The sequence below is a fragment of the Mirounga angustirostris genome, unplaced genomic scaffold, assembly GCF_029215605.1.
Source record: "Mirounga angustirostris isolate CCGP_5_RB_7025 unplaced genomic scaffold, mMirAng1.0.hap1 SCAF_11, whole genome shotgun sequence".
NCBI lineage: Eukaryota > Metazoa > Chordata > Mammalia > Carnivora > Phocidae > Mirounga > Mirounga angustirostris.
Window position 1 is genome coordinate 99,894,355 of NW_026991719.1, and position 503,147 is coordinate 100,397,501.

The 503,147-nt window shown below is 41.4% G+C and overlaps 2 protein-coding genes across 2 annotated transcripts; one reads left to right on the forward strand and one right to left on the reverse strand.

The window, feature by feature from the left end:
* Positions 1-150,846: 150,846 nt before the first annotated feature.
* On the forward strand, positions 150,847-427,499 carry GRIA3 (glutamate ionotropic receptor AMPA type subunit 3). The gene is made up of 16 exons (XM_054509090.2): positions 150,847-151,116; positions 152,286-152,444; positions 220,524-220,763; positions 283,516-283,703; positions 314,397-314,450; positions 333,189-333,350; positions 337,408-337,575; positions 342,851-342,955; positions 344,689-344,796; positions 346,185-346,391; positions 359,754-360,130; positions 369,828-370,026; positions 403,001-403,248; positions 418,124-418,238; positions 420,834-421,081; positions 425,343-427,499. The coding sequence occupies exons 1-15, from the start codon at positions 151,008-151,010 to the stop codon at positions 421,077-421,079; spliced, it is 2,685 nt and encodes an 894-aa protein (XP_054365065.1). The 5' UTR covers positions 150,847-151,007; the 3' UTR covers positions 421,080-421,081; positions 425,343-427,499.
* LOC123849419 (U2 small nuclear ribonucleoprotein A'-like) lies at positions 350,939-351,950 on the reverse strand. The gene is given in 2 exon segments (XM_045882008.3): positions 350,939-351,645; positions 351,647-351,950. Coding segments are annotated over 2 exon segments (768 nt in total). The 5' UTR covers positions 351,944-351,950; the 3' UTR covers positions 350,939-351,174.
* Positions 427,500-503,147: the final 75,648 nt, after the last annotated feature.

Genomic DNA, 503,147 nt, shown 5'->3' on the forward strand with positions numbered 1-503,147 from the left:
TCCGCACTGTTTTCCTAATAGCTGCACATTCACACTGCTCACACATATGAGGGTGCATTTCAGCAGTTGATTCTATAGTAATTACAGATATTAAGGATTCAGCACACTGAGGAAATATCTCAGTAAGAGAGAGTCTACATGGGACACAATTAGAAAATACTATATATAAACACTGGTCGCATTTTTTAATAAGTTATATGTGATACAGAAGAAGCACTGGACAAGCAGTGAAATGAAATAGAGATATTGACTGCAGAGAAAAGGAGAATGCTTGTGACAACAAACACTTGCTATGTTCCAGGCGCTAGATTTATTATGTGAATTTTATTAGATAGATTTATTGTAGCTAATATACACAAAAACCCTGGGACATGGTTATTATTACTATTCCTATTTTCTAGGTGAGGAAACTGAGACAAATTCAAGTGACTTTCCTAAGGTCATTAGTAAGTGCCAGAGCTGGAGCCCATGCAGTTTGGCTCCAGAAGTATGCTCTTAGTCACTCACTTCTACTGCCTTTCATAGCAAAAGATAAAAAAAAAAAAAATCATTCCACACACTTTATTGAGTGCCTGCTATGTATCTCCCACTGTGATAAGCGCTGAGAGTATAAGAAGCATAGAATTGAAGAGAACAGGTACTAATGGTTTTTAAATATCTTGGAGATTGGAAGGGCTTTAAGATGATCTCAATACAAGCTTTTATAAAGGTCACGGAAAAATTAGAAAATGACATTCATTGTACCATAAATTTAGTTAGCCCTCCTTGGGCTCTGCTTCAGCAGCAAACTTCATCTCAAAGTCTGTCAATATGACATGCAATGAATGCAGCCAAACCAAACAAAAAACAACAAAAACAAAAACAAAAGAATCTCTGGACAGGCTCTAAAATCCTTAAGATTCCCATGGAAGTTCTCATGTTTGAGGAGCATTTCCGAATACATGGTCATTTCCATTGTATTTTCATCAAAGTTGTCTCACTTGAAACCACTCAATTCATAAGTATGTATGAGCATCTAGCATGATATCAAACACTATAAGGGGTACAATAATATATGAGATATAGTCCTTGCCAACAAAGAATCTAGAACCTAGTGAATAGACAAGGAATTCCCATAGGGCAATTATTAGAAAAGACAATTTATGACAAAATGCTCATTTATGCAGTACAAACGAATGCTTAATGTAGGCAGACAAGGGAGAAAAACTGAATTGAATTGTTCAGAGAAGGCCTTGTGGTGACTAGGAATCCAGTGAGGCCTTGAAGGAGGGAGGACTTGAAGTGACAGAAGAGAGGACCAAGGGCACTCCTAAGTCTAAAGGAACAGTCTGACCTGGGTCTTATGGGCAGTGGCATAATACAGGGACCTGAAGAGAAACTAGGGCCATGTCAGATCAGGGCCCCAAATCAACCAATGCAATCTGAGAAGTAAATGTGTTAATTAAAGGCATGAATCAAGCTCAAGAGCCCAGAAGCCAAAGACCAGAAAAGGAGGAAAGTACTGGGAACCAGAGAGGGCCAACAGCAACCAGGACCCAGGCTATGTATTTTGTGACCAGACTGACCTAGGTTTAAATTCTATTTTGCCCCATACTCTATGTCAGCTCTATCAAGTTATCTAACACTTCTAAGCCCATTTCCTCATCGGGGGAATAGGGATATCAATACCTACCGTGCGTTAGAGGGAAATTAAAGATCTATGTGAAAGAGTCTTAATAATGTAAAGTTCTATGTGAGTGTCAGTTATTATCACCTGTTGTTATATGGTAGATAGAACCAAATCTTGGAGGATCTTGGAGCTAGGAAAGTTGATAGTGATTCTATGCAACATATGGGCAGCTGCCCATAGAAGTGAATCAGAATCTTGGGGGGCTTGTTGTTTGTTTCTTTGTTCATACATTTCTTCTTTTGTTTGCTTCAAAATACAGCTCCTTTAGATTCTGATAAATTCCTTTCCCCCACACAAGTCCAGAGGATAATCACTAGAATGGGGAACCACTTTACTGATAAGCTGATAAGAACTCGTCATATTCCCATTATGTTGGGGCAATAAAAAGGTTAACATCCCATTGATCTAGAAATTTATTTCAGTATATTGAGTATGAAGTGATTAATGGTAGTGGTAGCAATGAAGCAAATTAGAAAGCTATTATAAAGGAAGATGAAAAAAGAGATAAACATTTTTTGAGTATTTACTACAAGATATGTTACTGTTGAGAAAAATGTGCTAGTAAAAGGCCGAGGCAGAATTTCAACCTAGTTATGGTTTACTTAAAAGAAAGAACTTTTCCTTGGATCAGATGTGAAGGAAGAAAGGACAAGATGGAACAATGGCTATAAGGTTTCTCAAACTGAAAGTTTGAACAGAACAGAAATCAGCAAGCTGAGAAGATAAACTTATCTAGAAGAGAACTCTGTGTGAGTTCTGAATTGTGTGACATGGAAATCTTAATATTTAAAAATCAGTTTACTCTTGGGCGCCTGGGTGGCTCAGTTGTTGAGTGTCTGCCTTCAGCTGAGGTCATGATCCCAGGGTCCTGGGATCGAGCCCTGCATCGGGCGGGCTCCCTGCTCGGCGGGGAGCCTGCTTCTCCCTCTCCCTCTGCCTCTCTCCCTGCTCATGCTCTCTCTCTCTTTCTGTATCTGTGTCTCAAATGAATAAAATCTTTTTTTTAAAGATTTTATTTATTTATTTGAGACAGAGAGAATGAGAGAGACAGAGAGCACATGAGAGGGGGGAGGGTCAGAGGGAGAAGCAGGCTCCCCGCCGAGCAGGGAGCCCGATGCGGGACTCGATCCAGGGACTCCAGGATCATGACCTGAGCCGAAGGCAGTCGCTTAACCAACTGAGCCACCCAGGCGCCCTCAAATGAATAAAATCTTTAATAAAATAAAATAAAATAAAATAAAATAAAATAAAATAAAATAAAATAAATCAGTTTACTCTTATACCTCTGGCAATATTCTCAGCAATTTTTTCCCTAAGTCAGCCACCTCAGGACTCACTTTGTCATCCATCGACCATGTTTTTGCCCTTTTGATCCCCATAAGTAGAGCTTAGGGTTGATTGCTTAGTGGGGAAGTTAACTGTGCTAATCAGGCATGCCCTTTTTAACTGAAGGTGCACATTTGGAGGCCATCCAGATAGGGCAAAGGGTACCATCTTGAATCCTTGAGAATCCACTTTGTAGTCAGCCAATAGAATTATCAATCTGAAATTAGTGAACTAAATGCAAAATGTCTGAATACTAGGTTTAAAATGCACTGGGTGTTATATGCAAACAATGAATCATGGAACACTACAGCAAAAACTAATGATGTAATGTATGGTGATTAACATAACATAACATAAATTAAAAATAAAATGCATATGATTTTTGCAGCACATTATTTGATATTACTTGTCTTTAAATAGTCTGAGTCAAGTTTGGATAAAGATATATAAAGGGCATTCTGTTGTTGTCATTTTAGTTAGAGTTTTTTTATTTTATATTTTTTTTTGAGTTGTGATTTTTGTTCGAGTTTTTTTAATTGATTGTTTGCTTTTATTTTATTTTACTTATTTTTGCTATTGGTGGTGGTTTATTTTTTGTTCCAGAGTTCATAAAGCTAGGAAAGAAAGCTAAGACAGAATTAAGATTCAAATTACTCAATAAGATACAACAAGTATCCCAAATTAACAGAGCCAGATTAAAGAAGATTCTTTTTTTTTTCATTTATAGACAGCTTTATGGAAGTTGGTTCACCGATTAACAAATAGTTTTTTTATTTAATTTAATTTTATTGTTATGTTAGTCACCATACAGTACATCATTAGTTTTTGATGTAGTGTTCCATTATATATATTCAAAAATTGAGTCAACAAAGGCAAACTAAGTGAAGTCTTTCTAGAGATTCACATCCAAAAAGACTGGAGGTCTGTGTTGACCACCATGCCAATATAAGCCCAAATTATGACATAACAGGTAAAAAGCCCCAAAGAAATCTTAGCTTTATTTACTCAAAAATGTTTGATGTGTACCTACTATGTATCAGGCACAAAGATCATGGGTGCAGGAAACAAGGAAGTACATCATCAGTAAACAATTTTAAAATAATAACACTGACTTCAGTAGTTCTTTTTTATGATTAACATAAACTGGCACTTCTAAACAAGTCAGAGAAATAATTTCTCTCCCTGCCTGGGAGGATCACTGCTACCAATCTTCCTCCCATCTCCAACGCTGGGTATACTTCTGGAAACCAGATTTGTGTAACTGTAAAAATGCATGCTTTTCCCATTAATGTAGTATCTTTCAAAATTTTTGACCACAGGTCTTAGTAAGAAATATATTTCACATGTGACCCAGTAAAAACACACATACATGACACATACACAATAGATACACACACACACAGACTATGATCACAAAACTCACACACAAAAAAATCATAAAATAATACTACCAATACTGTGGGCAATGCACTCTAATATTTTCTACCCTATTTTGTTTCACAAAAAAAAGAAAGAAAAGGAAAAATAGATGAGTTCTATCCTACTACATTTATTTCACAATTCACTAATGGGCTGTAACCCACAGTTTGAAAAATAGTGCACTATATATATATGGACCACATCTTCTTTATCCATTCATCTGTTGAAGGGCATCTCGGCTCCTTCCACAGTTTGGCTATCGTGGGCATTGCTGCTATGAACATTGGGGTGAATGTGTCCCTTCTTTTCACTACATCTGTAACATAATAACAACAACAAAAAAAGTGCACTATAGTGTAGTGTACCATTCTCCCTTCAGGATGCAGCTGGGTAGAATGCAGGATGGCAGGGAGGGGTCAGCCTGGGTTTAAACATTAACCACATGACTCCTCAAAGTAGAAAATTGCAGGACTGCATTTGCACACTCTGCCTCTGAATTTTTTGTCTATATTATACTCGAAATAGCTTTTATTCATGTAACCCCAAAACCCTGGAAAAATGTGGTGTTTTTGTTTTGGTTTGGTTTGGTCTTTTACAGCCTACGTACAGTATCCCACTTATATTCTGACACCATTGTGGACTTCAGTGACATGGTTAGCTTTTGAGGGAGAAGCAAAAATCTTAATTTGCTTTTCTTTGACAAAAAAAGTCTTTGAAATTTATTCAGGGCAGGAGCCAGGCAATGGGGAAATAATTTATACCATAATCCTCAAAGGAATAGAACATGAATCGAATTAATGTTTCTTCAGGATATGGGATTCTCTTCTTATGAATAAAATCTTTTGAGATCAGGTAGGAAGTTGTAACCATTTTTCTCTTTTATTACTTTTTCTGATACTTTGCTGTGAATATTTGGTTTTATACTGGCACTGAGAGATGACCAACAAACCAGCCTGATTGTGTGATACTATCTTCCTGTATAGATTCTATTCAGCAGGGTCTTTTCCCGTTTGGACAACTGAAGGAACCAGATTATACTTGTTACACCATTTGGCTCAATCATATAATAGTTTCCCTTGACTATCTTAGGGGTTCATAGAACCCTTACATATGTGCTACCTATGTCTATGTTTTTTTATTAATTAGATTTGAAACATGCAGCCCATTCTAAGAGTGTGTCTTTATGAAGTTATGGGATTGGTTGGTTCATTCAGCCAAAGTGATCAAATAATTCAAAATGAATCAAAATGAAAGATGAACTAAACTTACCCATTGTTGGATGAGATATAGTCATAGATTGACAAACCACTGTGACTGCTTTGTTTGATTCAGTCATATCAGCCAAAGCTTGCCCTTTGTGCCTCCCTGATGAAGTTTTATTACACCTCTTAAGTAGCTTATACAGTTCCTACATAGGATAGAGTAATTTAAACTACTTCCTTGGCTGGTTTTTATTGTCCTGGCCAGCTGAGAAAGGTTTGAGTTAGTTAATAAGAATGAAGATGAATAGTGGTTTGATTAAAATGACTAGCTTGCCTGAATTTGTTGATTGTTGCAGTATAACAAATCAGCTATTTGACCAAATTAGTATTTCCCTAAATTGATTAGTCAATTCAATCTGAAGTTGAAATAACTATGGCAAGTAGGAAAACCTGAAAAAATATTTTTACTGAATTCTTCTAATTATACATAGTCCTACCATTTTTTGAGAAAAGAGTAAATTCTCCATATTCGACAGGGCTCTCAAGAGAAACAAAACCTATTTTTATAAAGGAATTGGCTCATGCATTTATGGAGGCTGAGAAGCCCCAAGATCTGTAGCCAATAAGCTGGAGATCCAGGAAAGCCAATGTACAGTTCCAGTCTGAGTCCAAAAGCCTAAGAACCAAGGTAGTCAATGGTGTAAGTTCCAGTTTGAAAGTTGATGGGCTCAAGACCCAAGAAAGGTCAATGTTTCAGTCTGAATCTGACAGCTGGAAAGGACTAATGTCCACTCAACTGTCAGCCTGAAGGAGTTCTCTCTTACTCTGTCTTTTTGTTGTATTCAGATCTTCAACTGATTGGGTGAGACTTACCCACATATGGGAGGGCAATTTGCTTTACTCAGTCTGCCCATTCAAATGTTAGTCACATCCAGAGACATCCTCACAGACACACCCAGAATAATGTTTGTCCAAATGTCTGGGCACCCCATGGCCCAGTCAAGTTGACACATAAAATTAATCACTCCCCCTGACTGTTTTTCTGCTGGCTGACTTTTAAGGGAGTCCCATGACACTGTCCCCTTAAAGGTTTTGTTTACATGATATGAACAGGCTTCATTTATAGCTGGAGTCTGTGACAGCCTAAATGCTACAGTATATGGAGTATTAGGATGCTCCTCAAACTAAAGGTAGTCCCCATCTCTAACCTAACAGAATTCCTAAAATTCCACCATTAGAGTTATTCTTTTGGGCTAAGACAGTGTGGGTCACATGCACTAAAATGCAAATATCCATGGAAGGCAAACCACAATAACTCCTTATCAGCATTAACATAAGTTAGCTTGTATAAGTTTTTAGGTGATTTAAAAGAGGTCCCTTTGGATAGTCCAAAATGACCCTGAACTTATCTTCTCCCATGGGCATACCAAATCTACAACTACATATAGAATAATTCTTGCTGGAAAAAACCTGAAAACTAGTTGAACAGATTCTTCCAAAACAAGGTATGAAAGGGCCACGTCAAGATGGATAGGAGAGGCAGAGATGTAATCTCATCCAAAATCCCACCCCTGGCATGGTAACACACAATAGGGAAGGATCTCATGGCCTGGAGCCTCTCCCTGAGGAGCAAGAGGTTTGTGCCCTACATTAGGCATCCTAATCCTTGGGACCTGCACCAGAGAGATGAGGCCTCAAAAACATTTAGCTTTGGAAACCAATGAGGCTTACATCCAGGGGACCTACAGGGCTGTAGGGGTCTGAGATACTCCTTTTGAGGGGCTCACACATGGACTCACTTGTCCCAGGAACCAGTACAGAGACAGCAGTTTGAGAGGCAATTGGATTATATGTGAAGGAGATTCAGTTGCTAATCTTAAAGCATCTGCTGGACAGGCAGAAATTAGTTGGGATTTTCCTCAGACAGAGGTGCTGAAGAGTGCCATTTTTTTGTACTCTCCCTTTACCTTGCTAGAGCAGATGAGCATGTGCAGACACAACCTTGTTAAAGCTGAGGGTATGCCTCACTCTCAACACTTTTCTCCAGTCTCAGTAAAGCCATGGGTGTGCCCTGCCCCCAGCATTCTTGGATATTGCTAAAACTACCGGCAGGCCTTACTCCCAACATTCTTTCCTAGCCTCCCTAAAGCCACAGTCTGTGCCCCAACCCCAACACTCTCCTGCAGCTTCACTAAAGCCATTGGGTGAGCACAGTCCACACAGGGATACCTCTTAATTGCCTGGCTCTGGTGGCCAGAGGGGATTGTGCTCCTGGGCCCCACAGGATTGTAACAATCAGAACAACAGGATACCACACCTAGGGCATAACACAGACTGCAACTTTTTTTAATTTAAATTCAATTAATTAACATATAGTGTATTATTAGTTTCAGAGGTAGAGCTCAGTGATTCATCAGTTGTATATAACATCCAGTGCTCATTACATCACGTGCCCTCCTTAAGGCCTGTCACCAAGTTACCTCATCCCCTCACCCTCTCTGCTCCAGCAACCCTCAGTTTGTTTCCTATGATTAAGAGTCTCTTATGGTTTGCACAGACTGCAACTTAAACATACCCCCAGTCTGTATGTGAAAAGGCTCATTTAAATGTCTTGGAGCTTCAACCTAAGGGAAGACTTCAGATTTACCACACATCTAAAGGCTACTGAGGCACTCTCAGGGGGAACACAGGTAGAGAACCATCTGTGTGCCCTCTGTTGACCTCACCACGCTTGTTGGTACTTCCTAGAAATGAGCTTATACACTTATCTGAAGCTTCAATTCTTACAAGTGTCATCCAGGGGATACCTTCTGATCTCCTGAAGTGGAAGTCACCAGTGTCTATGGTTGCAGTACCACAGGCCTGTATATTTTTGCATATGTTAAAAGCTGCTGCCTGAGGATCTGGTTTTCAATCAGCCTGACTCTTTCAGCCTGAATTCAATCAGCTGACAAAGATCACTCCTTTTGGAGCATTGACAAATCCTGGCACACCCTCAACAACTGGAGACTGCCAAGAATAAATCAGGCTACTTAGACAATTACAAAGATTCAAGAGATAACCAAGAGATAGGACAAGGTTGAACAATAAAGTTCACCTCCTACATAAGGCCACTCCTTTAAGACTGAGAGAGGTAGCTGTTTTACCTAATACATGGAAACACAGAGAGTCAAGCAAAATGAGGAAACAGATGAATATATTCCAAATGAAAGAATAAGATGAGACATCAGAGAAAGGTCTTAATGGAGATAAGTAATCTATCAGATAAAGAGTTCAAAGTAATGGTCATAAAGATGCTCACCAAACTCAGAGAAAAATGGACGAACACATTGAAAACTGCAACAAAGAGATGCAAAATATAAGAAAATATAAAACAGAAGACACAGAGCTGAAAAATATAATAAGTGAACTGATAAATCCACTAGAGGTGTTCAAGACTAGATAAATAAAAAAACAACTAAGCAACCTAGAAGACAGGGAAGTGGAAGTCACCAAATAGAAAAGTCAAAAGAAAAAAAACTTAAAAGCAGAGATAGTTTAAGAGACCTATGGGACAACACCAAGCAGAATAACATTCCCAGAAGAAGAAAAAGAGAAAGGGACCAAAAACTCACTTGAAGAAATAATGGCTGAAAGCTTTGCAAGCTGGGAAAGGAAGCAGATATCCAGGAAGCAAGAAAGTTCCAAATAAGATGAACCCAAAGAGATCCACACAAAGACATGTTATAATTAAAATATCAAAATTTACAGATAAAGAGAGAATTTTAAAAGTGGCAAGAAAAAAACCAACTATGTACAAGCAAACCCCCATAAAACTATCAGCTGAATTTCAGCAGAAATTCTGCAGGTCAGAAGAGTGGCATGATATATTCAAAGTGCTGAAGTAAAGAACTTTCAACTAAGAATACTGTACTCAGCAAGGCTATCATTCAGAATTGAAAGAGAGATAAGAAGTTTTTCAGGCAAGTAAAAGCTAAAGGAGTTCATCACCACTAAATGAGACCTACAAGAAATGCCAAAGGCTCTTCTTCAATCTGAAAAGAAAGGCTCTAACCAATAAAAAGAAAGCATAGGAAAGTAAAAAAATCTCACTGGTAAAGGCAAATATATAGTAAGAGTAGTAGATTAACCACTTATAAAGCTAGTATGAAGGTTAAAAGACAAAAGTAGTAAAAATTAACTATAACTATGATACTTAGCTAAGGGATACGCAAAATAAAAAGATATATATCAAAAACATAAAGCATGAGGAAGGAGGAGTAAAAATGTAGAGTTTTCAGAATACAAATTTAAGTTGCTACCAACTAAAAATAGACTGTGATAGATGATAGATAGATAGACAGATAAAGATATAGATAGCTAGCTAGATAGATAGAAATAGTCATATGTGAACCTCATGGTAACCACAATGCAAAACCTACAGAGATACACAAAAGATGAGAAAGGAATCTAAACATAACAGTAAGGAAATTCATCAAACCATAGGGGAAAGGAGCAAGAGAAAAAAGGAGCAGAGAGGAACTACAAAACAGCCATAAAACAATTAACAAAGTGGCAATAAGTACATACCTATCAATAATTACTTTAAGTGTAAATGGACTAAATTCTCCAATCAAAACACAAATAGTGGTTGAATGGATTAAAAAAAACAAGACTCGTCTATATGTTGCCTACAAGAGACTCATTTCAGATCTAAGGACACACATGGACCAAAAGTGAAGGAAAGGAAAAAGATTTTCCATGAAAATGGAAATTAAAAGAAAACTGGGGTAGCTATACTTATATCAGACAAAATAGACTTTAAAACAAAGACTATAATAAAAGACAAAAAAGGGCATTACATAGCATTTTTCACAGAACTAGAACAAATAATTATAAAATTTGTATGGGAGCACAAAAGACCCCAAATAGCCAAAGAAATTTTGAGAAAGAAGAGCAAGACTGGAGGTATCATGCTCCCTGATTTCAAACTATACTACAAAGCTATAGTAATCAAAACAGTATGGTATTGGCATAAAAACAGACAGATAGATCAATGGAATAGAATAATGATCCCAGAAATAAATCCACACAAATATGGTCAATTAATCTATTATAAAAGAGGTAACAATATACAATGGGGAAAGAATAGTCTATTCAATAAATGGTATTGGGAAAATTGGACAGCCAAATGCAAAAGAATGAAACTAGACCACTATCTTACACCGTACATAAAAATTAACTAAAAATGGATTACAGGTTTGAATGTAAGGCCAGAAACCATAAAACTCCTAGAAGAAAACATAGGCAGTAACTCCTTAACATTGCTGTTGGCAAATATTTTTTTTGGATCTGACTCCAAAAGCAATGGCAATGAAAGCAAAAATAAACAAATGAGATTACATTAAACTTAGAAGCTTCTGTACAATGAAGGACTCTATCAAAAAATTAAAAAGCAACCTACTGGATGGGAAAAGATATTTGCAAATCATATATTCAATAAGGCTTTTATCCAAAATATATGACAAACTCATACAATTCCAAAATAAAACAAACAAAAACAATCTGATTAAAAAGTGAGCAGAGGATCTAAATAGACATTTTCCCAAAGACAACTTAACAGGTGGTCAAGAGGTACATGAAGAGATGCTCAATATCAGTAATTATCAGGGAAATGCAAATGAAAACCACAATGAGATATCTCAGACCTGTCAGAATGGCTATTACCAAAAAGATAAGAAATAAGTATTGGAGAGGTTGTGGAGAAAAGGGAACCCTCATGCACTTTTTGTGGGAATTAAATTAGTGCAGCCACTATTGAAACAGTATGAAGTTTCCTCAAAGAATTAAAAATAGAACTACCATATTATCCAGCTATGCCACTTCTGAGTATTTATCTGAAGAAAACAAATCACTAATTTGAAAAGATATATGCACTCCTATGTTTGCTGCAGCATTATCTACAATAGCCAAGATATGTAAATAACTTAAGTGCCTATCCATGGATGAATGAATAAAGACAATGTGGTAAATATACACAACAGAATATTAGCCATAAAAAAAGAAGGAAATCTTGCCATTTGGCAAGAAGGAAATCTTGCCATTTGGCATCTTGCCATGGATGGACCTTGAGGGTATTATGCTAAATGAAGTAAGTCAGAGAAAGACAAATATTGTATGATTTAACTTACATGTGGAATATAAAAAACAAAATAAATGAACAAACAAAATAAAACTTACAGATACATAAAACAGATTGGTGGTTATCAGAGGGGAAGGGGTGGGGGTGGGCACAAAGGGTGAAAGGGGTCAATTCTATGGTGACAAATAGTAACTAGAATTACTGTGGTGATCCCTTTGTAACACATACATATACTGAATCATTATGTTGTATAACTGAAACTAATATAAGGTTATATTCCAATTTTGCTTCAGTAAAAAATAAAATAAACATCCCTTTGTAAGTGTGAAATGAAAAAGGAAGATTTGGAGACATAAGATCTAGGTTGGACAAATGGGAAGGAACCAAAAACATATACCACTTTATCATTTCTTTCTGAACCTGTTTTGATGGTATTACTAGGTAGATAAAAAATGACCAAGTGATATATATATATGTAAAGGAATATTAGCCATAAAAAAGAATGAGATCTTGCCATTTGTGACAACATGGATAGACCTAGAGGGTATAATGCTAAGTGAAGTAAGTCACAGAGAAAGACAAATACTATATGATTTCACTTATATATGGAACCTAAAAAACAAAACAAGTTTATAAGCAAACAAACAAAAGCAGAAAGAGAGAACAAACTGATGGTTGCCAGAGAGGAGGGTGGTGGATGGGCAAAATGAATGAAGGGGAGTGGGAGATACAGGCTTCCAGTTATGGAAATGAATAAGTCATGGGTATGAAGGGTACAGCATAGGGAATACAGTCAATGGTGTAATCAAACTCAGATCTGTTTGTCTGATACACAGCAAAGCCAATCACTGAGATATCAGGTGTGCTGTGAGGAAAGCATTCATTTGAGAGGCAGCCAAACAAGGAGATGGGAGGGCAAGCCTCAAATCCACCTTTCCAAAGGAGGAGAGAACAAATTTTTTTCTTCAAGATTTATTTATTTATTTGAAAGAGAGAGAGTGAAAGAAAGAGAGTGCAGTGGGCGCGAGCAGAGGCAGATGGAGAGAGAGTCTCAAGCCGACTCCACACTGAGGGCAGAACCCAACAAGGGGCTCAATCTCATGACCCTGAGATCATGACCTGAACTGAAATCAAGAGTCAGCTGCTTAACCAGGTGAGCCACCCAGGCGCCCCAGACAAGTTTTTTATAATCACAGCGGTTGAGATTACAAACATATTGATAAAAAGGACAAGGAAATTTATGACTATTCATGAGGAAAGATGGAGCATGCGCACTAAGCAAACATATATATAACATATATCCCATGTCCACTTTGGGATGGACACTTACAGAACAAGGCAAAATTTAGCTCCTGATGTCAGGAGATTATCTTAGGACAAGGAGAAGGGGCTATGGGCATGCTCTGAATGGGGTCTTGAGCTTGTTATCTTGGGTAAGGAATGCAGGGCCTTGCTTGTTTCTAGGTTAGATCTTGAGTTGGTCTTGAGTCCAGCCTTCTGCAGAGACAGATAGTGAGTTTGTTAGTGGGGTCTGAAAAGACACAATAGCTGATTAGGGGGAAACAGTTCTCTGAGAAACAAGCTTTAAACTTTCTGCTACCTCATTAACCTTATGGGGCATGGTTTTAACAGTATTGTAATAGCATTGTTTGGTGACAGATTGTAGCTACACTTGTGGTGAGCACAGCACAGCCTATAGAGTAGTTGAATCACCATGTTGTACACCTGAAACTAATGTAACATTGTGTGTCAATTATACTTCAATTTTTAAAAATGACCAAGTGATTTTCTGTGGCCCATTTCTATGGTCTGGTGACAGGTAAAAACTGAGAGATAGTTTGCTATTCATTCAGATGCTGCAATGGAATCAATCTGGCCACTCAGTGAAAATCAACTCTTCTTTTCCAAGACCCGGTCTGCAATTTCCAGCAACTCTGTCACCTCACCCATCTTCTCTTCATTGTTACAGATCTTTCTAAGGCTCAATTATGTTTGTGAGGCCTGTATTTCTGGAAACATATCAATCTATGTACATGAGAATCAGAAGATTCCCTATACTTAACATAGAGTCCTAGCATTGGAAAGCTCATTCTTCATAGGAAGAGCACACAGTGAAATTGTCCAATGTCCATGAAACATTAGGGAAGCAAGAGGAGGTTGTTCCGCCAGATATATTTTCTGTTCTCTTAATCAATCATTGTCCAAATAATAGCACTTTACAAGACCCAGAAAGTCTTGCTCAGAAGACCTACCATGAATAAAAATTAATTGTTCTTTCTGCCTCTTTACTGGCTGGTTTACAATGTTTTGCAGGTGGTCAAATGATATTAATTATCTACAACAAAGGGAGGACATTCCTAAATGAACCAAAAGGTAGAACATGGCCTAATATATTACGCAGAATGAATTCCCAGTGAGCCCTAATAGCCTTTACACCTGCAGCAGGAGAGGCTGTGTAGGTACACACGGCAATTCATTTGTGCTCAGTGGGAGGGAGCCCAGTGTGTGGAGTGGAAAGTATGTGTATCTTTTTCATTCAAAAATGATTGAGATGAAGAGCAAAACTTGGGACAGTGAACAGGAAGAGAGCAGCCACATTGAGCAATTCTGTGAATGTGCTTCAAAATGATCTTGGAGACCACAGATAGACTATGACAAAATATTGTAGTAGCACCTGTGGGTATCTATGGACCCTGTAAAGAACAAAAATTAACCAACGATATCAAGATTATACATTGGCAAAACCCTCTGGGCAAGACTCTCCCTTAGTTGAGTGTAGGGTCAGTGCCTGGTGAATGATTCATTTGGAGAAGAGAAAATATTGCCATGGTAGGAGCCACCTTCAACTTCCATGCTTTTCTTGCTAAGAAAGCCCTGATTTGCAGGAACAGATCTGACACTTTGGCTTTGGTACTCTTAGAAGTTGGCTTGGCAATCATAGGTAGGCCATGTTTTTTCCCTGTTGGGCATAAACAATCTCACCGAATGCTAACATGAGACAACATCAGTCTGTGACCAAAATAAAGTAAGGAAACAGACCACTTTATAATTTTCATCTAAGCACAAACACAAACATTTGTATTTCCCAAACCACAAAAATATCTGGCTAATATGAGGAGCCAAGGCTTCTTTACCATTTACTGCTTTAACCTGAACTCTAGCCTGCCCTCTCTGTAGATAAGATTTATGGAGCTATCCAATGATAGAATTGTCCCCACTTCCTGACAACACCCAACTCAGAGAGAATCCCTCTTCCTTGGGCCCTCCAACAAATCACCTGATCAAAGCCCAAATCCTGTAATAAGTCCTTTCTAATGTTCTCTCACTGAGGAACCCCATGGTTCTCCATGGTTTCTGTTCTTCCTCATTGCAATGAGTATGAAATCCAACTTATTCAGTTAGAGGTATGCTCCTGGTGGTCTTTGGCTAAACAAGACACTACCTTCAGAAAGAAGTGGAGAACCTTCAGGGGCAAATGTTGGTAGGGTGGCTAAAGCAACAAACTCTGATACCCTACCTTTTGCTCTTCTTTCATAATTTCAAAATCAGTAAGAATCTGTACAAAATGGAAATGAATACCAAAACTATAATAAATGCTTTGGTTATTCTCCCTTGGAGATTTCCAACAGATAAGATCTTTTGGCAAACTTTACAGCCATTAGTTTACATACTGTATAAGTGTACACTTTCCAGGGCACTTTGGCTCTTTTAGCTGTTGTACTTACATCCATTCTTCACTATATGCAGCAAGCCTATCCCAGTAAGTATCTTTTCACACAGTGGTTTTAAATTTATGGTTTATATGCTGGTAAGATAGGCCAAAGACACTTTCCTCAAGTGATTTTCTCCAAATCATCCCATTTTTATTGAGCTCCCACTATTTACCAAGCACAATCTTATGTTCTGGGAATACAATGATAAATAAGACAAAGTCTTTGCCCTCATGGAGCTTAAATTCTAGGAAGAGAGACAGAAAATAGACAACTAAATAATTCAAGTACCACCTCCTCATTTTTCTCAAAAACCTAGCCCTTTCTCTGAATTCTATGTTAATGATTCTTTGTGTCACAAAATAATATGCTCATTCATTGTCTTAAAATAGAATTGTTGAAGGAACAAGATATGTTTTTTGAAAAATTAGAAGATTCCATGATGCATAGCTCCTACTTTCACTATCACACGAAAGAAGGAAGTGTACTTATGATGAATGGTCTCAAGGAGAAGAATTAGATGGCTACTCCAGGAAAGCCGACTTGGCCCTTACATAAGCAACTTACCTTCTAAAAGTCAGCTGTCTGGGGCACCTGGGTGGCTCAGGTGGTTAAGCATCTGACTCTTGATTTCAGCTCAGGTCATGATCTAAGGGTCGTGAGATTGAGCCCCACATCAGGCTCTGTGCTCAGTGGGGAGAGTGCTTCTCTCCCTCTCTCTCTCACTCTGTCCCTCCCCACCGTGCCTTCACTTTCATTCTCTCTCCCTCTCTACCCCCTCTCTCAAATAAATAAATAAATCTTTTAAAAAAATAAAAGTCAGCTCTCTGAATACCAAGTAGATGACCTCCAGAATTAATGAGGTCCCTATTACTATGGGTATTCAAACAGATACCAGGCAAGCTCTTAACTGATATGATTTAAGAATATTTAAGCATCAGAATGTTGGTTGACTTAGATGCTTTTTAAGGTCCCTTAAGAGTCTAAGAATCAATGATTTTGTGCATTGTTCTCTACTTTATCTATGTATATAAAGCTCCCACCCTCCTCTCCATTACTGGAAGCTAATTGTGAGCAAGAATCTTGCCTTTCTTATTATTTTATTCCCCAGATCCCTACTGTTTATAACACAGTTCTGGACCTACAATGAGAGCATAATAATTACTTCCTCACTTCAATATTCCCACTAGACGAAGGCCACTGCTAACTAACTGGGCCATGACCCTCTGAGATTTTCATGACCCTCTGGCAAGATCTGAGTTGAAAATATAGTGCTGAGGTCATTATGCCACACTTCTTTTTTCTTTTAAGATTATATTTTTAAGGAGCCAGGGTCCCAAGATAATTGCCACGTGTGTTTTCACAGACTCATTGCTATGTTCACACAAGTTGTGAAGCTCTCCAAGTATCCCTATCTTACCTACCAACCATAACCTTGACCCTGACAATAAGCAGCCTTATTATTTTTTTCTATACCTGATTTCTTTCCATCCTATATTCAGATTTTATCATGTCCCCTCCTTATTCCACCAGAATAAATAGAGAAGCAGGCATGGTGGTTAGATTGATATTAACCCAAAGTAACATGAGGCTACAGAGGCTAGATCCTCCTCTGGGCTGAGCAAGCACACAAGTGTCTATCTACCAGCTGATTGATGAGGTGCCCATTAATTAGCATCTTAAGGCGAACACCCGGGAAAAACCACAGCCTGTGAACAAAGCTTGTGATTCATGATTCCCCTCCTTTTAACTTTATTGCTATTACCTCACAGGAGACCACTGTAGTAAGCTCGTTAAGCACTGAAAAGCCATTTGAGGAGGTAGATTGAAGAGTCCGTTATGAAGGAAGACCTAAAAACTTGCTTGAGAAACAAATTATGATTAACCGAATGCAAACCTGAAGCCAAACATAACAATCACGACACAATTAAATGCAGCCCTGTTCCTTTCCTTCCGCCTCAGAGCACCAGCTACAATCGCTCTCTTTCCCTCTTATTTATTGACCTGTAATAAAATCTTGTTGGATGGGCATAATGGGAATTTGCAAAGTTGAGGGACTGTATAGTGTCTGGGTATACAGATGGTAATCATCTTTATTTATCTATGACCCTGAAGTCACACCTACCCCAAGATAACTACCAAAGAGACTATTAGCTTCTGTTCTGCCTTGAAATCTCAATAGCAATAAAAAGCACCTTCCCACACTTGATCAGTCCTCGAAATGATCCTTACACTGTGTTTTATCTAGCCTCATATTTTATCAGGGTTGATATTGTCTGGGAGTTCAATCCTTAAATTGAATGAGCCAAGGCGAGGTTTTTCCTGTTTTCAATCTGGCTTGTTGAGAGTGACTCAAGCAATTCAATTGAAGTTGGGTAGTACGGGATATTCTGTTAAGCATATTTTTTTGAATACCAAATTCTATGTCTACACGCACAAATTAGGCTGACCAAATTCAGAACGCCTACAGGTTAAGTTCAACTGACTAAAGGCAATGAGTAGAAAGGGGTAGAAGTAATTTTAATAAATGCCAAAAACACAATTTGACTGAATTGTTGAATCCACTGAACACTTGGTTCAGGTGCGTTATAGGCAAAGCTAATGTCTGCATCATTTCTTCCCTTTTGAGAGAAAAATGCAAAAAAGAGTAAATTGGGGGTGATCTTAATATAGCATTTACCGCAATAATGGACACACTAGAAATATTTAGTAAATAACCTTTGACTGAGTAAACAGCCAAGCTACTTCTTCAAAACAATAGCCTATGGGTACCTGGGTGGCTCAGTCGGTTAAGCATCTGACTTCAGTTCAGGTCATGATCTCAGGGTTCTGGGATTGAGCCCCGTGTCTGGCTCCCCACTCGGCGAGGAGTCTGCTTGTCCCTCTCCTTCTCCCTCTGCCCCTCCCTCTGCTTATGGTCTCTCTCAAATAAATAAATAAAACCTTAAAAAAAAAAAAAAAACAATAGCCTAACCTCTCAGAGTCCCTCCAACCACCATCCCAGCAGCTTTAGGAGCTAAGGGGATTAGTCATATTTCTAGGGACAGAGCCAAAGTAAAATGGTCTTTTAGGGGGTTTTTCTGTTTCTCTTTCTAGAAATATTTCATTATCTCTGCCTGGGTTCTGCCACTTAGCATTTCATAATATCTGGACTGTTTCATAATATTTGGGCTATCTCTTAGACTCCCTGAAAAAGCAAATAGAATGATCAAGAATTTTCTTTAGAGGAAAAAAACCCAGAACATAATAACAATATTTCACTTCAGCAACGTCATAACTTATTGGGCCTTTAATAACGTAACTTTTGCAGAATGAAGAAAGGTCAGACTTCTATCCCTAAATCACCTCTATGATAATGGCAGTTTTTGTTCTTCCCCACTATTGTAAGATCAATCCTAGCCATCCAGAGGTCAATGTTTTCATTATTTAGTGCTTGGGTATGATTTAGATGCCTTTTTCCCTAATTCTAGTGCTTTCTCCCAGATATTTCCCCAAATTTCAAATAACGATAATGGAAGAAAAGAAATTTGGAGTGCATTTCCCTCAACTTTCCTTCATTGCATCTTATACAAAAATAAGATGAAACTGGTATTCTGCCTGTGCTCACAGGGACTATGGTAAATGCATCTTAGATCCACTAAAAAACAAAAGATTTTTTTTTTTTAAGTCCACTACTCTGACCTCTGCACTCAGATCATACTCAGGGTGAAAATGGGATCCAAAGGTATGTGAAAATTGTTTAAAAGTATCTAAAAGATAAGTCAATCAGAGAAAGACATGTATCATATTACCTCACTGATAGGAGGAATTCTTAATTTCAGGAAACAAACTGAGGGTTGCTGGGGTGGTGGGGGGTGGGAGGGATGGGGTGGCTGGGTGATAGACATTGGGGAGGGTATGTGCTATGGTGAGCGCTGTGAATTGTGTAAGACTGTTGAATCACAGACCTGTACCTCTGAAACAAATAATACATTATATGTTAAAAAAGAAAAAAAAAAGAAGAAGATAGCAGGAGGGGAAGAACGAAGGGGGAGAAATCGGAGGGGGAGATGAACCATGAGAGACTATGGACTCTGAGAAACAAACTGAGGGTTCTAGAGGGGAGGAGGGCTGGGGGATGGGTTAGCCTGGTGATGGGTATTAAAGAGGGTGTTCTGCATGGAGCACTGGGTGTTATACGCAAATAATGAATCAAGGAACACTACAGCAAAAACTAATGATGTAATGCATGGTGATTAACATAACATAATAATAATAAAAACACAAGGACATCATCCAGTAGCAGTTAATCTGCACTCATTTGGGATTAAATAAGTAAACTGTATTTAGGATGTCACATACGTATACTATCCACTCCAGGGAAGGAGTTTTTTGTTTGGTTTTTTTTTTAAGATTTTTATTTATTTGACAGAGAGAGAGAGAGATAGTGAGAGCAGGAACACAAGCAAGGGGAGTGGGAGAGGGAGAAGCAGGCTTCCCGCTGAACAGGGAGCCCGACGTGGGACTCGATCCCAGGACCCTGGGATCATGACCTGAGCCGAAGGCAGACGCTTAACGACTGAGCCACCCAGGGGCCCCAGGGAAGGAGTTTTTCACATCTCAAGCCTAGCCTGAACAATTGAGTGGATAATTTCACACATCAGTTCTTAAACTTGTGGATAAATGTCACCTGGTAGGTATGTTAAAATGCAGATTCCCAGATTTTGTCCTCAAATATTCTGAATCAGCTAATTTGGTAGAGAGTCAGTTAATCCACACTTTTAATACAGTCCTTCAAGTGAGTTAAATGTAGTTGGCCAATAGGCCACCCTTTGAAAAGCACCAGCAAACATAGTGTGTTTGATTATTCTAAAAAGGTCACTGACCTATCACTGATGCTAGAAAGTTGAGGTGTAAGATCAGATCCCCTTGGAGTACCACCGCAGACATTACGCGAAGTATATAAGATTCTTTCCACTTGACAGCAGATTTGGGTGGGAAAGGAGCATTGGATGCCTGAAAAGCAAACTCTATAAATTGTATTTGTTGCTTAGATCCTGTCCTATTTTTTCTAGTAGACTACATGATCCCTGAAGGCATGGTCACATCTAAGGCAAAATTTTCAAAGGCAATGCTTCATAGTGTGTTCACTGGACAAAGAATGATAACATGTCAGAACTACAGAGATACTCAGGGATCGTTCTTTGATCTCTACCCCTACTCCCCACTAGGCTGCTCCTTGGGTTACTTTCCCCTTTGTCCAAGAATTTGATCCCTTTTTTCTCATTTTGATAATCTCATTTCTTGATCACTGCCTTTGATACCGTTTTTCGCCCTAGCCACTTTCCAGCCCTGGCTTATAGTAGCATGATTTAACTGCTGTTCAAGAACTTGCCTGATCACTGACCCATCTGATTTACCAGCCACTGATCTTCTGCCACTCTGTCTAATGCTCTGGTATGACATTCCACCAGGATTTTTTTCTTTAATTAACATCTTGTAGAAAGTCCATAGGGTTTATTTTCCCTCTTTCAGTAAATGAAAGAAAGTAAAAGGACTTAATCCCCACAGAGAATAGGATGCCAGGAGCCAGGAAGGTTACTCCTTCATCTCTGGTTTCTTGATTTTATCTATGGCTTCTGATAGATGGTTTCATGGCATCTCATTGATCAGACACTTGGGCTCCTGCCCCCAACACTTTGGGCCATGGCCATAAAGTCACCACTGCTTAGGATTCCTGCTTTCTCTACAAATGCCAATGAACTTTTGAAGCTTCACATTCTCTTCAGAGGCTATTTGAATGCTTCTAGCATTAGAAATGGTTGATCACTTCCTCCTCCTTGAAACACTTTCTTTCCTTGGCTCCTAGCACAAAACTTCTGCGCTTTTCTGGTAAAAATGAAGTTTCTCTGATTGAAGCAGAAGTAGGAGTAGGGCCCCTGACCCATGTCCTCAATATTATCCCCAAAGCCTCTAGAAGTTTCAAAATTACAAACTGTGAGAAGATGTGTTCCAAGAACAACAATTCTAGGTGATATACATATAGTGTTTGCATTTTATATCACTCAGAGCTAAATTAAATATTGTTACAATAATCAGAATGACCATCACTAATCAAAGACTTAGATGTGTTTTACACACACACACACACACACACACACACATCTGTGCATCAAGTTAGGAAGCATATATTTTCATTAGGAGAAGTTAGTAATAATAAAAACAATAATAACAACATTTGTAAGGCAAAGACTATGTGTCAGGCACCATAGTTAGTGCTTTACCTTCTATGCATCTTTTATTGTTCAGGGCAACCATGCAAGATAACTATGACCACTCCCATTGTACAAATGATGAAAGTGGGGTTGTGGAGGTAAAGCAGTTTGCCCATTTAAGTGACAAATTTTCACATAAGCCTTGTTGACCTTAAAGCCTTTTTTCTTTTCAATATACCTTAAAGCCTTTTTTCTTTTCAACATTAAAGCACAGAAATCCTGGCTCAATAGAATGTCTAAAAAGCATTTCTTTTAAATTCTGTATTTGTCATCAATAGAGACAATACAGCAGTAAAGCAGGAAGATTTAAAAATAAAAGCTGAGCCAAGTAGCATTGGGAAACAAACTCATAACAAGTTGGGTGTTTCAAAGCAAAGGAGTCCAATGTGCCACAAATCTTTTCAATATTGAACAACTCAAATGCTCTCTCTAATCAGCAGCAGTGCAGACATTTTGGGTTTCACTTTTGATATGAATATGAAAACTCTGTGTCTAGTATCTCAACACAGCTGTTCCAAGGTCCCTAGGGAAGGGCACTGAGAAAGAAGGCAGTGTGGGCATAGTGGAGATTTTTGCCAGATGGTTCCTCTCCACATTAGATTCTCCTCAGCGTATTTTATTTATTTAACCCTATTCTATCTGGTCCCTCACAAAAAAAAAAAAAAACTGTTATTCTCCAAAGGCAATTTTTCCCCAGATCCTTGTGGGATTTGACATTTTAACAGGCACCATTGTGTATTCTAATTTCATAAATAAGTCAGCTTTTTTTTTCTTTTTTTTAAAGATTTTATTTATTTGACAGAGAGAGACAATGAGAGAGGGAACACAAGCAGGGGGAGTGGGAGAGGGAGAAGCAGGCCTCCCGCGGAGAAGGGAGCCCGATGTGGGGCTCGATCCCAGGATCCCGGGATCATGACCCGAGCTGAAGGCAGACACCTAACGACTGAGCCACCCAGGCACCCCAATAAGTCAGCTTTTTAAAAAAGATTTTATTTACTTATTAGAGAGAGAGAGAGAGATCACAAGCAGGGAAGAAGGATAGAGGGAGAAGCAGACTCCCCGCTGAGCAGTGAGCCTGATGCGGGGCTCGATCCCAGCACCCCGGGATCGTGACCTGAGCGGAAGGCAGACGCTTAACCAACTGAGCCACCCAGGTGCCCCAATAAGTCAGCTTTTTTATACCCTCAGTCATTTAATTCCTGCTTTCCCAGCAGGATATTTTTTCCTGTAGTCTATCCCTTATTTGTTTATGTAAGTTCTCAACCTGAGGTTGGCACCCCACTTACTTCTCTCTCTCTCTCTTTCTCTCTCTCTCTTCTCCCCTCCACCTCCCTACTTGTTTCTATCTGTTCCTTAGCTCTTGGGGAATCTTCTGGTTTCTTTTTTTTATTATGTTCAGTTAGCCACAGTATAGTACATAATTAGTTTTTGATGTAGTGTTCAATGATTCATTAGTTAAGTATAACATTTATAACCTTCTAATGACCTACCTTTCTCTCCTTTCCCGCATGTCCTTCTTTCTGTTTGCCTGGTCTTGAAAGTACCACTTACCTTAACCTTCCCTCTTTGTGGGAAGCTATGATTTAACTGCCTGCATGGGTCTGACTCCTAGCCATGTCCATACTTTTCCTCAATACTTGAATGAGTTTCCATTCCAGAGTTCTCCCATTGTTCCTTCCCCCAGCTCGATCCTTGACCATAGGTTTCTGAGCTCTGCCTTGAGTGCTGTATGCCTATGTGCTAATCCTATACTCTTATGATTTTCAAACTACTAGAAGCCTTGGGGGTTCTACTGAGTTACTTCAAGGCCACTGTGGCGTAAGGAGGAGACCCAGGGGACATAGCTCAGGGACCCCCACCAACGAGCGCTTTAACCAGAGCAATGCTGTTATCTTTTTAAAAATACATTGAGTCTCACAGAAAGTTTCATTTGAAACAAATAATCTACTAAAAAGATTTGAAATCTATATAACATTAGCCTAGACTTAGTAATTCTACCTTTAATTCATGACTCAATTAATCCACAATTCTGGTGCTGACAGGTAACAAACTACAAATTATTCTGTAAAGAAAGACAGGACATCAGCTCAAAACAGAAGATGGATTTGAACTCCACATTGTCATAATTTGATACTGTTGAATTTTGTTTCATTTAAAAAAAACACATAGGGATAGATGTGAGAATTCCAATAAATGCTGCATCACTGGACAAGAGGTAAGCTTCAGGTACCTCTACAAGAAATAATATGAATGCAATAAAAATATTAAAGATTTATTTCTGTAACCAGCTAAGGCACTGAAGCTTGAAATATTACAGAAAGGAACTGTGAGTGGTAACAGCGTCCTCACCACACCATAATTTAAATCTCCTTTAATGAGCACAGTTTCTCCTTGAAGCCCAGGAGAAAGGAAGATGGTGAACTGGATGCCAGTGGAGTCACTGTGGCTTTCTAATTTCCTCCATAAAGCAAAGTGAGGGAAGGCAGGAATGGCTTCGGGGAAGAAAATACATGTGGCATTTGGCTATATGAGTCTGAGATAACTGGATTTGGCTCCCTAAATATAATCTCTTCCTGTCAATATTCAAGAGGCCTTTAGACCTGAGTAAAGTGGATGCCACCATGGGGGGAGAGGGTTCCACTGAATACACAGATGTGAGGTTACTACAGGTGTTTGTGGAAGTCTGATTCTCCTCCAGGAGAAACCAATGGGACTTGAGGAATTCATTGAGCTGCAAAAAGCACAGCTTCTTTCAATCCAGTTCATAGCAAATATTTTATAGAACTTCACATACGGTGATAATGATTTTATCTATGCAGTGCACATAGTAGTTGATTTGCCTGTATCTTCCCAAGGCCCTCCTCAGAGTTTGTTCTCCCAGCCCCTGCTTGAGAGTGACCTTTCCTCCAAGCACCATAATTGCTTGTACATAGGATAGAAAATTGATCACAAACTGGGTTCAAGACCCAGCTCTGACTTCTACTGGTGGTATGACATTGAGCAGCCTGCTTAAGCTCTCTGAACTTCATTTACCTCATCTATTAAATGAAAATAATAATAAACAAATACATCACATTGTAACAGTGGAATTTAAATGAGATAATGTAGGTAAAATGCCAAACAAATATCAATTATCTTTAATATTATTGATTTTTTTCCTAGAGAGAAAAAATATTTCATTTTATCAATATCAGCTGACTTAGCTGATATTTTTATTGAAATGGATTGTTCCTATTTCTGTGTTTTGTTAAATTGAACTGAATAGGATACATTTAGAAATGTGAAGTATTTTATTTTTTTGAGATTTTTATTTATTTATTTGAGAGAGAGAGTGAGATAGAGAGCACAAAGAAAGGGGAGGGGCTGACAGAGAGGGAGAAGCAGGCTTCCCACCGAGCAGGGAGCCTGAAGTGGGGCTCAATCCCAGGACCCTGGGATCATGACCTGAGCCGAAGGCAGATGCCCAACTGACTGAGCCACCAAGCCATCCCCAAAATAGACTTTAAAAGACTGGCCCTCTGCCAAACCATAGAGCATTCAAATTCAGAATGTATGTGTATGAGTATACACACACACATACTTTCTCTCTCTCTCTCTCCCTCTCTCTCTGTCTCCTTTCTCATGTTGGGGTTAGAGCTATCCAATCTTCAAGCTCTGCTGAGGAGGCTGAGCAGAAATCAGCTTAACTGTGTCTGTTACTTTTTCACTCTTATTTTTATATCCTCAAGGCACACCCTTGCCTGAAGCCCCGAGAATTAAATGGTACTGCAAATGAATGCTAGTGTCGGAGGGAATTGCTCCTAGTTTCCCTTCTATTTCATTGGCTGCTTTGTCTCGGTCTCTTTTGCTGGTGTCTCCCCTTCCCTACTTCCAAATGAGATGTCCCACAGCTCAGTTCTCAGACCTCTCTTTTCCACATTCTCTCTGTAGGTGATGTCATCCAGTCTTATGACATTAAATACTCTTTATGCCGATGTTACTCAAATTTATATATCCAGCCTGGACTTTTCCCTGAACAACAGACTTATATGTTCAACTTCCTACTTGACATTGTCTAGTAAGCATCTCAAAATTACTGTGTCCAAAACCAAAAATCTTAATTTTTTTCCCTAAACCTGCTTCTCCTACAGCATTCCTCATCTCAATTAATGCTTATTTTATTCATCCAGTTGCTCAGATTAGAAACTTGGGAGTCATCCTTGACTCTTCTCTTTCACACTGCATATCCAGAAAATATCCAGAATATCCAACCTCCACTGGCACTACCAAAGACCAAGCCATCCTCATACCTTGCCCTGATTATTACAATAGTCTCCTAAACTGTTTTTTCCTGTTTTTGTCCTTGCTCTCATATAGTCCATTCTCCCAAAAGCAGCCAAGGTGATTCTTTTAAATTCAGATCCATACAAGGGCCTATAAGACTGTACATGATCATACATTTCCTGACCTCATTTCCTTTCACTATATCCCCTCATTCTGTTCAGCCACAGTGACCTCTGTACTAAAGTCTTTTTTTTTTTAAAGATTTTATTTATTTGACAGAGAGAGACACAGCGAGAGAGGGAACACAAGCAGGGGGAGTGGGAGAGGGAGAAGCAGGGTTCCCGCTGAGCAGGGAGCCCAATGTGGGGCTCGATCTCAGGACCCTGGGACCACGACCTGAGCCAAAGGCAGAAGCTTAATGGCTGAGCCACCCAGGCGCCCCCTAAGAGTCTTTTTAAAATGGCCCCCAATGAGCCTTGCTGCCTAATATTCTCATCCTTGTGTAATTTCCTCTCCTTCTGTAAAGACTGGACTTAGTGACTTGCTTTTAAGAAATACAATATGATAGGGGCTCCTGGGTGGCTCAGTAGGTTAAGCATCTGCCTTCAGCTCAGGTCATGATCTCAGGGCCTGGGGTCAAGCCCCATGTTGGGCTCTCTGCTCAGCAGGGAGTCTGCTTCTCCCTCTCCTTCTGTGGGTATCTCTCGCTCTCACTCTCTCTCAAATAAATAAATAAAATCTTTTTAAAAAAAGAAATAGACTATGAAAGAAGTGATGGGATATTACTTCAGAGATTAGGTTACAGAAAGAATCTGGATCCCATCTTCACCCTCTCTTGTTTGCTTACTCTGAGGGAAGCCAGCTGCCACATGGTGAGCTTCCCCAAGGAAAGGGCCTCGTGAAAAAGACACTGATGGAGGGAGGCTTCTGACCAACAGCCAGCAAGAAACTGAGGCCTTTAGTCCAACATCTTGCAAGAATTGAAGGCTTCCAGAAGCCATATGAATAAGATAAGTGGATCCTCCCCAAGTCAAGCCTTGAGATGAAAGCATGCTAGCTAATACCTTGATTGCAGCCTTGGGAGACAGAGGTACACCATTAAGTCACATCTAAATATTTTACCTACAGATACTGTGAGATAATAAATAATTTTTGTCTTAAGCCACTAGCTTTTGGGGTAATGTATTACACAGTAACAGATAACTAACACAGCCTCATGGAACACACCAGGAACACTCTTACTTTAGGGCTTTGGTACTAACTATTCTCTTTACTTGGAACACTCACGAGATAGGTGCATGGCTCTCTCCCTCCAGCTTTGCTCAAACGTCACCTTCTCAGAGCAGCCTTCTTTAACCACCATTTATAAAAAGAGCAAACACTCCCCAGTGCTTCTGATACCCCCATACTTGTTTTTATTTTTCTGTCAATTACCCCACATGGCAAATTATATATTAATTAATTTATTGTCTGTCTTCCTCCAAAGAACACAAGTTCTATAGAGGGCTGTGACAAATATTTTGTTCATGCTATACTCCATTACCTAGAACTATTCATTATACATGGGGGCACTCTATAAATGTTTGTTGAATGAATGAATGAGTTGCCAACTGCATAGTGCAGAGCCACAGGAAATTTTAAAAAATAGTGTTCAGGGGTGAGGTTTGAATCAAGAGCCAAGCAGATATGTCAACCAGAGCACCAGTTTTAAAGCATGGGAAGAGGAATGCAAAGATGCAAAAGTCTAGAAACACCAGGACAAAATAATAGCATTCTATTAGGAGGGTAAAAATGGAGCCTGCAGCATTATTTTGGAACTATGGTGGTAGAGGTAGAGGAGTTCAGAAATAGTGATGTGAGGGCATATTTTGAAACAAAGCTGACAGAATTTGGTGATAAATTAAACATGCAGTGTGAGAAAAAGAGAAGATTTACAGATAATTCCAAGTCCTTTGGCTTGAATAATTAATGAATGGTTTTGTTGTCTTTTATGGAATTAGGTAACATTGTGGAAGGAGAAGTTTTGTGGGTTGTGAGACAGTAGAAAATCAGTAATTCTTGTTTGGATATGTTAATTTTGAGGCATTTTTTTAGTTGTCCAAGTATAGGAGTTGTAAATTATAGTCTAAATCTGTATATCATCCATCAGACTGGGTGAATTCCACTAAGTAGTATGCATAGATAACAGAGAGGGTGGAGGGCTTTGTCCTGGAAATACTCCAATCATTATAGTTTCGAAAGAGGAGAAGGATCAACAAGGAATACTGAGAAGGTGGAAAATCAAGAGAATATAGCATCCTGGAAACCAAGTAAAGAATGTGTTTCAAAAAGAAAGGAGTGTTGGGGCACCTGGGTGGCTCAGTCAGTTAAGCAGCTGCCTTCAGCTCAGGTCATGGTCCCAGGGTCCTGGGATCAAGCCCCGCATCAGGCTCCCTGCTCGGCAGGAACCCTGCTTCTCCCTCTCCCACTCCCCCTGCTTGTGTTCCCTCTCTTGCTGTGTCTCTCTCTATCAGATAAATAAATAAAATATTTAAAAAAAAAAAAGGGCACCTGGGTGGCTCAGTTGGTTGAGCGACTGCCTTCGGCTCAGGTCATGATCCTGGAGTCCTGGGATCGAGTCCCGCATCGGGCTCCCTGCTTGGCGAGGAGCCTGCTTCTCCCTCTAACCCTCCCCCCTCTCATGTACTCTCTCTCTCTCTCTCATTCTCGCTCTCTCAAATAAATAAATAAATCTTTAAAAAAAAAAAAAGAAAGGAGTGTATGTGGCCACGTTAATGCTCCACCTAGACCTACCTGCAGGGGTATAGTTGACCAGTAACCCCAGCTTCCACCTTCCTGTATCCACCATGCCACTTGTGTTGAGGCCAGGCTTCCCTTGCCAGCCAATGGCTGAACACAATGCAGAGTTCTACTGTAGGATGTGGGAGTCCAAATGGGCAACTGTGGTTCATTGACTTCTCTGAGCCTCTTTCTAATTTATACTATTTTCCTTCTCTCTTTTCACATGTCTCTGATCTACATCACAGGCTGAGGCTTTCCCTACCTTCTCCTACTCCCTTTTATTACTTGTAGGTATTGCCCTCAATAATTCTCTTATCCCTTTAATCCCATTAAAGGACACAAGTTGACACACAGAATTAATTGTATCAATGATATTGAGAGGCAACTTAAGATGAAAAAAGATATTTGACCATTGGATTGAACAAGATAATGGTCATTTTTTATGTTAACAGAAGCCATTTTAGTTAAAGGATGGGAAAGAGTCTGATTAGAGTTTGTTCAAAAAAGAATGGGAGATAGAGACAGGAGGTACAGATGTCTATTTTTAGAATTTTTGTTATAAAAGAAAGCAGAGAAATGGGATGGAGGCTAGAAGTCAATGAAGGAATTTTTTTTAAGATGAAAAAAATTATGTGCTTATGCACTGATGATAATGATCCCTGAGAGGGAGAAATCTTGTTTTGCAAGAGAAAGAGAAGATAACTGTTGGGGCAAAATAGTTGAGAAGGTGAGAGACTGAGAGGGGATGAGATCCAGTATATATGCAGAAGACTGGCCTTAGATGAAACCAGGGGCAGTTTATCAATTGTAAGAAGACATCAGAGGTGGGTTGATAGATATGGAGGTGGGAGGATGAAATAGCTTCATTCTGACTGCTTTTATTTTTTCAGTGAAATAAGATTATCAGTTCAGGTTGAGGAGTAAAGAAGCTGTTGGGATTTTATAAGGGAAGCAGGTGAAAATATTTTCTGGGAACATGGGAGTGCAAATGATTTGAGAAGTATGTTAGTACAGTGAGATTTATAGATTAAAATTTTAAACTAAATCCAGTCAGGAGAGCTGTGATTTTTTTTTCCAGTCAGGTCTGACTGCTTATGTGTAGACTCTGAGTTGGTAGAGTATTAGAATGAACCAGGGTTAAAGGTTTTCCAGGTGAGTATGATGGAGGTAGAGAGAAAAAAAGGAGTTCAATATTTTTGCAAAGCTGAGATTATGGTGATAGAACATGAAATCTACATTTCGTAAGGAGGAAATGAGGATATGAAGTGAATCATGGACAGCTAAGCAAGGTGAGGAGTCAATGGATTGGAAATCCCAGACTATTTAAAGAATCATTGAGTTAGAGTTACCAAATGAAGTAAGCTAGAAAGATAGGCAGTGTTCAGAGAGTCAGATGCTCTAAGTCAAGTTTCTGGAGGGAGGGCAGTTTATTAGTAATGACAAGTTCTAAATGATGACCATAAAAAGTGTTGCCTAAGGTGGGGTGAATGTCAAGATAATTCAAAGAGAAGATGTGAAGAAATAGAGAAGCCAGAGAGTTGGAAGGATACCTACATGGACACTTGAGTCATCAAGAATGATGAAAGGAAAAAGAATAGGGAGAAAGCAGTGAGTCAAAAGCTAAAATTTCCAGTGAATGTGGATAATAGCCAGGAATTCAGTAGATGACTTTTAACAAGGAGACGCAGCTGGTCAAATGGCCAGAGTTTCAATAAACTTTCTAAAGGCCTCCTTTGCAGGCCATAGGAGTAATGTTGGAAAGGGGCTTACCAGAAACTTTGGAACTTCTCTAAAATCCTTTTAGGTGTTTTTAGGTACTCACTGAAAAAAAGGAGAGAAATCATATGGTCAAATAAGTTTGGGAACTGCTAGGTTCAACAAGGTTAAAGAGATTTCTGCAGAACATAGCAGAATCCTTAATATGGTAATATGCAATGTGAATTGTCTAAAAAGGAGATAGAATATTTGGGTAAGCAGGCATGTAAGCCATGAAGGTCCTCCAGAATCACCAACCAAACCCAGGTTTAAGGAAGTGGAAGGGAAAGCCTTGGACTCTAATCCTGTGCTCAAGAGAGGAGACCAGTAACTTGTAATATAAGACCAGGCTTGTAATATAATGTGCTAACAAAAATGCATAAGTAAATGGGACTTTTGTCAATTCAATCATATTTCCCATTGGTCTGCACAATCGTTTAGAGTTATTTTCTCTTTTCTAAAGGATTTTCAAAGCATAGTAGTTTCCAACACTTGAGTTTTTAGCTTGAGTTGGGAAACATTTGAGTTTCCAAGAGTGAATCACTAAACACCTAAATGTATTTGTTGTTGTAAAGTAAATGATCCTTTTTTTAATATGTAAGGTAAATAACTCTCCTTAATTCATGTGGTAGATATGTAAAACCATAAATCAGAATACAGGAATAACAATTAGTCTGGGACAAAATTACAGAGAGGAAAAATACTGACTGCCTATCACTGTCGACTTTGCTCATTTACACATCCTATCAACTTGACCTAGTCTTTAGACTGAAGTCATGAAGAAAGGTTGATATTCTATAGTTATACAACATAATGTAATGAGGCCTCTACAATAAAAAAAATAATTAAAATCACCGTCATTACCAGTCAGTGTCTTCAAGCTTCATTTTTATAGCACAAAGCGAAAATCATATTTGGAGAATAAATCACATGTCATTTTAAGGTACTATTTTCTTTCTATCCTTTTCATAAAACAATGACATAAAATGTGGGTTACATATTTTAATGTGTATTCCCTAAAGTGAGATGGAGCTGTGTTTCTTTAAAGTGGCCTTTAATTAATGTCCTGTAACTGGCAGGTGGGATGGAAATAAAAATTCAAAATACATGATGCTATTTGCTGGTTATGGCCCTATCTCCATTCTATCAGACCTAGCAACCTTACAGCTCTTGTGTTTAATGGAAGAGTTTAATACAATGGAGAACATGGAGCTGGCCTATCTGAAATTATTGTTATTCCAAGCAAAAAAAAAAATGAAGTATGAGCTTGGAATTAAACAATTACCTTAAGTAGTAATAATAAAACAAAGGTTCATTAGACAAAATTCTGTACAAACACAGGGAATCTTCTTATTGGAATTTTCAAGTTTTCAGAAGGTAATAACCAAAAACCTACTTTGGATTCTGCATCATTGTTAAATATCTTTTTAAAAACACACTCCCTACTTTCCTGCCTGAAGAAATCCAGTCCAGAAACAATTTGGAACATGTGGGTGATGAGTGGTTACCCTATAGGGACTCAGGGCTATCAATTTCCCAAAGCCTGGGATAAAGACTAAGAGAGTGAAAGAAAGGGATCACTTTTATCATGTTTCAGGAGTTGTGCTAGGTGCCTTACATATTTTGTCTCACTGGATTATCAAGCAACCCTATGAATTAAGAGAAATTAAGTGACTTAGTAGAGGCAGAACCAGGATGCAATCCCACGTCTGTGTCACATTGGTTGAATGAACACTCATTGTAGAACATGCTGCAAAAAGTTGTTTCCCTTTTTACAAAATCCTAAATATAAGTTTACCTTCCAGTCATTTATCTTCTTTTCTAAAAAGCAAAATGTAGCAGGGAAAAAAAGAAGAAGAAAATCTGGTTCATTGAGGGTCCTTGTCATCTAAATTCTGTTTAAATGAGTTTCTACTGAACTTAAATTTTAAGGACCAAATGAAACATAAACTCCAAACGAGATAACAAAATGAATACATTTGCAGAATGTATTACACAGGACTTTGTCTATAATGATAAACATTTATTTAGAATGTACTATGTGCAGGGAACTGTGCTAAGCATTCTATATGTAGTACCTGTCAGAGTCCAACTAAACAGATGGCACACTCAAATGGGATAATTAAGAGTTTAATGAAGAGATTATTTGCAAAAGGGTGAGCAAGGTTCAAGGATGATGCAGTACTCCAGGGATAGCAATAGCCAGAAACCCTTTATCACCTATGCTGAAGGGACAAGGAGGTAGGGATTTACTGGGATTGAGACAATATTACAGCTTTAGCTGTAGCTCTAGGAGACATCTTACAGGAGCTGTGACTTTAAGTTAGAAGAACACACCCACTGCCAACTCATGACAAACCATCAGAGGGAACCAGGGGGATAAACACCCACACTCTCCTCTTGACCTCTGACCTCCTGCTGGCTGAACCCAACCAGAAGCTGGAAGGCAAGGGAGCCCCTTGTTGAAGGCACTACAAGCCAGCCTCTTAAAAAGGAGAACAGAAAAGAGCTGGGATTTAGAGGGGAAATGGGAGACTATTCAGCACACATGTGTTTTGAATCTCTACAACATTGGCAAAGGTAGGTCTACCATAATCCTTATTATAGATTAATAAACTGAGGTTTAGTGAGATTAATTTGCCCAAGATCACAATGCCAGTAACTGGAGCCAAGACCCGTACCACAGTCTATCTGAATCCAGAGCTGATGCTCATAACTACTACCCTTACAGAACAACCAAATCACCCATGGAACACTGTAAAATTGCATCACCTAGGGCCACACCAATAAGCTACTGAATTGAAATCTCCTGGGGAGCCCTAGAATGTGCATTTTTTGAAGTTTCACAGATGGAACACAGTTCCCAACACTACGGTGAAGAAATGCTGGCTTTTATTATACCTTTCCTCAAAGGTGACTTGAGGTTTAGTCACTTAACCTCTTTGATCTTCAGTTACATTATCTGTAAACTCTGGGTAAAATACTATTATAGATCTATTGTTACAATTAAATAGGGTAATATATATTTAACACCTAACATTATTCCTGACACATGGAAGGTGCTTGATAAAATGTCTGTTCCCTTTTCTTTTTTTTTTTAAGATTTATTTATTTATTTTAGAGAGAGAGAGAGAGAGTGGCATGCATGCAGGGGGGAGGGGAAGAGGGAGAGGAAAAGAGAGTCTCAAGTAGACTCCCCGCCGAGCGCAGAGCCCTATGCAGGGCTTGATCTCAAGATCCTGAGATCATGACCTGAGTCAAAACCAAGAGTTGGACGCCTAACAGACTGTGCCACCCAGGCACCCCTGTTCTCTTTTCTTTCCCATGTCTTTTGCCTTGCCTGCCTTCAGAGTAGCTGGCCCAATCACCTGAAGATACTACGGTTTTACATTTTCTTAGTGCTATATCTTTTAAAATCCTGACCCCTGGCCCCAGTAGAGTATAACCCTCATCCAGTACCAACTAGTCACAAATTACTGTCTTTATGTTAAACCCAGAATAATGAAAATGTACAAAACACCTAACAAATAAAATAGAAACAGGTAAGAACATTAAAACTGCTAGTGACCGGGTCCCTGGGTGGCTCAGTCAGTTAAGCATCTGACCTCAGCTCAGGTCGTGATCTCAGGGTCCTGGGATCAAGTCTGCTTGTCCCTCTCCCTCTGCCTCTCCCCCATCTCGCAGGCTCGCTCTCTCTCTTTCAAATAAATAAATAAAATCTTTTAACAACAACAAAAACTGCTAGTGACCTTATAAATCATGTATGATTTTACAAAATAATATAGGGTATTTTCTTTGCTCCATGAAAGTAATAAGTCGTCATTGATAAAAGATGCCTTTAATCCCTCTTCTCTCCTCAAATATCACCCTATGTATGTGGTTTTAACTACCACTTTTATGCTGAGAGTTCACACATTTATAAATTCAGTCTGAACTCTCTTCTGAATTCCAGACTCAAATATTCAAATGCCTACTACACATCTCTACCTAGATGTTCCACAAACACCTCCTACACATGTCCACTGAACTGAAAAAAAAAAAAAAAAAAAAACCAAACTCACAACCACACCTCCTCTATTCCCTTTCTTAGCTAAATGGTACCAGCACCCACCCAAGCGAGAAATCTGGTAGTCATATCTTCTATTCAAATGGTTACCAAATGCTATCAATTCTTTGACTACATTATAATTTATCCTTCTCCATTTAATGAATATTTAGGTTTTCCCAATTTTTAATTCATAAAAATGATGATACTGGAATAGACATTCTTTTATATGTTTCTTTACTTTTTCTAAGTCACAAAATCATGAACTTGCTTTTTTTTAATTTAGTTTTTGAATAAGTAAAACATTGACATGGCTCAAAATTCCTTCCTATTCCATCCATCATCCACATAGAAACCACTCCACCCTTATCCCCAGGTAACCACTCTTAGTAATTATTTGTGTATCCTTCCAGAGTGTTTTTATTCATTTAAAAAGGAATATGGATATCTATTATTACACCACCTTTTTATAAAAGATTGCATATGTTTTCATGTTAAAGTCAATTTTTAAATTAAATAATGCGTTATCAAAGTTTTATATGACTTGACCAGGAAAATTTGATTCTAGAGAAATTAAAACCTGGAGATAAGTAAGAAAAATGAAAAAAAAAAGATGGATATGACTGGGCCAATTTCATTGGTTCTCGTTAAGTGAATGTAAATATCTTCGATCATCTACATTGAAAGGTTTTACAGACCTTTTTAGGTGTAAACTAGTTAATGACCTTAGCATTTGATAGGAATATGTATGGGATTTTTATTTGATTAGTTGTCTGCAATTTATGACTGAAAAAGGTAAAAGTGGTGTAAAACCACCTAAATCATTCTACATTAAATTACACACTACTGCCATGTGCGCTGATTGGTAATATTTCTTAATTATGCTCGTTAAAATGTTTTGTGGGAAAATGGTAACCCAGGGAGATGGAAAACTAAAGACAACCTTCATTTATTGCAGGAGTCACTTTGCTTAATAACTGTGGAACATCCTATCCACAAAGATAAAAGCAAACTACAACAACTTTTAGGGAAAGTCATTTGGTAAATGGATCAAAAGCTTTTTAAATGATGTACATAACTTTTAACCTAGTAAACTCATCCAAAAGGGTATAAGCTGAAGTACAAAGAATTTTGATAGAAATTATCTATGAATGAGGTAATATATTTTGATATATCTCTAAAAAAATATTGTCATTAAAAATAGTTTCTGTAAACTAATGATGTAATGTATGGGGATTAACATAAGAATAAAAAAAAAGAGTTATAAAAAAAATAGTTTCTGTAAAAAGAAACACGAAGACCTCATCAAATGATTTTAGTGAAGAAAAGCAGATACTTGAGAAAATTGTGTTCTCATGGCTGAGAATTGTGTTCTCAGCATTCATGAATGCTGGCAAATTGATATATGCAGTTCCCAATTTTATGATAAACACAGGAGAACTAATGGAAGGAAGTGCACACAAATAATAAATGGGTTATTCTTAGATGTTAGCATGAGTAATTTTTATTTTAATAGTTTATACTTTTTGATTTGTTCAAATTTTACAAAAAATAATGTATCATTTTACAATCACAACAAAGTTATTTTTAAGTACAAATTGCACATTCCTAGGAGGAAGTACTTTGCAATAGTCAAATAAAAAACAAAAGACTTCTACTTCTGGCTATTATGAACTAGTTTGTAGCAGACCAATTCCCCATCCTAGAACAAATAGAGAAGTTGCTTCTCTTCTACATTTGACATTCTAGACCAACCACTTGCTCCTTCATTGTCTCCTGTTCATTCTTTTGGTTCTACTCTTACCTCAATTACTGTTCCTTCTGTCTCCTTGCCTATTTCCCTTACCCAAGGTTTGGCCCATCTCTCTCTGTATACTCTCTTTCTTGAAGTGTTTTTCCCACTCCCTCGGCTTAACTGTCACTTTTATGAAGATGAATGTAATCTTTATTTCTAAATCCAACCATTCTCCCTAGCTCTACACTTATATATCCGCCTATCTACTGCCTATCTGCCTAACTACATCTCCACCTGGATTCTAGAGAAACTTCAAACTAAACAAATTAAACTCACTGTTCATCCCACCAACCCAATGATTGCTCATTTCTGTTGAGAATACCATATGTCACCCAGATTTAAAAGCTCAATGACTATGTTATGTTAGTCACCATATAATACATAATAAAAAAAAGAAAACTTAAAAAAATAAAAATAAAAAAAAATAAAAACTCAATGACGATGAATTCTTCATTATGTCTCTCTCCCAATATCCAGTCAGTTGCCTCAAACTGTAAGTTGGCTATAATGTTTCTTTTTGTATTCTCTTCCTTGGCATTCTCAATGTCATCTCTGTAGTGTAGGCCCCAATCCTCTTATGGCCAGATGATTGCTTTAGGCTCCTAGTTAACCTGCCTACTTCTAGAATCTCCTCCCTAAATCATCCAGCAAATGTCCACTTGTTTAATCTTATTGATAACTATTCAAAAACTTTTATACCTCTCTACCAAATACAAATTAAAACCTAAACTACTTTGCTTGGCATTTAAATTTCTGATACGGTAGCCTTCATTATCTTTCCAGTCTTATTTTCCACTAATCCCCAGTATGAATCATAAGCCCCAATCAAGAATCCCTACTCACTGTTTACCCAAATACCCCATGCCGTCTCATTTCTATGACTTTGATCATGACATTCTCTCTTCCTAGGCATTTTTCCCTTTGCTAACTAAACTATGAGATCTAGCTCAAATAGAACATTTTACCTAATCACCCATTCTTATAGTAGTCAAGCTTTCATCCTTGACACATCATCTATATTGCTCATATGACATCTATCTTATACTGCATTGTTTTGTATTTATATAAGTATATATCTAATATGCCCACACTAAACTATAATTTCTTTGAGCTTATAATGACCTAGCAAAATGCTTGAGACAGAGTAGGACATTAGGACATATGTATTGAATGAATGAAGTAATTTACTAAAAGCCATAAGGTGGTTTTGATCTAGAAAATTCCCCTCCAAAAAAAAAAAAAAAAAGAAAAAAGAAAATTCCCCTCCACAAGATACAACTTTTATGGGGAAATTTATCTGGCCACATAAGCCACTTGTTCAATCTTTATCAAAGCACTAATTTAATGTCACATGATCTAATCCCCTAAGATTTTCAGGGAATTTGGCAAGAATCCCATTTGATGATTTAGAGAGATTTGGGGGAGGTTTCTCAATATTTATATTTTCCCCAGAGTTTCCCAGAAATAAATAGCTACAATGATACAATAATATTTTCAAATGTTTACATGCCTAATTGGCATGGGGGCTACAAACATGAGGCCTTGCTTGGCCTGTCTTGTTCTTAGGCAACAATAACAGTAGGTTGATTCTTGCCAAAGGCTCCCATACACTGGAGTGCATATATCAATCCTCACAAGCCCTGGAAGTCCTTCTTAAGAGCCTTCTTCCTAGGCAGAACTGAGCATTTATAATGCCAGTTACATGAGTATGTTATTGTTAGAAGTAACATTCCCGTGGATTTCTGGGAAACCAATACTAAATAATCTTCTAAAATGTTATGACCTCATAGCAATATACAAATTACAAAAGCACATGAGCCCAAAGGAACATAGATGAATCTCAAATCATGAACCAGGGATGATATCAATGGTAAGAATTAGCAACACATCAGAATAACAGGTGTTTAAATGTCAACTCCTTAGCTCAGCACCGGCCTTTACTTTCTCCCAAGGTTCAGGTCAAGAGATATTTCTCTGCCTTGGAAGAAAACAAGATGAAGGACTACTTCACAAACAATATTTGCCCAGATGAAAAAGTTTTGAAGTGAGAGTACCATTAAGATTAGAATACTATTAAGTTAAAATTTGTGCAGCGGAAAAAAAAAAATCACATCACTGCACTTAGGACCAGAATTTAAGTGTTTGGTTTATTTGTTTGGAAGCTTCATAAGGAAGTGATGCTAAAATTTAACATTAACTAATATTACTGATAAAATTTTCAGATAAAACTTGAAACAACTCAAATGAAAAAGTTTCTATTTAAAAGCTCATGGGGGGGGCACCTGGGTGGCTCAGTTGGTTAAGCAACTGCCTTTGGCTCAGGTCATGATCCTGGAGTCCCTGGATCGAGTCCCGCATCGGGCTCCCTGCTCAGCAGGGAGTCTGCTTCTCCCTCTGACCCTCCCCCTCTCCTGCTCTCTGTCTCTCATTCTCTCTCTCTCAAATAAATAAATAAAATCTAAATAAATAAATAAATAAATAAATAAATAAATAAATAAATAAAAGCTCATGGGGGTGGGACAATTTCCTAAACATAGTTGATTAATCATAATTTTTTCCTAAAACCCAACTATAATTATAGTAAACAAATTTTAAAAGTAGATAAACTCACAGGGACAGAGTAAAAAGAAACAGTGGACTAGAGATTCCCTAATGAAATTTTTGAAGACTGAAAGTATATAGGAGTGAGGTAATTAATTTAGCAGAGCATGTTACAATCTAAGAACCTACATAGAAAGATTATATTCTTTGGAGAAAAATCTGTTTTCCCTATAGAACAAAGGAAATGTCATGTCTTGGAGGCACGAGGTACCACGAAAGGCAGGAATGTGCATAGTACAGGAAACAATGAGATTTTTTTTTTAAAGATTTTATTTATTTATTTGAGAGAGAGAATGAGAGAGAGAGCACATGAGAGGGGGGAGGGTCAGAGGGAGAAGCAGACTCCCTGCCGAGCAGGGAGCCCGATGCGGGACTCGATCCAGGGACTCCAGGATCATGACCTGAGCCGAAGGCAGTCACTTAACCAACTGAGCCACCCAGGCGCCCCGAAACAATGAGATTTGTTCAAAGTCTTTCTACTGAGCAATTGGACCTCCAGGTCTCAAACCTCTACCCCGAGCAGCCAAATCACTGCCCTCCCTCCCAAAGGAGACAAAAGGTTTATTTTTTAAAGATCTTGAATTTGAGAGGCTTTGAATGTGGTAACACCAGACAGGAGTGAGGTTTAAGACTGAAAACAGGGAACTTAAGTGAAAGTCTAGTCTCCTACTGAATAGTGAAATCTGAGTGCAGACAACAGAAGTTGATATTAATTCCCCAAGAATGGTTGAGCAGATCTCTGAGGAAGAAGCAATCAAGGAAACTTGTACCCAGCAACACTATCTTGTAAACACCTTTTGAATCACACATAGGTTGACTGACCCCCACTTGCTCAACCAGGTACCTGGTAAGCCTTATCATTAGGTATCAATTTACAGTCTTACTTTCCTAGTCATTTTATAAATGGTAAAGTCAGTAATTGAAGAAAAGATAAAGTTCATGAGATCTGGATTCAGTTTAACCCAGATTCTATTTCTGCCTCTACCTTTCTCCGGTTATATGATAGAGGGCAACTTAGCCTCCCTAGGCCTCAGTTCCCACCTGAAAATGGGAATGATAATAACAGTCTTATATCCATAACATGGTAGTGAAAATTAAGATACTTATCACAGTGTTATCACATAATCAACTCACTAATATAAGCTACGAGAATTATTATTGGCATATTTGAAAGAATTTATTCATTAGCATTTTATGTCAAGATGGTGTGCTGATCCACAAATCATATTTTCTGTGTATCTTCCTACATTTTAGGCTTGCCCTTTTGATTAGACACATAAATTGCAGTGTTTTTCTGGCTATAGCCCCCTTCCGAGAAGACCTGCCTTCTTTGAGCAACCCCTCAGACCGTGTGACATTGTTGTCTTTCACCACTACCACCACCTCAACCATGGCTGATTGGACCTGGTAGACACCTGACCCAAAGCAAACCAATTCAGTGGCTTTCCTCAGACCAATCAGAGTTTTTCCTATGTCAAGAGTTTGAACGAAGAGACTGTGGTTGATGATGTGCACTGGACAAAGGTTAGGCAGACAAAGGTCTGGCAGTGATACTGGGCAATGGTACAAGCTGGGGCTTGATGGCAGGGAGGGAGGAAGAAGCAGAGATGAAAGCTAATTTAAACTTTGTTTCCATTATCTATTTGCCACAATATTGCTGTACAATAAACAACAAAGAAAATATACTAGCACTCAACAATAAACATCTATTTTGTTCTAGAGTCTGAGTTGGCTAGGCAGTTCTTTTGATCTGACCTAGGCTCCCGGGGATCTCTCTCTCTTTTTAAAAGATTTTATTTATTTATTTATTTATTTATTTATTTATTTATTTATTTATTTATTATTTATTTATTCAACAGAGAGAGAGAGAGAACAAGCAGGGGGAGCTGCAGAGGGAGAGGGAGCAGGGAGCCTGATGTGGGGCTTGATCCCTACATCATGACCTGAGCCAAAGGCAGGTGCTTAACCGACTGAGCCACCCAGGCGCCCCTCCATGGGATCTCATATGCATCTATGGCCAAATGTGCATTTGCTAGGTAACTTTGTTAATATTAGCTGGACTTTCTCACATATTTAGAGCTTCAGCTGAGACAACTGAGCTGACTTGGCTCTGCTCCATACTTATCATTGTCCAGCAGGCTAACCTGGGCATGTTCTCATGGCAAAGTCAGAGAGTGGGACAGGAAATGTGTGCACACTTTCCAAGTCTCTGCTTACATCATGTATGCTAATATCCTATTGGCCAAAGTAAGTCAAATGACTGAGCCCACAGTCAGAATGGGAAAGGGCTTCAAAGTTACAGGGCATGGGATGAAGATATAGGAAGACCATTAATTAGAACAATATGCAATAAATCTCCCACAACCCCTGACAAAAAAAAGAATGTTTGGTTTAGTACCTTTCCAACTCCACTTCCCAAGAGCTGGTTCCTAGGTCTGTGACATTGGTTAGTTTTCTTATAACAAATCCTCCTTACCTGAACTTTCCTGAGTGAGTGTCTTTTCTTTGCAATCAAGAGATCCTTTATTAAAAGAGTCCTAAATTTAGTACAAATAATTTAGGGACAACCAAATACATGGCCTGGTTCAAAATGGCAAGAAGTTGGATTACAACAGAAACCTCTATCCCGTTGGTCAACTAAATCAAGTACTTGCATCATTAAGCACTGAACAAACAGTTATTTAAAGATGCCTCTTTTTCTTTTTAATTTTGCTTTGCTTTCTGTTTTCCTAATCGGTTGGATTTCAGAAAAATTCACTAATTTTATGGTAAATCACCAAGACATGGCACATTTGACAATTCCTGTGTGATTTTTTTTTAAATGTATGCTGCCCTACACAGACAAACCTAGTACTGCCAGTTATCTATTTCCAAGCTGCCTGTTTCAGCTTCAAGAGATATCTGGGAATATTTCACTCGCTTCAGAACTTCCATAAATATTCAATGAGACTGAGTGACCAGAATAGATCTGCACATTTCTTCTCTTTGCAGAACATGTAAAGAGTGGGGAGACGTTGTGCTGATTTCCAGCTTTGATTCAGAAAAATCTTGGCTCTCAGAGCCCTGAGCATCTGTAGCTCCACACCCACCTGAGCTAATCTTGAATCAGCTGCTAAGACACATCCAATGCTTTGAACACTCACACAGACTCAATAAAAGCTCTTCACATGGACCCTCTCACCATCAGCTCTAATGTATCATTTAATAGAGACCGTTATAGGGCTTCTAAACACCCTCCACTGCTGTGAGTTATCTAAGTGTGATAAAGTGAACCTTCCAAGGGGTCTAAATCCTGGGAAATTTTATATGATTACCATTAATGAGACAATCTCAAGTAATTGGTTTGGATTGTGCCCCTTCCCAAACTTAAGTTCCAATGGGTATCATAAAGCCTACATGAAATTAGCCTGGCTGTGACACAACATTCTTCACCAAGCCTAGGGTTCTCTCACACAAGAATTCCAGATTTGCTGATGACTCTAGCTCTAATATCTGAAACTCCAGAATCATGGAATGCTGTAGATTATTGCATTTTCTGCTTGGCAGGCATCCTACTGATTTAAGATTTGTTACCCAGAGCCTCGGCAATATATTTCTATGGTGAAGAGGAAGTGCAAACTACACAGCGCTAGGCAGAGTATGTGTTTTCCTAAGTGATCTATTGACAATTATTTCAAGCCATATGCAAACACAGCCCTTTCCTCTAATTTACAGACTGTCTATTTCAGTAACTTTGATCAGGGAGACAATAAATGAAATCTCTGCAGTTACAATCACACAATCATAAGACTTTGAAAGAAGTTTTAATAGTATTAATCAAGTCCTTTTATCGTATATCAAATCCTCTCTTGTCAAGATTAAAGAATGCAAAAGAGAAAAGGTACAAAGATGGAGGGAACATTAGAATCCTTTTATTATTATTATTTGTTTTTTTTTTCTCATGCAGAAAGAAGATGAGAGGATTCAAAGCAGCCACTTGGAAAACGCCTAGGATCCCAAAGTTCCAAGACTTGCCTGCAAACCTTTGTGAGCAGCCGTTTCCTACTGTAATAATAGTGGAAGTGAAGCCCAAATATTTGGATGCTCTAACTGGCTTACTGTAAACACCTGTGTCAGATGCAATGAATGAAACTAACCTTTCTGTTTAATAAGCAATAGATCGGAGGCAAATCGTGGGCAATGCTAGCCCCACTTAAAGTTTTTATTGGCTGAAACAAAAGCTTTATTTTGAAATATACATGACTGTTATATCAGCAAAGGGCACTACTGAGGCACCGTAAGTCCCATTGCTTAAAAAAAAAATTTTCAGTGGCTCCAAACACACTTCAGGATGTAGTTCTTCTTACAACATATAAGGCCCTTTGCAGTCTTGTTCCTTCCTAATTTTACAGCCTCATCTGCTGCCATTCCCCCACACCTCCCTGAAAATACCTCTCTCCCGACACCTTGAAATACTTGCCACCCCTCCAACATACAGGCACTTTCAGGTCTCTTTCCCTTCATACCTGCTCTTGCCCTCATTTTTACCCTCTTCTCAACTCATCATTTAAGACCTAGCCTTGGGAAACCATCCTAGCATCACCATGTATAGTCATTCTCTTGACCTTGTTTACCAAGCTCTGTAGAGATTCCAGCATATTCTGACACTGTGTTTATTTGCCACATACACTAGTGAGCACACAAGTGAGTTCAGCCATATGCATACACATGCACATACAGACACACACATATACACACCTCTTGGAAACTGGAACCCTTTTCATACGCATTTCATACTCTCAAGTGTCCAGCAAAATGCCTGGCAAAAAGTAAAGATTCAGAAAGATAGTGGAATTTATGATGTTTGTGGGTTGGTATGGATTCGCACTGAGTACACATAATCTCTTGCCTAGACTTCCTTGTGAGTGTACTGATAACTTATGTTTGCCAGTTGGTGTGTCTATATTAGAAGCAGGCAATGGACAAAATAAGAAAAGAAAAAATATATAGTGAACTGGCCCAGTTGGGAAAGGACTCCTTCACCATAACGTAAGTCTTATACACTAATCATGTTAGCCATGCCATGGACAAAGTTTTTCAATAAGAGAACCTACTCGGATGCAAGCAAACTGTCAATATTCCCCCACCCCCAGGCTTCCTTGTTGTTGGGACACGAACCATGATTTTCATTAGTTTCCTTTTTTTAGGTCTTTTTCTGAGCTCCTTAATCCTTCCCCCATTTATAGAGTTATTTATGATGATTTGGCAGACACAAAGCTCTTTGCCATGACTCAATTGGCATTTTAAATTATTTTAATTTCAAGAGAGGCAGCAGTGATGCAACCATTTTTAACCACTAACTACTTAGAAACTTCCTTACTTAGGCAAATCCATTCCTGCAAGTAGAATTGATTTCATGATGAATTGAATCACCAGCCCACATGTCAAACCAAAAAGACTTTTATTTCCACCACACTGCATTGATATTTGGAAGAGTTCTCAGGTAGTCTTGAAATATCTACTACTGCTGTTAAAAGAAAAAACCCTAAGTCAATATTCAGCCCAAAGATAGCTTAATATATATATATTTATATAAATTTATATTTTATTATATTAAATATATTAAATATATAAAATGTATAAATATTTTTATATATATAATGAACCTGTAGTTGGGATGATTGCCCTTCTCTCAGAAGATCACCCTACAACCTATGAACAGACCCTGGAGAGCAAAAGACAGCCTGGGGCTTCTTGGGATCTTGTTTAAAAGCTGAGCCCCAGAGAAGTGAAAAGATAGCAGGAACTAACCATAAAACCCACTGGACTATAAGATGATTGTTTATAGTGACTTCAACTGAAGTAGAAACAACTTCCCATTCCTATCCCTACCCCATGAAGACAACTTCATCAATTGACACATGTGTCGAAAATGTACGTAAAGCCATCTTTAAAAAAAACATTAGGCACACATTCATCCAAAATGCACAGGTGCATACAGGAGTGTGCACACACACACACCCCTACACACACACACACACGTGCGCGCGCCTCACAAAAAGAAAAGGATTTCTCATTCCAGAAGCCTCAGTACAGAAACAAAAAGCAAAACATCATGACATGTTAAACTGTAAAGGACTGGCCTCCTCCTTTCCCTGTACTTAGAAATTCATTTTAAAACATAATGGGAAATATAAACAAACTCTAGTTAACAATGTTTATTTTATAGAGGGGAGTGGGATTGGGTGAGAAGTTGAAAGTAGACTTTCATCTTTTACTATGTATTCTTCCATAGTCTTTGATTGTTTTACAAGTATGTATTCATATATTATTTGTACAATAAAAAAATAAGAAAAATAATGAAGGGGACAAAAATAGTGTGACCTAAGCTACTGATATATGTGGCACATGTCAGAGATAGATTGTGCCAAAATTTCCCTTCGTTGTTCAAAATTTTTCATACCTGTAGCTCTGCTAAGACTCATTTTTTGATGCAAGAAATTCCTTTGATCAACCCATCAGACACCCACTACCATAGGTGGATATGCTGCCATTTTCCTCAAATACATTCTAACATACAGACACATGGCATGTGCACACATTCCCACATGCACCTGCCCTCTCACCATCACTTCCAAGCCACTTACGAAAATCATCGGAGTGAGAAAATCCAGAACTTCATAAAAAACCAAGGTCAGTGCCACAACAAAACAAACATCTGAATTAGAATAAAGTGAGTTAGCCAGTTGGAATCATTGAGTATATTTCAAAACCTAAGTCTCATTGTTTTGTGTACTCTGTGTTTATGTGTGTTTGTGTGTATGTTTACTTCATTTTCCAAATTAGGTTTTCCCAGATTCTTTATGGATACATTCTCTTTCTGCAATATACATAATAGATAGATAGGTAGATAGATACATACACACATATGTACATACATACATAAATGTGTGCGAGTGGGAGAGCTCTAAAATTTTTTGACTCTGAGATTCTAGAATTCATAAGAAGTCTAAAGCAAGTTCCATGCACAAAGATTGGTCACAAAAAGGACATATCTTTAAAAAACTTAATTTGACATTCCAGAAGTACTGAGACAAGTGCATTTGATGTTACACACACCTACCATCCTCCACAGTGGAGCAGCAGTTTTCCTATTTCAATCTTGCAGATTCTTATGTGTAACAACTCACACTGGGAAAGCCTTCCTGGACTATAACAGCATAATTTCCTTCAAAGACAACTGTTTCTTTTCCTAAGTTACATTAAAAAGAAGCTCCCAATACAAAGGGCATCTCACAATGCTCTTTGGATGGGTGGATAATGATGATTGTAATATTAATGGGAATTATGCAAATTAAATGAGGTCTGGGGAGGCAGAGATGGTCTCATGTACTTCAGCAAGAATGCCTTGGGAACTTTTTGAGATTGAATTTTGGTCACCCCAATGCCAAACAACACACACACACACACACACACACACACAGATACTCATGCAAATATGTTGGCATATTTACTGCATACTATATTTGTTCATCTAGAGATGAGAAAGAAGAGTAAATTATAACTGAATACACAAAAATAAGAGAATGAATAATGAGATGAGGGAATCAGGTCAACAAGTATTTACTGTAGGCTCCTAAAAGGATTGGCCGTGAAGGAGAAAGTATAAAGGCATTTGAAGATGAGCCCTGTCTTCAAGGGACTTCCATCCAAATCCAAAGGAAATATTAATCTATGTGAAACATGCAGAGCAGTTAATTGCCAGAAATAATTTAGGCCCTTATAAAAATTCAGACTCTTGGGCCCACCACCAACTGCTGAATCAAAAATCTCTGGTGATAGAGATCAGAAATCTATATTTTTAACAAGCTCTTCCAGTAATTCTGATAATCAGTCCATTTGGGGGAACCACTAAAAGAGAGACAACACAAAGGGTACACAAAGGAGTGCTAGATTAATCTGGCAGGGGGAGGAAGAATCAAAATGCTCTGGGAAGTAAGAAAATAATAGGATCGATGGGACAGGAGTGATCAGTTAAGGCTTCCCAGAGAAGGTGAGACCAGAGCTGTACCCTGAAGGATGGGTAAGATTTGGATTGGCAAAAAGGAAAAGGGATCATATTTCAAGATGGATGATATAACATGATCAAAAGGATGGAAAGGAAAATGAACAGCTTCAGAGCACAGGAAAAGACCAGCAGTAGCAGAAGGACCACTGTTGAGAAATCGAGTGAGAGAAGACTGGATCTATAAGAGGAGATTAGGATACTAAAACCAGTATGCCAATGATGTCTACAGCAAAAATGGTACCATTTAGTACCTCTGTGTACCATAATTATGATGGTCTTCACAACCAGACATTCCTTCAATTGCAGGAAAGATAATGAGATATGGCATTGACAAGGGAGGTGGGAATAAATGGTAAATGCAGTATCTTCTCTAAAGGCACAAAGTTACCCCAGACTCCACAATAACCCTCCAAAACCATCAGGTGATGGTTCCAAACCAAATGCTTAAAATTATTCAATGGTTTCCCATTTCCCTTAAGGCACAGTTCAAACTTTTGAACATAGTTTACAAGGTGCTTTACCATCTGCCCCTGCTTATTTCTTTCATCATGTGTATTATCACTCCCCTCACTGCACTCTATGCCCCAGTTCTATTGAACTATTTTCCAAGCTTCTCCCCCTCATCTCTCTCCACATATCCATTCCCTTACTCTACCAACTTGCTTAGCTAATTTTTACTTACTTTCAAATTTTCTCTTATAATTGATCTCATCTAGGAAGCTTTCCCTTACCTGCTCTTCACCACATAGCCCAACACACAAATTTGTTCCTTCAAATATTAATGATCGGTCAGGTGCTGTCATCACACCTTCTACACAGAAGGCTGTGGAGCCTGTCTTCATAATGTAAGTGAAACCAACACTCTTCCAAGACTTGATTATTTTATACTCAGATATTACAACATTCATCTGGCTCTGGTAATTGGGTTTCAGTCTTTGGCCAAATCGCGCCCCATTTCCTCCCATTTGATGTACAATGCAACTGAGACAAAGCAGAAGTCATGCTGTTTAGCAGTTTTAGCTTCCTATTAGAGATTCAATGACCGCTAACATCAAATGAGGAGTCATTTGATATCATAGATGTGCCCTGATTAGGCTAAGGCAATACACAAAACATTCCAATCTTTCCAAAGACCAATTTAAAAATGAGGGATTGTTTGCTTCCCCCAAAAAAGTTCAAAAAGAAACCAAAAAAAAAAATGGATTTTCATTGTTTTTCAAACAGATTCACAATAGGATGCTTAGATAGTGAGCATCCCTTGTGCTTTGGAAACAGCACTGTATTTACAGCTGTCCTACTTAAATGTCAGTTCTCGGTAATACTGTTCAGGAAGGTGGAAAGAGCACAGGCTTTAAATCCCCACTCTTCCATTTCCCTCTCTGCAACTTACATGTGTGCAGCCTGAGGTTCAAAACAGGTGAAATAACTTGCCCAGTTTCCTCACATATAAAATTGGGATAATACCAATGCCTACTTCATAGAGCTGCTGGGATAATTACATGGGATGAAAAGGGTAAAGGATCTGGTAAATGTGAGGCTCTCCATGGGTTCCACTTTTTGTGACTGGCACTTCATAGTAATTATTATTTCATTCATCTTTTAATTTCTTAATTATTTTTTCCAGCAGCACAATGCTGTAGAATACATGGGCTTTGGCATCAGATAGGCCTGGATTCAAATCCCAGTTCCACTACTAATTACTTTCCATTAGGCAAGCTATTCAACATCACTGAGCTTTCACTTACTTATCTACAAAATGGATTTAGTAAAACCTACCTCCTGGAGGGTAATAGGAAGAATGAGGAGACATGGAAAGTATCTATTATCACAATGCCTGGTACATTGAAAATCTTCAATAAATGGTAGCTATTATGATTCTCTAACTACCATTATTCCTTATTCCATAATGAGGTACACTTGTGTTGAATTACAAAAGGAAATCTCAGGCCAAAAAAGAAAAAAACAAACCTGGAGCTATTTCAACAGCTGATGTAAGCCATCTGATTTTTATAAAAAGTCAGTGTAGTAAAACCAGTATGAAGTAAAGTGAAACAAAACTGTCTCTTTAGCCCATGATATTTGAGCAGCACAGACCAAAAAAGTTGTTGAAGAAATTATTCCAGTTTGGCTGGTTGTGTTATTACAGTGTATACCTAGCCTCACATTGGTTTCAATTGACCTGAACCAACTATTTGATATCGTCCTACCTACCTCAAAGCAAGAATCCACATTCCTTTTTAGGGTTGCCAATTCCAATGAACAAAGAAGTCAGCACGATGTATAAGAAGAAGCCATATGCAGGAATGGTATGGAGGGAATATCTGCACTGGGTTGGAATCAGCTGACGAAACTTCTGAATTCCCTTCACATTGAGACTCTGTGAATCTCTGGACTCTCACTTGCTGTGTGACCATGACCAAGCAGCTTCACCTCTCTGGGCCTTGGATTTTCCATCTGTAAAATGAGGGAGATGGCTCTAATATTCTGTGGTGCTCCTTTAAAATTATAATCATTTGGCAACAGCCATGAGTGCAGAAAAGCTGAGACTCCTGCAACCATTGCTCTGAGCAAAATCAACTCCAGACAAAGCCATGGAAAAAGTTCTCTCCTTTACCTTTTTTATTGCCCTCACTTTGTCCAGGCCCTGTGTGATTTGTTACAACATCATTGTAAAGTGATTACTAATAAACTCATCAAAATGCAGAGAAGAATAAAAACAAACCAGGAGCTTCAATAAATGCCCTTCACTTCAGAGAAGGAGTTAATTTAGTAAAAACAAAAACCCTCTTTTCAAGAAGCCTATGTTGATAAAGCAGGTAAGAACAGTTACCTTTGGAAACATTTTCAAATACCATACAATTCAACTCTTCCTGATAATCCAGGCAGGAAAGAACTGGAGACATACTTCATAAGGATGGTTGGGCGGGAGAAAAAAATATCTTTTGTATCTATTGAAATTTCTACATTAAATATGAACCAAGCTCTTTGCAGGAGATGAGTGGGTACTAGATTTTTTTGTTCAGTACTTTCAGTGATGTCCAGTAAAACTTTGATTAACCACGACTCTATAAATACAAGCTTCAAATTTCCAGAATTTTCCAGCTACACCCCGCTCTAAGGAAAATACAGCCAATTTCAGGCTCTCTGATCAGCCCTGAGAGGGTGACAACTGTGATGACAACAGATGGCCAGGCCCAGAGCATTCACATGCCTCTCTGGGCTTCTTTATCTAGCCAGAGAAGATAATATATAGATAATATTCCTGTAAATAATATTTATACCATTTACATAATATGTATATTATGTTCATATTATAATATTTTATTGATAATATTTATTGACTGCTTACCCTATGCCAGGCCCTGTGCTAAGTGTTTATTAAGCCTGAGCTTACTTAGGAGACTGGTAATGAAGGAACCCTATTGGAAGCCAGCAAGAGTTCTTTAAACCCAGACGGGTTAGCCAGGAGGGACGGGGTGAAGCCATGAGGTGTAGCTGCTGTGGCAGAAAGGACTAGAGAGACTTTCAGACAGCTGACCAACAACTATGGCCTTAGACCTCTTGGTCGCTGCTCGAACAGGTTCCAGAGAAGGCTGTACAGCAATCCTTTAAGCTTGGCTGCTACAAGTGTCCCATGGAGCTCCTGGACCCTCGGTCAGCCCCTTGGACTTAAAATTTAGACTTCTTGGATCTTGTACTGACCCCCCAGTTTCACAATATCTAGTACCAGCCTGGCATTTGCCCTGTACTGAGCAAGAAAGGAAACTACGAGACCCAACAGGAGACTATTACAATAGTCCACGCAAAAGAGGCTTCAAAGAGGGTGGTAGCCATGGAGTGGGATAGAAAGGAACATATTTGAGCTATCTTTTGAGGACAGTAAAATTGGCATGTCTTTCTCTGGGTTTTATGTTCACAATGAATGCCTAATTGTTCCATCTGATTTGGCTGCTTTCTTTGTCAAACTGGTGTATTTGTTTCAACACACTAACCAAAATAAATCCTGGTTTAGAGACTGGATTTCTCACGTTTAAATACTTTTGGTGATATGTGGATACAACCTAAGACTTAACAATTCCAAGAAAAGTGAAGAAGATAGCATAAATATAAGTGATAATTCAATCCAAAAGAGCAGACTATTGTGTGTCTTGATCCAAAACCTTCTTTCATAAAATATTAATATTCTCAAATGGAAATATTACCTATGATGCACACTGAGTGCTACTCAAGTGGCAACTGGCCAAGAAGAGAAAGAATTTTTAACACCAATACATTAAGCTCTGTAAAAAATTGTTTACTGCTGAAACTTGCGCACAAAGAATTAGAAATAGAATCAATGAAGCATATGCCTCAGCATATCTTTTTAATCAGTCTCTTCCGTGCATTAATTTAACTCCCATTGTTGTATTTTCATCCCTGCTGGAATGGGTTTTACTTTGCCTTGTTTGAGCCCGAAAAGCCAGACATTTAGGAGTAATCTAAATCACCAGCAAATGGCCTAACCCATGAAGCCCACCACCTATTTTGATACCCAAACTATATCTCTTAAGCCAAAGGACATCCAGAAGAAAAGTAGAAAAGCCATGCAATCATTCAGATAGATAATCAAAAATGGGGGTATTTAGGGGATTTGGATGCTTCAGGACTTGTTTTTTTTATTTCTTATTTTTTTCATTTTAATCCAGATGTTTGCTGTTTCCACCAGTGCTCTTAGATATTTGCCCTTTGGGGCTGGCATGCTTTGGTTTACCTATAGCCTCTTCAGAAATACTTGTAAATACTTGACATGTCTCCAGGAGATTTCTGGCAGATGAATGAACAACAAATTCAATAGTTTTTTTTTTTTTAAGATATACTCTTATATACCTTGATGGTTATTTATCAATTTATCAGGAAGTCATTAATTTAGAAGGTGATATTTCCAGACTCTTTTGACTGAACTCTGAACTTAACTTGTTAGTTTAGTCAAGCAACTGTTTTGACACATACTTTCTAACAAATTTCCCAGTTGTTTTGATGCCCATTCTGAAAGAAGACCCCCTAGGGGCAGGCTGGCACAATTATTATAACCAGTTGACATGATTAGACCTAAGGACTGTCTTTCAGGGAGATTTCATTTCCAGATTTCATTAAACTAGCTGAAAGAATCACATCTTTTTATGTTCTAATGTTCGCCTACAAACCCGTAGTTATAGTAACCAAGAGCAAATGCTCAGCCTCAAAGGATTATCAGATTTGAAGCAATGGACTAGATTTGGCAGCTTCTCTGCTGTCCAAGACGTTTAGGGACTTAGAGGCAAAATAGTCTCCTACTCTTTCTCTTCCTTACTTTGAAATGACAGTTGAAATGCCCACTTTCTGGGGGACGCCAGTCTATCTTCCATGTACCCCACACCCCCCAAAGTAGGCAGCAGAGAGAAGTAAAATGTCAGATAAGAAGATGTACAGGGTTGATGGTTCCTATAAAAAAAATTAAGGGAAGACTCCACATAGAAGCTGGGCCTGGAGCTAAAACATGAAGGATAGGGAAAACCTGAACTGGCAAAAAGGGACACACAGTGAATTCAAGGGATAAGCAAAGGCCTGGAGGAGAGAATGAATATCATGTAAATGTAGAGCCAGGCCAGGTAAAGATCCTTACTGCTTCAAGCTGCAAACGGCGGTGTTAAAGATTTCTCCAAGAGAAAGCCAAGCTTCCCAAGCACCTTTACACATGAATCTGGCTTTCCCTTTCCTTCTGATTCAGCCACTGGGATATGGATTTTGATTGAGGCAGTACGGTAAACAGAATAATGGCCCCCAAAGATTTCCAAGTCCTAATACCCAGAACCTCTGATTATGTTACCTCACATGTTAAAAGGGACTTGAAATGAGGAAATTATCCTGAATTTTCTGGGTGGACCCAAAGTAATCACAAGCATCCTTATAAGTGAAAGAGAAGGCAGGAGAGTCAGAGAAGGAGATGTGATGATGGAAGCAAAGGTCACTGTAACAGGATTGCTGGCTTTGGGCCTGGAGAAATGCAGGCAACCTCTAGAAACTGGAATAGGCAAGGAAACAGGTGCTCCCCTAGTACCTCCAAAGGGAATACAGCCCGACACCTTGGTTTTAGTGCAGCGAGACCCATTTTGAACTTCTGACCTCTAGAACTGTACGATAACAACTCTGTGGTTTTTAGCCATGAAGTTGGTAGTATTTGGTATAGCAGCAATAGGAAACTAATACAAGTAATCTAATAAATAATACCCAAAGGAGCATAACCAATTCAGGATTTATGTGGACCAATATTCCTCTCCCAGAGGCCCATGGGTGGGGCATGACAAGAATAGGCACCAAAGGTATCATCTTAGGACTGGGTGATCACTGTATTAGGAACCAAGACCCCACTAAATGACTGGGAGCTAAAAGCACAAATTTAAGTAGTATTAATAATAATTAAAATAACAATGAAAGCACCTACCAGATGTTCTATAGCTACTCCATGCCAGCACTTTACATTTATTTTAATCATAAGAAGTCTATATAAAATATGTTATCATTATCCTTATTTTACATAATCCTGTTTTATAGATGAGGAAACTCAGTGCAAGGGAAGGCATGGAAAGAACCAGAGAGAACTCAGGGGCCCAGGAAAGTAGGCTGAAAATCAGGGCAAGGCTCCAGTCCCAGCAAGGGACTGTAGCACTAAATAGAAAACTGACAGAAAAATCCAGTGGGGGATTGCAAGTGTGGGAGGAAAGAAGGGCTGCAATTCAGCGGACCTGTGTGTGCCCAGGACTCATGCCAAATAGGCTGGGTCCAGGTATGCAGGGCAGAATGAGTCATGCTAGGCCTTGCCTGTTGGCCGGTTGAAAGTTCAGGGTGGGGGTAAATGCACTTGGCTATAGGCAAGGCCCGCTAATCTTCAAGCATTCCAGTCCATAGGGCTTACCGAGGCTCACTACAGCGTCTGTCCATCATCTCAGAAACACTCTCCTGCACTGAGCTCAGGGTGCTCTCACAAGGGCTTCGACTGCCTTCAGCCTCATGGCTTGTCATTTTCCCAAAACAGACTCTCTGCTCCGGGCAAACCAACTTCTTTGCCTTCTTAGGGATTTGTACCCAGAAAGAAGCAGAATATTCTCTAGTGAGCAGGGGATAAATTCTGGAAGGAAATCTCTAAGGGGTAATGGATAATTGTTCTTGTAGACCTCACACCACCTCTATTGAGTTTTTGTTCCTCCCTCAAGTTTTTTTTCTTCCTTTTATTCCCTTTCAGAAGCAGTCCTGGTCCCCAGGGGGAGTGTGTCACCTCATTTAAGCCAAAAAAAAAAACAAGAAAAGGAAAAGAAAAACCCACAAACTAAACTTTTTCCAAACCTGCCTCACCCACACATAATCCTTCTCTGAGTTCCAGCCTAGGGCCATGAGCTAATTCCAAGCTGACAGGAAAGGCTGTAGAGACTGGTCCCCCTGAGCCCAAATGCATCTAGCCTTCCTGCCTCCCTTCGGCATCACCACTTACCCCAGGAGAATTCTATGTGGTGACCCATGCAGTTGTTTCCTCCCTCACCCTGCAAAACAGTCTTGTAGAAGTCTACCCATTATAATCTGACAATGTCACAACTTCGTGCCATGTAATAACTAAACATATGTGGAACTCTTTCCAATCAGCACTAATTCTAAGAAGTCCTTCCTGACCTTCATAAACTGGGTCAAATGTCCCTCAGTGCTCACAGCACCCAGAGAGGTCTCAATTGAGACAACACATGGTCACAGAGGTACTATGCAGGATTGGAGAAAACAGAATTCTTCACACAATTTTAAATAGTATCCAGCTACCGAACTATACTGCCTGTAGAGTACTCTGAAATAAACTTATCAATTCTGTGTAATTATCTTATGAATAACACATTATATTACATTGTATTCTTTGTGTATGTAAAAAGGATCCATTTGTTAAATTTAAATAAAAATTTTAATTTTGTTTTGGCATTTCTTCATCTCTTTAATATACGAGGTGCCTCAAAACATGGAAGATGCTTAGGTCTCTCTCAGGCTCTGAGAGACCCTGCTAGCATTTACCTGTGTGGATTGTAATATCTTGTCTACTTGCCTGACTGCCTCAACCCTGGCTGCACTTCAGAGTCACCTGGGCAACTCTGAAAACCACTGGGGACTAGGCACCACACTCACCAACTGAAATTAAAATGCTGAGGGTAGGTGGTGGTAGCTGACAGGTGAACTATCCCCCAGGTGATTCTGATCCACACTGAGGGCCTCAAACCACTAGTATTGACTGGTAACTCCTTTTAAGGATGGAACGAAATCTGTCCTGTTCCCACCTCTAGTTAATAAACATTCAGGAAATGTTTGCCAAAATAACAAACGGTCCTTCTCTCCATGCTTCTCTGCCCATGGTTTTCTCATTTCCTTGGGCGATTCATCCCCCCCTGTCAGGCACTTTCCCCTTCCTCCAGTCAGTGTTCTGCTAAAAGTCCACATTCCCAGACTCTGCTCCAGACCATTGAATCATAACCTCTGAAGAGGACCCCAGGAAGCTCATTTTCTGAAAGTGTTCCAGATGATTCTAACATGCAGCTTCCTTTGGAAATCACTACTGCCATGCTATATGTTGATATCCCCCACAAAGGATACCTCCTTTCTGAATTGATCCTACTCTGCTCCAATTCATTTTGTAACTGAACCCTAACAGTGGGTATGAAACAGGTTTTCTGTATTTACTGTATAAACTACCCACCCATTCCCACCATCCAACCCAATTACGAGCCTTTTGGAAATGCCACTGACAAGTAATTAGACCTAACAATTCACAGATGGTAACGCTCAAGCTTGTCCCCTACTTGTCTCAGCCCCTTCCCATCTATCCAACTTAGGACATTTATGCCTTTATGCCTGAAATTAAACTAGGCTCACCAGCCTTTTTTTCTAAATCTCTGGTTTATTTTTAAACTACTTTTTCTTCTCTTTTGTGCTAAAATTAAACACCTCTGATAAATCTTGACTACCATTCAAAACAGTGGCAATAGACTGCAATTTTCCTTTAATTCTCTACCAGAAATCCTTTGGTCCTCTGGATTACTTTCACAGGCTGGTTGGTTTGCTTTATCTCCTGACTCCTTTACCCCTAAGGAAAGAGGCTGCTTTCCCAGAGATCTTTCTTAGCTAGACCCCCTGGGAGACTGTCACATCACCAAGGCTAATGAGCACCCCATTTTTACACTTTTACACTTTTCCTAATTATCACAACAAACACCTATTTAGGAAAACAAGAACGGTCTCAGGCCTGTGATTAGATGGCTATGCAAGGAGTGGGATTTAGAGCCTCTTGACTAAGTAGAGAGGAGTACCAGGCTGGGGAGCCTCCTCAAGAAACTCCACACACTCAGTGCTGCCTAAAATCCTACCATTGTGGATTTATTCCACCAGCTTAAGGGTATCAATGCTCTTTTCTATGGAGGGGGCTGTTATATGATCTGTCATTTGTAACTCAGAGAATGACTTTATCAGCAATTGTGCTCTATAATCAACCGAATAAATTGAGAGCAGGGGACCATGAGATACCTAGGATTTAGGAGGAGGAAGAACAAGGTGCCGGGTTGGAGACAAGCTGAGTGTTCCAGAGATAGTTTTACTACCCTCTTCATTTTGAGTAGGCTGGATCCCAACCAAACCCTTAGGTTAACAGTAAATACTAGTTCTGCCTTGAGATGCCACCCTACCAGCCAATCCTCTAATCAATAGCTCTATTGTCCTATTTCCGTATGTTTTGGAACACACGAGTCCCACCCACTCTTGAGAATTCTTGTTTACAAGGAGGAATGTTGAGAAGGGATATGAGCTAGATGCTGCTGTTGCTTTTCTCCTGCTAAGCACCTCACTACTCAGTACCCCCTTCCACACCAGCAAGGCATACAGCCACATAAAGTACATGAAACAAAAAGGAAAGTCACAAAGGGGTATGCTCTCTCTCCCCTTCCCACCCTAGGGTTCAATATTTAAAACTGAAAAACAATGAATTTGTCTCTCCTTCTTGGGAAAATATATAGATTTCTTGCCACAGGTCATTAGAGACCTCGTCTTACAACTGCCTCAAAATATTGTACCAGGCTTCAAAGAGCCCTTGACCACCAGGGAACTCTCCCCCTGCTGATTAGCTTTGCGGTTCCATACAAACCCAAGCTAATCCATTCCGCTGACTGCACAGTCCTGTGTCTGCAACACTGCATACGGCCTCGTAGGCAGGAAGGGACTGTTTCTTGGCACCAAGCATGTTATCCAAAATTTAATATAAAACTACACAGATTTAGACCAATTCAGGAGAGGGCTTCAGGGAATTTGTGAAAAGCCTAAAGAACAGAATCTGTCAAAGCTAGAAGGAGCTTTGGAGATCATCTATCCCAGTGATTTTCAAACTTCAGTCTCTCTCTCTCTCTGATACACACACACACACACACACATAAACTCATATACATATATATTCTCACATATATATCTCACATATATATGTGTATACTCATATATATACATACTCACATATATATACTTACATATGTATATACATACATATATGAGTAATCTGAAAGACCTACACCCCACCTGTTTAGCCTCCTCCTCTCTCTCCCTTAGCAGTCCCTGAGGCATCATCACAGAACCCTAGGGCTTCCCAAAATATTGCTGGAAAACCACTGATCCAGCCTAACCCCCTGTTGAGAAAACTGAGCCCGAGAGCAGGGAACGTGCTTTGTCCAAGGCCATGTAACAATTCAGTGACAGAACTGGTTGTGGAACACAGGTCTCCTGGTGACCAAGCCAATATGCTTTCCAAATACCATAAAGCATTTTTAATAGCATGTATTGAATTTTTTCAGATGACAAAAAAAACACATTAGTCTTCTGCAACATCATTTTAAGGATTCAATAGTATTCTATCTTACAGATATATCATAATTTACTAATTGTGTTCATGTTTTTGAAAACAGTTTGGAACAGAAACGTAATATCTGCCTTAAATTATGCATGCCATTAAATACGCAACCTGTTAGAATGCATACTTTTAGGTTGGCTAGCTTGAAGAAACCATAAAATTCACCCACTAATAGGTACAAGTGTCTCCCAATGAGGTCATATTGGCATAATTAGAAGAGAAGCTAAGTTTTCAACACTTGTGATCCAATTTTAAGATCCAATTGCCTTTGAAGCACATTCTCCAAGCACTCCTTCCCCATGCATGCATTCACCATGCCCTTCTGGGGAGGACCCAGCTGTCTCAATACTGCCTCCATAATCTGCACTGGTCACAGTCTTATAAAATAATCTACCATTGCAAATACCATCCCTCACCACCAAAGCACAATCCAACCATGCTGGTTGATTTTTCTCTTGATTCTTTGGCTTCAAAACTTTACTTAGGTAAACTAATGGGAACTGAAGGTGAATGATGCACTGAGGCCTGATTCTGACCTACTTCACATTCATCCCCAGAATATGTGCCCAGACTAGTACACAAAAATCTCACCTCAGCCCCTTTCTCAAATAAGAACCACTGACTCCTTGTGCCCCTCCCCCTCCCTTAATCCTACCAAATGCCCCTACTTGAAAGCTACAGCTTGCCCAAGCTCTGAGTCTAAGGACTGTTTCTGGATATCAGGTATACACTTGGTTCAATCATAGTGCTATTGCCCATACCTGTTACCTAGCCCTAGGAGCTCATCTTTGCCTGCCTAGAACTTCCAGCCTAGGTTCCAGATACCTGCTTCACTGTTGCTCAGATCTTTTTGCTAAGCTCACTCCATGATTTCCAGTCTTCAGTCCTATGCTTATGATCTACTTAAATTCCCTGGATTCTGGACCCTACTTTCCTTCTTTAGTTGAAATCCCTCAACTGCTGGCACCTACTTGCTCCTCTTTGCCTTTTAAGATTTTCCAGGCCTGCCTGGTTTGGGATACCTAATAGCCCCTTTCCTGTGAAGCTGAACCTCAGCATCTTTGCCCTACCCCACTCCCAGATTTTTCTGTCCTCTTATCACCCAAGTCCCAATATGACACCTATATTTCCATTCTCCATCAGGCATCATGCTTTAGTAAAAGTTGGAAAGCTACATCTGGCCTAGACATTCAATGGCTCTCTTTTAGAACCAATCCTGACCTCCATATGCCTAGTGTCCTCACCTATATCTACACACTTAGGTGTCCTACCCATATCTGCTCCACCTGGACAAGACTTTGTGCCATTGCTCAACACACATTTGGAGTTTCTCTTTGGGAATTACTTTCAGAGCTGTATCAAATTTGTCTGGAAAAGCTCATCGTAAGTCTCTCTTCTTAGAGTATGGATGTTATTTGAGGAAGAAGCTAAAAGGAATTTGGGGAGGAGTCTGATGAATAAACTGGAAAATTCATTTCCTGGTCAGTATCTGACGACCAGAAGCAGACATTATGAGCTAGGTCATAAAGGCAAAGAAGCCAGTCACATCATTTAATTGTCCTTCCAAAATAAATATATATTTTTCTTGATATAAAGTAATGTATCCTGATTTTAGCTGCATGTAAAATAATATGCACTCAATATATAAAATGCATAAAGTAGGAAGCTAATGTTTCTTTTGATAATCCCACTACCTCAAAAACAACCATTTTTAACTGCTTATAGCAACACTGTCCAGAAGAAATAATGAGAAAACATATATAATTTTAGATTTTTTTTTAAATAATTTAAAATTTTCTAGTAACCACACTGAAATCTAAAACAAAACAAAAACAACCCAAAGAAAGTAAATTTTTTTAAAGATTCTATTTATTTGAGAGCGAGCGAGAGAGCGCACGCAAGAGCACAAGCAAGAGGGAGGGGCGGAGGGAGAAAGAGAAGCAGACTCCCCACTGAGCAGGAGCCCGAAAGGGGACTCAATCCCAGGACTCCAGGATCATGACTTGGGCCAAAGGCAGGTGCTTAACTGACTGAACCACCCAGGCATTCCGGAAAGTAAATTTAATAATATTTTAATTTATTCCAATAGATCCAAAATATTGTCACTTCAACATGTAAAAGTTAAAATATAAAAATTATTAATGAAATATTGTACATACTTTTTGTGTTGAATCTTCAAACTCTAGTAGGTACTTTTACATTTACAACACATCTCAATTCTGAGTAGCCACAAGTTGCCCAGCCGCCACACGTACCTCCTGGCTACCATATTAGTTGTACCAACAGTACAGTTGACCCTTGAACAACACAGGTTTGAACTGCACAGGTCCACTTAATATGCGGACTTTTTTTGATGAGTATGGTACAGGACTGTAAATGTATTTTCTCTTCCTTATGATTTTCTTCTTCTTTTTAAAGATTTTATTTATTTATTTATTTATTTATTTATTTATTTGTCAGAGAGAGAGAGTGCACCCACACACAAGCTGGGGAGAGAGGCAGGCAGAGGGAGAAGCACACTCCCCACTGAGCAGGGAGCCCGATGTGGGGCTCGATCCCAGGACCCTGGGATCATGACCTGAGCCGAAGGCAAACGCTTAACTGACTGAGCCACCCAGGCGTCCCTCCTTATGATTTTCTTAATAACATTTTCTTTTCTCCAGCTTACTTTATTGTAAGAATACAGTATGTCATACAGATAACATACAAAATATGAGTTAACTGTTTCTGTTATCAGTAAGGCTTCCAGTCAACAGTAGGCCGTTAGTAGTTAAGTTTTTTGGGGGGTCAAAAGTTATATGCAGATTTTTGACTGCACAAGGGTCAGTATCTCTAATTCCTCCATTGTTCAAGGGTCAACTGTATATCCTTCTAGATTTCTGTATATAAATATAATTTATTTATGTATTTATTGCTTCACATAAATGGAAACATACTATTCATATCTTCATACTTTGCTTTTTTCTCCTAACAATATATCACAGACACACATCCATATCAGCAGCTATAAATTGCCCTAATCCTTTTAAACCACTGTATTGTCAATTATTGGTGAGACTGAATATCTTTTCTTGATTACTGGCTTGAATTTCTTATTTCTTTCTTCTCCTTTTTTTCCTGTTTTTTTCTGTTTGAGTTGGTTTTATCTCTTATAACTGAAAGCGTTCTGCCTAACAATTTGCAATAGTTTTTAATATATTAAAAACATTATCTTTTTGTGTCATAAATGTCGCAAATAGTTTTCCCAATTTGTTTCTCTTTCAAACATTATTATGTTGGCCTTTGATATAAAAAAAAAAGGTGTACATGGGGACATGTGTGTATGTTTTAATAATGTTTTAAATAATTTCTTTCATTTTTTTCCCCTGGCCTTGAGGTCATGCATAGAAAATCCTCATCAACTTTCAAGGTTATATAAACATTCACTTATATTTTGTTCTAATACCATTATCTAAATATTTAATCCTACTGGAATATTCTTTTGTAGGAGCTGTCAGTAGATATATAATTTTTTCACACATTGCCCCCAAGCCCTTTACAGAATAATATAGTCTTTTGAAATGTTTTAATATATATTAAATCAGTATGTTATTAGGTAGGTAGGTAGGTAGACAGATACACATTTGTTTCTGAACCTTCTGTTCAACTGCATCAATGTACATGGCTATTCCCATGCTAGTCACACACTTTAATCACTTTATTTTTATAGGATGTTTTATCATCTGGTAGGACAATTACCCTCTCCCATAATTAGTTTTTTTCCAATTGTCTAAGCTATACTCTTTTATTTTTTCAAGATAAACTAGAATATAAACTTGTCAAATTTCCTCAAAATCTTTGAAATGTTTTATTTGAAATTCATTTGGAATTACATGAGGATAATTGACACTTAAAAACTATTGAGTCATTGAACACTACATCAAAAAAAAAGTCTATTGGGGTGCCTGGGTGGCTCAGTCGTTAAGCATCTGCCTTGGGCTCAGGTCATGATCCCAGGGTCCTGGGACTGAGCCCCGCAGAGCAGGGAATCTGCTTCTCCCTCTGCCTCTTCCCCTGGCTTATGCTCTCTCTCTCTCTCTTGCTCACTCTCTCTCACTCTCTCTCTCTCTCTCTCAAATAAATAAATAAAATCTTAAAAAAAAATCTATTGAGTCTTTCCATCCAATTCCTCCCAAGGAATGTGAGGGTGTCCCTCCATTTATTCTTTGCAACCTAGCATATGTTAAATTGTTATAAAGTATCCATGGCTATTCTAAAATACTGTGCATAATACAAGTGTATCTATATAAAACCAAGTTTGTTAATAATGCTATTCAAATCTTTCTATTTTTTTTGTCTACTTGAATTACCAAGTTTCAAATGAGATAAGTTAAAATTCCCCACGATAATTGTGTATTGTTATGTATTTCTGACTTTGCCGAATTAACCAAGTGTATGTTCTGCTTTTATATCTCTCTAATTATTTGGAAAGGCCATATTAGAGGTCCACTCTACTAATAAATTCTCTTACTTTTTAATATAAAATGCCTTTTCAAGTGCAGAGAAATAAAAAAACAAAAATTAAAAGACTCTCAGAATCTCCTCTTCCTTAATAACTGATAAAAATCTTTTAAAAATGAAAAGTAATACACATTAAGTTTTAAAAATCAAATAGTATGAAAAGATACAAAAGGAGAATTAAAAGCCTCCCTTATTTGGCCCTGCACCTGTTAACTACAGGTTCTTGTGATTCTATAAATACAAAGCCCTGTATGTCCACAAATATATTTATTTATACATAGTACATGAGGTAATATTAAACCTTGCTTGTATTTTTCAGTTAGTAACATATCTCAGAGCTCTTCCACATGTGCACTTCGAGACCTACCTAATTCTTTCAACAATACATAGCATTTCACCATATGAAGTAATCACAGTTAGGCTGTTTCCACTTTTTTGTTATGTGTTGACACACATGCACAAGCCCACACATGCACACACAAATGCTACGATGGACATCTAGGTTAACATTTGCAAGAATATTTCCTAAAATTTTGTTAAAAATCAAATTGTTGAATCAAAATGCATAAGTACTTTAATTTGTTAAAAATATTATAAATTGTTTTCCAGAAGGTTTGCATAAATTTACAGTCCAATCAACAATGTACAAATTGCTGATTTCCCAACATTTTTACCCACACTGGGTTTCATCTAACTTTTTAGTTTTTGCTGATCTGATAATTAAAAGTGAAATCTCACTGTTTTGATCTTTATTTCTTTGATTATGTGTGAAATTGAGAATTATAATGTGTATTTTTGGTCATTTTTTATTTCTTTCTTTGGTAAACTGCCTATTTGTATCTTCTATGCATTTTTGTATTGGGTCATTCATCATTCTCTTACTGATTCATAAAGACTTTCTCTAAATTAAGGAAAGAAGCCTTTTGTCTGTCTAATATGTTATATGTTTCCCAGTTTTCACTGGTTCTATTTTTATTTTTGTTTATTGTAGAATTTTAGTCACATAGAAGTTTTGATTATTAGGTAGCCAACAATATAAATCTTTTGTTTCATGGTTTCTGAGTTTCCCTTTATATTTCAAAACCTCATTTTCAACCTATATCTCTTTATCAATAATAGCATCATTTAAACATCATCTACTACCTCCCACAAACTGATAAGTTAAAACCCATAATTTCCAAGACTATCTTTTCTCTTCTGTTTTATCCCCATCCTAATTTTATGGGGAGAGTTGGTGAGTAGAGTGCTTTAATTCAGTACTTTGGGCTGAGGCAGTGTTTTTTCTTCTATTTGCTCCCTCTATTGAGTCATTTTGTTTATTTTGTATTAGTAATAGGGTTTGTAAGTTCTAATTCATCCAGCAAATATTTTCTGATTGCTTACTTTATATCAAGTGCTATACAATATAAAATTGGGATGGGGATAAAAAAAAGTTGAATAAAACCAATCTTATAGCTGTTCTTATGGAAGTGTATTTTAGTAGATTGTGGAGAAGGAGGTGGAGGAAAAGTAAACTGAAAAATAAATAAAATGCTTGCAAAATTTAGTAAGTGCTGGGAAGAATACAAATAAGGTCCTGAGATAAACTTTAGTAGCAGATAGGTGGAAGAGGCCAGAGAAGGTGATTTTTTCCTCCAATTCCTCTTTGTCATGGCAGCTTGGTCTTATTTTATTGATGCTATAACCTCTCAAATGTTATTAAGAAACTGGATTGTAATTTTCTCTAAGTTATTTCTTATTTCCTATGGGGCCAAATGTACTGATTGTACAATTACTCTCTATCAAACTGTGGATTCTGTCTATACGTCTAGTGGCTTTTCCTTTTCTGTTCATATTTATAAAGCAAGTCACAAATTGATCAGTATCAATAGCCATGTGGATTTTGTACCAATTGGATGGGTCACCAATTACCCTTGCTAAGTGCCCCCATCTTGGAGCAGGGGCCTCCAGAGGACTGTGGCAGCAAATGCTCTAAACAGCTGCTCAGAGGACATAGTTTGGGTGGCATTTTTGAAAAACATGTATTTGTGCCCCCGATACTCCCTAACAACTGCTCTGCCAACTAAGTCCTCTTTTGGTTTCTGCTGGTAGGACTTTATAGCTGGCTATATTCTGCCAGCGTGGCAGTTGCCCATGGAGAGGGGGAAGAAGATACTAGGGAGATTTAGCCTGTTAGGAAAAGAAATACCCTCCACACACTAATCTAGGGTTACCAAAAGATGGGGAGACAATATGCCAGTTAGATCTGGCCACATTAGCAATGTCCACTCATATTACCCTGAGCACTGCCCATACCAAGGGAAGCCTAGAGACTAATGTGCTCAGATGCTGGAGTCAAGGAGCCTAAGTTCAAAACTCAACTGCCAATTACTAGTTGTATGACCTTGAGTGAATTATTTGACCTCTTTGTGATCTTATTTTCTCATTTTAAAGAAAAGGGCATTAAGGAGGGCACTTGATATAATGAGCACTGGGTGTTGGATCACCTGATGAATCACTAAATTCTACCCCTGAAATTAATACTGCACTATATGTGAACTAACTTGAATTTAAATAGAATTTTGAATAAAAAAAATAAAGGAACAGCCATAATACTATTTGACTCATAAGGTTGGTGTGGCTATCTAACTTCAATGAGAAAATACACACAAAGTACATGACAATTCCCCAAGTCCTTTGATCCCCTTCCTTTGTTCCATGATCAGTATGTGATAATCCAAACTGAATGCTTGACTCTCTAGGATGACTATAGGCAAGAAAAGCACAGCAATTCAGTCCTCACATGTTGTTTAGTCTTGTTACCTTTCGAGGACTTAAAGATGTTGGTTTTGCCATGACAGTCTTCCTTAGCTTGGACTGAAAATGACATGTTTTATCCTGAGTTACTCTTTTTCTCTAAGGCATGTTATTTGGTCCTTTTTTTCCCCTTGAAAAGTCATAATAAATGTCAAACGTTCAGAGTTTCTATTTATCAAATCAGAATGCATGACATAATCTTCACAGAATCTTCTTCTGTGTTCATTTTTTTTTCTCTCAGATGAAACTAATTGCTGCTATATTTAAAGTTATCTTGCTAGCCGGTACTCTCAAAGTTCATCATTTGGTTGAATGAATAAAAATATCGGATTTCTTCAACATCATTTTGAATCCTTATTTAAATGTTCAAATAGTCTTTTTAAAATTTCCTTATTTTAAAATTTGTTATAGGAAATATTATAAATGTAAACAAAAACTTAAAAAGAAAGAAAAATATGAATTATATTATTGGAGAGAGGAGTGTTCTTCCCTGTTCCCGATGTTCCCTTCCATATGGATGGATCTGCATTATCAAACTTGTCAAAATATAGCTGATTTTCAAACAAAGTGTGACCCTACCATATCTTTATGTAAGAATAACCCCCAAAATTAATTACAGCCAAAAACAGGAAGGAAAGTTGGTAAAAGCACTTACTTTAAAAAAAGCACTTGGTGATTTTATAGGCATGTTATTTCACACATTCAAAGCATAGGTAATTATGCTACTTAAATCATTACAAATCATTGAAAAGGGTATAAAATATTCTGACTCGCTTTATAAACTTCTAATAACCCTAATGCTATGTAGTGTTTTCACATTTCCCCAACACATAGGAGAGGTCTGTGGCTTGAAAAGTAAACAGAGCACCCCATGCCTAGCATAGCGCCTGATTGTCAAATGAAAGCACAAGAAAAGAAAACTGAGAGGTCAAACTCATTTATCATTATAAAAGCAAAACTACTACATAACTACTAATTGAATTAAAAGTTGTTACAAAAGTTATCACCAAGGGCACCTGGGTGGCACAGTTGGTTGAGCAATGGACTCTTGGTTTCAGCTCAGGTGGTGATCTCACGGTCATGAGATCGAGCCCCAAGGCGGGCTCCACACTCAGTTCAGAGTCTGCTTGGGATGCTCTTTCCCTCTCCCTCTGCCCTTCCCCCCACCCCTGCATGCTCTCTCTCTCTCTCAAATTAAAAAAAAAATGTTATTACCAAATTTGACTTTTTCTAATAATTCATCAATGGTTTAAAATCTATACACTTCATACCAATAATGTGCTATTTTACTGATGTGTGATAAATGTATTTATCCTATCAATAGGTCAAAAAGGAAAAAAAAATCATTTGATAGGAATTGAACATCCATTTCTAAATAAAAGTAAATAAGGACTTTGCATATATTATCTTAACATGATAAAAAATAACATACCTGATCATAAATCTCTAAAGCACTACCATCATAGAAAAGATGAGGACAATGCAGACAGTATCACCACTATCATTTAATATTCTTTCCAGAAATTCTAGATATTGCAATGAGATAAAAAGAAATATTGGAAAAGAAACAAAAGTTTTATTTATCATAGATACTACTGATTACCTGGAAAATCAACGGAAAATTTATTGGCATTTACAGTAAACATAACTAGTTATAAAATAATTACTTAAAAATCTGTATCTTCTTTATATACAACCACAAAATCATCAGTTAGAAATATTCAAAAGATAACGATTAACAGTGGCAACAAATGTTGTAAAAGATACAGGATGAATTTTTTTTGTTTTTTTTTTTTCATTTTATTTTATTATGTTATGTTAGTCACCATACAATACACCATTAGTTTTTGATGTAGTGATCCATGCTTCATTGTTTTCGTATAACACCCAGTGCTCCATGCATCACGAGCCCTCCTTAATACCCATCACCAAGCTAACCCATCCCCCCACCCCCTCCCCTCTAACACCCTGTTTGTTTCTCAGAGTCCATAGTCTCTCATGGTTCATCTCTCCCTCTGATTCCCCCCCTTCATTTTTCCCTTCCTTCTCCTAATGTCCTCCATGCTATTCCTTATGTTCCACAAATAAGTGAAACCATATGATAATTGACTTTCTCTGCTTGACTTACTTCACTTAGCATAATCTCCTCCAGTCCCATCCATGTTGATGTAAAAGTTGGGTATTCAGATACAGGATGAATGTTTTAAAAGACTTTTTAGGGGTACCTGGGTGGCATAGTCGGTTAAGCATCCGTTTCTTGGTTTCTGCTCAGGTCATGATCTCAGGGTCTTGAGATCAACCCCCGTGTGGGGCCCTGTGCTCAGTGCAGAGTCTGCTAAGACTCTCTTCCTCTGCCCCTCCCCCCTGCACTATCTGTCTCTCCTTCAGATAAATAAATAAATCTTTAAAATAAATAAATAAATAAATAAATAAATAAATAAATAAATAAATAAATAAATAAAAGACTTAAAAATTATTCAGGGACTTAAAAGAAGATTTTATCAAGCGGAGATGCATACCATGTTCCTGAATGGAAAGACTCAACAGTATATGAATGTCAATTCATTCCCAAATTAAGTCTATAAGCTGAAGGAAATACCAATCAAAATTTTCAATAAATTTCTTTTTGGAACTTGTGCCAGAATGATTATAATGTTTATCTGAAAAAAAATAAATAGGTAAAAATAGCCAATTTCTTTTTAAAAGAGGATCAATGAGATGTTATATTAGATATCAAAACCATTCATTCGGGGCACCTGGGTGGCTCAGTTGGTTAAGCATCTGCCTTTGGCTCAGGTCATGATCTCAGGGTTCTGGGATCAAGCCCCACATCTGGCTCCCTGCTTATCAGGGAGTCTGCTTCTCCCTCTGCCCCTCCCCCCGCTCATGCTCTCTCTCTCTCAAATAAATAAATAAAATCTTTTTAAAAACCCATTCATTCATTCATTTGGTCCTTTAATTATCAATGCAATACCACTTAGAATAAAACAAGCAGAAATCTAGGACTTAGTTTAAAAAGAAAATAAGTTGCAGCATATTTTCTGAGTTGAAGAGGCATTAGCTCTACCCCTTATATAGTTTTTCTTCTCTTCCTCCATGTCCATCCCCAGACCTATATATAAATCATTAACATATCGTTAACATTAGCCCCAATTTATATATGAGAAAACCAATGGAGAGTGAGGTGAAATAATTTGCCTACAGGCTATACAACTAGTAAAGTGTTGTATAATGTCTATATTTTTACCACTACACTATACTGTCTCTCAAAAAAAGCTTTCTAGAAAAATATAGCATCAGTCAGACTCCTCTGGCACACAACCTTGAGCATACTCATGAATCAGGATTTCACTATATTAAATTCAATAATTCAGCAAAGTGAACCAAGTGTTTATTAGGTACCAGACACTATGCCAGACATTGGCTTTAAAAGTTGGTGAGAAAACAATATGGTTCCTTCACTCATGGAATTTAGAGTCTACTCTAAGTGTCTAGGCAGGCACTGAGCATATAAACAAACAGACATGTATATTTATTGTGATGAATACTTTGAAGGCAAAAAAGTAGGATGCTATGAGAAAGAAAAATGGGGGAGGATACATGATTTAAATTAGAACATCAAGGAAGGCTCCTCTGAGGCAAGAATATGTAAGCTAAGTCCTAAGAATGAGAGAAGTTAAAGCAGGCTGAGTGAGCAAAAGTTATTTTTGATGTAATCAAATATATTCATCTATCCCCTTCCAAGTGTGCCTTTTCTATTTATTATCCCTTGACAGTCTTTCATCACCTCACGGTGCTATAAAGATTTGCCTATATTTTTTCTAGCAGTAACAAAATACAACATATATAAAGTGTGTACTATGTGCCAGACACTCTTCTAATTGCTTTACATGCATTAACTCACTTAATCCTCACAATAACCTTACCAAGTAAGTACTTTTATTACCTCCATTTTATAGATGAGGAACCTAAGGCATGAATGGATTAGGTGACTTGGCCAAGGTCACAGAGCTAGTATCTAATGCAGTTGGAGTTTGAATCCGGGCATGCTTAGCTTCAGTCTATACTGTCTTGCAAATGTTACTATTTAATTTTTACATTTAGATCTTTAATCTACCTGTAACTCCTCAGTGCATGCTATGAAAGTTTTTTTTCTAAATGGCTAGTCGATTGTCCCAATATCATTTGCTGAATAAGTATTATTAATGCCTGTTTTAAGAAATACTAAATTCTTACATAATCTTGAACTGCTCTCTTGGCTTTTTATTATTATGTCTGATTAATTTGACTATCTCTGTACTGATACCAGTCTGTCTTAAATACTCTATCTTCTTTAAATAAAACAAGACTTCAACTTATATTTTTTTCAACTTCATCTAAAATATCCTATTTTTTCTTACTATAAAATAGTCATTCACTTTTATATTAACACAAAATAACACTTATATTCCTGTGGACTTGTGGCATGATAACTAGAATTCTGTTGTTTACTACAAATTAGATGAAGTTGCAGCATCAAACATGTTTTGAACACCTACTCTGTTCCAGGTAGTATGGTAGATGACAGGAACACAAATGAGTAAGATGGGTCCCTGCCCTCAAAGGAGTTCATGTTCTAGAGAAGGGGACAGAGAAGTAACTCAGATATGATGGTGCTGTAGGCTGATGGGGTTAAGTATAGGGAGCATCTAAATCAGATGGGGAGAGGGCACACAATGAAGTCTTCCACAGAGACACTGTAGCTTGAGTTGAGTTTTAAATGGCATGTGGGAGCTTACAGGATGAAAAAGGTGAGGAAAAGTCATTGCAGGCAGCAGAAATAGCTTGTGTGAAAGCCAGAGATGCTCAAGGAATTGCCATAGGTTTGACCTGCCTGAAGCATGGAGTTTGTATTGGAACATAGCAAGGTATGAAGCTTGTAAAGTAGACAGAAGCCACTTCATGATGGGTTTTATACGTAATAGTAAAATGCTTGGATTTTGTTCTGAAAGTAATGAGAAGCTAAAGGGTTTTAAGGAGAAAAATGGCATGATCTGCTTCCACTAGTCATACTCATCTAATTAACTGATGGGAAAGTGTCCAAAGATAATAGTTCTGGGGTACCTGAGTGGCTTAGCCAGTTAAGCATCTGGATTTCACTATATTAAATTCAATAATTCAGCAAAATGAACCAAGTGTTTATTAGGTACCAGACACTATGCCAGACAGGGTTGTGAGATGGAGCCTCATGTTGGGCTCAAGCACTGGGCATGGCGCTTGCTTGGGATTCTCCATCTCCCTCTCCCTCTGCCCTTCCCCACCCCTCTCTCTCACTCGCTAACTCTTAAAAAAATAAAATAATAGTTTTATATAGAAGTATGGAAAATTAAAAATGAATAAAGAATATATTTATGCAAGTCTGTGATCACAGAAGCTCACCAGCAGTGATCAGAAGCAGAGCTATACTTCTTCTCCCTGATCTTGGTATATATAAGCCATCAATCATTTCATCTATGCCCAGGACTTGAAGTGGACCTTTGTTTATATATAGCTTCTGTATGAAGAGAAATGAAAGTCCACTTCAGCATTTGGGCATTGATGAAGATTCACTGACATGGTCTATGGCTTGTGTACAAAGATCTGGGAAAGAAAGTGTTAGAACTCAGCTGCTTGGCACTGCTGAATGACCCTCACCTCTTCCTATGCAAAGCTCTGCTAAGTCACACAGAGACGCAAATGATATTGCTGGAATTAAACAGTAGGCTCCTATTGGACCCAGACCCAAGGGATCCTACTGAAGGGAGAGAAAGGATAAGCTTCATAGACCCTTAGAGGTTAGGTTCTGTACCAAGGCATTTTTTAAACATTTCATTGAACCCTTACAGTCAAAGCATTAATAGATTGTATAAAAATTAGGACTCTCTTGATTTCAGTGGATAGAGAAGCCCACTTTAACCGGTCTTTTGAAAAGAAGAATTTTTTAAGAGGGGAAGGAAGACATTGATTCACATAAATGAAAATCTCAAGGATGAATCTTGCTAACTTTGGGCAGAGCTTGATGCAGGGACTCAAATGATGTCACCAGGACCTGATACTCTCAGACTCATGGTTTAGATCTGGTTTATTCTGAGACAGTCTCTCTCTTGGCAATTTTAAAATGGCCACAGCAATGCCAGACTTACATAACCTCAGCTTCACATTCAGGGGAAATTAGTTTCTCTCCCCCAAAAGTCTTGGGTACAACTCTGATCTGATTATATATCCATCCAAGAACCCATCCATGTGTGAACGGATAGATTAAAAAAACAAGACCCATCTATATCCTGCCTACAAAAGACTAATTTTAGACCTAAAGACACATTCATATTGAAAGTGAGGGGATGAAGAAACATCTATCATGCAAATGGATGTCAAAAGGAAGCCAGACTAGGGGCACCTGGGTGGCCCAGTCGGTTACATGTCCAACTCTTGGTTTCAGCTTAGGTCTTGATCTCAAGGTCATGAGCTAAAGCCCTGTGTCGGGCTCTGTGTTCAGTGTGGAGTCTGCTTGAAATTCTCTCTCCTTTTCCCTCTGTCCCTCCCACTTGTGCACTCTCATTCTCTCTCTTGAAATTAATAAATAGATCTTTAAAAGAAAAAAAAAAGCTGTGTTATCACTACTTATACCAGGCAAAATAGACTTTATTTTTTTTAAGATTTTATTTATTTATTTAAGAGAGAGGATGAGAGGAGAGAGAGAGCACATGAGAGGGGGGAGGGTCAGAGGGAGAAGCAGACTCCCTGCCGAGCAGGGAGCCCGATGCGGGACTCGATCCCGGGACTCCAGGATCATGACCTGAGCCAAAGGCAGTCACTTAACCAACTGAGCCACCCAGGTGCCCCAAAATAGACTTTAAAACAAAGACTGTAACAAGAGACAGAGGAAGACACCATAAAGTAATAAGCAGAACAATCCAACAAGAGGATATAACAATTATAAATATTTTTAACAGATATATTAAGAACATTCCATCCTAAAATAGCAGAATACACATTATTTTCAAGTGCACACAGAACATTCTCCAGAATACATCACATATTAGCCCACAAAACAAGCCAAAGTCACACCATGCATCTTTTCTGACCACAACACTATGAAAATAGAAGTCAACCATACGAAAAAAATCTAGAAAGACCACAAATACATGGAGGTTAAATAACATATTACTAAACAATGAATGGGTCAACCAGGAAATAAAAGAAGAAATTAAAAAGTACACAGAAACAAATGAAAATGAAAACACAACTGTCCAGAACCTTTGGGATGTAGCAAAAGTGGTTCTATGAGGGAAGCTTATAGCAATATAGGCCTACCTCAAGAAGCAAGAAAAATCTTAAATAACCTAATCTTACACTTAAAGGACCTAAAAAAAGAATAACCAATGAGGCCTAAAGCTAGCAGAAGAAAGGAAATAATAAAGATTAGAGCAGAAATAAATGATACAAAACCAAGAAAAAAAAACAATAGAACAGATCAAAGAAACCAGGAGCTGGTTCTTTGAAAAAAATCAATACAATTGATAAACCTCTAGCCAGACTTACCAAGAAAAAAGAGAAAGGACTCAAATAAAATCACAAATGAGAGAGAAGAAATAACAACCAACACCACAGAAATACAAATAATTTAAGGGAATATTACAAAAAACCATATGTCAAAAACTGGACAACCTAAAGGAAATGGATAGATTTTTAGAAACATATAAACTACCAAAACTGAAACAGGAAGAAATAGAAAATTTGAACAGACTGATAACCAGCAGAGAAATTGAATCAGTAATCAAAAGTCTCCCAACAAACAAGAGGCCAGGGCCAGATGGCTTCACAGGCAAATTCTACCAAACATTTAAAGGAGAGTTAATACCTATTCTTCTAAAACTACTCCATAAAAAGAAAGAAAAGGAAGAAAAATTTCTAAATTCATTGTATGAAGCCAGCATGACCTTGATATCAAAACCAGATAAAGACACCACTAAAAAAGAAAACTATAGGCCCATATTCGTGATGAACATAGATATAAAATCCTCAACAAAATACTAGCAAACCGAATCCAACAATACATTTAAAAAAATTCATTCACCACAATCAAGTGGGATTTATTCCTGAGTTTCAAGGGTGGTTCAATATTCCCAAATCAATCAACGTGATACATCACATCAATAAGAAAAGGATAAGAACCATATGATCATTTCAATAGACACAGAAAAAGCATTTGACAAAGCACAACATCCATTCATGATAAAAACCCTCAACAAAGCAAGTTTAGAGGGAATATATCTCAACATAATAAAGGCTATATATGAAAAACACACACCTAACATCATCTTTAATGGGGAAAAACTGAGAGCTTCTCCCCTAAGGTCAGGAACAAGACAGGGATGTCTACCCTCACCACTTCTACTCAATATTGTACTGGAAGTTCTAGCCACAGCAATCAGACAACAAAAAGAAATAAAAGGCATCCAAATCAGAAGGAAGGAAGGAAGAAGTCAAACTGTCAATATTTGTGGATGACATGATACTATATATAGAAAACCCAAAAGACTCCACCAAAAAACCGCTAGAATTGATAAGTGAATTCAGTAAAGTCACAGGATACAAAATCAATGTACAGAAATCTGTTGCATTTCTATATACCAATAATAAAGCAGCAGAAAGAGAAATTAAGAAAACGATCCCATTTATAATTGCACCAAAAATAAGATGCCTAAGAATAACATAACCAAAGAGGTGAAAGACCTGTACTCTAAAAACTATAAAACACTGATCAAAGAAATTGAGGATGACATCAAAACATGGAAACACATTCAATGCTCATGGATTGGAAGAACAAATATTGTTAAAATGTCTATACTACTCAAAGCAATCTACACATTTAATGCAATCCCTATCAAACTACCAACAGCATTTTTTTTTAAAGATTTTATTTATTGTTTTGACAGAGAGAGAAAGATAGCAGAGCAGGAACACAAGAAGGGGGAGTGGGAGAGGGAGAAGCATGCTTCCCACCAAGCAGGGAGCCCAATATGGGGCTCAATCCCAGGACTCTGGGATCATGACCTGAGCTGAAGGCAGACACTTAATGACTGAGCCAGGCGCCCCCCCCCCTCCCCACAACAGCATTTTTCACAGACCTAGAACAAACAATCCTAACATTTGTATGGAAACACAAAAGACCCCACATAAAAAAAAAGACCCTAAGTAGCCAAAGCACTCTTGAAAAAGAAAAGCAAAGCTGGAGGCATCACAATTCTGGACTTCAGATGATATTACAAAACTGTACTCATCAAAACAGTATGGTAATGGCACAAAATAGACACATAGGTCAATGGGATAGCATAGAAAACCCAGAAAAAAATGCACAACTGTATGGTCAATTAAGCTTTGACAAAGCAGGAAAGAATATGCAATGGGAAATAGACAGTCTCTTCAACAAATGGTGTTGGGAAAACTGGACAGCAACATGCAAAAGAAAGAAACTGGACCACTCTTTACACCATACACAAAAATAAACTCAAAATGGATGAAAGACCTAAATGTGAGACCTACAATCATAAAAACCCTAGAGGAGAACACAGGGAGTAACCTCTTTGACATTGGCTGTAGCAACTTTTTTCTAGATATGTCTCCTGAGGTAACAGAAGCAAAAGAAAAAATAAACTATTGGGACTACATCAAAATAAGATTCTGCATAGCAAATGAAACAATCAACAAAACTTATAAGCAACCTATGGAAGATATTTGCAAATGACATATCTGATAAAGGGTTAGTATCCAAAATATATAAAGAACTTATAAAATTCAGTACCCAAAAAACAAATAATCCAATTTAAAAATGGACAGAAGACATGAACAGACATTTCTCCAAAGACATACAGATGGTCAACAGACACATGAAAAAATGTTCCACATCACTTGGCATCAGGGAAATACAAATCAAAACCACAATGAAATACCACCTTACACCAGTTAGAATGGGAAAAATAAACAATACAGGAAACAAGTGTTGGCAAGGATGTGGAGAAAGGGGAATCCTCTCACAATGTTGGTGGGAATGCAAACTGTTGCAGCCACTCTGGAAAACGGAATTGAAGTTCCTCAAAAAGTGAAAAATAGAACTACCCTATGATCCAGCAATTGGACTACTGGGTATTTACCCAAAGAATATAAAAACACTAATTCAAAGGGATACATGTACCCCCATGTTTACAGCAGCATTATTTACAATAACCAAGATATGGAAGCACCCCAAGTGTCCATCAACTGATGAATGGATAACAAAGATATCCATTCCAATGTGGAATATTACTGAGCCATAAAAAGAATGAAATCTTGCCATTTGCAGCAACATGGATGGAGCTAGATATAATGCTAAATAAGTCAGTCAGAGGAAGACAAATACCATATGATTCACTCATGTGGAATTTAAGAAACAAAACAATCGATCAAAGGGGGGGGGAGAGAGACAAACCAAGAAACAGACTCTTAACTATAGAGAACAAATTGATAATTACTAGAGGAGAAGTGGATGGGGGGATGGGGGAATTAGGTGATGGAGATTAAGGAGTGCACTCGTGATGAGCAGTGGGTGACATATGGAATTGTTGAATTTTGTACACCAGAAACTAATAAACTACTGTATGTTAAAAAAAAAAAAAAGAACTCATCCATATGATTAGGGAGGTGATTGACTGCAACTCTCCTATGACTGGGAGTGAAAGCAGAGAGCAAGGAAATTTGATTTTTTTTTTTTTAAAGAAAATGGCTAGATGAGGAAACTGAGGCCCAGAGAGGTTAAGTGATTTCACCAAGGTTTCACTGGCAATGACTAGGAAAAGAGGAATTAGAACCTACTCTTGCTTAACTCCAATGTTCATGTTCCTTTTACCACACCACATTGTCTTAAGAAATGCATCTTTTTTTAAGATCTTATTTTAGAAAGAGAGAGAGAGGAGGAGGAGCTAAGGGAGAGAGAATCCCAAGCAGACTCCTCGCTGAGCACAGAGCCTAACACAGGGCTCAATCTCAGAACCCTGAGATCATGACCTGAGCAGAAGCCAAGAGTCAGGCACTCAACTGACTGAGCCACCCAGGCGCCCCAAGAAATGTATCTTAATTGGACTTGTCAAGAAACCTCAAAACCTGACATTGTACATGATACAGTCACTCTAATGGAAGGGAAATGCAACACAGATCATTCCAATCAGAGGCAAATTCAGAAACCTTCTCTGTCTGGCTTTGAAATTTTTTTTTAAGATCACTGTCATAGCAGATGTACCTTCCTAACAAAGAAATTTCTTGGAGACCATACTGAATGAACAAGAGAAAGAATCTCATGCTATTTACTGAATGATTTCCAATGATTTAAAACCAGATTTATCCATACATGTGTCCTTTGCTGTATATATTAATTTTGGGTGTGGAAAAAGTGCACATTTCCTAAATCAATTCCATTGGCTTATAATGTATAAAGAGTACAATCCCTGAAGACAGAAATGAATTTGACTCAGTTTCACCACTTACTTGCTGTATAACACTAAGCAAGCTTTTTGGTCAGTCCATCTGTAAAGCTGGTTTACAATTCATAGAGTTGATGTGATAATTTGATGACATAATATGTATAAAGTGCCTGGATCATAGTAAGGGCTCAAGAGACAGAAATTTAATGGACCCTTGTTTTTCCCACTGGCTTATACACTAATTTTAGAAACAAGGTGACTTGTGCAGGTAAATCTTCCACAGGTAGTAATTCCTTTCGTTTTCTCTTTGCTTGTGTCCACAGTGAATGCCAAATAGGCAATAATTTGTCAAATGCCCTAAGAAGTGCTCTCCATTTTAGGAACCTCATGGTAAGTCTCTTTGCAGAATGAAAATTCCTCTTGTGATGTAGTAAATCAATCACTAATTGATATGCTTTCTATGTTCATACATTTCTATGTTCAGACAAGTTGTGCTTTCTTTAAATCCTGGATAAAGGGTTATCCTGCATAATGATTTACAGACCCTTCTCTTTCAGAGACCTTTTGAACAGAAATGACTCCATTTTCTCAAACCCGTCGTTTAAGGGAAGTGTTCTAAATGCATTCCTACCACCTCTTTAAACAAAAACACTATATGAGGGGGAAGAGGTCATAGGTCTGAGATTGGGTCAGCCACTAATGTACTGAAGTCACAGAGACAGCCCTGAAAGAGCAAGTAATTCAAGAAGGGAGAAATATTGGTAATTAGAGCATCCCAGCTTTATGGCATTAATAATACTTAAGGGACGCTGAGATTTACACACACAATTCAACAGTCTAGTTAAGGAAGAGTACAGCATTTAATCATGAGTGGGGGGATGACGAGGTACCCTGATACATTAGACTTGTGATTGCATAGCACAGGGCCAAAATACATCTGAAAGTCATTTCTTTCTATTTCATTACAGTTTACAAAATCCATGCCTAATTTTAGACATTAGCACTCCAGGCTAGATGTATAATAGCCTCTATCTTATCCTATGAGCCATTACAACACAGTTTATAGTATCATCCACAAGAGCCTGGTGGAGCCACATCCTGGTTATGAAATACAGGGCTATAAAGCAGATGGGAATCCAGGGAAGGCTGCCGACAAGTTGAACTGAGTAAGTAGCACTGAAGCATCACATTAGTGGAAAGTTCATGACAGATAAGACATAGGTTTACAAACTGAGGCATCACCATGACCTGTAAGGGGGAGGGCACTAAAACTGAATTTAAGGGATTAATGACCAAAAGAGAGATGGCAAAGTGATTTTTTAATCCTCTGATTGAATAATAAAACATTGAGAAACAAATCTCATTTAAAAAAAAAAAACAAACAGGATATTCCTAATTATCGAATGCTCTGGGACCCGTTAACAGCTACATTTTTCTGATAAATACATGCAATTAAATAAAATGTGTCGATGTGTCAGGTGTTTTAAAATCTGGTTGGAATATCAAAATAATCCCTCCAAATAACTGAAACATTAACAATCAAGGAATACCAACCAGAAAAAGATCAATGTGATGATCATTAAAAAGAAAAAAAAACAGTGAGTGATGAAAAATTCTCTTCCTAAATAAACTTGCTAATACTGAAAATCGTCTTTGATCTGGAACACACTAACTTGGAATTTTTGAAAATCTGGACAGAAATAAAATTAGAGATTAATATTATACTAGTATGTTTTAAATATTACTGAGCTAACTATGGAAGAAATATGACAGCAGCAGCATGTTGAACTGACTTACAAAAAGTATACACCATAGCAGCACTAACTAATGAAATAATTGGCATTCTAACTACAAATAATTCATATATTTATTAAAGTAGGCTTAGCAGGACCTCTGCTTGATGACATTTTAAACTTATTGTTTCTTCTTAAAAGTAACACAATTCCCCTTTTTAAAACAGAGTTTTCAATTCAATTGAATGGCCTGATAATTGTTCCTGATATATGAAGAAGCAGATGATCGACAATACCATTAAAAACTGAGTGCAAGAGATACATTACAATGTAAAAAATGGGTAACAGTGGATGATGAAATCACAGGTAATTTTTTTTCTTTGTGCTTCTCTTTTATGTTCTGGAGTTTCTATAATGAGCTTGCATTACTGCTGTAATCAGAGGAAAAAGATTTTATTAGTTATTTCAAATTGGCTTTCCCCTTTCAGTCCAGCCTACTGTTAGATTATTCCCCCTACAAAAGCATGTCACTCCCTGTTATAAATAAATAATAAGTCCCATGTATGTATGTTTTTAAATCTTTATTGCTACGCCAACACTGCCCACAGAATGAACTAGAAATGCCTTAGCTCAAAATGCTCAGTTCCTCCTCAATATGATTCCAGATTCTCTTCCCGGTCTTATCTCCCACCACCCCCAACAAGAACCCTGCATTGCACACAAACATTCCCTGTGTGTTTCCATCCCACATTTTTGCCCTCACTCCTTTTGCTTGGACCTTCTGTGCATTCCTGCTTATTAAATCAACCCTATTCTCCAAAGACCATCTCAAACATCACAACCTCCAGTAAACCTTTTCAGATGTTTCCAGTTGCATGTACTTTCTCCCTCCTTCAAATCACTATAGCATTTTGTTCATTCCTCTGTTATAGCATTTCTCATATCCTGCCTTATTATAATTACTTGCCTAATTATCTTCTCCCCAGCCAAAACTAGGAGAGCCCGAAGGACAGGACTGGATCTTATTTGTTGTATCGCCCACAGAACCAAGCAGAGTGCTTTTGTAAAATGGCAGTGTTGGTTGGATTAAATTAAATCCATTGCTGTTGCAACAAACATATTATTAGTTTAAATTACGAGGAGCCTAAGCCAAATATCTTGAGCCAATAAGGCAAGGTGAGAATTGTAAAAATAAGAAGCTAATCTAATACAAGTTCAGAGAAGTAAAATGATTTGTCACCAACCTGACTTTTAGTTATCCATAAAGCTAGGAAAAGAACTTGCCACATACTTTGTCCTCGAGGCAAACTGGTGAGTATCAAAAACAAAAACAAAAAAAGTCAACAATCCCCCAATTTAAGATTCTAGACCAGAAGTTTTCATACATTTTTCTGACTTCAGAAGGAAAGAAGGAAGGAAGGAAGGGAAGAAGGAAGGAAGGGAGGGAGGAAGTGCAAGCTCCTCTGACCAAGAAAACAGAATTAAGAAAAAAAAAGGATGGGACACCTGGTGCCATATCATATTCTCTGAATTTCCAGTCCCGAGCACAAAACCTATCATGTAAGTACTTAATTAACATGTTGAACTAAGCTGAACTCCCTATATTGACCAAAAAAAAAAAAAAAAAAAAAAAAAAGCATATTAAGAGAAACAATTGTTCAAATATTCTTGTTGGAACTAGCGTTTATTATTCTTTGTATTTAGCATTCTTAACATCTTAACATGCTTAACATGTAAGCATACTTAACATCTAGTATCTGCCATTATTATTCATGTAGTTCCATCATTTTATAGATAACTACCTGTTCATTTGTGTAAAACCAACCAAAAACCTTAAAACCCAAGGAATGAATCAGGCCTAAGACTCCACCTATCAATTAAACTTTCTCTAGGCAGGCTCTTTCCAAAGCCGGCAGTCTCAAAGCATGATTTCCCTCATGCATTTCTTCTTTAAGTTAACAGTATTTCAAAACTGACTCCAGACCCAAAACAAGTATCTGAAAACAACGCCTAAAGGAAGACTGCAACTCTGTGTGTGCATGTATGTGCGCATGCACATGTGCACGTGTGTGTGTACGTGTGTGCACGTGTGCGTGTGTGCGTGTGCGTGCGTGTGTGTGTGTGTGTGTGAGAGAGAGTTTTTAAAGTGGGTTATAATTTTTAATGAATTTTTTGGATAATGAAAAGGAAAAGGTGATTTTTCTCTCTAATGAAAAAAGGAAAAATAATATTTTCTGTAGCAAGGTATGAAATGACTCAATAGACACAAAGTGACATGTAGAACATGATTGGGTTACATATCTCTGAAGATAAATTCAGTTCTTGAGTACAGGAAGCCAAATACTTCAGTCCAAAGTTCTCTTACATCTGTCTTCAGAAGACAACATTTACACTTCATCGTAAGAAGCGCTTTTGTGCCACAAGTAACTGAGCTTGAAATCAGACGAATAGCATTATTGCTTATGTATCATACATGTAAAACAAATTAGCTTTCTTGATTTATTGTAGACAAAAAATGATAGTTTTTAAAAACCAGACTGCTGAAAAATTGACCTTTCAGTCTACAAACATACCATTTAATTTACAAGAGAAGTAAACCCTTTTGAATTGTATTTACCCAGTTACTTTAATAAAGGTTAGACCTTTCAAAAACAATTGTAAATGTGGCATTTAGCTTCTCATATTTTCCAAAGCATTACTTGAATCTTGAGATTCAAAAGAAACAACTAAGAAAATAACAATAAAGCAACATTGGGGTTCCCCCCCAGAGTAAAATAAAATGCAGCACAATCTCCAGATTAAAATCACAGATTTAAAAATTTTACATTTCGGAGACTCAGTAGACTCATCGGGTTTCAGGAAATGTCATTAACATCTCCTGTGGGGAAAAGATGGCCAATACATTCATTAATTCATTCATAAAGCAAGGCTTATTACTGATACACACTGGTATTAGTTACTGAAAGCTGATGATTATTAAAATACAGAAGCACCATCGGGTAATGAAAAATACAGTAATTAAAATTCAGGAGGCGAAATCTCACACTAAAATTCAGAAAGGTTTTATTTTACTCCTAGTTTTGTACAAAAGAAGTCAAATGTGAGCGTTCCTGTTAAACCACTGTATTTTGAAGTACTCAGCTTTTTACTAATGTGACAAAATTTATCATGTCTACTGATTGTGCATAGTGCCCTCTTACAAAATGAGTTGCACTTCTATTTTCCTTGGATGGGATTCATATTGTCTGAATATAACAAAATCTGCTCAGGGACACAGCGTATGGCAAAAAGAATGTGGACTTTGGAGACAGATAGATACAGTGGAGTTCTGATTTTGGCTCTGCCCTTTACTAGCTGTGTGACTTTAGACAAGTTACTTAAACTCTCTGAGACTCAGTTGCCTTATTTCTAAAATGAAGATAACAATTTCTGCCTGACCAGGTTACCTACAATGATGTTGGTAAACCGTATAATGCTTAGTACTTTGTAAATGCTCAATAAATGGTAAGGTTCTTTTTTTTCCTTCCATACTTGTACAAAGATAGCAAATCAAACCAGTGTGATTGAACAAAGTAAAAAGAATTTAAAAAATTGAATTCAGTGGAAAAATAAAACCTAAGTATGTCATTTGGATTCTGTAATATGTAAGTTTATTTCCATTCCCCTGGAAAACTGTTAAAATATACAGGAGTTTTCAATGCCTGCCATTCCTTCACAATCAATGGCAAGATGCCACGACAACTGGATAATTTCCAGGAGTTATGTTCTGGAATGCCTATAAGAAGCTCACTCAACGTCACTGCCTAAATCTGGTAAACTTCCTTCATTTCTGGGAAGACATCAGCATTAGCCAATTTACATCTACATATAAAGCTGTCCCAGGTCCATTTTGGAATAACTGTCTTATAGGACAGATAGGCAATTTGAGAACCAGGTTTTCATTCTGGGTTGTCCATGGTATTATCTAAGATATATATAGTAGGAAACCAGATATAAGAAGTATCTAGTGATCCTATAGGCCTTTGACTACCTGATCACCAGCAGAACAGCTTTGTGGATTTACAAATGTTTCAAGATAGCAGAGTTCCATCAGTCTCAGGATTGACATATCTAACCATTCATAGTGTCAGACCCCCTAAGACCGTGGACCTTGCCTGTCACCCCATGGCTTAAGTTGGCCTTTGTGGACTTGATCCCATTTGTGCATTAATTTATGGTATCTGCCAGACTCCACTATTTGGCTATGCCCAACATCTAAGTCTTTCCTGGCCAGCCCCATTTCCAAATTCTGACAATCCTGTCCTGGTTCCTTCTATATTCATCTTCCTTAAAGTACTTTAACTACAAAACACTTCCAGGGTTTTTCAGAATAGAAATGATTTAACAAGTGTATTGTGAGGGTGGGGGTGGGTGGGTAGCCATACATTTGGTCAAAGAGAGCCTATTAAAGAGTAAGGTGGAAAATTTGGTCTAACAAAATTAACAGAGAATTGGATAGCTCAATATATTACTGTCAGATTAATGCTAAACTTATCATGATTTGTTAACATAAAGGCAGCTTAGAAGAATAAATATTGCACTAAATTTTAAAGTAATACTAATACCTAACTCACAAATTATATTTTCTAAGATATGGATCTTAAAAATAATAGTCATGAAAAATAACTTAAGCTATCTCCTGCTTGGTTAGGCCCAACATTCCCTAATTCTTTCCCATGTGAGAGCCAGTGAGAGAAGAGTATATTGTTCATTAATAAACTGTTCCCAGAAGCCCAGCAGTAAACAAGGTACTACAGACTGGCCCTAAAGTAGCATCAGAATCCCCTGACAACATTCCAATCATCTCTGAGAATATTTTCCTGAGTCTTTCTTCAAATGAATATTAAGAACCTCTACCCACCTTTCAGCTATCAGCACTATAGCTCTCTCATCCCATTTTCCCCATTCTTAAACTTAGCCACTGATCACCCCTCACACTTATCAGCCAGGCAGAATTCAGAAGTCATAAAATGTAGACCTGAAGGCCAGATGCTGCCCTCAGACATGTTTTGTTTGTCTTGCACAGTACTGTTCTAAATTGTGTATATGAATACCTTTAGATGGATGGCTGCCCTCTGATTAGAACAGTTGCCACAAATTCCAATTGTGGAACCAGCCAACATCTAACATCACATTGTGTATAAGTCCAGTCAGTACTTTTTTCACCAGGGCCTGATGCTGGTAACCTTGTTGCTGGTTTACTCTCAGTACAGGCTTAGTAGCAGTCTCAGTCCTATGGCAGGGCAATCATAGACCCTTCTAACAAAACCTTAGAGATTTTATCCCAATGGGCTCCATGCTCCTATTGCTGTTCACTTCCATTGCTCATTGCTTCCCTATATCTCAACACATAGTAAGCAGAAAAAAGGAATGAACGAACCAGATCTCCCAAGGATACTCATGAATGAGCATATTTGTATTAGGAGTCCATACAGGACAGTCATGTCCCAGAGTTCATGCAACACCAGCTTTTAGGGAGTATTTCATTTATTAATTCACTTATTCATTCATCTTTTATCCAATTTCTCACCCATTGAACAAATTTCACTGAGCACATGAAAAACCTTGAGATGAATACTTGGAAAATTGATACGAGTGAGACATAGTTTTGTCCTCAGATTTTTTAGAAGGAAAATGGCAAAAGAAAATTCAAGAAAGATGGGTATTTCAATAATCCTCGCAGCTGACTTTCTATAGACATGTTAGAAGCGGACCCAGACATGGGTCTGAAATTCAGGGAGTCTTCACAGTGTGGTGGGGGGGGGGGGGGCAGTAGCGATGACGAAATCAAGATACGGGTCAGTCCTCTGGGAACGAGGATGTCGGGCAGGCTACCAAGATAAGGTCTCAAGCACAGGAAACAAGACATTAATCAGAGCCAAGATACAAAGTAAGGACTGGCTCTCAGAATAAGACAGTTGGCCAATTATCAGAATGAAAGGAAAAGGTCAGGGCTAGCCTGGCAATAAAGAGAATTGAGGATGAGTACGAGAATACTGGTCTGGAACTGCTGAAAGCCTCTGGCAAAGATACATCCTAGAGTCAAAATGGACTGTCCTGCTGCTGTTGCTGGAATGGTGGAGGGAAGAAAGAGAAAAAGGAAAGAGGGATGCAAAACCTTACCAGTCAGCATCACATCCACGTGGATGACTGGCTAGCTGGTAACCTACCTCTCAGAAGAAGATAAGAATAGATGAGAGCCACAAAAATGCCTTCTTTCCTGGGGACCCAGTACTTTGTAAGATCAGAGATGTGCACCAACTCATAGAAAGAATTCAAGTGTCATACATTCAATTAATCATAACACTTATCACCATAAATGTCCTTGAAAACTGTGAATTTCTCTTTCAAAAATCAAATCATTTAAAATCCGCTATGGGGACTTGCTATTTAAGTAAACCACGAAGTTAAACCTTTTGTGAAGTTGAGAGTCTCTTGTGTTATGTGAATAATTTCTCCTCTGATTATGTTTGTTTGTTTGTGTATTAGATCCCTTTACGTGGGAACCTTTCAGGATGAGGGGTGATGTTGAACTGAGGCACCCCCGTGAGAGTTAAACATGCCTCATACTGCCAGGCTCAGGATGTGACATTTAAAGGGCAATGATTCAAGGTTGTTTCCATGGCCTCACAGTCCAAGCGAGAGTGACACAACATTGCAGACACATTCATAGATATTCCAAAGCAAAACAAGGTTGTTCCAACCCAGAGCAACACTGGGCAACAGAAAGACCAAGACCAGAGAGTATGGGGATTGGAGGAGGAGGTATCATCAGAGAAGGCACAGCAGCCGCCATTCAAAGCAAAGCAAAGTGACTCAGGTTTTGGTTAGTTTTCACTGTTTGTGTTCCAGAAAGGAATTAATCTGGCAAACATTTGTTGAGGTCCCACTGCCTCCTAGGCACTGGATTAAGCTTTTACATGTGTGTTCATTCAATCCTCCTAGAAGTTCTACAAGGCAAGTGTTATTATTTCTAGTTGAAAGATGAAGAATAGGTGGGGAAATGTTGACTAGCTCACCCCAATGTCACATGGTTAATAGGTGACAAAGCTGGACATTAAACCCAGGTCTTCTGCCCCAAAGTCCTATGTCCATACAGAGCAAGTCCTTAATCACACTGCCTACTTTTGAAACTATTAAGCTGCCTCAGTTTCCACCAGTGTTACTGAGAAGGATGGGGGCTTGGTAAACAGACTGAAATAAGCACAGAACTTATTAGGCTGCTTTATGCATAGGAGTGAATTCTCGTCACCCAAGACCCAACCCATAAAGAAACACTTCTGATAGATACACAACTGAATTACAGGCATACTGCAGATAGAAAGGACAGGAAAAGAATACTTCTGGAAAATTGCTATTCATAGCCTTACACCCATACCTCAGTTAGTGCTTACAAATATATTTGCCAGTGTATGGACTGAAAGTCAAGACCAAATCACTCTGAGAAATTAAGCTATCCTACTGATATTTGTAGCTCTCTGGTGCTTATTTTCTGAATGGCTTCTTCATTCTTTTCTCCAAATGGGAAAAATGGCTGACATCATTCCAGAGGTGGGTACAGTAATGAGGATTAAGAGGAGAGACTGGATTCTCTGTGGACCAGCAGACCAGTCTGAGCAACTTTCAGAATTTGATCCAGGTTGAACAGTAGCAAGGCTAATATACCAAGAATATACCTTTCCGCCTATTCCTATTCCCTTTATAGAAATCGACCAGACTATTTTAGCTTTCAGGAAAATAACCCCAAAAGCTGCAGGACAAATGCATGATTTGCCTAGAAAAGAGAGTAATTTGGAGTGACACACTTAGTATGGAGAAATAGGTAATTTCAAACAATTTGAAGGAGAAAAAAAAAACAGTCAAATTCAAGAAACAGAAATGGTCAAAGCAGTTTTCTCTCTGAACTCTTCACACCACATTTAAAAAAAAAAAAAGAAAAAGAAAAAACCTTAGTCTGAATAAGTAAGAATAAGTTAAGCAATGGTTAAGAAATCAAGCGGACTCCTGGAGTAGAATGCAGAATGGTCCCAGTCAGCAGTCAAGAACAGAATACAGTGGAGGTTCCCTCTGTGGCTTCTCCCCAGGACAAGGTCAGCCCTAGCCACTCCTTTGAATCTTTCATCAGCCTTCTTCTAGCACTCCTTCCCCCTCACACAGGGTTCCCGCTGGCCCCACTAGGCCCAGAGCTGCAGCATTCAACAGGATTGAAACTGCCTCATGGGGCCAATCTCCTTGCCCCAACAGTTTTCAATGGCAATGTTTAAGTCGTCAGTATCCAACATTCATATATCTTATCTAGTAAATTCTTCTGCTTTCGCCCAAAGGACTGTCACTAATGGGGACATGTCAGACAATGAGATTGACTGGCTCAGAGCTGAGTTCCTAAGATGCAGTTTAAATAGTGATAGCCACTAACTAGCTAATTGAAAATCCCTCCCACATTTTAATGTTAGACTATTGACTGGAGGGACTTCCAATGCTTCATCAAAGAAAAGAGCAAAGCAAACACTTTTGCTGATAAAAGTGATGAAACTTTTCGAACACTGGCTTCCTTTTGGCCCAGCCTTCAATTCCTCTTGCAAGGTCAGACATTGGACTGGTGGGAAAGCGATGTTGCGCCATCCCCAAAGCCCTGAGGCAGACCTGATTTAAGAAGAATTTGGAAAGAAAAAAAAGAAACAAACAAAACAAAACTCCCTGCAGGACCTCTAGATCATTGTTCTCCATCCCTTTGCCTTTATGAACTGAAGACCCCTACCACATACAAAATGCTTGAGAAAGAGATGGCATTAAAACACTTCCAGGCATTTCTAAAACAGAATTTTAAATCTCAGATTGTGCTGGAGAGTCATCCCCAAGGGAAAAGGCCCAGCACCTGAACATCATGATGGGCAAGGAGAAAGAGTCTTGTTTACTTACTGGGATGAGAGCCCTGAGGTTCTTGGGGTTCTGGACAAGGACTGTGGGTGTAGGTGCTTGCATTTTATGGGAAGGGTGAATAAAGAAGGTTGAGAGAAATGAAGGGTTGCTAAAAGTGGAGGGAGCATTCAAGAAAAAGGTCATTGACTTCCCAGTCTTCCTGGGTCTAGTCTAGGTGCCAGTGGAGGAAAGAGGTGTTGACAAACTTCCTAAAGCCCCCTCCTTAGGCTTGAGGGCTCCCTCTACTAGGCTACCACTAAAAATTCTATTTCAATCAAGTCACTTGCTGCCTGTTTATAGAAGTCAGTAATAAATCTCCAAGCCAACTGAAAAGGGGTTTGTGCTGTATTTTAAACCAAGCTTCAGCCACATCATGTGTCACCTGGAAAGAATGACAGCCTCCAACATGAGACTAGCAAAACCCAGCTGAGTCAGGTATCTTATAAAACTTCTGCCAATCATTGTTCCCACCCCAACTATCAGCCCCCAAATAAAACAGTTTTAATCATGCATAGGGAGTGAGGGATGTTGTACTTAATTTTCATAAACTCCCAGGCAAAAAGATTCTGAACAAGTCAAGTCAATCTCAAGTATATTCCCAGGATGAAAGACTAGTTGGCTTTCTGCTGATTTGTTCCTTAATAATAGCAAGTTCTTTTAAAAGCAAGATCTATCATTTATAGGTGATGCCTTTGTTTAGAAAATTGTCTCAGTTCCATGAGGAAAAAATGATAATATTCAGTAATGAAGGAAAATTGACAATTATTATCTTCCTATCCTGTCATTACAAATCCCTATATTCTTAAATGTGTCCTGAAAAACTCAACATGACATTTGCCTTAAGCCATTAAAACCATTTTTCTCTCCCTCCTTCCTTATGTCTTCCCCCATCTTTTGCTTCTCACTGCATTTCCTCTTATGTTCCTCCTCCTCCTAGCTTTCTCTTTCTCCCTCTTTCCTGCCCTGTGCCTTTTCTTCTCTCCCTCCCTGCATTCATCCTTCCCACTCCTCTCAGTGACTTGAAGGAAGCTTAGATCTAGACTGACAGTATGACCTCAGGCACTTCTCTCTACAGAGGTCCAGGCCTCAAAAAAGTCTACTGCACTAGAGTTGACATAACTAGAAGAAATAAAACTGGAAAAATAGAATACTGTTCTAAGGGTAGAGTGGGATGACATTGAGGAATTAAGAAACCTAAAAGGTATTTCCACTGGGCTAGCAAAGGACTAGCTCTGTAATGAACACCTCAATGTATAACATCAATGGCTAGCTAGAAGGTAATAGAACAAACTCTTGTCAATTTGGGGTCTAATAAGGTACAGATGGAGACTCTTGGGGAAACAGAAATATAATTTTGTTGAGTAAATATTTTAAAGCTGTTTTTTTCTGCCAAAGATTTTCCAAGTCTTGAGAGAAAATCATAAATCTGTGATATTTTCAAACCAAGAGGGAAGAGTATACACTTTTGAGTCTTAATCACCTCCTAGTCCAACCAGGAAACCAGAAACTATTTTTGATATAGTCATTGAAGTAGAGGGTATTTAAGACAAGAAATGCATTATACAGTTGATGGAGGAGGTGAGAAGCCAAATAAAGGGAAGGGATTAGCAACAGCAGGAGATCACTACCACCCCTACAAGTGGAGAGGCAAAGAAGGGAAATGTTTTTTTCTGGAGCCCAGGGGCCAGAGATACCCAGAAGAAGCTAGAACCCCATCAAGCCTGTCTGGTGGGAGCTGGAGCCACAGAGGAAAGGCAGTCACTTCCTAAAGGTGCTGCCCCAGGCTGGAGGGTTGGGGAGAGTGGTAAGAAATATCATGCCTTCTTCCCTCCTCCTGCTCTCCAGTCTCCTACCTGCGTCTCTCTTTGGCTGAACACAGCCAGAAGCTAGTTTTCACTGGAGCCTGAGATATGTAGTCTGCAGAGGTTAGCATTCCTGTGCTACTAAGCAGGGTAGGGGAAAGGCAAGGAATGAATCTGGGGGCAAACAGGTCCAGAATTGGCACACTCGATTTCCCTTTCTATAAAGTTGGAACAATAGGACCTACCTCCCGGATTGTTGAGACAATTTAATTAGGGAGTCTACGTAAAGTGCCTAATACTGCCTGGTACAAAGCAGCACTCAATACATGTTAATTTCCTTTCTTAGTTCCAAGAGCTCAGGAAATTCCTACTTTTTTCAAAAATGCCTGGATCCACCTGGAACTAAATACTGTTTATATATTCAGAGCCCTTTGTTTCTAAGACAAAATTAGGTAATGTGAAAAAATTTTGCTTATATTTTCATCTGTGCTAATTTCTAACATTCCCTTCGAAAGGAATAAAATTATTTCTTCCCAAATGGTCATTTCAGATTTTTTACTTTCATACCAGATCAGTGTCCTAGTTTACCACGTAAGCTGTATTCTTACCTGATTTTGATGTCTGATAGGGTCCTATAAATTGATTGCTCTTACGATATCAGTTTGCAATAGCAATGGTCCAGATCCAAAGGAGTTAACGAAGTCTACTAGTGAATACTAAAAGGGGGCTTTTGTGATGAGGAAAGTCCCTCAACAAAAAGCTAACTGAAGATAAACATCCCCACTGTCAAACACCAGCTGAGCCCAAAGCCTCCTGTTTATGTTAGAGAGACCTCTGTCTTATCAATGTGTCCTTCAGCCTCATAGACCAGCCATGAATATTTCAGCAAAGAAATTTTGGAAAACCTTTGCTAGCTTTTCAGAAAATAAAAATGCAAAGGCTGAGACAGAGGGAATATTTAAGCCTCATGGATTATTTGTCATTTGAGATGTTGATCATGGAAAGAAATTTGTGTTTCAATTGCCTATGCTGCCACTTAGGAAATCCCATCCCTAAGGGACTGGAAAATTGTAGGACTTGGAGCTGCCATTGACATTTAAGCTAAACAGAGGAATGGCGACCGCAGAAGCTGTTTGTGAGGGAAATGTAATTTGCAGCAACAGAGAACCTTTGAAACTATCCGTGGCTCTCCCTCTATCCCCCATCTCTCCAGCTAACAAATGAATTCCCAAAGTCAGGAAAATTACACAAGGAAACAAAGATCAAAAACGATGGAAGCCATTTTTTCAAAAGCTGAAGGTATTTTGTAAATAATGTTATTAATAATAACAAAGGTGGGAGAAATAGAGTTTCTGCTATGACTCCTGGATTCAAAAGGAAAAGAAGAAAAAGAAGAAGACCCTCATAGAATATCAGCATTGAATGGGAGATCAGGGAATTTTTCATTTTACTATTAACTAAATAACTAGCTGGAAGGCTCTGTGCAGGTCGCATCATTCCTCTTGGTTTCTGTTTTCAATCTGTGCATAAATGATGGTGTTAGCCAATGATTTCTAAAGTTTCTAATAATGCCAAGATGTGAGGGCCAATAGGCAGAAGCTTTATTTTAGGATTCTAATATGTAATGAGGAGGTCAGCCTGAAGGCAAAAGGGGGGGTGGGAAAGGGGAGGGGACAGCGCTGTTTGTATTCCTGCTGAGCCAGAATAAATAATGATCTTCTTTCTGTCAACAAAAGGCTTAAATCAGCAGACTAGGTAGACAGTGTCAGTAAGGACTTATAAAGATTTGTCCCTGACTCTAGTAATATAGTCATTGTCCACATGGAATATCCGATTCCCAACCACTTAGCCCTGCCTTGCTTCAGAATTGTTTTTGTGAAGATGGTAAAATAAAATAAAATAATAAAATTGTTAATACAATATAATGAATCTAAGTGTTACAACTCTTTAGCATCCTTGCCATGTTAGAAACTTGTCAGCGCTGAACACTAAGATATAACTGATCCTGTTAGGAGGGTACATTTTGATGGAAGAATGGGGAATGACACTGACAAACAACTTGGTGACCTATCAGGTAAGGTTTCAAGATCTACTAGTAGATAGTATTCTCTTTGTTGAGGTTATTCCTGCTACCCCTGCAGAAGGCCCTTGTTGAAATTGTTATTTCCCAATATACCGTAAGATAAATATGGTTTAGATCTCTTGCTTTGGACTATGCTTCCCTTCTTTAAATCACCCTTTAAAACTCCCTTTCCCTGTGTATCATAAACTCAGACCCGTGCAAGATGAATTCTAGCTAATCGGATAAATCAATGAAATTGGTTAGTGAGCGTTTAAGGCCTAATAGTAACATGAAAATATATATTAAGATATATTGCTTTCATGGTTTAAAATATCAGCCCTGGGGTAAAACAAATATGGTCTCTGATCCCAGCTCTGCCACTTTTATAAGCTGTGTAACCTTGAATAAATCATTTAACCCCCTGTGCCTCAGTTTCCCCTTCCTGAGCAATTGAGTAGATCTTACCTCACCGAGTTTTGTGTTACATTAGATAAAGCATCAAACATAACACCTGGTACAAAGAAGGTATTCAGTATCTTGCCCCATCCCTTCCTTCCTAATCTCCACTTTTTTTTTTTTCCCAGAACAATTTCCTTGTAAGAGCTCTCCATGGTATTCTGTTCTGATGCACCTGTGCAATTAACCAGTGATCATGATAAGGAACCAAAAGCCCAATATATTGGCACCAAATATGCCCTGGAAGGCTATTAACCAAAATTGCAACATGGTTCCACCTCCTATTCTAGAGATTCTACTGGCTTTTGATGCCTCAATTTATCCAGAGTAGATGGCAATTTAACATTTCCTGGTTTGTGGAACACTTTTCCAAAGCCTTTTAGTGAGGCTAATCAACATCTAAGGAACTGCAACAAGAGACAGTAAAGGGAGGGTCCAGAGTTTAGAGTCAAGTCATTCTAGGACAAAGCCATTCTTGCTAGTGCTCAGGAAATATGTAGGCTGTCTTCCGCAGAGCGATAATAGCACAGCTCTCCTACTTTTTTTTTTCCCCAAATATTGCACAAGGGCCTTCACCCTCTCAGAATAGCTACTCCAGACATTTTCAAACCAACTCACCCAAACCCTTGGACACTAATACATCTAAAGGGCAGGAGATAGAGAGGGCCAGGCATTAGCTTAGAAACACCTTTGTTCATCAGGTCATTATTAAGACAGCTAGCTGATTCCTCTGGGGTTTAATTCACAGAAGAGCAAATTGTAATTGTCCAACAGGAGCTGAGGAGCTGACTGTGGCCATCACCTTTATTACTCTAGACAGCCAGGCACTCACAATTGTCAGCATGCCCTCATGCCACTGCAGGGGAGGTCCATCCCAATGGGCAGCATGGGGAGAATGGACAACATTTTTGACTGCTGCTTATCAAAGACATACAACAGAATCATCCCACAGCATAATGTTGACCTTTTGGTCTTTAGAGCATGACTTTGCAAATAAATCTGGTGCCTTGATAGAATTCATGTGACATCAGGCCTCATCTGAGTGCCACAGCTGTTAAGACACTAGAAGGTCAGGTGCCAAATAAAGCCCTATCAGGACCTCTCTTGATAACAAGGAAGACCAGATGTGAGGTTGGGCTGACAATCTTACCTCACTAATTTGAATAATATGGAGAAGACTGTTCATTAGTGTAAGTCTAAATTCCATATTTATGAATCTTTAGAGATTTAGGACATTCAAACATATCCAGTGACTCAGGAGTCTATAAGTAAGGGCTCTTTAATGCAGAAATAAATATTTTAAATTAACCACTAAGGGCCAAATACATAGTTAAGCCAGTAAGTGCTACAGGTGTTTTCCAGTCCTAAAGCAGTCGAAGAGGGCTTTATTGGAACAACAGGATTTGAGTTAGGTCACAAGGGAAGGGCAGGACTTAGAAAAGCAAAGAGGAGAGGCAATGATTTTTCAAGTGTGTTAGTCCCTTGAAGTTCAAGGAACAAAGGCACAATCAGGGCACTTGGGTGAGGAGAGAAGTAACCCTCCAGTGTAAGACTATGTGGGGAAGTAGGGAAATACAGGAAATGGTCTCAGTGGCTTCACAGTCAGGCACTGTGTGGACCTTAAAGATCTTTTAGGATGTGCAGTTTTAGTAACTGAATGGCAACCCTAAAGATCCAGCAAGTAACCAGGCAAGTAGATATCTATTACTTTCAACTCTAATCATTACTTCACATCTTCAACTTTCCACTTTTTCTCTGTTTTTCTTTCTAGTTACATCTTTCTATGTTCCCATGCTCCTACAAATGACTTGATAATCTCTCTCTCTCTCCCTCTCAACTATCTCTCTGCTTATTTGTAGCTTCTGATTATTATAATATCCTGTGTCTCTAGGTTCTTGCCCACTCTTCCATCTACTGACACTCAGACTGACATCTCCTGACTTCCATCTACTGACACTCATGTGTGTGTTTTTCATACAAGTGCCACAACACAAAGAATCAAAATGGGCTGGACTGTCACTGTCAAGTTCAGAGTATCCCTTTTAGGAGAACGCTTATGCTAAGCCACCCATAGATCACTGACCTGTCTAGATGACTGATTTTGGGTAAGGCCCAGTCAGTCGTGGCTGAGATGGTACAGTCATCTGGCATAAAGCATGGTGGTGACCCGTGGGATAGTTCTCAGAAGGAGCCATGCAAGTGACGTCTCACAGTGGGTAGTATATCTGGTTTCACCTTTCATGGTCTGTCCACCAAGCTGGAGATAAAAAGGTGGTAGTTTACACACATTTGGGAAATAATGAGTATATCAGGATATTGGTCTGCTAGGGCTGCCATAGCAAAATACCATAGACTGGGTGGCTTAAACCACAAATAGTAATTTTCTCACAGTTCTGGGGCTAGAGGTCCAAGATCAAGGTATCAGCAGATTTGGTTTCTCCTGAACTTCTCTCCTTGGCTTGCAAATGGCTGTCCTCTCACTGTGTCCTCACACGGTCTTTCCTCTGTGTGTCCACATCCCTGGTTTTTCTCCATGTGTCCAATTTCCTCTTCTTATAAGAAGAGTCAGATTGGATTAGGACCCACCCTAATGACCCCATTTTAACTTAATTCCCTCTTCGAAGGCACTATCTCCCAATACAGTCATATTCTGAGGTACTGGAGGTCTGGGCTTTACCATATGAATTTGTGGGGGGACACAATTCAGCCCATAACAATCATCATGACTGAAGAGGAATTGAGGGAATGGGAGAAGGAAATAAGTTTTGTTAAGCACCTGCTATGGGAGGTACTATGCTAGGGGCTTCTATAAGGCCTTTCTTATATGAGTCTCCAAAGAACTCCCATGAGAATGGCACTTGTCATTTGAATTTTACAGAAAAAGAAACTGAAGACCAAACAGCTTAAGATTATACAGTAACTGAGTTGAAATTCAACCTCAGCTGTGAATGACTCCCAAGCCAGCATCTTTGCCACTACACACTGCCACCTCCCAGGGCTACTTAGAGGGGTCCCTTCAGAAATGTAAGAATTGACTCTATATTGCCACTTATTGCATGGCATATTGCTACATATTGACATTCAGAGAAGACCCTAAACATCAAGGCAAAGAGTATGATAGAGAATCATTGAAGTATTTGAATTGAGAAGAGAAAATAGTGGTACAGAAAGTGATGTTTTAGGGAATCTAGTAAGAGCTGACTTATATTGAGTGTTTGCGTCAGACATTGTAATAAGAGCTTTACATGAATTAACTTATTTACTCATCACAACCTTATGAAATAGATATTATTATCTCCATTTTACAGAGGAAGAGATTGAGACAGAAATGGTCAGTAACTTGCCCAAAGGTCACACAGTTTGTGAGTGGCAGAGCTGAGATTTAAACACAAGTAGTCTGGCTCAGAATTAACCTGTTACAATGCATGAAGGATGAAATATAGGAAAAAGAGTCTGGACAGAGTGAGACCAATTTAGAGGTTATCGTAAAGTCTTGGTTCAAGATGACAAGGGCTGGATCAGGGAGACAGAAGTGGAAAAGAAAGGAAGGGATGGATTTGGGAGACACTAGTGAAGGATCTCCGCCTCTCACTGTTAGGAATGGGACATCTGCAGGGAAGGAGAAAGACAGAGTTGCTTGTCTGCCAGGTCTTTCTAAAAACTACCCCTAGGTTCCCTGCCTATTCATCCATGACTAAAACAGAAGGAAAAGCAAAACAGAATCCTGCAGGTGTGTTTCTCTAAAGCAGTAGCCTAAACCCACATGACTTCTTTTTCCAATCAAAAGATAGTAATTTTCTAATCTCAAAGGAGAGGCACTTGCCCCCACCAAACAAGAGTCTAACTACCATCTATTGTGTTTACTGATGATTTATACACAATGGTTTCCTTAGCAACGAGAAACTAACAACTTGGTTGTCTGGAGTTAAAATGAAATTTCTAACATCTCAGAAATTATATTCTAAAAGGATTGCAATATCTCAGACAGAATCACACATTTTGCCTAGTATTAAAGAAAATCGAATGTACTTGAACAAAGATATCAGAAGTGGTTTTTATGAACACTGACAATCTCTAGACTAACCAAAGGACACACATTTCAAAAAATTATGGAGATTTCATGGAAAAAGGTGGAAACTAGATTAATTGTTGACAATCTTCAAAATAGCTCAGTTTCTCATAACAAAATTACCTCTTTTTTTCCCCACATCATATTCATTCATTTGAAAATGAAGGGGAAAAGAGAAGGAAACAAAGGTTTGGTGCCTCCTACCTAGGTGCTTCCACACACATGATATCTTTTTAAGTCTAAAGATGGCATTTCACCCATTCATTCAACCTAATCATTTTGTTTCCTGCCTCCAGGAAAGGTATTTCCTAATGAACACACTTGACTTTCAGAGAAAAAACTGGGGGCCAAGTGTAGCCAGTCCATCGGGTGACTATGTATTGATTGGCATTCTAGGATGGAGGCAGGTCTGGCAGCAGTCAGGGTAGTTGGGGCTCCAGTGGTCTAATGGCCAAAATGGTCATTGCTTCAAGGCAAAGCCATGTGGCTCTCTAGCACAGACTGCAAGAATGTCAGAATAGCACTGAGGCAGACAGCTCTGCCAAAGCTTGGTGCCACACTGATGATACCCTCCAGATAGAATGGATAGAAAGCAAAGGGCCTTCTATCTTCCAAGGCCTCTGCGGGAACCTGGGAGTAATGACTGAGAGATGTGAAGACCATGATACATAGCAAATTATCTCAGATGAGAATCTCTTGACCTGCAAATATTTCATTTTTTAAATTAGTGATTATAGGTGGAAAATCACAATCAGGACACATTTTATCAAATATACCAATTTCTAAATGCTGGGAATTAGTACTGACCTGGATATGGGGGGAGGCCTGAAGACCAGTTGTGCTTTCTCTTCTTTATTTTCTTTACAAGAAAGCTATTATCAGGACAATTCATTGTGAAGCACTATTACTTTAAAGAGAAAAACTTGGTCGGCCTTTCCTTCCCCCGGCCAAATTCAATACGAATCATCACCATCATCTCTGTCTGTGTGAAGCCCCTTGAGCAAGATCATTCATCCAAAAGCAACAAAGTGGCCCCTCTCTCAACTTTGCTCTGCCCAATGTCCTGAGTCCCCCCATGAAACTGTACCTAGTTCTTCAGCACTTAATTTTCCTCTCCAGTCCTTCTCAATACTTGTTTTCTCTTGCAAGAAAACTCATTGCTAGCAATAAATTTCAAGATGCTACCATGCATTCAAGAGGCAGTGTTTTGCTAAAATGAAATCACATTCTCTGGAGATGGACAGTTCTGGATTTCAGCCATTTTATTCATTACATGAACTTAAGTAATTTTATCTGTGAGTCTCAGTTTCTTTGCCTATGTAATGGGGGAAATAATGTATTACCTCATAGGTTGTTGCAAGGATTAATTGAGGCAATGCACATAAAGAGTGTAGCAGAGTGCTGAGTAAGTATTTGATCTAATGTTAGGCATTAAAATATTAAAATTAATAAATGTAACCTATGGAAAATGTTTATCCTTTTCTTTCCTATTTTGCTCTCCATTATAACAAACCTAAAGGAATAATGAGAACCCATTATAGGAATCCATATTTTTTCATGTTTCTCCCACTCACAGCAAGTCAGCCCCTTTCCTGCACCTTGGGAAGTAACTCAAAACTGATTTTGACTCAGGTCTTTTTTTTTTAAAGACTGTATTTATTTATTGGGGGGGTGCAGAGGGAGAAGTGGGCTCCCCACTGAGCACGGAGCCAGACGCAGGGCTCAGTCCCAGGACTCTGGGCTCATGACCTGAGCCAAAGGCGGACACTTAATCGACTGAACCATCCAGGCGCCCCTTGATGCAGGTCTTCATAGTTGTATATGAGTGTGATGCATGGCTCTGGGTTTAATCATTCAGATATATCAGGTTCAGTCTAGGGCATTAATACCGAAATACCAAGTACATCAAGCATAGATTTCCCTGGTCACAGGCTCAGACATGCTTTAAAAAAGTATCTTCCTCTGAGCCACCAATATTCTGCCTAATACAGAGAATTCCAGCCAGTTATGTCCAGGTAAGTTCAGCAATTTCCCAGTCAGTTTAAGTTGGATATTCAGTCATAATCACTCTTTTCCCCCTTGGTTCAATCCCTTCTTCAGGATCAGTGATCAGCTCTGGGGATGTTTGGTAAGGAGGCAGCAGCTAAAGGGAATGCCCCTGTATTGACCTTGCTTTCTTACTGCTGCAGATGTAACTCATCCCATCTGTTCCTAGGCACACATTTTGCACGATGCTCCCTTGAATTCTCTATCAGTTGATGTTTGCTGTTTAACAAGCTACCTCAAAACTTAGTAGATTAAAATAACAACCTTTTATTTAGCTCACAACTCTGTGGGTAAGCAATTTGGGCTCGACTCAGCTGGACTCATTTACGCATCTACAGTCAGCTGGCAGTCAAGGACCTCATTCACATGTCTGGAGATTGGCTGGCTGTCAGCTGGGATGAGAGAGTAAGCTGGACCATGTCTTTCATAATCCAACAAGCTGATCACAGAGTGATCTGGAATCCCAACGGAAGCAAGAGAAGGCAAACCCTAATATGTAAGCACTCCTTTAAGTTTCTACTAGCCATCATGTTTTGTTGCCTTGTTGGCCAAATCAAGCAACATGGCCAAGCTTACAGTCAATGTGAAGGATGATATCAAAGAGTATAGAAACAGAAAGTCATAAATAAATGAGAATTAGGGGCGCCTGAGTGTGCAGTCAGTTGAGCATCCGTCTCTTGGTTTCAGCTCAGGTAGTGATCTCAGAGTCACGCTCTCAGGGTCGTGAAATCGAGCCCTGCATCAGGCTCCATGCTGAGCCCAGAGTCTGCTCAGGACTCTCTCACCTGCTCCCTCTGCCCCTCCCCACACACTCACGTGCTTGCTCTCTCTAAAATAAATAAATCTTAAAAAAAAATTAGAATTAACCTGCCACAAATGGAAATTGCTTGTTTTATTTATTTATTTTTTTTTTAGAGGGAGAAAGGGTGCACACCCTTGTGCGTGTGAGCAGTGGTGGGGGTGGGGGAGAAGGAGAGAGAGAATCTTAAGGGGCTAACACAGGGCTCGATCTCACAACCCTGAGATCATGACCTGAGCTGAAATCAAGAGTCAGATGCATAACCAACTGAACTACCCAGGTGCTCCAGAAATTGCTTGTTTTATAATCATTTAGCTCCCACTTAGCTCCCACTTAGCTCTCTTGTGTTGATGAGCCAGTGAAAGGTATTTTATATCTCAATTCATGGCAGAGATTATTGAAATCATATACGGAATCTTCTTATCCTGGATAAAAGCACCTTAGAAACACATTGGTTCTCTTTCCCTCATATAACCTCCCCCAGTCAATTCAGGGAACCACAGGACATTTTCATATGGTCTCCCACATTTGTGGAGGGTTCATAGAACTTAGGGGATGGGAGTTGGCAGGTAGTAAGAGTAGTGGAGACTTATCTTTTTTTTTTTTTTTTAAAGATTTTATTTATTTGACAGAGAGACAGTGAGAGAGGGAACACAAGCAAGGGGAGAGGGAGAGGGAGAAGCAGGCCTCCTGCCGAGCAGAGAGCCCAATGCGGGGCTCGATCCTAGGACCCTGGGACCATGACCTGAGCCGAAGGCAGTCACTTAACTGACTGAGCCACCCAGGCGCCCCGAGTGGAGACTTATCTTTGACCTTTTCTTGCCTAGACCTGTCACACAGTACAGCTCTACCATAAGACTGCTACACTGGATTGAAAGGAAGTGGATTGCTCAACCAGGCTTCCCAGTTCACTGGTCCTCACCTAGGATATAAAGCTCAAATCATTCCTCCTTTGATTTCTTCAACCTTTAACTGGGATTTTCATCATGTTTTACTACCTTTCATATTTGGCCCAACAGGATGGGGGGATAGAATACAAGAACCTCCAAATACATGTCTAACTCTCTTTCTGCCTCTCCAAAACTCTTTGTGCTTATTGCTCCCTGCTTGAAAAGTCTTTTTCATGTGTGCATGCATGCACATGCACACACATGTTGCACATGTGATGGACATGGGGAGAGTATGAAAAGGCAGGAGAAAATGTTCACATTGATCTTGTATTCTTTCTAACTCTTTTCTCAATTATATTTAAAAAGTGGCTTTTTTTCGTTTTGAGCTTAGGAGCTAAAAATTGGTCACCTTTATTTTTGGAGCTTATCCTAATAACTAGCCCCTATGAATTCTGGATGCACAGATCCCGGTCAGAGACTTAGTTCCCTTCTGAATTCTGCCATAACTGAAGGCAGAGCCTCCAAAGAGGTCAGATAAGTGTTGTAATGGCCTTGCATACCTTGGTGGGGAGCAGTAGGGAGGGGAGACCTGTGTTGAGGAATCCAAATGCAATGATTTACTATGGAGAAAAATGTAGAGGCATAATATCTTCAAGTATTAACGGATGGGTTTTTATAGATAAAGCTGTGGATTACAAAACCCAACATTTTTGAGAGAGAAAAAGGTTTTGAGTTTCAAAAGTTTAGACTTAGTACAAAGCCTTAGAGCACAAAGGTTATCTCATAAACAAGGGAGCTGGGAAGAACTTATGGTGAAAGAAGAGCTGATTTTCCACATCCAAAATGAAATTAAGTTCAATTGGCTAATGAAGGGAGGAGAGTTGAAAGTCATTTCTGGGAAGAGGGGTGATAGAAACCCCTGAAATATTTGAGGAATATTGAGAGCAGAGACCTATGCTTAACTTCCCTGATGAAGCTCAAGAAAGCAGCAAGTTTTGCAAAAATGGTGGCCAGAAAGGTCTAGATATAGAGGACCAAAAAGTCTTCCAAATCTCCTAAGACCCCAGAGAGTGATGGGAAGATATGTCAAAGTTATCTGTGCCCTCAAGAAGGGTACAGAGGACTGAGAGATATGTAGGGGCCTTGTAATTTTAATAAGGAAACAGTGAATTCCGTATCAACAGAGCAATGTACATCTGGTCAGACTGTGGACATTAGGAGACACTGCAATAGGGATAAAGACCAACAATTCAAATATAAACAGGAGCTAAATTCCCCTGCTCAGACACCAAAAGAAAACGGAGAATGATCACAGACAAAATACCCTGCTTTCCACTTTGGTACTTAGATGCTACCCCATAGGAAAAAAAAAATGGAGAACAAAACCTTGCTTTTTACTAGGTTATTACTTGAAAAAAAAATGTTTAATCATACATTTGACTAGTAGTAACTTTTTTTAATTGTCAACATTAAGGTTTCCGAGGCCAAACAGAATATGGGCTACAAATGATATTGGAAAAGGAGAATCACACCTTTACATACTTGAATTTGACTATGAAAATCATACCTACGACAGGTTTTCTATTGCTGCTATAGTAAGTCACCACAAATTTAGTGGCTTAAAACAACACAAATTTATTATCTGATAGTTCTGGAGATCAGAAGTTCTAAAATAAAGATGTCAATAAAGCTGTATTCCTTCTTTAGGCTCTAGAGGAGAATCTGTAGCTGTTTCCTTAATTTTTCTGTCTTCTAGAGACAAATTTTGGTCCTTGGCTCATAGCCCCTTCCTTCCATCTTCCAGCAGCATAGCATCTTTCCCCACTCCCCCCCCCCCATCATATCTCTTGCTTTGACTCAGACTCTCCTTTCTCTTATAAGGACCCTTGTGATTATATTGGGCCCACCCACATAATCCAGGATAATCTCCCCAACTCCAGATGCTTAACTTAATCACATCTGCAAAGTCCACTTTGCCATCTAAGCTAACATTCACAGGTTTCAGGGATTAGGATATGGATATCTTTAAAGGGCCATTATTCTCACCTATCACACAGGATAATCTGAGCTATGACCCAAGACCCAGGAAGATTCACCCTTTTATGGATCATTTTTGGTAAGGACCCATAAAGCCAAATGCTTAGGAGCACATTCTTCTATACAAGGCTAATGATCAAAGCTGATCTTCAGGCATTATGGATTGATAAGGCCCTCCCAGTTGTTCATAGTCAGAATCTGTACTGATTGGTTGGTGCCTGCACTATATCAGTTGTTAAATACTTTGACTCTCACCCTTGGTGACAATGACAAGTTGAGTAGTGCCACCCTGACAGTGTGAGCAATTAGAGTAAATCCCTAGAGCAAGACAGCCTACAGAGCTAAATGGGCTGAATAAGGCAGAGATTTGGAGGATTAGGTGGCTGAAGGAGGTAAATAAAAATGATTGTTTTCTATACATATGTCTTGGATAACATCCAAAACAGGCTAGTGTTTCCAGCAATTAAAAAGCATGTAGTACATATCTTCATGTCCTCTTCCTTGTGATTTCCAAAGAAGATACAGGTGACTAATTCCCAGACCCCAAGTGACATATTCATTCATTCAACCATCTTCAGTGTCTGCTCAGTGTTGGGAATTATTCTAGGTGCTGGAGATGCTGTGGTAAACAGGACCAGATAGTCTGCCACAAGGCTTTCAAACTTCAGTGTACATCAGGATTGTTTAATAAAATATAGCTTCAAGAGCTGTTCTAAAAAGACAGGTTCCTGAGCCCCTCTCTGGGAGTCTTTTTCAGAGGGCTTGGGGCAACTCAGGAATTATCATATTATAAACTACTGACAGTTGTAAGTGGGAATGTTCTTGTGAAAAGGGCTTACAGAGAGGAACTCATCACAATGGCAATGGCATAAAAGAATCCTCAAGGCTAATCACTTACCATCTATCTTCATTTCTGCTGAACCATCCTATGTGTTGGGTCACACAAATACAATGAGACTCAGTTTACGTAAATGCTAACATGTTTACAGCCTCTCATCTTCATTTGGAATTCCCATGTGGTCATTTGTTACTTTTGGTCAAAACCATAAATCTTATATCATTGTCTGCTTATTTATTGCAATAACTCTTGGAATAGTCTAGATCAAAAAGTAGTGAGTCTCTAGATCAGAAGATACTCTTCATGGTTTTACTTAGAAGGCAGACTGATCATTTTGACTTTCAACTATTTTTTTAAAGATTTTATTTATTTATTTGAGAGAGAGAGAATGAGAGAGAGCACATCAGAGGGGGGAGGGCCAGAGGGAGAAGCAGACTCCCTGCCGAGCAGGGAGCTCGATGCGGGACTCGATCCAGGGACTCCAGGATCATGACCTGAGCCGAAGGCAGTCGCTTAACCAACTGAGCCACCCAGGCGCCCCTTGACTTTCAACTATTACATCAAAGACAGGCTGTGCTTTATTGTGCTAGAAGTCTTATTTGTATTGATGGCTAGGACACTCAGGAAGTTTGACATCTCTAGGTAAAACATGTTCCACTGACAGATTCTTCTACAGGAAATTGGCCCACACACAGTGCTTGTTAAGTTGACAGTGAAACACATGACAGTGAAACACTTTCCTAGCTATAGTTCTTTAGACTATAGATGAACACTGAAACCAGAGAAGTTCAGCCACAGACTTATAACTGACCTATGGCATGGCCTAGTATAAAGAGATCAGCCCTGAAAGAGGTGAACTAAGTCACTAATTTCCTTTCTTGGTAGTTTAAACAAAAAGCCACAGAAAAGTCACAGGGTAATTGCAAGTTAGCTATAGGAACTGAACTGAAATGTCATTAACAAGCAAATCCAGGTTTTGTGCAGCATAGATCTTATACCACTGGGGCAGGGCAGAAGAATTTGTAGAAAAAGAAACAAAATTTGAAACTAGGTACAAGGCCTGGGAAGGGACTCTTGGAAGTGAGGAGCCATGAAGCTTGCATTCTTTAAGTAGTAGTGTACAAGAGCCAACTCATACCCATTTGTGAAGGACAAAAGTTATATTTTCAGAATTTAGCAAGCTCATTGATGTCATATTGGTAGCTTGAAATCAGCCATGGGTGGAAATATTCAAGCCACATAAATTGGAAAATGTGACAGATCAGGACATTTCCCTCTCCTCTACTCCAAGAGCCAGTTATTAAACACCAGTACATTATTGCATTTGCTTCTTGATAGGAAAGAACCTATGGCCATCAGGTTGATTCAGTTGGTGGGACAGTTATTAGGAACCATGTGTAAAATGAGTTAGCAAAAGATGCCAGAAGAAAGGAGAAAATAGAGTAGATTCACAGAGAGAAGTAAAGAGATAATGAGAGAGACTCCATCCCTGAGAATCTCCTTTCTGGATGGTATTTTAGTTTAGTTACCAGTCCCAATGAGGCCTAGCTACATTTCATTTTCTCTATTTGGATTTGAATGCCACTTTCCTTTGTCAAATCACCCTCCCTTTACTTGAATTAGCCTGAGTGGGCCTCTATTCCTTGCGACCAAAATAACTTTAACCCACAATATTAATGAGACTAGGGAAAATCAAAGATTCTTTATGAAATTGGCTCTTCAGTCACAGACTAGAGCTCTTCCCCAAGCCAAGAATCTTACAAATATGTTTCATTGAGTGGGAAGTTATGGATTACTTGAAGGAAACCCAACCCTTTCTTGATAAATAACTATTTTGAATATATGAAGTTTGAGATGCCTATTAGATATGAAAATGGAGATTTCAAGTTAACAGTTATAAATCTTGAGGTTAGAGGAGAAATCGGGGTTGGATATGCAAATTTGGGGTCATCGGCGTATAGACAGTACTGAAAGTCAGGGGACTAAATAAAATCATTTGGAGAGAGTGTATAGATAGAGAAGAAAAGGTGGGCCAGCCCTGAGTCCTGGGGCATTTCTACATTTAGAAATAGGGCAGAGGAAAGAAGCCAGCAAAGCAGATTAAGAATGAACAGCCACTAGTTTTGAAGGAAATATGGTGTCCTAGAAAACAAAAAAAGAAGTGGTTCAAGAATAAGGTAGTGGTCAATTGTGTCGGATGTTTACAAGAGATCTATTAACTGTGCCGGAACTGACGATGCAGAACAGAGAGAAGACAATGGCAGGTGAAAAGTCCTTGAGAAGTCAAGAGTAGATGGGATCCAGAGCACAAATGGAGGGATTGCCTTTGATAGAAACAAAGAATATACAGAAGTAGGTTAGATAGATTTAATAGTAGAAAGGTGAGGGGAACCCCCATATGATAATGTGGTTTTTGAGGGGGATGGAGTGTTTTAGAAGTTTCAGCAGAGAGGAAAATGAATGAAGTGACTGTTTCAAAGAGGAGAAAGGCAAATATGCAAAGACAGTATAACAGAATTCCCAGGCTGTTAAGTTTGAAATTTGAGGACACGAATTTAAAGGGAGACCAGGTAGCACATGGACTAGTTTTCTATTGATGCCGTGACAAATGGCCACAAACTTAATGGTTTAAAACAACACAAATTTATCTCACAGCTCTGTAAGTCAGAAGTCCACTGTGGGTCCCATTGGGATAAAGTCAAGATATCTGCAGGACTGGCTTCCTTTCTGGAGGCTCTATGATTTTTCCCTTTCCAGCATGTCGTGGGATATCCACATTCATGGCCCCCTTTCTCCATCTTCAAAACCAGCAACAGCAGGAGTCCTTATGCTACGTCTCTCTCTAACCACAGCTGAGAACACTGCTCCATTTTTAAGGACTCATGGATTTAGATTGGGCCCACCTGGATAATCCAAATTAATCTCCCCCATCTCAAGGTCTTAATCACATCTGCAAAGTCCTTTTGCCATATAAGGTAACATTCACAGGTTACTGGGATTAGGACATGGCTATCTTTGGGGGGCCATTTTTCTGATGAGCACAGAATGATTGTATATTTTTCCCAGTAGTGTCTGGCTGCTCATGTACAGACCTGAAATAGGCTAAGAGCAGGGTATTAACAGGGTTTGGATTGTGCAAGAAAAGAACAGCTGAAGGAGAGGGAGAGATGGGCAACAGTCGAAGAGGTATACAAGGAAAGGACTCTATGATAATTAAAATCAAGATTTTGGAGGTGGTTCAGTTTTTGGTGAGGATAAGTTCAAGGATATGACCCTGAGATTAGGTTGGTCAGGCAGGATAAAGAAAAAGACCATTGGAAATGAAAAGGTCAAAGAACTGAAGAGCCAGAAGATTGGATGACTCTTCCATGTGAATGTTGAAGTCACCAAGAATAATATCAACATTGGGGGGGAGAGGAAGAAAGTGGGTCAAGTATTGAAATGTTTATTTTTTTTCAAGTTTTTAAATTCCAGTTAACGTACAGTGTAATATTAGTTTCAGGTATAGAATTTAATGATTCATCACTTTCACACAACACCCAGTGCTCATCACAAGTGCATTTCTTTTTTTTTTTTTTGCGAGAGAGAGAGAGAATGAGAGACAGAGAGCATGAGAGGGGAAGGGTCAGAGGGAGAAGCAGACCCCCGGCTGAGCAGGGAGCCCGATGCGGGACTCGATCCAGGGACTCCAGGATCATGACCTGAGCCGAAGGCAGTCACTTAACCAACTGAGCCACCCAGGTGCCCCACAAGTGCATTTCTTAATCCCCATCACCTATTTAACCCAACACCCTCCCCCCCCAGCCCACCTCCCTTCTGGTAACCATTAGTTCATTCTCTACAGTTGAGAACCTGTTTCTTGGTTTGTCTCTCCCTCTCTCTTTTTTTCCCTTTATTTATTTGTTTCTAAATTCCATATAAGACTGAAATCATATGGTATTTGTTTCTCTGACTGACTTATTTCTCTTAGCATAATACCCTCTAGTTCCATCCACATTGTTGCAAATGGCAAGATTTCATTCTTTTTGGTGGCTGAGTAATATTCCATTATATATATATATACCACATCTTCTTGATCCATTCATCAGTTAATGGGCCTTTGGGCTCTTTCCATAATTTGGCTATTGTTGATAATGCTGCTATAAACATTGGGGTGCATGTATCCCTTCAAATCAGTATTTTTATATCCTGAAATGTTTACTGAATGAAAGGAAGTGACTGGTTTAAAAGATAACAAGGAGAGGTAGCAGGTAGTAGATTAGGATGGCATGACATGTAAAGGACCAGGGTTGTCTAAAGGAAAAAGGAGAGATCAAAGCAAGGAGGGTACCTACCCCACCTCTACTGAGAACCAGTCCTATAAACAGATAGGAGTTCTACCATACAAAGGGCAGAGGTATGAAATAAACCTACCACCTAAAAGCTAGCATTTAATATGCTTGGGATGAGCCTCAAGAACCTACATACTAGAACTGCAACAAGGGCGCCTGGGTGGCTCAGTTGGTTAAGCGACTGCCTTCGGCTCAGGTCATGATCCCAGAGTCCCTGGATCAAGTCCCACATCTGGATCCCTGCTCAGCAGGGAGTCTGCTTCTGCCTCTGACCGTCCCTCCTCTCAAGCTCTCTCTCACTCTCTCTCTCTCTCAAAATAAATAAAAATAAAAAATAAAGAATTGCAACAAAATCCAGCTTCATGTTGTAGCATGTAGCATGTATCAGTCTCCATATTCAGGAAAATTATATCTGGCTTGAGCTTCAACCCCAGCCTTCACAAGGCCAAACGGCCAACTACATACTTCAACAATATATTTAGCATTCTTGAATTTGTGTAAGATTATTATCCATGAGTCCATGAAGTTTACCATCACATCTAGTTTGCACACCAATATCAGTAATAGAAACAAAGCACACCATTTAGACTTATTGTCAGTATCTGAATATTCACTTGTAAAATATGTGAGCATTCTTGTTGAACCCTGGAGTAAAAATCTTCTTTTGTGCTTTATATTTTGAAATTCTCATTAACCAGTTGAAGTGTAAATATATACATATTATTGCAATAATAAAATCTTTTAATAATTAGTGAAGATTGTGAAAACTATTCTTACATACAAAAGCAATTATTAAAGACTTCCAGGTGGTTAAATAAATTGGGAAACAGTGACAATTAATGCAAACATTAAAAGAATGCTGGATCCAGATAAATTTAGAAAGAATATACTTTTCAGCCTTCAAATGTTTATAAATATTTATAATTACAAAGGCAAATACTTATATAATAATTATTATAAAATGATTATAAATATAATCATTACAAACACTGAATAATGGATATTAGATTTTATAATTTTCATCTTTATAAAATTATTTGGTATACTAGTTAAATAAAATGATATTTAAAACCTCTATTTGATTTAAAGGTATTTAATCCCATTTATTAAAAGAAAAAGTCATAATTAAATATTATGCACATCTTAAGAGAATTAAAAACAGAATATCAATTTTGCCATCTCAAAATTTCATGAGAAAAAGAACTCCAAAATCACATACAAAACCTCCATGATAAATTGTCTTTGATCCAGACAGAATAAAGAATACAGAGTAAGAATTAATAAGGAAGTGTTAGAAAAAAATGGGTTACCCTATAACTATCTAACTCTTGCATAAACCTCAGTTTAAGATGAGTATCTACTTAGGATCACCAGTATGCAGTAGAATGATGCCAGGAATACTCCGGCATCAGTCAGTACCAAGAAATTATGATTTCTACACTACAATGTCAAATTTTTTATTTGACTACAAAATGTATAAAATAAAATTATAAAAATTAATTTGGGGGAGAGATTTTACATTTATCCTTGGGTCTCATGAGTTCATTCTATTTTGGTGACATTTGGTTTTGGTTAAGTTTCATATTGAACTTGTATTGTCATTTACTTTTTATTTTTTATTTTTCTTAAAGATTTTATTTATTTATCAGAGAGAGAGGCAGGCAGGCAGAGGGAGATGCAGACTCCCCGCTGAGTAGGGAGCCTGATGCGGGACTCGATCCCAGGACACTGGGATCATGACCTGAGCCAAAGGCAGATGCTTAACCAACTGAGCCAACCAGGCACCCCTGTCATTTATTTTTTAAATTGAAATATAATTCAGGTACCATAATATTCACTCTTTTAAAGTGTACAAATCAATGGTTTATAGTGTATTCGCATAGCTGTGCAACCATCTCCATGGATAGCTGCTGAGACTACACAGGATTTCATCACCTTCTCCTGGAATATTCTACTTAGCCTACTGGCCACCATTTTCTGGGGCCAGGTCCAGTAGGTTCCGTGCCCACTAGGTCTCATCCTGCTTCCAAGTCCTAGCTTACCGCTGTCTCCCCAATGACAGCCTTCTACTGAGACCCTTGCCATATGCTTCGTATCCAAATCCATATAATTATATATTTTGGATGGCTTCATTATTCAGGTTCATAAAACACATTGTTTCATTTATTCCTTAACAACATGACAATAACTACCATTAGTCTTATTTCAGAGATAAAATAAGCTCAGAGAAGTTAAATGACTTGCCCAATGTCAGAGAGCACAACTGAAGAAAAAGATAATCTCTTTACCTCCTTCTGATGATAAAATTGAGAGTAATATAATTATTGACAGTGTCACAATTAGTGGTAAAACCAGGACCCAAACTTGAACTGCAAAGGCTATTCTCTCCATGGATTACCTAATACAGATATCCCCCACTTTTCAAAAGTTCGAGTTAAGGCCACTTCGCTTTTACCAGAGACCCACATTATACATTTTTTCGCTAACTGAAAGCAATCCAAAGAAGATTGTCACTTCACTTCTACAAAAAAAAAGTGAAAAGCAAAATTAGTGTTTAGCATCTGTTTTGCAGCTAGCCCTTATAGAGGCACCCGGAGCGGGGAGAGCGGCCCCGCCCAACTCCTACCCCTCTAACAATACTCAGCATCTCCACATCAAGCCACCAGAGCTTTTCGCTGTGTCTGTGAGCATCTGTGCTTTATCTAGATTTATTTTGTGCGTCTGTTCGCAAGATGTGTCCTAAGGTATTAGAAAAGCCTAAGAGAGGTTATTTTTTGGGTGTGGGTATGCTCAGATTTTTTCCATATAAATTAATGGTAATTGCTTCTTTGCTTTACACCATTTCAGCTTACAAAAGGCTTCGTAGGAATGTTCTACTTTGAGATAGCAAATAGTGGCGGGGGGGGGGAGTGGATCCTGTACTGCTTCTCTACCATTAAATAATTTGTATAAATTTTATTATGAGGACATTTTCCCAAATTATTTTTGGCAGCCTCCAAGTTCTCCAAAAGCTTTAAAAGAATTTTTCTAGCTTATCTGTGATGCAGCATCGTCTGGCTTCCCCGCCTATCACCAAACTCATTTAATTAATTGTGTTCTGAAAGAATCAGTTTAGTCTATATGTGGCAACAGACGAAGCGACAAAAGCCTAAAAGTATTGTTAATTTTTATGATGTTCAACTAATAATTGTTATAGATTCCTCCATAATACTTCAGTTCTTAATCAGTCTTTTTCCTCAATGTTTGTAACACCTGCTTTTCTACCCTAATTGGTTCAAACCGAGATTCCTCAAATTTAGTTTTCAAAATTTTCATCAAATACTTTCATCTTCACCCTACTCTCAGCCAAAATTTATTTGCCTATATGAACCCTGCCCTCAGGTCAACCCTCAAACAAATCTCATTATCACCCTATTTATACCTCATGCTCACAACTACCTCAACAGTTCTGTTCATGCTGTTCCCTTAACTGGAAATACCCTTCTTCTTTCCCCCTACAATGGGATATCTACCTCCCCTTTATGCCTAACACAAATCCTACCTCATCCATAGAGCTTCCCCCCCCCCACCCACACCTGCAATCCTCAGTGGCCTGTCTTTGGACTGCGACTGCACCATGAGAGGGAATAATCAGAGAAAACATTAATAGGATTGCAGTCCATGGGTTAGAAAATGCTATCTTTCTGAGAAATCCTAGCTTCATTACTTTCACTACCTCTAGCATTCTTGATAACTTTAATTAAATCATCAAGATAATCTCCATCTCCTTTGGATGATAAAATTGAGAGTAATATGATCATTTACAGTGAAAAAAATCTATTTGAAGCCAAACAACCAAAACCCTTAATTAAGTAGAATTCCTCTGCATAAAACTTTTAAAATAATGAGGCAAAACAAAAAAAATAAGCTAATTTAATTTTTAATTACCTTCCGGGTGGTGTCTTGGTCTTGGTAGATACTCAGTCTCATGCCCAAAATCTGTTCCATCCAACATCTGTTCCATCCATTCTTGGAGACTGATCACTGATTCTTGAGATGATATGCCTGTGAATCGGCAAAAGTAAAGATGTTCACTAGATTTTACTTGCTAAGGCAGGAAAGTAGACTCAGACTAAAAATTTCCAAGAACATGAGGAAAAACAAAATAGGATTGTACTTCACCAAGGCAATCAAGACAGATTACTTAAAAAAAAAAAAAGTGTGAAGTCCTCAAAGTCAAGGGCCAAGTCTTAATCTTCTTTGTCTCCCTGACATACAGTTGAGTCTCAGGAAAGTTTTCCAGATGGAGCATTTCACTAGAAATCCCCCTACCCAGAGCTTTTCAACAGATTAATTTGGATGTTTTATTTAAAATTTCCTTAAAGGCTGAAAATATCCACTGTGAATATTCAATTTAACAGCTTCATTTACACTGACCTTTTAACTTTTTTTTTTTGGCTAATTTCTTCCTCTTGTCCTCTCATTGGTAGGCTTTGTTTTCTTTTCCAGGGGCCTATTGAGCATGGCACACTTTCAGTAATGTTCCATTTTCTACTTGTTTTTAAATCAACCATATGTGCCTCCATTAAGAAGTGAAGCTCTGATGATTCTGGCTTTACTCTTTAAGAGTTCTGTTATAAAGAGGAACAAGAAACCTCACTCGTAGATCCAGGACTCTCCTAAGAATGGAGATCCTCTATGTTGGTATTTATTAGATGCAATATTGCAAATTGGAATAGTGTGCACCTTCTCCAAAATTTCACCAGGCAAAAGCTCCAGTTTGGAATGCTTTTACATTAATCAGCTTTCCCGGCAGCATAACGATGCTGGAAATTAGGAAAGCAATGGAGGATTCTTAGTCGGATTTAATAGGCTCAGGCACTTTGCTAACACACTGCAGTGGATCAATTGAAGTTAATTATTATACAAGATTAAACCCCAAGTAACTACAGTACATCAAACCAATGCAAAAAGCTCTGGCTCAGGAAGGAGAAAAAACAAACATGAATTCTAGAAGAAGGACTTTTCAATCGAGTTCTTTACTCACTACATTTTGCATATAAACATAATAGACTAATACAATATGAAATACAGCATATTAAATTCTAAAAGTGAGATATAAACTTCACCTACTGTCTCTATGGAATACTTAACCTGGAGACCTAAAGGAATAGCTGTGAATTTTCCTAATGTTTCTATTTATTTTTGGATAGTTGATTTGTCTTCTGCTGCTTGCCCAGATTTACATTTCCAGCCACTGGGGACTCAACCTTTTATGATCATTGACCATTCCAAGAAAAATAAGTATCTGAAGAAGCCACAAAAGCAAATAAATGGGATTTCACATTTATTCACTGCCTGAGTCACTTAAAGGAAGCATGGCTAAGCCTGGAATAGGTGCTTAATAAATAACTCTTGAAAGAGAGTTCTTTAGGTTCTTTAGGGACCTAACTGGGAGAGACAAAGGAACATAATAGGAAGGAGAAAACAATGACAAGCCACATTTATGCTAATTCGTGGTCATTAAGTGATAGTAATGTACCTTTTTGGAAGGATATTTTTAAATTATCAACCATTTCTTCCTGAGAGTTGCTTTTTCTTGCCCTTCCCCTCACTGAACAGCTAAACAGTTCTGTGCTCATTTGCTTTGGCAGACAGCAAACAGCAGAAATGGCATAAAGCAGTGGGGGAGCAAAAGGCATCTCATCTTGGCATTTGGGTTTCAAAAGCTTAGCAAAGGGCTCGCAATATAGACAAGTAAGACTGGTGAGAAGTAAAAAGTAAACATTACCCCAACCATCCCCCACTGGACCAGGAAAAGATTTCCTAGGATGAGAGAATTCTGGAAAGGTAGAGAGGAAGCAAGGAGAATATAGATATCAAGTGGTCCAAGAGATGGGGCCAGAAATAAAAAGCCACAAGAGGTTTTTGGTTTCTAAGAGATAGGGAATTTAGGCCCCATTTTCAGATAAAGCCTTTGGGAGACAATAAGATACACGAGGGACAAATGGCTCTTAAATGTGTCTAGGCAGAAGGGGACTTTGCCTCACAGCACTTTACTACATCTCGTCATGGAGCAGGAACAGCTCAGTGATTGCTGTGAGCACAAGAGTGACATGGAAGGAGCATTAAAAAACAATCAACTGAAGGGAGTTGTTGAAGATAAGAGCAAGGATCATCCCTCCTGGTGCTGTTTATGAACTCTTGTTGTACACTCAGATGGGGCCATGGGTATCTCAACAAATACCTAAATGAGCAGATGATATTGAAGATACAATAAATCATCTCCCAATATCTTGGTAATATATGAGATCTCTACTGACCCCTCAATAACTTAGACACAACCCAAAGTAAAGAAGCATGAAATCCCTAAACTTACTACAATTATGTTTCCAAACACTGTTGGAATAAAAATTCCAAGTGGAAATTTATTAGAAAAATAGGTTCATTTTTGGACACATGAGTTTATGGACTGAGATTCCACCTATATACCTGTAAGCATATATAAAACAAAATACAGGCTAAAGAAGTGTTAAAATAGGAATGGGCAAGTGATTTATTCTATAAACATTTATTCACTGATCACCAGGGCTTTGATTAGGAGTTGGTAAGAACATAATGGCAGGACAGGGGGATCTGGTAGAAATTCATAGAGCCCCAACTACAAGGTTGGAGGTTCAAGGTCAGGACCGGGTAGTAGACCAGGAAACAGAAAGGAAACTGGCATAGAAAGAAAAATGACAATCACCTAGTTTTTTAACTTTGTGTGAAAATATTGTCTCTCAAACCTTAGTACAAATAAGGACCAGCTTTGATGGATTTTTTTTCCACAATACATACACCAAGGCCTCAGTACCAGATTTTGATTCCCTGGATATAGAGCAAGGATCACCATACTTGTTCTGTAAAGGTCTAGACAGTAAATGTTTTAGGATTTCCTGCAGATGTGGACTCTGTCACAACTGCCCAACTCTGCACTATGGTGCAAAAGCAGCCATAGACTACACATATGTGAAAAGATGTATCTGTGTTTCAATAAACTTTTATTTACAAAAACAGGTGGTAGCTTGAATTTGGCCCATAAGCCACAGTTTTCTTTTTTCTTTTTTTTTAATTATGTTATGTTAATCACCATACATTACATCATTAGTTTTTGATGTAGTGTTCCATGATTCATTGTTTGCATATAACACCCAGTGGTCCATTCAATACGTGCCCTCCTTAATACCCATCACCAGGCTAACCCATCCCCCCACCCCCCTCCCCTCTAGAACCCTCAGTTTGTTTTTCAGAGTCCATCGTCTCATGGTTCGTCTCCCCCTCTGATTTCCCCCCCTTCATTCTTCCCCTCCTGCTATCTTCTTCTTTTCTTTTTTTAACATATCATGTACTATTTGCTTCAGAGGCACAGATCTGTGATTCAACAGTCTTGCACACTTCACAGCACTCACCATAGCACATACTCTCCCCAATGTCCATCACCCAGCCACCCCATCCCTCCCACCCCCCACCACTCCAGCAACCCTCAGTTTGTTTCCTGAGATTAAGAATTCCTCATATCAGTGAGGTCATATGATCCATGTCTTTCTCTGATTGACTTATTTCGCTCAGCATAATACCCTCCAGTTCCATCCATGTCACTGCAAATGGCAAGATTTCATTCTTTTTGATGGCTGCATAATATTCCATTGTGTGTGTGTCTGTGTGTGTGTGTGTGTGTGTGTATATATATATATACCACATCTTCTTTATCCATTCATCTGTCGATGGACATCTTGGCTCTTTCCATAGTTTGGCTATTGTGGACATTGCTGCTATAAACATCAGGGTGCACATACCCCTTCGGATCCCTACATTTGTATCTTTGGGGTAAATACCCAGTAGTGCAATTGCTGGACCGTATGGTAGCTCTATTTTCAACCTTTTGAAGAACCTCCATACTGTTTTCCAGAGTGGCTGCACCAGCTTGCATTCCCACCAACAGTGTAGGAGGGTTCTCCTTACTCCGCGTCCCCACCAACATCTGTCATTTCCTGACTTGTTAATTTTAGCCATTCTGACTGGTGTGAGGTGACATCTCACTGAGGTTTTGAGTTGGATTTCCCTGATGCCGAGCAATGTTGAGCACTTTTTCATGTGTCTGTTGGCCGTTTGGATGTCTTCTTTGGAAAAATGTCTGTTCATGTCTTCTGCCCATTTCTTGATTGGATTCTTTGTTCTTTGGATGTTGAGTTTGATGAGTTCTTTATAGATTTTGGATACTAGCCCTTTATCTGATGTGTCATTTGCAAAAATCTTCCCCCATTCTGTCAGTTGTCTCTTGGTTTTGTTGACTGTTTCTTTTGCTGTGCAAAAGCTTTTTATCTTGATGAGGTCCCAATACTTCATTTTTGCCCTTGCTTCCCTTGCCTTTGGCGATGTTCCTAGGAAGAAGTTGCTGCAGCTGAGGTCGAAGAGGTTGCTGCCTGTGTTCTCCTCAAGGATTTTGATGGATTCCTGTCTCACATTTAGGTCTTTCAACCATTTGGAGTCTATTTTTGTGTGTGGTGTAAGGAAATGGTCCAGTTTCATTCTTCTGCATGTGGCTGTCCAATTTTCCCAACACCATTTGCTGAAGAGACTGTCTTTTTTCCATTGGACATTCTTTCCTGCTTTGTTGAAGATTAGTTGACCATAGAGTTGAGGGTCCATTTCTGGGCTCTCTATTCTGTTCCATTCATCTATGTGTCTGTTTTTGTGCCAGTACCATACTGTCTTGATGATGACAGCTTTGTAATAGAGCTTGAAGTCCGGAATTGTGATGCCTACAACTTTGCTTTTCTTTTTCAACATTCCTCTGGCTATTCAAGGTCTTTTCTGGTTCCATACAAATTTTAGGATTCTTTGTTCCATTTCTTTGAAAAAAGTGGATGGTATTTTGATGGGGATTGCATTGAATGTGGAGATTGCTCTAGGTAGCATTGACATCTTCACAATATTTGTTCTTCCAATCCATGAGCATGGAATGTTTTTCCATTTCTTTGTGTCTTCCTCAATTTCTTTCATGAGTATTTAATAGTTTTCTGAGACACATTCTTTGCCTTTTTGGTTAGATTTATTCCTAGGTATCTTACGGTTTTGGGTGCAATTGTAAATGGGATCAACTCCTTAATTTCTCTTTTTTCTATCTTGTTGTTGATGTATAGGAATGCCACTGATTTCTGTGCATTGATTTTATATCCTGCCACTTTACTGAATTCCTGTATGAGTTCTAGCAGTTTTGGGGTGGAGTCTTTTGGGTTTTCCACATAAAGTATCATATCATCTGCAAACAGTGAGAGTTTGACTTCTTCTTTGCCAGTTTGGATGCCTTTTATTTCTTTTTGTGTCTGATTGCTGTGGCTAGGACTTCTAATACTATGTTGAATAGCAGTGGTGATAGTGGACATCCCTGCCATGTTCCTGACCTTAGGGGGAAAGCTTTCAGTTTTTCCCCATTGAGAATGATATTCGCTTTGGGTTTTTCATAGATGGCTTTTATGATATTGAGGTATGTACCCTCTATGCCTATACTCTGAAGAGTTTTGATCAAGAAAGGATGCTGTACCTTGTCAAATGCTTTTTCTGCATCTATTGAGAGGATCATATGGTTCTTGTTCTTTCTTTTATTAATGTATTGTATCACATTGATTAATTTGCGGATGTTGAACCAACCTTGCAGCCCATGGATAAATCCCACTTGGTCGTGGTGAATAATCTTTTTAATGTACTGTTGGATCCTACTGGTTAGTATTTTGGTGAGAATTTTTGCATCCATGTTCATCAAGGATATTGGTCTGTAATTCTCCTTTTTGATGGGGTCTTTGTCTGGTTTGGGGATCAAGGTAATGCTGGCCTCATAAAATGAGTTTGGAAGTTTTCCTTCCATTTCTATTTTTTGGAACAGTTTCAGAAGAATAGGTATTAATTCTTCTTTAAATGTTTGGTAGAATTCCCCTGGGAAGCCATCTGGCCCTGGGCCTTTGTTTGTTGGGAGATTTTTGATGACTGCTTCAATTTCCTTAGTGGTTATAGGTCTGTTCAGGTTTTCTATTTCTTCCTGGTTCAGTTTTGGTAGTTGATACATCTCTAGGAATGCATCCATTTCTTCCAGATTATCTAATTTGCTGGCATAGAGTTGCTCACAATATGTTCTTATAATTGTTTGTATTTCTTTGGTGTTGGCTGTGATCTCTCCTCTTTCATTCATGATTTTGTTGATTTGGGTCATTTCTCTTTTCTTTTTGATAAGTCTGGCCAGGGGTTTATCAATCTTGTTAATTCTTTCAAAGAACCAGCTCTTTGTTTCATTGATCTGTTCTACTGTTCTTTTGGTTTCTATTTCATTGATTTCTGCTCTGATCTTTATTATTTCTCTTCTCCTGCTGGGTTTAGGCTTTATATGCTGTTCTCTCTCCAGCTCCTTTAGGTGTAGGGTTAAGTTGTGTATTTGAGACCTTTCTTGTTTCTTGAGAAAGGCTTGTATTGCTATATACTTTCCTCTTAGGACTGCCTTTGCTGTACCAAAGATTTTGAGCAGTTGTGTTTTCATTTTCATTTGTTTCTATGAATTTTTTTAATTCTTCTTTAATTTCCTGGTTGACCCATTCATTCTTTAGTAGGATGCTCTTTAGCCTCCATGTATTTGATCTCTAGTTTCAAAGCATTGTGGTCTGAAAATATGCAGGGAATGATCCCAATCTTTTGGTACCATTTGAGACCTGATTTGTGACCTAGGATGTGATCTATTCTGGAGAATGTTCCATGGGCACTAGAGAAGAATGTGTTCTGTTGCTTTGGGATGGAATGTTCTGAATATATCTGTGAAGTCCATTTGGTCCAGTGTGTCATTTAAAGTCTTTATTTCCTTGTTGATCTTTTGCTTAGATGATCCGTCCATTACAGTGAGGGGGGTGTTAAAGTCCCCCACTATTATTGTATTGTTGTTGATGTGTTTCTTTGCTTTTGTTATTAATTGCTTTATATAATTGGCTGCTCCCATGTTAGGGGCATAGATATTTACAATTGTTAGATCTTCTTGTTGGATAGACCCTTTAAGTAGGATATAGTGTCCTTCCTCATCTCTTATTCCAGTCTTTGGTTTAAAATCTAATTTGTCTGATATAAGGATTGCCACCCCAGCTTTCTTTTGGTGTCCATTAGCATGGTAAATGGTTTTCCACCCCCTCACTTTCAATCTGGGGGTGTCTTAGGGTCTAAAATGAGTCTCTTGCAGACAGCATATCGATGGGTCTTGTTTTTTAATCCAATCTGATAGCCTGTGTCTTTTGATTGGGGCATTTAGCCCATTTACATTCAGGGTAACTATTGAAAGATATGAATTTAGTGCCATTGTATTGCCTGTAAGGTGACTGTTAACTGTATATTGTCTGTGTTCCTTTCTGGTCTATGTTGCTTTTAGGCTCTCTCTTTGCTTAGAGGACCCCTTTCAATATTTCTTGCAGGGCTGGTTTCATGTTTGCAAATTCCTTTAGTTTTTGTTTGTCCTGGAAGCTTTTTATCTCTCCTTCTATTTTCAATGACAGCCTAGCTGGATATAGGATTCCTGGCTGCATATTTTTCTCATTTAGTGCTCTGAATATATCCTGCCAGTCCTTTCTGGCCTGCCAGGTCTCTGTGGATAGGTCTGTTGCCAATCTAATGTTTCTACCATTGTAGGTTACAGATCTCTTCTCCCGAGCTGCTTTCACAATTTTCTCTTTGTCTCTGAGACTCGTAAGTTTTACTATGAGATGTTGGGGTGTTGACCTATTTTTATTGATTTTGAGAGGGGTTCTCTGTGCTTCCTGGATTTTGATGCCTGTTTCCTTCCCCAAATCAGGGAAGTTCTCTGCTATAATTTGCTCCATTATACCTTCTGCCCCTCTCTCTCTTTCTTCTTCTTCTGGGATCCCAATTATTCTAATGTTGTTTTGTCTTATGGTATCGCTTATCTCTCGAATTCTGCCCTCATGATCCAGTAGTTGTTTATCTCTTTTTCTCAGCTTCTTTATTTTCCATCATTTGGTCTTCTATATCACTAATACTCTCTTCTGCCTCATTTTTTTTTTTAATTTTTTTTATTTATTCATGAAAGTCAGAGAGAGAGAGAGAGGCAGAGGCAGAGGGAGAGAAGCAGGCTCCCCACCTAGCAGGGAGCCCGATGCAAGACTTGATCCCAGGACCTTGGGATCATGACCTGAGCTGAAGGCCTACGCTTAACCATCTGAGCCACCCAGGCGCCCCTCTTCTGCCTCATTTATCCTAGCAGTTAGAGCCCCCATTTTTTATTGCACCTCATTAATAGCCTTTTTGATTTTGACTTGGTTAGATTTTAGTTCTTTTATTTCTCCAGAAAGGGTTTCTCTAATAACTTCCATGCTTTTTTCAAGCCCAGCTAGTATCTTTAAAAATCATCATTCTGAACTCTAGTTCTGACATCGTACTAATGTCCATATTGAGTAGGTCCCTGGCAGTCAGTACTGCCTCTTGTTCTTTTTTTTGAGGTGATTTTTTCCATCTTGTCATTTTGTCCAGAGGAGAATAGATGAATGCGAGAACAAAATGCTAACCGGGTAACAATGTATCCAGCATATATACTCTAAATAAATCAGAAAAGGCCTGAAACCAGGGGAAAAGAAAGGGAAAGAAAGAAAAAAGAAAAAGATAAAAACAAACAAAACAAAACAAAAAAAAACCAGAATATGATCAAATATGATCAGGCTGGTGCATAGATCAGTGTCACACACTAGATTTTGGACGTATTTTGGTTTGTTAGAAGAAAGTGCCGCCCAAAATTTTAAAGAAAGAAAAACTTATATATGTACAAAAATAAGGGTTAATACAATGAAGGGATGGAATATGACTGTAAAGATGAAAATTATAAAAGATTTTATAAAAGGAATTGATAAGAAGTTGTTTGAAAAAAGAAAGAAGAGGATTTTTTTTTTTTAAAAAAAGGGGAAAAAAAGGGAGAGAATGTGATCAGGCAGGGAATCGAACAAAGCCATACACTAGAGATTTAGGGTATATTTTGATCTGTTAGAAGAAACTGTATCTCAAAATTTTAAATATATATTGTATATATACATATGCATATGTATATACCAAAAACAAGGGTAACTACTATGAAGGGATAGAATATGACTCTAAAAATGAAAAATAAAAATGTTTTTTAAAAAAGGGATTGATAAGATGTTGGTTGAAAAAGGGAAAAAGAAAAATTAAAAAAAAAAAGACAGTTAAAAAAAATTAACTTTGAAAGACTAAAGAATCATGGTAAAAAAGCCATGGATTCTATGTGCAGTATTCCCCTAGCGCTGGAGTTCTGCCGTTCTCATTGATCGGTAAATTTGGTCTTGGCTGGCTGTTCTCACTGATCTTCTGGGGGAGGGGCCTGTTGCCATGGTTCCCAAATGTCTTTGCCGGAGGCGGAATTGCCCCGCCCTTGCTGGTCCGGGCTAAGAAATCTGCTTGGGTTTGCTCTCGGGAGCTTTTGTTCCCTGCAAACTTTCCGTTCGGCTTTGGAGGACGAGAGTGAAAATGGCAGCCTCCCAATCTCTGCCCCGGAGGAGCCGAGAACTCGGGGCCCCGCTCCTCAGTGAGCCCCCAGAGAAAAGCAGTCAGTCACTCCCATCTCCCTGGTCTCTGGCCGCCCTCTGTGCTCACCCGGCCTGTGACCAAGCATTTCTATCTCTGGCACCCGACCCCATGTGGAGTCTCCAAACCCAGCAGATCCCTGCGGTACGCTCCCGCACTGCTCCTCCCGGGGGAGGAAGGGGAGTCTCCCCGGATCTGCCACTTGTTGGGTCCCTGCTGGAGGAGCAGTGGCCCGACTGTGCTGCAGATCACGGTTTATGACAACCCTGAGCTGCAAGCCCACTCCTCGGCTCCATCTCTGCAGCCAGCTTCCCCACTCCGATACCTGAGAGCTCTGCCACACTCAGGCAGCCCCCATCTTTCTGTGACCCCGAGGGTCCTGAGACCACACTGTCCCAGCGAGGGTTCCACCCACGGCTTAGCCACTGGAGCGATGTCCCTCAGCAGAGCCGACTTATAAAAGTTCCGATTTTGTGCTCTGCGGCTCTATCACTTGCCAGAAGCGGCCAACAGAGGCCCCCTCCCCGCCATCTATCCTCCCAAATATCACCTCAGATTCACTTCTCCACATGTCCTACCTTCCAGAAGTGGTCGCTTTTCTGTTCAGTTGCTGCTATTCTTTTCTTCGATCTCCTGTGGAGCTCGTAGGTGTTCAGAATGGTTTGATCCCTATCCAGCTGAATTCCTGAGACCAGAGGAAATCCAGGTCTCCTACTCCTCTGCCATCTTGCTCCGCCCCCTAGGCCACAGTTTTCTGACCCCTATTCTCAAATAAGGCCTGAAACCTGTAATTTTTAAAAATTCTACAAGTGATTCAAGTGCACAGCAAAAGTATTGGGAAAACACTAAATTAGAATATCATTTTCCAGAAAGCTTTGGTTTGAATATAAATACATTACTTGTGAGGGGTAACATATTGATACTTTATCTATCCTTACCAAAGTTTTATTTAATTAAAAAAAGAAATTTGTACAAAAGATACATGGGTCTCATTCATGAATGGCTATGTAAAAGTTATACAAAACATCTAAATTAAATATTGTCAGGTAGAATCCTATAGTATAGTAAAACAATAAATTTTCATAACTAAGTAGGGCTGATTCCAGGAATAGAAGGACATTTCATACCCTTGAGCCTAATAATTTAATTTCTAGGATTCATACAGATACACACGTTAAGAGATTTAGGTAAGAAAAGTACTGATTCATTGCAGCATTGTTTGTAATAGCAACAGATGGAAAACCATATAAAGGTCCATTAACAGGAAACTGGTTGATACTATATGCTTAAATACACATAGACTGTCTCCAGAATATATAGGAAACTAGCAACAAGTGGTCTCTTCTAGAGAGAGGAACTGGTTGAATTAGAAATAGGGCTAAAGGGAAACTTGCTGTATTTTGGGGCTTTAGGGGCTTATATAATGTGCAAATACTACATATTCAAATGACTAATTATAATTTTTTAAATTACATTGCAGTAATTGATTCATTTAGCAAACCCTTATTGACCTCTTACCTCAGGGTAGAGCAATAAACATGAATATCTAGCAGAGGGGAAAACCAAGCAAAAAATTTGGAAAATGGTGGCCTGAGTGTCCAGGTGCCACTACCAAAAATTGATTCAATTGTCTTAAGAGAGGAGAGGGAAGCAGGTAATCAGCATTTGGTTATATGCCCCAAAGTGATTCTAATATCTAGCATAACATATCTAATACATTTGAGGGCTACTTAGTTTAAATAAGTATGGGTTGATGGTGAAAAAACCTAGAGAAAACCTTAATTGCATCTGAGAATGCCACATCTCCTGAGGACATAACAAGTGCATGATGTCATTTCTCAGAACAATACAGGAGGGGCCAAGAAATGAGTGAATGTCATTGACCAGTTCTTCCACTTTCTAGAGTAATCCTCAATGAGGATAATTCACCATCCCAACCCCAGGCATTCCAGAAGAGCAATAACTTCATTGCTCCCATTTTGTACACTGTTCTACTTGCACCCAAAGAAGACTGAGAAAAGAACCTCCTCTCCCTCCAACACACACACCCCATAGAGAGGTTCCATTTTTTTCTTCGACATGCTAAGGGACTATTGGAGTAAAAAGTCTTGCTCTATCTTCCAGCACCTTCCAAGTTCACTATTGCCAGAGACCCCTAATGAGCTGATCTTTATGTGTGCTGAAGGAACCCATCCATAAGCAAGTATTGAAAATTCACAAGCCAGCTAAGGAGACTCAGCAACTTGAGAAAATGGCCGAGCTGAACAACCACAACTTGTGACTGCTATTGAGGCAGAAATAATTATAAGGGAAAGAAGAGAACTTTAAATGAAAATAGTGAGGATGCTCAAAGAGACATAATTAAAATGCAAAAAAAAGGGGGAGACCAGAAAACATTTTTTCACAATTTAAAAATTCAATAATGAAAAAGGCAAATAGGATGGCCAATGCTGAAAACTGGAAGATCAAATAAAAAATATTTTAAAACATAGGGAAATATACATTGAAATGGGATTTATTAATGAAAAGATAAGATATATTGAGAGCAGGTCCATGTAACTAACAACTAAATAATAGTTGTACAGGAAGAGAAAAAAATAGAGAAATCAATGATCAAAGAAATAATAAAACAAAACTTCCCTAAACTAGAAAAACTTTAGTTTTCAGATTAAAAGTGATCTCCAAATCTCATGAACTGTTAATGAAAAAAGATGCACACCTAGAAGGCCTATGGAAACATCTAAGCTACAAAGAGTAAAATCTTAGACACCCAGATAAATAAAACAGGTTGTTTATAACTAAAAGAGAATTAGACTAGCATTTAACTTCTCTTCTTCAACACTGGAAGTTGGAGGACATTGGAACAATATGTATAAATTTGGGGGGGGAAGGATTTAATCAAAGTAATAGTCACATGTGAGTAAAAAAAAATTGTGAACATGAGTAAATTCAGAAAGTATAGCACTATTGATATAGCCACTGGTGAATCAGTATGGAGGGTCCTCAAAAATTAAAAATAGAAATAACATATGATCCAATAATTTACTATTGAGCATTTATCCAAAGAAAACAAAACACTAATTCAAGAAGATACATACACCCCTATGTTGATTGCAGCCTTATTTACAATAACCAAGATAAATGGAAGCAACCTAGGGATCCATCAATAAATGAATGGATAAAGAAGATGTGGTATGTCTGTGTGTGTGTGTGTGTAATATATATATATTACACAGTGATAATAAAGGATGAGATCATGCCACCTGAGACAACATGAATGGACTAGAGGTTATTATGTTAAGTGAAATAACTCAGACTGAGAAAGACAAATACTATATGATTTCACTCACAAGTGGAATCAAAAAAAAAAAGAATAAACAAAAAGTAGAATCAGACCTATAAATACAGAGAACAAACTGATGATTGCCAGAGGGGAGGTGGGGTGGGCAAAATGAGTGAAGGGGAGTGAGAGATACAGACTTCCAGTTATAAAATGAGTAAGTCACAGGAATAAAAGGCACAGCATAAGGGATATAGCCAATGATACTGTAATAGGGATATATGGGGACAGATGGGAGCTACACTTGTGAACATGGCATAATGAATTATTGAAATAAAATAGTTGTCATTTTGTCAATTTCAAAAAACTGAAAATAAAGCGTTGTCAAATCACTATGTTGTATGCCTGAAACTAATGTAACATTGTTGTGTCAATTATACTTAAAAAAAATTAAGCCAGTAATAGCATAAGTGGTACAAAAATAATAAAAATCATAAAAGTGGGGAGAAAAGAAAGTATACTACTCATATACTCTTTATAAGTAAATTACTCAAAAACTGTTTCCAAGTGAAAATTATAGCAGATGAAAGAACTCAAGATGAGGGAAGATAAAAATGTATACAAAAGAGTAGTGAGTGGTGTTTCTTACAAAATGTATTGTTAAAATCTAAATGAATAATAACATGAGCAAAAACTGTAACATAAATGTTAGGAAAGGTGTACTGAACTATAATTTACATTTTGTAAAGTAAAATATATAGTCATAAACTGAAAATAATTATTTTAACAAAGTTCAGGATTTGGTGAAGAAAATAGGGAGTGGGGCATTTAAAGTTTTGTAAGAAATTTGTTTGAACATAGTAGTAAAACATTTTGGGGATTGCAAAGTATAATTTATTTAGCTTTGGTACTTTGATAGAGGAATATAGCTTTAAATACCACAAAAATGTAGAAATATATCACTAGGAAAATAGAGTATTTATGAATTAACAGAGGACAAAAGAGAAATTTTCTCCCTCTGAGAAATCTAGATATAATAAAAGGTAAATGAGCAAATAATAACAGGTATAATAAGTAATAAGCACAAAATAAGAAAAAAAGGAAAAACGTAAATATATTAATTATCCCAACAAATGTGAATGGATTGAACTCAGAAAGAAAGAAAGAAAGATTCCAAACTAAATTAAGAAATAGGGCGCCTGGGTGGCTCAGTTGGTTAAGCGACTGCCTTCAGCTCAGGTCATGATCCCAGGGTCCTGGGATCGAGTCCCGCATCGGGATCCCTGCTCTGCAGGGAGCCTGCTTCTCCCTCTCCCACCCCCCCTGCTTGTGTTCCCTCTCTCGCTGTGTCTCTCTCTGTCAAATAAATAAATAAAATCTTTAAATAAAATTTAAAAAAATAAATAAATTAAGAAATAAATGTTGAAAATAAAGGAATAAGCAAAAATGTATCAGGTAAATATTAACAAAAAGAATTCAAGAATTGTGATATTGTTATCAGGAAATGAAAATCAAAGTGAAAAGTATTAAATGGCACAAAGAGAAACATTGATAATTGATTTCTTCATTGAGTAGCTACTATGTGTCAAGCATTGTTTTGGATACAAAGAAAAAACAATGAACAAACAGAATAAAAGAACTGCTTTTGTGGACCTTGCATTATAATAGCAGAGGATAGATATTAACAAAAAATTAAATTATTTGGCATATTAGAATCTGATAAATGCTGTGGAGAGAAAAAAAAGCGGGAGAGAATAGTGGGGAAGGCCTTAGGTAAGGTGGGAGAAGGCTATCTGAGAAGGTAACATTTGAGCAAGGACTTACACTCAAAACAGGTGTAATGGTAAAAGATATTAAGATACTAAGAAGATGTATAGTCACAAGTACTTATGCACCAAACAATATAAGAGCAAAAGCTCCCAGAATTAGAAAGAGAAAGCAATATAACTACACAGAATGAAGAATGTTAATAGATGTCTTTCAGAAAAAGTAAGGATATGGAGGATGGGAGTCATTCAATCAAAAATTCCTGTCCCCTTCAAAGAAAGAATACACATTTTCCTCTCTGGCTATGGAAGATTTATAAAAATCAATCATGTACTTGATACAAAGGAACCTTAAGAAATTCATAAAGTTTTTAAAAGCCATATTACCTAACAATGGTACAGAAAATTAGAAACAATAGCAAAAATATAATAATATCTTAGCCATCTGGAAATTAAGGAATGCTTGGATAAAAGAAGAAATTAAAATAGAAATCATGACTTATCTAAAATTTATCCCAAAATGTACTTTTCACATTGGGCAAAGGACTTAAATAAATATTTCTCCCAAGAAGATATCAGAATGTCCAATAAGCACATGAAAAGATGCTCAACATCACTAATTATTAGGGAAATACAAATCATAACCATAGTGAGATACTAACTCATATCCATTAGGATAGCTACTATCAAAAAAATAGAAAGAAAAGAAAAAGAAGAGAACAGGTGTTGGTGAGGATGTGGAGAAACTGGAGCTCTTGTGCACTGTTGGTGGGTATGGTACAGCCACTGTGGACAACAGTATGACTGTTGTGCAAAAAAATTAAAAATAAAATTATCATATGATCCAGCAAATCCACTTCTGGGTATACACCCAAAAAATACTGAAGGCAAGCTCACTACCGTGAGCGGTGTGACTTAGAGAAAGTTACTTAACCTGTCTGTGCCTCCATTTTTCCTTTGTCTACAAAGAGGAATAATAAAAAAGCTATATCTGTCAAATGGGGATAATAATAAATTATAGATTTTGTGGATTACTATGAGAATTAAATAAAAGCTATGGGGCACCTGGGTGGCATAGTTGGTTAAGCGTCTAGCTCTTGGTTTTGGCTCAGGTAGTGATCTCAGGGTCATGAGATAGAGCCCCCCCATCAGGCCCCAAGCTCATCGCAGAGTCTGCTTAAAACTCTTTCTCCCTCTGCCCCTCCCCCTTGCACTCTCTCTCTCTCTCTCTCTCTAAAATAAATAAATCTTTAAAAAATGAATTAAATTAAAGCTAAAAGCACTTAGGCTACGGCTTGGCACATGTTAGGAATAACTATGACAACATTCAGCCTTCTGGGGTTACTTCTCCATGTCTCTAATCTCTCTGGCAACCTGCTCACGAATTCCAACCCCTGGAATAGTCCCAAAACTGTGATCTCTGCCTCTTCTGCCTACCATTCTCTGCTTGGTTTCTGCCATCCTGGGAAATACACCCAGGGAGAACATTCACCCTGGGTAAATGCTGGGCTTGAATCATATACTTGCTGTCTCCCTCAAGGATTGCAGTCCCATTTTGATCACTGCCAAATACCTATAAATAGTTGTTTTATATATTTTGTGAAGTTTTTGTTTTGTTTTATTTTTAGAGAGAGGGAGAAGGGTAGAGGGAGAGGCGGGGAGAGAATCTTAAGTAGGCTCCATGTCCAGCACAGAATCCAATGTGGGGCTCAATCTCACCACCAGGAGATCATGACCTGAGCTCAAGTCAAGAGTCAGATGCTTAATCGACTGAGCCACCCAGGTGCCCCTATTTTGTCAAGTTTTTATAGTTGTTCATGGCAAGAGGGTGAGCCTGATACCAGGTACTCTGTCATGGTCAGGACTGGAAATCATGGCAACTTCTTAAAAAATTGATTAACATAGAGTGCTGTTGAGTTTGTGAGAGAAATATGTATTCTTCAATGCTGTGGGTGGAATATAAATAAATACCAGGTTTTTAACAGTAATAACAAATTACACTTATTGAGTTCATTGTATGTTTCAAAATTTCTAAGCTGTTTATTTAAATCTATTATTTCTGTAATCCTCACAACAGCCACATGAGATCCGTACTTCCTAATTACAGAACAGGAAACTGAGTAAAGCAGAGGAGATTAAATAACTTGTCCATGGTGGGGTGTCTGGGTGGCTCAGTCAGTTAAGGGTCTGCCTTCAGCTCAGGTCAGGATCTCAGGGTCCTGGGATCGAGCCCCACATCTGGCTTCCTGCTCAGCGGGGAGTCTGCCTCTCTCTCTCCCTCTGCCCCTCCCCCGCCACTTGTGCACATGCTCTCTCTCTCTCTCTCAAATAAATAAATAAAATCTTTAAAAAAAATGACTTGTCCATGGTTATAAAGCTAGTAAGTATGAGGTGGAGTCAAAATTTGAAACCTGACACTTTTATTCTGGAACTCATGCTCTAACCAGTGTAGTCTACTGCCAACCTGGAAATATTTATTAAAATTAAAATGTGCGCAGCTTTTGACTCAGCAATCTCACTTCCGAGAATTTATCCATCAGACTGTAAAAGCTCTAGTATATCAAGATATATATGTAAGTTTATTTATTACAGAATTCGTAATACTTTAAAAAATGCTGAAGCCAGGCGCCTGGGTGGCTCAGTCGGTTAAGTGACTGCCTTTGGCTCAGGTCATGATCCTGGAGTCCTGGGATCGAGTCCCATGTCCGGCTCCCTGCTCAGCGGGAAGCCTGCCTCTTCCTCTGACCTTCCCCCCTTCTCATGTTCTCTCTCTCAAATAAATAAATAAATAAATAAATAAATAAATAAATAAATAATCTTTAAAAAAAAATGCTGAAGCCAATCTGAATTTGATAAAAGAAGTGATAAGGGAATGGTTGAATAAATTACAGGGCCTTTGTACATACTATGGAATATTACATGACTATTAAATGAGATTAATATGTATTGAATTGAGGTTGTACAGGAAATATTAAAGATGAAAAGCAAATCACAGAATAATACGTATAGTGTGACTCATAAATGACTCACCTAATTTATGTCTCCAGCACAGACCTCTCTCCTGAACTTCAGGCTTCCCACTCAACATTTCCTCTTAAAGTCTCAAAAGCAGTGCCAATTCAATATGTCCAAAACTGAACTCAGAGTTTTCTATCCCCAAACCTAATCGTCTCCAGTGTCCTCCCTCCTAGTTAATGCACCATCATACATCTGAATGTGTGAGCCGGAAGCCCAGGACTTATATCTTTGACATCTCCCTCCCACTCATGTCACCTTCCCACCAGTGCACCTTTCCCACACTACACACGTGTCCAACTCATCATCAAGTTCTGTTGATTTTATAACCAAGACGTATCTGCAATCTATCTCTTTTCATTGTTTCCATTACCACTCCCAGGTGAACGGCTAGTGTCTCTCACTTGCATTGCTACAATACTCTCTAGTCCAACTACAGGTAGACTCTCCCTATCAACTCTAGCCCACCCTAATTCATCCTCTACCCTGCATTGTGAGAGCAAAGAACCGTCAATTTGGAAAGCTTTTGCCCTAATCTCTCTTGATCAGACAGAAAACAATGCAGCATTATCATCATCACAGTCTAAAGAATTCAATTGCCTTTTGTTGTTAAAAATAACAAACGCTTTAGTATCTGGGAAACATTTTGAGTCACAAATCCCCTTCCCCTAATACACTGCAACTGAGCACAGGAAATGTAACAATAAAATGCATTTTAAATTCTTTCCAAAGAGATATCCTTTGGTGGGGGCAAGTATTGAAAAAGTTTCTTTCTAGGGAATTCCTCTTGCAACCAGGTCCCATTTATTCTCTCTCAGTTTTGGCTACTACCTCATAAGTATTGCAGTAGGAAAAAAATGCTTCTTTTTTTAAGATTTTATTTATTTATTTGAGAGAGAGTGAGTGAGAGAGAGAGAGAGCACAAGTGGGGGATGGGGGGCAGAGGCAAGAAGCAGACTCCCCGCTGAGCAGGGAGCCAGATGCAGGGCTGGATCTAGGGACCCTGTTCTGGCAGACAAAGGCAGATGCTCAACTGACTGAGCCACCCAGGCACCCCCCAAAAATTCTTCTTGCATGCTACTTAGCTCGTGTAAATTTATAGCCTGGAAGACACTAAGAATCCAAAGGTCGCCTCTAATTAGCCTGCGCTTCTGACCAGGTTCCTACTTCCAAGTTCCTCTGATTAGGACCCCAATACTCCTGCTAGGCTCAGCTCCCTCCCCTGGATCTCCATCCACTGGTAAGGATTCTGCTACCAATAGATGGAGCTCCCAAATGCACCTGTCTGCCTACGGAGCCCTGAAGACCTACTGCCATGTGTTGCATCTACCTTTCTAACACACTAACATAAGAATGTATACTCTAGTGTTGACTGTTGCTTTAATCCTACTGAGAGGGCTGTACCTCCAAACCCAGCCCAGTCTCTGAATCCTGGAAAGTTTCCTCCGTGACTGCCCTTTCTCCATGCGTGGGTTTCACGCCGGGTCTCAGGACGGTAGTTCCAGATGGGAAGCTTTTCTCATGACTCTTTGAAATACTGGGGAGCTCTGGAGATGTGGGCAGGATGGCAACTACCACTTCTCAATTGACTGCTTCAAGCTCTATAAAACAGCCTCATTTACCTTTAAGGAAGCTCCCACCTTCTGATGTACTCAATAAAATATTAATGGTAGTTCAATATGTATAAAACCCTTTTTAATTTGTGTGATTTTTCACTTCTTCCAAGCATTTTCACATTGTTATCCTCATATGCACCTGCTATTTTATTGGATCCCATAGGCCTCTTAAAAGATCAGTAAAGTAGGTATTAAGTGAATTATAAGCCTCTTAAGGGCAAGGACTGACTAACTCTATTTGAACCCTCCCTAGTATTCAGTAGGGTGATTCTACACAAAGTAAGTGCTCAATATGTAAGTGCCAACTTAATATTCTCTCCATTTCATAGATTCAGAAAGTAAGGCCCAGAAATGTTGAGCAACACATCTAAGGTCCTACAGCCTGTTAGTTCCACTCCTCATTCCAGGGCCAGTGCCCATCAATTAGACCAATCGTTTTCCAACTGTGCTCCGTGGGAATCCTGAGTTGTGCAGGGAGTATGAGGGTGGGGCCAAGTAGAGAACACACAACTGCTCCAATCAGAACATCTTCACATTCATCTATTTTAAATTTTGAGGGTGTGTGTCAGATTTTACTCAAGTCAATTATTGTGCTACTATTTCTTTCTTAAGAGCAAGCAATCCTTTACCCATGCTAACTTATAATATCCTTTATGATGAAAAATATTCACTTCATGGTTAGAAATGAAGTGAGGGAGAGGAGATGAAGTAGAAAATGATAGAATCAGGTGGAGCTAAGAGTTAGGAACAAGACCTTGGTTCTCGGACCTTCAGGCCCTCAGCAAGGCGAGCACATCGCACAAGTTCAGGTGACACCATTCACGTAGAACGTGGCAACCTTGCCCTCAGGATAGGGACTCCATATACCTAGAAAAGCACTCATGAAAAATGTCTCCGTATCCCTGATAGACACTCAGAATGTACAAGACAATTTTGTTCAGACCAGAAATAGTTAATAAAAGTTACTACTGAGTGTTTCAATATGATTACCGCTACTATTTTGGAGTTCAACCACCTAGCACGTTTTGTTGCCTTAGTTACTATTAAGCATCTTAAGCTCAAGAGGGAAAGAGAGAAAAGAAGTATGCTCATGAGTGGGGGCTGTGTAAAAGTGAAGTACGGATATTGGTATAAGGCTCACTCCAAAAACAAGTGCAGAGGACACGAATAGGCAATTCACAAAATAAGAATGGCTAGAAAGCATATAAAAATGCTCATTCTCACCATTAATCCATGAAAAACATAAGCAAAAACAATGTGGTTTTTTTTACTGAGAAAATTAGCAAATGTTAAAAAAAAAAAAGATAACAGCCAGAATTAGTGACATCTAGGGAAATATAGACTCTTGCATATTGCTTGTAAGAGCATAAATTGATAAAACTTTTCTGGAGGAAAATTCAACAATAAGTAGCAAAAGTCTTAACAGTTTGAATATCTTTTGATTCTGCAACACCAAATAGGAGTTTATTCTATAGAAATAATCATAAATGAAAACAAAGATATATGTTAATTGGGCTTCACTACAGCATAATTTGCCATAGTGAAATATTGGAAACAGTTGAAATAGCCAATAATAAGGGACTGATTAAATAAATTATTGTATACCTATATATGTGGCTATTAAAAAGCAAATTATAGAAGATTTAATGGCATGGAAAATGTTTAAAGATATATTTTTCAAACATACTGAGTTAAAAAGCTGGTTGCAAAATAGTATGTAGAGTATGACATTATATATATACACACGTTTATAGTAATCCTTAAGACTGTTCATAAATATTTTCATATTTTCCTTCAAGGCATGTAGTATGATTGTGCTTCCCAATCCCTTTGATGTTACGTATGGTCACGTTACACAACTGGAATGCGAAATGTAGTGGAACATTTAAGGGCCAGTGACCAATGTGCCACATGCCCTTTTCCCACCTTGACAATCGTGGAAGCATGTGTTGAAAAGAGTCTTCTATCAGCCTGGGTCTCTAAGTGACCATGATGTGCAGAGGCTCCCTGCCCACATATGCTGGATATGTAAAAAGCTTTTATTGTATGAAGCCACTGAGATTTGGGGGTGGTGGTTAACGCAACATAGCCTAGCCCATCCTTGCTTTTCCTGTGTTCGTGTGCGTGCATGTGCGTGTGTGTTGTGGGCAGAGAGAGAGAGAATGGAGGGGAGGTGAAGGAGGGGGAAGACTAGATAGTTTTACATGAAAATAATAACAAATGGAGTGATTTTCATTTTCATATTTTTATATGTCTTCTAAATTTTCAACAATGACTATAATTTTTATATTAGAAAGAAAGCAGTGTTTTTTAATTTGTGTAAAATTACCTCTTCCTATTTTCATCTACCTTGTCCCTTCAAAGACTTCTACACCATCTTCCTGAGTCCCCAAGAGAGGAATGTGAGCTGTGGGGCCCTAGGTAAGGCATGTAGTCTCTCTTGGGTTTCCTCCTATCTCAATGGCCTCCATTTCACAATTTGCTTTGCAGACCTCTCTTCATCTCCCCGATGTTTCAATGTTCATGGACTTTAGGACTTTGTCCTAAACCCTTGTCTTATCTCTCTCTACTCCTTTTCCCTAAGTGAGTCATCCAGCCCTCTGGCTTCAAATGCTGACTTCCAGATACATATCTCTAGTCCAGACCTTTCCTCTGAGCTACAGTCTCCTACACAATTATCTACATTACCATTCCACTTGGATATCTCACAAACATCTGAAACTTAACATGGTTAAGCAAAACCCTTGGATCAACACTTTCACTTCTGCCAAAGCCTATTCTCTCCACCTACGTTGTTACCGCCCTATTCCAAGTTCCCATCATTTGTTACCTAGACCATTGCAAAAATCTCCTAATTGGTCTGCAAATTCTACTCCTGCCCACCCTTCAACTCCTTCTCTATATAGCAGCAAGAGTGGCCTAAAATAGAGGTCATGTCCCACACCTACTTAAAACCCTCAGTGACTCCCTACTGTACTTAGAATAAATCTTAAATCTGTACCATGCCCTACCAGCCCCTGTCTTGTCCCCAGACCTCACTTCATGGACTTCTCCCCTCACTTGCCACATTTTAGTCACACTTGTTTTCTTCCAGGTCCTCAAAGATGCCAAATTCTTTAATCTCCAGTACTTTGCGTAGGCTCTTCCCTCTGCCCACAAGCCCTATCTCCCCCACTTCGTTTGACTTATCTCATCCTTAATGTCTCAGTTAACATGTCATTCCAGCAAGTGGGCCTTTCCTCACCACTCTGAGGCAGAAAATATGGACTGCCCCCACGGCAACAACCCCCACCTACCTTCTTCTTGGCTAGCACAATGATGATTTTGTTCAAAGATATGTCTCACATGGTCAGGGGAGCCTGGCCCTTTCCCAGTCACAAATAGTAGGTAACAACTGGTCTTAGACAATCATGATCATATCTTGCCCTCTTGTCAGTGATTGGTTTAGAGATGAGTAAATGATGTGGATCTGACCAAAACAACACAAAGAGAAGTCTGCTTTGGAAAGGTCCGTGCTAAGAAAAGAAAGAGAGAAAGAGAGAGAATACCAGTTTTCTTTAACTAGCTGTCATGTGTCTACATGTGATGTTTGCAAGTGTGTAAAACATCTTGCAATTATAAGTGAAGCATTACCCATATGCTAAAGATGGTAGAATAGAAAGATGGAATGTGCCTGGGTCCCTCATAATAATTATGTTGTATATCTGAATTGACCCTGGATGCCTTGCCTCCAAACTTCTTATTCAGTGAGATAATAAATTCCATATTACTTGACCTAATTTATTTATTTATTTATTTTATAGCAGGGGGGACAGAGGCACAGAGGGAAAGGGAGAGGGACTCGATCTCACAGCCCTGAGATCATGACCTGAGCCGATATCAAGAGTCAGATGCTTAGCCTACTGAGCCACCCAGGCACCCCAACTTGACCTAATTTTAGTTTGGTTTTCCATTACTGGCTGTTGAAAGTTGGTCCTCATCTTCTATTCATATTGCAACATCCTATTGGCTTTCTTTGTTAAGCAAATCCAAATGGATTGTTACTTGTTTACTTTTTGTTTATCTAACATGAGAGCAGAATTATGTCTATCCTGTTCACCAGTATCTACCACAGTATCCAACACATAGTAGGTGCTCAAGAAATATTTGTAGATGAATGACCAAATATCACATCCACAGGGAGAACCAACTAGCTGGTTTAGATGGCAATTGGTAGGGCAGAGGATATGTACAAACACTATGAAATAAATTATAATTGTCCTTGGAAAATGATTTCCCAAAGAATTCTGATGCCTGATGTTTTAAACTTTAGTTTCAAAGGAATGCAGATGGGTAAGATACTAAAATGGAGGGCTCTAAGAGCTCTTGTTCATCCTCTAGGCAATCTATGTCTCATCATCCCAAGAAGACAAGACAAAAGATAATCATTTCCAAATCTCTACCATACCAAAGTGAGCTCATGTTTCTGCCTGGAGCAGATCAGGCACATAACCTGGATTATTTTGTTTCTTTACTCTTTCATCAACTTCTACTGTCATGAAAAGCATTGTTATTGTCTTTTCACAAATTCAAGTAAATCTAAAATGATGGCACAATCCCATACAGCATGTCATTCAGATGACTGCAGGAGTCTTGTCCAGAGGCATTACAGTTTATCCAACTTTGAGAGCCCTGTCCAAGACAGGCCTTGTGTGGTATATTTCGGGTCGCACTGAGACTGTATCTTCTAACCAAAACAATGCCCCTGGTTTGCCAGGGTTCCTGAATTCCCACCATTATCATTGCTTCACTGGACGAATGCAGTTATGTCTCCAGAACTCCCCTATTAAAATGTGAATATACTGTCTAGAGAGACTAATACGTGAATTGTTCGCCATTCATTTTTGAACAGAGGGCAAAGTCCTGAGGGAATGGAATACTGTAGAGGATAGTTAAGCTCTAATGAATGTGAGAAAAGGAAGAAAGTTCTAGACATGGGAGGGAACATAGGCACTGGAAAGCTAGAGGAAGAGAAAAGATAAAGGAGACTGGAAAATACCAAAAGAGAAAGCTAGTAAAGACTCAAAGAGCACAGATTCGCCCCAGAGCCCCCAGTGATCCTTATGCTACCTGATCGCTTACTTCTGATGGAAACATACGGGGGGAAAACACCACTTAGCCTCTTATCTATCTCTTCGTCTGTAAAATGGAGGCTGAAAAAAAAAAACAACATAATAGCAGTGATTAGCAGCTGTATAAACAGAAAGGCAGATAAAGAAATGGGCTAATGGAGGAAACCAGAAAAGCACACATTTCAAAGGTCTGGTATCAGCAGGGCTAGTTGGAAAAGTAACCTGGGTCAAGGTGTCATTGACTAGGGTGAACACATTTCCTAGGTTATACCGTTTGTCTGATGTCCTGGTTTAATTACTAAGTGAACTCTTCCACTCTCAAAAGTGTCATAGCTTGGACAATAAACCATGCAGTGACCCTTATGAAGGACAGGTGACAGCGTCATGTGGATAGATGAGAGCCGTGTTGAGTTACTAAGTGCCTTCGGGTCTCAAGGTCTTGGAGTGGCCTGAGTCCCCCAAATTCCTGACTCCAGTTCGGAGGAGCTGCCTGTTTACCATGATGCAGAAATGTTGGGAAGCCATGCACCGAATGCAGGAAGTACCGCCATTTTAACAGGGCGTCCCAAAGGACAGGGTGAAGACAGGAATTTCAGAAAGTAGAACAAGGCCAGTGGGGAGGACACAAAGAAGGTGACATGGAAGCCCTAGAAGCCCCTCAAATCACACTCAGAGGAAGAACTCACTCCTAGACACAGGGCTGGACCTGATCCAGGTACACAAACAGTTGCCATACTCTCCATTTTCACCCATAATGCAAATAATGCTTGCTCTAGACAGGATCCCTCAGTCCTGGGCTGGGCTAATATCCATAGATGCATTTGGCCATTTACTTAAGCCCTCAACTTGTAAGAAACAGATCAGTCCTCATGCAATGCCAAATCCAGAACAACAATGACAATGACCAAAAAGAAAAAACATTAATAGCCTGTGCACAGAGAAAACACATGAAAATAATCCACTATACATGATGTGAAGAAAGAAGAATCATTTGATTATAAACACTGGATTTCAGTTCTCACCTTACAGCACCAGAGAGGAAATTGTTCCAAAATTGATAACTTGTGTTTTTCCTTCCCAAAGTTTGTGTTCCCATCCAAATTGCACTAAATCTTCAGAGACATTGCCTTCTGAGCCTAAAACCTATTTCCCCACCTAATTCTCATCTCTGGGTAAATACTTGGAATGTATCTAGGAAATCAAAGACATAATTTCTTTTTCAATATATGCAAAGACATTCGTCTCCTGTGGTTGAGGGGATGAGTTACACGCTATGAGGAAATCAGAGGAGAGCTCTGGATGGGGGCTTCTGTGTAGCTCCTTGCGCCTCTGGCTCTAGCTTTATTACCCTGCAACAGCACCAATGTGTGGGGAAAAAAAAAAAAAAAAAACCAAGGTTCTGGCCTCTCAGCTGCTGCCAGGAAAAGCCAGCATTATCTCAACGTACACTGAGGAGCAGGTGAGGAGAGAAAAATTTAAAAAGATAATCAAAGCCCTCCTGCCGCCCCCTCTTGCCTCGAAAGTCTTCACCAAGAGCCCCAGACTCGGCTATTCTATCTTGTGCTGTGTGCATAGAGAGCAGGTAATCAGCAAAACTAATCAAAAATGCATTCATTACCGCAGAGCGGCAGTGGGTGAGAGTGACTGCAGCTTTCACTGGCAAGTGGTTTCTGCACTGGCACAATCCAATCTCCGGGGCTCTTTGGCAAAACCTTTGCATCCCCCTGCCCTCCCCCTCTCCCCCGCCATCCCAGCTGGCTCTGCCATGCTCAGCTCTGCTTCTCCATTAAAGGCAATCTGATTCAGACACTTGACAATGTTTTCCCCTCCATCACCACGACGTTGCTCTGTAAAAGCTGTTTTCTGTCTAATAAGTCTTCTGAGTATTTTTAAAAAGGTGTTTCTTCACTCTAAAATATATTTTCTTCTTTGTTTTCAAAGCAGGAAGCCATTTTCTGCCAGGGCTAAACAAACTCAAATGCTGACAGATTCTGCAAATGCACAAGCCTTTCCTGCTTTGTCCAGCTTAGCCCCCCAGAACCGAAGAAGCTCAGGGGGATCTACGCTAAAATATGCTGTCAGGTCTGGGGCTAATAACAATAATAACTAACGTTACTGAGCATTTATTACGAGTCAGGTGTTATTCTCCGCACTTTAATTACCTCATTCCACCCTCACAATAGCCTTGTGGGGTATGGGTTACTCTCATCATCCCCATCGTACTGACAAGGGCTCAGACCCATGGAAGTCAAATCACCCTAACACTAGGTATGGACGGAGGATTTTGAACCCAGAGAGAGTGGTCCTTGCTCTAAACCACCCACCATGGCTCTGATAGAAGAAGAGTATGGCCCTCTGCACATTTGCCCATCCCCTCTCAGACTATAAAGTTAACCCTTCCAGGGCGTGTGATTACCATGCAGTAAATAACTGTTTTCTAGGACAAACAAACAGTACTTCCTCCATCCCCCGGAAAAATCAATCTGTTTTAGCGAAGGTGGAGGGAGAGATTCATAAAAACAAAATAAAACTCTTTCCCAAGTCTTTGTTTGCTCCAGTCTACAATGCTGGTTGAGTGGCCCCTGAGTTTGTGTGGTACAGAGGCAGCTAGCTGCTCCCTGCCCTTTGAGAACACACAAAGTAGCTGGGATGTCAGAACACACACACACGCCCGCACGCACACACACACACACCCATACACACACACACACAGTGTGATGTGGAGGCAGGGTAGCATAGAGGCTTCCTGGATCTCATTTCACCTCTGCAACTTAGAGCTGTGTGACCTTGGGCAAGTCACTTAATCTCTGTGTATGTGTGTCTTAGTTATACTGGCTATAAAATTGAAATAATAGTAGTACCTACCTCACAGGGACTATGCAGAGTAGATGAACTAATGTGTTAAATCTCTTAGCACATACTTGGCACATAGTAAGCACCTGATAAATAATAGCTCATACTATAATTCCTCTCCCACTGACCTGAACTTTACAGCTTATGTTATATATCCAAGGCTTCAGCAAAGAAGTGAATGGTGGCAATTTGAGGCATGGGACGGTGGTACCATATGTATTTCATTAACGCTTCGACTTGACCCAGATAATCTGGCAAGTTACTGACCTTGCTTCAGAAGTATACTTCGAAAACATACCAGATTGGAATACTGGGGTTTTGGGGAAGCCAGATATTTCCAGATTTAAGCCTCGGTAACAGAAGGCTTGAAAAATAAACAGCCCCAAACTACATCTTTTTATCTAAAGGAATCTGCCCTCTAAATTATAGGGGACTGTGGGATTTTTTTTTTTTTTTAGTACATATAGGAAACCACAAAAATGACAAAACAGCCAATTTTTTCACTTGAGAAGATGATTTGCTCCAGAGTTCTTTTAAGTGATAAGCGCGTGTCCTGGATTTAAAATAGAATTCAATTTACCTAGATTCATTTTCCACACAAATTTTTAGATGCATGCCCATTTCATAAAGCAAGATTTGCCCATATTATAAGGTATAGCAGTAAATTGCTGACGTCCATTTCCACTTTGTCGGCATTCACTACCCAGCCTCTTATCATGCTGTGGCCAGCTACAGACACACTCAGCCAATCTCCATGTTCTTAAGAAACCGGAAATGTTATACTAACTCAAACCTCCAATTCTTCTCAACTGCCATCTGTTCCTTAATGGTAACACAAGGACTGCTTTCTGCCAAGTACCTTGTAGACGGTACCAACCACTTAGCTGACAGAATCCCTAAAAGAAGTCAGAAAGGTTGGGTAAGTTTTGACGGCGAGGAGGCAAGAAGAAAAAGGTTATTCTCCTTTTGTCCCACCACATCTTCCCTCTACTCTTCTCCACAGTGCTCTGCACCTCAAAAGGCCTTGCCCTAAGCACAAGCTATGGCCGCTACTCTCTGAGTTTGCCAAATCTACCACCCAGATGAAAGAGCATTTGGTCTCTTCATTTCAGTCTGTCCATGAAATCAGAAACTTTTTCTCCCTTGGATTCCTCCTAACTTATGACCCATAATGTTAAACAGAGCACCACTGGATCTTGCTTTAGGTTAATTCATGCATTCATTCACTCATTTGACAAAAGTTATTTAGCATCAATTATATTCCACACATTTTTTCTGGGTGCTGGGATTAGAGCAATAAACAAAACAGACTAAAAAAAAAGTCCCCACCCTCACAGAACTCACCATCTTAAATAAAACAAGTTAGTAAATATCTAGTTAGAGTTAAGATATAGAACTACAGTATATTCCAATACCAAGGAAGTTGGTTCCCTCAAGTCTCCCTCTAGTTAGAAAAACAATAAAGTGTGGGGCGCCTGGGTGGCTCAGTGAGTTAAGCATCTGACTCTTTATTTTGGCTCAGGTCATGATTTCAGGGTCATGAGATCGAACCCCAAGTCAGGTTCCATGCTGGGCATGGAGCCTGCTTAAGATTCTCTCTCCTGCTGCCCCTTGCTCATTCTCTCTCTCTCTCTCTCTCTCTCTCTCTCTCTCTCTCTCTAAAAAACAAACAAAACCAATAAAGTGTTAATAATTTTCAAAAAAAATTATTAGTTTGGGAATGTAAACATTCCATCCATTTATGTACTTATTAATCACACTGTTCCTAATTCCAAAAAGACTTGGAAATAACCTATGAGACTTATAAATTTCTTGCTTTAATTTGTTTGCCATGAATCTAACTTAAGCAAAAGTCAAGTATTGTACTGATGGAGAAGTGTAAGATTTCAATAGTCAAGATGCTATGGCTTTGTGCTTAGATAATTGGTCTGCAATTATTGGAAACACCCACAAGGTGGTGGTAATGATGCCTTAGTTTATAACCATATCAGCAGGGCAGGTTGATAATACAGGTACGATATACCTGAAATGAAGGTACAGTGTACTTCTCCAACCACAAAATTTTGTTTCCAAAACCCTTGTGGCCGAATTCATGATTAAAGAGCTTAGGATCTTTTTTTAAAAGATTTTATTTATTTATTTATTTATTTGACAGAGAGACACAGTGAGAGAGGGAGTACAAGCAGGGGGAGTGGTAAGGGAGAAGCAGGCTTCCCGCCGAGCAGGACCCTGGGATCATGACCCGAACCTAAGGCAGACACTTAATGACTGAGCCACCCAGGCGCGCCTTCAAGAAACTTCTTAAGAAGGGTGAGATCTTGAGTGAACTCATGGAAGCCCTCATTAATTCATCCAACACACCCTTACTGAGAAGCTTCTGGGTACCAAGCATTATGAAAAGCATGTGAAAATGAATTTCTGTGTTCACAAAATATACCATAAAGGAAGCATCCTAAATAAAAGGAAAAGGCAATGACACTTCTCGCATTCTAACTTATGCAATTACTCTCCATTTACCATTCCTTGTTTAATAGATGCTTCTCGGGGTCTCTTTCCTTTCAAGTTTGTATGAAATGCTTCTAATTTTGATTTGCATTAAATACGGGGATAGTAACAGTACTTACTTCAAAGAGTTAAGGATTCAATGAGACGATACACTTAAATCATTTAGCAAGTACCTGGTCCCTGGCAAGAAATATATGTTAGTCATCATCATTGTCATCATCACCATGATCATTGATCTCGTTGTCGTCATCATCACCATCAGGGGAAAAATCAAGTTAATCTGTATATACCAGAAATTTGAGTGAAGGCAGTTAAGAACTGGGGAGGAGTCACTTCCCCTTTATTAGCAAAACATGACGATGTTCTAAACTTTGAGCCGGACCTTTAAGGGGGACAGGGTGTGTGTTTGTTTTTGCTTTGTCTTCTGTTGTTTTGAATTTCAAGGCATTGCCTCACAGGGACTTTCTTAGTGTGGTGCCTCTGGATGTAAAATGATCTTCCCCTTAGGGAACTCAATGTGAGTTTGGATAGCAGGCTTGGTAAGATTGTAAGACCACTCTTTGGCCTCCTGCCAAGATACAGTGATTTTTTTTTTTTCTCTTCCTTTGTAACACAGAACTTCTCTTGGGACCGGGGCTACCCACTGGGGAGGCCAGAAGTGTTGAGGAACTGTTTGCTGCCTCCCTTGAGGAAGCCCTTTCATTTCCTTTAGACCCTGTAAGACCCTTAGTGAATGAGTTTCTCCCTGGGGCCTGGAGTCAAGAGCCCAGGGAACTGAGAAGGGAGGCACTCCTCCTCCAGAGCAGGCTGCCCTCAGGGCTGGCTTCGTCAGGCTGACCTGTGCAGTCTCACAGGGCCCCATGCTAGAAGGGCCCAGTGCTTGCTACCATGCTCTGCTGTCTCTGTCTTGAAAGTCTTTATGATTGAACAAGGGGCCCAGCATTTTCATTTTGCACTGGACCCCACAAATTATACAGCCAGTCCTCTCTGCCCTGAAGAGTTTCTAAACACTGGGTGGACCTCATTAGTCTCTCTCCCTGCTGCTACTCAGCAGACTCCAAGCCATTCCCCACCCTTGAGTCCCACTAAGTGTGGCGGCTCAGTGAAAACTAGCTTTCTAACGAACCCTGCACTCTGAGGATCACTCTAGAGATATTTTCGTACCCTGAAGAACTGATGTCTAGTAACAGGAACTATAGGTAGCTTTCAATGAATTAAGGCAAAAGCAGCATAGGAAGTCAGAAAGCCTTGGTGTCAGGTGTGGGGAAGTGATGGGCATTCTGACCTGTCTCAGTTTCTTCACCAAAGAGCTATTGCTTTAGAATGTCTAGAAAAGTAAAAGCAGTAGAAATTCTCTGAGAAAGTTCACATTTCCTTATTTAACTTGAGCTAATCAACTTTACCAATCTGAATGTCACAATATTGAGTGGGTTCTATTAATGATCTCTCTCTCTCTCTCTCTCTCTGTCTCTTTCTCTCTTCAGTGCCTTATATGAAGAGGCAGGTAAGATATATCCCCAATTCACAGCTCAAAACACTGAGGCTCCAAAAGAATAATTTGGGCCTAACTGCAATTAGAACCCAGGTTTTCAGATACCTGGCACAATATTCACATTTCTGGAAAGGTGTGCGGAAAACATTTGGTTTTTTTAAACTCCTGGTCTGAGTACATAGAATTAGGGTTTCTTAACAGTGGCCCTATTGGCCTCTGGGACTGTATAATACTTTGTTGTTGGGGGCTGTCCTGTGCCTTATAGGAAGTTTAGCAGCATCCCTGGTCTCTACCTACTAAGTGTCAGTAGAAATAGGCCCCCAACCCCCCACTGCCATGTGTGATGATCAAAAAGTTCTCCAGATACTGCTACTTGTCCCCTGGGGAACAAACAACATCCAACTGATAGCCACTTCAGGAGAGCACTTCACTATTTAAAGGAACATGTGATGAATACTTTAGTAAACTACTCTCTGCTCTCTCCAAATTTGTATTTCCACATACTAGATTCTCTTAAATTAGAAGATACCTCCTTTTCAAAGGAGAAAACCACTGATTTGGGCTGTGTGGGGATAATCACCTAGAAAAATGTGATGCTTTTCTTTTCCCTCAAAATATTATGTTCATGGAAGTGATGTCACAAAAATTCAACAGAATATGCTCACAGCATACAGATTAGAACACATTTAACTTTAGCAAATCCAGCAATTCCTCTTTAAGAATTAGCTACAGTCAAATATATGAAAATTCAACTGTTTCCAGTTATCTTTTCATTCCCCTAAATACGCGGAATTCACTTTTTTTTTTAAGATTTTATTTATTTATTTGACAGAGAGAGACACAGCGAGAGAGGGAACACAAGCAGGGGGAGTGGGAGAGGGAGAAGCAGGCTTCCCACAGAGCAGGGAGCCCAAAGCGGGGCTCGACCCCAGGACTGTGGCATCATGACCTGAGCCAAAGGCAGACGCTTAACGACTGAGCCACCCAGGCGCCCCACACGGAATTCACTTTTAAAGCAAGAAACACAGACCTTCCTCTATCTAAGGGAGTGTGAAAAAATACCTTGTTCCTAAAGATAGCTAGGGTCAAACCCCCTAATCAAACAGATCAGGAACAGAAATTAAGTGGCAGACGTGGCAAACAAACAGATAGCAAGTCTTCCATCTGGCAATTGAAGGAACCCATAAGTCACCCATTGCTTCAGCTAGACGAACCAGACAGTTTAGCATCTAAACTAGGATACTTGTGAGAGCGAAAGGGGGCATTAGTAATAATTATGCTGGGACAATGGGCATAAACTGAATTGTCCTGGGCAAACCAGGATGCGTGGTTACCCTAGCCTTAGTTTGCTCATAGAAACACACCACTCCCAGACACTTGTCATATTAGAGAGCCCCAAATCTTAGTAGCTTAAAACAAAACCATTTATCATTTCTCACCCATGTGTAGGTTGGCTGTGGTTCAGCTGATCTAGACTGATCTCAACTGGGCAGCTCTGCTACAGACCATAATAACAACAGAAATGGCTCTGTTTCTCACTTCAGGCCTATGAGTCAACCAAGCCAGTTCTGCTCCACGTGTCATTCATCCTTCTTGGACCAGAAAACTATCTGGTATGTGTTCTTCTCATGACACCCACAGAGGTGAAGATGGCAAGCAGAACTGCCATGAGTTTCCTTAAGACACAGGCCAGAACTGGCACACTGCCACTTCTACCCATGCGCCACGGGCCAAAGCAAGTCACATTGCCCAGCCCAAAATTAAGGGGCAGAGAAATAAACTGCCCCCAATGAGGCCATGATAAAGGTATGAATGCAGGAAGGAGTGAACAATTAGAGCACTCATTCAATCTAACACATATGCTTCACCCATCCCAACCTCATCACCGCCACCCCCACACATACACATACCTCAGGAAGGGTGGGGGGAGTCTGTTTGCCTTCATACGATGTGACATAATGCTGACTCAGTTCCTGACATACAGTCATGTAAGCTTCAGAATCCGGAGTCAGTTTCTAGTTTTCGTAAGTACTCTGAAAAATGGAAATTTTTTTCTAGGAGAGGCATAAAAGCATAATTCCTTAGCCAATTGGCATCCAGAATTCCTCAACAAAATTCTCAAATCTGCTCAAACATGCACCCTGTCCCCAACTCGGGCTGGGAGGCAGGGCCAGTTTTAGGTTGGGGGTTAATTTCCCCCAGACTTGCCTGTGCTATTTGACAGTGACAGTTCCTAACCTTCCCAGAGGAGTAAAAAAAAAAATACATTAATAAAAATGTCAACAATAACATCTTTGGGAGGTAACCTGGAATAATTCACAATAAATTAACACTTCCCATCAGAGAGACATTGCAGCTTCTAAGAATGTCACTTTGTGAGAAGTGGGAGTCCCAAAGCCATGTGACTTCCATCTGCAGTTTGCAAGCCCATTCAGAGCCCACCAGGGGATAATTACTTGCTAAGATGTACCCATCCCAGCAGAATATATTTGTTATGATTCAATTCTCTCACAGCATGAAAGAGACTCTGGTCTGGTGGATGAAGTCCTAGAGGGATAAGAAACTCCATTCCCCACCACTTGGCTGTGTGACCTTGAGCTGTTCACTAAACCTCTCTGATTCCTTGGTTCCACAGTCTATGAAGTAACACCCCAGACCTCTGCTTACCCTGAGAAGGACATGAAGAAGAGTCATTAGGTCCCTATCTGTAAAGATCTGAAAGCCTGTTTGCCTCTACCCACAGGAAAAGGAATTACTTCTACATTCATTTCTCACCCCGGACACTCAATATAAAATTACTTTCTTAGGAGCAGAATTAAATATCAGGCAGATGCATCACAAACTGAATTTAGGGGGATGAGTTACTAAAATCGCAGAAGGATCTCACCACCGAGCAGCCTACCTCTAATGGACGAAAGACAAGACCATTCAGCAAATTACCATGGGCCTGTAGAGATTTCAAGAGTAAAATGATTACCACCCACATTCATGAGGAGTAGACCTTTGGCAAGGTAGGGATCTTAATGGTTATTGTGGGACACTGCGGATAGGGTATAATCCTGTTCCCCCATGCCAAGGTGATTGGTTCAGGTAGCTCAGGTCTAAGCATGACATTACTTGACCACAGGATTCGATCATGAATGTTCATGTGATTCATTTTGAACCAGTGATGCAGATGTGAAGATAAGACATGCTACAGACATTTTGCCATCATATGGTAGACAAAAAAAGGGGTGGGGGAGAAAGGAAAAGAAGTTAGGTCTTTGATAAAATTTTTGAACTACTGAGTCTAATCAATTCTCAAGTAGTCTTACCTCTGTCTCTTCCAAAGATGTGAGTCAATGCATCGCCCTTATTATTTAGACCAGTTTTAGTGGGTTTTGTCTTATCTGAAGCACGAAGCATCCTAACTGATACAGGAACTGAAGGAGTCAAGAGCATGGTCACTAGCCCTGAGAGTACCTAAAGAAGGCAATGTGAAAGTGCTTAGTCCAGAGAGAAAAAGTTGGAACAGAGGTACTAAAGGGGAAAGATCATCTCCGTAATTATGCCCCCACAAATACCTCCTGGAGATATCCTTAGGGCAAAACAAATGAGTTGTAAACACCCTTCCCATCTATAAAAAGCAAGCCAATCTGAAAATAATTCAAGATAAACAATTGCTTCCATGGCCATGCTCACTTGGTGAGACTGTCTCCTCCTGGAAATTGCTATGGATCCATTTCTGGGCATATCAAACCCAAGCTCATAAGACCTCTCCTCTGAGCTACACATAAATTCCCACCAGAAGCAGTGCCAACTAGGCCCATGACTAGAATTTCAGCTCTCCAGGGCTGTGGATTTATTCAGCAACACCAAGGATGACATCTACATAGAGGACTTCTACAGAGGTTCCTGGAGGGGGAGTAGAGAGAAGATTGAATGACAGAGAAGTTAGATGGAAGACCCAGGCTTTCTTATTTGTCACACTCAACCTGGGTCTCCAGATATGACCGACTCTATTCTTGCCAAAGAATCCAGGAATGAAAGTGCAAGAGACGGCCATAAAGAATCGGGAGTACCTAAAGTAGTTCCTTGATTAGAATTGTAGGCTACAGTTTGGACAGTTTTTCTGACCCTAAGATAATCCTGCCTCCTGGAACCAGAGGACCATAGAACAGGAGAGAAGTAAGGGTCTTTATTTATTTATTTATTTATTTATTTATTTCTTATACCTAAAGCAACAATCCATCAAGAATGCAGCATTATGGGGCACGTGGGTAGCTCATTTGGCCAAGTGTCTGCCTTCACTCAGGTCATGATCCCAGGCTCAGCAGGGAGTCTGCTTATTCATCCACCTACCCCCCCCCCTTGTGCTCTCTCTCTCTCTCTCTCTTTCTCAAATAGGTAAATAAATAAAATCTTTTTTTTTAAGATTTTTATTTATTCATTTGACAAAGAGAGACACAGTGAGAGAGGGAACACAAGCAGGGGAAGTGGGAGAGAGAGAAACAGGCTCCCCGTAGAGTAAGGAGCCTGATGCGGGGCTCGATCCCAGGACCCTGGGATCATAACCTGAAGTAAGGGTCTTTAGAAATCACCTTGTTCTATCTTCTTTTTTTTGATGGCATGGGACTGAATCTGGGATAAGGAAAGTACCTTGTTTCAGATCTTTGAACACCTTCTTTTGTACTCCCATGGTACCTGGTGCTTACTGTTTTCACAGCACTTACCATGTTACATTGTCATTACCACTGAATGCATCTGCTCCTTCTCTGAACTTGAAATTCACTGAAAGCAGAAATTCTCTCGCTCCCTTACCTCCCTGGTACCTACCAGAGTCTGTCAAATAGCAGATGGTCCAACATTTGTTGAAGATATCAAAGTTTCAAGTCCAACAGTGAAGAAGTTATCTTTCTATTAGGCAAAGGATATAGAATCTTGGTTTCCTTACCTTTAAAGGGTACAGCAGTTTCCTTCCAATGAATCAGGATGATTTTTGTCATTATTTTCCTTATTTCACTTATATGTCAAGTGAACAAGTATGAAGATCAATGTCTAGTTAGATCTTCTCCCCCAAATCCACTGGCCGACATTTCTTTCTGCTTACCCAAGTGCCCCTATCTACCCCAAGCCTGAAATGAACAGAAATCTCATGAAGAGAAGCACTGTTTTCCCTTTTGTATTGTAAACGTTGAAACTTTGTATTTTCAAAAAAAAAAAAAATTCATATCTTCCTTCTGCCTCAACATCCCCACAAACCAAAAGGGCTGGGAGCACCCTGCCCAGGTGACAGGGTGCCCCACTGTGATAAGGATGGCCCCTGCCACAAGTCCCCCTTCTTGTCCTCCCCTGTGATCTACTGTCATTCAAATGTACCAATGAAACCCCCTTATGCCTTTTGCTTGTGTGCTCCATCCTGATAAAAGCACTTGCCTATGGGTCAATCTCTCTCTCTCTCTTTCTCTCTCTCTCTCTCTCTCTCTCTCTCCCCATCTGTGTGGTTGAGCCCACTCCTTCGGTGCTCCCCTGCCCTGTGTGGCCTTCCTTCATGGCATACAGTGACTCTGTTTCTCTGAAACTTGTGAGTATAATAAACTTTCTTTTCTGGTGCCTCTCTTGTGTCCCTTCTTGTGCCTACACCTGACTAAACCATTTCATGAGAGATTACAAACAACTTCTCCATAAGAACTGCAATGAATTCTTTTCTTGCGGCTTCAGCTGTCTCATAGAGTTCATTTAGAAGTGCTGACAATGGGTTCTAAGACTACCAGGTAATTCTGAATCCAGCAGAGATCCCTCTTAACCGCAGAGAGAGAGCTAGATATGGGGTTTTGTCAGCAACTTCAAGCAGCTATGATGCTGCTAGAACAATCTCTGGCTCCTCACTGGAAAAACAAAGCTGAAGTTCAAAAAGCATCTCACTGCTTTCTTGCGTGAGGGATTGACTGCAAAAGAATTTGCATGTATTATACGGACTTTTCAACCAACAGCAATATGCCTAGTTCAGCACTGGGTCCCTGCTGGCTCAGAGGGTACTAATCCAATTCTGCCAACAGCTGCCACTGGCAGCTAAAAGTTAAAAAAGTGGCAGCAGATGCAAGAGAGGAAAACAGGTAGTGGGCAGGGGAGACTGAAAACAGGAAGGAGAGGTGACATTTCCAGTGATGAATCCAATGGAGGATTTTCAAGTGCAGAGGCATTGAAATGCCTTTCTTGCGCTCATCTTTTCTTACTGATCCACCCCGTTACTCTTCAAGCCAAATGACAGTGAAGATGGCCCCAGATCTCTTCATCTACTTCTTCTAATGGCTAGCCAAGCACAGATGGGGACCCGGATGCTTTCAGGAGTGAAGTGAGGTGTGCTCCATCCAAAATATATTGTCTCTGCACCTGAAATCAAAACTGCAACTCTGCATTAGCATTAGTCCTTTGGGTCAAGGTACTGAAGGCTCCTATTACAATGCAACTATGTTATCTAAAAGGAGGACCATGCAATGCCTGGCACAGAGTAGAGGTTCTCTAAATGTCACTTTTCATAGCAAACTGTCACTGTCTGCCATTAGAACCTTAGTCAAGATTCATCTACCAGATTCTCTCCTGTCTCCAAGGGCTCTTGAGGAACCCTGATGGGAAGATTTTGATGGAACACTGGCAAAGCCTTGGTAGTAGGGTGTGAGGTCTGGGGATGGTGGAGAAAGGGGAGGCTGACAGCCTGAGGCACTCTGGGGGAGAAAGGGCACTTTTAAAGGTGAGAAAGAGGGAAGGGAGTTAGGAAATTAACATTTATTGATTCTTCTATGAGTCAGGCATTTGAATTAGATGGTTTTGTAGCCACTATTTCATTTAATCCTTATTTAATCCACAACCACTTTATAGGGAAAGAAGTAGTAATATTCCCATTTTGCAGATGGCAAAACTGGAGTTCAGATTAAGAAAGCCGCTCAAGGTCACACACTGCCTATAAGTAATAGAATATAGACTTGAACCTAAATCTGTCTCCTAAGCCTATATTCCTGAACCATGCCATGTCACTCTCCACATTCATCAAGGGGTGGCCAACATGGTCTCTGCTACCTCCTTTGCCCTAATGCTCCAATCACTTGCAAATTCAGTCTCCTGTAACAGCCACGTTTCTCCCTCATTCTTAGCCATGGACTATCCAAATGGAGATAAAAAGATTTCAATGAGTGGTGGGATAGAAAGATTTTGCATTATCAAACTGGATATAAAGTTGGGGAGAGCCTAGAACCATTTTTCTGGTTGCTCGAGGGTTTGGAAATTTTCTATTCCAGGCTCCAATCTGTGGTCATGCCAAATCCAAAGTTCTGGAGTCACTGGTGGACCAGTTGGGCCCCTGCCCCATATCCCCTGCCCCACACATACCACGAATCCTGTACACTGGCCGGAAAGTTCATTTTTCCCATAGACCAGGAGGAGAGGATATGAAGAGGAGAGTAGCTGGCACCTAGAGGAATAAAACTCGTCTCTTCCAGAGTAGCTGGGGTAGGAGTGAAAGACTTGGGAGAAGAGGAAGCTTCTTTTCTCCCACCACTGGAAAAAGGGGCTAGGGAGAAGCATCTATAGCCCCACACAAGATCTTGTGGAGGGGACCATGCCCCAACGGAGATCCAGGCCAAACTGCCTGACTTGGAAGGTTCTTTCCTCCCCTTAGAACAGGGAATAAAAGAGGACTGGAGGAGAATCGATAGCCTCTGGGGTCATCAGTCAGGGGCCAGGCTGCTTTGTCCAGAGGCTACAGCAAGGGAGCAAAGCAGCTAGGGACAGTTTCCTCCAACCTTAACTTTCAATCCCCACCCTTATCCCAGCACATTCCCACACCTCTCTCCTCCTTCCTCCGTGGGAATGAGCGTCCTTTTCCTTAACCTTTTAGTTACCACTTCCACGCACATACTTTTCTAAGCCCTCCAAAACAGTCAGCCTCACACTGCCCATCACTGCCTTCTCCCCCGCCGCAAGCCCGGCTCTGCACTTGGGTAAGGGGAGGTACTGGCCTCGCAGAGCCATGGGGGTGTGCGGGGGTGGGGGGGCGGTTGTTCACTGGCCCTCGGATCTCTGCTGTTAAAAACTGAGCGGCAGGGATCAGGCATGCGCAGCATCTTCGGGCGCATTGTGATGGGAACTGCTTCTCCGAGTCTCTACAAAGACTCCGGAGTAACCGCTAACCGCCCCCCCAAGACCCCCCTTCTTTAAGACAGACACACAAACGCAGAGGCAATGCAGCTTTTCTTTCTTTTTTTCAAAGGGCCAGTTGCCGCTTGAAAGGCTAGCCCACGTGAAGACTAGTGTATTTCTATCGATCCCATCTCCGGTGTTGACAAACGCCAGCGCCGAGGCTTTGCAGTCCGGGGCTGCAGTTTGCAGTGAAGCTAAGCGGTGTGCGGCTTTAATTCCACGTCAGATCAACTTTGATCAATATCCCCCTACCGGCCCAATTGGAAGAGCCCAATTCACCGGCGCTGAGCCTTTCCGCTCTTTCCTTCTTTTTTCCCCTTTTTAGACCCACCATCTTCTAGGGGAAGAAAAGTCTCGGATTTTCTTTATAATTTCTTTCTTTCTCTCTCTCTCTCTCTTTTGTTTCTTTGGGGTTTTTTTGTTTGTTTTGTTTCTCGGTGTTTTGTCTTTTTTGTTTTGTTCGGTGTTTTAGGTTTTTATTCTCTCTCTCTCTCTCATTCTCTCTCTCTCTCTCTCTCTCTCTCTCCCTCTCTCTCTCTCGTAGTGATAGGGAGAGAGATCGCTTTGGCGAACCGAGCTTGCAGCCAATGAACCCGCCTTCCAGATTGGTGTGAAGACAGAAGTGAGGTGGGGGGCGGGGAGGGGGTGTGAGAGAGCCTGGAGAGGGAACAAGAAAGGGAGAGAGAGAGAGAGACTGAGAGAGAGACTGAGAGAGAGAGAGAGAGGAGGCGGTGGAGGAGGAGGACTAGTGTGGGGTGGAAAGGAAGAGTGAGCGAGAGCAAGTTGAGGGGAGGGGGTGTAAGAGCCGGCGAATTCTTTTTCTTTTTCTATTATTATTTTGACGACTCCTGAGTTGCGCCCATGCTCTTGTCAGCTTCGTCTTAGGCGTAGCATGGCCAGGCAGAAGAAAATGGGGCAAAACGTGCTCCGGGCGGTCTGCCTTTTAGTCCTGGGGCTTTTGGGTCATTCTCACGGAGGATTCCCCAACACCATCAGCATAGGTAAGCGCGAGCAAGCAGCCAGTCGGGCCGGGCTCCCCTGCACCCGAGACCACTGCCCCGGCGGGGCTGCTGCGGCCGCGGGGCCCCATCCTGCATGGCCAGGGGAGGGGACCGGGGACGGGAACCCGGCAGGAGCCTCGGGGATCTGAGCCCCAGGGAGCCGGCTGGTCTGGGGAGCGGCGGGGACGCGAGAGGGGTCTCCCGGGGCTGGGGGTGGGAGCGGTGGGCTCCCGGGGGATTCAGAGAGGAGCGGAGCAGGGGAAGCGTGCGGGAGGCCGGGAGGCTGCAAAGGGGCGAAGAGTCGCGGCTTTTCGGCTGGCTGCTCTGGACTTTGCCATGGCGTGCGTGCCGCGGCTGGAAGTTGTCCCAGGGTGATGCTGCCTGTCAGGCCGCGCCAGGGCGCCCCGTCCCGCGTGTCCGTCTGCCGGAGACCGGCTGGAGCTGGGGGAGCTGGAAGCCCCCCCCCCGGGTTCCCCAGACCCGGGCGGCAGCCAGGGTCGGTGGCGGATGGGGCAGGCGCGGGTGTGAGGCAGGGAGCCGTGCGAGCGAGCGGGCGGGCGGCGAAGTCACGCAGACCACGAATTCATGAATTGCCGCTGTGTCTGTCTGGAGCCCGGCTCCCGGGCGCTGGGAGAGAGTTCTCTCAGCTTCTGTCTTGTATTTTCGAGTCTGAGAAGTTAGGATTGTTGCCGTTACTGAACCAAACCCCCGAATTGTCCAGGGGGATGGGGGGATGGCTGCCGGGAACAGGATGGGGCAGCAGGGGGAACGGAATTGCTTTTCTTGCCAACCCTTCCCTTTGCACCAGGAAAAGATGAACCAGCTTGTGGAGATGGGCGTCGGGGTGAGGGTGGGGGGTGGGGGGGAGAAGTGGAGAGGAAGCTACTGCCCGAGAAAGAACCGAGTCCCCAAAGCAGCCCCCTTTTCCCCCTCTCCCCTTTCCCCCTTGCCTCTGGCCTCTTCTCTTCCTCTTCAGTCAGGAGGAAAACCAGGTTTCTCTTGGCCAAAATTTGAGTTCACAAGAGTCTAGAAAGACACACAGGTTGAAAATCAATAATCACCGCACACCCCAGTGCCATCGAGAGATATCCCCTATCTGTAGTGCTCCCCAGTTTCTAGCCGGTCCTGGGAGGGGACACGAACCAAATCTCGGTTCCTTTTGCTTATAGGTGGACTTTTCATGAGAAACACGGTGCAGGAGCACAGCGCTTTCCGCTTTGCCGTGCAGTTATACAACACCAACCAGAACACCACGGAGAAGCCCTTCCATTTGAATTACCACGTAGATCACTTGGATTCTTCCAATAGTTTTTCTGTGACTAATGCTTGTAAGTAGATCTGCTTTTTCTCCCTTTTGGGACCTTCGGGACCTCACTTGCATTTTGCTTGTGGGACTTGGGGTCTGCGTGTGTGCTGGGGGGGGTGGTTGCCTCAGTAGACATATCAGGGGCTCTCCTTCAATCCAGGTTTCATGCGGCATAAATCAATTCCGTAGGTTCCTGCTGAGGGACTTAAGGCAGTGCACAAAACTCTGTTGTGAATAATGTTAGAGGCAAAAGTTTTATTTTCCTCCTTGCTAAACTGGCGTTCCCTCCCCCACACTCCCCTCTTTGGGCTGGAAAGAAAAAAAAGAAAAAAAATAGCATGGTTGTTCAGGGAAATTTCTTCAGATGGGATAAAAAAACTCTTGATTGAGTCAATTCAGGATGTACATTACTTGATTGTTAAAGCTCGCGCCTGGCTGTAGGAATGAGCTGAATTTGACAATCACCTAATATTTAGGAGCCAAATATGAGAAATTCTGCAAACAAGTGACCTTGAGGCACAGATCAGGCTGGGTTTCCTGGCCTCATTCTGTCCTATAATATCACCTTTCTTACTAAGAGAGCTCTGATAGGAACTGATAAGACAAACCCATTACAAGTGATGAATGCCTGGCAAACTGAAGGGAAGGGAGAAGACAGTGCTCGGGTTACTATTTGGGAAGCTACTTCTGCCTCCCCTAGTATTGTTCACCGCCCCCCCCCCACCCTGATTCTTCTTAGGGCAAAAGGTGGAGGGGAGGGGGGAAGCTTGCAGCAGAAAACCTGAATTTCAAAAGGGAGGAATTTCATCAGCCCCAAAGCCATTTCTGAAATACCTAGTTGTGCTCTGATTGTTCCTCTGGAAAGGGGACATTTTGAGAAGTAAAACCATGGGAACCCAAATGACCAATAGCCTGTTGGACACAGGTTTTCTTGAATGGAATGTTTTATGAGAAAGACTGGTAATTCTTCATCTAAGCTTATTTTACTAAAAGTTTTCACAACAGTGAGGCTGATGATGGCATAAATATGTTTTGCTTTTACGGCTGGTGTAGTTTGGCATTTTGGGTTTTTTAAATTTTATTTCAAGGGAGAAATGATATTTATGTTTCATTGGGGGAAACTCTGTATATAACTTCCTTCAAATTCTTCTGCCTCAAAGGATATGTGACTTCCAAAAACTGTTGAAAGGGTCACCAAGGGCACAGGTTCCTTGGATTTGAAGGCTTAGGTCAAGGAGATGGGGGTGAAGTACTTTGCAAGAAATGTGACACTTCAGCAGGTTTAAGAAAATTTTAGCTGAAGGTACAGATCCTTATATGAACATGTTCTGAGATACTCTGTATTTGACATTCATTGGCTTTCCGACATTGACAAAAATAGGAACTTATTAATTCCAGCTAAGTGTGAAAGTTACAAAATGTCTGTCTATACTTTGCATCTTATTTCAGTAATCCCAGCCTGTCGCTACAGCACTTACAACACACATCTGACTCTTAATCCTGCAGCACTGTGATCTTGTCAAGAGGCTGAATCTCAAATGCAGCTTCCTAAGTATCAATTAGAACAGATTTAAAACCAAATACATCAAACTAGCAGGATTTATTAATAATAATGAATAATATCTATTTCAACTCACTTTAGTGTCTTTCCACTGATGAGGACTGGGATAAGAGTGCCAATTAACTTCTTAGGAATGGATTGATTTCCGAGGTCTTTCGTCCTGTTTTTCTATGGTCAAATCGGATTGACACCCACCTGCTAAGGGCTATCGGAACCCTACCAAGTAGCAAGAAGGAAATGATCCTTGCCCTGTGAAAAGCTCAGGCTTGAGAACAATTGAGGCAATAAGTCATTCATATCAGTGTTGAGTTGCCTTAATGTCTTAACCTCCCAGGGCAATAAAGGAACAACCATGGGAAAGGAAAAGAAATTGATCAGCTCCCATACCCCCGATCCACAGCACTTCTGTTTAAAAGCTTACAAGGCTAGGTTATGGCTGGGGGCTTGAAAATGTGGGATAATGGGTGTGGCTCACTGGACAACGAGAAAGACAAAACAAAAAAGTGACCTTGCTTTTAGTTATGCCAGATACACATATATGCCTACAAAGACACACACAGGAGAAATATCCAGAAACCAGTGATGTATACCCAGCTGCCTGTTGCACTCTCAGACTTTACAGCTCAGAGACAGAGGAGGAAAGCTACCATCTTCTCTGGTCCCCGAAACAGTTCCTCTCTGAATGTCACAATCATTGAATGGGGGCCAGATCCCAAAGCTGTCTCCGGGCAGCTGCTGCTTAGAAGCTTAGTATGAGAAAGATGACTAGTCCAACCACAATCTGATAGTCTCTGAATGCAGAAAATAAGCATTTCTAGGGTCCATGGGAGCCCTGGAGGTGTAGCTCATCTTCCCACCCCCCACCCCCAGGCTTAACTGTTCTTTTTCCTAGAGAAATAGAGATCATGTATCTCAGATGCTGACATAATAATACTAGTTCAGGACTGAAGCCTGGCAGGTGATCCCAGGTTCCATTCTTCCAACTGATTGCACTATTGTGCAGAGAAGAAACCCTGGATCCTCTCTCCTGCCCCTTCCTGGAGACCTAGGGAGAATTGGAGAAAACCCCTGATGAGTCCAAATCTGGTCACCCACCTCTCCTATCTGGTTCAGTATGGAACAGGAAGGCAAAAATTAAAGAAACTTTTCCGTTTCCATTCAGAATTCCTAGTTTCAGCCCTAGAATTAATTTCTTCCCGTGATATTCCCTGCATCCCCAATCCTTGGGCGGGCACACACTTTCCAGGGCTTAGGTATGCAGGTAAACAAACCCCTGAAGAATAAACAAAAGGTAATGCTTTCTGTGTGTGTCCCTGCTCCACATCCCCTCCCCCAATGTATTCAGAAGGTTTCCTCGCAATGAATCCCGGGCAGCATATTTAAAGACTCTTCTTCACCAGCAACCAATTTTTTTTTTTTGCACAACCCCCAAGAGGTTTACTTAAGACAGACTCCAACTTCGTTCTGTCTTAAGAGGCCAATAAAAGCCTCTTTGGCTTCGAAACGTGGCTCATTTGGGATCTCGGTTCACAGGTGAATTAAAGTTTATTGAAGAGACTCATCTGATTTGAAGCACATGTTCCCATTTCATAGGAATTAATTGCGTTTGCTCTCTGACTTTTCAGTTTAGCTAGATGACCCCAGAAGGGAGGATGGTGTGCATATATGGTTTCAGGATCCATGCGTTCACACACACAACCAGGGTGTATAAAAAGAGATGTACACACATGTTTTTAAGTTACATGGCTGTTCTTGAAAAACCCCATCTGATCGTCCCCGGGCTTCGGGGGTTGTGGAAACACCGAGGGAGGGCCGGGTCTCATTTGCGTGGCTTTGCTGCCCTGGTTCCTCGGGAGGCGCCCCGGCTTCCCTTGAAGTCCCCTCCCGTGTGTTGCTGCTGTGCACTTGTAGCGCACTCCACACTACATCGCCCCAGCCTCTGCAGTGTCAGCTCATTAGCACACAGATCTCATATTCCCTCTCCGCACTGTCATTGCAAAAATTGCTGTTGTACACCTTTACAGCCAACAAATGTGCTCGTGGATTACGCACTGTTTGCAAGAAGCAAGGAAAAGGCAAATGTAACCTTAAAGGTTAGTCACCATGGAATTGTGCTCTGAACGCGTTGGCTTAAATAAAAATCCGTTGATGGAGGCGCAGTAGTGATGGTAGGACTTCGGAGCGCAGGCTCTAATGGAGCCCCAGGCAAAATCCCTTTGGCTGCCTAAATCTAACTCATCAGCTGCACATTTTGATTCCATTAATATTTTTTTCGAGCCCCGTGAAATATACCTGCTGAGAACACGCTCCCTTTATAACTGAGCGCGTTTTGCTACCAAGTGTACTTAGCTGAGACAGGTTTCCGTCTCTTTGCCCACAGATCACAATCTAATTATCTAATTATTCTAATTGCCAGGATCCATTTAACTGTTTAGGTCCATTTGGAAAGGAAATGTCTCCCCTGATCTGCTTCTCTGCTCTTTGGTGGGTTTGGTTTTGTTTTCACGTTGGTCTCTTTCACGGAGTCTTTGGACCCAGGGTGAAGACCTGCAGTATCACTGCCCTCAAACGGATCTGCGTTATGCTAACCAGTGTCGACTGCTCCAGCCCCACCTCCCACGCCCCAGCTCCCCATCTTTGTGCCTCGGCTGCTGTCCCTCTCCTCTGTCTGCTGGCCAGTCTTCAATAAGCTCCCTGGCTTAGCTCACTTCTTGGCCCCTCTGGCCAGCTGGCTTAGCCCACTGAGGCACGAAGACGTTGCCTCTGTGGTGCCAAAGACTTAAGTCACCTTCTCACAAGGTTTATTATGGGTTTTTTTAAATCTATTTTTTATGTGGAGAGGAGGGAGGAAGGTGATGCTGTTCATTTGGGCCGTAAAAATAGATGGCTATCAGCAGGCTGTAAAGGTGAGCTTCTAGCAAAGTGTACTGCCTCCCCTAGAAGGCAGCTTCCTATTATCTACTAAGTGGGGGCGGGGGGGGGGGGGGAGAGACCAGGAAGGGTTTGAGTGGAAGGAACAAAGAGAACTATTGTTCTTTCTCTGTGCTTACAGCCAAATGAGCCACGGGTTTTCTTCCTCTCCGCAATTTTAACTTTTTCCCCCTAAAATGAAACTAGTTTTCCACATCCCCCCATTTCGACCTCTACCCGAGGTTTCTGTAATTCTGCCTTTTCCTCCCTACTCCCCAAGATGGAAAGAGAATAGTGGGGGCTGGTTGAGATTTTTATGTTCTGGTTTTGGCTCCTGATGGATTTATTTTGAAATGTCATTATGAGGGGTAGTCAGAAGTGATTGGCTGGTTTCATTTTAAGAGACTGGGAAATAAATAAGGCTCCCGAGGCGTTGTTGTTAGTCTTCCTTTGTGGATAGAGATTTGTCATTTTTATACGGTGGGTTAAAGGATTAACAGACAGCATGGATTTTCAGAGAGGGCCAGAATTTGAGAAGGAAGCATTCGTAACTTTGGGGGAGTAAACATGCTTATTCGGATGCTTTAGCTTTGAGCTCTTCAGATTGAGACCGCAAACAGATTTGAAGGACCTTTCATAAAACTTTCTACCTTCTCTGCGGGTCAGGAATATTATCTGCATACCTTACCTGATCCGTTAAAAGAAATCACATTTTGACTTTGTTCCTTTGGCTCTGATACTTAGGGTCTAATTAGATAAAATGTCCACAGGAGGGTGCAATTAAAACCCTAGGTGGGGGCGATGGGTGTTCTTCAGCACGAGTGTGGGAGTTGTGCAGACGCATAAGGAACTCCCTCCCTGCTCGGGAAATGTCTGGGCTCCAGACGTAGAGCTACAAATAGCCTCAGCCTGTGTGTGGGATGAGCCTTGAGCAGGGCAGCAGCCCCCCAAAAGGGGTCAGTACTTGGCAAAAGGTGAACACAGGCAGAATGTGTCCTCTTTCACACCTCTACTTCTTCTCTTGCCACAATTTCCCCCGCCGGCTCTGCCTGCCCAGCCCACGGCTTTTTGCTGGTCTCTGAGTGGTCCCCGACTCTGGTATCCCATCCACAATAAACTGACCTCGGCACTGTTCTCCGCTCTGGACTTTTCTGCTCCTTCTCTATCAGAATATCCCCGTTCTTGATCTAGCCTTTTGAGGGCCTGCACTCGACTTTAGGGGTGGCAGTATTTTACCCTAATACAGGAATCTAGCTGAAAGTGGCCGATAAGGGGTTAGTATACCTAATGTGAATATTTGCTTTAAAACCAGAGACTGTGGGAACCATAATGCTTCAGTTTCAAGGAAGGGAAGATACTCAAGGGGGTGTGTTTCTGGACGTGATGCACAGAGTGGCTGTTTGCTCTACCCAAAACAAAGATCAGCTGGCCCTGGTCATGGAAGACCTCTACAGGCCAAAGTAAAAAGCTACCTGCACGTGGGGGGGTTTGGTGTAAGTACACCCAAGGCACAGGGCAGGTACAACTTCACCATGTCAAACTTGGCCTTTGTTGTAATTGGGAGAATAGCCACAGTTCCTAGGGATTCATTTTATTCAGGAGGCAAATATGTATGGCACTTTTTTTTTATGTCAACCATACCTCGATTAAATAGTCTAAAAAAGTGTGAACTTTTCATATGTTCTACCAAAAGAAAAAAAAAAGAGGCTGTTGTAGAATCAGAAGGTGCCTCCGTGGGCACCGGCGGGAGGTACACCAGCATGGGACGGAGGTCATAGGGGGGAGTAAGGTGGTGAGGAAGCGGGCATGTAGAATGCAGGGATTACAAGGCAGTATTCCCCCCTCACAGACACTAAATGGTAGCTCCGGAGTGCTAAGGAGAGGAAACAGAGCTGGCAAGGACCCCTTCACCCCATGGGACACAGTTTACTCTAGAACAGCACCTCTCAACCTTTTATGGGCACACCAATCACCCGGGAATCCTGTTAAAATGAAGTTCCTGATTCAATAGGTCCGCGGTAGCATCCAAGAATTTGCATCTCTGGCAAACGCCGAGGTGATGCCGATGCTGCTGGTTCTCAAACCACTTTGAGTAAAGAGTCCAGAGCAGGGAGACCGTGATTACCAAAGAAAAAGGCTCTCCCAGACAAGCTCTTACCCCTATCTGTACCTCTTGACCTTCCAAAGAACGTTCTGTAAGAGACACATTTGGCTCATTCTGATTCAAGGATGTCCCTATCACACTCCCAGGAACCCTGTGCCCGGTTCAGCCATGTCTGTAGGTGACATGATTAGATGTCTGATGAGAGCATCTACTTAAGGTTGCTTTTTGTAGGGATTTGGAAGAGACTGGAAGGCAGGCTGAGAGAGGAGGTAGCTCATGAGCCAGGATGACAGAGTCTTGGCTCCTTGCCACACCCTAAAGTGTCCCCTTTAGAAACAACCTGCCTGAGAGAGTTAAGGTTGGCATGCAGTGGCAACTGCCTTTCCACTTTGCTTCTCAGCTGTCTGACCCCCCCTTAAACAGGGTGAGAATCAAGAGGTACAACACAACTCGAATTCTGTCTGGTTCCCTAACAACTGAAAAATTGACTACATTTTCAAGGCTGGTGCCAAGAACACACTGTGAGGTAGAGGGGAGGAAAGGGAGGTACTGTCACTCTCGAACGTATCTGAGCTGAGGACTCCTCCAGAGAAGTCATTAGAAGCTCACCCAGTGTCATTCGAAGGCTGCCCAATGGCACCCTACTACCCTAAATATTGTCCCCCTATGGCGGTCGGCCATTAGAAATTCCACACTATTTGTGGTATGGCACTTCAAGGCCTGTGCTAAAATGCAAGCATACCATCTGAAAGTGAATGAGTTAAATCCTTATCAGCCATTGAGGTTCCAACCAGAATTCTTTGACCAGGTTACCACCTATTACCTTGCAGAATCCTTAGAGGAGTTTTCCAAGACAGGTAAGTGCCCCCAAACAAAGCACCTTCCCAAGAAAGTGGGGGCATCAAATAGATGGTGGGCAGTCAGGGAGCACAGGGGGACTCTTGAAGATGAGGAAGAGTCCTTCAAATACACTTCACCTATCTGGCAACATTTGACTTTCTCCCTGGATAAATTCTGGGAGTTTCTTCACTAAGATTTTAGTTGCCTTTGACCCTGCAAGTCCCACCCTTTTGATAGTGGTGGGTGTATCCTCTCTGCCACGCATGGTTGTTTGCTGCAACAGATGATCTCAGCCTCTAGATTCCCCACAATTACTGTGGGATATTTTCGGAAGTAAAACCAGTTTGTGATGAGGGATGGTGAGGATTTTTTAAACCTTTTTAAAACTGTTGCAATCAAAACTAGTTCCCTTTCAATTATCCATGATTGGCTGATGTATTTTGCCAATCAATTACTTATTGCGACAGGGACCTCATTCTTGAAGCTGCCCAGAAAGGGATCAGGCTACCGGCAACGAATGAGACAGGAAGGGACAGGACCCAGCCTGCGCAGCAGTAATTGTGTGGATGTGGTTGTGGGTCTCCCTGTGGGTGAACACCTTTATACATTTAAGGTAGAAAGGCGGCCAACATCTACAGTCAGCCAGAACCTGTTACAGAGTCTCACATATTCTTATATTTCATTGTTATCTCCAAAGCTACTTGTTCGTTAGTTTAAAACAGTATTTCTTGAATTGGACCACTTGCATCAAAATCGCCAGAGATGTTTGTTAAACATACGATTTCCTAGGTCACACTCCAGATGTTTTAAATCAGAAAATATAAGGATAGGCCTTTTTTTTTTTTTAACAAGCTCTATGGGTGATTCTAATGCACACTCACGTTGGGAATCACTAGTTTAATTAGCCCTGGTACTGCAAACAGAGATCTGTGGATTCAAACTGAACATTTGTTGAGCACCCACTGAGCTGCAAGCATTGTACCAGGCACTTTCACATACGTGACTTCTGTAAGCAAGCGAGGTGCTTTGGGCCCATGCGAGCATTAGTGAGTGGCTCTCAGGTTGGAAATCCAAGACTTGAGAGAACTAAGACTAACCTCAATTGAGTCACAGTCTCTGAGGTAAACAAAGCAAAACTGCTCTTTGCAATGGTAAGTAGAGATGAGGCAATGACTTTATTTTTGACTTCTCTTCTTTGCTTGTTAGCTAATGATCAGTCCTTAGCCATGCTATAAACTAGGTGGTATGACAAATGCCAACCCATTTGTGAAAAAAACAGATGCACTGCAGTCACTTTATATGTTATTCATTGTGCCATCCTTGTTATCAACAAAGGCTGAAATAATATTGACTATCATTCATTGAACCCATACTTTGTAGAAGACATGGCACATGTCTTATCTCATGGAGTCAACCCAACATTGCCAGAAAGGAGGTACTCTCATCTTTATTTTATAAAAGAGGAATCAGAGGTGGTTCAAAACATACATAAGCAACTAGCTCCAGGTCACACAGCTGGCTAATTAGTGAGGCCAGGATTCTAGCTGAGGTATTCCTGCCTCTAGAGCCTGGACTCAATTTCAACAGGGGTTGAAGTCTCCAATGATTACAGGGCCCAGGTGGATCGCATAAATGTGTCAGTTGGGCCAGGTGTGGAGTGGTGGGGCTTGCGGCCATCTGGAGAGTCCATGCCCCTCACCTGAAGACACCTAAATCCATTTTTTTAAAAACCACCGTGGGACAAACAGAACATCTGCAACAGGCCTTGGGGGAAGGTGTGAATCTCTGCCATCTACACTGCATTATCCCCCTTCCTCTAGCAGCTAAGTTGCTAGTTGAGGGAAGTTCTATTACCTTGTAGTTAAAAGTATTGAGAAGATCAGAAAATCTCTCCTGCACAAAAGAACCGTTTGACCTTCTCCTCCTGATGTGCCATCAAGGTACCTCAATATGGCAGAACTTTCTCCCCTTGGTGCACACACTTATGGTCCTGTGTGCATACACTGTATATCCAGTGGCCGTTTGTGGTTGCCTAACCATGACTAACCTTCCTCCCGGCGATGCTGAGGCGTGCAGCAAGAGCAGGATGCTGGCACAGGGTCATTAACAAGTGCCCAGCAGGGCAGAAGAGGAACTACCGGGGGTGCGGTAGGGGAAACTGCTTAGATTCTGGTAAATGCAAATCCCAGCTCCACAAATGGGAGGCCACCGGGTCAAGTACGGCCCTGCCAATATTCACCCAGGGTGGGAGCTTCCCAAACACCCCAAGAAAGAGGCTTATTAACTTTAGACCTGGGTCCAAAATAGAGACGTATAGTTAGTTGTGTGGAGCTGTATAAACTGACCTAAGGCAGTTTGGTCATTCAGATGATTGGGTATGTTTTGTTGGATATCAGTAACTTGCCATTGTTAAAGGGAGGGCTATAGGTCTTCTCCCCATAACCTCACTCTCAGATTTAAAAGTAAGCCTCAGACAAAACTCTGTTTCTCATTAAAATAGCAAGCAGGCATAAAATTAATTGGACAGCTTGTTCTGTAGGCTCAGTCAAGTCCAGCTGCCTTTCCTTTTAGGTGCCCCAACAGCACCTTGCCTGCAGGTTCACTTGGGGCAGACAAACAATACTCTAGTGGCGGGTTGCAAGTAACCAAGAATCCTCCTTAGTGGCTGCCCACAGGACTATTTACAAATTAACCCTAGGGTACCAGTTCTAAGGGATAACACTGTAGAGCTTATTAGATCCTTATATCTTCTTTCTGCTACTTTGGGATCACCTCTACCATATTTCTAGCCAATCAACATATATTGAACACTACCGAGGTCACCAATGAGAAATTTAATGTTAATTTTAAAAGCCTCTGGTGTTCATTAGAGATAAAGATACCCGAAGTGCTTGTAGAACCACTTCTGGGTTGGAATTTTTAAATGCTAGATAACCACTCCTGCACTGTGTATTTCCAAGTAAGAGTAACTGGACCCGCCCCCCACCAGGGTGTAGATTCAGACTAAATAACCCACATCTGTACCACACAATTTATGTCGAAGTCTTATAAAGTAAATTACAGAAAATATAACACTTGAGCTACCATGTTTCTTATGGCCTTGGAAAGCAGTATAAACTGTAGGGGGGATTAGGGGCATGGTGAAATGAACAATGGAGCAGGATTAGGAGATCTACCTGGATGACCTCAGGCAAGTCACTCTGTTCTCTGTTGAAGTTTTTATCTTTGGTAAAATGGGAAGGTTCTTCCGGATGATCTCTAAGGAGGCTTCCATTTTTTACATCTACCATTCCCTCTTGTCTAATCCCTCCCACCTCCTCTTCTAGTAACAGTCTCACTTCATTTCTTACTGAGGAAAGATCATCCAAAATGAAAGCCCCTCAAATTCTTCATCTACATCTAGAAACTTCTCTTTATATCCATCTATTCTCTGGCTTTTCAAGACTATGATCCAACTAATAAATCCTTGAAACCAATGGACAGGGCTTCTAGCCAGTTGTGGCTTATCCTGGCTCGCATCTCACCTCTTCCACTTGCTAGCTGTGAGAGCTTGGGGCAAGTTCACTTAATTTCATTGTGCCTCAGATTTCCCAATTATAAAGTGGGGATAATAATAGTCTTCACCTCATAGGGTTGTGGAGAGTTTCAAAATGAGACAATTTGCAAATCCACATAAAGCACTGAGAATAGTGCCTGGCACATATTGGATATTATTATTATCAACATAATCATTAGTTTAAAATCCTTTGAGCTTTTTGTCCTAAAAACAGAAACCTCATTTCATTTGGAAAGTAAAATCTCTCGTCACTTTAGGGACCAGATTTCCTTCCTGAACAGCTGCCCTCTGAGCCTTTCTATAGTTTTCGGCTCTTCCCCAAACCCAAGATTATTTTTTCCTGCCAAGAAAACCATCCCAGCATTCTTTCAGATCACCAGCCCACCACCATGACCTTCTATATCCCTCACCCATGCATCCAAATTCCCAAACCCATCCAGTTTGCTTCTTGGGAACAACAGCTACTCAGATACACTCTGTGGTCAAAGAACTCAGAGATGCAGTTTTCTGCATCATCTAAGGACTATGGGTTCAAGGGAAGACCTCAAGTCTTCTCTCCCAAATAAATGGTCTTCTTCATCCCTAAGTCCAACTAGTTCCAATCCCAAAAATGAATGATCCTTTCTGTTCTTTTGTGACAAGCCATTAAGCAAACAGTACACAAGTAACCCCCTGCCTTCCCAAAGGCCTAGGAGGCATCCATGTGTCTCTCTGATGGTTGATTCGGAAGAAAACAGTTGGGCCAAGCTCCCAGGGGACTGGCTCTTCAGCCCTAGAGCTTCTCTTAGACATGGGGCTGCCCGCTGAGGAATGCAAGGAAAAGAAGCAAGGAAGTGCTCCAGGCCTCCCAGGAGGAAGCCCCTTCATTTTGGGGGGCATCGTTGGCCCATTAGGGAGGGAGATTCCTCCATGGGTCCCAGAGACAAGAGCCCAGGGAACTGAGGAGACAGGCACTCTGTACCCCCCTTTCTTTTCTAGAGCACGCAGTACCCTGGAGCACACACGTTGCATTCATCTTCCCCTAGTCCTTCCCGCTGCCTAGTGACACTGAGCATTTGCTAATCCTTTTAGTCTAATCCTTTTAGGCTCTTGCCATCCAGATGATGACAGCTCAACAGAGACCCACTTCTGGCACATCTGAGTCCAGTCAACCCTTTGAGTAAATATCACAGCCTCTTCCAAGAGTTCAGTCCACTTTGTGCAAGGGTTACCAACGGTGTCCTTTGACCTCCTGGTTTCTGTCAGTCCCAACTCTTCCTGTCCCCCATTCTTCCTTCTGCTGCCTGTAGATCTGGAGACCGCAAGGATTAAAAGACAATGAGGAAAGTTGAGCTTGCCCCTGGACAGAGAGACCCAGAGCTGCCAAGCTCTGTGTGCACTCACTGCTGGCCCTTAGCTTCTGCACCTATCTCTCCCGAGCCAGGGGCTACTCTTTCTCCTACTTAGTTTGGGAGCAACTGGAGGACAAAGGATGGCTCTAAATTGGACAGCCTGCATTTGAATCTTGGCTCTGCCTCTTCCTGGTCATGTGACCTGGGGCAAATTACCTAGCCTCTCTGAGCCTCGGATTCCTCATCTGCAGAGTGAAGATGAATATAATCATAACTGACTTATAAAGTGGCTGTGAGGATTGACTCAGATCATCCATGTGAAATAACGTCACTCCTGGCATAGAGTAAGCGTTCGATAAATGGTAGCTGTCATTAACATGGAGTGTTGAGGCGGTTGGTAAGTGGAGGAGAGGAATAGAATTAGTCAAAACCAAACTGTGGAAGAGATTCTTCCCATCTCTGGCCATCCCTCAAGCCCTCCAAACTAGTGTGTACCCTCTGTGGGTCTGTAGATGAAACCAGGCCAGATGGGGTCACTTTTGAGTACTCACAGTGCTGCCTCGGGCATAAGGGATTTGCTTTAGGGCAAAGCAAAGGAGAGAGAATTGACTTGATGACCCCAAAAGCCAGTGCATACATACCACTAGGTTCAATCATGCCACCGTTGAGTGGAATTGTCTAAAAGGACATGCTCCCTTCTGGGTTTTTTTGTTTTTTTTTTTTTAAATCTGAACTAGATATGCTTGGGGAAAAGCAGCATGGATAGTAATGTGATAACCTTGGCACTTGCTGGCTCGAAGGAAAGAACAACCTTTCGTCAAATGTAAAGTCTATTTTCATGTGTGGAGAGTGGGAGAGTGGAAAAGTGGATCCTGGAATCTCCACTTAGACAAGGAAAAATGTGGTGCCAGTTGAGTTCTCCCAGCTGTGATTTTTCTGAGTTCTTTTAATTAAGGGTGATGTGTGGATGGAAGTTGAGAGCATATCAGTTTGAGTGGATGGATTTTCTTCTTTTGATGTTGCTTGCCTAAGTCAGACCAAAAATAGCAAAGGAAGGAGATATGGAAGAGGTTAAAAGAGAAATTTTGCTAATGTGATTTTCCAGCATTTCAGCCTCCTTTCTCCCCAGAGCAAAGGTTAACTAGCTAATTCCACAAGCACAGACTCACTAGAAAGGATCCTGCTGAGGACCACAGGGCCATGCAGTCCTTTTCCTACCCTCTCTTCCTTTGTATTCTGGGGCTGATCTGCCAGCATGGTGTCTCCAGCAGGCCCAAACCTGGGTGATGACCAAAAGCAGTTTTTTTTCCTTCCTACCCCAGGGTGCCCTTGCTCTGCCTGCATCACCTCCTCTTCTCATTTCCTATCCAAGCCAACTGCTATGTGGCCTCAAGGGATCACTGGTCTTTTTTCCCCCTCTCAGATGAGGAAACTGAGGAACAGAGAGGCTAAGTCACTTTCTCAGAGTCACACAGCCAGTGGATGGCTGAACCGAGATCATAGTGCGGGTCTTCTCCTTCTTGGCATTTCTCTATGTTGTCTTCCCAACATAATCCCTTTTGTTTTAACTTTCACAGTGATGCCATGACGTTATGTATGAAAATAATAACAGCCTTGTCTTTTATAAGTAGGTATCAGAGAGGAAGAATAAATCCACAGCAAGTGAATTAGAAATGCAGGAAAGCACGAGTTTCGGGCACCACACGTAATGGTATCTTCTAGTGCCTCCGATGTTAGCCTGTTATCTTACCACCCTCTGATTTATAGTCACAAATGAGCCAAACTAAGTCTTGAAGGCCTGTTATAGATCACAGACTATTGGAGATAGAGCAAGTAGTTCTAGTCCAACTACCTCATTTTGTGGATGAGGGTAGTGAGGCCAAGGAAGGGGCAGAGATTTGCCAGAGTCGATGCGTGGCAGCTCCCTAGTGGCAGAAGCAAGCTGAGGGTCTAGACGGCCAGATTCCCAGAGTGGGCTCTTGCCCACCACGGTTTGCAACCTAACCAGCAGAGTGTTGTACTAAAGCAGCACCACAAGGTTTATTACATTCCCATTTGCTGCTCTCTTTTTTCTCTAATTGTTTTATAAGTCATAGTATCCCAACCAGATTTTTAAAGCATAGGATATTTTGCTATGATTATACAAGTTAAAATGGAAAATTAACTCATGTTCATCGTTAAAAAAAAAAAAAACAAAACTTCAAAAATATAGATAAGAAAAACCATCCAAGTAAAGTAAAAAGTCGCCCCAAACTTGGGTTTTATCATATGTAGAGAGATGTGTAGCCTGCCTTTTTACTCTGTATTATATAGGGACCATTTTTCCAGAGTCCTTAAATGTTCTCCAAAAATTTGTTTTTTTAATGCCTATAAATTATTGTGTCACATAGTGTCACTTTATGGCATATATATACCATGATTTTTATATAACCATTACCCAGTTTTATGCATTTAGCCAGATTCCCAATTCACTGAGGTTTGTAATTACACCTTTGCCTCCTGTAATATCTCCGTCCTGGCACAGGTCTGAACACACAGCAAATAATAAATACTTGCTGACTAATGAGTTGCCTTGGCCTTTCTGGAGTGATCATTATTCCTCCCCCAGATAGGGCAGCCAAAGCCAGAGCTTGACCTTCCATCCTCTCTTAAGGTACATGTTAAATAGTTCAAGACAGGCTGTATAGCAATGGTGGTTATGCTCAGAAGTCAGGCTGCCCGGGCTCAGGTCATGGACCCATTGCTTTCTGGTGGTACAGCCGTAGGTGAGGCACTTAACCCCTCCAAGCCTCAGTTTTTCTGTCTGACAAATGGGGAAAATAGTAGCGTCCACCTCATAAGATGGCAGTAAAAATTAAACGAGAAAATATGAAGAAAGCACCTGGTATATAGTGAGCACTCAACAAATGTTAGTCACCATTATGAGTATTATATCCATCAAACGAATAAAGCACCAGACTTGCAGTCAGAACGCCCTGGTTCTTTGTTCCATCTCTGCTCTTATGTGGCCCTATGGCCTTGCAGAAGTCAGTTTACTTGTCTAGGTCATAGTTGCTTCATCTACAAAACAGGAATACTAATCCCTGAGCTGGGAACCTTACAGGGAGTTTATGAAGATCGAATGAGAGAATGAATGTGAAAGTGTTTTGAAAACCATGAAGTAAATATGATTGCAAAGTATGTCAAGTCAGACGTCACGTGTGATTGTTGTCAGTAGGCCTGGAGATGCAGAAGGTGCAGGAGACTAGGAGGAATATACTGCGCCTAGAGAGTGGTTTCCAGAACTAAACCCCCGCTATTGGAAATATAGACTGTTATAGACAGATGGGACCTTAGAGATCACCTAGCCCGACATCTGACTATTATGCGGAAGAGCAGGGTTGCAGAGAGGAGAGAGCTTGAGATCACAGAGCTAGTCACAGAACTGAGACCAGAACTCAGGTCTCCAGATTTCCTGAGCGGAGTCCTAAAGCGATCACTGCAACTCTTTATTTATTGGCCTTTCTCTCAAAGGGGATGAGGAAAAGATGTAGTTATTTGTGGAATCCTTGTAGGTAGGAGCTGATCAATTGGAGTTTTGTTGCAAGGACAAGCTGCATCTAGCAGAGCTCTGCTATATTTTTAAATGCCAACCTCATTCCAGGAAAGGGAGAGTGAAGGGGCAGGAAGGTGATGGGGGGTGGGTCTCAGTCAGGTGGGATGAGTATGCCCTCAGATTTGGACAGATTCCCAAGGGACTTCTGTTGTTCCCAGCACTGACCGCTGCAGCAGATGGCCTTTCTTTGATTGTTAATATTTATCCTTGCAATCGGTCCTCAGTTGTGTGTTTTTGGAGAACTTGGTAAAGCAGATGAAATTGCCAGTTGCTTGAAAATACAATTGCCAATTGTTGGAATGAAGTAGATTGATTACAGCCAGAGGACCATTCATTTTACCCTGGCACGCATACAGCTGACGTCAAGCAAGAGCTACATCACTGATGGCAGCTCAGATATCACTGCATCCCCTGAATTATATCCCTCCAGGTACTCAGTAAATATATGTGTTGGATACTTTCATCTTTACTCTATTTTAGCTGAGATGAGAACACATAAACACTTCCATCTGACAACCTTTTCAAGTTCAACACCAACAGAAGGTTATTTTAAAAAGAAACAAGAAAGGGGTTTTTCAATAGCAGACTCCAAAGGTGACTAAAAACGCTATCCAACGAGGCGGCCCATTAGGAAATGTAGTGTGAAATGTGTCAATACGACGAACCCGAAAGAGGTCTCAGTATTCTTAGCTCCAGATTTGTGGCTGCCTTACCCAGCTGCCCCTGTGGCCCGGACAGAGTCCATCAAGTTTCACCCTCCACCCCCACTCCTGAAGCTCCACCCCCCCTTCCTCCCTTCAGCTGAAGGAGACCCTGTTGCCAGAGGCAACTCGCTTTCACCTTGTCTTCTGCATGGCTCCCGAGGAGAGGGCCTCCCTGCCTTGGCGGGAGGGGAGGAGAAAGCCCTTAGAAAGTTCTCTATCATGCTACAGAGATCACTGGTTGCTGTGCCTCAAATGAGGCAGTGAGGGCAAGCCGAAATCAGGCCTCTTGCATCCGCAGGAAGTGGCCCTAATCTGAAATCAACAAGAAGGGTGGAAAGGTGAACTGACCTTGTTCGCCAAGCCCTGTTTGTGGAGAACGAGGGGCTCCCCCCGGAAGCTGTAAAGGAACCAATTTTGGACAAGTCAAAGGCAGGTCTACTTTACCAAGTGGGAAGTAAACATATGGAACCCTTCGCCCAGAGCTGATGCCGGCTGAGAATGTAAATACAGTCTGAGAAGTTTCAGTCCATTCATGCTGTGTGGGGACATCTTTACTCTCTGAGCTCAAAATCAGTGAGGACAACTAGGTCCTCTGACAGCCTCCCTCAATGAGCCTGAAGACATGGTCTTAGGATTGTGATCATGTATTCCAATTAAGCGAGCAAAAAAAAAAAAAAAAAAGAGGGGCTATTTAGAGGTGGTTGGCTCGAACTGAGTTGCTGAAGTCTCTGGTTTGTTCAGAGTTCAATTCTTGCACACATATAAGGGAGGCGATATGTTACGGAACACACAACCTTGCCCTTGCCCTTGCCCTTGCCCTGCCGATACGAACTAGCCATATGACCACCTCTCTCCTGGCCTCCCTTTTTCCTAGTTGTAAAATAAGGGCACTAAACTAGGTGACCCCAAAGGTCCTTTTCTAACTTCAAATTGGTTTAATTCAAATGATATCAGAAAGTTCCACTGGAGAGTTTGGGGGTGCTCTGCACCTTTCCTTGCCCTCCCTTGCTCAGCAGCTCAAGCCCTTCAGTATGCTCAGAGGATGCCGCAGACTCCACCAAGATGTCCCACTCAAGACCCGCCTCCACAGCAGAATTTATATTTCGTGGCCTGTTCCTCGACTCCCCCAAGTCCCCTGCTGCCTTGTACGGAGGTAGAACTGGTTCTCTATGGGTGGTTGGTTTTGTTCAGTGCAGTAGGCAAGTTTGGGCTCCAAATATTAGAGGCAGCATTGTGTGGGCTCTAAAGGTTGAGCTGACCTGGGTTAGAACACAGAGTCTGCCACTTCCAGCTGTGTGACCTTCAGCAAGTTACCTCAACACTCTGTCTCGGTTTCTCTCTGTGGAAAGACAGTCACAAACCTGCCTCCATTCTAAAGTGACAATGAGGACTGATAGGGAGAATTCACATCAAATGCTCAGTGTAACGTCTGGTATGCAGTAAATGCTGCCACCAGTGGGCACACTTCTCTACTCGTCACTAAACAGAATCAAGCTACAAATCAAAACCACTAAATCAATCAATATTGAGCTAATGAGCAAGACGGTCACTTTTAAGAGTAGCGAGTCATTCAGCTTCTCAGCGCCCCCCTCCCCCCGCCCCATTTTGGTCCCAATAACAGCATATTCACAATTCAGTAGGGGCCTTCTGGAAACTACATAGGCCCACAAGAAATTTATTTCTGGTGGCATTTGGGTCACCCTCTAAATCACACTGCTTGGATGGATGCTACTTTCACTCCCCTGTGGAGCCAGCCAGGCCCATGGGGATCCTATAGGGAGGCTGACAGAGAGGTGGGATCCAAAAGTTAACTCCTTGACATAGCTCATCCCCTCGTGGTGCTGACCAGTATGTCCCCTCCCTGTTCAGGGTGTGAAGTTGAACTGTGTGGCGAGAACAAGACCCCTACAGTGGTCCCTAGCTCCTCCCTTGTTGGGTTCTGAGTGAGCACCACGGGGTGGGGGTGGGGGGCGGCAAAGAGAGAGGCTCAGCCTCAGTGTGCGTAGCTGGAAGGAGGCAGGTCAAGCCCAAACTCACTTTCAAGATAGGAGGAAGTGCCTTTTGGAGATAAAATAACAAGACAAAGCTGAGATGGAACGGCATCAAAGTTGATGAAATTGCAAGAAAGGTTAATAAAGGATCATTACTTTGCTCTGCAAGCCCTGTGTTCTGCTGCATGGGTGTGTGTTCGAGGGTGTGGGGGGGAGATGAGAGCAGCTAGCATGGAGACTCAGCTTCTCTTAATGCAAATCCAGTTGACCAGAGGGTCCGCTTTGACTTGGGGTCCCCATAGCTCATCTTACACAGGTTACCTAAAGATAGTTTCTCTTCTTAGGCTTTTCTGAGTGAGAAGCCCTCCATCTTTGGAGGAAAGACCCCAGTAATTAATTGGCATACATGCACGAACATAGACACGCCTTCAGAGATTAATGGATCAAGGAAGGAAGGAAGGAAGGGGAGATCATTCCTGAAGGTATGTGCCAGGTCCAGTATGAAGGAGGGTGAGAGAGACGGTGACCTGTGCACTTTACTGGGAGCATGCGTGGATGCAGGCTGGTGTAATACCCACTTCACAGTAAGGGAGGCAAGGCAATACCCATTTCATGGCTAAAGAAACTGAGGCCCAGAGAACTAAATGTGTTGTTCCCAGTAAGTGGCAGGGATAGGACCCAAATCCGCCTCCTAATACTGAGCTCTTTCCATTCACCATGCTGTCTCCATGTAACTAGCACTGCAGAGGAATGAGTGGTTCCACATAAGCTAATTTTCCAGATAACTGAAGCACACATCTCTCAGCAGGGCGAGGGTGCTATTTTTATTTTAGCCATTTTTGAAGAAAAACTTTCTACAATGCATCCCACACCTCCATGCCTTATTATGCAGAAGATACAGATTACTGTGCTTTTAATCATCTATTTTCATAGCCTTCTATCTCTTCTCTCACTGTGAGGCTGACAACATTCAATACTTCCTAGGTTACTGAAGATAGCATATGAGAAATGGGGTGCTCCTAGAAGCGGGCGTACTGAACTGTGACAGTTGACAGTGAGGCGACAGCCTGCAGGATCAGCAGCTATGAAGGTACGGCAGTCCAGGACTATTTAGGGCAGGGACAGAGAGGCCTGAGAGGCCAAATAGCCTCACGGATGACACAGCCAGTCCTGGGACTGGAGATCCCAATAAAGACCCAGAATCCTCCAATAGAAAGTGGAATTGTGTTGATTTAATTGCACTGGGGAAGGGGTGATGGGGAGAGGTCCTTCCCAGCTGGGAGGAGTATTTTTTTTTTCACTGATACTGTTCAGAGTGGCTCATCCCCGGTGGTAATAAGAGGCAGACTTTTAGACAGTTTATTACTGTCTTTAAACCCTATACGTATAATGCACCCTCTTCTTGTTGGCACCCCAGGCAGACCGCCCCCACCCCTGCCTTGGTGTGCTAGTGCTCTACTGTGTTTAAAAAGGCAGGGAGAGGGGAATTCAGTTTAGAAAGATTTCCATCTCAAATGGCTCAAGAGTGCATGTGTTGAAAGGGGCAAATCTTCACTGATCTGGAAAACGAATCCCATGTGATTAAAAAAAAAAAAAATCCCTTTGAGCAAACCCACCACAGAGCACCATCCTATTGGCTTGCTGCCATTACTCGGATCTTTTCAAGTTCCAATCCGAATGGGCTCTGCTCTGCCTTCTCCATCTTTGTCTCCTCTGACCCGGCAAAGTTTCCCATCTTTCATCCTGTCACTTAGCTAATGGTGTGTGTCCCTCTTGCATACATTCCAGAGTCACTGGCTTCTTTCGCTAGTGGAGTCCTCAGTGAGATGCTCGGCAGATGGCTCACTGGCTGCCGTTCTTGTCCCCTCACTGCAGCAATCTGTTGTTCTAAATCAAAATGTTAATGAAAAATAAAAGAACACAGTGCCAATGTCTGTCTGATTTAAATTAATATAGAGTCATACCTTTTGAGGCAGGTTTTACTAGCACGAGGTGCTCTGTACAGGCTACCCATACATATTGTATTTTTTCCTCTCTCTCTCTAATTAAAATTAAGTGCTTTCATTGATCTGAGAGTCTCTTGGTACCCCCAACCTGTTCTTTTTAATAATAAAAAGGCCGAACAAACAGCCGATTTCAGCATTCCAGGGAACGGCATCTTACCTGGCGGAACCTAATTTTGAGAGATATTATATGTGATGTCTAATTATAAGCATGCTTTGATTAGATGCTGTTTTCAATACTGGAATGACATGTTTACTAAATGCTTCGAGTGCAGCTCCAAGTTAGGCATGTAGTCATTGAAATCTCTTTCAATCCATTTGTTTTAAAACTGCTAGCAAGAGCATCGCTAATTTTCTACTTTAGTTACAAGGGCCCTTCACTTCTTCTGCACTCAGCGCAGTATTCGCTTCTGCTGCAGCAACAGGACCGCTCTCCTCTCCGGAGAAAACGCATGTGAATGCAAGGTTATCTACGCAAGACAGATTTTCAGCTTGAGCTTGGAGAAGAAGGAATCACTATGATGTTAACATACCCGGTTGAGGGGGAATTACCTCAGTGTTTTAATTAGCCCCAAATTCCAGAAGCCAAAAGAACAGCGGTTTCAAACAACTGCAGAGGAACCCACCTTTGTTTGTTCTCCCTAAGACTCCTGTGGTAGATACTGCTGGGGACGGTGTTGGGAATGAGGAGAGCTAACAGGGTGCTTTCAACGTACCAGGCATCCTCCTAAGTGATTTACATATATTTACTCTTTCAATCATCAGAACAGCCCTCTGACTTAGATCTATTTCGCAGATGAGAAAGCTGAGGCACCGAGGGGTTGAGTAACTTGCCCAAGGCTACACAATTAGTAAGTGGCAGGGCTGAAGGTGAGCACAGCTCCTGGCCCCAGAGCCTTCGCTTTGAACCACATGCTCCTTGGAAGTGACCTATTGTTTCCTTGCAGATCTGTAGGAGGTTTTCTTTGCTCAAACTGCTGTGCGAGTTAGAATTAGGCCTCGTCTTCAGCAGGGCTTGCTCCTTGCTAAGTGCATGTTCTGTCTGCACGTGTCACTGCCATTAAGACTAAGCTGAAGCAGGCAAATCAAGCCCAGGCTGCTGCAGGCAGGTAGGAGAAAAGCCTGGATTTTCAGGTGGGAGGTGGGGTGCTAGTCGTTGGATCAGTCACCTCAGTGCTGTGTACCAGTCCACCCAATCGTGCTGACAAGAGAAGGCCAAAAAGGAGGTAAGGGCCCCAGAGGCCCCCATCCACACCAGTAATCCAGGTAGGGACTCTGCTGGGACACACCCTCCGGGTCACGCTGCTTTGGGCTCAGTGCTCCCCTCAACCCACAGGCCAAGCCACCACACACACGAAACACCACTGAAATCCAGCCTCTTTCCTGCTTCTCAGAGCCAGTTCGATTGGAAAAGCAAACAGTAAAAGCTGATTCTAATTAAATATATGCATCCCAAGCCTAGGGATTTACTGGGGTATCAAGTTGTTCAAAAGAAAAGGCCCCTAGTGGGATGGGATTGAGTGGAGAGGGAGTTGTTTCCCTTGCTAAACCTCACTTTGGTGGTTATATCTTTCTGGCTTTACCAGTGACTGAATGAAAATATGAGTTTGGAAAAGGATATTACCAGACATTGGGGTACGTTAAACACAACTCTGGGCTGGGAGCCAGGAGACCTGGGTTCCGGCTCCAGCTCTGTCTCTAACAGACCATGGCCTCTCTGGGTCTCAGTTCCACCCTTTCTAAAATGAAAGGGTTGGAGTAAATAAGCTCTGAGAGCTTTTCCAACATTAAACCTTGCCTGATTTTAGCCCACCCCCCACTTTTAATGAAAGTTGATTCTCCCTAGAGCAGCAAGGATACTCAGAGGATGATTTGACCAAATGAAGCAAAGATTTGAGCTATTTTGGGGTGTTTCTGAGCAACCAACTCCGACCACTGGAGTCAGAAAGTAGATTTCTTTTTGGTCTGGTCTCTCCCAGTTGATATCGCTAGATAATTGCTCACCCCTCTGAGTCTTTGAATCATAGGCTTATTGAATCTCTGGGATGGAAAGGACCTTAAAGGTCATCTTTTCCCATCTCCCTCCAGGGCCGGGCTTCCCTTTGTCCAAACATAGCCAGTCTAAGCATGGGATTAGTGCCAGCTTTATATATAAGCAGAAGAGGTGCTGCTTACTTGGCTGGAAGTCACAGGTGCTGGGATGGGTCCTCTGACCCTCGCCCCCAAATAGCTCTTTCCTCCTGCTCACTGATGCCAGAAGCCCCTTTGACAGAAGGCCTAGATTTTCATTCTGCACTGAAAATATATCAGATACAAATCCCTTTGGAAGAGTTGGCACTGTCTAAATTCATATCATGATACACGTGACTCATAGCAGATCTTATCATGAAAGCAGATTTTAATAGGAAAGAGCTCAAATATACAGAATTCTTGAAAAGAGTGAAATAGGCTTCAGTGACAGGGAAGAATTATACAGAATGGGAATGGAGGACAGGGTGAAGCACCTATAATGGGAGCCTAATAGAATGTGTGGCAACTTGGAGTCAGACTTGGATTTCTATCTCACCTCTGCCACTTAACTGCTCTTTTTACCATGTCTCTTAACCTGAGTCTCAGTTTTCCAAACTGTAATATGGGCATAATAATGTCTACTACACAGGGATCTTGTTGAGAATTAAATGTGATTGTCATGCAAAGCCATAATGGCCGCATACTTGATTTCAATATGCTTTCAGCCCCAGATCCACAGGGTTGCCCTGGATTGATGGCCTTTGATGTGTCCTTGCTTGGTTATGCCTCTGCTGCACCCACGCATATGAATGGTGTTGATGCACACGTCTGCAGCCACCAGTAATACCTTCAAGTTGCCTTAACCATCCATGGAGCTAGCCCAATATCTGACTCAAGCACCAGCCAGAATATCAACTAATAAGCAACTGAAATGCCAACCCAGACCTTGATCGAGATTTACAACCACAAAGAGACCAGTTCTATGTTCATAATTTGAGAGGGACCGTGATTTCAAGCCCGTCCAACTTAGCCCAGTTAATAGGAATTCAGAGTGGTTTCCCTAATTAATTAGCTCCAACTAGGAGTCAACATACCCAATGGCTTTCTTGAAAAAATGTCCCCAACATATATTTCAATCTTACTATGGGAGAAGAGAGTTATTAACAAATGAAATGTTATGGGTTTAGTACAAGTTTTAGGTTTAGGGAAAGGTACAGAGTCCATATGCTAATCAAAGATAATTAGAGGAAGGTTGGGGCTGGCCAGTCTCCACCACTTAAATTCTGGCCTGGGCCCCTTCTTCTGCACAATTAGCCTGAATGTGGTCAGGTTCGGGTTTGGGGCTTACTCTGTTCTTTGCTTTGGGAGGCAGTGCTGGTTTGGAGGGACCAATCAACTCTACAATTTTTTATTTTCTATTGCAGAAACATGGTAAATTTGGGGCTCAGGGCTCGTTTTCTACCTTTTTCAAAACATGCTCAAAGCTCCATATAAAAATAACATCACTCTTTCACCCTGCCATGTTTTTGGCCATCTTCCTCCTTTTGCTTTCTCAATTCTTCTCATCTGAGTTGCCTCCATTTTCTATCCCACAGTCTGCTTCTATTCTCACCAATCTACCAATATTTCTCTTTTGAGTTCACCAGTGGTCTCCTTCTTGCCAAATCCAAGGGCAGTTTTTCAGTGGTTCATCCTCAACCTCTTTGTGATGACACACCGGTTTTATCTGCTCTTAAAGTTCTCTCCTTAGCTTCTATGACACTGCACTTTCTGGATTTTTCTCTGATTTTTACCTATTTCCTCTGTGGCATCAGGAAACTGACCTCTCCCTTCTGGGCTTGAGTTTCTTCATCAGTAAAATGAGGGGTTTAAACAGGATGATATTTGAAGTTTCTTCCATATCTAACATTCTGTGGTTCTCAGAGTCAAGGGGATATACCCAAGATCCTTTATTTGACTTCAACACATTGTGATATTTTTAATATTGAAGGATTTGTAGCTACTCCTGTCTATTTTAGTGTTCCAGTAATTGATATGCATGTATGAACTTCATAAAGCTGGGCCTTTGCTGATTTATACATATTTAATCTGTGTTTGCTTTCAGTCTTTATCTGAGAATACATATGTTTGACATGCTTGGATACTACACTGTGCCTTTCTTGAAAATAGATACAAGGTACATTCTAGAACAATATCCTGTTGCTTATGCTTAATATTAGTCTTTCAAAAATGTATACGGGTCAGAAATCATTCACCTTGTTCCATTTAATTTGGATATTTAGAAAATTAAACAATTTTTTAAGCCAAGTGAAGGCATTATGATCAACCATAAGAATTCCCCAACATCATCAACAAAGAGCTACAAATAATACATAACAGTTTAATACTGAATTCATACTTTACACAGAAATTGACTGTGGGGTGTATTTAACCCTGGGAGTCTCCATATAACATCACTTAAAGACATTCAAAAGGGCCTAATATTACAATACAATTTCTACTGATACTTATTCCTTCACACACACCTCAGGTACTATACAGGACACCTTCAAGAGAGTTGCCTGAGACCCCAGGGCAAAAGATTGACAATCCATGCCTTAAAAGCCATGTCCTCAAATCCTTTGAATAAGAATTTTCCCTTTCCTGGGGCACCAGGGGGGGCTCAGTTGGTTATATGTCCAACTCTTGATTTCTGCCAGGTCATGATCTCAGGGTCTTGAGATTGAGCCCCGCATTGACCTCCACACTGGGCGTGGAGTCTGCTTGAGATTCTCTCTCTCCCTCTCCCTCTACCCCTCCCCCACCCACTCACGCATGCGAGTGTGCACTCTCTCCCTCTCTCCCTATAAATGAATAAATAAATAAATAAATAAATAAATAAATAAATAAATAAATAAATAAGTTTCCCTTTCCCTAATGAAAGGGAAGTGATGCATTGCCTGCATCCAAGGGGCACACAATAAATATATGTTGGTAGTGAGAAGGTCAAAAGAAGGAAACTGTGAGTGTACAAGGTAGAAAATGCCGGTCTCTGCGAAGGAAGCCAGTCAAGAGTGAGGATAAGGATCCTCAAGCCGCTCCCAAAGCAAGCCACATAAAAAAGCAGCTGAGGTTTTGTATTTTTGCTTATCACCAAAGAATATCTGAATTTGAAAGACCTTGCACACAAAGGAGTTCTCTTGATCCATGGAACATAAACATGTCCGTGTCTCTTCAAGGCGTGATATACTATCATCCCTCCTCTCATAGGAGAAATTCAGTGACTCACCCAAAGCTCTAAGAGTCAGGGGCTAAGTCAACAGGCCCCCAAATCTCTGTCAAAAATTCAAAAACTCTTCCTTTACATACAACAGGACAACAGCTGACTGCCACTCTTACTTCTCCCACTCTTCCTCCTCCTTCTCCCCCTGCCTCTTGTCTCTCTCTCACACACACACAAGCACCACATACCACTTTAGCGTTCAGAAATCTGCTTGGTGGGCTGATTTTTATTGTATCATATAGTTCTGTTTTCCAGTGTTGTCAGGGACTGGAACACTCAAATTAATAGACTTGGGTATTCAAGTTGCTAGAGAACTGCTAAACCCTCCATGTAAAGTTTACCAATTTTTAAGAGAAGAAAATAAAATTTACTCATGACTAACAATACACTGTACCTAAAGTTATCTCTCATTGATGATTCAGCACTGCCCTGGAAGGACTTCATGTAGTTAAGTGAAAGGTACCATCTTAGGAATGACGGGACCGTGAAAGTCTGTTCTAGGTAAAACAACTGATCCTAAGGTCCCTGGGAAAAGAAACAACCTAGATTATTTTTAAAGTGAGTAAACATCACCAGAATTGTTATATAAAAAGCAAAAAAAATTCTACCTTGAGATTGCAAACTACCCTGTCTTCCATTTATTTTCAAATGAGAAATCCCAATGCTCTGCTCTTACAAGGAATAATGTGATATCTCATTTTGAAACTCAGAATGTTTACTTCTCTAGAAACATCTTTATCTTTTTGGCCTTTAAGATACTACCCTGAGAGGTCATTTTCACTATGTTGCATTGTCATAACTTCAGGCTTAAATACAATCGACAAAATGCCAATTTATTTGTCAAGAGTTCCAGGTGGTATGGTGCCAGTGACAAAGAGTTTGCTATTATGTGCCAAAAGTTATATTTAGGTTTCTGGCACAAACTAATAATTACTTATAACATTTTATAAAAATAAGAAATCATCCCAACAGTCTTCCATCCAAAGCAACAACACAATTTGTTCTATTAGTATGTGGAGTTTTTGCAGTGTCAAGGAGAGAATGAGGAGTAATAATAAAACAGTAATAATACCTACAAACATTCATTTCTCATGCTGTGCCAGGCGTTTGCTAAATGCTTTTCCATGCATTATGTCATTTAAATCCATACAATGGACCTATGCCATAGGTATCCTTGTTAGCCTCATTTTACCAATAAGGAAACTGAAGCCTAGAGAAGTGGAGGTGTGTCCAGACAAAGGGCCATTTGCTCAGACAAATGACCGGGTAGAGACACACGTTCAGAATTGCATTAGTTGTTTCCTGTGAAGGAGCATTAATATTTAGTGAGCATTTACCATGTGCCAGGAACTGGGCCAAGTGCTTTTCATAAGTTGCCTCTTTTAATACCCCCATCAACCTTATGAGATTGTTATTTTTAAACACACTTTACAGATAAAGGGATGAGAAGATCAAAGAAGTTAAGGAATTTCCCCCAAGGTCATGCCACTAAAGAGGGCAAAGCTGGGATGTTAATTTAGATAGGTTTGACCCTAAAGGTCATGCTCTTCCTACTATGAAGTAAAAAATCAAGCCAGCAAAGGAGACAAACCACAGTTTAATAATGAATTCCATATTCTGTTTCCTTGGATCTAAAACCTTAGTCACGAAAGCCAATGCCAACAGTAAATTCTCCATCCCTCCTGTACACAGAGCTTTTTATCCTATGGAACACAGGGTTACAGCATTCCGCTCACTCTTAGCTTTCAGAGCAGTGAATGAGAACTGGTTGAAGCCATTCTCTGGAATTATCTCAGGACAAACGAAGAGAAAATAGACACTAAAAGTCAAAATTCTCTAAACTTTCCATATGCGGCAAGATTGCTCTGAGATGATGAGTTAACTCCTTCATGCCAGTAGATCTACAGCTTCGCACAAGAAGCCAGGCCCTCTACTCTTAGTGGCCTGACAGCTGTAACAGCCTCTCCAAATGGAAACACTTCATCAGCATTTCTCAGAGGAATCCCTTGGAGTGCTTATTAAAAATGCAGATACCGAAGCCCAACCCCTGAGAGCAGGACCTATGAATGTGCATTTTAACAAATGCCTCAGATCACCTAGACATACAGTAAGGTTTGTGAATTACTGTACAAAGTGATAAAATGCTCCTCACTCGGGCCTTATTAGTTCTGAATTTGGGAAGCTCAGACACAGATGAGCTGAATTTCTTTTTACCCCAAGGAGGGAAAGCTCCCTTGAATTAATTAATACTAACAAACCATTTCACGTGAGCTTTTAAGGTACTTCAGGAGCACTTGTTGGCAGAAGATTAAGGTTAGTTGACATCCTTATAGCAGGACACAGTGGCTGGAACATGTCTATGCAAAATACCTTAGTAGCTTTCCTTTAGCTTTTTGAAGGTCCCTATATAAAGTTTAATGTTCACCTAAGAACATTCTGTAACTTAGACTTTACCCTAATTAAGACTGATCTTAGGGGCGCCTGGGTGGCTCAGTTGGTTAAGCGACTGCCTTCGGCTCAGGTCATGATCCTGGAGTCCCGGGATCGAGTCCCGCATCGGGCTCCCTGCTCGGCAGGGAGCCTGCTTCTGCCTCTGACCCTCCCCCCTCTCATGTGCTCTCTCTCTCTCATTCTCTCTGTCAAATAAATAAATAAAAAATCTTAAAAAAAAAAAAAAGACTGATCTTAATGTCAATTTAGCCCTAAATAATGAAGTTGAACTATATTTCTGTTCTGAGTCAAGTCTAAAGCAAGAATAGAAGCCTCGGTAACGAATAGCAACTAATTGAGTGTTTACTGTGTACCAGGGACTATTACAAGACCTAAAGTCCTGGATTAAAAACATTCCATCATGAGATAATTTTGCCTACTGTCTGTAACCTCCTCTGGAACATTCACAAGGCCCATGAACCTATTAAGAGCTCCAAGAAGGCCTTTCAGGAATGAAATCAATTTTGGTAACTCAGAGTTATGAAAACCTATTTGATCATATGCCCCTTTTATGAAGAAAATCTCCCGATGTACACTTTGAGGACGTGCCGTTCTGCAGCAGTGTTTTTCAAAATGTTTTTAGTGGCATCAAAATGCTGTCACCTCAGACCTGTAGAATCCATCTCTGCAGGGCAGGGGTTGGCTAGTAAGGAATCTGCATTCTTGGGTAACTCTTAGATACAATGCTCTAGCCTATAGCAGAAGAGTCCATCATTGCTCCAAAGGTGAGGGGAATCTTTCTAGCTACATTGACTGAAAATTAAACAAATTCCAAAGATGGAAAATATGACATGACTACATTTTGATGCTTGAAATTTCACCACCTGACCAGTCCAAAAAAAACAGGGCTGTTCACAGGGGAAATGCTTGTCCTTAAGTAACTGGGATCCGGAAATGGTGCACAGAACAAGCCCAGCTAAATATTCCCCAAAGCTCTGCTGCCACTTCAGGGTACAATGGGAGAACATAGGTGGGCAGATCTGTTCTACCACTTGCTAAGCTGTAGAGTTTTAGGACAGTCACTTTACCTCTCTGTTTCCTCATCTGTAAAATGAGAATGGTTTTCTCTACCTCAGAGCGCCACTGTAAGAACTAAACAGGCAGTATGTATATAGACATTTTCTGTTACAAACAGGAAGCTTAAAAAAATGTTAGTTCTTTTCTCCTCTTTTCTTGTTCCCCTCCTCCTCTGGTATAGCACCGTGATGTCATCTTAATTACGAAAGGGAGGAGTTTGGGGGAGGGGAGAGGAAATTTTGCTGTTGGTTTTGGAGGAGCTATGCTTTTCCAAGGGCAGTTTTCTTTAGTGAGCCCCTATGTCAGTGGTACAATGTCAAATGCAAGGCACTGACGGACCCACTCAATGCCGTCCAGTTAACTAGGAGTCAACACGCGCTGGCGTACACAGAGATGAACGGACAAGTCCTGCCCTTAAGTTGCTCATGGCACAGTAGTGAAAATACCCTGTGGGCCTATTGTGGCATAAAACGGGAACCCTTTAAATGGGGGCCAGAGCGAGGAGTGCAGCTGGTCATAGAGGCAAATCAAACTAATGCAAAGCGCATTCTGGCTGAGTGAAATCAGAGAGTCCAAGGACACCCAGTGTCATCGTGATCTACCCCAAAGAGCCAAGCGCTGACCTAACCCAGGGCTGCAGTTCCAGGGCTCCATTCCAGCAGCCAGCACAAGCCCGGTCACAGGCTGTGGTGTGCTTTGAGTCTAGTGCCGTACTACATACAGGACGAAGCCAATAAAGCAGAGGTGACCCCTGCCCTTTAGGAGGAAAAATACTGATGAAGGCCAACCTTTAGAGCACCTGAATATAGTCGAAGAGTTAGCGCTGAGCAAACAGATAAATACCACATTCACTCACATCATTCTCTTCTCAGATTCCTGCTCATTTTTCTCAAAGATTGAAAAGCTTAGATCCTCTGCAATCTGTCAAGAGAGTTGGAGATACTTGCCACTAGGTTTTTTTTTAAAACATTGATTTCACCGGAGTTGCATGATAATCAGTGGTCAAACTAATTGGAATTCGGCTTTCTTAACAGTTCTTTCTCTCTTTAGCGATTCTTCAGGCTTTGTCTGTGAGAGAGAGGTGAGGTTCCAGTGATCCTTGCATGGAATATTTCCTACTAATGCTCCCATCTGGGCCTTAAGCTTCTTTGGACAGTGGGACAAACGACAGGCGGCTCCTGCCATGTCCCTCTTCACTTGCACCTCCTCCCATACCTAGCAGGGCTTTCCGGGTGACAAGGTTGGCACCTCTCAGAGATGGAGGGGAGGGGGCAACTGTGGTTGAGAGGCAGGACCAGAGGATGAAGTGCGCCCTTGGTCAGCAATCTCTTGCACCTTCCACTTAACCCTATGCCAAGCCCTTCTCCCACCGCTGAGGGGAAAACACACCCTGATTAAAGAAGCTTCCATGAGTAGCACAGGTGTTGTTCCTAAATAGGAAAATGAGTGATGGGGGAAGGGATTAAATTAAGCCAACATTTTTTGCCCCTGATTTTCTTCCAGAAAGGTCTGTAGGAAGAGACTACATTGAGAAGCCATATCTGAAGAGCCATATCTGAATACTTGGGCTTTCCTCTGAGACAGCTTACATAGTTAAGTCTAAGTGAGGTTTTAAAGCTCTGGTCTAGTCTCAGCTGTTCAGCCAAGATTCCACTGAACAGTTGTGCTTCATTCCTAACATCCAACTCCTCAAATAGTTTTCAGTACTATCTGATACTGCTAAAGGGCAAAAGGTGCTGACAGGAACCATGGACATTTCCGCAATGCCTTTTTTCCCCCAGCAGAACAAACAGTGTTCAGATCTTGCAAAGCCAACAAAACCACAGCATAGGTCAGCTGCAAACTCCCCCTCATCAGAGACCTCCCTGAGCCAGCAAAGTCAAGGCCATGAGCTCAGGGCCCACAGAAGGTCGCTAGAGAGGCCAGTGAGTCTGCAGGATGAGTCAGGAGAATTGAGGAAGCCCGGCCGGTCCCCAGAGCCAGGCCTGTTGCCAGGCAGCCAAGGAAAAAGCTCTGTAAGAACCTGGAACACCCTGATAATGGAGGAGAGGGTGAAAGAAAGAACAGAAGGGCAAAACGACCTGTCCTCAGCATCGGCAAAAGAAGGGAGCAGGCCAGATTTATCTTTGACGTGTTCATATCCCACTACATCTTCTCCCTTCCCAAAGCATCTGAGCCCCCCATGCCAATGCCAGCTGACCAGGCATTTCCTACCACCCTCAGATCTCTCCCTCCCCCAGCAGACCCACGTTCCCCAGACCTTCCCTGGGATCCCACTGTCTCTCAAAGCAGTGTCTTGTTCCCTCAGCACTGCTCTGACCTGTCCCTTCATGATAACTGATCTAGGCCAATGTACCAATGGCTAGTCGTGAGTTAGTGTGGTCCCCACCAGGGTCATGTATTGGTAATGAAACAGCTGTTTCTTGGCAACAGAATGCCTTCACTCCAAAGAGTATATGTAGGGAAAGGATTTCCAGTGAAGTGGGGGCCTCAAGCAGAGAGATCCCCACCTTCAATTCCGTGTGAAAGAATACCCACCTACCTCCTTGTTTAAGCATAAGCCAGCCCAACAGATAGCCACCTGGTCAAAAGCCTAAGCCAAATTAGGGCCCAATATCAAGATACCTCCTTATATGGGCCCCAAAATACAAGAACTTCATCTGAGCTATTTCCAACAGATTGCAAACTGCTAATTTGTGATATCATTGCTTAGGGGAAAAAGCAAATACAGGAGTTAAGAGAATTTGTCCTATTATCAAATTGTGAGGAAGACAATTTTTTAAAAAGATTTATTTGAGATAGAGAGAGTACACACGCACAGGGGGGAGCAGAGGGAGAGAGAGAATCTCAAGCAGACTCCCTGCTGAGCGTGGACCCTGAGATCATGACCTGAGCCAAAATCAAGAGTCTGACACTTAACCGACTGAGCCACCCAGGCGCCCCCGTAAGGAAGAAAATTTTTAAAGTAACCCACAGTGTGACAAAAATCGTCCACTTAGAAGTTTTGAAATCCAAGGTTCTAAATGAGACAATGTAGAACCTGGAAGGCCTGCCCATGGCATCAGCTTGTGTGCCTGACAGCTGGGAGTGAGGATGGGGTGGGGGGGGGGTTTCTGGAAGGAAGATAAACACCTGGCATTTAGGTCACCCATTTTATTAGAGGCTGTAGACTATTGAGGACTCAGGAGTCTGAGTCCGGAGTTATGGCTGAGTTTTCAGAATAAAATATATAGTACAGAATTCTGAGTTCCAGAGTATCTAAGAAAGCATCTAGTGATGCTGATTCCAAATGAGCATTGCTGTCTAATAATGAGACTTCTCTGGGCGAAGAATGCTGTGATCTCAGATCACTTGTTGCAAGTGGACTTACCTGAGCGGTCCGAGCAAACGGAGCAAGCTTCTCTGATTTCCTTCTCCTTCCTTTTCCGTAGCTCACTCTCCCCACACCCCTACCATTGGTACCCACTTCTTCCTGGCAGCTTAGGGCTCCCCATGGCCTACTCAGTCCAGGTTGCTCACCATGCCTCTATAGTCTCCAGTACTTTCTGTCCCTCCTCTCTCCCATCCCAAAGTTCTATCCTGAGTCCTTCCTCTGAGACCTCTGTTGCCCACCTTCCAAAGAGACATCTGGGGGCTAATGAGTTGTTATGTGCTAAAGTGGTCATGGCTGATAATGAGTTAAATTCTTGCCCCTTCTAATTACAGGAGACTGGTTGACAAGGAATAAATTTCTTTTTATAAGATTTTATTTATTTATTTGACACGGGGTGGGGGGAGAGAGCAAGCACAAGCAGGGGGAGTGGCAGGCAGAGGGAGAAGCAGGCTCCCCGCTGAGCAAGGAGTCCGATGCGGGGTTCGATCCCAGGACCCCTGGGATCATGACCTGAGCCGAAGGCAGCTGCCCAACTGACTGAGCCACCCAGGTGCCCCAACAATGAATGAATTTCTAATGATAGCATTTCAGGCTAGTGGGGATGGTTCTTGGGGACAAGGACACCATTTGACACACCTCCCATCACACAATGGAAATGGCTGCCTTCTTTGCCCTAAACATAGGACAGAGGAAGTGCCTTGGCTGCTTTAGGAGATGAAAGCAATCAGCTTAATTCACAAATAACCTATTAATGTTGCTAAAAATCCAGGCACAGGCAGGTGTCCATTCCTAACAGGCGGTGTATTTTGCCCATGATTTTTGCCTTGTCTTTTGCACTGCTGCCTTTTTTTTTTTTTTTACCTGAATCCACCTGAGGCAAAGTAAGTTGCTAAATTGGTATTGCATTTTTTTCCTGAGCCATCTAAAAACTTTTCTTTCTTACTACTATTTTGAAATGAGCCTACCCCTAATCCCCATCCTTCTCCTTCTGTTAAGACTCTAGAAGTAGACCTCCCTTGAACCAGCAACTGCACTATTGAAAAGATGTGTATATAGGAAGGGCCATACCCGCAAGCACACATCACTGAACTGGTCTATGATGGAAAGAATTCCAAAAAATCTGATCCACTCATTCAATAAAAAAGTGCAAGGCTAATCTTTGGCCAGAGGGCACACCTGTTGTTAAAATGGTAAATACTCCCGTAACAGCTGGTAAATAGCCACTACCCCTTGCCTTGACTGCCTCAGACCCTACTCTGAGATCCCCAGACCTCCACAAGATCTGACAACTAACATGTAACGTCTGGCATGGCAGAGGACCTCCAAGACCGTAACTGGAACCTATTCTGATCTGTTGTTTCATGTGCCTTGCCCTGGGAATATCATCTGTAATCTCGGAGCCACTTGTGCACCAGGTACTGGGGTTGACCCTGAATGTACACCGTGGTCACTTTGCTTAAAGCTCTAGCAGTGACACTGAGGTTTGTTTCAGTCTACTCTGCCACATGCATTCCCATGGAGCAGAATGTCCACGACCTTCAAAAGACGGACGACTTGAGCCATTTCCAAAATAGCACTTGGCAGGCAGCCTAGACTCGGATGGGGACAGCAGACACAGACTGTGAGCATGATGGGCCTGCCCCCTGTCACATCACCTCAGGGGATCCTCAGCCCCATGGGACTCACTAGAAAATCCTTTACATTGGAAAAGCAGAAATTATCTAGTCCACCTGAGCAGCCTGGGAGTGGGTCTGTATTCTTAGCCTCATGCTTCAAGTGCTGAGTTTAGAACAAAAGCCTCTGCTCAAGGTCAGATGATGAGTCAGCTACTGAGTGGGGAACAAAAAGAGACGGAGAATAAACAACCCACAACAGGGTTAACCTGAGCTGCTTCCACCTGTGAGAAAGGCCTGGCCAAACCCTTCATAGTCTTTATTTATAGATAGCTTGAGGAATTGTCCCGGAAGGATGTTAATGCCCATAGGTAAGGAAGAAGGATGATAGTGGTAGGTGTCTCTTTAATCAGCTGTCCCGGAGACCCAGACTTGCTCTAGCCTCATGATCTAAGTGAATATACACCGAGCTGCTGCTTGCTGTCTTTATTTGTAACTCAAGAAGGATCTACTTCATTCTGCCTCTGACAAAATCTCCCTCTTTCTCCCAATGCACGTTGGCTACTGTTAACCTTACAAGAATGTAAACGGTCAGCTTCCAATTAATTCTGTTTGCTGTGCCCTAACTAATGAGTTAATGCTGTCCGTCATTATAACAGCAAAAAGCTGACTTGTGATAAAGGGAAGCAGAGAGAGCCTGTGTTGGAGTTTTTTGGGAGGGTCTGAGTTCTAATCTTGATGCTAACTCCCTTGGTAACATTAAGGGAGGCAGGTTCCTCATTTTCATTTTCTTCATTTATAAAATAAGGATAATGCTATTACTTGCCTCGTGGCTTGGCCTAGGAAGAAAATATGATTATAGACAAGAAAATGATTTGAACATTTCAGTACCCTCCAAACACGTAAGGAAATATGACTGTTTTAAGAAATACTCAAGGGGTATGTGGAAACGAGCATTTATCAAACACCTACTATATACCCAGCCCTTTCACATCCATTAATTTTTCTTGATAACGATCCTATGAAGTAGATGTTTGTTACATATAAAATAGCGAGGGATAAAAAAATAACAATATGTCAGTATGTTCAAATTCTAACTTTTAGAATCAAGTAGATTTGACCTTAAAGAAAACCAGGCTTACACACATACACACAAATAGAATCTGAAGTACAGATGACAATGATGCAACAGGTCAGTTTGGCATCAACGTGCATCTCTCAGATAAAATTGAAAGTAAACAGGTGACACTTTCCATAATTTATGTCACAAAAGTATAATATGGTTTGCAGAAACTGGAAAACACATTTAGGATAAGGATTATCAACCTGGAAGGAAGGCAAGGGTGCTCAAAATGTAGCCAGTTGGTCCAAACAACTACATGGGTACTGTCCAGGGTACTGCAGACCTGTAGTTTTTTGTTTGTTTTTTCATCTTTTTTTTTTTATTATTATGTTTCTTCCCTGGCCAGTGGCAGGCTACTACTGTAGCCAAACCTTGTTCTTTATAATTAGCAAAGCAGGGATGAGACCCCCAAGAGTAGGGAGCAGAAAGATGAGAATTGTCAACATGTTTGTCCTCACCTTAGACAATGAAAATGGGACCCAGAAAGTTATTTTCCCAGTCATGCAGCTAATAATGGGGGAAGTTGGGTTTCAAGCCAAAGTATATATGATCTTCCCATACCCATGCTGTTTACAAGAAAAGCCACCACTTCCCCAGACCATATTCCCTCTCTCAGAAATGGTGCCAAAACCTTGGGTGGTAGTGAGACACTGCTCTTGGCCCTTTCTGACATGAGCACCCCCTTACCATGACCACCCCACTGGTAATCCACGACTAAGTTCCACAAGCATACCTACAAGTGTTATCACTGTTTCCCTGTTCAAATGGGGTAGAATATATGACCAAGAAACGAGCTGTTCTCTATTAAGAAAGCTAACTGACCCTCCTGGGGGATCAGACTCATCCATGGCCATATCCTTCTTTGCTCAGCCTCCCAGTCACAGAGAAGCTTGAAGGCCAAGACCTTCTCTGAAACATTCTATCCAAATAGTCCCCATAGCATCCAACACAGGATTTGACCCATAGTACACACTCCAAATACTTGATGAATCAATAAGGACCATGTGCAATGATGAGGATGTGTCCTAGATGTCTTAATTTTATTAGGGTCCTTGGGAAATTTTATCAGAGATCATACACACACAAAAAATGTAAAATTGAGAGGAATCTAATGATTAGCTTCTACCAAGAAACTCTCCTTTTCCTCAATCACTAACCTAATAACACTTGTTCTAGTCTCAAATCTATCATCACCAGCCAGAGGAACTAACAGGAGATGTCTCCCCTCTTTAAGCCTCAGTTTCCCCATTTTTAAACTAACAATATTGAGCAAGATCAGTGGTTTTCATCTCTGACTTTACACTAGAATCATCTGGAGAGCTTTTAAAACTACTGGTGTTGGATCCTCTCCCCAGGGTTTCTGATTTAATTGCTGTGGGGTGAGGCCTGAACATTGTTATTTTCTAAAAGCTCCCCAGCGAGCCTGATATGCTGCCAGCGTTGAAAACCACTAGGCTAGATGACCCATAAGGCCCCTTCTTACTCTGAAGATCGATATGCCGACTACAGCTGGGTCTCTCTTGATATCAGGGCTGCCCTGCCTATTCTCTACTTTCCTAATACCACACACCACAAGATCTATCAATGGATTGTTCAACCTAACATCTCACTTCCCCTCATTTATCTATTAGTTTAAAACTTCACACATAGTCTTGGGGCTCCTCAGCACTGCTGTTGAGATCTTGCTTTTTAATGCTAAATGGGTTATTTTGCCATCAAAGAAGCTCCTCTGATCCCAGGATGTATCTTTAAAGCACTAGCCACCCTGCCCTGCTTCCAGGCTGGGAAAGCCCAACAAACAAATATGAGCAGCCTGGAGTCCTCCTGCTGATCTGGAAGGAATCCATAAACACAATGCACAACTTTCCATTTCACTGGACTTTTTCATGGCACCGAGCCTGCCCATTCCATTCGGCCCTTTGTCAAGAATGTCCTTGACACTTATGGAATTGATTTGTTCTTCCTTTGCTTTAAATAATAAGCCAACAGTTACGCAGGAGTTTTATAAGGTATCGATTTAACGTACAAACCACATAATGGCCCTTGAATGCTACAGCGAGAACCAGTGCCTCATCAGCCAGGAAGACCAATATAGTGACATCTTAGCGTTTTCATAATCTGTCAAAACATCCTTGAGCTCTGGGCTTGCTGAAGAGCAGACATGCCAAGGATTTAGAAATGTCAAATTAAAATATTCTGGGCTATTTTCAAAAAGACATGAGCCTTTTTAACCACTAGCATTCTATCAACAATTCTTTTTCAGAACATAGGGCTTCTAAAGGAAGGCGGGCTCTCAGATGAACAGTGTGAACACTATACAGGGAACAGAGGGTCCCTCAAGGTCATAAGACAGCTTTATTCTAGAGGCACTCGATCAGAAACATTTGCCTACTCTGTGTGTAGATAGAAAAGGCTGAAAGGCAGAATCAGGGTGAAAGGAAACACAGGGCAGGAACCTTAATGAAAAATTCCCAAACTATAAGATCCTAAAATACAGATATGAAAAATTAGAATCTGGCATGGCCTTTTAGCGATATACAGCTTAGGTGCCCTTCAAGGATAGGAAAGTACAGAGGTGCTTTGTTGTAGACCCTTGGACAAATTGCCAAAAGTACATGAGATCATTCTTCCCTTCATTGCCAAATGCCTTGCAAGGGTAGTTATCTATTCACCTTGCCTCTACTTCTGCATCTTCCATTCATCCTTCAAATTTGCCTCCAATATTCACCACTCTGCTATAACTGCTCTCATTAAGATATCCATGATCTCCAATGGCCAAATCCTGTGGTCAGCTCTCAATCCTCATCCTGATTGCCACCTCTACATTATTTGACACTGTTGACCATTCTTTCCTGCTTCAACCTTTGTGACACAATCTCTCTCCAGATTCTCCTCCTATTTCTCGACTTTTATTTTCAGTTGTCTTCTTAGGCTATGCTTCCGATTTCCGACCCTTAAATAATGGACATTTTTCTTGGCCCTTCTCACGCTTTATAAGTGCTTCTGTGATATGACTTATAGGACTCTCAAATCTTTATCTCTTGTCCCAGTCGTTCTTCCAGACTCTAAACCCATATGGTCAACTCTCTTTTGAACATCTTCGCTAGGCCCTATAGCCAATACTCATCCTCATTCCCAATCTGCTCTTCCTCTTGTATTGTTCCATTTGTCACAATAACTTTTTAATTGGTCTCTTCATCTGCAATCTCTTTCTTACCTCTATTTTATTGTCCTCATTATCTCCAGAACTTTCTCTTGAAAAAACAGACATATCTGATTTTGTCACTCTGTTTAAAAACTTTTAGGGGGGCTCCCCTGTACCTATAGAATAACTCTAATACTTGCCCCATAATATTCAAAGTATCTAATGAGCTGACCCTGCTTTACCTTTCTAGTTTTACTTCTGATATTCTGACCACTCCCCAACACCTCAATCCCACCTCTCCTATATTCTACCACTCCTTAAGTATGCTATGCCACCTCATGTCTCAATTTCTTGGTTCATACTACTTCCTCTAGCTAGAAGAACCTTCTCTCCTTCCCATTTCCAATTCATATTCTTAAAATGTCACTTTGCCCAACCATAATGTCAACTCCTGTGTAAAATCTCCAGGCAGAATTAACTGTAGTCTTCTCTGAACTCTGAACTTTCTACAGACCATAGCACTAGCACTCATGCACATTATTTTACAATGAGGTATGTGAGAGTTCTTTAAGAGCTGGGATTCTGCCTCAGCCTTCATGTTTAATATTTCAGAGTCTGGAATCAGACAGACCTGGATTTGAGTACCAGCTCTGGTGCTTACTAGCTGTGTGATCTTGGACAAGTTCATTAATGTCTCTAAGCTTCAGTGTTCTCATCTGCAAAACAATAGTGTTTCAGGAAGAATAAATGAGATAATGCATATAAAACACTTATAGTGCCTGACACATAATAAACACAATAAATGTTAGCTATAATTTTTTTTCTATGCTACTGGCACATGGTGGTGTGGAGAACAAATAAGTGGTTACTGAATAAATTCATCATAGCATGGAAGACTGAAAAACACTTGCAAAATGGACAGTTTCTTCCTTTGTTGGATCTTGGGATCCCTGTCAGAGGCATAAAAATTGAGTTATGTAATGAATTGACCTCTCTGGAGCCAGATCATTACAGTGGCAGTTGGGGAAACCACAAGCTTTGTATGTGCATTTTATCTTTTGAATCTGAACCTATCACATCTTTATTCCCAGCAAATATAAGTTTTGGCATGTGCATTTCAAACTTCTTTTCTCAGACTTTTTTTTTTCAACTTTAACATCTGACAAATAGGATGATTCAATTAATGTGATAATTATTTAATACAGCAAGCAATAACTTTTAAGATGTAATGATAATTGAGTCCAGCATGTTTGAAAATACCATTCTCTGAGTCAAGTTCAGCAACATGTCTTGAAGTTGGGACCTTAGAGGTTTAACTAATTCCAAACTCCTCTACCACCAAAAATTTAAATTAATGGCATTTCTGATTCTTGCCCCCTCTTACCTATAATCCATCTTAATCTCTTGACCTCCATTTTAGTCATGAAATCCTAAAAGATTACCTTTCATATTCAACCCAGAACAATCTGTTTAATGTCCCTTGATAAGGAATATCCTTTAAAAAGTCCAAATTCTGGGATCGAGTCCCGCATCGGACTCCCTGCTCGGCGGGGAGTCTGCCTCTCCCTCTGACTCTCCCCCTCTCATGCTTTCTCTCTATCACTATCTCTCTCAATAAATAAATAAAAATCTTAAAAAAAAAATAAAAAAATAAAAAAAATAAAAAGTCCAAATTCTGGCATGCTTTTTTTTTTATTTTTAAAGAGAGTGTTCACATGCATGGGGAGGGTAAGGAGCAGAGAGAAAGAGAGAGAATCTTAAGCAGGCTCCACACCTGGTGAAGAGCTTGACTCAGGGCTTGATCTTGATCTCATGACCCTGAGACCATGACCTGAGCTGAAATCAGGAGTGGGACACTTAACCGACTGAGCCACCCAGTCACCCCATGGCACGCTTTCAATAGAAGCCCTATCCTTTGGGAAAAGATAAACCCTGTAGTCTTTCCCCTTATTTGGTCCTAGAAAAGGCCCAGAGGAAAACACTTATGTCAAGTCTATTGTAAACCAGACATTAGAAGTATCATTATTATTATGAAAACAATATAAGAAAAACACAGGAAGTTTGGAAAGTGAGAGTGAGGCAGGGGTCTTCCAAAACTCCATTATCCACATACAACCAGAATTATTTCTGTATATTTTTCCATTTGTTTTCATTTGCCTGCATTTTTTTCAAAGCTTGCCTCTTAAGCATTCTGGGTACACTAAGAAGATTTTAAGAACTTCAGAAGAACGGTAATTCTAATCATATGACTGCCTGGAAGGTTTTCCCATGGCTTCAGTTTTTCAGAGAAAAATAAGAGTCCAGATGGCATAATGACCAGCCCTTTTTACTTCAATTTGGACTCTGAAAGGGAAATGGCACGAGGAGAGAAGGGGATTCTCTAGTGACAATGACTTCAATCTTAATATTAAAAAATAAAAATTAAAAGCCAGAGAACATTGAAAAAGTCCATTCCGATCCAAAAAGAACAATATGCAAATAGTCATTCTTGTATGCAGTTAATCCTTGATTATCCATTAGAGCAGAAGAGAGCTGATGCTTTGAGGTGTGTTAAATCATACTTATCTGCAACTTGTAGCTTCCTGTCCCTCTTCCCCAGTATGCGTGCACACACCCCCGAGGGTAATAATTGTTTTAGATTGCATTTTGTATGTTCATGAAAACCTAATGTTGGAATCAATGAAAGCTCGGATTTCAGGCCTTTTACCTTTGTTTCTCAAACTGGCCTTCCTTTAGTAAAGTCTTCCACATCCCCCAAAACCCACACAGCTTCCCCCTGCTTAATTACCTAGGCTGCATGTTTTAATGCTGGACTTCATCATATCTTATGCTGTTCTTGAATTATTTAATATGGTTAAAGCTTGTCTCAACTAGATCATGAGTTATGCGACAGTTCATACTGAGTACTTCCCTTTATCTGCTGTGCTTTTTATCATGTAGACCATCAGCTACTTGAGTCAGGGAGTGTGCTTTGTTCACCTTTGTCTCCCCAGCTACCCTTACTGTAGTGCCTGATAGTGGAGATCCTCAATAGAGTAAATATTGAGTGAAGAAGAAATGGATTAACAAATACATAGATGAAAAGACAGCACCCAAGAATGTCACCTCGCTGATTAATGGATTTCACAGCACCTGCCAGCAAGAAGGATGGCCTGCAAGTGTTAAGTCAGTCCACAGTTACAACTATTGAGCACCTTCTATCTGCCAGACACAGATATTCTGGGGGAAAGAGAAGGGAGGCCTAGAACTGGAAATCCACTGTGTCTAAGTCACAAAGTGAAACACAGTTGCCCCATTGCCTGACTTTTTGTCACTGTTGTCCATGTGTAGCATGGTCAATTTTTTTCTCCACCACATGGGGTGAAATAATTTAGGAGGCAGAATATTTCTGTCTTTTGCATGATTCCCTTAAGTTGAGCTGAAAGGTTCAAGCATTGGGATGTGTAATCACTGTTATGATGTCTCCTTTGCTCCATCATCATCCCTTTCAGCCAGTGGGAATGTAAGTTGGAGAGACATTCTGTATTGCAGAGAAGTTGCGGAAGCCGTAGGGGGTGAGGAAGGAGTGGCTTCCCAGGTGTTTGTACTTTGCTTCCACTTTAGAGCCTGGAGCCTTTCAGTCTCTCCTGCTGTCTCTCTGGAACCTCTTAGGAAAAATTTGCTTTAATAACAATAACAGAGCACAAAAAGGAAGAATGGAAATGATCATAATAGCGTGGGCTTGTTGCCCCAACACTGTCAGCCTTTCAGCGGTCAACCTCATGGAGCTGCCCTATGCTTGTCAATGAGGGGATAAAAAGGATATGGAAGAGACATTTTATGGGACCATTTCAGCTGTTCATTTTAAATATACCCTCCATCAAATATAGTGAGCTGGGACTTGGAGATCACGGACAGCTGGGTTGCTTGAAAAGGGAAAGGATATTATAGTAAATTGTATTATTGTACATTTACAGAATTCCAGGGTATCTGGGAAAGCCTCAAAGGGCCACAGGAGCATTTCCAACCCGTGGCTTGAAATACCACTGTGCTAGGGGTGAGCCCAAGGCTGGCTAATGGGTCCAACAACGAGAGCATGACTTTGGTAGTTGGGAATTTGGTTAGGGGCTAGCACAGATGATTTTTTTCAGAGTTGAAGTACTTGGCAGGCGAACCAAAAATGAATATTTTTTATGAAGAGATTTAACAACAACAATGAGTTCACTGCCTGGCCTCAGTGATGCCTTCTGGTATTAAGGATCCATTCAAAAGCAGATGTCTGAATCTGAGGTTTTATGACAATGCCTCACCATGTCCAACATCATTCCCCTTCACTCCCATTCAGCACTTAGGCAAGCACACGTAAAATATCCAGTCCAAAGGCACAAATCAGGTAATTGTCCTAGCAGAGCTGGGGAAGGGAGGAGGCTCCTTTGGATTTCTAGAGACCTGGGAAAATCAGGATGTACCTGATGAAGGGAAGTTACAGTTGCCAGAGAAGGAGGACAGTTCAACACAGAGGTCAGCGAAGTAGCTGGTTTGATTATATAACATATTGTTATGAAATGGGGCACACGGTTCACTGAAGCCTGATCACCACAGGCAACATACTTGTTTAATTCAAAAGGAGGAGTGTCTCACTGAGGGTAAAATGCTGGAAACTCTAGGTTCAGGCAGTCAACTCACCAGGACCTTGCCCATCTCCATGCTGTGTAGTGAAAATTAGCAGTGGAAAAATCTGAGAGCTGAAAGACACCTTAGAAATTAGAGACTGACCTCTCCTCTTTGCAGATGGAGAAACTGAAGCCCAGGGATATAGCCAAGAGTGCATTGCTAGGACTACAGCTCAGGTTCTCTGACTCCCCAGATGGATGCACTTTCCACTATACTATACTACCTCTCACTGTTTATAATATATTCATCATGATGACACTGAAACTGCAAAAGACTTTAAGGTACCTTCTGAATTATTAGCAAAAATCGTCCTCTGTTTCTTCTATTGCCAGTGTGCTGTGAATTGTATTGCATTTATTTTTCTGCACTTTTGTATCTATAGGAACTCACCATTAAACACAACTTTGAATTAATCTGAATAGCCCATTCCCTAACCCTGCCAGATAGCATATTGTGTTAGGAAATGGAATGTGCTCTTTCCCTTGCATCCTTCCCCTGGCTTACTTAGGGGACCCATGACTCTGTCTAAGAACTAGACAAAGGAAACCAGAGTGAAGGACAGAGGCCAGCTCCCAGAGCAAGGTGTGGGGCTGGGACAATATTTTCTCTTTCCGTTTCCTCCACAGCACTTGGCATGGTGTGGAGCACACGGTAATGTCCATAAGTGCTCACTGGTGGATCACAGAGGTCTCCAGCCCTTGATGCTTTACTGAAGATGGGGAGAGGGCCATGGGCTTAGTAAGATGAGTCATTATAGATTCACAGAAAGATCATGCATTTTGTACTTAAATGGACCTGACAGTTGAGATAACACATGTAGGGACCTAGCATGATGTCTGGCAAATAGTGAGTACTCATCAAATAGTACTCATTATTACTATTATTTTAAGAAAAAAAAAATGTGTGCCATAAGAACTCAAGCTGTCCAGGGGGTCTGGATTACTAACTGGATGCTGAGAGAGAAGTGGGGATGCTAATAGAGGAGTCTTTGTCAAATGCATGAAGCTGGGGGTGGGGAGGGAGTGTTAAGAAAGCTAAAGAAGTCCCAGTTCTTGGGGCACCTGGGTGGCTCAGTTGAGTGACTCTTTTTTTTTTATTTAAAGATATTATTTATTGAGAGTGAGAGCATGCATGTGAGTGGGGGGAGGAGCAGAGGGAGAGAGAGAGAGAATCCCAAGCAGACTCTCCACTGAGTGCTGAGCCCTACACAGGGCTCGATCCCATGACCTGAGCTGAAATCAAGAGTCCAATGCTTAACTGACTGAGCTACCCAGGAGCCAGGTCCAACTCTTGATCTCAGCTCAGGTCTTGATCTGAGGTGCTCAAGCTTTCTCAAGACCAGATGCAAGGTCTCTTGCCACTGTGGAATAGTCCCAGATGGTTTTCAGTGCCCCACCGGACTTTTGGTGCCACTCCCAAGTGGGAGAGGCCAGTGCCCTGCCCTCGGGACGCTGGCATTAGCTAATAACAAGAACTAATTCATTCCGAGGTGTTAATGATCACCTATACCTCATTTATCCCCTCTGATCCAAATGTAATACTTTCATTTTAATGAACCCACCATGCTCACCTAAAACAACTTGGTAGAAATTTCTGGCACCTGAGTAGGCTGGTAGGGGAGCGATTCAGAGACATATAGGAGCATTTTGGTAGTGCTCAAACCACACTATGTAGGCAACTGTGCTTCAGATCATTCTGGAACTACAACTGGGTACAAATTGTAAAAATAACAAAAATATGGGAAAATTGCCTACTCAACCTATATGTAGGGCCTCCCAGCTGTCACCTTATCTAATTCTGTAGACATTTCGAACACCTACTCTGAACCTGGCACTGTGCTAGCTGCTGTGGATACAAAGCCGGCTGTGACACATCTTGGAGCTCTTAGTTCTGTGGTCCAGCTGGGGTCTCTAACACAACTTCAAGCTGCGTATTTGATTGACAGATGAAATAAAACAGCAGGAAAAGCCTGGCAGCTGTTTGCTTATAACTGCTTAGCATCTGAGAGTTCCCTCCCTACTTTAAATACTTCTTTGTATTTCAAACACAAAGAAGATGAAGATCTCCCTGTGAAAGCACCTAATCTTAGAGGTAAAAGCTAAACAAAGAGCAAGGATCAGAGAAGTGAAGTCTGCAGTGGGCAAATTGCTAGTCTTTTCCCAAACAAACCAACACTGTCCCGGCTACAAGGCCTTTGAAGAAGAATCCACTAATTAAACCTGTTTTTACCGTGACAATTCAAAGCATTAGCATACCGGAGATCCCTGGAAATAAGAGGCAGCAAACCCTGGGTAGTTTAACTGGTTAATTTTCCCCCACTGATAAGAATCCAAATCCTGACTTTAGTAGAATGGTTAACTATTCAAGCCAGAAAGAACCTTAGAGATCATTGAATCCTCATTTTTTAGGCAAGGAGACTGAGGCCCAAAGAGGTCAATACCTCTTTGACCACAACATCCAGAAAATAACAAGGCTGGGACCAGAATCCAGAACTCTTGAAGGATATTTATTCATTCATCTAGTCAGTCAACTAAATTTCTTGAGCACCTACTATGTGTCAGGCATTGTGCTAAGTTTGGGCTGGGGGTGGGCTATACAAGTGTCTCTGTCTCTATCCTTATAAAGCTGAGGAAGACAGACATTGAACAAGTGACTCATTGTCTATAAATATGATCCATGCTGTGAGGGATAAGTACCGGATGCTAGGAGAGCAATCTAGGCTTGTAGGGGGAGTTCTAAGAGAACTCTCCCTGAGGAGGTCATGGTTTAGTCTAAGAAACAAAGGATGAGGGCGAGTCCACTAGCAGGGTAAAACTGTCCTTGTGGTTGGGGGAAGAGATGTGAGGAGAGAGAACATTCTAGAGTGCACATGGGAAAGTGCAGTCAGCTCAAAGCTATCCCAGCTCCTCTCTCAGAGTCCAGACATCCTGCACTTTTTATAAAGCAGCAGGATCTCGAGTATATTTTATTTCCTCAGAAGCATGGGTGTAGTGGAGAGAAAGGAATTGTAGCCATCTGGACCTATTAAAATAATTATTAAATCACTTCTCTGATTAAACAGTTATTTTTACTTACCAGCGCCATACACCTAGGCAGATAATCACTTTTTCCAGCTTCTGAGAAGGTCACATCCTCATTCTTTGGCAAGGCACCTGAAAATAAAATAAACCTATATTCAAAGAGTAGATTTTAAGTGACGCTCACTGAAATCAAGTCCACAGCTTGAAGTAGAAATAAGGAATGGTGGCATTTTCACATATGTCTGCAGAAAAGGATATACATAGCAATATGTCAGCAGGCAGAGACCAGGCCTTAACCCCTTCCAGCTCTCACTAGAAGTGCCTTGTCCACAAGGGCGAGCAACAAAACTATGCAGCAGGTGCTGCATAGGGGTTTGGAGTCCTGCACCCCAGATGTGGAAGGACAATTCTGACTCTCTCAGAGGTCCCCATTTCTGCCATGTCACTTTGAATGGGCTTAAAATTCTGCCCTCCCCCCACCAATTGCACCTCAGGTGAAAATTAACTTAATATTAACTGTGATCAGTCATATGCAGCATGATTATAATAAAAGCTACCGTTTCGGGCACTCTGTGGTGTAGATGCATTATATCATTTGATCCTCACTGCAGCCCTTTGACCTGAGCTCCATTCTTGCCGTTTTGCAGCTGAGAGAGCTGAGCCTCTGAGAAGCTGAACAATTTGGCCAAGGTCACACAGAAAATCAATCTCCCCCCACCCCCAAATAAGAATATGAGCTACACGAGAGCAGGGATTTGTATCTGCTTTGCTCACTGACATATTCCCAACATTGAGAACCGTGATTGACACAGAATGAGTGTTCAGTAAATATTTGGTGGAGCTGGAATCTTCTAGATTTTACTCACCCATTGAACACACGGTCTCCAAGGTTGCTATCCCTTTACACCTCATCTATTTCAATCCTTATAATCTCTTATCTGGAAACCACACTGTGCTCTCAACTGCTCATCTTCGCTGCCATTCCCGGGCTCCCTGAGTCTTATAACTCTTCCTGACATAACACCTAAGCTTAGGTCCACCCCCTTAGTGAAGAGCCTTCCAGATAGCACGGGCCTTGCTTAGCTACCATGAGGGTATTTCAGATAGTCCCAGGCTCACATTCTAACCCTGATATTTGCTACCATGTGATGTTACTTGTTTGGGTCTCAATTTCTTTATCTGTGAAATGGGGAAGCCCTTGTAAAATCACTTGCCTTCTCTGAGCCTCAGTTTCTTGTTTATCTCCCAGGTTCCTTCTAGCTCTCCAGCCTTCCTGACTAACACACTGGCACTAGATCTCTAGCTGCCCACCCTTAATGGCTTACGTCCCCTTGCTGAAGTCCTATAAATAGGTCTGGTGCCTTGAGAATTTGCTGGACCTTCACTTACTAAGGAACCTGCCTGCATTTACCAAATATGTAGAATTCAGTGATTTCTTACCTGTTCTGAAGAGCCATTCCTACTACTTCTGCCTTTATCCCTACTTAAGTCCTTTTATGCTTAAGATCTAGAAATGAAAGAACGAGTAGGATGTCTTCTGCCAGGGAATCTGATGATCAGGGGTTGAAGCCATGAATAGTAAGTATTTGAGGAAAAGTATTAGCTATATAAAGCCATTTGCTAGTTGATAGGAGCTAAAAGCACTCCTATGAATAATTCCCACGTACTTACCTTTTGTCATGTTTTCCTCTCCTGCAAGGAAAAGACTACACTAAAATTAGGAAAATAACAGCCCCTGTTTTATGGCCAGAGCCATTCCACTCATTTTCTTCCTGCTTCCTTCCATTTGCATGAGTAACATCACAAGACCCTAGAAAAAGAATGCTGTCCTTGTAGATGAAAATGGTGCTTTTGTCTCAGGCTCTCTTTCTTATGAGCTCTCACCCTCACAGGGGCTTCCACCTGGATGTCAGGGGTCCGTCCAGTGACGGAAGTCCAACTGGTCCCCTTACCAGTTCTGGCCTCAGCAGGGCAGGGAATTTCCAGCCACTTCCCTCCAGGGGGCTTGAGTCTATGGCTTCCACAAACAGCCACAGTCATCCCCACGACAGCACCTTCCCGGTCTTCACGCCACTCCCCAAGGCTTCTAGCCTCAAAGGGCTTGTACTTTCTCTCCTGGAATCCAATTCACAAATGTTTCTGACTCTGGACTACTGATAGTATTATTATAACTAGAGTGGCAAAGTGATATGTAGAGGCAATAATGATCTGCAGGATGGGCCAGTTCAGGGGGAGCTTCCTAGAGGAAACTGCATTCTAAGCAGGCAAGTAGTGCTAACCCAGCTCCCTGAAATTGATTGGGTGACAATCCAATTACAACATGTATCCGATCCTTTCATGCATCATGGCAACATACTGGGATTCAGGAGACCCCTCGGTTCAAGGGAGTGGAATATTCTCAGTGCCTGGCCCACTTCTAATGGGAGCTTAGAACAGAAATAAGGCAATGGCAGGTAAAGAAATCATAACTCTGCATTAAAGGGTAAGGTCTTCGTTGACAAACGCGTGATGTCTTAGCAACAGTATATCGGGAAATAAGGCAAAAGGGTGCAAATGGCAAAACCTCTCCTAGAGATACATAACTGGATTATAAGCTCAAATAGCAAATATGCATTGAGGGCCAGGATAATTGGTCCTTTATCTTCTCCTTATAAAAACAAAGGTTTATTTGCCCTTTAAATGGGCCAATAAAATTAGATTGGCATCCTGTGGTGTGTGCTGAATACATAATCAGAAATCTGAAGCAATAAAAAAAAAAAAAGAGGGAAAAAGCAAAAGTAGAAAAATCTAAAATTCTGAACGGTGTAGAAAAACAATGTAGGAAAATAATACAGTTCCAAATAGACCTCCTCACTGTGTGGCAGACTCCAGAGCAGTCACTTTGGCTCCTGGAAGCTGGGGGGTCACCAGCTCGATCCACAGTTCCTCAGCAACAGAGGGTGCTTGGCTCTGGGGTGGCCCCAGAGGAAGGGAGGAAGGGATGGGGCAGGGCAGTGCCAGAAAGTAGGGGACTCTCCACCAAAGAGGGATTCACAAAACTTTGAAAGCAAAAGCAGTACTCAGGGAAAGGAATGTTTTGTGGCACTCGAAATGTCTTTTAAAGTATACTCCCTATAATCCTCCCAAAGCTGCTCACGTTGAGATCTTCAGAGAAAAAGCACAACAAAAACTTTCTAATACATGAGAATACAGCAATCCATCCTCCAGAAAAAAAGACAGTCAGTGCTTGCTAACTGATGAACATGAAGCACAGTAAATTAAAAAAAAAAAAAAACAAACAAACTCATCTTCCAACTGATTTCTAATTTTGATGGCCAGACACATAAATATTTGTTTAATGAGTGACAGCACATTGATAATACTTTTCTGTATTAGCTAGGCAGATGAAAAAGAAGGGAAATTGTGTTATCATTCAATTATTTTTGTATCAAATATATTCACATGCTCTACTCAGAGAAATTATTAATTATGCACAAAAGAATTTTGACTTAGAAATCTCAGAACACTTTATAGAAATTCATTGTGTAGAATGATTCAGGTAGTCAGATAAATAAGGATAAAGATAGGGATGCAGAATGAGTCCCAAAGAATACTTATTTTAAAATATTTTACAGTTGGAGGTTCTTAGCGAAGGCGGAACTATCTAGAGGTCATCTCTCTGCCTCCAAACAGGAATACATGGAAGCTTTTCTGAATAAATTAAGTGCATCTGCTTTCCAGAGGGAAAGATTCTTCGATTTTTCTAAGGGCTCTTCTTAGTTTTTTCAAGCCTCTTATAGACCAAGAGACCCTTTCTCGGCTAAGGGAATGCATATTTTGCTTCCTCTGTGTCTCTCCCAGGCACCCGTCAAAGGACTCTGTACTCAGTGTGCCTTCAGATGCCATTGCTGCCTGGCCAACATTTATGTTCAGTGCTCTAGGAGCTGCAACTCCTTCTCAGAGACAGATGAAAACCAACATGGGAAGGAACATCGGCTGAAGCAGGAGCCTCCGGGGCAAAGGGTAGTAAGACACAGTCATAGAGTCACTGTGTCTATAACATTGCTCTGGGGAGCCTAGCCCCAAAAAGATTGATCTCCAACCAGCTTCAGCAGAGATTCCCTTTAAAAGGCAAAAGAGGTTGGGGCACCTGGCTGGCTCAGTTGGTAGAGCATGCTCCTCTTGATCTTGGGCTTGTAAGTTTAAGCCCCATACTGGGTGTAGAGATAACTTAAAAGTAAAATCTTAAAACAAATATATAAGAGGCAACTAGGCTCCTATTATGCATAGAAACATAAATCACAAGCAATGAAATAAAATTAAATACTCATAATTGACTAATTGCTGGTACAGTTGGCTGCTTTTCCCCCCAGGGAAGGCGTCTTCTATATGATTTCTGGAGCATTTAACCAAGTGTAGCTGTAATTATTATTATTCCTATAATAATAGGGTTTCTACAGATCTTCATATTTTTTACATGTTTTATACTCATTATGGCTAATCCACAAAACATCTCTTTAGGATATATAAATACTGCCCTTGCCATTATGCTGGAGAGGAGTAAGAGCTCAGAAGAAGGTAAAGAGAAGGTCGCAGATTGAGTCAGCAGCAACATAGAGACAGAACTGGAGAATTCTGCTTTTCAGTACCAGTTTATGCCATGGGCTCATTAAGTGCTTACAGTATGAACCAGATTACACCGAACTGGACACACAACTAACGGAACATGTGTTTTGTGTTTCCTGCCATGGGTGAAAGTTCCCATTCACACACACAAGGCAAGCAGGCCACCACTTGGTTGAGGCATGCTATGGTCAAGTACCCAAATGGGGGCTTCCGTCTAAGTGCTGTGGACACTCAGAGAAGGAATGGGTCTCCTGGGGGATGAAATGTGCACCAAAAGCTCCATGGAGGAGGGAGCTTCAGGCTGGTTTTGAACGGTGGGCAAGAATTGGAGTGGTAAAGATTTGGGAAATGGCATTCCAGGATGGGAACACAACATGAAAAATGCTGAGCAGCAGAAAGGAGTAAGAAGTGTGTTGAGCACAGAAAGACCAACTTGGTTGGAGCAGAAAGTTGCTACTGGAGAATTATGGGAGACTATTTTGGATCGATCATAAGCCCTAATGATGTTGGCCCATGGGGTAGAAAACAAAGATGCACATTAACTGAGTACTTACCATGTCCAGCTTTGTGCATCATGTTTTTTCTAATGTGAATTCCAGGCTGAAGGGTTGGGACTCTGACAGGCAATAGGGGAGCTGAGGGTCCAGTCACTGGGTCCCAATACCTAAAATAAGACAGTGTGTTCAATTACCTCACTCACATGTCCTTGGTCAACCTCTGAGGACTTCACTGGGGTATTTCTCTGACTAAATACACAGCTTCTCTCAGGCAACGCCATTGTTATCTGAAAATATGAAGCCTTTACTTTTGCATGGCACTGCACAAAGAGCATTACAGAGGCCTAACTCCTCTTGGACAACTTTGACATGGTCAGATGTATTCATTGGTAGCACATAGTTACAAGTTGAATACATGACTGAGCAGCAAAGCACTAGCCAGGGCTACTTACTCTGTCTGTGGCTGAAACTGCATGTGTTTACTTCATTCTAGCTATTTCTAGCTATTTTTAGTCAGATTCTTCCCTGTGGATCAAGTTAGGCACTTTGGGAGACACAGTCTCACTTTCAAACCACTGAAGGAGCATCCGCAGGGTCCTTGGAAGAGGACTCAGCTGTTCTGTGTTGCTGCAAGAAGTTAAAGTAGGAATCCATTTGAATGATGCTCTGCACCAGTGGTTTCACAGCTTCCAAATGGATTGAGTTCTGAAAGAAGTTGTGTCATCTGGCTGGCATACAGGTGGCCTGGGCACCAGAGCTGTCCACTGGAGCGCATAGGCTGCAGGCTGGAACTGAAGGACTGTACGTATGGTGCTGAACCCAGCCCCCTTGGTGTGCTCAGGTTTTTGTGGGAAGATGCATTCACAGTCCCAGTGTGAAAGCTGAGTGACGCAAGTTCCCTAATCACTCCCATCTGAGCTAGAGGGAACAGAAAGTCCTCCAGCCCCCATCCCCAGGCAGCAGCTCAATGGGACTCCAGCTGGATGAGAGGAAGACGAGTCCAGATGGGGGCTGGGAGGATCTAGGGAGGAGGAATGGATTGGGAAAACAGGAGAAGGAATAAGACAGGATTTCTGCAGGAGGTGATAAACAGTGAGGACACAAATGTAGACCAGACCAGTGTTAGGCCTGGGACGGGCCGTGGGGCTACAGTGGTAAAGAGATACCATTTTATTTAATGACTCACAGTACACATGCATATATTTGATAACCAAAACAAAAGTTTCATGAAACAATATTTACTCTTACTACACGGATACACATGGCATTTTTCTATTGTATTTTTTTTTTTTAAGGTTAGGTCATGACTCACATCGATTTTATAACCCATTAGTGGGCTGTGCCCTGCAATTTACAGAACACTTCCTGTAAGGAAAGGGAGGGAGGGTTCATTTTCCTTTATCCTTTCCTTGTCAGTCGTAGACTCTGGTCTGCAACAAGTCAGCAGTGAGGGTGAAACACTGGGGCATGGGATAAGAATGGGGAAGGTGGGTTCCAGGTAAATGAGGAGAGGGAGCAGAGAAAAGTAGGGCTGAGGAAAGGTGAAGTGTGGCTGTCCCTGGGCCAGCTCTGAACGCCTAGGAGGAGGTTATAGGAAAGGGAACTGGACATCCCCACCATCCCGCATAGTACTTGGTACTGTCCAATAAATGTTGAATGAAAAATACCTGCTGAATTGACACACACAAGTTAGAGGTTGTTTGAACAGCCTCGATCGGTTCAAATAGATCTGTGTCTGATCAAAATACAGGGAAGATCAGAACCCATCTTTATCAAACAGCAGTGCTGACATGGTGTATTGTCACCAACTTTACCCCTCCCCCTCTTTTCTGCCCTCATAACACCCAGCACTGCCTTCACGTGGGGGAAAGGCCCTAGACTGTGGTGCCCCCAAATGGAGAGGCACTGTGGTAGGAGATCATGGACTCAGATCTTTCCTAACTTCCACCACTGGCTCTCAAAATGTACCTGATCTGTGTCCTATTCCCTCAGTACCTGGTTCTCAGAGTTCACCTGGCAAACCACTCCATACTGACATGGTCATGAGTGACACCAACCGCATGTTGCCCTTTTGGGCCACATTTGTCACCTGACAGGGAATATCACCATTCTGGCCAACAGAGGTGGGTGTTTCAAACCTTATAGTAGTCAGTGGAGAAGACAACTGAAGGCAAGAAGGCTTTCCAGGGGTCCTTAAACCACACTACAGGGCAACTACTTACTCTGCCAACCCATTAGCATTTCCATGAACCATTAAACACCACCATCCCCAACCCCCCAAAAAAGTGTGAAAGTAGCTAGTACAATGCCTAGAAGAGAGTAACGAAGAAGTGCTGGATGACTTAAAATCAAACATATTTAGTTGGGTAGGCGCAGGAGGTACCTTGAATAGGACCTACTTAGACCAGCACTCTCTGTGATGATGGAAATGTACCACGTTGCACTTCCCAATGCATGTGACACTCAAAATGCAGACAGTGTCACTGAGAAATTGAATCTTTAATTTTATTGAACTTCAATTAATTTTAATTCAAATAGTCACGTGGCCAGTAGCTACCAGATCAGAGGACCCGGATCTAGGCAATCACTAGACGTAGCAAACACATTTTGAGGAAGTACCTCTTGTTGGCGCCCTTGTTAAAAAGCTGGATCTTTTTCTAAATAAGCCTCAAGATCTGAAATTCCTCTCTTTCGAGAGATGTCCTTATTTATTTTAAGGCAAAGGAGTATGGGAGGACTTACTGAAGCTGGTTTCAGAGGGTCTTGTTCTCAGATTTGAGCTAGAGTAGCTGTAGTTCCTGATCAAAGTACTTTTAAAATAAAGGGTAGCTCGGGTGCCTGGATGGCTTAGTTAAGTGTCTGACTCTTGGTTTCGGCTCAGGTCATGAACTCAGGGCCCCGCGTCGGGCTCCACGCTCAGTGGGGAGTCTGCTTAAGGATTCTCTCTCTCCCTCTGCCTCTGCCCCTCCCCCCTCAAGTAAATAAATAAATCTTAAAAAAAAAAAAAAAAAGAGTAGCTGGACCCTGCAATGTCCTGCAAGGGCCACTGACGTTTGCCTGAATGTAAGCTCTATGCTTGACAAGACAAACACCTCTGAATGGACATCTTTGGCACAAAGTTCTGCACAGACCCTGAATGCCTCCCAAACCTAGAATGGGGAATTACTTTCAGAATTCCAACCAGTTGAATTTGACTTAGGGGAAAAAAAATGCCTTTAATTTAAACTTGCCTTTTTTTTTCCTAAAGGAAAAACGGGTTCTTTGTTCTCCAGGCTGATAGAACATATTTGAGGGAACTGAGGTTGTATAGATTTTTCAAATAGCAATAGGGTGAAATTTTTGTATAACCACCAAACCTGGGTACTGTGAAGATGGCTTTTCAATAGTTGCTTCCCATCAGGATTGCATTTGGGCAATTTTGTAAGGCTGCTTATAGTTTCTTTGAAGTCTACCGGCAAGCGGGGATGCTAAGGACCATGGACTCCAGGAGCTAATCAGATATCAATTATTCCACTAGTAAAATGGGTAGGCCATTTGTTTCCTGACCACAAAGGGCAATGGATCAGCTTTTTGACCTTAGGTAACAACAGACTGCTTGAGTTGGAGGGTAGAAAGGAACAGTTTTCCAGTTCTTCTGGTAGTTCATTCTTTACCAGAAGGCACTTTTCTGTTTCCTCTCAGCATCCTCTTCCTTTTTCACTTCTCTATAAGACTCAGTGATAAATAGTAAAGATACAGGATCAGGGATGATGATGCCAGGAAAGAAGAAAATCATTCCAGTTACTTTTATTTTTTCCCTGAAAGGCAGACCTGTGAATATGTCTGAAGAACCAAGGTCAATATTAAGGATCATTTGTATTACCTAAACCAGAAGTATATTAAAGATACATTTGGAGCAGACCGAAGAACTCTAGCCAGAGTATTTATTACCTAATTGTTGTCATCCTGGAAAGTCTCGGGGTGAAAAATGAATTAGCCTGCCAGATAATTCTGTCCTTGACCTTGTCCTCTTTAGCACTTCTGTCAATAATTTGGATAATGCTACCGAAAGCAGGCTGATCAAATTTGTAGATGACAAGTAACTGGGAGTGATAGCTAATAAACTTATTAACCAAATCCAGATTTAAAAGGCTGGATCAAAATCATGAGGACATTCTAAAAGGGTAAAAGGTATCGAAAAGGCATTTAGCTAAAAAAAAAATACACACACACATATATATATACACATATATATATATATATATACACATATATATATGTGTGTGTGTGTGTATATATATATATTCAACAGCACATGTCCAAGGTTGGGAGAATCCTGGCTTGGCAGAAGTCTTTAACAAGATACCTGGGATATAAATTCAAGACCACAAAGTATGAGTATACCCCAATTCGATAGTAGAAAGATAAAAAAAAAAAATCAATGCCATCCTAGGCAGCACTGATAAATATGTAAGATGTCTAGTTCAAAATGGGAGTCTCCTGCCTTCTGGGTGGGTTCAACCTCACAGTGCAGTGCTCAGTCCTGGACACCAAATTCTTAAGAGTGACATTTAACAAACTGAAACACGTCAAGGGGAAGCTGGCCAGAGTTGAAAGCCTGGGATCTATGACATACATCTGACATGCCAATGGTGATTAGCCTGAAGAAGAGAAGGCACAGACAGGTAGAATGTATATCTTCAGATGGTTTCAATCTGCCATTAGAAGAGGGAACAGACATTTTCTGTGAGCTTCAGGAAAAAAAGAAGGAACCATAGGTGGTGAAAGTTACAGAGGCAGATTTGTGCTCACTGTAATAAAGACATTTCTAATCATTAGAGCTGCCCCAAAGTAGAATGAACTGCTTTAGGAAGTGGTGAGCTTGCCGTCATCCAAAAGTGTTCAAGAGGAGATGGAATGCCTACCTGTAAGTCAAATTACAGAGGAGATTGTGGCACTGTTAAGAAGCTGGAGGGGGTGACCTAGGCCATTACACTCAATAAAAAGCATGGGATGCTAAGGAATTCAAACACAGTGGGAAATAAAAGTATATCTTCCCAACTGACAATGGCCCTAAACATTTTATTATGTTTATATGGTTCTGTTTTGAATTATGAAGTCTTTCAAGCATACGCGAGACAAGACAACCATTAATTAATTTTTAAGAATAATTTTTGTTTAGGGACTCAGCTCACCCTCCTCCCCTGCACAGGCTGCAAAATTAAAGAAAATGGCTTTCAAATGCTATATGGTACAATATCAAACTTGAAGCTCTTACCGGTCTATGACAAATCTTAGGGCTGATTCGAAGGCATCATAAGAGTTCATCAGTTTCCTGTCCAGCTTTAGAAATTGTTTCATTGTCTGACTGGATCACTGGATCAGTTAGTTTTTCAATTAAGAATTGTGCTAAATCCCATGTAAAATGAGTTGCAAGTCAAGACAGGCCCCTGACTACTTTAGATGATTGGTAGAGATATGCGGGTGAATGCCAGAGACTGGGGCTGGGAAGAATGAGGATTCTGTTGAGTTCTTTGTTGTTGGGAAAATGATTACTGAGAGTCAAGAACCAACTACTTCCTCACTGACACACTCAGATAGCAGCTTTTATAATTTTTCAAAGGAGAGTCTCAGCTATTATTTCCATTTATTCTCAGCACATCCCTTTGATGTGGGCAGGGCAGTTGTTAGTTCTGCTGGCTTACAAATGACAGGCCTGAAGCCTAGTGAGGTAACTGACCCAAGGTCACACAGCAAGTTAGTGCCTGAACCATATAAAAACCCATCTCAGTGCAGAAGCACTGAGGAATAATTTTAAAAATAATATTAGTGGGGAGCCTGGGTGGCGCAGTCAGTTGAGTGGCCGACTCTTGATTTGGGCTCCGGGTCATGCGACTGAGCCCCGCTTTGGGATCTGCGCTCAGTGGGGAGTCTACTTAAGACTCCCTCTCCCTCTTCCTCTACCCCTCCTCTGCACGTGCTCTCTCTCTAAAATAAATAAATAAATCTTTAAAAATAATAATAACATTAGTAGCAGATACTACTTTATCAATTAAGCAGAGTCTTATATGAGAGTCCTAAGCACTTTGAACATACTCATTTAACAGGCACAGCAATGTTATGGGGCAGAATTATTATCCCAATTGTTACAGGTATAGTAGTGAGGTTTGGAGAGTTTAAGTAACTATTTCAAGGCTGCTCAACCATTAATCTGAACTCAGAAATAAACTCCAAATCACTCCACCTTCACTGCCACAACTCAAATCCAACTACTCTTCCCTCTAACCGAGACTACAGAAATAACATTCCAAATGTCCTCCCTGCTTTCACGGATGCCCCCTTACTTAAATCCACTGTCAATATAGCAGCCAGATAAATCTCTCTAAAATATAAATCAACTCATGGAACACCCATGATCCTTCCAAGATTTCCTCTCATGGTCCTTAGAATGAAATCTAAATTCCTTGCCAGGGTCCTCAAAGGTCTTCCACGGTTGGGTCCCTGCCTCCTACCAGACTCATCTTGCACCCTCCTCTTTGCTGGCCATACTCCGGCCAGGCTAATCTTCTTTCAGTGCCTCCAGGGCATCCGATGTTGCCCTCCCTCAGAGCCTTAGCAAGTGCTATTCTCTTGGCATCGGATGCTCTTCTATCTGAGGTGTCAGCTCAAATGTCAAGTCCTCAGCTAACGTTTCCCTGACCTAAAGTCACCTTGTCACATAGTCTCATAGCACCCTAATACCTTCCCTTCTTAGTACTTAGACCATGATAAGCACACATTGGTATAATTATTTTATTAATATTTGCTGCCAATACTAAACCATAAGTGCCGTGAGGACAGAGAGCCTGTGTTGCTCACTACTGTGTCCCAGCACCTAGACCATGTTTGTCACACAGTAGGAACTCAAAACTTTATTTGGTGAATGAGTAATTAATGAACAAGCAGAAAACTTTAAAACTCCTGAGCTCCAATGCTTAATCATATTGTCTTGCTATAGAAGGGCCTAAAAAGCACCCCTTTATCCCAACCCACCTCAACATCTCTCCTGCCATTTCTGATGCTGCTATGGAAGGGTGGATTGCACTTAACAGTTGCAAAATGAATTTTCCAAAATACATGTGTTCATATGTTAATGCCTGCATTTGAAAGCCGTTAAATTCAAGTAGGATCAAATGTTGATAATGAATGTTTTCTTTGCCAGCATTTAGATACATGCCATGTAATTGCAAAAATAACTAGTTAGACTGTCGGAAGGCAGTGTACTCCTGAGAGCTGAACAAAATGTTCAAGGGAATTAACCCAAAGATGGTAATTAAACCATGGAATCATCAGCTGGAGAATGGGGCTGATACCTTATTCTGAATCTGGTACTTTATAAGCACCCACTGTGGTAACTAGAACCCAAGACCAAAGGGTATTTGGTGGGGAGGAGGAGGCTGATCTATATGAACCCAGGGAAGGTATGAGTTGGCTACTATCCCACGCCTACCCCACCATCAACATCTTTTATTTAGCTCACCTGCTCCTACATCCCCAAGTTAAACACAAATAGCCAATTTAAGAGCAAGGCCAGGGAGGTATCTGCTTGTATGGTAGGCTTTGAAGAGCCCAAAATATCCACCCTTCCTGACTTTCTACCACTAAAATAACTCCTTTGGGATGTTCTAGATGTATATGCATTTTCATTAGGCTAAGGCCTTATTCTCTGTGGAGAGTAAGTCATAAGCTAACCCTGTGGTTCTCATATGGGGGAGGCAGGGAGGGAGGAAGGAACAGGTATAGTGATGTTGCCCCCCAAGGGCTATTTGATGATGTTTTGAGGCATTTGGAGTTTCACAACTGGAGAGCAACGGCAGTGCTATGGCCCTCTAATATTAGAGTAGCGTCCAGGGCTGCTAATCATCCTACAATATACAGGACAGTCTATCACAATAAAGAATTATCCAGCCCCAAATATCAATAGTACCCGCCGAGGTTGAGAAACCCTGAACTGACTCGTGAAGATTCATTTATTAGTCCATTAACAACTCATACACAGGGCAGATTCTTGCCGAAATAGGAGTTGGGATGGGTATATTTTGACTGGACAGTTGGGAGAGAAAGAAGGAAGAGTGATGTGATAGCAGTGCCAGTGATGGATTGGGGAAAAGACTGGGAGCAGGTGACCAGTTATGACACTACTCTCATAGTCTAAGAGAGAAGGAATGAGAACCTGAACTAAAGATAAACAGGAAAAAGGTCCCCCACATGCCATAGAGGTGGAATGGACGGAACATCACCAGAGAATGGCACATGGATGAGGCTGAGAGAGAAAAGCCAAAGATGGCCCTGAAGACTCCAGCTTGGGTAACTGGAAGAAGAGCAATGCATTAGGAGAAACAGGGACAAGAGAAGCAGATCCCCGGGCGGGGGGGGGGGGGTGGTTAAGAGGAGAGAGATAATATGCCAAGTATGAGAATATGAAGACCTAATAATATGAAGTCCTCCAGGTGAGGTTGTTCTATGAGCAGTCAGAAATGTGGATCTGGAGCCCAGGAATGTGTCTGAAGCTAGAGGTATCTACTTGGAAGCCATCCGCATGGAGAGGGTGAACTAAGACCCCTGCTTGGCACATAGCAGGAACTCTATAAATATTTGTTGAATGAAAAAAATATCATTTGGAGTAAGAAGAAAAGAGGGCCAAGGACAGAATCTTTGGACACATCTTCATCGAGGGGGTGGAGCAAGAGGAAAGTGAGCAGGAACAATAAAGGAGGTAGAGCCAGCAGAGTCTGGTGCTCTTGAAACAGAAGAGAGTTTCAAGAGGAAAGATTTGGCCAACAAAATCAAATGCTGCTCAGCAGTCAAGTCGAATGAGGTCTGTGGATAGAGTTGGGTTTGACAGTGAGCAGGTCATCATCAAACTTGAGAGAGCAGGTTCAGTGGAATGATGGGAGCAGAAACTAGGCTAGAGATGCAGAGGGCTGCAAGGTCCTCATCACCCCATCATGAGTGACGACGGTAAAGAAGGAGTTAGGAAGATCGTTTATGGATGCGGCAGGGATCAAGGGGGAGGTGAGGTCTTTTAGCAAATTTTTAGCCTGACAGGAAGAAGACAGCATAGAGAGACTAAATGCACAAACTTGAATAGCAAATAGCCATTATGTATCTCCTGAGTACATCAGTTGTATTTTTGAGCTTCCTGTAAAAAAAAAGTTGAGGTCATGCAGAATTGGAGTTCAGTGTATCATTAACACTCAAGAACCCCAACAGGTAGAGTTAGGTTCAATTTAAGGAAGAGCTCCATAGTCATCAGAGCTACCCTGCAAGGGAAGGGCTACTTTTGAGTGGTGAGCTCCCTTGTCACTAGAGGTATTCAGGGCGCAGTAACACGACCTCACGGCAGGTGGCTCCTGTCCTGAATCAGAAACTGGACTAGATGGTTAGTTTCCAAACTTTTGGACTTCTCATATCAGTAATATTTAAAGGGGCGGGGAGGGTGAGTGGAGTATAGGTTGATCTAGAGTCACTGACTTTTAAATTTTGCTCTGTTAAGTGTATTAATTTTCTACTTACTGCTGTAACAAATGACCACAAACTTCGTGGCTTAAAATAGCACAAGTTTTATTATCTTCCAGTTCTGTAGGTCAGCAGTCTGGTAGGGGGTCTCACCAGACTGCAGTCAACAGGGCTGCATTCCTGTCTGGAGGCTCGAAGGGCGAATCCGTTTTCTTGCCTTTCCCAACTTCTAGACTCTGCCCACATTCCTTAGCTCACAGTCCCCTCCAACTTCAAAGCTAGCAATGGCTGGTCAAGTCTTTCTCATATAACATCACTCTGATATTGATTTTTTTTTTTGCCCCATTCTTCTACATTTAAGGACCCTCGTGATTATCTTGAGCCACCCAGATAATCCGGGATAATCTCACTATTTTAAGGTCAGCTGATTAACAAGCTTAATTCCATCTGTAGCCTTAATTCCCCTTCACCATGTAACCTAATTCATAGAGTTGGAGGATTAAGACATGGACATCTTTTGGGAGGACATTATTCAGTCTATCGCACAGACCAAATATATATGTATGGATGTATGCACACACACATGCACAAATACACACACCATTTCTCATTAACATCATCATTTCAGAAGAGAAAGGACTACATACAGGAATGGAAAACAGAAATGATATAAAGAAAAGGACTGTCCTTCCTAAAAAAGGACAGTTGTCAACCTTACTCTAACCACCCCACACACACACACACACAAACGCATGTGAACATATTTCACCAGACTGGAAACTCACCATGGACCAACACTACAGCTTTAGAAAGCACAACTAGGGGCACCTGGGTGGCTCAGTCAGTTAAGCATCTGCCTTTGGCTCAGGTCATGATCCCGGGGTCCTGGAATGGAGCCCCACATCCTGCTCAGCGGGGAATCTGCTTCTCCCTCTCCCTCTGCCCCTCCCTGTGCTCATTCTCTCTCTCTCAAATAAATAAAACCTTTAAAAAAAAAAAGAGCACAACTTTATGATCTCTTAAGGTCCCTCGCAGCTCTAAATTTCTTTGTTCGCCTGGAATTCATGGTACTATGGTATTACCTGGAGAACTTTCTTGTGATATATCTCTATCGGTTCCTTCAGAGCTACATTTTTCTTCTTCCTGCTTGCTTTGAATGTGATCATTAAGTCAGCAAGAGACTTCAGTTTCCTTTTTTCCCCCTGATTCAGAAGGCTATGAAAAGTAGTCTGTAAATGATATGCAATATTGCTATTCTGATCTTTGGGGTAATCAAGTTGTTTGACATTTTTGTAATGATGCCTTTTGGAATATGGGTGGTGTAATTAGCTGCTACATTGTACATTAACAATACCTGTCCCGACCCTATAGACTTGGGGACTATAAATAAAAGCGTGACAGCTGGCTCCAGCGTTGCTTGTCACTCACCATTGAAGGGAACACAGCCGGGAGCTACACTAGAGTCCCCAGGAATCCAGGATGTAGTCAGAAACAGCATCTTCAACAAGAATTTGGTGTTTTGCTAGTAGGAAGAGATGGAGACAGGCACTGTTAGGAAGCAGACAACCAAGATATTTCCTACTGGGAAGGCACAGAAGTCCCAAGGAGAGACAGCATTTTAGCAGCACAAAGGCATTATATAGGGAGGGAAAGAGTCAGAGGACAACAGTTCATTCTCAAGTCAAATTAGCAGGGTTTCTTTATTAAACCATTACTCCCTAGGAATTAGAATAGGAAAGAACACTGAAGAAATATATAGGGCAAGGGAAAGAGAAGAAAAGCTACGCTTACCTGGGTACTCAGTGTGACGTTGCAGGCAATGGTTTCTGTGGGGAGGCTAACCTGATGGGGTTAATAGGGCAAAGTATGCTAGAAAGAGCGGGAAAGAGGAAAGAAACAGAGAAAGAACTATTTGGTTCCCAAGTTATATGTGAGGCACTGTAAATATTTTCCATGTACCATTTCATTTATTCCTTACCTCATGACAGTAACCCAAACCAACACTTAACAACTGAGACATCATTTTTACTTGTCTCATTCATTATGGTCTTTCCCCCTCACTAGTATGTAAGTTCCAAGAGGACAGGAACTTTTTTTCTCTCCTGTATCTCCCAATACCTATAACAATGCCTGGCACATAATAGATGCTCAGTAAATATTTGTTGCATGAATAAAGAGCTAGCATTGAGTATCTGTTTTGTGCCAGGCACTGTTATAGATGGCTTCGCATGACTAAACTCATTTTAACTTTCACAGCCAATGCTGAGACAGGAACTATTATTATCCCAATTTCACAGATGAAGAAACTGGGTTGGAGGCCCAGAGATATTAAGTCACATGTCCAATAAGGGATCGCCTAAGTATTTCAAACTATACAGTCTAACTGCAGAACCTGCCTGTGTAATCACTATTCTATACTGAGGCTCAGAGAGGTTAAGTAACTTACACAAAGCCATGCAGTTTAAGACTGGCAGGGCTGTGACTGAAACCAAGGTCTGCCGGAAACTGCTACCCTTTCTTCTGTACTTCGCTGCTGCTTCCGAAGATCATCGCCAAGATAATGATTTCTTCCATTATCATTTTACCAAGGACTCATCTTCTGAGATAAACAAGTGGGTGTGGTTCATTAAGGACTCAGATAAAGGTAACAGACCTCACCCAAGAGAATCCTGAGTCCCAAAGATCACCAGCCTGTCACCTGATCTCACTGTTGGTATTTGGGGCTGGAGGGAGGTGAGAGCAGTGGCAGGCAGATGAATCATGGGAAACTCCTGGTGGAGCCATCTATGCTGAGAGCTAGGCATTGAGGGCAAGTCACTTTCATGCCAGGCAAATCCTGACCCATGCTGCCCTACATAGCTCCAGAGTAGGGATGGTGTAGAGATGCTGATACAGCTTTTCTAAGAAACTAGTTCATAATTCATTGCGTGACCTTGTGCAAGACACTTCCTCTCTTTGTGTCACAGTTTCTTTATGACAGGGAGGCACCAGTGGAACTCCGTTGAATCAGAAGAGCTTTACTTTATCCCTTTTATATATTGGACTTTTCCACATAAAATTTCACTTGGAGAAAGGATTCCACATGAAAAACTATGCTTAAAAAAAAATCACTGAATAAAATAGTCTTTAGTTCCTTCTAGCTCAAACCTTCTCAGAGTCTAAAGACATGAACACTGTCCTTTGGTCAGCACAGCGTTCCATTCAGCCTTACTTTCTACAGCCAGGAATGGGCCCAGGGATCTGCTGTGAGAGGTCATTCACAGGTCCCCTGTGCCCCGGCTTCTCTCAGAGGGGGTTAACCCTGTCTTCCCCATTGGACCTTCTTTTCCTTTGTTATTAAATTTTTTATTTTAGTTCCAGTATAGTTAACATGCAGTGCTACATTAGTTTCAGGGTTACAATACAGTGATTTAATAATTCTATACATTACTCAGTGCTCATCATGTTATGTGTACTCTTTAATCCCCCCCATCGGGCTTTCTACTTACATTACTTATATATGTTGAGATAGAGCAAGGGTAACTCTGCACAATTGTATGTGCAGAGCAGCTGCACCTCTGTTTTATATGAAGGGACTAGAACATTTACTGATTTTCTCTTACCATTCTTTTTGTTGATGTCCACCACCGTGTGTCTGCCTGTTGGACCACAGTAGCCTAGTAGGGTTCTCTGAGGACTACTGCTGATCTGTAATACTTCTAAATCCCTTTAAATGAGCCACAACTGGCTTCCCTCACACCTGCTCACTCACACATTTGTATAAGGTCTTCCTTTGTGTCATTCTGTTTACCATAATACGTAGGCTGAAGGACTTCACCAGGCGTTCCTTCCTGGAGTCTGGCTTTCACATATGCAGTATGATTCCCTTTTTATAAAGGTTTAAAACAAAAATAACAAGGGGCGCCTGGGTGGCTCAGTCGTTGAGCGTGTGCCTTTGGCTCAGGTCATGATCCCGGGGTCCTGGGATCAAGCCCCGCATTGGGCTCCCTGCCCCGCTCTGTGTCTCTGTCAAATAAATAAATAAAATCTTTTAAAAAAATAACATTATATCACTTAGGGGTGTGTGTGTGTGTGTGTGTGTGTGTGTGTTTTAAAAGACCAAGGTAATTATAAACACAAAATTCAGGATAGTAGTTATGGAGAGAGGGCCAGGAGGATGTCCAAACAGGGGGATAGAAAAGAGGGGGAAGATGAAGGTAAAAATAAGTTCTCAGTCATGTTATAGTTTTGGGGTTGGGTGATGGTTTTATGGGTGTTCATTACTAGTGTTCATAAATAAATGTCATAAGTATGAAAAGTCCATATCTGACCTAGTAATGATTAATTCTGCTCCCCTGTTTCAAAAACAATGATTCTAAGAACAATGCAAGATTTTTTTATTAACAGAATCTCACTTCCATAACATACTTTTGTTTCCTTCCAATGTCAAGGGCTTTTTAAAATTCTAAGTGGATCTCAGCTGTAGGTTTGCCTCTCTTCAAGTTAATTTCCCCCTCAATTATTGTCCATAATTTAGTCAGATTGGGGTTTTCCTCATTGGAAATATGTTGCATTTCCCCCACAAGACTATATTTGTCTGGGGTTCATGGATCCTCATCTTGGGCCTTGCATGCTAGTTGATATGGATCCAAGAATTACCAACTACCTCCTGAATGTTCGCTGAAGGGCCATGATTGCTTGTTGCCAGAAAAAATACATGATACTTAAATTTGCATTTCAGGTCAACAACAAATAATTCTTGGGGACACCTGGGTGGCTCAGTCAGTTAAGTGTCTGCCTTTGGCTCGGATCCTGATCCCAGGGTCCTGGGATCGAGTCCCGAATCGAGCTCCTTGCTCAGCGGGGTACCTGCTTCTCCCTCTACTTGACACTCTCTCTGACAAATAAGGAAAATCTTTTAAAAAACCCAAATAATTATTTAGTATATGTATGAACTTGAGGCATACAGAATCTCTATTTTACTTGCTAAATCTTGCCCTATCTCATTTGGGCCAATAACTACTCTTTAATGTCATTATTGGATTTATGTCCCAGGGAGTATGAGTTTTAGATTCAGATTGACTTCAGTTCAAATCCTGGCTCCTCCACTCAAGACACAGAACATTTTTTCTCAGAATTCTCATCTATTAAATATAAATATTAGCAATACACCATGAAGTTGTTGGGAATATTGGATATTTGTGTAGTACTTAGCATAATGCCTGGTACATACTAAGCACTCAATGGCTAGTATCATTATTATTGTCAGTTTTATATAGAACATTATGCGTACCAGCTAAGATCTGACCTGGTACTGCAAAGCTCTCCATTTACAGGATTAATTTGGGAACCGACCTTCCTTAGCATCTTCCTTGGTGATAACCAAGGCAAAGTGGCATCCTGCTTCTTCCTTTTTGCTTCTGAATACTTCTTTTGGCCCCCTGTCATGAAGTGCCCCAGATTCATTTCTCTAATTGGTTTTCTCCTTTTAATATAAAGACCTTTTTTATGCCTGTGTTTGGGGGGTCACTTAGAATTCCTCAAGTTGGAGGCTATGGTCTTCCCCGATGGAGATGCCTGAATGACCTTTGAAATGCTACCCTTAAGCCAATGACTAATGAGTTTGGCTAGCCAAGGGGAACAGCCCTGATCAATAACAGGTTTAAATAGAATGCAGGGAAAGCGAGATCCCACAGATACTGAGAACTCTCTGTTTCTCACAATCGGGTCAAGAAATGAATTAAATTGGTTTTCCACTTGTCATCCTCCTACTTTCAACACATTCCTTCTTTTTGGTGCCCAGTGCCTTCACTGTTTCTCCTCTCAGGAAAGACTCCAGACCCTTTACATTCTCTTCTCTGACTCACCCTTCCCTCTCAAAACTTACCTATCTGTTTACACACGCTCCCTGGTGTCTAATTGGACATAGGACATATTAATTCATTTTTATTTTTACAGAGAGAGAGAGGAGGGGGAAGGAGAGGGAGAGAGAGAAAATCTTAAGCAGGCTCCACGCCCAGCGCAAAGCCTGCCACGGGACTTGATCTCACGACCCTGAGATCATGACCTGAGCCAAAATCAAGAGTCAGATGCTTAACCCACTGAGCCACCCAGGTGTCCCAGACGTATTAATTCATCTTAATATGCTAACAGCTTTAAAAGATTCTATTTAATCCCCCTCCCAAATCACAGAGTTTTTTTCAAGACCCTAAACCTGAAGAAGTAAGCCTAACAGTGGCTTCCTAGCAGATAAGGGAGACCATGCAGAATTCCTTAAATCACACCACATTATCAGCTGCCTGTTCAGTCTGCTTTGCATGAATGGAAGGGAGCAGTAGAGCAGATAATCTAAAGATCATTTCCACTTGGTTTGGGAATGCACCACACGGTGTTGTTGTAGCTGATTTGCTTTGCTAATTATGTTCTACTTAAGCTAATATTGAAATTGGTTCACATTTTTTAAGCTCATCTGGGCCAGAAGAGGGAAAATGTGGTGATGTGGCCCACTTTGAAATGAAGGACATAAAAGTTCTATGTGTGAGCTGATAGATCTAGAAGGAAAAGGCAAAAGGAGCAAAATAGAACTTTGCCAGTTACACCTACCTCATGTGACTCCCTGGACACTGAAAGGCCAGTCTTTCCAATGGCCTGCCCAGAATCTGAAATCTTCATTAGTAGCCTCCATTAAGGGTCTTAATCATGACATAGCTTTTGTTAAAGCAGTATGTAACCTAAAAGGAGTAACACATTTCCTAGCAGACACATTAGCAATTTGTCTAACTAAGTCATCAGTCCTTATTGTCATCTAGTGGAAAAAGCACTGAAGGGGTGGAACACAAGACAGTTGTACCTTGATGGGGGCATGGGTACACAAAGAGACCACTGGGAAGCTAAGATGGAAGTACAAGAACACCAAATGCCTTGTGGGCGAGCTGGGAGGGTTGCAGAAAGAGGGTAAGGCAATCTTCACCTCTTTCCTTCCCACATTTTCTTAGTTTCTTGCTCATGGTAGACATAGAAAACATGCAACTCTATCAAATAAATTCTTCCCTTCCTTACACTTCTCTTGCTGAGCAACTTTCAAGGGCTTTCAAGTGCTTCTAGAGATTTCAGAGATCTTGGTTTTCCTTTGAGGCATGTCCTTTAGAGCCAAAGCCTAACTATCCATGTCTTTCCAACCCTACAAGCTGCAGCAAGGGACCATGGGGCTATTGAAATATCTTGCTCTCTTTCTCATTGCAGTCTGCTCCCAGTTCTCAAGAGGAGTGTATGCCATCTTTGGATTCTATGACCAGATGTCAATGAACACTCTGACCTCCTTCTGTGGGGCCCTGCACACTTCCTTTGTGACGCCCAGCTTCCCCACTGATGCAGATGTGCAGTTTGTCATCCAGATGCGCCCAGCCTTGAAGGGCGCCATTCTGAGTCTGCTCGGTCACTACAAGTGGGAGAAGTTTGTGTACCTCTACGACACAGAAAGAGGTAAGAAGAGGCATGTGCTCTCCTCTTTGAATATTCATGCAACAGTGGTGTTCAACCCTCCACAACTCATGTTTGTTCCCTTCTCTTTCAATAAATACAATCTAATACTCTTTTAAAACTGTATTTAAATTCAAGATGAATTTAAATTAAGACCCCCAAAATATCAATGCAATGGTGATTTTAGAATCTAATTTTTCGAACTAAATACATCCTCCCACCCCCGGCCGTGGAAAGGGGTTTCAGACTCTCCTAGCTGAATCACTCTTGTTGAAAAAGGACCCTCTCCCCCCAGAATAATTTAGGTGGTCTAAAATGCACAAAGTAAAAGTAGCTTCGTCCAAAATAGAAAAAGGTCTAAGCTGGAAAGTTTCAGAAAATGAATCCTATCAGAGTGTAATTATTCCCATTTCAAAAATTAGAAAACTAAAGCTCAAAGAAGAAATGTGCTTACAGGGCCTCAACAATTACCTGATGGAAATAATGAGTGGAGAGTAGCTAAACTGGGCTTTGGGAATGGATGTTTTTCTAACAGTGAGGTTAATACATTGAGGACACATTCTATTGAAACAGTCTCAGAAATTAAGGGTCTGATCTTAATAGTACACAGTTAGGTGTATTTGTTAATTATATAACATATTATAATTCAGCCAAATAGACTCCTCGAAAGCCAGTTATCTTTGAGGGACTCCTCAATAAAGCCAAGGGATCCTTCCAAAAAACAATGTTACTTTATCATTTGTTTGCCTGCAACTCTGGCTGCAGGCTGGGGATGGTTCTTTCTGACTCAGAGAAAGAAGGAACAAATGGAAGGCCTGTCTGCCTGAGTGGCACCTGGAAACCCAAAGAACTCCCTGTATTTGCCTGCGGTACTTACTTCTATGATATTATCAGATTTCATGAACCCGAAGCAAGAGACCTGAGTTCTAGTTCAAGGTCTGCCATTTAACGAGCTCTCTGACCTTGACTAATGCATAGAAGCTCTCTTGGCCTTGTCTCCTCCCCTGAGGTGCCTCTCTTCTTAATGCAACATTCTATGATTTTTTAAGATATTATACCAGACACAGGACACTTTGTATCTTGCTACTAACCCTAACTCATATATTATCAGTTAATTAGTCAAGCAATTCTACAAGTTGTTACCAGCCCCTAATGGTGTGTTCCAGTCTTGTGGTAGATGCTTATATAATACAGTTCCAATGGGAGTGGACAGAAAAGGACATTCATGAAACCATTCATGAAAAACATGGAACACTATCAAGTTGAATGTTACACTATAGACTCTGATTGCTCTAAGAATTGTGAAAAGGTAGTACCCCAGAAAAGTAGAGTTTTCAGAGAAGGCTGGCTAGATGATCTAGGCTTTAAAGGATGTGGAAGTTGTAGATTGCAAGAGAAGAGGGAGGTATGGTTTGGAGAAGGGGAAAAGAGATGAACCAAGGGCAGAATCAGGAAGGAGTGTTGTGTGCTCATGCAGAGCCTTGCCTGACAAGGGTACAAAAATAGTTTCAACATTCTAATTCACAATTTGCTAAATCCTAATGCATTGCATTTCTTTCAAACACTGAGGATGAATTAGCCTATTTCCATGTACAATATATGGTGTATTCCAGTGTGTAACAACCTAAATTTCAGAACAGAAGTTTGTAAATCAGACAGCTTCTCTCCTGAAACCTTTTGTAAAGTACTTATCAGTTTTACTAATACTGTACCTCTCATTTATTCAAAAGCAGAAGATACAGTTCATGTATTTTCTCCTCATCTCCCATGGCCCTTTTTTGCCCATTAGCTATCAGTTGGAGGAAAGGAAGCAAAAGTCCATCTAGGTCTATTTCTTATCCTTGCCTCTTTTCTCAAATCATCTCACTAAATAGTTTGGACAAATCTGTGGTCTTGGAGCTAAAAAAAAAAAAAAACCTTTCTTACTCATGTGTATTCATATTTTTTTCTCTATAGCCATTTAGCCAGTAGGACTGATCTGGTCTGCTTAAGAACTACTTTCTATAAACTTTTACACTAACTTCCTCCTTGGAAAGCCTTCTTAAAACACTGAACCATGACCCTGTTCCAGGATTTCCAATGGCTTTTATTGCCCACACTGGGGGGTGGGGATGGTGGGAAGTAGTCTATTCTTCAAGACTCAACATAATTATGCCTCAGCCAACTAACAAACCTGTTGTGCCTGTGTTACCTAATGAGCACCTTCCACTGCAGGCAGCTCCCATTTTCCACCATTGCCCAAATGTGCGAGAATTATGCTTGGATTCAGCAACTTCACTTCTACTACTACCTAGAATTCTCTCCATCTTGATTATGAAAATGCTGTCGGTGCTTCCCCATTTTTCAAAAACCCACCTCAAACTCTACCTCTCCAAGGTAGCCTTCCCTGGCCACTCCAGCTCATAGTCATTCATTCATTCATTCAGTCAGTCAGTCAGTGCTAGGGTTACAATGGTGAACAAGATAGACATGGTTTCTGCACCTATCCTAATGGATAGGACCTAATTTTAAAAAGATTCTCAGTGATAGCCTCATTGAGAAGGGGCATTTAAGCTGAGAAGTAAAGGATCAGAAGGAGACAACCATGTGAAGAATAGAGGGAAAGAGTTTCAAGCAGTGGAAATAGCAAGTGCAAAGGCCCTGTGGCAGGGAAGAGTTTGGCATGTTTGAGGAAGTGAAAGAAGACAAGTGTGGGTAAAGGGGAGTGAGGAGGTTGAGAGTGGCCTGAGATGAGACTGCAGAGGTAGACAGGAGGCAGAGCATAGCCATGGAGAATGAACAGGAGCCATGGTAAGGAGTATGAATTTTATTCGAACTTCAATGAGAAGTCTTTGGAGGATTCTGAACAGGGGAGTCACATGATCTAAGTTTCTGTAGAGAACGGAATGTGGTGCAAGAGTGAAAGAAGGGAAACCAATTAAAAGGCCACCGTGGTTATCTAGGTGAGAAATGATGGGAGCTTAGATTAGGCTGGAGATGGAGACAAGTGGATGGAGTTGAAATACATTTTGGACACAGAATCAACAGAAATTGGGGACAGGTTGACTGTGGGATATGAGGAAGAGGAAGGCTTCGTGGATGAATGCTAGGCTTTTGGCTTGAGAGACTGGGCAAAATGATAACACTGTGTACTAAGGTGACTGGGCAGGAGGAGAACCAGTTTTGAGGAGCAGAGATCCTGCCTACCTCTGAACAACCACAAAACTCTTTGGTCCATGCCGTTCACTTGGCACTTAACATACGTGTTCTCCATTGCTATTTCACTGGGTCTGCTATATACCTTCCCAAGCCCCTCTCTCCAGTGTGATAATAAACAATTGGTTAACCCCTAGATGTATACGTTGTGCCTACAGGGGGTACATAGCAGAAGCCTGGGGACACATTTAGTGTTTTCCCAATGCCATTACTGATTCATCAAGAGTAAGCCCATGTCCTTTTTTGTTGTTGGACTGAAAGAGAGAGAGAGAGACAAGGGAGGGAGGGAGGGAGGGATGGAGAGAAGGAGGGAAGGAAGGAAGGGAGGGAGGAAGAAAGGAAAGAAGGAAAGTGGGAAGGCAGGAAGGAAAGGAAGAAAGAAGACAGGAAGGGAAGAATGAGGGGAGAGAGAGAACCCAGTTTGTAAATCAAACCATGAGGTACAGTTCTTTAAAATATTCAATAAAGTATCTATTGTGTATTTCCTCATTTTCTACAATAATCATCTATTGCTTTCATAATAAAAATTGTAGGGAGAAATTACAACTGTGAAATCGAATTTTAGAATATTTTAAATTACACAAGAGAGAAATGGAAGACAGAAGGGAACACCTCTAATTACACTCAAATAAGCTAAATACACAAATGATGTGACTCTATAAAGGCAGGGGTAAGTGAGAAGCTGAGAAATGGGTTACACAGTTGAGGTCATTTAAAAGATTTGTGGTGCAATCAGGGTAACATTGCCTCTGAAGTTATGAAACAGCTAATGGATTTCAAGGCTTTGTTGGCTACACGTGGATTTCTGTCTGCCAGGAAAGGTCTGGTTTTGTGTTTGCAGTCTTCACTTTGCTTTGTTACCAAAATACCACGTTGTTTCATTAATACAAAGTTGAAAATTCTGCTCTTGGTGCTATATACAGAGAAATTCATTTCTTGGAAACATTATAAGGTTGACTAAGTGAGATATCTGCTCCTCTGTACCCTCTCCTCTTCACCAACACCCCTTTTTTATTTACCCAGGGCTCCCCACTGTGTCACTTCTCTACCCCTGCCCTCCCTGGCGGGAGCAAAGCCTTAATCTCTCTGTCCCAAATTGCCTCTACACCTCCACAGAAACTTTCCTGTCCCACATTTCATTTCCACTGATTAATAGACTTTCTCTGCAAGTGACAAGAGTTCAGCTGACCAATGTACTCATGCTAATTTCTCTATGGCTGTTAATGACATGATGTGTTAGTGCATCCAAGGAAGAAATTTCTAGTCAGGTAAGGGCCTTCTGTGGCATAGAACCCTAGTCCAAAGCATGGCTTTCTGATGCTAGGATCCCAGGCACCACAAGTCCAGTTGGGGAGGCCTCTTGCCCACATACCTTCTCACACCAAAAGTCCTAAAGCCATGCCAGGGAGGTGGCCACCTCTCCCAGATTTCTGTTAGACCTGTCTTTTGGGTATAAGTGACCTAGTTATCTGTGGTGTGAACATTTCCCCCAGAACAGCAACATACTTGAGAACTGTAGCCAGACTCTCTCGTGCCCTGACAACTCTCCTTGCCTTCAATGGGCACAGCCCACAGAGATGAAAGGTTCTGGCCCAGGCTGTGGCTCTTAGCTTAGATAATGAGATAATAGCTCTAAGTGCCCTTTGAGGCAACTAGTCCCTACCTTCTTGCCAGTGTTCAATAAACTCCTGCTGTTTCCCATTCTCAACCTGAAACTCCCTACTCAGTTCCCAAGTCACTCTCTGGAAGTCAATAGCCTTCTAACGGACCTTTCTATTTGCTCTAGAAAGTTGGGGCAGAAACATGGGCAGTGGCAACAGGTAGTCCATCGGTCACCAAGCAATTATTGGGCATTTTCTAGTGCTAGCTTGTGCCAGGCCACTGGCAGTATTTAAGAGAGATAGAATTAGCTCCTGCCTTTGAAGAGTTCACAATCCTGTTGCTGAAATGGTGATTTATCTCAGGGGCCTGGAAAAAATTAATTTTTAACCCAACTGTTCCCTCATCCAATAATGACATGTGCATTCATTAGAGCAGACACCTTGTGAAAAGATTAAAAGTGTTGCCAGATAGCGAGGAAGATGGGATAATGTTGGAAGAGCCTGAGAGCTTAAGAGGTAAAGAGATTTCCCCCCAGACAAGGAGAAGGGGGCCTTTCCTCAGAGAAGTGTTTTCGGATTGACTGGATTCAGTGCCACACAACTTTCTGCATGTTGTCATTTACCACCTACTTACACAACCTGGCTTCATCCCTCCCATCCAGTTCTCCATTCCCAAATAAAGCACAGAATCTGTCTCCCCTCTGTGTTTCTGTCTCTGTTTCTATCTGTCTCTTGCTCTCCCTCCCTCCCTCCTTCCTGCTTCCCTCTCCCTTCACATACACACACACACACACATGCACACACAGGCGTGCATGCATACATGTACACATCCCAGTACCAATCGGTGGCACAAATCAATAAATCTCTATTATTGGCATCATTTTATCATAAGATAAAGCAGTTTGATAAGAGCAGCAGCCATTTTTTATAAGCACTTACTGCGCACTAGGCCATAAGTTTCTGGATTACCACACTGAATCCACATGACATCCTCGCATCTTTCCAACTGAGGAAACCAAGGCACAAAAAGGCTGAATTATGGCTCCTAGGATCACACAGCTCAGTGTGCCAAAGTAGCAAAATCAGGATTTCAACCCAGGTCTGCCGCATTCACAGTCCATGCATATGCTTTCGCTGCACCAACACTGCTTCCCACACTTGTAACATTTGAAAACTTCTACTACCTCTTCCGTTAGTCCTTCCTTCAGCCATTCATTGGAGGACCTGGTACCTCGACCCTCCCTACCCTAGGTGTCCTCCTGTGGATATACTCCAGGGGTCGATTTCCTTCATAAAGCCTGGTGTCCACAAATGAACACCACAAGTCGTGGTCCCAGAGTTCCAGGAATCCAGATAGGCAGCAGATCAAAAATCCAGGTTAAGGGGCAAATGAGTAGCGACAGTAGCAAATGCAGCCGGACAGGAGGTGGCGAGGGGGGTTGTCTGTGGTGCAAACTCATGGAAAGCTGTGGTGGGGACCTGGCTCTGAGGTGAAGTGAACTCAGAGATTCCTCTCTGGGGCAGAAACAGTTCCCAGAGCAGAGAAAGATCTGAACCTGCAGATCCTCATCACTATGGCACCATTTTTGGTTGGAGAAGAAGAAAGCAAGGAGAGACAGATGATAGGTTCTACCATGGCTACTTGGCAGAAACTTGAAAAAAAAAAAGTAGCAGCTGGGCGCCTGGGTGGCTCAGTCATTAAGCGTCTGCTTTCGGCTCAGGTCATGATTCCGGGGTCCTGGGATCGAGCCCCACATCGGGCTCCCTGCTCCGCGGGGGGCCTGCTTCTCCCTCTCCCACTCCCCCTGCTGGTGTTCCCTCTCTCGCTGTGTCTCTCTCTGTCAAACAAATAAATAAAATCTTAAAAAAAAAAAAAAGGTAGCAGGTACCTTGATGTAAAAAAAGGAGGAGGAGGAGGAGGAGGAGGAGGAGGACTATCGTGGACTCTTTTTTTCTCCTCCACTTTAAAAGCCGAGTAAAGGATGCACGAAGGTAACAGATGGCTCTAATTCTAGTCATGTCCATTTGCCTTCTGGGAAAAGCAAAGCCAAGAGAGTTTTTATTGAAATTCAAGCTACTTTTTACATCTGAATAAATTAGGAAGGCCCAGAGAGTACATTATGCTGTGAGAGACAGATACTAAATTCCCTTGTTTGAGTGGCCATAATCGGGGTTGACAGTACCTGAGACATTTGGTAGCTTCTGCGGCCTGCCTAATCCATTGTGATGAGTCCTCAACTATGAGAGCATCTTGAGAGCCTGTGCAATAATAACAGTGAATGACTATTTGGACTGGACTGTGAATAAAAGACCGCACATATGTCTATAATGAGAATTTCATTGAAAATGAAAATACCAAAGCTGTCATATTTTTTAATACTTCGATTTGCACATCCTTGACTGCTTTGGGGCATAAAAAGAGAAAGTGCAGAGCAATTTGTTGTCAGCTCTTGAAATAAATTATCATTTAAACACTTCCCCTCCACAAAGGTTATTAGCTTAGTAGCTTGTTCCTGGGGTTGGACCATCAGTAGGGGGAAAAAAATCGCAAGACATTAAACTACCCTTTCAAACGCTGAACATTAGTTACTATGGAAATTGTTCTCTCAGTGGCTTCACATATTTTGCTGTAACTCTCCAGTGCTACAGATTAGACTGCAGCGACTATTAATAAATACTGTCATATTTTACAGCTGTCACGCAAAGCTGAAAAAAGGCTTCGCTGTGATTAGATCCTGTTTACTGTAATATTTCCAGCTCAGCCTGAGAAAGGCAGTTTTCCTATAAAGGTATTTTCCATAAGTAGAATATTTCTCCATCAGACAACATGACTAATTTTAATGTATCATTAACTCCTTGGTGGCAGTGAATTTGAGGTTGAGTTGACTTCACAGCCAGAGATCCATGCCTCTTCAGAGACACAGTAAGCTAAACTGTCAAATTTGCTCTCTTGGGTTGTCCTTCATATTCCGAGATGGTGTGACCACCGGGAGATGTGCTTCAAGTCGTCACCCCTGCCCCCAGCACACACACAGAAGGACAAATTGGCACCGGTTTGTCCACCTTCTTTTGCCCTGTCCCTCTGTGACCGATTGCATTGTTTGCAAGACAGCTGGCCAGGATTTAGGGCAGGAATGACACTTCAGTGGGCTAGCTCGAAATTCTGCTTCCTGAGCTAAAATGCCATCATAAGAGCATAAGAAATAAATCTCCAACCCCCCTACCATGCATTAGCTGTTGGAATGGGATTCACATCTCTGAAAAAAAGGAGGTGACAGCTGGTAGGGTTGCTTTTGCTCTGACCTTCCATTGCTTTTCATCCAGCTCCTTGAGGAATTAACCTTCACTGAGCTGAATATCTCGTTTTCGATGAGTGGGTGGTGCTGACACTGTTGAGGGTTAGCTGGTATGTTCTGGTAAATTCAGAGTGGAGCCCTAGAGGTCCTTGAGAAGGCTCTTCTAAATGTTCCTTGGGATAAGAGAGAGACTGTGGTGTAGACCCACAACTGTGGCTTTAAGATTTGTCCTCTGGAGCCCCTTTAGAAAACAACTAAAGCCAGGGCAGGAATGCTGTGGAGGTTAAACAAAAGAATGCATGTACTGTCTTTAGCACCCAGCTGGACATAGTAATGTGCTCAATAAATTTTACCTCTTATTATTTATCATAATGGAACAGTGGTCCTCAGTGGGGAGGGAAGGTGATTTGGCCCCCCACAGGGACATTTGGCACTATCTGGAGACCTTTTCAGTAGTGGGGGAGAGGCCAGGAATGCTGCTGAACATCTTACAGTGCACAGGACAGTACCCACCCCCAAAAGAATTATCTGGAACAAAATATCAATAGTGCCAAGGTAGCAGCAGGGTCAAAGGACAGAGGGTTGCACGACCTCCTCAACGGGTTGTCAGTGAACCAATCTAGCATTTACTGTCTCTTACTGTGCTTAGATTGGTGTTAAAAGCCAGTGGGTTCAATAGGAGGTAGAGCCTTCAGCTTTGAAGAGCTTCTATTATGGTCAGCAAGACAGGATAAGATTAATGCACATGAAATAAAGATAAGTGTAAAACAGCATAAGGCAAGAGCTAGATTGCGTAGTACAGATTTGAAGTACCGTGGGAATCCAAATAAGAGAGAGTTCACAATAGGCAAGCTGGACCCATCAGGGAAGGCTCAACGGAAGAAGTTAGACATTTTTCTAAGCCCACCACCCAACTAGCAATGACCTTCCTTGATTGCTAAGGCCAAGTTGGTATCTAGAACCAAAACAACACGGCATTCTCATCAACACTCCCAAACGTCTGAGCTCAGGGCAAGAAACACAATTAAAAGAAAAACCAAAAAAAGGAACAATGTTCCTTTTACTAAATGGAAAGCAATTACAGAGCTGTTTGAAAATAGGCAGTAAACAAAAGAACGGAGGAAAATACTGGCAAAATTCCATCCCCCCCCCCCCCCAACTAATCCTGTAACAAAAGTGCAGTTTGCAACAAAATCAACAGTGCTCTGGCCCTCTCTCCTGCAGTCAAACACACTGTTTGGCATCAGCACCACTGCACATGATGCCTTAGCAGAAAAGCAGACGGAAGCAAGGAAGACAGGATATGAGTGGGAGGTTAAGGCGGAGCACAGCTCACTCCACCCCGCCCTCCCCTTTCCCCACCCCCCGCTTCCCCCCTGCCCCAGTCTCTATGGAGCACCTTCATTCAGGGGGCAAGTGGGGGCCCTAACAGAGACTACATCCCTCCCCATCTTCCTGGATCCTTTCCCATCAATAAGTTGCCAGTGTCGACTGCTCTCCTGCTTTGTCAACTCCACAAACGTCTGATTAATTCTCTGGTGCTAACTGCCTCGGCGGGCTTTCTCGGCAGTAGAACAGAGGCTAATTAAGATCATGTCAGGCAAGGAGGCTGACAGGTTATGTTCCTGGGCCACACGGAACTTTGGCCAGGCACGGACTCCATAGTAGGCTTTGCATTTATTTCCACTAATTCCTGCATCAACGGGCCTCCGTTTTGTCAAAGATTTACATCCTTCTCCTTGGGGTAATGAGCTGCCACTGTGTTCGCTCTCGATTGCATTATTTCGGCTCCCTTTCATTTGAATTTTTAATATGCTTGTAAACAAAGATAACAATTAACAGTAGGGTCATTTTCCCTCCTAAATCATGTGTGTGAGAGACAGAGGGAGAGAGGGAGACAGAGACTGTGTGTGTGTGTATGTGTGTGTGTGTCTGTCTGTCTTACTAGCATATAGCCCATAGAGGTGAGTTTAGGACAAGTAAAAGAAGCCCTACTTCTCACAGCAGGTAGAAAATGGAGGAAACATATGGAACTCATTACACCAAGTGGTGGATTAGACCGAAAATAAAAATAGCTTCTCCCTCCCCCCCCCCAATAAAAGCTTAGGTGAATTCATGGATGACAGACCCATAGTGAGTTATTAAGGGAAAGAGATGTTTGGAGATTTCTCGAAACTGAGGTCACCACAAACTGCACAGACTTCAGGGGCCATATTTGCCTTCTCGTGGGCAAATGGTCACACATAGTGCTGGCATTCTGTGCCCCGGGTTTTTAAAGATAATCTCATGATTATCAAGATTCCACTATGCATCTAGGAGGTGGAGAGGAATGCTGAGAAATAGGGCAACGTCCTTCAGGACGATTCTGTCTACTCCCATGGAATCAGAACCTCCAACCACACAGCAAGAACAACACCCTATTGTGTGAGGTGATCGGCCCAGCTAAGGATGTTGAAGAAAACCATCATCAAACCAGAACTAGTCCCATGCCTAACTCTGCCACTAAGTAGCATGTGTGATCCTAGGCAAGTCACAGAGCCTTTCTGGTCCTCAGATCCCACATCTGCAAAGTGAGGGAGTGAAACTCAATCATTCTTCAACCAACAATTGCCGAGCGCAGCAGTTGTGTGTCAAGGGCGTTATTGGGGTTATAGAAGGGAATGGAACAGAGTGCCTACCCTTAAGCAGCTCACAGTTTCAAAGGGGAGCAAAGACATGTAAATAAGTAAGTAGAATCTACAGCGATTCTTTTAGGTTCTAAAATTCTGTGGGCTATCATAGCACTTCCATTTCTTTCTCTTCTTTTCCCCATAATGAAACCAGAACTCCTTTTCAAATGACCACTCTTAGGGAGGGTTACAGAGACCTAAATATTCACCCACATTGGCTTTGGAAATTAGCCAGACAACTTCAGCACGCTCACATTTCCTTCTGGCTCACCCTTTAGTGCCCAGCCCTTAACCTTTCCCGGATCCTGCTGGGCAGAGGAGAAAAGGAAACAAGGCCAAGTTGGTAGATTAGGATGTCCAGTAGATCTTAAAACCCTTCATGATAGATCTCATAGGTTTTCTTCTAACGAGGTTTGCTGGAATTTTCAGCAGTGCTCCCTCCCCCTGCCTAAGGCCTTTATTGCCAGCACCCTTCAAATTCTTAAACCATAGCCCCACACAGCCCTTTCTAATCTCAAGGCTTCTGTGAAATGAATGCATTCCTACCAAAAATGATACAGATTTCTAGGATAATAATGCAGCTTTGTTTCTTGCCTACATTCAAATTCTGTAAAGATTCAGAATGCTTCACTAGGCAAGACAGTTACAGTTTCACATGGACTTTCCAGAGGATCTCCCCAAGTCTAGATCTGCATGCCTCGTCTCCCCCTAAAACCTTTACCTTGATGCCCCACTGGGACCTCAAACTCAACATGCTGAACTCTCTGAATTTATCATCTTCCTAGAAAATTCTCTCCTCCACCTGTGTTCCCAGGCCCCATGAATGGTACTGCCTGGCTGCCCGAAGCAAAAATTTCATCCTTGAATCTTCCCTCTTCATCATTCCTCACACACCTCACCAAGACCCTCTTCTGCATTCCCACCACCACTGACTCAAGTGCAGTCTGCCATCACCTCCTGCACCATCCTCCTAACCGATCTCCCTCATCTTACACCCCCACTGCCACCAGGCCGCAGTCTTCCCTTCCCGTCACTCACCTGCCTAAAGGCTTTCAGTGGTGGCCCGTGACTCCTCCCATTGCATCCTAGCTTCTTAGCAGGGCACAGAAGGCCCATCTGATCTGACTCCAACCTGTTTTCCTAGCCTCATCTCCTCTCATTTCTTACCTGCTAGCTCTCTACACTCTAGCCATCTGGAACTATGCTACTTTCAATAGGCCACAGGTGCTGTACATTTCTTGTTTTTGCCTCCATGCCTTTGCATATACTGGTCCAACTTTCTGGCACTCAACCCCCTCACCCCACTCCCCCCACCTTCACACACACACACACACACACACTCTCTCTCTCTCTCTCTCTCTCTATCTGCTAAATAACATGGCCTTCAAAACTCTGCTCAAATATTCACTTCCCCAGGCCTAGGTGTCCCAGGTTGCCTGTCCTGTGTCCTCATAGTACTTTGTATATGCCTCTAGTATAGATCTGATCATACTATAATATTATTATCTGTTTATGCTTTTATCCTCCTCAAAAAACAGTGAACTTATTGCAGAGTGTTGTCTTACTCATCTCTGCCAGCACTGTGCTAAGTGCTGAGTATGATAGTGCCTGGATGATTATTATTATTTGTCAATTGAACAAATGAATGAATGAATAACAGAACCTTCACTAAAAACAAAATGGGAGATTTGAGGGCCCTTGAGGAGCTGGTGAAGGAGAAGGATTTGGGTGGGTTGTATCTCTTCAGGTCATACATTAGATGTTGCCCACCTACCTCTTATACATTGGGCTAATCCTCACTTTGAGTCCTTCTGTGACCCAACCTCTTCACCAAAGATGTCACCTTCCTTTAAAGAAATTTTTTTTTTTAAAGATATCACCTTCCTGGTCAAATCAACTTGGAAGCAGAATGAACATTTTAGTGCTGGGAACTTTAGTTATAGGTCTCTGGCTGAATGACAACCCTCCAGGGCAGTAGATGGTCCCTGAGTCTCAGCCAATACAGAGTCATTAACATTTGAAGAATCTCAAGAACTAGGGTAGAGATACTGTACTATTTTATACCAACCAATGGTATTTAGAGATCCACATGAATTCTCTAAAGACAAGAGGAGCATGATATTAATTTCCACAGCTCCCAGTGAAAAAGTAAATAAAGCAAATGATTTCAAAATGTCTGTGTAGACAATGTGACAAGAATGAGAGGTGACCTGAGAACCAATGCAGTCAGTTCTCAGTTATCCATACAAGATGAAGCGAGCCAGGCACAGATAAGCCAAAGGGCATTCCTGTGGGCCTGAAATAGTGCCTTTTTATAACAGATTTTCCTTCTTGTTTCTATACTACTTAGGCTTGGCTAAACATGGGAATAAAGGGAGGTACCCTAGGGGAAGGGAACTTTAAAGATGGTCCTTTCAATTATAAATTCCCCCAAATATAGGAAGCACCGTTTTGAGGAACTAGCAGGAATAGGATATAAAATAGTTGTATGGAGAAGTAGAAGTGGTTAAGGGGGACACAGAAGAAGAGAGGGAGGACCGTGAATCCAGAGAGAAAAGGGGTGATGCCAAGACCCCCAAAACAAACTTTGCTGATCTTAAAATGACCAGCCTTATTCCTGAAACCATAATGACTGACAGACATAAATCAGGAACAAAGACCATCGACAGTAAACATCATAAGCCTGGTAACTTTTGCTAAAGAGATTTGAAGTGGGGCTTTATATTGCTTAAGAAATTCAAAAGAATTGCATCAGCTATAAAATTTCCAGGTTTCAACAAGCAAACTACAGAATTATTACACAGAAGCATTGTAAACCTCTGAGAGGCTGAGAAAAAGCCTCTAAAGATTAGTCAGGTCTCTTCCTGTGTTGGGAAGCTCTTGGTAGAGGTGTATTCCTCCTGAAAATCCTGAAGAGGAAATAACTGGTTTCCATTTGACACAGGATAGCAGGAAGCTGTACAATATTATTTGCCAAAACTAGCCATTGTCTTTCATTTTTTTACTCTTTTCAACAATGTAAGTGTATTATGGCTTGTCAGTAAGATGGTAACTTTCAAGAGTAAGCACTAAGGCTTATCTAAGTGATTTTTTTTTTATCCCACCACTTTTATCTAGCACAGTGCTGGATGGTAGCACAAAAAGAAAATTTAGATGTCAAGCTGGAAAGGTCTTTAAAGTTCCTAAGTCTGAGGTTTCAGGTCCTGAAAAATGGATTGGCCCCATATTTTGTCGAGTCGGTAAGTCTCCTAATCTGTAATTCCACTTAAAATGAGGGATTCCAAAAATCTAAAGGCTAGCCACAGATTTATCATATTAAGCCTTTTCTACTCTGTCTCAATGCATTTATCTACATAATGGCAGTAATATACTTTACACCCTATCTCGCAGGAGTAAAGAGGAATGGCATAATGACGTAAGTTAAAATCAAATGCTGAGCATGATTGCGCAATTGCCTACAGCTCAAAGAGCTCTGTAGATAAGTGGTTAAGATGCAAGACAGGCTCATCGTCTGTGCCCACAGAGTTACAGAGCTGTCCTCAAGGCTTTACCTGACAGAATTGAAAGAGCACGCACCTTTCCACATTCCACGTGTGCTCACCCACTCGGAGGATCCAGCCAGTTCTATCCCTTCTTTGCACCCATTAGCAAGTCAACGAGCCACCGCATTAAATGGGAATAGTCCACAAATGCTCATCAGACCAGTGGCTCCCATGACACACTTGCTGGGGCCATACCATGGCCAGCAGGAATGGCCACAGGCTCTAGGCTCTGGGTTGTATGTCCACTTCCACGCCCTTAGAGTGAGAGACTCCTTGTACCTAATTCATAAGACTGTTGCGCAGATCACATCCAAGAAAGGCACCTAGACAAGTTCCTGACACCTAGTCAGCATTCTGTCAGCGTCAGCCATCATTATTAGGCACTTACTAGGGTCACAGGGAAGGGGTGAGGATGGAGACACAACATGAAGATCCTAGGCTGCCCTATGTGGTCTCTTCTGTACCTTTCGGGCGACCCTGCTAGCCTCTCCAGGGTGCTAATTTTGGTTCTCCTCCATCAGAATCGGAACCTATTCCTAGGAAAGGAGCAAGGAAGCTTATTTACAGGACACAGGGGCAAAAGGACTGATGCACAACCTCACGCAGACATCTTCTGTTTTTGGTAAGTGCAGAAAGCCTCAGGTCCCAGGAAGGAAGGCTTGCCTCTGGAGTTGTGCTACTCGTGATAAAGGAGGGGGATCTCCATCCAATACCAGGGATGGAGGATGGCTTCCTGCAATCCTAACTTCATAGCCAGCCCTCCGTCTGTTCCACATATTGCTAAGGCTAGGCCCATTGCTGAAGAGAAGGGAAGGATTAGAAGAGCTGGACCAGCGCATTTTGGTGGTTTTCCTGGGCACATGTTCTGGAGAATAATAAAACAGAAAATGGCATTCTCTTCGTTCACAAGCAAATTGAAACACCTAAAGGCAACTGAAGCTGAACAGACAAACTCTTTGGAAAATCTTGAAGCCAGCGGCTCCACCAAAAATATATCCATATTTTCATTTTTTAATAAGCTGACAGAAAGTGGAGCATATATCTTTTCTGACATATTTTAGGCTCTCTTGGATTCATAGTATGCATATGGAATCCTAGAATCGTGAAGCAAAGCTCGGTTTATGGTCTTACATTTGTTTGGCTTAAAGTCGGCCACTGTCGGGAAAGGGAGGGATGGCCAGGTTCTTTCCGCAGGTTCCCTTCCAGTCTCTCCCTGCACCTGCAGGCACATTCCCTGCAGCCATGGCCATGGGACTGGATGGACCTGGTCATTTGTGTGCATCACCCACAAGGAGGGGCGTGAAAAGAAAGTGAAGAACAACAGAAAGCAGGGGGAGTATCTCTGGTCATTGGGGGAGAGATCGTGCGAAGGATTCTTTCTGTGGCCTTAGAGATGAACACGTAAGATAGAACAACTACCTTCACTGACAAATCTAAAGTCAGCATCTTCCAAATCCCAGCTTCCTCATCACTTTATCTTAGGCATTGTCCCCACCAAGCAGACTCTCAAGAGTCCATGGTACAGTGTCCATATCTTCTGAACACAGAAATAGGACACGTGGTCTGACAGTATGTTTTCTTTTCCTTCTGGTTTTTCCAAGGCAGGCCTAAGGATTTCAGTCCTAGTTCTGACATCGATCAGCTGCACAACCTTGGGCAAAAACCACTCTGAGCATCTATAAAGCAGCAATGGTTAAAATATCTGCCTAATTGGACTGTTAATAAAAACTAAATGAGATATGGTAGAAATGCTTAGCAGTGTCCAATAAACAGAAATGCACCCAATAAATGGTAGCTATTATTACCTATGGTAATGATCGTAATTTTGCAAAAACATCGACATGAAACTGCATTTAGTTACTAACTTCAAGAAAAGGAGATACATGAAATTTGGCCTGCCCCCGAAAATCCGAGATGTCTTATCACTGTATCGGTAGGTACTGCTTCCCCTTGAGTTTAACAAGGCATAGAAAGAAGGCAACCTTCTCACTGACCTCATCATTCCTCGTAGCTACCGATAAGCAATTTAGAGCTCTGTGAATCTGATTTCTCTCCTGGCCCCTATCTTTTGTGCTCTTTGAATATTCCAATTTGAAATTAGAGAAGTATTGCCATAAGCTATTTGCTTGTATGAGCTCACCTAATATGTTGTTGAGAGATCGAAATTATTACTTAACTGGAACCCACCAAAATGGAAGAGCATTTATTTTCATTAATATTGTTCAAAAGAAAACCTGCCATTTTACACTTCCAAGCATTTTTCCCATGTCTTTTGTCATCATTCACACCCTGTGAGGAGAGCAGTGTGGCTGTCTCATTGCTGGTTTACAGGTGCAAAAAAATCTATATTCCCTGCAAATGGAAGTGACTTGTCCAAGGTCACACAGCTAATGAGTAATGAAAACAGGACTCAGGGCACCTGGGTGGCTCAGTTGGTTAAGCGACTGCCTTCGGCTCAGGTCATGATCCTGGAGTCCCGGGATCAAGTCCCACATTGGGCTCCCTGCTCAGCAGGGAGTCTGCTTCTCCCTCTGACCCTCCTCCCTCTCGTGCTCTCTCTCATTCTCTCTCTCACAAATAAAAAAAAAAAAGAAAAGAAAACAGGACTCAGGTCCAATTTTCCTAACACCCTGTCCCACGATCTTTCCATTCCACCAGCCTGCTGCATGCTTTTAGGTCAAAAGATTGTTTCCTTACTGACAATGATAGACTCTGGCTTTAGGGGGGAGGTTTGGAGGCTAATGAGTAATTAGTTCTTTGGACCAATATCCTCCCTTGACTGAGCATTTGCTAAGTGCCAGGCTCTGCCTTCTAAATGCACCATCTCCTTTCATCTCACTACACTTCTACAGGGAGGCCCTCATGATCCTCATTTTACTGATAAGACAGTAGAGGCATGGCAGAGTGAAGGGACTTGCTTAACGCCATACTCCTTGTGAGTGCTGAAGCTTGTTCTAGATGCTCTGTTCCCTAACTCCCAGTCAAGTGTTCTTTCCACGACTGCACACTGACAGGAACTTCCAGCTCTCTTATTAACAAGGAAAGGATGTTATTTTTAAAGATGCTTCAGGGCAAAAAGATAAGCCAGTCCTCTCTCAATTCCTCAGACTGATAGAGAAGTACAGAAAGCAGGCAAATCATGCCTAATCCCAAAGCCCTGACTGCAGGGCTGTGGAAGGACAGCTAGGGACATGGACTCCAGCAGAGAGAACTCAGGGTCAGGGTAGGGGTACAGCGCCTCTTACCTGCTCAAGCCCTGGGCTCCAGTCAGAGATGGTTCTCAACCAAATAGAAGGGTGAAGTAGGGGTAGTCAGTCTGTCGTTCCCTTCCTCCCGTGGGGAGCTTAGGGCCCTGCTCTTGTTACAATCTATCCCATGTCCCTTACCACAGTCAGCCTTGCTCCCCTTTCCCTAGAACTCTGCTAGATGCCTGGAGCCAAGTCCCAAGTTCTCGTGGCTGGGGAGGACAACGGTTGCACACCTCAGTGAAATTTGCTTTTTAAGAAGTGCCTTCTAGGCCTTCACTTCCCGAGCGTCTGAATTGGGGGATGCAGAACTAGCTCTGCCCATGGCCCTCTCCCATCCCAATCAGAGGTGGGGATAGCCAGTTAGGAGGTGGAGACAGTATGGGTTGCTATGGTTAACTAACTCACTGTTAACTGGAGCTTGACCAACCTCATTTTCTTGCTTCCAGAAATTTTTTCCCTGAGGATACAAATGAGTGCAAATTACCCTAAAGACAGGAAAGGTGAAGTTCCACGTGCACATTTCAACCAGGAAGGGGAAAAATCAGTTCATTATTTCAAGACCTCTTGAGATGCTGTAAATACACAGTCAACACAGAACAAAGATCTCTTTTTCCCCCCCTTACATTATTTATGTGCCATCTAAAAATTACATGCCCGTTCTCTTTCCAGCGCTGAGAGAAACATGCATATTCATGATCTGATAAATATTTAAGTGGGATTTATTTAAATGAGAGAGTCCATTTACAAACATTCCCTGGCTCTGAGATTTTATCCTGAGCACACAGAGGGAGGATAATTTCCTCTGGTAGATTCAAAACCTCCGCTGGCCACCTGCCCCCCTAAACTTGGAGCTCTTCCTTGAGAACTGGTGAATGCCACCCGCATTATTTCAAGGGAGTCTTCCGTACCTCCTCCCTCCAGGCCTGCCTTCCTGCTCTGAGCTCATGCCCATGCCGTAGGATCAGTCGTTGGCAAAATGCTAGAACTGGCGGTTTATTTGGGGGCGGGGTGGGGGAGGGGCAGTCCCAGCTTTCTTTGCCTAGGCACTTCCTCCTCGCCTCTCTAGCCCCACAGCCACTACCATCACTGATAGCCCCGGCCTTCCTCGGGTCGACCTCTCCGGCTAAGGGAGGACAGTTCTGTGATACACCAAGTAACCAGGACTGCGCTACCTTTCCCAGGAGGACATGCATTTTAACACTAAAGCATTGTGTCAGCACTCGTTTCCAAAGCGTGTATACATACAGTGTTTTCTTGGCTCCTCAGAACAATCCTATGAGACTCCCAACGCAGGACTCCTTTTCTCCATCTTAGAGATGAAGGGACATGGAATCCAGCAGAGAGAAGGACACCCTGCTTGCCCAACCTAAGTCACACGGCTAGTGAGTTGCAGATTTAAGACTCGAACTCAGGTCTGACTCTTAGCGCTGGGCGCTTTTCATTGCATACAGCTGCCTCTCATCTAGGAAGGATGCCCAGAGAGAAAGCAATGGCAACTCAAAGGGAAGACTCATGGTGACCTCTCGGGCATCGCGGCTGTCGGAGGGGAAAGTATTTGAGGATGCGTGGGACTGTACTCAACACCTCTTCAGTCCTACCATATTAGTGACTTTCTGTGTGTGAGCTTAACTCAGGGTTCTTGGGCACCACCCTGGCTCTAGGTCTAGCTAGTTCTATCCCACCCATCTTCCTCGCTCCCAAATTCTAGTCACCTGTTTTGTGTCTCATTTTATCTAAACGTCATGAGCTGATCATTGAATTCACCTGTAGAGTGAATCTGGGCTAGAGAGCAAGTACTGGTTAACGGCTCAATGTATAACCTCTCCTGGATCATCCACACGTTTCACCAGAAGCTTCTAATGCCTTAAGTGAAGGACCCTGTGTATGGCAAAGACTTCAAGCAATGAGCCAGGCCAGCGAGGGCAATATCATTGTGCAAATGAACTTCACAGTTCTCTAACTTACACTACCGAAGTGACCATCTATATTCTGCCTAATTTACAGTTGCCAGATAAAAAACAGGATGTCCAGCTATATTTGATTTTCAGATAAATAACAATTTTTTTTAGTGTAAGTATGTCCCAAATATTGCATTGGATGTACTCACACTTACAATTATACATTGTTTACTCTACATCCAAATCTCCTGGGCTTCCCGTTTTTTTATTTGCTAAATCTGTCAACCCCGGCTTAACTATAAGACCTGGCCTGCTGAGAATTATCATCAAAACAGTGCCAAGTGGGCATTTGCTGGCTTGTGACACTTGGTTGTGATTGATCCTATAGCACATGACACTGTGCTGGAGGGCCAAGAGCTGGAGAGGGAGGACGAGTGAAAGCAGCTATGGGAGAAAGAAACATGTCCCAGCCAGCCCATCATGACAGTGGTCTTAGTCACTGTACATGACATAAAAGTAATGTCACCAGGCGTTCTTAGGAAATATAGTCAGTACTATTTGCCTCTCATCCCCAACTCCTCCCCCCACAGCCATCTGCTATGCTATTCTGCTCTTTGAAAAAGGAACAAGTTTTGGCAAATGCCAAGCCTTGGGTTTTCCGAGGGTGATCTGGGCCTCAGAAGACATATTGCAAGCAAACAGCAAGGCGGGCGGGAGGGGTGTGGCCAGGCTGCTGTACAGCCAGCAGGGCTGCCCAAATGTAATTAAACACCAGGCACGGACCCCAGGAGTAACAGTGGGAAGAGTTCCATGGCCAAAAATTATTAGGGTAGTGAAGTGGAGAATGTTTACAAGCCTAATTAGCAATTTGCACAACTGCAGAGTTAAAAATTCTGCTAGTGTCAGGCAGGTTTGTGGACTGACTATGGAAGTTGAACTGGACCCAAGGGAGGGGGAGCACTGGGATCTTGCTAGCAGGCCAAGTCCAGTGACGAGGGCATCTACTAAGAAGTTCAAACTGAGGAAATGACCAAATTAGGGCATGAACAATAGAGGGACTCACTTCCCAGACAATACTAGAGGCAAAAGAAGGCACACTCTGGAAATTAAGCTTTTGAGTAGTAATAATAATGACAGAATAGTGATGATAATAATGATAGCAAGCCTTTAAAGCATCCATTTCCCCCAAACACACACGTTGAGTGTGTGAAACAAAGAAAGCTAGTCGAAACCTTCATTTTAGAGATGTGAGACAAAGGCCCAGAGAGGGGAAGTGACTTACTTAAGGTCACACAGCAGGTCAGCAGCGGTCTCCTCACTCCCAATCCAGTGCTGCATCCACTATCCAAGGATGCTTTTCTGGAGATTCTAAACCGGTTCAGTTTTTCTCCTCCACATTCTTTTTTTTTTTCCTGATCCATTTAGTTTAGTTTAATTTTGTTTTTATTAAGGTAAGAACACTTCATATGAGATCTACCCTCTTAAAAAATTTGAAGTGCCCAATACAGTATTGTTAACTATAGGCACAGTGTTAGACAGCAGAATTCTAGAACTTACTTGTCTTGTATAACTTCATACCCTTGAACAGCAACTCCCGATCTCCCCTTCTCTCCAGCCCCTGGCAACCACCATTCTACTCTGTTTCTGTGAGTTTGATTCTTTTAGTTTCGTTACATAAGTGGGATCATGCAGTATTCGTCCTTCGGAAACTGGCTAGTTTCACTTAGTACAACGTCCGACAGGTTCATCCGTGTTGTCACATACGGCAGAATTTCCTTGTCTTTAAAGGCTGAATAACATTCCATTGTAAGAACATAACACATTTTGTTTATCCATTCATCTGTCAATGGACATTTAGGTTGTTTCCATATCTTGACTGTTGTGAATAATACTGCAGTGAAAACAGGCGTGCAGATATCTCTGAGATCCTGCCTTCACTTTGTTTGGATATGTACCCACGAGTAAGATTGCCAAATCATATGGTAGTTCTATTTTTAATTTTTTGAACCTCCATACTGTTTTCCATAACATCTGCACCATTTTTAAATTCCCGCCAACAGTGTATAAGGGTCCTAATTGCTCCACATCCTCATGAGCATTTATCTTTTCAGTTTGTTGTTGTTTTCTTTGTTTTTTTAATAATAGCCATCCCAAAGGTATGAGCTGATATCTCATTGTGGTATGGATTTGCATTTTCCTGAGGACTTGTGATATTGAGCATTTGTTATATACCTGTTGGGCATTTGTATATCTTCTTTGGAGAAATATCTATTCAAGTCCTCTGCCCATTTTTTAAAAGATTTTATTTATTTATTTATTTATTTATTTATTTATTTATTTATTTATTTATTTAGTGTGAGCGGGGGTCGGGGGGCAGGGGAGAGGTACAGAGGGAGAGGGAGAGAGAATCTTCAAGCAGACTCTGCACTGAGACCGACACAGGGCTCAATCCCACGACCCTGAGATCATGACCTGAGCTGAAATAAAGAGTTGGATGCTCAACTGACTGAGCCACCCAGGTGCCCCCCTCTGCCCATTTTTTAATCAGATTGTTTGGTTGCTTTATTATTGAGTTGGAGGAGTTTCTTGTACATATTGGATATTAACCTCTTATCAGATTGTCTTTTCACTCTATTGATTGTTTCCTTTGCTGTGGAGAAGCTTTTTTAGTTTGATGTAGTCCCCCTTAGTGCTTTCAGGGTCATATCCAAGAAATCATTGCTTAGGATTTACAGATTCAGTGCAATCCATATCAATCCCTATTTTTTTTCAGAAATAGAAAAATCTCCTAAAATTCATATGGAACAACAAAAGACTCGAAATAGTCAAAGCAGTCTTGAGAAAGAAGAATAAAGCTGAAGGCATTACACTTCCTGATTTCAAAATATATTACAAAGCTATAGTAAGTAAAACCAGTATGGTACTGGCATAAAAACAGACATATAGACCAATGGAACAGAACAGAGAGCCCAGAAATAAACCCATGTATATATAGTCAACCGATCTTTGACAAGGGTGCCAAGAACACACAATGGGGAAAGAATAGTTTCTTCAACAGATGATGTTGAAAAAACTAGTTATCCACATGCAGAAGACTGAAGTGGAGGCCCTTATCTTGCACCATATATAAAAATCAACTCAAAATGGATTGAAGATCTAAATGTAAGATCCCAAGCTGTGAAACTCCTAGAAGAAAACATAGAGGAAAAAGTTTCATGACATTGGTCTATGCGATGATTTCTCCTTTACATTCTTGCTCTTCTAGTGCATTTTTTTTTTTTTTACTTCCTGAACCTTCTGGTTCCCTGCTTTTGAAGTTCACTTGGAAAACAGTCACTCTGTTCCCTCTCCCCACCACCTATTCCTCTGCCTTAGGATCACGTTTTCCATCCGCTCCATAAATTCCCATAGCGAGGTGATGATTTTCCATATATTACATTCTTTAATTGATACTCAGCTGGGTCCTGTAAAACAGCTGAGAAACATGGGACCTCTTCCCATTTTCCCCCACTCAGCCATGAGCAGATGAAGATTCTAAAATTCTGCTGAGGTATGCCTACTGTGGACCAGGCACTGTGCTGAAACGGTGCATGAATTTTATCTCATTTCATAGTGTAGTGCTCCCTCGTGTAGGCACTACACTCCCTCATGTAGACACTATGATAGTTCCCATTTTGCAAGCAAGGATCCTGATATTCCTAAGGTGACACATCTAGCACGTGACACAAGCAGTCTACTGTTAGTGTCCATGCTCTTAGTCTTTATGTGATCCCCTTGAGAACAGCTGACATACTGCTGCCATAGTACGTTTCCTCAACTGTGTCATTATTGTGTTCTTCCCTACTGCCTCTCGATATGTGCTGTCCAGCATGGAAGCTACTAGACACATGTGGCTATTTAAATGTAACTTACATTAATTACAATTAAATGAAATTTAAAATGCAGTTCCTGAGTCCCACCAGCCACATTTCAAGTGCTCAAAAGCCACACGCAGTTAGTAGCTACCATACTGAACAGCACAAATAAGAGACCATTTCCCTCACTGTGGAAAGTTCTACTGGACAGCCCTTCTCTAGAGGCTAAACTTTGGACTCCTCAGCCTGGTGTTTCAAGTGTTCTGCAGTCTGGTTCCTACCAACTTTTTAGCACAAAGACAGAAAATGAGGAGGAAAAAATGAGGCTGGAGAAAGGAGCAGGAGCCTGAGGATGAAGGGTCTGCTGTACCACACCATGGAAGTGAGACCTCATCCTGTAGAGCACGATGGATTTCTTCTGAGAGACAGAGCCAGTGCAGGTTGAGACCTGAATCAAACTCACCTCTTTGAGGAAGTCTGAGTAAATAACCAGAGAGGTCTGAAGATCATGCCACCCAGGGGACTGGGTGCCCCCCCAGCAGTGACAAGAAGTGTTCCAATGGTTACAAAAAAGAAAGATCTCACTTTTAAAATGGAGTCAAGGACCTGTGCTCAAATCACAGCTCTGCTACTTAGTTAGCTGTGTAATATTGGGCACTGCCACTTAACATCATTGAGCATCTGTTTGCCTCTCTGTAAATAGAGCCAATAATACCCACTCTCCAGATACATGTGACAATCAGGTAGGATAATGAGGACGGTGAGCTCAGGGTCTGGAGTAGGACCTGGACTTCAAACTCCCGCGTGTGATTCTAGGGAGTAACTAGGGTTGAAAATCATTGAACTACCTGCCCACTGAGGTCCCTTCCAGCTTTGAACTTCAAGCCCTGACCCACAGTAAAAAAAAGATTAGCAGTCAGTTTGGACAAAATACTTACCTGGGTCCTCACAGCAGGCTGCAGGCTTCACGAGCACTCAGTGTGGCAGCCATCATGGACAGCCCACGTTTCCAACTCCAGGACAGCCTCTTTAGTGAGAGTGTAGGGTCCCTGTTGGCTGCTTGGCAGAGTCGCTCCCCACCAAGTGACAGATGCACCCAGAACCTCCAGCCCAGGACTGTAATACCATGTGTCTTTATTGTCATTACAGAGTCATTAACGAGTCATTATAGAGTGGCAATGGATTTAGAGTTTGGATGTTGGTTCAAAGGTTTCTCCTATCACACAAAATTGCTTTATTTCAAGGAAATAGAAGTTTTAAAACAACAGGCAGGGGAGGTGGGTGGGGGATGGGTGAAACAGGTGAAGAGGATTAAGAGTACACCTGAAACTAATGTAACACTGTATGTTAACTCTACTGGAATTAAAAGAAAAACTTCATTAAAAAGGTACATTTTAGAACAGAAAAAACATATAACACTGTATGTTAAGCTTACTGGAATTAAAATTAAAAAAAGAAACAGCAGGCGGATGGGAGTACAGGGGAATGCAAGGTGAAGAGGGTTGAGAGGAGCTGGCCGAGGGAGAGGGAAATGGGAGGCGACTATTCCAACTAATGCATCGAGAGCATCCTGTTGGGCCCCAGCAGAATAGCACAGCAAAGGTTCATTTCCCAGCACTTCAGTGCTCCAACGATCTCTCTGTTAGCCAGCCCTTCTGCACGTCAACAAAACACAAGGAAATTTGACGTTCCACCTCACAGCTCAGGAACCCTTCAAGGCCTTGAAGTACCTCCTTAAATTACCAAAGAAAGATAAAATTATGTTCAAATTGATGCAATATTATTAATGATATTTTGCTTTATAGTCACTCTTTGAAAATCAGAAATCCCTAAAGGGTGAATAGGGAAGTATTTTATTAAACTAGAATATTTGATGAATCAAGGCACCCCATTCCCAACTGCATAAGACAAAATCTGCAGGATTGTGGGTGTTTGTAACTCCATCCAACCAGAGAAAAAGAACCAAATGGAGATTGGTAGCTCTCACTTCACAAACGAATGTCATAGCTCCAAAAAGGGCTCCCAGGGCAAACCAATCATCACTGTATCACTTATCAATCACAGCCATATTCCTGAGTCAATCTGGAAAAGACGCCCCAAGGTTTTGGACACCAAACTCCAAACAGGTCATACAGATGCTTCTTCTTTCCATTATAGTCTCACCTTATTTCTTGTTCAGCTATTGCCCATAAACTGTACAGAAAACATTTCATCTTTGTGGTGCTTCTGGGTTGGGCTGTCGAACCAGTTCTATGGCAGAAAGCCAAATTAAATAACTCACTTTTTTGTATTATTACAAATAAGGAAGCTGAGGATTAATCAAAATTCTCAGGGAATGGACTGTTCTAATTAGCAGAATCTTCTGATAAACTGTTGAGCTAACATTAGAAGAATATTGAAACAACCCATTTAGTTTGGTCTATTTTGGGCAAATCTTCTAAAATGTCTGGTTTCACGTCCCTGCCTTGAAAATACCATTGAATCTTTGGTATTTGAGGCTCTGGCAGGGCTTTGGAGTTCTCGATCATGCATTCTCGATGTCCAGGGGGAGAAATGAAGATAGATACAGCACTGACAGAGACTGAACTCAGGACACAACTTTGGTGGCATCTTCAGTTTCAGAGACTGTCTATTGTCTCTTAAATCAAAGGCATAGGGAGAGAACAGTGCTGTTGAGTGACAGTTCTGGTTAAAATTTAATGTGACTATACCTTCAACTTGTCCATACATTGTCACGCCTAGATCTTATTTGATCTTCATTACACTCTGGTGAGGCAGATTCCTCACTTTATAAACTGAGGCCTGGAGATGCTAAGAGGCTTGCCCAAGGCTGAGACCTCACCAAGTGTCTGGAGTCTCAGTCTCATGTCCTTTCACGAGAAAGCCCACTGTGATACCCATGGTGATTCTAATTTCCCTGTATTTGGGTTGACTTACTAGAATTTATTCGAAGCACGAAGCAGCAGAAAATACATGTGACAATCATGTAGGATAATGAGGTGCTTCTGGGTTGGGCACAGCAAAGGCTCATTTCCCAGCACTTCAGTGCTCCAACAATCTGTTAGCCAGCCCTTCTGCACGTCAACAAAACACAAGGAAATTTGACGTTCCACCTCACAGCTCAGGAACCCTTCAAGGCCTTGCCCCAGGCCACACTGGGTTCAGCTAATACCACCACAGTCAGAGAAATATCTGAGCGTGTGCTCAACTTTTGTAGCACTCAGAATAAATAGCTTAGGTGAAAGTCATACATAATAGCGGTTGCCATGATAATAGTGTCTTTAAGCACCCCAGTTGAGAACTATTCATTTTGCATAATATGCTCTTGGTGTACTAAATGCTCATTTGCATCCTTGTGAGGACACTTGTCTGTGGCATCGCTGTAGGGGGGATGAATTTTTTCCAGAAAGGTTTTGGTGTTTCCCCAGATATGCTGCTGGACTTCTGAGAAGCCAGAGAATACTAATGTTTGTTTGTTTGTTTGTTTGTGCCATTCTGACAGGTGTGAGGTGGTATCTCATCATGGTTTTGATTTGTATTTCCCTGATGATGAGTGATGTTGAGCATCTTTTCATGTGTCTGTTAGCCATCTGGATGTCTTCTTTGGAAAAGTGTCTATTCATGTCTTCTGCCCATTTTTTAACTGGATGGATTATTTGGGTTTGGGGTGTTGAGTTTGATAAGTTCTTTATAGACTTTGGATGCAAACCCTTTATCAGATATGGATGCTAACCCTTTATCAGATATGTCATTTGTAAATATCTTCTCCTTATCTGCCTTTTAGTTTTGTTGATTTTTTCCTTTGCTGTGCAGAAGCTTCTTATCTTGATGAAGTCCCAATAGTTCATTTTTGCCCTTGCTTCCCTTGCCTTTGGCGATGTTTCTAGTAAGAAGTTGCTACGGCTGAGATCAAAGAGGTTGCAGCCTGTGTTCTCCTCTAGGATTTTGATGGTTTCCTGTCTCACACTTAGGTCTTTCATCCATTTGGAATTTATTTTGGTGTATGGTGTAAGGAAGTGGTCCAGTTTCATTCTTCTGCATGTGGCTGTCCAGTTTTCCCAAAACCATTTGTTGAAGAGACCCTCTTTTTTCCCATTGGATATTCTTTCCTGCTTTGTCAAAGATTAGTTGAACATACAGTTGTGGGTCTATTTCTGGGTTCTCTATTCTCTATTGATCTATGTGTCTGTTTTTGTGCCAGTACCATACTGTCTTGATGACTACAGCTTTGTAATAGAGCTTGAAGTCTGGAATTGTGATGCCTCCTGCTTTGCTTTGCTTTTTCAAGATTGCTTTGGCTATTCGGGGTCTTTGGTGGTTCCATACAAATTTTAGGATTGTTTATTCTAGCTCTGTGAAAAATGCTGGTGGTATTTTAATAGGGATTTCACTAAATGTGTAGATTGCTTTGGGAAGTACGGACATTTTAACAATGTTTGTTCTTCCAAACCATGAGCATAGGATGCTTTTCCATTTCTTTGTGTCCTCTTCAATTTCTTTCATAAGTGTTCTGTAGTTTTCAGAGTACAGATCTTTTACCTCGTTAGTTAGGTTTATTCTTAGGTATCTTATGGTTTTCGGTGCAATTGCAAATGGGATCAATTCTTTGATTTCTTTTTCTGCTGCTTCGTTATTGGCATATAGAAATGCAACAGATTTCTGCAGATTGATTTTATATCCTGCAACTTTGCTGAATTCATGTATTAGTTCTAGCAATTTTTTGGTGGAGTCTTTCGGGTTTTCTACAAAGAGTATCATGTCATCTGCAAATAGTGAAAGTTTAACCTCTTCCTTGCCAATTTAGATGCCTTTTATTTCTTTTTGTTGTCTGACTGCTGAGTAGTACTTCCAGTGCAATGCTAAATAGTAATGGTGACAGTGGACATCCTTGTCTTGTTCGTGACCGTAGGGGAAAGGCTCTCAGAGAATGCTAATATTTGAAACAAAGGGAGAATGTGTGATCTGAGATTTCTTGTATGTTTTTAGGTAATAAAAATAAATCATCTCCATTGATCTTTAATCTTATGAAGTTGGTAGAGCAGGTGTCATGGTCCCATTTTGCAGAAGTGGGTCCTGAGGTTCAGCTTGGTTGCTATGGTAACCTAAACCTGGCTACACAAATTTTTTCTCCTATGGTGCTTATCAAAGCCCACTTTTCATCAGAATGCCCCAGAAGTTTGTTACAAATACACCTTCCCCAGCTCCATCCCAGGCATACTTAATCAGATTTTTCAGAGACGAGACTCAAAAAATACATATATATGTAAAATTGCCTGCCCTATCAACCTCATAAGATTATTAAGATCAACTGATATCATTTTAATTTTATTACTGAAAATGAAGGAATTAAGATACTAGAGAATGGCAGCTGCTTAGAGCAACAATTTCATGATCATACTCTTGTGATCAGCACCATACCCCATGTTAGAAGTGGACACACAAGATGCAAGACTCAGACTTTTGCCTTGGGGAGTTTATAAGGTAGTTTGCTGCTAAGTCAATGGTTCTCAAATTCTAGCATGCATCAGAATCATCTGAACGGCTTTTTAAACATGACTTCCTGGGCCCCGGCCCCAGAATTTCTGCCTCAATAGGTCTAGAGATGGAGGCCAAGAATCTGCATTTTTTTTTTAAGATTTTATTTATTTATTTGACAGACACAGTGAGAGAGGGGACACAGCAGGGGGAGTGGGAGAGGGAGAAGCAGGCTTCCTCCTGAGCAGGGAGCCCGATGTGGGGCTCAATCCCAGGACCCTGGGATCATGACCTGAGCCAAAGGCAGATGCTTAATGACGGAGCCACCCAGGTGCCCCAAGAATCTGCATTTTTAACAAGTTCCCAGGTGATACTGATGCTGCTAGTCCCAGGGCCACACTTTTTAGAACCACTAGCCTAGGTAGCATTTTATTTATTTATTTTTTAGAGATTTACTTCTTTATTTTAGAGAGAGAGTGTACGCGCAAATGCACAAGTGGGGGTAGGGGTAGAGGGAGATGGAAAGGGAGAAAGAATCTCAAGCAGATTCCCCACTGAGTGCAGAGCCCAATATGGGGCTCGATCTCACGACTCTGAGATCACAACCTGAGCCAAAATGAAGAGTCTGGCACTTAACCAACTGAGCCACCCAAGCACCCCTGAAATATCTCTTTTAAACCCTAAGACTGCCATAAGATTTAACATGATGCCTAGTGGGACACTTAGGTGGCTCAATCGGTTAAGCACCCAAATTTTGATTTTGACTCAGGTCAGGATCTCAAGGTTGTGATCTCAGGGTCATGAGATCAATCCCCGAGTTGGGCTATGCACTCAGTTGGGAGTCTGCTTGAGAGTCTCTCTCTCTCTCCCTCTGCCCCTCCCCACTGCATTCTCTTTCTCTCTCTAAAATAAATAAATCTTAAAAAAAAAAGAGAGAGAGAGATTTCAGAATATGTATGTGAAAGAAAATTAAAACAAAATTACCTGTCATGTTCTATTGTCTGCTCAGTGTCCTCCTCTTTCCCTCTACCTGCCCACACAGGGTCATGCATCCTTGCACCTCGGTCACAGAAAGACATCTTCCTGACCTGTAAAAACAATGCCATTTTCTTACCACAAATGCACTGGCCAGCACCATTTCTAATGGAAACACTTGCTTCCTTCATGCCCTGGTTTCTCTAGAAATAGAAGAGCCCCCTGCTTTGGAGTCTTGAAGGAAGCAACAGAGGGAATGGTCTCTCTCCCCACTGCAGAAGGCAGTGCTTCTTAAAGTCTAATTCCCCAAATGAACAGTGGCAGATTCGCCCGGGGTGTTTATTAGGAATGAAAATGAGGGGACCCACTGTAGACCTAGTGAATCAGAATTTCCAGAAGTGAGATGGGAATGTGGGTGCTTCAGGTGCTTAAGTGCTTCAGGTTATTTGTGTTTCTGGTACACACTAAATTGGAGAACCCCTAGAGGAAGGATTTACCAAATGTTAGGTTTAGTCAAGGACCTTAAGGAAGTCTCATTTCTCTTAACGGACTACCACTCCCTCTTTCGTGGATCTACGTGTCCCACAAGAAACCTCGGGAGACTAGGAGAGACACCAGGCTCCTCCCTCCTCCTTCACCTTTCCACATGACACCACCGCCTCCCTCCTCCCACGCCCCTCCCTTCCCCCCCCCACCCCGCAAACAATATGAATCCATTTGCCTAGAACATTTCTCAGGTTGCTTAAAGCACACACACCTAAGTCCCTGACAAATTCCACCCAGTGAGGAAAAGATTTGGTTTTTTTTAAGATGTTTTTATTTTATTTTATTTTATTTTTATACCTTCTCTCTCTTTAAATTTTTATCTCCCTGCTTCTTTATGACACATTCTGGAGATGTTTCAAAGCTATTTATATTCCATACTGACTTAAGTCTTTTTAATGTTCTGAGAAATGCCATAGCTTATATTGAAATGATGCACTAAGATACAAGCGAAAAAGGCGGGGGGCGGGGGGGGAGATGGTGAGGAAAGTACCTGAGAGCAACGTCGGTTAGAAAGATAGTCAGACACAAGGGTTGGAACTCTCCTGCCACAGCACTGAAATACTGTCAGTTCATTACTTGGCATGCTCCTCTTCCTATCTTTCAAGAGTGGGGAACATCTTGGAAGTCTGAGGATGAAATGCAATCCTTTCCCTTGCTGTGGCAACTATAAGTCTGCCAGTGTTTTTGCTTTTTGGTTCACTGTCCAGTTAGAGCAAGTATATATTTTGTGTCTTCCGGCGAGTCACTGTATAACTTTTGTTTATTTTCATTATGAGCTCCTCAATACAATTCCACACACAGTGGATTAACTAATAAAGGTCGGAAAACACCACGGGGACATAGGTTGCTAGAACACAGAGACAGAGAACCAAACAAGTGAGTCTTCTGCATGGGAGGGGCACCCAGCATGTGCTTTAATGAGCTTCTAAATTCTGTTTCTTTTGCTCCCTCTCTTCAAGGGTGAGAGAGAGAGACAGAGAGAGAGAGAGAGAGTCTGTCTGAAAAAATGTGTTAGCATTAGACGTCATAATCATGTTCTCAATTTATATAGCACAGTAACTTTTACAATTCTGCAGAGGATCAGATCCAGCGCCTTTTTTTTTTTTTTTTTTGGCATTACTTTTCGGGATCATGCAAATGTTACTGACAACTAAATAAAATCTGTGAAAAGAATAAAAAGTCATCCCACAATAGTTCCAAATAGAGCCAGACCTTTTGAAGGTGACTGCTTCCAACATGGCATTGATGGACACCCAAAATCTTTGGCTAAAAACGTGTACTTTGATGTCCCTGCCACAGCTATCAAACCCCAGTTGTTAGAATGGAAGGAGCCACCCTTGGAGACTAACAGTTTGGAGAACTCTTCTATGAGTCAAAGCTTTCACACACAGGCATTTATTCAATTAGCCCCTATCACTTCGCCAGGCCCTGAGGAAGTATGGCACAGAACAGGTTACGCTTTGATTTTATTGGTGGTGGTGGATGGAGGTCACGAAAGACCCGAAACTTTTCTCAGATCGCATTCTGTGGGTAGTTTTGCCAGCCTGCAAGAAGGTTAATTTTGAAGAGTCTATGCAATGCTCTGGCACAGCAGCCTGACTTGGGCGAAGTGCCCTAGTGAGATACACTGAATAGCCAGGAGCTAACTTTAAGGTCCTGGAAACCCGGTGGCAGGGAGATAGATATCTATTGGGATCACGTGAGGCTGCAAGTAACAAAACCCTGACTAGCAGCAGTTTAAACAAATAGGGCTTTTCAAAATATGTACCAGAAGCCTCCAAGTAGGTCGTTGTTAGGCACGGATTCCGCTGTTCAAGAATGCCATCAAAGACCTAAGTTCTTCCTCTGTTTCACCATCCTTAGAATGCTGGCTTTCACCTTCATGGTTGTTACCTCATGGTCACAAGATGGCTGAGACATCAGTGCTCCCAAGAGGCAGGAAGATGAAGAAAGGGCAGTACCAACCACATCTATCACCTTTTATCGGGAAAACAAAATCTTTGCCAGTTTCCCCAATAGGCTTCCATTTACATCTCCTTGGCTAGCACTATATACATGCCCCACCCACTCAACACCAGTTGCAAGGGAGACTGGGAAAGAGAGTATTTAGCTGGGCACATTGCCACCTTACACAAAACCAGGATTATGTGAGCAAAGAAGAGGGAAATTGATCTTGGGTAGACAACTAACAGTGCCTGCCAAAGACCAAAGGAGAGCATTGGTCACTCATTCAGTTCAACGAATATTCACTGGGCACCTACTAGGTGCCAAACACTGTGCCATGTGCTTTGACATCTGGCTTTTGCCTCAGGCTATCCAGAATTCAAAGAATGAAGCTTCTTCACTAGGGTAAATTACCGAAACTAGCGTCTAGCTGTGTGTCAGGTTTTATTTTGTTCCTCCCCACCAAGCTGCCCTGAGTTTTGAGAATGTAATTTCATCTAATCTTTCAGATACTCAAACATCAGCTAACCCGCTCCAGATATGGACCTTCACAAAGAAAGGCCTTTGAATTTTAGCTATCAGGGTCATTTTTTAAAACCGTGCATCGGAGTTATTTTATGCATGCAAATCCCTTTCTGCTTTTTAATTGGATTTGTGCCTGGATGTACTGCAAATTGCTTTTAACGATGGGCTGCAGAATAGGTTCCAGCTATGGACAGCAATGCAGTGGCCTCCCTACCTTTATTCCCATACAGACCCCAATCTCATCCTACTTGCTGACTAGTCAGTACAAAGGACTTCTTATAACCCGAAAACAAGCTTTGAAGACCTCTGCCCTGCAAAATAGCAAAGGCAAAATGATTAAGAGCTCCTGGATAATTTCTATTGAGGGTTTGTTCCTGGGAATTCTCTCTCCAAGGAAAGATGAGTGAATGGCTCCCAGGAAGGAAAGGATCTTTGCTGCTTTGATGTGGATGGGGCCGGCCACATATTCCCTAGAGTTTGAAACCCAAACTCAGTAACACTTTGTTTTTAGGAAAGGCAGAATGGAAAAGGACTTTGGGGAAGTCTGGGAGTGGCCAGTAGGATCACAATGCATAGGCTCTTCAAAATTAACCTTTCTGCAGGCTGGCAAAACCACCCACAGAATGTGATTTGAGAAGGAACTTCTTGCCCACAGATTGTTTTCCCTTGACCTGTCAAGAGTGAAAGTCCCATTAATGTTGTTTCTTAAGGGCCTTCTGGTGACAGGTGCATTCCATTCCCAGGGAAGGATGACATGCTACATGGTATTAGTTTATTTGGTTGACCCATTGTCACCCAGATGAGATCAGGGCCCTAAAGGTACATACATAAAATGGGCATTTTTTTGAGGGATAGGGAAAGGATGGTTTGTAGTTTAGGGCCCAGGCAGAACTAAGTGAGGGCTCCCCAGAGAAAGTCCAGGGTAGGCAAGGAAGAGCAGGGGGCCACTGGGAGGAGCAGGAGAGTGGCAGTGTCTCATAGATACTTAGAGACAGTATCTGATAAATCTTTATCATCAAAGACTGCATGAAGCAATTTTTTTTTAAATTTTTTTTAAAGATTTTTTTTTTTTTATTATTCATGAGAGACAGAGCGAGAGAGAAAGGCAGAGGGAGAAGCAGGCTCCCAAGGAGCAGGGAGCCCGATGCGGGACTCAATCCCAGGACCCTGAGATCATGACCTGAGCCAAAGGCAGACGCTTAACCATCTGAGCCACCCAGGCGCCCTGCATGAAGCAATTTAAGGGGGAGGATATGGCTGATGGAAGGGCGGAACATCAGTGGATTAAATGGAAGTGTTCACATCTACTCTGTGCCATCTAAGGCATCTCCTGTACTTTTGCTTGCCCATACCCGATAGGAAACCCTGCCCGCCATAACATCTCCATAGATCAGAGGCATTGGAATCAGCAGGATGGGGGGAGGGTGATAATAACTCACGGAGCAGGGTAAATAGAACAGGTATGGAAGGGACATAGGAAGGAGACTAAAAGAAGCAGTTGAAGGCAGAAGCAGAAGGGAGACGGGATGTCAAGACATAAAGGGAAAACACAGGGAGAAAAGATGCTGCATATTCAAATAACAACAACAGAAATAATTATAATAGCTAACACACTAGTACCAAGCCCTGTGGGAGGCACCGCATATGCATGAACTCACTGAATGTTTACAATAATCCTATGAAGTAGATTTATTATTATTATCCCATTTTACATACTAAGAAACGGAGGTACAGAGTTTATGTCAAAATTTGATATTTGTAAAGCAGGCACAAGCAACGAAGAAACTGAGTCCTGATATCATCTGATCTCTAAACTTTTCAGTTACTTAAGCCAATGATGCCTTCTTTAAAGGCAGTTTCAGTCAGTTGTCTGCCCCTCGTAACCCAAAGAGCCCTTACCAATAATTTAAGAAATGACAACATCCATTGGCTGCTTATTGTGGACAAGGCACTGAGTTAAGTGCTTCATACACATTATTTTCTTTAATCCTGACAAATAACTTACCTAGAGTTGCGCAGCTAATAGGAAGCAGAGCTGAGAAATAAAGTCCTACAGTCTGATTCCGGACTGTGTGCTCATAAGCTGTGGTAGACAGACAAACAGACATATAGAAGAGAATGTCACCAGTCAGCAGTGAATAGCAGAAACTGAAGGCAGCTGAATTCCAAGGGTTCCCTTTAATGAGTAACCTGATAAAGTTTTAGCCACCCTCTCACAGCTGTAAGAAATCAGCTGCGACACAGGTGAGCATCTGTTTGGAGGCTCCTTAATCTTGGGAAACTGTTACTTCTGGTGCCCTGCAGTCTTGATTCTCCAGTGAGGAGTCACTTAGCACTAACAGAAGCAAGTTCTAGGTCTGCTGTGCCCAAGAGACTCCCTTCCACACAGGAAAGGGAAGAGGCCATGTTGAAGGCATCTATCTGTGTGGCCATGGCTGGGAATACTTCCTGGAATGGAAGCCCAGTAGCATCACGCTCTGGGAAGCACCATACTGAAAAGATTCAGGAAGCCAGCATCAATTGAGCGAAGCCAATTTCTGTTCTTACATGCCTGCAGCCTCTCCCTATAATGGGGCCTGGCACCATCCTTAGGGCTCTCAGTCAGTCCCTATGAGCATTCCTTCTTCTACAAGGACCCTACAAACATGAATTGCTGTAGCTTCACTGCAGAGGAAGGAATTGTATGTTTTTAGTGTTTTTGTTGTTGTTAATGTACATGAAAGCCTGTCTTCTGAGAATGAGTATGGGCCAAAGAATGATAGCCTATTCAACTGGGATTCAGTTAAGGATTACAAATGGCTTTCATTGTTTTTATAACTATTAGGTGGCTCCCTTGATAATTCCCAGCTGATTTATATCTTTGGTCTCTATTTCTGCATAGGCACCATAAAAAATGCTATGTTAAATAATTTCATATTAAAAACAAAACCAGAACTTAATCTTCACTTAAGAGGCAAACAATAATTTTTATCAGGCTTTGCAAATGGGCCTTGCTTCCCATTCATTAAATGTCTATGAATGTTTGCTAGTTCTTAGAGGTTGAATGATTAAAAGGATAGGAGAGACATGAATTTTAAAAAATCAATCACTGTTTGTAGCTCTATTCCCAAATATATCCTGCATGGCACAGTAGATCTTCTCCATGAGACTAGTTAATAACAAGCATTCTGCATATTTTATAATTATGTGCACTGCCAGCGGAGTGTAGTCAGATTTATTGTACATTTGAGTCCCAGGAATCAGAGTCGTGCCTCACAGCACCTATCATAACAAATGGCATGGAGGGGTTCTTTATATCGCAGGATGCTGAGTTGGATATTTAAATAGCATACCCAGGAAGTGTTCTGAGTTATGGTCACCCCGCAAGAGGGGCACCATCCAAAGTACACTATGATTTAAGTGTCGTAGCCCGTAGCTGCTGCCAGACGCTCACTGAGTCAGAATTAGGATCTATAAGAAAGGGAATGAATAATTGTTGCAATAAAACCCAAGTTGACTGGGAGCAGATTGATCAGAAACATTTATTAGTTCTGATTGGGGTTTTGGCACACTCCGATTTTTAGATGTAAGAGGCAAATGGCACACAGACACATGCAAGGCTCATGTTACAATTTTTTCCAATGAAGGACACATTTGGTGGAAGTGTGGGAGAGGGTCCAACCTCTTAACCCTCTTTTCTATCTCCATTCTTAAAAACATTGGAATGTGTCACTAAGTTAAATGATATGTGAGAAGAGACTCTTTGTCTGGTGGAAAAGGTATTCTGTGAGTGGAACAGAGTTTCTCCCACTCCCACTTAGAATGAAGAGAGAATGATCTTTGGTTTTCCATTATATATTTGAGAGGTTTGAAGAACAATGCGTGCAAAATAGTTGCTCATGCTACCTTGACTTTTTAATATCACTTTTGCTTGTCAACCTACCGTTCCCAAATAATGTCTTTGGGTCTCACTGCTAGGACTGCCATACTTAGCTCTAGTTCGGCAGGTTTGGAGAGGTGGAGCAACTTATCCAAGGTCCCACACCGAGATCAATAGAGGAGACAGACTAGATGGCAGGTCTCCTGACTTCTGGCCCAGCGTTCTTACTACAGCCTGTGCTGCCCCCAGTTCATTTACTTTGAGAAGAGTCTGTAAATAAATGTCCAGGATGTCGTTTGCTTACCCCATGCTCATGAATCAAACTGGTTCATCTCTCCGCTCCTATTACCAGCACCCTCCCCATCTCCCACCCTACTTCCACGTGCCACTTAAAAACCTACGTCTCCTGCTACTATTCAAGAGGCTGAAATATCAAGATCATCTAACTGGGGCTTGAGATAAATTATACTATGTTCCCTCAGAAATTACTTTGACACAAATAATTACTCCAGTGATAAATGGTGGAAAATACGGTGTTAAGTACAATCAGCAAATCTAAATGGCCTTAATCGGCATTACTAATTCTTGCACACAAATAATTATACTCCTCTCCTTCCAGATTTCAATTTTGGACATGCAAAGTCCACTTAGTTCACTGAAGCAGAAAGCAGAAGCCTTTACCGAAGTTGACAATCCACATGGCAACGTGTGGCCTACTTTACCTTAAATTCATCTTCACACTGCCCATATTGACTATTAGCACAAAGCTCTGCATGTAGTAGGGTTTTTATGAGGGCTTGTTAAATGAGTGGCTACTCATGACCAGTCTCAAATTTCCATCGTATTGTTTATTCCATGAGAATAAAATGTCTGATTTCACCTTCTGTTGTGATATGTAAGTCCTTATATACCTTAGTTTATTAAATGGATTCAAGTCTGCCTCTCCCAAAACATACCAATTCTGGAAAAGCCCCTGAAGATGCTGTACCCTATAACCTTGCTACTTAAAGTGTGGTTCATAGACCAGAAGCATCAGCATCACCTGGGAGCTTGTCCAAAATGCAGACCCTCAGGCCCCACTGCAGACATCTAGAATCAGAATCCACATTCCCATGATCCCCATGTGATTCATGTGCACATAAAAGCTTGAGAAGCAATAAATAAATAAATAAATAAATAAATAAATAAATAAATAAATAAATAAATAAATAAACTTGAGAAGCACTGTGCTGTGGGAACAGTTGTCATTCCTGTCACCAGGCACTAATAGTCACACTGCAGAGTCCAGTCTGCAAACATGTTCTGAGTCCCTATGGGTCTATCAGGCACTGTGGAAAATACAAAAAAGGAAAATACATGGTTTTTTTTCTTTTACCCAGGACAATATGTAATCTAATCCTAAACTGTGTACTTTATATTGCAATAATGCAATCATAAGGAAGATGAGGTGGGTTGAGTTATTCAAGAAAGGCTTTTCAGAAATGGGAGTTATGTACAGGTTACCAATCAATATTTTGGGAAGTAGGGAAAACTGGTAACAACAGCTAATGTTTATCAAGTGCTTCCATTTGTCAAGGCCCTAGGTTTCACTTTTTAATATATTATGCCACTTAATCTTTGCATTAACTCAGTGAGTTGATACAGTGCTGTGGCTAAGTGCGCCAGTTCTGAAAGCAGACAGTCTGGGATTAATCCCACCTTTACTATTCACTAGCTGTGTGATCATGGGCAAGATATTGAAACTCTCTGTGCCTTAGTTTCTTCCTCTATAAAATGGAAATAGTAGCACCTACCTCAGAGGATAGCTACCCATGAGAATTAAAGGAGTTGAAATGTATGAACACTGAGAACAATGTCTAGTGCATAGCGACCATCTAATAAATATCAGATATTACTATTTTCATTTTATGAATGGGGAAACTGATGCACAGAGAGGTTGAATAGCTTTTCCAGAGGCACACAGCTTACAGGTGGTAGAGTTAGAACTTGAACACTGCTTTGCGTGACTACAGAGCCCATACTCTTTTTTTAAAAAAAGATTTTATTTATTTGAGAGAGAGTGAGTTGGGGGGCAGGGCAGAGAGAGAGGGAGAAAGAGAATCTCAAGCAGACTCCATGCTGAGTGCAGAGCCCGACGTGGAGCTCAATCCCACAATCGGGAGATCCTGACCTGAGCCAAAATCAAGAGTCAGACGCTCAACTGACTGAGCCACCCAGGCGCCCCTAGAGCCCACACTCTTAAATCCATTACATAACTTAAAATGTGCCTGAGGAGGGAGAAGGAGAAAACAACTCTAAATCTAAATTTCTCAAATTACTGGGAGTCCAATCTTACTGTTGATGCTAGGCCTACACAAGAATTAGACAGTTAAGGGGGCCTGGGTGGCTCAGTCTGTTAAGCATCTACCTTCAGCTTAGGTTGTGATTCCAGGGTCCTGGGATCAAGCCCTGTGTCAGACTCCCTGCTCAGTGGGGAGTCTGCTTCTCCCTCTCACTCTGCCTCTCCCCGCTGCTTGTGCTCTCTCTTTCTCTCAAATAAATAAATAAAATCTTTAAAAGAAAAAAAAAGAATTAGACGGTTAGCTGAAAATGTTTGTGGTAATGTCTTCATATAAGATTTCAAGCAGATTTCATTGTTTGAAACAAAGTTCATAAAAACTTTTGTTTTTCAGTGAGTGGGTATTGCTTTATCCAGTAATTCCCACTCTTCTGCCTGGATAACTTCATGGCCAGTGGCAGAGACATCCTAGATAGCTTACAAGAGTAAGGGGTTCAGGTTGTTCCCAAGGCCTAGAATAAAGATATCTGCCCCTGATGAGCCTATTACAGAATAAATGGAGCTTCTAGGCAAACCATGCCTTTAAGAGACAGATCTGAAAATGTTCAGAATACTTCGGAATCATATTTTAGTCATAGAGTCAGATGTCACTGGATTAAAGAGTAGATTTTGGTTCTTTTTAGACTTGGGTTCTCATTCAGATAAAATGAATTCAGTGTTCAATTTTTGGCTAAGCTCTCTTCTATGTCACCTTGAGTCAATCAGTATCCTCTTCTGGACCTCGGTTTCCATGTCTATAAAGTAAGACTGATTGGATTGTCTTTAAATGTCTTTCCAACCCCAATATATTCTCTATAGTTTTGAAAGCATCTTTCATTCATACCAGTTTTCTCCTCCCAGGTCTCTAGTGAGGTAGGAAGAGGTAGGCTCTGGAACCAGACAGACCTAGGATTGCCTCCTTGCTCCCAGCAGAAGCTGGGTGATCTTGGCCAAAACATGCCCCTCTCTGGACCTTAATGTCCTCTTAGAGCTAATAATATTCCCATCCCCCTGGGTTGCTGGTAGTTTTATATAGTAGAAGGCATTCACTCAGTTTACTGCTGTAAATCTCTTCCTGACATTCTGAGGATCGTTATATGGGTCTATCACTCTATCAACACTGAGCCACTTTTGTGCGCTAAGAGAAGTCAAGGGTAACCTGGGCCCGTGTGTTCTTCTAATACTGAAATATTTCCCTCTAAGCCGGAAGTTTCCATTGAGGGCCTTTAATCTCTTGATAAGGTCAGAGAAAGTCTGGGGAAGCAGCTCTTTCAAAGGTCATGGTTTTCCCCTTGGTGATTTTATCCTCTAAGCCTGAAAGGACAAGTGTCCACCATTACACACCTACAACAGGATTTCTTTCCTATGGCCCGGGTGCCCAGGGAGCGTTTCAAATTCGCATTTTGGAGCATAAAATTTCCACTGCCAGGCCCTTCACTATTTCTCACCCCTGAAGGGTCTCCTATTACTTTCAAGGACTACTGAAAAATTTCTTTAAAGTCACATTAATTTTAGTGTATTTAGATTTTATTCAGATATGACCTGTGGCACTTTGAGGGAAAGATAGGCTGCAGGATCTAGCAAGGGTATGTCCAGGCTCCTGATCAATCACGTTGGGAAGCAAAATTACTCAGTAGTGGGCAGAATGTAAGTTTGATCAACCAAACAAGCATAAAATCACTCATTTGTTTCCAGAGGAGTGCTTTGGTCCAAGTAGGAAGGCTTAGTTCTCCGGAGTCAGAGGGAGATGGTTCTCCCTAGTCAGAGAAATGAAAGGACACTTTCAAGGAATACTTGTCACCTTGGTTTGGGTGACAATGGGCTGGGTTCAGAAAAGGATGTGAAAGTGAATTAAATGTATGATTCACCCAGTGAGATATCTGCTGGCAATGGTCTGTCATCTACTTTGAGAGTCACATGCCTCACCATTTAAACATTTTAAGGGAACATGTATCTGGGAAGGCACTGTGGTTAACAGGTCCATCCCTTTCCATGAAGTTCTTTCTATGCTCCATGCTTTGCATCATTACTGATTTCAGGCAGGGTCAGTACTGGCCTAGTGCTTTGCAATAATGCCATGTTGTTTGATCCCACAATCTCAACCCCTCTACCCCGATGTCTGATTTCCATGCCCCAGGAACATCCTGGCTTACTTCCGACATTCCTCTATGGGGAGAGTCTCCCACAACCCAAAGGCTCCAGTTTTAGTGCTAAGCCCAAGGAGAATCCAATGAAGGTATACAATGTGTCTGCCTTAATTTCCAGTTTCAAAATAACATTCAGCTATCTTTTTATAGGAAAATCTCAATCATTCAGAGTCTGATGGGTCAGAATTTTCAAATAGCCAGAATTTTTGCCCAGAGTTTTTAGGAAAGAAACAAGTGATTTAAAAAGAGAGGGAGAGAGAGCAGGTGATACCAGAGATTTGTAAAAGTGACAATTTCCTTGGGCTACACCAGGGTCAGTACACACTTGGCCAACTGCTTTTACTTTTGACTTCTGTAGTCCTGGGCAAGGAATACCTATGTTCAGATGGATAATCCTGAGATATTGGAAGATCCCATACCACCAAGAAAGATTCCACAATATTCATTTGGTTATATTTGTTAAGGAAGAAATGTGGACTTACATGCGTTAGAGATATTTTCTATAGCATCTCAATAATAACACAAGGACTTTCTGTCAAGCACTCAGGCACCCAGAATATTCCATACACATTACTGGAAGGCACTTTCCTCCTCCTCTTCCCTCTCCAATTCTCTGAGCATGCCACATTCCCCTCTGGCCCTCAGTATGTGCACCCGTAAAATAAAAATATTAGATTAGATGATATTTAAGGTCCCTTTCCATTCTGATGTCCTATGACTATTTCATCTCTACAATCTCTTGCATGGTCTCTGCATTTTTGGCATTATGCATAATTCTAGCAGGGCCTACCTCTATCATTTGGTGCCTTTGATGTACCAAAAACCAGGGAGACAGTCTTGGGACTATTAGCCCAGGTTGACTAAGGGCAGAGGTTTTGCTGAGCCTGTCTGTGGAAGGCTATCAGAGTCCTTTTGATGACTATCCTCAAGAGAGCTGATGAGGCCACCTCCCATGTAAGAACGGAAGTCCATCTGACATGCATGGAATTATTAAATAAGAATTAAATAAAAAGAAGTTTGGCAACTGCTTCCAAGAGGGTTAGACTGGCCTGGAGCAAGTTTGAGATTAAGTTTGCATTATTAATTGAAAGGCAAGAGAGTCTTGGAATAAATCAGATAAAATAATAAAAAGATGATTTTACTTACTGTCAATAATGCCACAGGCAGTCCTGGGATTTGGTGGCAATCTTAACAAAAATGGCTTATCTTCTTAAGATTTTTTTCTGCCAACTCTCAGCAGGTCCAAAATGCATTTCTGGTCCTTCTTCCCCTAAACAGCGATAGTATAAAGCTTCAGTGGCAGGAAAATAAACCTTGAAAGTTCTATAATGATAAATATTTCTGAGGCCATCACTTATCCCCCAAGTAAACGTAGCACCTGGATACTTCCTCCCATTAGAAGAACTTGCCTAGAAGCTTGTCTGAGCCAGTCATTAAACTTGGGACTTAGGCTTCTAGGAGTCTAAGAAAAACCTACTTTCAAATCAAGTTTATACCAGCTGATCTGATTTTGAACCCATGCCCACCCAAGACCAAAGTAAAACTCTGCCACCAATTCTGACTGCTGGTGGGGGTGACTTGTTCCAGTTACTAAGGGGTGTGGTGCCAAGACGTGGGAGCTAACAGAACAAAGCAAAACATCAGCAAGGCCAAGAAATCAAAAGAATGACTGCATGATCACTCTATTGTCTGTATCAGTTATATATCACAACATATAGATTTTTCTACACATATCCAAAAGTTTTTGTACAAGAATAAACCCCAAGACTTGAGAAGACATGTCTCCTGTATCCTAGTAATTGGGGTTACTTACCCTCAATGCCAATACGGCTTTTGAGTTGGACCATTAACATCCATGTTTCATAACTACTTTTTTCCCCAATATGCCAAATGTCCTCTGTTTCCTTTCCATTTGTCTTTTAAAACTGACAACCCCCCCCAACACCTCTGCACTAGGGAAGATTTGGGGGAGTGCAATTCTACAGAGGTGAATGTTTTGTATAAGTCTTGAGAGGTGAGCATGGAGTCATGAGTCCAAACTGCACGAGAGATGAGCATAAGAAAATGGGACGGTTTCACATTTCCTCTAGCACCAGGCCTTTGTATTTAAATCCATTCCTGTATCATGAGGATACATATTCAATTATAAAGCATAAAAAAATTGCCAAAATTAACTATAAGTGAATTGAAGTGTATCCATTATTCAGTGCTGTTCACACCCTGGATTCCCTGCCCCTATTGCAAATAATCCAGAACAGCACATTTTAAAGAGCAGGTAGAGAGAATGGCTGGAGATGGGAGGCCGGGGGAAGCAGGGTTGGGTAGATTCAATGGTCTATTGAGACCTCCACTTGCTCTATCATTCTGTTAGGAGTCATTGATGTTAATGCTCTTGGACTGTTCTGTGTGGATAAGGCAAATTGTAATAGACCCACAAATTGATCATTCAAAAATCTGAGGCCTGTTTTGAAAGATGGTGCTTAAGGTCTTTTTTTATTCATCCCTTGGGTACGTGGATAATTCAAAGGCAAGTACTAGATATATCTGTTGGGTCTGTCTGAATAATTGGCCAGTTTGATCTTTAATATTATACAGTTACTACTTTAGATTTATCTAAGTCTTTGTTTCCCTTTATGTCACCAGATCACATATTGCTCTCACATCACACATCAAATACAAGGCTCAGAGGGCAGAACAGGTGACGATTGTGACTGTGTACCAGACACACTCTTCTCTAGTAGGAAGGGAGTAAACTAACATTTAATGAGCATCTACTATGTGTCAGACACTGTGCTAAGGAATTTTGCATACATCATCTAGAGCATGTTCTGTATTGAAGGCAAGGGTTGATCTAGTCAAAGAATAGATAGTGCTTGGGAGAGGAAGAAGGGGAAGGTGTTGTATTTGGGAATCAATGAGTCCAACAACAAAATATGGATCCAAAAAGTACCAGCAGAGTCCCAGAGGAGTTTGCCTTCCAGAGAGATACCAACATCCTTGGCCAGCTAAAGATAGGCTCGGGGAGGCTCAGGGAAAGATGCACATCTTTTGAAATGATCACATTTCAAGCAAGCTACATTGAGCTTGCTCAGCACTACAGACAGAGGAGGGAGGCCTGGGGGTGGACCCACACACTTGTACCCACCCAGCTGTGCCCACATATCTGCCACCTCCAGATAACCCTCTCTCTGGCCCTGGGACACAAGCTGATCACACACCATTTCCTGAAAAGAATTCTCTGTCTTGCACCAGGGACTTTGGCAGAAGACTGGGGAGTTTGCTTTGTGTATCCTTTGGCATTCAAGTGAGGAGCTAATGCCCAAAGCTTGGAGCCAAGGGAGGTTTGTCCAAGTGCCTGACCTAGAAGGGCCATAACTTCACTTCTTTTCTAATTAGGATAATTAACCTCCCCTGCTCATTCATTCTATTCCGATCCAAAAAGCTTAAATTAAAATGGCACAGGGGACTGCCAGGCTCTAGGGACAGAAACCATTTACAAGCCTTTCATCTCCATGCAATCACCATCGAGGCAAAGTCAGGACAAAGTCCTCACAGTGTCTTCACCCTGGAAACAACCTTGGAATGCCTTCAGGGCCACTTTCAGAATTTTCATTCATGTCCATATCCCATCAGCTAGCAAATTTTGCTCAGCTCCATAGAACTTGCTGACTAACTTTGGAGTTGGTGTTGGGGGGATGCTCACAGAAGGTAGCATTTCTTTTTGTCTTGTCATGTGGGTTTTGTGGTTGGTTCAAGGAGAGCGAAAACTGGATGGCTTCATGTTGGTAGGATTTGATGTGGGATTTATGGAATGTGTTCTTTGGCTACAACCACTGGAGGCAAAAATTCAGGAGCCTTTCAAAAACTGGAATCCAATAAAAGCATCTCACATAAGACAGAGACACAACTGAGGGGTACCTATATTGCGTTAACTCCCCATATCTCCCCTCTGAGCGGGGAGATCAAGTATCTACCGCTTCCATGCTGCCTAGGCAGGTAGCTCTGGGTATAGTCCTCTGGATCTTTTGTTCCTCTTTACTACAGGACTCAGTCCAGGGTCTTCCCTACATGCAGCCCTTCATGCCTGTGGGGGAAGCCACTATGCTCTATAATCTTTCTGCCAAGAACTCTTTGACTACGGCCCCTTGTGAGCCTCCATGGCTGATGGGAAAGGCAAGACAACAGAGTAATAGATGAGATTAGGCTGCCCATTTGGCCTAAGCAGTAAAGAGTTCTATCTAGCCCGTTAATGCTAGGATCTAGGATTTTCCCTGGGACTATCTTGGTTGGAGCCTTGAAATATCCCCAGTAGATGAAGACCCTGACTTGCTTCTCAGTATGTCATAGAACCATCAGTGTAAATTTATCAGCATGTTGTCAAGAGACTTGTTCTGGGCCTAGCTCGAGCACGTGAGTCACTCTCTGGCCTTTGCCAATTCATGCCCTGGTCCCCTCTGGGCCCTACACTATTTACTTCCCATCCATAACCTCTACCAAAGCCTAGGCTTTCCCTCCTTCTGAATCACCCATCTGTGTTAACAAGCCGAAGTGTGGTTCTCAGTAGATATATAATAATGGCCAGACCAGTGCTTCTTAAATTCTGATGTGCTTACAGATCCCTGGGGAGCTTATTAAAAGGTAGATTCTGATTCATTTAAGCCTGGGGTGGGACCCGAGAGTCTGCATTTCTAACAAGCAGCCTTGGTGATGCCACTGTCGCTGGTCCATGAAGCATACTTTAAGTGGCAAATATGCTGATCTAAGGGCCATACTTTAAGTAGTGAGAACATCTGCCATCTTCTGAATGAGTTAAACCCAACCACGCTGCTTGGAGTAAGAGATAGTGACCTCTCTTCTTGGCAGCTAACAATAGCATCCTTTTATACTGAGCCTAAAATAATCCTCTAGTGTAACCAGAGCTATGCAGACGGTGTGGCAAATGTGGACCTTGGCATAGACGATCTTTCTTGGGACCTGGGTTACTTGAATAAACCTTCCTGGGCACCTGCCCTGCTTCCTGAAGCCAGTCATGCGGGCCAAACTCATTTTGGGTCCAGCCACACCATTTATCGCATCTCCTTTCACAGTGGCTCTGGAAGGCTGCTGCCGCCACATCACTCATGCTGTGATCTGCATCAGTGGTTAAGACAATGGAAGCAGATACATCATCCAAGGCACAATCCATTTATTTCATGCTGAAAAAAACAATCTTCTATCCAAGTGGGGCCAGCTAAGCTGGGCAGTTGCCACAGCTTTGAGTTTATGGGAAATATGCCTTTTGCACTATTTAGCTCCTCAGTGGAGAGCAATGTACCCCTAGAGGAGCCCCCAGATGTCATTAGTGCATCAATAGTGGGCTGGACAGAGCAAGCCCATTTCTCCCCTGAGGCACAAGGTGTATAACTCCTGGGGTTGTTAAAACATAAATTTGCTGGAGAAACGCACTGCCTTGGTTCTCTCCTAAAGTAATTCCTGAATCCTTTCTTCTTTAGCTTTGTGGTTGATTGTGTTCTTTACTCAAAATAAACCTTAAAGAACATTGTATTTGGTTTAGGGGATGCTCTATTACATTGATATTTGCAGAGCTAAACACTGCAGATGGGAAGATTCCCCTAAGAAGATTCCAGAGCATTATGATTATGTGGTTTTGAGCCAAAATATAAACATGTTTTATGGCCTAAGGGAGTTGTCAAGCAATGTTTTAAAATACACTGGCAAATTTAAGATGGTTTTAAAAGTAGGCCTACTTGAGGATCCAGAATGGTCCCATATCTACCCTCCCCAGTAGCTGCCTGGGAACAAGTACTGCTGGACCGGCTCATTGCTGGCTCCGGTAGGATCTCCAAGCCAAAATATTCATCATTAACTGTTTTCCTCTTGTCCACTGTCCCTGCCCTCCTATGCCGGTTACTTAACTCTCCTGGAGGACTTAATAAATACTTTCATCTGCATAGGACCCTACAACTCCACCTCTCCTTCAAAATGATACATAGACCTAGCACACTGGCCAGTGGGATCAAATTTCCAGCCAAGAGGAACTCACTTAGCCATTTTGTTAAGTTCTGTCACTGAGCACTTTGCCTCAATGAGCACAGAAGCTTTTTGGGCATGGTTGACTAGTCCCTCCACTAACCCAATCATTATGATGACTAGCTACATGGTTCCTAATTAGATTCATTTTATTCAAATAAATTCCTCGCCAGTGCTGGTTCCCAGCAGTCCATCACTAGAGTCAGCATCTTAACTGTAAGTGATTCAGGGTTCTCCCTCTGTAAACCTCCCAGATTCTAGTTTGCTGAAGCACTCCTTAATTCAGTCATAACCGTAAGGTTGTTTGTCATTTGCAACTCATTAACTCAGTGAGGTAGATCCCCCGGCTAAATGAAACCCAGGCCATGACTTTGACTGCTGCTAGGGCCAGTTAGCCTCCTTTTTGTCCATGGGTCTCTATTTTCCCTACATCTTGGCCAGCCAACCTTCTTAGTAATTTGTGCCATGGGTGGCAAAACAAGCGGGGTTTAATGGTGAGGCTGGCTTTGTTTGCACCTCTTAACCTCACACTCATAGCTCGAGCTAAAGTGTCCATTTCCAAGCGAAACACTAATTAGCAACAATGAGGGTAAGTGAACAGACATTTTTATAAAGATCTTTACTCACCGTCCCTCTTTCAGATTATCTTTCCTTTCCTCTAAGTCCTAGCCTCCGTTTGTCTCTTAGCAGAATAGAATCTTCTTGATCCACCCTCTCCAAACTGTCTGACAGTACCTATAGAATACAGTTCTTAAGGGACCCCTCAAAATAGAATATTGAGGAAACTAAGTCCCAGAATGGGAAAGGAACAACCACAAGCTCACCCAGTTAATGAGCCACTCAAGATTTTCTTAGAAGGTAAATCCTAGATTGCAAGCAAGTGGAAACATTTATAATACCTCCTCTGAACTTTATCCTAGAGGCAAAGACAAACTTTTGAAGGTTTTTGAGAATGAGTATGGCTATTATATAATCAAAAGAATGAGAACGTGAAAGCTGGTCTTAGCAGCTTGGACAGAAGGGGAAGGACTGTTTGCACAGCCCAAGCAAATACCAGTAATAACTTTAAAATAGCTGGTAGTCATGGGAATATAAAGAAAGGTGAAGACACAGAAAGGATGAATTAGTTTCACTTCATGTTTGCTTAAGACAATGGAAGAGTCACAGATAATGCTCAGATTTGATAACTAGGAAATTTGACAGAAACAAGGAAGTCAGAAAAAAACAGCTACTTTGGAGGCAGGGGGCATCTGAGACAGTGTGAGAAATAAATAAGGGCACAAGCAATGATAAAACCCACCCAATCTAGTAACTCCAGCTCAACTCCAAAGGTGGTGATTAACTGATGAGCGATATGCCATTATCCAGAGAACCCTGACTGTGTTCCTGTTAAGCATTCACTTACAGTTGATTGCGCGGCATGCATCCTAGAAGGCCTGAAAAATCCTGGGTGTCTTCAGGTAGTTATACAACAATGTGTTTTAAAGTCCTCTCTGTCATGAAGAAATATATAGAAAAATGTATGACTCCATAGTCCATGAACAAGTGCACATGTTGGAGTAATTTCAGCCACTGATGAGGAGAAAGGAGAGTGTGAGCTTGGAAGCCAGGCCTGGGTGTGGATCCCAGCTCCAAAATATACTTGTTATGTGCATTTATTTATAAACACATACCTCTCTGAGGCTCAGTTTCCTCATCTGTTCATTGGGGATAACTACTTTGCCTAGAATTGTTGGGAGGATTAGATGTAATAATGTGTACAAGGACTTAGCACAGTGCTGAGCCCAAAGTAGGCAATGTGAATTTATACTCCTATCCCAAACTTGGCAGGGAAAGTAAAAGCAGTTCAATTTAAAATCTGAGGAATTGGGGCACCTGGGTGGCTCAGTCGTTAAGCATCTGCCTTCGGCTCAGGTCATGATCCCAGGGCCCTGGGATCAAGACCCGCATCGGGCTCTCTGCTCTGCAGGAAGCCTGCTTCTCCCTCTCCCACTCCCCCTGCTTGTGTTCCCTCTCTCGCTGTGTCTCTCTCTGTCAAATAAATAAATAAAATCTTTAAAAATAAATAAATAAAATCTGAGGAATTAGGGGCACCCTGGTGGCTCAGTCGGTTGAGCATCCGACTCTTGGTTTTGGCTCAGGTCATGATCTCAGGGTGGTGGGATCGAGCCCCTTATCGGGCTCTGTGCTCAGCTCAGAGTCTGCTTGAGATTCTTTCCCCCTCCCTTGCCTTCCCCCCTGCTCCCACTGCTTGCATTCTCTCTCTCTCTAAAATAAATAAATAAAATCTTTAAAAATCTGAGGAATGAGAATGAAAATTTGTATCTGATAATTCAAAAAAAAATCTGTTATTCCAGCAATGGCTTAAAGGTGGCATTCAACCATAACTCCTGAGAGATAGTGTTCACCTTCTGTAGTCTAAGATTCTCAAGCAAATAGAGGATGGGTGTGAGAGCATGGAACCTTCATTTCCCCACCATCTCAATCAGGTGAGCTGTTTGATGAGATATGTGTTGAGCTGAGTTTTAATGAATGAGCGGCTGATGGGATGGAAGTGAGGCTTTTTTAGGTGTGGAGGGCAGCCATAGTAAGTCACTAGAAATTGAAGATGCTGGAGAAAGCTGTGTCCTGCATGAGGACTGTGTGATTAGGCAGGATGAATCAAGCCACGAGTTTCAAAGCCTGTGTAGATTAGAATGGGCCCCAGCACCAAAGGGGAGTCCCAGTTAGATTTGAGGAGGAAGAGATGCTCTAATACACAAACTTACCTATAGAATCCCTGGCTCCTCCATGCAAAGGTATTGAAGCAAAGAGGAGCACAGCCCTTAAGGGAGTCACCGAAGGCAAAGCTACATGCAATACCCACAACAATTTTCCGGTTGGATTTTAACTTTTACTCAATACCAAAATGAACCTTTATCCAGAAAACACAACAGAAACATCATTTCACATTACTATTGAAAGTTAAAACAAGAAAAGGGTTGTGGTCATTGTCAAGTTGGGATCCACCACTGGATAAACCATTTTCTCCCTCTGGACTCCCGTTTCTCATTTGTACAATGAAGAGATGGGACCATCGCTAAATTCTGGCTCTCATATTTGAGAATGCTAAGAGACTTGGGAGAATCCTGGCCATCTCAGACAACCTAACTTCTCTACAGTTCAGGCAAGATTCAGCCACTCTTCCGGGAGCCCAAGGCCTGCACGAGATGAAACACTAGCCTCTAACCCTCCACATACTGTTAAATCCACTGTCATATCCCCATTGGAAAAACTCAATTGAAAGAAAACAACTAATCAAAATGAGTTGATCTTGGTGATGTTTTTATGTGTGTGTTTCTTTTTTTAGTCTGAGAGGGCACATGCAAATGCTTATTTACCTTGTAAGTTCTGAACATCCCACTTTGGATGTTTCCCAAGCAGTTTTTAGACCACAGGATTAAGTCAAAGGAAAGTTTCTTAAAGGAAAAGTGTGCTCTCTGTTGTCCTTAGGACTGTATCTTTAGCCCGTCTGTATCCTCTAGGCAAAAGCTTGCCCTTAATATTACCTTTGACAGCCTTCCAATTGTATCAGGATCAAGAAATCTCTGCACTTCCAGGCAGAATAAGCCACAGTCCTTTCCGGTCACATCCAGACCCCTTTCATCTTTGACATAAATCTGCCTTCACTTTCGACCTCCTCTCTTCCTTGCTGGTAGCCAGCATCCATGCCTCACCCCCAAAACTCGGGAATGTTAGGAGGTTTGGCTTAGCCTTGCCTTCTCAAAATTAAGAATGTCAAAGAATGTTTCCAGAGAAGTCACTCTCCTGGTAAGAAATCTTTTTCTTAATAGGAGGCAAGCACATATTTTCTGAGCTTAAGTCCCACCTCAGTCAATTCACCTTACTTCTCCATAGGCACAAGCCACAATGTAAACTATAAACTACTGTGTCCAAAGGGAAGCCCATAATGTGGATGCTTAATGCAAAATACACCCACTTCTGGGAATCCATTCAGAATTCTTCCCCTGCTGGAGGAGGGATGGCAGGGTAAGGGGTTATCTTTATTGTGGCCACTAGGTTCTATTTGGAATAGCTTGGGCTTGGGGAGAAGATATACTGTGGCTGATTGGTAGCACTTCTTCCCCCAACTCATAAGTGGGGCCCCCTTTTAATCATGTGAAAAGCCTTCCCACCACCCCACTCAACCAGAGCTGGCTAGTGCATTATTTGGTTGACATCTATAGTCAGCTCTCCTCCAGCTGCCCATAAAGTGCCTGCTAACACCCAGGCCACTCACCACTTGCTTTACTAGGAGATTCAGTCACATGAGTACTGAAAATTACTGATTTCAAGGGGATTAAAAGCCAAGTGAGGAAATGCTAAATAAGAAGTCTCTCAATGGGCACAATCAATCACCACATGACATCTTTTAAGTGCACAGCAGTCCCCAGAGCAGCTTTGAGATGACTTGGACCCTCTATGAGTTTGCATTGCAGGCAGTCCATCCCAGGACAATTACCTAGATACCAAATAGAAACATGAAAGAATTGTGCCCAAGAATTGTAGTATCCCCTTTAATCCAAATTCCAGTTGCTTTCAGTTGTTTCTATTTTTTTTAGATTTCTTTTTTTTAATTGAGGTAAAATTGGTATATAATATTATATAAGTTTCAGGTGTACAACATTGTAAGTCATTATCTGTGTGCACTACAAAGTGATCACAACTAAAAGTCTAGTTACCATCCATCACCATTTGACCCCTTTTGCTCTTTTTGCCCACCCTCCACCCCTCCCTTCCCCTCTGGTAACCACCAATCTGTTCTCTGGGTCTGTGAGTCTGTTTTTGTTTTGTTTCTTCACTTGTTTCACTTTTTTAAAATTCCATATATGAGTATCTTTCTCTGTCTGACTTCTTTCATTTAGCATAATACCTTCGAGGTCCATCCATGTTGTTTTAGTGATAAGATTTCATTCTTTTTATGGCTGAGTAATATTCTATCATATATAGAGAGATAGATAGATGGATACATATATATACACATACATATATGTGCATATATACCATATCTTTTTAAAAAAGATTTTATTTATTTATCTGAGAGAGAGTGAGAGCATGAGTGGAGGAGAGGGGCAGAGGAAGAGGGAGAACCAGATGCCCTGTTGAGCAGGGAGCCCGAGGTGGGGCTCAATCCCAAGACCCTGAGATCATGACCTGAGCCAAAGGCAGACAGATGCTTAACCGACTGAGCCACCCAGGCATCCCTATACCATATCTTTTTTATCCATTCATCCATTGATGGACATTTAGGTTGTTTCCATGTCTTGGCTGTTGTAAATAATGTTTCAGTGAACACAGGGGTGCATGTATCTTTTTGAATCAGCCTTTTTCTATTTTTCAGATAAATATCCAGAAGTGGACTTACTGGATCATATGATTATTTCTATTTTTAATTTTTTGAGGAATCTCCATTCTGTTTTTCACAGTGGCTGCCCCAATTTACATTCCCACCAACAGTGCATGAGGGTTCCTTTTCCTCCACATCCTCTCCAACACTTTTTGCTTCTTGTCTTTTTTTAAGATTTTATTTATTTATTTTAGAGAGAGAGAGCTTGAGCAGGGGGAAGGACAGAGAGAGAGAGAATCTCAAGCAGACTCTACGCCCAGCACAGAGCCTAACGCAGGGCCCGATCTCACGACTCTGAGAGCACAACCTGAGCCAAAATCAAGAGTTGGACACTTAGCCAACTGAGCCACCAGGTGCCCCTTGTCTTTTTGATAAAAGCCATTCTAACCTAACCAGTGAGAGGTGATATCTTATTGCGGTTTCAATTGCATTTCCCTAACAATCTGATGATGAACATCTTTTCATGTGCCTGTTGTCCATCTGTATTCTTTGAAAAAATGTCTATTCAGATTCTCTGCTCATTTTTTAATCAGATTGTTTGTTTTCATTGGTGGTGAGTTGTATGAGTTCTTTATATATTTTGGATATTAATGCCTTGTTGGCTATATGATTTGCAAAAATCTTTTTCCATTCAATAGGTTGCCTTTTCATTTTGATGATGGTTACTTTCACTGTGCAAAAGCTTTTTAGTTTGTTGTAATCCCATTTTTTAATTTTTGCTTTTGTTTCTTTATTATTTTTTTTTCTATCAGACCTTGTGTGGTTGAGGATCAGAAAGCTTGCCTGTTCTGTTTTTTCCAGACATTAAGCAAATCTACTCCAGATGGTCTTCTAAATTTCCTCTCAGCTGACAATATAAACCAAGTTTACTTTCACTCAACAACACTATCTATCTGGGTGTATCTCTATGGTGCCCTCTCAGCTTATGATGAGGAGACTAGAGGAGAATGTAATTCACCAGCAAGGAGAGAAAGTTCATAATGAAGACTAGGATGAAAAAGAAAAATGGAAAGGCAGGATTACACGCACCGCCCATTTCAGAGCCAACTTTAAACTTGACAAGTAGTTTGTCAGTAGTTGCCACTTCGAGGGGGATATTTGGGTCTTAGGAATACCTCAGGCTGCCAAACAATACCTCCTGCTTACTATTGTCTACAATTTCTCCATTAGAGTTTGCCCCTTTACTTTCAGGCTTTGACTCTACTTTAAAACATAAATCTTTCATGGAAGAGGTCACAATTAAGCTTTAATCTGTCACGGGCAGTCTAGTATGAGTAAAGGGGTTGGTGTGGAGGGAGGATTTGTACTGGGAAAGAGGAAAAGGACATAGAACTGGGACATGGGGGGGGCACCTTCTGTTCACTGACTCCCAAATTAGCTAAGTTCCCATCCTAATAATGCAGCTGCAAGGAAGAGAAGATTTGCAGAGGGTCAGTTCTTAATTAAAGGGAAACTTAAACAAACACAATTATGAGGCATGAAGACCTCAGGGAAATCTTAATTCGCTAAGGGTAAATTGGGCTGGGCGTGGGTGAATATTTGTTTTTATCCTGTTCCATAAAATCCACAGACTGACATCCATATGCAAACACAGAGGGGTTCTTGATCTTCCCATCCTGAGCTCCTCATACACAAAAGAGTTTCTGCATTAACATCTCAAATGTAGACAATCACTATATTGATTTCGGTGGAAACCAAATGTGTTTAAATCAAGTTAAAACAAAACAGACAACAACAAAATGACAAAATGTAGATTCAAATGGTCTATCGGAATCTTTCCATGAATTCTTTTTAAAGAAAAGTACATTTTTGGGGCGCCTGGCTGGCTCAGTCGATTAAGCATCTGACTCTTGATTTCGGCTCAGGTCATGATCTCAAGGTCATGAGATGGAGCCCCATGTGCTCTGTGCTCCGTGGGAGCCTACTTGAGGAGTCTCCCTCTCCCTCTGCCCCTCCCCCACCATGCTCTCTAAATAAATAAATAAATAAATAAATAAATAAATAAATAAATAAATAAATAAATCTTAAAAGAAAAGTACGTTTGTAATATGAATAAACATACCCTGAAGTATTGGGTTTGAGTTCAGATCTTTGAATATCAGGTTTCTTAGATATGACAAAACATAACCCAAAATAACTGAATTGGGCTTCTCACCTTTCTCTTTCCTCTGCCTCTATTTTTCTGCTTTTCACTTGTATCTCAGAAACCATCTTCATATTCCATATGTAGCTTCCCCCATTCACTTACTTTGCCAAAATATACTAGAAAAATTTACCTGAAATTCCATGGAGACCAAAGAAGCTGTGAGAAATGAGGAAAGTGGTTCACATAAGTTTTGGGTTTAAAGCTCAGGTGAACACTAAAATAAGAGCAGAAGAGAAATTTTCATTTGCTCTTTCTATCTCACGTAATTTTTTGATGAACAAGAATATTAATTTCATAAAATGTTAAACTTCTGTTCATTAAAACATGTCACAGACAACATTAAATGTCAAATAAACTGAATTAAAATATATGTGACATATAGTACAGACACTTAATATCATTAATATATTAGGACTGTTATGAATCAATAAGAAAGCCATCAAGGCGCCTGGCTGGCTCAGTCAGTAAAGCATGCAACTCTTGACCTCAGGGTCATGAGTTCGAGCCACACGTTGGGCATAGAGCCTACTTAAAAAAAATAATAAAAATAATTTAAAAAAGAAAAAAAGAACACCATTAATATCACGGTAGAAATCTGAACAAAGGAAATAAACAGGAAATTATCAAAAGAAGGAATAAACATGGACACAAAAATTTTTTTAAATCATTAACTTTACTAACAAAGAAATGCTAATAAGAAAGGGAATATTTTTATATCTCCCTATCAAATGGTCACATGTCTTATTCAGTGCTAACAAAAGGGCAGAGAGACAAGTACTCTTGTATTCTGCTGATGGGGACATAAAGTGGTACAACCTTTCTGGAGGGCAATTTGGCAATATGTATGAAAAGCCTTAAAAATGTCCATAAATGTTTGACCTGATATTACTACTTCTAGACGTTTATCCTGTGGAAATAATTAGAGATGCTATATGAATGTTGTTATCACAGCATTATTTGTAATAGGGAGAGATTAAAAACAATTGAAATTTTCATATTGGGGAATGATTAAATAAATATGTCTAAGGGATGGAATATTATGTAGCCATTAAGATCATGTCTGAAAACATTTAATAACATAAAACGATGTTCAAGATATAATGTTAGCTTTTTATTTTTTTAAGATTTTTTATGTATTTATTTGATAGAAAGAGAGCACTAACAGAGGGAAAGCAGAGGGAGAGGGAGAAGCAGGCCCCCCGCTGAGCAGGGGGCCCGATGCGGGGCCTGATTGGGATCATGACCTAAGCCGAAGGCAGCCGCTTAAACAACTGAGCCACCCAGGCGCCCCAATGGTAGCTTTTTAAAGATAAGACACAGGGGCACCTGGGTGGCTCAGTCGTTAAGCGGCTGCCTTCGGCTCAGGTCATGATCCCAGGGTCCTGGGATCGAGCTCCGCATCGGGCTCCCTGCTCAGCGGAGAGCCTGCTTTTCCCTCTCCCACTCCCCCTGCTTGTGTTCCCTCTCTCGCTGTCTCTCTCTCCATCAAATAAATAAATAAATAAATAAAATCTCTTAAAAAATAAAAAATAAAGACAAGACACAAATAGTACAGTCTATTTTACTAAAAAAAAGTGCATGCGGTATATTTATATAAAATAAAATGGAAAGAATACATCAAATATTAACAGTGGTTATCCTTAAGGAACAGAGTCACTTATACTTGTATTTTATTTTTGATACTTTTTGTGTCTTTTCAAATGTCCAAAATGAGCACATATTAGTTTTATACTTAGAAAGAAAAACACAGATGCTACCTCAGAAGAACAAAGACATTTGTAAAGTGCTTTGAACACATTAGGGTCTGCTTCCCACATACTCAATGTTCCCAGATTCCTCATCTACCACAGGAAGAAGCAATTCATAACCCTGGCCTGAGCCTTCCCCTCTCGCCTTTGTACGTTTGTTTGCTTATTTCTGGAGGGTATATATCTCTTCTTGGATCATGCTTTTCTCACCCAGAACCTTTCCACCAGTCATGAAGGATACTAAGAAGAAACCTGATTCTGGGGCACCTGGGTGTCTCAGTAAGTTAAGCATCCAACTCTTGATTTCAGCTCAGGTCATTATCTCATGGACCTAAGATCAAGCCCTACATTGGGCTCCTCGCTTAGTGTGGAGTCTGCTTGTCCCTCTCCCTCCCCCGCCTTGTTCTCTTTCTCTCTCTCAAATTAATTAATTAATTAATTAATTAAAATCTTTAAAAAAAAAGGAAAGAAATCTGCTTCCACATACCTCACTGTATTGGGTAGCCATTAGAATAGGTCAACAGTTCTCAAACCTGGTTGTACATGAGGATCACCCGGGGAATTTAAAATAAAATAAAACAAAGCCTGGATCCAGGGTGAGGCTTGGGTATCCATTTTTTAAAGCTTCCAAAGTGATTATAACGTGCAGCCAGAGTCGAGAGCCACAGAGGTAAGTAAAGATGCAGAAAAATAGAGTAATGCTTCCTTCAGCTGAAATCAGTTGAGTAACAGGCAGGATGGACACTGACCCCACACTCAACCGGCCTTGGAGATACCCAGCAGCTACCAGCTGTTCATTTGTTAAATGCTGTAGCCTGAGGATCATAAAGCACATCACCAACTTTCAGAGCCATCATGTAAATGACCTCATGAGATAGGCAGACCCCAAAACAATGCTCAACATTCTTTTCCTTTCCTTCCAAACTGGCTTGTGTGAAGGCCACTGTTAAGATGCAACTGTGTTAGCTGGATGGGGTAACACATTAAAGCCATGGGCCATCCTTACACTGACACCTGGAAAAGGACAGAGTGCTGAGAGAATGGGACAGAGGACGGGCAAGTTTATCGTTCTTCTGTTTTTAGATCAAATACTAAATTTGTTCAGCATGGAGCAGTTTTTCATTTCGTTTGTATAGTGAACAAAATCCTGACCTTCTTTCCCCCTGTGAAAATGATTTTGACAATTGTAGATTTAAGATATTTTTGTATCTGCTGCCATCCCTGCCATGAGGTCAACCCAATAGTCACAGATTGAATTCCCTGGGAGCAGCTTCTGAGATGGAGATCAGCATGCTAAAGTTTCTCGGGGAGTATCTTCACTACCAACACTTGTGGAAGAAAAAGAAGGAAGCTGGTTTGGGCAGAAGGAGGAGCTGGGCTGTGGTGCTGTCCTAACAAGGCCTCCGCCTACCCTTCAGGGAGCTCTGAAGTTGGGAGGGCACTTTAGAGTTATCCCATCTGGGGAGAAGGGGTTGGGCCTTTATACCCTGTAACAAGCAGTCACTGGATGCAGGCTGTTCTGGGTCGGGGGCATGACTTGAAGCTAGGCAGCTTTCTTCAGCCAACAACCTTTCCAGAAGCTGAAGGAATAAGCCCTTCGGTGCTGAAGGGGTATCTGGTGGTACAGCACAGCATCCCTACACTCGCCTTTCCCACAATGGCTTCCTTGTTTAGCAAGAGTAGCCCAGTGACCAGTCCAGTAGGATTGAGCTGGTCATAGGTGGGGCCCGGTTCTTCATCCATAGTCACCTAGCTGTGCCTCTGCTGTCCTGCTCCTGCATTATCTTGGTTGAAGGCAGACGACAATCCATCATTCGCCCGGTTACCTATGTGGTAACTCCCAGTCTATAAAATGAGGAAGAAGGGGTGCCTGGGTGGCTCAGTCGTTACACATCTGCCTTCGGCTCAGGTCATGATCCCAGGGTCCTGGGATCGAGCCCCGCATCGGGCTCCCTGTTCAGTGGAAAGTTTGCTTCTCTCTCTCTCTCTCCCTTTCCCTCTCCTTCTCCCCATCACTCATTCCCTCTCTCTCTCTCTCTCTCTCAAATAAATAAATAAAATCCTTTTTAAAAAATAAAATAAAATGAGGAAGAAAAAGAAGGTGGACAGCAACAGGGGTCTGGAATCAAGATGAGAGAATTTGCTGCTCAAACGGAAGTAGCTTTCAGTTGGGCATGCTAAAGCTCACACAGAGTGGAGGACAATTCTAAAGCTGCTAAAACAGCAGGCTTATTTTTACAAAGGTGCTTTGTTAAGCACCTCACCTCCTACAAGCACCAACGCCTGCCTTGGCTCTGCCTCCAGAGATGAACTTTTCTCTCTTTTTTTTTTTCCCCACCCTCAAACTCGTTACTTACTCTCTTCGGGCAGCTGCAACGGGGAACAGTCAAACCGTCATAAATTAGGTACAAAAACAAATAAGAGCTTGGGGGGGTTACTCATGGATATGTACTAAATTGAGGTGATCATGGCCCCCAGGGCTGTCAAGTACGTGGCCATGTGCTCTGGCAGCCACCTGGAGACTCTGCAAGTGGAAGACCCCGCCCTATGCAGCCACAGTGCTGACTTACGAGCAAGGCTCATCGCTCAGGAGGCCCCAGAGGCCAGCTCATTAAAAACTCAGGGGCTTTCCCAATTTTTGAATAGGTAAGACACTCACATGATTCAAAGACCAAAAGTACACAAAGATCTATAAAATCAGTGTTTATTAAGAGGCTGCTCATTGATGGCCGCGGGCAGCGCACAGAGCTGTGCTCACCTGTCACCTGTGTCTTCCAGCAGCTTATGCTCGGAGAGGCCAGCATGAGTCATATTTTTTCATCTTTATTGTTTTTGTACTTACAGAAAATAATACCTGCTTCTCGTAAAATAGTCCAACATTCCGTAAATAAGGGGTGGTGCAAGTAGAAGTTCTTGGGAATCCTAAACCTCAGAGATAACCACTCCCACCTCCTTTGCATTCTTTCGACACATATACAAATAGGTGGGGCTTTTCTTTACAAAAATAGAATTATAGTGTAAGTGCTATTCTCAGCTTCTTTTCTCCATAAAATTTTGGCAGAAGTCCTTTCTTCTATTATCTAGAGATTGGGCCATCTTTTTTACAGCAGCATAGCATTCCAAGCGTCTCTACTAGAGTTTATTTATCCAGTTTTATTTGGAATTTTTAAAAGCCTGTCATACAGTTCTTCCAACCAGCTTCTTTATTGTTTGGAACTGATTTCCCTTGCATTTAAGTCTACTCGTCTCTGGAGAAATGAATGAGAGGTCAGTTAGGGAAGCTTCATGGGGGAGGAGAGTCATCCACAAAGGTCTATAGGTAGCAGAAAAAGAGACACATCAGGTATAGTTGCCTTGAGCAGGTAACAATGAGAGTACTGGATAAATGTGCAAAACCATCTTCCAGATTTGAGCTAATGTAAAAATGGGGAAGAAGTACAGACTGGTATGGGGTGAGCGATTAAAGAGAGGGAGACAGAAGCAGGTTGGAATGGAACAAATTTTGATACATGGTGAGTCGTTACATAGCAAAGCTTTTCTGGAGAGAACCGACATGCTTTAGTTGAATCCAAGGGTGGTGTCAATTAACAGTATAATGTGGCGATTTAAAAATATTAGCAATCCTGGGGCACCTGGCTGGCTCAGTCGGTTGAGCGTCTGCCTTCAGCTCAGGTCATGATCACAGGGTCCTGGGATTGAGTCCCACATCGGGCTCCCTGCTCAGCGGGGAGCCTGCTTCTCCCTCTCCCACTCCCCCTGCTTGTGCTCTCTGGCTGGTGCTCTCTCTCTCTCAAATAAATAAATAAAATCCTTAAAAAATCTTTTTAAATAAATAAATAAAAATATTAGCAACCCTAGGCTGCCAAAATAACAGCCCAAATCAAAGTGGGCAATAATTCCATTGTCATCCGCACTGGTCAGATCACATCTGATTTATCCACGTCAATAAAATATTGACAAATATCCATAAGAGAGAGACAGAACAGTGAGGGAAATTATCATCATGTTATAAAAGTAACTGTTGTAGTATTGGGACATCTTTAGTCTGAAGAAAAGAAAAATAAGGGGAGATATGTTAATTGTCATTAAAAAATGTGGACTGTCATACAGAAAAGAGATTAAACTTGTCCGTCACCCCAAGTGGTGGAATAGGACTAGCAAATAGAAATGATAAGAATATAGATTTTGGTGGGGGGCCTGAGTAGCTCAGTCATTTAAGCATCTGCCTTCAGCTCAGGTCATGATCCTGGGGTCCTGGGATCAAGTCCCGCATTGGGCTCCTAGCTTAGCAGGGAGCCTGCTTTTCCCTCTCCTCTCTGCTTGTGTTCTCTCTTGCTATCTCTCTCTCTCTCTCTTTCAAATAGATAAAATCATTTTAAAAAAATGTAGATTTTGACTCAATACACAAAAAAATTTGTCTTTTGTTAAAGGGTCTTTTAAACATATCAGAGCCTCCCCGATGTCATTTCCTTTCCATTATTATTCAGCCAATAATACACTCTTCATAAAGAGTACAGAAGTAAAATTCAAACTAGTCCTTGCTGAATTTCATAAATTTTTAATTAGTAGGATTCAAAATAATGAGACCTTATTGTACACTGCTTAAGAAAGATTTTCAAATACTTTAATCTCCTTCTTCCTGTTTATTTCTTAATCCCGTGCTTTGGCCCACCGTGTGCCCTCAACTCCCACTGAAGCAGAGAGCACACAGAAAACCCACACGAAAATGTAAATCTGAGAAATAAATATGCGTGGTTGGTTTAAAAAGAGTAAGAATTAACATTTAAAGCAATGGTAATTTACTCTGATCTGTAATTTTGAGCTCCTATGCTGAAATTGCTCATTTGGAAATTACCAAGTGCTTGGGTCTCATTTGCGATCTTCTTCCTGCATACACCCAGCCCACAAAGGAGTCATAATGACCAGCTGAGTCACTGCTGCCATCTCCCTGACACATGCTCTCCAAATGTCAATACATTTTCTATAGTGTAGTGATGAAGATTCCCAACCGTAGCTTGCTTACACTACAGGACGGGTCCTGGAATGTGTTCAAAGGGCACCACGATCTTCCTCCATCCTCTACTGCTCCAGTGGCCAAATGGTCATGCCGCAGATCATTCTGGCCTTGCAAATCATTCCCATTACCCATTTCCATTAGTTATTGCCTAAATATAAATGGAAAACAATTTAAATTTATGGGAAGAAGGGAGCTGCTTTTGACCAGCTCCCAATAAAATGATGTCCGTACTTGATGAAATTATACTCAGATTACAGATTCCTACCAGAAGCAAAAATATAGACATGATATAATACTAGAGACGTAAGTACTTGAAAAGACCAGTGCATAGAAAACCCTGTGCTATTCTGTGGCTCATACTTTAAGATATACTGCTCTTCCCAACTTCTCAAACCCTACCTCCAAAAGGGTTACACAGAACTCAAGCATCACATCTTTTCTGTCTTTCCCATTCAGCATAGATCCAGGGTGTTAGTAGCTAATAGTTGTCAGATGTAAATTAACTAAAAAGGAACCAAGAATCCCTGGTAAATTTAATTTAAAAAGGGGAAGAACTGAGGAAGACTTAACATGATTGAACTTTTTCATAATGATGGGATCAAAGGACCAGTATGATATCTTTGTTAGAAACTGTCTTTGTCAGGTTTTCTTAGTTCTTTTACTTGGGAGACATAATTTATCTTGTTGGATAGTCATATCCATGTAAGAATCACCCATGTTATAAAGTTCTATCTCTACTGACGCTATGTCTCGTTCCAAAGAATATTTAGTGGAAGGTGAAAGACGTGAGCTGCAATAGGAAACACTGAGGCCAGAAACAAGGAAAAAGCTTTGGCATTCATTCCATAGATGTTTTGATAATGCATGTCAATCAAAACGGTTAGGTACTATATAATTCAGCTGTGATTGCTTGCATCTGGGCTTGATTGAACACCCAGCCTGGTTTGTAGAATCTTCCTTTAAAGCAAGATAGAAGGTGCCTGGGTGGCTCAGTCGGTTATGCGTCTGCCTTGGGCTCAGGTCATGATTCCGGGGTCCTGGGATCGAGCCCTACATCGGGCTCCCTGCTCAGCAGGAAGTCTGCTTCTCCCTCTCCCTCTGCCCCTCCTTCCTTTCTCAAATAAATAAATAAAATAAATAAAATCTTAAAAAAATTAAAGATAGAGATGACGACTATCTGGATGGTTAAGTCTGGGGTCATGAGTAAGCCTGCTTTCCACAGGGATAAGATTCAAAGGGACCCAACGGACTGTAATAAAAACACCGTAGAACCTTTAATACCTACAGGAAGAGTTTAAAAAGAAAAACCTCATCGTCGCTGTTCTTCCTTCTTCCAGGATTTTCCATTCTCCAAGCGATTATGGAAGCAGCAGTGCAAAACAACTGGCAAGTGACAGCCAGGTCTGTGGGAAACATAAAAGACGTCCAAGAATTCCGGCGCATCATTGAAGAAATGGACAGGAGGCAGGAAAAGCGATACCTGATTGACTGCGAAGTCGAAAGGATTAACACAATTTTGGAACAGGTACGTTTGAGATTTATTCCAGCCCCAGCCAACATGTTAAATCATCAACCTCAGGCAGCTCCCATATCTGCTAATAAATTAAGTAGCCAACAGACTAGATGGGCCAACAGTTTTTGATAGTCTCTCTAATCTTTTTTCTTCCCCAGTGGCTGCAGGGGAAAAAAAAAAAGAAAACACAATCTAAGCTGTTGAAAATTGCATACCATGATTAATCTGGAAGTCTCTGCAATTTAATGCTAACTATCAGATAAACACACCCTTCCCCACCTCCGTTTCATAGATCACTGATTGCTTCAAAGTAATTCCCTTCCTTTTCTATACCTTCCTCCCAGCACCGACCAGACAAGGGTTGAGGCAGGGCAGAAGGAAAGGGTTTTGTGTCAGGCGCGTACTTGCAGAGTGTCAAGGCAATCTTCCCTAGGTTCGAATTTGTGGATATTTTTGCAGAACAGCCCTCCGGTTCCAGAGAGAGACAGAATGTGTATACGTAATTTAGACCCTTTTGTAAGTACGATGGCATACGAGAAAAAAAAAAGTGTTTAGGGCTTTTAAAATGTGAACAAATTGAAAAAGAATTAGACTGAAGGAAAAATACAATTCAATGGGCCCAAATATATTCGTTCCTAAACTCAGATATTTAAATTTAAGACTAAAAAATATTAGACGAAATGTTTCACCCTAAGCCAGATGGATACTCTGTTTGGATAAAGAGTCAAATTGAAATGCGGTGAAAGTTTATTATTTTCCTTAGAAGTCTCAATTTTCCAGTTAATAACAGAGTGCCTATGCTGCTATAAACAAAACTATAGGGGAAACATTTCCATTCTAATTCGATCCCAGTGTACCTGGGGGCCAAAACAGCTTTGGAGATTGAAATTATAGTGAGCAGCCATTGCCTGGGAGAGCTGTTTTTATAGCAAATTAAATATTAACAATTTGTCAGATATGCCCCCATAAGAAGAGAATGCAAAAAAAAAAAATAGGGAAGAGGAGGGGAAAGAAGGAGGAGAAAAGGGAGGGAGAAAAAAAAGAGGAAGGAAGAGAGAAATCGCTGAGCCTGCATCGTGGAGATACAAAGCAGTCCCCTTCCTGAGAAAGGCATCACCTCTAGAGAAATCACATCTCACAGGAAATCTAGAGCATAGCCTGGCTAAATCAAATTTCCCAACTAACGTTCTCTTGAACTACCCAAATGATCCACCCCTCCCTTCTAAAAAAAAACCTTTGATTTTCTTAGATCCTGAAAGTGAAGAATCAGGTCAGTGATTCTGGTGTATGTACTACATGCCCTCTAAAATTGTATACCAAAATAGCCTTTTAGTGGGTGACCTACTTAATAGCCTAAAGTGCAGGAACGTCCTCCTTGTTGTACTTTGTTTTCCTTCTTCTGTTATCAGGAACTTTGGCTTCTTGAGTATGTCACATTTGGTTAAGTCATCTGGGTTTTATAGGGTCTTACACTGGAGGCTGGGATTTTTCAGCATAATGTAATAGAAAACGCAGTGGGTAGAGCTCTGAATTTTATGTAGCTATGGGGTCTTGGGCAATTAAAATACCTATGCTTCAGTTTTCTCATCTACATCATGGGGAAAATAAAACTTGCTCTATCTCACATGATTGGTATAATTGCTCCGAGAGACATAAACTGCTATAGAAAAAAAAAAAATAGTCATTACCTAACGCTTTCAGGAAAACTAAACTAACATTATTCAAAAGGCCCATTCTCTCTTTTCATGTATCACTTTCTATCTTCCTTTCTTCTATATGTACATTCACAGTATCCCTCAAAATACATACAATTTTTCAGGAAACATTGTTCAAAGAAAAGTTTTAGCAACATCCAGGTAAGGCTAAAGAGTTCATTTCACTTATTTTTTCTCCCTCTTTCAAAGAATTGTTATAGAACTACCAACTCATGATTGTTTACTCTGCCATTTAAGGAATTTCTCCTAGCCCATAAGTACTATGAGGTAGGGTCCACGTTTGTCTTGTTCACAGTTATATCTCCAGTGTCCAAGAAAGTACCTGGCACGTAGTGTTTGACGGATGGGTGGATGAATGGATGGACGGATGAATGAATGAATATTGAACCAGCACATTTTCAGTAAGTTTCGCTGTGATTTTGCAATGCTTCCATCGAGAGGCAAAAAAGTGCCTGCCGCCACATGATAAGATTATTAAAGCACACGTTTTCTAAAGGTTTAAGATAGTGGCTCTCTGCTCAAACCTATTCTGATGATATCATGAATTTGCCATAATTTTTTTATATATAAAAATAGATTTCTCATTAAACAAATTATTTAAATTAAGCAACAAATTCAACATGCTGTTTCTTTAGAGGAAACATTTGAAAAAGATGAATTGAATGCTAAGATACAGAGATGTCACTTTTCTCGTTGGTTCCTAACCATTCTTTTGACAAATTTATCCTAATTCACTATACAGATCCTGGTTAGAATGATGGCATTTATAATTCAAACAGTATCATGTTCTTATAAAAGACGCCCCTATCCTCCAAAGGTGTTTTCAACTTTGAGGTTTTTTCATAAAAAGAAACTTCTATAGTCTCCCACAAAATGATACTTCATGCCACTGTCTGGGGTAGAAGAGCCTGTTACACCATTATAACGCTATTCCCTGCAGATTTGATTTTGGCATAAAGTTCATATTGTACTCTATATCCCATGGGTGTGAATGAAAAGACATCAATATGGTACGATTTTTAAAATATAAACAGGTCTTCAATAGAGTGTTATATAGCATAACCTCCCCATTTCATGATACAGGTTCTAATTTCCCTGCGAATGTTCAAACACTTAGAGGGTAAATACGAATTCTTCTAACATTTCTCTCCAAAGCTCTTTTTTGAACTCTTTCCAACTCTCGGACTACAGCAGAAAAAAAAGACTCAAAGGAGGTACTAATATCTCTCTTTAACAGTTCAACTCTGAGGAAAGCATTCCAAACTTACAGTTCTAAGAATTAACATAGAAAAAAGAGCTAGAGACAGATGAAAGAAACCATGAAAGATGGTCAGGGTTCACAGAGAATATTTAGAAACGGTAGATTTTTAATCTAAAAATGAAGAGCACTTTGTATAGGAAGATTTAGGTGTACTAGGCTGAATGAACCACTGACCCGACCTGATACAGCATTCCTATTACTGTATTCTGTTCATGAGGCCCTCCCGTTGGTGGACAGCTGCCTTCATGCAATGACCAATCTAAACATTCACTTTTGAAAAGGTTGCCTCTCGTGGACCGACCTATTCATGACAGAATAGATCCTCCACCCCCGTAGCATGTATCTGTGGACTGCTTTTGAAAGTCAGGCCCCATAACATGATATGGCTCTGTTGGACATTTAAAACTTATTTGGAGAGGCAGCAGAGCGGAGAATTTCAGAACCTGGACTTTGGAGCCAGTCGGTGTGGATTCTGTCACTAGCTGTGTGACCTGGGGCAAGTTACTCAACTCTCTGTGCCCCCATTTCCTGGTTGTAAAATGGGGATGGTAACTGTCCTTTAATGACCTAATATAGGCAAAGCTTTTAGAAGATGTCTGACACATAGTGTTTGGGTAGTGCTTTGGTGCTAAATGATGTGTTTTCGCATACATTATCTCATTTGAGCCTCACTATGGGAGGCAGGCAGGGCAGATGTGTTTATCCCAAATTAACAGATGATAAATGGACATTAAGAGACACTCCGATGATTTGTCCAAATGTGGTGCTCCGCTCAATCCTAGTAAGTGGCAAAGCAGGGACAAACTCAGGTCTTCTGACTCCTAGTCCAGTGCTCTTGCCCCTACACTGACCCACCTTCATTAATTTCTAAGTCATTTATTAAATATTTAGTGAAAGCCAAATCCTAGATTAGGCTTGCTCATCAGGTTATGTTGTAAAAACACTTACAAAGCAATTGGAGAAGATCCAGAGAAGAGCAGCAAAAAATGATTAAAGCATTAGAAAACGGGCCCTATGGGGAAAGACTACATGGGGTTGGGGTTGTTTAGGCTGGTGAAAGAGAACCAAGAGGCAGTTTCATCACCATCCTCAAGTATAAAGAGGTATCATAAAGAAGGCACTGGCCAACTCACTCTGCCTGCCTGAGGACGGGACCAGAGCAAATGAGCTTAACTAGGATTAGAGAGTAGGCATTTAAAAGGACTCATTACAAGGAGTTGAGGCAATGTGGAGGTGAGGCCATTCCGGAGTAGTGAGAAGTTAAATCTAGAATAGTTTTAAGATTGTTTTCAAGAATAGACAAATATTCTTGAGTTAATCCTGTTTGTCGACAAGTAAATATCCTTATAGAAGATTTATTTTAATGAACAGATAAGGGTATTTCTTAAGTTGCCTCTCCATTGGATATCTAAAAGTTTGTCTCTTTAATTTAAAAACATCCCCCTTCGGGCTTTACCGTGTTTTTATTTTTTTCACAGATAATTCAAAGGGAAATCTCAGCGTAGCCCCTGTTTGAATTATGGCATATGCAAACTTGGTGGGGCCCAAACCAACATGTGGCAATGTGCTACTCTCAGGAAAAATACGGAATATATGATTTCCCCTGGAAATATTTCAGGCTAAAATCACCTCATTGTGGATGATGTGAAAGGAACACTTCTTAAGGACAGAATCCTGAAGCAGGTCAATTCTTCAGGCTCCTTTCATTTGAGAACTCTGTCCCTTCAAAGACAGTCATTTTAAGAATGAAACATCCAAGTTAGTAAGTCAGGTCTCTAAAGGTAACAATTTAAGCAAGATGAACACTATTAGGGGCCCTTCTAAAGTATGAGGCCATCACTCAAAAGAGACAGTGCTCACTCCAAAGTGTGTGTAGCAATTGGGGTCACTAGAGCACTGTTGCCAATGGCTAGACCTAGGTCAAGTGAATTAAAAATGTTATATAGGCTTATGCCTGCTCCTGGCCTCACTCTCCACTCAACACAGAGTGGCACCATCCAGTTCCTCCCCTCTGTTTGTTCCCCCTTTGCTCCAGCCCTTACTTTCAACGTTCCTTATAGAACATTTATCTGACTTACCAGTCCATGAGACAGGTTGTGTTAGCATCCCTTCTTCTTGGAAGATTTTGTTTGTGGTACAGTTGAATAAAACACCAGCCTGGGAATCAAATAGACACGACTTCAAATCTTAGCTCTATTACTTCTCTTTTGCATGACTTTGAAAAAGTGACTTAATTTCTTTGAGGCTCAACTTTCTCATCTTGAAAGACCATCCCACTCCCTTCCTTTCACGTGATCCTCATGTGCTGTGAGGATCGCACAAGATCTGTGGAGAGCACCTGGCACAGCGTTTGGTACCCAGTAGGCACTCAGGAACCGGTAACCGTAGCTATTTGTCCACAAGGGGGAGGTTTTCGTGCTTGTGAAAATTAGTTATTGAGGGACTGTTGCTCCAGAACAGTGTCTTCATGGATTTTCCAAGATATCAGTTCAATCTAAGGTCTTCACATAAGAACAGGGTTTAAGACCTGAGCTAGCCTCGGGTTTCACTAATATGAGTTTAGCATGTTAGGCGACCTCTCTATTTTTCTCTCCAGTGTGATACTGGGTCACACACAGTGATTGATAAGCTCAAGGACTATCTGAGAATTAACTAGATTTTTCAGCATCAATTAAATTAATTAAAGGCATTAAAACCTTGAGCCACCTATGACAACCGGGCATTTTTAATAACAAATAGGTATTAGATGGTTACAAAGTTCCAGATACCACTTTAATCAATGCGTGTAGATATGTGTGTTTATATATCTCATGTGAGTTAATCCCCGTATTAGCCCTATAAGGTAGATGGGAATATTATCTCCATTTTACAGATGCGGAAATTGAGACATAGAGGTCATACAGCTAATAACTGGTGGAGCCAGAATTTGAATCCAGGGGTTCTGACTCCAAATGCTGTGAATCACTGCACTCATCAGCCTTGGGTCTGACTGAGGTTTGCAAGCAGAGTAGATTCAACCCGAGGTTATAAGAGATAAGCATCCTGATGAGGCCTAGAACAGCTTTGTTTACAACAAGCGTTGATAAACAACAAGCATTTCGCAGATATTTTCTCCACTTGATGAGGATCCATATTCCATTAACACACGGAATTGAAAATATGCTCCTTAAACCCACCCTCTGGTGAAAAGCTCATTTATGATGAACAAGTTCATTTACTTATGGTGCCAAAACAATCTTCTGCAATGGGCCCCACAAGGGTAGGAATAAATTGTGAGAGGTACTTTATCAGAGTGATATAAAAGTACAACTAGCATTCCTATCTGTGTGCAGTTCTTCTCAGGTAAAGAACCACAGTCTCCATTCTATTACCCCCAGCTGCTCTAGATGTTGCCCATTTCCTCCTTCTCTTGCTAGGGAATAACCTGAGTGTAACTGAAAAAGTCTTGAAGGCACAGCTCCTCTTCCCTTCATTAACCCCCAGAAAACCAAGCATAAAATAGGACTCATTCTGGGAAAGCATAAATGCCCACAGGATAAGTGTTTGGGGTGGGTGTTGAGCTTTTCTGGACTGCTAGATTTGAGCAGCAGTCCTCCAAGGGGCATGTTCCTCATGCCCACCCAATATCACCCTTAAACCCCGGTGAGAGGAGCCACTGCCTTGGGCTCCATGCTTTAGAGGGCTCCTCATACCTCAAACACTAAAACACAGAGATGGGTTTTTTTGCCTTTCTCGTCTTGAGAGTTTTTGAACAGTTAGTAGCTGGTTGAACATCAGGGAAAAAAGGGAGTGGGACACATAAGCCAAACTGGGCTCCCCAGATCAGAGCACAAAGGCACATGGGATTAAGGGGCAGTGGGGCAAGGGCAGGGGCAGTGAAGGAGAAATTGACAACTTATGCCATAGGAAACAAGAGAAAAACTACTAATTTTGTTTACAATTGGCCGCCCCAAATCAGCCTAAGTGAAGAAACTTGGCAGATGGGTTTCTCCAGATAACTGTGCTCTCTCCCTCTGTACTACTTGAATGATGTAGTTTTGGAAGACATGTAGAATTGTTTGGCAACTCCAAGTCAGAAAAGTGAGCCTTGGGGCTGGCAAGCTGCTGTCCTTGGCTTCTTGGAGAACTTGACAGCTCCACCCCATCCTGGCTTCAGGTGGCTCCAGTCACCAGGCAGGAGTTCTGGGCCCCCAGGGCTCAGCTTCCACCCTACCCTGCCCTGCCCCAGCCACGTGTGTGGATCTCACAGGCCTGGGAGAGAGCCTGAGTCTTTGAGCATCCTGATCTAGTTCAAGGACATGGCCTGCAGAGCTTTGGGCATGTGAAAGGATTTCAATCTAAAATGGAACTAGAGGATCTGAAATGGAGAATCTCACGCATGCGCCTTCAGGAAAATGAAACTTAAGAACTGAGAGGACTGATTTCCCATAAATGCCTGATTTCACAGAAAACCAGAACCTCTCTCCTGACCAATGAACATCCATCAAGAATTTCTGTTCATCCTCAAGCCAGTGAACTTATTGCTGGGACACTGACCAGACTTCCCCACTCTTTGCATTCCTTGCCCATAAATACTGCCTACCCCACACCCTAGACAGACTTGCCTGGAGCTTGCTACAGTTTGCATTTCCTGGAATTGCATTTCCTCTGCTATTCCTGCACAAACTCAATTTCTGGTCATTCGAGCTTGCCTCAGTTTACCTCTTTATTTGGGTTGACAGGTAGATACACAGGCAGGCCAAGGCATACCTTGTTTTTGGACATTTTAACATTTAAATATAGGGTATGTGGTATGTGGTCCTCCATTTGTATTCTTGCCCTGGTTTCCAGAAATGTTAGGGGTGAGTCTGCTCCTATTCACCTATATCTTTAATACCTAAAAACATAAATGCCCCTGTCAGAATGTCCAGTTTATTCCCGAAGAGTAGGTTTTTCTGAACACTCTAGGCTCATTCCATGTGAATGTAGCTCTCCCAGTCACCTATCATGATATTTGTTTGGTGAGGCAGTTTAGGGAGGGTGCTTTTTCACAGTAATAGAATCTCTTCTTGACTAGCTTAGATGCTATGGAAAGTTAATCAAGTATCTGGGTAGAACTGGGATAGAGTGATATGCCCATCACTCTTGGAAGATTTTTATCCTACTTTTATCTCTTAGGGGTGGGTATAGGCTACTCCAGAGAATCTTTCTGGTACTCTCATATCTTTTGCTTTATTCCATAGATATTCCTTTTTACCCTATCCAAAGTCCAAAGGAGAAGATGGTCAGGGGACACAGTTAGGTTAAATTATGGGTCTGGAGGGGCTGTGATAGGGAAATAAATTACTCAATTTTCTCTTCCTTTCCATGCCCACTGCCACAACACACCCTCAAGCACTATGGTCAATTCCTTTCCTTTTTTTAAGATTTTATTTATTTATTTTGTGGGGAGGGGTAGAGCATGAGTGGGGGGAGGGGCAGAAGCAGAGAGAGAGAAAGAATCTCCAGCAGACTTCATGCTGAGCACAGAGCCTGATGCGGGGCTCCATCTCACAAGCGGGGGATCATGACCTGAGCTGAAATCAAGAATCGGACGCTTAACCAACTGAGCCAACCAGGAGCCCCTGGTCAATTCCTTTTCAACACTAGAGTTTGTCTAAAAAAGATTCTCTATGCTTAGAATTCCATAGTTCTTCTAGAGACCTGCTTTTAGAGGCATCGTTACAAGCTGAGAGCTAAACATTCTTCTACCACCACATGGTAGTGGTTCTATACTTCACACTTAGGTCTATGTCCTCTATGACATTCAGATTATATGATGGGCTGGTACTAGATAGGAGATAGTACAGCAACACTGAAGAACCCTTGAACCAAAGCAAGGTGCTATTTATTTACCAGCTTGTGTCTACAGGTGGATTAAATGAGAAGTCTTTCAGAATCTTTAAACAAAAAGACACATAAGAGATTTGGCTGGTGTTATTTACCGGGATTTCTAAGGGTGATCTGAGGCCATATCACCATGATAGAGATGATAGAGAAACAAGGGCCACACAGAATGGGATCTCTTAGAATGGAAAAATAATTGCTTACCTATCTAAGAAATCACTGCATAATTATGAGATAACTCACGAAGAAGAAGGAAGGCAAAGGGATCAGACCTCTGGAACAGGCATTGTAATTTACATGGAACACTTCCAAGACAAGGGCCAATCAACTGTTCTGAGGTTAACCTCACACAAGGGCTTATATTAGAGTACTATACTAGGCACTATTGGAAGAAACAAAAGTTCTCTTTCTTTCCTTTTTAAAATTTGTAACAGCCCCTAGCAATGTAAATCAAATGAGAGAGCAGCATATCTCAACAAATGTAAAATAATATAATAAAGACAAAGTCCATATGTGCTGGTAGAATAAAAGGAATTAGAAAAGCCCACAGCTGATTTTTGCATATGAGTTTATTCATCATAGAATGTAAAGTCAAAGTGTTTCCAAGACCTTTGCTTCTCCATCCTCTTCCCCAAGAACATGGTAAGGCCCTTATATAAAAAAAGACCCCGTTCCTCTTTGCTTTTCCCTGCTCCCCAATCTCCTAATGGTCATACTTCCAGACCTACATGTAATACATAGCCAAGCACACCCATTGGCCTTCCTTCTTCTCTTACTGTATCTTACGAGATGTTCCCTTTCTTCTCCCACCTCCAACCATTCCAGTTTTCTACCTGAAATGAAATTGGCTGCCTCATACATCCTTTTCAGGGACCTTTCTCATTACTTCACCAATTATGATGTTCCGTGGTCTCTATTTCTTACCTTATTGACATGGTGATTTAAAGCTATTACTTAACATATATTGGACTACCCTAATAAATATTTTGAAGCAAAAATGCACCACAAAATTGCAGAACAGTGTCCCAGAAAGCAGAACCTATGGTTGGATTTCTTAAAATGCTCACTGCTGACATTGTTTCTCTTAAATCCAGACTAACATCTGGCCTCCAGGCCCTACGTGAATGGGCAGAGCCACACACTTTTACTTGCAAGAAAAGTCTTCCACATGTTAGGTGATTTCAACACTCACTGGCAGCCCTAAACAAACTTGTTCCCTAAAATGCAAAGATATTTATCCTAAGAGTTAGTAGCAGACACCAATGTTCTATATTTAGAGATTTTATCTTCGGCTTATTAAAAAAGATGGTCTGATTCTCTGGTCATACTTCACACTAGAGTGGCTAGACTGGCTTTGTGACTATTTAGAAACAAATCCCCTCTGGGAAAATAAAGAGAAAAAACTCATTCAAGATCATTACTTTGAAACAACAAGACACTTGTTTATTTCATATGATAGAAGCTTTGGGCCTCAAAAAGGAACAGCTCTTGCTCAACCAACAGTTCCCTCCCCTTATTTTAAAAAACTGTGGTACCTAATTATTTGCTTGATTATTTCCTATGAGGTTTGGGGGTTTTATTTAAATAAATCAACACAAATTCAAATTAGTTTTCATTAGGGAACCTCGTGACAGTCCTTGGGATGACTGGAGGCATCTTGGAGTTTTATAAAGCAGAGGACAGAGGCCTGGAGACAGACCTGGGTTCTAGCCCCAAGCTGTAGGACTCCAAAGAGTCACTTAATCCCTCTGTGCCTCCATTTCCTAAACTGTATAATGACTGTGTTCTATATGATGATCCCTTCCAGTTCCAACAGGCTGGATTCCCAGAGCTGTGAAAAACAAAGTAGGCAATTCGAGAAATATTGAGTCCCAACCTATGTTACCATACGTGGTTCTAGATATGGGCAGGGGGGAGGCCATGTCTTTCATGCTATGGTAGTAGGGGTGATAAGGCAATACAGTCGTTCTGGAAGGCAGAGTATGATAAGTATCTAAAACTGTGTGAGTCAACTTTCCTGCTTTCTCAGATTGCCAGGCTGGTGACCATCACGGAATGTTTCTGTGCTGACTTGAATCAGCAAGCCTCAATATCAGTGAGCTTCGCTTAGCCTTGGAGACACAGATGGAGGGGGGAATTGAGATGCTGTGCTCCAAGGCCAGGACACAGCCTGGAAATTTATCATTTACCTCTCTCCTTAGAGTACAGAATAACAAATGCCCCCATTAACAGGATTTTCTGGTCGATGAAAGCTGTGCACATAGGTATATGGAAATATCACATCAGCCCTTATAATATCTGGAAAATGACCGGGGGAAATTCCTATCAGGAATTTCTGGTAGTTGGCTTCTGATTAACTGTGGTTTGTTTGTTCATCACAAGCCTGTCCTAAGTTCCCCATTATATCCTTATCCACTGCCATACTCCTGCTCAGGTGCCCTTCACACATAGCAATGTAGAGTAGATTGCAGTAAAGATTTATTCAATCAAAAGACCTTCTCTCCCATATAGTAATACCAATATTTTAGGATTAAGTCTGGTACCTTATTCCAAAATTCTAAAGATATGAACCAATTCAAATGCAAAAATAAAACTAATACAAATATCTTCCTTTGTTTTGAGTTGATCCCATCACTTAATCAAGTGAGACTGCCGGTCTTTTAAAAAAAAAAAAAAATAGAAAGGAAACATTGACCATGCATAGCTATTTCATCCCTCCACAGGCAATGAGTACATTTTCAGTTAGCACGGGAGGAAAACACCCTGATAACCTGTTCCTTTGTATGGCTTACATTGTGAATGTGCCGGCTAAGGCTTTATAGGCACTGAGAGGTTGACTAAGTCCTATGCATTAGAATAACTGCCTTGTAAACATTAATGAATTTTTTAGAATCATCATCCTGCCTTATTAGGAAATTTCCCCAGATTAAGAGCAACAAAAATGTAGCAATTAGAAGGTTCATCACACAGCTGCATGATTACAGGAGCCTTGTCCTAGATTCTAACAGATGCTGTAACAAACAGTTTCATAAGGGCTGCAAGAACCACAGTTTACGACAGCAATGCAAAAGCTAATTATTGCCCCCATTGCCACAGGACCCTTATGTTTAAAATAATTTAGATTTCTGGGATTTCCCACAGAGAGACACCAAGCAAAATAAGTGCAGCAATAAAAAATAAAATAGAAGATGCAAACTCACGTTCTTTACTGCCCTAACACTGAAGGCCAATGGCGATTAATTGATCCATGCCAAGGTCTGGACTTTGATAAGACAGTGTGGGAAAGAGCCCTTGGTCAGTTTGTTACCAACCACCCCACTGGCCGTTCCGATCAAATCCCATGTCTGTTGGGGCAACCTTCCCTCAGTCCACATCTGTCTCTGCTCAGAGGTTATAACAAAGTGCCAAATAAGGGGCACCATTCAACAGGCCAGGACCAGGGCTTGGGGAGATTGGTGATGATTACTGTCATGTCACCAGAGGTAGAGGTAAGTGGAAGAGAGAAGTAGCCAGGCACCACTATTCTCTCTCCAACCTTTTAAGATAAATATAGCTACCAAAGAGCCTTCCAAATACACATGAGCCCCCAACACCCTACTCGGGAAAAGAATAGCGGTTGACAAATATCTTCTGAAGTAATCCAGCGCTAGGCCAAAGACCCAAAAGCTGGCTGAGCTCTATCTCAAGATCACCGTGTGACCTTGTACAGCCACCTCACCTTTCATCATCTTAGCGACTTCAGCCATAAAATATAAGAAGCCTTCCCTGCCTGACTAGGATGACGTTAAGATGAATCAGACAATTTCTCTAAAGTATTCTAAGATCCTCAGAGAGGGCAAGTCTACACATATCAAGCATAGCAAGCATTATAATTAGAGTCACTGCACCTCATTTCTTAAGGAGGAGAAAATGAACAAGGAAAGGAATGTGTGGTCCCTGAGCCTGAGCACTCAAAAAGCATTTAAGCTGCTTCTCTAATCTGAGGCGGGTCTCAAGAGAGGGTGACTGAAGTGAGGGAGTCACCTTAAACGTCTGGATTTGCGAGTGCTACCAAGGGGGTGCCAGGGGCTTTGATTATGGTTTTGTGGACCAAATAGGTCTGTCCTAAACATGGGTATTGTACTCAAACTTCCATGGTTTCACTTCAATTGTTTTCATGCCTTTAATTGCCCCAACAGTGGAAATTCTAGCTCTGGGTGTAAGTGGATCATTACTGGGGACAGGCGCAGGAAGGGTGCCATCTCTTTCAAAGTTCAGCATTGCCAGAAAATGTGCCTGCCGATCTTAAGAATGGGGACACAGAACTGGGTGAACCGATTTGCAAATCAGAACCTTGAAACGATACTATCTAAAGACACACACACATGCACGCAGAGGTAAATAAGAGGGAAGAACCAAAATAGAGTGGGACCTCAGTAACACTGTGTCTTAGATTAAGAGATGAAGATCCGGGGACACTGAATCAGGAGACTTGACGGTCAAAGATGGTACTATCAAAAGCTTCTTAAAGGCCATTCTTAGGTTCCTTCACTGCTATGTCCTCAACAGCTCTGAGAGTCCTTTTCACTTCTCTTGACCTATTTCAAACTACTGCGTGTGCTTCACTTGAGAACCTCCTACTCAATAAATCGCTCCTCTTCCCCCTTCCCTGGCCAATATAAAATCAATTGTTGCTTGACAGACTGCTTTGTTGCAGTTTTCTCAAAGGCACAAAGGAAAGAAACACACCTTATTTGTACATGCATTAACTTAATTTCAGTCTCACCCACTCCAGCACAGCGCAATCCTTCAAACTCTGACCCAAACTCCTTCGCTATTTGGTGTCCATGGCAACAACCACCAGGCTGCTCAGAGAGAGTTGCAAGGAGTGACAGGAAAGTGCATCTCCCGACAGAGCCTTTAGCTCCTCTGCATTTGCTATATCAATAGCAGGTGGCAGCGTGTCCCTCCCCAAATCCTCGGGCATTTGCTTTCATTAGGGAGGGGGAATGTCGTTCTCATCTCCTCCCCAGAAGACTTATGGGCTGCTTCTCACACCCAACCTGTTGAAGATACAGCACTAATTGTGGAATACGGAAACCAAGCAGGAGGACAGTTTTTGCCTGAGAAAACTTCCCAGTGGTCTCCTTCCCCAGCGACCCTGTCACCTGTAGCCTCCACCACAATACCCTGCTTGCTAAACTATAGCCAGTGACCTCGAACCCTCAAAAGACAATACACGTGAAATCCTACCCACTTTTCTTTTATGGTCCTTACGACTCAGTGACCTGAAACTCATTCTCTTAACTTTCTTAAGTCATGTCAATGCATGCATGGCAATCTTGCCATCAAACTATATTTTTTAAAGAAGAAGGCCTATGTTAATAATGGTCCAGGTACTGGAGGATTTATGAGCCAAGAGAAAATTGTATGGTTTCTCCAAACATAGTGAAAGCTGTTCAGTCTGCAAACTGATTTCATGAGTTCCATTTATCTGCTTTGCTGAGTTTAGCTGAAAAGTTGTCAGATGGCGATGAATCTCCCCTTACTGTCATCCAGAGGAAGACAGGGATGGTTCTATTTGCAATCTCATTTCAACAGAACCCAACATATCTAACAAAGGCTTTTTGCATAAACAAGACTAGCTCAGACTGGGTTCTTTATGGAAACTGAAAAGGACCCGTTACTTAAGTGTCCTCTTCATAGAATCTACATAAACAGGAATACTACTTGAAGTGGGAGAAACAAGTGAATGGCTTTGTCTTCTTAACTGCATGAAAAAAGGAAACAGAAGACTCTTACGCACAGTCCCCTCCAGCAGATCTGCTGAAATTTAAGGAGATGGTTTCAAGATCTCCTTGAAAGCAAGACAACATTCCTATTCATGCTGCCTATGGCTGTTGTCCTAGACAAGAACTAGTAAGAAGTTGAAAGAAAAAAAATAAAAAACAAATAAGACATGGTTCCAGCCCTTAAGGAGCTCGTGGTTCAGTAGGGAAGCAGTCAAGTAAACAGATGATCGTGGTCTAGTGTGATAAGGGGAACACAGATCCTCCTGGAATGCAGAAGAAACATGCCTCCTTCAGCCTGATCTGGAGATCAGGGAGGCCTTTTCCTGATGATTTGTTGAACTGAGTCTTCAAGGACCCGATAGTTCATCTGGTTTGGTGAAAGGGAGTGGAATTTCTATTTGCATAGGTATGATAAACGCCACTTACTACTTGTCAGAGTGAATGCTAATAAGCTAGGATGTCATAAAGCAGAATGGTAGAAACTTGATACCAAGAAGAACACGGGCTAAATTGGCCAAAACATGACTCTACCTTTCGTCATTACCTTGACCTTTTGATCCCCAAGAAATGGGATTTTTCCACCAGGAAATGCAGTACCAGTGTCTCCAGAATGAGAGGCTTCTACTTAGGGATTAAACCACACTATCATTTTACAGGGAAGACACTGACTGAGGTGAAAAAGCAAGGATTTAAACCCAGATCTGATTTTTATTTATTTATTTAATTAATTTTTAAACCCAGATCTGATTTTTATTTATTTATTTATTTAATTTTTAAACCCAGATCTGATTTTTATTTATTTATTTAATTTTTAAACCCAGATCTGATTTTAGAGTCCATACTCTTCATGGCACACCACCCAAGATTATGCCAATACATGGACCAAATAGAAATCTACAGATGGCTTTCCCTGAATAGGTCACCAGCCTCCTCACCCCATCCCACTTCCTGCCCAACTGCCTGGAATTAGTGTATAGGTTAAGATAATCTGTTCATAGGAAAGCATACTACCCCAGAAAGATAATATTTGAAGTTAATGCACTTCTCATCCTTCTTACTTGTATTTCGAGTCATCTTCTTTCTCATCATCCACATTGATTGAATACGTGCCCACAGTTCACTGTGCTGAATGATGAAACAAGTTTAAACTGAGGCCCTGCCCTCAAGGACCCAGAGTCTAATCGGGATGGCAGAACACATGCCTAAATCTGGTACATCATCAGTAGTCTGAAAGGTGAGAGCTAGAAACCACCTAGGAATTCACAGGACAGAGTAATTACTAGCCAACCCAACTAGAGTCTAGGCTTCATGAGGGCAGGGTTTTTTTATGTTTTGTTCACTGCTGTAGCCCCAGCATCCAAAACAGTTTGGAACCTAGTAAGTGCTCAATAAATATCTGTTGCATTAAATATATAGCTTCTTAACTTTTTAGTAAAAAAAAAAAAAAGTCCTGACATGTATCACTTGGAGAATAATTGCCAGTCCTGCACACACTGCATATTGTGCCTTTTATTCATGCTGCGTGCACTACCAGAACTCCCCGGGGAGATTTCTAGGAAGGACGGCTCAGTCTGTAACTTAAACCTTTGCAAAATCCTAGCAGAGTTGTGTCCTCTGCTGCTCCCTACCATGGATGAGTGTTTCCCAGTGATGAAGGGTAATGTGGAGCCAGGGGTTTTTGTTCGTTTATTTGTTCATTATGACCTCCAGCTCTTTTCAGTAAAAGGCACGGCCCTTCAATAACAATGCAATTCTGGGAGACACAACTCCATTATTTGCTTGGCTCATCTAACAAGGCAGAATGCAGAGTCTGATTTAAAAGCAAGCTCCTTAAGTGAGTTTTGGTTAGGCTTGAAGGATAAACAGTTGTGATTACTGTCAGTAGGCATAGGTTGTAAATCTGTTTTAGATGCTTATATTCCATTAAGAGGGACTCAAATGGGTATCACAATACAATTCCCTTTAAAAAGTGGAATCAAGGGGGAAAAAGCAGCTTCAAAAGCAGTCGTTCATGCAGCCCAACCTGGTCAAATTCTTGGTCTTCCAAGGCTTTGAACTAGGTTAGGAGTTTTTCGTTTATATTGTTTTTACCACTGTACAAATTCTTATTAATTTGGCTTCCAGGGCTGGGGAAGATATGGGCAATTAGAATGTACCAGGACACTGTAGGGAAACCCAAGCATTCATATAAAAAAACAAGTGGGGATAATACCATCCTACTCTCACTGTGATGGACACTGACCTCATGGATCCACAGGGCCGTGCTAGCATGTAATTTCAAGTCTAAGATTTATTTTAACATGAATGGAGAAGGATCCAATTTCATAATCTGACTTCTTCCAAAAACCCATAAAGCCGAAATCATTTTCAGCTCCGTGGGTACACCCGCCAAGAAATTAGAACATCACCTACCACCACACGGATATGGGGCTGAACAGACCGCCCACTCTGACCCTTTCTCCTTTCGAGAGGTATCGTTCAGAAGGTACCTGGTTTATGATAGAGTCTCAGGGAAAAATAAAGAGGTCCATACGTAGGGCCTTCTACTCTCAAATCAAGAATCTTTGATTGGGAAACTCTCCTGGCTTAAAGCAAGAATACACACTGCCCCATAGATCTTTCCATATTTTTTCAAAGCTTTTTTGCAACGTATCTCCTTCAAACTTCAGAGGTAGGTAGGGTGAATAGTGTTTTCTTGATTACGTAGATGAGAAACAGACATAGGAAGGTTAAATAACTTGCCTGAGATCACATGGTTCAGAGAGAGGAGTTTCTTTAAACCTTATTTCAAAAAGAGCTAGACCCATTTTACCCACCGCCTCTGGAAGGATGCATTTGGAAAAGCAGAAAATGAAACTCTTGTTACGCCACAGTACCTATGCCCTGCCCCTGTCAGCTCCCCTGCTTTCGAAAGGTAGGGCTAATAACCTTTACTTTGGGCTCGGGCATTTCTCTTTCCCCCTTCCCCACTCTGTTTCCTGAAAGAACAATTAAGATCCATCTGGGACTAATTACAGTGATTCTTGAATTTGAACTTGCAGCCATTACCCAATTGAGGTCACTTATTTTAAATTAACTTGCCTGGTCAGGACATAGGTTTGGTTATCTTCAGAGCCCAGTGCAGAGAGACACCAGCTCGCTCAGACTTTTAATTAACTAGCTAAATAACCTGCACTGTGACAAACTGCCTCTGATTTGATGGAGTCATTCATTTGCATGCAGACAAGGATCAAAATACACTGTCGGAGCTTCAGGGACTGAGTCCTAGAAACATTCGCACAGTCTCTCATTCAAGGCTGTGAGCCTCTTCCCTTTGGTTCCCCCCTAATTATTTTTCCTAGGCTTTTGTTCTGATTATCCAGCATTCATCACAAGTGCAGCTTGTGATGAAACAATGACAACCCATGCTGTACGCTGAGAGGGAATCGAAAATTGGAGTCAGGATCATATGAACCAGGCCCACGGCTTTGAGAAATAATTAGGGGAAACCAAAGGGAAATTCCCAGGATGCCCTGCAACAAAGGAGAATTTCCAAAGATTCAGGCCATAACTGCTCCCCGGTTAGGTAATAATACATAGTAACAGTAGGTCCTCAGTCTTTGTTGTATTAAATTCATAGTGGGAGCTGATCATCCCACAGTCATAATAATAGTTCTTATAATCAGGAATGATTAGTAGAGCTGCTACCACCCGATGACTGGGCTTTGGATTCAGACAGATCTGACTTCGACTCCAGGCTCCATTGTTTCCTGCCTGTGAGGCCTCGGGCAAGTTACCCAACTTCTCTGGGCTTCGGTTTCCTGACATGGAAGATGAAATTAATACTAGTACCTACCTTCAAGGGTTGTGGTGAGGATCCAATGAGGTAAAGCATGTGAAAAATCAGTTTCCACCATGCCTTGTACATGGTAAATGCTCAATAAATGTGAGCTTATGTTTGTCTTCTGTTCTGTCCCGCCACCAGGCCTTTGTCCAAGGCATCTTCCCACCCGGGATCCTCTTCTCCCTTCTCTCTGCCAGCAACAGCCCCCTGCCCCCAATCATTCAAAATCCAGTCTACAAGGCATCTTCTTCTCCAGGAGAGAGCCTTCCCTGCGTCTGAACTTGTTCAATGCCCATCCCCTCAATATGCTTTTCTCGATTTTATATTACTTTAAATGGCACCTTCTTCTACCACTTCCTAAGGAACCTGGACTTTTCTCCAAGGTGTACTTAAGCCTTCCGTGTTCGAAACATCTATTAAGCATCACCTCGGTGCCATACACTGGGGCTCTGTGCTGTGGGGTACATGAGATGAGGAAACACATAGGGATGGGAAAGAGGGAATCCCTTTAAAGCTCACGTGCTCTGCCAGAAACCTTAAATGCATTTCTTCAGGTAGGCCTCACAATAACCTTAAGAAGTAGGTGCTGTTATGATTCCTACTTTAGATGTGGAAACTGAGATTCAGAGAGGTAAAATGACTTGTCCAAGGCCACTCAGCTAACAAAGAGAAAGAACTGGTGCCCTAGGTCAGTCTGACTCCAGGGTCCACTCCCACTGCCATGATGTTCTCCTGCTCACCTCAGGTTGGTTTTTTTTTCATCCGTTGCAATGATGCATGGCAAAGCAATAGGTAAACTGTAAGATGCAGTACGTGTGACTTATGGGTCACTGCAGTTGCAGCAGGTGCTGGGGATGTCCTACGCATGGCCCCTTGGCACTAGCCTTTGTTATCTACACCAGCGGTCTCCTATCAAAAGCACATGTTATTCTCCATTGGAAGCCTTTCTCCCAGCCTGAGAGTGAGACAAGTCAGAAGTGTTGGGCAGGGGGCACCTGGGTGGCTCAGTCAGTGAAGCATCTGCCTTTGGCTCAGGTCATGATCCCAGGGTCCTGGGATCAAGCCCCATGCCGGGCTCCCTGCTCAGCAGGGAGTCTGCTTCTCTCTCTCTCCCTCTGCTCCTCCCCCAGCTCCTGCTCTCTCTCTCTCTCTCTCTCTCTCTCTCTCTCTCTCAAATAAATAAATAAAAATTTTTTTTAAAAAAGCCCTGGGCAGTAATTAATACTCCTGATGGAAGCTATCAGCCAATGGTGAATAGGGAGTGAAGGACAAAGGCCCCAGCTTCCCAGCCCTCACACACCACCCCCAGAGGTACTCAGAGCTAACCTGCTCCGGAAAGCCCCTGGACTGGCTTCTTTCCCTTTGCTGTCTCATTTCCTCACTCCCCTACCAGCGCTTCCTGGAATCCCAACTTCTGGCCCTCATATCTTTGTCTCAAGAGTCCGCCTCTGGTGCGGTCCTGTCTAAAACAAGAATCTGTCAGATTCCTCCTTTGGCTCCTGTCCCCAGGAGTCTGTGTGAGTGTCCTCATGCTGCCCCCTGCCCTTCCCATGGAAGCTTCTCAAGGGAGTACCTCATAAGCCCAGTGTCTCCCTTCTTTTTTTTTTTAAGATTTTATTTATTTATTTGACAGAGAGAGACACAGCAAGAGAGGGAACACAAGCGGGGGAAATGGGAGAGGGAGAAGCAGGCTTCCTGCCGAGCAGGGAGCCCGATGCGAGCTGAGAGCCCGATGCGTGGCTCGATCCCAGGACTCCGGGATCATGACCCGAGCCGAAGGCAGATGCCCAACGACTGAGCCACCCAGGTGCCCCCCAGTGTCTCCCGTCTTATCTCCTTTCATGAAAATCCCATCATTGAGGATCCTTTTAGCTTTTCAAAGTGCATTTATTACCATATGGAAAGATAGTTCTAGATTTCAGTGTGCATCAGAATCAACCGAGTGTCAAATGCAGACTCCCTGGCCCTGACCCAGACTTTCTGAATCAGGCTCTCCGGAGAGGTGCTCAGGTGCCTGCATTTTCATACGCTCTCCAGGTGATCCCCACAGCATGCGCTTTGAGAAATACTGTCCTAAGACATTACTATAGCCTGGGCCTCCAAGGAATGTGAACTGTGTTCCTCATGTTCTCCCTGCCCCCAAGGCCTCTATGGATTCAAACAGGGAAGCCTGGAATTGCTCTGCCCCCTTGCTCCAGAAATGAAGCGTGGATAAAGCCACGGACCAGTTGTTACTGGCAGTGTGGGGCGGCCTGAGACTCCCGGGCAACTGTCTACCATGCAGAGGAGAGATCCATCTCACAGACTCTGCCAAATTTCTGCTCTCACCTTTCTCGCTGCCCATTCCCAACCCCCATTCTCTCCTGTACTACAAACCCTGTGATGACTACAGGTGCTCAGTTCAATAATGGCCTGTGTGCGCTTCTTTGTCTCTGGGTAGAACCCTGCCCCACCTCCAGCGCCCCCCACACATGTTCTCAACCATGGTTTCCGTGTGGTTTGGATTCCTGGTCCCAATCAATGTTGGAGGCAGGAGAGGAGAGGGCGGTGGAAGGTGACAGTGTGGGTTACTTTGTTGTTGGTTTACCCCCTCCCCACTTCTTGTCCTTTTTTCACCCTCAAGTCAAATGCCTGAACCCTGCATGCAAACTTCAGCTCCTTCCTTGCACCTCCAACCCCGTGCTGTCCTGACCAGTGGCTCCAATACCCACTCTGCACCAAGTTCTGATGCCTCTCCTTTTCCCTAACCCCACAGCAGTAGGAAACCACTTTTGTACATTTTGAGAGTAAGGGACATGAAATCAAGGAAGCCTTCATGGAAGAGGCTGCATATGAGCAGGCCTTGAAGGACAGATGTGATTTCTGTGGAAAAGGATGGAGGGAGGGAGCATTACAATAGAAATAAGGAAGGGAAAACATAATGAATATGGGATAAGCATCAGGCACTATGTTAAGAACGATGGGTCTTAAAGAGGGCATGTGATGTGATGAGCACTGGGTGTTATATGCAACTAATGAATCATTGAGAACACAACATCAAAAACTAATGATGTACTATATGTTGGCTAATTGAACATAATTTTTAAAAAAAGAACTATAGGTACATTATTTCATTTACTCCTAGCTGCAATTCTATGAAGTATGTACTAATGACAGACCCATTTAACAGATGAGTATACTGAAACACAGTTTCAGTGAATTGCTCAAAGCTACACAGCTATGAAAGGGAAAAGTAGGGAGTCTAACCCAGGCAGTCTACCCTGTGCTCTTGACCACCTGACTCAGCTCCCTATCCACTATTATGTTCTCTGTTCTACAGATGGAAAACTGAGTCTGAGAGGTTAAGTAACTCGCCCACGGTTACACAGCTTGTAATTGGCAAAGCTGGAACACATTGCCCTTAGCAGATCCCATTCTATTTACCACATAACCACTTATGCCCCTTCTAACTTAGCTTTTCCAACCAATCATTTCATTCACAATTTCTTCCAGAGCCAGCCCTGGCTGCCATCACAACAAATGCCTATTTGGCCTAAATAAAAATCTTTCCTCTTGTGTGTGAGCACTGTAAAACGGCGAGGCTCTCCTGAAATCAAGAGAAATAGCCCTCCGAAAGACATCTCTCTTTGTTTTCAAAATAGCATCCTCTTTAAGTTACCTGTTTGTCAGATTCCCACTTTATAAAAACCACAGGAAAAAATTCTTTAGGTCTTTAGTTTGGAGACAAAGCACTTTCTATCTCAAGTGGGTTATGAGTTAATCATGCTCTCCTCAGCTGTACCTTGTACATTTTTCTGTCCTCATACTTCTCCCGCTGGGTTGTAATTGTCTGTTAGAACTTAGCAGTCTTGGGGCACCTGGGTGGCTCAGTCGTTAAGCATCTGCCTTCGGCTCGGGTCATGATCCCAGGGTCCTGGGATCGAGCCCCGCATCGGGCTCCTTGCTCGGCAGGAAGCCTGCTTCTCCCTCTCCCACTCCCCCTGCTTGTGTTCCCTCTCTCGCTGTCTCTCTCTCTGTCAAAAAATAAATAAAATCTTTAAAAAAAAAAAAAAAAGAACTTGGCAGTCTTTCCGCTTCTGGTGTTGAGATCCTCCAGGCTTGGGACTAGGTTTTGGTGACCTCTGTCTCCCCAGCGTCTGGCCCCAGGATTTGCACAGAGCAGGCATTCAACAAATGTCCATTAGAAGAAGAGATGAATGAAAGATGTGGTTAAGGGAGGCAACTCTTCCATCCACTAGGAACATCAATCCATATTCCTTTTGAGTCCAGTGGTATGCAGGTGTGGTATACGGGTAAACTGGCTCTCAAGGGGGAAAAGCCCTGATTTGTCGCGTTGGCTGATGTTTATAGTGTAAATACTCCTACCATGGCTGATTTCAAGCTACCAATGGCTTAATAAATGGCTCACAAAATTCCTGAATATTTAATGATCGGCTTTCAGGAGCCCCCTGTTTTGGGCTGAAAGTCCGTAATTCTGCCTACAGTGCTTGAACTGTTATCATGTCAGTAGGATCACAAAAGTAGATAAGCTTTCAGAGTGGGGAAGATAATGCCAAATTCAAATAGCAAGAGTGAAAGACCAAAGCAAACCAAACATTTGAGAATTAGGAGAATTCTATGTTTGGCCTGCCATGAACGAAGCCTCTGTCATTTGTCATCCATCGCCAAATGGAGAGACACTTCGATGACATGGGTCTTAGAAGACGGAGAAATCTGCCAAGTAAGCAACTATCCTAAAAAACAAAGGCCCCCCCAAATATACTGGGTTTCTGAGAGATATTTCCTTTTATTTGAAAATATAAACTTATTCACTCCCTTCCTTCAACAATCAGAAAATCTCCCAGATTGGGGTGTCAAATGCTGGAAGCATTGCACAAACAGAAGATTCATTCCCAGAGGCATAATTAGGGAGTTCTAAGGAGAACATCTCATTCTCCATATCCCCACATTAAATGTTCTTTCCTCTCTCCTCCCAACATGGAGGCTCCATCATTCTGGGCTGAACCTGAGTTTCTAATACTCTACCCAGCCACCCATGGCTCAATTTTGCACACCGTATGGAGCTAATGGGTAAATGGCAGGATTTGAATTGAGACCCATCTGGCTCTTTCTAGTACATCACCTTTAATAAATACAAATTTTTTTCCAGGCTTTAAGGGTGATACAGATCACATCTATAAAGAAAAGTATAAACACTATAAGGTGTCATTTTAGGTGCAGTACTAGAGTTGTTGATGCTGATAAATACCTAAAGATGGGAAAGTGTGACTCGTGCGGGAATGAAGGAAGTCCTGCATTATTCCACCTATCCCCAAGTGGTTACAGTTGAAAACAACACATATTTGAGTGACTACTCAGCTGTATGCCAGAGGTTGCCATTCCCTTTTTTTTTTTAATTCAAGAAATGAAAAAAAATACAAGGAATGAGTCCACTGGCACTCTCAAGCCTTCTACTTACCAGCTGTATAGTTCTCCAAGTAGGTCTTAGGAATCCAGGATTATAGTGCTTTGGTCCTAAATGATTTTGCAAAATCTACAAAGAAAAAAGATACCATTTGCTATTTAGAATAAAGTTGGAAATATTAAAGCCAAAGTTGTAAGCGTGAACATAAAATAACTGACAGTAAATTTCATAAAAGAATATGTGAAGAACTCTGGTATATAAAAATGTATTGTTTAGGGGCACCTGGGTGGTTCAGCCGGTTAAGCATCTGACTCCTGGTTTTGACTCAGGTCATGATCTCGGGGTCATGAGATTGAGCCCTGTGTTAGGTTCCGCACTCAGCATGGAGTCTGCTTGAGATTGTCTGTCCCACTCCCTCTGCCCCTCCCCCATCAAATAAATAATAAATCTTTTTTTAAATAAAAAATAAAAATGTATTGTAAAATAAATTATCACTGATTTGGGGGGATAGCCAATACAAATGCAGAGAGACTACAAAAGTCATACATATGGGTATGTTGAAGAGAAACTAAGGTCCTTTTTGCCGTATTATTCTAGGTTGAATACTAATTAAAATCACCCTACCTTACCTACCTGAAGAAACATCTAGAATATTTCCAACTATAAATAGGGTACTGTGAAAGATCTTTCAGATGAAGTACTCCAAGAAAAGGCACAGTGTTTGGAAATGCATCATTTTACAGGAAGTTCTGGTGGAAAGGTCCCAGTGTTTTAAGTATTCATTATTGGCCCCCTGACCAAGGACTCTAACCGCTCCAAGCTGCTGGACTTCCTGGGTAAGGCACTACATGTAAATTGCCTTAGGAAATGTTTTCATAATTTTCCAGATTTGTCATTTGTACCCAGTCCTGGGCATTGTTACCTCCAAAACACTGCCCATCATTTTGCTCTCTTACAAAACTCATGAACCTTTGAAAGTAGGCAGGGATACTCAAGATTTGAACCACCAGACAAATTAACCTTATTTTGTCAGGACAGGGAGACACAATCTACATTCTCTTTGCCAAAGAGGGGATGGCTTTAAGGCATTATTTCCCAGCACCCCTTGTAGTATACCGCAGGATTTTCAGTAACATCTGGATGAATAGATTTTATTTCTATACAGTTGTATTTCTTTTCTTGCATGTAGTTTCATGGATATTATTGCTTTCGACATGACTAAATTTAAGAAAAGGAGTAGCTATAAAGATATATATGAAGTAACTAATAGTCCGGCGGGATGTGGATAGGACACAAATGGAAGTCTGTGAAGGAATGAAATTTGAGAAATATTGTTTCCGGGTTAATACAGTGAGGTGTTCCCCCCAAGGTCAACATGCACTGAAATGGTCCCTCATCCACAGGAGCGAGAGTAATCTGTTGCTCCTTTAACTTACCCGTGGCCATATATTGCCTCTCATTTGTACGTTCTCTTTGCCTCTCCTGCTGTTTAGCATTAAATCTTCTGTATATTCCATTCAGTCATAGTGGATGCACTGTTAAAGTCTGGGAAGTGAAACTTCCCAAAGACGTGTTCTCTGGTGAAATCCTTGTCCCCTAATCCTCATATCCAAGCATTTTATTTGATGCTTTATTCTATTGCCTCCACTCTGCATAAGCTTCCCCTCTAGACAGCATAAGCACTGATGAGATTTCTCGGTTATACTCCCATTTTCCTTCTCTATGAAAAGCTTCAGCCCGTCTTTCTCCATTGGCACCACCCCCACCCCCACAGCCACTGGGCTGACTTTGGGATGGGTGATTGGCTCTTCTCTGCCTCACTAATCCAGCACATTTATTCAAGTCAGATGACCGCAATATGAGGCACTCACTGTCTTTCAGTTAGAGGAGAGCATGCGTGTGCAGACTGAAATTATTACAAAATAATTCTAACGGAATTGACTTCTGATATATGTTTACTAAGACTAAAGCAATTTAGTAGCTCGGGGTTTTCATTCAAGAAAATGAATGCCTTTTATCATATCTGATGGAAGATTTCTTCTGGGAAGTGTGGCATATTCTAAGGCTGATTTTTGTAGCATACCACTATTTAACTCCCAACACAGCTGAAATTAGATAGGTTGCCATAGGACAACATATCTTTTTATAACTGAGGAAGCAGGAAAAGAAGGGGGGTGCTGAAAAATGTTTTCCCCTTGAACACAAGGAATGTGGTTTTTTCCTTAAAGAGAAAACACCTATACAATAGGTAAATCGGGTGAATTAAAATGGGAAACCTCCCTCACTTCTCTCCCCAGCCCCCCAGACTTCTCAGGGTACCTAAATCGAAGAGAAGCAGATTAAGGTGAGCAGGAAGGCATGTTCTGTACTCAAAGCAAGATCAATCTTTATACATAGATCCTTTTTTGGCACCGATGTAGAAAATCCAAACATGGAGATACTTAGGTCTGCAAATAACCTAATCTGCATACCAGATGGATCTAAGGGGGAAAAAAATCATAGACACTTTTCCATATACACATATATTTTTTTTAATGTGAGCATAGAAAAACAGATGCTTTTGCTCCCAAAGGGTCTGTGGGCCTCTCTCAAGTAGTCTTATGGAGCAATTTAATTTCAGATTTCTAAAATTATGAAAATGTCTAGATTGAGCATTAGATTGAAAAAGAAATGGCCTCTTACATAGAAAACCAACTGAACATTTTCTGAATTATTTTTTAACTATTCAGTGAAACCCAGCCTCCAATGTCACAGATAAGCACATGGAGGAGTCAGTAAGGGAACGTTTCCCCCAAATGGGTAGACCATGATTCACTGGATGCTTTAACAAATAATTTAATGCTCTGCTATATGCTCGACTCAGTGAGTTAGTATGGAAGAGCTGTTTTTATCTGCAAACAAAACTGTTGTTTAAGTTTCAATGAATCGGGATTATGGCATTTTGTTCTTTCGGATCCTATTTGTGAGGCTAAAAATAAATTTCCTTTAAACAATTAATTGTATCGACATTTGACACATCTCTCCTTATTACATTTATCATATCCGCCATCTATCTCACCATCCATCACTTCCAACAAATCTTACAAAGGCACAGTGAATGTGGTACATGGATTTGGGAACTTGGTATTTCCTCCTTAAATTTCACAGTAGACTGTTAAGACAGCTTTTCTCCTTGAAGTTCTGAAACTAATTCAGAAAGAGCTATTGTAATTACTGTAAAAGCAAAGTTGAATATTCTCTTGGTTACCAGAGTCATTAAATAGCTCAGGGTACAATTTATGCCTTGTTCATCTACAGCAGATGGCAAGAATCAAGACTGAGGACTAACAGCACCAGAATCACTCCCATTAACTAGTTCTTTTGTGCATTCTATCACACACCCCACCCTCCCTCCCACAAGCCCTGCACCAAAAATGCAAAACAAGGAAAGACCCAGCGCAAAACAGGACACTTTTTGCAGCGAGGGACTTAGCTCACATTGGCAGGATCACTGCTGCCTCACGGAAGTTAAGATTTCAAGGTTCCGGTATCGGGACTAGGAGCATTTCTGTTGGAAACCTACCACAAAACATATCGTGGGGGTTTTTTTTAGCAGAAATTACCAACGCAATCAACCAGACCCTGATGACTCAGGCATTGACGACGAACATCCATGATGATCCTGTGCAGGAGTACGATGTTGTCTACTACCTCCTTTAAGTCAGCCTGTCACTTCCTCTGCTGCTGAAGGGCTCTTTCTAATATTACGCCCTCCCTCTCTACACACCCCTTCTAATTTGCAGCTTTTCGTTGACTGTGAACTGAAAGACCAAGATTGGTAAGAACTGTATGTTAAGTAAGAGTTAAGAAGGCGCTGGAAGTAAGGATGAGGAAATAATTAGGGCCTTCGAGGCAGTAGCTCTGTGACACCTAAAGGTTCCTATCTTTAACTTGCCCATCCCTTCCAGTTTAAGCTAAGTCTTGTGAGGTGATAATATGAGACAGCTACCTTCAAATAAGTGAGTTTCTTCTGAGCAGACTATCTGGGCAGGGACTAAAGCAGATATTCCAATAGCTTCAACTGTTTCCGAACCTAAAACACAGTGTATTAGGGAGTGACCCCCTCTCACAGTTATTTAACCCCCTGTGTGATTACATGAGGCACATTCCCCACCCCGAGTGCAGATGTTCTTCACTTTGATCTTGACAACTCTGCCGAGATAGGAAGGGCCAGGTTCATTGTCCCAGATTACAGATAAGGAAATGGAGGCAGGGTATGTTGAGTGATTTGCCCACACGCGAGCAGTGAATACATGACAAGGTTGGGCTCCTGGCTTCTCATGTGGGGCTTTTCTCACAACACTGATGTTTCTATGGTTCCCTCTCACCTCCCCTCTGCTCAAAAGGGCACTAAGCCCTTCCTCTGGTGAGAAAGACCCCATTTCCTTTGGGCTTGCTGCTTCATTTCTTTAAGTTCTGCCAGATGTCCTCAGGAATCTCGCTCATTTTTCTGGCAGAACTCAAAACCCTCTGTTTTTATTATGTTGAGGGTTGTCAGTGAATTAAAAATGCAACAGATATATGGTCCCAACTTGCCATCCAAAGTTAACAAATGTCACCAGTAAGGAGGTTTCTCACAAGCGGACACTGAAGAATACTTCCCAGCAGATACCTAACAGCTCATTTTGTGTCATGGCAGCGTGAGAAATCACTTCCTCAAGACATTCATTAACCTTTCATTTCCTCCATAAATAATCAGTCAGAAATGTGGCTCATATTTTAAATTAATCGAAAACAGCTCTCGCTCTCTCTCTCTCAGCCCTTGAAATGACTGGAAAGCTTCTAATGCCAGCATGATAAGCATATTTAAATATGTGGTTCCACTCCTCTGAGCCAGCTTAAACCTTATCTTCTCCAGGAAACCTTCCCTATCCATCCCAGCAGACTTTAAATACCTCTTCTTCCTCTTCTCCAAGAACCTAGAACAATTATTGGTATTTGACATTTAGCGCATATTAAGAAACCATGTAATGTACCGCCAAGAATATGGGTTCTAGAGGCGACAGACCCAGGTTCTAATTCCAGCTTTTCCACTTCTGAGCTGTGTGGCCTCGGGCATATCACTTAAACTCTCTTTTGCTGAGATTCCTCCTCTATAAAATGAAACTAATGATACTTAATCTGTTAAATTGTTCTAGCGATTAAGTACATAAAAAGCACCTAACACAGGGCCTGCCATATACTAGGCACTCAGTTAAGGACAATTGTTTTCACTGTTCTTATGGCCTTTTATATATACTTATGGTTTGATATGTATGCAATTTTGCTGTCTTATCAAGTTGTTTTTATTTTATCCTTTTTTAAGATTTTATTTATTTATGGAGAGAGAGAAAGAGAGAGTGGGGGGAGGGGCAGAAGGAGAAAGAATCTCAAGCAGACTCCCCACTGAGCACAGAGCCCAACACGGGGCTTGATCCCCATGCCCCGAGATCATGACTTGAGCCGAAACCAAGAGTCAGATGCTCAACCGACTGAGCCACCCAGGCGCCCCCTCAAGTTGTTTTTAAACCCTTTGATAACTGTGCCCATGGTGGAACTTGTCAGGAAGCTTAAGCTTAATGGCACCTTACTTTTATGGGTTCTTTCCAAGGCTTTACTATTCATGACTTTGTTTCACTTTTCTTAAAGAGGGCTCCTAAAGTGGTATTAACGTCAGACCCGGAACAAAACCTGGTTCCACTTCCGGTTGTATCTTTACCCTCTATGTGATCCCCCTCCTGGTGCCCACTCCCTGAATTCAGCACAGTACTTTGTACATAATCAGTACTTATTAAAGTGACATTTTATAAAATCCTCAATTAACTGGAATTTGCCGTACTTAGCTATCTGGAAATAAGCTTATGTCAGGTATTTAGTCAAAAACTTGCGAATGACAACCAATACATTTGGTTGGAAATTATTCAATCCACTTACACATTTTGAAATAACAAAAATGCATTTTGTAAACTGTAGGGCTTAGAATTAATACAGTGTTATTCATGAAAATTACTGTAAGAATGATGACCCCAAGGCAGGGCTTCTCCACCTCAGATGTTACTGACATTTTTTACCAGACAATTCTTTGTTGTGGAGGGCTGGCCTGTGCACTGTAGGATGTTTAGCAGCATCCCTGGCCTCTCCCCACTAGATACTAGTCACCCTTCCAGATGTGACAACCAAAAATGCCTCCAGGCAGCTCCAAATGTCCCCTAGGGGACAATCCCCACCCCCACTGCCCTGCAGCCTAGCATCCGGCAGCAAAAGCTGTACAGATGGTCACAAATCTTTCCTATTAAGGCAGGAAAAAGAAGGTAAGCATTTTAGAAAAGTCTCAATAAGCAAAAGTAACCTCGATTAACCTGAAAATCCCATTAACCCCATTCCCAGAGTGTTCTATTCCCTAAGCATTCCAGATAACAACAACAAAAAAATGTACTGTACATTCTATTTTCTAATTTGTATTCCACGTTCAGCCCATTTTCCATCTCAGCAGCTGAGTACAGAATCCAGTTCATGGGTGGGGGATCAGCAGCTTCATCACTTTTGCCATCTATTTTTAGTGACAGTGATGCTACTGACCTGGCAGTTTTGAGAGCTTTTTCTCCCTTGTTTTTGACACTTTTAACTTCAATGTTAGCAATTCTTCCTGTATTCTCTGCCTGACATTGAAATGTGCAAAAAGAACTCTGGTCCTATTAACTGTGATTTTACCGTATACAAAGACCTAACTCTGTTGATCATTTAAAAGTAATTCACACTAGCCCATCGATTGATTGCACTTCCCATTGATTAGGCAATTGGAAATGCCCTTCTTAAATAAGCAATATTTCTTATTTCTCCTTTTGCAGGTTGTGATCCTGGGGAAACATTCAAGAGGTTATCACTACATGCTTGCGAACCTGGTAAGAACAAGCAGAGTTTTTGTTTCCCAGGGCAATATATTCTATTTAGTTTGTGCTGTTCGTAATCATCCAAAAAAGAAATACACAAAGAACCTAATGTGTTCTTTAGACACTTGGAGAAATGAGTCAGTAAATGCCAAAACCTGAATGCAATAGCCTTGTTTTCAATTATGCTGTCTCTGTTTTAGCTGTGAAGCTCGTATTCTCTTCTCTTTTAAAACATAGTAATTTGAGACGGATTCTTCTTAGATCCGATTTGGATTTGACATGTAAACCATTTTATCCAGGTTTGAAATATAACACAAGGGACAGGGGACACAGGAAACCGACTCTTTCCCCAGTTAACCCAAGTAGATGTGCATATCAGTACTGGGTTTGTCTTTCCAGAAGCAGATCACTACCAAATCTTTTCAAATCAGATGCCAGAAGTAGGTTGGAACACAGAACATCAAGGGACCCTGTCAAAGCATACAGCCACCTGTATACTTATAATGAAACACAACTTGAATCTTTTCCTTAACATTTCCCATGCCTTTAAAATCTATGAAACTCTAGAAGCTAGTATTTCATTTAGGTTAGTTTATAGTTCTTTCTCCAAAAAGACAGTTGGTTTAGGAATTAACAAAGTGGCTTCTAAATCAGGAATATCTGTTTGGCAGAGGTTCTGAATAATACTATCTCCCCTAAATGAAAGAGAAATGTTAAATTATCACTGTAATACTAAGAATCTATTACATTATTACATAACATGAGTTCGAACCCCGATCTTGTTTCATTAGCACAACAGAATGATAATCATTATGGAGCTCTTACACCAAAAGAATAGCAACAAAGGTGAAAGATTATTATAATTATATTCTTAGATTTCTTAAATCAAAGAAAAAAATCTTATTTTGTTTTAATGATGAAAATTTTTTGAATAAGAAAGGAAATGTTACTTAAACCTCTGTCTTAGGAAGTGTGTTTTCCAACACTTTATGAAATGACGATTAGAGCTACTGCTTTGAAATGTAGTGTGCATGTTCTCCAATAAATTGCTCAAAGTGGAGCACTTCAGACCATTTGGGGGATAAATGTATTGACTCTTTTAAGAGGAGAAATCTTGATTCTTCATTTACATCTAAATACTTTCAATTTGGTTTTTTTAGGCAACCAATAAGTAAAGGATGTTTGCTGACTCACTGGAAGTTAGACCAGGGCTTGGCAGGAAATATGGATGTCACAGCAAGGCACCTGAGGGCAGTTACTGATGGGTTTTTACCATTTCTTTCTCATCAATAAGTATTTTGCTCTCCTTCCTTCCTTTTTTCTTTCCTTCCTTCCTTCCTTCCTTCCTTCCTTCCTTCTCCCTTTTCCTTCTTTTCTGCCTTATACATCCCAGGGTTCACCCATCACTGACAGTACAGGAGATGACTTTACATAGTGTACACATAAACTTTTTTATTATGATGGTAATGTATTATTTATTGTGTGTTAGAAAGATATAAAATGAGCACCTCGAAATCCAAATTTCATGGACATTATTACTTCATACAGGGCTAACGTAGAGATTTAATGTGTCAAATGTGTCAAATGTGTTGTATAAGCAATAGCATGGGGAATAAACATACAGCAAGGTCTGGCTTTTGTGTATGTGGCTGTGGTGGCATGTGGATGACTAAAGTTTGGGAAAGAGCATTGAACGAAGGCAGAAAGTTTGGGTTGTCATACGGAGTTTGCTACTTACTAACTAGCTATGCTACTTACTAACTAGCTATGGGACCTTGCATAAGTCACTTCAGTTTCTTTACTGTAAAACTCAGATGGGAATGGGGGAGTTCTTTGATGTAATGGTTAGGCCCTTTGGAAGCAGATGCTAAGATATAATTAGAAGTGCAAGACATTGGGTGCCTGGGTGGCTCAGTTGGTTAAGCGACTGCCTTCGGCTCAGGTCATGGTCCCGGGGTCCTGGGATCGAGTCCTGCATCGGGCTCCCTGCTCGGTGGGGAGCCTGCTTCTCCCTCTCCCACTCCCCCTGCTTGTGTTCCCTCTCTCGCTGTCTCTCTCTCTGTCAAATAAATAAATAAAATCTTTAAAAAAAAAAAAAAGAAGTGCAAGACATTTACTGGGAATGATACCTGTGAAAAAGAAAAGAGAGAGGGTCACAAGTGGGAAGGGAGAGCTTAAGACCACAGTTCAGGTCTGATATCAGCCAAGGAGAGGGAATGGAAGTTTGATGAGAAGAGCTTCAGATGGCGGTATAGTTCTAAGAAAGTCTTGGCCAGAATAACCGAGAGTTCCAGTGCAAAGAACCCCATGCTGCCCCGAAACAGCGAGCCACTGCACCACCACCTTGCTCAGCCATTGGCTGGCCGCTGTTCAGGAAGAACATACCTCCTGCCTGAAAGCTGAGGCAGGTCCTGAAACTGGAAGCTATCAGCTCACTCAAGTCCTCGAGGCAGGTTCCATCTTAAAGGGAGATCCAAGCCATGCACATCAATGACTGGATGATACATTGAGACCTTCGCCATTCTAGAATTCTAACTGGGCCTCTTTATTCCTACCAACAATCCTTCAGACGAGCTTTGGTTTCAACTTGAGACCCAGACCTGACAGAAATGAAAGCCTATGGAGCATTAGAACTGCAAGAGAGAATCAGTAGGACAAGGTTGGAGAAAAGAATGGTTAACTGAATGCCTAACCAGGACTCAGAATCATGAGTGGGAGGAAGCCTACTACAAGAACAAGTGAAGTCTGGTCCTTCAGAAAGACTGTAATACATAGCGTCATGTCAGTCTGCCTAATGAAAACATGAACTCATTCGCCATGCTTCGAACTGCCACTCCTTTTCCTCTAGTGACCTTCTTTTCATTTGAACTCAGCCATGTGTTTCCATAAGTCCCTGTACTCTATATCGAATTGCATGCAGGCAAGAGAGATAGGAACTGTTGCTCATCTCTGATAAAAAATGAGACAGATTATCCCATCATGGTTTTCAGGTTTTTTAAAGCAGATAAAAATACCCCAAATACCTCCACCAAAGACACACAAGCGCACACACACACATGCACGCACACACACATACACACACCCCAAAACTCTTTAGAAGTTCCTTAGATGGTCAAAAAGGGTAAGTGGAGCTAAGATGTTTCCTTTCAGAATGAGCCAGCTGGATGAAAGCTGAGGACAGATACACAAGGGAACAGTCTAATCTGAGTCTTGGTATAACAATAGCACAGAACCCTTGCCTTCTTCTACAAATGCAAAATCAAAGACAGTCACTAAGCTTTCTGGAATCACCTGTACCAGAGCGCCATGTGCGCCCCTTGCCACGGAGCTCCATCTATCTGCAAAGACTTCTAGGTGCTTTGACATGGACTTTCCCTGGTAGCAATGCGAAAGTGAGAAGACTCATACAGTCCAGGAATGCTTCGACGGGCCTCTCGTGGGTCAGGGTGCACATTTCACAGCAGACAACAAGCTGCAGAAAAGTTCTACCTTGTTGAAGTCCCTGGAAGAAACAAAAGATTCCATCAGAAGCACAGGCCAGAGATGTGATCTGGGGAACACACAGCCCAGAGGTGGACATCCCAATGATGAGAGAGCGAGCATGTCTCTTACAAATTCTGTGTCAGGTGGTGATGTCATTTTTTGGGGAGTGGTTCCATAATTGTGTTCTCTTCCAGAATTCTAAGATGGTAATGTTTGCCACTCTGGTACCAGACGTAACCAGCATGCATACACTCTGTCAGTCAGGCAACCTCTCTCTCTCTTTCAAGGCAAGGTCCTGCATCAGGATCCTTTACACTGCATCCCCAGGAATGTTGTGTATTGTTATTTAATTTTTTCATTTATGTCAGCAATGATAGCTCAGTCATTGTGTGCAGAACCCTAGACTAACAACCCTAGGCATGATGAAAACAAGCACTAGACCTGGAGCTAGGAAACAGGTTTCCTAATCCATAAAATGGAGAGTAAGACCAGATTACTGTTTCCCTAAGTGTGCTACTTGTACACAAGATGATTTTAGGGAGTACACAGCAAAATTTCTTAAACTTATTACTTTTGAATTTGTATTAAATATGTAATGCAAAAAGATAACTATCCTCTCACTTCTGTGATTGTACAGATACCATTCTTTAGAATGAGGGTAAAGTAGATATTTAGGTTAAAAAAATTTAGACCATATAAAGAAAAATATTAGGTAAATTACAGCTCAGATGATCCACCTATATGGCAAAAAACTATAAAGGTGGCATATGTGGCATATTAATGATTAAAATTTGGGAAACCTCCAAGGTCACTTCCAGCTCTACATTTCTTCCCTCATGGAGGGTCAGTTTGGACCAGAGAAGGCCAGGAGTGAGAGTATAGGCACAACAGCTAGGCAGAAGCTGAGGATATAAATGGGGGAACAAAACCAGAGCCTTGTTATCCTTAGAGATATAAAGTCATAAGACAGGCTTAAAATCATTCCAGGTGGGCAGAAGCCAAGAAGGGTATGAGTACCCTTACCTACGTTCTGAACAGAGCTGAGGATCTGAAGGATCAATCAAAACTACCTTGTGGTCAACACAAAGTGAATTAGATCTGGGTTGAGATGGTCCAGCAACAGATCTTCAGCACCCAGCCCCAAAAATAAGACCAAAAAAAAAAAAAACAAAACAAAAAACCCCAAGCATTTGGGGTGCCTAGGGGAGAACATGAGCCATACTGGACTCATTCAGTGCTGTACCAGTTAACCACTATCTTAGAAGACCCAACAGTTTCTCTGCCTAGGTCAAGACCAACCCCAGAGTGGGGGACTGTTGTTGACCCTACAAGTGGAAGTTAGGTCATGTAGCTGCCACTGGTAGAGGGGCCTCATGAGCAGGCAGTCAAGGACGCCATTGCGCTAGGGAAGCAAAGAAAAGGAAGCTAACGTATCTCAGACTCCTCTGCCGGGCCAGCTATTTTCTTTAGATTTCTTACTAAATTTACTCAGAACTCCCATGAGGAGAGACCTCTTACCTAGTCACCTCCCTAAGCTTTTTAGAGATCAGGAAAATGGGCTCAGAAAAAAATACATGACTTGCCCAAAGTCTCAGAGCTAATCCATTGCCAAAGCTAGGCCTCCAATGCAGGTTGAGCAGACTCTTGACAGAGCACCTTGCTCTTGCCCTTTGACCCACTCAAGCATCTCAGTGAGACAAAAGGCCAGCCCCACAAAGGTCACATAAGAACATTTGCAAAGACATAAATGCATAATGAAATACAAACTATACAATTATGACAGTAAAGTGATCAGAGAGAAAAAGGCTTAAACCAAGGAGAGCCTTGTGAGTAGGGGTTTGAAACCTGTCCAAGAGCCAATCTGAAATGCATCTTAACAGGCACCAATTATATCTGTCCATCACTCTCTTCTCTCCTGCCACATTCCCTCTTCCTTCTCTCTCCCTCACACACACACACCCCTCTCTCCTGCTCTCTCATTTCCCCTCTTGCTCTTGCTCCCTCTTTCCTCTTTTCCTCCCTATCTGCCCCATTCATATTATTAACATGCCAGGAAATAATGGGGGGGGCACTAGCTTACATTTAATTTTTTCAAGTTTCTACTAAAACAAAAGCACCATTCATAACACAGAACCCAAAAGAGGCAACCAGGAATAATATAAGATTGAAGAAGTGAACTCTGCAGCCTACTAGATCTTGGAATGTACCTGAAACAGAGAGGGGCCCACTTTGTTTAGAGAGAAAACAACTTCAAGTGAGATTGGGTCATGTGTTTTGCTTGCCAATAACAACTGTTCCCTTCTGCTCCCTTCCCCTTCCAGGTCTTTTCGTTTTGCCTGCTATTCTTTCCCTTCCTTTGTTCTTCCATTTTTATGTTCTAAATAGAAAATTCAAATGTTCGGGGCACGTGGGTGGCTCAGTTGGTTAAGCATCCAGGTCAGGTCATGATCTCAGGGTTGTGAGATCAAGCCCTGCGTCGGGCTCCATGCTGGACATGAAGCCTGCTTAAGATTCTCTCTCTCTCTCTCTGCTTACCTGCTTGCTTGCTCGCTCTCTCTCTCTCCCTCTCTCTCCTTCTCTAAAAAAACTTCAAATGCTCAAAACCATGTGTTGTGAACAATGCTACCTCAGAAGCTGGCATGTAAACACAGAGCTCACTGGGCTGGAGCCTGGCCTTACAGGCAAAAGAGGTAGGATTGAAGGGAAAAATCCCCACTGGTCCCAAATGCCAGGAGCCCAGCCCCCCTCCCCTAGGTACACAATTTCTCTGGTGGCTGAGGATTCACTTTCTTCTCCAAACGGAGATAGGTTACAACAGAGCACCAAGGGAATGAGGAGTTGTGGACTGGGCTGGGGTCCAACTTCCTACCTGGCATTTAGAAATCCACAGGCACTTGTCAACTTAAAGTTGCCAACTTTGAGACTCCCATTCTCCCTGTCCAAAAATGCCCCCATTGTAGTCAACCTTCCCTTCGTCCCTTTCTCCTTCTCTCTCTCTCTCAACAAGATCACTTTCTAGCCAACGTTCGAGCAAGATAAATTGAAAGAATTCTGTTTTCTTCCCCAGGCTCTCAAATCATGTCCTCTAAAACAGTGCTTCTCAAACTATCTGTGAAGAAGGGCCAGTTTTTTCCTCCAAATTTTCACAGATCAATAGAAGTAAATTACTAAAAACATGAAATAAACAAAACAAGATATATAAAAATACAAGCCAAATTTTTTAGTATTACACTTAACAGACATAATATTACCCTGTCAAATTGCTATAAATATTTGTAAAAGCTTGCTTTCTGTTTCTTTCCTTATTTCATCTCTGATTACTAACAAACAGCAGACCAGCACCAGTCCACATACACTTTTCTCTAAAGATCTTTATAGTAAGTTATTTTTCCTCTGTATCACTTGTATGCCCAATACCTTGTTCGCTCCCCTGCAAGGAAGACAGAGGGTGGTGTCCTTAAGAACCTTATAGTCATAATGGACAGATAAAACTTGCAGAGCTTATGATAACTGACATGGAGACAGAACAGGTGCTAGGACAGGGAATGAAGAGAAGGCAGAGTATGGAGAATCAAAATTCTGCGTAGCATGGCCAGACAAGACCTTTCAGAAAAGATGACTTTGAAACAATGATACAAATGATGAGAAAGATCCAATTATATAAAGAATCGGGAATGTTCATGTCATGCATAGGGAACAGCATGTGCCAAGGTCCTGAGGCAGAAAAGAGTTTGATACCTTCTCTGAACTGTCAGAAGGCAATTTTGGCTAGAGCAGAGTGAGTTCCAGATTATGTAAGGTGTTAGTAAGCCTAGTTAAGGGAGTTTTAGCTGTTTGCAACAGTGACAGAAAGCCACTGAAGAATTTCAAGCTGGGGCAGGGGTGCATGATCCGATTTTTGCTTTAAAAAAATCAGTGTCAAATGGATGGATTTTATGGTATTTAAATTATACCTCCATACAACTATTAATAAAAGAGATTGGTGGCTATTTTTCCTGCTAATAGCACTTATATCAACTTATAGTCATATAAATAATTCCCCCTGGACTAAAGTGCCATGAGGTCAGGGCAAGTTTGATATGGCTCACTATCTTACCAATGGATAGCACTTAAAAGGTTTCAAAGTATGTTGATTGGATTAGAGAATAGAACAGTGAGCTAACAATACAAGCAACCTATAATCAAGTGTTAATTTATATGGTGTAATCTTCAACTCCACACACTACACCCTCCCAGGAGGATGGACCTGCTTCTAGAAAAAGACTTGTGTCTCTCATTAGCAACCTGGTAACTTGAGTCACCACAATTACTATGCATTTCCCTATCGAAGCATCACCCACATGAACAATTCAAGTGACACTAAAGACATAGCCAGCCTTCATCCAAATTATGAGATAGATACTTGCCCTTGGCAGCTTCCTAACCCTCTTTCTACTGCTTTTATCTTCCCTATAGGCAAGCCACTTTTTCCATTTCTCACCCACAATCTGCTATCAGCTCAATGAAAGTCACCCAACTTATCTGGTCTCTGTTTTCCTTTTGAAACAAAATGTACCTTAAGAATAGTATTATATGAAGGAAATCTCCACATAATATCTTGAAAATAAGTGCTCTAAAAAGTAAGCTTTGAATATATTTATTTGCAACTCTCCATTATCCACAGTACCAGAAGGAAATTGAATTACAATATGTATAAATCAAGGGAGACAGGATAACACTAAAGTCATTTGAATCTTTGCACACTGACTTGTCTGGCTATTCTCAAATCGGGATAATCTGTGTTTGGATGCCAATTGTGTAACCAGTATCTGTATAAAAGATGACCCTGGAGAATCAGTCAGTAAAGGGTAGCTTACAAGTCCCCATGTGAACCGCTTAGACACAAAAGTCATGGTTGGTTTTATAAAGTTGCATTCAGATGTGGGCAACAGTACACTGGCTCAAACAGATGTATCGTGATCGAGAAGTGGTATGATTGATGAAATATAGCAGAACTTACAAATCCAAATGAGTAGGTTCCCTCTCAAGGGAATAACTCCTGGAGATTATATCCATATTTCCAACAAATATTGCCATTGTTACACAGAGGCAAATAGTCAACTGCACAGATACCCAAAACATAAAAAATGAGAAAATAGAGTTTCAACTCATCCTATCTGTGAGCACTAGGATCGCCTCAGTCTTCCTCTGCCTTCTCTCATCTCTTTTCATCTCTCCTTCTGCACACTGTTTTGGCCCAACTAAAGGAAAAGATACCATCCTGGCAATTAGCCAAACAACAACAATTTTAATCAAACAGAACTGGTGAGACGCAAACAGCACTAGAACTTGTTAAGTCCAGTCTAAGCAAAAGCCATTGAGTACCTCATCATCACATCTAGTTAATAAAATCCCTATGACATAGTAAAAGGGGCTCAACAGAAATTCCACCTCATACAGCAGGGAATTGGGAACCATGGAGTCACTTAGCAGGGATGCTGTGACAATACACATATACTTATTCCATGGAAGGCATGGGAAGGCATGCAGTAATGAAGGACAAAAGCCCATAAGCAGTCAACAATGTGCAAGAGCTTACATAATAATTGGCCAAAAAGGATTACAAATGGGCCTTCTTACTACCTGGTAGAGATTGTAGAGACAAATTTGATATCAATCTTCCTTAGTCATTATTTTACTAAAGGAAATAGTTCTTGAAGAATGAAATTTCAGTAGAGACAGCCAGAGCTGTCAGTGATGAAGCAGACAAAGATAGCACTGTTCAAAAGGGCATGGATATGACTAGAGCATGAGGTCTCTTGAAGGAAGTGGTACAGGTGAGCCAGGGGAGCAGAAAATAACAAATAATGGAAATTCTCAAAGGCCAAGTCAAGACATTTGGCTGTTAATACATCTGTAGAAAGTAGGGAATCATTGCAATGTTTTGAGGAAAGGAATATTATGCTCTAACTGGTATTTTAGGAAGGTAAGTGTATTTATTTATTTATTTATTTAAGATTTATTTATTTATTTGAGAGAGAGCAAAAGAAAACATGAGTTGGGGGAGGGGTAGAAGGAAAGGGAGAGAGAGAATCTCAGGCAGACTCCCCACTGAGCACAGTGCCTGACACGGGGCTTGATCCCAGGACCCTGAGATCATGACCTGAGCTGAAATTGAGTTGGGTACTCAACCAACCGAGCCACCCAGGCATCCCAGGAAAGTAAATTTATTATGTGAAGAATGAACTGGAGAGGTAAAGAACTGGACTTTAGAGCACCAACTAGGAAGCTAGGACAATAATCTAGGCCAGTGGTTCTCAAACCTACTTGTGCTTCCAAGTCACTTGATGAATTTATAAAACTACAGGTGTATGGGCCTCACACCCACTGACCCAGTAGACCTAAAGTACATTAATTAAAATAAGGGATACAGGAAGAGGAAGAGATTTTGAGGGGATATAGTAACTTTCCTTTGGGGCACATTCTTTTTAAGATGCTCATGGAATATGGAAGTTAATATAATCAGCAGGCAGTTAGGAAAGGGGTGCTGGAGTATGAGACAGGCTCTAATTGGAGACTCATTGGTGTCTCATTCAAAGTGAACTCAAATTAAAAATTCCAAAAGAAAACAAGAGTTAGTTAATTTTATAGACTCTAAAGCTTCAACATGTAACAAATTCATTGGCTGAGGTACTATGTATGGTAAGTGTCATCCTCTTGAAAAAGTAGGTTCTCAGAGGCCAGCTAGATGAGAAATCATGACTACCTCTACACTCAAAATTAAAAATGGAAAAAAAGGTAAAGAAAAAACAAAGAAGAAATTCTAGTATCTTTGTTTGGATAGGAGATGCCAGAAGGTGAAACCAGTTTTTAAGCAAAAAATGAACTGCTATGATTCAGCAAAGGGATAGAACAGTTGCTATAAAACAGCAACCTGCTTAAGCAAAATGAGCCATTTTTTCCCATGCAAAATATCAAAGAAATCCACTGGAACATTTTATTTTTAATAAAAATATGTTATTTTAAAATGCATAATTTTTAATAGCAGATGAAGCTCAGTGAGAAAATAGAATTCATGACACAGAAATTTCTTTTGGAGTCAGACATGCTAAAATACATGTATTAAATAAAAGGATATGGGTTTTCTGTCCTTTTTTGAGCAGTCGCCATTGGGAAAAGTACTCAGGTCAGGCACATAAATCCTGAAACAAAAGTCAGAACAAACTAAAAAGACTTAAAGAACTTTAAACCAAATGTCAATTTAGTTTTGAGCCAAGAGCATGAGTGAAAAAGCAGAAACTCGTGAACTCATTTATCACATATTTAAACTGGTAATCAAACTTATACTTTTCTTAAAGACAAGAATTCTCTAATAACAATTTTTTAAAAATCTGTATCTATTTACATGTATTGCTGTCTGGTCACTGTACTACTACTCACAGACATTTTCAGGGGACCAAGTTAGAACTGGAATATAAGGAGAGGCTAGGCCTGTGGGCCAGAGAGAAGCCTGAGTGGGAATACTTAAGAGTACATGTGACAGAAGGAGGGCTCATGAGAGGGTTCAGAGCCAGCTGGCTGAGGGAACTGGGTCCCACCCCATGTGTGTTTCTGTCAAGGAGGAGTGAGAATGGAACTTTCTGGAAAAAGTCACATGATAAAAACTGACCAGCTTCAGGGGTGTAGTCTGAGGTAGCTGGCTGTGGAAAATAATTTGACAGCTGGCAGGCAGACAGGTAGGATGCCTTCCTCCACTACTCCCCACCCCTAACAACCCCATCTCTTTCCCATTTTACTTCTTGGGTTTGGGTGTTGAAAGCCTAACTCTGCTTCATTAGATTTTTTTTTGAGCCATATTTCCTTAGAGATTTTTTCTTTTTTTCTTTTTTCTTTTTTAATTTGTTATTTAAATTATGCTAAGTGAAATAAGTCAAGCAGAGAAAGTCAATTATCATATGGTTTTACTTATTTGTGGAACGTAAGGAATAGCATGGAGGACATTAGGAGAAGGAAGGGAAAAATGAAGGGAGGGAAATCAGAGGGAGAGATGAACCATGAGAGACTATGGACTCTGAGAAACAAACAGGGTTTTAGAGGGGAGGGGGTGGGGGGATGGGTTAGCCTGGTGATGGGTATTAAGGAGGGCACGTACTGCATGGAGCACTGGGTGTTATACAAAAACAATGGATCACGCTCTGGTTTCTCTTCAGATCGCATAAATCTTTCGCCTTTTACAAAAACAATGGATCGTGGATCACTACATCAAAAACTAATGATGTGGGTGCCTGGGTGGCTAAGTTGATTAAGCGACTGTCTTCGTCTCAGGTCATGATCCTGGAGTCCCTGGATCGAGTCCCGCATCAGGCTCCCTGCTCGGCAGGGAGTCTGCTTCTCCCTCTGACCCTCCCCCTTCTCATGTGCTCTCTCTCTCATTCTCTCTCTCTCAAATAAATAAATAAATAAAATCTTAAAAAAAAAAACTAATGATGTACTGTATGGTGACTAACATAATAAAATTAAAAATAAATAAATAAATAAAAATTCAATTTAGTTAACATATAGTATATTATTAGTTTCAGGGGTAGAATTTAGTGATTCATCACTTGCATAGAACACCCAGTGCTCATTCCATCAAATGCCCTCCTTAATGCCCATCACCCAGTTACCCCATCCCCCCACACCCCTCCCGTCCAGCAACCCTCAGTTTGTTTCCTAGAGTTAAGAGTTTCTTATGGCTTGCCTCCCTGTTTTCATTTTATTTTATTTTTCCTTCACTTCCCCTATGTTTATCTGCTTTGTTTTTTAAATTCCACATATGAGTGAAATCATATGGTATTTGTCTTTCTCTGACTGACTTATTTCACTTAGCATAATACCCTCTGGTTCCATTCACACCGTTGCAAATGGCAAGATTTCATTCTTTTTGATGGCTGAGTAATATGCTATTGTTTATCCATTCATCTGTCAATGGACATTTGGGCTCTTTCCATAGTTTGGTTATTGTGGACATGGCTGATATAAATATTGGGGTGCATATGCCCTTCAAATCACTATATTTGTATCCTTTGGATAAATACTTAGTAGTGCAATTGCTGGGTCAGAGGGTAGTTCTATTTTTAACTTTTTGAGGAACCTCCATCCTGTTTTCCAGAGTGGCTGCACCAGTTTGCATTCCCACCAACAGTGTAAGAGGGTTCCCCTTTCTCCACATCCTCACCATCATCTGTCATTTCCTGAGATGTTAATTTTAGCCATTCTGACCAGTGTGAGGTGGTATCTCATTGTGGTTTTGATTTGTATTTCCATGATGCCAAGTGATGTTGAGCATTTTTTCATGTGTCTGTTAGCCATTTGTATGTCTTCTTCAGAGAAGTGTCTTTTCATGTCTTCTGCCCATTTCTTAACTGCATTTTTTTGGTTTGGGGTTGTGAGTCTGCTAAGTTCTTTATAGATTTTGATACCAGCCCTTTATCTGATATGTCATTTGTGAATATTTTCTCCCATTCCATAGGTTGCCTTTTAGTTTTGTTGATTGTTTCCTTTGCCGTGCAGAAGTCTTTATCTTGATGAAGTCCCAATAGTTCATTTTTGCTTTTGTTTCCCTTGCCTCTGGAGACATGTCTAGCAAGAACTTGCCACGGCTAAGGTCAAGGAGGTTGCTGCCTATGTTTTCTTCTAGGATTTTGATGGATTCCTCTCTCACATTTAGGTCTTTCATCTATTTTGAGTCATTAGATTTTTCCAGAAGTTTTAAGTACTTAAGAACTCTAAATTCGCCACATAGCAGATTTTGGTAGCCATCCCCCAGTGCTGGTGATCATGGGAAGGAAGGACATGGGGGACTAGGAGGAAAGTAGCTCTCTCCTAAAGATCTGTCTTTACATCTTAATCCCGCCCTTTCCCTTCTCCACTTCTCCTAGTGGCTTTGGGTGATAAAATCTGTGTGGGCAATTTTACAAAGGCTTCAGGGAGGCCAGAGACTTCAGTTCTCAAAAAACAAAAACAAGAAACCAGACAGAATGGCAAGTCCCACTTGTAGATCACAATGTGATGGGGAGGGGGGCACAATTTTATAAGGTTTAGGGAAGACAGGCAATCAAAATCCCCCAAAGTGCAGACTTTGGGTGGCAGACTTCAAGTAAAGATCACCAAGAGGTAACAAGAAAAGACAGACCAGAAACCACAAACCTCTACCATCCCCCAGGCTCTCACTCTCCCTCTTCCTTTCTGCTGTTACTTACTGGATCTATGGTGGTCAGATCTGTTCAGTTACTGTCTTAACAGAGAGTTTAGGGCATTTGTCTTCAGTTTTCCAAACTCAAGGACTGTGGACGAAAAGCTCAAAAAAGGAAATCTAGCAAGAGTTTATAAGCAAGAATAATTATTTAAAGTTAAAAGGTAAGTGGAGAAAGAAAACCAGAATCTCTACCCTGATGCCACCATACCTACCATTTGTCTCTTTTCCCCCATTTGCTCATAGCATCACTTGTCTGTTGAAGGTTTGGCGGTCAGGTCGGCTGAATTAGTGTCTTTGCTGAGGCTTTGAGGAGACTCGGGCCTCAATTTTCAAAACATCATGGACTGTGCTTATCCACAACTACAATGGAAATATGTGAAAGAAAACAGAACATGTTTTAAAACAATTGAACAGAAATGAAGGGTGGCTAAGAGTCAGGCAGTTTCTGCTACTCTCTCCTAACTTCCTTCTTTACCCCACTGTTCGTCACTGTTCTATGTCATCTACCCATTTTATCTGTTTAGTGGTCATTTCTTTCACATTAGTCTTTTTACAGAGGGTGTAGAAGTATTTGGCATTTAGATTCAAACTTGAGGTGGGTATGTTGCCATTTCAAAAAAAAAATCTAACAATTTTAGTTTTTATAATCTTGGGGACTGTCCATGGCCACTCGAACCATGGGATTTAGCAATATTTGATACAAAAAGAAAGTTCTTTTTAAAAAAAGAGTTTCAGAAATAGGATGATGAAGAGTCAACCAACTTGTACCTGTTAGCCAGAACCACTTTCTCTACAGCCCCCTCTCTACTATTCACCTCCTTTCCGTTTTCCCCTTCTACTTCCTTGAGATTTGTTGGTCAGCTCAGCTGTATTCATGTCTTTTCAGAGGGTTTAGGGAGAATCTAGCCTTGAATGTCTCAACCTCAAGGACATGGGTTGCTGCATCCAAATGCTGGGTGCCAGGAGGACATTCAGCCATAGAATCCAAGAGATTACAGATAAGCAAAATGTACACAAATGAAACAAAGGGAGACCGGAAGCCAGCCAACTCTTGCCCTTAAGCGACAAGATTGCATTTCCCTAAATACCCGTTACCTCCTTTCTTTTTCTACCATGCTTCTCTCTCCGTTTTGTCCATGGGGGCCGTGTTAGTGCTCTCTGCCCTTGTGGAAGGATAAGCCCTCGGGGCAGTCGGTAGGAGCTAGTGTTGTATAGGTCTTCCCAGCCAGAACAGTTTGAGGTGACCTTCCCCTGGCTTGATTTGTGTTGTTGTGGATGCAGTTCATCCCATGAGGACAGCCAGGCTGATTCCAGTCCGAGGTGTGCCACAACTCATTCCCAGGCATGTCTGTCATAAAACATGGATTGACTGTGAAACTTCTAGGTCCTCAGTGGTATGGTTGCTGTGTGGTAGAAAGATGAGTGCAGAGTATGCCTCTAAAGATGTTTTCAAATTACAATGTGTTTATTGGAGAGGAAGATACCCAAGCAGGAATATGTGGGGCCTACATGACAGAATGAAGCCTCCTGGGAGTATGTGGGTGTGATTGGTGAGGTAAATTTGAGCTGGACCCCTCCCTTTAGTATCCCTGCCAAGAAAAGGTGAGGGAACATCTTTCTGGAAAGGAGCGGAATGATGAGTAAGCAGACCAAAGTGCTAGCTGTTATGCCTTAAGACAGATGTGAGAGTCCCGGGGTCCTCTCTCTCTCCCTTCCTTTTGTTAATTCTATGTTGCCATTTAACCTGCTCTGGATATTAGGAAAACAGGAGTGTGATGCTTATCAAAGTGTGAGGGCCATAAGAGATACTACATCCTAGTGTATGCTGTGGCCATTGACCCTGAAGACCAGGATGGTGGCACAAGCATTCTCAACCCCCTTCTTTCAAGGAAAGGAGCTCCCCTTGTCCAGCCCAGGCTTTTAAGACACAGGACAGCATCAGAAGGCCCACTCTTCATCCCCGCCAGCAGGCAGGTGCACAGTTGGTCAATGTTCTTGTGTAATACCTGTTAACTGACAAATACAGTTTGGCACAGTGAGTGAATTAAAGCCATTTGTTAAAATTTTGCCCAGGCTCTTTATTTGTATATATGTTAGGGGGTGGGAGTGGGGAGTTGGGTAATAGGCTTAAGCCCCAGTTGGAGCCTCTACTAGACTTCATACCAAGTAAGTTTCCTTGCTGATTGTAGTGCGGGGGGCAGCAAATGGGAGAAAGCAATCTTAGTTCCCTTCATGAAAGAAGACTTTGGGACAAAACTCAACCTAACAAGTTAATGTTAACTTTGAAAACAGCTTTTTGATTATCAGAAAGGAGGAATGATACTCAGTGATGCAAACTCTTTGTCCAGTCCCCATGGACTCAAGGCCCACTTGTGAAAGCAAGAGGGAGGGGGCTGCAAGTAGTAAGTGAAAAAGCTGTTTCACGAACCAAGATGTCCATCGACAGATGAATGGATAAAGAAGATGTGGTATATATATACAATGGAATATTATGCAGCCATCAAAAGGAATGAGATCTTGCCATTTGCAACGACGTGGATGGAACTGGAGGGTATTATGCTGAGTGAAATAAGTCAATCAGAGAAAGACATGTATCATATGATCTCACTGATATGAGGAATTCTTAATCTCAGGAAACAAACTGAGGGTTGCTGGAGTTGGGGTGGTGGGAGGGATGGGGTGGCTGAGTAATAGACATTGGGGGAGGATATGTGCTATGGTGAGCACTGTGAATTGTGTAAGACTGTTGAATCACAGACCTGTACCTCTGAAACAAATAATACATTATATGTTAAAAAAAAGAAGATAGGGGCGCCTGGGTGGCTCAGTCGTTAAGCGCCTGCCTTCGACTCAGGTCATGATCCCAGCATTCTGGGATCGAGCGCCGCATCAGGCTCCCTGCTCGGCGGGAAGCCTGCCTCTCCCCCCTCCACTCCCCCTGCCTGTGCTCCTCTCTCACTGTGTCTCTCTCTGTCAAATAAATAAATAAAATCTTTAAAAAAAAAAAAAAGAAAAGAAGATGGAAGGGAAAAATGAAGGGGGGGAAGTAGGAGGGGGAGACGAACCATGAGAGACTATGGACTCTGAGAAACAAACTGAGGGTTCTAGAGGGGAGGGGGGTGGGGAGATGGGTTAGCCTGGTGATGGGTATTAAAGAGGGCATGTATTGAATGGAGCACTGGGTGTTATACACAAAAAATGAATCATGGAACACGACATCAAAAACTAATGATGTAATGTATGGTGATTAACATAACATAATAAAATAAAATAAAATCCAACTAGTATTTTAATTGAGTTTCATTGACTTTTAGATCAATGTAAGGAAATATACTTTTATAATATCAAGACAAAAAAAAAGAAAAAGCTGTTATCACTAAAATATAAAGAAAGGTGAATTAAAAGAAGTGTAGGGGTGTGACTAGAGAGGCACACAGAGGGGACCCTTCTGCATATTGGTTACATTTATGTGTTCAGTTCGTGAGAATTCATCAGGTTATATACTTAAAGATATGTGTACTTTTCTATATGATTGTTATACTTCAATAAAAACTTGGAATGTTGGGATGCCTGGGTGGCTCAGTCGGTTAAGCATCTGCCTTCGGCTCAGGTCATGATCCCAGGGTCCTGGGATCGAGCCCCACATCGGGCTCCTTGCTCAGTGGGGAGCCTGTTTCTCCCTCTGGCTGCCACTCCCCCTGCTTGTGCTCTCTCTCTCTGACAAATAAATAAATAAAATCTTAAAAAAAACTTGGATTGCAAAAAAAAGAAAAGAAAACTTTAGAGGACTAACAGGTGTATGCATTTATCAGAACTCATTAAGTGCTACATTTAAGATTTGTCTGTTTCATCGGATGTAAATTTTACCAGAAAGAAAGAAAGATGCAAACACTGAACTCTAGTTAATGACCTGCCTGCCGAAGTCTTTTGGTGTGAAGTATACTAATGTCCACAACTTACTTAGAAATGCATAAAAAAAATGAAATGGATTGATGGATGGATAGAAAAATACTAATTGTGAAATCTGAGTTGAGACTATATGGGTATTCACTGTACAATTCTTTCAATTTTTTTATATATTTGAAAATTTTATATTAAAATGTTGGGCAGGAGAGTCTAAAGAAGGGAGGAAGAATTCTCCCCATTTATGAACATAAATGTTGGCTTCAGCCCATTGAGGACCTAAATGCATCCACTGCAACTAGCAAGAGCCAGGCATCCAGCAGCAATAGTGCGATTCCTGGGAGAAGTGTTCCAGAAGAGAGCAGTGCCCAGTGGAGCTGGCAGTACCCAGGTGCGGATGGGTTGGTGTGAACCTGAAGAGATTCCTTCAGAAGGCTTAGGTGACAGAGACATCAGATGGTAACCAGAGTGAGAGAAGAAAATGGTGGGTGATCTGAAGTAGATGTCAAGACTTGTTCATAAACACGTGTGAGACATACCCTGGGGTTTGTACCATCATATACAACCAAGCTGTCAGTTTCGCTCTTTGGCATTTCTGTAAGTCACAAATATTGAAAGTACTCATCATTAGAATCTGAAGCAATCTGCTGTGCTTGGCATGTTACGCTCAAGAAAAAATTTTAAACCTCTAGTTAGGGTCAAACGTTTCAACACTTTCCCAGTTACAGGAAGCATTGTATTTGTACTCAGTAAAGAAAGACTAAAAATACAGGTAGATGAAACAGATCAAAACATTTGCTTGAAGTTGACACCTGTGTTTGTCCTTGCAGCAGCTATACTAAATAAAGACACAGGCACTAAAATGGAAGAATGCATATTTTCTCCATCGTGCCGGTAGTTTTGGAGACATAGTGCCCTAAGAATTACTCCATATCCAGCATTTTTTTGTATCTGTCCTCATCGTTGTTGTTGTAATTGAGATGTAATTGACATATAGCACTGTGTTCAGGGTTTTCTTGATTGGTAAAGAGTGGTAAAGAGTGATCCTGAGGAAGGACTTTTCATTTCCTCCTTAGCGTTCTAACCAACAGAGAGAGTTAAGAACACACCACCCCCACAGTTATGATTCTCTTTCCCTCTCTTTCTAGGGTTTTACCGATATCTTGCTGGAAAGAGTCATGCACGGGGGAGCCAACATCACCGGATTCCAGATTGTCAACAACGAAAACCCTATGGTTCAGCAGTTTATTCAGCGCTGGGTGAGGCTAGATGAAAGGGAATTCCCGGAAGCCAAGAATGCACCACTAAAGGTAATGTCCCATGGCATGCAGAAACCTTAGGCCAACTTTTCACAGCATCTCAGTATGGCCTTTATATATTTACAGCCATCCTGTGATCGAGTGGTCTTCACTCAGAAGTGTTTCAACGATGCTAAAAACCAAACGGCAGGTGCCGCTGCATTTGAAAACTAAACTTGCAAATAAAGAAGCGATTGAGAAGGAGGTCTTTTAAAACCCAGGGTTTGGGAATGTTAACTAATTTTTTAATGAATTTCATTTGTAACATGCTCAAAACAATTTACAATATTACAAGAACCTGAGTTGGGCAAAAAGTGGGGGCTGTGGGAATAGGTAAGGAAGATTGATAGTCTGAAACAGAAAATTAGATTTTTACATTATTTATGTGATTGCTTTGTGTTAATAAGTTTCATGAATCTCAGTACACCCAAGTGAATTGGGCTCTAATACAGAGTGCGTGTTGCCTATATGTATATTGAACGGAAATGTTTTTCTGCCTGGAAAAGTATCTTTAAAAATAATTAGATTACCTAAGTTGCTCATTTTCATGAAACCAAGATAAGAATATTAAAGGTAGAAAGTCATGCTTAGAGTGTACATTTTTCACATGTGTTCCCTTATGGCTAGAAATCCTATTATTTAAAAATTAGGAATTAAAACAGATAAATTACGGGAAAGTTATTCATGTAACACAAAGGATCCTTCAAGTGTATGTTTTAAGTAACCATTCCCTCAGTGCATCAATCCAAGTATGACACAGACTTTAAATTCTTCCTTCCTTATATAGTGAAAGTATGTACATACCATGGCTGTGGGATCCCTGTGATCAAGATAAGGAATCAAAGTAGAGTCAAGGCCTTTCCCTTAAAAAGGAAAGGGGGTGAATATTTCTTTTCTCATGGCTTCAAGATACCCATCCTCACATCCTCCCTGGCAAGAATAGAATAAAGGAGAACAAAGGGGCCATAGACCAGACAAGAGACAAATTCTGTATCACCTAGTCAGGTCCACCCTAAATGAGTCACATCAGAACATAATACAAGTGGGCCCTGACTTTATACAATTGCTATGTTCTAGAAAAGTAGTAAGTTACACATAATTTGTTCATTCATTTAAGCCACTCACTAGTTAAGTGGTATTCTGTAGTTGTATTGATTATAGTATACATGCTGGATTTTTCCAGGGAAGTCCCATTTTAAAACATTCTGTCCCATGGTCAGATCAGGTGTCCTTATATGTTTCAGCAAGTATGGTCGCAATCCCTGTGATGTTAGGGTTAGGGTTTGCAGTCCAATTTTTTTAGGATAATTATTTTAATTTTTATTGAGATATAATTGACTTACAGCATTAAGTTAGTTTTAGGTATGTAGCATAATGACTTGGTAGATGTATATATTGCAAAATGATTACCACAATAACTTTATTTACCATCCACCACTACCGTAGTTACAATTTTTTCTTGTGATGAGAACTTTTAAAATCTACTCTTAGCAACTTTCAAAATACAATACAGTACTGTTAACCATAGTCATTGTGGTGTACATTACAAACCCAGGACTTATTTATCTTATAACTGGAAGTCTGTACCTTTTTGACCACCTCCACCCACTTCCCCTGCCCCCCCACCTCCCACCCCCCACCTCTGGCAACCACCAACCTGTTCTCTATCTCTGAGTTTGGGGTTTGGTTTTTTTTTTTTTTTTTTTTTTAGATTCTGTATTTAAGTGAGATCATACAGTATTTGTCTTTCTCTGTCTGACTTAATTTCATTTAGCATAATGCCCTCAAGGTCCATCCATGCTGTCACAAATAGCAGCATTTCCTTCCGTTTTGTGGCTGAATAATATTCCACTGTATGTGTATACCATATTTTCTTTATCCACTCATTTGTTGATGGACACTTAGATTGTTTCCATGTCTTGGATATTGTAAATAATGCTGCACTGAACCGCAGATATCTTTTTGTAATAGTGATTTTGTTTCTTTTGAAATAAATACCCGGAAGTGGAATTGCTAGATCATATGGTATTTCTATTTTTAATTTTTTGAGGCGCCTCCTACTGTTTTCCATAGTAGCTACACCAGCTTACATTTCCACCAACAGTGCAAGAGGGTGCTCTTTACTCCACATTTTTGCCAACACTATTTCCTGTCCTTTTGATTCTAGCCATTGTAACAGGTGTGAGGTGATATCTCATGTGCTTTTGATTTGCATTTCCCTGATGATTCAAATTTTGTACTTACATTCAAATTCAATGTACTAAATCCACCCACTACATTTAAATGAGCTTATACAAATTTAGATTTTCATAAACTGCCTGTCTACTGCTTTGCCATCCTTAGATTTAGCAGATAATAGGTAGAGGCAAGAAATTCATTTATGCAATATTTTAAGAGGTACCTACCAAGTGTCAGGCACTGTGTCTTAGGCACCAAAAAAAAAAAAAGGACAAGGGTAAAAGGATGAAAAGTATACTACAGAGTAGTTTATGTTTGCTCAGAAGTTGTAGAGGTTGTACAAAAGAGAAGGAAAACAATCTTAGCTCTGGATTATTCATTGATAACTCATGGTATGTATAAAGTAAAGTTCTCAGAACTTGCTGAGAAGAGGGGTTTGTAAGTAAAACCCTTTAAATAGCTTAAGAAAATGGAATCTTTAAATAGGTGGTTACAACTTTCAGATTGCTTTTGCTTAGTATTAGTCATGGAAACTCGCTCTATAGCAATCAGACAAAAAGCCCATTTTTAAAAAATGGTAATATTTTTGATTAGGAAATAAAATTGTCTGGAGATTACAATCCTGATGCTTAATTTATTCTATATTTTATGAATGTTTCCTTTGTGGGTTTTTTTTTTTTTTTTACATGCTCACACATTGGTAAGTAGGAGCTGAAAAAGTAGAAATTAAATAGCTCTTTTGGCATGGCTTGGAATTGCAGACTATTCATGCAGTCAGCTGGAAAAGAGATCACCACCATGTTGGCTTTATGTAGTGCTAGGATGGACAGACACAAAGATTTTTTTTTTCCACGAGAGAACATATGCCCCCTGTTACAGTCACACTTGAAGATTTGTTCCTCAAAGAAAAGTAACATGAGGAAAGTCAGAAAAGTAAATTGATAGTCGTAGAAATGACAATGTATTCTATTCACTCTTGGTCATATTTGGACATACTATAGAGAGAAAACGGCCCATAGGACATTTTGCTTCATTAAAAAAAAAATCTGTAGAATTTTCTATCCTCCCAGTATTTGTCACACCTGGAAAACAGGGGCCAGCTTATTTTAATCAGACTTTGTTGATTCATTTAATAAAAAGGCCTCTACCCTGTCAAATCGCAGATAATCAAACCCCTTGTATTAAGTGACTGGCCTCATCCCTAGTAGAGCATATCAGTATATCCAAGGGATAGAAACTAAGTGTTCTTGCCTGAAAGAGGCAGTATCATGAAGTATTGCCTGTGAATTGTCACTGTTATCAGATATAAAACTCAATAACAATTGTAATTTTCTACAATCAAAAACCAGCTTTGGTTTTCAGCTCCCCCCAAGAAACAAAAACTGATTTATTGCTGGCCAAAGGTCCTAGTTCGCCAGAAACATGGTCCAGACAGAAATGATTAATGTTTCCCTCCAAATTAATTTCAAGCTGTCTAACTTAGCTATTTCCATTTTCCCCTAAGTAAACACCAGACTTGAATTTTCTATTACAAACAGCAATAACCAATCTACATATGCCATCCTTTAGCCTCACATGTATTTCTTTCTCTATAAAGGACCTGGCCTTTTAGTAGTCACTCACTCAAGACAAAACACAGTACCGAGAGCAAGAGAGAGACTCCCTTGAGCCATTTGATCTTAATAATCTTAACATGTGCACACACGAGGAAAGAAGGATCATTCTAGAATGAATCAAAGTCGGGCTTGCCCAGAGAGAGCTCTTGATTCAAATAATTAAGAGGGTGACTTTGTAGAACAAGAGGTGGAGCTGAATGAGCATTATAAGGAGCAAGGCAGGTTTTGAGGGCGTCATTTGTCATGATGTCGTGTTTTCCATACATCCATTTCAGTATACATCTGCACTGACGCACGACGCAATACTGGTCATAGCAGAAGCTTTCCGTTATCTGAGGAGGCAGCGAGTGGATGTGTCCCGGAGAGGCAGTGCTGGAGACTGCTTAGCAAATCCCGCTGTGCCCTGGAGTCAAGGAATTGATATCGAGAGAGCTCTAAAAATGGTAAAGACCATCATGGCTTTTTGGGGTGCGGGCAGGAGCCTTATAACAACACACAAAAAGTGAGACCTTGGTCTGGAGAAAAGCCATCCGAAAAGGGAATAGGATCAGAGTCTAAGAATGTCAGAGTGTGCAGAAAAATGAGCATGGATATGTATTCATCAAAATCTAGAAATCCCAAAGTAGAAGCTTCTAAGCTTCTTCCTTGATGCTTGATTTCTCGAAATGGCCAATTGAGGGCAAATGAGTATTTAGTTCTGTGCCACACCGTGGGTGGTAAAGTAAACTCACTACCCTCAAGAATTATGGATTGAACATGTAAACAGCTTCAAAAATTTTAAACTTTCCAGAGATATGGTGTTACTTTAGGGGAACTGGGATATTCTCTAGGAAGCTCCTAAGTTGAAGGTGGACATTACAGCAGCATCCTCTGTCTCATCAAACAGCTCTTGAGTTTGGATGGACTGTGGAAGGGAGCCAGTGTGGTAGTAGTTCTTTTGCCAAAGAGAACCTTTCTACATGCTATCTACATGGGGAAAGGCAGAAACCTGCTATATTTCTAGGCCTCCTTAGGAAGCTTTTCCCCAATGCCCCAAAGAAAAAGCCTACAGAGCAGTACAAGGAATCAATAGCCAGTCAAATGCATCACTTGTTTTTAGTATTTACTGGTAGGGGATCATTTAAGGCTTCGGGTGGCATCCTTGGAGCAGATGTCACTCTTCACACCAGGAGTAGCATTGGTCATTCCCTGCAGCCTTCCCAGCAAGAGCACTTTCCTGAATATTTTGCTTTATGCCACATGTGCCTGCATGCATTAAAAATGAGCCTTGGAGAGTACAAGCCTCTCTTATTTCTACTTATCTAATTATCCCAATGTTTGGGACATCCAAAAAACAAAGAGATAGGCAATGATAAGATAATTCTGTGCACAACCCAGCAACGAAGAATTTGTAATGGCCTCCTAATGTACATCATTTTGTGTAGTTGGCTCTCCTGCTGCTGCCTTCAATTTGCCAAGTTGGAAGCATTCAGTCAAAAGGGGTTAGTAGCGGGCGCCTGGGTGGCTCAGATGGTTAAGCGTCTGCCTTCGGCTCAGGTCATGATCCCAGGGTCCTGGGATCGAGTCCCACATCGGGCTCCCTGCTCCTTGGGAGCCTGCTTCTCCCTCTGCCTCTCTCTCTCTCTCTGTCTCTCATGAATAAATAAATAAAAATCTTAAAAAAAAAAAAAAAAAAGGGGTTAGTAGCCCCTGTGTCTCTCTCCAAGAAAGAGGTATGACTCATTCTCCCATCATGTAGATTTTTATGTCATTATGTCGGCTCCCTAACAAATGCCCTAAGTGTAGTTTTCTGGAGGTAGCATCGCACAGTTTTGAAGAGCAGTTAATTAAATTCAACCTTCATAGCAGTTACAAGATTTGTACTGTCAGGTGAAACATAATGATGAGTGAAATACAAAACTCCCTCAGAGTAAATCAAAAAGAGTTTTCATCAACAAAACCTCAAGGGGCGAGTACCAGCATCTCCAACAGACTCCCCATTCATGACACAAACAACTACCTTCCCCAAATAGAAAACTGGCTACCAGAGTAAAGGATAAGAAATTCATTTGGCTAGAAAAAAAGCAGATTGATCATACTATTGCACAAATAGTTTCTGCATGTCTAACTCATTGATAAAGCTCAAGTTAGAAGCCAGGTAAGTCACCTTCCTCCCAGGCCCCAAGAAACACTCAACTGAAAGGATGCTTTACCAGTTTCTACAGGCCAACCTCTTCCTATTGCTCCAGAGAGGTTAGAAAGTATTGACCTTTTCCAGAAGCAGATGCTCCCTTTGTGATAAATGCTCAGTAAAACTCCGCTGTTCAGAGGGACTACAAGGGAGGATGGTCTGGAGTACTAAAGGTTTTACTACATTAAAAGAAATCCCATTTTATTTGAGTTAATTAAAAGTGAGAATGCATGTGTAAAAGCATCCCTCACTGTGACAAGCGCATAGTTGTTGCTCAATAAATCATTCTCTTCCTTCAAAGAAATCTGGCGAACAAAATCATTGCCTGATAGAGGCGCCTACAGGGCCTGTTTTAATGAATAAATAAGCACACCATTCATTCAGTAAATATTTATTGAGCACCAATGACTATGTATCAGGCTCGAAGTTAGTATGCAAACATGAAATAAGCGGAGGAGCGCTCACACTTACATTGTTAATATGCAAACAAGTGTTTTTAAAGACCTTAAAGCCACTTGACAATTGGGTAATCCTCCTCACAATCTACAGATAATACAAATATCAGCCTGAGCCTGATTGACTGAAATATGTCACAATTCTAAGTCACCAAAACTTGTCCCTTTGGGGCGCCTGGGTGGCTCAGTTGGTTAAGCGACTGCCTTCGGCTCAGGTCATGATCCTGGAGTCCCTGGATCGAGTCCCACATCGGGTTCCCTGCTCAGCAGGGGGTCTGCTTCTCCCTCTGCCCTCTTCCCTCTCGTGCTCTCTGTCTCTCATTCTCTCTCTCTCAAATAAATAAATAAAATCTTTAAAAAAAAAAAAAAAACTTGTCCCTTTGTTCAGTAAACGTGTATTAAGCACCTGCTCTATTCCAGTCCCTGTACTAGTTGCTGAGAATCCAGGAAAAGAATGTCTCTCATCTCAAGATGTTCCCCATCTAGTAAGGGAGATGAAAATACAGAGATGATTAAAATGGTATGGTGGTTAGGTCCTCCAGAGGCTGCTATGGGAACCCAGAGGAGAAGCACCAAATATAGATTGGGGTGGAGGGCGGGGGGTGGGGGATGATTAAAGAAGGGATCCCAGATGGGATGGTGGGAAACGGTAACTGACATTCACTTCGGTGAAAATAGACTTCCCTCTGAGCGGTAGTCCAGTCCTACTTCTGCTCACCAAAAGTTTTAATCCTGGAGTCTCAAATCTCCTGGACATACTTAGACTGTTGTCCAGTTTCTCTGTCATGTCCAAATATGCTAGATCTTTAGAAATATGTCATTCTTTTAAAAAAAAAAAACACTTTACTTATTTGAGAGAGTGAGAGAGAGCACACTAGCGGGGTGGAGGGGCTCGGGCAGAGGGACAAACAGACTCCCTGCTGAGCAGAGAGCCCGATGCGGGGCTCGATCCCAGGACCCTGGGATCATGACCTGAGCCAAAGGCAGACACTTAACTGACTGGGTCACCCAGGGGCCCCCGAAATATGCCATTCTTAAAGAGACTTAAAGCCTTTGCTGTTTTCAGTAAGGAAGGATTTCCTTAGTAAGTTCCTATGCCAGTGTCCCTGCCTGACCTACCTCCTCTCCTAGAACTCAATGCTCAGAGTAGAGTGTAAAGAACCCTTCATGCATCCCAGTATGCACCAGGCAGGCTAAGTAATTTCTGTCTCAATAAAGGACCTTTGCTTTAACCGGAAGTGTGACATCACCTTCTCTGCAAGCCTGAGCTGACAGTAGTGCTTCGGTTTGTTGGGTCAGTAGGACAGTCATCTTGTCCTCAGGAAGTCCCACTGGAGCTTTTCTCTTTCAACAGGAATTTCATTTTCCTGTTGGGGCTGAACAAGCCCCCTTTCCTCTCACAAAATGCTCCCTAATATTTGGCATCAATTTTCCCTCCTGCAGCTCAAGCCCATTACCACTTCTGACTTGCTTAGTAGCTTGTCACTTCCTATAAGTTTTAAGTATTCTATCCTTTCATCCTAGAAAATGAGACAGATGTTTTTTCTCTGAAGCAAATTCCTTGACCCTTACTCACCAGATAAGTAATTCCAGTGACTTTTATTTATAGAGGGTCTTTCGTGCAGTGTCCCTGGACTGTAAAATAATTGGTAAGGAGATCTCTCCATCCGGCAGAGATAGCCTTTTATTAGTTCATAATACTGGGACCAGACCCAGGAAAAATTGTGGCCTACGTGAATTTGCAGTTGGCATCCCAAATCGGGGTCCAGGCTCTTCTAGTACCTCTATCTTTCTTACCTAGTACTACATACCCCTGATTCCTTAGACTTACAAATTTCATCAGTGTGTGGTTTATTCCTCCAGGGCCTAGCTCGCTGCTTCCTGTTTGTAGCTGCACGTAAGTTAAATAAGAGGAAAAAGTCGTCTTTGTTACTGTGACAGCTGGCAAATGTGGAACACTCTCAAGAAACAGAACCAAATTCTTTGCAATCAACAATAATTTTATTATAGCTAGCATGTATTGCAAAGCATACTATGTGCCAGGTGCTGTTCTAAACTCTACACGTGTATAATTCATTAAATCTTCCAAAACCTCTGAGGGATAGGTACCAGCGGGATTTCCCATTTTACAGATTGGGACACTGAAGTACAAAAACATTAAGGAACATATAGAAGGTCATAGAGTTAGTAAGTGATGAAGCTAGAATGTGAATCTAGGAGCTCCAGAGCCCATATTATTGAAACCATTTATGTGATATTGGGAGTGCTAAGATAAGACACAGACACATCCCTCACAGAACTCATAGTTTAAAAAAAAGCATTATGCTAGTTAAGAATACCCTTCAGGGGGCACCTGGGTGGTTAGGCTGGTTAAGCGTCTGCCTTCGGCTCAGGTCATGATCCCAGGGTCCTGGGATCGAGCCCCCGCATCAGGATCCACGCTTGGTGGGGAGCCTGCTTCTCCCTCTGCCTCTGCCTGCTGCTTCCCTTGCTTGTGCTCTTGCTTTCTCTCTCTCTGTCAAATAAATAAATAATATCTTAAAAAAAAAAAAGAATACCCTTCAAGCTGGGGCGCCTGGGTAGCTCAGTTGGTTAAGTGTCTGCCTTCAGCTCAGGTCATGATCCCGGGGTCCTGGGATTGAGCCCCACGTCAGGCTCCCTGCTTAGTGGAGTCTGCTTCTCCCTCTTCCTCTGCCCTTTCCCCTGCTTGTGCTTTCTCTCTCTCTCTGTGTCTCAAATAAATAAATAAAATCTTAAAAAAAAAAAAAAAAAAAGAATACCCTTCAGGCTACTCCCTCAAGAAGAGACTAATGGTAGAAATTTCAGGCCCTTGAAAAAGTGGTGGTAGGGCCTTCACTGTATCATATAGGTAACTGCCTATCACCCACTCAAAGCTTCACAACGAAAAGGCACACCTAGAAAACACTGGGGAGGAAATGAAGATCTGTATAGACTGATCTGGTGGATTTAGCTCAATGACTCAAGATAAAAGATCTCCACGATTCTAAGATCTGTTAGTAGACCTGATCTCAGAGACTTAGAAGGCAATAATGTGGTGCTATTTAAAATGCTTACATTTTCCCTTTCTACTAGGTGCAAGTACAAGGAATGACTGGAAACATCCAATTTGACACTTACGGACGTAGGACAAATTACACCATCGATGTGTATGAGATGAAAGTCACTGGCTCTCGAAAAGTAAGTAACCAAAACAGATGTCCAAAGAAAAAGTCTTTCAGAAGGTGACAGCACTCCAATGCAAGAAAACAGGTGTTAGGAGAGACACACAAATCAAATTCCCACATGTTATTTTTGCCTTTCTGTTGGTGAACAGCGTAGACATGATACGGAGTTGCTTTGTGATCAAAGTGTTCCATCTACACATTTTGAAGGGAGCGTTCCCCTCTGAGGCTGGTCCTATAAAAGTCATAAACTCAAGAGTTATTAACAGCTTCCAACCATAGAGGGAAGGAACCACAAATTTTACAGTATGTTGTTATTTAAACAAGCTGCCAAGGTACATATGGTTTTAGTTTTAGCAAAAGAATCAGAAAGTACCAACTTGCATTCCCACCAACAGAGTAAGAGCGTTCCCCTTTCTCCACAACCTCTCCAACATTTGTTGTTTCTTGCCTTGTCAATTTTTGCCATTCTAACTGGTGTAAGGCAGTATCTCAATGTGGTTTTGATTTGAATTTCCTTGATGGCTAATGATGATGAACATTTGCCACCTTGGAAAACAGTGTGGAGGTGCCTCAAAAAATTAAAAATAGAGCTACCCTATGACCGAGCAATTGCACTCCTGGGTATTTACCCCAAAGACAAAGATGTAGTGAAAAGAAGGGCCATATGCACCCCAATGTTCATGGCAGCAATGTCCACAATAGCCAAACTGTGGAAAGAGCAGAGATGCCCTTCAACAGATGACTGGATAAAGAAGATGTGGTCCATATATACAATGGAATATTACTCAGCCATCAGAAAGGATGAATACCCAACTTTTACATCAACATGGATGGGACTGGAGATTATGCTAAGTGAAATAAGTCAAGCAGAGAAAGTCAATTATCATATGGTTTCACTCATTTGTGGAACATAAGGAATAACATGGAGGACATTAGGAGAAGGAAGGGAAAAACGAAGGGGAGAAATTGGAGGGAGAGATGAACCATGAGAGACTATGGATGCTGAGAAACAAATTGAGGGTGTTAGAGGGGAGGGGGGTGGGGGATGAGTTAGCCTGGTGATGGGTATTAAGGAGGGCACGTACTGCATGGAGCACTGGGTGTTATATGAAAACAATGAATCGTGGATCACTACATCAAAAACTAATGATGTATGTTGACCAACATAACATAATAAAATAAAATTAAAAAAAAAATAATCGGGAAATAGGTATCTCTCCACCTTGCTCCTCACCCTCCAAAGGACACTGGACAAAGTACCTTTCTCTACAGCCAAATTGTATAATGACCACTTTGCTTCTCTCATACTAATAGTTAAGTTAGGCATGAAATGAGGATTTCATAGCCATGTGATAAAATCTCAGAATGTAAAATAGCCTGTGTCATTTCTAAGGACACTCCTTGGTTTCCCACCCTCACATTCCAGCCTTCCTATAGTTCAGAGCACAGCACTTTCCTGCTATAGGAGTTTAAAGGGGAAAAAAAGGTTGACCATCCTACAGTGGGCTAAGTTATTTTACAAAATACCAGTAAAGGTGAGGTGGGGATGAGAACCCCCAGGATGAAGGTGCATGTCTCAGGGTTGGGGTCCTGGCGGGGGTGGCAAGACAAAGGGAGACAGGACATCAATCCTTGGAAAGCTCCAACAACTAAAAAGAAAGTGTTACTCCATGACAACATTTGGATTTCTTGTGGTACTTTTTGAGTGAAAAACAGGCAACCAGGTCAAATGTCTGCTCTTTCTAGGCTGGCTACTGGAATGAGTATGAAAGATTTGTGCCTTTCTCAGATCAGCAAATCAGCAATGACAGCGCATCCTCAGAGAACCGGACCATTGTAGTGACTACCATTCTGGTAAGTATGGAGAGAAGATGGATGGGCTTTCTGTACAGCAAGACTTCTGCTTTCTGAAAAGCATTATTCAGCCAGTAAAAAAGACATCAAGTTCAAGCCGTGAAAACATCCAATAGGTCAGCTTAGGAACCTCTTAAAGTATCTTGCCATCATCATGAACAGAATGTCATTTTTTTAATTTATTTTATTATTTTTTTAGAATTTCATTTTTTAGGATTGTATTTATTTATTTATTTTAGAGAGAGAGCATACACGTGAGTGAGCACAAGTGAGGGGAGGGGCCGGAGGGAGGGAGAGAATCTCAAGCAGACTCTGTGTTGAGTGCAGAGCCCGACATGGGGCTGGATCCCAGGACCCTGAGACCATGACCTGAGCCAAAACCAAGAGTCAGATGCTCAACCCACTGAGCCACCCAGGCACCCCCAGAATGTCATTTTTAAAAAGAAAAAGAATAGGAATTTGGGACAGTTCCACATATCATTCTCCTCTTTACCTCCCCTCCCACACACACACTGTAGGACTGATGTTTCTTTGTGGGGGAGACAGCATGATGTGAAAGAGAGAGTAGATTAGGGTTCTAATATTAGGTCTACCACTAATCTGTGTTTAACTGTGCAAGTCACAACTTCTCTGAGCCTCAGGTTATGTTTCTTTTAATTTACGAAATGGGTGTAAAAAGGTCATAAGACCATTTCAAGGCAAGATTCGCCGTTTAAAGCTTTTCTGTGAAACTCAAAGCACAGTTGAAATGTGAGATAGTGTTCTCATTTAGTTTTAAAATGTTTTTCTGAGAGCTGGTTCTTATTGGGTAAAGTATAAACCAGGGTGAAAAATGAGTATACCACTAGGTCTGAAGTTGTGAATAATTGGATGAAGATTCAACTGAAGTTTACCTTTCATTTAAACAGACATGTCAAATATGCTCTTTGTCCTGGGTACTGTCCTAGACCCTGAGGATGTAAAAACAAATAAGCCACAGACTCTGACCTCAAAAAGACCACAGTGCTTTTTGAGGGCTTGCCTGGGCTGGCTGTGGTAAATCCCGAGAAATCAAAGGCAGTTCACCTTCATGTAAAGGAAATACCTCTGCCCAGTTTGACTAAGACAAAGACTTTATAGGTGGAAACCTGTCCTGCTTTCAAACCCTCAAAAAGAACTTAAGTCCTTCTCTACATCTTTAAATCATCAGTTAAAGACTCCAAGGAATATATAGCCCAGCGAATAGTCAGTCGATTGGGTTCTTCTGCTTCTTAAGCAAACATATTTTAAAGGCTCTTTTCACACACCAAACCTCAACAACTACACGGGGAAAAAATTTGATTATGGCATGTGTCATCTCTTAGAAAAATGTATGGGAGTAATCCTTCGATGTTCCTCTTGTCCCAAAGGAATCACCATATGTCATGTATAAGAAGAACCATGAGCAACTAGAAGGAAATGAGAGATATGAAGGCTATTGCGTCGACTTAGCCTATGAAATAGCCAAACACGTAAGGATCAAATACAAACTGTCCATTGTCGGTGATGGGAAATATGGTGCAAGGGATCCAGAGACAAAAATATGGAATGGCATGGTTGGGGAACTTGTCTATGGGGTAAGTTTTTTCAACTCTATTTTCATTTACTTCTGTGCTTTCCACTTAACAAAGATAGATTTTATTTTCAAAGGTAGTACTTATCCAATTGTATAGTTTATGTGTGGTCTGTAAAAAAAAATTTTTTTTTCTTCTCCAGTTGACTTTTGTAAAGGTAGGTTGTCGATAGCATCCTTTGGGCAACGGGATTATTTTGCCAAAAGCAAAGTAAGATTGGAGAACTTTATTTGGCAACATTAAATGCAGCCTGCCCTCTGCTGAAAATCTGTTCCTTCTGTGTTCCCTGTGTCGGGCAGCAAAATCACCACCCACCTCGTTGCCTCAGCAACTTCGCCTAAGTGACCCGGTCATCTTTGCTCATTGCTCCCTCATTTCTAGGCAGTGACCATGTCCTATCCGTCCTACTCTTCTGTCTCTCAAACCCAGACACATTCTTCATGCCCACCCTCATCATTTCAGTTAAGGTTCTTACCACTTGTTGGTCATTTAACTGATTTCCCTGCCTCTACTCTTACCCTGGCAAATCAGATCTCCACATCATTGTAATTTCCCACGTGAAAAATCAGGATAAAATTCGAATCCCTGAGCACGGCAAATAACGCACTTCATCATCTGGCACCCGCCTACCTCTCTAAGTCGTCTTGGACTCTTCCCCCTTCATACTTAGTGTTCCAGCTGCCGAGAAGTATGTGTCATTCCCCGAAGGTGCCCACCTGCCACTTAGGGCATCCCTGGAAGTACCTTTGCCCCTGTCCGTCAGCTAGCCTCGCTTCGCAGTCCTCCAGAATGCAGGTGGCAGCATTTTCAGGAAGCCTTTCCTAATCCCATTTACCCACCTGTGGTCTGCTTAGGTGCCCCTGCTTTTTGCTTTCTTGTAGTACCTTTGAACCAGTATTATAATGATCTGTTTACAAGTTCAGCTGCCCCAACTGGACTATAAACCCCTTGAGCACAGAAGCCATATCTGATTTATTTCAATATCCCAGAGCACAGCACAGAATGGAGGTTCAACAAATAATTGTTGAATGAATTAATAAATGAACAGAATCGCTCTGCCAAGGGCTTGCCCATGGGTCAAGTACAGAAGAATTATACTGATAATTAGGGCTTTCAAAAGGGGTACAGCAGTATCTTCAGAGCTCTGCAGTGGCTTCACTTGAAAGGGTTTGGGCCCCTGATTGGGAATGTCAGATCTTGGGCCGCCCAGTGAGGCTGATAGAGACAGGCAGAATTGGGCATAAGAACCGCCCACTGGGTGAACCAGTCACTAGAAAACTCACCCAAGGGTAGGTGGTGGCAGCCGAAGGTTAGTTCTCTCTGCTTTTTATTTTCATCCCAGTGTCATTAACATACATACAGCATTATATTAGTTTCAGGTGCACAACACAGTGATTCGACACTTCCGTACGTCACCCAGTGTTCATCAGGACAAGTGTGTTCGGCAGAGGTTTGCTTTCTGACAGATAAGGAGTACTCGCAATGACCGGTCCCAGTCTAGACAACAGGTTAGGGGAAGACTAAGAAATCTAGGGGGTGCATATACTGAGAAGAAGTTGGCAAGAAGCAAACATCCAAGTTATCTTTTGGACAGAGGTTCAGGATAAGGACTCTGGTGCTTGAGATGGGAAGCAGCCAGAATAAGGTGCAGCTCTCCCCTCAGAAGGACTGGGGTCACTAAATAAGTTTTTGGAACAGGTCCTCAGGAACAAGCACAAAGGCAGACGCTCATTTCTAAAAATAAGGGCACAGAAAAGGAATTAAGGCTTAAACTGAGACTGGACCTCAAGTATCAAAACTAGGGCACCATCCTCCAGTCAGACAAACAGCAAGGCAATTTGAACCTTAGCCCCCAGCAGTGGGGCTGGAGCCAATTATCTCCCATCCTGGGTCAAGGTTGGCCCTGGGAACTGGGGTAAGCCTGAGTTGCAGATGAGATTCAAGTGAACTCCTTTATGAGAAAGAGAAGAACTTCTAATGCCGGACACAGGGGGCTGAACGAGGGGCAGAGCACCTGTCGTGCTCTCTAAGGACCCTGAGAAGCTCTGAACTATCTTGATACAGCTCTAACCTCTTTCTGAGTTGGTGATTAAGTCTTGTCTTCTCTGTCCTTCATCTCCCCAACACTCAGGCTCCAAGAGGTCCTGTCTTGCTCACAACTCTACCCCGCACTTGGCACATTATGTGGTCCATAGTAGATACTCACTTTTTGCTCTAACAAACGAATGCCTGGTATGCAGTAATGCCCAGCCAATGTTCATTAAATTTACCTCATGGTAGGAGGTAATCTTGTATCATTACCATTATTTATTATTATCGTTGCCATTATTATTTTATTTTTATTATTAGCTACCATTTGTTGCTTATTTCCTGGTTGCTGGACACTGTGCTAAGTGCTTTATAGGCATTATGTAACTCAATCCTCACAACACACCTCCAAAGGAGGTGCCAACTTATTAACATTCTACAGATGAAAATACTGAAGCCTAGAGAGGTGGTCTTATGCCAAGACCAAACAGCCTGTAGCGACACGGTGATTTGAACCCAGTCTCTGACTATGAGGTCCATGTTCTTTCTTTTTTTTTTTTAAGACTTTATTTATTTATTTGAGAGAGAGCAAAAGTGATCACAGAGGGAGAGGGAGAAGCAGACTCACCGCCAGGTGGAGAGCCTGATATGGGGCTTAATCCGAGGACCCTGAGATCATGACCTGAGCCAAAGGCAGATGCTTAACCCACTGAGATATCCAGGTGCCTCAGAAGTCCGTGTTCTTTAACCACAGCCCTAGACTGCCCGACAGCTGATGTGTTATTTCAGACCCATCCCATCCTAAAAGATAGCTGAAACTTGCTGAAAGGCTTTTGGTGCCTCTGCTTTTCTGGGGAGAAGATTGGCCCCAGGAGCATGGCAAAGACTTTGGGGTGTCAATTTCTACTGGGCCAGAGTAACTGACATGAGCTCTACCAGCCCACTGTGATTCAGTAGCCAGAGCTTTCTAGTGTCTCAGAAGAAAACCTGTCACATTCTGTAAATAGCTCGGGTCCCTCCTGGCATCAAGCAAGACATTGGACCCAGTGATGTAGAGCAAGACAGATTTCCTGACACTGTTCAAAGACCCAGCTTTCTCACCAGATTTTGGCTTCTCTTCTGGCATGTCCTCTGTACTGCGCCCACCTAATCTCCACATTCTCTCCCTCTTCCCAATATGTGTGAGTGAGGGAGCTTGAGAATTAAATAGTCCCTTACTTGTTTAGTAATTTAGAAACCAGCTCTTTACTGCTGAATAGGTAAAAATTCTTCTGAAAGAGGCTTCCCACCTTTTCCCTCCAGTTCTCTCCACTAAAGACAAAAAGCAATAGCCAGGGAAGTCTCAAAGAAACGTCCTCCGCCCTTGTCTGACCTGGAACAAGTTTCTGATGCTTTCTGGGATTAAAACACAAGGTGTTTCCAGGGAACTGACTGCAAACCAACTGCTGAATTCCACTTTCCCCTAAAACTTGTGGCTATGAAAAATGGATGTTATTGTCATGCTTGGATAAAACCTCTCTGTTCAGGCAGATGATCTCATAAGCTGAATGTGTTCTCATCTTCATTTAAAATTTTAATCTTTCAGCATTGGCAAGTTTTCCACTTCTCTTTCAATGATAGAAATGGAGAGAAGTGAAAATGCAGGCATTCATTTCTGGCAGGCCTGGCATCTTGTAGTTTGCAAGTTCCTTAAGAAAAAAAAGGAAAGTGGGACGCCTGGGTAGCTCAGTAGGTTGGACAGCCGACTCTTGATCTCGGCTCAGGTCTTGAGCTCAGGGTCATGAGTTCAAGCCCCACATTGGGCTCTGCACTGGGTGTGGAGCCTACTTTAAAAAATGGGGCGGGCGGGCGGGGGGGTTACTCTCTTGCAATGAACATGAAAACTACGCAGATAGGCACAGCTTTATCCTCAGGGAATTTTCTCTTATGCCTTTAGCATGTAAAACAGATCAGAGTAGGAAAAATATGAAGAAGGGCAGAGATGAAAAAAGCTTTGCGAAGATTTCAGTATCTACCATAAAGTCTCAAGAAAGAGTCAAAAGGAATTAAATTTGTTCAGGAAGAAAGAAGCCAATCAGCCTCTTTTCAGATGATTCCTAAATGGTTTTCTTTTCCCTCTAAAGAAAACCAAAACAAGGTTGATGTTTGGGGCACCTTGTATTGCTAAGAAGGCTATTTTTGAAACAAACGTCAGTAGGACACAATGTGCCCCATTATGTAAGCTCTTCAGAACATTATGGACTTGAAACTGTCCACCTGCTTTTAGTGGTTTTGCTTTTGAGCTGGATGTCTATAACATCACCACCTGGTAATTGTCCCTAGCTTAAATGGCTTACAGACCACAAGTTTTTATGGCTCCAAAATAGCATGTTTGTTTGGGTTTTTTTAATCTTGAGTTTTATTAAGAATTTAAAAATCTAAACATTTTCTAGAGGCCTGGGAAGCCTACCTAGAAACACCGCCCTCGGGCATTTCCAACTTCCACATGTCCATATACCTCACACACCACCCCCCCCCCATGACAGACAACGTGGCAGCACAGTGAATGTCTTTGTGTTTTTACTATTTGTAGAAAACTGGCATTTAGGTTTCAAAATTAATAATATTACGAAATTACCAGCAGCAGTCTTAAGCCTTTCGACAATGCTTATGAACTCCACTTTGCTGACCCAAACAAGGCTATTATTCCAAGTTCAAAAAGCAGGACTTGCCCCAAGGAGGCATATTATACATCCTGCAGATACTCAGGCCACATTGCTCAGGACCCATTTGTGACCGTGTCTTCTTCCATCTCCTCTTCACCATCATCAGTGGGGCCTGGTCTGTGCTCCCTGCCAGGTACCTGGCCAGACTGCAGCAAGCCCTTCAGCCACTCCACTTCAGCCAGGGTGGATGCATTTGCTATAGCATTCTTGATTGCTTCTACATCCCCTGGAGATGGCCCACCTTTCTTTTTGTCAGTTGGCAAACCAGCACCTGGGTTGAAAGTTTTGCTTCTTCTGGCAATATCCTTTGCAAGTCGTGCACCCCGTTTGCCCTTGAACATTTTCTCTGCTTCCTGACGCTCTTTTAGTTTCACTTTCTGGAAATCCAGTACTCTGACTTGTGGAACTTTATAAATTACATATGGTCTGTAATGCTTCTTATTTGTTACAGGATTTCTCATAATACTTAGGTAAGTCAGTGATTTGAGAGATGCCAAAGGGTCCAGATCACCCAGTTCCACAAGGACTATTGTTGGTGAGAATGAGTTCTGTCAGACAGGGTAGAGCCTGATCAAGTCCCTCACCTATATGGCATATTCTATTGTTGTTCACTAATAATGTTTTCAGTCTTCTCAACAAAGGAAAACCATCCAGTTTCCTGATTTCATTGTCAGAAAAATCAATAGCATCAAACTGGTCTAAGGTAGCACCTAGATTTTCAATGACAGGAATTTTATATCCCCGGAGATCCAGCTCGCGGTCCCGCATAGTGTTGGTGTACTGAGCCGCCTGCTCGATCAACTCTGCCATCAGTTTCACCATCCTGCCACCTCCCTCTGCCAGTGCCATGGCCCGCCGGCTGTTCCCCCCAAATAGCATGTGTTTTAAGAGGACATTTAAAAACAGTTTGTTGCTAACAGGGCTCTTAGACATCTTTTAGGCTACCGTTTCATTCATTATACAGATAAATATGGGGATCAGCCAGGATTGGCCATTAGGACTGCCATTTGGGTAAACCAGGCAAGGCCTGACATAAGACAGGGATGACAGGAATTGTGGCAGAGATTATGACAAGGTCGCAAAATCACACAGCTTGGCAGAGCTTAGACTATAACTCAGGTTTCATGACTCCTGGCCCAGTGCTCTGTCCACCGGGTCACACTGGCTCAGTTCACTAAGCTTATCAAATTGCGGGAAGATTGGTGTATCAGATATGACATCCCCACCTGCCTTCAAGGGGCTTACAATCTAGTTGGATTATGAGCTTTTCCAGCCAAGATACCCTTCCTGCTTATCTGTGGCCTCCAGAATAACGTAATGCACATCCCTAGTTATCACTTGAAATATTTGAAAACCCAAAGTCAACAGCTGGGGGTTTCTGCCTTTTGAGAGGAGATAAGACCTAACAGAAAAAGAGAGTGAAGAAAGGGCTGGAAAGAAATTGAGGTCCTAACTGACAAAGGGTCGCCTGCCAGCAGGCAGCTGCTGTGTTCCTTATGTTCCCAGCACTTAGAAAAGACGGGAGGGAAAGAGTTGCCTTGGGAAAGGCCAAACCACTGCCCAGATTGCTACCTCTGGCTTAGAATAAAGCAGAGAGCTTGGGGACGGAGATGGGGTTGGCGGATGGTTGATTCCAGGTCACATCCCCTGGGCACCCTCAGACTCCTTCACACTCCCAGGACAAATGGCAATTTTATAGATGCTATTCACACTGACATTTCTCTACCCAGAAGAAATTATCTCGTAGGTTGTCACTATCCTAAGATAGATTCATTTTCCATTAAGAAAGACAGGAAGTCGATCTGTCCTTCCCGCTAAAAGGCAGAGAAGCAAGGGTGCAGTAACAGATGCCAAATATTCTCTTCTATTCTTCAGGTGATTATACTGGGCTTTGGCAGAAGGGCTGATGGTTTGATAAAAGTGCCCCTCTCTTTGAAATGATGTATATAAACTCCAGGAAGGAGCATTAATGACACATGGACGTCTGCCATTCTGAGCAGAGAGGGTGGGGAAAGATTACCAACCAAATTTAGTCTCACAAGGCCTTTACCCAGCTCCCGGGATGCTCCTTTATCTTCACTTTGTCTTTAACTCTCTCAGCTCCCCAAGGACAAGGAGCCCTAACCAGTAAATCTAGACTGGGACATCTGTTCTGGCTAAGCAGATGAGGAAATCCCGTTGTGACACTGCTTGTTGTTGAACAGATTTAAATAGACCTCATCCCTTTCTCCAGATCTAAACAATTGCAGACAGTGAATATCCCGTAGGGTATAGCCAATAAAGCAGTTTAAGTCCTGTCTTCATTATATTCCTGTTGTCTAGCTTGATTCTGTCCACTCCTTCCTCCAACACATTTAAACTTGCCAAGGAAATGTCTGCCAAAGGCTACTAGAACCTTATGACTGATACAGGGATAAGGGATCAGGTCATGTCTGCCTGTTCTCTTGGTTAGCATAGTATCTTTTTTTTAAGATGTATTTATTTATTTGAGAGAAAGAGCACGAGCACGAGTGGGAGAGGGAGAGAGAATCTCAAGCAGACTCCACCCTGAGCATGGAGCCAGAAGCAGGGCTCGATCCTAGGACCGAGATCATGACCTGAGCTGAAACCAAGAGTCGGACACTTAACCGACTGCTCCACCCAGGCGCCCTGCACATAATCTCTTACACATTACACTCCAGTACATTGCCTCTCCTCTCCCATCCTCCCCCTTGCTTTCAGAAAGTGCTTTAAAATGGCGGCTGACAAGCTGCTGCTCATGTGTTGTCCCCAGGTCGGTTATAAGTTTTATATCAGATGAAAATATTTTAAGATACAACATAAGCCCTTAGCTCAAAAAAAAGCCTTAAATGCCATTTAAATTGTCATTTCTGTCTTAAACTTGTCAGACTCTTCAGTGTATCATCCCTATACATAGGAGTTCGTTGGTTTTTAAGTTTTATGAAATTTATGACTTTGGCAACCCACCTATGAAAAGGATTATAAATCCCCTCAAGTTAAATTCCCTCCAGTAATGCAGTTCTTCCAGGTTTGCTTTGCCACTGGTGAGTGGAAAAATCAAACCTAATTTGGCGTGTTTACTGAGCCCACACAGCCACTCGTAAGCCACTTGATTAAAATGCTTTAAGTAGGGCGCCTGGGTGGCTCAGTTGGTTGAGTGACTGCCTTCGGCTCAGGTCATGATCCTGGAGTCCCGGGATCGAGTCCCACATCAGGCTTCCTGCTCAGCAGGGAGTCTGCTTCTCCCTCTGACCCTCCTCCCTCTCATGCTCTCTGTCTCTCATTCTCTCTCTCGCAAATAAATAAAATCTTAAAAAAAAAAAAAATAAAATAAAATGCTTTAAGTAGTCAAGATGCAAGCAAAAGCACTAGCAAACTCTTAACCCATTTGCTGGTTTTTATCCGTTACCTGAGGCACCTACATACCACCCAACTTACCCGCCTAGATTTGGGGAAATGGCCTGCCTACTGCTGTTACTAGCAGAGGCTGAAGCTTGAGAACAAAAGGCCACTGACTGGTTCAGGACACCGGAAGTGAGAGGCACTTCATTAGCGAGTCAGCACCTCACCTCCTCCCTATGCTCCCTAGCCCCTTCGATCATTCTTAACCCTCTCTCCCAGCACAGCTGCCTTCCGTAAGGAGCAGAGACCAGGAAAGGAAGCCCGTCTGGGGAGTTGCCTTTCTCACTTTTTCATAACACTGTTGGCCTCCTAAATCTTTAGCCTGCCTTGGAAATGACCTTCCCCCTCCTCTGCGTGTGTGGCGGTTCCAGGAGAGCTAAATGGGTGTTTTCTGACACTCGTTACCTACTCCTTCCATTTCCCTTACTACTCAGGTTGATTGCTCCACAGACATAATGCCAAGCAGATTTGGGCTCTGAAATAACTGACCATTTCAACATCCTTTTCATATGGATGAGGGGATAGTGGTGGCAGAGGACAAGGGCTTCTCCCCAGCTGCCTTGGAGCTGATGGGACAGTCCTGCTGCGTGGGTCCCACCAGGCAGGCATAGAAGGGATGGGAGGGGTTGTTAAGTCCCCTACCCAGCTGGCCATCCTTGTGACTTCATCAGGAGCTCCTTCCTTTCTATTGGATGATCCTTCTTCCACCTGCTTTTTGCTAGTCCTTTGTCTTTTTCTGGCTATAATAGGTCTTTTTTTAAGGTTCGACATGGGAAATCTCATTTTGGAGCCAGGTCCACATCAATGAGGCTTAATCAAGCACAGATTTAATGCTATTCTTCACTGAGGGAGCACCCTCCAAAAAACAGACAAACTCCACCTTCTTTGGAAAAGCTCCTTAGAAAGAAACAGTTCTGAGGTGCCTGCATGGCGCAGTCAGTTGGGCGTCCAACTCTTGGTTTCAGCTCTGGTCTTGACCTCAAAGTCATGAGGTCAGTCTCCATGCTCAGCGGGGAGTCTGCTTGAGATTCTCTTCCTCTCCCTCTCCCCCAGCTCACGCGTGTGTGCTCTCTCTCACTCTCCAAAATAAATAAATAAATAAAATCCTTTAAAAAAAAAAAAAAAAGCCAGACTGAGGGAAAAAGGCAAGTGCCTGAGGGGAGCAGGTTCTTTCTGTTGTCTTATGTGACTTCAAAAGTACTTCATACTAGGAATGGCTTCCTTTGGGAATCTGTTCTTTTGCTGCATATTCCTGGGAACCAGACAAGAAGCCCCACTTTGTCTATCTAGCCACCTCTTGTTAGTGTTTAGCTGTGCTTATCATCTAGCGGGTGTTTCTTGCTGAGGTTTTTTGGGTTTTTTTCTTCATAAAGGGTGTCAAGATTCTCAGACTCCTTTCTTTACCCGCTGGAAAAGAGCCCAATTCCCCAAAATTCAATCCAAAGTGATTTTCTCAGACAAATGCCCCTTATTTCTGCCTTCCAAAACAAGGAAATGGCCATTTCTCTTGGAACAATCAATTATTTAGACTTAAATGATCAAAAAAATAGTTAAATTGAGTAATTAAATTCAAATGCGATCAAATGGGAAATGATACGAGTGGGGCATTTGCATGGAGGCAGAAACACATTGGCAAGGATAGAAGGTGGCTTCATCTGTGAATTCTGTTGGCACGACAAGCCTCTTTCTAGCTGATGCAGACTCTGCCAAAAAACCCCCACTAGCTTTCTGGCCAATTCCATTCTCCTCAATAGCTTTTGTTTCTAAGATCAAGTCTGGCCCCAGGCAAAAGGGTAAAATAGGTAAAATTTGCGTTTGGCTTCCGTCCAGTTATAAATGCAGACTGGTGATTCAGGAGTCAGTGACAAAAGGAATAGGTAAATCGGGACACCTGGCTGGCTCAGTCAGTAAAAGCATGCAACTCTTGAACTTGGGGTCATGAGTTAGAGCCCCACATGGGGTGTGGAGACTACTTAAGAAAAAATAAAATATTTTTTTTAAAAAAGAAGGAATAGGTGAAGACACAGCAATATGTTGAGAAGGAAAAGGACATGGAGACAATAGAGCTTGTATCAGTTGGCTCCCATCTCAGTAAAGAAAGAGGCAAGATTGGGGCGCCTGGGTGGCTCAGTCGGTTAAGCGTCTGCCTTCGGCTCAGGTCATGATCTCCGGGTCCTGGCATCGAGCCCCGCATCAGGCTCCCTGCTCATTCTCTCTCTCTCTCTCTCTCTCTCTCTCTCTCTCTTTCAAATAAATAAAAAAAAATCTTTAAAAAAAGAAGAGAAAGAGGCAAGTTCACCTGCAGGGAGGGTGGAGCTGGTAAGGATTAGGGACTGCAAAAAGTTTGGAATAAGCATCACTCACAGACTTAGAAGAGAATCAGCTTTCCTGTGATAGATGATGAATTTAACTTCAGAAATGGGGAGTTTGAGATGGTAGTGATCCATTAGGTAGATTGGTTCAGCGAGCTGTTGGCTTCAAGAAATGCATACTTTCTGCAGCTCCCCCTGGGCTATAGGACATCCTCCATAAGGGTAAGGAGTTTTGTCTGCTTTGTCTGTCTTGCTCACTGCTTCATCCCCAGCACCAAGAGTAGGGCTTGGCACAGAATAGGCACTTGAATATGCACTGGAGTGAATCTGAGAGGGGTTGATTACCGTACATAAAAACAGTGTATAGTAGAAACCTGCAGATATCTATGGCGTTTGAACATTGTGGTGATTAAGAGCATGAGTTCTAGCAGCATTGTCCACAATAGCCAAATTCTGGAAAGAGCCCAAATGTCCATCGACTGATGAATGGATCAGGAAGAGGTGGTATATATACACAATGGAATATTACTGAACCATAAAAAAGGATGAAATCTTGACTTTTGCAACAACATGGATGGAGTGACAGTGTATTATGCTAAGTGAAATAAGTCAGAGAAAGACAAATACCATATAATTTCACTCATGTGGAATTTAAGAAACAAAACAGATGAATATAGGGGAAGGAATAAAAAAATAAGAGAGGGAGGCAAACCATAAGAGACTCTTAACTCTAAAGAACAAACTGAGGGTTGATGGAGGGGTGGTGGGTGGGGGATGGGCTAAATGGGTGATGAGCATTAAGGAGGGCACATGATGTGATGAGCACTGGGTGTTATATATAAGTGATGAATCACTCCTGAAACAAATATTATACTGTATGTTAAGTAACTAGAATTTAAATAAAAACCTGAAAGAATAAAAGGACATGAGTTCTGAAATCTGAAGACCAGGCTTCTAATCCCAGACCTCAGTTTCTCCTTTAACATGGGAATGATTATGTACCAACCTTAAGTTTGCTGAGAGAATTAAATAAGATAATATATACAAGGTGCTTACACACAGAGTAAGCACTGAATAAATGTTAGCTGGCTGTTTATTATCTGAATTTCCCTTTAAATTAATTAAGATGTGTTTTTTAATCAGTTTGAGTCACCATATGGGACTCAAGGTAGTAAAACATTTCTTTTAAAACATCCTGTATCTCAGACTTCATCATTCCTCCTCCACCTCTCCCCACTGGTAAGGATATTGAGGTATAACTATTTAATGTAGAAAAAGAATTATCAAAATTGGTCCTTTTGTTTTTGTTTTTTGTTTTGAGATAGCGAGAGAGTGCGCATGCACGCGCAAGCAGGGGGAGGGGTAGAGGGAGAGGCAGAGAGAATCTTAAGCAGGCTCCACACCCAGCAGGAAGTCTGACACGGGGCTCGATCTAATGTCCCTGAGATCATGACCTGAGGCAAAATCAAGAGTCAGGCACTTAACTGACTGAGCCGCCCAAGCCCGCCAAAATTGGTGTTTTTACTTCATATCTGATATACCATCCAAAAGGCTTTCCTTAGAAGCATTTTTCTAGGTGTGTATTTTAAGGCCTGGCTCCAGACTAAAGTATACTAAACCTACTACTGGGGTAGAGGAACAATTGTGGAAGGCCAAAGAAATAAGTGCAGAAATTCCTAGTGCCAGAAAGAAAAGAAAAGAAATTCCTAATGCCTTTTTGCATGGGATTAATACAAAAACATTGTCTGCCTTTGCCTGAGCCCATTATGCAGGGCACTACTGACACATTTATTTTATTGATCCAATACGCGTGAGTGCTACACTGATATTTATCGCTAGACATGATGGCTTCTTATAGAAATTAATATGTATTCTAAGAACTGCTTTAGCCTTGTTATTGCCCATGCAGAATTCTTTCATGTTTGTATAGATTATATTCAATAGTCAACAACTAATTTTCTAGGCATCCAGAGTTTCTTTATTTAGGATGTGCTGCAGTGATAGATAAAAAAAAAAAAGAAAAAACCCAGAAGATTGAGTTCCTGCCTTTAAAGAACCTATGTTTTAATAGACATTCTCTGGAGAAAATAACTCAAGAATAATAGCAAACACTCAAGTATTAAACTGAGGACTGTAGTCCTGTGTTGCCCCTCATGGTGGGGAGGGAGGCACGTATAAGGAGTGTAGACTATATGCTTGCTTCTCAAGAACTCCCAGTTTTGTGAGGAAGCTAAGACATAAGAGCATGAAAATTAAAATTAAAAAAACAAGAGTTGGGGTGCCTGGGTGGCTCAGTCAGTTAAGTGTCTGACTCTTGGTTTCAGCTCAGGTCATGATCTCAGGGTCATGGGATTGAGCCCTGCGTTAGGCTCTGCACTCAGCGCAGAGTGCGCTTGAGATTCTATCTCTCCCTCTCCCTCTGCCCCTCCCCACCCCCCCCTCTCAAATAAATAAATGAGTCTTTAAGAAAACAAGAGTTAAGGAGTGATGGGGCGCCTGACTGGCTCAGTCGGTGGAGCATGTGACTCTTGATCTCAGGATCATGAGTTCAAGCCCCACGTTAAGTGTAGAACTTACTTTTAAAAAAATTAAAAGAGTTAAGCAGTGATCTGTCACAAGGAAGTACAAGTTGAGTTGCAAGATAGCAAAAAAAAAAAAAAAATCAAAGAAAAAAATTGAGTTGGTTGCCCTAAGGCAATAGGTCACAAAGGACAAAAGGCCACCGGTGTCCTTTTCTTACTTACCATCCAGTTAAAGCGTTTTAGAACCCATCGAATGCTACTACTTTTCTGACCAAAGCATTGACAGATCAATTGGTTATAGTGATCTAAGAGTTTATATTTCCACCAAAGAGGTATAGTAACTAGCAAATGACTAATGGAAATACTGTCTCTAAAAGTCAAAATTTTTTTTTCCAGAGGGCTGATATAGCGGTTGCTCCACTCACTATAACCCTGGTTCGTGAAGAAGTCATAGATTTCTCAAAGCCATTTATGAGCCTGGGCATTTCCATCATGATAAAGAAGCCTCAGAAGTCAAAACCAGGTGTATTCTCATTTCTGGATCCCTTGGCTTATGAAATCTGGATGTGCATCGTCTTTGCTTACATTGGAGTCAGCGTAGTTCTTTTCCTAGTCAGCAGATTCAGCCCCTATGAATGGCACTTGGAAGACAACAATGAAGAACCTCGTGATCCACAAAGCCCTCCTGACCCTCCAAATGAATTTGGAATATTTAACAGTCTTTGGTTTTCCTTGGGTGCCTTTATGCAGCAAGGATGTGATATTTCTCCAAGGTTTGTTTCCATGTCATACCCAATGCCTCCTTGCATTCTGTGGCCATGATCCATTCATGTACATCTGGTATTCACCCATCTCAAGTCCAGATTTCTTTCATTTAACATTCCATCCAACAACAAATTATCATCAAGCCATTTTGTTTGCTTGCGTCCATAAAGTGAGTGTGTTTTGGTGTTGTTCTGAATGTCCTTCATGCATTTCTATGGTATTGTATAGTTATATCTATTATAGCAAACATTTGGACTCTGGATAAAGGCAGCATTATCAGCTAATATTAATATTATTTGGATAAAGCTAATACTAAATCTTGATCAGATCAATCAGGCATGGTTTCCTCCTTAAGTGAGCTAAAACATTTTCTCATTTGTCTAGAGATGGGATCTAGAAAAAATTTGAAAGAATATAGAACTCTTCTTAAAAGCCCTCCTACTTTCCCCTTTCACTGTCCTACCTTTTTCATTTCACTCTTAGACTGCCTAGAACTATTCATTGTAGTATCTCGCCCAAGTTTCATAACTAAAACTACAAAAGTACTGAAAGAAAACATAAGAGAAAAAAAAAAAGAAAACCTAAGGGGAAGTCTATATGATCTCGGATTGGACAAAGAGTTTTCAAAACACAAAAAAGAACAATCCATTTTTTAAAAATTGACAAACTGGACTTCATTAAAATTCAAAACTTTAACATTTCAAAAGATATCATTAAGAAAATGAAAAGACAAGCCACAGACTGGGAGAAAATATTAGCAAATGATACATCTGATAAAGGACTTATATCCAGAATATATAAAGATTCCTTGCAACTCACTATAAAGAAGACAACCCAATTTTTAAGACGGACAAAATATTTGAATAGACCTTTCCCCAACGAAGATATACAAATGGCTAATAATCACATGTAAAGATGTTCAACATCATTAGTCATTGGGGAAAAGCAAATTAAAATCACAGTGAGATACCTCTATATATCCTCTAGAATGGCTATAATAAAAAAGACAGTACCAAGTGGTGGCGAGGATGCAGAATGACTATAGCTCTTATCCATTAGTAGGGTGAATGCAAAATGCTACCGCCAAATAGGAAGACAGTTCCACAGACTCTTATAGTTAGACACACACTTAAAATATGACACGGCAATTCTACTTATTTACTGAAAAGAAAACCTATATCACACAAAGACTTATAAATGTTCATAGGAGCTTTATAAAAACCAAAAAGTGGAAACAACCCACATGTCCATCAACAAGTGAATGGATGAACACAATGTGGCATATCCATCCAATGGAATACTATTTGGCAATTAAAAAGAACAAGCTACTGATATGCTACAACATGGATGAACTTTGAAAACATGATGCTACATGAAAGAAGCCAGACACAAAAGGCCACATATTATATGATTCCATTTATTGAATTCTATTTATTGAATGTCCCTTATTGCATTGTTCCATTTGTCCAGGATAGGCAAACCCATAGAGACAGAAAGTCTCTAGGGACTTAGAGGGAGCAGAGTGAAGCTAAGAAGGATGAAGATTAGGCTGAGGCAGGCAAGGCTGCGTACAGCAAGCACAAGGGGCAAATTCAGTATTTAAAATTCTGATATTTGTTCATCATGGCTTTTTTGAATTAATCTTGATTTTCTTAAAAATATTGCACTGAAATGTTATTTATCTTGATTAATGAGATTTTGGTACCCCTCTAAATTTTGTGCAGGGGGTAAAAGCCTCACTGGTCTCACTCTCGTCTTGGCCCTGTCAGGATTAAGCACAAATGAGCATGAAGGAACTTGTCAGGGTGAGGGAAATGTTCCAAAACTGGATTGTGGCGATGGCTGCACAACTCTTAAGTTGACTAAACTCATTCATTGTACACTTACATTGGTGAATTTGATGAAATGCAAATTTTATCTCAGCGAAGCTATTGAAAATATTGAATGTGAATGTCCTGGACCTCGCCCACTTATTTTAGTGGTAATTCACCTAAACAAAAACAGTGGTGAATTCATAATCATAAAATATTGTAAGCAAATGTGGTATCTTTAAAATCGGTGGGGGGGGGGGATTATTTATTTATTTTTAAATTATATTATTATTTATTTTTCTGAAATAAAAAGTTGTACTTTTGGCAAAATTGAACATTAATCCAAATACTGACTAGAGTCCATTATACAAACATGTGGGGATTTTCATTTAGAATATAAGGACTCAGAAGGTCACCTACTGTGGTTTTACAGCATACTTCATTTTAAGATTATCCACCTGGAGCACAAAACATTTCAAATGAAGATTTGCAGCATAACTCATGGGTAACCATCTTCAAATTTCTAATGTAACGCGTATGGGGCAAGCTTCTTTTGTCTAAGTCATACCTTTTGCCACTCTCAATCTGCTTGGTCAGATACTCCAAATGATTTCACTCCCTGTTCCTTTTGTGCTTATAATGTGTATCATTTTGTGATACCATCTGGGAGTTCGTTTATTTTGCTAGTTTCTTTCTTTTCTTATTTTTTTAAAACATTCACTTAGAGACGAGGGTTCTGAACAATCCTTAATTGAGTGATTTTTAACATGGCTGATAATCTGTGTTGAGGCAATGCTAAAGAGTCATTAAGGCTAGAGATTTTATCGGTTTCTCTAAGTGAATTTTCAAAACTAAATTTGTGATATCCCCACCGGAGTGCTACATAGTACTCTGTACACTCAAACAGGACTCTTCAAAAGCTATCTGTTTTTAGAAGTATTTATGCATATTGCTTCATTAAGTACTAACTTAAAGATGATGACCTGAAAGTGACAAGCTGGATAGATTTTTTTTTTTTTGTAGCAGAATTTAAGCTACAAATCCTTTTTTGTTTCCCAGGATACATATATCATTACACTGCACTAGATACTGTCATATAGAGCAATGGCTTTCAAACTTTTTGACCATGTCCCTCAGTACGAAATACATTTTCCATCATGAGTCGGTGTGTGTGTGTATGTATGTATACCATACACACACCAAACATTACCCTTACAGCGTGCCATGCTGTTTTAAATGCTGGTTGCAACTCAACCCAGCAGTGGGACCCACAGGCTATGGAATAACACCAGTCTAGAGTAACAAATATTCCCCCTTTTGTGCTTTTGCGTAATAAATTATTACTCTGTATATTTTCTACCAAATGGATGATCCCTCTTTCAATATTGTCTTTTGTGTCCTTCAAAGGAGATTATATCTTTAAGCCTTTTGATAAAATTTTATACATTGTAGCATACGTATTTCTCCTTGTCTTGAGAGCTCTATTGGTTATATATTTGTGCTCAATTGTATAACAGTAATTCCACTGAAATGTGCTTTTCTACTAACAGATTTCAAAATTCCTGATAGTGACATAGTTGCGCTCTAAGCTTCATGGTTGCCTTGACAGCAAATGCCAGTGTTATACTTTATTTCTGTTTAATGGCCACACTTAGAAGGCAGACTCTCCAGAAAGCGCCGAATGTGAACATGCATTGTACACTCTGACTTTTCCCAAAACTGAAGCAATTCAAGGAATTATAAGAGACAACATTTTAAAGTAGAACTATCAATTATCAGAGCAGGAGGAGATGTCAGATAAATTAACCCAATTGCTTCTGTGTCCTAAGGACAGAGGGGAAACAGCCTTCGCTGAGCTCCCACCGCGTATGGGCACTTTTCCTCCATTATCCTGTGGATTTTAATCCTCCAAACACTGCCGCCATGTGCTTGGTTTTAAGTTGAAGAAGGTGGCGCTCGGGGTAAATAATTGGCCCAGTCACACAGCTAATGGCAGAGCCAGTATTCAAACCTAACTCCAACTCCACACCCTATGGCATTCCACTTCATGCTGCTTTTTTCACAACAGAGACAAAAGAACCCTATGCAGAGAGATACTGTGGTGGAAGTCAGGATCAAGGGGTTTTAAGAGCCAGCAGTATAACTGTTCCCACTACCACACACTGCCTCCCACTCCCGACCTGAAGGTGCATTTGCTTGTTCCATTCTTTTCCTCATGTGCGTGCCCAGGACTATTTTCCAGTCTCCCGACCTCCGATGAAACTCTGCCGGCACCCGGGCTGTTAAAGAAAGTTTTAGGCAGTGAGCACTTAAAATGCTGCGGGGTGTGGGTCCACTCAGAGTAAAAGAGTGGGAAATCAGCAGTGAGACAGCATGCGGAGCGTCATTGTATTTCCATCAAATAAAGGTATTGTCAGGGGCTTAGAAGCTTAAAGAGCCCGTGTCAATATTAGGTTTGATATTTTCAACTACTCCAGTTGTTCGGAGTGAACAATTCAGCTAGAGGCTGAATTGCCTTTAGAAAGGCTAATCAAGGTGATCAGCTGAGGTTATATCCATATACAAACTGATTTGTTTGGGGCAGTCGGGAGAAGAAATTATGAGGAGATTCCACTCAACCCTCTTGCGCCAGAGGGGGATGGGGAGATCGGCAGTGGGTGTAGCCAGATGGAGGTAGCACGTAGGGGTTAAGTACGCGGGTGCGGGATTTAGTCTCACTGGATTCGCAATCTGCTTAGGAGTTGTGTAACTTGGGGCACGTTACTAAATCTGGCTAAGCCTCAGTTCCTCATCCGTGAAGTGTAAAGCATAGTACCTGGCATACGTACAGTAAGTTCTCGGTAAAGGATAGCCATCCTCCTTATTAAACTGGCTGCTCTTCACCACCCTAATTTCACAAATACTAACAGTTAATATTTTACTTGCATGTGAGTCCCTAAAACTCCTTGGGAATACAGTTGAAATTGTAGGCAGTGCCACATAGCTGATTCCTGATGAGAAATAACCAACAACTTGCCTTCTTGAATCCATATAGTACCCTCCTTAAGGATTACACCTCGTGCAAATGTTTTGATTGTATATTCTATAATGATTTACTGATATTGACAGAAGATTACAATTTTTTAAATCTGTCATTTATTTCCTTTGTAAAATTTGGATAGAACCTTGCTGAGCAGTCCAAAGTCCGAGTCCTTCCAGACAAATGCTCCCCCTGCTGACTCTCTTCGAAGCTGCAGGGCCATCTGAGGGCTAACTAAGTTGAAAATGGGAGGATTGGGGGAATTCTAGCCGAGAAACTGGAGGGGACACGCTAACTTGAATCTGATTACTGTGTGCATATTGTTCCAAAGGCATTACTCTTCTCTAATTCTGCAAATTATCAGAGACTTGAGAGGAGCAGGCAGGGCATCTATCCAGGTTAGTTGACATACAGATCCTTTTGTCAAACGGAAAATACAAGCCAAATAATAAAAGACACGAAGGGTATGAAATGAATGGGACCAAAGACTACAGGATTTGGGAGCTCCATTTTAAACAATAGCCTTTCCTTTGCTGATGTCTGACCAGAGTCTCATCCTACTGCAAATTCTCTTCAAAGTAGTAGTGATGTGGGGATCAATTAATGATGTAATAGCAGAATTTTTATTGCAACCACTTTATGACTTTTCTGGCTGAAGGCCATAGTTCTCAGTCTTCGGGAGATGGTTTCTTATTCTGCACATTTTTTAAAAATCTGTCATAGAATCGGCATTGAATAGAGTGTAGAAAAGACACATACTTTGGAAGAAAGAATGGGGCGAGAGAGTGTGATGAAGAGTTTGTGCACAAGAGAAGTGGTCACAGTTTCAGCTCTTGATCTTGCAAAGCTAGTAAAGTGCAGATTTCAAAATTTACTTACAGGCTGAAGGTTATAGCACATAGCTCACTTTTATTATTATTCCCGAGGTCATAAAATACATTTTATTATTAACTCGGAAACTCTACTTCCATATGATTACAGATAACAAGAGCGTTGTATATTATTTTGCGGTGTTTTATGTCGTTTTTCTCTTGTTGCTAATCTACTTTCATTCACTTCCTCTTACATTTCTTCAAAAGGTACGATATGCTCCTTATAATGCATTTTTATAAATACTAAATGTGCAGCATTTTATAGCCATTTCATTATGCCAACCTCAAAATCTGTCTTGTGCAACAAAACTATTTGAAATGAATGTTAAACATTTTGAAGCTGCATTAATGGAGGGGAAGAAACTGGAAAATGACAGGTCTTTTTAACTCAACTATAAAGTCTTGTCTTGTTTTAATAGATCCTTTTAAAAATGTCATGGGGCTGACCCATCAGTCACTTTTTATATAGCCTCTGTGTGAAATGTGGGTTATTAAATGGCTCTAGTTTCATTAATGAGAAAAGGGAAATGTAAAAATTCTTACAGAGCTTCTTCCCTGTGAGTTCCACTGTACCTTTTCTCAGTGAAAGGATTTAGGCATTCATGCCATAAAGGAAAGAAAGAGGTAGAAATTCCACCAAGACTCTTGTCAAAGCTACTGCTGCCTTGAGGGGAGAATGTTGAATGCAACCTTGTGCATTTCACACGGATTCCAAGGAAGCTCCTTTTCCATCTCTGCTGAGGCTTGTGGATACTATTATACCATTTCTATGTGAATATTCACCAAAATTCTCCATGCACATAGGAATATCATCATATTAACCACACAGTTGCCCGAGTCAATAGCCATGTATACAAGAGGCCACAAAAATGACCATTTTGCATTTAGGTTTATTTTCAGTCATGTCAACAGCCAATCTCAGCTAAGTCCTACAGATCAACCACATGATTATCTGGGTCACCTATTATGGTGGCCAAATAACCAGATTAGCATGGGCAGGCTTGATTTTAGATCATACAGACGCAGTCCATTAGCCTTGATAGAATGGCACAAGTGCAATTTCCATAAATTACTTTATTTTTCTCCCCATTTCAAGTAGACAATGCATAAACTGCCATTGGTATTCGCAGCAGCTTAATACACCCCTTTCCATACCAAACCATGATTCTGGAAATACTCCAAAATCAGTTCTCCTCTTGGTCTCAGGAAAACCCCATCATTCCAAATAAGGATAGCTTCCCCAGTTCCATTCCAAATGAACAACAGATAATAAACAATAATTATCCAAACATGTTTGCTTTTCCTACAACTATAATTCTCAGTTATTGTCAGAAAATTGCATCATCTGTAATGTATACACCATTCTGGATTTTCTTAGACGAACTATGACTGTTTTGTAGCACCAAAATGTGGGTATTTCTTTCCTATTTTCTAAGTATAGTTTATTTATTTCCTATTTCGCCTCTCCATGCCTCAGTTTCTTTATCTGTAAAATGCCTCTGTTTTCTAATCTGCAAAAATAGTACCTAACCATAGAGAGGAAGGATTGAAAGAGTTGACCCATGTGAACCCAAAGCAATCAGAACAGTCTGGAAGGGCTCAGTAAGGGTTAGGTATTATTGCTATCATTTTTATAACCCTATTACTACAGATGCTACTTTGAAATATTAATCTTTTATGTGGTAAAATTATTGCCAGAGTCAGATCAGTCGAGGATAAATTAAATATATATGGCAACAATGAAGAAAGACTATAAAGGTCTAAATTCCTAACTGAAATATCCTGTAAACGTTTAGCATTTGGACACATTCTTTCTGCCTCATCCCAATGTTTTTACCTCTTCTGATTAAGAGGGACATGTTCCCAGAGGAGATACTGAGAGAATATAACCCTTAGTTAGAGAAATCCGTTGCAAAGCAGATTTTCACATCTGAAAGGCAAAAAGTGTGTTCAAAAATAAAGAAGGAAGGGTGGTTTTAAGCATCCAGGAACCAATAGGAATGACAGACTTCAAAAAATCAAGTAGCTTTGTTTTAGTTCATCAATAAAGAACACCATTTATCAAAACACCTGCCAAAACTATTTGACCAGAATGTAAAGTCAAAAACAACTGAATTTTCCAGAGGCTAATAAAAGTTTATCTTGGGACACGGGAATTTAAATTTGCTTCGAAGTGGTCAAATGCCAGTACAAACAGAGACGAGCTTGATTTGCCGGCTTTCAGCCCAGAACTGCCCTCTTTCCCACAGAGCCTGGGGATGTGCCAGGCTCCTGCGCCGATTCTTCCCTTCATGACAGAGTGGGTTCTTTTCCTGCGAGCTTTTCTGGGCATGGGAGAGCAGAGCCTAATCAGGATGGAGCTCTGCCACGGAGAGAACTAGCCTAGAGAGAATGTGGCGATGTTTTATAAAACCTAGGGACCAGATTTTCATTTCTGCAGCCAGAGCCAGCCTTCAGCAACACTGTGAAGGAGACGAAGCTGCCTCTGAACGAGCCAAGCCGCATCCCATCCCTGAGCATCCGGGGCCCTCCCTGGCCCCTGACTCCCCACAGACCCTCTCCCTGGGCAGCATTCACGGTACAGGACCGTTGCTCCCAATCCCGGCTGCACCAGCGCTTTATACATATGCTACTGCTTCGGCCTAACCCCGGCCCCGGAGGGTCTGATTCAGTTGGTCTGGGGTGGAGCCCAGGCATTTTTGTGCATGTTTTGTTTTCTTTCATCTCAAGCTTCCCAGATGATATTGATGTGCAGGCGGAGTCGAGAATCATTGAGGTAGGAGAACAATATTCCTCAGCTTGGTCTGCAGACCACTGCAATCACCAGGGATGCGTCCAAAACTCAAGTTCTTGAGCACTCAGATATATCCGAGTCTGCGTGTTCACAAACACCCCACGGAGTGCCAAAGGCGTGGCTACCTTTAAAGAACCAAATGTTTCCCTGTGACAACTCACCCGTCTTCTGTCCCATTCTCTACTAATTGGATTGGCTCATCCAAGATCACGTGATAATAGGTTCTATTGAAGTTACTGGTTAACATTTTGACCTAGTCTTCTAAAGAAAACACAGAGGGTGATTCCAATCCGAAGAATTTCTATGGCAGGCTGGTGAGGATGGTTTTGTTTGGTTATTGGGGGTGGGGGGAGGTAGGGGTGGAAACAAACCTTTTAGTGCCTGGCAGATTCTATTATACAGATAGTTCCCTACTTCACTTGAGGCCTGTCCCGTGTGCTAAGGCTTAGTTTGTAAAAGGGGAAAGTTTTGATCCCTGGAGTTAAGCTCCTGAGCTCCACTAGCCACTTCTATTAAGATCCTAATAAATATTATCTCATGGCTCCTTGCCTCACAGGTGACCAACTCCACAAAATGGCAAAGTCTTTATTAAATTTACTAAACTCAGAGTGAAGAGTACCCCTCCACTGACCCATTTCTCTTCAAATATGTGAGGCTTTTTGACTCTGTGTTTCTCCCATGACATCAGCTTACATCAGTGGTTCTCAGCCTTGGCTGTACCCCGTAATCACCTGGTGAGCTTTAAAAAATGTATGTCTGGGTCCCACTTCCCAGGCTCTGATTTAACTGGTGTTGGGTAGGCCTGAGCATGAGATTTTTTTAATGAAGATCCCAGGTGATCCTACCGTGCAGGCTGAGAACCCCTGGCCTTAAAGGAGGTGGGAGAGCTCACACGGGAAGAGAATCTGATAAGTTCAGTTCTTACATGTAAGCAGGAGCTGGTAAAAAGATATCTTTCCTAGGATTTTAAAAAAATCCTGCTTTACAAGCCATAAATGCCCAAAGAGCATTATCCATGTACCATCATCATCTGTCGTCATGACATGGAATGTTGTGAACTTGTTACTTTGGTTTGGTGTTTTAATTCCCTGACATCATCTACGTCAACTATCCTGAAACCACTTCTCTTTCCAGAAATAAAGATACGGATTTTTTAAAACTGAAATTCGGCTCCTCCGGGTCTGGATTGGTCTTTGTTTTGTCTCGTAGGTCGCTGTCCGGGCGCATTGTCGGAGGGGTTTGGTGGTTCTTCACCCTGATCATCATTTCGTCCTATACTGCCAATCTCGCTGCTTTTCTGACTGTGGAGAGAATGGTCTCTCCCATAGAGAGTGCCGAAGACTTAGCTAAGCAGACGGAAATTGCGTATGGGACCCTGGACTCCGGTTCGACAAAAGAATTTTTCCGAGTAAGTGCTTTGCCATGAATTGGGCCGGCTGCTTTTTATTTTATCGTCTTCTCACAAAGGCAAATTCACAGGGGTTTTAAAGGAGGGTGGGGAAAGTGTGGGGATGTTATCAAAGCAGAGCGTCTTAAATACAGCACGGCTTGGTTGGTGACCCAATTCGTTGTTGTTGACAACTAAGACTTGTGTGCAGCATTACAAGGGGCATATTGAGAGCGCAAGTCTCGAATTCCCAGGTTTGAATCCCACCCCTGCCACACAGGGATTGTTTGTCCTTGGGCAAGTCATTTCACTTCTGTCAGCCTCCATCGCCTTGCTTGAGAAATGAGGGGACTGAACTAAATAATATGCCTTGTCCTTTCTAGCTTTTACGAAAGCATGATTTTATTATGTCTCAGCAGTTCACAGAAGGTAGGTACATGGCTCTGCCTAAGACTCTGAGGAGTGAAACTCTCAAATTGCACATTCTATTTTAGACAATGGTTTCCTACTGAAATGTTTTATGCTTGTTTCAAGGATTCATATCCATGCTGATAATTCAATTTTCAGGGAGGCTGGTAATTGTTTAAATTTCTTGAGTACACTTATTCCACGCCCACCACCCCATCATCGGCCAGATCTTAGTGGGGAAACAGCAAGGTGTTCATGAGCAGAAGTTAGTAAAGCTGCATAAACACTGCCAAGAGGAAAGATGAAAGGAGATCGAAGCAGAAAATTATAGAAAGAAAATAGGATGGACAAGCCACTTTTACATAAACTATCAAGATCTTTGTTCTATACCAACTGAACTATAAGAAAGGCCACCAGCGGAGTGTTTAAGAACTCAAATGTTGCTTTAGTTGCCCCAAGCAGGAAAGTATGGTGATTAGAAAATGAGCCCATTCTTTACATTACCACTGCCGGCTACTATCGCCAGTAAAACTGCTTATAGCAATGATCCAGAAGCCACTTATGTAGTAGGTAAAAGGGAAACACTTAGTCTCTCCAGCCAATAATCAAGTTATTGGATGGTGGGTCTAATTACTGACCTTTCCTCCAAGTCCAGGGTAAATAGATGTTGGTTCAAAACCAGCTTATTTCAAGAAATCAGTAAGAAATAGATTTCTGCATGTATTATCGTGAGCTTTGTCCAATTGCTTCCTGGGAAACCAGGAGTACCTTTCTTAAAATTATAGCAATTAGCTAAAAACTGTTTTCATTCCCTAAAAAAGAAAGCATTAGTTCTGGGACACTTTCAAGAATTCTCAATGGCTCTGGATATCCCTTTCTCACTTCTACCACTGTTTACCAAGCAGATCAAAATCCCCAGCCAGGGAGAGGGGCCCAGTATTGGAACCACCAATGAAGACCTTTTGGAACTAAGCTGGCCTTGACCCTCACCACTATGGCAGTCCCAGAAACTTATCTCGGAATAATCCCCTGCCTGCATGAAATCATTCGCATGTTTCAGGGCAGCAAGCCAGGGATTTCCATCTGCTGAGTAGTCAGCACATAATCAGCTCCATGGCAAGCTGGTTTTGGTATCAACCTTCAGCAGCATCCCAATCGGCATCAAGTTGCTGTATGAGGTAATTGATCACTTAGGCTATCAAGACACCAGACTTGGACCCTCTGATAAGAGATACGCGTTCCATTGGAAAGCATTTTACCTTCAAAAACGATTAGAAATTAGGAAGGTGTGCTTTAAATGGTAATCGATAGATGGCATCAATTCCCGTTAAGCTTTCAAAGGCCATTCATCCATACTGCCAGCAAAAGACCTCTCTGGGAAGATTGATTAGCATTAAGACTGGAAAGCGTGACCAAATAGTCATTGTCCCCATACCCAGACCCCACCCCCGCCCATGCATTTTGTGTCTTTCTCAAAAACCAGGAAAGTGCCTGCTAATCCATTCAATGATGGTTTCATTAAAAAGCATCATATTACCAGAGCCAATTTTAATCAACATCCAATTCTGAACATAGCTATTGCCACATTCTAATTGGTTTGCTGTTTCTAATGTTCACCAATTCCTAGTGACCTTTACAGCCAATGAGTAATTCGTATGGAAATGGAGTTGTTATGAAAATCTGATTAGAGAGGGAGCTGGATATTTCTAGGTATAAGAAAACGCAAATCATTTTCTAATTCTCACGCACCACTTTTCTTTTTCCCCAAATGGTCGCTGGTGACAGCATTAGGATTCTGTGGGGAAGTTCTTTCAGGCAGCACACAAAGGTTGATGATCTAAGAGTGAAACTGAGCAATCTAGAAAAATCTACTTTTTTAGCCTGCTTGTATTGAAAATGTCACGTAGACCTAACAAAGGGTAAGGTTGGTATTCATATAATCAGGGCGGGGGGGGTGCCAACGGAAGCCATCTGTCCTCTCCATGTTCTCCACTCCACCCTCCTTGAACCACATCGATCAGAGAAGACAGCCAGCCAGAACACATCATCTCTCACTCAGGGACTTCACTGAACTAGCTTGTCACCACCCTCCCCCACCCCCCAATGATCTCAAGGCAGTTTAAGAACAGTTACTCCACCATGCTAAGAAAAAAGTGAGGCCCTCCGATGGCATGCCTTCTGAACTTTAGAGAATAAAACGAGATCACATGCAACATTTACAAACATAACATGAGCTCATTTCTTCCGATTTTCCTACATACTAAAACCTCAGGGACCAAATGGTAATACCATAAAACAGCCTGGGGCCAGCCCTCTAGTTCTTCCACTAAGAGAAAGAAATAAATAAAATACAATTCCTTTCTAATTGCCCTGCAGACATTTTTACTCATCCTGGATAAGGCTGCCATTAAAATGATGGTATTTTAAAATGATTCCTTTGTTTCTCTCATTTTCCAGCTATCCTTAGCTGTTATCTGACAATCACTTAAAGTCACGGGCACAGAGAGGCCTGTTCCATCAGGAAAGGTTGGGGGGGGGGCGGGACTGAGCAAAATGCATGCAGCTGGAAGAGACTTCTGAAATATTACCGTCAGCCTTCTTGGCTTGCAAACTGATTTCCTTAGACAGCAGCTCCAAAACGAAATGTCCCAACCACAGTGGAAGTACCCATGCTAACAAGCCAGTTGACAGCTTTATTGTCATTGCCCAGAGAAATGCCGCTATGATTTCGAAAGCTGCGCCGAAATGATCATTCTCCACTAGGTTTTGGAAATTTAACCTGATACAGACTCATGTTAAAAAAATAGCACTGGGAGAAAAAGCAATTCCAACATTCTCTCTGCCTTCAGACCCCTAGCAATATAATGAGATGACTATGATGCTTGATTTCTTTTCCAGAGACTTGGCTGAATCCCCACTGAAGGTAGTTCAGGGGATTAAAGGAGGTGTTTTGTTGTTTTTTTTTTTTAAATGAAATGTTTAATATGAATTTGAACCCCTTTAAGAAATTAAACATAAAAGGAGAGGAGTGGAAAGAGAGTGAGTTGCTCTAGGGCCCTGGGCAGGACAGAGGAATTGAACTTCATCTGGAGACCACCATCTTCTGACTTGCAGACGTTGTACGCCCCGTGTAGCACAACTGAATTACTCACGGAAATTGTTTTGTTTGAACACAGGACTCTTTGACTAATTGTCATTGGTCATTTAATTTTTTTTTAATTCAGGCTGTAAATGAAGAGCCCTCCAAACTGATTTGAAAAACAGTCCCTACTAATAGTATTTAGATCCTGCTTACACATTCAGAATCTCTCTGTCTCCCCCAGCCTCTCTCTCTCTCTCTCACACACACACACACACACACACACACACAAGAATTTTCAATTGGAGTCACATGTCAACATTTCTCAGTTACCTATTATAGGGCTTTTGAAGTATATGGGGAAAGGGGAAAAGTCTCCCCACAGATGCGCCTCTGCTGAGTATGTTGACCTTTTGACATGGTCAAGAAAACTAACCGTGAATCTTTATGCTTTGTTACAACTGAGCTATGCACACAACAGACCTCCCTAACCCCATAACCCAACCCCTAGCCTTAGGAAACATGTCAAAATATAAAATCCTTTTGTTAAAAATTTTCTCACCAAGTACTATGATGAATTTGCAATTTTGAAAGACAATATACTTGGACAACTGCAACCAGATTTAATTGGTTTGAAGACACATATGATGAGACCAAATGTTTGAGGACACAGCCAAACCACACACTAGGGACAACATAATAGCAACAACCAGAGATGAGTTGACATCGAGGGATGGCAGGTCAGAGACATTTGTGGTACATACCACTTGACAGTTTTTCGAAAGAAAAATTTGTCTTTTAATTTTGACATGGCTATTTGGATGCCACCTTATCAAAAACAGTCTTATTTTCCTATGTCGTACACGACAAGACTCTTAGACCTCAGAGGTCAAGACTGGAGGTAGAGGCGCAGGCACAAGGAGAGGATGCTGAGGCCTGACCACATAGGCCTCTGGAAGAGGGAAAGGTACACCCAGACAGCTGTTGGCTTTTCCCAGCCCTCAGCAGCCAGGGATCTGTGGTTCTGTAGGTCTTCCTTGCATGCAAGTCTTGACCTGGGTGGAGAGGACACCTTCCAAGGGAGTGGAGGTTGGTTGACCTGACAACTGCCCACAACTGACAACACACCTAGTATCTGTCTCCAAGAGAAAGGAGATAATGTAGCAATGAAGACAGGCTAATAATAATGCCCTAGATTCTACTGTGTATTCTTCACTCTTTCAATAATAACTCTTTTTTTGAGCATACTCCATATACCAAGTTCCAGGCTAAGCACTGAGGCTCCATCTCCGTACACAAAATTAAATTTCTGCCGGTCTTTGGCCAAATCACATGAAAACACCTAGAGAGGGTTTTCCACCATACTTGGAGGTTATTTCGGGGGACAGACTGACCTGAAATATAGGCATGTCAGGAAACTAGATGATCACACCTCCAGGGCAGCTGACAGTGTTTAGTTTTATGTCGCTCCTTCCCCGCACCTGCCAATCTGTGGGTACACCCCATGGTGAATAACAGTAGGGTTAATGATTCTTCACAACCCCAACACGAAAGTCAGGTAGGTAATGAATAAAACAGAAATGGCCTCTACCCTCTGGAAGCTCACAATCTAGCAGGCTGTCAATTTGCAACACATATTCACATACATTACCACATTCGATGCCCTTGACAATCCTGCAATGCTACCAAAACAGGTATGATTGCCCCCTACCTCATGGAGGAAACACATGGGGCAAAATGGCTTTGTGGCTTGCCAAATGTCACTCAGCTCCACGGGGAAGAGCTAGAACTCTGAGTCCAGATTGGGTCCTCTGTCCATCCCATCTCACTGCCTTTCTGGCTTGAGTGTTCACAGAAACAGGGGGTGTTATGCATGAATCAAGCCTCTGGTGCAGCACATGCTAAGGCGTCTGTATTATCTCCTAGTTGATCTTTGTCTTTATATCCCTTAATGGATCAATTAGAAAAGAAAACCTATACACACTTTTAAATGACATTTTCCCATGCTCTGACAACCTCAAAAGGATCCAAGATAAGATGGCATAGAAAAAGGAAGACATCCATAAAACTAGAGTGAATGCCACAAACACAGCAAACGGCTATTATTCACAGCTGATTATAGTTTCTGATATGCCAAGGGTTATGTTGTGGCTGGATAAAACTGGAAAGAAAAAGAGAGAGGATGAAAATGATTTCTGGTTCTACATCCACTCATGACTTTCTTGTTTTTCTTTGGGTAAGAAGCATTTGGTCTCAGTTTCCTCATCTATCAAGGGAATGTTCTCTGCTTTACCTTCCTTATAGGGTTAGTAAGAGGATAATATCACAGAAAGATCTCTAAAAGTAGGAAGGGTTCTGTAAGTCCCAGGAGACTTTTTTTTAAAGATTTTACTTATTTATTTGAGAGAGAGAGAGCAGGAGGAGGAGCAGAGGGAGAGGGACAAGCTGAGTGCAGAATTTGACGCAGGGTTCAATCTCACAACCCTGAGATCATTACCTGAGCTGAAATCAAGAGCCCCATGCTCCACCGACTGAGCCACCCAGGCGCCCCAAATCCCAGGAGACTTCAGAGGAAGGGCCCAACACTAGAACAATTAAAGCATAAAGACTCCCAACAAGGCTCTGTGGAGACATGAGGGAGGGGTATTTCCCAAGAAGAAAAGAAGAGAAAATAAAATAATCTCTGCTGGCTCAGTGGAAGAGAGGTGGGTTTCTGCCTGGCTTTGGGAGGAGAGAGAAAGCTCGCTTGTATCCTCCCCCCACCCCATCCTCCTGATCCCATCCCTACCCCTGTTATAAAATACTACTCCTGACCTCATCTCTTAGTCCATTTTCAGCCATTCCTTTGTGGCCTGCAGATTCAACCACTTCACCATGCACGAGTCAGAGCTGCCCTTGAAGACCACCTAGAACCTTCAGGTGCTTCCAAGGGGGCATGCAGGCCATCTGCCCAAAGTAACCAACCATATGGATTTCATTAGCATTTCTCTGTGAGTCCTCCCAGGTAACCTACTTGCTTATGAGAGCATTTCACAGCCCAGAAAGCCTAAGGGAGTCTTCCTTTTCTTTGAGGCTGCCAACTCTCTCAGACAATGCCAGAGTAATTAACACCACACAGGATCCCCAGGATCTTGGGGAGAACTCTGAAACTCTCTTCCCTAGAGTAATTCACCTCAGGATCTCACTTTCTTTCCTTAGCTGACAAAATCAAATCCCCTCAGCGCTTCTAGTTGGAGGAATTGGGCCCATCTGTTCAATTAGACATTCCTTGAGTTCACCTGGCAAGCTGGCGCAGGTTAATTATTAAATTCTCCTTCATCACCATGCAGATGTCTAAAAACTTGACCATCAGGATCAAGTAAAATTTCAACTTCCTGAAACGCAGCTAACAAAAATATTCGGTCAACTAGAATGGTTGGTTGCACTCTACTTTTGTTTTTTTGTTTGTTTTAAGATTTTACCTATTTATTTCACAGAGAGACACACAGTGAGAGAGGGAACACAAGCAGAGGGAGTGGGAGAGGGAGAAGCAGGCTCCCCGCTGAGCAGGGAGCCCAATGCGGGACTCGATCCCAGGACCCTGGGATCATGACCTGAGCTGAAGGCAGACATCCAACGACTGAGCCACCCAGGCACCCCTGCACTCTAATTTTGAAAGGAAAAGGCAACTCACACAAACAAAACCTTGATATGATTTTTTTTCCAAAAAAACTACTAGGTGATGTCCTGCGGTCATATTCATCCCAGTCTTCAACATCTTCTACATTTTTAATCAGAGAGCAAATAAATATTGAGGGTCTATCATATCAAGTTAGGCACCAGGGGGACAGTAGTTATGTTTTTGCAAAATGGAGTTAGTCACCTGTGAAAATACACTTCTACCATAAATCCATCTTCTAAGAAGAAAGCAGTAAGACACAGTAAAGGCATGAAACACAGGGGCTTCTGGACTTGAAAATTTTTTTGAGGATTAACCCTATCCAAGTAATAATGCTGCAGTGAACATTGGTGTACAAAGAGCTCTTTGAATCCCTGTTTTCAGATCCTTTCAGTATATACCTAGGAGTGGAATTGTTGGATTGTGTGACAATTCTTTGTTTCTCTGTTTTAACTTTTAAGGTCTATTTTGATACAAAAGATGAGGACATTTTCTGTTCTGTTTTCTTCCCATTGCTGCTCAAACAATCCTACTCTTCTCTTAGGCTATAAATGCCTCTCTCCCAATAGGAAGAGGATGCTAGGGCAGAACTTTAGCTAGTATAGCTAGTATCACAAAGTTTCATCTTAATACAGGACTGCAGCTGAGGGGGAGGTATGTGTATGTATGTAAGTGTTGAAAAAAACCTAAAGTCCTGTCTATATCACGTATGTGTATGGAGGGTCCCGGATATTTTAGCTACCAATTCCAGCTTGTAACAAAACTTTGAGGGAACATGCTTTCTCTTTCTGTGTTTGTGCTGCAATTCTGATGCCCCTGTAAGATCGCACCAGAATGCAGGTGATGGATGGTAGAATGAAACTCACCTTCTTTCTGTTCTAAATGGTTGAGAATGTTACCTGTCTGATGGAAGGACTTGGATAGTGATGATCTGTTGCATTTCTTTCCAGTTCTGATTGTGGGCATCTGTCTGTACATTATTGATCTCCTATGTGCACACTCCCTGGTGCCCTAATGAAGAGGTTCCTGAAGGTGGTTGAAGGTGCTTAGCTGCTATGCCTAAAGAAACCTGAATTCTGGAACTGAATCTTCTCAGTTTTGTAAAAATTCTTGTGTGTTCACAGCCTGATTTATTTGACTCTCAATTTTATCTTCTTTGAGTCTCTGGTCTGGGTTACAGACTATTTCTTTTTTAAGATTTTTTTTTTTATTTATTTATATATTTGAGAGAGAGAGAGCACGTGTGCATGAGCAGGGGGAAGGGGGAAGGGCAGAGAGAGAGGGAGAAGCAGGCTGACCACTCAGCAGGGAGCCCGACACCCGGCTCCATCCCAGGATGCCAGGATCATGACCTGAGCCGAAGGGGGACACTTAACTGACTAGGCCACACAGGTACCCACAGACTATTTCTAGCATCATTCAGTAGCACTGATTTTCCAACCCACTGGGTAAAGAACCCTGTCCTAGACATTCTGGGAATGAATAGGAGATGCCATCCAGACCCCTGAGTCCAATATATAAACAATAGGGGAGTCAGATGAATTAATCAGAAAAGGTTTCTGGAGAAAGGGACATCTTCAAAATATTTGGAGAGAAAAGATTTTAAAGTAGAAAAAATTTAAAAATAGTTCAAGCAGTACGTGAGAATATATATGTGACAAAAACAACAACAACAAAAAAAAAAAAAAAAAAACAAGACCATGACTTTATATCATGTTAGACTATGGCTATTCTTGACTGAGGAACTGTTAGTTTTCTATAGGGTTCACACTAAGATTTGTTTGTACAAGATAGTGTATGTGTATATGTTTGGGGGAGGAAATTTAGGATGGAAAAAAAGGTTCCCAGAAAAAGTATTGCTTTGAAACAATAGCATCATGGTAGAAGTCAATCTATAGACTGCCATGGGTAAATTGGAAATCATTGCTTGAGACCAGGGTGCTCTGAGCGATGTCTTATTTCTAATTTCATCATTCACATTTGGCATGTGAAGATGAGGTTCATTAAAAAGGGACTCTCCAAAGAATACTTTGCTTTCTTTTAAATGAGTTTGAAGAACCAGTGTTGAAAAGCAAAATCCATTGCTGCTTTGGCAAACAATACCAAATGAAAGATTTCATAACCAACACTTCATGTTTAAAAATAATCCCACTATAATAGACATTATTTCAGCCAAAGTGAGCAGTCCCTTTTCCTGAATGTGGTAGTGTTAATGGGGTAATCATGAAGAGAATCATATTAAAGCCCCTTTGCACAGAGTTTTGAGGTTTGATTTCCAAATATTTGTATCCTGCCCCTTTCTTCCAAACAGACACACATACACATGTGTGCGCATGTGCACACACACACACACACACCACCACCACCACCACCATCATTTGGGTAATCGTAATGAACAAATATCTGAAGTTTGTTATATATGAAAGCAGCAGGGAGCAAACTACCCCACTGGCCAAAGCCTGAAGCACATTTTTGCTTTATTTTCTCGGCCTGGGGTTTCAGCCAATTGTATAAGCAAGAAGGTTGAGAATAGCATGGTCAGTGATTGAGGAGAAATATAAATATATTCAAGGAGGCTTGGATACATTCACGCAAAACAGATCCATAGAAAGTTGTCCAAGGTAAGAGACAGGTGCTTGGAGGACACCTTCAGAGTTTTAGAGTTGACATCAAGAGGACAACCATGCTTCTCATAGCTCCGTGTTGGTCTTGTCTTAAAACACTCCTAGCTGGAATTGCCCAAAGAGCTGACCTACAGGGACTGGTCTACAATTTTTTGCAAGATTGTTTTTCACATCACAAGAATTGAGACTATTTAGCTTGAAGAAAATATGCAGCAGTAGAATATATTAGGATTGTCTTAAAAATATTTGAAGGGTAGACATTTCAAAGATGAATTGTACTTGTTTTGTGGGGCCCTAAGGGACAGAACAAAACTCAAAGGGTAGATATTACAGGGATAGAGATTTTTGGCTCATTGTAAGAAGAACATTCTCGTAGAGCAATCCAAAAATAGAATGAGCTGTCTCCATAGATAGTGAGCTGTTCATCTTTGAAGGGATTCAAGAATAAGCTAATGGCCACTTGTCAGGGATGTTGAATAGGGGACTCAATAATCTGATGAATGACTGCACTAGAGCAATGTTTTCATATAAAATCATTTGGAGAGCTATTTTAAAACACAGATTATTGGGCTAATGCCTCCTCCTGCCATGTTGATCCCATAGGTTCTATTGATCGGCATTTTTAAACTAGCACCCCAAGTGATACCAACACACATGACTAAGAGCTGCTTTGAAGAACGTTTGATTGCATAACATAGAAGAGAATTTCTACTTTGATGATTTGGATTTGCTTTTTTTCCATTAATCCTACATGAAGGATACAGGGGGAAGGCTGGAGGCTGGGCCTATAAGGCAGAGAGAAGCCTGAGTAGAAGTAGCTAGGGCCTGTCTGGCAGGAAGAGGTATCTTGAGAGTGAACACAGCTGACTGGCTGAGTGCTAGCCTCCTCCTCCCAGTATTCCTGTCAGAGAGGGAAAGAAAGGAAAAATTTTCCTCTGATCAACAGGAACCAATGGGAGATGATTGTTTAAGGGACTGGAATCTGAGGCTTTAGGGTGCCCCAAGAGCAGACAGAAATCTATAGGGAAGCTCAAGCAATGGTATCTGGAGACTATGGACTATAGAAGTCCTAAAAGTGATGAAGAAATGACACTACAGGGTAATAATGTCCAGAGGCCTCGGAATGTTTATATTTTCTCCTATGATCCCTATGACACCCTTCCTTTTCCATTGCTCATTTACTGCGTGGGTCTTGAGTGACCAGGACTGTTGTATTAGTGTCTTTGTGGACCCTTCAGCAAGCCCCTGATACCAACTTCCCATCCTAGATGATGGCCGGTGGCTAGGTCCAGGAGTTGGTTATCAGTGGAGATTTCAATCAGTATGACCTAGGTCAAAGCTGTGAGTAGAGGAATTTCCTAGGAAAAAACAGGACAGAAGTAGAAGATAGCTCTCTCCTACTTCCCTTTAACTGCCCCTCACCTCCCTTTCTCTTTCCTTCTCTTACCAGCTGGGTGTCACGTGATCGGGGCTGCCATATTAGCGATTTCATAGAGGCTTCAGAGAATCTCTTACCTCCAATGGCCCTACCTGGAAGAATTTCGGTGAACATCCCTAGATGCTAGTCAGCACAGAAAAACAAAACCAGTAGAACCTGGAAAGCAGCAGGGGCACAAGCAATGTCATAAAGAGAAATAAAACAATGGGACAGAGGGTAGAGATTGCTCAGGAGCTTGAAATCTCCCGCCAGCATGACAGAAGCTACCAGCCCTCCCTCCATCTCTTTCCCCGTGTAACCTGCGGGGTCTCGAGGGGTTAGGGCTGCTGTGTCGGGGTTCTTACAGAGGCTTCAGGCACTCCTAAACTCCGAAATTCCCCAGGCCAGAGGACAGTAGATAGACAAACACAACAGCTGGCCTTCACTTGGGGAAGTTCAAGTATTAAAATATCATTGGAAACTATGGGCACGAGAAAGGGCCTTTTTAAAAATGAAAAGGGGCAGAATGAGAAATTACAACAAGAGCTTTGAACTCTTGGCGTATTACCAAAGCTCTTGCCACTATCACATGACCTCTGGCCTCCCTCCCTCTGGGTCCTTTTGCGTCTTTTATGATGCAGAGGCTGTGCTGTGCCGTGTTAACGGCTCCTCAGACGCCTCAGGGAGTCCAGAGGAACTTCGCTGGGTAGACATGAACCCGGTCACTGGGAAGAGCTCAGAATTAGGAGGACGTAAATACTATCAGGAAGAGGAGTATATTTTAAAACTGGTCCAGAAAGGCAAGATGAGCCAGGAGCTGGGAAACACCTGTCCTTCGGCTGGACGCCTTTTCTTTTTTTTTTCCTGCATATTTTTATTTAAATTCTAATTAGTTACCATACAGTGCAATATTGGTTTCAGGAGTAGAATTCAGTGATTCATCACTTTCATACAACACCCAGTGCTCATCACAAGTGCCCTCAATACCCATCCCCCATCTAGCCCATTCCCCCACCCACCTCCTTCCAGCGACCCTGTTTGTTCTCTATCCTTAAGAGTCTCTTATGGTTTGTTTCCCGCTCTTTTTTTTCCCCCTTCCCTTATGTTCATCTGTTTTGTTTCTTAAATTCCACATTTGAGTGAGATCATGGTATTTGTCTTTCTCTGCCCGACTTATTTCGTGTAGCATAACAACCTCTAGGTCCATCCACGTTGTTGCAAATGGCAAGATTTCATTCTTTTGATGGCTGAGTAGTATTCCATTGTGTATATATACCACCTCTTCTTTATCCACTCATCAGTCGATGGACATCTGAGCTCTTTCCAGAGTTTGGCTATTGTTGATAATGCTGCTATAAACATCGGGGTGCATATGCCCCTTTGAATCAGTATTTTTGTATCCTTTAGGTAACTGCCTAGCAGTGCAATTGCTGGATCGTAGTACTATTTTCAACTCTTTGAGGAACCTCCATACTGTTTCCCAGAGTGACTGCACCAGTTTGCATTCCCACCAACGGTGTAAGAGGGTTCCCCTTTCTCGGCATCCTCCCCAACACCTGTCGTTTCCTGTGTTGTTCATTGTAGCCATGCTGACAGGTGTGAGGTGGTATCTCATCGTAGTTTTGGTTTGTCTCAGAAGCACTTTTCTAATGTACCCCTCCCTGTTCCTTACCCCCCTCCCTTTTCCTATTTAACCTGCTGAGTCTGGGCATTGGGCCACATACACAATTGCATTTGTTTCTTACAGAGGCATTAGGGAGACCAGAGGGTCAACCTTTCCCACACAGGAGACCTGTGGAGTGGATAGCCCCAGGTACCCACATGGCAGGGTGAAGCCTCCCAAGAGTAAGAGCAGGTGACTGGTGAGGGGAATTTGAGCCGGACCCTCCTCCTGGTATCTCTACTAAGAAGGGTTCATGAGGGCTCATCTTTCTAGGAAAGAGGGGTATGGTGGATATTTGTAACCAGACTGAAGTGCTGGCTCTTTGGGCCTTCAAGAAAGAAGTGGAATGGCTGTGCTCTTTTCTTCCTCCCTGCCTTTTGCTAATTCTGCATCGTCCCTGCCACTTCTGCATGCTATGGGCATGAGGCAAACAGGGGTGTGATGCACCAGGGCAGTAGCAAGAGCGTTCTGATTCCCAAGCAGGAGAGAAATGCTTTCTGGCCCAGCGACCAGACTGCCCAGCCTTCATCCACACCATCGGTTAGGGGCCATTTGAACAGGTTTCCAGTCAGTGTGAGCTCTGGGCATTGCTCAGACTCATACAGGGTGAAGCCCGCGTGGGGAAATGTTAAGAAGGTAGTTGAGTATTCCCACCACAAATTATTTGCAATGCTGATGAATACTTAAGAGGGACCATGCCTTCTTTCTAACCTCCCATGGGGTGCCACCATCACCATCTCCCAAACAGAAGCATGGGTGCTGATTACGACAGAGACGAGACCTCCACCCTCCCCCTCACTCAAGAGTAATTTCTCTCTTCTGTGGAGACCAGATGAGTTTTTGTCCACCTAGTGTCCAATCTTTTTCCCTTCTATTCCCCTGGGACCCATACTGTTACCACGGATATCTCTTCTGGGGCCCAGGGGCACTTCAGGGATGCAGCACAGTGTCCAGTGTATCAGGACCTCCCACCTCAAATCGCTTTGTGCTGGCGTTTTCGTCTTCCCCGGCAATTATGGGGATTGCCCTTCTGCCAGTCCAGAGATTAACAGGGGCGAGTTAAAACCATTTGTTATCTTGAAAGCTTCCCTTTTCTTCCCAAACCTTTGGCTACACAACACAGCCAGACTCTTCCTTAAGTAATCCTTATATCAGAAAATTCACAACTGATAAAAGCAATAAATACTAATTACTCACATTAGAAATATAGTCTTCCCTGGAAAATGGAGATCCCTTAGTGCATTTTGGTGTTTACAGATCATTAACTGCTTGTCAGAAAAACCTAAGAGGAGGGCTGTCAGAAATAAACATAAAACAGCCCATGCATCGAAAGAGATAAAATTTGATTTTCAAAAATGAATCTAATTCATGGCACAGATTTTTCTAAGAATTCATCTGTTACATGATGGAAGGCATACTCTTATCTAGGCATAGCAGCACAAAACCAGGGAAAGGCAAGTTTGAAGGTGCTGAAAACCTTACTTCCTGAAGTTGAGCCAATCTACATAGATACAGTTACAGCATTCCAGAAGTCTGGTAGCTAATCTTGGAGTCTCCCTTCTAAACATCGGTTATTTTTTCAATGCTTTGGATCCGTGTCTTCCCAACACTGTACTATATATTCAGCATGTCCCATGTTGCCAAGACTGAAATGATGAGAAACTTAAAAAGTTCTGCATTCCCTGATTTTGTATTTAAATTTGTAAACTTAATGTTGCATTAATGGCCTATTTTGCATATCTGTTTGATTGTACCATCTTAAAGATCCATTTAAACCTGGGGAGGACAGCATGACTCCTACCTGCTTCTCATTAATAACATACTTTTCAGTGAGTGGATAATGAATGACCTGGATAGAAATCAGTAGAAATGCAGATTGCCATTAGGTGTAGAAGCGGGGAGGGAGTCCATTTTTTTCCACCATACTGACAAACAATTTCAAGGCAGAAGGTATTGAAAGCAAGCCTCAAAGAGAGATGACTATCTAGGAGGGTTCTTAATTAAATATTCCGTTGTCTTTACATGCAGGACTGTGAAGGAAAAGGCATCCTAATGGAAATTAAAATTTGCAAGTGACTGCAAAAAATCTTGGGTTAAGAGAAACAAGCTCTCTAATTCTGAGAAAGAAAACCAGATAACAGTGACAGATTATCCTAATGGGCTCTGAAAACCATACGGGTCTGCATAAACAGTCTTTAATTTGTTGAATTCACTACTGTTGTGGCACTGGTGGGGATGGAGGGTGGGAGGTAGTGAGCGGTAAGCATTTCGGCTGATAAAGGTCGGCCATTGGTTGATCAGAGTTGGAATAGAAGGCAAGCAGGAGAATCCTAGAGGAAAACACATAACTTATTTTTTAAGTATTATTGGCCTACTCCACTTTTCTGAAATAGCACCAGATAATAATGGCCTTGCTTGAGATATATAGAGAGCCTGTTTTTCAAGTTACTGTATTTATTTGGTAATAAGGTGCTGGCACCAAAATGGGGACTTAAGGAGAATGAATTTCGAAATGACTCCTAATAAATTATCCCACAGGCCACAGGTTTCACAGGTACTAGAAAATATACGAAATTTGGAAATGCAACCAAGACTTTCAGATTCCCTTTACTCTTCCAAATCCTTTAGGATTCAACATGGCTTCCTTCTGCAGTTTGACTGTTGATCCTTACTGAATAGAGGTGATAACTGTTATCTATCAGAACTCAAGTCAAATGAAATAATGGTTTGATTGGATTTACTCTGGAGAGCTTTCATACTTTGGTTTTGTTTCTGTTCAATAGTTGTGGTAAATACAACAGGCCTGAATATGAAACAACCTAGTTTTCTAGATGATTCTTAAAAACAAGAACAATTTTGCTTCAGCTCATGAATCTGTTTCTATTTATAATGGGGTTTGATTTGCAAATTTGCGATTTGGCAGCATTCGTTTCAGTGTGGGACTTTTTTTTTTTTAAAGATTTTATTTATTTGAGAGAGAGAACACTAGCAGAGGGAGGGGCAGAGGGAGAAACAGACTCCACACTGAGCAAAGAGCCCGATGTGGGGCTTGATGCAGGACTCAATCCCAGGACCCTAAGATCATGACCTGAGCTGAAGTCAGACGGTTAACTGACTGAGCCACCCAGGCACCCCTCAGTGTGGAACTTTTGGTAGGGCTTGTTTCAATATCATGGTCACGGTATGACAGGAACCACGCCCAATGGCCTTAACATTCAACCCGTCTAATTCCCCCAGTCTTACCTCCATATGATATGCTAGTCCCATACTCCCTTTGGTGACTCAGAAAAGGCAAATTTACAGCCTTTTTATTAAGTGACCTTAATGTGATTGTAACACAGTTTGAAAATGCTAGGCAAAGGCCTTTGGAATGAGTACTTGACAAAGTTATTTGGAATTTTTAGTGGAAAGCATCTCTGGAGATTTTACTACTTTCAATTTTGATTATACTCAATCCTTCAACCCGTCTATCAGAGCTGATACAGGGAAGTAGTAGTTTTTAAAAACGGGGGGAAATTGTGAATGTTGCCACCTGCCTGCCCACCTCTGTTGGAATTCTTCTCTTAGAAAGGAGACTCAGAGGGGCGCCTGGGTGGCTCAGATGGTTAAGCATCTGCCTTCGGCTCAGGTCATGATCCCAGGGTCCTGGGATCGAGTCCCACATCGGGCTTCCCGCTCCTTGGGAGCCTGCTTCTCCCTCTGTTTCTCTCTGTCTCTCATGAATAAATAAATAAAATCTTAAAAAAAAAAAAAAAGAAAGGAGACTCAGAGAGAGGGCATCCAAACAACTTAATGTAGCAACTCACAGAGCCAGAAAGACAAAATCAGGCCAGGTGGGAACTTAGGGAGCATACTCTATTTTTCTTGGCACAAATATTCCCTTGTATAACGCTCTGCTCTTTCGAAGGATGGTATAGTTCTCAGACAGCAGTAACGAGAATATTCTTTCATGGCATACCTAGACCCAGGAGTTCATTTATTTTCAATTTTATACTAATAGAATAAATTTAAAGGAAACAGTTCCTGTGTATGCCCAAGGGATTTTTGCCCATGCAAATAATACAGCTTACCTTTCTCTAGAGTGGGCTTTCATAACACAGGCTGGGTAAGCTATCCAGAGCCACAGATCAGACGTGAATGGAGCAGGAGTTATGGCTCCTCCTCCCCCGCCCCTCAACCTAGGGTATAATCAATCCCTTCGACTGGGCAGACAGGACTTTGATACGGCCGTCACTTCCACCATCAGAGCAAACACGAAAAATATTGTGAAGAAGACAAAGCCATTCTTGGTGCCCTTTTGCTACCTTTTAGTCCCTCGGCCTTCTGCTTCCCTTAAGCTGTAGACCTGCACTATCCAATATGGTACCCACTAACCTCATGTGACTAGTTAAATTTAAACAAAATTAAAATCAAGAATTCAGTTGCTTGTGGCACTAGCCACATTTCAAGTGGCCAATAGGCATGTGTGGCTAGAAGCTACCATGTTGGACAGCACAGATATAGAACATTTCAGAAAGTTCTATTGGACTGTGCTTCTGTTCGTTCCTTTGGCTCCTTGATAGTAACGACCACATCTCTGTGCCCTATATCATTCTACCACAGTGCCTGATACAACTATTGAAAGGGGGAGACCCTTAACTAAGTTTCCTAACTTAGTAACTAAGTGCTTACCATGTTGTCAAGAGCTGTGCTAAATTCATTATAAGTGATCTCTCATTTCATCTTTGCAAGAGCACTGTGAGATAGGTCTTATCACCATTCCCATTTTTCAGATGAGGAAACTGAGATTCAGTAAGGTTAAATGATTTGCCCAAAGTTACTCAGGTAATAAGTACCAAAGCCAGGTCTTTATAACTTTAGGATCTATGTTCTTAACCTCTGCTCTATGCCCCAAAAGAAAACACATATCTGCACATTTCACCATGGACAAGCCAGCTCCTGGCAGAACATTGGTGACTGGGTGGCTTCTTCACAACACTCATGCTGACCAAGGCAGAATAAAAACAGGCTGGGATCAAGGGCCTGAGCATGAGGAATGGGGGTGTAAAGAAGTAGGTTGATTTGTGTTTGTGAGCAAGTATCAAACTAAGTGGCTGACTACTTCTCTAAAGGAAATAAGAGCAAAGTAGTAGCCTTATCTGCCATTTTGTATAGGGAGGCCATTGCCTCTGGCCCCCAATGATAAAGATTAGTGAAACCTAATTATTTTTTGAAGTCACCGCCCACATGCTGCACTTACCAGAAGGTTCTGTAACTTGAGCTTCCATGCTGCAGAGTTTGTGCCAGGACACACGAATGCCAGAAAATCAATTTTCCTGCAGCTTTCACAGTCAGTGTGTTTGCCAGACAAAACCCCAGCCAGCCACTTTTTTAAATCAGCATAGCACCTTTAGAAATAATACTTACCGGAACACTCCTAACAGCAAGAAGGAAAAGACTTAAGTCTAAAGCCCAACTGTTCAAAATTGAGAGCCACCAGAGAATATATTGAAATTGAACATTTTAGAGGCCCCATTTGGGCTTAAAGGTATTCTCTGCTAAGCACCTAATGAATTAGCTTTTATCCTACTCTCTGCCTCAGCAGCATTGACAGCATATAACCTGGCATCATTCTTCTTCCCACCCACATGTGGCCATGCCCTCAGTGTGCTCCTAACTTATCATCCCATGGCATCCCCTCTTGCCTGCCCTCCCCAAGACCTAGCTTGATTCTCCATCCCTCCCATATTCCTCCAGCACAAATTCTCTAATAAACCAAGTCATACAAAGGTGGTGAATATGAGTTTTGTTGCCCTCACATTTGCTATGATAGCATAATCTAATTTATTGAGGATTTACTACATTCCAGGCACTGTGCTGGGTGCTTTATATAAATTATCTCATTTCACATTCTATCTCCATTTCAGAGATAATTATTAGCACATTAGGGGAATTTAAGTAATTTGTCCAAGTCAAACAGAAGGCATGCTCTATAATGGTAGGATTTAGGAGCTTGTGACAAGCCAGTGGAGTATTACATTGGTGCCTTTTCCCTCATAGCGTACTGCACGGGCTTCAAAGCTGAACCAAGGAAGATGAAGGCTATATAAAATCACGTTGAAATGACAGGTCAAAGAAGTAAACCTCAATGAATTCACTGGCATTTTGTTCAATGTAATCACTAGCAATTTCTCCACTGGGAGGCAATGTGGAGTAGTAGGAAAACAAAACAGGTTTTGGAAGCCAACAGACCTAGATTTGAGCACTACTTCTGGCACTTGGCATCTATGCAATTAGCACCTTACCTCTCTACGCTCTGAAAGATGGTGGGGGAGACAAATGATGACAATGTAATTAAGAATATAGACTTCCATGTCAAATGATCTGGGTTTAAATCTCAGCCACTTCATTCATTCATTTATTCATTCAGTTAATATTTATTGAGGACCTTCTATGCGAGAGCCCTTGTTCTAAGTGCCCAAATGAAACAAATTCCTTTTGGACTTTGTCTTAGTGGATGAAACAAAAAAGATAAACAAATATGTAAGTAACATATGTTTCAGCTGGTGTTAAGTGAAATGAAAACAAGCAGGTAAGGAGACATGTTGGGAGCACTGTTTCATCTCAGCTGATGGGGGAAGGCCTCTCCGTTGAAGTGACGTTTGCCCAGACACCTGAATGAAGCAAGGGGACAGACCATGCAAACGTGAGGTGGAGTTGGGTGGGGAGAGATTCGTTCCAGATGCAATGGCATGAGCAAAGGCTCTGACATGGGAACGCCCTTGGTGGGTTTGAGAATGATGGCCCACATGGCTGAAGCAAAGTGAGAGAGAGAAGGAACAGTAAGAGATGAGACAAGACAAACCAGAGCCCTGTTGTGCTGGGCTTCCTAAGCCCTGGTAAGGATTTTGGATTTTATTCTGTGTCTGATAGGAAGTCATTTTGAGTGCTTTGAGTAGAGGAATGACATGATCCAATTTATGTGCAAAGGGACATGCAGACTGCTAGGCGAGGGTAAAAGTTGAGGAGCAGGGAGACCACATAAGAAGCGAGGATGGTCTTTCAGGTGAAAAATGACTGGCTTGGACTCGGGCGAAGATGATAAGTGATTGGATTTTGAATATATTGTGGAGATTGAGCTGACAGGGAACGGAATGTGAGAGCCAAGAAAGAAGTGAAGGATAACTGCCTGGGATTGGCCTGAACAGCGTGGTGGCGCCATTTTCTCTGATGGAGAACACTGGAGGAGTAGCAAGTGGGGGTGGGGAGAATCGAGAGGTGCATTTTGGCCATGTTAAGTTGGAGATGCCTATGAGATATCTAAGTGGAGACACCACTTAGGCAGTTGGATGAAAGGGTTCAGGGTTTAGAGAGGTCAGAGCTAGAAATCTTACCAGCTGTATCATCTTGAACCAGTAAATTAACCAGTAAATGAACCAGTAAATAAGCATCCATTACCTCATCAATAAAATGGGAGTAATGTTTGTTTCACTAGACCATGTGGAGGATTCACAATGTTTGTATGTAAAGAATGAGGCGGGGCGCCTGGGTGGCTCAGTTGGTTAAGCGACTGCCTTCGGCTCAGGTCATGATCCTGGAGTCCCTGGATCGAGTCCCACATCGGGCTCCCTGCTCAGCAAGGAGCTTGCTTCTTCCTCTGACCCTCCCCCCTCTCATGTGCTCTCTCTCTCTCATTCTCTCTGTCTCAAATAAATAAATAAAATCTTAAAAAAAAAAAAAAAAAAGAATGAGGCGCCGGGCGCCTGGGTGGCTCAGTTGGTTGGGCGACTGCCTTCAGCTCACGTCATGATCCTGGAGTCCCTGGATCGAGTCCCACATCAGGCTCCCTGCTCGGCAGGGAGTCTGCTTCTCCCTCTGACCCTCCCCCCTCTCATGTGCTCTCTCTCATTCTCTCTCAAATAAATAAATAAAATCTTTAAAAAAAAAAAAAGAATGAGGCGCCATTCTTGGTGCACCCAAGAGCTTAATAAATGGTAGCCTTCTGATTGTCAGTATTCACTGCAATAACTGGTGGCTAGCTGTTGCAGAATCTTTGTTGATTGTTCTAAGCCCAGACTGAGCATTAGAATCACCTAGGAAGCTTTTTAAAAAAAATCTGTCGGCCCCACTTCAGGCCAATTACATCAGAATCACAGGAGCTGTGATCAGTAGCTGCCCAGGTATGTATTACTTACAGATAGGAAACAGATGGACTGGCTTTAAGAGAACTTCTCTTCGGATTAGTTCCAGCTCATCTTTTGGAAAACTAACTCTCCCCAAAAAACACTAAGTGGAAAATTTGGGCTCTTCCTGATCTTCCTGAACAAATTACTTTTTTTTTTTTTCTATTGCTTTTTTTCCCCCTTAGTATGAAAATACTTCTTGCTCTAAGGACCTGGAAGAAACAGCCACCGTGGAAACTCAAAATATTGCAATTCCGGGATAGATTTTTTTTCTCCTTAGTAGAAGAATATTTGTTCTTCTCATTTCCTCGGCCCTGGATTGTCAGGCTTGACCTCTGCATTACAATTATAACTGATTCAAGAATAATAAGAGTATTGAACTTCTCTTTTAAATACCTTAGTTATAAAAAATACAAATACAGCTTGAAAGTGAAATCCAATTGGCCAAGGCTCTGGATTGCTGAAGATGAAATTTCATTGAAAAATAGAAGTCCAGCAGGCTGAGGGAAGTGACCCTAGAGGTTTCAACAGTGATAGCAGGCCTAGAGGCAATCCATTGCTTGGGAGTCAGGGAATTGGAGGCTTTGCTTTAGCTAGTATTAGTTAAAGGGTGTGGCAGGCACACATTCTCTGTCCTGAAAATAGATCCTACAATCTAAAGGTGAAGGTATATAGTTAGAAAAGTCAGCTTTTCGATACTCGCACACACCTCTCCCTTAACCAGTTGATGTGTCCACTATCGGGCTATCATTCCTTTAGCTGTGTTTTGATCTTTGCTGAAATGCAAGTTCTTCTGCCAGGGGATCCCACTTTAGGCTTTTACCCATCATTTCTTGCTCAGTTGGGAATGTTTCCAATCCTTTTCTGTGAGCAGGATGGAGTGGGGAGGGCATCTTGTATCTGGTAAGACAAATGGGAAGAGTTGGTACTGTCCAGGTCGGGGAGTGAAACATGAGAATATCAGAAACAATAAAAGTTGATTCAGTCTTGCTTGATCACAGCCCTAGTGGTCCATATGTATATGTTTTCATTCTCAGAATAAAGGGGAAAAAAGAATTTGTTGACTTCTGGTTTAAAAAGTGAGGACTTAATGTGGGTTAAGGGTAAGACATCTTGGTCTTCAATCTCACATTTCATGGGGGGAAATAATAGAAATATGCCCCTTAATGTCATGCTAAAGTATAGGCACCATTCTGAGCAAAATTTATGTGAACTTGGTCCAGTCCTAGAGTATAATTTGCAAACATCCTTTAAGCTACCTGGGCGCAGTGTACTGTTGGAGAGCATGGACTCTGGAGGCTGCATGAGCGAGTGCCCAGCTCCGCCACCTGCTGGCTGTACAGCCTTAGGCATGTTACTTAACTTTGTGCCTCTGTCTGTGCACTTTTAAAATGGGATAATATTATAATGTATTTCACAAAGTTGTTGTGAGTATTACATGAGTCAACACACATAAAACACCTAAAACAGAGTCTGGGAGAATGGGCTCAATTAAATGTTAATTATTGTTGTTTTGCCCATTAAATTGTGGCTCCATCAAAGCCCATAAAGCAGGGTTTCTCAGCTGTGGTACTACGGACATTTCCGGCCAGGTTGTTGTTGGTCGTGAGGGTGTCTTTTGCATTGTAGGATATTTAACAGCATCTCTGGCTTCTATCCGGTAGGCACTCTTCTCCCCAAGTTGTAATAATAATAAAAAAGTCTCCAGATGTTGCCCAATGTCTTCTGGGAAGCAGAATCATTGCTGATTGAGAGTCACAGGGGTGGAGATACTGGGTCCCTTCCTCTGTTCCCCCAGAATAGGGTAATAGGACCTTAGAACCATTTTCTCCAAGCCTTTGTTGACTCTGGCTTTCAAAGTCATACAGCCACCGATGCTACTTTCAACCCATTGGAATATTCTTAGTTTAACTTGGCAAGAGAAGCAGAAGACAAATCAGAATAGTGATCTGACTTTGCATGCTAGGGAGGGATGCTAGAAAGGTCACTGGGAACTGATCTGGATTGTCACCTGCACCTTTGGAGAGGAGACATCTGAAACTCCTTGAGGCGGAAGGAAACCTGTCCCTGGACTTGGGAGCACAGTGTGAAAATGTTAGTTAGGCAAAGGCACTTGGAACAAGCACCTGACACTTGTGGGCAAAACTCAATGTCTGGGCAAAAGGTGACGTCCAACTCCACTGAAGTTGTCTAAAAGCCCAGCCCCCAAAATAATTCGGACAGGATCCCAATGCACCGATAGAAAAACTAAGAATAGAACCCAGTATTTCTTTCCCCTTCTTCCCCCGTGGCTTGCACCTACAATACACAGTAACACGGCAGTCGCTGACTGAGCAAGAGGAAACTGACAAGCAGAACCTGTCTGAATGCTTAGAAATGTGTGACCTTGAAGTGGAGGAAAGAAAGACAATGAAGGGGCGCCTGGGTGGCTCAGTTGTTAAGCATCTGCCTTCGGCTCAGGTCATGATCCCAGGGTCCTGGGATCGAGCCCCGCATCGGGCTCCCTGCTCCGCAGGAAGCCTGCTTCTCCCTCTCCCACTCCCCCTGCCTGTGTTCCCTCTCTGGCTGTCTTTCTCTCTGTCAAATAAATAAAACCTTAAAAAAAAAAAAAAAGACAATGAAATTGGGGTTTGGTCATGCTTCAGAAATGAAGTAATTTCCTGTGCGCCTTGCTCCAAGTCAAAATGGAAACTATTGCCTTTGCTTTAGGGAAAGAAAGTGTAAAATTCAATGATTCCTTTTTCCAAATGCACCTCGTCAGAGCGGCTGGCTTCTTCAAAGCAGATGTGGAAGAAAACCATGTGTTGGATGCATTTGGCAAGCCAGATGTGCCGCTCTTCCTCTTCTGCTCCAAATTGCTCGGATCTCATCACGTAGTGAGGCGCAAACACTAGGGGCCCGTAGCAGGGTTACAGTGAGTGACAGGAACATTCACTGATTCCAGTGCCTTAGCGGGAAGAGATTGGGGTTAATTGACAGTTTATCCCGATTTAAAAAAAAAAAAAAAAGTCTTGAACAAGAAATTTAAAATGTTTTTGAAGATGAGTTGCTCTCTTTCACCAAAAAGGATATTGTCAGTGTCAGAGCCGAGGAGTCTGGGCTTGTCATGGGAAAACAATCTGTAGCCATGAGTTCCGCGGACTTGGAGGGTGTCACGGACTTGGAGGGCGTTGCGGATTTGGTCCTCATTAGTTGTGTCACCTGGAGCAAGTCACGGGGCCAGCAGCAACCCCCGAATTTCTGTATCGGAAGCCCGGCAGGGTGGCATTCTGGTTGGGACTCATTTGGAGGCTACACGTAGTAAGCACCACATTACCCAGACTTGTTTGTTTGTGGTGACTCTGGACTAGACTGATGGAACACGCCCACTGTGACACCGCTTGGCCTCAGCCCTACAGTTACCCTCTCTCACTCTTGATTCCCTCGTCTACAAAATGGGGATTCATTCTTCCATTCCACAGATCTTTATTGAGCACCTCTGCGTGTCCGACATTGTTCTAGGTGCTGGGGATGAAGCAATGAACATACAATTCCTGCTGCTTCTACCGCACCAAGTTGCCGTGGAAGTTACATGGGATGGCGTGTATAAAATCTCCTTGGCAGGGTGCCTGGGTGGCTCAGTCGTTAAGCGCCTGCCTTCGGCTCAGGTCATGATCCCAGCGTCCTGGGATCGAGCCCCGCATCGGGCTCCCTGCCCCGCGGGAAGCCTGCTTCTCCCTCTCCCACTCCCCCTGCTTGTGTTCCTCTCTCGCTGTGTCTCTCTCTGTCAAATAAATAAATAATATCTTTAAAAAAAAAAAAATCTCCTTGGCAACGTGAAAGCCCTATGCGAATAGAAAGTTTAAAGAAATTCAACCATCTCCTGCTTCTGGTCATGATGAATCTAAGGTGTCTCTGAATAAGAAAGGGAAACACTTGAAAGTTTATGTGACGGGCAACACTCTTGCCCCCAAAATCTCCCCTTTACAGGCCTAACCCAAGTGCTTGAACCTTCCATTGTCAGAGTCACCACACAAAGAACTTTTGTAGACCTGAGACTTATAACCACATTAAAGCATTGAGAATGGGCACCCTCCATCCAGGCCTTGCTCTTCCCCCCACCCCCCATCCTCCCACTAGGACCCAAAAGCACCTGTCCTCTTCTGATGCCAGCAAGCATTAGGAAAGGCAGAGAAGAGAAGGAAGAAAGAGGAGGTTAGGAGCTCTCCAGAGCAGTCGTGTTACCAGCTTCCTTTCTTCCAGTGCCTTCCCTCACAAGGATCACCTGTCCATATCCCGGTATTTGAGAAACACAATGACGCAACATCTGCTCCTGAATGTTAGGGAAGGCACAGGAGGCACACAGCAGTCCTGCAGTGCTCAGTTCAGGCAGACAGTTGGCCAAAGCCACCTTTTTGAATTTGTACCAGCTAGCAGCACCCGTGCCCCGAACCTTTATTACAAGTAGAAATTTCAGGGCGCCTGGGTTAAGCATCTGACTCTTGGTTGCGGCTCAGCTCATGACGATCTCAAGGTTGTGGGATCGAGCCTTGCATTGGGCTCTGCGCTCAGCAAGGAGTCTGCTTGAGATTCTCTCTCCCTCTCCCTCTGCTCCTCCCCCAACTCTCGCACTCTCGCTCTCTCAAATAAATAAATAAATATTTTTTAAAAAGTAAAATTTCAGAGGAGAGGCTAAATAATTTGGAAGAAAAAGCAGACTAGAGTTTTTAATGAGGTTCTCTTAATTAAAGGTACAATCTAGAGAAGAAATTGATGAAACTGTTAAGCAATAAATAATCTACGATAAAAGTAGAGAAGGCAAAACTGAGTGAGGGTAAGGTATTTTTGTTTGGAACGTGCCATTTTCCCCTTTGTTAGTGGCCTGTTTGCAGGGCTGGCTTTTTCCAGCCCCTGAACAGCACCTTTTACAATGCCAAGAAACCCACTCCCTTTTTTGGGACACCAATCCCCTATTCAAATAAAAATGATCCCTTGCTCAAGGGTAACAGAAACCCTTGGGGGTGTTTGTTTGTTTAAAGATTTTATTTTAAACAATTTGAGAGAGGATTTGAGAGAGAGCATGAGCAGAGGGAGGGGCAGAGGGAGAGGGAGAATCCCAAGCAGATTCCATGCTGAGGGCAGAGCTCAACATGGGGCTCAATCCCACGACCCTGAGATCACAACCTGAGCCAAAATCAAGAGTCAGACATTTAACCGACTGAGCTACCCAGGCGCCCCAAGGGTAACAGAAACCCTTATAATATCAGTGAGCACTTCCATGAGGACCAAGACTACTGATGCTCGAGAAGGGGGACAGAATGGATCTCTGAGTAAAGAAGACAGTGAAATTGGGGGAGAGAGGTAGAGACTGAGAACCCAGCCTCTCTGTGACATGTACAAAGCTAGTCTTATGCATCCAGTGGTGGAAATGGACAATAAAGGCATGATGGCAAATGTGGCCAAAAAATAAATGCATAAAGCTAGCTCATTCCAATTTGAGGAATGCTGGGGTACAAAGTACCTAAAACTGGGACACTTGGCTGCCTTGGCCGGTGGAGTATGCAACACTTGATCTCAGGGTTGTGAGTTCAAGCCCCGCATTGGGTATAGAGATTACTTTTAAAAAATCTTTTTAAAAAGTACCTAAAACCATCTTCCCCTGACCTTTCCTTCATTCTATCCTCTCAAATTTAGTTACTCAGAACACATAGTACATGTTTGGGACATGGAGATATCACAAACACCAATACTTTCTTGGCAAATTATGTAATACTTTTACTGCATGCTGACAGCAAATTAATACCATAAGTGAATTAGCAGATTATGCATGCCTCTGTTGACAATCATGCTTCCAATTTATTGGTCTGTTTTGTTAATGCAGTTAATTGTCGACTATCAACATATCGAAAAGTGCCTGTGGAATCCTGTCAAAATGAAAAATTGTGCTCATGTCCAGATCATGAGAAGAGACTGTGTCACTGCCGTTTGTGCTAGTGCCGCTGTATCAAGCATAGTATCATCAATTCCTGGAGCCACAGTTTAGGAGGGACTCTGAAAAATTACAAAGTATCTAGAAGATGGGGGATCCCAGACAGGGGAGGGGGACCACGGGAATTCATGTCATAAGGGTAATAAACAAAGGGCCTTACAATGTTTAGCCTGCGAAAGGGACAGTTAACAGGCAACATGGTGGTGGGCATCTTCAGGCTGCGCACCATGTGGAAAAGAGCATATTTATTCTGTATTGCTACAGAGCGCAGAATTCGGACCAGTAGGTAGAACTGCAATTGTAATATTCATTCATTCCACAGATACATGGTGAGAGTTTCCTACATGCCAGACATTATGCTAGTCACTGGGAATGCAGAGACAAAAAAAAGAGAGAGAAAGAGAGAGAGACATAATTGCTACTCCCAAGGAGCTCAGATTGCACTGGGGATGACCATTACAAAGCAATAAAAACAGTGGAGAAATGGAAGCAGAAAGGAGAGACTGCCCGATTCAAGCAGAAGACTTAGGACTGGAGGGGAGAGGGACTCTCATGAAGGATGTCAGTCCAACCAAAAGAATTTTCCATCAACTTGAACTGTCATAAACTATGAGCCTCTTCTGAACTCAGGAGTGCCTCACCACCACAGACATTTGAGCAGCGAAGCCATTGCTGCATTGGGTGAGAGGCGGGACCAGATAGTATTTAAGGTCTCTTCTATTTCTTAAAGCCTGTTCCTCTACTGATTCCAATTGGATGTTCTGTTGACCAAGTGGATATTCTAATTTAACTCTTAGGGAGGCAGAAAGCTTCATTCACCAGGTCTCCCTAGTAGCAGTGTTCTGGTTAATGGGGATTTTAATGTATGAACCTCAACTAAACTACCAAACATAAATTTTAAAGGAAAATTTGCCATCCTACCCATTTTTCTTCCAACAAGTTTTTTAAATCCAAATCAAATGGGAACGACTTTTATTGATGACAGTCCATGGGCATTCACCAGGAATATATCTGAAGACCCAAATACGTGAGTAACACTTGAACATATCATTCCCTCCATGAAATGAAGTAATAATTCTGTGACTATGGGACTAAAGTAATTGATAAAGCTATTAAATTCTGCCACGAAAACAAATTACACTTTCTGTACTATAAAAACATGTAATGGTTTCAGCACTGCCTGTGTGCCAGGCACTGTTCTAAGTGAGATGCATGTATTAACTCATGCAATTTCTCCCAAGAATCCCTTGAAGTAGGCACTTAAAAAAAAAAAAGTATCCCATTTGATGGATGAGGAAATTGAGACACACAGGGGCTTAGATAACTTAATGCACCCAGCAAGTGGGATTCAAACCCAAGCACTGTGACTCCACACTCTCAATCACTGTGCTATACAGTTACCTTGTATTACCTGGGTCTCCAGAGGAATACTTACGCACAGTGATGAAGAGCAACCAGCACTGCAAAGACATACAAAGTCGGAGTGGCGGGCTAAGTGCGGTCACTGATCACGTTTCCACGCATCAACCTCACTGGGCCCAAGATTCAAATCTCCACTCAACAAAAAGGCAAATTCCTCCATACGGTTGACCTTCATGATTTATTACAAATAGTTGGAACAGTGACTGTTGAGTCCATGAATGCTAGAGCTCTGCTTTATCTGCTGTTTTGGATTCATCTGCTCCTCCTCCATTCATGGGTTTCTCCGTTTTGGATCTCATATGCTAATTATCTAGTAGTGCTAAGAGAATTCCATGCAGCCTCTCTGCATACCCCTCGCTCATTCCTTCTTAGGTACAACATGGTACTCTGTGGGACGAAATAGATGAATCATGGCGGGTTTGAGGAAAATGAACTTGCCCATAATTTTTTTAATTTCTCCCAGATGATTGAGCTAAGATTCAATTCCTTTTATTGCCTTCAGTATTTCAGCCAAAATAAGACAGACTGCAAAAAAAAAAAAATGCTAGTGATTTTTTTTTCTTCTTTTTGATCTAAATGTTAGATTGTCACTTAAACGCTAGTTAGGAAGACAAACGTTTCAGCTTAATTTTTCTCACTTATGAGCCATTGCTTTTTCCCCTTTTTAACCTAGTTCAGAATTCAGTCATTAACCAGGACCCAGTCATTTCTGCCACTAACTAACTTTTCATTTACTGCATTCATTAATATCTGCTGCATGTACATCACACACATTTAAAGTGCCCACTTCGAGCAGTGCCATTTATTCTCCTAGACATTCATCATTACCTAAAAGAATAAACCTTTAAACCTGTATCAGCAATCAAAGAGCTCAAGTAAATGATGAAGTAAATGAATCCAAATTATAGTGTATTCGGATCAGAATTCACAGACCCCTTTGCCCTTGCCTTATAAATTTATCTTTGGAAGCCACAGCCTGTTTGCAAATAGCATAAGACACAAATTGGCCTACCCTCCTCCCGCTTTCACTCAGGTTTGATCAGGCGAGATGAACACAAAATACCTCTTTACAAGTGCAAAGAGATATGCACCTACTACGGTGTTATCTCTAATACCAAAAAAGAAATGGGAACTGACCTAAAAGTCCTTCAATAGAAGATTGTGTAGATAAAGTATGGTATAGCCATACATTGAAACGTTCTGCAGCTATCACAAAGGAGATGTGTTTATTCTCATAAAAATATAAAGAGATGCAAGGGAATGATAAAGACCAAATTCAGTGTAATGGTTACTTTTGGTCTAGAGGAAGGGTATGCAGTTAGGAAGGGGAATATAGTCAGACTTCTTCATAATGTTTTGTTGAGTTTTGTGGCAGATACAAGGTGTTCTTACATTATTTTTTTTGTATCTTTCAATGCATCTGAATTATTTACTGTTTTTAAAAATTCTTTGAGCCACTGACTAGGAAATTCCTACTGAGATAAAATTCAGTCATTGAGAATGCATTTCATTGTGATGTTTAGAAGTTGTTTTATGTGTCAGATGAGGATAATGTGATATGGAATGAGCATAAATGTTGATGGGTGAGATTTCAATCTTAGAAGACCTGATTATTAGGGGAGAGTTACTGGTGTGGACAAGAAAGGCAGACCACGTGGCAAAAACAAAAACAAAACAAAACGGATTACAAAGCATATATCCTGATTGGTTCAGCTGGAAATTGGATCCAATGATCTTAAGAGTGACTTCAGCTCTAGAATTCTACAGTGCTCTAAAACTAGTGCTGGTAGCCATTTTTCACCAACCTTCCAATACCTTTGACCAACAATCTAGATGTCACCCTGATCAGGCTAAGCTTCAGTTATTAAGCAAATATATCTTGTGCTGGCTGCCAAGAGGGCTACCAAACGGAATCAGGCATGGACTTTGTCCTCAAGAACACCCAGTAATGTGAGTAAGACAGTCACATAGCCAACTCACCAAAATGCATTCCAGTAAGCTCTGTAGCAAAGGTATGAGCAAACGTGCTTTCAGAGCACCCAAGAAAGCACTTCTGTGGGACCAGGAGAGAATCAGGAAAGATTTCACAGAAGACATGATATTTGCTCTGGACCTTGTAAGATGAATAGGGATAATTCAGGCAGAAGCAAAAGCATAACCAAAGGCATAAGACGTGAAGTTGTGTGGCCTATTTCAGTGAACAGTGAGTAGTCTGATGTGACTAGATCATAGGAGAGTGTAGTTCAAGATCATAAAGTCTCTTAAATATCATACATAAGAGTCTGAATTTTGTTCTGTAGGTTTTAGGGAACTATCAGGAGATTTTAAAGAATGATCAGATTTACATTTTGGAAGGATCACTGGAAGATAAATTGAAGAGAGAGATGAAGCCAGGAGAGCAATTAGGAAGCAATGTAGTCCAGACCAAAAAATGATGGGAGCTTGCTCCAGGACAATGGTAATGAGGATGGAAAGAAGACAAAAGGACAGATCCTACATTTCTGTGTCAGAATAAACATGGCATAATGAGAGGCTGAGGAAGGTGCCAAAACCAAACTTTCTAGCTTGAATGTTAGGTGGTTTACTGATAGAATTTAGGAGAGCCAGGCTTTCTAAGAAAGATAGTAAGTTTGGTTTGGAAATGTTTAATCTCAAAGTGTCTATAGGACCATCAGGTGGAGATGTCTATCGGCAAGGCTTGTGTGCTGTCTCCCCAAAACATATCTCTTCTTTCTACCTCCATTGCTCCCAACCTAGTCAAAGCCACCACCATCTCTCCCCGGACTACTAGAATAGCCGCCTAACCAGTCCCCTCGCTTCCACTCTGGCCCACCTTAGAGTGGATTCTCCATAGAGCAGCCAGAGTAATGTTTTAAAACTTTAAATCAGATCTTATCACACCCCTCCTCACAATCTTTCGTTTCCAGTCAGAATAAATCCAAATGTTTTACCATGACCTACAGGGCCCTACAAGATCTGACCTCTGATTATCATTCTAAACTCCTTTCCTACCATTCTCCCTTTTGCTCATTTGGCTTCAGCCATATTGGCTTTTTCTTTTTCCTGTTCTTTTTGCAAACCAAACATGGAAACCATATTTTCAATCTCAGTGAACAGTTTCAGTGGCTCACTGAGGGCCTCAGTGGGGGATCTGATTGCCATAAACACTTTCCATGGCCATAGCTCTGGGAGCTGGAATTACTTAAGCTGGCCTCAAGAAGGTTGTCAGCCAAAATCCAGAGGAGAGCAGCTAAATTAACAATCAAAAAACCTGAGGTCGGGGCCAGGAGAGCCCATAAAATGACACTTGACATCATGGCATAGGTTTCTAGTTTCTACCGTGCTTCCTCACCTCTGGTCAAATAGCACTTCAGAATTATTCTGTAGGGTTTTCATTCCTAAGGACCTAGCTCCCAACTCAGTTGGAAGTTCTGGGGTCATTGAGATCACACTCCCTTTATATTCTCCAGAATGCCTAATACAGAGCTATAAGCATTTAGTACATGTTCTAAGGACCACCTGAATTGAGATGAAATTTAATGGCATTAAATTCAAAATCCAAAATGGTAAAGATGAGGGAAACTTGGTTTGGCAGGAAGAACTAAAAGTTGGGGTTTGGCCTCCACCTGAGTTGAAAGAGGGACCCTATTCACTCTCTATTATATTCTTCACACCCCCAGTAGAATGCTTTAGATATAGCAGATGCTCAAGAAATATTTGTTAAAAGGATGGATGAAAGGCTAAATACATGAATGCAAACTCAGGCAGTGTTGTGCTAGAAAATAATGCTCCAATGACTAGAAGCAAACCGTGTGTCTTTCCATTCTGTCTTTGTCAGATATCTGGGGTACCATGTCTATCTCTAGGCAATCTAATTAAAGAGAGGCATTGCTAGCTCAAATCCTATGGGAGATAGACCAAAATTGTGAGCATTCTGGAAATAGCTTTAGACATCAGTGGAGTTTGACCAGACGAAGAGAGGGTTTAACAACCGCCATCATGCAGAAGCAGAGATGGGATTGCCTTGCAGAGCTCCTGCAGATAGTGATAAAGGTTGGGAGTTACAGAGAGATAAATTTCAGCTTGGAATAAGAAAGGACTTTCTTCCAATAATTGATGCCCTGTGCCGGAGTGGGCTCACTAAAATGGTTTACTCTTCCCTCCAATGGCAGTTTTTTTTCAGGCAGGTAAAGGTAACCAGAGAGCAGGATATCATAGGGGAGATTCCTGAATGGAGAGGAAGATTGAACCAAGAAAGTGTTTTTCAAACTAGATTGCAAACCCATTAGTGGAGCCACAAAATCAATTCAGTGCGTCCTGACTTGTGTGTGTGTGTGTGTGTGTGTGTGTGTTTGCAGTGAATTAGAATAGGGTGGAAAATATCAGAGAGCATCACACATCGCAAAGACAAGGGCAGTTTTGAGAAACCGATTGTGGAACCACGCTTACATATGTATGCGTGTACCTACCGGGTCACAGTGTGGCCTGCTCTTCTTCCTGCGAGCGGCAATTGAGCACGTTCAAAAACCACTGTGCCGATGCCTTTTCCAGTGCTAATATCTGGTAGCTCTAAGAATTCTTCTCTCTGTTGCAGAGGTCCAAAATTGCAGTCTATGAGAAAATGTGGTCTTACATGAAATCAGCAGAGCCATCTGTGTTTACCAAAACGACAGCAGACGGAGTGGCCCGAGTGCGGAAGTCCAAGGGGAAGTTCGCCTTCCTGCTGGAGTCAACCATGAATGAGTACATTGAGCAGAGAAAACCGTGTGATACCATGAAAGTTGGTGGAAATCTGGATTCCAAAGGCTATGGTGTGGCAACCCCTAAAGGCTCAGCATTAAGGTGGGTGGAATAATATAACAATATCCGTGTTGTTATAGTATTCCACCTACCCTGATGCATTTTGTTGTCATTTTCTTTCTTGTGGATTTTGAGGTAACTTTTAAAGTTTAAAACCTACACTATTCCATGGAGTTAAATAAGACGGTAAATTATGGTTTCATCGATTTAATGCATCCATTTTTTTTTAATGTTCTCTCTCTGTGTTGTCCTCTCTGACTGTTTGTTGCTGTTTTAATTTTACAGTTCAACGGCTTTTTCAATTTAAATGGTAAAAGCCAAGTTATGGTGCCATATGTGACGAATGTTAATTGCATGGATGTGGTGTTCTTGTTACTTTTTTTCTCAAAGACGATTTCCCCATCCCGCACACTTCAGTTTTGAGCAAATGTTATCCTCCATGCCACCTTCCAATATTTAACCCTGTATTTGCTGTACAGACATTTTTATAGCTCCACGTTCTGTGAAATTTAGCCAATTTGTCCTCTTGTGCTCCTTTTTATACGTTAACGATTTCCTAAGCATTTGTGCATTTTCTTACAAGTTATGTTTTATCGTTTCAAGAAATGCTGTTAACCTGGCAGTATTAAAACTGAATGAGCAAGGCCTCTTGGACAAATTGAAAAACAAATGGTGGTACGACAAAGGAGAGTGCGGCAGCGGGGGCGGTGACTCCAAGGTCAGCCTCAATGTCACCACAACCGGGTACCCTTAGTGACGAGTAATCGGCAAGACTGTTATCTTATTATTGAGGAGAGAGCACAAGACTCACACATAAGGTGGAATGACCAGGTTATTCCCCTGCCTGGCAGCTTTGGGAACCAGAAAGACTCCAGGGCACTGCCCGCATTTTTGATCTAACTTGGGTCCCTTCTTAAACTCCCAGACAGAGGCTCCCCCTCCACACCCCTCCCTTCCCCTCACATGCCAGACTGGTTGCCTTATGAAGGCCATAGTGTGGGTTTCATCGGCCTAGGCTTTCAAGAGCCCCAGGCTTGCCTTAAGACTATCCCTGCCTGCCTCACACCAGTGGTGTGAGAAATCAAATCTACCTACTGAAAAGTCAGGTTACAGCCTTTTTTTTTCCCCAAGGCATGACGGTTGCTCACAGAGGTTGGTTGGTTGGTTGGTTGGTTGGTTGGTTGGTTGGTTGATTAGAGTTGGCTTCTTCAATTATGTGTATGAGTGATGAGATGGTGTTCTTGATATGTGATGGCCTGTTTAAGCTGGCCCCACTTAACTTGAAAGCCAAAGAACCAGCTCGGTTTCAAGTTAAATGGGGTCTTTCTTCAATAGGCCACCCCATATCCAGATTTGGCAAAGACATTCTGTATATTTAAACAAGTGCGTCGTCTGTGATACTCCATGTGTATAAATCCCTGATTTGGCTTCTCCTTAGCCATGTTCTTGGTTCAGGTAGGTCTAATTGTTATCCAGGCTGCCTTCATGAGAAAATCCATCTTACTTGGCATTCCTTTGGCTCCACAATGCTCTTCAGGGCTAGAAAGAATGAAACGAATAGCATTCATCCAAGCAACAAGAAATAGGGGCAAGCTCGGAAGCCATGATACTAAGTAATGGAAGGACATGTTGGGTAAGTACAAGAGAGGACCTGAAAACAAAATCCTCCATGACCCAAAGGGCATGTGAATTATATTGAAGCATGTAAGATCAACTCTTGTACAACCAAGATACCCATGGGCATCTTAAGGTGAAGAACAGTGTTTCCCACACACAGGCCAACAGACAGGCAAGCCAACCCTTTTCTCCTTCAGAGACAATGGTTACACCTCTGCTCTTCTCTTTCTCTCTCCATTTCTCAGGATCCTGATGGAAAAGTTAGTTGGCCAGTCTGCAGTATATTATGGGTTTGGAAACACTGATACAGAGCACTTTCAAAGAGATAAATTCAAATACAACTTTCTTCAGCCCATAATCTTACCACGCATTGGCGAGGTCTTTTATTGTAAAACCTTGATTAACCAGAACTCATCTAACCAGTACCCCAACTAACTGAATTTCCCCTCCTCAGTATTCCACATTGATGAGAAAGCAGCAATAGTACCAAAAAAGAAGAATTCTGCAAGGAATTGATTTTTTTCTTTTAAATCACTTGCCAAGAGATGACCTATGGTTAGGTCACATTCAGCTTTGTCTCCCATATCTTCTCTCCATCTGGATTGACCCTCAAACATTAGAGGCTGCTTCCCGGAGGCGAGAAAGTGGATACAAGCATTTTGGGGGGGAAAAAACCATGTTGTTAGCCAAGAATGAAACAAAATGAGTACTCTTAGTGAAAATTCTATTCCTCCCTTATGGATTCCAATTAATCAAGGTTTTACTGTGTGTCAGAAAGCAGTAACTTCCTTTCCCACCAGTGTGAACCGATAACATTGACAGCTTAGCCAAGCTTTCGGCTCAGTTGAGTTTGCAGGGGCTAACCTGATGCCTAGAGCAGTTAGCACCTTCTTCCTGGTCTTTTTCTCGTGTTCTTAGCAAGCCACGGAGAACCTAATTTTCTCACTCAAGTGAGTTGCAGAATGAAAAGTGAGCTGGATTGGATACACTGCTCTCGTGACTCCATCCTTCACCCTCAGCGTGGTTACAGAGGAGCCATGGACTGTGTCAAGATGCCTCTAAAACATCCACATGATGCCAAGTGCCCAGAAGTTTTCAAATAACCAGATGTTTGCTGTTACACAAACCAAAAACAAATCTGCATGTAGTTGGCCGAATTTTTACTTTTCACCCCGAGGTTTTGGTATCCTGAAGACCCCTAAAACTTTAGACCGGCTCTTTGCTAATTACAACCAACAATCAAGCTTTTCTCTTTTTCCTCAGCTGATACTGCTGCAAGGTTATCAAGTAACCTTATTGCCAGCCCACGATTTCCAGATGATCTGATTTTCGATATGCAAGTAGGAAAAACAGTTCAGTAGAGCCTAAATGTTTCCAGCTTCTTTGACACTAGTGCTACCTGCCAGGCATCTTTCAAAATCACTTGTTTCGGTCATCCCTCCAGCCAGCCTTTTGAAATAAGTCAACCCCTTTCTCAGCTATGGATAATAGTATGATGAGTGCCGCATCTCCAACGATTGCTTATTCTGTTTCCGGATTACCAAGGAGTTTGCCTTTGTCCTCTCCCTTCTCGCTACCTGCTGTTTGCTGAGAGTGAGCAAGAGAAGGGGCAAGAGATGAACTTGAATTTGTTTTTACCACTATTTGGTGGTGACGCCAAAAGCAAATCAGTGGAGAAGGTAGAAAAGGCAGCGAAGCCCCGTTAATCTGGAGCCCTCAGATTTACAATTTGTGACAAACCTGACAGGGACCAGTGGACTGTCTACCCGCATAGCATCAAGAAAGGGGCCAGGAGAGGTTTGTTAAGCAAATGAAGAGTTTAGATTGTCAGTTGAATTTCTTCCTTAAGAGAACAAATTTTTTTCACAAACATTGCAAGCATTCGTTAGATAGCATCATATTTATTACAAATCTATCTGCTAAAGTAGTTCTCACAAGGACCTCTACTACGGCAGTGTATTATAGTGAGTTTGAATTACAAAACAGACCTAAAGTAATAAAGCTGTCATTCCTCAAGCCTGTTTGGTAATTCAGGACTTTCTCATTGAGACAGTCTTTCCTCTATGTTAGTCCAAATCAGCGAGGTTTGACTGTATTAGTAAAGTGGCTTGAGAATTACACTTCCGCATTGTATCCCATCCCCAGGTGACCTGACAATTGACTGTTGAATGTACCATCATTTCACGGAGAGTGAGACCCAGAGATGGTGGTGACTTTGAGATGGTCACACAGCTAATGCTGTCACAAATCTCTGCTGACTTTCAGGGTCACCTCTTGTGATAATATTGCAGACAGCAATTGATCACATAGACCCATCCAATGAGCAATGCAAAGCTGATTGCATATGAGATATTTCCACGAAAACCAGGTTCATTCTCAACTACCTTGGTTACAAGGCAATTGGCATATTTAAGCCATTTCAACCCTCAGTGCTGATTACTAAAAATGACAATAATCACAAAGCCTGACATTTATGAGTGCTTTTACTTTTTCAAAAACACTTCCACACCTATTATCTCTGAAACCAGGAGAGGGAGAAAAACCTACAATACTTATCTCTGTTTCTCTCCCGCAACCTTAAAATAATAAGTGGGCAATTATGTTAAATTGTTGACTTTTCCCCCCTGGCATGAGACATCATGAATTTTCAGCCTACTCTCAAAAAGTTACCCTTCTACGGAAGGAACCGACAATTTTTCAGGCTGTTTTAAATGTGCACATGCTTAAACTAATGCAACAGATATTTATTTTCTTTCATTTCCCTGATTTTATCTCATTTTCGGAATGCAAGGAATTAAGACAAGGTCAGCCACTAAGGTGGCCCCTGCACCGAAATCCTGCTCTGTTTTAGCCATTTCCTGAACCTGGGCTAATAGGACACAAACAAATCAGACCTGATCCTTCCTTGATGGACTATAAATGTACAGCCAAGGATCATGAAAATTAGAGCTGTGGTTTGGGAATTTTTTAACCTGCAAGTCACCCTTTTGTGTTAGTGCGTTATTACAATGTGTTGTGTAAATGCGGTAATTAAGAGCCAGTAGGTTGTTTCAGCGATAAACCCAGATCACGGGGGGGGGGGGTTGTGACATAGCCAGTGAAAGTCTGTCTCTGTAAATCACGGCAGAATAGGGATTTAGCTGCTGAATTACCACATAAGCACATCAGCCTCCCTCCACAGCTGCCTGTCGCCTCAAACTCAAATTCTTCTGATTCCGCCCCCGCTTACCCTGCTTCACTCCCTTAATCTTGGGGAAAGGGCACCAGCTTAGCTTTCCTGTGTAGCTGTACCTTCCTAGAGGGGGTCTGCTCTATGAAACAAGCTACCTGTGCCTGGAGGGACAAGACTTTGTAAGCCCTCCCCCCACCTCACCCTAAAATTGTCCCGGCTTTAGTTCTATCCAGGAATTTAGACTTCTAGTGTCCGTCTTTTCCAAGCTGACAATCAGCACGCTTTGTGTGCTTAGGGGAACACTGGAACAGAATGTTTCAATGGAGCCACCCTGAACCGCTTGTCTGGAAGGAGAGTTGCACGACCAGTGCCTTACCTTGCAAGGCATATCGGGAAGTAAGGGATGACGATGGGAGAAATGCAGTTAAACTTTGATTAAGTAAAGAAATGGTTGAGTGATCATTATGATTTACAGAACCTCGTTAGAGAAATGCAGCTTTGTTATCTTCAAAACTATATAGGGACTAGAATAACCACTGTGACGCTAGGAAAGCATTTAGGGAACTTGTTTTCCTAAATTCAAAAAGTGGCTTGCAATTAAAATTAGTTGTGTTTCTTTTCATGTGGGTGCTTTCAAAGGACCTAAAAAGAGTTTGTTCTCTTAAGAAATTCAAACGCGTCCTTCCTTCCTATCACTAGCAATCATGTTTTTGATCTCCTGCATTTGCTTAGCAAGTCTCATATTCAAAGACAGTAAAAAGTTATACTTTAGAACAGCCTGCTTTCAAATGCCCTCAGCTTCCTATTTGGTGGCCCTTAGCTGAATGAGGTGATACTATGTTTCCCATATGTATAAATGAGATCCTCAGTTTTGTGTGTATTTCTTCTTCCGTGTATGTCTACAATCCTCCTCTCCTATGCCACCGTCTCTTAACCACTTCTCTTCCACACCCAGAATTCTTTGACATTCTTGGGCCTTGGGTCACGGATGTGAATCTGCATCTGCCTTTTACCTGCAACAAGATGGACCTTTTATTGGCAGAAGCCATCCCTAAAGGTAGACATTTTGGATGCCCAGGGTTAAGATGGATCCCAATGACTCTTTATTGACACTGTTATGTGTGTAGGCAAGAATCATTACAGATCGATGGCACTTCCTGGGTCTTAGAAGAAGTTCCTGTGAATCACCGAGACTGGTTTGGGATCAAGGAGTAGGGTGAGTATATTATGCTCTTCGTTGGTTTGCATGTCTCTGTGCTGGTGCTGCCTCCTGGAAGTATGAAGAACCTGACAGTTTTCTTTGCTGGTAGTGACTAAATTTGCTCCTGGAACTTTACTCAGGTCTTCTTCCCAAGAGCAAACCCTCACTTTCTCTCAAGTGGCTGCTTCAAGCAAGGGACCTTTTTTGCCTTAAGAACTGAACCAGTCCAGTGACTGCCAAAACCACTGATTTTTGCCAGATGGTGTTAAAGAATCAATTCTACCACCAGGAAAAAGTTGTAGTCCAGAAAAAAAAATTGTTTTAATTAATCCATTCTAGCGATTTTTTTTTTTTTTTTTTTTTGGCAATTGCGGGGCCTTAACATGATTTCTATGATTAAGACGTGATGATTTGCCTTTGGTGTTATCCTGATAACTTGAATGTGTTTCTTATTGACAAATAATGACTAAATGTTCAACACCTGAGCTACTGAAAGAGCAGCAGGAGAGAAAAGCCTGCAGGTAAGAATGCTGTTATACAATTGCCGACAGGAGAGACACGGCCACAGAGGCAGAGTGAAATGGTGTGTGTTTATACCCTTTCTGCCCCACTAAGACCAAATCATTTGGTTTCCTTTCATCTGGAGAGAAGGTTATAGAACTACACTCTCCGAAAGGCAAGACAGCCATGGAACCGAGACATGAAAGATTTGAAATGATTGAAATATATGCAATGAGGGTGGGAGTTGAAGTTGGTGGAGAAGGGTGGGGGCAAATTTATGGAGAACAATGGAAATCCATTCTCTTTTGACTTTCTAGAGAGCGGTACAGCATTTGGCCCTTGGCACGTGAGGCAAATCCCCATTGGTCGCAGGTGGCAAAAGTGTGTTGCACACTTTAAAATTCCCTGTAAAGCTGAATTTCATCTGGCCTTGAAGGAAATATTTCTCAAAATACAAACTGAAGGCAATAGCATACTTTGCATCTAAAAAAGAGTGCGAGCAAGCAATCAAGAGAGAATGAGAGGGAGAGACTGAGTCTGCTGGTGTGTCTTATGTAGCCTCACTGCTGGAAAGGGCAGAGAAGTGGATGCTGGACTGCGTGCTAGGAAAGTATGGAATGTGTCCTGGCCTGGCAACCAGTAGTCAGCTTTCGGATCTGATAGATAGACCCCATTTGTTGCAATCTAATGGAGCATAAGCTAAGACTGATTATTTTTCTATGGGTCATGCTCAAGAGAGGGCTTTTGGGGAGAAAAGAAGATGCCAACACCCATCAGATTAAACTCTCGATGAACATTTTGCCTAGAGTCAGGGGCATGAACTCGACGTCTTCAGAAACACGTGTCATGTGAGTTTCTGATCTAACATGAGATCGGTTTCTGTCTGTCTTGTCCGGCTAGGTTTTTCTTTCTTGGTGCCATTGGAATGAACTCAAGGAAACACGTTTATAAGTCATAAAGCCCAACCAAATTTGATAGTTTGAGTTTTTAATGGATCTTAAAACAGAGTTTTCAAGTGCATCATATCAATTATGACTTGGGGAAGTATCTGTGGCCACGTTTTAACCAAAACTGGCTTCTCCAGATGCTTAGCATCTTCCCTGAGCTCCTTCTCTCTATCAGGGACAAACGGAGTAAGAAGTCCTCCCAAACAAATTGGGTTGTGTGAGTTAGTCCACAACCAATAATGGTTTTGGATTCCTGTTCTAAAGGGAGAGGTTGGACAAAGTCCTGGTTTTGCCGAAGTCCATCAGTGAAATTCACAACTTGTGGACTCAAGGGGTCTATCACTTTGAATCTGAGAGATTACCGTCTGGAAATGCACTGGCTTTACTCACATATCCACAAGCGACTTCTGGAGCTGCTTCTTTAGCATAGATGCTCATTGATAGGTTTCAGTCACTAGCATTGTTAGGCCCTTAGTAAAATGACTCACAGCTTTCAACTCCTCATGTTATATGCATGCATTATTGAATTTGCTCTTTGCACTTGTATTAAATTATGGTCTAATTAGCAAGGAGTTAAATAGGTTTGAGCTACATTTGTGAACTACATAGATATAAATTCTCACTCAGAGGGAGCTTCTAGCAGCTAAGCTCTGCATAACTCTGCAAATCATTGTAGCTGCCCCTGGGGACTGAGGGTTGCCTGGGTGGCCAGAGCCCAATAATGCCAGCAGTTGTATGGAACATGCTCCCAGGTTGTGGAGAAAGCTCAGGCTGATCCAAGGGTAGAAGGATTGAAATGACTTAAATCCTCATTCTCCTAGAGTCCTGCATCCAGAAAGCCCTGTGAAAGAATTGGATAGAGACTTTTTTTTTTAAGGGCTCCAGATTCTAGTGTAGCCTAGGGCATATATTGAACTACGATGACCTCTAACAGCTAGTGTATGGAGAGGTGACCTGTCCCACGGTAACCAACAGAAAAGAATATAAAGGACCTTAGAGTAAATCTAATTTTATCTAGCAAAGAATCTTCTCTTGGTTGGTCATCAATTGGCTTCAACTTAATAAATCAAGACCTACCTGGGCAGAGATGTCTCTAGCTGCCTATCTACACATGCCTGTGATTTCCTGAGTGATGCTAGGAGTTTTTCAGAAAAGGCGAGGGAAGCAAGTGAGCAATTGGGAAAGGTGACTTGTCCCCATGAAAACCTGAAATATCTTCAGTAGAAAAACCAGTGAAAGAGAGGATGGCAATCCTCCCTCCACTGGGCTGAGGACAATTCTAAGAAGTCATTCAACAGGAAAAAAATCACTAGGTACCAAGAAGCAAGGGTCAGTAAGTTGAAATGAGGTTTAGATGAGGCATGTGGTGAGGGGAGGGCTTCCAGCTTAGGTTGTGATAAGCTTCCATCGTCATCATCCAGAGGTTGTGTTGTTAGAGCAGGTTCCTCACTAACTATGCAAATACATCACCCTTACTCATATATTTCTTTTACTTCTCTGTGATCTCCTTGTCTGTCTCTGTAAGCTACGTATTTACATGTGTATCTACCCCTCCTAAGGGCACCATTGAAGATCTTCTGGCATCATTAATTAAACAGGCATTTGCTCTTTAGGTGTCCCTGCTTAGAAAGGAGAAGTGAAGCCATTCAGAGCAGAACCTATCCCATAGTCTCTTGGGCAGATAAATCGTACTGCCCCTGGGATCCTGTATTTTTCAGGCTCAGAGACATAGCCACAGTACAGATTTTTATATCAACCCTTCCAGGATCACCATTGGGAGGAAGCAACTTGGTCATTAATTCACTAGGCCATTTTTTTCTTCCTTCCCACTCTGGGGAAACTCAGCACCCTTGCATCACTCTCCCCACACTTCTCTGTTCTTTGTTCATGGCTCCAAACTACCTATTTTGGGGTATTTCCTGAACTCAAAATTGAAAAATAAATAGGACACTTCTTTTGAAATATATCAAAAATTTAGTGACTGTGTTTTTTTGTTTTTTTTAAGTAAACAGTTTCTACGTTCACAGTAAAGGAAATGGTCTTCTTATCCTAAAACTGTCTCCATATGTAACACTGGCCATCACTAAGATAACACTGACCCAGCTGGCACATGCCAGGAATAAGCTGGAAACCTGGACACCCGCCACCCAGGCCTGGATGCCTTGGATTTGTGAGCACCATCCTTTGTAGCTGAGGTCCTGCCAGGTGTGGATGGCAGAGATAAGCAAAAATCTGTATCAGCCAGTTATGGGTTTTTTTTTCTTTTGTTTTTTTTCCAAAGTAGGACTCATTTTCAAAACATTATGAATTACATTACTACCTCTATTAAAAAAAAATAGATGTCACTCCATGACTGTTCCCCACGCTCAGGAAAGCTTCATGTGCTTTCAAATGACGCTAATTCACCTCTGCTCTTATGCTCTCCATCTGCTCACCAATCCATACACATCTCTATGACTTCAGGTGCAGCGGATCGTTCTCTTCTTAGGGGGAGCTTTACACTCTTCCTGCCTGAACAGTTTTTAAACAAAACGGAATAGAGTGTTGGAGTTTGTAAATAGTTACTCTGGTCCATGTCCCATTTCCCAAAGAAGCTTTGAATTTTAACAAGGAATGTTGTGCACACTTAAAGGTATGCAATTCTCAGGACGGAATTTCAGGTCCCTGTGAGGAAAATATTTTTGGAGCGGGGGACACTCCCCAGACCCCCTGAAAATACATCACAAAGCTCTCCTGTTCTCCCTGAAAATACATCACAAAGCTCTCCTGTTCTCCCCCTCAGCCTCTGGACCCTTGCCTTTGTCTTGGGAGGGCTGTACCCAACAAAACGTTCACAGCAAGCCCGCCAAAGGGGACAATGCCTGACTAATCTCCATGATAGGAATCTGACCTAGTTTGTTTAATTCTTTATGTTCTCTGTTGAGGTGAGTACAATAAATATTTCTGACTTATAATTCTCTGAGGTATCAGTTAAGGGCCTGCAGTAACTGCTCTGAAGCCTTCCCTTGGAGACCTATGGCCACCAGATATGCCCTTGCTAGGTTGATAGCTATGTGGAGTATGGTGGTCCCCAAAGACAAACTTCATTAGGAACATCCAAGCGCAAAGAACAAAAATAAAAAGGACTGCCACCCTTTCGTGTGTTCCATTGGAAAATGCACTGTACAGAGTTGAACAGATATTCATTTGCCCTCTGGCCTGCGCCATCATTTGCTGTGTAGGCTTGAGCAGGTTGCTTAAACTATCTGTGCTTGGGTTTCTTTACTTACCAAGTAGAGGCCATAAATCTCCCTTCTTAGGGTGATCATTAAATTCGAACAATAAGTAGAAGTATGATAATTTTGTGAGATCCCAGGCTGAAAAGCAAAACGCTAAAAGAGAGTTCTCTATTCAACAAGCATTTGTTGAGAGTACAATTCTAAGCGGAGATACCAATATGTAAGCCACGGTCCCTGCTCTGGAGAAGCACACAGTTTAGGGGGAGTTACGAGACATGGGTACAGATAATAAGGAGGGGAGAAAATACTGAGGTGGGGAGCGAAAATGGCTTCATGGAGAAAGTGACATTTAAAATGACCAAATGCCCACCTAAATCCTCTTCCTGTAAAAGCTCAAATTGTGCGTGCGTTCGTGCGTGTGTTGGGGGAGGGTGTCAGCACATGCGGTTGGGCAATCCCGTAAGGTACAGTAAGAAAGAAAATCCTGGCAGTTTTTCTCTGTCATCTCAGGAATATATTCCACCCCACAGTGACAAACAGTTCTAGGAGATTTAGGCCCTTAAATCATTTTCTTTTCTTGGCAGCTATCCTAACCTTGTTAAGTGGCATTATCTGTGATTTCTGATTACAGCTTTTATGCTCCTTGGCTGTGCTGTTGCTTGAAATGTTTGTTTTTCTCCTTCATTTTTATTTAGAAATTCCCAAACACACATTGGTTCCCTGCCAGATTTCATAAGCCCTGTGATTTTTTTCCCCCAAAGACTAAACTTCTAAAAGTATATCATTTGTCAGGTTTCTCTAAAGTCCTGGGGCACCGGATGAGGTCTGGATGCTCGAAGGCAGGGTTTCTCAACCTCGGCCCAGCTGACCCTGGGGGTTCGGGGTGGGGGGCTGTCCTGTGCACGGTAGGGTGTCTAGCAGCATCCCCAGCCGCTATCCACTAGGTGCCCGTGGTGTCGCCCCACTCAGTTGTGACAATGAGAAGTGACTCTAGACATTGCCGAATAGCCCCTGGAGGACAAAAGGACCCCTGATTGAGAACCTTTGCCCTAAGGTAACCTCCATGGTAACCACGGAGGCCACAGACGTGGAGAGCAGTTAGCAGCCTTTCTGTGGAGGCCACTGGATGGCCTTGGGCAGGGACAGGCCATTTGTCAGAAGTTGCATTCTAAACTGCTGACATACTGAGCCTGGGTTTGGGCAAGAGTGGATGGTGGCAACCTAGGATAGGCCCCGGCACAGGAAAAGCTTTCCCTTCTCCCAAACCGATGCTCCGCAAACTTTGCTTTGTCCCAGGACCCCTTAAAAATTATAGGGAACTCCCAAAAGATTTTATGTGTGTTATACCTACTAATATTTACCATTCTGGAAATTAAAATTGCATTTTAAAAGCATGTATTCATTAATTTATTTTAAAATAATAAACCCAACATATGTTAACATAAATAACATAGTTTTTATGAAAACTGACTATAGTTTTCCAAAACAAAATTAGTAAGGAGTGGCACTGTCCTATGAGTTTGCAAATCTCTTTAATATCTGGCTTCGTAGAAGAGAATAGGATTCTCATTTCTGCTTTTTCCTTCAATCTGTTGCAAGATCACGTGTCGTGAAGCCTCCAGGAAACTCCACTGTGCAGCAGGAGGCAATAAGAGTGAGAAGGGCAAGGAAGGTCTTAGTATCATTAGAAAAGTAGTTTTGATCATGGGGACCCTCTGATGAAAAGGTTTCAGGGATCCTCTGGGGGTTCTTGGGCCACACTTTGAGAACTATCCCCCTAAACTAACATGTAACACTCGTTATCAATGTAGCTCACTTAATGGTTGACAACCTTCTTTAAAACCCGGGCTCTCTAGGGAGATATCTCTATTTGGACCATAGCGTGAGTGCCTTTAATCAGACTGCTCTGTTCCGGAGATCCAGTAAGAGCCACTGTCCTAAGGAAATTGAATGAAGTCATCTGAAGAACATAGTAACTTGAGGGAGGACAGGGACCGGTAAGGGCTTCGTCAGAGAGCAGCGGGAGGACGCTGCGCCCTGTGCAATAAGAAAGGGGGAAGCACAGAGAGGAGAAAGAAAATGCTTTGTACTTCGTGCTGTTCTCCTGATGGAATCAGGCACCCAGGTGCCATTGGGAAGCATCCCCCCACCACCAGAGCCTGGGGGCCAGTGCCTGGCTTAAGGCATAGGACTGGGGGTGAGCTGGTGATAAAACAAAAACTAGTAAGGGGAAAGAAGAAACAGAAGGGGGCCAAACAGTGGGAAGTAGGAGAGAAGGCCGTTCCAACACTGATCTCGGGGCCATAGATGGCCTGTCTGTCCTTTAAAAGTCTTAGACTTGGGGCACCTCACTGCCTCAGTCAGTGGGGCGTGCAACTCTCCCTCTCAGGGTTGTAAATTCAATCCCCACGTTGGGCATAGAGATTACTCAAAAAGAAAATCTTTAAACATAAATAAATAAGTGAAATTAAAAGTCTAAGACTTAACTCTCACTGCCAATAATATCTTCAAGAGGCTCCAAGTTTTGAGTATCTTTTGTTGCTTTGCATCCCAAGCCAAACCTGTTGGCATTTGAGAAGGCTAAGGTTCTGAGCACTGATTGAGGGAACTTGTTTAAAATATAAAAGGACCTCAATTTCCTGGTGAGATACAAAATGCAGATATTCCGGCTGCCAAGCCCGGCATCAACCGAGAAAGTGTCACCTCCCTGACACTCAAGGTTTATAGCTTTCCAAATCTCAAGTACTCTGAAATTGCATATTATTTTTAAATGATGATACATTTCTCGGAATATCTCAGGATGAAATGGTCCCTCTGCTCTCAAAGGCAAAGGGGGAGAGAAAGGAAATAGCCTTCGGGGACTTGGTCCAATAGAGGCCACATCTCTGGGACTACAGGAAGTCTTCTCAATGACCGGATATGTTGGTGGGTCCAACATATCCCAAATAAGCTAAGAAATTCTATGGCATGTTCATAGTCACAGAAATGTGTCTGCTTTCCCCCTTGTGAACTGGTGGCGTTCAGCAGAACATGCACTAGTATTCGCAATATTGTTCATGTGACTCTGAACCCACAGTAGCTTATTGCCTTGTAATAGAATTGTGCCACCCTCTAAATATAGTGCATTTTTTATCTAAAGTTATGAGAGATACTTTACTTAAAATCCATTAGTTCTAGAAAGACGACAGGGTAAAGGTCACTATTCCTATTTTACAGCTGAAGAAATTTCTAAGAGAAGAAATCTTAACCGGGGACCAGTAAGGTTTCCTGCATCTGCCCAGTGGCTCGGACAGCAGGCCCAATGCTTTAAGAGGCAGAGGGCTACAGAGCAATGGCCTGGCCTCCTGGAGCTGTAGGAGCCTCTCAGTTGAGGAAGTCTTCTTTTAGAAGAACAGCTTACCTAAACTGCTTCTCTACAGTACTACTACCCACAGTGGCAGAATCAGTTTGCCATCTTAGATCATGCCATATTAATAATCCATTTTTAAACAATCTGGTTCACCCTCTGGTTATCTGAGTGGACCGCCGACCTACGGCCACACCAGAGAGACAGCCGGTCAGTAACAGAAACAAGCCAGAGTCCAGTTCTCTCATGGTTGAAACCCCTCTCAGCCACAACTCAGAGGTCCACGTTCCACTCTCAATCCTAAGGCCAGGACGTGCGTAAGAATTCAGTTTGTGGAGTGAAGACATGTCTGTAGGACAGTTCTTTCTGAGATCAGTTTCATCTGGGCAACAGATATGTATAATAAAGGACAACTAATCAGAAGGCACGTTGTGCACATAGAATCTACTTTCTCTTCTGTTCCGATTCATCCTTTTGTCTTGTCCCTGACCCCTCCCCCCCGCTCCTCCATAGAGCTTGCTTTCTGTCTGGAAGTACAACAAGACACCCGGTTAGATCAAACCTAACACACCTCCGCCACAAAGCTACCACGAGCTGCCGCCGGACGATTGTCACTTGAGGGGAGACCCCCTCCCCACCACACACAACCTATCCGAGGAGTGCCTGTTTTTCTATCCTCATTATTTAACAGTGTGTGCCGATTACTCAAAGCGATATGGGCAGGCCCTGGTAAATATAGCGTTGCTGTAGTGTTAACTTTTTATAAGGTAATGCTCAGGTTGCCTGCAGTGTTCTAAAATACTCTGTGGCCAGGGCCCCCTGCTTTATCGCTTTCTATAGTTTTAAAGTAGTTTGAAGCTTGAATAACATAAAATAACATAATATAATGTTATTTATGTTATTTCCCACGTGAAGAACGCCTGTAAACCTTGCAGTATTGAAACTCAGTGAACAAGGCATCTTAGACAAGCTGAAAAACAAATGGTGGTACGATAAGGGGGAATGTGGAGCCAAGGACTCCGGGAGTAAGGTCAGTCGCTGAAGGTCTTTTTGTACTGATTAGCAATCACATTTTGAACCACTGTTTATTTTCTACCCCAAAACGGCTTTCCTTCCCAACACACCCCCCCCGACACAGTGGGACCCCTTTATAACACCAGCGCTAAAGGCACAAGGCGGGCGCCCTGCCGGCGGAGACCTGCTGCAGGGTATCAACCATTGACCTTGAGCGGACGAGCTAGTGTTGACATTGGAACGCAATCCAGCCCACCGCACTTCCAAAGCTGTGCAAAGACCGAGCTGTGTTATAAGGGGGTTTTACTGTATTTCACATTTCGAAAGTTCAAAGAGAAAACCTAACAACAACCACAACCAAAAAAAAAAAAGATCCAGTTGTGACAGTACTTTCTCTTAACTTCTTACAGTGTCAGAGACTTTGTAGTTGTAAATACCTTTGGTTATTTGTACATTATGTCGATCCCATGTGAAAACAGTCAAAGAAAGAAATAACAAAGACTGGTCTCTGTAAGCAGAGTGATTAGCCTCCTCCCAGCTGCTGTCGTATTGAGTTCAGCATCTATTTGGATCTCGAGTATCATTAAGTCTGTCACACTTCTCTCTTCCAAAGGTGTCATTTGAATCTCTGTACGTAATACTTTTGAAATTTAGTCGCATGCTCCTTAAGGGTATACATTGTCAGGATAACATCACATTGATAAGCATGAAACACTCTTCCCCGCCTCCTTCCTGCCCCCTTTGCTCCCCTAAGAAAGTTCTTTTTAGTTTCAATTTTTGCCTTGCCTTTTTTTGAACTAATATTGTGGTATCAGTTAATTCATTTCATGAAATGCCACTCATTTCCCCTGCGCAGTGAACCATTTTGCTACTGGTTTTCCACATCCCATGGCAGGGAATTCTGTGAAACTTAAATACGTGGAAATGGAAACTGTTCTTGTTGCTGCGACCTAACGCGGATTATGTCCAAGGTTATGTCCTTTTCCCCCGTCAAATACCACATACGTGGAGCAATCTCAGGGCAGAGGGACGGTTGCTGGAACTGGTCCATTTCCTAGTGGACCGTGGAGCATTCCTTGCAGAAAGCCTGGCCAGCCTCCTGAAGGAAATGACCCATTGTTTCATAAGTGACAGACATTCCCACTTCTCTAGTTACCTGTCATTCACCCTAGAAGAGTGACCATTTGAGAGGTTGTTGTAGACATGAGGCTCACACATAGCCCCTCCCCGACCATGCACTTCAATTCCAATTGGCCTTCTTATTAAAGTAAACAAGTATAGTGCTGGTTCCTATAACAATAGAATCAGGACGTGGCCATATCATCTCTCCATTTAATCCTCAGCTAGCTGAGCCACAGTGTTGCGTGTCAGCTCTGGCCATTATCTGCTCACTGTGTTACCATGTCAATACGATATCCAATTCACTGATGTGACAGTTTGGGTATTCCATACAATGGCATTCAGCAGCAAAATGGTTACATTCCCTCTAAAAAGACTACAAAATGCTATTTTATTTTATTTTTTTCAAAGAAAGGCTCCGGGCCCTTGGTGTGTCCTACCTCCAGGTAGGGCTCAAGGCACCAACTTTTTTCTTTCCATTGTTCAGCAGCTCAGTTTTTGCTTTTTCATGCAGGCAGATAGTCAGATTTGCACAGTTCGACCTGAAAGTCACTGACCGGCTTCCTCAATTTTTTCCCCCCATTTTAAATAGAAAACAGAGAAGCATAGTATTTTTTTTTTTAATTATTCACTACATTCCCTGGAGTAAAGCTAAAAATGAGCTGGATTTTTTTTTTTTTTTTAATCATCAGCCTCTTAGAAAAGCTTTCTGATTTGTATGGAGCCAATTCAGGACCCAGTGGGTCCTCCTGACAGTTTTCCTTAAATTCTCAGGAAGATGGAAGGGAGCTAATTCTTTGTGCTGGGCCCTTGTTCCAGCAGCGTGAAGACTTGCTGCCCTGAGGATGCGAGCTCAGCAACCAGTCCCCGAAGGGAGCAATCTCTCAGCCACCAGGGGAAAGGGGAGAGTTAATCCCTTTTAAACAAACCCTCGATAAGTAACTCCCCAGATAAGAATATCAGGAACCCCTAATAGTCTCACCTGGTATCTTAAAGACAAGTTGTTGACAAGTTTGTCACAGGGAGAATGAGGGAGAAAGGGGCGTTGCGGGCCAGAGAGGGGAAAGAGTGCTTCAAGTTCCCAAATGAAAAGAGTGTTACATTTCTAGAGACTATGGCACAGCTCAACTCTGGCAAATGGCACTTTGCGGCCGGCAGAGGAATGAATTGGGCTTGTGTTTACACTTTTGCTCCCATGGCCAAGCGCTGTTTTATTTAGTCATTGATACCATTTTGAGGTACCAAAGGAATTAAGGAGTCAAAGTAAATGAACAGCTAGGTGAGGACCACAACTGTCAACAGAAGCACAATCTACCATCTTGCGGGCCATTGTGAAACATCAGCCAGTTGCCAGAGTCGACTCATAACACTTACTTACATCAATGTTTAGTTATTTTGCAACTTAGAACTATCCTACATAGTTGTCATGTATTGTGATGTCCCATTGCTTGTGTTTTCCCCAAGAACTAATCACGTTGTTCATTTCTCTTAGGACAAGACCAGCGCTCTGAGCCTGAGCAACGTGGCAGGCGTTTTCTATATACTTGTCGGAGGTCTGGGGCTGGCCATGATGGTGGCCTTGATAGAATTCTGTTACAAATCACGGGCAGAGTCCAAACGCATGAAACTCACAAAGAACACCCAAAACTTTAAGCCTGCTCCTGCCACCAACACTCAAAATTACGCTACATACAGAGAAGGCTACAACGTGTATGGAACAGAGAGTGTTAAGATCTAGGGGTACGGTCAAGGTCTAGTAAACTAATCAGCCTTACCTTACTATATGTTAATCTCTCTCTCTTTTTCTCTCTCTCTCTCTCTCTTTGTTTTTTCACTTCAGTTTGTTGTTTCAAGTATTGTCTGTTCTTTGCAACCATTTGATTCTTTGAGAACAATGGTTGCACTTTCTTGTCAGGCAGTGCTGCTTTTCTAATAGCGCCATCATAATCGTACTGTGGTGTGTGACCCAAAAGGAGAAGAAATTCTCTAGAGTAGCGCTGTTCAATGGGAATGTTTGTGAACCACATATGTGAACCCCATGTATGATCTGAAGTGCTCTACTCACCACACTTTTTAAAAGTAACACAAGTGAAATTAATTTAATGCTACATTTTCTTTACCTTAACATATCCAAGATCTCATCTCAACATGTTCTCAATATCAAAAGTGAATGAGATAGTTTACCTTATTTTCTTCATGCTACGTCTTAGAAATCTGGGATGTATTTTATACTTCTGCTACATCTCAACTCGTACTAGCCACCTGTCGAGTGTTCAGTGGTTGCATGTGGCTGCCATATTGGACAGTGTAGTTCTAGAGAAAGCAGTGGCCCTCGAACCGATGGTAGAGTGAGGAATAGGAGTGGGGCACTGACGTCTTGACAAATGCAGTGCTTCTGTAAGAGCACGGTGGTTCTCTTAAGCCTAAGCCTGAGACCATTTCTTTAATCTTTGAGTTCCTTTGTTGTCCCTTTCTTGGAACTGATATTCAGGTAAGTGTCTCCCAAAGAACAGTCTAGGCTCCCTGCTGTTGGCTGCCCCAAATCCATATTTAGATGAACCTGACTAATGCCACCTTGACTCCGGCAGCTACAGCCAAACCCCCACCCCTACGCCAACCAGTAGCTCAGATGTGTTCAAAGGCAAGCTTAAAGTGGGCTAATCTGTCCGTTCTGGAAGTGTTTAAGAGAATATAGTCTTGTCACCTTCAAGTGCATCTGTCATCACTAACACACCTATCTGAAGGGGAACAGAACAATTAGCAACTTCACAGCCCCCATTCTAGGTGGGAGGTGCTTTACCTCATGAGTCAACATCAATACGAATTCCTTGAATGCTCTCGAGTTTCTACAAATGCAGTATTTGCATTTTGATCTCCTTGTATTTCACATTGTGGAACGAAATTCGGCCCCCTTTTAAATAATACTTCATGCACATAAATCATGTGTCTTCACCATGGAAAGCATTATCTTGTTTGGTGAAGTTGCTGGTTGTTCTCTCCTACTGCAGACCACAACCCTCTGCTGCAACATGAACTAACACACCCGCTGAGTGTTCCCATTGCATTGCTGAATGGACAATACATAGATCCATCTGTAATTAGCATTGTTTGCATGCAAGCGTTTCATGTTCCAGTGTGCTTACAATATTTTACTCTTGAGTAAGTTATATACGCCCATTACAATTCGGGGCACATGATTTGCTTTTTCAGAGAGTAGAACATGGGCGATTTCAGCTTACCTTAATTATATCCCAAATTCCGAAATACTGGCATCCAAAGAAAGAATACATCTGAAATCGGCATAACAGTTTTCCAAGTGCTCTCACATCTATTGCCTCGTTTGAGGCAATGGGTCACAAAGTGTTTTCCCTTTCAGGTAACTGAGACCCAGTCATGCCAAGTGACTTGCTCAAGGCAACACAACTAGGTAGTGGCCATTCTAGGACTAGGACCCAGTCCTCCTTCCTCCCATAGCTGGATTCCCTTTGCTAAACCATTCAGCCTCTAACCACCCATGGCCTGGTGGCCTCCAGGAACCTTGAAATCCCAACGGGATCCCATCAAATGGAAAGCAGATCCTAAGTCTGTGTCCCACTTGTTTACCAAAAAAGGCATGTGCCTCCCTTCTTACACATTGCACGTGAGGTTGTATAGTCAGTATCTCCTGCTTTCCCCAAAAAGAATCTTTCTGAGACAAGCATCAGGACTTGGGGTCACACAGCCCCCAGACCCTCTTTATTATCAGCCATTCCATCCGGGAAGCTATAGTCTCTACTCCTCGACTACCACAGCCTCAGTCTCTTGTTAAAGCCCCAGAGCAGTGCTTCTTAAACGTCAGTGTACGTCGTGAATTACGTGGGGAACTTATGAAAATGCAGGTTCAGGTTGAGCAGGTCTGCGATGCTACCTGAGAGTCTCCATTTCTCACAATCTCCCAGGCCATGTTGCTGCTGCTGGTCCAGGGAGTAGTAAGATTCTAGAGAAAATGATCTCAGGGCATGTAACTTAAGGAAGGAAAGGAAAGAGGGAGGGAAGGACAGAGGGAAGGGCAGAGGGGGAAGGACAGAAAGAGGAAGAGAGAAAAAGGAAGGGAAAGAAAGAGAAAGCTGGGGTCGGCAAGCCTCTGGGCAGAATGTTGCAGTCCTCAAATGGAAACCCAGAAACGAGATTGCCACATCTGTCTCCCTGGCTTCCCTTTAGTCATCTTGTTTGATCCACTTTGTGAGGCAAAATGCAGGCTAAAAGAGGCAAAAATCACATTTTAATAGACATCAATGCCAATGTTGTTAGGGCCCAGTTAGCTAGCACCTTGGCAACCATCCTAGGATGAAAAAAAAAGCTGGGGAAAGCCTCAGCAAACAAATCTGTCCTCTGAGTCTATGTGAAGTCTCCACACAAGAAGGAAAAGCCTCAGAGGATGCCAGAAAAATCCTTCCATGTGTCAGTCCAAGAGGCACACAGCAAGCTGAGCAGGAAACAGAAACCTGTCTGCTGTTCTCAGCCAGTTTGGTCACGTAATGTTGGTTAAGTGAAGGGTGAGCCCTTTATCCATTCATCTTTTAATTCCCACAAAGTTCTGGAAGATCTCCTAATGACTTCTCATTTGTTACCTAGTTATTAAGCTTCCAGTTCTCTGAATTGGCCTAGATCTGTCACGGCCTATGCAGGGGCACAGAGATCAAGAGGCACCCTGAGATTTTACTTTTATTGCTAGTTATCAGAGCCCGCCTTAAGAGTTTGGGGTACCATTAATTCTTCAGGTAAACTGACTCCAGGGCAAATCACCTGCAAAAATATGATCCAGGTGAAACCTGGTTAATAAAGACCAACTCCTGGAAGGGTGGCCCCCAAGCATGCCTCGGCAGGTGACTGGCCGCCGAGTGTTCCAGATTCCCTGCACCCTAGAGCTGGCTCTGCTAATTGTCTTAAGAGACTCTTCCCAATTTCCCCATTGCCGTCAAGAGCTACTTCTAGCTTCTTTGGTTTCTTCAACAATATTTTTGAAATGCTTCTCATTTTCAAGACCTCAAGATGCCTGAAGTTAAGGGAAACGATGTCCATTTTTCCCCTAAGACGGTTCCATTTTGTCTTCCCACAAAATGTTAACTTTGTCCGTGTGGCCCATTTTCAAAATGATCAATTTTCCTTCTGCAGCCCATGCATAAACATTCTTGCTGGGGAAATTGTCGGCTCAGGGGAAAAACAAGGGTTCCCTTGGTATAGAGGGAAAGGATGGAGGAGAGGGGTATGAGCTTGAAGAGGAATCAGGAAAGTGCCCTGCGGGCTTCAGAGTCAGGGGCAAATGAATGCCCTGCCCAAGTTAATCCCTCCTACGGTGGGGGCAGCATCAGCATCCCAATCAGGCCTCTAACATCCAAGCAAAGACCCCATGGATGCCAAGCCTGGGTACCATCGTTCTGACTTCTTTCTGGTATGTGCTGCCCCTTTAAAGCCCGTGTGCTATTTTCAGATTGGAATAACCAAGGCTGTAGGTATTGAGACACAAGCTGTCACTTTTCCAGCAATGAACGGCACATTTTCTTCTCGCAGTCAAATGGATTTCAATTGAGCAAGCCACACAGAACACTGTTTATCCTCTGTCTTAGGTAAACAGTCCCCTGCCACAGGTTCTGCAATCAGAATACAGCCCACAGGTTAGTTGTTCTGCATATGTCTATATAAATGCTATCAAGACTTCCTAGTCTACCTGCATCCTAAGTGATCAATGCCTGGAGTTAGACGTCACGTGACATCCATATATTCCTTAGTACAAGGCACAGTAGAGAAGGAACCTAATTTAACCGATGGCAAAGCTTTTGCATCGGGAGAGAGAATTTAAACAGACTTGTTGCCTAAAGTCAGTCAAACTGGGTGCAGCCCCAGCGATGCCAGTTTGAGAAAACACTCATGGTTCTCGTCCAAGATAGACTGAGCCGTAAGAAACGTCGAAATCCCTAAGAGAAAGCCCATTCACATGGAAGTTACCCCCTTGCCTTTGCAGGTCCCGTCCCACTGGCGGCATGTGATGAGAGGAATCACCGAAAACGTGGCTGCTTCAAGGATCCTGAGCCAGATTTCACTCTCCTTGGTGTCGGGCGTGACACGAATATTGCTGATGGTGCAATGACCTTTCAATAGGAAAAACTGATGTTTTTTTCCTTCAGTGCCTTACGGAACACTCTGAGACTCACGACAATGCAAACCATCATTGAAATCTTTTTGCTTTGCTTGAAAAAAAAATTAAAATAAAACCAACAAAAAAAAATGGACATGCAAGATTCCAGTATGTGAAAAAAAATCTTATTAAAAAAAGTCAATTCAACAAAAGCCATCCTTTGATACCACTGCTCAATATACAAACACCACGTTCTTTAATACACCCATGCACGCACACACGCACACGCGCACAGCACACACACACGCACAAAAAAATTTTTAATTCCAGTTCAGCAAATAGGCCCATCTCAGCTAAAATAATTAATTCCTCCTGATTAAAAAAAAAAAAATCTCTGACTCCCTGTGTTTGGGAAGACAGACTGGCATTTCTTCTAGGATCTGCTGACCAGATGTTTTTGGTAGTTCCTGTTGGTAGTGATGTTGTGTGAACCCTCTTTCCTTTCAACGTTGCTAAAATGTGTGTATCTTTAGAATGTAAATGCGACACATAAGAAAATTCAAACACTTTGGAAAAGGGACTAAGCCTTGACTTCTCTGTGTTCTTGAAATGGTTTCGTGAAAATGCTTTGATAACTTCCCACTCGGTGAAGGGATTAACAGAGCTTTCGAAATTGACTTTTGTGTGTAGCAAGGGACGGGGCACTATCAGGCAAACCTCTCGGTGCTTTCCTAAAACGGATCCCGGGGCTCTCCAAGAAGCCTGGAATTGCAGCTCACAGATCTGTTTTTCTTGCTTCAGTGTGCATTTTAAGTCAATACAGCTGAGTATTTAGCATTGAGGTGAGGGAAATGCTGCCTACACTCCCAAATGTTTAGAGTATCTTTCTCAGAAACAACACTGTGTTTAGCTCTGCTTTCTCCGCTAAGTATGCCTTTCAAGTGTACACCCCGGAGACAGGACCGCGTCGCAAGGCGGGCCAGTGGGTTCAGACCACAGTTCTCAGTCCAACTTTTACTCTTGCTAGGTCTGTCTTCCCAGCTGTTGCCTGTTACTGCCCGTGGCTCTCTGTCAGACTGCATGTGTCCTTTTCTAGTTTGCAAAGACTAAAACGCATTCCCAAACCTACTGCTAAACCCAGGGCCTCAGCATCACTCCTAGGTCCTTGCTCGGAGCCATCTCTCCACTGTCTCTCTCAGAAGAACGCTCCACTGCTCCACGGGCTATCAAGTAACTAATTGCGCACCTGCCATTGGCATTATCGGAACAGTCAGAGGAAATAGTCTCCGCTCACTAATTACCTCCTATATAATGACGTATGCTTCCTGTAGTTCAGTAGTTTGCTCTCATCAGTGACGTGCATTGGGAAGTTTCCAGACTGTAAAAACTAGGAGCTCGAATTCATTTCCCAAGTGTGACCTTTAGATGCTTAGCCGACTCGCTGCCCATTTGCTCTTGTCTTCAGAAAAGGAAGGAAGAAGTCTCGTTCCAATGAAACGTTTCCAGAAAAGTGTAATATAAACTTTCATTCCAAAAATTGTGTCATCAGCGAATAACTCACCTGTCAAATTTTAAATGGTATTGAACAAACAAAAAGAAAGCTGTTGTGTTTTTGTTCTGTTTTGTTTTCATGAACCTGTGACTTTCAACTTCTGAATGCTATGATGTCCAGAGCAGGAAGCTGACGCCGTGCAAATGTGAAGTTGTATAAAACGAATCAACCAACCTACACACAAATGTTTTCAGAGGCACTGTATAAAGAGAAATGTATGTTTATTGACTCAAATCAGTTTTTCAGAGGAAACTTCACTGAGAATGAAGAGGCAGGTAAATTGGTTTGTTATTTTTAAAAAACTTGCATGTTTAAAAAAAAAACATTGATTGCTTCAAATCTCTGCTACTAACTTCAAGCTATGGGAGTTTGGCGGTAGTCACTTGAGGATTTTTTTTTCCGATTCTTTTCTTTTCGTTGTTAAAGCTGTACTTCAGTGAACAGAAAAATTGCCAAGCAAACTAATGGCCGTAAAAGCGTAAATTGCATGTGTGGGCATAAATTACGGAGCCTCATTGCCATGAGGTATTGTACAAAGTTTTAATACATTTTGTAAATAAAATTGTAAAGAAAGCATTCATGTCTGTGCTTTGACTTTAAAATTTACTCGGATGCAGGTGCTAAGACGTTATTGTTCACTAATTTACTTCCCACCGGAAGCTTTGCCAACGATGTCACAGTCACCTTGCCGGTGATTCTCCTAAAGGATGACGCCACCCCTACCCGACACTCAACTGCAGCCACACATAGTCAGGCTCAGAGCCCTTGACCTAAATAGCAGTGTGCCACCCAGACCTTAGGTTGGGATTGTGGGGATCACCTAGAGTGAGATGGTGTCTACAAGCAGCAAGAAGCAGGACTTCATTGATAGGGAAAGTTTGACCTCAGGGCCTTCCATTCCCATTCTTTGTCTCCTCCACCTTTTGGGACCCTCTCCTCAGAGGCTTTGACCCTAACCTTGGCCTCGCATCCTCCCTTCTCCAGATCTGACCTCCCAGCAAAGTGCCCAAACTAAGGATTGATGTTCTTCAATAACATTTCCAATTGCTTGCCCACATCATCACAAATTATGTGTCCTGGTGCTCTTAGGTAACTGGCTATGTTTTGTACTGCTGTCCGAATTCCTGAGAGTAACTTCACATTCCATTGGAAAAGAACCTTCATTCCACCCAGGGTCACTGACCTAGAGTGCAGAGAGAAGTAATGAACTCAGGACTGTACTGATTTTACAACAGTTCTGCGAGAGAAATGAAAGGCCGTAGATCTAGTCTGATTTGTAGATTCTGAATATGGAATACAGTTTTTTTTTAAGATTTTATTTATTTATTTGACAGAGAGAGACACAGCGAGAGAGGGAACACAAGCAGGGGGAGTGGGAGAGGGAGAAGCAGGCCTGCCACAGAGCAGGGAGCCCGATGTGGGGCTCGATCCCAGGACCCCGGGATCATGACCTGAGCCGAAGGCAGATGCTTAACAACTGAGCCACCCAGGCGCCCCTGGAATACAGTTTTATCCAATACATATGGCAAGTGTTTATGAATAGACCAGTTTTATATTCTGATCCCCATAGAAAATAGGGGATAATGATAGGAGGGAAGGAAGGGATCATTTGCTGCTGAGCCAGGAAAGAAGAAAAGGGCAGCTGAGATGCTAGAGTGAGAAAGGAAGGAAGCTATTGGGGGTCGTGGAGTTTGGAACAGGGAGCACGAGGCCTTGGAGACAGAAAACTCAGAGTGGGAAAGGAAAGCTCTCAGAAGATTCTCAAGTGTAGGCTGATGTAAACACTCTGAGGTTAATTTGGTCGGGAGGCCTCCCATCTTCACGGTCCTCGGAAATGGCAACGGGCTGGCCAACCATCGTGCTTTATGACCCTTCAGCTGCTTTCCTTGTCTTCGGTTAGGACACCCACAGCAGTCTCACCAGCAGAGAACTGAGTCCCTAGGGAGCAGATTCAGGGACCAGATTGGAGTAGTGGTTCCCTGGGGGGGGGGGGGGGGTGCTGATAAAAATCAGCTCAAGTACCAAATGATGCCCCCCGGATCTTTCGAAATAATAGATTTCTATTTTAACAGGAACTTTCAATTGCTTACCCCGAAGGAAAAGCCACTCTTAGGTGCTATGGCAGAGGAAGATAGAGCGCAATTTGGGTTCAGGTGGGGTTTGGGTTTTTGTTTGTTTGTTTGTTTGTTTTGTCTCCTTGGTGGGAGGGAGAAGCGAAAGGAATACGAGTAGTCTTTCTCAAATCAGACTGCAGGTAACTGTATCTCTTGCTTACACATCAGGTCAGACTTGCCAACCAGGTCTGCAAAAAATTCTTGAGCTTTAAATCCTACACGCCCCCCCACCTCCGCACCAAAAGAAAATGCCCCTTGGTCCTTGCATTGATTTCCTTGCCTGTCAAGATTCATATCCAATCGCATCATAAAATCTTCCATTGGGAAGGGCAAATATACTCAAGGAAACCTTGGTAGGCTCAGGCAAGAATTGTAAATCATCTGCCTAATATTGGGTGGGGAGAGAGGGTTGACTGTGACTTGGGGAGATGAACCTAGAGGAGGAGAACACATTGAGAAGCAAGAAGCAGAACCATTATTCCTCAGAATGCAGAGTCCTGCGGGACACCTGGGTGGCTCAGTGAAGCGTCTGCCTTCGGCTCAGGTCATGATCTCAGGGTCCTGGGATTGAGTCCCTTGTCGGGCTCCCTGCTCAGCGGGGAGTCTGCTTCTCCCTCTGTCCCTCACCCCACTCATGCTCTCATGCTCTCTCTGCCATTATAGGGTGAAAGCAGCCACAGACAATATGGAAATAAATAAATAAATAGATAGATAGATAGATAGATAAATAGATAAATAAATAAATAAAATCTTAAAAAAAAATGCAGACTCCAGGAAGCAGAAGGGCACGAGCCAGTTATATCACCAAAACCTCCTATCAGTCAGAGCCAGCTAGTCAGCTGCTCCAAGCCCTACCCCTCCCCTCTTATCCTCACCCCGTTGGACTGGGCTTTGGGGCACCAGTTTATTACCAGATCACTTGGCAGAGAGGACACTCAGCAGCAATATATCTGCATTCAGTTGTGGGCACACACAGAACTTGGCATCCCAACAGGAAACCTCTTTTGTATCCGGGGCCACTGGAGAGACTGGCGGTTTCACCCCTATCACTCTGGACTTGGAAGAGAGTGAAGAGCGGCATGGAGAATTAATGAAACTTGCCTCTAGAACTGAAAGCCAAAGAATGAGGTGCTAGGAGACGTCCCGCACATCTAAGACTAGGAGTCGTAGACAAGACATTCATATTCAGTGAAGACACAAGGCACACTTTTGGACTTTCTCAAAAGGCTTCCTGGGACGCCTTTTGTCATTGTTGTCAGGAGAGGATGGAGGGAGGTATTATGGAGGGTCTGTCATTGTCCCAAAACTACCGCCACTTCCTTAGCATCCTCAAAACCGAGGGTTCACAAACTCATTTGAGTTTGGGCAAGATGCCCAAGCTCTTTGACAGGCATTGTCCTTGTAACGTCACAGATGATGCAGGAGCAAACTTGGCTCCTGCCCTCAGGGGGCCTGCAGGCTTGGTGGCAAGGTAGACAATGAATCTACATGAATTCATGCCCAGCGCTTAGCTCAGAGAAAGAACTATAAGGAGCCCAACATGAAGACTTTCCTCCTGCCTCTTCCTTCAGATGTGTGCTTCTTAATACAGTCAGGTGGAACTTTTGTGCCTCCAAAGCTGTGAGCCTCTTCAACTGAAGGGTCACACCTGGCCCTTGTAGGCCCCTAGCTGCTGAAAACCTCAGAATGATCACTTTCCTGCCACCCTCAAAGCAGGAGATATTTGCTTATTTATTGACTGACAATGCCCTTGTTATAAAAGTATAAAAGAACTAAGGTGCCTGGGTGGCTCAGTCGGTTAAGAATCCGACTCTTGGGCGCCTGGGTGGCTCAGTTGGTTAAGCGACTGCCTTCGGCTCAGGTCATGATCCTGGAATCCCTGGATCGAGTCCCACATCCGGCTCCCTGCTCGGCAGGGAGCCTGCTTCTCCCTCTGACCCTCCCCCCTTTCATGTGCTCTCTCTCTCATTCTCTCTGTCTCAAATAAATAAAATCTTTAAAAAAAAAAAAAAAAAAAAAAAAGAATCCGACTCTTGATTTTGTCTCAGGTCATGATCTCAGGGTCTTGAAATCCGAGGCCCGCCTTGGAGTCCACACTCAGCACAGAGTCTACTTAAGATTCTCTCCCTCTCCCTCGGCCCCTCTCCCCACTCGCACACACACTCTTTCTCTCTCTCTTGCTCACTCTCAAAAAATAAAAAAAATAATAAATAAAAAGTAAATACAAGTATAAAAGGAGCTGCAATGTCAGCCTAAGAAATAATCCTCTCCCTGTGCAGCAGATTTGGCAAAATTGGCCTTTCAGTGGTTTCACCGAGTTTCAATTCTGTAGCAAAATGGCTGATTTAAATTCTTCCTAATAAATATTCACGAAGCCTGCACAAGTCAAAGCTCTGGCAACAGCTCGCAAGAACCTTGAATGTAGGCTGATGGAGGAAACAGTTTTACAAATATTTCCAAACAACATTGCCATCTTCCCCCATGAGAGTGCTAATTTTCTTAAAAGACTGGAAACCCACTCTCAATCTGGTAATGACTTTTAAGGCCTACATTTTCCCCACTTACAATAGAGCTTTGGAAAAGCTTGTTACTCCCTATCTCTTATTCCTCAATAATTGTACTATGGCTTCTACCCCACCACTCCAGAAGAACTGCTCTTGACAAGGTCATCAGTAAACTGCAAATCCTACTTTATAGCAACAGATGGCAAACTTTGGCCCACAGGCTAAATGTGGCCCACTGCCTGTTTTTGTTAAAGTTTTATTGAGGGGTGCCTGGGTGGCTCAGTCGTTAAGTGTCTGCCTTCGGCTCAGGTCATGATCCCAGGGTCCTGGGATCGAGCCCCACATCGGGCTCCCTGCTCAGTGGGAAGCCTGCTTCTCTCTCTCCCACTGCCCCTGCTTGTGTTCCCTCTCTCGCTGTGTCTCTCTCTGTCAAATAAATAAATAAAATCTTAATAAATAAATAAATAAATAAAGTTTTATTGAAACACAGCCATCCCATTCATTTACATATTATCTGTGGCTGCTTTCACCCTACAATGGCAGAATTGAGTACTTGCAACAGTATTGCCCACAAAGTCTAACATATTTACTAACTTGCTCTTTACATAAAAAGCTTGCTAACCCCTACTTTGCCCTACTTGATAGTCATTATCTTATTTGGCCTCGTTCCAGAATTTGATGCTATTAACCTGTCCCACCTTGAAAATCTCTATTCCTTTGACTTCTGTAACAGCACTCTCTCCCAGTCTTCCTCCTACCCTGTTGCTGCTAATTTCTCTCCTGCTTCCTGGTCTCCTTTTCTATCTCTTGATATCAGTGTTCTCCTGAGTTCCACCATGTTTCTTCCTCTCTTCTCCCTTTGCACACTCTCTCTGGGTATCTATCTGGGAAACTATCCCATAGTTTCCATTTCCACCTGTATTATGCTATCTCTCAAGTCCCCATTTCCATCTCAAAACTTTCTCCTGAGCATCAACCCAGCATATCCCAATGTCTATACCTCCTCACTTGGACTATCCCATAAGCACATCAAACTCAGCATGTCCAACACAGAAACTATTATCTCTGCTGTTACCCTCATCCCATGGCTAAACCAGACTTCCCTCTAAAAGTCTCCATCCTGACTTAAAACCCCATTGATAAAGAGTAAAGTAAAATATAGGAATAAATCTAATAAACTTTAAAACTGGTAGATGTGATGATCTGAGAAAAATGGGCTTGCACTCAGAAGCAGAATTCACAGTACAATGACAATAAAAAAACAAATGGGTCAATTTAACATCAACCTGTAGAGCTATAAGATGCAGTGAAAAGTAAGTGTATGATTCTTCTCATCTTTTGGATCTCAGAATTATAATATGATTTGCACTCACACGGAAGAAAATCAACTAGAGTTGTCACCAGTGAAGGAATGTGCAGATTCCAGACAAGCTACACAAATCACCTTTGGAAGCATAATATAAAAAGATGGTTCTCATAACGCTCGGGGAGATATGAGGAGGAGCCTGCATGGAACCAAAGAAAGAACAAGGAAAGAATGGATAGGGAGTTTGCATCCAGTTTATATAAAGCCAAGCATGTGTATTTGTGTAAGTGTTCTGAATAATCTAAGCAGCCCACTCTTTCGCTCTCCTTCCTTACTCTTGCCACTGCCGCAGAGGGTTGCGCCATGCAGAGAGGACAGTAGGACAGGGTGTTAATCACCACCATAAACCCAAACACCCAATCCAGAAACTGAATCCTGGTTATCAACCTTGTGAGCTCCTTACCTCATTTTTACCCTTAGTCAAGTTTTAACTCTGAAATCTGAAAACTCCTTCTGTGAATCCCTATCTTAGTTTGAGCTTGTAACACTTTCCATATGACCTAATTCAATAGCCTCAACTGTTCCTCTTGTTTCTGGTTTTTGTTCCCCCAATTCACCCTCCACACTGCAGCCAGAATGATTCTTTGGATCTCGTCACTCTTCATTGCCCTGTGGCATAAGGGTAAATCCTTAGTGTTATGAGATAGAGCCCCATGTCGAGCTCCATGCTGGGTGTGCAGTCTGCTTGAGATTCTCTCTCTCTCCCCCTCCCTCTTCCCCTCCCGCTGTGCACTCTCTCTCTCTCAAATGAATAAACAAAATCTCTTTTAAAAAAAGAGTGAATCCCTTAGTTTACCATAAAAGGCCTTTCATAACCTGCCTCTTGCCCATTTCTTCAGCTTCGTTGTTTACCACCCCTTCACCTCCATTCTCTACTCCACTAAGACCTTGTTATATTCAACTACAGAAAATTCCTGGCTCTGCCATGTCTTCCTGCCATGTCTTTTCATGCTTCCGTGGTTTTGCATATGCTTCTCCACCTACCTGGAATTCCCTTCCCCTCACCTTTATGCCTGACTAACTCATAGTTTGTAAGACCAAATTGGCATCATTTCCTCTGGAAAACCTTCCTGACTGTCCTCTCCCCCCAGGATGGGGTTAGAGACTCTTTCTCTCTATTCCATCCTGGTAGTGCTTGCCTTTTTCATAGCACTATAATGTTATATCATCTTCCCTACTAGATCATTGGCCGAGACCATGGGCAGAGTCTCTCTTAGTCATTTCCACAAATGAAACAGAATTGTAAATGTCTGATGAACAAATGAATGAAATGGGGGGGTGGAAAAATAACCCAGAGGCATAACTTAGGAAGCAGTGTTGAGGACAGAGAAGAGGTGCCACCTTATACTGTACAAAATGAAAATGAAAAAACTCACAAACTTTGTGTCCAAAGAAGTCTACCTTCCACATAATTAGTCATAAAAGGCAGTTTTCCACAGCCCGCCATCTTCTCAATGTCTCTCTTCTCCCAAAAGAAGCCCCACCTCATCACCAACTATCCAGGCAGCCAAACCCTCAACTTCCTCTGGATGGGGAGTATCTCCTGCACTAGGCACCATCACCACCCCTATGGGTACCCTCCCTGGCCAATGCCCCGAGCTGCTACACTCTATCAAGTTCATGCATTCAGTCATGGGACACTCAGATGTGCAAATGTAATCTCCTTTGTGAGACTCACCCACTGGATGGATAGTGGGAGGGCCACATAAATTTTAGTCAGAACAGATAAATTTAGTTCATATACAGTGGTATTAGGCTCAGTCCATGTGGGAGACATAGTTGTGCACCCCTCATACTCCCCTTTAAGAAATGACTTACTGCCCAGCTGCAAGCAGTGTAGGCACCTGACAGCCTCCAGCTGTTAGCATCTCCAGACTCCACCTCAGGTTTTGAATAGAGATCACACTCTTGTTGGGGCAGCCTGCAGCCAGTGACTGAGCAAGAGGGTTATAAAATCACACTCTCTCGGGGTAACCGCCAGCTAATGACTAAGCAAAGCAATGGAACCTAACCATGTCCACGCAATACAGGACTTCTATAATGAGCAATCTTGGCTTCAGAAAGCCCCCGTGGGCTGGCAGAGACTTTATCAGGTCCACACCACAGTCTGATGGCCCCCCTGCTCAATTTTTGCTTCTTTGTCCTTATTCCTTCACAGGTGTTACTCCCTAATTAATTTTTGCCTTCCTAACCCATCAACACCTGCTTCTCTGAGAGTCTGACCCATGAGATTTGGTACCAGAAGTGGTCCCAAGAAAGCAGGCCATAGATGGGGTTTGGGGACTGGATCCCTCACCACTACGGTAGTAATGAGGACCCTATTCCCAGTGGGAAGTTGTGCACAGACAACCCCTGGCATGAGGGGGCAGTCCAATTGTTAAAGCTTTCACCTGTGGTGCTTTGGAAGAAGGGGCCAGTGGAAAAGAGGCACTAGCTGGTGGAATGACTCAAGCATTTGAAATGTATGGGAGAATTATAAATATAAAGAAAATGGGATCCGGTGCTTGCTGAATAGTTACATTGATGCACTAAAAACAGATAAGAAAAAGCTGAGTGCAAAGGACAAAAACTAAATGTGAGGGGCACGTGGGTGGTTCAGTCAGTTGATTTTGACTCAGGTAATGATCTTGGGGTCCTGGGATCAAGCCCATATCAGGCTCCACACTAAGTGGGGAGTCTGCTTGAGGACTCTCTCCCTCTGCCCCTCCCCCCTTCTCTCTCTCTCTCTTTCTCTTTCTCAAATAAATAAATAAATCTTTTGTAAACACTAAATGTGAGAACCGAACAGTCTCTTTATTTTTTTTATTATGTTCAATTAGCCACTGTATAGTACAGTCTCTTTAGCTTACACATACTCTCATTTCATGCAATGGTGAGCATAAAAAGGTGAAGATCAAACCCAGGATTTGACCATTAGAGTAGCTGAATTACAAGGATAGTTGAATGCTCAACTGGCATTGGCAGGTATGGTTTTTTTTTTAAAGATTTTATTTATTTATTTGAGAGAGAGAATGAGATAGAGAGAGAGAGCATGAGAGAGGGGAGGGTCAGAGGGAGAAGCAGACTCCCTGCTGAGCAGGGAGCCCGATGTGGGACTCGATCCCGGGACTCCAGGATCATGACCTGAGCCGAAGGCAGTCACTTAACCAACTGAGCCACCCAGGCGCCCCATTGGCAGGTATGTTATGCCAAAGTCAGGGTCCTTGGTTGGGAAAACCCAGCACCCTGACACACGGGGTGGGGACATCTAAGTGAATGCTCCTGAAGGTTTTGACTCCCCAGTCTTCTCTGAAACTTCTGAGTCCACGCCTCCCAAATAAGAGCTAGTACTTCCGCTGTATGAGGGGACAATACAGAGGTTTTTCCCACACAAAACAACAGGACTGTGAGCAGCCCAACCCTCCCCCAAACAAGCTAAACCTGACAGGGGAGGAAAGGGACTATACCCCGAAGGAACTAGAAGATTTAGCCAGCATGCGCTGGCAGAAGTCAAGGGAGTACCGGCGGGACTAGATTCTGCAGGTGCTTAATTGAGAAGTGCTTTAAGTTAAGACTGGATAAGGGAGAGTTTGTGGGTTTGGAGGCACTTTCTTGGGATACAGGACTTAACACCCTAGCAGGGCTCCCAGAGGTTGGGGTAAACTTGCTGTTTATCAGTGGCTCCTCTACAAGCCTAGAGAAAAGCAATGACCCACACTGGGTGGTATTGAAATTCCTCAATTATTGTGGCAGATAGCAGAGGAAGGACTTAAAAGGCTGAGGGAAGTGGACATACTGGAGTGGATATGAAGCCAGAGGACCCACTGGAGGACTATATTCCACGTGAGGGCTAAGGGAACACAGCATTCACCAAGGCCATGAGGAATGCTGGCAAGCGGGACAGCAGCATCACCAAGTTCAGTGGTGGCTCTCCCTGCAGGCCAGGGCAGATGATAATGGAGGTTGTCCCTGAATTTGTTGAAAGAAATGGAAATGATAAGCAATCCTCTCTACCTGCCAGCAATAGAGTCCAGGTGATAGTGTTGAGCCACCAGCAGCCAGGGGTTTGTAATTACTGGAACAGCAGACAAGACTAGAGTGGCAACCAAGCGGGCCTGATCTATAGAGAGTTAAAGAGATGATTAATAAAATAAAGCATCCCTAGATGCAAGTAGATAGGCAAACAGGGTATTGCTTAACATATATGATAAACTAAAAAGAGTCAGAATACATAATCCAAAATTTGAGGTCAGTCTTCCCAATTAAAAAAAAAATCATGATTTCTAGTCAAGTTTCCAGATCTAAGCTAATTTTCAGTTCCAGAACCCACTGACGGGAGATATGGCACCCAGGGGCAGAATCCTGCAACATCATTCCTTCCCCCAGTCCTCACCAAAGGGGCCCACAGTCATTTACTTGGGTAAGTTTACTGTATATGCTGTACATTTACTGTATGCTGTGGAAAGAGAAATACCCAGACATTTCAAGGACTGTTAGACCGAGGGTCTGAGTCGACATTGACACTTGGAGACACAAGACATCATCTTGTCCCCTTGTTAGAGTGGAGTCACGTGGGGGTCAGGTAATAAATGGAGTCCTGGTCAAAGCCTCACAGTGGATCCACTGGGTCTGCCGACTCACCTGATGGTCATTTTCATGATACCTGAATATGTAGTTGGGATTAACATATTTGGCAGTTGGAGTAATCCCTCCATTGAGTCCTTGGCTATAGTGGAGAAAGCCAAATAGAAGTTTCTGAAGCTGCCTCCCTCCCCCCAGTAACTAAATAAGATAGTACATCAAAAGTCATATCACATCCTGAGGGGGATGGTGGAAATCACTGTCACTTGTAAAGATTTAAACAACACAAGGGCGGCAGTTCCTATAATATCCTGCCTAATTACAAAATTGAATCCCTTAATTAACTAGATGGATCCTGGAGAATGACTGTAGACTACATCAAACTCAACCAAGACATAGCCCCCTGGCTTCAGGTACATGACATGCAGCTAGCTATCAATCTGGTCAATGCCTTCTTTCCTATATCAATCAGGAAAGAGGACAGAAAACAGGGAGCATTCATATGAAAAAGAAAACAAATACATGTGCAATTTTTGCCTCAGGGCTATGTTAATCCTCATACCCTCTGTAATAATGGAGTCCAGAGAGATATGGGCCATTTGGACATCCTGCAGGACATGATCACATTGATCTCTTACATCGATCGACATCATCACGTTGATCCAGAAGGATAAGCCTCAGGTGACCAGCATGAGGATGGCCTTGGTAAGATACATGCTCCAGAAGGTGAGGAAAAAAATGCTTTAAAGATTTAGGACCCTAATAATTCAGTACAGTGATTAGGAGGTCTAATATCAGGGGCACATGGGAATATCCCCTCCCAAGAGACAAATTGTTGAATCTTGTAAACTCTACTCTAAAGAAGTAAACACAATGCCTGATAGGTCTGTTTGGGTTCTGAAGGCAATGCATTCCATACACAGGAATACTGCTCTGGCCCATGTAATGGGTGAAACAAAAGCCTTACCCATTTTGAGCAGGGTCTACAGCAAGAAAGGACCCCACAGTAGATTTAAGCCATGGAGCAAGCAACCAGCCTACCTGGGCCATACCACCTGGCAGACCCTGTGTTGTTGGAGGTTTTGGTGTTGAAAAAAAAATGCAGTGTTGAATTTATGAAAGAGATGTGAGACAATCACAATGCAGGCCTCTAGAGTTCTAGAGCAAAGCAATGCCAGAGGACGTACACACCTTTTGGAAAATAGCTCCTGGCAAGCTATAGGCCATGAGAGAAATAGAATGCTTGACCATGGAAGAGTGACCATGCATCTAGAAATCCCCATTATGTGCTGGATCCCCACCAAGTCTTAACATCAAGGAGGCCTAGCAGCAATCCATGGTAACATGGAAATGGCACCTCCAGGACCTAGCACAAGCTGAACCAGTAGACCCTGGCAAGCTGCATGAGAAGGTAGCCCCAACTCTCATGTTACCTACCACAGCTATACCAGCACCCTTCCTTCATCTCACACTGATGACCATCCTGAAGAGTTCACCTACAACCAACTGAAGGAAAAAGAAAAATTCTGAATTTGGTTTACAGATGGGTTATCTTGATATACAATGCAAGCCAAAAACAGAAAGTGACTACATTAGAGCTTCACTCAGGGGTAACCTTGAAAGATAGCATAGAGGGGAAAAATACCCAATGGACAGAACTAGAGGATGTGTACCTAATCATCTATTTTGTGTGGGAGGAGCCATGCTCCAGGATAGAATGAATCCTGATAGGCAGTGGTGAATGGCTGGGTCAGGGCCCTGGAAGGAGAAAGATGGGAAAATCAGAAGAAAAAAAAAAAAAACAGATTCTGGAATACAGGTACGTAGATTGGTGTATGGGAGCAGGCATGAATGGTGAAGATTTTTGTATCAAATGTTAACATCCATCAGAAGGGATCTACCATGGAAGAGCTACTAGACATCAAGTAAACGAAATGATGCTAACCACCCTTCTTCATCAACTACCCAAACACTGGCAAAATGTGCTCCTAAAAGGCACAGCATAGTGGGAGGAACTAGGGCAATGCACGGGCCCAAAAGTACAGATGCACTCTCACTCACTTAGGGTGATTTATTTGGCTGTTATGCCTCTAAATGTTTAAATGGCCAGTAACAGTAACCAAAGCTGAAGCCCTGGTATGGTAGCATCCCCCAAGGAGACCAATCAGTCACTTGGTAGTAAGTTTACTGCAGTCACCGCATCTATCCTGGAAGGGCCGGCAGTTCATTCGCATGGGGATAGATATCTATTTTGGGTATGGGTTTGTTTTTCCTACCTGCAGAACCTCAGGCAGAACCACTATCCAGGTACTTACGGAATGCATGACCCCCAAGTGTGGAATTCAACAAAGGAGACCACCTTTACGACAAAGGAGATACAGGAGTAGGCCCGTGACCATGGGATCCATCGGTCATGTCACATAGCACAACATCCAGAAGCAGCTGGCTTCACAGAATACTAGAATGCAGGAAAGAAAGGTTGTCCAGGAAGAAGACATTGAGATTTATTGGGGAGTGACACCTATGAAGGAGAAGGAAGGAAGCAGGTCTGGGGTAGGAGAGGCAATCAGACTTGGTGCAGACATGAAAAAGATTCTGGCAGCCCAGTGGGGGATTTCTGGAGGAAAGAGTCCCATTGAAGGCGTTTCATGCTGGACAGAAGTGGCGGGGTTCTGGTACCACTGCCTCACTCAGTCATTGGCCAGAGGCTGCTCCAAGCAGAGCATGACCTTGGCTCAAAAGCTGAGGCCAACCGTGAAGGTGCTAACAGCTGGTGGCTGCCAAGTAATTACTCTCCTTGCAGCTGGGCAGCAAACACTTTCTTGAAGAGGGATCTGAGCGACACACCTGCTGGGTCTGCCACAGTGTGTCCTTGTATTGTGTTGATCTGCTTCTCCACACATGTTCAGGGAAAAGCCCCTCCAGGGCTCCTGTGGCCCTTACAACAGGGACGCTGGTGGGATAAAGTGCAGCCTCCCAACTGCACTTCAACTTGGTCTTGGGCTGTAACTGTCCTCATTGCCTTTCTCTTCCACTATCCATTCTAAATTCCCCTCAGCTATCACCTTGGCAGGTTTTGGTGGTTCATCTGATAGTCTGAGCCAAACCCTCATTCCTGAAAGATCAGAGCCCCCAGTAAACCATACCCTTCTCAGAGTGGGGTTGCTGCGCATGCTGCTCATTCAGTTACAGAGGCCTAGGGGACTATCAGGGGGCACCCAGGTGAGTCATCCGAGTTCCACACATATTCCTCTCTATTCTCATTGTGGAACATTATTCCTATCTCTTGCCAATGAGGGCCAATTATACCTGATAGGCTGGCGAGTCCTGTTCTTGGCTGCTGGTCATTGGACACAAGGAGCACAAAGGGTCCAAGTGCCAGTTGTAACTTATAGGTCAATGGGATCTTTATTGTGTCCCCTGGGGAGAGTGTAGCCCCTTTACACTGTGAAGCAGAGAGTTGTGGAGACAGGAAACACAAAATCCTCCAGCGGGTCACTGGGAGTGATGGCTAGTGGGCCATTCCTGTTTCTACTCCTTGGTTCCCGAACCCTCTATTTTTCCTATAAGGGACCCAGCACCATATAGAAGTCTCCAATTTAATTCATTCTTTCTGAGTGCCATCTCTGAAATTGTACCTTTGGGAAAGAGACTTGACAATATGATAAATCAACCATGCCTTGGTGTGAGAGTCATATTTACTATTATATCATCACAAGCCTGTGATGCAGATACTCTTACTTTCTCCATTTCACAAATGAGGAAACTGAGGCACAGACAGGTTAAGAAACTTACTAACCCCAACTTGTAAGTGGCAGGATATTTTAATTGGGCCATCCTGCAGAAGCAATATTACAAACCAAAGGAATGAGTGTCTAATAGTAAAATTTCAAGCCTGCTGATTGGCTAATTTCTAGAGGCACTGGAGCCAACAACATCCCACTCATAATTTTTTTTAACATTCTTTCCAAAATGAATTGCCATTCCAGGATTTTCCAAGGTCTTGATTAGAAGCTCTAGCCTTGACAAATATCCTGGTGAGATGCAAGGCTCCTCTGAAATGCTTCACATCATGAGTGCCATGCCGTGAGTTTTCCCTTATCCATTACTCCTGGCCTATACCTGGCCCTCAGTGGGGACCATGCCTTAAGGCTGATCATTTCATTGTGGAAACAGAGAGCCCTAAAACCATCTGAGAGAAACAGTTTGCAGGTTTAATGTGGCTTTCCCCTATTCTATTTTCTCTGGTGGGATTTATTTACAGGCATAAATATGAAAAATACATAACACATATGATGATTTACAATTATTAAAATTAAATAAGAAAAAATCTTTGGCATTCACATTCATTTTCTTATTCGGAAGAGACATCCCATTCTACTGATTGCAATATAAATAAGTTTGGAATAATGATTGTGATATTCCATTAAACTAATGGATTCAATCTCATAAGTCATTTTCATGGATAAAATTTAAAATACTGTATTAATTCCAAACAGAATACATTTGCAGTTTGTTCCGGGAAAACAGATTACTGCATGTAATGTCAACAGTCATTACTTCCTGGTGTTATTTAACTGATCCCAATTTCCTAGCTAATACCATCATGTGTGTAATGAATAATGCACGGTGTGAAATATACACTGTGCAAAACACATCATATATAGTAGGTATTGGGATGTGCATTGCCTAATAAGATAATTTGTATTTCTTCCCTGCCTCCCACTCATTCCCTTCTCACTATTTTTTATCTAACATATACCTAGAAGAAACATTTGGCAGGGAGGGGACAGGATGTTCAAAGTGAGCAAATTGTTTATGATTATTTATTATTGAGATATAAATGAACATGCATAATCACTACCCAGATCAAGATATGGAAAGTTTTCAGCACCCCGGAATGCTTCTTCATGCCTCCTCCCCATCTATACCCAGAAGGCAACCATTATTCTGATTTGTATCACTATAGATGAGTTTCAAAGTGAGTAGCTTCTTCAAAATGCAGAATCGGTCTTTTAAAAAAGGGCGGGGGGCGCCTGGGTGGCTCAGTCGGTTAAGTGTCTGCCTTCAACTCAGGTCATGATCCCAGGGTCCTGGGATTGAGCCCCATATCTTCATCGGGCTCCTTGCCCAGCAGAGAGTCTACTTCTCCCTCTGCCTTCCGCTCCCCCTGTTTGTGCTCTCTCTCTCATTCTGACAAATAAATTTAAAAAATATATATCTTTAAGAAAATCATAAGGAAGAGAAAATACATTTATAGTCCTGTGCTGTATTTATTGGAAAACATTCACATAGAAGTGGACCAGCGCAGTCAAACACATATTGTTCCAGGGTCTACTGTAGTTCAAAATTATCCAAACTTCTGGCCTTGCTTCTTACTTTAGGGTCTTTAAAGCAGTTCCTTTGCTTATTTATATCCAGGCCTACCCTCACTCCTCATTCTGCCTCCTTCCGCCCACCCACCCCCTCCCTAAGTGGTGCATTGGAGCCTGCGTGCAGGGGCTTTTGAGAGCTAACTGTACGCCCCCTTTCCCAACTCCACAGTCAATGTTCAATTGACAGTTTTACAATTGGCCATGGTGGGAGTATTGACACCACAGAAATAGGCAAATGTGGCAAATCAGGGCCTTCCAGCCTCCCAGCCTCCCCACCCCCGGGATAAACGTGAAACATTTATCACCACCACGCACACGCACACACACACACACACACACACACGACATTTAAAACATGTCAGATTGCTTCAAAGAGCTTCGGAGATTAAAAATGCTATCTAGTCACACAGAATAGAATCAACCACAGAAATCCGAGTGGGAGCAAGTTCCAACTCAGCCAGTTTTTTCATATTCACAACAGCTTGCTGTTGGTCATGGTTTAGATTTGCAACAATCACGATTTTGTGCTTTGCCCCCTCCCCCTTAATTTAAATGCATGGCAATTTTTTTAATTGAGGTATACTGTTGCTAACCTTGCTTGAAAATGTTTGTAATAGCCTTAGAGATACAATAGCATATTGCAGAAATAGTTGAAAATTCATTGTCTGGGACAGGATTTCAGTAATTCAGGTCTGTACTATAATCTCCATCTGTTTTATATGGCTTCGTGCATATAATGTTCTGTCACCACACCAGACAATAAGTTCATGGGGTCAAGAGTAGTGTCCTCTTCCTGGAAATTCTTCATAGTGCCTAGCACAGTGCTAGGGTTTGGGCAGATATGCCAGGTAACGATGCATGAACTTCACTTTTCCCTCCCCTTTTTCCTTTTCCATCCCATCCCCCTAATCAGTTCCCTACACTTCCTACCCCACCCAGTGACACAAAACAAACTCTTCCATTATTCACAATAGCCGAAGTATGGAATCAACACAAATGTCCATCAACAGATGAATAGAAAAAGAAAATGTGGTATATACATATCATGGAATATTATTCAGCCTATAAAGAAGCAAATCCAATCATTTGTGGCAACATGGATGAACCTTGAGGACATTCTGCTATGTGAAATAAGCCAGTCTCAGGAGGACTGTATGACTCCATTTATATGAGGTCTCTAAAATAGTCAAACTCATGGAAGCAGAGAACAGAATGGTGGTTACCAACGGCTGGGAGGAGAGGGAAATGGGGCATGATTGTTCAATGGGTATCAAGTCTCGATTATGTAAGGTGAAAGAGTTCTAGAAATCTGCTGTACAACACAGTTCCTATAGTTAACAACATGGTATTGTGCACTTAAAATTGTGTGAAGAGGGTAGATCTCATATTAAGTGTTCTTGTTACAACAAAAAAGGGGAGGGTTGCAAGGAAACTTATAGAGGTGATGGATAATATTTTATCACCTTGATTGTAGTGATAGTATCACGGGTGTATGCATATGTCCAAACCTATTAATTATATACCTTAAACATGTGCAGGGTTTTTTGTGTATCAATTATACCTCAATAAAGCTATTTTTTACATTTAAAAAACCCTACTGTAAAAATTAAGATGATTATTATAATTATACTGTATTTCAGGAACAGAGTACACTCATTTGAACAATCTTTAAGTGCTAACATGATCAAGGGCATTGGCCTAAATATATAAATGAATACAAAGATGATTTAGACCCAAACCCTGGCATGAAGGAGATTCCAGGTAAACAGAGTAGATAAAGTACATATATAAGAAGCTCTGATGGGGCACCTGGGTGGCTCAGTTGGTTAAGTGACTGCCTTCAGCTCAGGTCATGATCCTGGAGTCCCTGGATCGAGTCCCGCATCGGGCTCCCTGCTCGGCGGGGAGCCTGCTTCTCCCTCTGACCCTCCCCCCTCTCATGTGCTCTCTCATTCTCTCTCTCTCAAATAAATAAATAAAATCTTAAAAAAAAAAAAAAAGAAGCTCTGATGCAAATAGAAAAATGACCCAGATAAAATGCTATCAGAGTTTAAAGAGGGAGAGGTGGTTTTGGGGCACGCTTAGTTAGAAGCACAGGTGAAACAGCAAATAACCAAAGCAGGAAAGCCCAAGGGCACATACCAGGAACAGTAATTTGTCTAGAGTGTAGGATGTGAGAAGAGAAATAGTATAAAATGAGACTGGAAGGTGGAGGTCAGATTATAAAGGATATCAATATTTTGCTGAGGAGTTTGAGCTTTACCCTAGTTTTTCTATTACTCAAAGTATGCCAGATTACGCTGCAGTAAAAACCCCAAAATCAGTGATTTCAAACAACAAGGTTTGTTTCTTAGTCATGCCACATATCTATTGCAACTAGCCTGGGGGCCTGTCACTTATGGATGCAGACTAACAGAATCACCACCACCGGGAGCCAAAGAGACAGAGAATAGGGCAAATTGTACACTGGCTCTTGAAGTTTCTGCCACAAGATGTCATTCAGCACTTCTGCTCACATTTCATTGACTAAAGTGGGTCATACAATCATACCTAACTTCAAGGGGCTAAAGAAGTATGATCCTACCCTGTGCCTAGAAGAATGGAGAGCCAGATATATTTAGTAGACAGCACTAATGATCATCACCGTCTTTTATAAGGGGGAGGATATGGTCATATTTAGATGTCAGAAAGATCACTCTAGCAGCATGCATTGGATGGACTGGAGAGAGGCTAACCTGGAGGCAGGGAGCCTAGTCAGGAGGCTGATGCAGTATTCCAAGGGAGAGATGGTGGTGGTTTGATCTAGAACAAGGAAGAATTAGGGAGAAGAGAACTGATGCATAGGACATTTAATGAGATATTGAGGAGAATCAACAGGACTAAGCCACAGGGTTGGGAAGTAGGGGAAGTAAATTGGACTACTGTTGGTAGACATTTCTGGGGGGCAGAGATGGTGGTGGTGGCCAGGGCTGTTGGGCATGGCTGGAGGTGGAGAGGCCTAATGGACAGACTTAGTAAGCAGGGCTTACTGGGCATGGGCAGGGTTATTGAGCAGTTGGTGGTTGTTGATTATTGGTGGTGAGCCGTGGCTGGTGGCTGGTGGGTGTGGGTGATGAATTTCAGTATGGCTGGAGTATAACCTATGAAGTGGGGAGTAGAGGGAGTTTAGGCCAGATGGGAAAATAGGCAACATCAAAACAAGAAAGACTTTGGCCACCATGGCAAGAGGCGTGAATTTTATCATAAAGACGATGGGAACCACTTAATTATTTTAAAGATATCTGCCCAATACATAGACAAGTATAAAGGTATCATGTATACGGGCAGGTATAAGTGGGACAATCATGTGGTAGAGTAAGACCAAGGGGAGCTGACCAGCCAATGTGATGTATATATTTGACAGAGCACAAGAGCAGAGGAGTGGGTTGTCTAATGCAGACCATGCTGTCATAACTCATATCTACTTGACAACTGTCTAGATGAAGGTGAGGTGGAATGCTTCCTGGTTTCTCATACAGGACCTTTCCCCCATTTTTTTCATTTCACCCGCTTTTCCCATTCATTTCCCACCACTCGGTGGAACTATTCAACTGTTGAGCATGCCCAGAGGAACACAAGTTCAGAGAAGCCTCTACTAGCCAGAAACTGCCTTAGTGGATGGACCTCAAAATCTGGCCTTAGGAGAAAAACTGTCTGAGTTCCAGGAAATGGGAGACCATTTGGTGATGGCTGCAAAGAAGTCTAAGGAGTTGGCCAAGATTGGCAGGATGAAAAGCCCAGATCTGCAGTTGCTTTCATGAAGAGATGTCAATTCTACTGTCATCTCCAAGATTTGTGTTAATGCAAAATTCATCACACTTTAAAGCTCTGAAATTTGAGTGACAAAATGCAAAGAAACCACAGAAATAAAAGGAAAATTAGTCACAGAGAAACTCCTATTTGATAGAGTTCCAAAACTAACTTATAGACAAGTGGTAACCCACACTTCATAGCCGCTGAAGCAAAATGAAATATGTTAGAAGCTGCTAACATGCTACATTTATATTTCTAGAACACTTAATAGAAAAAAAAATTTAAATCTACTTCTAGCAGCTAAATATTTTGAGATAAATCAGAAAATATTTTATATGGTGCTTTTAATGTAGTCTAAGAGACCCCATAAGGAGGGGGAAAAAAGAGAAAACATTATAGTTTGTCAAGAACTATTTAGTAGAAGCGAGGTAAATAGATGTACAACGACTATTCCGGATGTGTATTTGTACCCATAATTATACACTTTGAGTGTTTGCTATGTGCCAAGGCACCATTTTATACAGTTTATATATTTTATCTCATTAATCCTTCAACTTCCTTCTTTCCTTTCTTTAGTTACATCAGATATTGTCTGTGGGTACTTAGGGTCCACACCTGACCTTCTATAATCTTCCCTGTACTGCTGAAAGCCAGAAAACCTACATTTCCAAGACTCTCTTTGCCAGCAAGGCTCTGGTTAGCTTTTGCCAGCAGAATACCCTTCCATGAGATAACAAAGTAGGAGGGAAGGGTGAAGTCATTCTGCATTTGGCTCTACCCTTCCCTCCTGCTTCACTGCATTAAGTGATCCCAGGTCAGTGCATCAGCGACTCCAGGTAGGACCAGCACAATAACTGCTCAACCCAAATAACTGACCAACAGAACTGTGATCAAATAAACTGATTATGGCCTGAAGCCACTAAGTTCGGGGATGACTGGTTGTGAAGTCAAGCTAACTGAGCCATCACTTAGCTATGAACGGACAACATGGCTCCCCCAGGCTCCAAAGATATGAAATAACAAAAAGTTCACAGCATGCAAATGCTGATTACTCCATACCTGAGAGAATAGCACTCATCCTCAAGAAAAATATGACAAACATCCCCCAACTCATTCAAAATACATTCTCCTTACTTGAAAAACATCAATCAACTACTAATACCACCTGGTGCTAACCAGGTGATAGATTTTTTTTCCCCTGAGACGAAAAGTTATTTTCAAAGACTTTTGTCAAAGAAATGTTTATGATTTATTGCTTCAATCTTTTTTAGAAGGCAAATAAATATTTCATTCTTGCATAGGCTTAATTCTCTGTGCAGATTCACCTCCTATCCCCCCAATTATAAAGAGTAAATCTTACTTGCCAAAGAATTACGTTTCTAAGATCACCCTTTAAACTTGCAGCTAAAATAATTCACACTCTCCTTTCATGTTTAAAGGGTGCACATTTCTCAGTGTCTTCGAGGAGGTGACACAGCTAATGTTTCTTAAACCCACAATTCTGCTTTCATGAAATCAACAAAGGCCTTCCATGACTTTCTAGGAAGACAAAAGATCCCATTTCTAGCCACCTAAAGAAAGGACAGCTTGTCTGGACCATAAAGATTCAGAATACCTTGTATCAAGTGTCTTTGAGGTCTGGCAACTCTTTGACAGTCTTACTTTTCTTTGCTCCAGAAAATCTGAAGTTCTAATAAACCATTCAAGTGAAATTTCCCACAGAATACAATCTTTAGTAACCGTAGAATCAAGTTAGAATGACAAAAATGTGACTTTTCTCTTCCATGTCTAGGATCCTTTATTAGAATTGTAAAGGTTTTCTCTCACTATTATTTTTCAATAAAACAACTTCTCATATGCTCAGGCTTTTTTTCTCCTGGGATCATTAACTCAATTGAGTCATGCTTATTGTTAATGAAGCTAAGGTCTTAATGGATTCAGTCCCTACATGGACCGGTCCGGCTTTCCATAGCCAGACTGCACCCTTGCCTCCAACTTCAGTGTGACCTCTGATCTTGGCCAGGTCACCTTCCACCCCGGGAGGACAAGTGACTTTATGGCTATGTCTGTGCAAACATTCCCACCAGGGGAACAACTCAATCTCTGTTTCCAGGTGTAATAAGTCTTGCCTTCACCTGCACAAGATTTTACTGCAGCAAAAAAGGTCCTACTTGAATCTGGGGCTCTGTCCATATAGAGCCCATTTACAGTGTTTTAGGGCAAAATGGCGAGCTGCTTTAGCAAACAGTACTAACAATACAAGGATTTTTAAAAAAGAAGTTGATATATCTCTCTCATACTATTTGTGATGTAAGTACATAAGTCATGGTAAGCAAGGCAGCTCTGTCTGACCTGTGATCATTTAAGGATCTGGTTTCCTTTTATGGGGCTGCCCCTTCATCCCTTCATTCACGGATGTCATCTGTTTGGTTCAAGTTAGGTTGTCGTGAGTTGCAGTGCAGAGGAGGCATATTCGCTTTCTTAAGGCCTGGAAGTGGCACCTATCACTTTCATTCACACTTCGCTGGGGGAGAACTTAGTCAAATGGCTAAACCTACTGCACAAGGGACTGGAGAAGGTATAACCATGTACCATGTTCCTAGGTAGAAGGGAAGAACATATTTTGGTAATCAACCGGCAGTCTTTGCCACAGATGGAAAGTCAAGACTGCACCTATTTTGCTGTTTGCATACTCAAAACCAGCACTGTGAGGAAGAGCTGTCCCCAGCACAAGGTATATGATAGCATGTCACTGTTCAAGTCAGCACCCTTCACCCAACCTCAGCCACATGCTAGAGGAAGGAAGGTAGCAGTCCAGGCAAATTTAGAAACATGAGAAAGAATAAGAATGAGAAACTCCATTGTTCATCCCCCAATGCATTGATGCCATGACCCCAGGAGAGGGTACAGATTGTGCTAAGGAGTGCTTGCACCATTCCCTAGCTCCTTTGGAAAAGGGAAAAAGAGGAGCCATGGAGGAACAAAGAGAGAATTAGTAATGTTATCAAGAGTTCCTTCTCTGAGATCCTCCCAGAACAAGGGGCCCTGCATTTTCACTTTGGGTCCTACAAATTATGTAGTTGGTCCTGCATGGGGGATGGGGAGCTGGTGGATAAATTGCTTTTCCCTTTTTAACCCCCAGAAAATGGTGCTGATACACATGGTGTACAACCTCTCAGATATCCAGCAGAACTGAGAAAACACTCACCCATAGCTGTGGCCAACTCCATAACTAATCTTTATATTGGCCCTCCCTCTGTCCCTGTTTCAATTTCCCTGCCCCTCACTCCTGCTTCCTTAGGTCATTCCCAAAGAAACAACTTCCCCAAAAGCTATTGTGGTCAGCATTTAGGCAGAGACCTTTAGGTGATGAATGATCTCTGTAGATATCTAGAGGAAGATCATCGCAGGCAGTGGGAATAATAGTAAGCAAAGACCCTAAGGTGGAAGCATGCCTGGTGTGTTTGAGAAGCAGCAAAGAAGTCACTGTAGCTAGAGTGCAGTGAGCAGTCATAGGCAAGAGTAATAGGAAATGAAGTCAGTGAGGTCATGTATCCCTGCAAGGACTTTGGTTTTTACCAGGAGAAATGAGAAGCTGTTGAGGCATGTGATCACAGAAATTATATGATTTGACTTCAGTTTTGAAAGAGTCACCCAGCTGCTATGTTAAGAACAGACTGTACGAGACAAGGGTAAGAGCAGGAAGAATGTTTACAAGACGATTGCAAGAGTCCCAGGGAGACAGAAGATGATGGCTTGGACCAGGGTGGTAGCCATAGAGAGGGTGAGAAGAGGTCAGATTCTGGATGTATTTCAAAGTAGAGCCAAAGGATTTGCTGATGAATTGGATGAAGGCGAAAAGAAAGAGAGGAGTCAAGGATGTCTACAAGGTCCTCAGCCTCAGAAAGAGATGTGGCCTGGAAACTTAACAGAGAATAGGTCTCCAAGGGAATGGGAGAGAGGATGCAAGAGAGGTAGTTCAGATAGGAAACAGGATGATCTGGAGAATAGACAAGGGAGTGTCCAGGGAAGGAGACAATGGGACACACAGTTCAGGATAAATCTCTATTCCCCCCTTTTCTTTGCCCAAAAAGTAATGACTAATGAGTAAGGTAACTGGCTATATGCAAATCATATATCTGATAAGGGGTTAATATTTAAAATATATAAAAAACTCATACACTCAATAGCAAAAAATAGATAACCCAATTTAAAAATGGGCAAAGGACCTGAACAGACAGTTTTCCAAAGAAGATATACAAATAGCCAACAGGTACATGAAAAGATACTCAACATTACTAGTCATCAAGGAAATGCAATTCAAAACCACAATGAGACATCACCTCACACCTGTTAGAATGGTTATTATCAAAAAGACAAGAGGGAGGGAAGCCTGGGTGGCTCAGATGGTTAAGCATCTGCCTTTGGCTCAGGTCATGATCCCAGAGTCCTGGAATTGAGTCCCGCATTGGGCTCCCTGCTTGGCAGGGAACCTGCTTCTCCCTCTCCCTCAACTGTTCCCCCTGCTTGTGCTCTCTCACTCTTTCTGTCAAATAAATAAAAGCTTTAAAAAACAAAAAAGACAAGAGGGGCCTCTAGCCTGGGTGGCTCAATCAGTTAAGCATCTACCTTCTGCTCAGGTTGTGATCCCAGGGTCCTGGGATGGAGCTCCATATTGGGCTCCCTGCTAGGCGGGGAGTCTGCTTCTCCCTCTGCCCCTCCCCCTGCTCATACATGCTCTCTCTCTCTAATAAATAAATAAATCTTTTTTTAAAAAAAGACAAGAAATAACAAGTGTTGGCTAGGATGTAGAGAAAAGGGAAGCTTATTGCTCTGATGATGAGAATGCAAACTGGTGCAGCCACTCTGGTAAAGAGTATGGAGGGTCCTCAAAAAGTTAAAAATAGAACTACCATACAATCCAGCAATTTCACTGCTGGGTATTTATCCAAAGAAAACAAAAACACTAATTCAAAAAGATACATGCACCCCATGTTTACTGCAGCATTGTTCACAATAACCAAAACATGGAAACAGCCCAAGTGCCCATCAATGGATGAATGGATAATGAAAATATGGGGTGTGTGTGTGTGTGTGTGTGTGTGTATGCAATGGAATATTATTTAACCATAAAAAAGAATGACATCTTGCCATTTGTGACAACATGGATGGAGGGCATTATGCTAAGTCAGACAGAAAAAAAAATCTATTGTATTATCTCATATGTGGAATCTAAAACAACACCACCACAAACAAAAAGCCAAGTCATCGGGGTGCCTCGGTGGCTCAGTCATTAGACGTCTGCCTTCAGCTCGGGTCATGATCCCAGGGTCCTGGGATCAAGCCCCACATCGGGCTCCCCGCTCTGCAGGAAGCCTGCTTCTCCCTCTCCCACTCCCCCTGCTTGTGTTCTCTCTCTTGCTGTGCCTCTCTGTCAAAAAGCCAAGTCATCAATATAGAGAACAGATTGGTGGTTGCCTGAGGTTGGGGATGGGAGGGGTAGGTGAAATTGGTGGAAAGGTATCAAAAAGTACAAATTTCCAGTAATGAATAAGTCAAATTTGGTTTGCTAATATTTTGTTGGGGATTTTGCAGCTATGTTCAACAGGGATATTGGTCTGTAATTTTTTTTTGTGGTGTCTTTGTCTGGCTTTGTATCATTATGTACAATAACCAAGATAAGGAAGAAACATAAGTGTCCATCAATGGATGAATGGATAAAAAAGATGTGGTATATATACATACACACAATGGAATATTAGCCATTCAGAAGAATGAAATCTTGCCATTTGTGACAACATGGATGGACCTAGAGGGTATTATGGTCAGTGAAAGAAGTCAGACAGAAAAAAAATAAATATTGGATGATCTCACTTATATGTGGAATTTAAGAAATGAAACGAAGAAAACAAAACAGAAACAGACTCAAAAATACAGAGAACTAGTGGTTGCCAGAGAGTAGAGGGGGTGAAATGGGTGAAGGGGATTAAGAGGTACAAGCTTCTAGTTACAAAATAAATAAGTCATGGGGATGTCATGTACAGCATAGGGAATATAGTCAATAATATTGTAATAACTTTGTATGGTGACAGATGGTAACTAGACTTAACGTGGTGAGCATTGCTTAACGCATATAAATGTAGAATCACTATGTTTACACCTGAAACTAATATAATATAAGCCAACTGTATTTTAACTTTTAAAAAATTATAATAACAAATTTAAAATAAAGTGAATAAGTCATAAGGATGTAATGTAGAGCATGGTGACCACGGTTAATAGAAAAACATTTTTGTGACTATGTATGGTGATGATTATTAACTGGACTTACGGTGGTGATCATTTTTGACTATACACAAATATCGAATTATTACATTGTATACCTGAAACTAATATAATGTTACGTCAATTCTACCTCAGTAAAAGAACAGAAATAAAAAAGAGGGAAAGGGGTCAGTACCACAGAGGTAGCCACTCCATGTACATTTGGGGTTGACTTTACACAGAGTCACATTTGGTCTCTGAGGCTCTCGGATATAAGGACAGCCGATTATAGCAGGCCTATGTGAATAAGACAAATCAGTTCTCCTGGAAAGAGCATGGAAGTGAGAGGCATGTGTGTTGGTCTACTGTAACGCATAGATTAGTTTTTCCCGGGGGCGGTGGGGCAGCATCTGTTTTTGCCCAATGTTGACACTTCTTCACACACACACACACCCCAAAAAATCTATTGACAAAGCATTGAAGATTATACTGAAGATTTCCCAGGGCCATAGAGGGACATCATATATTTACATCATATATTTCATCAGCCCCCTTTTGACCTGTGTCCCAGTCTCAGTCTCTCTCTCCAACCATCTCACCAATGGGATATTTTTTCCATCATCCACTTAGATCTGCCTAGCCTCACTAAACTTCTCGAATCCTGGACCTCTTATTCCTACCCCTAAACCAACTCCAGTTTCTCCAAATTTGTAACTCAGCCCATTTGAGGGGCAGAAGGAAGGATTTTCTAGTCAGCATGATCCACCACCTTGGGTGGATGGTGGATGGGGGAGGGCAGGGAGCGATTATAAAAACTTCTTTTTTCTTTTGCACTAAGTGCAGAGGGTTGTATCAAAAGACACAGTCCCTAGCTTCAAGCAACCTACCAACATGTAAATGGATCATTGTAACTCCGTGCCATAAGTGTTATGATAGAAGTAAGCACAAGTACCACGACACCACCAAGGAGGAGTACCTAATACGGACTGAAGGGGTAGTAGTCAGGGATGCCATTCCAGCTTTCCTGAGCACCTACTATGTGCCAGATCCTGTACTGCACACCAGTGTATGGAGATGAATGCCACATGGCCTCTGCCTCCAGGAAAGTCATCACTAGTTTGTCTCTTTGTTCTTTGCTGGTACCCTAAGCAGGTGTTTAGTTTGCCTATTGGAGAACCCCTTTCAGCCTCCTGCGGCTATTCTCCATCTCTAAGCTCAGTTTCCCCATCTTTCCACTGAAGGAATCTGGACAGGGTTTGGTAGAACCAGGATCACAACCTGGGACTTTTGGTTCTTACTACATGGGACTTAGAAAATCTTAGAGCCTGGCAAGTGTTTACTCAAACACTTTGTTCTCAGTGCTCATTTATCAGCCCCAATGTATTGTTAGTAGAAATAGGAGGCTGTAGGCATTGTGCAGGCCTCTAGAGAATTCTGGGGCTGCTTTGTCTATTTATTTTTCCAACCCCAATCTCCATAGTCATTACCAGGACCAAAAAGTCTTATCTTCACTGCTTTTCCTTGGAACCACAGTGACATTCAGTGGCCATTGAAGGTTGAAAAGCAAGTGTCAGAGAAAGCCCTTGTCTTTGTGCTGCAGGATGGAGTAAGGTGAGTTTCCCAGCAACTTTCCCATTTAAACTACCCCACAATCTGACCCACCCTTGTTATGCTTGTGGAAACTTAGCATAGACTTAATGGGCTGGACTTGGCCCAAGACCACTACTAACAAAAACAATTTATCCTCAGTCAGTTGCCTTTATAGACAAAAGAACAAACCAAAAGAGTTTACACTGGAATCGTGATTTCTAATTTTTTTTCCTAGAAAATGCTTCCGTAATGCAAAAAAAATTGGGAATAAAAATCTGAAAGACACAAACATTAAAATCATCCACAACCTTACCACCCAAAAATAACCCTCATTAATATTTTATTTCCCTCCTGTCTTTCTATGAATAATAAAATGTTGTCATTCAATACACATAGATTCGGTGCCTGCTTTTTCCACTTAGTGGCATATCATGGGCATTTTCCATGTCATTCTTGTAGAACATTATTTTTAATGGCCGAATAGTATTCCAACATGTGGATGTACTGTGATTCACTTACGGATGTATCACAATTCATTAACAAATCCCATATTGTTAAAGCATTCAGATGGCTTCTAAATGTTCAACATTGTAAAATTATGTCATAGGAGTTTCCTTACAAATAACATATCTGATTATTTCCTTAGGACCAATTCCTGAGACTGTGACAACTCAATTAAAGAGCAGGCACATGTAATACTTCTGAAACATATTGCCAAATTACCCTCCAGAAAGATTATACCAATTTATTTTCCCAACAGCTATATTTGAAAGTGTTTGTTTCCTCACGCCCCAGTCAACACTGGGTATTATTGTTACTTTTATTCTTTGCCACTGACAGGCAAAAAATGGGGAAAACTGTGAAATGGCATGGTGTTTTTTTTTCATTTTCATTTTTTATTATCAGTGAATTGGAATTGCTTTCATTTTTTCATTGGTTGTTTGTATGTCTTCCTTTGTAAATTGACTGTCCTTGTCTTTTGCCTGTTTTTTTTCCCTCTCATTGGAATATTTATCTTCTTTATTGATTTGTAAACACTTTATGGGTTAACCCTTTGTCATATGTCACAAGTGTTCTCAACATGTCATTGTCTTTCTATTTCTTTGGCATATAGAAGTTTGATTTTTACACATTCAAGTCTATCCTTTATGGTTTCTGACTTTGGTGCCACGTTTTAAAAGGCCTTTCCTTCTCCTAAATTATATTTATATTTTTTCCTCTAGATCTCTGGTTTTATTATTTACATTTAACTATTCAATCCATATGGAATTTATTTTGAGGTGTGAGGTCAGACTATAGCTTTATTGAATAATGGTGCTACAATCATTAACTAGAAGAAATAACAATTTCTCCTTAACTTTTTTGCCACCTTATTAAGTGGTTCTTAAGCATTGATTTATGATAGTGTCGGTTTCTAGGTTTCTTATTCTGTTCCACCGATCCACCTCTTCCCTCACTTGTAGCAGCTGGACAGTTCACAAAAGAGGAGACCCATGCTATCTGACACAGCCGATGTATACACTCACATGCTTACAAACTCACATCAGTAGGCATAGGAGTGAGAAAAGTGAGCCTTCTCAAAGATGCAAAGGTACAAATTTAGAGCTGAGGGAAAGAATGTGGACCTCCAGGGCTGTGTCACTTCTATGAGGCTCACTCGGACAGTGGCTTCCATCCTACCTGTGCTGGATGTCTCCCATTTGCCCATCAGTTCCATCTCCAACCTTGTTTACCATGCTCTGTTCCCCAGGAAACTGACCTGTATGGACCTAGTTAATGGGCTCCCTTGCCTTCTGGCTTCTGCTTGGGTTTGGCCAATGGGGAGCACCAGTAGGAGTTTGGAGGATGGTGAAAGAGTGTTATTCCCCCAGCTCTCTCCCTTTGGGACCTAATGAAGGCAACAAGCTGCTATCAAGAGGATCTTTCCACATAGCTACCCTCCTCACAGTCTGGTGACCACTCACAGCTTCCTCTACTCACCCTTTTATGCAGCAGATGTAATCATTCCTCCACTGTCGCTAGCCCTGAATTCCTGTACTCTCTTTTGCTGATTCCTTAAATCTACCTGTATCTTTAATTAAATTCTTGTCAAATTACTCAAATTGTGCCAACTGTTCCTAGCTGGGACCTTGACTGATACATACCCCTATAGATGGGCACTATATCCTTAAGGACGTGTGCTAGCACTATGGTCCTGCCAGAGATAATGATCTAATACTTCCTGCCCCTTCCCCCGTTTCAATGCACTGAAAGCATTATCTCAAACCCCAGACTATACTAAAGACTTCTACGAAGAAAATAAAACCAAGAAGCAAGTATAGAACAGTTTTTTAAAAGCTATAAGTGGAGTCCAAAACTTTAATCACATAAAATGCAGGGACATAACATTGCAAAGCTAACAAAGAGACGTATTTTTCAGTTGGTCTCCACTGTCTCAAGAAGCACAAAAGTAAAGACCTGTGAAACTTACTGTACCCAGGAGTCCTTACACCAAACTGAGAAAGACCCCAGTGATCACGAGAGAGTCATTCCTACATCCCTCCCCCACCCACTGCCATCCCTGCAGAAAATACAGAACCTCAGTGAGCTGGGGACAGGTAAAGGACAGGCACAAAATGGCAAATGTACTAACCCTTTACTGGATATGTCATTTGCAACTATCTTCTCCCATTCAATAGGTTGTCTTTTAGTTTTGTTGGTTGTTTCCTTTGTTGTGCAGAAGGTTTTAATTTTGATGTAGTCCCCATAGTTTATTTTTGCTTTTGTTTCCCTTGCCTCAGGAGACATATCTAGAAAGATGTAATGACCGATGTCAGAGAAATTACTGCCTGTGCTCTCTTCTAGGATTTTTATGGTTCCAGATCTCTCACATTTATGTCCTTAATCCATCTTGAATTTATTTTTGTGTATGGAGAAAGTGGTCCAGTTTCATTCTTCTGCATGTTGCTGTCCAGTTTTCCCAACACCATATGTTGAAGAGACTGTCTTTTTCCCATTGCATATTCTTGCCTCCTTTGTCAAAGATTAATCAACCATATAACTGTGGGTTTGTTTCTGTGTTTTCTATTCTGTTCCATTGATCCGTGTGTCTATTTTTGTCCCAGTACCATACTGTTTTGATTACTACAGCTTTGTTATATAACTTGAAGTCCAGAATTGCGATGCCTCCAGTTTTGTTTTTCTTTTTCAAGATTGCTTTAGCTATTTGGGGTCTTTTGTGGTTCCATACAAATTTTAGGATTGTTTGTTCTAGCTCTGTGAAAAAAATGCTGTTGGTATTTTGATAGGGAGTGCATTAAATATTACACAGACTCTTTTCTAGCTAGAGTTCTGGGTGTACGATAGCTTCTACCAATTATGTGCACTTATGTGAGATTTAGAAAGCAGAAGTGAAGCCAAGGTCACCTTCCTTGCCCTTTTGGGCTCCTTTACCTGATAATCATGAGAATGTTCTACAGCAGTGTACCAACATCTAGTCTCCAGCTTTTTGGTGTCAAGAGGCAGTTCCCATCAATGACAGAGGCATTTCCTAATTCCAGCTTCTGTCCCCTGGGCCATATCCATAGTGCTATTTTCTTGAACTGAGCATTCCAGAGGTGGTATCAGAGGTAGTAGCCAACTGGTGGATCTGTTCTGTAAGATTCTGAGAGCCATTCCTTCAGGCCTAACCTAGGGACCACTCTTCCAATCCTTCCAAGGATTTTTTTTAATCTAATTTTCTTAAATCCATTTCAACTGAAAACACCTACAGTGGCTTCTGACAGATACAGGCAGCCAGGGTCAGGGTCTTTTACCAATTCCCCTCAAGACCTGAGTCTGGAAAAATATAAGTTATAGACAGGGGCCTTTCAGGTAACAGCTGGCTAATAGGAAAACACTATTTATCCATCATTGGCCTGAGTCACAGATACTGGTATCCTGCCCTTGACTGAGGCCAGCAACATATTAATACATAGGTGGTGGGGGAGGAGAGAAGAAGGGAGCCAGGAAGGTAGACTAAGTACCTACTATGTGTTGGGTACTAATGCAGACCCTTTCACATGTTCTCATTTAATTCATAGAATGGCTCTTATCCCCAGTTAACCCGGTGTTGCACATACACATTTCCAAATACAGTATGTCCATTTCCCTTTGGCTTAGATCACTGTTAAAATAAAACACCTTACCTAGCATGGGGATCTAGATGGTGGGTGGGTTTAGATTCTAAGTCACTCTAAGGACCTCAGTTGCAGAAGTGCATGACCTTGTGTCAAGAGCTCTGCAATTAATATGATTTGGCTCCAGGTTCTGTGTCTACTTCTTTCTGCTCTGCTAACAACTGGTGAATTTCCTTTGTGTCATGAATCAAACTTCCTGAGGTAATACTCTGCTCCTGTTCATCTTAAGTCTGGGCCATAAGACTTGGCTGCCAGCCTATGGGTGAGCAGCATCCCTCAAAGACAGGCATCTGTCCCTGGTCCAATCAGCTGTGACTAAGAGGAGGGGGCTCATGTCCAGGGAGCAACACAGCAGGAGGATGAAAAGGGAAAACAAGATTCGGGCATCTCCTGAAAAATCAGAATATTTAGATACACTGAGCCCACATTTCTGCAATCAACAAGGCGGGGGGGAGGTGCTTTATATTGCAGTTTGCTGCACATCACTCATTTATGTTAATTGCCTGGCCCTTTTAGATATCTGAGTTTGAGAAATCCTAAATTCCTTCCAGCTCTAACAGTCTTTAGTTCTGAAATCCCGTACTCTTCTGGATTCCTTTACACTGAAAACACTGTGGATTGACATGGGCCTCATTGAACAGATAATTTGGAAACAAGCTGGGAATGCATTTCATTTATCCACCGATTTGATTTTCTAAATAGGGACTCTACATTTCCACACTATAAAGCCATTATTCTCCTCTATTCGCGTTGCTGTAATTTTCAATGTGCCATGTATAATCATCATCCTGTCAAAATGAAAATCTTACAGAAAGCCTGTGAGGGCCTTATCAAATCAAGTGGAAGTGATTAAGGCCAGTAGAAAAAAATTAGAACAATTATATATACACTATTAAATAATGCAACGGATGAACACCCAACTAGACTTCAGATTTTCATAAGTAAGGTTTGTAATTTGATATTTTGTTGACTCAATAGCAAATTATCAATTCATTAAATGATTAAACCATTTATCAAAACTGTGAATGACAAAGCAATCAGAGATTGGGATAATCAGACTCCGAGTCTGTTCTTTATGTAAAATTCAAATGCACCCAGCACAATACAATTTTGTACTTAATGTCATTCATCTAATCAGCATATTTCTGCTCCAGTGTGAGATCTTTGTTTGAACACGAGATGCAACAGATATGGAAGCCACAAAAATCTCATTTATATAATCATAACAAGCATGTTATCATGGTTGTCAAATTTAATCAAACCTAATTTGCTCTATTTTCTAAGCTTAAAATTGACACAAAATGTTTTTTGTGAAAGGCAAAGTGCTAAAGGATCACAGAAATAGGTATAGAGTGGATATTTTAGATGCCTGCATTTTGTTTTAGCTAGCTAGCTAATATTGATAATAACAGGTTAGATCCCCCCATTTTTTTAAGTTTTTATTTTAATTCCAGTTAGTTAACATAAAGTGTTATATCAGTTTTTGGTGTACAGTACAGTGATTCAAGATCCCCCAAATGTTTTAAAATATCAGTTGAATGTGAACATTCACTATGGAAGTCTAAACCTTTGGCCTCCTTTGAGTAATAATGATCCCACTGGTGCAATTACAATAAATGTAAATGTAGAAAACCTCTATTAACACATAACTTCTCAGGAAGACATTCTTTCCTAAGGCAAGGAAAATCTTTATTTCAAACAACATGTCATCTTAACCATCCTCCGTTTAGAACCAGAGTTCTGCTTATACCAGAGCGTCTCAAACTTCAGTATACATCAGAAACACTTGGAGAACTTGCTAAACATGCAGATTCCGGGGCACCAACACTGGTCCTGATTTGAAAGATCTTGGTGGGGCCTGAAAACTCTGTATTTTAAACAAAAAACCCAGACAGTAGTTTTTAAAGTATTTTTTTTAAAGATTTTATTTATTTATTTGACAGAGAGAGACAGCGAGAGAGGGAACACAAGCAGGGGGAGTAGGAGAGGGAGAAGCAGGCTTCCTGCTGAGCAGGGAGCCTGATGCGGGGCTCGATCCCAGGACCCTGGGATCATGACCTGAGTCGAAGGCAGACGCTTAACCGACTGAGCCACCCAGGCGCCCAACCCAGACAGTAGTTTTATAAATGATTCAAGGATGACATTGTGAGAAACACTGACCCACACAATGTTTTCTTTATCCCTTTGCATTAAGTTGTTTTGAATCCTTGCATTATAAATCTTTCCAGTATCTCTCTTGAGAGCCTTCTGTATGCTCTAATCAACTTTCACTAAAATTCCCTGGGCTCCATCTCACCTCATTAGCCTGAACAGGAAAAAGTCACGTTTTCTACATTTTCCTTCTCCAGACTCATACCTCTCTGGCCTTCACACATGTGCATTCCCCTTTGAAAGTTCCAATTAGTGGCACCCTTCTGGAAGACATGCAGTCTTCCCTAAGCCAATCAGATTCCCATGTGTTTCATTCAGAGCAGGAGCTTTTCAAGTAAATACATAAGCTCTGTTTCTTGCAAACCTCCCTGTTACCAAAGAAAGGCTTATCTAAGCCTTTCCTGTCCACAGAGTGGGCAAGATTAAACAGAGGAGGGGGGCTTCAAACCCACCCACTTAGCATCTTACTAGCAGCTCAAGAAAAAAAGTTGTCAGTGCAGAGCTAGAATCATATTTTCTTGAAAATTCACAATTGTCTGTTGATATGAATTATCCAAGTTCTCACAGAGCCTTCATAACACAGATAGAGAATAGATAGCAAGCTACCACCTAGAAACTCACTTGGGGAGCTTTTCATACAGATCGATGGCTGGGCCATGCCCAAGACCAGGGTTTCTCAACTTTGGCACTATTGACATTTTAGTCAGATAATTCTTTACAGTGAAGGGCTGATCTGTGCATTGTAGGATGTTTCAAAACATTACTGGACTCTACCCACTACATGCCAGTTCACCTCCCCCTCAGTCATTACAACCAATATTATCTATAGACATTGGCAAATGCCCTTTGGCAGAGGGGGAGCAAGATTGCCCCCACTTGAGAACCATGGCCCTAGACCAAATAAATCAGAATGTCTAGGGGTGGAGCCTGAAATTCTTTAAAAGTCCCCCCAGATAATTCCTACGTGCAGCCAGGGTTGAGAGCGACTGCTTTAGACTGATCTTTGAGCCTTGGTTTTCTTATCTGTAAAATGAGAAGATGAAAATATCTACTGCATAGAGTTGTTCTAAAAATCAAATGAAATAATATGTGTGAAAATTTTTTGTGAATCGTTAAATAAATGTGGTATTTCCCCCATCTCTTCTGAAACACAAATCCAAGGGTCATCAAATTGTAGCCTGCAGGACAAATCCAGCTCATCACCTGTTTTTGTATGATCTGTGAGCTGAGTGGTTTGTACATTTTTTTAATGGTTGAATAGAAATCAGAAAAAGAAGACTGATTTGTGACCCATGAAAATTATATGAAATTCAGACTTCAGTATTTATTAATAGAATTTTATTGGAACTTACAGTCTATGGCTGCTTTTGCATAATAAGTTGAGTTATGACAGAGACCTTATAGCCCACAAAGCCTAAAACATTTACTATTTGGCCCTTTACAGAGGAAGTTTGAGGACCCCTGCCCTAACTGAATTAGCCATTTACTCTAGTTCTGAGAGAGACTGAAAGAAGGGAGGAAAGGCAAAAGTGAGACTGTGAACTTCTGTTCCTTGCTTTAAACCACATAAATGAAGTTGAGATAACTTAAAGACATCACCATCCACTGAAAGACAAAACACAATTTCTTCCTCTAAATTAAAGTTCTCTTTGGAAAAAAAAAAATTCTATGCCCATTTCATTGGCAAGACCTTTTTGACCCCTTGTCTTGGAAATTAAAATGCTTCATATTTGTTCGTGTTTGCTGGAATTCTGTTTTCCAAGAGGTTATCAAAAGCTCTGAGCTTTCCCTCCTCTATCTTAGCTACTACAGAACTGGAAAAAGAGACTCTAAGTAGCCAATTTTCCTAAGCCTATCTCAATTTTCCTGATCTGGAGACAGTCCCTTCTACATGGTAATATAGGCTGGGAATAATGAACGTCATAGTAAGGCTGTGCAGGGCTGATTAAGACAACTGCTTCTATGCACTGAACTAGTTACAGATGAAATGATGTTTGGGAGTTACTTCTAAATAATGGGGGAGGGGTGCCTGGCTGGCTCAGTTGGTGGAGCCTGCAACTCTTGATCTTGGCATTGTGAGTTCGAGCCCCATGTTGGGTGTGGGGATTTCTTAAAAATAAAATCTTAAAAAAAAAAAAAATGGGTGTCTGGGTGGCTCAGTCAGTTAAGCATCTGATTCTTGGTTTCAGCCCATTTCATGATCTCAGGGCCCAGGGATCAAGCCCCACGTCAGCCTCGGCGCCCAGCACAGAGTCTGCTTGGTATTCTCTCCCTTTCCCTCTTCCTCTGTGTGCTCTTTCTCTCTCAGATAAATAAATAAACAAATAAATAAATAATCTTAAAAAACAAACCCAAAATAGTGGGGGAGGGTGGAGATATATATGAAACAAGAGTGACACTGCACTGATAATTATTGAAGCTAAACAAACAATAGGCATGTGGGTGTTCATTACATTATTCTTTCTATATTTGAGAATTTCAAATTTAGATAGAAATATGGAAAATATTTGAGAATTTCAATAACAATTTTTTTTATTTTTTTAGGTGTTCAATATATATTTATTGAATGACTAAATATAAGAAAATAAGAATAATAAATTACAAGAGGAAGGTCTTTTTTTTAAAGATTTTATTCATTTATTTGACAGAGAGAGACACAGCAAGAGAGGGAACACAAGCAGGGGGAGTGGGAGAGGGAGAAGCAGGCCCCCACGGAGCAGGGAGCCCGATGCGGAGCTAGATCCCAAAACCCTGGAATCATGACCTGAGCCAAAGGCAGACCCTTAACGACTGAGCCACCCAGGCACCCCAAGAGGAAGGTCTTTCTAATATTTCCTTGAATTAAAGCTTTGTATCTTATAGATACATCTAAATCCTCTCATAAGATAAAACCAAAAACTATATGATCAGCCTGAACCAGGTAAATATATACTGTGAAAATACAAGACTATTGCATGCCATGCAGAGCTGATGAATTTTAATAACTCCTGAACAGCAGAAAGCATGGTATTTAGGAAAAAAACAATAAAAACAAAATCTGCTTCCAGTGTCAGATGAAGCCACAAATGCTTCCATGTAGATAGGAAAAGCCCTCAATTTTCTTTTGAAGCAGCACTTTTAATATTTTGATTTCTCAAAACTTGGGCCAAGAGGAAACAGTTCCCCAAAATTCTTTACTCCTAGTTCTTAGCAAAGTGTCTAGCATGATGTAAGGGCAAAATAAATATTTGTTGAGTGGATAAACAAACCTAGATGCTTTATGCTACAAGATCCTTCAGGAGAATACTAAGAATCTTGATAACAGCAAGTAGTAACAATTATTGAGGATTTATTATGTGCCAGGTACTGTGCCAAACACTGGGGACCATTATCTCCCTTAATCTTCACTACAACTTTATAAATTCCATGAGAGCATGAATTTTTACTTTTTTATTCACTGGTATGTCCCCAATGCTTAAAACATGAATGACTCAATCAATGATTGTTCAATGAATGAATATAAAGTGGATATTATTATTATTATAGCTTATATGCAGATAAGGAATCTGAAGCTTAAAAAGGTTAGTTAATTGACTTACCCAGCTAGTAAATGACAGAGTTGGATTCAAATCCAGATAATGTAAGTCAAAAACCTCTCTCAACCATTAGCTATAATGACACTAACTCACACTTTAAAGTCTTGTCTATTATTATAACTGTGCAAACAAGTGAATTTCAAAGGCCCTACAAATACAATATATGATGGATATGTTTTAATAGTGACTGGAACTGAAGAGACTTAGAGCATGAGGTACTGTTTGGAACGGAATAGAAGGGAACTTAAACACAAAAAGGTCTCTCCCAAACACCTATATGAAAGACCATTGTGAAATTTTAGAAGCATTCTCATCAAAGGATGAAGGCAAGGATAATTTTACCAAGGATATTCTACCACCACTGTTAGGTATTACTGTACTGGAGGTCATAGACAAAGCAATAAGATAGGGAAATAACTAGTATCTGTTAGAATTAGAAAGGAAGAGGCAGGGCGCCTGGGTAGCTCAGTTGGTTAAGCGACTGCCTTCGGCTCAGGTCATGATCCTGGAGTCCCCAGATCGAGTCCCGCATTGGGCTCCCTGCTCAGCAAGGAACCTGCTTCTCCTTCTGACCCTCCCCCCTCTCATGTGCTCTCTCTCTCTCATTCTCTCTGTCTCAAATAAATAAATTTTTTAAAAAATCTTAATAAGAAAGAAAGAGGCAATATAATCATTGTTTTCAGACAAAATAACCCATTAAAAAATCCACAAAAAGTTAAAAACTACTAAAACTAAGAGAGTTTAGCAAGACTGTTGGATACAATATCATGCTCTTATTCAGTAATAGCAACCAATTTAAAAATGCAAAATTAATTTTTAGATTTTTTTAAGAAGTAATTCACCATAAATTTCAAAACTCTATGATAGCTAGGAGTAAATATAATAAAAGTTATGTAAGATCTTTATGACGACAATAAACTCTATTGAGGGACATAAGGGAAGACTTGGATAAATGAATACATCATATTCATGGATAGAAATTATATATAGATGTCAATTCTCCTCAAATTGACTTGCTAATTCATTGCAATTCCAATCAAAATTCCAACTGGAATTAAGAATGAAGAGTCAAGAATAAACTAAATGATCTTGTATAAGAAGAAGGAATCTTACACTACCAGATTTTAAGACTTAAAAGGAATAATATATTTTATTTTATTTTATTTTTTAAAGATTTTATTTATTTATTTGACAGAGAGAGACAGTGAGAGAGGGAACACAGCAGGGGGGGTGGGAGAGGGAGAAGCAGGCTTCCCGCCGAGCAGGGAGCCCGATGCGGGGCTCGATCCCAGGACCCTGGGATCATGACCTGAGCCGAAGACAGATGCTTAATGACTGAGCCACCCAGGTGCCCCAGGAATAATATATTTTAAATAGGGTATTGGTATAGCAATATACAAGCAGACAACCAGAACAGATTAGAAAGTCAAGAAGCTGCCTCACATATATATAGAAACATGGCATATAAAAGAGATGGAATTACAATTCAGTAGTGAAAAAAAAAGATTATTCAAAAAGTTGTGCTAGGATAAATGCCTTTCCAGGTTAAAAATTAGAAAACTACATCTCACATCACACATATAAGACATACAATGGTTTAAAAATGTAAAGGGAGGAGTTATAAAACTTTTTAGAAACAAAGACAACAGACTCTAGGAGACACAGGAAAGGATTTCTTCAATTCAACACTAAAGGCACAAACCATAAAGAGAAACATAGATATTTGATTATATTTGAATATAAAACTTCCATATGAACAATGGAATATTATGCAGCCATAAAAAGGATGAGATCTTCCCACTTGTGGCAACATGGATGGACCTAGAGGGTATTATGCTAAGTGAAATAAGTCAGACTGAGAAAGACAAATACCATACGAGTTCACTCATATGTGGAACCTAAAAAACAAATGAATAAACAAACAAAAAGCAGAATCAGACTTTGTAATACAGAGAACAAACTGATGATTGCTAGAGGGAAGGGGATAGGAGGATTGGCAAAATGGGTGAAGAGGAGTGGGAAATACAGGCTTCCAGTTATGAGATGAATAAGTCAAGGAAATAAAAGGCACAGCATAGGGAATATAGTCAATGATATTATAATAGCAGTATATGATGACAGATGAGAGCTATACTTGTGGTGGTGACATTAACATAACCTATAGAGAAGCTGAATCACTGTGTCATACACCTGAAACTAATGTAACTTTATGTGTCAACTATACTCAAAAAATTAAAAAAAATAAAACTTCCACATGAGAAAAGTCACAATTAAAAAGTTACAATATTAAAAAAAGTTACAATATGAGCTACAGACTAGGAAAAATAGTTGTATTGTAATATATATTTATATGATAGTATCTATTGTATTACTATATTAGTATCTAGAATATATAAAGAGCTCATTAAAACACTGAGGAAAAAAACACACAATAGAAAAATAGGCCAAGAGATATATGAAAAAACTTCACTTAAAATTAGAGAAATAGACGGGAAAGATGGCGGAGGAGTAGGGGACCCTATTTCAACTGGTCCCCGGAATTGAGCTGGATATCTACCAGACCACTCTGAGCACCCATGAAACCAGCCTGAGATGTAAGAAGATCTGGATCTCTACAAACAGAATATCGCAGGCAGTTGGTTTTGAGGCACAAAGCAGGGAGCCGTGATTCTGTGGGCAGATATTGGAGGATAAACGGCAGCAGGAGAGAGCCTGGCCGTGGGGATCCTACACCGCCGGTGAGTGACAGCCTTGTGTGCTGGGGACGGGCACAGACTCGCAGACCGGTAGGGTCGGGAAAGGACTTTAGGGCAGCCCCCAGGACGGAAACCCAGAGCGGCAGGGTCATGCCTGGGAACTGCAGCTCCCGGGATGGAAACCCTGAGCGGCGGGGTCGCGCATGCATGAACTGGGAGCAGCTGGCAGTTTTAGAAGCACAAAGGGCAGAGACGTGCCCCGACCTGGAGGCAGGACTGGGAGCGCTGCGGAGGGGCTCACAACCCAGGACGCTGCAGTTTATAGCAGCACGGACAGAAATGGAGACAGTGTGGCTTGGAGAGCTCACTGAAGAATAGACTGCGATCTCTCTGCTCTGAGGCAGAGGGTTGGAAACGGTCTCTTCTGCTCTGACTCACAGAAGAGACGTGGAAAGCCGCCAGGGAAAGGCGCCAGAGAACAAAAGCCCCAAAGACTGATTCCCACTGAGCCCATCCCCTGCCACAGGGGGGCAGGGCAACTCCGCCCAAACAGGGTTGCCTGAGTAACAGCGCGGCAGGCCCCTCCCGCAGAAGACAGGCTGGGAAAACAAGAGGCCAGCAACCCTAAGGTCCCAAGAAAACAGGTGCATCTTGCTTGGGTTCTGGTCAATAATTTGGACTCTATACATTCCTTCAAACACCTATCAACAGAATGACTAGGAGGAGGAGCCCCCAAAATAGAAAAGACTCAGAGATTATGACTTATGCTGCAGATTTACAAATGGATGCAGATATAACCAAGATGTCAGAGATGGAATTCAGGCTAGCAATTGTGAAGACAATGGCTAGAATGGAGAAATCAGTTAATGGCAACATAGTCTCTAAGGGCAGAAATGAAAGCTGAATTGGCAGAACTTAAAAATGCTATCAATGAGATCCAATCCAATCTGGATAATCTAACAGCTAGGGTAACTGAGGCAGAAGAGCAAATAAGCCACCTGGAAGACAATATAATAGATAAAAAGGGAAAAGAGGAGGCCAGGGAAAAACAACTCAGAATCCATGAAAATAGAATCAGAGAAATAAGTGACACCATGAAGTGAAGTGTTCCAATGTCAGAATAATTGGAATCCCGGAGGGAGTGGAGAGAGAGAGAGGACTAGAAGATGTATTTGAGCAAATCGTAGCTGAGAACTTCCCTAATCTGGGGAATGAAACAAATATTCACGTCCTAGAGGCAGAGAGGACCCCTCCCAAGATCAAGGAAAACAGGCCAACACCCTGGCATGTAATAGTAAAACTTGCAAATCTTAGAATGAAGGAAACCATCTTAAGGGCAGTTAGGGGGAAGAGATTCCTTACGTACAGAGGGAGGAACATCAGAATAACATCAGACCTATCCACAGAGACCTGGCAAGCCAGAAAGGCCTGGCAAGACATATTCAGGGTACTAAATGAGAAGAACATGCAGCCAAGAATACTTTATCCAGCAAGGCTGTCATTTAGAATGGATGGAGAGATGCAGAGCTTCTACGACTGGCAGAAACTGAAAGAGTATGTGACCACTAAGCCAGCCCTGCAAGAAATATTAAGGGGGGGTTCTATAAAAGGAGAAAGACCCCAAGAGTGATATACAACAGAAATTTACAGGGACAATCTATAAAAACAACGTCTTCACAGGCAACATGATGACAATTAATTCATATCTTTCAATAATCACTCTCAACGTGAATGGCCTAAACGCTCCCATAAAACGGCACAGGGTTGCAGATTGGATAAAAAGACAGGACCCATCCATATGCTGCCTACAAGAGACTCATTTTAAACCTAAAGATACATCCAGACTGAAAGTGAAGGGATGGAGATCCATCTTCCATGCCAGCGGACCTCAAAAGAAAGCTGGGGTTGCAATTCTTATATCAGACAAATTAGATTTTAAACTAAAGTCTGTAATTAGAGACACAGATGGACACTATATCATTCTTAAAGGGTCTATCCAACAAGAAGATCTAACAATTGTAAATATCTATGCCCCCAACATGGGAGCAGCCATCTACATAAACCAACTGTTAACCAAAATAGTCATATTGATAACAATACGTTAATTGTAGGAGACCTCAATACTCCACTCTCAGCAATGGACAGATCATCTAAGCAGAAAATCAACAAGGAAACAAGAGCTTTGAATGATACATTGGATGAGATGGACCTCATAGATATTTACAGAACATTCCACCCTAAAACAACAGAATACTCATTCTTCTCGAGCACACATGGAACTTTCTCCAGAATAGATCACATACTGGGTCACAAATCAGGTCTCAACCAATACCAAAAGATTGAGATTATTCCCTGCATATTCTCAGACCACAATGCTTTAAAACTGGAACTCAATCACAAGAAAAAAATTTGGCAGAAATTCAAACGCTTGGAAGCTAAAGACCACTCTGCTCAAGAATGTTTGGGTCAACCAAGAAATCAAAGAAGAACTTAAACAATTCATGGAAATCAATGAGAATGAAAACACATCGGTCCAAAACCTATGGGATACTGCAAAGGTGGTCCTAAGGGGGAAATACATAGCCATCCAAGCCTCACTCAAAAAAATAGAAAAATCCCGAATTCACCAACTAACTCTACACCTTAAAGAACTAGAGAAAAAGCAACAAACGACGCCTAAGCCACACATTAGAAGAGAAATAATTAAAATTAGAGCAGAAATCAATGAATTAGAAACCAGAAACACAGTAGATCAGATCAACAAAACTAGAAGTTGGTTCTTTGAAAGAATTAATAAGATTGATAAACCACTGGCCAGACTTATCCAAAAGAAAAGAGGAAGGACCCAAATTAATAAAATTATGAATGAAAGGGGAGAGATCATGACTAACACCAAGGAAATAGAAACAAGTATTAGAAATTATTATCAACAACTATATGCCAATAAACTGAGCAATCTGGATGAAATGAAGGCCTTCCTGGAAACCTATAAGCTGCCAAGACTGAAACAGGAAGAAATTGACAACCTGAATAGGCCAATAATCAGTAACGAGATTGAAGCAGTGATCAAAAACCTCCCAAAAAACAAGAGTCCAGGGCCTGATGGATTCCCTGGGGAATTCTACCAAACATTCAAAGAAGAAATAATACCTATTCTACTGAAGCTGGTTCAAAAAATAGAAACAGAAGGAAAACTTCCAAACTCATTCTATGAGGCCAGCATTACCTTAATCCCCAAACCAGGCAAAGACACCATCAAAAAGGAGAATTTCAGACCGATATCCCTGATGAATATGGATTCCAAAATCCTCAACAAAATCCTAGCTAATAAGATCCAACAATACATTAAAAGGACCATCCACCACTACCAAGTGGGATTTAACCCTGGGATGCAAGGGTGGTTCAACATTCGCAAATCAATGTGATAGAACACATTAATAAGAGGAGGGAGAAAAACCATATGGTCCTCTCAGTTGATGCAGAAAAAGCATTTGACAAAATACAACATCCTTTCCTGATTAAAACTCTTCAGAGTATAGGGATAGAGGGAATATTCCTCAAGTTCATAAAATCCATCTATGAAAAACCCACAGCGAATATCATCCTCAATGGGGAAAAGCTGAGAGCCTTTCCCTTAAGATCAGGAACACATGAAGGATGCCCACTCTCGCCACTATTGTTCAACATAGTATTAGAAGTCCTAGCAACAGCAATCAGACAACAAAAAGAAATAAAAGGTATTCAAATTGGCAAAGAAGAAGTCAAACTCTCTTTTCACAGATGACATGATACTATGTGGAAAACCCAAAAGACTCCACCCCCAAATTACTAGAACTCATCCAGCAATTCAGTAATGTGGCAGGATACAAAATCAATGCACAGAAATCAGTTGCTTTCTTATACACTAACAACACAACTGTAGAAAGAGAAATTAGAGAAATGATTCCATTTACAATAGCACCAAAAACCATAAGATACCTCGGAATAAACCTAACCAAAGAGGTAAAGGATCTATACTCTAGGAACTACAAAACACTCATGAAAGAAATTGAAGAAGACACAAAAAGATGGAAAAATATTCCATGCTCATGGATCGGAAGAATAAACATTGTTAAAATGTCTATGCTGGGCGCCTGGGTGGCTCAGTTGGTTAAGCGACTGCCTTCAGCTCAGGTCATGATCCTGGAGTCCCTGGATCAAGTCCTGCATCGGGCTCCCTGCTCAGCAAGGAGCTTGCTTCTCCCTCTGACCCTCCCCCCTGTCATGTGCTCTCTCTCTCTCATTCTCTCTGTCTCAAATAAATAAATAAAATCTTTAAAAAAAATAAAAATAAAAATAAAAAAATAATAAATAATAAAATTAAATAAATAAATAAATAAATAAATAAAATGCCTATGCTACCCAGAGCAATCTATACCTTCAATGCCATCCCGATAAAAATTCCAATGACATTTTTCAAAGTGCTGGAACAAACAATCCTAAAATTTGTATGGAATCAGAAAAGACCCCGAATTGCCAAGGAGATGTTGAAAAAGAAAAACAAAGCTGGGGGCATCACATTGCCCAATTTCAAGCTATATTACAAAGCTGTGATCATCAAGACAGCATGGTACTGGCACAAAAACAGACATATAGACCAATGGAACAGAATAGAGAACCCAGATATGGACCCTCAACTCTATGGTCAAATAATCTTCGAGAAAGCAGGAAAAAACATGCAATGGAAAAAAGACAGTCTCTTCAATAAATGGTGCTGGGAAAATTGGACAGCCACATGCAGAAGAATGAAACTTGACCATTCTCTAACACCATTCACAAAGGTAAACTCAAAGTGGATGAAAGACCTCAATGTGAGACAGGAATCCATCAAAATCCTAGAGGACAACATAGGCAGTAACCTCTTTGACATCGGCCACAGCAACTTCTTTCAAGACACATCTCCAAAAGCTAGTGAAACAAAAGCAAAAATGAACTTTTGGGACTTCATCAAGATAAAAAGCTTCTGCACAGCAAAGGAAACAGTCAACAAAACAAAGAGGCAACCCACAGAATGGGAGAAGATATTTGAAATGACACTAGAGATAAAGGACTGGTATCCAAGATCTATAAAGAATTCTCAAACTCAACACCCAAAAAACAAATAATCAAGTCAAAAAGTGGGCAGAAGAGATGAACAGACACTTCTCTGAAGAAGACATACAAATGGCTAACAGACACATGAAAAAATGTTCATCATCATTAGCCATCAGGGAAATCCAAATCAAAACCACATTGAGATACCACTTTACACCAGTTAGAATGGCAAAAATGGACAGGGAAAGAAACAACAAATGTTGCAGAGGTTGTGGAGAAAGGGGAATCCTCTTACACTGTTGGTGGGAATGCAAGTTGGTACAGCCACTTTGGAAAACAGTGTGGAGGTTCCTCAAAAATTTAAAAATAGAGCTACCCTATGACCCAGCAATTGTACTACTGGGTATTTACCCCAAAGACACAGATGTAGTGAAAAGAAGGGCCATATGCACCCCAATGTTCATAGCAGCAATGTCCGCAATAGCCAAACTGTGGAAAGAGCCGAGATGCCCTTCAACAGATGAATGGATAAAGAAGATGTGGTCCATATATACAATGGAATATTATTCAGCCATTAGAAAGGATGAATATCCAACTTTTACATCAACATGGATGGGACTGGAGGAGATTATGCTACGTGAATTAAATCAAGCAGAGAAAGTCAATTATCATATGGTTTCACTTATTTGTGGAACATAAGGAATAGCATGGAGGACATTAGGAGAAGGAAGGGAAAAATGGCGGGGGGGTGGGAATTGGAGGGAGAGATGAACCATGAGAGACTATGGACTCTGAGAAACAAACAGGGTTTTAGAGGGGAGGGGGGATGGGTTAGCCTGGTGATGGGTATTAAGGAGGGCACATACCGCATGGAGCACTGGGTGTTATACGAAAACAATGGATCGTGGATCACCACATCAAAAACCAATGATGTATTGTATGGTGACTAACATAACATAATAAAATTTAAAAAAAATTAGAGAAATACAAAGTAAAACAAGAATAAGATTTGTGTTGGGGTGTCTGGCTGGCTCAGTTGGAAAACCATTCAACTCTTGATCTCAGAGACATGAGTTCAAGCCCCACATTGGGTGCAAAGATTTCTTAAATAAATAAATAAATCTAAAAAAAAGAATAAGATTGTGTCACATCTGTCATGTTGGCAAAAAATTTAAATCTGATAATGCCAGGTTTGGTGAGGATGTGGGGAAACAGGAACCCTGCCACCTTGGTGGTGGGATGCAAATTGCTACAACCTTTAAGGAGAACAATTTGACAATATCAAGTTAAATTGAAGATGTACATCCCCACGAACTCAGTTAAGTCCACTTCTACCTACATACCCCAGAGCTACAGTTCTCAAAGTGTGACCCATGGACCTGTGGGGGACCCTGAGACCCTTTTAAGGGGTCCATGGCAACTGTTCTCATAATATCAAGAAGTTATTTGCCTTTTGCACTATGTTCCTATTTGCACTAACAGTGCAAAATCAGTGGTGGGTTGTGGTAGGCTGAATAATGGCCCCCAAAGATACCCAGGTCCTAATCCCTTGGAACCTGTGAATGTTATCTTATATGGCTTGAAGGACTTTGCTGACTTGATGAAGTTAAAGATCTTGAGATGGAGAGATTACTCTGGATCATCTGCATGGGCCCTAAATGTAATCACAAGTGTCTTTGTAAGAAGGAAGCTATCTCATGAGGAGTCTGACCCCATTTTCTGATGTTCAACTGCTAACACCTTTTAAGCTTGACCCCTTTTCTTCCCTCTTCTGCCCTACATTTAAGCCAGTTGATAAGAAAGGCTGGGCGCTCCCTCCTTTGCCACTGGTTGGAGATTCAAACCACATAAGGCCCTGCCTATGTGCAGGAACTCTCACCCCGGCCCCCATTGCCTAACCACAATAAGAAATTCATTTTTTTTTTTTTAAGACTTGAGCTAGTCTCCTTTCTTTGCTCTCTCAAGTCATTTTCAGACCTGCTTGAGGTTTGCCCTGCTTTCCCCAGGAAAGCCCCAATTGTGTAAATAATGAAGCTTTTCATATCCTTTGTGTATGTGTAGCTCCACCGGTCTTGACATCCAGACCAATTTGGGGGAGGGGGGGGCCATCGAGTTTCTTTAGGATGGTCACTCTGGTTTGCAAACTGACCTTTATACAAGGAGGGCAAGGAGAGACCAAAGTGGCCAGCCACTCCAGGTTGGTAGGTGGCAGGTTTAATAGGCAAGGAACTTGCAAGGTTTGTCTTGGGTGGCTGCAAGATGAGTAGATCTGCCCACCAGAATCATAAAAGTTTAGAGGCCTTAATAGGATTCTGTCACCTATTCAGTCCAGATGGTCTCAACAACTCCTTGCTCTCTCAAGATTGTGTCCTTGAAAACAGCTCCCACTGTGGGAACAGTGGGTAGAGTGTACATTCCAAGGACAGAGGAGGGGGCGAAGAGTCTCTGCTTGCCCCGGGTTGGCTCAGAGATCAACCAGTGGTCAGGTCTTCTCCATGACCTCCTCCAACAGTCACAACAGAGACAGGGAGATTTGAACAGAAGGCAACATATTGACTAAAATAAGATGCTTGGCTGCTGGTTTTGAAAATGGAGGAAGGGTCCATGAGCCAAGGAATGAAGGAATGAAGTTCATGATGCTGAAAATGAATAGCAAGCTAACGAATTGTCCCCTAGAGCTGCTGGAGGGAATACAACACTATCAACACCTTCATTTCAGCCCCAGTGAAACTGATTGTTCAGACTTATGACCCCCGGAATTGCAAGAGAATAACGTGTGTTGTTTTAAATCACCAAATCTATAGGAATTTGTTATAGCAGCCCTAAGAAACTGGGGAGTAGCTCCAAATGGTACTAGTGGTCACTGTCTTCACCACCACCATATGCAGTGTTATTAAAAAAGCAAAAGCCAGTTGCACTTAAGAATGTCTTTGATGGAGCAGTAAAAATTATTAATGTTATAAATATTGACCCTTGAGTAATGTTATAAATATTGACCCTTCAGTACACAGGGTCAATATTTTGTATAACAAAATGGGAAGTATGTATAAAGCATTTCTGCTGCATCCTAAAGGATAATAATTGCCTCAAAGACAAACACTTGTGCAATTTTAAAACAACTTTTTTTCTCATGAAACACCATTTTTACTTGGAAGAATTACTGACAGAGAAATTTTGGTTATTCAGACTTGGGTTCTTGGCAGCCATTTTCTCTAAAATTAACAAAGTGAGGCTGTCACTTCAAGGAAAACAACTGACAGCATTTTTTGCCTGCCAATTATAAAATTCAAGTTTTCAAGTAAAAATTAGTTTTAGAAAACTTGCATCTGTCACCATGAGCTTGACAGCTTTCCAAAACATACTTTCCTGATGAGATCAATGGTTATAGTAACAAATGTGATGTTTTTATATTGTATCATGAAATATGTCAATATTTGGAAGATCTGCATAACTCAGCGAAGCAATATTTTTCATATGATCAATGCATGATGTTACAAAATCATGCATGGCTTAAAAAATCAATTCAAAGTGAGGATATAGTAATGGATTTTTCATGTACAAAAACACAAAAAATTCACTGATATTGTTTCAGATTCCACGTTGGAACTAACTTCTAAGAAACTTCCACTTGTCAAATTTTGGTGTATTATCAAGGAATATCCACAACAGTCATGCCCAGTAATGACCAAATGATTGGTGTTTGTCATATCCAGTGTAGAATCTACAATAATGGGGTAGTATTTGGTGTCTGGTTTACTAACTTAATTTCCCACTTCATTTCCTCATTGATTCCACTAAGTCTTGTAAACTAGTTTAAATAAATAAGTCATATTTTAATTTTTTTAAAGATTTATTTATTTACTTTAGAGAGAGACAGAGAGGTGGGGAGGGACAGAGGGAGAGGGTGAGAGAATCCCAAGTGGACTCTGGGCTGAAGATGGAGCCAATGTGGGGCTTGATCTCATGACCCTGAGATCATGACCTGAGCTGAAACCAAGAGTTGGACACTTAACCGACTGAGCCATTTGGGCGCCCCAGTCACATTTTAATTTTTATATTTTTCCAAGTATTTATGCAATGATTGATCCAATTTATCATTATGTTTAAAGATTCCTCTGAAATTTGGTTTTTGAAGAATGCCACTTTTCTTTGTAACCTCTGAAGAGAACACCTCTTTCACTTAAAAATTTAATAGCAGCAACTACACCGAATGTCTTCACTTATCTCTTTTTCAAGACATTGGTTTAGTGCATTTTCACTTGGCTTTCAGGTATTCCAAGTAAACCATAGCCTGCTGGTGCTCTGTGGAGTCTTCATGAATTAATACAGTCGTCCAGTCTGTTTTGTTGAAAAGAGTTCATAAGCAAAACAATAATCCTTAGTCTTGGGATAGGCTAATGAGGATCTCATAACAGCTTAATTTAAAGCATTTATAAGATCCATTTTATAATGTGTGTGATTCTGTGTAAATACTATTGGGATAATGACTTGGGGAAAATATGTCTTTCATTAAACAATGTTGAAGGGAATTATTCTTCATCATAAAGAGCACAAGGAAAGTTCACAGTTCTCACTGAAGTCAATGAAACCTAACCTTCATATATGCTCTGTTGACCCTACAAATTGTGAGTTGTGTTTTACGTCATCTTCCACTTTTTCAGTTCCTCTTGAGGTGTGTCTGATGCTTACAATCTTCTTTCTTTTCCTCTGTTATCATCTTCATTATTAATATTTTCTTGACTATAGTGGCTCTTTCCCTTAATTCTACAATTTTTTTATTTTTATTTTTATTTTTTTTAAAGATTTTATTTATTTATTTGGCAGAGCGAGAGATAGAGAGAGCAGGAACACAAGCAGAGGGAGTGGGAGAGGGAGAAGCAGGCTTCCTGCTGAGCAGGGAGCCCGATGCGGGGCTCGATCCCAGGATCCTGGGATCATGACCTGAGCTGAAGGCAGACGCTTAATGACTGAGCCACCCAGGCACCCCCAATTTTTTTATTTTTAGAATGTTTAGTTTGTATTGTGATATAAGAGCTTTTAAAATGTTGAAGCTTCTGCCAGTCTTCCTTCATTCAGTTTTTGGTTTTGGTTTCCACTGTAATACTTTTCTTCATGTCATATTTGAATTTGGGTCAGTCAACATTTCTGAATAAAAATGGGGTACATATCAGATACATATTGCCCATTATATATCACACTACTCTTATGCTCCATACACTGACATACTGGACACTATGTGTAGGCATTTTGCCACTGAAGCATTTGTTTCTTAAAGCCATTTCATTGTATTAGTGGCAATTTCACATGCTGTTCCATGCAAAACTGCCAGAGTTTGTCTGGAAAGCATGGATCATATATAAGAACACAGTCCAATATGTTGGGTTGTATAAAACATGAGACTTCATACACATACTCTTTGCTTATAGTACTGCTATAGGTTTGGGCTTACAAACACAGAAATTCTGATAAATTCTCTTTAATTAGGCTTCCATCAAAAAGAAAGAAAAATGTTTATGGTATATTTATAATCATTTATGCTGCATTACTGATTTTATTCTTATCAGGCCAGAAGTTATGTCTTGATTAGGTATTGATAAGAACCAACCCTATACATAAAATGCTACAAGTCTGGTAATTGGAAGAACCTTTTATAGACTAGCTTCTGGTTCTGTACATTTCAAATTTTGTTTCTTCTCCATTAAGGACAAACTCTCTGTACCAGGCACCAGGGGCACATTTGTCACTGCAGCATAACCCATGCTCTCACACTTTGGGCAGACTGCATTATCAATAACCTAACTATACACAATGCATTTCCATCAACTGCTCAGTAGCCAGATCCCAGAAATTCCCATCACCAGTCCAAGGCCAACCACCAGCAGGGGAAATATGATGGAAGGGAAGGCTCAGTGGAAAGAGATGGCAGTTATAACCAGTTGTTGTTAAAATACCTTACTTCTGCATCTATTATAAAAACATACGGCCATGGACACACATTATTAGGGCTTCCCATAGGCCCTTAGAAGGGACCCATTAGTTTCATGGTAAATTCATTCACCTCTGGTCACACAGCAGCCAGAGTGATTTTTTTTTAAGTGATAAACCAGTTGCATCACTCTCCCTTGCCTAATATGCTCTGTTGATTTACCACTGCATTTAGAATAAAATACAAAATCCTTACCAGAGCCTACAAGGGTCTGCATGATCTGGTCCCTATCTGTCTCTCCAACCCCACTGACCACACGCCCCCCCCGCCCCAGCTCACTACACTTTTCCCACAAAGACATATTCCTGTGTCTGGAAGAGACCAAATTCTTTTCTACCTCAAGGGCTTTGCACTTGCTATTTCTTCCATCTGGAAGGACACTTTCACAACAATTGTGCTTTAGTGGCTACTTACTATCCTTCAGATATCAGTTTAAATGTCATCTCCTTAGAAATGCCTGATTATTCCAATCTGGTAACCATGTATTGCACCACCTTTAGTTCTCCACATAATAACTCTAATAGTTTCCTTATTTATAATGTTTCTATTTATTAACCGTCTCCCCAAATTCCAAAAGAGCAGGCACCTTGTCTGTCCTATGAATTACTGAATCACCATGATTTAAAACAGTGCCTGGCATATGTGAGCTCTCATTCACTGAAATACAGGAAGAAAAGGAACAAGTATGGTAAGGGAAACTGATGAGTTCAATTTTGGACATGTTGCACTTGAGATGCTTATAGGACACCCAAGTGGAGATATCTAGTAGGTTCCAATGTTAGGCAAGAGACTGTATGAAAGACAGAAGCCTGGAAGTTGTCAGCATAAAGATGGTGCCTGGAATAATAATCATGGATATGACTAGAAGACACATAAAATTCTCAACCTGGGCTCTGGATCAAAACCAGCTGAGAGGCAGTTTTTCCCTCACTCAAATGTGGTTCTTGAAACAGACAAAGTTTTGAAAATCAAAACTAATTTTGCATATGAACTGATTCATGATAGACATTCCAGAGAACAGATTCAAATCTCATAGAACCACCCAGATTTTGTGCCTAACCAAGAGAAAGAACACTAACTGGACAGGGTTATATTTTGATGAATAAATCAGCCTTTGGGTGTTTGTTAACCTATGACCTCAAAATTTCACCTCTCCTGAATAGCACAGAGGGACTCCCTGTGCAGAACACAAGGAAATTTTAAGAACATGCAGTAAAGTACCCTGACTTGTAAACTTTGTTCCTTCTAGTATACTTTTGCCAAATAATATATGAAAGCCTGATAGACCGTGAGTGCTAATTTGCAAATTTACCAACCAACAAATAAAAGGAACCAGGGCTTCTTGGAGAAATGGTTGATTCCAGGCATGGTGCAGAAAATGTACAAAATAAATCTAAGAACTCCTGTCATACCAGAAAGCAAGGAAGTCATCAAAGACATAGAGGTTCACTATATCACTCTGTCTACATTTTTGTTAGAGATTTTTCCATTAAATTTCATTTCAATGATTAAAATAATAATATCCCAAAGGGACTGATGTTGGGTCACTATCTTTTTCCATCCTTTTACTTTCAACTTTTTTGTGCTGTTGAATCTAAAGTATGTTTCTTGTAAACAGCATCTAGTTGGATGTGTTCTTAACCCATTTTGCCAATTTTTGCCTTATAATTGGAGTGTTTAATCCACTTTTATTTAACGTAATTGCTAATAAAGTATCATTTATATCCATCATTTTAGGTTTTTTTAATATTTTATTTATTTGTTAGAGAGAGCACAAGCACAAGCACGGGGAGTGGGAGAGGGAGAAGCAGGTTCCCCGCAGAGCAGGGAGTCCAATGCGGGGCTCGATCCCAGGACCCTGGGATCATGACCTGAGCCAAAGGCAGACGCTTAACTGACTGAGCCACCTAGGCACCTGGTCGTCATTTTGTTTTCTATATGACTTATGTCCTCTTTATTTATCTTCCTCCATTATTGCCTCTTTTGTGTTAAATAGATGTTTTCTAGTGTATCTTTGTATTCCTTTATCATTTCTTATACTATATATTTTTAGTCAGTTTCTTAGTTGTTGTCCTGGGGATTACTATTAACAATTTTTTAAGATTTTATTTATTTATTTGTTTGTTTGTTTGTTTATTTATTTAAGAGAGAGAGAGAGAGAGCATGAGCCAGCCAGGGGAAGAGCTGAAGGAGAGGGAGAAGCAGACTCCATGCTGAGCATGGAGCCCGACACAGGGCTCAATCTGACAACCCTGAGATCATGACCCAAGCTGAAACCAAGAGTTGGACACCCAACTGACTGAGCCACGCAGACACCCCTCAACAACTTAATTTTTAAAGGTCAGTTTAGATTTATAAAAATCTAGTTTTGATTTATAAAAATCTAGTTTTTAATTTCAAAAGTATACAAAAACTTTTATATAATTCCTTATCCACCCCCATCCTTTGTGCTAATATAGTCATATGAATTACATTTTTATATGGTATATGCCCATCAGCATTATGCATATGCTGGTATGCTTGATGGGGTTCCACAGGTCTCTGAGGTTATGTTCATTTTTCTTCACTTTTTTTTTTCTGCTCCCCAGACTGGATAATCTCAGTTGACCTACCTTCGAGTTTGCTGCTCCTTTATTCTGTTAGTTAAAATCTTCGGTTGTACCCCACTTGGGAATTGTTCAGTTATTGTACTTCTCAACTACAGAATTTCTACTTGGCTCTTTTTTATAATTTCTTTTTATTGATATTCTCTTTTTAGAGGGATTTTGTTCTCACATTTTCCTTTAGTTCTTTAGACATGGTTTCCTTTAGTTTTTTGAACATATTTTTAATAGCTAATTTAAAGTCTTTATTAAGTCTAGTGACTGGGCTTCTTCGAGGACAGTTTGTATTGATTCCTTTTTCCCCTTCAGTGTGAGCCATAATTTTCTGTTTCTTTTCTTGTCTCAACTTTTTGTTGAAAACTGGACATGTTAAGTAATACAATGTGTCAACTCTGAAAATCAGTTTTTTCCTTCTCCCCAGGGTTTGCTGTTTTTGTTGTAGCTGCTGCTGTTTGGTGACTTTACTGAACTAATTCCTCAAAGTTCATATTCCTTGGCAAGTATGGTCTCCTGCTTGGTTAGATTAGCGGTCAGATAAATATTGAACAGAGATTTCCTCAAATGCCATGAAGCAGTAAGTCTCTGAGCGTTTTCCAAGATGCTGTGTGTATGTGTGTGTGTGTGTGTGTGTGTGTGTGAGAGAGAGAGAGAGAGAGAGAGAGAGACATGCCTTCAACATTCTGGCAGGCAGTTTACAACTCAGCCTTAGCCTTGCATGCACACAGCCCCAAACATGCATGCGGCCTCTGAGATTCCCAGGAATATGTCAGAGCTTTTCAAACTTCCCTATGCACATCCCATTCCTCAGTTTTTCTGTTTAAGTTTTTTGGACAGCTTCCAATTAGTCCCTTATTTACAGTCCTCTTGTTAAAGGTATCACCACCTCAGACAACTATGATTTTAAACAATTGCCACTGATTGCTTTTAAGAAGTAACCTGGGGATAGAGCTCTTCATATTGCAACCTGAGTCATGTCAAATAAATTAAAGCCCTGGGAAAGGGTCTTTTCAGAAAGCTTCCAGACAGGTCAAATAGTGACAATTCTCTGGAGATAGAACTTTGCAGGAAACTCCTAACTCCTCCAGTAGCTTCTAGGCTTGTTGGTTTTTATAGCTACCATAGTTTCAATAATTGTTGGCTTTCAAGAGTACCACGGAAATGGAGAGAAAGGAATGGCATTAGGGCAAGTTAAAATGGTACAAAGGTCACTGTTCTTACCGGGGTTCAGATGTTTTTCTTGAATAAATAGTCTTCAGATCACTGCAAGCTTTGGTTAATTTCCAGAGTTCCAAAAAAGTTGATTTTGACAATTTTTGCCAGTGCTCTTGTTTTCATGATGGTGCAAATTTCAGTTCTTAATCCACCATTCTGGAAATGCTTTTCCTTTTGCTTGTTTTTTTAGCCACATATGGACTTATATTGGATTTAAAATTAGATTTTAAAAGGATAATAAATGTTTATGTTTATAAAAAGAGAGGCAGGACATGAATTTTAAAACACATTTAACAAACATGAATTTTTTTTTAAGATTTTATTTATTTATTTGACAGAGAGAGACAGTGAGAGAGGGAACACAAGCAGGCAGAGTGGGAGAGGGAGAAGCAGGCTCCTCGCTGAGCAGAGAGCCCAATGCAGGGCTTGATCCCACTACCCTGGGATCATGACCTGAGCCGAAAGCAGACGCTTAACGACTGAACCACCCAGATGCCCCAACAAACATGAATTTTGATAAGCTAGGCATGGAGGGTTTCCAGATGTTTTTAGAAACTGTGGTGGCTCTAAAAGAGTGGATTATTGTCTCACTTTGTGAATATGGTGACTCCTCAGGAAGTACAATGTCAAATAACTTTTAACATAAAGTTTAAGAATCCGTAGGCTTTCCTTCAATGAAGCAATTTTGGGGATGTCCTGCCATCCAAAACCAAAATCAAAGCATGGTTCTTCCTTCATTGCTAGTTGCCTGTAGCCTTTGTCTTAACCAATTCAGGCTGAAGCCCACATCTCCTATACAGTTTCTTTGACTGAAACTTGACAATTCTTCCTATCCTTTGCCAATAAGCTATTTTTTTTTTAAGATTTTATTTATTTATTTGACAGAGAGAGAGACAGCGAGAGAGGGAACACAAGCAGGGGGAGTGGGAGAGGGAGAAGCAGGCCTCCCGCGGAGCAGGGAGCCCAATGCAGGGCTCGATCCCAGGACCCTGGGATCATGACCTGAGCTGAAGGCAGACACTTAATGACTGAGCCACCCAGGCACCCCAATAAGCTACTTTTTACATGTAACTTATGACCTGAATTTTAATTGCTAAGGATCTCATGTTTTGTTTGTAAGGGAAGAATTCCTAATTCTCTTCAAGCTGGCTTCTCAAGCATTAATCTTTCCTAACCTTAAAAAGACTTCTTATAAAACTATTCTTCTGATTTTTTGTTATTTTCCCTAACAGCAAGATAATAATAAAAAAAAAAAGTAGCATCATTAAGTGCTTACTATAGTTCAGGCATTGTGCTAGGCTCTTTATATTGGTTGCTGAATCTGATGATAGTAGTCATATAATTTGCTGTCCAATTCAGGACACTTTGGTTCTTTGTTTTTTTTTAAGATTTTATTTATTTATTTGACAGAGAGAGAAAGAACAGCACAAGTGGGGGGAGGTGGGGGCAAAAGGAGAAGCAGACTCCCTGCTGATCAGGGAGCCCAGCGCACGACTCAATCCCAGAACCCTGAGATCATGACCTGAGCCAAAGGCAGCTGCTTAACTGACTGAGCCACCTAGGCATCTCCAAATCAGGACACTTTGAAGAGAAAGAGGGCACTATTAATAATTATGCCTGGATAAAAGACACGTGCCAGGACCATCCCAGGCAAATTGAGATGTAGAATCATCCTACCTGAGACAGGTAGTATTATCCTTCTCATTTTACAGATAAGAAAACTGAAGTTCAGAAATGTAAAATAACTTTCCTAAGATAACAAGTTAAGTAACAGAAATGTGTTTAAAGCCCAGGTCTGTTTGTTCCCAAAGCTTGTGCTCTTTTTATACCACATGGTGCAAAGGTGCATTCATTGCATTCATTCAGGAGAATGGGTTCAGTTGCTAAATATATATAACCTTTGATGCTTCAAAGTAAGTTCCCAGTACCCCCCAGAACTCTTCTGGAAAAAAAAAACACATTGACAACTTCCTGTGGTTGCCCTACTGTATTGTCTTTGATTCCTAGGACACTAGTTCCCAGTGGCAGAAATCCATTCTCTCCTAAGAGGCTTTTGAGAGTGATAACAAGTATAAACTGGCCTGGAATGCAGTTGCTACTCAGCACTCAATGTTTGTAGAAAGGTGAGCTATCTTCCAACAATATCACCTATGTGGTCTTTGCTATCTTGAAAAGATGCTGATCTTGGTAAACTTGCTCCAACATGCATTTAATAATCTTGGACCTTTTGAGCTTTTAAATTATATAATAGGTATCAATCTAAAATTGAATTCATTCTGGGATGACTATGTGGCTCAGCCAGTTAAGAGACTGCCTTCAGCTCAGGGTACTGAGATTGATCTCGGGGTACTGAGATTGAGCCCCTAGTTGGGCTTTTCTGGGCTCCCTGATCGGTGGGGAGTCTACTTCTCCCTCTGCCTCTCACCCTACCCCACCCCCAGCTTGTGCTGTTCTCTCTCAAATAAATAAAATCTTTTTAAAAAATAAAAGTGACTTCATTCTTTCACTACATCTGCCTGCAAATGAGGACCACCACAATATTATAAAGCATCTTGCCAGGTACCCTCTCTGTGTCTGCAATATTATGTGCAAAAATGAAGATTACCCAATGCTAAGTGATGGGTATTCCTGGGACAGTTCTTGTATTTTAAACAGCATATACTTCCTCTGCCAGGCTTTGTTGCTTACCATGTTGAAATTGGAAGCATAATGCAAGTTACCTCCTCAGTTTGGGCAAGATTGAAAAGTCTGCAATGACCTGAAGTAATACGCAGTGATTGCAAAATGCATGTTCTTTCGCTCTAGGCAAGTACAACATTTTCCATCTTGATTATGTCAAGACAGAACAAAAGTCTTGATGCAGATGCTACCAGGAAGCAGGCCAGCTACCAGCAAACTTATCAACATGATTCGCAGCAGCCATTTTAGCATACATATTTGCATTTTAGGCTGGGGCCTGCATTTGATTGTTTCTCAAGAGCAATTGAAAATGGATGGTCAGAGCCAGGTATTAACCAACTTCCTAGAATTCTGTAAGAGAATCCTGTCATTATAAATATTGTAGCAGGCAGAGGCCAAGGCAAAATGAACAACAGAACCTTTTCTTAAAATTTGAGGTAACTTACCCCAACCTATTTCTTCTAGTTGTATTTAGCATATAAATGCCAGTATTTAAAAGGATCAAAATCAAACAGAAAATTCCACCCTTTTACCCATAATGATCCCAAACAGCCACAACACCCCTCTATAGCTTTCAAAAATGGTTCTGAATAAAGGGTACCAAGAATCCCTCCATCTATACCCTCCACTGGGTCTGTCAGTTGGCCTAGGATTATGGTAATTAGAGGTCAAATAACTTTGATCTTCTTGGATATGAAAGAGAAATAATGTGAGAAAACATGGCTTTGGAATCAGAGATTCTTCAAACCACATTCTTCCACCTCTGTGGAGTGGAAGCTTCCTTAATAAATGCCTAGAAATCAAAATTAAAAATTAAAAAACACACCAACAAAAGTATAAACAATTAAATGCCTGACCAAGAAATGCTTCGTGAAGCTGGGAGTCTCTTCTTCTTTCTGGGCTATGTGCACTCATCTCACTTAAGGTATAGTACCATGATCCAACCCCACATGCTAGGACAAGAGCAGTGACAAGAAAAGATGACAACCCAGGCTCCAGAGGGATCCACTGATCTCAGAACAATAAAGGAAAATAAACTCCCCCAGAGTCTTGCAGCTTCCACTTCTCCCCTCTCTCATCTGGAGAGAAAATTTGGATTTGCAAGTCATGATTGCCTGCCATTTAGAAGCTCATGAGACCTATTTTGTTTTTTTTAAGAGTTTGAAAAACTTTGTCCTGCAGGATATGATTGGACACCTGTCTTTTAGTTTGAGACTAAAAGTCTGGATATATCGGGAGGGGGCGAAGCAAGATGGCAGAGGAGTAGGAGACCTGGATTTCGTCTCCTCTCAGGAATTCAGCTGGATAGGGATCAAACCATTCTGAACACCTACAAACTCAACAGGAGATCGAAGAAAAGAATAGCAACAACTCTCTGAACAGAAAAGCGACCACTTTCTGGAAGGTAGGACGTGTGGAGAAGTGAATCCGAGGCGATATTCAGGAGGATACACGGCGGGGGAGGGGCCTCCGTGGGCTGCTACTGGCAAGTGATAGAGCCACGGAGCACAAAATCGGAACTTTTAAAAGTCTGCTCCGCTGAGGGACGTCACTCCGGTGACTAAGCGGGGGATGGAACCCTCTGGGACAGTGTGGTCTCAGGACCCTCGGGGTCACAGAAAGACCGGGGGTGCCTGAGTGTGGCAGAGCTCCCAGGTAACAGAGCAGGGAAGCCGGCTGCAGAGGCGGAGCCCATGCATGGGCTCTCAGCTCGGGGTTGCCATAAACCGTGATCCGCGGCACAGTCGGGCCCCTGCTCCTCCAGCAGGGGCCCAACAAGCAGCAGATCTGGAGAGACACACCTTCCTCCCCAGGGAGGAGCCGCGCGGGGGTGCACCGCAGGGATCTGCTGGGTTTGGAGACTCCACCCAGGGTCGGGTGCCAGAGATAGAAACACGCGGTCACAGGCCGGGTGAGCACGGAGTGCGGCCGGAGACTGGGGAGACGGGAATGACTGACTGCTTTTCTCTGGGGAGCGGAGCCCCAAGTTCTCGGCTCCTCCAGGGCGGACATTGGGAGGCCGCCATTTTCACTCTCCGCCTCCAAAGCTGTACGGAAAGCTCGCAGGGAACAAAAGCTCTGGAGAGCAACCCGACCAGATTACTTAGCCCAGACGGGGCAAGGGCGGGCAATTCTGCCTCTGGCAAAGACATTTGGAAACCACGGCAACAGGCCCCTCCCCCAGAAGATCAGCGAGAACAGCCAGCCAAGACCAACCTTACCGATCAATGAGAACGGCAGAACTCCAGCGCTAGGGGAATACTGCACATTGAATTCATGGCTTTTTTACCAAGATTCTTTAGTCTTTCAAAGTTAATTTTTTTTTAACTGTCTTTTTTTTTTATTTTTCTTTTTCCCTTTTTCAACCAACATCTTATCAATCCCTTTTTTAAAAAACATTTTTATTTTTCATTTTTAGAGTCATATTCTATCCCTTCATAGTAGTTACCCGTATTTTTGGCATATATATATAAGTTGTTCTCTCTTTAAAATTTTGAGATAGTTTCTTCTAACAGATCAAAATATACCCTAAATCTCTAGTATATGGTTTTTTCTACTCCCCTGCCTGATCACATTCTCTCCCTTTTTTTTTCCTTTTTTCTTTTTTTAAATCCTCTTCTTTCTTTTTTCAAACAACTTCTTATCAATTCCTTTTATAAAATTTTTTATAATTTCCATCTTTACAGTCAAATTCTATCCCTTCATCATATCAACCCTTATTTTTGTACATATATAAGTTTTTCTTTCTTTAAAATTTTGGGAGGCACTTTCTTCTAACAGACCAAAATACACCCCAAATCTAGTGTGTGGCACTGATCTATATACCAGCCTGATCATATTTGATCACATTCTGGGTTTTTTGTTGTTGTTGTTGTTTTGTTTTGTTTCTTTTTGTTTGCTTTTATTTTTTTCTTTTTCTTTTTCTTTTTTTTCTTTCTCTTTTTTCTCTCTTTCCCTTTCTTTTCCCACTGCTTCAGGTCTTTTCTGATTTGTTTAGAGTATATTTTCTGGGGACGTTGTTACTCTGCTAGCATTTTGTTCTCTCATTAATCTATTCTCCTCTGCACAAAATGACAAGATGGAAAAAATCACCTCAACAAAAAGAACAAGAGGTAGTACCGACTGCCAGGGACCTACTCAATACGGACATTAGTACGATGTCAGATCTAGAGATCAGAATCATCACTTTAAAGATACTAGCTGGGCTTGAAAAAAATATGGAAGTTATTAGAGAAACCCTTTCTGGAGAAGTAAAAGAGCTAAAATCTAACCAAGTAGAAATCAAAAAGGCTATTAATGAGGTGCAAGCAAATATGGGGGTGCTAACTGCTAGGATAAATGAGGCAGAAGAGAGAATCAGTGATATAGAAGACCAAATGATGGAAAAAAAGAAGCTGAGAAAAAGAGAGATAAACAACTACTGGATCACGAGGGCAGAATTCGAGAGATAAGCGATACCATAAGACAAAACAACATTAGAATAATTGGGATCCCAGAAGAAGAAGAAAGAGAGAGAGGGGCAGAGGTATGTTGGAGCAAATTATAGCAGAGAACTTCCCTAATTTGGGGAAGGAAACAGGCATCAAAATCCAGGAGGCACAGAGAACCCCCCTCAAAATCAATAAAAAGAGGTCAACACCCCAACATCTAATAGTAAAACTTATGAGTCTCAGAGACAAAGAGAAAATCCTGAAAGCAGCTCGGGAGAAGAGATCTGTAACCTACAAGAGTAGAAACATTAGATTGGCAACAGACCTATCCACAGAGACCTGGCAGGCCAGAAAGGACTGGCAGGATATATTCAGAGCACTAAATGAGAAAAATATGCAGCCAAGAATCCTATATCCAGCTAGGCTGTCATTGAAAATTGAAGGAGAGATAAAAAGCTTCCAGGACAAACAAAAACTAAAGGAATTTGCAAACACAAAACCAGCCCTACAAGAAATCTTGAAAGGGGTCCTCTAAGCAAAGAGAGAGCCTAAAAGCAACACAGACCAGAAAAGAACACAGACAATATACGGTAACAGTCACCTTACAGGCAATACAATGGCACTAAATTCCTATCTTTCAATAGTTACCCTGAATGTAAATGGGCTAAATGCCCCAATCAAAAGACACAGGCTGGTGCCCCTGAGTGGCTCAGTCATTAAGCGGCTGCCTTTGGCTCAGGTCATGGTCCCAGGATCCTGGGATCGAGCCCCGCGTCAGGCTCCCTGCTCCGCGGGGAGCCTGCTTCTCCCTCTCCCCCTCACCCCGGCTTCTGTTCCCTCTCTCACTGTCTCTCTCTCTCTCTGTCAAATAAATAAATAAAATCTTAAAAAAAAAAAAAGACACAGGCTATCAGACTGGATTAAAAAACAAGACCCATCGATATGCTGTCTGCAAGAGACTCATTTTAGAACCAAAGACACCCCCAGATTGAAAGTGAGGGGGTGGAAAGCCATTTACCATGCTAATGGACACCAAAAGAAAGCTGGGGTGGCAATCCTTATATCAGACAAATTAGATTTTGAACCAAAGACTGTAATAAGAGATGAGGAAGGACATTATATCCTACTTAAAGGGTCTATCCAACAAGAAGATCTAACAATTGTAAATATCTATGCCCCTAACATGGGAGCAGCCAATTATATAAGGCAATTAATAACAAAAGCAAAGAAACACATCGACAACAATACAATAATAGTGGGGGACTTTAACACCACCCTCACTGAAATGGACAGATCATCTAAGCAAAAGATCAACAAGGAAATAAAGACTTTAAATGACACACTGGACCAAATGGACTTCACAGACATATTCAGAACATTCCATCCCAAAGCAACGGAATACACATTCTTCTCTAGTCCCCATGGAACATTCTCCAGAATAGATCACATCCTAGGTCATAAATCAGGTCTCAACTGGTACCAAAAGATTGGGATCATTCCCTGCCTATTTTCAGACCACAGTGCTTTGAAACTAGAACTCAATCACAAGAGGAAAGTCAGAAAGAACTCAAATACATGGAGGCTAAAGAGCATCCTACTGAAGAATGAATGGGTCAACCAGGAAATTAAAGAAGAATTAAAAATGTACATGGAAACCAATGAAAATGAAAACACAACTATTCAAAATCTTTGGGATGCAGCAAAGGCAGTCCTAAGAGGAAAGTATATAGCAATACAAGCCTTTCTCAAGAAACAAGAAAGGTCTCAAGTACACAACCTAACCCTACACCTAAAGGAGCTGGAGAAAGAACAGCAAATAAAGCCTAAACCCAGCAGGAGAAGAGAAATAATAAAGATCAGAGCAGAAATCAATGAAATAGAAACCAAAAGAACAGTAGAACAGATCAATGAAACAAGGAGCTGGTTCTTTGAAAGAAATAACAAGATTGATAAACACCTGGCCAGACTTATCAAAAAGAAAAGAGAAATGACCCAAATCAACAAAATCATGAATGAAAGAGGAGAGATCATAACCAACACCAAAGAAATACAAACAATTATAAGAACATATTATGAGCAACTCTATGGCAGCAAATTAGATAATCTGGAAGAAATGGATGCATTCCTAGAGACGTATCAACTACCAAAACTGAACCAGGAAGAAATAGAAAACCTGAACAGACCTATAACCACTAAGGAAATTGAAGCAGTCATCAAAAATCTCCCAACAAACAAAAGCCCAGGGCCAGATGGCTTCCCAGAGGAATTCTACCAAACATTTAAAGAAAAATTAATAACTATCCTTCTGAAACTGTTCCAAAAAAATAGAAATGCAAGGAAAACTTCCAAACTCCTTTTATGAGGCCCCCATTACCTTGATCCCAAAACCAGACAAAGACCCCATCAAAAAGGAGAATTACAGACCAATATCCTTGATGAACAGGGATGCAAAAATTCTCACCAAAATACTAGCCAATAGGATCCAACAGTACATTAAAAAGATTATTCACCACGACCAAGTGGGACTTATCCCTGGGCTGCAAGGTTGGTTCAACATCCGCAAATCAATCGATGTGATACAATACATTAATAAAAGAAAGAACAAGAACCATATGATCCTCTCAATAGATGCAGAAAAAGCATTTGACAAAGTACAGCATCCTTTCTTGATCAAAACTCTTCAGAGTATAGGCATAGAGGGTACATACCTCAATATCATAAAAGCCATCTATGAAAAACCCACAGCGAATATCATTCTCAATGGGGAAAAACTGAGAGCTTTCCCCTTAAGGTCAGGAACACGGCAGGGATGTCCACTATCACCACTGCTATTCAACATAGTATTGGAAGTCCTAGCCACAGCAATCAGACAACAAAAAGAAATAAAAGGCATCCAAATCAGCAAAGAAGAAGTCAAACTCTCACTCTTTGCAGATGATATGATACTTTATGTGGAAAACCCAAAAGACTCCACCCCAAAACTGCTAGAACTCATACAGGAATTCAGTAAAGTGGCAGGATATAAAATCAATGCACAGAAGTCAGTGGCATTCCTATACACCAACAACAAGACAGAAGAAAGAGAAATTAAGGAATCGATCCCATTTACAATTGCACCCAAAACCATAAGATACCTAGGAATAAATCTAACCAAAGAGACAAAGGATCTGTACTCAGAAAACTATTAAATACTCATGAAAGAAATTGAGGAAGACACAAAGAAATGGAAAAACGTTCCATGCTCATGGATTGGAAGAACAAATATTGTGAAGATGTCAATGCTACCTAGAGCAATCTACACATTCAATGCAATCCCCATCAAAATACCATCCACTTTTTTCAAAGAAATGGAACAAAGAATCCTAAAATTTGTATGGAACCAGAAAAGACCCCACATAGCCAGAGGAATGTTGAAAAAGAAAAGCAAAGCTGGCGGCATCACAATTCCGGACTTCCAGCTCTATTACAAAGCTGTCATCATCAAGACAGTATGGTACTGGCACAAAAACAGACACATAGATCAATGGAACAGAATAGAGAGCCCAGAAATGGACCCTTAACTCTATGGTCAACTCATCTTTGACAAAGCAGGAAAGAATGTCCAATGGAAAAAAGACAGTCTCTTCAACAAATGGTGTTGGGAAAATTGGATAGCCACATGCAGAAGAATGAAACTGGACCATTTCCTTACACCACACACAAAAATAGACTCCAAATGGTTGAAAGACCTCAATGTGAGACAGGAGTCCATCAAAATCCTAAAGGAGAACACAGGCAGCAACCTCTTCGACCTCAGCCGCAGCAAATTCTTCCTAGAAACATTGCCAAAGGCAAGGGAAGCAAGGGCAAAAATGAACTATTGGGACTTCATTAAGATAAAAAGCTTTTGCAAAGCAAAGGAAACAGTCAACAAAACCAAAAGACAACCGACAGAATGGGAGAAGATATTTGCAAATGACATATCAGATAAAGGGCTAGTATCCAAAATCTATAAAGAACTCATCAAACTCAACACCCAAAGAACAAATGATCCAATCAAGAAATGGGCAGAAGACATGAACAGACATTTTTCCAAAGAAGACATCCAAATGGCCAACAGACACATGAAGAAGTGCTCAATATCACTCGGCATCAGGGAAATCCAAATCAAAACCTCAATGAGATACCACCTCACACCAGTCAGAATGGCTAAAATTAACAAGTCAGGAAATGACAGATGTTGGTGGGGATGCGGAGAAAGGGGGACCCTCCTACACTGTTGGTGGGAATGCAAGCTGGTGCAGCCACTCTGGAAAACAGTATGGAGGTTCCTCAAAAAGTTGAAAATAGAGCTACCCTATGATCCAGCAATTGCACTACTGGGTATTTAGCCCAAAGATACAAAAGTAGGGATCCAAAAGGGTACATGCACCCCGATGTTTATAGCAGCAATGTCCACAATAGCCAGACTGTGGAAAGAGCCAAGATGTCCATCGACAGATGAAAGGATAAAGAAGATGTGGTATATATATATACCATGGAATATTATGCAGCCATCAAAAGGAATGAGATCTTGCCATTTGCAACGACGCGGATGGAACTGGAGGGTATTATGTTGAGCGAAATAAGTCAGAGAAAGACATATATCATATGACCTCACTGATATGAGGAATTCTTAATCGCAGGAAACAAACTGAGGGTTGCTGGAGTGGGGGGTGGGATGGGAGGGATGGGGTGACTGGGTGATAGACATTGGGGAGTGTATGTGCTCTGGTAAGTGCTGTGAATTGTGCAAGACTGTTGAATCTCAGATCTGTACCTCTGAAACAAATAATGCAATATATGTTAATAAAAAAAAAAAGAAGAAGAAGAAGAAGGTAGCAGGAGGGGAAGAATGAAGGGGGGGAAATCAGAGGGGTAGACGAACCATGAGAGACAATGGACTCTGAAAAACAAAGTGAGGGTTCTAGAGGGGAGGGGGGTGGGAGGATGGGTTAGCCTGGTGATGGGTATTGAGGAGGGCACATTCTGCATGGAGCACTGGGTGTTATGCACAGACAATGAATCATGGAACACTACATCTAAAACTAATGATGTAATGTATGGGGATTAACATAAGAATAAAAAAAAAAACTCTGGATATATCATCCTGGCTATGGTAAAACTGTATCTGAATGTCTAAAAGTTTCAAAAAGTTGAAGTCATGGACTTACAGGGATTTTGTCAGTGTATCTTCTATTTAAGTAAATCCATGGGTTGGGGATGATAAATCCCAAGATCAAATAGAGAGAAACTAGTGGTCCACAGCAGTGTATCATACGGCTGAAGAATGGTGACTATCCAATAAAAAAATGAAAAGGATGGGCATTTTAATTTCTTTTTCCCTACAGTGAATTTCACATATGTATCTGTCTCTGTATTTCCTTTTGTTCCCCAACTAAAGGCAATTGTGTGTGTGTTTAAGAGAAAAACCTTTACTCCCTCCTCACAGAAGAAATTAACCATGTACAATAATCTATTTGTAACTGCAACCCTTTGTGTCTGGCTTTTGGGAGAATCATTTTCAGAGATTAACTGATACAGGAATCTGTCATTTATTCACATTATATAAGTATCTAATCCAAAAAGACTTACCATCAAAGTTAAGGAAATAGACTTGAAACAGGCTTTGCATAGTTTAGAGAGCAGAGTTTTCACTTTTGGCTTGTATATCAATAATATGAATGAGTTTGTATAAGTATTTAAAATATTAAATTATACATGGAATGAGAAAACAAGAAATGGGATGTGTTTATCTGCTTTTGGCTTGTCCAGACACTTAATGACCTCTAATTATCTGAGAAGTCTGAAGAATTCTTGAGTGTATTCATTCTCCTTTTCTCTCCCTTGTAAGAAGTGAGCAAATCTTATAGACCTACACGAATAAGCCAAGTCAAAATGTAATAAAAAAAATTGTATGTGTGCTGACATTGAACCTCTAGCTCAACTCACATATTAACTGGATAAGTCCTACAGAAAACAGCACACAACAAAATAGAGGGGAAAAAACTTCAACCATAAACTCCAACTTGGGCAAATTCTAGCTTGTCCAAAAGTGTGATATGATTCTTCCACTAGATGAATATGAAGTATTTTCTAAATAAATAAATTTAAACACTTCCTCCTACCTCCAGAGAAAGGTAATAAATTTGATTATAAAGTCTTAAAATTAAGACATTCTGCTCTAAATAAATAATTAAACAATAAAAGATATTCTCCTCTGTTTAGCTTATTGAGACTAACAAGTGTTGATATAAACCTAGAAGAAAAGAACTCAGGAATTCTCATAGAAGGAAAAAATTAGACTGTTGCTTTAAATGTACTGACCCTTTAAGAAAACATCTTCACACACAGAAACTGCCAATTCAGAAACTGACAAGTTGAGACAGTCAAATAGAAAAGAAATGGAGAGGGGAAGGAGCAAGATGGCAGAGGAGTAGGAGACCTGGATTTCGTCTCCTCTCAGGAATTCAGCTGGATAGGGATCAAACCATTCTGAACACCTACGAGTTCCACAGGAGATCGAAGAAAAGAATAGCAACAACTCTCTGAACAGAAAAGCGACCACTTTCTGGAAGGTAGGACGTGTGGAGAAGTGAATCCGAGGTGATATTCGGGAGGATAGATGGCAGGGGAGGGGCCTCCAGTGGCCGCTTCTGGCAAGTGATAGAGCCGCAGAGCACAAATCGGAACTTTTAGAAGTCGGCTCTGCTGAGGGACGTCGCTCCAGTGGCTAAGCGGGGGAGTGGAACCCTCGCTGGGACAGTGTGGTCTCAGGACCCTCGGGGTCACAGAAAGACCGGGGATGCCTGAGTGCGGCAGAGCTCCCAGGGATCAAAGCAGGGAAGCCGGCTGCAGAGATGGAGCAGAGGAGCAGGCTCTCAGCTCGGGGTTGCCATAAACCATGATCCGCGGCACAGTTGGGCCCCTGCTTTTCCAGCAGGGACCCAACAAGCGGCAGATCCGGGGAGACTCCCCTTCCTCCCCCGGGAAGAGTGGCATGAGAGCGCACTGCAGGGATCTGCTAGGTTTGGAGACTCCACACTGAGTCAGGTGCCACAGATAGAAACGCTCAGTCACAGGCCGGGTGAGCACGGAATGCGGCCAGAGACCAGGGAGACGGGAGTGACTGACTGCTTTTCTCTGGGGGCGCACTGAGGAGCGGGGCCCCGAGTTCTCGGCTCCTCCGGGGCAGAGACTGGGAGGCCGCCATTTTCACTCTCGTCCTCCATAGCCGAACAGAAAGCTTGCAGGGAACAAAAGCTCCCGAGAGCAAACCCGAGCAGATTACTTAGCCTGCACCGGGCAAGGGTGGGGAAATTCCGCCTCCGGCAAAGACATTTGGGAACCACGGCAACAGGCCCCTTCCCCAGAAGATCAGCAAGAACCGCCAGCCAAGACCAAGTTTACTGATCAATGAGAACGGCAGAACTCCAGCGCTAGGGGAATACCACACATAGAATCCATGGCTTTTTAACCATGATTCTTTAGTCTTTCAAAGTTAATTTTTTTTAACTGTTTTTTTTTTAAATTTTTCTTTTTCCCTTTTTCAACCAACATCTTATCAATCCCTTTTTTATTTTTTTTAAAGATTTTATTTATTTATTTGATAAGAGAGACAGCAAGAGAGGGAACACAAGCAGGGGGAGTGGGAGAGGGAGAAGCAGGCCTCCTGCTGAATAGGGATCCCAGTGTGGGGCTTGATCCCAGGACCCTGGGACCATGACCTGAGCTAAAGGCGGACGCTTAACAACTGAGCCACCCAGGTGCCTCTCAATCCCATTTTTAAAAATATTTTTTATTTTTCATTTTTAAGAGTCATATTCTATCCCTTTATAGTAGTTACCCTAATTTTTGGTGTGTGTGTGTGTGTATATATATATATATATATATATATATATATATAGTTTTCTCTTTAAAATTTTGAGATACAGGGGCGCCTGGGTGGCTCAGTCGTTAAGCGTCTGCCTTCAGCTCAGGTCATGATCCCAGGGTCCTGGGATTGAGCCCCGCATCGGGCTCCCTGCTTGGCGGGGAGCCTGCTTCTCCCTCTCCCACTCTCCCTGCTTGTGTTCCTTCTCTCACTGTGTCTCTCTCTGTCAAATAAATAAATAAAAATCTTTTTAAAAAAATAAATATATAAAATAAAATAAAATAAAAATAAAATAAAATTTTGAGATACAGTTTCTTCTAACAGATCAAAATATACCCTGAATCTCTAGTGTATGGCTTTGTTCAAGTCCCCTGCCTGATCACAATCTCTTTTTTTTTTTAAATCCTCTTCTTTTTTCAACCAACTTCTTATCAATTCCTTTTATAAAATCTTTTATAATTTCCATCTGTACAGTCATATTCCATCCCTTCATTGTATTAACCCTTATTTTTGTACATATATAAGTGTTTCTTTCTTTAAAATTTTGGGAGGCACCTTCTTCTAACAGACCAAAATACGCCCCAAATCTAGAGTGTGGCACTGATCTATGCACCAGCCTGATCATATCTGATCATATTCTGTTTTGTTTTGTTTTTGTTCTTTTTTATCTTTTTCTTTTTCTTTTTTCTTTCCTTCCCTTTCTTTTCCCCCGGTTTCAGGTCTTTTCTGATTTGTTTAGTGTGTATTTTCTGGGGACATTGTTACCCTGTTAGCATTTTGTTCTCTCATTCATCTGTTCTCCTCTGGACAAAATGACAAGATGGAAAAAATCACCTCAACAAAAAGAACAAGAGGCAGTACTGACTGCCAAGGACCTAATCAATACAGACATTAGTACGATGTCGGAACTAGAGTTCAGAATGATGATTTTAAAGATACTAGCTGGGCTTGAAAAAAGCATGGAAGTTATTGGAGAAACACTTTCTGGAGAAATAAAAGAACTAAAATCTAACCAAGTCAAAATCAAAAAGGCTATTAATGAGGTGCAATCAAAAATGGAGGCTCTAACTGCTAGGATAAATGAGGCAGAAGAGAGAAGTAGTGATATAGAAGACCAAATGATGGAAAAAAAGAAGCTGAGAAAAAGAGAGATAACTACTGGATCACAAGGGCAGAATTCGAGAGATAAGCGATACCATAAGACAAAACAACATTAGAATAATTGGGATCCCAGAAGAAGAAGAAAGAGAGAGAGGGGCAGAAGGTATGTTGGAGCAAATTATAGCAGAGAACTTCCCTAATTTGGGGAAGGAAACAGGCATCAAAATCCAGGAGGCACAGAGAACCCCTTTCAAAATCAATAAAAATAGGTCAACACCCCGACATCTCATAGTAAAACTTACGAGTCTCAGAGACAAAGAGAAAATCCTGAAAGTACCTCGGGAGAAGAGATCTGTAACCTACAATGGTAGAAACATTAGATTGGCAACAGACCTATCCAGAGAGGCCTGGCAGGCCAGAAAGGACTGGCAGGATATATTCAGAGCACTAAATGAGAAAAATATGCAGCCAGGAATCCTATATCCAGCTAGGCTGTCATTGAAAATAGAAGGAGAGATAAAAAGCTTCCAGGACAAACAAAAACTAAAGGAATTTGCAAATACGAAACCAGCCCTACAAGAAATATTGAAAGGGGTCCTCTAAGCAGAGAGAGAGCCTAAAAGCAACATAGACCAGAAAGGATCACAGACAATATACGGTAACAGTCACCTTACAGGCAATACAATGGCACTAAATTCATATCTTTCAATAGTTACCCTGAATGTAAATGGACTAAATGCCCCAATGAAAAGACACAGGCTATCAGACTGGATAAAAAAACAAGACCCATCAATATGCTGTCTGCAAGAGACTCATTTTAGAACCAAAGACACCCCCAGATTGAAAGTGAAGGGGTGGAAAACCATTTACCATGCTAATGGACACCAAAAGAAAGCTGGGGTGTCAACTGATATCAGACAAATTAGATTTTAAACCAAAGACTGTAATAAGAGATGAGGAAGGACACTATATCCTACTTAAAGGGTCTATCCAACAAGAAGATCTAACAATCGTAAATATCTATGACCCTAACATGGGAGCAGCCAATTATATAAGGCAATTAATAACAAAAGCAAAGAAACACATCGACAACAATACAATAGTGGGGGACTTTAACACCCCCCTCACTGAAATGGACAGATCATCTAAGCAAAAGATCAACAAGGAAATAAAGACTTTAAATGACACACTGGACCAAATGGACTTCACAGATATATTCAGAACATGCCATCCCAAAGCAACAGAATACACATTCTTCTCTAGTGCCCATGGAACATTCTCCAGAATAGATCACATCCTAGGTCACAAATCAGGTCTCAACTGGTACCAAAAGATTGGGATCATTCCCTGCATATTTTCGGACCACAATGCTTTGAAACTAGAACTCAATCACAAGAGGAGAGTCGAAAAGAACTCAAATACATGGAGGCTAAAGAGCATCCTACTGAAGAATGAATGGGTCAACCAGGAAATTAAAGAAGAATTTTTAAAAATTCATGGAAACAAATGAAAATGAAAACACAACTGTTCAAAATCTTTGGGATACAGCACAGGCAGTCCTAAGAGGAAAGTATATAGCAATACAAGCCTTTCTCAAGAAACAAGAAAGGTCTCAAGTACACAACCTAACCCTACACCTAAAGGAGCTGGAGAAAGAACAGCAAATAAAGCCTAAACCCAACAGGAGAAGGGAAATAATAAAGATCAGAGCAGAAATCAATGAAATAGAAACCAAAAGAACAGTAGAACAGATCAATGAAACAAGGAGCTGGTTCTTTGAAAGAAATAACAAGATTGATAAACACCTGGCCAGACTTCTCAGAAAGAAAAGAGAAATGACCAAAATCAACAAAATCATGAATGAAAGAGGAGAGATCACAACCAACACCAAAGAAATACAAACAATTATAAGAACATATTATGAGCAACTCTATGGCAGCAAATTAGATAATCTGGAAGAAATGGATGCATTCCTAGAGATGTATCAACTACCAAAAATGAACCAGGAAGAAACAGAAAACCTGAACAGACCTATAACCACTAAGGAAATTGAAGCAGTCATCAAAAATCTCCCAACAAACAAAGGTCCAGGGCCAGATGGCTTCCCAGAGGAATTCTACCAGACATTTAAAGAAGAATTAATAACTATCCATCTGAAACTGTTCCAAAAAATAGAAATGCAAGGAAAACTTCCAAACTCGTTTTATGAGGCCAGCATTACCTTGATCCCAAAACCAGACAAAGACCCCATCAAAAAGGAGAATTACAGACCAATATCCTTGATGAACATGGATGCAAAAATTCCCACCAAAATACTAGCCAATCAGATCCAACAGTACATTAAAAGGATTATTCACCACGACCAAGTGGGACTTATCCCTGGGCTGCAAGGTTGGTTCAACATCCGCAAATCAATCAATGTGATACAATACATTAATAAAAGAAAGAACAAGAACCATATGATCCTCTCAATAGATGCAGAAAAAGCATTTGACAAAGTACAGCATCCTTTCTTGATCAAAACTCTTCAGAGTATAGGCATAGAGGGTACATACCTCAATATCATAAAAGCCATCTATGAAAAACCCACAGCGAATATCATTCTCAATGGGGAAAAACTGAGAGCTTTCCCCCTAAGGTCAGGAACACGGCAGGGATGTCCACTATCACCACTGCTATTCAACATAGTACTAGAAGTCCTAGCCACAGCAATCAGACAACAAAAAGAAATAAAAGGCATCCAAATCGGCAAAGAAGAAGTCAAACTCTCACTGTTTGCAAATGATATGTTACTTTATGTGGAAAACCCAAAAGACTCCACCTCAAAACTGCTAGAACTCATACAGGAATTCAGTAAAGTGGCAGGATATAAAATCAATGCACAGAAATCAGTGGCATTCCTATACACCAACAACAAGACAGAAGAAAGAGAAATTAAGGAGTCGATCCCATTTACAATTGCACCCAAAACCATAAGATACCTCGGAATAAATCTAATCAAAGAGGCAAAGAATCTGTACTCAGAAAACTATAAAATACTCATGAAAGAAATTGAGGAAGACACAAAGAAATGGAAAAACGTTCCATGCTCATGGATTGGAAGAATATTGTGAAGATGTCAATGCTACCTAGAGCAATCTCCACATTCAATGCAATTCCCATCAAAATACCATCCACTTTTTTCAAAGAAATGGAACAAATAATCCTAAAATTTGTGTGGAACCAGAAAAGACCCCGAATAGCCAGAGGAATGTTGAAAAAGAAAAGCAGGGCGCCTGGGTAGCTCGGTTGGTTAAGCGTCTGCCTTTGGCTCAGGTCCTGATCCCAGCGTCCTGGGATCGAGTCCCGCATCGGGCTCCCTGCTCTGTGGGGAGCCTGCTTCTCCCTCTCCTCCCCACTTGTGCTCTCTCACTATCTCTGTCTCTCTCTCTCAAATAAAAAAATCTTAAAAAAAAAGAAAAATTTAAGAAAGAAAAAAGAAAAGCAAAGCTGGTGGCATCACAATTCCGGACTTCAAGCTCTATTACAAAGCTGTCATCATCAAGACAGTATGGTACTGGCACAAACACAGACACATAGATGAATGGAACAGAACAGAGAGCCCAGAAATGGACCCTCAACCCTATGGTCAACTAATCTTCGACAAAGGAGGAAAGAATATCCAATGGAAAAAAGACAGTCTCTTCAACAAATGGTTTTGGGAAAATTGGACAGCCACATGCAAAAGAATGAAACTGGACCATTTTCTTACACTACACACAAAAATAGACTCCAAATGGTTGAAAGACCTCAATGTGAGACAGGAGTCCATCAAAATCCTAAAGGAGAACACAGGCAGCAACCTCTTCGACCTCAGCCGCAGCAACTTCTTCCTAGAAACATCGCCAAAGGCAGGGGAAGCAAGGGCAAAAATGAACTATTGGGACCTCATCAAGATAAAAAGCTTTTGCACAGCAAAGGAAACAGTCAACAAAACTAAAAGACAACCAACAGAATGGGAAAAGATATTTGCAAATGACATATTAGATAAAGGGCTAGTATCCAAAATCTATAAAGAACTCATCAAACTCAACACCCAAAGAACAAATGATCCAATCAAGAAATGGGCAGATGAACAGACATTTTTCCAAAGAAGACATCCAAATGGCCAACAGACACATGAAAAAGTGCTCAACATCGCTTGGCATCAGGGAAATCCAAATGAAAACCTCAATGAGATACCACCTCACACCAGTCAGAATGGTTAAAATTAACAAGTCAGGAAACGACAGATGTTGGCGGGGATGCGGAGAAAGGGGAACCCTCCTACACTGTTGGTGGGAATGCAAACTGCTGCAGCCACTCTGGAAAACAGTATGGAGGTTCTTCAAAAAGTTGAAAATAGAGCTACCCTACGATCCAGCAATTGCACTACTGGGTATTTACCCCAAAGATACAAATGTAGGGATCTGAAGGGGTACATGCACCCCGATGTTTATAGCAGCAATGTCCACAATAGCCAAACTATGGAAAGAGCCAAGATGTCCATTGACAGATGAATGGATAAAGAAGATGTGGTATATATATACAATGGAATATTATGCAGCCATCAAAAGGAATGAAATCTTGCCATTTGCAATGACGTGGATGGAACTGGTGCGTTATGCTGAGCGAAATAAGTCAAACAGAGAAAGACATGTATCATATGATCTCACTGATATGAGGAGTTCTTAATCTCAGGAAACAAACTGAGGGTTGCTGGAGTGGTGGGGGGTGGGAGGGATGGGGTGGCTGGGTGATAGACATTGGGGAGGGTATGTGCTATGGTGAGCACTGTGAATTGTGCAAGACTGTTGGATCACAGATCTGTACCTCTGAAACAAATAATACATTATATGTTAAAAAAAAAAAAAAGAAGATAGCAGGAGGGGAAGAATGAAGGGGGGGAAATCGGAGGGGGGAGATGAACCATGAGAGACGATGGACTCTGAAAAACAAACTGAGGGTTCTAGAGGGGAGGGGGTTGGGAGGATGGGTTAGCCTGGTGATGGGCATTAAAGAGGGCATGTTCTGCATGGAGCACTGGGTGTTATACGCAAATAATGAATCATGGAACACTACATCAAAAACTAATGATGTAATGTATGGTGATTAACATAATAATTAAAAAAAGGAAAGGAAAGGTAGAAAGCAAGTGTGTGCACACAAGAGAGAGAGGAAGACATATCAAGCTAGTAACTACTAATCATAAAAAAGCACTACTGAAAACTTCTGTGAAGCATTTTTAATATTTTTAAATAAATAATAAAAATTAACATACATTTCCAAGTTCATCTAATATTCTCTATCAAAATGAATCCTCCCACAAATCAGTGATTTGGTAAATTTGGTTTTTTAAAAGTTAAATGCCTTCTCCCAGATTTTATTACATTGAATAATATAATGCAAGTGTAATATTGCATTATATAAGTGCAACAATTTTTAAAGAAATTAAAGAGAGCTAGAAAAAGTGAAAATACTTGGTCACCACAAAATTTCATTTTTAATTGACTCATTAATATATAAATGTATTTGTTCTTCATAACATTTAGATTACAAGGGAAAATCCAGGCGATTAAAAGTCTTACAATATGCTTGTAAGATTAACTTCTAAAGCTAATGTTTAAAGCTTTAGTGTGGTCATGTATCATTGTTTAGTGCATGCATTTAGATATGTACATACTTAAGCCTATTAAAAGTATTTGATTTTAAAAACAGAAGATATGTATAGTAGAGGACTGGTAACTCAGAAAGAAAAGTGGTCTTTGAGTATATGGTTTTTCTCAACCATGAGGGTGTAAAATGTTATTTACTTTCTGCATGTTCTACCCAGATGGCAAAAGTTTGTTTTTCTCACCGTACCCAAATACAATTGCTCAAAAGGATCTGTTACTGTTCTTGTTTTTGTGCTGATTTTGCATACTTTAAAACTATAAATGATTATAATTAAATAGAGTATGGGCTTCCAATTATAAAGTAGCTGAAATTACTAATCTATTTT

What these genes read in the sequence shown, in the direction of transcription:
- GRIA3 (XM_054509090.2), top strand. Translation starts at nt 151,008, where the DNA reads ATGGCCAGGCAGAAGAAAATGGGGCAAAACGTGCTCCGGGCGGTCTGC. An exon ending in AAGTCACTGGCTCTCGAAAA is followed by an intron (nt 342,956 to 344,688) that starts GTAAGTAACCAA and finishes TGCTCTTTCTAG; the next exon opens with GCTGGCTACTGGAATGAGTA. An exon ending in TTGGGGAACTTGTCTATGGG is followed by an intron (nt 346,392 to 359,753) that starts GTAAGTTTTTTC and finishes TTTTTTTTCCAG; the next exon opens with AGGGCTGATATAGCGGTTGC.